The sequence below is a fragment of the Cyprinodon tularosa genome, unplaced genomic scaffold (assembly GCF_016077235.1).
Source record: "Cyprinodon tularosa strain WSP-4 unplaced genomic scaffold, ASM1607723v1 ctg212, whole genome shotgun sequence".
NCBI lineage: Eukaryota > Metazoa > Chordata > Actinopteri > Cyprinodontiformes > Cyprinodontidae > Cyprinodon > Cyprinodon tularosa.
This window is the reverse complement of record NW_024038786.1, coordinates 2944-579659: the sequence shown is the minus strand read 5'-3', so window position 1 is coordinate 579659 and position 576716 is coordinate 2944. Positions and strand designations below refer to the sequence as shown.

At 37.6% G+C, this 576716-nt stretch overlaps 11 protein-coding genes and 1 pseudogene across 23 annotated transcripts; 6 read left to right on the top strand and 6 right to left on the bottom strand.

Moving 5' to 3' along the window:
- The first annotated feature begins 88651 nt into the window (after nt 1-88651).
- Nucleotides 88652-98948, top strand: LOC119783885 (polypeptide N-acetylgalactosaminyltransferase 5). Its single transcript, XM_038285608.1, has 10 exons — nt 88652-90051; nt 90125-90291; nt 90381-90500; nt 93280-93415; nt 93504-93623; nt 94948-95065; nt 95161-95490; nt 95649-95729; nt 97817-97969; nt 98060-98948. The coding sequence occupies exons 1-10, from the start codon at nt 89069-89071 to the stop codon at nt 98195-98197; spliced, it is 2346 nt and encodes a 781-aa protein (XP_038141536.1). The 5' UTR covers nt 88652-89068; the 3' UTR covers nt 98198-98948.
- A 190-nt stretch (nt 98949-99138) lies between these two features.
- LOC119783886 (ermin-like) lies at nt 99139-101199 on the bottom strand. Of its 2 annotated transcripts, none has more exons than XM_038285610.1 (2): nt 100503-101199; nt 99139-100414 (listed from the first exon to the last, which is right to left on the bottom strand). In XM_038285610.1, exons 1-2 carry the CDS (start codon nt 101035-101037, stop codon nt 100044-100046), a joined length of 906 nt encoding a protein of 301 aa, XP_038141538.1. In that variant the 5' UTR covers nt 101038-101199; the 3' UTR covers nt 99139-100043. The 2 variants fall into 2 exon arrangements, with proteins under 2 accessions (XP_038141538.1, XP_038141537.1); XM_038285609.1 differs by having other exon boundaries at nt 99139-100426; nt 100503-101196.
- A 6907-nt stretch (nt 101200-108106) lies between these two features.
- Nucleotides 108107-112225, bottom strand: LOC119783891 (cytohesin 1 interacting protein). The gene is made up of 8 exons (XM_038285619.1): nt 111950-112225; nt 111595-111644; nt 111402-111456; nt 111187-111289; nt 110922-111015; nt 110773-110839; nt 109145-109211; nt 108107-108919 (listed from the first exon to the last, which is right to left on the bottom strand). Exons 1-8 carry the CDS (start codon nt 112115-112117, stop codon nt 108456-108458), a joined length of 1068 nt encoding a protein of 355 aa, XP_038141547.1. The 5' UTR covers nt 112118-112225; the 3' UTR covers nt 108107-108455.
- An 11179-nt stretch (nt 112226-123404) lies between these two features.
- On the bottom strand, nt 123405-148090 carry LOC119783868 (activin receptor type-1C). The gene is made up of 9 exons (XM_038285570.1): nt 147756-148090; nt 139972-140202; nt 136016-136258; nt 134282-134512; nt 134023-134190; nt 133198-133354; nt 132033-132157; nt 131745-131875; nt 123405-124675 (listed from the first exon to the last, which is right to left on the bottom strand). The coding sequence occupies exons 1-9, from the start codon at nt 147823-147825 to the stop codon at nt 124550-124552; spliced, it is 1482 nt and encodes a 493-aa protein (XP_038141498.1). The 5' UTR covers nt 147826-148090; the 3' UTR covers nt 123405-124549.
- A 4957-nt stretch (nt 148091-153047) lies between these two features.
- LOC119783887 (activin receptor type-1-like) lies at nt 153048-191964 on the bottom strand. 3 transcript variants are annotated; one of them, XM_038285611.1, is made up of 13 exons: nt 191590-191964; nt 188887-188943; nt 169499-169569; nt 168716-168970; nt 165094-165366; nt 164659-164925; nt 163086-163291; nt 159272-159371; nt 157503-157649; nt 156139-156414; nt 155205-155402; nt 154171-154301; nt 153048-154078 (listed from the first exon to the last, which is right to left on the bottom strand). In XM_038285611.1, exons 1-13 carry the CDS (start codon nt 191685-191687, stop codon nt 153944-153946), a joined length of 2214 nt encoding a protein of 737 aa, XP_038141539.1. In that variant the 5' UTR covers nt 191688-191964; the 3' UTR covers nt 153048-153943. The 3 variants fall into 3 exon arrangements, with proteins under 3 accessions (XP_038141539.1, XP_038141540.1, XP_038141541.1); XM_038285612.1 differs by lacking the exon at nt 188887-188943; XM_038285613.1 differs by lacking the exons at nt 188887-188943; nt 191590-191964 and adding an exon at nt 169683-169759.
- Nucleotides 191965-194876: 2912 nt separating this feature from the next.
- LOC119783874 (uncharacterized protein C7orf57 homolog) lies at nt 194877-200370 on the top strand. Of its 2 annotated transcripts, none has more exons than XM_038285584.1 (8): nt 194877-195032; nt 195224-195270; nt 196647-196811; nt 196910-197006; nt 197159-197267; nt 197467-197540; nt 199645-199737; nt 200062-200370. In XM_038285584.1, the coding sequence occupies exons 1-7, from the start codon at nt 194959-194961 to the stop codon at nt 199727-199729; spliced, it is 651 nt and encodes a 216-aa protein (XP_038141512.1). In that variant the 5' UTR covers nt 194877-194958; the 3' UTR covers nt 199730-199737; nt 200062-200370. The 2 variants fall into 2 exon arrangements, with proteins under 2 accessions (XP_038141512.1, XP_038141511.1); XM_038285583.1 differs by having other exon boundaries at nt 200059-200370.
- Nucleotides 200371-201583: 1213 nt separating this feature from the next.
- Nucleotides 201584-203993, top strand: upp2 (uridine phosphorylase 2). The gene is made up of 7 exons (XM_038285588.1): nt 201584-201797; nt 201896-202010; nt 202103-202261; nt 202350-202464; nt 202577-202786; nt 202880-203026; nt 203560-203993. Exons 1-7 carry the CDS (start codon nt 201745-201747, stop codon nt 203700-203702), a joined length of 942 nt encoding a protein of 313 aa, XP_038141516.1. The 5' UTR covers nt 201584-201744; the 3' UTR covers nt 203703-203993.
- Nucleotides 203994-205043: 1050 nt separating this feature from the next.
- On the bottom strand, nt 205044-258522 carry LOC119783884 (coiled-coil domain-containing protein 148-like). The gene is made up of 15 exons (XM_038285607.1): nt 257835-258522; nt 253279-253361; nt 252753-252874; nt 248749-248852; nt 247150-247241; nt 246049-246197; nt 241408-241503; nt 238877-239058; nt 238411-238549; nt 229315-229521; nt 212343-212483; nt 211558-211676; nt 205994-206111; nt 205687-205821; nt 205044-205280 (listed from the first exon to the last, which is right to left on the bottom strand). Exons 2-15 carry the CDS (start codon nt 253340-253342, stop codon nt 205137-205139), a joined length of 1812 nt encoding a protein of 603 aa, XP_038141535.1. The 5' UTR covers nt 253343-253361; nt 257835-258522; the 3' UTR covers nt 205044-205136.
- Nucleotides 258027-369253, top strand: LOC119783883 (plakophilin-4-like). Of its 5 annotated transcripts, none has more exons than XM_038285604.1 (23): nt 258027-258198; nt 287105-287238; nt 310876-310988; nt 317923-317957; nt 322983-323114; nt 324347-324540; nt 326535-327105; nt 327939-327965; nt 335271-335441; nt 339959-340169; nt 341591-341723; nt 342573-342786; nt 353817-354000; nt 355093-355210; nt 356258-356449; nt 356846-357019; nt 357281-357431; nt 360382-360574; nt 360886-360970; nt 362706-362823; nt 362908-363048; nt 363716-363780; nt 368468-369253. In XM_038285604.1, exons 2-23 carry the CDS (start codon nt 287110-287112, stop codon nt 368711-368713), a joined length of 3597 nt encoding a protein of 1198 aa, XP_038141532.1. In that variant the 5' UTR covers nt 258027-258198; nt 287105-287109; the 3' UTR covers nt 368714-369253. The 5 variants fall into 5 exon arrangements, with proteins under 5 accessions (XP_038141532.1, XP_038141530.1, XP_038141529.1 ...); XM_038285602.1 differs by lacking the exon at nt 258027-258198 and adding an exon at nt 278407-278546 and having other exon boundaries at nt 322983-323108; XM_038285601.1 differs by lacking the exon at nt 258027-258198 and adding an exon at nt 278407-278546.
- A 4563-nt stretch (nt 369254-373816) lies between these two features.
- Nucleotides 373817-376344, top strand: LOC119783873 (death-associated protein-like 1-A). The gene is made up of 4 exons (XM_038285581.1): nt 373817-373970; nt 375490-375574; nt 375673-375739; nt 375850-376344. Exons 1-4 carry the CDS (start codon nt 373901-373903, stop codon nt 375964-375966), a joined length of 339 nt encoding a protein of 112 aa, XP_038141509.1. The 5' UTR covers nt 373817-373900; the 3' UTR covers nt 375967-376344.
- An 8148-nt stretch (nt 376345-384492) lies between these two features.
- LOC119783871 (protein TANC1-like) lies at nt 384493-528638 on the top strand. Of its 5 annotated transcripts, XM_038285577.1 has the most exons (28): nt 384493-384644; nt 396581-396674; nt 419466-419672; nt 438248-438352; nt 469192-469325; nt 472271-472460; nt 476148-476477; nt 490475-490597; nt 494114-494395; nt 494681-494826; nt 499543-499774; nt 500014-500180; nt 503175-503782; nt 507849-507957; nt 508545-508667; nt 510166-510402; nt 511170-511355; nt 511512-511590; nt 520549-520682; nt 520887-521010; nt 521098-521273; nt 522191-522323; nt 522868-522897; nt 523001-523092; nt 523511-523657; nt 525189-525289; nt 525369-525703; nt 525791-528638. In XM_038285577.1, exons 2-28 carry the CDS (start codon nt 396614-396616, stop codon nt 526873-526875), a joined length of 5676 nt encoding a protein of 1891 aa, XP_038141505.1. In that variant the 5' UTR covers nt 384493-384644; nt 396581-396613; the 3' UTR covers nt 526876-528638. The 5 variants fall into 5 exon arrangements, with proteins under 5 accessions (XP_038141505.1, XP_038141503.1, XP_038141504.1 ...); XM_038285575.1 differs by having other exon boundaries at nt 525369-528638; XM_038285576.1 differs by lacking the exon at nt 522868-522897 and having other exon boundaries at nt 525369-528638.
- Nucleotides 528639-530230: 1592 nt separating this feature from the next.
- On the bottom strand, nt 530231-556929 carry LOC119783878 (annotated as a pseudogene).
- Nucleotides 556930-576716: the final 19787 nt, after the last annotated feature.

The following is a 576716-nucleotide window of genomic DNA, read 5'->3' as shown; positions in this document are numbered from 1 at the left end:
CCAGATATATAACATTGTTCTGAAACAGTAAGAACTTCAATCTCAATTATCCTTTAGTCTTGCTTACAAGTTGTCTGACTTGGGGGATATTTCACACCAAATTAAAATATTCTTAACAGTGAGCTATTCTGTTTCACTCAAGATTGAAGAATAGAGGGATCGAGTGAAGAGGGAGAAAAAGATGCAAAGAAAGAGGGGAGAAGAAGAGGAAGACACAGAGGGGGCTGCTGGCTAAATTAAGCCATTGTGACTCAAAATCCTCCTTTAATAAGGTTCATGCTGTCTACAACTTCATCATTTTCTCCTGAATGATAATTACTTTATTCAATCATGTTCAAGGTTTTAGTGAAAGCTAGCATTGATTGATTAACTTCAATTACCATGCTTGCATTTGCATAGATAAAAACTGCTTTTCAATTTGTGAGTGGCACACGGATGGAAACCCTGCCTTGATATTTGCATTTCAATGTGAACGGTGAAGGATAAAGGTGGGAGCGGGGTCTGATCACTGCTAAGCCCTTTCTGGTCGGCTGCTCCAGCATCTATTTTTCCATAAACACCCTTTGTTGTGATGTTGGTTTGCTCACTCCATGCAGAGAGAGCCAGCAGTGAGCTCTGTTTGCCGGCTGGCTTGATGGCTCTGTTTGGGGATTAGGCGGCGTTGCGCTACAACTCAGCGGAGAGCTTAGGTGAGCTCGGGCTATGGAACTCGAAAGAGCCGTACAAAAAGCAGATGAATAGAAGAATTTTGTTCAATTTCAAACTTTAGGGTCTGAATGCAGTCTACAACGATGCTGTATGCACTGGCAGATGATTATTGTCATTGCATGTCTGAATCTATCATAACTGTCAAAGGTGTTCTGTCACTTTTAATTTTGTCTGACAGATACCTTGGTTTTCCTATGAAGTATAAAAATGATCTGAATGCTCCTAACTTTTGGTCAAGGTTTCTATATCCTGCTTCACCTACAAAACTACACTTGCTCATTTTCAGATAACAAGCTATCTCCCCATATGACAAGCTGAAGTCTTTTGCTCCTTGCCAACTTTAAGTGATAATGGAAAAACCAACGGATACTTGTAATTGCATTATTGTAACTGGAAGCCCTGAGCACCTAAGTGTGAAAAAAAGGAGTCCATAGACATTTGATCACCACAAGCTAAAATAAAAAATAATGAGTGCAGGTTCATCTGTAACATATAGAATTTCCATTTGCACTCAGTCTATGTAAGGAACTCTACAACTATACAATGAGCAAAATCACAGCTGTGCCACTTATGCACGAGTATTGGGATTACTGTCACCTTTGTCTGCATATTTTTCTTTGATTAATGTCACCCAAATGCTGTGTCTTCCAATTGAGAACCCAGTTCATTTGCATGATTTTTTGTACATGGTGCAAATTTGAGGATAAATTAGTCAGTCTCTTACCTTTGTTGAAATGGAGTAGGAATTTTTTTCTACTAAAGGAGGTTCAGTGCAATATTCCCAGAGAATTACACCTGTGAGATATGCTAATCATTAACACAGCCATAATGACCTTATTTTCCTTCATATAAAAGAGGGAAATTAGCATTAGGGTGCTTTAACAGGGAGTTAATAATCAAGGCCCTCACTTTTATTCCTCAGTTTGTCAGCTAAGGAGAGGCTAAACAACATATTTTACACAATGCATACTGTATCATAGTAAGCTTCTATCTGCTAATGCTGCTTAAGGGGAACTCCCTGGCATTGAGGGTTCTCCCAAAAGATAAACCTCAATTTTGAATAAAAAAATCTCAGGCATTTTTTTTTTTTTACCAGCATTGCCCTACATTTAGTTTCAACCATCTCCTCATCAAGTTGTGCAAGTTGTCCCATGTGTGATGAAGGTATCATGTTTTAGCATAGTGATACTGTGTTAAAGGTGATGTCCTGATTTGCAAAAAATTAAACATTTTGGTCTTATCCAAGGAGAAAAATGCCTCCTGCATAGTTGCATTTTCGCATAAAGGGCTTGTGGTGAAATTCTTATGGCTTTCTTTTGACAGTTTCTTGCATTTGCCCATTAACAGGGGTATAATGACCTATTCTAGCTTCATTTAAATAGGGGGGAGCGGCATTAGGTTAAAAAAGATGAAAAGGGTGTCTGAATCAAAGAACCCCCTCTCACTCCCCTTTTTAGCAAGAGAGACAAAGCAGCAGTTACAATCTGTTAAACTGCATGCAGTGATCATTTGATGCCTTTTTTTAACATATATCGCAGAGCTATGTCCTATTGCTGTATGGAGAGGAATTCCCAGATGGCGCGCAATGATTAGGTAGTTCACTTAGCTGTTTTGAAATGAGCATCTGGAATCACAGGTTGAATTAACACCACTGGGTCTCTCATTCTCTCTAAATGAGTGTCATTCAATTAATCTAATTATTAGGCATGCAAAACTGAAGTGCTAATAGATTTGTATTATATCATCATTTATCATCTCACAAGTGCTTACATTTGACAAAAAGGCTCTTGTGGGTTTTAGAAAAATAGAAAAGAAAAAAGAATACATCCCCAGGCTGTGTTTTGTTTGTAACAGTGTAAAAGTTGTAAAAGAAAAATAAATAAAACAAAATGGGGCATTTTTTACTACGTGATTAGCATTTTTGCTTTCTGCTGTGCAGCACGTTGCAGTCACTCTCATCCCTCGTCCTATCTAACATAGAGCCCTGCTGGTTTTTTCCTTTTCTCCTGTAATCAGCGACTGATTTAGACACCGAACACCAGCAGAATGAAATTAAGATTTCACTTTAACTGAAAATAGGCAGCATTCTATGGGACACTTAATTACAGCAGCGGATCAGCAATAAAATAAAATGTACCTTAGAGGCATCATTTGCAGCAAATAAAGATATACAACGCAGACTCTTCACTGAAGTAAATTGCATGGCATAAAATAAGTTTAAAAGAAAGAAGAACTGAAGAAAATTGCTAATTATAATACGTGAGACGTGAGAAAAATGTTCTTTCGGAGTTCCTGTGGCTTACTTCAGTTACATTTGCTGAGAACAAAGGGTTGAGCTGGTGATTTTTGTCTTTTTTTTTTTTCCTACCTGACACAATGGACAGGCAGAGCACATGATCAGTGTCAGCTCCCCGTCAACTGCCTCCTTTCACATAAATCATCTGATGCACACTTAAAGTGGCCCCTCTCGTGCCTATCTTTCAGTAACCCCCACCTGGCCTCCCCTCGCTCATCTCTGGATCTCCTGCCGTCCGGAAGGACCCTCTCCCCAGGATGGAGTGGCTTCCTGCTGGGACTGTTGAGCCCAGGAGAGTGAGGGGAGGTTGGCGAAGAGGTGGATTGAGGAGGGGGCGTTACATAGACCCAGAGAACATTATCAGCAGCCCACAACCTTACCCAGAAAACCTCCAGTCACTGATCTTCTGTCCCTGTTTCCCCTCCCCCACAGAAAGACAGACGGCCCTTCCTGCTGTTTGTGTGTGTATATGCATCTGTGCGCTTGTCTCCATATGGGCTTTTCTGGTTGATGGTCTACACTATGATTTGCATTAGTCTTGCTTGTGCAATTCTGTATGAATGGTTTTTAATGGGTCCTGTACATAAGTGTGGTCATGTAACTCAAGGAATAAAATTGCCCTATCACAAATGAGAATCAAATTTATGTGGGAGAAATTTTAAAGGCAAATAACAACTTATGAAAACTCGACCACTTATGCTGTTTATTCAAACAAAAGATTGGATGTATGGATGGATGTTGGATGGATGGATGGATGGATGGATGGATGGATGGATGGATGGATGGATGGATGGATGGATGGATGGATGGATGGATGGATGGATGGATGGATGGATGGATGGATGGATGGATGGATGGATGGCATACTAAGCATAGTAAGTGTTGTGAAATCCTGCTAAACCCTATTTTTTTTAGGTCAGGTGTGAGACAGTGGGGGACACCTAACTTATAGAGGTATTTTTAGTACCGTGAAGTTTTTAAAAATCAAATTACAAAACTACAAATTACATAAGAAAGCATTTTATAAGGAAAAAAATAAGTTGAAGGGTGAACATAGCGCCTTAAAAGGTGTGTTATCAATTTCAATATTTTACTTTACCTATGGGAACCAGGAATCTTACCAACAATTATGTTGTGATCATTCTGAAAACCCAGAGAGCGCAGACCTCCACAAAGCAACCAATTTCTCCCACATGATCTGGATTTTACCAGATCATGTGGTAACCTAAACATTACCTAAACATTTAAATAAAATCAGTTCATAAGTTTTTTATTGATCCTGCTAACAAACCAACAACGTTCCCATTGCTTCTTCGGTAAAATACCTCTGGACTTTTTTAGTCGGATGATGAGGCTATCAATAGTCACTGCTGCCAACATCTGGTTTAATGGGGAACAGTTTCTTCCAACAAATATCCCTATCTCACAATGTTAGAGAGTCTTTTAAAAAGTTCTGTATCCTGATTACGATCTTGATCATCTCTAAAATGTAATAAATTGTTCCTGAGGGACACCTCTGAAGATTTTTTTTTTAAATCTGTCCATAACTTTTCAAGTTATTTTGTACACACCCAGACAGACAGTCAAACACCCAGACAAACCCTTCTAAGAACATAACCTACTTGGTGTGGGTAATTAACTTTAACAGCCACATAACAAAAACTTTTTTTCGTATTTGCATTTTTTTTGTTGTTTTTCCATGCACACTCAAAGCCTTCCTATAGAACCCTCCATACGCCACACTTCAGTCATGGCTGGTACATCATGCAAACACCCAGGCAGCTTAATTTGTAAAAGGAAATTCCTTCTCAGCAAGAGATATATCAAGGATGTCAAAAACAGCAAACAACAGCACTGAATTCTGATAGCATAAAACTAAGCCTTCGATTTGAGCGTTCTGTTGAAATAAAGAAGAAGTTAGCTTTAAATGCATTTCTGGTAGAAAAGAGAGCATATTGTTATTATAAGAGTCTGTTTACCAAGTGAATCTACATATGGCTATCTAATATCCTTGTCCATTGAGCAGACTGGGAGCTGCAGTCCCAGGGGTTTCTATGCTAGGATTATGCATTGCTGGGTGTTGAACTATTGCCCCTGAGTGATTGAAAGACCTCTAGCAGCTTAGGCCCTGTTTATTGTACATTTGCATTGCCTAGTTCCATGAGGCTGTCGGAAACCATCAGCGGCCGAGCAGCTCATATTTGAGCTACTATTATTCTGTATCCTCCCAATCCCCCTCATGCCTTCCAGCAAGTGGTAGAGGCTTGAGGCTTATAGACAATCATTCAGTCTGATTGACCAGAATATTGCCTGATCAATATCACACACCAAGCCCCACATGGTGGGAGAAAACAAATCAAGTGTTTGTGTATTTTAAGCCAGTATTTACCCTGGCATTTGGGATTCAATACTGAAGCGCTATTTCTTAATTTGGATTAACTAGAACCCAGCTGATTTTAGTCTACACTATGATTTTCTTTGTTTTGCCTATAGAGTTTATTGGAACTGACTTTATGACACAATTCTGAAATGTGTTTTTTTGTCACTCAGTTGCTTCCTGGATCATCTCCTACAACTGAGTAGCAGATCTATTAATAAAGATAATTGCATTTGGATCCATGCCCTGAAGTGGTCAACTACGCAATTTCACTAATTCATCCTGGTGAAAGGTTGACCTTAAGAAATGTAATTACACACACACACCTCAGTTACACAAGAGCCCATGAGGTCCCCAAAACGTTTACTGGTGAAGAAGGTATAATTACCAGAAAACAATTAGGCTATTCTCGTCGCAGTTGGCTAAAGAGTTTTTGAAGTGCTACTTCTGGCTTTTGAACAAACAACTGAACTCTTCTATGTAAGTCTATGCAGAAAGAAATAGAAAAAGCTTGAGTATTAAAAGTGAATTGGTTATTGTAATTATTTATTGTTGGTTATTGTAGAAAAATCTTTTTTGTTACCTTTTTGCTACCAAATCCATTTATAACATTTAGTCAGAAACATAAAAACCTCTGTATTTTTATGGTATACAGTCATGATTTGCTTTGTTTCTACACAGACACTTACAATGAAGGCATTTTGAATACCCCCAGTATATACACAAACTATTTATGAATTTTAATAGGTCCTTCCTATGGCTCATAACTATGCATGACTTCTTACTTTCATAATTGACAGGAAATATGAACTAGGCCAAGGGTCGCCCATTAGAATGACTTTTCGTTTAATTTTTTGACAGGCCAATACACAAATATGTTGTGGCTTTCTTGAGCATATTTATGTAGCACATGAGAACCTGCTGAAGTCTAGCAGTAATCCCCCTAAGGCCAAGATCACCTCTCATATAATTATACAGTACCACATTTAAAAATGTCTTTCCAACATATAGTAGATCAGAAATCTTTTTCTTTTTTTCATAGCTGATGGGACTATTGTTGTGCCACATGTAATCGGTAATTGGTACTAAAATAAAAAATTAACACAGGGATCAGACAATATCTGAGGAGTAATTTGATTTAAGTAATTTCAGGTCTGAATTTATGGGGGAATAAAACTATATAGGAAAAAGTTGGACTGTCCGTCCGTCCGTCCATCCGTCCGTCCATCCATCCAAAAGTACAGTCATCTTGAATCTAGAGTTGAATTAATTATTACAACACTTGTGCTTATTGAGAACATCTATGCAAATGTAAAGTAAATAAATATTGTGGTCATTTCCTCAAGTTCAGCTTTAGGGCAGGAAGACCCCGGTCCCTCCCCCATGTCTACACCTACCCTTTCCAACCAGGGCTGTCCGGTAGCAATGAGGTGCTTAGCACAATAGAACAATAAAACGTGGGAGGCTGGAAGGAATGTGGGCTCTAACACCCTCTTTTTAGCACAAGCCAGGATTCATTGTATCCCAATAATGTAAATCTACACCTCTGGGCAATAAAAGTATGACACAAAGAGGGTTCTTGACTGAGTAAATTAACATTCATCCCACTTGCAATTAAGCAGACAGACTGACATTGTCGCTCCTACGCCACAGCAACACTGGGGGCTTTGTTGACATGGCGTCTGGACAGAGGGAAAAACTAGAGGAAAATATTTTCAACTGAGTCATTGCCTGGACATTGGTATCTGGAAACTTGTGTATGAGAGTAACACAAGATGTTTGAATAGAATTTTAATTTAATTCTGCCAAACCTTTCTATCATATGTATTACTTTCATTTCAACAGTATAACAACTAAAATATTAATAAATCAGAAATACTTGTATCCCTACATGAACTTTTGAATGGATGGGGCTTGAATTTCAGAGCTGTAAAAGTAGAAACAAATAGTTACTGACTAAATTCACACCTGTTCAATCATAAATATGAGATTAAAAACATGTAATGAGTTTGTTCTTAGATGATTTCAATAACATATTAATTGCTTCTTTAAACTTTTCTGTACCTTTTGTACATCTGTTTCTTTATTACTTTTTATTCTGATTCATACTTTAAAGTTTTTTAATAAAGCTGCACTGATTCAGATTTATAGTAAAATGAAAGTAAACCTTGCTTATATTCCAGAACTTTAAATAATTTATTAATTTCGAAGGTTTTTGTGATGTACAGCTTCTGGCCAAAGTATCTACAACCCTCAAAGTTTGAAACATTTAGTTATTTCTCAAGTGGAACCATCATAGATCAGCCCAAATTATAAACCAATTGTAAGTCTGGAAAAATATTTTTTTTCCACATAGGGGATTTCTTGCATGTTTTTCGATCTGATAGGTTAGTGCAACTGATTGATGAGCATTTTTGTTGTTGATTAGTTTTCTTGTTAGGACTTCAGAGGTATATTTGGTGTGCATAAAGAAATAATCCTTTATTTAAGAAACCTTCTTTTGATCCAAACCATTTGATCAATGATTGTCCAATATCTAATCTTACTTTCTTATCGAAAATTCTTGAGAAAATGGTTGTTAAACAGGTGTCTGACCACACCATAATGACCTTTAGAAGAGTGTTAACGAAGTTTTAGAGCTCAGCACAGAATTGAAACAGAACTGGTGAAAGTCACCAATTTTATTGTCATGACTTTAGATAATGGATTGTTATTTGTGCTTTCCCTGATAGATCTCAGTGCTGTCTTTGATACAGGCAATCATAATATTCTTTTACAAAGGCTTGAACGTTTTGTAGGAATTAAGGGAACGGTACTATGATGGTTTAAATCTTATTTGTTTGACATCTTACAGGAAAAATAAGATGATAAGCAAGTAACTTTATCCAGATGGTATTAAATTAGTCTGAGATATATATATATATTTTTTAAACTTTGCGTCATTTTTTAATCAGGACCTGTATTAATCTCAAGAATACTGCAAAAATTTGAAAGAATCTGGTTCCAGGGTGTGAAAATACTCCATGCATTTGTTACTTTAAGACTTGACTATTCCATTTTTTTACTTCAAGACCGGACTATTGGAATTCTTTGCAATCAGGAAGCCCACAAACTGGTGTTAACAGTCCTCAGCCAATACATAATACTATGGGCAGAGTTCTGGAGGAAAATAAACAGAGAGATCACATTTCTCCTACAGTATTTAAGCTTCTCTTCATTTGTGTCCTGTTGACTTAAGAATGAAATTTAAATAACCAAGCTTGTTTAATATCAGAGATCTGATTGTTCCTTTTTTTCCTAACGGAAAACTTTGCTCTCAATCTGCAGGTTTTCTATTGATTTCTAGAATTGTTATAAGTGGAATGAAAAGCAGGTCTTTTAGTTATCAGGTTCCTCTCCTAGGGAACCAACTATACATTTTTGTCTGTGTGACAGACACACCTTCGATAAAGCTTATATTAAGCGTGGGTCAGGCTATCCTGAGCTATCTCCACAGCTATGCTGCCAAAGACTTAGGCTACTGGAGGATAATAGTGTTGTGCAGTTATGATATATAAACAAGCTGACTTAAATTGAATACAGGTACAGTACAGTGAATTGAATCCAACATTGTCAGATTGACAAGAGGTTGGTAGAATAGAATAGAAGATGCTAAGATTTTGATTAGGAAAGATCAGGATGGACAGGATTAGAAATCAGTTTATCAAAAGAAAAAATTAAGGTGGTAAGTTTGGTGATTGGGATATAGAGGCAAATTGCTTAAACTTGATATAAGGAAATATGGTGGATATATTTGAAAGGAAATGCTGGAAATAGAACTGTAGAAGGGAAATAAAAGAATGGTCCTAACAAAAAATGTGTGTACATAGTAAAGGAACTGGGAAGTATTGGTGTTACAGCCAAAACGGCAAATAAGAGGATGAGATGATGTAATGTGTTCTTCTGTGGCAACCCTGGGGCAGCGAAAAGAAGAAGGTGTTCCCAATCCAAACCCCCTGAACTGAAAAAACTGTGAATGTATTAATGTAACACTTTTTTGCACGATGGTAAAAATAGACCACACAAATTTAAACTTGATTTAATGCTTTATTATAGGCTTGTTTTAACATTTTTCCATCTGTTGCTTAAATCAATCAATTTGAAAGAAGTGGCGACAGTATCACAACATTTGTAACTCTAAAAAAAAAAGAATAATAAAAAAATATAAAAAAATAAACCACTTTAACTAGTTAGCATGGGCCATTAGTTTTTGTTATAACTAACTTTGGTGACATTTGATCGCTGCCTCACCTGCAAATGAGGTTAAAATATCTAAAGTTTTCTGTAACTCTGTTGTCTGGATGATTCGTCAACCAATGCGAGACAACAGGACCCCGAAGTGGTTCACAGATTCATCCAGACGTAGTTTCTGAAGGAGGTGGTGATATTCCCCATACTTATTCCATCTCCACAGACTATCATGAACTCAGGAACGTTGACGGTTTTGTTCGGCTTAGTACAAAGAGCACTGTAATTTGCTCGGAGAAATCAATGTCCGCTATTGTCAAAATCAACAACCATTTGATTCATTGACATAGGAGCATTTGCAACTTTTTCGCAGAGTTCGCATTCAGTGTGAACACACCAATAGGCTTCAGGGAAATGCATTGACTTTATACATAAGAGGTTCCAACAAAGATTTGCTTTAAAAGTTTTGCAGATGTTTATCAAAAATATTCCACCTTTAAATGAGCTGCACTCCGATAGATTAGGTAAAAAGCTAATTTATTACAGAAAGTTCATTGTTCAAACATTTTTAACTCAAGCAGGTTTCAATTTGAAAGTGTTTGTTTACTAAATGAAATGAAAAACAATAAAACCCAATTTTGATCTAATAATTGGAATTACATGAAGTGAAAGCATACAACACCCTTGAGAGAAAACGTAGCTGTAAACCAACATCTTAGCCAGCATTAAAGAGACACACACAACTCATATCTAGTTAACGCTGGATATAAGAATGCATTACTGAGAGCATGAATACATTACCATCTGCTGCTTTTAATCCTAGACAGTTACAGTAGTGGCATGTTTTGGTAAAAGGATATCATTAATCATGGGTATAATCAGATGACATCAGGTCATGGCCCACTAAGTGTGTTTTCCTCATTATGGTAATATGGAGGAGAGGGCTGCGTTTCCGCTCCTTTTTTCTACTTTGACACCTCTTTTCATGTCACTCTACTCCTCACAGAGCCAGAAGAAAAAGATTAAGAGAGCAGATATAACTATATCCTCTTAAACTCAATTCAAATCTCAAAATATAATTACATTTGAGCAAGTAGTACAGAAAACAAAAAACGGGCTTCTTGTTTAAAATACATGGTAGCTGCTTTATATAAAATTCTTTCTTTCTATGAACAGGATATAAATATTTCTGCAATAGTACCCTAAGGCTATTTACTGTCTTCTTGATCTGTGAAGTTTGTGGTTTTGATTGTGTGTGATTATGTTCAAGAGAATGACCTTTAGTGGCAAAGCGTATTGTAATGTAATGAGGATGTGTCAGTCGGCAGGAGTACAGTGATGAGACAAGGCAAGGCAACTTGTGGTTAGAGCATCGATCTGCCAGCGCAGTGAGTATAGAGGAGAATCTGAAACATTTTCAACACCCCCTCTTCGAATGCACATGTGGATGTGGGACTAGTGGTGGTGGTCTGAGGCAAACTCGAGCAAAGCTGCAAACAATCAAAAGCAAAGTAATAGAACCCACTTGTGTACCATTTATAAAGAGCTACCCATCAGAATGTGTTTTAAAACCTTCTTGCATAAAATGAAATTATGAAGAAAACTACAAGCAAAATAAAGAATAATAAATGAAAGGTCTTATTTATCTATTTTCTAAAGAGGCCAATAAGCTTTGTAAAGGGATAAATGTGACAGTTTTGTATTTTATTATTACTTATTAAAGAGTAAAAGATGAAAACAGTTGGAGTGGAGGTGAAAGTAGAGGTGTTGCAGATTGATATGGTGATGGATTCTCTTACCTCCGCCTTCTCATTAACTCTATCCGTGGTAATATGACCTGGGAGAGATTTTCACCTCCTCCTTCAGCACTAACACCGGGTCTCAAAGCCCTGCTCGGTAAGCCCCTATCTCATAAAGCACAATTAACTGGACCAATCAGACAGGCTTAAAGTCACTCCTCTAGTGCCTTAACTCCTAATTAACCAAAATACATCATCAGCAATGAATCAGCCCCTTGGATTTCAATCATAATCATAGTCGCTCCTAATCTAGTAATTTTCTGTGACTTTTTACTCAAGGACTACTTGGTGTAATTTGGGTAATAAGAATTAAAATGTATAATTTTTCTTTTTTTATGAGAAAGTAGTTACAGCAAGAAAAAATGTGAGCATAATTTTCAGTAAATATTCATAGGAAGGTGTGTGACATAAAATTCACACCAGATGTCAGTAACAACTAAATAATCTTCTAATAGAAAATAAAAATTATAATAAATCCATAGATGTTATAAAGAGATACTACACAAATTAAACAAATTCTCTTTCAAGGAGAAGCTGCTTAGTAGTATTTTTGTTTTACTTAAACCTTCTTTAAGTCCTTCAGAATATCAGATTTACACTTATTTTTCATAGTTTTCAGGACAGATCAATAAATTGACTTGGCTATTGTAACTTTTTTTTTCTTTTCGCTGAAACCAGTCAAGAGGTTTCTTCCCTGTGAGTCTGTTATCAATGTTTTGTAAAATATTATCCATTCATCCTTTATTAAACTTGTTAAGAATTCCCGAGTATACATCTCAGTTCATCTCTCCATAGTGTTTCCAACTATTAACAGCAATGTTGGTTAGGCCTTTCAGGACTATATGCAGTGCTAGTTCTCCTTACAAGAACATCCATGTAACAGCAGTTTGGTGTCATATCTCCACAGTCTCTCAAGGTGTAACTGGCTTATTTAAATATTTTCAAATGTTTTGATCTCCTACAACAGAGTGACCAACTAACAACTACACAAACACATGGCATAGCCAAGAGAGCTAACAGCTCTGAGCAAGCCTCAGCTGTACACTTGCACCTTAAGAGCAAATAAATCACTTGTGCTCACCAAATTGCTCTTATTTTGGTGAGATGGTTTGACAGTGAAGGAAGCCATTTCTGTCAAAAGAGAAAAGCCATCACTTAAAGAGGGGGCTTCCAAGCATCTTCAACTCTTTCCTAGAACTCACTCTGAATAGGTTACACAAACATGCTTATTGTAATTCAAATGCCCAAATGCAAAATCCATAAAAAAAAACAACATCCAACAACCTAGGAGAGCTACTGGGTGTCACTGTTTCGCATCTGATTTGAAATGTGTTATAGGGATTGACCTCCATGCTGCTGAAAAAACATCAATGCTCCAACTTCAGACTGCCCTAGTTGTCTTTGAAAGACTTGTCAACGACCACTGAAAAGGTGTCAACATTTATTTAATGTCTTTCAGTAGTGGAGTCTTGCAAAGTGAGTGTGTTGGGGCTTTTATGAATTTCTGTGTTATTTATTGTTTTCATAGAAAAAGGTGTACCTGCAAATATAATATTTTTTTAAGGTTCTCTGCTTCTACACATCAGCTTTTGGAATATGTTTCTTGTTTTGTCTGAACTCCTGCTTGAAGCACCTGCTGGTAATTGGTTTATAGTAAAATTATGGTCTCAATGGAGCATTCAAAATTAAAAAATCACTTAAAACTAGTCCATTCAACAAAAAGTCAACTAGTCAACAAGTTGACTAATTGACTCAACTCACATCTGCACAACTGCTAACGGTAGAGCACACACTGCAGCTTGCAAAAAAGTTGGATTAGACATACCTCATATGACCAAGATCATTGCTTTGTATTGTGCCACCCATTTTTAAAAGTGTGCCTTTATCAATATGCAGACCATATTCTACTGACCAAACTGTGCAAAATCTTGAGTGGCTATGCAAATGTAAACATTTACCATCTGCAAAGTGATTTTTAACAGCTAAAGCTTAACTGCAGCTGTGGCTTTTGCATATTTTTAGGAGGTCTGAAAGTCAGGTGTAAACTCACACTCAAAAACTTTTGTAGTTGTTGTGGCTACAAAGACGAAGACAATAATACATATTATACAATAATAGTAAAATACTATAAAGAAAAATGGCTTCATAGCTCAGCAGAAATAAATGCAGGGGAACGGCAGACTACAATTACACCAAAATGCTAAGAAATTACTGAACTTTGACATTGTGACATGTTTATAAAATTAAATATAATATTGAAATCCATTACATGGCTTGAACTGGTTTGATTACTCATTTTATTTACCTGCCAAGTTCCGCCCAGTTCTCATTACTTTTCATCTGATCCACCTGCTTCAGCCTCTATTTAACCAGCCTTCTACCAGGTATCAGTGCCAGATTATTGGAGCATGTTGTTCTCTAGCGTATCTGAGTGTCTCTGATTGCCTGATCCTAATCCGTTCTGCCTCTTGACCTCAGAGCCTGCCTGTTACCATTCTGATCTGTTTGCCTGATCTGTCTTCGGACTTCTCTTGAATTCTGCCTGTTTACTGGCCCTCGAACTAATTACTGAGACTGTGCTGGTCTTTTTAACTTTACTTTTTTACATTTAACTTTGGCAAATACCCAAATGTACCACTATGTGTGTCTTTAAATTTACCTTGAATATCTTGGACCTGGTGAAATCTGCTCTACCTCTGCATCCTCCCCTCCATGGTCCCCAGCTGCACCCTTTCCATTCCAGTAGCATCAGAATATTCCCGCGGGCGTCTTTCTATACACACTCTAGGGCGGAAACCAAAATGATGGCTACACAAAGCTAAAAGGTATATTCCTGCAAAGTCTGCATTAGGAGTATTCACAGTAGATACGTCTTTAAGATCTAGGAAGGCCTGGGAAAATGTAGCTTCTGTGGAGGCTATCCCGGTACTTGGCCACAAAAGTAGCTTCACTAATAAAAAAACTGTTTGATGTAGAAATTAAGTTAAAATGTTAATGGCACTACTTGTACAGCCCAACACTGTTAGCAACATCTGGAATTTGTCATTCGCATAATTGAAAGTAAATTTATAATAAATAATTTGACATGTTTATGTTTTCTATATAGGGTTACAATAGTTTGTGGTCCAAACTACTTACTACTAGTCTCTTGGGTGTAAGCTTCAACTATGGAAGTAGTGCAGTAAAGCCAAAGTATTATGGCTAACATTCTTGGACAGCACATTAATTCAGGTTGCTATTAAGCTGCCTTGCAGCCAACATTAGAAAAAGGTCCACACTGAGATTCAGTTGAGTGTAAAAAGATAACTACGGTCCTACTGCATCCAAATAATAAGAGAAACAAATTGCTCATATAAACACCACCAATGTGAGTATGCATAGTTCAGCCAGTGCTGTGTAATAGTGAACTTCAGAGGGCAGCAGGTTTAGTCATTCTGGACTGGCACCATGTCTTCAGTGTATTCCTTGTCAACAGAGACAGACACTCTACCTGTAGATGGAAATAAAAAGGCTGAAGAAACACCAATTAGAATGGCTCGCTCTTCTGCACTCTCTCAGAAAAGCCTGGCTCTGCTAAAGGTCAGCCTGAAATTTGAATGACAGGGCCAAAGTCTTTTACTCATAATTTTTTGTGTTTGCAATATATTTCAGAGCAATTCACAGCCTTAAAGGCCTTAAGTGGAACAGCAATTAATTGTAATGAATAATCTGACAAATCTGGTTGACATATGGCCGCTAATACTCCTTCTTTCTAGAGGGAGCAGTGGAGGGATTAGATTACCTCAAATGAAATCTGGGAGCGCGGTGCCATCTGCATGTACAGGGAGAGACGGCACACGTAGAACAGGACGTGGGTGAAGCAAGGTCTGCTCCCTGTCGCAAGAGTTCCCTCAACCTCACCACCGACTGATTTGGAAATTTACGTTTCGTTTTTTTCCTTTTCTCCCCCTCTCATCTTATTGAGCCAGCTGCCACTCATGAAATGAAACGCAATAATGCTGCAGCATTGCCAAAATCGAACCCACTGAGAAAAGCAAACAAACACAACAGAAGTGATAAGTGTTATGTAAACATATAAACAACCCCACCACCGTGTCGAGCCATCTGAGCACATGGAAGTCCGAACATTATTAAAAGCATTAAAAAGTGGTGAATTGTCCAACTTACATCCAGGCCTACTTATCATGGTACTTAATGTGTTTTATGACTTCAGAACACAAACAAAAGTACTTTCAAAAACTACCCAGCCATCTACAGTAAATTCCAAAGTTTACTCATTTTTTTATCATACAGAAATTTCTAGTAAACAGAAATAAAAGCCTTAAGTGATCTGAAAAGAATCAGGTGAAAATGTAAATAGAAGAAACAATTCAGTGATTAATAGAGTATTGTAATATAAGGAGGTTTCTAAAGCACTTTAAATAGCACTCATATGGTAAGAATAGCCCAGACCTCAGTTCTGTAAAACAATGTATTTGAGGGAGTGTGCTGCTGTATCAACAGAGCCAGTGAGTGCAGTGGAGTCACAATGTAAACTCCTGCTAAAAGCCTGATAAAAAGGTGGCATTCTGCAACACAGCTATTAGCAGCCAGCTGACATAAGCAAATGCATCAGCACATTCATTTACACCGAGGGAATTCTGTTTTGTAACACACTTATGCATTCTCCATTTTTTTTAGCTTCCAACACTTTGTCAGAACAATTGTATGGTGATTCAGAGCATTATTTGTATCACACACACGTTCATACTCAACACCTACCTTGGAGGAGATGGAGTAGTACATCAATTTTTTCAAGGTGCAGAATTTAAGAATAACATATTTGTTTGTAATCTGTTTCTTGTAGCCAAACAAAGGACTGTTCTTATGATAATGTTTATCCTATTTCCCTTGTGGAAAGGTTTTCCAGTGGAAAAAAACACACATTTTTCATTACTCCTGCTATAGAAAGATTATTACTTTATATTTCCACACCCCTCTTCATATGTACTCCTCGTAGTGTCTTAAACTGCAGACAAATGTCTGTATATCATTACATGTATCATAATTTTAATTCTACAAAATAAAAAAAAAATCTATATTTTTAATGACATTTGTGCAAATAAATCAGTATTCTTTTTTTAATCAAAGCATCTGAATTTTGAAGGATTCTTAATACTTTATAACAGGGTTGTGCAATTTATCATATTTATATCTACATTTTATTTTTTCTTAGATCTATAACAAAAAAAATGTCATCAACAATCTTGGTCCTGCGAATGTAGACTGAGTAAGTCACTTTAAAACTCATAAACTGGCTGTTTTAAACCTTTTCAATTTATTTAAAAGTTACTCGCTCAAATTAGGCTCTGTTCTCACAGACAGACCTGAGTGCAGCGAAACTGATCAACGCTAAGGGCTACATTTATATACCAGGACACTTACTTTTCTTGTTTAAATTCTACTGAAGGATTTTTAAATCATAAAAAATATAAGCTGAATGATTCATGTACTACATCAATATAAAAAGTGAGCATTACCATTCTTCATTAGTAAACTGTGTAAAAATGTTCAGCTAAAAAATTTGCAAATCTAAACACAACTTTATGTTAAAAGGCAAATATGAAGTATTTTCACCAAACTAATTCTAAAGATAGAGATAGTGCTGTTGCCTTTAATCACAAAACTCCTTGGTTTGATTTCATCCAGCTTTCTTCCACTGTTAAAAACATGACAGCCATTGATTGGCATCTCGAAATTGCTTATATGTGTGAGTGTACCCTTCCTTAAGAACCATATATATGTCGAAGTATTTTCCTTGGTTATTGCAAGCATGCTGAATATCATACCTCCAGTCATTATAAATACTAACAAAACATCTTATTGAATAACAAATGGATCAAAACCAAAGTTTGAAATAAAATGTAAAAATCAAAGAGGGCATAATAATTTAACTAGAAGACCTGTGTATGCAACCAGAATGAGCTACTGGCATAGAAATGTGTAAGTTAATATTACAAGACTAGACCCCTTTAAACTTCTTCTTGAAGGTTTAAACTTAGACCTGATAAAAAGATTTTTGTCATCACAAAAACACACTGTACATGTTTAAGCATGGGGTGTGAGAATTCACAGAGAGTAGCTGATGAGCAGAGGTGGCGGATGAAGACAGTTATCTGCTCACATCTGCTTAACCATCATCAGCGTGACACAAACTCACCTAGAAAACACGCATTAATCACCTAATCCCAAGTCAGCGGGTGTCAGCTCACATTATCAGTCAGCCACTGCCTTGCCTTATAATCATTGCTTTAGCCCCAGTGTAACTTTGATACAGAACACTGGATTGGCTCCATTAAACTCAACCTGACAGAAGGTGAAAAACAACTATGTGTAATCACCCTTTTCTTCTCATAAAATACATTCTGAATAGATAGCTCAGGAGCCAGGTTCCATATTTAATTGCAGGAATCGAATAAAGAGCGTTTTCCAAGTGCCGCTGCTGTGTGGCTAGCATAATTGCCAGGGAAAAAGTCTTAATTTAAACAGGGGGTAATTATCATGCAGAGCATACCCACCCAGAATGTTTGCATAACTATCACAAGCGTTTTCATAAATGATGCTTTAATTAGTCTTAATTAGAATTTGTTTAAGTCAGCAGGGAATGCAGGGCCCGTGAAATGATGTATGTAATAAGCATCAGGGCCTGCTCTGTTTTTTTCCTTACTTGGGGAATAGAGCTGACAAAATCACATCACATTAAATTGATTCAGTCAGAATTAAAATTCTTATGGTATTAATTAAATGTGGGAAGATCTCATTAGCAGGCTGTGTGGTGAGGGAGAGACCCTCTCTGCCAGCAGATGTGACGGTGTCAGAGCTGCTGTACACGCTCACCATTAGGGCCCCCAGACAAGAAGGAAGGAAGGAAGGAAGGAAGGAAGGAAGGAAGGAAGGAAGGAAGGAAGGAAGGAAGGAAGGAAGGAAGGAAGGAAGGAAGGAAGGAAGGAAGGAAGGAAGGAAGGAAGGAAGGAAGGAAGGAAGGAAGGAAGGAAGGAAGGAAGGAAGGCTACAGCGTGTCTTTACCTATGAGTGCATAAGGAAAGTGAGAAGGCAGTGTATTAATGGGCTGTAGGCTCCTGACCATCCACAGCTTTATTTAGCTTAATTTGGTCTATTTGGCTCAAGGAATTCAATAAGAGGAGAGCTAATGACTTGACCAGATATCCTGTTATCCGCACTGATGAGACACCCTCTCTGCTTGACTCTAGCTACAGGAGTCTAATAGCCCTCAGGGAGACTGCTACCCGGAGAGCAGACCTTCCCTCTGGAAATATAGAACATGATTGTGCCTCAGGGAGATCTGCTTGGCTTTTACAAAGCTCACCTGGTCGCCCTGAATTATTATTGACACGCTTCTTAAAGAACTGAACGGCAAGACTTAACTGCACGTCTAGTTATTTTTTCAAAGATCATTGTAACCACATATTGTCATAAAACTAGAACACTAATATGCATTATACTGCATTTGTCAATTTTAATGAAACTGTAATAACAAGGACAACAGTTCTGGACATTGTTTGTGCATCCACCCAAATCATTACTGCATGGTAGCTATGAAATATAGTTATTTAAGTCCTTTTTAATTTCATTGCCTTTTAGTTATGATGATTTTGTAGCTTATATTTGCCTGATGCTTTGCACTTTCTTGTACTGATATAACCACACAATCTATTGTAAGGACTGGGAGTTGCTGAAGTCAATAACTATTAACCAGTTTGTGAAAATGGTGGCTAAAGCTAATAAGAGAGAGCAATTATTTCAACGGGTACCTTATTTCAGTGGGCCAAAATGCCAATCAAAGAGGAAGAAGCAGGTTTTTCAAAGACAAAAAACATGACACGCAGATTTACATAAGATGATATTTTCTGTAGAAATGAGGAATATTATCAAGGAAACTACTCTTAGAAGTTTATTTTAATGAAACTCTGAAAATTTCTGTTTTATTGGCAAATTTCCCTGACTTAGAGGAAATACATTTTAACTCAGAGGGTTATGTGTCAGACACTGGGGAAAAAAGCGTCTGTGTCTTTTTATTACATGCAACTAAACACATCCTATAGAGAACAAGCCTTACCAGTTTTTGCAACCTTTAAACATAGTTAATTTATTTACTTATACAACTTTGCTTGGATTATAAATCATTTTCATAGCAGCAGAATTTTCTTTCCATTTTTATTAATTTTTATCTTGTTCATTTGGTGAAAAACATAAAGAGCTTGTGTTGGTTTCAAAAGTGCTCACATTTTTTACTTCTACCACATAAAGATATGGACAAATACAGCACAGCATTTTCCAGTTATCTAATTAACTATGTGATCAAAAAAGAGGTTGGTTTAAGGCAACATAAGCTGTGACGTAACACAGCAGAAAAATAAAATAGATAACTCCTGCACATGTAAGTAAAGTATATTTTCTATAGTGTTGGTCATTAGGGGTCAGAAAACAAGTTTCAATATCAATGAGACTAAATAATAGAAACCTGTGAACTTTTTATTGACAATAAAATCAGCATTCCTGAAAGAAATGTCTTTATATCCTGAAAAAAAACACCTAAAGCCTACAGTATATGAGGCAAGCATTGTAAACACTGGCAAGCCTGCCTCGAATAGAATCCAATGAAAATGATAATGGAGGAAACAATGGCTTCAGGCAAGGTAGCAGCAACCCTGCACTCACAGTGTTACAAGGCATCACTTTCCCTTTATTAGAAGTAAGCATGACTGTTAGTAGGTCCTGCATAAATATTTGGGGTAAATACACAATATATCATTTTTCTTCACACTTGAATTGCATTATGATTTCCATGCAGACTCAGGTGAACAGAGGTCAGGGGACTAAATTAAGTGGGTCCTGGAAGCAGCTGCATTGGTTTCTCTCTTTAACCATGCTTGGCTGGTTAAGCTATCAAAACCCGCTTGTACATGCATCATAAAAAACTGTGTGTGTGTTTAAAGTGGTATTAAAATGCTGTTGACCCTTAAAATTAGAAAGGGAAACGCGCAACTCTTTGCATGGCAATTATTTCATGTCCGTCCAGAGCACAGTTGAGTGGGAACATAAGACAGAGGCCCCTTGGAAATTTATTGACAGGCACAGAAGTGAGTTGTTTCAGTTATGACAATGGGGCGTGATGACATCACACCATAAAAGCTCTCCGCAGGGTCAGTCTGTATGCACCATGTGTGTTTGTTATGCATGAATATATAAAAGACAAAGTGTGTTAGGGCTTGACATTGCTTTCCTGTGATGTATTGGATCTACTGCTATGCAAAAGGGTTTCTTTTCTTTTTTTCCCTTTGGTGCGTGTCTCGCAGTTCTTTTAATAGTTGCTCTAAAATCTTAAAAAACTTGATTTAACATGTCGTAGTCAAAAGTCCTTTTGTAAGTTAGCCCATGTAATCAAAGGCTTTTAATCTTTGCAAGTAATTGTAAATCAACGAGTAAGTATTACAGAGCTTTATTATTAGCTTCATTATTTTGTGAGTTTATCTTGGTTTAGCGAGTCCTTGCCTACCAAAAACTATGAGAAAAAATACCAAAAGTTCAAAAGAGCAAATATGCTAAATAACTAGGAGCAAAAACAGACATTATTTAGTTGGCACTTTGTTACAGTAAAACAACTTTGCATTTGACTATACTGTACCTGCACTAATCTGGAATTCAAGCTTTTTAATTTTTTTACAGTTGTTATTGCATGTATTTACAAGTAAAACAAGCAACCAAGTTTCAGACCACAGCTTTGATGGTTACTGCAGTACAGGCTTACAGTTGTCCTTTTAGCCGTTGCTTTATAAAATTGATTTTTATGTTATTTCCCCAACTGAACCTAGTGCTAAATTACACAGGGTCATTTTGATCTAATATCCTGTCTTTGTCATATCTATCTGATTCATTACAAGGATACTTCAGCAGCACTTCAACATTCTCTTTTACCCACTTACTTATGTGCTTTAATAAATGTTCTAGTTTACAGCATTTAAAGATGACCTTGAAACATGTTTAATGTACAGATACTATATTTCAGCAAATATTTTATATCAAAATTAAAAGCATGGCTTCATATCAGCCCTAAAGCTCCTTTATTTCAAGAAAAAGGAAATTCAAATCAAGAGGTTCAGTTCGAAGACTTATTGTCAACTCTTTACAGTAAATTTAATCTAAATGAACTGTACAGGAAAAAAACACACTTATTTTCTACATATGGAAACATATGTATTATAATAAATTATAATTATCCCAGTGCAATGCAAGCTTATTAACAAGCCATATTGTTATCCTGATAAGTAGAGTGCAAGTCCTTTTGACATTATGTGTTGAGCAGCATCAGAGCAAATGAGTGAAAGATGACTAACTAACTGATAAGGCCAGTTCTATTCTGAAAGAGTATTGCAGCCGTGAGCATCCTCTTCAGAAGACTATTGAACAACATTGTGTCTTTAGACAGAGGTATCCCCAGATCCACTGCATCACAGACTTCTACATAAGATCCTTCCTACTTTCCTAACATGCACATCAATAGTTAAAAAAATAGTTGAGAAGGAGAACTACCCTTAACAGGAAGAAAACCTCCAGCAGATCAAGGCTAATAGTAAACAGTTTTTTAACATGATCAACTAGGGATTTGAGAGGAAAGAAAGAAAAATAGAAGAACTGCTCCAGGAGAACTATCTGAACTATTTTTAGATCACATGACTGCTTAACAATGGGATTGGTCTATGAAAACTGTGGAAATCACTTCCTCTGCCTCCAGTTTTTAATGTTTTCAAATTTCTTTTTAAAACACGCTTGCTTTTATTCCATAGGAGTTGTAACAGACATATATATTCCCATCCTTCAAAGTCTATAAACATGATAAACAAGGTTCTTTTTTATGTATTTTAAGTTTACTTGGAATTCATGGCAGCGCACTTACACTTCTCTGCAAACATGTTGTTTATTTCATTAGCGGTGTGCATATCAGTTGCTATGCTCTATATGTCTACATATAATCATTAAACTTAGCACAGGCCATTATGATAATTTACCTTACGTAAAATAATTAGCCGTTGTATATTCATTAGCCTTTTAATTGCTTAACTCTGGGGATTGCGAGCAATTTCTGTCAGTTAAATACACTAATCATGCAAACACACATACCAGTTCCTCACACAGAAACACATGTAACCTTCCCCTTGTGAACTTTTATAGCCAATCTCACTGCAGCTTTCAATACAGCTGTCAGTTTTGGCCAGAAAAGGCTACTTTAACTTAGAATTTGCAGCTTTGTCCTTAGCGGGAGGAAGTACCTGTGACATCTGCACTGACATGATGGAGATAATCCTCCATGTGATTGTCAGACAAATTAGGGGTCAGCGGCATTGCAGACAGGGGAATGCAGCAAGGGACACAGAAGAAATGTTCAATCACGAGCCAGACCATTCGGGAGCCTCCCTTTTCAGCCTCTCCAGCCTTACGGTTCATCTCTCCTTTCACGCTCTCACTCTCTCTTTCCCTGCCCACAGCTGCTGGGCTTCCACAGGGAGGAAGCTGTATTATGGCTGGGTTAATTTACTGATTAATATCCAGCCACTAGATCCAGCTTTCCCCAGATGGCCAATTAAAAACTACAACTGGCAGAACGCAGAGGCCTGGCAGCAGGTTGCCACTGGGCCCAGGGCCGGAGGCTGTGACAGAAGGTGTGGGTCCTGTTTGGGCCTGAAATAGAGTCATTGACTGTCTTCTTCTTCTTGACTCTACATCATGATATGGGCCAGAACAATGAGAAACTGTAGAAAATATTGTATTATCTGGTGTTGCTAGAATTTTTCGGTAGCACTGCACCGATGAACGCATTGTTTTAAGTAAGTAGTCATGTCTGTAACTCTTACATCCCTGCCTGTTCTCTCAGGGGTATTGATCAACCTTACTGAGTGTTGTTAGAAAAAACAAAAATCTAGACAGGAACTTGTTTTTGGAGTTGCAGCTCCATAGAATAACATACACTGGTACATTGAGGATGTCTATTTAATTTTGATTAAAAAAAATAAAGTCAATCTCTTTACTCTCAGCCTAAACATAAGACAAAAATGGATTTTCATTTACATGCATGTTATCATTTTTTCTTTTACGTCTTCTATCTGCAGTTACATGCCTTTGATTTTTATAGTAGGCCTAACATTCCATTCAGGAATTTTGTCATTTATCTGGGCAGCCAGGGGTGATCCTAGCCCATTTGGTGTCCCGGGCGAACTACACCCCTCCCCAAAAATGATTCATCACTGAACTTGAATCCTTCTTTCTGTTCTCTTCACCACTGAGTTATATTGTCAAGCAAGTGTTATTTAATAGGTCTGAATAAATTACACATCTTGGTATAGTAATGTTTTCAGTTTAACAAATATTGAGGAATCACTTGTTATCAAATGATTCTTCCTTCACTACATTAAGTGTTAGACCAAAATCACGCCTTTCATTGTTTGATTATCACTCTTCTAAATGTCTTTCTCTGCTTCTCCATCTTCACACCTGAGTGACATGAACTTTGTTAAATATAGCAGTCTAAACACATTCTGGGCCGTATCAGAGTGATAATAACTACAGAACTTCATTGATCTCACATTGGAGAAATTTACCTCTGCATTTAACCAATCCCCTTGGGAAGCAGTGGGCTGCCATCGTGGGGCACCCAGGGAGCACTGTGGGGGTCAAGGATCTTGCTCACAGAGCCAGAGTGGCAGTCTGTGGAAGTGGGGCTCGAACTCAGAACCTCAGGATTCCAAGCTCTATGCCTAACCACTAGTCCACCACTCTTCACTGATTAGGACGGAAATCTAGGCTTAGATATTCAAAGTAATAAATATCCCAACCATACCATGTAACAACAAATTACAACAAATGAGACATTTACTTTTCAAAAGTAAAGCAGCAACTCCATATTAAAATATAAAGTGTAAATTCAAATTATGATTTTAATGGATTGGACCCTGTATCTAATTAGCCTTATCTGATTCATCACAACAGCACTGCAGCACCATCTTAGAATTAGCGGGAGCACATTTTGATTTCTAAAAAACGAGGACATTTGGCTCTACCTTGACATACATAAATAATACTCAAAGTTTACTAAAGTATATCTTCAAATTTTTTTGGTATATAATTTAGCCTCCTCAATGTCATTATAGATTAAAGCTGAAGTCTGTAAGTTTTTAAAAATCACTTTTTTGTCATATTGGCTAAAACTGTCCCTATGCCCAGACAGCAGTACATGTGATATGTAACCTGTGAAAAAAACTGCTTCAATTGGTCCCGCCTACTGCCTGTATTGCAATCTGGAAAGAATATTTCGGGACGAGACAAAAGAACCAATCACAGCCAGAGGAGCGTCTGATGGAGTGTCAATCACAGCTCACACACGCTGAATCCCGCCCCCTCCCTCTAACCGCTGAACCTGCCGCTGCCGCCCGGCTGCCGCAGTCAGGAGGACGCGCGTGGAAGTCATGGCGGAGCGACAGCCACCAGCAAAAGAGAAACTGCCCTTACTGCCCCTGCCGACAACTGCTTACACGGCAAAGACTTCAAAAAAGAAGAAGACGCTGCTTGGACGCTTCTGGTCGCATGCGGTAGCCGCGCAGATGCTGTGAGAGGGGTGGAGCTTGGAGGTGGGGCATGAGTGAAGCAGAGAGGGTGGGGGAGTGGCGTGAAACCTGTTTTTCTTCAAATTTTCAGTCGAAGTCTGCTCTCTTCTCAAAGTAACAGACTACAGCTTTAAGTATCAATGGTTCAAAAATAAAAATAGGAAGTAAAATAAGAATCTAGAATGAAACAATTATATAAATGAAGGAATTTCTGTATCAGAAAATCAATCTGCAGATTTAGGGATCCTGTAATTCATCAATTGGTTCTAAATTTGACCTATTTAATGATTTAGTATATTTGATAGTTTGCTGTAAAATAAAACAAACACAAACAGCTTCATAGTGTTTAAAATAGTGTTACTAAAGTAAGTTTTACTACAGTTACTACAGTAAGTTTTACTTTAGTAGTGCAAAGGTATAGTGGAAGAACCACCCCCTCTCCACTTAAAAAAAAATGCAGATGCACAGCCCCGTACCCGCTAGGGAGCGCCTATTAAACGTGTGTGAGAGCATGCACAAGCCCATTTCTCATTGTGCACGCTCTGTTTAAAAGTTGCTGTTTGCATCGCTCATACAAGCTTACTTTCCTTTTTTCCACAATGTCAGACTCACCACCAGCAATTGAAAATGGGACAAGTACCTAGTATGGCCTTACTTAAACACATCAGCAGAATGATTGACAATTAGGAGGACCACTTATTTTGATGATCAACCCATAAAAAGAACATCCTTCACTATACCTTTAAGCTAACTTGAATATGTACAAGCCTCCACAATGAAGCTCAAGCTACAACACTTCATTTACAGGCCGTCTTTTGGCCACTTGGAGAAGTTTCCTTTCATCTCAGCATCATCTTTCTCCTTCTCCCTATTTTGTTTCCTCTTTTGAGCTCCTTATAGTTTTCCTTTAATGTGAGTCCATCTTTAGCGCCACAGGTCCTCCTTGTAAACATGTCCTCCTGCTCAAACTGTGGCACACGCTCCAGGGAGTGCACACTGGAGCACCTGGAGGCAATAGGTGACGAAGGAAGGAGGAGTGGTGTGTGGGTCTGTGCTTTTTAGTGGGGTATAATTTACCACTAAATTGGCCCTCACCCCATGCGTGAGGGCCAATGTCGCCCTAAATAGCCCGTGTCAGAATCCACTAGTGTTGACAATGGCAGGGCTGAACCTGAACCCCCATTCCTTGGGCCCACAATTGGGTCTGTTTTGGGCATGAATTGCTGCAGGTGGAGCCAGTGGGCTTGTCACTGCAGCTCCTTTGGACTTTCCCACCATAGCCTCTGTGGTTTGGCCCTGGGGCACTTGTCTGTCCATCTTGGGTCGGCGTTACCATCCCTTTGTCTGCCCTCGCTATGTCCCTATACTTTGGGGTGCCTTTAGATATAAACTTCATCTGTCAGCCCGTGGCTCTTTGGAGTTGTTCTGGGGGCCCTAACACCTGCTATTGAGGGTATTTTCCCACTTAAGAAGGCCTATGAACCTTAAATACACAAGCACACTCAGGTATATACAAGTGTTGATGGATACACCATTATGCTATACTAAGATGCAGCTTATTTATAGATCTGAATTACACTGGATAATATTTATAGGTTATTCTTTCAATGACTGTTTACATGTATTTGCTGCATTTCCATGGGATAGGTCTTCTTTTGTTTTGGTTGGTGGGTTTTTTGTGTTGTTTTTTCTCCTTCTAGGAGATATTCTATTTTTCTTTATATTTTTTCTCTCTCCTATATTCTCTCTCAGCTTCTCTCCCTCTCACCCTCCCTTCCCCTTAAAGTGTATCATATCCCCTCTCCTTTTTCCACCTCCTGTTCCATCTCTGTGTTCTTTACGTGTTTTTTTTTCTTTTGTTTTGTTGCCAAAGCCACTTACAATAAAATATCACACAGAGTTATCAAGTAGAACCTTATGGCAAGCCATGCTACAGTTGTGAAAGAAAATCTTTTAGATTATTAACCAACACTGGGAAATTAATGGTCAGTGCGGTATTGGCATACAGTATGTTGGGGGGGTAATTCTGATCAACACTCCTTACCAGTTGGTGGCAGTACTGCACCATTAAGTTGTTTGCCATCTGCCAATAAATAGCACATGAAGTACAAGAGGGACTGATACAGATTCTTTTTTTTATTTTTTTTTTTTACATTATTGTGATCAGGCCTTCCTTCTCTTCCATTGCTCTTATTTCAAATGCCATTCACTGTTTAAAGTTTTCCTAAATAGAACTACCACTTTAATGCTCTTTCCATAACTGGGAATGAAGGAAACATACTGACAAAATTACTGTTCCCTCTCTACCCCACTACCTGCCAGCCTTAGATTTTATGGATGTTCTCACTTCCTCCTGGACTCATCTCTTCTCCGGTAACAGTAAGGATTCCCCACCATTATCTAATTAAAATCAATCTACCCTTTATATAGTAGTCCCCACCTTTTCTCTCTAATGTTGAACAAGATTCCAGTTAAAAACTCTTGTTCTCAATAAGCTTTCCAACCAGTCTATTGTGTCTACAGATGTAGCCAGCGCTGGTGTCTTTTATTACTGAAACACTTAAATCAAATACTGGGGATTGGATAGGGGTTCCTTAATTTATTGTATTTATTCTGCTTATTTTTCTGTACAGCACTTCAGTCACATGTGGTTGCTTGAACAAAGCTGGATTATTATTGTACAATCGCACTCATCTTTGTGGGAGTTCAACATGCATTTTAATTATCTACTATATGTGATTAAATTAAAAAAATATATGTATAAGGAATATAAAAGCTCTAAATGCCTGGATATGAATTGGTAGATCTTTTAACAGTTTTTTTTTAATGTATCTGGTTTTAATATGTTGAACTGCTTTCTTTACCAGGACTTCGTAACAAAGGAGGTTCTGAATCATAAAGAAATTATTGCTGTTTAAATAAAGGTTAACTGAATAAAGCTGGATTCTTCAACAACAATTAACACTTTGATAATCATAACTGGAATATTTTCTGCAATTCAAGCTAAGTATAGATAGATTTAGATAAAATATTTTCATTACTCAGATTTGTTTAATAATGATGTACCAGATCCACATGTAATTACCTTATCTACCAAAGACATTGCATTACCAATTACAGTTATTATCTTTATTTGATATATAGATGTAGTGCTATAAATAGCCTCCTGCAAAAGTATTCATATCCCTTTAACTATTCCACATTTTTTTCACAAACATAAACAAATTCCTTGGAAAAGAAAATTGTAAATTAATGTGGCTTTATTTCCCATTTTTTCAACAAAAAAAAACTGAAAAGGGCATTTTGCAATGGTATTCAGCTCACAAAGGCAATATTTTTTTGGAACCATTTATCGTACAGTTACAGCTGCAAGTCTTTTAGGGTATGTTGCTAACAGCTTCGCACATCTAGTGATTAAAATCTTTGCCCTTTTCTTCTTCAAGCGCAGTCGGATCAGATGGAAAGCATTTGAAAACTGCAGTTTTGAGCATCTTGCCACAGATTCTCAGTTGGATTTAGGTCTGGACTTTAAGTGAGCCATTCTAAAAAGAATATGTTTTGTTTTAAACCATTGTTTGGTACCCCCGACTGTATATTTAGGGCCCTTGTCCTTCTGGAAGTTGAACCTCAAGTCTTTTGAAGACTCCAACAGGTTGGTGCCCTACAGCACCAATCCTCCTATCAACTCTGACCAACTTCAATGCCAATGCTCAAGAGAAGCACCACCAAAGGATAATGCTGCCAACAACTTATATGATAGTGTGGATGGTATGTTCAGAGAGATGTGAGTGTCCTCTGCTTAACATAATATCTTACATTTTGGCCACAAAGTTAAATTTTAGCCTCATCTGAACAAAGCACCTCTGTTCATTAGCAATCATCAGGCAACTTCTGAATGCAATCGGTTGCATTCAGACTCTCTAAATACATTACACTGTAAAAAAAAAAAAAAAAAAAAAAACTGTCAAAACCTTTGGTTGCCAGGAAATCCCCATAAAAAAAGGGATTTCTGTAAAAGATGATACGGTCCATTGTTTTGATAACCATACATTTTACAGTTGAAAACCTTTTTTTGCACTGTACAGTAAATCAGTAGAAAAAAATAAATACTGTTAATCTTGAACTGTAATGTCCTGTAAAAAAACATTGGCCTTTCCATAGATTTTTACATTTATCTGCTTTAAAACAACGGACACATTACAGTTCATTTTACAGTAATTTCTTGTTTATTTTGCAATGTGGGATAAAAATTATAACAGTAAAAAACTTTTAAAACTACAGAGATTAGGTAAACCTTTTTAAAGGCTTAGTTCATAAAAAACACGGTAAAACTGTAAAACATTTTACTTCGACCAGTTAAATTTCATGGTAATTCTAGCAAACTCAACTGTCTGTATTTTACCATTAATAATACAGTACTATTTTACATTGGCAACTTAAAGATGGACAAATATAATCAAAGTATTAATTATCATTAAAAATTAATAAGACAATTCTAAATAACAACTGGGAAAGAAGACAGTACAGATCATATTGTCTTCACGATCATAAATCACATAAACATTAACAATGTAGCATATAACTGGTAATGGTTGAACAAAAACATGAAAAACAGTCACTTGCACTTCACAGAACAGTAATAATAAGTCAATAAGTCAGGATTTAGTTGAAGACAGCCCTGAGACAGAATAGGTTCTAAACGTACTTGGCATCAAAAAGACAAGTTATGCTGGAGAAGTCAAATTGCTTTCCATTGAGTTTTGGCTTTGGACTGCGAGGATCCACCCTGCAGAAGAAAGCAAATGCACAGTTACCAATGTTTAATCAATGCCGTGCATGCAAAAACTTAACAAAGACAAAAAAGTATGTTAAAACAAGCTTTCATAAAGTATTTGTTAAAAGTTACAGTTGTGTGTCTTAAATATAGTCACAAGGTAGGACAGACCCGAAACTAACTCAATAACACTAATTTTTAATGGAATTTAAAATTATGACTAAAAGAAAAAGTTTCTAAAAGATGTACTGTAGTTCCTCACATTAAATCTATATTTTATACCATTTATAGACAGAAACGTTGCCATAAGAAACAGGGTTTTTAATTGCTAAAACAGAATCTGGATTAACATATTTTGAAATGAAATTCTATGGTTTGAAAAGTTATTTAACAAAACTGTATTTTAGGTTTTAGAACTGATTTTCATTGCTTGGAATACTATGTTTTAATAATGTAATTTCAGTTTTATTTCATTTCTATTCCTGTGTCATTTATCTAGGGGCTTTAGAAATCAGCTAATTAAACAGATTCCCAGGTTAATGTGGAACATCAGCTTAAATTATTTAATGCCGTTTAAGCATTAAAGCCTTTCAGAGCATCCTGATATCATTTAACACTGCTTCAGCCCAAAGTGTCACTTCAGAAGAAGTTTAAAGTTATGTTACAAGTGGGTCAATGAATCTGTGATGATTAACTACTTTTTCATCGACCATGATACGCAACATAAAACATCATTTTTTAAGTGAACACCATAGAGCTGAAATTAAATAATGAGATAATATAATTTATATTATTTATATTCTATTTTATTTATTCTTTGTTTGTTAACTAATGTTAACTATACACCATAAATAAAGAAGAAATATTAGCAGTATTATTTGATGAAAGATCTGCAGTGTAGTTTACAAATGTTGTTTTATGCATTTCTGATACAACCTTAGCTGTTCAAAATAAAAGTCAACATCAAGACCAAAAGCAGAAAAAGTGCAAATAGCTTTTTTTAATCCCCACAATATGAAATAGAGCTATATTTAGGTAAAGACCATAAACTCTAGGTCTCAATTTAGTACAAAAACAACCCATGAAAGCATTGCCAGTAAAAACAGCAGCCTCTCTCCTCTCCCTGGAATGGTAATTAATAACTGAATTACATAATTAAATGGACAGAGCCATGCAGCCCTGTTAGTGCGTTTGATAAAGGAGACTTTAATACAAACAGTTGTACTTCTACCAGGTCAGCCAAACTAGGGGATATCTGGGCCATCGCTGTTCAAAGAGAAAAAGGCCACGAACAGAATTGATGGACCGTTTCATTATGTAATTGCCTCCTTAACTTCCTTGTTCTGAGCAATCGCTCTTTAAACTGAAGCTCAAGGTAATATATGCAAAGATATGAGGGTAGTCTCACAGACAGATAATTTAGTAAATAGCTGTAATCTTTGCATCACCTTTAACCACCCTGAAGCCGCCTAATATGTCATCTTAAAACTGTGGAGAGCCAGAAATGAGGTATGGTTCATAAAAAAAAAAAGCTGATCTGCCACAGAAAAGATGGTGTACATCAGCAGAGAATCATCTGCCATCATGCACACAAGAGACAACGGTCTCTTCCTGCTGCAGCTGCTGCTGCTACTATGGGCAGTGCAAAATGTAGAGAAAGGATGGAACAAGACTTGAGGCAGCCTTTAAGCTGCCACCCTCAGTCTCCGGGTACAAGGAGCATAAAGCTGGATATGATTATCTACAAGGGAGTGATGCTTCCTGCCCTCCAACCCTTGAACTTAAGGTGTACCCTACATGGAATCAAAGTAAACACCGAGCTACTGCTCAGAGCCTCTGAAGTGGGGTAGATGTGAGAACACAACACGAGTGACCTGTTTCCTTTCATTTCCCTCTTCATAAAGGATCCCACAAATAAAAAAAATGCAATGCAACACACAAAGCAGCAGCAAGGAGGGGTGGACTCTTATTGAAGGGTCAGTTGTAGGATCACTTGGAGAAGGTCACCAAAGAGTCCAAATTCACAACCCATAATTGAGTAACAGGGGTCGCTGATTACGAGGGAAGAAGCGCAGAGGAGTGTTAGGTGGTGGCTGTAGTTGCTTGGCTCACGCTGAACAGGAAGACAAAACAGGCCACCGAAAGAGAGCTCGACAAAGACAGGATATTGGACAGTCTTCCCTGCTTCACTGCTGCGATAAAGAATGGAAAATTAATTAACTGAACAGCCGGATCTCACAGGAGCCTCTAAATCAGAGCGACAGAGAGTGAGAATTCCTTTATTTAATTAGATCAATTGGGCATAAAGTGAAGAGGCTCCATGTAAGTGCAGTGTGTACTTCTGAAGTAGAGTCCCTGACTGAGGTTTGATTACCCTCTGATTGTTAATGCAAAATTGGATTGAGCCACAATGGTATAAATCCATTATTTTGTCATTATGATTTCAGAGGATGGCTCAGTGCCTATTTTTTATAGGCCAATATGACGGGAAAGCTGAAACTTAATATTTTTATAGAATAAGTCTGGATTGTGTCATAATCATGATAGTTAAAAAAAAATATTTGAGTAATTTTTACCTGCTTGTTTATTTTAAATATTCATTCACAGAGATTTGTCATTTTAAAACCACCTTTAGTAATTATGTCTACAAGCAAAATTGCAATATAAATTCAACCAATTATTGATTCAAGAGGTTAAAAAATGTTTATTCTTTTTGGAGAGAAAGCATATTGCTTGTCTTTGTTATAAAGGGTTGTCCCAACATGAGTGTCCCTCTGGGAGAAGATAGTGTGGCCCAGTGGAGCAGTTGAGTGCCGTTGTCTTTGTGGGTCTTTGTGCACCTCCAGTTTAAAGACAGAGGACATTCATGAAGGATGGGTCTCATCGTTCGGGGGAAACGGCTTGTGTCAGCCGCCCACTCTGCGCCTCCTCTGTGTGAAATTGGCTGAGAGGATGTAGACATATTCCATGCACTGATCCATGGCTGAGTATAAACAAGAGAGGATCTCACGTTCACTCCCAGAAGGTCAGGAAGCTTCCCGTGAAACAATAAGTGACACTGCCTCTTCCACGCTCGCTAACAGTCTGACCAGTGGAACTTGACCCTTCCTTCCCCATCTTTCTCTGCTGATGACTTCTTGTGCACAAATTCATCCTCTCTCAGTGGGGTGCACTGATATTTAGTGGCTGGGTATGCCAGCTTAATCAACAAACCCACATATTCAAGCTCAAAGAAAGGGCTCAGGCTACAAAAGCTTTTATACTGCGATAACAAATCTATTTCATTTCACATTTCGAGGCCCAGGTCTAATATACAGTGATTTTATGTGACATACCAGCTAATTCCTACCTTTAAAAGGAATAAAAGAGTGTCCGTTTGCTAACTGTAAATCAGAAAAATGTGGAATGCATTTATATTTATCCCACTTTAACATAATAACTTGTAATTAAATTCAGTGCAACCAGCTGCCTTCAAATGTCAGCTAATTAGGAAATAGAGTCCACTGCATGAATAGTAAACATCAAGCTTCTTCTATAAAGGCATCAGTGGTTTGGAGAAAATAAGTGAACAACTAACATGTAGATGAAATAAAACACCAGACAAATCAGTCATAAAGTTGTGGTGAAGTTTAATCAGACATGAAATTCCTTCACCTTCACAGTTTTGAATTCTAAATTATTCACCTACATTTAGGATCCAATTAAAAAAAAACAGGGGAGGAAGGTACACACATTGTATATCCAAAGTCTCTTGTGTGACGGATACACACAAGAGTAGAAAACAGTTCAGATAGTGAGCTAAAAATGTGTGCATGGTCCTGAAGGGTGCCTTGACTTCAATATTACATCCCCTTCTAGATTTATAACATTGAAATATTAATATGAATCCTGCTATCTGATTAGAGTGTACCAACCAGAGTTGCAGCTAGCTGACCCGAGGGCAGACAACAGTTAAAACTCAATAATTTGGATATTTGGGCTTAAACTAATGTTGATGGGAACGACTTGAGAGGCTTTATGGTAACGCCGACTGAAACAAGCTAAGATTAGCTAAAGTGATTACACATATAGTTTACAGATACTGTAGCTACAATACTGTATGTACAGGAGTAATATTAAGGTTGTACTCTCTCAGGTACAGCAAACCACTAGTGAACAGCAATGCTCTCTACGTCAGGGGTCTCAAACCGGTTCCAAAAAGGTGCCGTGTGGCTTCAGGTTTTCTTTCCAACCAAGCAATGGCACACCAGAATCCATTCATCTCATCAAGTCATCATGTTCAGATTGGACTAACTTAATGAGATGACTGGAGTCTGGTGTGCTATTGCTTGGTTGGAAAGAAAACCTGAAGCCACACGGCCCTTTTTGGAACCGGTTTGAGACCCCTGCTCTACGTAGATACTCTCAACCCACTTTTTTCACATTTGACAAAGAGACTGCTGCTCAGACAGCAAAACTCAAGAGATGCATTAATCATATAATCATATACTACTTTGTTCATGATTCTGATTAAGGAATACATAATTATAACATAGTTAAAAGCTTGAAAATGGTTGACGTTGCATGATATAGACTAAGTTAAATGATAAAAAAATTTCTTCCAGGGGGGCATTCATCTAGAGGGCTTTAATACTTCTCATCTTTTTACCCCTGACCTAATTTCATGTACGTATAAACAAAATCAAAAGTTTCAAACAAAGCACTGCTCAGCCAGCATCCTAAAAGAGCAAGAGTGTGGGTTAACTAAAACACAGCACTCCATGCAAGCTGAAGAAAAATAGTAATGACAGCAATAATTAGGGGATCAGCCACGAGGCATAAGGTAACTCTGTAGGACCTGGACAAATCCAAAGCATAGATTAGAAAATGGATGACAGTATAATTATTTGTTGTCTATATCACAAATATGGCATTTTGAACAGAGAGAAAGAAATAATATATAAGGAGTCTGCTATATATGGGGAAACAGAATTTCCACCCTGATTGTGGCAGTATCATGCTGTCGGGATATTTTCTCCCAAAAGTAAGATGATTTTTTTTATTAACCCAGGCTACAGATTACTGTTCCTGAAAAATGTTAGAATGGCACAGACAAAGTCCAAAAAAAAACTTCATTGTTTTTCATTTGTTAGGAATACCACAGGTAAAAGATCGCAGAACAAGGTTTTGACTCAAGGGGTCTAAAACCAAATGCCAGTCTTTTCATTTCAAATTGAAAATATTGTGAAAACTGTCTCATCACAATGCACTACATTCTCTGAGTCTGTAGCATTAATTAACTGGATAAACATTTGTGGTTGCACTATAACAAAATATGAGTTAAAGGAGTATAATAAAACCATCTTTGATATGGTTATTAATAGATCAGCTGTTTACTATAGTTTACTGCCTTGTGAATTTTAAAATAAAACTGTATCTTAAAGCCAAAAATGGTGATCAATGTATTTATTTTGCATTCAAGTAATCATTAATCATGCAATTAATACATCAATGGTGATTATTTGATTTCCCTTTGAGATCAATAAAGCTTTTTTAATTGAACCGAATGTCGATCAATGTATTGTTTCACCCTTGATATGAACTATTTTGAAACCCAACATAACTGGAAATACTTGTGTCATCATAACTCTGGTTTGAGGGACAAAAACCTCAAGAAAATTAATCTTTACAGGATATTTTTAGTTTCTCCCACTAACACTATCCACCCAGTTGAGAAAGAGGCATAAGAAATCTGATTGCAGTAGTAATAAAATGGACTAGGAATGACATGAATGTAATTAAAGGGATTGACACTTTTATGCCGGGTAATGGGAGTCCAGGGGCCCAGGCTATTCCCCAACGAGCTCCCCTTCACAGCATGGAGTACATTTTAATTCCATCCTGCACAATGACTTAAATGCAGGTCCTTCTCAGAGATGTAATCCTGATGTGTAAATAGGATAAATGTCAACATCCGGGTCCTCCAAGGTCTATAGGAAATAAATGCTAGCAAAACCACAAAACCTATAAAGCTATTCAAGCATTGCAAAAATGTGTAACACAAGAGATGAATGATCCAAAAGAGGTAAAGGGTTGTGTGCGCACTGTTCAGAACAGTGAAAAATAAAGAGATTGCCTTATTTAATATTATCCTGCATTTTAGGGATCGCCTGCAGCAACAAACAATCACAGAACAAACACTATTTGTTCATGAAAAAAAAAAACGGTTGGTGGAAACAGATTTACTAAGTAAAAATGGTTCACTGATTACAGAGTTTGTAGGCCTACTAGGTATAGAAAAAACAGAATGCTGTTTTCTGCATGACAACACTAATCCACTGAGTAGAAAAGCTTATAAGCATTGTCCAATCTACGTATTTGTTAACAGAGATATGAAAGGGGAAAGCTTTTACATCACCGCGCAGCAGATAATGAAGAAGTTAATAAGAAGAATTGTACTTTGAAATGTTCCTCAACCACCCAGGTCCCACCATTTAATCTGTAATAAATAATCTGGCATCATTGCAAGATGGCATCTCATAATGGCGAATGAAATATGCTGGTATGATAGGTACAATAAATCTGGATTTTCCTATGGTTCCCTCAGGCTAGGACAATATGCAACTATAGTGCTCTCTGTCAGGAAGAGCAGATCTCTGAGCCGTCATAAAATCTAAATGGGCACTAATTAGGCAAGCCTTCCCTCTCACACTTACTATTTCTATTGACATTTTCGGCGCACCCGTTTCTCTCCTCCCCTCTCCTCTCCCCCCTTGCTCTCCTATAAGTCACTGAGAAAAGAACTCCCAGGATTGCAGAGCACCAGGCTGTTAAAAGGAAGTTCAACTTAGTGGTAATGAATAAATTTGCCCTCCCATGTGGTACTGTTTCTTTTGTGCAGGACCCAAGCATATTCATGCATCTAAATGGTAATTTGCTTTGAACAACCAGTCGTACCCCATCTTGGAGCATATTGGAGCTATAAATATACATTCTAATTGCCTTTTATTGTTGAGAAACCCTTTTCATTAAAAAAAAGGATATCAAATGTTTAATCACAATGCAATACCTAACCCTTAATTCCACTTGTACATAATGCTGCAGCTGAACTGTATCAGCTATCAAAAAAAACCAAAATGATAGAAGTGATAATAATATTTCTTGCTGCACACACCTGCAGAGTTCAGTTAACTTCTCTTTAAGAAGCCTGTGGCAAGGACGGTTGGAATCAGGTAAATATATACGTATGCATTCCTGGCTGCCTCAAATTAATAAAAACCTAATGCGTGCTTGGCACAGGACTGCTTGTTGAACATATGCTGCAAGCATGGCTAAGCCATCTGGCTCAGAGTCAAGTATTCCCACCAACTGTAGTCTTATGCTACCTGACAGAGGAAAAGCTTTATTCCCCCGGCATTGAGGGCACAAATGGAGAAATATTATTGAAATGATTATCTGCATCAAGACTCAGATTTGGGTTGACATTTTGCTGGCTCTGTGTAATCCGAGGGGTTGTCTAGGAGAGGGCGGAGAGGGGGTTTGCCGGTAAGCCTTGGCGAGATGATTAATGAAGCAAGGATACTGGGTGGACCCAACCCACCTCCGCTCAGACCCAGGGGCCGAGCCCCGCATATGAAATTGGCCCTCTGCTTCTCATCTCCCTGGGAGAGAGCCACCAGTGATCCCCCTAACACTGCTGCACATCCAGTCACCAAACAGCACTCCAAAGCCATGCCAGATCCAGGCTTAGGCAATGCTCTCCTCGCTCCATGCAGTTGGATGAGAGAAAGAGTCGGTGGGCAGCATCATCCATACACCTGCTCCACTCTCAAACTGATTTCAAATTAAACATCATACTTTTCTCAGGTCTATTTTGTTTGCTAAACATAAACATTTTCAATAAATTCTTTCACACTTTTGAGCAGAACATAGATTAATCTTTACCTACATGTCAATGGAAATAAAAATAAAGTTCAAGCATGCAGAGGTAAAAATAAATTATTGTATTGTAACAGCAAATAAGAAAAACACTGCAGTTTTTAGAAATAGCACACTCAGATTGAAAGAAATCTGCAACTAAATAGGATTATTTAAATAGCATACATGTGCATGTTATTTGTGCATAGAAAACAACAACAGTTTATTGACAAGAAATGGAAAAAGATGCAAATAACAGCTGAGATATAAACACTTTTTAAGTTTGCTCAGTGTTAGATCTACATTCTAACAGCTGCCTGGAGGAAAGCTAAGTGAAAAATTCTCCTGAAAGAGCCTTACAGTTTGGCTGCTGTTATATTGATGGGGAAAGAGACATTGTCCGACCATCTTGTTTTTGTCTTTAACCACCTGCAGTGGGCTGTGATGGTATCCCTGAATAGAGCTGGCCCTTATGATGAGCTTATCTTACCACTTCCTCTCAACTGTGGATAAGCTGCTGATCCAACAACCTAAATAATACACTAAAAAGAATAATGAAAGCGCTGTTGGCATTTACTTAATCATATGTAGTTACTTTAACACAATTGTTTTATGTCCTACCCTGCTAACATGAAACAATTGTGATAAAGTAACTAAATTTGATTACGTGCATGCCAAAAACGTTTTTTTTTTTTTTTTAGAGTAAAAGATTTTCAATGTGACCACAGAGTCATAAAAGCTCATCAGAAGACACCTCAAGCACTCCACGTGACTTCAGGTTCCATAACAGGATAAATCATGTCTGAACCAGTAAAGAGCATCACTGTTGTGAATCTAGTCCAATTAAATGCTCAAGAAAAGGGAAAAGGGGGTGGGGGGGGTTAGGCTTACCTATTAGTAGAAGAATATTTTTCATTGTACATAATACAAAGAAATTCTGTTTGGCAAATATTTTGGCAGCTAAAATGACAATTGTATGGCCTACTGCATGGAATCAAGTACCAGAAAAATCAAGGAAAGTAAATCTCACAATGTTTCTTGCTTCTCCAGGTTGGTCATGGGTTAGTGTAGGAGGTAGATGTTGGCATCATCCAACTCAATGCCCGGCTTGTAGGCCAACTGTAGTGACCAAAGACAAAGACCTTGCTTGGGGGTGAAAATGGTAAAGAACAACCTTTTGACTGTCTTCAGTAGATAAAAGGTCAGTGCTACGAGTCCGCAGTTTAACAGTGCTTTTTTGAATTTGTTCTAAAGCAAGACACTACCTGATGACCATTCCTTTGTCAGAGAGGCCCAAAATCCTTTTAAGAAACGCAGGTTAATTTTGTGTTGATCTGAGACTTTCACTTGAAAAGTTTACGGATTTATCTGAAATATATTCTCTGATGTATCTCAAAAGCATAAACACGACCTAAGCAATTTAAAGCTGCAAAACAGTGACTTGCATTTCAATCCTTTCAAGTGGTTCTGTGGTTTTTCTGGTGTGAGTGAGCTTCCTGTCACAGAGAGGATGTTTGCCAGTGGCTTGGCCAACCTGTGATGCTGCATACCTGAGAACATTTCACAATCAAGATAACTAGCGTGTATATAGGGAGACGAAGGATCATCTCGCTTTGTTTAATGATTAGCCTCTGTTGGTATTCCAGCCGAAGACCAAAACCTGGAATATTTTTCTTTTTTAAATTTGTCTACTTCTGAATCTCTTTTAATGTTGACTCTTATATTGTTCCAGACAAGCAGTGAACCTCAGTTTGTCTCGGATCTTAATGGAAAAGGTCTTACCTGTGTGCAGCAGTTCTGTCTCCATCATCTGACTGCCCACTCTCCAACACGGCGTCTCTTGCAAGTACCAACACTCTCGCATCTCACTCACATTCACCTGGAGCTCTGGGGTACAGTCTGCAAAGCCCACAGAATAAAAACAGATCCATGCTACCTCCCCTTCATCTCTCATTTAAGCAAATCAGTCATCAGTTATCATCAACCCGTCTGCTTTCTCCCCTCAGACCAACCAAAATGTACAACCGACTTCCTGCAGTCACCCGTTCCAGATTCTTGTTGCCATTGTAAATAAAACATTAAAATTAACTAGTTCTTCATGTGATTCTGCATGTGGGTCAAAAAAATACAAACCAACATGACAGTGAGGTGTGATTCTAAAATGGGAATCTTTTAGTCTTGGTTTACAGCCCAACTGCAGCATAGAGTATTAGCTGTAGTTTTAATGAGGTTTTTTTTTTTTTTTTATTTACAAGTTTAATTTACAAACAAAGGATAAATAAGATGCATCCCTTGACCTGTGAGAAGAATCTTTGTTTGTTCACTCCAGTTCAGTCACAGACGCAAATTTATAACTCATTAACTTCAAGGTATTTAAAAACTGCTTCTATAAAAAGTTGTTCTTTTTCAAATGCTTTATTTCTAGAAATGTCTTCATCAATGCAAAATATTATTCCAACTGTTAAAGTATTGATGAGAAGAAAGATATGCAGGTGAATCACTGAGCTACTGGGAAACAAAGAAGACAATGGGCATAGACCTAGCTTGCTAATGTTCCATTTAATGTAGAGTATTCGGTTAGAGGTGAAGATGTATATGAGAGAACTCAAAAACCCAACCAGCACAACATACTAAATGCTGAATAAATCTTTGCTAAACTGTGAATAAGCATAAAGTATCATATCCCAAAAAAAAAGGACCGAGAATTCATCCTTGTGGAACCCCATAAATATTGGCCATTTTTATCCTATTCCTACTCACCATCAGAAAATGAGAAAATGGGCAGTTTTAAGAATTGATCCTTCCGCGTGACGTTATACTGCTCTCACCTACTGAATCAACAATTTTTTTCTTTTGCTTCTTTTGCTTTAGTCGATTCTGGTTGTGAACAAAGCCTTATGGGTAAAGATTCATCCATAATATTTACTTCTTCCTGTTCTACGCCTACCTAATCCACTTCGTCTTGGCTCTAGATGGAAGTCTTCTGCATGTAATCACACACCAAACAGAACCAGTAAAACATATCATTTTTGGCAATAAGATTGATAAATATTTTTTTTCCTGTTCCAAGCATAAGATGTCATTAATAAATATAATTTATTATCATAAATAAAAAGGGACTGAGAATTCATCCTTGTGGAACCCAATGAATATTGGGCATTTTTATCCTATTCCTACTCACCAACAGTAAATGAGAAAGCTTTATCAGCAAGATATAAAGACAGCCACTTAAAAACAGTAACTTAGCTGTACTAGCTACACAACCTTGAAGAAACTAAAAAAGAATTAAGGGAGAAGCCATATCAAAATGCTAGTTTTGCTTCCCAGTAATGCTCTTGATCTCCTGAGGTCAAGGATAAAAAATTTTGTCCATCATGTCTTTATTGTAGTTCCTTCTACAAGTAAAGATATATATATATATATATATATATATATATATATATATATATATATATATATATATATATATATATATATATATATATATATATATATATATATATATATATATGTATGTATGTATGTATGTATGTATGTATGTGTGTGTGTGTGTGTGTGTGTGTGTGTGTGAAGTATGTCTATCCCAAATTGCAAATTGTAGATTAGAAATTGTCAGTATATTTGTTCAACCACAAAAAAAAAAAAAAACTATGCATACTTTTTAATAACAGTCATTCCTCTGTGCTTTACATCACTGCAGCAGCACTGCCTAAGCTCTCCCTCAGCCTTATAGTCTTGATTGATGGCCTGGTGAAAGCCTCTCAGGATGTCTGATAATCGCACAACACCAAAACCAAAATCGTTAACACAAAAGGGGAGGAAAAGGCTGTAACAAGCAGGTCACATGCAAACAAACTGGAACAAGCGAACAAGTCTGAAAACTGAGAACCATCTTTAATCACTCCATGTCAATGATTAGTCTTAGACAATGTAGCTTTGTTAGAAGTGCGCTGTAATTAATAACAGGGACTAGGGCCGAACAATTGAGAGAGCAAGCATCACAATCCCTACAATACCAGAGAGGTGATTTCTAAATAGTGTAAATTAGGTGTTTACCTTTTGTGATCCAGCCTTTGACACTGCAGCTTCTTTGCGCCTTGAAAACCAGACTAAAAGAAAATGATTAATTGCAAGCTCTCTGGTTTTACAGATTCAAGACTAAATCAACTTCTGAGAAGTGCTAACTTGCTAAAACATAAACTAATTTTAGGCCCCAGATATTAAAATATAATCCATCTTCTTCCTCCACAGGGAAAGCTAATTAGAAAATGTGACTGGCATAAGAGAGGAGAAATAGAGGAATGGTGGGATTAGGCTCGGGGAGCAGAAAAATCCCACCCCTTTGCTAAAATCTGTGGATTTCTGAAAGTTTTTAAATAAGCTATTTCATTTATTTAAGAAAGAGCAGGGGGTTGTTTTAGAAACACTAAAAAAATGTCTTTATCTAAAAAAAGAATATAATAAAGGGTATTTGCACTTCTTTCTTTAAAGATACAAGTATTTGATATGCATACAGTAGCTTTGCCTGTCAGTTTTTGTAAGAAAGTCTACCTTCAATACAACGGCTTTTTTGTTATCATCAATATTAAACTATTGCCAGAAGCAAAGAAGCTGTCTGACAGAGGCTCAAATAGTGCTCTAATTCTGTATTTTTTATTTTGGTTTACCTTTTGCACTTAAACAAAAAAGCAATGAATGTAAACGATACGATTTTATAATTCTGATCAAATGTTTACCCAATTTATGCAATTCTGATTTTCCTTTTGCTGAATGTCATTGCAGGTGTTTTATGAGAGAATCTATGAATAAAACAAGCTATATGAGAGTGTGGCACACGCTGCAGGACATAGTGCAATAGATCTGAGTAGCCATAGCCAGTCGGTTCCTCTTGACTCCCAGAGGACGATCCCCTGAGAGACGAAACACTCTGAGTGGTGACAGCTTAAAGGCAATAAGCCAATAATAAAGAGCAGCAAAGTGGCCATGAGAGACACAGCTCTTTTCCTGCCGCATTCAAAACAACAGAGCAAACAAGTGTTGCTAAGTAGACAAAAAAACAGGTGTGCAAAGTTTTCATGTTTTTTAAAACTTTTTACTTAATAGCTGTCTTTTGCAGATTGTTAGTTCTGAAATACTTAAATGTGTAAGACAGATGTAATTTTGTGGAGATTGACACACAGATAATTTATTTTCAGCAGACCAGTCTGTTAACCCTTTGAGCATATGACATAATTTCATAATCCATTTGCAGACTCATATTTTAGGACTATAATGGCTGTACAATTGCTGTCCTGCTGAGAGTCTATTTGGCTGGAACCAAATGCTTTGAAATGCCTTCCCACTGTCTGTAACTGCCTAGAAACACTCAAAAGAAAATCTTCAAGATGCAAATTGCACTTCATCAAGCTAAACTTTCATAATGTATGGACCTGCCACAGGAGGTGATGGTTATTTTTTTTTTCCTTTTATTGCTATAAAGGACAAAATTGAGGCTCTAATGGGAGCTATGTAAAAGGGTTTATATATCAGGAAAAAAAACCCTGAAGATTCAATTGTAAATAACATATAACATTTTCGGGGAGGAAATATTACAAAGCATTTGACTTTCCCTCTAAAAAGAAAAGTTTATGATGGGAAATAATTCCAAGATTAAACAACACATATGACAGAAAGGAGTCATTTCAGTGCATTATGTCCAAGTTCTTTTCCTCTTATCACAAAGAACTTTGTCCTTTCACTGTCCACATATATAATCAGCTTGTCTTCTAGAACTTTAGGGGTTACTCCTGTACACTGGTGTAGAAGGACCCAGAAAGGCATGTGTGCACGAATTTCTGGGTTAGGTATTAGAGGAAGAATGCTGCAGAGGAGGGCAGTGACCACTCTTTGATGGAGGGCTAGCTGGAAGAAAAACTCATTTGGAATTCAGCACTGCAACATTGCCATCTTTTGGCCAGATGGTATAATCTAAAATGTTTAAGCTGCATCCATCTGCAGATACATGGTGAGGTATTAAAGCAGTGTGAAACTCAGGCGAGTAATAGTTGAATTCCTTTGTTGTAGAGAAAGAATAGTATCATTAAAAAGATTATATTGGTTTGGGGATTTTCAGTAGTAAATAAAAAAATTATAACTGCAATGCAGGCATATGAAACTTCAGAGCATTCTAAACTCAATTATGTAATTTTGCTCTGTTTGCATGAGAAGTGTGATCAAATGTATAACATGATTGAATTACTCAATAATTATCCCTGCTGGTGCTAAAAGTATTTAACCAAGGGATAAAAACTGCTGTGCTGCTGCTATGTTTAACATTTATCAATAATTCTTGTTTTTATTACCTAAATTCATGGGAAAATATAACATCCAATTAGGAAAATCCAGTAGTAATGCTCAGGTAAGCATTTTGATTGTACAAAATGTAGCTTTTTTTTGCAGAAGTTTGTTGGAGACCACTTTCAACCAGCTGAACTGCACTGCATGGCAACAGGTTTGGCTATTTGCTTCAAGCATCCAAAGCAAATAGCAGTTGCTTTGTATTTTTCAGCATCTCTTCAAAAGATCTTAAAATCACACATTTTTTAAACCCTTTTATATCTTGATATCACAAGCTGACATGTGGACAATAGTACAATTAAGTTTATTATTATACCAATGTCTCTCTAGTGCTTGTAATTAAATTTACATCATCAAAGCAAAATAAGGATAATCTTTTTTTCAGTTTTTGAGGCATTTCTATAGTTATTAATTTTAAATGCATTGATTTTATGCCAACAAACTGCTTATGATAGCTTTCAATTTCTAACCCAGATACTTGCTATTCATCCATCACTTAATCTTCTTCTTGACAGTAAATTTACAAACATGTGGTGAACAACAAGACTTGAGTGGGCATTCTTATCCCCTACCTGAATAAATATTTGTCTGACGTGGCTGTGCCGGTCCTGTTTTCCCACGGTGGTATATGGGACATCATGGATAAAAGAGAGGATGGGCTCTGACAGAGACTGACAATTCATCCCTTCATCACCCCCCCATCCTCTGCTCTAACTGACATGTCACATTCTCTGATGACTTTATTGTGCTCCCTGTCACTGCACTTAATCTGTGTGTCAGTCAAACAGCAGCAGCCCACACCAGCACCTCCAGACGGCCAAGCTAATACCCACCCTTTTTAATGACATTAGATTTGGAGTAATGCCATTCAGCGTGGAACTGATATTATCTTCTATTTGCATCATTCAGCCAGCGACATAGCCGTAGCCTGGCCGATAGAGAGCTGGTCATTTCCCCATCCATTTCCACTTGGATGACAGATATCAAGATGGAAACTGACTATTATTTACTCTAGCCATGTTTTTATCACACACAGACATGATGTCTCACTTTACTCCAGGCTTTCAGCCAATGCTTCAGAGCCTGTCTTTCTGTGATGTTTGGAGTACAGTGACACAAAGTATATGTATTTCTTTAGTTGAGTTTGTCATAACTGTCCAGCTAATGGTGGGCAGTGGTGACTAGTAAAAGTATTCATACCCCTTGAACCTTTCTCCGTGCAATCACATTACATCCATAAACCTAAATGCATTTTACAGTTTACATTTTTATGTTTTCAATAAGTTTTTGATTAATCTGTTTTTAGTGAAGATAAATTATAAAGTCTTACTGAATACTCTGCGATGTTTTAATCTGGATCTCTTTAAAATATAAATACCTTAACAAAATCCATTTTATGTAACTACTAGTATGATTATCGTTTTCTTCCAGGAATATAGCTCCAGTCATCTTTCTAGTTCGCTTCCTCTTCTAGTTGAATAAAAACATTCTCACAGCGTGACAAAGCCAGCATCATGTTTCATGTCTAGATAGTGTGTTTACGAGGATGTGATTTGTTAGTTCAGTATCAGATGTATTTGATGCAAAAGTTCTGTTTTAGTCTCATATGAGTAAAGTTTGAAAATGTTTGCTTTGTCCTCCACATTTTTTATTTAAATCATGGTTACCACGGGTGTCTTGATTGCTTCTTTACTAAATGATCCTCTTGTCTGACTTCTCACTTCTGTTAGAAGACATCGTCTTTGTATATTTGCAGTTGTGTTATACTTTAGCAATATTCCAATAATAGATTGAACAATGCTCTGTGTGCTGTTGAAAGCTTGAAGCTATTTTAGCTTTTCTCCCTTACTCCCTGGTTTTCATAATGCTGGTTATTTCTTAAAGTTCTTCCGCTAACTCTTATGGGATTACACACAGGTAAACTGATTGGCCTTTTATTGTATAGGCAACTGTTAATTAATACAAATGTATAATATACTTTTAAAATGCAAATTCCAAAAAAAACGTTTGAACACAGTAATTTATTTTTCTGCTCTTTAATTATGCACTACATTTTATTTTTCTATTACTGTACCTAAATTCCCAGAAAATTAAAGAATCAGGTCTTTATGTACAAAACAGGAAAGTATTAAGGGTTTGAATACTTTTTAAAAGCAAAGTTTTGGTGAAGGACGTAAATATAATGAGAAAACCCATTGCACTAAATGATGTATGGGTCTAATTTCTTATAATAAACCTTTGGTGCGATAAAAATTGATTGTTATGTTATACATTTTCTTTGCAGTCTCAGCATCAGTGATTTAATAATTCCTGTTTATGTGTGGGAAAACATCCTTTTTCTCAGTTAGCATATGCTTCATCCTCTTTCAGGTGCTGTGAAGGCAGTGTAATGAACATGCCACACATGATAATTCAAGTTCCCTTCCACAGTGTAGTTATTGCTCCCATCATTGAGACGGAGCATGCAGCTTTAGCAGCCTATCACCATTAGAGGTAACAAAATCTTTTTTTTTCTTCTCACTGTCAGTGCATTCTCTCTCCCATCAGAACTCTTGGTGCCTAATTAAATGTATTTAGCATCATAAATATTCCAGGGGGACAGGTTGACACGGTGAATTAATGTCTCGCCTCAATGCCACAGCCACTCTGTTGGCTGTGGGGAGAAAGCTAGCCTGATGCCAGGTAAATGCTGTGGCTTTCATGTCTTGTTATAAATCTGTGTTGCCTTCTAATAAAGTGTAACAAAAGATACATTGATACTGATTAAGTCAAAGACATGGCAAAGAGTTTATTTATGATTTCAGTAGACACAAGTGTATTTTAATTTCAGGAAACTAAATATAACAACCTTAAAACCATTTTAAACATTGGTATTGCTTTATCACCTTATATTGGCTTCACCCATGACTCTAAGCTCACATAAATCCAAACCAATTTTTATCCTATCCAATTCAACTTTATGTATATAAAGCATTTTAAGATTTCTTGAAGGACCAAAGTGCTGTACAATGAAACATAAAACCATTGCACGAACTTGGAGGACACAAATCTAACACAAATAATAATAAAAACACAAAAGACATAGCAAAATTTTAATCTGAACTATAAAATCTGTAATAAAATAGAATAAAATAAAAAATAAATAAATAATTTATCACAGACTAAAATAAACAGCTCACATAGTTTTGAAAGCCAAAGCAAAGAGATTCGTTTTTAGGAACGATTTAAGATCAGCGGAGGTAGACTTTTTAATTCACAATGGAAGGTTGATCCAAATTTTGGACCTGCTGCAGAGATAGCATGATCAGCCCTAAACTTCCGTTTAGTTTTGGGGAATTTAAGAAGCAGCTGATCTGTTGACCTAAGTAAACGGGAAGGGGTATGAAGGTGCAGCTACTCAGAAAGATAAGATGGAGCAAGACCATGGAGTGCCTTAAAAACAAACAACAGAACTTTAAAAAGAATCCTAAAATGTACAGGGAGCCAGTGTAGTGATGCTAAAATGGGGGTAATGTGCTCATATTGTCGTGGGAAAAAGTATTCAACTATTTATTCCATTTAAATAAACGGAGATAACAGTTCATCATTCAGCCCTTTTTGGATGTTAATCAGCCCTATTCTGATCTGAGCAGCATTCGTTCCCCCTTAATTACAATAATGGAAAGTAGGCAGAGTCAAAAAAAATTACAGACACTTTGGTTAAACAGTAACATGTTATGAATAAACCTTGAGAAAGAATCTGGCCTGTTATGGGAAGAAGAATGTCTTGTCTACAAACACACTCAGGAATTGTGTGGCCTTGCAGGTGAAACAGACAGAGAGAAAACTTTTGCAGTGAGTAAACAGCATAAAACAATATGTGAAATAAGAAAAATGTTCCAACCACAGCGAAGTTTGAGGCACTAACCCCCAGATAAAGTGCATTAAAGTAATCCAGCCGGGTAGTAGGCTATTGTCTCTAAATGATCTCTAGAGAATTGGCTTATTTTTGCCAACTGTCTTAAATGACAGAAACTTTTCTTTACAGTTTTCTTTATCTGGCTGTCAAATTTAAGATCAGCATCCACTTTGACACCAAGGTTTGTGATAACTGACTTCCTGTACTGGGCTAGACAACATAGTTCAATGAGGGAACCTCAAATGTGCCGCTAAAAACCATGACCTCGTTCTTACTCTAATTACATTTTAAAAAGTTAAGGGCCATCTAAGTCTTTAGGGCTTTGATGCATTCTAACAACACGCTAATAGAGTTCCCATCTTTTTTTCTTAATGGAATACAAATTTGGCCGTCATCAGCATAACAATGGAAACAGACACCATGCTTACTCATTGTGGAGCCAAGCAGGTGTAGATAAAGGGCAAAGAGAAGTAGGCCCAAAACTGAGCCGTGTGGCACCCCACACAGTACGGGAGCAGAGAATTGAGTTTGGTTTTCTAAATATGATTTTAATCAATCCATTGGTGTATCCCTGATGCCGTGATCCTGTGCCAGACGGGAAAGTATAATTATGTGGTCTACTATATCAAAAGCAGCAGTTAAGTCCAGACGAGCATGAAGCACACAGCCACCAAATTCTGTAGCTAGGAAAATCATTATAAACCCTTAAAAGAGCAGATTCTGTGATGTGTAACCTTTTAAAACCAGATCGGAAAACCTCTAAAATATATCAGTTGATCATACACCACTTTTACAATAATTTTTTAGATTAGGATGATATCTGAGAAATGCTTTCTCTTAAAATTTGTCACAGCTGTTTGATGCTTTTGCCAGTAGTTCTTTTAGTGTCAGAAATGAAAGCTTCAGTTTGTCCTTCTTCCATCTGCTCTTAGTTTGACGTCACTCTTGCCTGGGTGTCCTTGTCTGGTAGCCAAGGCTCAGTTTGGCTTTTGACATATTAACGTTCATTGGTGCGATGGAGTCCAACACAGTCTGGCAGGTGAAATTAAACCAAGAGATAAATTCTTAAGACTCTGTGTATGCTGTTTTATGTTCTTTCATCAGTTCAAAAACTTAAGAAAACTGGGATGCAGATGAAGGATTAAAAATGCAAAAACTTCAAGCAGCAGAAATTTGGTTTGTGGTTGCAGGGGATAGGGCAATTTCAAAAACAATCGGTATGTGATCTGAAAAAACTGCTCCACAAAGTTTCAAATTTTGAACAGGCAGGCCATTTGATAATATCAGGTTAAGAGTATGCCCATGTTCATCTGTTGGACCGGACTCACACTGTACAAGATTAAAAGAGTCAATAAGGTATTAGAGGTCCTTTGCCATAGGTTTATCTAGGCAGCATACATGTATGTTAACATTGCAGAAAATAATGATTCAATCATATTTTTAGTGTAAAGTCTAACCAAAAGATTATCAAATTCATTTAAAAAAGTCCTTATTGTATTTGGGGGGGTGATAGACCCCAGCACAAAACACTTTTAGAGAAATACCCAACTAAAAGTTAGTCAGTTAAAAGCTGGTAAGAGGGGGGGATAAAGAAAGCTGTTTACATTTAAAACAACCCTTAAAAATGGATCCTATACTTTCACCTCGGGCAGATATCCAAGTGGGAGTTAAGATAAGAGCAGTCAATTGGTACAGTAGATCTGTTAATACGCTGGAGTCACCAACACTCAGCCAAGTTTCTGTCACAAACAGTAAATTCTTACGCTTTGACAAAAAGATATCTTTCAGGATAAACATCTTATGGGCTAAAGATCTAGCATTTACTAGACCAATCTTTGCGGGAGTTTTGGGATCCGGCTCCTCATAGAACTTGGAAGCCTGAGTCAAGGTGCACAAGTTTGATCCACACCATGCCAAGGGAGACGGGAAGACCATCAGCAGGGCTGGAAAACTCCATCAAGGCTGCCAAGAGTCAGCAGCCAGGTATCGATGTAATCCAAAAAGCATCGGGAAGGAGCAAATCCAGGAACCAATAGATGGCTTTTATTTAAGGTGGATAAAGAAAACTACAGAGAAGCTCTATGATTCACCAGTCATCCGCTGCATTAACCCCTGGCAACATCTGCATCAGAGGTGGAGTCCAGGTACGGAATAGATTAGATGGAATCATCCAGCAACAACTATATTCCTTACTAAATTTGCCGAGACCTGGATATCAAGCAATGTTTGGCGATCATTGATATTTGCTGCAATAATCAGAACAGATAACAAAATAACACATAAAGTTAACAGACGGCGGGCCATAAACACTGGCTTCATCTTGCCAATGGTTAAATCTGAGTCGATACAAGTTTTAGAACAAAGGCAAACTGAAGACAAGTTTTTTATGTATCACAACAGATGTTTTAACAACTATATAACAACAATAATTTTTTAAATACAAACTAATAGTAATAAAACAAAGATTGAGCATTATAAGATGTAAAACACTTAGAAAATAACTGAATAACAGTTTGTTTTACACTGTTTTATGCCTTATTGAGTTCTGTGTATAACAGCAACCGGCAACAAATGCTGTCACACTGAAAAAAAAATAGAGGTTGACAGAACTTAAATTATCTAGGCAACGTGATGCATTTGGTTTTTTGAGTTTTCCTTACTTAAATTCACTGTCGTTGAGTTTACAAAGATTTTTGTGCCAACTTAGGTTTTTGGAGTGTTACATAATAATTTTGAGTTCTACTAACTTAGGTTTTTCAGTTTCACCTTTAAGTTCTGAGTTCTATCAACTTTGTTTTATGAGTTTGACATATAGATTTTGAGTTCTACAAACTCATATTTTGTAGTGTTATCTGTAAGTTGAGTTCTATCAACTCAGTTTTTTTAGTTCTACTAATCGTCTTCACTATCCATCATTCAACAGACAAAAAATTATGTTAATACAACATTTTTATTGCTTCAAGTCAAACATTGTATCAATAGATACAGTATAAAACCATGTTCAACAACATAATCTTAATTGCACAGAGCGAAGTAACCTGAGAGCCTCTTGAGTAATGCACTTTCCTCTCCACGTGTGCGTGTGTTTGCGTTTGCTTATTCAGGAGTTGGAGACCTGAAGAAAGGGATAGGAAATTTACTTTTTTAACTGTGCAGAAGGCACTTCACTAGCTATTAAATCTTACTAAATCCAATTGATATTTAAATATGTTGATTTGAATAAATTCAGATACAACTAAAGAATCAGATTTAGATGCAATTACATACTTCCTATTGTTTAGGAATTTTCATTGAGCAGTTGCACTAATCCCTTGTCTAAACCGAGCATGAGGCAATAGTGCAAAGGAACAACCGCCCTTTAGGAAAGAGACACGGCTAAACACAGAGGGACAGCAGACACCATCAGTGGTAGCAATAGCTTTGGAAGTGGCATTGGCCAGGTAAGAAACAGAGCTAAACAAGGACTGACTGTCAAAGACTTTGAAAAAAACATCTGCCCCCAAACTGATGATCGCAATTACAGTGGCTTTCAGTATGATAAAGACACAGTTAAATACAGAATGAATGAACATGAAGTACTTTCAATGGAATGAAAAACAAAAAGTGTATACAGAGTATATTGAAATAACTCCATAAATGACTTTGTCCTGACGAGATAAAAGTAAACTCTCAAAAATACTGATCTAGAGGAACTTTGCATGGACAGGAAAAATAGAGAATGCTATTTTAACATCAGTAGTTCTTTCTATACTATGTATGTCAAGAGTTTTATGTGGTAGAGAGTGGTGACCTAAAAGCCTCAGCCATGATTTAATAGGATTTTAAGGTGGTTTGTCCCCACCTCATGTTGCTGGGAATTGTGCCAGTGTCATCTGCTCTACAATACCTTCCACAAATCCCCACAGCAGACAGCAGGGAATTCTGCATGTTTTTGATGAGGCATCCCAGGACTTCAACCTTGCAGAAGGAAATTTGTACAGTTTATATGCAGCCCTGTTTAATTTGAGAAACAAGGAAAAGTGTCTGTGCCTGCCAAGCTACGCTTTTCAAAACTGAGCTTAGGGGGCTGGAGAAGATAGAATTATTTGTTATTATGTTCATGTTTAAATCTAGGTGTTTTTCTCCCATTTTCTCTCGCCTGTGAACATCCACAGAGCTTGATTTTTTTTTCTCCTCAACACATGTAATTGCAATATTCAAGAGCTAAACTAATTTTACGACATTGGAACACCTGTATTCATCTCCATATTAATAGAAAACAGGAAGTATAAATCCCAATTTTCCAGCAGCCACTGTCAGTGGAGATGTTCCTTGAGGGAGAAGGCTGTCTCCTCTCCATTAAAATATTGGTGCCCTCCTCTCGTTTTCCCTTTAGAGCATCCATTTTGAACCTAAATCAGATATCATAATTATGAATGGCACACAGTCTACATCAAAGAGCTTGACACTTCTAATATCCATATGTGCCAATGTGCATTTAAGTTTCCAGTGCTGAGGTGCTCTCTATGTTGAGTTATAGCATTTTGTGGAGCCGCTGTAGAATACAGGCCCCTGTGATTCTCATTTAGCTATGGAGAGGGGAGGCTTGACTGATAGGCTCATTTGGATTTAGCTCAAGTGCACTGCCCTAATGTCTTGTAGAAATGTATGGAAACTTTTGCACAAGTCCAAAAACTACAGAAAATCTGTCTTCATATTCTGAACATGATTCAGTCTTTCAGTGGCTACTGAAAGAGCCTAACCCAGAATTAATTCCTGTAATCCGGTGTTAAATTATTAGCTTTCTTTGTAATATACTAGATTATGTTATGGCATAATCATGTTTTTAAGAAGACATAAAAACGTTGAAAACTAATTAAAAAATGTTAGAATAGTAAAATTGAATAAATACCCGTTGCAAAACATCTCAACCACTTAGAAGCAAGTTAGTATATGTGTTATTCAAGCTTTTAATTTTTTTTTTTTTTTACTTTGTGCACTTAACAGAGAGAGGAGGGGTATAGAAAGCACAATCCCTTATAAAAGCTGAAGCAGAAAGGGTTACAGGTAAAAGGAGCTGATCAGATTATCTAAAAGCTCTAGGTCACTATACACCTAAATCCTTCAGAGTCCACAAATCTCAATCCAATAGAGCCATTTTGGGATTGGATGCAAATAGAGATTGGAGGAAGAGTTGATGGATTTGCACCAATTCTGTGAATGTGGAACACAATCTCCTAAATGTTCATTTTTCAAATCTTGTTGAACGTTGAATATTGAAAACAACCAAGGCATTTTTAGTCAGAATTCTGTGTGGCACCTGTATAATGATGAAAAGAAAATCTGATCCATGAAAATGTGGCACCAGAGGAAAACCACAAATCAGAGCATCTGTACAGAAGAGTTTCCTAGCACGGTAGAGAAGACTCTCAGATGTAAAACAATTATATTTATCATTAAATACAGTCATATGAATTTCAATCTCATTTGTGCATTACATCATGTTATTGCTATAAAATAATCAACAGTAGTTGAGTTATGAGTCCCATTTTTGGTAACCATCCCATCTCCCTATGTATGTAAATCATTATACTGTGGGCAGGTAGGCACATAACACCTATGTCAGGTCAGGCTCTACAAAGCTGTGGTGTATGTAGGTGGTCTAACTTACCTCATTAGTAACAACACAAGCGGTGGTCTAATGAACTTAAGACAATGCTAATTAATGGAGGAGAACAAAAGCTTAACATTTCCAAAAAGTGTGAAGTGGCGAATTTGCTTGTAAGACAGCATTTAAGCCTCTTTAATCTGCTCCTGACGCATTGCGCAGTGCCTCGACCACACGTTTTGTAACAGGGGGGGGGGGGGCAGGTCAGAAGGGGGCAGCTCCATACCTCAGCAGATATAGTCACCTGTGACAATCCTTTATGGGCTGATAAAGTAAAGGAAGTCTCTCCTAGAGCAGTGCAGTGACTTGGTGGATGGTGTCCCCAGGGAGCAGGTGTCATGGTTGTCTATCAGGAGCCCAAAAGGAGAAAAGGGACATGTTACTGGGCTCCATTGTATCCTGGTTGTCATTGACTGATCGGGTCCATTTAGCTGGCTTTCACAGTGAATGAAACCACCTGAATAGATGAAAGCAAGACAGCCTTCCTGACAAACAAGAAGCCTTGGAATATTCATGGAGGATCTGTGAGGAAAAGATTAATGTTTTAGAAATTAAAATGGGGCCCGGACGTATGATCTTGCTCTAACACTTGGCCAGACCTGTGTCACCTGCCGCTAGCGCCTGAAGTCGGCACATGCCGCTGCCAAGGTGGAGAGGAATCATTAAGCACCCTGCCATTGTGTGAGCAGAATAATCAAACTTCACCCCCACCACCACCGCTACCACACACACGGCCCCTTCCTCATTCTTTCCCACAGCACTGACAATGAATAATTCTGGAGCCATTTGCAATGTTAACGGCACCTATCTGGGCCATCCATGCCTTTATGATAAGAGCTCAAAATATGCATTTCAACAGTCTGAACAGAAGCTGCTTCACCGGCATTTCAAAGGACACCTGTCAGTCATCTGAAAGAGCTGTCAGTCTCTGTCACGCAACGGTGCCAGTGAAATGGCCCAAAAGATAATCTTTACTCTTCCTCTTTCTTTCTCTCCACCTCTCTCTTTCAGATCACAGCAGTTACATTTGCTATAGAGTGACAAGTGATTTACACTGGAAAATGGATTGTGTTTAAGCTGAAAAAGAGGGGAGGCGGAAGGAGGATTTTCTTTTAGGCTGTGTTATTCTTCGACAGTACAGCTGTATCAAATATGCTATCATAAATGTGATCTAGGCTACACTGAATGTCATTATTTGTGATACCATGAGAAGTAGATGGGTGAGTGAGCTCAAAGGTGACTTTGATTCATTCTATCTCACTAAATAGAACTGTGTGTATTTTTTGTGTATATATGGGGAGCTGCAGGTTGGATTGAAAAGGATGCCAGAAAGTTTGACCTTCTTTTGTTTTTTCTTTGGAATTTATCTCCAATGTTAACCTGATCATATTTGAATAAATGGCCATATGACAATACAATTAGTTTCTTAGCAATCCTTTTTTATTGAACAGACATGCTGATGTAATTTCTCAGATTCTAGCTACAGTATATGGGTGCTTTGTTGACAGGAAAGCAAAAGAAGCCCTTTGCTTCTCCACACGTATGCCAGGAATTTGTTTAAGCATGACCAGCTTGTGTGCCACCAGCTGTTGGTGATATTTACAGCTGAGTGCAGAGGATGTGTTTGGACCGAGGCTCGCAGGGCCGCTGCAGCACTGGGCTTGGTCCCACTCTCCTTATGGCCACTCCAAGGGCAAAGGCAGCCAGCTTCACAGCGCAGACTGTGATAACACGAAATCACAACATAGAGGAGCATAGAATGACACATAACTTGGTTTTGTATACATCACAGGCTGCTGGCTCAGCAGAGTTGGGAGCAAATTATGCACTTTGAACACACTGAATGTGAATCTAAAGAATGACCTTTCTGACAACTCCCCTCTACATCTAGCTAAATAAAGAGTATTCTTAACTGTGTGGACAAGTTTTCTCACTGTAGAATATCTTTCTCCCCCGTTATCATACAAAGACTACAGCTTAAAAAAACAGAGGACCACATTTCAGTGCTCATTTCACTGAATAAAAAATAATGCAACCATTTTTGGCATCTACTTAATCATATTTGGTCCATGCTAACACGAAACAATTCTGTTTAAGTAACTATGATTAAATAGATACAAAAAACAGTTGCATTATTATTTTTACTATGGTTTTACAGTAATATGTAATAACAATATTAGATTAGACTAGATTAGATTAGATTAGATTAAACTTTATTGTCATTGCTCAGGCACAGGTACAAGGCAACAAAATTCAGTTTATGCCTAACCAGAAGTGCAATAGCAGCAAGTGTAGGTTATACATTGCTATTAAATAAATAAAACAAAAACTTAGACAAGAAATAATTGCTTTTTATTTAAAACCAAAATTGCATGTGGGGATTAATTATTATACTGCTGACATTTATTTTGTAGCTCAGTTTTTGATATAAGCTTTTTACTCTTGTGTTACACACAAAAAATCAAGGAGGGGTTTATACCATTTTTTGTTAAATGCACTTATAGAAGTCTTAGTTTTGTTTTTATTTATTATCTGTCCTATTACAACAAACTCCAATGTAAAGTAGCACATTAATGTGAAGTGAAATGAAAATGTGACATATAGTGTACCTCCTGTTTGTCTAAGTCTGTTTCTGTCTTAAACCTCTAAGAGGAATCCAAGGCAAATTGTTGATTTCAGAGATTAGCTTATTGTTAAAAATTAAATAAAAATAAAAAAATAAAAGCTCACTTGTATTGTTCAATTTAACCATAAATAAGACTATTTTGTGAAAAATTGTGAGTATTGTCAGCATTATGTTGCTGATTCTCTAAGATTAAGTTAAATTAAGTTTTATTTGAGGAAAATGTTAATTTGAGCTAAGCTTAAATAAACAGCTGTGGTTTAGGTTAAATAGATTTCATTTTTAATTTCAGCTATGCTATGTACAAAACTCACACATGGTAACAGTGGAGGAGCTGTAGAGATTGCCAGATCAGGTGATAGAATCTGTCATCAAGACAACAATAAGCCACATTCTTCACAAAGCAGGCCTTTCAGGAAGAGTGGCAAGAATATAGAATAAATAATATCTGTCTTACAGCGGAGAAGTGCATGTGTGTTAGCAGCAAAGTCAGGAAAACAAGAGAAATAGAAGCATACAGGTACACACAAGAATAAAAAAAAAAATACCAAAGAATCCAAACATTATTATAGACTGGACAGCAGTCTATAATATGCAGTTATTGGAAAAAAGCATACTCAGATTAAATAAAAATGTGCAAGATAAAAAGAACATAAATGGCCTATTTACAAAAATTCTGGTTAAACTATATGAATAATAGCTGAGATTTGGAAAATATGTAAGGAGCAAGTAGAAAAGAGAAAGTAAAAACTGTAAATTAAGGCAAAGAGGTGCAAAACCAGATATTGCGCAGGTAAAAATTGTGCAACACTGGCTGTGAACACTTCTTGGTTGGGTCCGTGAGGAGCAGTGAAGGTTATAAAATCTTGAAACAGCTAGGAAGACAGTTCTGGGGTAAAACTCTTTCTTGCATATATGGTGCAACATTTTTGTTTACTCTCTAGCTCTTTAACAGCTTCATGCATGGTGTGGGGGACCTTGATTAACAGTTAGATTTTTTTCTTACTGTCCTTCTATCTACATCCACCTGCATGTCCAAGGTACATCCTAGCACAGCTTTCTCTGACATATACGTTCCTGCTTCAAAATACAACGCCATGATAGATGGATGCTGCCACCACAGAGCTAAAAAAGGTCCTAATGAGTGCCCTGCTCTCATAAGACCTTTGTCTTTCCTTAGCAGGTAGAGTTTGGGTTGAATCTTCCTGTAAAGGGTATCAGTGTTGTTATTAAAATCAAGTTTATTGTTAATGTTAACACCCAAATACCACTATCCAATCGACTATCTCAATGTCCGTTTCTTGTGTGTAAGTGTGTTGGTGTACATATTATGCTTATGTCCACCAATTCTTTAGTTTTTTGAATTGCTAAAAAAGGGCCATACAAAGTTGGGCAGACTGCCTCAAGCCATTTAAAGGGAATAGCCGTGTGAAAAAAGGTCTATGGCTAAGTCTGTTAAAACTGCTCGATTTGCCTACATGTGAAATGATGGGGGTAAGAGAATACTAACCTGATGGTAGTAGCATTATACGGGGGACTGCTTTTCTTCAGCAAGACAACTTAAGTAGTCAGACTTCATGGAAAGATTGATGAAGTTAAATACAATATTTATGGCTGATTGGCCATAAAGCCAATCTTTACGTTTTGTGTAAAGCTGCAAGTATTCATAATTCTTAAGTTTTGTTTGCTTGTGTCCAATTAAAAGTACCTCAAATGAATTATGGATTATTTAAATGATGGTGTGATTTTTTTACACAATGTTATACCTTAATACCTGCAACCTTCCCATGCCTGCTGTGAAACTGTTCTCAGTGTGCTTTAGTGAAAGGCAATGAAAAGCTCTTTAGAAAGCCTTATGCTTATCCATCCAAAATTTTTGTTTTCGATTAAATCATCCCCCTTTTCTGGCAGAACAAACAGCAATTACACAAGCCATTTGAATTTTGGAAATTCCTCCTTGTCACATATTTTCCACACACTCTCCTCTCACAATCTTCTCATTGTGATTCGGAGAGGATATAGTACAAGGCGTGAGTCATCCAATGAATGTTCACGTTCATTTCGGGGCACAGTGGGCTGGTATAATCCCTGTTACTGAACCCTGACTCACTAGGTCTTGTTTGGATTGACTGTTCTGTCCTTCCATTGCAAAAAAAAAAGAACATAGGCTTGTGCATTTGACAAGATAAAGTGCAGTAAGGCTCTTGCTGATGATATTATGCTTGTTAGAAAGACAACAAGGCCGTTGTGAACAAAAACATTACAAGGATTCAAATAATTCATGCCTGACAGATACATTCTGAGTTAATCAAATGAAGTGGATAAAGGAACAAAAGCTGGGAGTTGTCTTCACCGTGGTTTCTTTGCCCCAGTTTGAAATCCTCACAAATGATGCTTGTAAAACAGCTTTCATACAAATTATTCAGCAGCTCTGGTTCTACAGTTAGAAAAGTCATACATAGACAGCCATTTACCTGAGTCACAAATGAGTATGTAATTGAGTCCTGAGGGAAAATAACTCAGCTTAACTACTGGAAATAATGTGTAAATTCAATACATTTTCTAATGAGCTCATTTGAGTTTGCCGCAATTATCTTTGCTAGTCTAGGCGCAGATAGGATTCTGCAGCTGAGCTGAGGTGAACAAAAAATGCATTTCCCACTTGCATTCATTAAAATTAGCATATGGACCTGTCAACACTTCGCAGAGATGCGTTGTAACAATGCCATTTAGCCCTGCATCGAGTTATGCCGTCTGAGAGAATGCGTGTGGTGGCTAAATGCCTCCCCACCCTCAGCGACGGGGCGGAATGCAACTGGCAGCACTGGCTCTGACGCACAAAAGAGGCTGCGTTTTAACAGCCAGGCCCTGGCCTGTGACCAGGGGCCATCCACATCAACACTGCTTACACTCCACCATACCTCCCAGCTAGAGGTCCAGCCAACCAGCTCTCTACAAACACTGAGACTGACAGCGAGAGGGTTGAAGGAGGTACTCTCTGAACGGGTGGGTGGGTGTGAGCAAAGAAGAAATGACAGATATAAAGACAGGTAGATCTCTCACTATGTTGCTGTTAGGAGCTTTAAAAGATCTCTCTTGAAAAATCCTATTATTCTAATCTGAATTTACCAGCATTGAAAGGCTGATGAGCAAAAACAGACCCTTTATTGTTGTTTGTCAATGTTTCGAAGAAGCTGCCAGTGAGGGAAGGTATTGTTGCTCAGTGGAGCGGTCAGGGCTTCTCTTTCATTGTTGTGCCAGAATTTCAAAGCAGGTGCGACTTATCAATAGACTGCAGACTATTCAACTCACTCATCTGTGCCTCTCGATACACTTCAGAACGGCACACAATTGGCCTGTTTTGGTTCACTTCGTTCCCCCAATGCATCGAGTGTCTTTTTTTTTTTACATAGCTCCTATCTTCTCTTTTAAGCACAACGATTAGTCCAATGACACCTTTGCAATTAGGAAAATGTAATTGGCCAATCAGGGGTTTGAGACCCACTGTATCAAGAGATAATTTACCTTGAAATTTGTTGTGGGTGGCAAGACTGGATGTAGTGATAAAGCTTTACTTTATGAAAGTGGAAGAAAGAATAAAAGGCAGGCAAAGGAGAGGACAAGGCCTCAGCTGTGCACTGCACTGATCTGCACACTGTGATTACCTCCAGCACGAAAATCGAATGTAAAGGCCTTGGGCTGGCTTTGATATTTCCATTCTCCGCGTGTCTGCTATGACCTGGACTACATCTAACAGACCTAGACTGGAGGTCAGTAGGAATCAAGAGGAGAGGAGAGAAGATGAGATCAGAGAATAGGAAACATGGTAAATAAATAATTAATAATAATAAAAAAAATATATAACTGAAACTTTGTTACTGCTTTAGATTTTTTTTCTCCTTAATTTATTTAACAATTAAATATGAAACCTGTGGCATGCATTTCCAAATTTCCCATTTCTACTTGGTTGCCCTTAAAACAATTGCAACCATCTGTTTTTGGGAATCATTTAATTGAAAGAAAGTCATCAATGAGAGTTATCTTGTGTTTAGAAAACAAAGTCATCCTATTTTGAATCTGTTTTCTCCATTATAAACAACTGCTCTGTAAAGGCCTTAAGGTGTGCTAGGGGACATAAGTGGAAAAACACAACTAGAGACATCAAGAAACAAAGCACACAGAGGAGAAGCACAAAGCAGGTTTTGGTTATTTAAACAATATTCCTCCTCAAATAGCACTGTTCAGTCCATTATTAAAAAATGCAAAGGTTATGGCACAACTGCCAATTTGCCAATTACAAATCATATCTGCTCAGCTAAAAGCCTGGGCAAGAAGAAAAATAAGAAGATCAGCCAGTAGACCTGTGAGGGGTCTGGAGGAGCAGCAGAGATTCATAGCTCTGGTTGGGCGATTATTGTGTCTACACAAATCCTGCATTTTAGGAGGACCTCTAAGAAAAGTGTTCTGTAAAAGAGAACAATATGATGATCTGTTTCACTTTCCCACAAGACAAAAAAGCCACCTTGAAACATGCTGGTGGTAGTGTCATGGTTTCAGAACGTTTTTTTCTTTGCTAGTGACAAGAAAATTGGTCCTCTAAGTACACTCTTAGGTCTTTTGCAGACTTAAACATATTTTATACCCTAGTTTGCCATGCATGTATCCATGTTCCCATCATCTCTAACCATTATGTCCCATTTGTTATTAATTAAAGCCTACCCCTTCATGTTTACTGCAGAGATGTTCTGTTCAAGGTAATGTTAAAAAATCTGGTTTGCTGGTAAGATACTATGGTGGATGTTAGTCCAATCTGATCAGGGCAGCTTAATGTACATGCTTGCTATGTTCCCTTCATGGCATGTGACAAGGTGCATACAATTTCTTTTGGATTTAAACAAAAATAGATTTCTGTATGCAGGTCCTCCACAGAGAATTATTCCACAGAGTTCATAAAAACTTATATAACACCAACTAAAAGATCCTTCCGCCCACATGGAAATGCAAATCAACAAAATCTAAATTCAGGCAAAGTCAGGAAAGTTTTACTGGTCACAGACTGAAGCTTCACAATACCTGAGACATTTATTGCAATGCTTTTCCTGATTAGGAAACCTTAAGACTCCTTAAGGGCTCCTGTCTGTGTGTTTGTTTTTGTGTTTGTCTCCCTTCCACCAACAGGAGGCGTCTGGTTCCGGTTCGCCTCCTCACACACCTGCTGCTGATTGCCACTACCTCGACGCCACAGTGTTTGCCAGTTTTTGGTACTCTAGCCAAGCAGAGTTTTCTCTGAGTAAGACTGAGTTCTTGTCTCTCTCAGTTTTAACTTTGTTTTTTGTCTTTGCCTCTCGGCAGGAAGTCATCCTGCAAACTGGACCTTTTCGGACCTCCTCTCCCAGGAGGGATCAACTGAGTCTAAACTGAGCCAGGGATTCAAACAGGAGGTTTGGATCCAGTCTCCTTTGAGGACGTTGAAATTACTCTCTAAGCAAGGGAATCATCTTCACCATGACCCGTTCAAGTACAGCAGGAAATCTGAGTGGCAATCAGCGTCTCCATTCCCCTACATCGTCAGAGTTCTGGGTAAACCCTGTTCCGCCCTCCACCGAGTCAGACAAACTCTGGAAAACCAACACACAGATTGGAGTCAAGGATCCTTCACTTCTCTGGAAACGTGAGTCAACAACCAGATCCTCTGCTTTAAATCAACAAATCAAATTTCCCACTGAGCATGAACTAATAGTCTGTCTTCCCCTCATCTTCCAGTTCCAGCCAAGCAGAGTTCAGAGAAACTCTGCACTGAGTTTAACATCTAAAGTAAAATCCGTCAAACTTTTCATCCGTGTCTCTCTGTTTGGTTTCACTGCATGTGGGTCCGAGACTACCGGTAAGATAAAATCATGACAAAGAAAATAGCCTTTTTTTTTTTTTACATCAAGTTCAAGTCTCCCTCTCATTGCTTAAGGGTCAAGATGGGACCAGTGCCTATCTCTAGCAATGTATGGGCAGAAGGCAGGTTACACCCTGGACAAATTGCTGGTCTGTCGCACGGCAACACAGACACATAGAGACATACAACCATGCACACACACTCATACATAAGGACAATTTAGAGGAGCTAAATAATGTTTTTGGGCTGTGGCAGGAATCCGGAGTCCCCAGAGAGAACCAACATGTATATGGGGAGAAAATGCTGAAAAATCTGGGGCAAAAAAGACTCTGTTCCAGAGGACAAATGCAGAAATTACTGCAAATGCAGAAATTACTGCAAATGTTATTTGATATGGAGCATCAAACCTGACATGATTAAAAGTGGAAGTAGAAATACGGTATACAGTATGTATGGCTTAAATTGGGAAAAAAAAAAAAAAAACTAAAGAGAAGAAATACACCATGTTTTTAAGGGAGAAGTACAATTACATTACCGGTATATTTTATTTACCACTATTTGATTATATGAATTGCCATGTATAATATCTTCTAAATTATTGGTACAGAACACACCGGATAAAAGGTAAAATTCCATCAGCTGAACATATTTTATGCTAATTATATAAACACTAGGTTTACCTTAGCACTGCCATCTTATGGCAACAGCTATAGCACACACTAAAGAGGCATAGATCATGACCAGAACTCTGCTGATTTATGACAGCACGTTGCAAGTTTATGAAATATGGTCCAACATCACATTTGAACTTATGTGTCTGCTTCTTCATATCAAATCAACTCCAATTCTTCCACATTGATGTCTGTCTCGCATATACTGAATGTTCTGGCCCAACCTTCTTATGTACAGTCTTCTCATGTCCTACCGTTGGAAGGAGGCAAGTTAGCAACAATGGATCAGCCGATATAGCTGCTTGTTTCCCCTGACTGTATTAGTAGTGGAGCTGAGCCAATAAAGCTCAGCGAACCTTCTCTGCATAATTAGGGAGAAAAGTAGATTGTAAAGTAAATGCAGGAGGAAAAATAAAAATAAAATGGCTTACAGAAAAAAAATCAAGTGACAAATAAAAGATAAATAACAGTATCTACAAGTAAAACATAAAAAAAAGAAGAAGAATGAATTTCATTATTTGTTGTAAACAGGTGGATTTTAAAGGCTTGTGGTGGTAAATTAAATCCTGATTAGTATTTTTCATTATTATTGTTATTATTATTATTATTTCTTTATGTATTTAGTTATTGAGCTATTTATATTTCTTAACTTAAATATTAAGTTATGTCAGAGTTGGCCCGTTATCATTCCAAATCTGTAACAGACAGACCTATTCTCTTGAACCAAACTTTACTTTTGATGAAGAATATAGTTCGAGCTGCTCAAGTTATCTGGAGCTATAACTAGTGAAGATAGTCACTATCTACATACAGTGGGGCAAAAAAGTATTTAGTCAGCCACCAATAGTGCCAGTTCTCCCACTCAAAAAGATGAGAGAGGCCGGTAATTTTCATCATAGATATACCTCAACTATGAGAGACAAAATGAGAAAGAAAAATCCAGAAAATCACATTGTCTGATTTTTAAAGAATTTATTTGCAAAATATGGTGGAAAATAAGTATTTGGTCAGTTACAAACAAGCAAGATTCCTGGCTCTCACAGACCTGTAACTTCTTCTGTAAGAGGCTCCTCTGTCCTCCACTCGTTACCTTCCTTAATGGCACCTGTTTGAACCCGTTATCAGTATAAAAGACACCTGTCCACAACCTCAAACAGTCACACTCTAAACTCCACCATGGCCAAAACTAGAGAGCTGTCAAAGGAAACCCGAAACAAAATTATAGACCTGCACCAGGCTGGGAAGTCTGAATCTGCAATAGGTAAACAGCTTGGTGTAAAGAAATCAACTGTGGGATCAATTATTAGAAAATGGAAAACATACAAGACCACCGATAATCTTCCTCGATCTGGGGCTCCATGCAAGATCTCACCCCGTGGGGTCAAAATGATCACAAGAACGGTGAGTAAAAATCCCAGAACCACACGGGGGGACCTAGTGAATCCCCTTCAGAGAGCTGGGACCAAAGTAACAAAGGCTACCATCAGTAACACACTACGCTGCCAGGGACTCAAATCCTGCAGTGCCAGACGTGTCCCCCTGCTTAAGCCAGTACATGTCAAGGCCCGTCTCAAGTTTGCTAGAGAGCATTTGGAGGATCCAGACGATGACTGGGAGAATATCATATGGTCAGATGAAACCAAAACAGAACTTTTTGGTAAAAACTCTACTCGTCGTGTTTGGAGGAGAGAGAATGCTGAGTTGCATCCAAAGAACACCATACCTACAGTGAAGCATAGGGGTGGAAACATCATGCTTTGGGGCTGTTTTTCTGCTAAGGGACCAGGACGACTGATCCTTGTGAAGGAAAGAATGAATGGGGCCATGTATCGTCAAATTTTGAGTGAAAACCTCCTTCCATCAGCAAGGGCATTGAAGATGAAACGTGGCTGGGTCTTTCAGCATGACAATGATCCCAAACACACCGCCCGGGTAACGAAGGAGGGGCTTCGTAAGAAGCATTTCAAGGTCCTGGAGTGGCCTAGCCAGTCTCCAGATCTCAACCCCATAGAAAGTCTTTGGAGGGAGTTGAAAGTCTGTGTTGCCCAGCGACAGCCGCAGAACATCACTGCTCTAGAGGAGATCTGCAAGGAGGAATGGGCCAAAATTCCAGCAACAGTGTGTGAAAACCTTGTGAAGACTTACAGAAAACGTTTGATCTCTGTCATTGCCAAAAAAGGTTATATAACAAAGTATTGAGATGAACTTTTGTTATTGACCAAATACTTATTTTCCACCATATTTTGCAAATAAATTCTTTAAAAATCAGACAATGTGATTTTCTGGATTTTTTTTTCTCATTTTGTCTCTCATAGTTGAGGTATATCTATGATGAAAATTACCGGCCTCTCTCATCTTTTTGAGTGGGAGAACTTGCACTATTGATGGCTGACTAAATACTTTTTTGCCCCACTGTAGGGATCTGTCTACATAGGGACATAGGGATTTTCTTCTTATTCCCCCATCTACATTAGTTGTGATTTCAACTTCTAACATAATGTTTTGTCAAACTTTTCTCAGAGTAGTAGCTTCATCTGGTCTGGTTCTCTGCTTGGCTGTGACACCATTCTGGATTGAGCTTTATGCTTAGAATAGATCAATATGTGGCTGTCCCAATATTTTCTCCAACCAAATGAAAAAACAAAACTTAGGCAGTAGATATGAGGACTTAGCACACAGCTACTACAGCTAGAAACCACTGATCATGGTCAACATCTAGGTGTCATGATAGACTCAGACCTGAACCTTTAGAAACACATAAAGGCAGTTAATTAGCCTTTAATCACCTGAAGAATAATTACAGGATTAAAGGAATAATGTCCAAGCAAGATCTATAAACAAATAATTCATTCATGTAGTGTATCTTTAGTGGAACTGATTACTGCAACAGTGTCTTTATAGGTTTGCATATAATTCCATCAGACATCTGCAGCTGATTCAAAATGCTGCTGCCCATGTTCTCACTAGAACTAAGAAAGTAGAGCACCCAGCCCAGTTCCGAAAGCCTTACACTGGCTCTCTGTAGATCATAGAATAGATTTTTAAAAAGTTCTGTCAGTACATAAATCACTGAATGGTCACAGAACAACCGCTGCTACTACTGCTGCATATTCCATTCAGTCAACCAGAAAAAAAGTCCATCCGAGGTTGTTTAATCCCTCGTGCTGTCAGTGTTTTGCTTCTGTTCTGCTGCATGAATGTTATTGTCACCGATCATTGAGAAAAAGAGAAAACCCAATACACAACCAAACAAATGAATCTGTACTAGAGTGTCTGCAGAAGGAGGGGGCATATCTGCATTAACTGCAACACACATGTAGACGACTTGGTTTCTAAGCATAAACCAGGCTTAAGGATATAGTAAAACTGAATCTTTTACCTTTCATTTCTAAAAAAAAAAAAAAAAAAAAAAAAAAGGTTGTTGCAGTTGCTGTTTTAGCAAGAAAAGGTGTATGAAAAATTTAGGGCTACTTTGATATCTGCTTTTGAAGTTTTCAGAGCAGTATTTATTATGGTAGGTTAGTCATGAATTACTGCAAGTAGCATAATATAAAATGTAATAGCCTTTGCAGGAGAATTTAGACATTTTTGGATAATGATGGCATTAATCATAAACTGCTTTGTTACAGTTCAGTAATAACAATAGTTTGTGTATGATCAAACAGAGAGCTCCCACTTTTTCTTGGACTTGAATTTATACATATTTTCAGTAACAGTTTTTTCACATAAACCTAATTTAGTGCATTGTGTTTTCAGTGGCAGCTCCAAAATGTGGAACGACCTTTTAATGCGGATTAAAAAGTCTACCTCTCTGTCAGATTTTAAATCACTTTTAAAAAACAAATCTTTTTGCTTTCAAAACTATGTAAGATGTTGATTTTAGCCTGTGATAAATTATTTTGAATTATTTTTATTTTATTGTATTATAGGTTTTATTGTTCTAATTTTAATTTTGTTATTACTTTTATGCTTTTATGTTTTTATGTCTTGTAATGGTCTTATATTGTTTCACTGTACAGCACTTTGGTCCTTCGAAAAATTTTAAATTGATTGATTGATTGGCTTTATTGATCTCACAGTGGAGAGATTTCTCGTTACATCGGCTCAACAGTCAAAAAGAAGAAGGTGCCAAAAGCAAGAAAAGGTGCATGGGGTGTATACAGTGTATACAGTGCTTTATAAATAAAATTGGATTGGATTATGAGATTTTTTTTATTCATATTTCTTCTTCTACTGAAAGCTTTGCAGAAGGAGAGATGATGACTTGAATTCAGTTTGCCAGCTTGTAATGATCCTTTGTGTCCTGCCATTATCTACTCCATTGTCTTCTACATCACATTTTGTTCTTCATATGAATATTTGACAATTTGACAGTTAAAGTATCAATTCCTTTACTTGCAGCAGGAGCTTTTGTTTTCTCTGTAATTCTAAAGTCTCTTGTTTTTACTAAAATATGCTTCATTCTTTGCCACGTATAGATATCTCTAATGAGTTTATCTGATTATTGTAGTAACAAAACGAAAGTATGATCGTTATTAGTGCTTTAACAGTAGTTACTGCCTATGTATCATACAGTTGTAAATGGAAGTCTTAATACTGAGGGTTTACCGGAAGCCTACACATACAGACCAATACCTTTATTTTGACTCACAAACCACCGCTGGAACATAAGCGTTCTGTGATACTCTGAGTCACTGACATTATTCCCTCAATTACAGAGTAACAAAAACATGTTAGGAGATCACTTGAAGCAAGTGGTAATCCAAACTGAGGGTTTGTTAAGTCAGCCAAAACAACTAGCAGGAAGAATGAAACTGCATTAAACACAGAGGAGACAACAAAGAGTTACAAAACATTGTAATGCAGTATGTGTCAAAAATTTCTGAGAAACTCAAAAACATTTTCTCCAAACAGCACATGCCTGTGAATTTCAAACCCAATAACACACTAAGACAAAAAGTGGTTCATCCTAAAGACAGAACACCCAAACGTAAGCTGAGCTGCATTTTTTCTATTATCCTCTGCAGCCAGGAGTTTACAGTATCCTATATTAGAGAAACCAAACAACAACTACACAAATTCAAGGCACAGAATAGGAGAGCCTGCAGCTCTGGGCAAGATTTAGCTGTACACTTTCACCTCAAGAACAAAGGAGACACCTTTCAAAACGAAAGGACAGATGGTTGGAAAGAGATGTCAAGTAAGCTATCTTTATGAAAAGAGAAAAGTCATCACTGAACACTGGGTGCAATTTCAGCTTCCAAGCATTTACAATTCAGTCATGGAACTCATTGCAAAGAAGTTACATAAGCACTCCCGTTATGATTAAAAAGACCAATCACAGAGCCCATGCACAGCAAAAGGCTCCAACAATCCAGAGGAAAAAGTGGTGGCTATGATTTGCATCTGCCTTTGAATATGTTCAGGATGGTCCTCCATGCTGCTTAAATACATTAGCACTCCAACTTGTCATGATCTCGATGCTGATGACTGGCTTAATTACTCATTTCATGCATCTGGCTTACTCTGCCCGTTTTCTTATTACAGTTCATCTGATCCATCTGCTCCTGCTTTTGTTTAACCACCCCTCCAACCAGTCTTTAGTGCCAGATTTTTCTTGAGCTAGTGTTGAGAGTGTACCGGCGTTACCTTAGTGTTTTTAATTACCAGATCCTGACCTGTTCTGCCTCTCGACCACTGAGCCTGTTCCTGTGTGATCTTTTTGCCTGATCTGTCTTTTGACTCCTAATGGATTCTGCCTGGTTTACTAAACTTGGAACTGCTTCCTGTCCCAGATCTGGATTTCCCTTCGGAACCTCTTCAGACTTCTGATCTCCTGGTCCTGAATCCTAAGCATGTCCTCGACCCCGGCTTTGGCTTAATTCTCTGGATTGTGCTGCCTTACTTTGTTTGCCCGGATCTGGTTTATTTCTTGTTCTCCATCCTCTGGGGCTAAGGCATCTGGGATTCTCTGGGCAACTTTGGACACTTTATTTATATTTATATTTATATTTCCCTTTACTGTTTTAGTGCAGTGCAGTGTAGTAAATATACTTGCATGCTACAGGCTGCTGTTTTTTTGTTTGTTTTTTTATCGGCATACTGGAAGTAATGTGCAAAAACATCATCCTCTTGAACATCTAATTTGCTTTATTGCTCTATTAGTATAAACATTAAACATAACTTAGCATCCACATAGATACATTGTTATTGAGTGTCCTGGCTGAGTTGTACTAGCCTGGGTGCCATTCCGAACTTAGTCCCGCCCACAAGGTTTGAGGTCGGGAAGTTCGGTCTGGCATTGCTCCATAGTAGCGCGAGTATGATCGCCCACTCTCTGGCGATCCAATCAAATTGTCAGCGCGGGCTTTATACGATGATGGACAGATGATCAACAGTAACGTAATCAACCATGTGACCAAAGCGCGCTTGGGTAACAACAACAATGGCTGCCGCCGGAGAGTTGAGGTGAGTAGATTCTGCCATAATCACAGCTCTATGGAGCAGTATCAGACTCATATTCTGACTAGAATTGAGTGGGACTATGTGAGGCTAGAGTTGTACCATAAAATATGAGAAAATGGTTAATATCATTAAAAGTTATCAGATATGTATTCCTTTCGATGAATGAATTAAATAAATAAAAATTAACATTAAACTTTCCGTATTTGTTTCTTTGACCATTGCAGGCTTTTCTTTCATTAAACAAGGGGTATCAACAATATTGTCTGTCTTTTAAATTATATTTCCCTCCTCGCAGAGAACTGACACATGACTAGCACAGGGTCTGGGGGAAAAAAAGGCTAAGCGCTAATTATTAAAGTATTCAATATTCAATGAAAAATTTTAACTTGTTCTGTGCTTAAAGTGCAGTGCCAAATACCGAGTACCATTTAAAGTGCTTTGAATAGACTACAAAGGTGCTAATAAAGTGCTATACAAGTTCGCAAACCATAAATGGTTTCTGCAAAAACCTCCCGTCAGCTCTACTCTCACCCATTCAACCGGGTGTGATGAAAGGGGGCATATCTGGTCAACGAGGAAGTTTTCCATGGCATGAAGCTTATTATAAGACTTTTGGTACTTTAAGAGGGTAATTAAAACAAAGGTAAGCATCACATGAAACATGCTAGATTTCTTTGTTTTTATGATCAGTGAAGCTGTTGCTGATCTACTAAGACAAATATATATATATATATATATATATATATATATATATATATATATATATATATATATATATATATATATATATATTATATATATATATATATATATATATATTATATATATATATATATATATATATATATATATATATATATATATATATATATATATATATATATATATATATATATATATATATATATATATATATATATATATATATATATATATATATATATATATATATATACACTTTAAAAATAAATAAACCTTTGAGGAACAATGAAGGAATTGTGCCTAAAACTCCAATATTGTGCATAAACTTTCCAGTATAGCTCCATCTGAATTAAACAGTCTTTCTAAATCTTCCACATAACTTTTCAGTGACAGCTCAGGACTGTTTCTCAAAACATATTTTTGGTGTATGTGTGGGTGTGCGTGTGTGTGTGTGAGAGGGTGGTGGGGGTTGGGAAGGGGTGTCAGTGGAGTAATACAGCCAAGCTCAAATTTCTCTCATCCCTTCAAGCGCAAAATACAAAAAGGCCAAAAAGGCCTGGGCTGCCAGTACCTGATTCAATCAAGTGTGATACACTGTATACCCATGGGCAACAAGGCGACGTATTTTAATTAATAATGTAACACTGTGGTCTCAAAGACCTGGCCTTTGGCATTCTTGCTGCTTTCCTTTTCCTTTTTCCTTTTTTTTTTTGGTTGTAGGTAAAAACCTAAAAAGAATCAAACAAATATTTGGGAAACCTCTTTCAATCAAAAAATCCAATTAAGTGCTTGAAACACTATTTAAACCACTTTATTATTTTAAAAAATATATTTTATAACATTGGTTGATTGATAAAATGACAAATCGGAATACGATGTCATAAAGTATTAATGCTAGAGGATCAGAATACTCATTATCCAGAAAAAAAGCAAAGCATATAATGTGAGTAAAAGTTAATGTTAAAATGCTTTTAAACAGAGATTTAGCCCTTGGTGCGACGTGAGGTATGAAAAGCACAGTCAAGGATAAAAGCACGCTTCTTTGGAGATTGGGTGCAGGGAAAGAAGCCTGAGGGAACTAAGGGGCTCAGGGTTACGGGCAGTGTTCAACCTTTCTCTGCAGCCACACAAAGCATAACAACAGGGGCTCTTTTTACAGTATGCCATGAGAGAAACTAAATCCCTTGTTCATATATAGTTAGGTGTTAATAAAATTGGTTTGAGTAACCCCTCACCCATGAAAAACACCAAGCTGTTGCTTACTCCTTGTTTTTGTTTGGTCATAGTGGTAAAGAAAGTTATTATTTTTAATAGAAAAATGATTTGATATGTTAAAAGATCTTGCTTAGACAAGTTTAATTTTGTTTCCTCGCATACAGTTTAATTAGCCAACATAAGCAAGACAAAAAAGAAGATGTAAAATGATTATTCTTGCCCTTAGAGAAAGGCTGTCTCCCTGTACTCTGTCAAAAGGTCAATTATGGCCCCGAACCAGCATGCAGTGACAGTGACCTGGAAGCGCTACAGATGACCCCACATCCAGGGGCCCAAAAGAGTTGATCATCTAACATGTAGGCTGCCCGGAGCCATGGAAATCTGACATTTGTCCTTATTCAAATGAACACAAACAATATGCATCTCATGCCTCTCCCTAAACCTGTGCCAAATCTAAGGCAGAGGGAGGATCACATCGTCCTCCAAGTATCTGCCTTTCCCTGTGCATGCAGCCCCACAGCAAACACACACAGAACCAGAGGTGAAAGCGGGCTGCAAAAAGGCATCGCTGTCACCAGAAGCATTGGTCATTATAGCTGTAGTCTACAAGGCCTAAGACTAAAACTGCAGTGAGGCTTCACAGTATTGTGTTACGTAAACTGCATGGGGAGTTTGGAGTATTTTTATCTTACATTTGTCATGATGATTTTGTAAATGTATTTGTGGACAGGTTTGCATCTTTAAATGTTTTTTAGACATACAACGAGCAATATAAACCTGAAAATCAGGTAAGATAGGCCTATGAATTTTTTTTACCTTTCAGTATTATTTTAATCTGTGCTTTTCTGCTGTTAATCCCAATATGGTGTCATCAACCTGTAAATTAATCATGAGAAAGATTAGCTTATGTTGGGTATTCATACCCTTATATATTGTCTGTTTTTGCTTTTCATCAAATTATAATCGTTTATCATAATCAATTATCAAGCAAAAGAAGCCATCTCAACCAACCTGGCTTCAGGTGGAAAAGTAATTTCCCCCTTAACCTAATAATTAGCTATGCCTTCCTCTGCATAAACAGCAACTATAAAATGTTTACAATAACTGAAAATCGGTGTTTTACATCCCCGTAAATTTGACAACTCTTTTTTACAGCATTGTTGTCAAGGATTAATGGCCTGTTTAAGTTATGTCACAATAGTGTAAAAAAGATTTAAATCCTGAATTTGTCCTCTTTAACCTTTATTTAACATGTTATAGATGGACTTGCTGGAATGCTTTGGATATTTTTCCTGCTGCATAGCCAGAGTAATATTTAGCTAAGGCTACAAAGTTATGTCTGAAATTTGTCCTTTAGGATTTCTTGGTAGAGAGCAGAGACTTAATCACTCAGTCTATGGACACGAGTCTTGGTATAACCTGCTCTGTGGTAATTCCTCACAGAGCAACAAATAGACACGCAACTATGCATACACTCACCCCCAAGGACAATTTAGAGATGCCATTTAAGCTAACATTTATGTTTTTTAGCTGTGGGTAGAAACTGCAGTACCCGGAGAGAGCCCTAGCATGCAGAGGGAGACAAGGCAAACTCAATTCAAAAAGACCCAAAGCCAGGAATTAAACACAGCAACCTTTTACTGCAATAATACTACAAATACTACACCAGTCTTAAGTTCTCCATAAACCAGACTGGCATGGTATTAACTGTTGCAAACATTTGTTGTGAAAGTACTCTAAGGACATAGTTCTCAGGCCTGAGTTATGGCGAATCTGATCAATGTTTCAGCAAATACCAACATAATTGTTTCTTTGCCCTTAGTAAATAAAGACATGGCATTTTGTGTTTACTCTGGTTAGGCTTGTCTGGAATAAAATGTTTTGATGATCTTAAACACTTACATGTGGATTAAGAGGAAATCTGTAAACAGGCAATTAATTCATCTCTATTTGCTGATTGTGCCGTGTTGCAACAGCCTACATAACAAGACTGCTTAATGCCACATAACACTCCTCCACCCATGGACAATACACGCACCTTGGTTTAGTTTTGTCTTCAATTTAATGTTTCGTTTTCTATAACTCGCAATATTTAATAACTCAGTGCAATATTTATTTATTGATTTTACTTCAGTAACTCAGTGCAATATATATCTATATATATATATATATATATATATATATATATATATATATATATATATATATATATATATATATATATATATATATATATATATATATATATATGAGCTAGCTATATACAGGGTAAAGAGTATATATATATATATATATATATATATATATATATATATATATATATATACAGAAGAAGGCAGTAGTGATAGATGTGGCAATCCCAAGCGACAGCAACATCAAGAAGAAAGAACACGAGAAGCTTGAGAAATACCAAGGGCTGAAGGAGGAGCTAGAAAAGATGTGGAAAGTAAGAGCAGTAGTGGTGCCAGTGGTAATTGGAGCACTGGGGGCTGTGACCCCCAAACTGGGAGAGTGGCTACAGCAGATTCCAGGTAAAACATCAGAGGCCTCTGTCCAGAAGAGCGCAGTCCTAGGAACAGCTAAGATACTGCGCAGAACCCTCAAACTCCCAGGCCTCTGGTAGAGGACCCGAGCTATATATATATATATATATATATATACTCTTTACCCTGTATATAGCTAGCTCTTACTCAGAGAAAACATATTTATTGTGCAGGAATGAGGTCTTAGCTCTGTTACACTGGTAGCCAAGTAATCGACATTTCATTGTCAAGAATCACCCTGTATTTTTTGTGCAATGACAATAAAGGAAGTGTAAGTCTCTAAAGGATATCTCATACTATATTGCCATTCGCTTGTGCTTGTACCATTATTAGCATGATTATACAACTGATTATATAATCCAAAAAAAATTCTTTTTTAGGTTTGGAACTGAAAATTTGTTTGGAATACCAACCTCAGTAATTAGTCCAACTTAGATGACCAGAGTAGAGGAATATATAATATATCCTCTATAATTCTGTATATTTCAACAGCCTGCTTGTAACATGCTTGGCTGAATTACTCTAATACAATCTTAGAGTCAGAGAAGATGGGTCGAAATATTTGTTCTTCTTAGTTGGAAATATTTTTTAATTAAACTGAGTAAAGGTGGTAACATATATGACATTAAAACAAATATCTACGCAAATCAGTATTTTTTACAAATTTATAAGCTAACTGTGTTTACTATGGACCCCTTCACTGCTCTGAAGGAAAAAGGTTTAGGTAAGTACCTCTATAAGAAGGTTATTGCCGTAACACCAGCGTACACACAGTAAATTCCCTCTGAATAGAACTTGCCTGAAGCAACACCTACCATAGTAAATGGTTATCCATGTGGACTTCCCATCTCATGCTGTTTTGTCTGTCTGTGTAGAAGGTAGCAGCCAGGCCAGAAACCGTATGACACAGAGCAAAGGCTCCATGTCTGCAGGGTGTTCCACGGAGCATGATCATGAAAAGCAGAAACATGAGGAAAACCACAAAAGGTTGAGCCTCAGAAACGTCCCTCTCCTGTACATCAGTTAATTTTCTCTTTTTCCCTTTGCTTCCACATCACTTTTCTATTATGTTTCAAACAAAGTGAAAATGTAATACAAATCCTGCTGCTTGGGAAAAAGGAAATCAAATCATTACACCCTCAAATGAAAAAATGGATAGCAGTGAAAAATGTACGGGAATTGTTATTTTTCACATTCTAATTCCTATCACAAGGAACCGAAAACAAACACATGCTGTATATCAGATTGGTTTGGTGCCTTTCGCCCCAAGCCATGCAGCACACACTGATATTAGTTTTAAATACAAATTGCAGGCAATAATAGAACAGAAGAGTCCATGCCTGCCACATGGGCCTGGTCTGCGTTGCCTCACTCTGCTGGCTCACAAAGACAACTTCAATCAAAAAGCACAAATAAAACTAGTTCTTTGGGGTTTGTCAACTATAAACTGTTATTGATCCCAGCAAAATGAAATATGTTCATGTTGATCGATCAAACATATTATCTGTGTTTTCCAGTCTATTACCTGCAAGTGGAAACTCAAGAGTTGTTGGTAAATACAGTAGGGTCACCCCGGGTAGATTCCTTTCAAGGTATAACGGCTATAAAAACAGGTGACCAAATATAAGCACTTGTACTTAAAGGCAATGGACCTGCATCATGGCAAAAAGCTAAGAGCCTGGGGTGTGTGTTAATGTGAAAACACTTCTATAGCACCTTCAAGGTCTAGAGGCACTTTCGTTTGTACTGTATATCTCTTCTGCCCCGGCTAATACTCCCCCTTTTCCCTTTCCATCTTTACTCTCGTCTACAAGCGAAAGCCTTCCAGCTGGCATGGTGTGCCTGTTCTTGGCAGGTCGGGGGAAACATGAGAATTAAACCTATATCACCCCCCGTAACCAGTTTGCAAATATCAGTGGAGTCCAGCACTTCACCAGGGACCAGTGAAAGGAAAGCATGTCAGTGGAACAAAAAGCGTCTTCTGGCAGAGCTCCATGACTGTTCTGCTTCTGCCACTACAGGAGAGAAGTTTTTCATGAAGAATTACTGAAGGTGCAAATGATCATATAGAGGAGGGAGTCATGTGGAAGTTGGATAACACAGTTAAGGTTTTCTTAGGAGAAACTGCCCTTGGAAAATTATAGCAACCACAAATATAAAGGTTTTTGTATTCATTATTTAAGCTATTTCCTATAAGAAAGTAGATCTTATGTAGAATAAAAACCAAAGACCAATTATTGCCTCTAAATGAAACATAAGTCTAAAACCTGTGCTGGATTTGAGGCCTGTCCAACATCAGCCCTGAGACTGAAGGATTAAATGAGCATAGAAATCATAAAGATTGTGGAATTTACAAAAGTACCCTAAAGTTTTTTTTATTTCCACCGTGAAAAAAATCTAACTAGAATCCCCTAATCTGTCAGAATTCTGACCTGGTTAGAGGGAGGTTATCGATGATATCTGATATTGTTTTTTTTGTGATCATTTGGACATTTCATACACATCAGAATAAGCATTTGGAAAAATTCAGAAAACATGAAGAGGTTACATATTATGGCTGATAGTCTTTTTGATTGTCAGCAAGCGTGATTATCAATTAATAAGGTGTGTGTAAGTTTAGATAGGATATGAGTTTCTAACTATAGGGGAAAACTGCCTTTGCAGCTATGGGAATTCAACTGTTTCCCAGTTTATTTGATTTGGATTTTGTTTGTTTTTTTGTATCATTTAAGTGATGGAAGTGGGACCAACTGGATGGGTGCTTGGATAGGTGTAAACTGCAGCAATGTCTGCTTTATGTCTGTCTGGCGTGCTTTAAGACTAATGCAGCATAAATCGAGTCCAGATCTCTTTGACAGAATCCTACAATCCTCTAAGATGTTCTCACCACCCATGCAAATTCATTCCTCTCCTGTACCACACTGTCATCTTTAGAAAGAGGAAGCTTTCAGATGTGGCCCTGTAGAAGTTTGTGAGCAGCTGAGTTGAGAAACTAGTCTGCTTCAACTTCCTGAGAAAGAAGAGCCCATGTTGGGTAGTGCTATCTGCAAGATAAACTATTATTTGTTTCTATAATTTTAATACCAAATCAAATAAATTGGCAGAGAGTGGAATGCAGTGTTGTAATGCAAAAAATGCTAATAAACACATTACAACCGACAGGTACTGCCTATGATTTTTAGCCAAATGCGATTTTTCAGGAACTGTAAGGTTGATCACATTTTTGATTGTCAAGTTTGGGGAATGCTCTGATCAATGTCCCTTAAATGTTTGGACTTAAATACGCTTCTGTTGTTAGCAGGAAAACTGATGTAAGTTGATGATTGTTCTGGTGCGAAGCATTTGTTCTCAAAAAACAGTTTTCTGGGCTCCAACTGATCATTGAAAGATTGGAGGATTCTGTGCAGCTGCCACACGCAAGATGGAGGGAAGAACATCACAGAAACAATGTCCAGGTAAAAGGTGTGAACATGGATGGAGCAGTTATAGGAATTATCTTGGATTGCTCTGCACAAATTTATTTTATAAATCAGCACCATACTCTGGAATTTGCATTACATCTAATTAAAATGTGTCCTGATTGTAGGTGGGAATTTATGAATAAGTTAATTAATAACTAGCCAGGATGGATGGATGGATGGATGCTAGGAAACTTGCTTGCTTCAATGAATTATTAAGAAAATGCTGTGAATACTTGAGACAAAAAACAAACTTAATCCATTTTGATATAAGGCTGTAATTTTACACACATTTGAAGCTCTTTCCAGATGCTTACACAAAATGAGCCCTTTACCAAGAAGTCCAACTCCGTCTTCTTTAATTCCTTTATAGCCAAGAAATAGAGGTTATAAAAGATATCAAGCATCATCATTATATAGTCAACATATATGTGGAAAATATTTGTGGATAGAATACAGGTGTAATACATTCTCCTCATCTTGTGTGAATTCTGTCTAGTTGTTTATGCTTTCAGAAATTCATCACCTGAACTTCAAAACAAAAACATTTCCGGCTTTCCTTTTACATTTCTGTAGACAAACAGGAGAGTGACAGCTTATCCACAAACCAACAGCAGCCTCATCACCAGATGGAACATCCACTTCCACTACAGTGATGGAGCAGCTCTGATAGCTGCTCCTTTATTATGGAAAATTATTTTAAACAGCATAAAACGGCTGAGGCTAATTTTTTCCCTGTTTCTGCCACTATCGCTCCAGCTATTGATAAGATGTCTAAATTTATTGCAGAATAATTCTGCGGGAAAAGAGATAAAAGGTTGCTGAATAAAATATGAGGCGAAGGCTGTAAATTGTAGCAATGCATATCATTTCATTCAAATGTAGGACGCAATTACCATCTGCTACACTCATCAGTCCCCTCCTTTATGACTTAATTATATGTTTAATGCTATCAGATCAAGGAAAGGGCAAAACAGATGAATGAGAGAGAAAGAGAAAAGATTCCGCAACAAGACAAAAGACAGATGAAACGTAACATAAAAGGATGGAATTGATTTCATTCACCGGGAAATAGAAAAAGTTAATTTAGATACAATGTTCCGTCATCTCCTGTGTCTTTGTAAGATAGTAAACGCGGTGTGTCGCCAATAGGTCCCACAGCAGTCAAACTAGAAAAGTCAAGTTTCGCAAAACTGAAAGACTTCCCGCTTCCATCTGGAGAGATAGCACCTTGTTGGATGAGTTTAAGTGTTATGTGGTCACTGCAAGTATTCAATTCATGCAGATCTCACTCATGTGTATCTTAAGGCATGAGTAGGATGGTAATGGTGAGCATGTATCATCTTTGTAGGGTTACATTTGATCTGGAAACTTGTTCTTATTTTCATTGTATATGTTACTCACTGTTGCTGTGCTTTGCTTCAGTACAACAATATATTCTCCCTTCTGCATGATTCCACTGGCAAAGTAAAAATGAAACTTGACAAAACAAAAACTTTTTGTTAGGATGCAAATCATGTACGGCCATGTGCACAAAGGAAAGTGGGGTTGTCCAAATGGCTGAGGGGTAAAAAAGCCGCCAGTGGGCATCACAGGTGCCAGCGGGCACTGTCCTAACTGTGTACCTTTGGCCAGATCTCATTACAGGGTGACATTTAGGACCGCTGCCATCCATGCCAAGTCAGCCCTCTGGATTGAGACAAATTATGTAGTTATTTTTTATGTCAGACATTAAGTCATATCCAGTGGGAATCAAATCAGTATCACCTTCATGTCACCTGAAAAGAAAAGGATGAAGGGTGTGAATGTATTTTAGTTAAAGGCAATATTCAATTTGGTGAAATAGCTAGCTTGTGCAATACTTTTTAAACATAAAATATATAACTGAATTAACTATTCATTTTATGCCTATTTTGTGATTTAATCTATAATAAGAGGTGTTCATTCAAAGTTCATTTTATAGTCATTACTTATTTTTCTTTATTTTAATAAGTTTTAGCTGCTGCTTGTTTTTTTTCCCCCCCAAGGAAAATACCACATAACAGATAAACAGTATAAAGATTTGTGAGATTAGTAGAAGAATTAGAGAACAAAATAGGTACATTTCAATTAACTAGTTGTTGCTCTCTTTTTTTTCTTTCCCAACATTATTAACAGATTTCTTTTTCTTCGTAGTTATGCCAGCAGGCTCCATAATGATTCACAAAAAAAAATAAACATTCAGCCTAGGATATAAAAAATATAACTACTTTACCGGAAATCTTCTTAATCCAACACAATAAATAACATCTTGTTGTCTAAGAACTAAGAACACATAAATGAGAATAAATGTGCGGCCGGTTATTTGATATAAGATATAATTATGAATATAAGAGAGAATGAAGTGGGGTCGTCCCCATTTATGCACTATGATTTTAATCAATTCCCTGTATGTGCTGTATATATATATATATATATATATATATATATATATATATATATATATATATATATATATATATATATATATATATGTGTGTGTGTGTGTGTGTGTGTGTGTGTGTGTGTGTGTGTGTGATAAGTGGGAAAAAAACATGGATTCCTTTGAGAGGTCCCTGTGGGTTTAAATAAAAAATAGCAAATATGAGTAAAAATAATCATCTTAAATGTTCTAAACTCTGTTGTAAGGAATAATAAGGATTCATAAAACTGTATTTAACCAAAGGGGCTTTATGCAATATTATGAAACAATGCACCTGCACCCTTGTTATATAATCGTTGATAGTTTGATACAAGACCTGAATTCACATAAAAATATGAAACATCAGTTAAATGAAGAAGAAAAAAAGGCTGGTGATTGAATAAACATATTAAGTTCTAATTTTAAACACTATTTTTCAAAGAATTGTATGATATTTTATCCATGTTGATATTCTTAATTTACAGATTTTCCTTTGTGTTAGATCTTATGAACAGAGTTAAAGCGCCATCTTGTGGACAAACACCAACACGTCATCACCGAGACTAAACAGGTTTTCCTCTTTATGAATCACATTTAAAGGAATGTATGAAATTAAGAAGAGGATGTAAAATAACAAGCCAGAACATGCCACTAATTAATTAGGTGAATAAGTCAAAGGCTAAAATCATTAAGTGGGGGAAAAAAATCATGTAGAGCAATCAGTAAAGATTTTATGGGCCTAGGTCTCCTGTTTCTGTGGGAAGGAGTAATAATCAGAAGATCTAATTATTTTATCTAATAGCTACAATTAACCAGCATCACCAAATGAGAGGGTGGAAGAGAAAGCATGCAGTGAATCCAAGGTGATAATCAGTTTTCTTTTATTGGCTAAATTACAATAATTGTTCCTTTGCGTGAAGCTTTAAAACGTGCTGCACATTTTCTTTACACCAACTTCAGCACATAACGGAAAGAAATAAGAAGTTAATTGTGCAAAGGTCTCACTGATAGGGACCATCTGTCAAAACAAGCGACACATCGACTGATTCTAATCATAATTAATTAAACTGCTAACAAATTACATACATCACAGTTAATACAGGGTGGGCCACTAACCGCGGGAAGTGTTATGAAACAAATTAGTAGGAACAATGAAAGAAAATTACAACACATAACTAAATATTATACTCATTTCCGCAAGCCATATTTCTTAATGAATTCCCTAATTAACTTAATTCACACAATATGCATAATTTGGCACTGAAATGTCAGTGGGTAAGACCAAACCATACTGTTGAGGGCCGGTTGTTGTATCTGCCATAGTAGAAAAACATGACCTCTATGCAAATTGTGCATAAAGAAGGATGCAATTTCAATTAACATGGTCCAAAGACATGCAGCCTTACAACACTTTGCAAATTTTACACATGCTAACATACACTATATATATATATATATATATATATATATATATATATATATATATATATATATATATATATATATATATATATATATATATATCTTCTGCAGATTTCAGATTTCAAACAGTACGTTTGAGTCTGTAAATAAAATGTGACCCTTTCTCAAATTGCCATCAGTGGGAGGGATGGTGTTTATATTGGTTTAAATGGTATAAATCAGGGGTCTGCAACCTTTAATATCCAAAGAGCCATTTTTCCCCAAGTCCGACCAAGTAAAAGTTGTTTAGAGCCGCAAAGTAGATGACTTTTTAGAAAAATAATTTGTTTGTTTTTTTATTATCTAGTATAGGAAATTAGTTGCCATCTTAAACAACCAACAATGTATGTATTTTATCTTTTAAAATAATATTAAAACACATAAATTCCAGGCTAATTAAAAGGAAATTGACTCTAAAAACATATTACTGGTTCTTTTAATATCCTTCTTATCCATCTTATAAAAAAAACTAAAGCCTTTAAGACTGGTATTTATTTTGTAGTACATTATTTAGCTCTTTACATACATTTTAGCCACTTTAAGAGCCGCTGCAGAGGGTCCAAAGAGCCACATGTGGCTCTGGAGCCGTAGGTTGCAGACCCTTGGTATAAATGAACATTAACAGGTTGATGGAAGTCTTTAAAAGTTAAATCTCATGAGCTTTTAAACACAGAATAGTTGGCCCCGCACGATTAAATTGATGGCTGGTCTTATTTTTTTTTAAAGCAAATTTAAAAACTTCACAATTGAATATTGTCATTACAATTAAAGAATTTTACACCATTGTAATTAAAGCCTGTAATAAATCAAACAGGAAAAACAGGCGTTGGATGTGTATCGCCATTAGTTTTCCTGTGCATGAACCATTCTAAGAACAATTATGTATAAACCAGTACTGGTCCAAGTTACTGTATGGAGAAAAAATGAAATGGTCTAAAATCCAGAAATGATATAGCAGTTTTAGGGGATGTTTTTATTGTATTTATTATATCAGACAGCTACACTGACTGAAAAAGCTGGAAATATTCTCTTCCCAGCATGTCTCTGTCTGTAAAATAATCAGTGATGAACAACCTGCATTAAACAATCAACTTCTCTACTAAAACCTTCCAATCTAAAATGACAACTATTTGAAAGTTACTCAAATGTTATTTACACAAACTGTTTTGGGGCATCTTCTCAGACTTGAGCTGTTTCAAGAAGGTAGAAGCTAATTTTGGTCCTGGCCCCTCTTGAACTAGTTCTACTCTCCAGGACTCTCTGATAAAGATTTATACTAAAGGAGATGTAAATACAGTTATGTAATACAGATTATACTAGATTACATAAACTCTGAAGAATTCAAAATGTAAAACTTTGTTTAAGATTAAACATGTTCAATTAAGTGAAAGATTTACTTGAATAACATAGAAAATATTTTAAATACAAATAATACAATTGCCCCATTGCTGAATAATAAAGGGATTTTCTATTCTATTCTAAATAATAATTTCTACAAGTTAGACATAATTGAAGGGCCGACATTAAAAAAGTAACTATTGTCTTAAAACTCCCCTAGCAGTCGGTATTTACACTGTTTTGTTGTTGTTTGTTTGCTTAAAGTATAACAACCGTAAAATAAGCCTGCTTTTCCTTCTGTCGCCTCAGTCTTATAGCTTGTGTTTTTTACTCCTGTATCCCTTTTCAGTTTGCTTTAAAGAAACCAGCCAAATCTACCATATTATACCACAAAGAGTGTGAATGCTGAAATTGGTGAATAAATGAATAAATTGACCAGGAAGCTTGTGGGTGCGTTACAGGGCTTGGGGGCTATCCTGAGGCCAATCATTTAGCTAACACGCTAATGAAAGTGTGTGTAGCGTGGTTAAGGGCAGGCACCATGGGAGGTACCACTCCCCTCCCTCCTCATGTTGGGGACTATTAATAGGCAGGATAGAGCCACTGGTTCTCCCAAGAGAGGCTTGCTGATGAAGAGGAAAACCTGTCGTTGCCACCACTAATCACTGCCTAATGGCTGCAGTAACACAGGTTTTACTAATGGGACTCTACGTGGGAATCTGCACAATAAAGAACTGGTGGAGCAGCAGAATCCTAATCTACCTAAATGCTTATCAGTATATATGAAGTTGACTGACCTATATTTATCAATAGAATTGCCTGAAAAAATGCAAAATGGTTCAATTATATCAAGTAATTACCTAAAAAAGTTCAACATGTTTTTAAAGCGATTTATTTCTTTATAAAACTGATCAAATACAGTATAAATGCAGTGTTGGGCACGTTACTTTGAAAAAGTAATTACTTATAGTTACTAGTTACTTCTCCCAAAAAGTAACCAAGTTAGTAACTACATTACTCCACAATAAAAGTAAGTAGTTACTAGTAAAAGTAACTATTTCGTTACTTTGCGTTTCTCGCTCCCGCCAATCTCATCCTCCCCTCTCTCATGACAAGGCACGCAGGAGTCCTATAAAAGCTTAATTATGCAACTTGAGTAACGTGCAGTGTCGGCAATGGTAACTGCATTATAGTTACAGTCAAAGTAATTAGTTAGATTACCTCGTTACTAAAAAAAAGGTAACGCCGTTAGTAAAAAACACCTTTAAACTCATTTGAAAGCCAAATAGATGCACTGCTTCCATCCACATTAGAGTGATTTAGTCTTAGTCTTTTCCAATGAGATCTGATGTGCCTCAGGGCTCTGTTCTGGACACTAGTTTATTTTGAAGCTCCCTCTTTGCGTTCTATCAAATCTTCACTGTAAATTTCCTTTTTTCATTTACTACATTGACAGCATCAAGATGTATAGTTTAATAAACCTCTTTCTACTGTTGCTCTCAACTCCATTATATTGACAACATAATAGTTCTGACTACTTTGGTAGAGTTTGAGTGTCTTCCTGAACATTGCTTGATTATTTGTAGCTCACATAACACTAATTTGAAAAGTTATTTATATCTCTGCAACATTTTGTTTCTTGTGCTGGTAAAAAAAAAAAAAAAGCAGTAATTCAATTATCTTCGATATGTGACTCATGGATGGATGTGAGACCAGGTGCCTCACGGATTAAAACTGGTAGTTGGATCCACAGGAGAGGAGCCTGATAACTAAAAGATCTGCCTCCCATTCTACTTTTAGTAATTCTATGAACCACTAGTAAACCTGCAGATTGAGAGCGAAGTGCTCTGTTAGGAATATAAGGAACAATCATATCTCTGATATAAGATGGAGTTTGGCCATTTAAGGCTTTTACAAGTGAGAAGGAGGATTTTGTATTCTATTCTGGATTTAACAGGAAGCCAATGAAGAGAAGCCAGGATACGAGAGATATGATCTCTCTTTTTAATTTTCATCAGAACTCTGGCTGCAGCATTTTGGATCAGCTGAAGTCTCTTAACTACAGTATGTGGACTTCCTGATAGTAAAGAATTACAATAGCCCAGCCTTTTTCAGCATCACCCCTCGACAGGATATTTCTATTTTTGCAATATGATGCAAATGAAAAAAGAAAATTCTAGAAACTTCTTTCATATGGGATTTTATTATCTGAGATCAGTTTAATCCATTCAAATGAAGTGATTCCCTGGTGTACAGCCTTCACCCTCCCCAACTGTTGCCTTACTGTTATGTCATCCAAATACTTTGAAGTACTTTGTCCAAAACCCACGTACAGCCATTCTGATTATGTATTAAATTAACAGGAACATATAATGAACATTATAATACATGTATATTAAATATGATTTGCTGCCATTGTAACATTTTCAAATAGAACTGCTTGTGTGACCAGTGTGAATGTGATCTAGAAAAGAATCTGTTTTCATATTGTGATAGAATGCTGTAGAAAAGAGGGCACTTTTTTTCAAAATCTTGATGGTTGCACATTGCAGATCACAATAAATAAAAATAAAAGTGCACACATTACTAGGTTCTTTTGTATATATATTAAAAACATGATGGATTAGGTGTAAGAAAAGATTGTGATTTTTGGAAAGAAGAGTAATAGAGGGACAAGGAGGGTGTCTGGTGATGGAAGCAACTGAAAATACAAGAGTTGAAGAAATGAGAGAGGATGAGGAAAATGGTGTTAGTATTATTGGTGAAGATGAGAAGATTTCATACTCAGAGAGAAAGAAAGAAGAATTATGGGTAAAAGTGCTGAAGAAGAAAACGAAGCCACAGAGTTAGGGGAGCCTGTTCTACTGGACCACCTGGTATGTAGCTATTTATTATCTGTATAAATTATAATCCAGAGATTTAATCTCTTTGTGAGACCTTTTACTCTCCAGCACAGTAATCGACACCTTAAAGCTCCAAAAAGCAATCTCTGAAATCATTCTAGTATTGTAAAATATATTATTTTCTGAATTTGTCTATTATATTCATTTATTTATTTATTTAGGATGGGTGTTTTGTTGATTCAATTTACATAGGAGAGATTGACTTACATATTTTAAGGAGATGGTCTGTTATTGCCACCCTGCCTAAACATTTTGTCCCGTGTACAATTTCCTAGATCCGTCACTGGCTTCTTACAATGACAGACTTTAACCATTTTTTATTTTATTTTATAAGATTTAAAGTACTTTGTTGCATTTAAACTCTTTATACTGCAACACCAAAATACAGTATATTTTGGTGTTGCTTTTCTGTTGTTTTTACTGTCTACATAGTTTTATTGAGTCTTCTGAAAGGGGTTCAAATAAATGGTAATGAAAAAATCCTTATTTTAAATTATTTACATTTTCTGTGTTAAATACAGTTTGAGAAAAAATATTGTAATAATGATATAATAATATTATGAATAATAATGTTGTGGTTGTTCAACCTTTTCAGAAACCTGAAAAAAAGTAATGTAAAAATGTCTAAAATGTTCAATGACCTCACTCAAATACCTATACTACAATATCCATTGTTTATCAAGTTATTCTGCATTTTGAGGTGTGTGGACTTGTTTGGGCAGGTTAAACCTGCTTTATGATCCAGTAATCTAAATACCCTCAAAGGCTGTTAGGAGTAACTTAAAACTTTATTTAATTACTTTATTTTTTTAAGAAAACAATCCAATAATATTAAAAATACATCCGCCTCTTTTTAACTACAGAGACAGGCTCCTTATAAATGTTTATTGATTATTCATGGCCTGTATGTTTTCCAAACTGAATGTCAAGTTGCTGCAGGAGCTCGATTTACCAACATATTTCCGGTGAGGACTTTCAAATTAATACGCCCTGATTTTAATCTTTCATTTTTCCTTATAGTCATGTGCTGTAGGTATACATAAAAAAAAAAAAAAAATGCTAGCAAGGTTACAAGGTACAATAGTGAATGGCATGATGTAATAAGTGCTGTAAGTCCATATTTTCAACTATAAAATATGTAAAATGTATTAAGCTCAAATTTAAGATGTTTTAATTTTTATATTTTTAATTTTGCAATATGTCTGCTTAGTGTGCTCAAAAGAAACAATAGGGGTAAAAAATGTAAATGAATGACCTAATAGTGGAGGAGCAGAGCTGATCCTGTGATTTTTCACATGCTGTGTAGCACAATTGTCATGTGTCTTCTATGGGAATAGGAGCAGCTGCCCTGAACACAATACTTGCTTCTGATTCTGACAATGAAAGGCATTGTGAGCATTTAAGACGCCTAAATATTTAAACCTCCCATCATACTTAATAGTTAAAAAGGTCTATGACTATTCAATTCATATAATACTTTGCAACTATAGTGTATTTCACCTGTTGAGGTACCTGCCCTTTGGAATTTCTAGGTTTTACAGATATTGGTGGATTCTAACTTAGTATCAGGCCTTCTCTAGACGACCTATCATATAAACTTTAACAGCAGATAAGCTATGCCAGGTCAACATATATAAAGGTATACGGTATACAGAGTGAGTTACTAATTAAAACACGCAACAACAAAAACTTCAATTAAAAAATAATTAAGAGTAGTTAAAATCATGCCTTCAGCGGAGATCCCTCTTGACCTCTGCATACCTTTCTAGATTAATTGGTCAAGGCTAGAGCTATCTGCTAGCTCAAGGAAAGGCCAATATATCTGCAGCTCTAATACTTTAGAGTAGGATGTTCTAACCCAAGTTCTGAATATTTAAACCAATTTCATGTTGGTACCGTGTAGAGACAATATACTGGGATTTTTGCACGTTGTATCTGGTGTAGGTAATGTTTTGACAATATTGGTGTTAGGATAATTATCATTAAAGATATGTGAGTTTATTACACCTTGGTATTGGCTGCCTGTTGTGTGTCAGAACTGATGATTTAATCTAATAAGGACAGTTCCTCTTTCTGGATATACAGTTATAATCTTCATTCTGTACGTGGCAAAGATTTGGAAATGGAATGAGAGCGGTGCCCTTCAGCTAAGAACAAAGTGTAATATTTTGATACGGCTGGAACCATTGATGTCTAATCATCTGCTAACGTGTATGATGTAAAATAAGATGATGTGGCAGACGGGCGATGTATAAAATTCATTTTTAACTGTTAATCGGGGCCACTTCCTGAGAGATGAGCAGCTGCCTTCTGTACATTCTAAGCAATTTTTCTGATCTGAGTAAGATTACAATTTCTATCAGAATCTGCTGTCATGTCTCCTGGTTATTTATTACATACTGTATACGTTATGAAGTGCTATTTAAAGAGTTTGTCCCAAGTGATCTCTTTTCAGGGAAAAGAACTGGAGAAATAGAGCATCAAGGTGCACACACAGAGCTCTTTAACATATGAAAAAAAAGGTGTAAAAATCAAAATGTGCCTAGCTTAAAGAAAGAATTAATATATCAATTTTATACACAATCTTCTTTTTTTGCTTGAAAATTATTCTGACAGGAACCTATTTGTGTTCATCTAGACAACAGACTCCACTGGAGACTCAAATGCGTATGAGGTGCAACAAAGCAGACTGGTTTATAAGGAAGCATAGGTCATTGTTTACAGAAAGTTGATGCATGTGGAGAAGGTGATCTATTCTGCCATCATCTGCTGGGGTAAGAGCATCAGAGTAAATTATTTAATAAAGCCTGAAAAGTTAACAACGAAGGCCAGCTCTGTATAGGAACTTATAGAACCTGAAAACAATTTGACACACAATAATAATTTCTCTTAAAATAAAGAGCTTTATGGACAACAGTTAGTACTTTACAATGTCTTTAGTCAAAGACTCTCAGTACCCCTGTTTTATACTGTATTTTATATATACATAGGCATTCATACTGTGGTAGTCGTTATCTCTCTATCATCTCTCTGATTTAACACTGATTTTAACCGTAATAAATTGGTCCTTCACCAGCTTAACTGAAGTTAAGGAGAATCCATTTTCTCTTTTTTACAAAAATACATTTCTTAATAAAAAGGTATTCCTACTACTAGTTCCGCTCTTTTAAAAATTTTCATTCAAGTTTTATTGAAACTTAAAACTTGTTCATTAAAAACGAAAATTATTAACTGGTCCTTTAAGTGTATCTTATTCTGAAGGCCTAACAATCTACTTCCGGTATTCCCCCATCTTTCTCTGGAAATTTTCCAGGACCTCAGAGGCCACACGTTCCACATTTCCTGTCCAATCAGAACGCGGATAGAGTAAACCTCAGTTGCAACGTCCTCATACAAAACTATAGCGTCTGTTTAAAGAAAGTTTTTTTCAGTCGGGGAAAACACGCCGCTAGGGAAAAAAAAGCTGGTTTAGGTGAGTTGTTTCTAACTTAGACGGTTTTTGTCGAACTATCCGTCTCGGATTAAATGATAAAATGTTTCCGGGTGGCTGGACGTGACCGGAGCGGGACGGTGTGGAGGAATTAAACCCACTTTGTCGCCTGGCTGTTGTCAGCCTCTTGACTGATAGCTCTGGCTACTGCTGGGGAAACAATGCCACGCAGGCACTAAACTTCCTTAAAGTTCGCACCATTTCGAGAATGAAACTCATGTAGGGTTTATTTATTTATTTATTTATATTTAACCTGAAAATGATGAAGGTACGAAGATACCTGCGGGGCAGTGGGAGGGTGCTGGCTTTCGTGTTTGTTGCTTCTGTCATCTGGCTGCTGTTTGACATGGCAGCTCTGCGCCTATCCATAAACGACGTGAACAGCCAGCTGCTGAGGGAGAGGGTGATCAGAGAGAAGGAGATCATGATGATGAAGAAACAACAACAGCAGCAGTATATTGGCTTCACCCAGCCAAAGAGGAGGGGGTTCAAACATCCAGTGCAGAGGGTGACACATCCTGGGAAAGTGGAGCTGAACCCCAGCATCAAACTGGACCAAGTCTACAGACATGAGCTGGATCCAAAGATGGATGTCAAGAAATCTAACCAGAGGCACGAAGGTCATGTTCTCAGAAGTGATAAAAACAAATCTGATTTATCTAAAGAAAACAATGGAGGAGGCCTTCCTAAGAAGAAGGCTGTGAACTTTGATTTGAAAGTGGCGGTGGCCAATGTGACCCAAATGCAGCGAGCTTTCAGGACAAGCAAAAATGTTTTAAAGGCAGACCTTGATAAAGCTGCTAAATCTACACACAGTCCTTCAGACAACAAGGATTCAAAGACGGGTAAAAAGGTGGAGGAGGATCTTGTTAATAATGGCGTAAAAGTGAGTCAGCCTAGAGCAGATGAGGCACACCCTGTTAAGACAATATCTCAGCAAACACTCATAAAGGATGTAGATAGAAAGGAGGAGGTGAGACTTTCTTCCAAGCCTGATGTCAACCTCGTGTCAGGAAATCATTCCAGCCCTGTCAGAAAGCCGGGGGTCCACAAAGTGCTTTCTCTAGATGCGACCAATTCTCCCAGAGACCCCAATGCCGTCGGCCAGTTCGGCCAGGCGGTGATCCTCCCCGGCAGCAAAGACGCGGAGGTGATGAAGAGATGGGACGAGGGTCATTTCAACGTCTACCTCAGTGATCAGATCCCAGTGGACCGGGCCGTTCCCGACACCAGGCCAGAATCGTAAGTACTCTGTTCTGAATCTCTTCCCGAAACGACAAATTGCTCTGGTCTGAATCTTTTATTGTACTTCCAGCTGTGCACAGAGTCTGGTCCATGACGATTTGCCCAGCACCACTGTGATTTTCTGCTTTGTGGATGAGGTGTGGTCCACGCTCCTTCGCTCTGTGCACAGCGTTCTGAACAGATCTCCACCACACCTCCTCAAGGAAATTATTCTAGTGGATGATGCCAGTACTAAAGGTTAAAAACACTCAAAGCGTTTTAAAAGAGGAAAATCCTCCCATTCATTACTGATATTATTAATATTATTCTACATTTTTCCTTTTCAGACTATCTGAAAGAGCAGCTGGATAAGTACATGTCACAGTTCCCCAAAGTGAGAATCGTTCGCCTCAAAGAACGTCAGGGATTGATCCGAGCCAGACTAGCTGGAGCAGCTGTTGCCAAAGGTAATAATGCTAAAAAACAATAATTCATAAAGATTTTCTTATTAACTTTAGGGTTCATGAAATTACTATGAAAGATGGCATGTTTATTTAGCATGCTGATCACTCTAGTATTCTGATAAAATGATACATAATATCAACAATATAATATCTGAGAACAAGTGATTTACACCCTCCTGGGTCAAAACTAGCACCACCATTCACCTTGGTCAAATCTGCAAGGCTACTAGAAAGTATAGATCTACTTGCTTTTCTTTTCGAGAAGCTAATTTTGTCCTATATTCTTTTCTAAATAGCTAAACCCTCCATACACTCTTTTTTTCCCTCTTTCATCTCTAATACTTCATTACAATATAAAATGCACAACAATAACCAATGTTATCATTGTGTGCCAGATAATCGTAACACATCAAACTGTGCCGCCTCATGTTGAATCAAATTTAGAAAAAGGAGAATTAGACATGGAATTGGCTGTGGAAAACAGACTGACTTGGGATAGTAGTTTACAGAGTTAAAGGTACATAACTTCGCCCTTTCTGTGGAATATTACAAATATGTCAGCCAGCTGGATTATATGGTCAATCAAAAATTTTTGATTGGCAACATCTTCAATCCCAAAGCATTAACACAATAAAAAAAGCTGAATAAAATTATCACAATAGCAAATGATGGAGTTTTGTCAATTTCCTCTTAATTCAGGCATTAAACAATGTTTGGTAAAAATGTCCTTAATTCTTTAGTGCATCAGTCCTCTCCAGATGCATAAAGAAATCCTTCAAGAAAAAAGGATATGTATATGTTTTTCCTGCTCAAACTATTTGGCCAGCAAATCTGGATTTAGGCTACAATCTGAGAAGAGTAGCTCTCTCTGGTTTGTGATTGGTGTGAAATGTGAAGGTGCGCCTGCTTGTTTCCGTAGCTGATTCTCTATGTTGCTGTTTGTTGGACACAGGATAGGCTCTCAATGACAGAAATCATCCAAAACATGTCAATTGTATTCATTCGTCTCTTCCGTTCCTCATTCTTTTGCTTATAAAAGTTCTTTCAGCTCAATGTTGTGGATTATTATCTAGTAGATCACAATATATCCTAGAAATAGATTGCCTTGCATTCATCTTCTCTGATCTTTAAGTGGCACATCTCCAGCAGCAGCTGCATTTCTATTGGCTGATCAGTAGACGTAGGTCACAGCAGCTGTCACATAGTGGGATTGTCATTCTAAATATCAGACGCTGTTAGATAATCATCGCCGGTTATCTGTGGTCACAAGATGCTAAAAACAGCCATCCTAGAAGCTGCCTCACAGTGCGACGTTAGACCACAGATTAAGAGCTACCACCAAAGATTCCTCCATGATTTTCCAAAGGCTAGTGATGTTATGAAATCAGCCGAGGCTTCCAGGCAGTATACACATCAGCTGTAAGACAAAGACTTCCACTTGTGAAGTTGTAAGTTTGAGACCCACCTTAGACTTTTGAAAGTTGCGCTTATACTTAACAAGTATTTTGGCTAATGCGACTAATTTGTATTGGTTTGACCTAGTACAAATATAGAATGTGTAAAAACTGTGCCAAATTAGATTGGTTGATCACATAACTTCCAACCCAATTAAAACCAAAAACTGGAAAAACTTATTATTTTTGAATAAAAATGACTAGCACATTTCATTTTGCTCATCATTGCCCATTTTGCACAAACACTTTCATTGTCTGCTTGAGCTCATTGCACTAAAATGGCAGAAAATAGGGTACCTTAAATGATTGTTCTCTTCTAAGACATTTTACACACAAAAAAAACTTTACTAAAAATTTTATTATACACACCAATCAATAGCAATTTGAAAGGAACCTTAATGGAAAAAAAACAACAACATAAACAATTACAAAAAATCACAGATCATATTTCTAACTGTAGTTATGCACTCCACATGTTCACATGAAGCTTCATGAACTGTGGGGATCGTTGAAGCAATTTGGCCAAAAGGTTCAATGTCTCATGAGGCTTCATTTCACCATCACTACCAAAGGCCCTTTCATCTGCCACAGCTGAAAATCACACAGTGTTTACCTGGCATTACTGAAGAGAGTGCAATATCAATATTCAAGTCTTCCATCAGTCAGTACTCTATTAATCATGTTTAACTAAACCATTACCACAGCATCATTTATCCACTACTTTGTTTTAAAGTGAAGGATGGTGATACATTCGGACAGTTTTCTGACAATTTCTGACAATATTCAACCCTCTGTCAGAGTTTTATTTGTGATACATTTGCAAAAATAAGGTAACCGTTTCCTTATATTTACCAGTTATAAACTGATTCATGCTGGTGCGTAACATAAGATCCCTATGACAGACTTGGAAGCTTTAATTGAGTACCTGTGTGCTGTGTGATCATAAATTGCATGCAGTCACAGGGCTTTATGTTTACAGGCCGTGCAAAGCCACACATATCTCTTGATCTAAAATTAGATAGCAGCATATAAATAAGCATAACTTGGCTGAAAAATAGGAATGTCACCTTGTCAAAGCAGACCTGCTTACATATTTTACCCTGCGACTTTTGTATAATTGTCTGTGTGCAACAAAAAGGACAGTGTAAGTCAAAGAAACCAAAAAAAATTTCTTTATGTAAATTTTCAATCCACTTGGAGTTTTTCCTGTTTGTGCTTTACATGGATCCGTAACACTTGCTGCTCCTGGAGGTATATTTAGATTTGCATTGCCAGATGAGCAGGTCAATGTTGGTTTTACCTGCAGCAGGATTTTTGGTTTCTAACAGGTGAGGTTCTTACCTTTCTCGACTCCCACATTGAATGTAATGTGGGCTGGTTGGAGCCGCTATTGGAGAGGGTCTATTTGGATCGCAAGAAGGTGCCTTGTCCAGTGATTGAAGTCATCAGCGATAAGGACATGAGGTAACTTTGAGTTTAAGATAACAGACTAGCAAATCCCGGGATTTCTGCAGGAAATGCATTAACAGGGGCTTTGTGTTGTTATTCTCAGTTACATGCTTGTTGACAACTTCCAAAGAGGGATTTTTAAGTGGCCTTTGGTGTTTGGCTGGAGCCCAGTACCAGAGAACGTCATTAAGAAGAACAACATGAAAGATACAGATCCAATCAGGTACTGTCCTCACCATCCCCTTTCCTTTCTCTTTATTTTATATATATAGCAATTGCTTTGTCTTAGTAGATCAGCTTCACTGACCATAAAAACAAAGAAATCTAGCATTTGTTAAGTTTCATTTATTTCATTTATATTCTGTCATGATTTATGGACATTAAAGGGGTCATAGAATACAAAACTGAGTTTACATGTTCATAGATGAATAATAATGATTCAGTGGGTGAAATGGACGTACAGAGAAGTTCAAATCCCATTGACACCTCCTTTCTCTGCAAATCTCACAATTCTGAACTTCCACCATAAAAAGTGAACAAGACCGAACTCGACCCGGTGTCGGTATGCTTCCCCCTGGCTGCCCAGTAAGGCAGGAGGGGAGCCGCCTTTGTCCAGGCTACCGTCACTGGGTCACGTTCGGTAGCTTTGTCCCCTGCTTGCTCCCTGTTTCGACTACCTGCTGCACTGTAGTCGACCAAAATCCCGGACGATTTTGAAATTCCCCCCAGAAGTTTTTTTTAAGTATGAAAAGTAGGACATGTCTGGGAAAAAGAGGACATCTTGTCACCCTACCATATCAACAATTTCATGGTTCAGTGAGTGAGTGAGTGAGTGCTTGTTGCTATGATGCATCTTTGCTCAGCTGCTTAGCTCGTTGTAAACCAACCAATCAGCGCACAGCTCATCTAAATATTCATGAGCATACCATAAAAGGAAGAAAACCTGTCGTTTCATTCTTAGTCTTATAACCAGGCTTGCATTAGGGCTCAGAATAGCCATTTTCAGCCCAACCAATGTTACACACCCTATTCAGAGACCTTAAGGACCAGCACCAAATACCCTATATAATCATTCTATAACCCCTTTAAGATCTAAAGAGAAGCGCCATCTCCTGGTCAGACCCTGTTTTTCAGTGAAAGGGTGGAGTTAGAGGGGGAAAAAAATGCAAGCCCAGGAAAAGGCCAGTGGCTAGAAGTTGGAGGGAATTTTGCTGGTAGTCGCCGGGAAGTGGGCTGCAATTCAGTTGGCCTTTGACTGGGAAGGGCCATTCTGAATGGCTGCTACTGTATATCCCTCTTGTTCACCATGTGTATTTTTGACAGAATCGCTACCAGTTCAGCTTGTAAATCTAAGGCAATCACTACATGTGGTATTACAGGTGCCTTCAGCAGTGATTCTGCTTTGAGCAAAAAAAATGATAAAGGTTCTCTATAACAACTGTAAATCATCTATAGCTTTAACTCTGTTAATGAGACATGGTGTTGAGGGGTTGTGGTTGATTGTTAAGGTCCCTGCAGTAAAACCATTTGTCTTTTTGGTCTTTCAGGTGTCCAGTTATGGCGGGGGGCCTTTTTTCCATTGACAAAAAGTACTTCTATGAGCTCGGTGCCTATGACCCTGGTCTGGATGTGTGGGGTGGAGAGAACATGGAGATTTCATTTAAGGTAAACATCCTTTTTATATTGACTCCCTCCACTGTGGTCACACTATTTTTGTCGCTGTGGTGCCAGTTGCTGAACAGGCTTGCTGCTTTCAACAGATCTGGATGTGTGGAGGAGAGATTGAAATCATCCCCTGTTCTCGTGTGGGACACATTTTCCGAGGACAGAATCCCTACAAATTCCCAAAGGACCGGCAGAAGACAGTGGAGCGTAACCTGGCAAGAGTGGCTGAGGTTTGGCTGGATGAGTACAAAGACCTTTTTTATGGCCACGGGTACCAACACCTGCTGGATAAAAAGGTCATCAACATTGGTAACCTGATAGAGCAGATTGAGCTGAGGAAGAGACTCAAATGCAAAAGTTTCAAGTGGTACCTGGAGAACGTGTTTCCAGACATGGATACTCCTGTTGTCAAAGCTGAGGGCCTGGTATGTGCATGAGTTATGACAGAGTGCTGCTTTTATGCTTTTATCAGATATAAGTCATTATGCTGCTTTGCATCCAGGTGTTTTTTATTATTTTCCCCATTAAAACACCTTTCCAGTGCTGCAGTCTTATCTGTCTAAGCATTTGATTTATTTTCCAGGTCTTTAATCGTGGCTTGAGAAAATGCCTTGCACTGAAGAAAGATTCATTGTTCTTTGAGATCTGTGATCTTAGCAAAACGGTAAGTTCTGTTTTTCTTTAATCCGTATTTCACAACCAATTTTGAGAAATGTTTTCAGCTCTTGACTTTTAAGGGGGAAAAATAGTTTGTGGTCTTGACTTAAGAAAAAGCAAAACCAGACTTACACAAATGCATTTAGTCTGAAGTGGGACCAAAGCCATGACAAACAAGGGTGGGGATCAAGATGGAGGCTTTCTATATCTGATGATTTTGGATTCTGATCCCCCTCATTGAGGCATTTCTTAGTATCCAGAAGCCTTCATGGTGTGCAGCACTGTAATTATGCAACAATCACAGCTCTGTGCAAAGTATTCTTACCCTCCCAACCGTTTCATATATTTCACATCACAACAAACATCATTGTAATTTATTGGTATTTTAAGTGATAGAGCATAAAAGAATAATGCATGATCATGAAAGGGAAGAAAAAATATGCATGATTACCATACATTTGTGCTTAGCCTTCTTTACCTGGGGGGGGGGGGGGGGGGGGGGGTATTAAAAGGTAATAAAATAAATCTTAAAAAATAAAGTCCATCTGAGGCAATAAGTGTGACCCAAGAAGGTATTTTTAAATACCTGTTTAACTCTACCCAGCTGGCTCACAGGAGTCAGTTACAGGGACCCCCAGTTTCTCGGCTGCTCTTCACTTCAATGACGGGTGTTCAGTGAGTGAAGAAATGCGCCAAACTAAACTTCATTTCTCATATTTTTGTAAAACAAGAACAAAAACTTGCAATGATGCCATGGAGGTGTGGAAAATGAAGGTTTCTGTTGTGAGAAAAGTAGGAAGACCCTTAACCCCACACTGCTCCTCAGGCAATGGCAGCCCACTGCTCCCCAAGGGGATGGGTTAAATGCTGGGAGTTCATTTTGTTGCTCTGTACTTGTGACAGTTTAATGACAATTAAAAAAAGCTATAGCTTAAAAAATTAAAAAGAGGATAGAACTAAGAAAACTGGCCCTAAAGTGCTGCAACATTATATTGGACTTGGTTAAAACACTAACATAGCCTGTGCAGCACAAAACATTTAATTATTATTCCAACTTTTAGGAACCAAAGGAAGCCAAAACTTACTACATAAAAAAAATGCTTTGAGTTTTTACAAAGGATAAGGCAGCTTTAGCATATGTTTAAAAACAAGGTGGGGAAAAAAAGATGTCTGTTTATTTCCTGGTCCACAAATTTGAACTAGAAAGGACTGTAGTTCACATAGTCAAGCATTCTACACTCACTTTAAAACATCCTCATTGTAAAGGTTAGCAGATTAAAATGTTGACATCAGCAGTGCGCTTTTAAGTTTGTTTTTGTTTTATGTTTTACTTAAAAACTGTGGGCAGGTAATTGTCTCTAAAATGTAAAAAAAATTTTTTTTGACTAAACCAAAAAGAAGGCAAGTTTAAATGCAATATTTTATAGCACAACCTTATTCCAATACTATCATAATTTGGTTTGCCCCCTTTAAGCAAAATATATTTGTTAAATTGAGTTTGTTGCAGTGTTTCTAAATGTTATTAAAGTTATTAAAGATGCTAATATATCAGCATTGACATTGGCCACAGATTAGTATTTACTACATATTTTGGTGTAACACCGGTATCATAATATCACAGTACAGGTGAAGAAAAGTTGGCCCACTGATTTTAACAATTGCATGATCGGCGATTTGATAGCTGATGTGAACAAAATGTCCCCTTTTTTTCTTAATCAGACACTAACACCTGGGACATGTCGTCCAAAATGGGGACGTCTGTCTACCATGTTATCGTGCCAACAAACGTTATACAAAAAAATGGCAGTTTAACACCTATATAATTGGTTACTTCTACCAAAAGTTGAACATTTCCACCTCAGTTGCAGCTCACAGTCATGTTATAAAAAATTTAGCAATTTTATTAAAGGGTATTGAATTCAATATAGGTGTTCCTGTATATACCCTATACTCGGATCCCTATGGATTTTAAACCAGGGGAACCAGTTGCTCCTGTCTTGTGAATGCCCAGAGGTCAATCAGACAACATCATTGAACAAACAACATCACAAAGATGCTAAATTAACTCTTCCTGTCTTATTTCTGCTAATTTAGAACCAGCAATTTAATTACACCTGGATGAAGAACATCCGGCAGCAGAACCTCTGTATTGGGTCTCAAAACTCGGGCAGCGGTTTTGCTTTGCTGCCGTGTGACAACACCAAACATGAACTCCGCTGGTTCTACAAAACCTCCCACTCCACTCTTGTAAGTTCTCCATTTTGCTGCCATAGTGACATGATAGATAGGCTTAGAACTTTTTGCATTAATTGTAATTCCTGTTTTGTAATTCCGAAGACGGAGCACCTCATCTCGGAGTTTGTTCCCAACATGTGCCTGGAAGCAGAACCTCAGGATGACTCGGTTCGTCTACGCCCGTGTCAACCCAGCAGCGTCTTCCAAAAGTGGGAGTTCACCCATTACTACGTAAAATGATGAGCTTTAAAATACTCTGTGGAAACAACTAGTGGCACTACAGCCTTGGACTGTAATCCAGCCACCAAAACGTGATGGACTGGAGGAATACAGAAGCAGATTTCTGAAAGATATTTGTATAAATATCAATCAGCTGGTGAGGGGTTGTTTTTTAAAAGAAAAAAAATATTTAAGATACTGAGAGTGTTTTTGTTTTTTAAACTGGGAATAAAATGGAATATCTGTGGATAAGTTCCCATTTTGATGGTTGATAGCATCTCGCATTTAGTTTCTCCATGGACTGAATAAAGAATGAAAAATGTATTGTTTTGCATGTAAAGGAAAAAATGCTGTGGGTTTCAGGGCGTGTTATACTTTATGCTGCTTATATTGGTTTAAATGCTTTATTCTTGGATTATTGATATGATTTGAAAACATTAAATGGTATGATTTCTTAACACTAGAGGGAAGTGTTGGTCCAGGCCCCTAACTAAACCTGTGTGGTTATACAAAGTGTGCCTGTTGAGCTATTTTGGCAAAACTGATAGAAAAGGCAACTTAAAATGAATTAAACCAATAATAAATGTGTTTCTACATTTCTTTATTCTGTTTAGTTCTTAGCCATGGGACAACAGAACCCTAAGAATGACAATATTTAACACTTTATTGAATTTCTACTTTCATCCGAGTTTAAATCAAAGATAAAAAGAGATTTACCTCACAAGCTTTATCTCAAACAAAATCACAAAATAAAACAAACTTGCATTCCTGACCAGATGTAGTTATTTATTTTTATTTATTTTATTTAGTTATTTATATTTAGATTTGCTTTACACAATGTGGGCTTTAATAACCTGTTTTGTTTCTTGAGGATCTTTGTTTATATATTTCAGTAAGTCAACCACACCCTCTATGTAGTGTGTAGCTCACTTATGCACAGATGTTTGACCATTTTTTACTTATGGGATGGGGGGGCACAACTATGTCCAGATTTCAAACATCTAACCCAAACTCTCACATTTACTGGAAGGAAGTTGGTTTGAAGATTCAAGAACCACCACGACTTCAACAAATCATGAATTATTATAAGCCAAAATTAAGGCTACAGTGGGAACCAAGCAAGCATGGTGGTAGTATCCTCATGCCGTGAGCTCAATTCCCCAAATTGTTGGATAATGAGTAAGGAAAACTACCTCCAAAGTCTTTATTTGGCTCAAATCAACAGCTAGATAAAACCTGGCCTCAGCTTGGTGTCCCAGCAGGACAGGAGTCCTATCACAGCAGGTTAGAGGAGGCTAATTCCAACATTTCTCCCTAAGGTGGAGTGCAAATATCCAGCCACATTTATGCAAGAAGCCCCAAAAAGTCTGTAAAAAGAAATGAACAGAAAAATACATTTAAAGCAGATAATGGGACTAAAAACACAAAGCTGCAAAAGAAGTTCTTATTTTAGGGAGTTAAAATGCATATTGCACACAGAATAAAGGGTTTCTAAATTAGTTACAACTTCATATGGTAACTTGAATGAAATACAGGTGAAGTATTTGAGTCTATATATAGTCATAACCACTGGACTGAACATTAAATTCAAACATCCACCAATTTTTTGTATGATGCCATTGGTTGGTAAATGATTCAAATAAATACAATGTTAAATGTGTGCAAACCTGTATACTTAAATACATCATTGAGTAGTTGTATTACAGTTTTTTTTTTTCAAACAATATAGAATTAAATTTTTTTTTTTTTTAAGAATGTAATAGATGCAAGTTTGTAGTTAATATCAGTTGTTTCTGAAACGACTAGGAAATACTTTTTACAGCTGGGATTTTTCTAAGCCTGTAGCTTTAACCCACATGTTTTTAACTCAATGCTCTGGAAGAGCAGGTTCTTTTTTATTCGTAAATAAGAACTCAAACTCCTCTATCCTCTGCCGTGTGTTGCCTCTGCGGATCCTGCGGTAGGAGACGGTGCTGTATTTGGAGGAAGCGAGGTGGTTAAAGGTGCTGGAGTCAGATTTCTTGGGCAGAGGCAGGTTCCAATGACCTTGCCTGAGGTTTTCCAGAGAGTCGGCTTGTTCTTCTCCCATAAACTGCATGTCATTTGATTTCTGGGAGTCAGCTTCAGACGGTCTTTGAGGAAATTCTGCATCCCCGTTCAGCCTGGCATAACCATCATTGTTGAGTAACAGGTGTTGGTTTGAAGTGTCAGCTTCTGTCATTGGTTCCTCTTTCTTAACTTGTTGATCCACTAAAAAAAGGAAAGAATGCATTTACATATGAAAGATATCTAAACATTTTCTTTGTAGACCTTAAACATGTCCTACCATTTGCTGCTACTTTATCTTGCTGCTCAGACTCTCCAGAGGTTTTGACAAATTTTCCAGGAGTCACATCAGACTCTGCAGCTGATTCCTCAGGGTCTGATATGTGCATTCTTTTAGTTTTAAATGCTGCAAGCTTCTGGTTTTCCTCTTCAGTCCAAATTACTTTCTGGGTCATTTCCTTCTCCATTTCCGAATTCTCTTTAAAAATAAAATGTTTCACTCCTGAATTACCCTCCATCTGTTGGTTAATTTCACCATCTGCCTCACTATTAACAGGATATTTGCACCTTTTAGCTCTGGAACCAGTTAAAATGGCAGATTCCTTGTCCTGGTGAATCTGCTCTTCATCACTGTAGAACACAGAGTCATCTCCCATCTCCATTGACCAAACCTCTCTGTCCTCATCTTCCTCTGTCATTTTTGAAGTGTCAGCAGTGCTCCCATTTATAATCTCCAGTATCTTTGTTGCAATGGCATCCTCCTCTTCATCAGCTCTGAGTTTTGACTCAGTTGAAGGAAATATAATTGCCTCCATCTTTTGGTGAATCTTAAGTTAAAGTAAAATGGTCACCTCTTTTCCCGGCGCATTCTCCATCATCAGAGATCAAAGAATCCAGCCAACAATTCAGCTAGGAGGTGAGCACATGGTGCTGTCCAGTGTTTGTACCATGGAGATCTGTTTGTTGACTTACTGAAGAACGGGAGTTTTGTCATGGCCCAACAAAGGTTCATTGTGGTGCTAGCAGCTATATATGGGGCAATTGTTCACATTTTAAATCTCTTCTTTCTGTAAAACCTAAAGTCTGGATTAGTATTTTCCAATATGTTCTGTTATATATCGTTATACTCTCTCAAACAGGACCTTTACTTAATGTATACTTTGTCAAAGCTGCAGTGTTTCTTAAGCTTTTAAGAACAATTGAGCCCTTTTAAGCACTGGATTTATAACTTCCTTACACTAGTCATCCAACAAAGGTTGTTTCCAACATTTGGTTGTAACAGCCACAGAGTTGGTCAGAAGTTTACATGCAATACACGTAAGTGCAAATAATTTATCTTTCATTGTAGAAGCTTTTTTTTCCACCAGTTAGATGTAGCAGAACCAGATCATCCAAAGTGCCAGCCTACACCTGTCAGACGATCGGCAGCTTCCTGAATGACTTGAAGCAGTTGTTAAGGTAAGGGAGGATCTTTTACTATAAAAGAACCATCATTACGAGTATTCCCCAGTGTTTCTCCCACTTCCCCGAGATGTATCCAAAGTCAGAGCCAGTGTCCTGCATGTCTCACTACCAGTTCCCCTCGCCTATTCTTCAATGAAACATTAAACTTTGAATAAACACATTTTTTTGTGGATTTATTTTTCTTCTGGCTGACACCAATAAGCAATGACAAACTTTTTAATTGCTGCTAAATATGACTGTGAACCGGAATGCAACCAGGCTATGGAGGTTTTTGTCATGCTTCACAGCTTTGTAAAAGACAGTTAAACACATAACATCAAAGTGGGGGGAAAAATTAAATGTATACCTATAATCTAACTATCTACAACATCAATATCAGTATTTAAGAGAAACTGTAAGTTCATCCTCAAGCCAAACATGACTAAGCACAGTCCTCAATGAAACCATTGTAAACCCAATTCAGAAAAATCAGCCCCAAATCACGCTTCCTCTAAACTTTCTTTTTTTACCTTTCTCTGAGTCATTTAGGGAATTCTGGTAAACAGATCTAGGGGCTGCAAGTGTTCATAACAATCTAGTGTGTTATCCAATGCATTCCTGTTTACATTGATCAAACGGTATGATTTTGCATTTAAATTCAGATTGTAGGCATGTGACGGTCCACTTTATAAATGTTGCAATAATCATGACATTTTTTTGGCCCATAGAATAGACTGGGATTCTGCCAAAATTCCACTAAAATTTCAGCTATTTTCACCTTTAACCACTTCTGCATACAAATTTCAAAACATTTCCGCACCCTTCTGGTATTAATGATTAACTCATCTTTTTGCTATCTTTTACAGTTTTACTTCATTGAAGCTTTTTTTTTAAAGGATTTTGGTTTTATAATGGAAGTCAGTGACGGAATCTTTATTTGATTTTATTTCTGTATTATTTATGATTTAGCTGTTTGGCTGACTTATTCAGGCACATGAAAATGATGATTCTGAGAAAAGGCCTCAGGTTGAAATCTTTCAAAACAAACAATATTTTTACATCGTCACTGTGGCCACATTTTTCGGTCAAAACATGAAAGTTGGTATACTTGTTCCTCAAAGCTTGCTCATTCTTACAGTCTGAAAATTATTTCTGTATCTATTAGGGTTTTGATTTATTAAACATAGTTCAACAAACACTTTTATCCATTTTTCAAATTTAGCCAATTTCCCTCTTTTTTCACAGAGCATCTTTTCAAAAATATTTTAAACAAAAACAGTCCTAAAGCGTTGTTCCCCAAAATGTCATGAATTAAACTGCCAGAATGGCATCCATACAACTTAATATGCCTGAGTTATAGGCATTTGTTTGGCACAAGATCGTACAGGCGAATATTAGACAGTGGCTGAAACGCCCTTTTTTTTTTTCAAATGGATGCCTCTCCCAAGCTATTTAATGTACAAACCAGAAGCTTGATATAAAACATCTTCAGACCATTCTAGCACTCAAATTAAAGGAATTTTGCCATGCAGCTGGGTTGTATCTATTATAGTATTATTCTTATAGTTTTCTGTCCTTTCGTCTCAGACTATACACGCAAATTAGCTCATAGAGTGTTGTGGCATGTGTTACATTTCTAAACTTAACAGTTTTTTTTTTTATAATTTATAATCAGCCATACTTCTGCCATTTGCTTCACTCTGATTTCTCTATTTTCAACAAGTCCATTAAGCTTTTCTTATTGCTCATTACTAACACTTTATTAAATTTTTTGTTTCCAAGTTTAGCTTAATTCTGTATTAATTTTCTGTCCATATTTTACATTTCTTCAACTTTTCAACAATTAAATCAAACTTCTTATGTAACACTAAGCTGCTCATTCAATACCACATTCTTCAACATTCTAGTCTCTATCCTTAAGGACAAAGGTATATTTATTGATCCTTTTTCTTTTTTGAAACAGAAGAAGAAAAACCCTAAACCATGAGAGGAGCCAGAGGTGGTATAGCCAAGTCAGCCCCATCAGACAAGCAAGGGCAAACAGAGCATGCGGGGTGTGGTGCAGCTGGTGAAGAGGACGACGACGGGAGAGAAACAATCCTATCTGACTTGGCAGGGATCCTTCAGGCCCACATTGGACAGCAGAAAGCTCGAGAGGCACAATAGATCATTGTAGTGTCACCAAACTTGTAGGATACATAGATAACCTCATCAGGATCATATTACAACTCTTACTTTGGGAAAATGTGCCAAACTGTTTTTTTTTTTAGATTTTTTTAATTGTTATTATAAGCACATGATAGCCAATAATTACACAATAGATAATTTTAGTGCCATCAAACTTGTAGCACATATAAATAACCTCCTCTAGTTCATACTACAACTCTTACTTTGTAAAAATGTGTAAAACTCTATTTTTTTTATAGATTTCTTCATTGTTATTATAAGCATATAATAGGCAATAATTACACTATAGATTTTTGTAGTGTCATCAAACTTGTAGCACACATAGATGACCTTATCTAGTTCATACTACAACTCTTACCTTCAGAATATGTGCTAAACTCTATTTTTTTTTTTTTTTAGATTTTTTCATTGTTATTATAAGCAGGCCAGGTGCACAATCTCTGCAACAGGAACTACAGCACTGAGCGTTGTGTGCACTGCACAAAGTATACCTGTTGCAAATGCAAGCAGGACTCACCTTGGGTTTGTGAAAACTGCTAAGTGGGACTATTAGCTTCATATATAGTGCTTTTCCTTGGGTGAAATAAATGTTACTCCAATATTGAAGTAATATTGTTTGTCATTTTCTAAGCTGAAATATTGATTGACATGAAAAGGCAAGACAAGACAAAATACAATTATTTTCTAAATTATTTTCTTTCACATAGTGAGCTTTGCAAAAAAATGAGTCTGTTGGTGAATGGACAATATAAATAGGCCCTGCCTTGCCTTGTTGGAAAAGCATGGTTATGACCTGTTCTCAGCTCAGGAACTAGGACCCGTATGATGTCTGATTGTTCAATAAGTTTGCCTAAATAAAATAATTAGATATGACTTATCAATATATTCCTGCAAAATGGTCTGATTTTGCAGCGGCAGGTAATGAAAAGTGCTTTGAACAAGCTCTTGTTCTGATGCCAGTTTGTTTCAGCTTTTATCTAGTCTCATGTAGAAGGGCTGGTCATGTCAAAGTTTAGTTGCATTACAAAAGGGACAGTTAGCAAGGTAGAGTGAATGCACAAACTTGAAAAGGGGAGGGGGGCTTGTAGGAAAACTGAAATTCTCTGGGAAGTCTAGCGTTAAACCAAAACTTTATTTCTTCAACCACATAAGATTAAAGTTTTTCTTGCTAATTTATTTTCTGATTCAGCTTTTTTATTACATTTCAGCCTATATTTTCAACATTGGCTTAATTCTGCTCTCTTTCTGGACAGGCATTAAGCTTTTCTGTTTGCTGCTAATTCATAACATGTTTCTGCTGTTGGCTTCAGCTTTCTTCTGCTATTTTTCAACAAAGAAATTAAGCATGTATCTTTTCTTCTATTTCATATCATTTCAGCCATTTTCAACTTACAGTTTAGTGTACAGCATTCTCACAGCTGTTTCGCAGGAACAGCAATTTTTCTAATTCAGCTTTGGTTTCTTAGTGTTGGATGTTGAACCTATTTTATACTTCTGCTGGAGCCCACAGCAGCAACATTACGGCACAGAACAGATTGTGCAGGACAGGGCGTCATGCGCAGAACTAAATAAATCATCTTGTTAATTTTAAAACTAATAATTTTCTGTGGTAAGTTGCCCTTACTTTAAGTGTCACTGGTTTTTCAGAAACTCAAAATGCCCCATTTTTATCTGCAACTGCTGCTGTAAACCCCAATATTTATCTTACATACCTGATTAAATTTGCATATTTATTTAGTTTGTTTAATATTTATACTTAGGAATAGCTAGTTTTACTATTTTATTCTTTGACACTGGGCTGCTCTGCAATGGCGTAACGACACTAAAATAGGCCCGTAAGCAACATTATCTGGGTGGGCCCCATATGAAGTAAAACACCACAATCTACGCTCTGGATTACTCATAATTCCAAGTCGTAGTGTAAAAAATAAAATACTCAAATATATAGTTCTTTTAAGAACTTTATGGTAAATGGCCTGTACTTATATAGTGCTTTTTCAAGTCAGGAGACTTTACCAAAGCGCTTTACACTACATTTTGTCATTCACCCATTCACGCACACTCTCACACACTGATGGTGGCAAGCTACATTGTAACCACAGCTCCCCTGGGGCTCACTGACAGAAGCTAGGCTGCCGTACACTGGCCCCACCGGGCCCTTAGACCACCATCAGTAGACAATGAAGGCGAAGTGTCTTGCCCAAGGACACAACAACACTGAAAGTCGGAGCCGGGGCTTGAATCGTCAATCCTCCAATTTCAAGGAAAACTGCTACATCCGACACCACTGTCGTTTGAAACATATATATGAGTGTATTTTCTACCAACCGTCTAATAAACTATACACAGTCATTAACATAGTAATTAAAAGTACCACTGTCTGCTTTGCTATTGGTGTCGTGTTTAAACGGCTCACCATCATGTTGAATCTGCTATGTGTTGGGGTATAAATAAGGTCTGGTCAGTCAAACTAGCATCAGGTGGGTTTAAGAGGAATTTTTCGCACCATTACATCTGCAAAGAGACATCCTAGTTATCAATTGCGTAGGGGGCCAACTAGGTGTCAGTGACGGAGCCCCTAAGAGGTCGGGGGCCCCTAAGCAACTGCAGTCTCTGCTTACCGATAGTTACGCTCTGGAACCAGGAAAACTGATTTTGTTTCATTTATTTTAACATGTTGAAATGACAAATAAAACTCATTGAAACAGGATGTCGAAATGCATAGTGTTTTAATTTCTATCAGTTTAGATTTTGACTGTGTTAATATTCTTCCGTAATGGGAAAACAGGATAGGGAGGAAAAGGCCGAGTCAAACCGAGCTCCTCTTTGGGCCAAACAGCAAGACAGGCAGTGAGGAGAGAGATAGAGGGAGATCAGGTACTAGAAAAGGGAGATACTGCGCTAGAACTGTTTAAAAGTTGGATTTTTAATGGATCATAATTTAAGTATTGTGTAAGATTATAATAGAAATGTGTTGCATTAGGCACCATCATCAACATAGTAGTGTAATAGGGTCTGGGTATCTATTTTAAAAACTAATTTAAATATGTAGCAAATCATTTAAATTAAACTGGAATGTCTTTTGTGACACATTTTTAACCAGTTGTAGAAAGAAGGTTCAAAAGAAATTTGAATCAGGTTTATAATATTCTGAAATGTCTGGCAGGGGAGACAGGAGAGGAGAAAATCACACCGAAGCCTTTTTTTTTTAAGTCAGAATGCTGTTTTTGCTCCTTAAGACTGAAAATGGACAGATTTAAATAATGGAATTAAAAACATCTCTGGGGAGCACACTGTCGAAACAGCCTAGAAGTTCTGACTTTTGACCTCAGTATTTTCTGGGCACTGCTTTTTACCTCTTTGTTTGCTCATTTTCAGTGGAGAAAATGGAAAATGGAAGTTACTCTATGTGCAGGTATTCTTCAAGTACAAAAGCTTAATTCAAGAACATTTTTAATTGACTGAATTTTTTATCTTTGTGTCAAATGGACAATGGGTGACACCAGATTTCTGGTTAGGAGGTGTTGGAGTCAAACACTTGCATCTCTCAATGAGTTGTACTGAATGAGGATCTTTCTGTTATTTATTTGAGTATAGAAAAATACTGCAGTTAGCAGACTTACCAAACCACCAAGGGATAAGATTCTTATCTCTCTTACTGCATCATCATGAAATGTTTTCAAGTGAAACATGACTCAGTTGGGGTTATCATGGTTTCCTGGTGCCCAGTGGCAGTTAGTCTTTTTTTTTATCTCTTCAGCTGCAGCAGGAAACAGCTATGCTGTCTGCTTACGTAGTAGAACTGCCTATTAGCTGCTTTGGTTGGGTAACCAAAATAATTTGCATGCTATGATTGCACAGACATAGTTCACTTTCTTCCTGTTAGGTACATACACTTTATAAAGATTGTGGTACACTGGCTGCATAGCAACAAGATTTATTGATTAAAAGCCTTTTTATACATACATACAATTTTTATTTTGGTGCAGAATATAAAGCACAAATTATTTACAAACTATTGCTTTCATATACAGAACAGTAACGTTTTAGAAAAGCAGTTTCACTGTCTCTGTGGACTGAAACTAAGTTGTATCCTCTAGGCCTCGAGAGTAAATTTGGAAATGGAAAAAATAAGCTAAGTAGTACGCTCATGCCCACATCCTGTTATGATCATGTATATGGTTCACAGATTTGGTTTTGGTTTCAAGCACCTGAAAGTCTTTAAAGTGCTGCTTACCTTTTTTATCCAATTCATTCATTTTGATCAAAACAGCATTGTTTTAAAATACAGAGTATTGCATGAGGAGTTAATGCTGCTCTGTGAGAGTTGCACAGAGAATTCAAGTTAGCAGGATATACGTCCATCTATTATACATTATACTCTCTCTTACATTCTCCAACACATTTTCGTAATGCTTGTGCACTGAGATTTTAGTCCAAAGGTTGAACTCACAGTAGCTCACCATTAGGGCTCAGAATGCGCTGAGTAAACAATGTGTCTTTACTTGAAGTGTGAGGAAACACTTCATCAAAGTGTCTTTATTGCGACAACCATGGACAGCTCTTTATGTCAAACTGGCACAAGGAGCTCATGAGGAACAGTTTAAGTGGTTCCCATCTCTTCCTCTTCGACTGATCGTTGAAGTCCAGGAATTAACTTAAAGATCTGTTTGCGCACACTGGCTCTCCTGCCTTTCCTGGGAAGAGTCCCAAACAAGGATGAGATCCTTGTTTCATCCCAGGACGGAGACAAAGAGGTGCTGCTGCCAGCCAGACTGGAGCTGCTGGAGCGGCTGACGGCCTTGTGCTTGAGGCTGGAGCCCGAAGACATTCTTCTTGGCCCGTCATGCATGGGGAAGTCTTTTGAGAAGAAGCAACCATCATCTGTGGTGCTGGCTGCGCTGTATGGACTGGGCGAGTTCGGATCACCAAACACACTGGCCAGGTCACTGTCGTCTGTCATCCCACTCCTGTAACTGCTATCGCTGGAAAAACGGCGACCCCTGGGGGAGCCCAGAACAGCTGATGCGTCCATCAGGAGATTGAGGCTGCTGTCATTTAAATTATCTGAAAATACAGTAGAATTTCTGTCACACTAATGCCCAATTACCGAGAAATACTGTATGCAACAGGAAGTTGGACAAATGTATATTATGCATTTCTCAGGGGAACACCTATATCTAATTGATCTGTAGTTGACACCCTACAGTAATTCGCATCACAGAGCTGCTTAGGAGAAATGATAGAGGCAGTGAGAAAGGAAGTGCTGTGGTCTGACAGCTGAGCTCTCACCTCGCATCAGACCTTTTTCCTGTAATGTGAGCGCTTGAAGCTCCTTCAACTTCTCACGCAAAGACTGCTGCATGGGCAGAAAAAAAACACACGGTTAAATTCTTCTTATATGTGTCAGGACATTTATAAACTCAGAATGACCCATTTGACTAATAGAGAATTTTTTTGAATCAGAAAACTGAGCTGCAGGTTGAGCCACAGCAAAGTGTGTGGTTCAAAAACAGAGTGGACATTTTTAGCTTGCAGCTGTAATGTTTTGACACCAAACATGGACAGTTTATATTTTGAGGGTGTAATGCAAAGAACAACTGATCTGACTAATCACATAGTTCACTGTTACCAAGTCTTGCAGGAATTTCTAGATTTAGCAATAAAAGACCATTTATTACATAGTAACTATTGACTCTTCAGAATATCAATATTTTCATGTTATCCTTACATTTTGTATAAATACTTAGCCATTCAAGCCTCATTTCTCATGACTCATCTCCAATTTAGGAAAAAAGTAAACTTTAAAACAAATCAACAATTATCAATGATAAAATAAATTTAAACATTAAATAAGTCTATATATATCTTTAGTAAGAAAATGTCTTTTTGTTCCGTAGAAGTACTACTTTAGTGTTAAAAAAGCTCTAATCAGGAAACAGTTTGATCTACTCGGCCGGATTGTTTACATTCTTTCTTTTCTCTTTTCTGAAGAAGGAAGTTTAAATCAATCAGAAAATCTTATCTCTCTTCGGTCGTCTAGAATGACAAAATAATGCTGACCAAAGTTGGCATCTGAGACATGAAAAGAAGTAGAACCAAGGAAGGTTTGTTCAAGAAGCCAGTGGAAGTTGATGAGAACCAATAGTTAAAATATTTTTTTATGATTTTTTTACTTTCATCTTGTTCTTATGTACTTTAGGCATATCATTTGGTTGTGAATTCAGAGTAACCTACAAGCTAGAACCACAGCTTTTATGCCAGGATTTCCCTGTCAGCCAAGCAGAGAACAGGACTGTGGTGTCTGGTGGAACTGATGTTCAAATATGTTATTTGAGTGAGTGAAAAACCCAGTTATGGACAATAAACTTGGAATCTTTTTTTTTCTTTTATATTGTTCAGTTATTGGACTGTCAGTCTGGACAATAAAATCCAGGCTGCACACTGTTATTGGCAGAGAGTCATAGAGAAAGTCATGCTGAGTTCAAAGACGGCTGACAATAGAGCCTCTCCATCAAGACACTAATATATAATATAGGCATAAGCTTCTATGAAAATGTTTTGGAAATTAAATTTCTTATCCATTCTCTTTTATTTGTAGAAATTGTTAGAGGCTTGGATTAGCTTAGCATATTTGTTCTTTGAATTTGTTTGCTTTTATTGAGTAACAGTAAAAACCAGGGCTTTGTGAGATTAGTGGTTACATAAGTCCAGTTAATGACCAGTTCCTGGTGTGCCTTTTTTGTAAGAAGATGCAAATGAAGTGTGAAAAGTTTGCTTTTATATACATATTTTAAATCATGTGAAAAAAACTGTGTAACCTTTAAATATCAGAGTGCAAATATTCCATCCTTCTGCAGGGTTTTTGAGAGATTATGAGGCTATGTCACTTTCAATCTAGAAATACTACAGGAACGAACCTGGAGCTGGTTGCGTTTCTTCTCCAGCTCGATCTTCTTGACGACGTTACCACACACAGTCTCCAACCTGAAACCAAACAAAATCCTGTTACAAAATCATGATGATTTTTTTTATTTATTTTGCTGTTGCCCAGAAAAGAATCACTTACTTTAGGGTGTTGGTTGATTCTATGATAAGATTCAGAATGTGTTGATGAGACAATCCTTCTATGCTGACCGAGTTGATAGTGACAATAACATCCCCTATGACAACAAAAAATAAAAACAGCTTAGAGAAGATGCATACCACCCACCATACCATGCTCAGCTTACATGTGGTAAGTGATATTTCCATTGATATTTAGGTAAGACTCTTGATGTGTGCATGAGACCATGTGCAGGGTCTATAGGTTCGCAAGGAAGTGGGTGGATTACCTGCGGTCAAGCCAGCACTTTCAGCCACGCTGTCTTCCTTCACCTTGCAAACAAAGGTGCACATCTCCACTTCAGATGTACTGTTTAGCTGCACACCGTATGTCTGCAAAACAGATGCAGTATATACTGAGACAAAAGCCTGACTGCAAATTACCTCTAAGCTTAATATTTGAAATGCATAATACAGAACGTTAATCAAATATAAAATTACATACCTGTATGTCAAAACCAAATGTCTCATTGTCCTGTTTTTCCAACACAACACTAGTTCTGCATAGATGATAAATGCAAAAACCATTAATTTCAGACATATTGTTTTTTTTGTTTTGTTTTTTGTTTTTTACAGATCTTAAATAACTGTAAATCAAAGTTGGATTTAATTTTTAAATGCACATTAGGTATATTCACCTTTGTGGGTCTGCATAATCAACCAAGGAGTTGCTGTGGGTTAGTTTAGGCTGCAAAGGGAGAATGCAAAGTTTCCCTTTAAAATATTTTAAAAGCTTTAAACTTAAAATAAATAAATAAACAAATAGCTCTTATTCAGATGACAATATTTACACAATGCATGCATGTAAAAAGTAATAAAAATCCTAAATTATTTTAGTTTTTCAGCTAAAACAATCTAGTTTTTGTCACCTTGTTATAAACATTTAGTTAAACATATTTTAAAGAAACTTTTAGCACTACTTGATAAGCATACAGCATGTCAGGCTTTACAGATGTTAACAGCAAACAAAATGCACTTTAGCATTTGTCTCACCTTGTAACCTCTGGGAAGGGAGCCAGTGCTCGATCGTTGTCGGTCACTGTTCCCCCTCAGTGAGCGTCGGTACCACAGAGCAGCTTTCTTCTTGAGAGTGTTATCCAGATTGCAGTTCTCCTGGCTGTTTTGCCTCAGATGTCCATTGACATTCATGGTGGACTGCATGGTGGATTAGTTCTCAAAACACCATAGCGTCCTCCTGCAGAGGCAGTTTAATTGTGTGGCTCAGCCCTGCTCGTGTAGCAGAAAGCATTATGTGTCAAAGAGGAAATCTGTGTCATGTGACGTTGTGGTGGACCTGCATCTGCAGATCTCAGACTCACGTACCGTCTTTCCTGTTAAGCTCTTAAAAAAAAATCTCTGTTTCTTGAGAAGAGCATTGAGAAGAAAAGGAGGAAAAATGCTGAAGCTGTTGTGTATAAATCCCCTTCAAATATTCCCCTGTACATCTTTTGTATTAGCAATGAGATTTATGGTCTATCGGAAATCAGCAATGCATAAGAATTTGCTACCTCACAGCTGATGAAGCATCTGCTTTGACCTCTTTCACTCTCAGCTTCTCAATTAAATTAAGCCAAAGTCCTCTGCTCTGCAAAGCAGGGGGTCTTGACTAAAGTCCCCCTGGGTTGGTTTAACACTTGTGAGACAGACAGCATTGGTCACTGGGCTGGATCAGAAGAAAGATCACACAGTGGGGCAGGCAAAAAGTCAGGAGGACAAAGACTGATGTGAAGCTAAAGCCTGGTGCACTTTGTCCCACAGCAACACTCATTTCAATCTGAAAAACTCACACAAAGAAGACAATTAGGAGAAATTTATTGATAGAATTACTTTGTCTTTGGTGCTCAGACCTCAGCAGGAAACATAGCACTCAATTTTGATAGCTATGCATTAACAGGAGCAAATAATAGGGCTGTTTCCCCCCAGGCCTGAAACTGGTGGTGGAATGGAGATAGATGAAGTCATAGTCATAGAAGTCATTGAAGTCAGATAGATGGTCAGTCTGTAGACTGCTGGTTAGCGACACGGTATGCTGAGCTCTAAGGGGAGATCCAGTGAATTGCATGAGCTGATTCTAGAGCTTCACTCAGGGACCTGGAAGATGGAAGTCCAATTGGATAACACAGGTTGAGAGAACCTGTCCATGATGAGCAAGCATGCAGCGAAAGTGGAGAGGAAAACCTCCCCGTTGGGAAGAAACCTCTGGTAGAACCAGGCACAACCATGGCGGTCTTCTGCCGGACTGGTTAAGATGAGACAAGGAACGCAGTAAGAGTCCGCGAGGAATGACACTGATGAAGCTTTAGCTACGATGGGGGAGGAGGGGCTGGAGGTGGGTTGAAACGTTGTCATCTAAATGAAGTCAGACAGCACATCCGCCGCCTGCCCACAGGAGCAGACAGGTGCGTATCGGAGGCCTTTTAAGATGAGTTTTGGATTCCGATTGGCTTTCGCTGAGGTGTGGTTCAAAGTTGATTGCTGTGTCACAGGTGGATGTATGAAAAAACAAGGAGTTTCTTCAGTTGAATTTTCACCTACTGTAGGCTCCATATTAACAAACACCAGAACCCAACCTGAACCTGTTACCACTGCCTTGCAAAAATAATCACACCTCATGAGGCTTTTAGCACTTTATCATATTAGAGGCACAAACTTAACCTCTAATATGTATTTGACTTGTATGTGATCGAGTGACACATGGTATTGATAGTGATAGGGAGAGTAAAATATGGTTTTATAATAACTTCAAATATAAAAACATTTAAAAAGTATAGAGTTTACACCAAAGACTTTTAAGATTTCCATTCATAAATAATGGATCTTTATTGTTTATTATGAACCTATAATGAAATTTTCTTTAGACAAATCTTGAGACATTATAAATGTCCCAACGTTTGAGTATCTCACAGAGTACTGGCCAGTCTGTCATCTGGTGTTCAGCACAACTGCAAATCTACCAAGTCATGGCTTTCTACTTAAATCAGATGGCCAAGTAAGTAGACCATCATTTGGAGATCAATTTTAATTTTGAAGAATCTGTAGAGATCTCTTTCCTGAGCTGTGGATCTCTCTTTAAGCCTTCCTTTAGGTTTCCATTGAGAAATTGGCTGTGAGAAATATCCCAGCAGTCCTATAAATCTTCACCTAAGGGGCCAGTCAAGACACCAGAGTTTAAAATCTGCATGTATTCAGCATTTGGTGGTCAAATAAGAATACATAGAGGAATCCATATTACTATATCAACTTTGACTACAATATTAGCCATTAAAATTGTAACATTTTACTCATTTGTTACAAGTCTATCAATCATTTTAAATGCTTATTACCGTACTCTGTATATCTTAAATTTGTCATGATCTGCCCTGATAGCTCACCCAAATTACTCATGCCTTTCACTTGCTTAACTCTCTTCAGCTCCCAATTATTACTCATCTCATCCAGTTTCCTTATATTGGGTTCCAACTATCATGGGCAGATCATTGTTTGTTTGCAGTTTGATTTCTGTTTCTCTGGTCAGTTGGTTTTGTTAATTTTTGTCAGTTCCAAGCAATGGCGTAAATATCGATAAGCAGAGACTACAGTTGCCTAGGGGCCCCCGACCTCTTAGGGGCCCCGTCACTGACTCCAGGTAGGCCCTCTACACAATTGATAACTAGGACGTCTCTTTGCAGATGTAATGGTATGAAAAATTCCGCTCAAACCCACCTGATACTAGTTTGACTGACCGGACCTTATTTATACCTCAACACATGGCAGATTTCAACATGATGGTGAGCTGTTTAAACACAACACCAATACCAAAGCAGACAGTGGTACTTTTAATTATTATGTTAAAAACTATGTATAGTTCATTAGACGGTTGGTAAAAAATTGGTTGGATGGGGTGTTGTACTTCGTATGGGGCCCACCCAGATAATATACGTTTCTGTCAGAGCTGGATGCTCGACGGCAGGGGAATCTGAACCTACCTTTGCACTCTGATTGATTCCTGAAACCCGGATCTGTCTGTTCCCAAGTGGACATTACTGTTACCAGAATAAGTGATGGGTTGCACTCCCCACCTGCAGTCGCAGCGCCCGCAGTACCACAGTAGCGTGTTTCTGTTCTGTTCTGTTATGTTTGTGTTAATGAACGTTTTAAACTTTCCTACTAGCTGTCTCATCTTGAATACTGGGTCCATCTGTCCCTGTTTCATGACAAAATAGAAAAATATTTGCTTGGGAAAATGAATTTTCTTTCAGTTGTGCATTTTGATTACAAAATGGTGATGTGTATGCCAATGGGGATGTGTATGCCAATCCCAGAATATGCTGGCCAAAAACAGTGCGACAGCCATGCAATGGACAACACAAAACTGACCATTATGCAACACATTAAAACAACAGCCATAACGTCATTTCAGTTCTCTACCCAGCCATGTAGGGGCAACAGCGATGGGAGAAGGTGTTCTGGTCTGCTTTCCTGCAAAATGCAATGTGTGTTTATTAATCACAAAGCACCATCCCCATTATCAGAAATGGTTGTGAGAGGATTATGTTTTGGGACTATTTTTATGGATACATGCAGCTAGATGCAGTCATGAAGAATACCTGTTTCAGGCGGCATAGTAATCAGGACTTGGCCAAGGGTTAATCTTCTTGCAGCCCAACAACCCTTACGAATGGCCAGAGCTACGATGTAAGTGTTTACATCAAACAAATGTAAAAACAAACGTAATGTGCTGGAGTTGATTGCAAATGTGTGGAACAACCTTAGCTTTGTTTTGTTTTTCTTTAGTTTCAGGTTTATGCACTACTTTCTGTTGGTAAATCTAATAAAACACTTTTGGTTGAAAAGAGGCGAATGTGAGAAAAGTTTAAATTGAGATGTATTAATCCTCACTCAGTGTCTCAGTAACCGGTGAACACTTTTAACTAAATACAAGCAAATAATAGATTCCCTAACTAAGAGATTGCATCACAGCAATCCACTCTGGCCCACTGATCCTTAACAACACTGACCAGCTACACTCAAGACTTTCAGAGGACACTCTAAATCCCCAACAACATTACAATAATATGCGTTGATTTCACCTTTCTGCTTTTTTTTTTACATCTCAAACCATGCCATTTGCTAGTATATAAAACAAAAGAATCATAGGCTCATTCATTGGTATTTATAAGGGTATTTTACATCTGGCTGTCCTCATATCTGCCCAGAGGTGGGTAGTGACTAGTTACTCTTACACAGTTTACATTTACTTGAGTAACAAAACAAAAAAAATATTTTTCTTAGTAGTTTTTAATGTGCCGTATCTCTTACTTTTACTTGAGTAATATTCCTCTAAAGTATCACTAACCGTACTTGAGTAAAATCTCTGATTACTCCATCCTCTGTGAATAATTTGAACTATTTCAAGATCAGATAAACATACAGTAAACAGATATTATCGGTGGAAGTCATTTATCCTGGAATACATACAGCTCTCACTGTAAAGGTTGGTTTCCTAAGTTTTATGTGGGAAACATTGTTTTTGGTAAAGGTATTTCCTCTGCCTATATTTGTTCTTACATAATTATGATATTTATTTGTATTCTTTATATATTTAAGTCTTTTAAATACCGGATCATGCACTTAAAGTCGATCTGCATCATTTCTAAACATTGAATTAGATGTTAGAATCCAAACAATTACTCTGTACTCAAGTAGACTTTTCACCAAATACTTTTTTTTACTTTTACTTGAGTAAAAAAATTGAAGTAGTGGTACTATTGAGTAAAATTGTGTGGTACTGTAATCATCTCTGTATCTGCATGAAAATATTAAACCTAAAACAACCGGACTGAATTCTTTATCCTCAAAAGAAACAGTGCAACTGTCTGCACCAACTGTCTGCATTGAAATAGGTAAAGTAGCATTTCAGTATTCTACCCCCACAACATAGAACAATTTAAAAAAAGATTGGAAGTTAAGGGAACTGGTTTCAATAGGCCAGTTTAAACTCTTGCGCAAAGGTTTGTGAAATGAATCTATGGTTTTAGTTAAAGCTTTTAAATAGTCCTATGAAATCTTATGTAATGTGTTGAATTGCTGGGATATATGCCGCTGTCCCTGACTCCCTTGAAAAAGACAGTACTCTCATTAGGACTTTTGAAGTTAATTACTATGGTAAATTAACTATTAAATAATATTACAGCCTACTGAATATAGCCGTATTAGTAGATTGTATAAAATCTGGATAAGAAAGCCACAAGTTAATCGTTTATAAGAATTGTTGTATATAAGTGTGAATAACACCCTTCTCCTTTTTTTCCAGAACTAGATGATAGATTTATTTTCATTTTAAAAGAACAGGCCTTGCTATAAAAGACTTGCCTCTCTTTGCAGATGTAACCTGTTGTATTTGCATGCTTTTTCACAGTAGTTCTCTTACAAGTATGGTCGGTTTCAAATTCCCCAAAACAGCTCAATGAGTTTCAATTCTGAGCTGTGCTACAAAGATTTTTTACATTCTTTTTTATTAAGTCCATAGTTGACTTGTACATAAAATAGAATTTTCTATTCAGCTTTAACATAGACAACCCATGATTAACTCTGTGGTTAACTTTCCCATCAGTTATTTTATGCTACAATTCAGCATGTACCAGTGAACCATAACAGCTTCATGCTTTATTATTTCTCTCTTGGTTTAAAACATTTGTATATTTTTGCCAATTATCTAATGCTTTGGCCAAAGTTAGTTTCCAACACATCTTGTTTTGCATTTTTTAATGTCTGCACATTTCTTAGTCTTGCTTAGAGTTGCTTTCTAAACCACAGAGGTTTTTGTTGTTTTTTGTCATAGTTCAAGATTTGACTAATCTCTTTCATATGCGCTTTGTAAAAACCAGATAATTAGTGGCCTGTAGATCTTGCAACTAAGTATTTGTCCCATGGGAACTTTTAACAAATCATTTTAGTAGGAAGAATTATTTGAGGAATATTACATAGGATTTTATAATATCGTTCAGTTCAGTTTGTTCAAATTCTGTTACCAATTTACAACAAATTTAATCTCAAGCCACTTTTCAAGACAAAATCATCCAATCTCTACACAGAAACATATATCCATCTAAACAATTACTCACTTCCATTCAATTTGTAAAATTTGCAAGATCCCCCCCACCACATTGTTGCTGCTTTGAGTAAACAATAATTTAGCAGCACTCCCGGCACTGTAGCATATATATCTGGGAAGTCATTCATCTGCAACTGCTGCAGATATAAACTAATCAAAAGGTTCCTCATGAGGAAGTAATAATGCACTATGCATACATTCTGTCCTCTATAAGAAAGACTGACGTACCTCAGGATTCCAAAAGCTTGAAGTGGCTTCAAAAGAAGGGCAGTCCGCCTATTTTGTGGTTAATCCAGCTACTGATTATCTCACCCTTTGAAAGGACTCACTGTATATAAAATGTTGAACTTTAAGCCCTAGCTGGTTAGAGGTAGTTGGGTAACAAGAAGCATATTGGCATCCTTATGGTCTCTATTATATTATACGCCCTTCCTCCAACAACACATAGAATATTAACAAATTCACGTGCAGTAAAGCCATCACACAATAATGCACGGAATAAATAAATGTGTTTCACAAATAAGCAATAAAAAAGCATTTTTCATGTTCAGTATAATATCCATGTAGTTTTTATAAAAAAATCAGAAAAAGAAATGTGAAACAATGTGATAGCAGCTTATAAAATAATGTAATAATAGAAAAATAAAAATGAATTAATAGAATAGAATATAATAGAATGGAATACCAATCTAACTAATGTAGATTTTACTTTGAAAATGTTTTAGCCATGCTGTACATCTGTATAGTGCTCAGAATATTGCACCTACCTCAAGGCTGTGCTTCTCAAAGCAGTAGCCATATTGCCTTTAAAAAGTCCCACTGACTGACAAAGTTTAGGTAAGATTTCGGACACCCCTCTCTGTAAAACGATATATTTGTATTTGTAAAGTGTGAGAAATTATATCAATGACATCTACATTTATCCACCCACCCATCCATCCATCCATTCACCCACCAACCCATCCATTCACCCATTCAACAATCCATTCACCCATTCCCCCACCAACCCATCCATTCACCCATCCATCAATCCATTCACCCATTCACCCATCTATCAATCCATTCAGCCATTCACCCACCCACCCATCCATCCATCCATTCACCCACCAACCCATCCATTCACCCATTCAACAATCCATTCACCCATTCCCCCACCAACCCATCCATTCACCCATCCATCAATCCATTCACCCATCTATCAATCCATTCAGCCATTCACCCACCAACCCATCCATTCACACATCCATCAATCCATTCACCCACCCACCAACCAATTCATCCATCCATCCATCAATCTACCCATTCATTTATTCATCCATACATTAATACATCCCTCCATCCATTCTTCTTCCTTTCTGCTACTCCAACATTAGGCCGCAGTAGTAAACAGGTTCGGGGGGGAGCTCAGATGTCCCTCTTCCTAGCTCTATTCTCCAGTTCCTTCTCTCAGGGTCAGCCCTCCTAAACATACTGGATCTTCATTCATCCTATTATGAACCCTGAACCAGATTCTATTGACTACGTTTCATAAAAGATTTTTGGACGTGATCCATGACTGAACAATTTTTACCAAAAAAGTTAAGTACAACAATGGCTCTCTCCATGAAGAGAGTCTCCTTTAACACCAAATGTAAAAAAATTAATTGGAACAAAGTTTTGTTTCATAGCAGTGTACATTTTCCTGTAGACTCATTAATATTTCATTTCATTTATTGCTTGTTTTCTATCAAATATGCTTACATTTCAACTCTTGGCTTTTCAGAATATAAATTTAACCTCAAAGTGTCTGAAAAAACTAACCATATTTATATGCTGTCTTTACCAAACTGTTACTTTAGTTCATCACTCTTAACAAGCTAAATAAAAGCCACTAAACTAAGATAATTTTAACTATTTTTAGGGAGCAGTTTATAAGCATGTGCCCGCAAGCCCAGGCAAACGACACCATGTAACCTTTTCTTGATGTGGCAGCCATCACAGAAAAATCTGTTGAAGCAACGCTGCACACTCTGAAAGGCGTTGACTCATCTGTGTAGTGCTGACAGCCTCAGGGTTACAGTTTTGTTTCCTCTGCCTAACGGCCATTAACAGCTTACGCGTGGAGAGCATCAGAGACAAAAGCAGGGATGAGTCACATGAGTTCAAGTAAGAAGAGGTATACCGGAGATAAAAGCGACCTGTTCGAGATAAGTTGCTTCGGGAAATTTTTGCAGCAGTTTGCAAAGCTCTGCACAATCGGAACTTTCAGAAACAGCATTTGCAAAGTGAGAGTAACATCCATCCATCTCAGTTAGAATATTAACAATAGCTTTTTATTTCGACCTGATATCATTTTATACAGAATAAATGGTGATGGGGGCTTATAAAATAAAGTAATACAAAATTCACAATTAAGAAACAGTGGATCCACCTGAATGGAGCCTTAAATGAATGGAGCTACCTGTATGTATACATACAGCAGAGACACCAACTGCACATCCTAATCAACCCTTTTTGATGTGATAAAAACATCATGTGCTTCTCTGTCATCTTTTTAATTTCTGATATATAACCATGTAGGTAAAACCAGCCTAACATTGGTACAAATTGGAGAGAAATAAAACTAAAATGCAAGCATATGATAATGAACTTCTAATCATCCAAGATAACAAATATTGTATGTTGACTTTTTGATATCATCAAGAAAGTAAATATAATTATATAGCTGAAATAAACTATGTTTGCGAAAATTAAGAGTGATAAATTGATATTAATTTGATATTAATTTGATATTATTTTCGATATATATATATATATATATATATATATATATATATATATATATATATATATATATATATATATATATATATATAATGCTACAAAAGTTTCCTAATAATACTGACCTGTTAAAGTCAGGAAAGCAGTTGCTGAATATGTGAATGTTTCTGTTAGTAAATATATTTCTTATAGCACTATTGAGCAGGAATTAACACCACATGTCAGAAACAAACCCAGTAACCCATTCATACAATAAATCAAAACAAATATGTCCATAAATTATTCATGAGGAATAAATCTTCAAATACAAATTATAAATATAAAAAAGTGAAAAAGTCGCTGATAATCATCAGTATCTAGAAAGCAATGTGTCCCTCTATCAGATATATGTAACAGTTTGGATATCATTGCTCACACATTTTTGGGTGGATTAATGCATCAGCCAAAAATACAATACTAACAGTGGAGTTTAGATGAGAAAGCAGCGTGATGTTGGGCTCATTTTGAGCTTACAGCACTGGTAGACTGTATGCATCTCAATACAAGTCAAGTCAAGTTTACTAACACAGATTTGACAGGAATCTGGTAATGAAACGAGGGCAGATTTTCAGCAAGATAATGGTTCCAAACATACAGCCAGGAACCCTCTCGGTTACCTTTAGAGACAGAATTACAAGACTTCATCTAACTGAAAATCTATGAAAAGATGCAAAGATCGGGATGCATGGCAAAGGCCCCAAAATATTACTCACACCTGAGCACTGAAAGCTGCTTCTTTATATAAAGCATGTCTTGAAGTTGTCATTACCAAAAAAGACTTCAAATGTACTGAATAAACTAAAGTTTACTCAGTATCTCTTCCCTGTGTCATTCTACTTTATTCCACATATTTTGTGGACCTAGTTGTTTAGATGTCTATGCATATGCTGATAACTTCATTTATTATATTAACATGTGATGAAAATTTCAAGTCAACAGCCCCATATGAAATGCATTCCCTAAATAAAAACATAAAATTGTTAATTACTTTCCCTGTTCTATATGAACATATGGTCAATTATAAATAAACAAAAAGAAAGGTTTTTTTTCCAAAGGTACATTTTTATAAGTTCACAAATATTTCAATAATAGATCTCTTGATACAATATAAAAGTATTTACAACCAGATGCTCAAACAGGCACTCTTGCACATACATTGTTTCCTGCAAGCACAATGGCGAACAGATCCTTGTCATTTTGCTTGAGAGGCTTTGTAGGCAAAATTAATTATCCTACAGTGTACCGTCTATTAAGGCTATAATATGTCTCTATCAGTATAAACCATTTTAATTAGCCTGACCTTGGATTAAAATATGTAATTGATGTAATATGCTCCCTTTCCATAAAACTGAATCTGTAAAACATTCATGTTCAAAAACTACAAACCCCAATGAAATGTTTAGGCTATGTGGCAAGAGATACTAAACCCAAAAAATTTAAGTTTGTGTTTTTCAAAAAATGGGGACATATAGATCAATTAATGCCTTTCAATTAATTAGTCAGGATAGTTTACCCTGTATTATCTCTAGCTATTTAGTTTGATCTAAAGAGCAGCCTGAGGCAGTTAAAAAGTTTGTAGCACATTTTGAGTTAAATTAGAGTTTAGAGTGGTCTCAAAGCAAATCTAGATCAGTTAACAATAGTTCTCAGTCAGATCTGGCTGTCCATGCGGGTTATCCTGGACATCAGGCTGAGAGAGGCAGAAGTGGGTCTCTAAAAAACTTTAACTAACCTACAGTATACTCTTAATAGAAACATTTACCTTTCATTGAAGAATTCAAATGACAAAATATTAGTTCTAAGAAAAGCATAAAGGCTAGACTAAGGTTGCTAGAGGATATATAGACAAAGACATCTGGATAACTTTCTTTTGACAGCTGAGGCTAAAACTGAATAATCTGAACACCGTAATAAAAAATATATTTTGGTTTACACTAAATCCAGCCTTACAAGATAAGACGCGTCATATTAGCTGTCGTATCTGACCCTGGCCAGTTCACCATGATGTCCACCAGAAGTTTTACCATGCATCAGTGGGTTCTTGAGGAAAATAAAAGCCAATAATTGGAAACAAATACAAGCTGAAGCAGATTTGGGAGCTGAAACATAACAATAAACCAAAAAATACCAGTAAATAACCCAAAGACTGGCTCAGAAGAAAGAACAGGAAAGTCCTTGGTCAACCTTAAGACTATTAAGAAACGGTGGGGTGACTTGAAAGGAGATGAATATGATAGAAACGCCACAGGTATCTCACAGCTAATAGAGAAGAGTGAGACTAACCTTACTCACAGGCTGGTAGATGAAACTTCTCACTGAAAAAAGACTAAAACTAGTGATTTTGGGGTAGGGTGCATTTTCCTCAGACTACTGTACACATTTTTGTTATCCTTTGTGTAATACAGAAAACACAATAGATATTTTGTGTTTACCTGTTTGTAATCCATAAATAAAAAATAAAAAAAGATATGCAAACAGTTACTTTAAAGATTATCAACTAGGATGTCCTAATTGTTTTGTGACTGTATGGTTCCAGTTGCTTTTTCTCCAAAAATATTATACGGTTTGCTCCTGGAATGAGTAAAATGTTGCCATTTTAGAAAGAAAAGAAGTTTTGTTAGTCCTCCTGAACCCCAATTAAAAGCTATAAGCTAAAGATTCCTAATCAGACTTCACTCAAACTTCTTTTGCAGTTTGAATATGAAATAGTTAGATGCTACAATCATGCTGTAAAATCAAGGTGAAAGTCAGTGGGTTGTGATAAGGAAAGTACTTTAGTCTATAGAGCCACTTTGGTCACTTCATTATCCTTTAACATGCCAGTCAACATTCACATTTTCACAAAAGAATGTCTGATAAAGTCAATACCAATGAGACATTTTTCAAGGTTTAATTTATAAAAAAAATATTGTTAACCAACTTTATTCATTTGACATGAGAGTAAATATGTATTGTTTTATATGATAATATTCATAAAATAAAGACAAAAAATTATAATGTAATTCTTTAACATTAATTTTTGGTGTGTTTTTTTCCTTGCTCATTTTAAATTTTTGTTTGTGGTTAAAAACTTCACTTTGCTGGGTAAGAACTCTAATGCTACATTTGACTGCAACACTCCCCCTAAAAAATAGAATTTTCCCTTAAGTTAAAACATTTTCAGATTTCCTTCCTGAGAGCTCTGCAATAAATATTCTGATTAACTTCAAAGTTTACATTTTCTAAAAGGCTTATATATACTCTGGTTGTCTCTTCCATTTGTAAAAAGACAGTTCCCTTTACCAAACCTTCAGGAAAGTGTATACAAAAGAGATATTATAATCGTGCAAAAATATTTCATATTTTCCAGGAAAATCTGTATGTGTGTTGGTAAAACACGTGTCGAATGGGGTGTATATCTCCATAAGCAATGAAACAAAAACAAAAAATTGTGCAACTTCAAGCTTTGGGCACTTCAGATACTGAGGTAGCAAAATAATCACATTTAACATAACATGGGTCTCTCTACCTAACTACAGCTGAATGAGAAGTCAGTTGCCTAGATGTCTATGTTCGAAGATTCGACAGACTCCCCATTTTTTTTTTATCGTTTGGCAACAAACACAGGTTGTGGTTTCCTGCTGAAAAGCAGAGTCTATTTTCTCCAAGTTTATTCCATGACACCAGTGTCAACACCAGTGATGACCTGCAAGCGAGCGAAACTAGTCTTTGATGTCTTTGATAGCCGACAGCTGAGCCACAGTTTTCTTGACTCGAAGTGCCGTTAGTCGCGCAGAAGGATTGGCATACCAGCACTCTCTCATCAATCTTCCCAACACACGCAGGGCCTGGTAAAATGACAAGATAACGTTACTGAAATGACATCTTGTATGAGAAAATAAGCATGGCCTTAAATAGTGTTAATGAAACATGCCCAAATTAATTTGAAACAGCAAAAAAAGTTTAGTAAATGATGCAACCTGATTTCTAATCAAACATTAAAAATTCGGAGGTGATCACTTACAATTATTGAGAGTAAGTTGTGATTTTGCTTCAGTACTCTTGATTCAAAGCAATAAGTCAATAGTGAGCTCCTACCGAATCAAATAAAGTGTACTAGTAAAAGTATGCATATGCAACCTATTTACCTACTTCAAAGTAACGTATTTACCCACATGTGGTAAACGATTGGTTGTAGTACCATGAAACATTTAAGCATCTTGTACTTTTACAAGCACCAACCTCAAGTAATTTAGTTTAATTGTTAACAATAATGTTCAACCCCACATCTTTTTTGTTCTTTTGGAAATTATTATCATATTTCCTAATAGCGTATTAGGGAAGACAAATGCACTACACCTTAAGTCCAGAAGGTGGTCATAAAATAAAGACAAATAAAAACAAGGAAAGTCTTACTAAAAAGCTCATCTTTTGTTGTTGTTTTTTTACCCAGTAAATGGAAAATGGACTGTACCTATATAGCGATTTTCCAAGTCAGAGGACCTGACCAAAGCACTTTACACTACACTCAGTCATTCACCCATTCATGCACACACTCATAATGGTAAGCTACATTTTAGCCACAGCTGCTCTGGGGCTCACTGACAGAAGCGAGGAGCCAAACACTGGAGCCACCAATCCCTCCACCACAATCAGTAGGCAATGCTAATGAAATGTCTTGCCCGAGGACACAACGACACCGAGAGCCGAAGCCAGGGCTTGAGTCGGCAACCCTCCGATTTGAAGGCTTGAAATTCCTTCATCCAAGGCTACTGTAGCCCCTAGTAGGAGCAACAGGTCTCTTAAGTTGAAATACTGAATAAAGCGTCATAAATATTTTATATAAATTGTTTTCTAACCTGAATTTAACCAAAGTTGTTGCTTTGAAACATCAACTAATAAACACACTTAGCAGTAAACTTCAAATTTAGATATCTATAGTACAGAGTGCTTAGTAGAAATTGTATTTATAGAATAACAACAACAAAGAAACAGAAAATGAATTGTAGTATACAATTTGAAGCTATGATTTAAAGCTGTAAATGTTCATGTAAAGTAAAAAAAATTTATAGGCTATAAGGAAAGGAGAAGCTTTTGGGAAACAGCATTCAAACCTGGAACTGTGGCTTCTCCTGCTGAGCTATTTGGATAAAACCACTTTATAAGTTCATAATCTACAATTTTAGCTTAACATAAAATTGTTTTTAAGGAAAGTGAGTTTTTCAGTGAATCAGAATCAGAATTACTTTATTAATCCTTTGTGGGGATTTTTTTTGCAGTGCAACTTTTTACAGAAGAGAGAAAAATAAGACTGCAAGTACAAAGGAGATCTAAGAATAAAATAAGATGAGGGTAAAAATAAAATAAGGTAAGGATGATATGTGCGTGGTACCTAAATAATAAGTAAATGTAATGTCCTGTGAGGCTGGAGTAGCCGCAAGAGCTGCTGGGTAATGTCAATATGGGGAAAACATCACCATTTTACCCGGGTTTTTTGTTAAAGAGGGTTGTTTAAGATAAAAATATCTAGAGGTTAAAGTTGTAAGTGTTAACATTGGCACCACAGGGTTCCTGTGTGTGGTTTAGTGCGAGTTGTGAATCTCTACTATAGAGGATCTTTGTGGAGAACTTGTGTAACCTACACAGGTAAAAATAATCTTTCTAATCATAGTGCTGGGCTTAAAAGAGCACCAGAGCCTTCATTCAGTGCTGGTTTCTTGCGTGTTGTAGAAGTTTGTTTTGTTGCCTTCTAGGCTATAGCTTCTCTCAAGTATTTTCCCTGATGTTATTGGTTTTTGTTTGGTTTTCAGTATTTTTGTATTATTTGCCTCTTGGACTTTAATTAAATCATCCAAACTCATCTGTGCCAACTCCTCTCTGCATTTGGGTCCTAGAAACCTTCACACAACCCTGACAGAACAAGCATATCCCTGTTTTTTGAATTGTATAAATTAAGAGCATCATGACTGGACCTTGGTTTCAATGAGAGATATTTACCTGCTGTAAACACACTACAAATTCAAGCCTGGAAGTTACCATTAATATAGTCCCAGCTGCCAAACCAACTTTGAGAATAGATTAACGGTGGTATTTGTTTACACTAAATCCTTTATATCTCTAATTGAGCCACCACAAATGGATAACAGTTAGTGGGAAATGACGATCACACCGAAATCCCACAACCTCTGCAACCACCCCGCTCCAGACTGCCTGCACAAAGCAAAGCCTACAGCCTCTGCGGTTCCTCCAGTGTTGCTCCGCTCCGATTTCCTCAGAGTTCGACGAGAGCATGTACATGTACATGTAACATGCGGAAATGAACGCTTAATTTAATATGACATATTAAAAAAGTTCCCATCAGCACTCAGTATATGTGCAATTTCTGCCCAGCTATTTTCTTTTTGCTGTGGATTTTTGTAACAGGGATAACTAAGATCAAACATGGTTTGTATGAACTATGTTTGTTATTTACTTCAAAACTCAGCATCTGTTCATCCATGCCTGTGATAAGAAGTTTCCCTTGAAGTTTTAGATGCGCTGTTGGAAGTTGTTTTGACTGGATTTGATTAAACTTTTAAGCCCCCTAAAATAAAGATTTTTATCGAGATGAGAAATCTGCTTCCTGGTATGTTGAAGTACCAGTAGTTTGCATCCATTATTCTATGTACGGTCTTAGTTTTGGGGAATATATAAGAATTATGCTCTAATTGGGAGTTACTGATCTGATGTTACTATATTTTAATTTAACAAACCTTCTTGATGTTCTTTTTCTTATTTGGTACGATTGCAATTGCATATCTTGACCTTGCCGGACCGGAGCGGAGCAAAAAAAAGCTTGGCTCTGTATTTTGAGGGTGAAGGAAGAAGAAGACATATATGACTGCTGACGTGTGGAGGAGTACAGTTGGATGTGGAACAGCACATATTGATTAATATGACTGGCAAGTACTCCGCACAGCGTACATGAGCTGGGCGGAATCTGGGGATTAGAGTTGCCAACAATAGGCAAAGCTTATAGAGGAAAACCCATTCCAACCATACAGCATAACCAGACAAGCTTCAACAATATGCAGCTCTCCCGCTCCGAAAACTCCAGCAGGACATTTCAAAGTAGACTCTGTCTTGGTAAACTGACTGAACTGATGAAATTTTGAGGTCTACTTTCACTCACTACAAAACAATTATGAAAATTCATAAAGATACTTTTGTAACTAATTTAAAATATAAAAGTACTAATTTTTAGAAATAACTGTCACTATGGTAGTACAATACATTTCAGTGTATCTTGCTGCTCACATCTCTGTACTTTCAACAATCCAGAAGTATTTTCAAAGTATTTATCCCCAGACTAGATCCACATACCCATGAAAGTTACGCATTGGGAAAATTAAATTACCTTGAAAAAAATTCTATTGAAACATGCTTTGGCACTGTGTGAATTTTCAATAGCAAAGGGGGCTATTACCTGCTTTAGATCAAATCATAACCCTCCTCAAATGCTAATGTAGTGGAGGGGTTTCAGTGATCACATGATCCAAGAGGCTATGCGGTCAGAAGCTTAAATGCCCCAAATCAAACATGCTCTGGGGTCAAACAAAGAGCAGTTAAAATGTCCTAATGATAACCAAGAACAAGAGGGATGTGACATTGTACAGTATGGTGGAGCTGGAACGTTACCCTGGAGCAAGGCCTGGGGTCAGGGTTAATTGGTGGGTGCCACAGCCTGTAGCCTGAAGGAACAACGTAAGCCCATCCCCCAATGCGCCCACCACTTCCGGGGGAACAATGAGGGGCCATTGCAAATAGGATTGCGGACATGTTAGTGGTAAAAACTTCAGTGATCTGATCCAACAACACCTAAACTGCATCTGCAAAGAGAGTAGTGAAGGTCTGATAGAGTCCACCACTTCCGGGGGAACAATGAGGGGCCATTGCAAATAGGATTGGGGACATGTTAGAGGTAAAAACTTCAGTGATCTGATCCACCAACACCTAAACTGCATCTGCAAAGAGAGTAGTGAAGGTCTGATAGAGTCTGGGGTCAGGGATATATTCAACTCACACTTTCAGGGAGCTTCTTTTAGATTCTGGTTGCATGGAGTCTGAGTTAACTGCATTCTCTGCCTCTAATGTCAACGTATCTGTGGCTATAAGGTCTGTGGTGCCTATCGTGGTGGCAACCCCTGAACCTGGGGGTGGACTGGCAGTAGGGGGTCTGGTCAAATTGAAGAAGATTTCCTGCTTAGTCTGATTGGCTAGTGGCACACCTGAGGCAGCAAGCAGCTAATGTGAGGGCAAGTGTGTCACTGCCAGTCATTGACCTAAGGTGTGGATGAGATCCCTCCTGAGTACCTTAGGTCTTTGGCTGTTGTTGGGCAACCATAGTTAACACACCTCTTCAACATCATGTGTCTGGAACAGTGACTCTGTACTGGGAGACTGGGGTTGTGGTTCTCTATAAAAGGGCGGGGGGGGGAGGAAGGGTGTGTTCCAACTGTAGAGGGATCACATTTCTCAGCCTCCCAAGAAGGCCTTTGCCAGGGTGCTGGAGAGGAGAGTCAGGCTGATTGTCGCACCTTGGCTTTAAGAGGTTTCAGTGTGGTTCTCGTCCCGACCTTGGAACACTATAATGTGCTTGAGGGTGCTGGAGAAGGAATTCTGTGTCCCTTGTGGTGCCCTGTAGGCCAGTTGCGGTACAAGCAGAGCAGGAGTTTTGTCTGCATTGACGGTAATAAGTCAGATCTGTTCCTTGTGCATTTTGTACTGTGACAGGGCTGCCCTCTGTCACTGGGCTTGTTCTTAATCTTTATGGACAGGATTTGAAGGCACAGCCAAGGGCGGAAGGATGTTCTGGTTTGGGAACCAGTGAGTTTCCTCCCTGCTTTTAGCGGATGAAGTGGTTCTACTGGCTCCCTCCTGCCAAGGTCTACATACATCATGCAATGAGGCGGTACACAGTTGAGTGTGAGGCAGCCAGGATAAGAATAGGATTCTCCAAGTCTGAGGCCATGGTTCTCATCCAAAAAAATTTAACTCTGTAAAATCTCGTCCTACCTCTTTAGGTAGGAGGAGAGTTCCTCTCTTAAGTGGAGGAGTTCAAGTATGTTAGGGTACTGTTCATGAGTGAGGGGAAAATGAAGCTGATAAATTAATTACTGTAGTGTTGGTGTTGCTATAATGAAGACACTGCACTGGTATGTTGTAATGAAGAGAGAGCTGAGCCAAGAGGCAAAGATCTCAACTTAGGGTATATTCACACCTGCACCTTTAGGTCTATCTAAATTTTGATTGGATCAGTATCTTGTCATTCATCATGGGGACATGATATTTTCCAAGTAATGTGGAGCTTGGTTCAAAGTGACAAAAAGCTGGTGTGAAAGCAACTGTACTAACTGAAAAAGTACATATTGTATCATTTTAACCTTCTGAGCCACACTGCTCAGTAAAGATGTTTGAAAACACCCTTAGGTTTAAAAGAAGCCGAAGAAATGTTGACGTTACCTAAGCAGTTCAGTAGAGGTTTAGGTAGGGTTCTGCTGATTTTCTTTCATGGCAAATAAAGCTGGCAGTCGTCAGCATGAATGAAAGAACACAATCCTGGAAACAATTGGCTGAAATGCAGGGTGGCTAGTCAGAGAGGCTTGGAGCAGCCTCTCTGTCACATGCGGTGGCTCAGACATTTGTTTCGGAACCCCCAATGGACGCCTTCCCCTGAGGTGTTCCAGGTACATCCCACTGGGAGTTGACCAAGGGATGCACTGAGGACACGCTGAAGAGACTACGGTATGTCTCTCAGCTGGCCAGGAAACTCCTCAGGCCTTAACAAGCAGAGCTTGAGGAGATACCTGTGGGAGGGAAATCTTGGAGTCTCTGCTGAGACTTCTGAAAATGTAGCTCCCAAGACCAAGTGCCAGGTAAGCAGAGGATGAAACTGAGATCAAAGCATATTCATGCATTAGACATAGCCTAATTGAGATTCAGCCATATATTGAATGTTATATGGTTGCCTTTTTTCAATAAATATTCAACAATTTTGATTATTTATAGCAGGAAAAATAATCCAGAATCAAAAATTACATAAATGAGAGATGACAGTTTAGATCAGCAGAGCAATTTGACAAGCATCATTCATGTATCTGTATTTTACGTAATCATGTCTGTAAGGCCGTAGCAATTCAGCATAGCAGCCCAGAGATAGATAGAAGCTAGAAACAGGAGGTAAGAGGCACAATCTGAGCTATTCGGAAGGAGACATCTAATACACCTTGGCCTTTCCACTTATACCTGATGGTCATACTTAGTTGGTTCATCTACTTGCACCCTACGCCGTGCTGCTTTGCCATACCATTTTTTTTTACCTCTTTGTACCAACCATTTCAGCCTTAATTTCAACTCTGCCTCCTGCTGATTTTATTGTGTAATCCCCGTAGGTTTTGCATTCAACACAAATGGATATCTAAGGGATACCCGCTACTCTTGAAGCTTTTGTGATAATTAAATTGCTTGTCTGTTTTATTGTTTTTTCTATGTTGTTATGTCTCTCTTGTCCCCCTTGTCCCATACAGGTCTGGAAGTGTACTTCTAGGATTACTGTATATCTTCTGTGTTCTTTTTTTTTTTGTTGCTGTTTCTGTTCATTTCTCTCTCTTTCTCTCTCCCCTTAGTTCTTATCCCCTCTTTCTTTCTCACCTCATCTCAATGTCCTTTGTATACAAAATAATTTTCAATAAAATTTCCAAGTGAAACCTTATGGCAAAAGTCTATCTTTTGCCATAAGTGATAAGAAGAAGCAAAAGCTATCATCTAGCTCCTCGACAACTATTCCCAGATTTATACTGTATTTGCAAATCAAGACACACAAAAAATAAATAAATAAATAAAAAATGAGGGTCAGCATTGCAATAAATGTTCTCTCACCTCACAGCTCTGCCACTGGTTGGGAATGTTTGGTCTGAGTTTCTGATCACAAACAACCCTTTTCATGTCCTCAATTGACGGATCAGAAGGCACCATGTCATAATAAGGCAGCTGAAAGTCTTCATGAAGTCCTAAGGGAGTTTAAACAGGAGGAAATTATACAACCGTCATGTGTTTTATAGGGAATTGGATTACTGTTTTTCTGATTATTTAGCTATAGCGTATTTCTGCTGATACTCATACACAAATGACTGAGGAGAGGGTATGGAAGTGCTGGGTTTAACATACCTCTTACAGAACATCTTCTGGCTAATTCCCAGAAAACTAAGCCAAGAGAGTAGATGTCTGCCCTCTTAAATGATTCAAAGTTGTTCATATTGATCGACTCATCCAGGATCTCTGGAGCCATGTACCTGCAGAAAACAAAGTGATTAAATCCTTTTAACATAGGGGGGAAAAACAAAGACAAAATACACTGCCACCAAATAGCAGACCTGGCTACAGTAACCGCAAGAAGAGTAAAATGGATTTTAACATAGTATTAAAATAAAAATAGCATGACAAGAAATCAAGTAAGAAGTATAAATTATTTGTTAAAACGGTTACAAAGTATTTTGTCTAATATCTAAAGATCATGTTACATGGCAGACAAACATATAAAATTCAGTACTATTTCGGGTATTTTATGGACCAGAATAAAGAAATAAAACAAATAACATTATTGCAAGTAGGGCTGCAACTGATGATTTGCGAATCTGTTGATATTTATTTGATTAATAACTGGATAGCAGCAGGAGGCTCAGCAGATAGAAATAACAATATTACAGCTTGTGCAGAGACAAGACCACTCATTATAAGATAAAACTATTATGTTTTATATTTGTCTGAGGCATTTTGTTCAAAACAAGCTTGTATTCACTGATACTTCATAAAAAATAATGCCTAAGTAAAAAGAAGAAATTTAAGTAAAACTTCTAAAATTGGCTCAGTTAAATGTAACTAGTTACTTGTTAGCTTTGCTGCACAGGATATATGTTGACTCACTTGGTGGATGCTTATTACTTTGTCTTGAGTATATAAAATCAGAGAGTAAAACAACTCAGATGTTGTTAATACTTTTAGAAAACCCACAGTCATTCTTGGTTGTCCTGTGAATGTCATGACTCAGGCATACCTCTAGGGTGCGATAAAGAACTAATAGCAGAGTTTGAGAAGCTGCATTCTAAGAAATGCTTTTGGGTTTTTAAAACTGTGTTTTAGTCATTCTTGTAATTCTGAGTTATCAGGGTTTTTAGTTTGTATCCATATTCAATAAAGCTTTATTGGTGCTAACTAAAAACTCTTTTCTTTTTCTTTTGTCTTTTTCTCTTCTTTTATAACATGTTAGTTAACCAAGCAAACACTTCCCACTCACTGCAGTTTGTTTTGAAGCTGTTAAGTGAATTGTTCTAACCTCTTTGTTCCCACCCTGTGGTTGGATGGTATGTCAATAGTATTTGTGCTGGAATCGTGTTTAACAGCTAAGCCCAAATCTGCGATCACTGCCGTCCCATTCCTCTTAACCAGGACATTTTTAGACTTCAGATCTCGGTGAGCGATTGCAGGCTTTCCTAGAAGCAACAAAGACAAAAACATGAGGTGTATCTTTAGGGTCATTTTATTTGGTATAAAAACTAGCTTAATACAGCCAGATGCATCCTGCTACAGTTTCACTGCCTTTATCACACTGTGAGCAAATTGCTTTTTGTTGCTTACTATGTTGTACTTTGTATGGGAGGAAGCAATTATGACTTGCATTGGTTTATATAGAATTCAATTACAAAACCCATTTCTCAATATCTGACTTTCCCCCCGCTAATAAAATGCCCACAAACTAGATTTTAAATGTTAAGCAGTTAAGCAGTGCAGCGTTATTCTATAGAGTAAAAGAAGCATTTCTTTTAAAAAGCTTCACCTGTTTTTAACCCCTCAAAAAATTTTATGGTGCTATATATTCACAAAAACTAGATGGTGCATCCTCAGAGTAAGTCACTGCCTCTTCAAAAACTCAGAAAAAAGGAAATTAAGTACCTACAATATATAGCAAGCATTAAAGCACAAAGAGATGCTGTTTTTTTTATTATTATCTTTTAACACTCAGATCAAGCAAAGCAGTACATGAAATTGGAACTAAGTGAATCATTAATGGTTTCTTTAAAATTGTTTTTACTGAATTCCTCTTTGAGGAGATAAATGCAAGCTCCAGGTTTTACAAAGGGATAGCAAAGAAAAATGTTACCTTGTGTGCCGATGATTTCCATGTGAAGGTGAGCCAGCCCGCTGGCTACAGACAGAGCCAGACTGATCATGCCCTCCACCGAGACTGTGTACCTGTTCAGGTAATCATACAGGGAGCCATGCTCATGATACTCTGACACCAACCAGAGCTGGGTCCATGAACCATTATCTGCAGATAACAGCAAGATATGCTGTGAAATGTCAACATATTCAGGCTACAGATGTAATTTGTTCTTGCTCTAAACTTGTTAATCTGATACCTTTGTTATCAGCAGCAATGAAGCCCAGTATATTTTCATGCCTGAGCATGATGGTCTGATAAATCTCTGCTTCCCGGAACCAGGACCGCTCATCACGGGAGGAGAAGATCTTCACAGCTACATCCTCTCCCCGCCATTTGCCACGCCACACCTCGCCAAAGCGACCTTTTCCGATGGTCTCCTGCAGGACTATGGTCCGAGCAATGGTCCTCTGCACCAACAGCGGTAGCCCTAAAAGATACATCTCATATTATTTAAAAGTTTTGCTTACAGTAATTATTAATCCTTTGACCTGTTATCCATAACAGAACATGATGCAAGAAATGGCTTTTAAAATTCTCCTAATTAGTCAACAAAGTCGGCCTGTGTGTAATTTATTATCAAAAACAAATTAAGCTGTTGTGTAAAGGCTTCAGAGTTTTGCTACAGAAATGTCAGTAAACAAATAGCATCATAAACCCAAATCTGGGCCATCATGGCAATTTATCCAACCCTCAAGAGCCAAGAAAGGAATATGTAATAAAGTAGAGGCATAATTATGTTTTTTAAGTGTACAAAGTCGCTAAAACTGTTAAATACATATTATTAAAATCATAACAACATGGCTTTTTCTAAATGAAATAAAGAAATCAAATATTTTATTTAGACAGCTGTTACAGGCCCTTTTAAAGACTCAATGATGCTGGATTTGCACAATAAAATAAATATGACAACCCGCTTTTATGTAACAATATCCCAAACTGACAGTAATTTTCAGAGCATGGCACAAGAGGCCAGAAAGGATTAAAAGAGTCTTCATTACAGAAGCCCTGGAGGAGCTGCAGAGGTTCATAGCTTAGGTGGGTGTATCTTTTAGTCACTCCACTTCAAAAGTCAGTGTTTATGGATGTATGGCAGAAACAAATTAAACGGAGATGCAGTGAACACAAGAAAGGAGCACTAGTTGCAAAGCTCTATGTGTGTAGGAAAACTACCATGCCATGTCGATCTGAACACAACATAACTGTGCAGCATGGTGGTGGCAGCATCTTGCTAAGGAAATTATTTTTCCAGTAGAAAAAGGAAGAGTTAATAAAGGGAAATAAAGCCAAATTCTAGAAGAATAACTGTTAGAAACTGTAGGATTTAAAATTGAGGTGGAAGTTCACCTTCCAGTCGGACTGTGACACTAAACTGAATGGTTTAAAGCAAAGCATATATGTCTTCAAACAACCCAGTCAATGTCCAGAACTAAATCCAATAAAAATCTGTAGCAAAACTGGAAAAATCATATTGAAAATGATTTATTTTCTTTTTAAGAAAATTGTTTCAATCTCTAGTTGGTAGACAGAGACTTGGGGCTGTAATAGCTGTGAAATGTGGTTCTAGAGCATTGGGAAAAAATATATGCTGCAATTATGTGTACAGTTATGGGGGAAAAAAATTATTAGACCACCCTTGTTTTCCTTTTTAGTTTTCTGTATTCTTCAGGTGATTTGTAATGTTTCGAACATACAATAAAAGAAAACAATGGTGGTGTCAGATTCCATGATTATATATTATTGGCATTTATTTACTAAATCTTTCAAGCAAATTCACAAATATGCATCATTTGGTGTTTTTCTATCACATGTAATACTATAAAAAGAGATAAAGTGTTTTGATTGTAACTATAAACTATTTACATGAATAGTTAAAAATAAACTCCAATTGTCAAGCTAGTGATCTTTTGAAAAAAAGTAGGATTCCTCTCACCTGACCCTGAACCAGAGGTGCTCATGTCATAAATCAGATCTTGGAGACATTTATCAGGAGACATCAGCATCTGATCATCCAAAGGCTCCTCAGAGTCTTGCCTGTTGGCTCGGCTGTAGGCACAACGGTGTCCCTGCACGACGCACACACCCAGCAGGATCCCAACAAACAGCAAGCAGGAGGGCACCAGGATGACCACAGTGAGCTGCAGCCTGCTCCAGACTGGCTCCTCTGCAGGCCTCTCTGATAGAGCACACATAAGGAGCAGCATTATTCGCATTTTAACGAATCATTAAAGGCTGGTTTGATTTAACAGGAAAACAATAACTATAAACTTGGATTTGCATTTGAGATCCTTGTCTCTTTACTCCCCCTGGTGGTGATGTAGCTAATTGGGAGTTGTTTGGGACTTAATATTGCTATAAAACACTACATAACACGCAACTGTAGCTCAAATTCACTCTCGTATTGAAAATCTTAGAGTCAAAGTAGCTGTTAACATTCTTTGAAAACTCAGGAAACAGCTGCATAACTACTAAGAGATGTCTTAATTTTTAGAAGTGGAAACTCATTTTGTAAATGCATCGGCTCTTTGGGCCAAATCCCCATTTACCCTGAGAACCAAAGCATTTAATCAATATGCATAAATGCTTTTAATCAAGGGGAATAAAGAGGCTTTTAGCACCAATAAAATTCACTCTGTAGAAAGCAAAACATATTTTAATCATTTTAACTAAAATGCATCCATTTTTGTGGAGTTTGTGGTGATCACTGATTAAAAAGAAGTGCACTAAGAGGCCTTGTTGTACAAATGTGAGTAACACAAAGTAATTTGGCAATTCTGTCTGCAACCTTCATTGTGTCTGTGGGAGGATGGAGGAAACCTGGGAACCATCGAAAATGGATGAGCAGGTGGGTACTGTGATAAAATTAATTTACAGACAATAAAATGACATCCTCTAACAGATGTTTTTCAAGGTCTGCCTTGTATTAAGCTCTATCCATCTCCCCAAAAACTCTGAGCAGCTTACTGCCTCTGCTAAAGAAAAATAAACATCTTCACAGCATGATGAACCCACTAACATGTTTCACCTAATGTATGGTGTATTCAGGGTGAGGTGCTGTGTTAGTTTTCTACCAAAATAGTGTTTTGCATCTAAAAAAAGGTTTAAATTCCATCTGACCAGAGTTCCTTTTTCTACCTGTTAACTGTGTTCTTTACATGGCTACTTGCCACACTATCTGGATTATTTATATATGTATATATATTAAAAAATACACAATACTACACACTGCTTTTAATTGACCTATTACACAAATTTACCCCAAATCCACTGAAGTTCCTGGTTATAACCTAATATTAATACCAGTATACAGTCTTTTGTCTGAGAAAAAGCTTTGGTGAAAATACTGAAGTAAGAAATTGATTATCTACAAATCTATGAACATGTTGTTATTTAATTCATATCCAACTCCAGCTATAGTAGAGCGCTTTCAGGTTTCATGAGCCTGAATTGTCCTCACCAGCAGATTCTCAAACATTTATTATGTGCAAATCAACTGTGAACTCAGCCACAGTTTCCTAAGACATCTTTCCCCTTCGACCCAATTTATGTCCTGCCAAATGGGGCTCTAAGTGAAGCACAGCAGACATGATGCAAACCAAGAGTTCACTCTCCTCTTTCCCTGTAGAATAAGACCTTATGATCAAGTGAATGTCTAGCTAAGAGACAGGCTCCTTAAAAAATGCTTGCAAATAGATACAAGTGAACAAAAAAATGAAACAAAGTTTTCCAATCCACATTGAAAATGCCCTCCTATGTTTTCTGCTTGCATAGATCACAGACTATGTGACTACATGTTTTCTATTCAACAGCACAATGAAACGCATTGATTTGGTTGTCCTCATTCAGAGTCAATACCATCGTCGCCTCGGGGTCCTGACCCCAACAACCTTATACACCAACTGACATTCATTTCTGTAATAAATATGCTGCACGTTAGTGGGCCATTAAAGAACTTACCACTCCTATATTTTGAGGTATTCTTTATCAACACTGAAGTTTTCTTTTTATTTCTAAGGAATCTAAAAATAAGTAATATTCTTATGCTAGCAAATAAACCACAAATATTTGTATCCATATATTAGGGAGTCCTGGTTTGATGCAGTTTACTTTGGTCTCAAACTTTAACTTGTATATTTAAAAGATTTGTTGGTCAGTTAAGCGTCTTTTTATTCACTAACTGAAAATATAGCTTCAAAGTTTGAAATGTGTAGATCTTTCTTTAAAAATATATATTCCTGTAGGTTTTATTGCAGATATACGATGCTGGAACAAAAGTTGGGTCTTTAAATATTTAAACTTCTTGTAATCTTTAAAAACACTTTATCTCTCTAGTTTTAACAGTGTCCTTATCAAGGATATTTTAGGCTATCTAAAACGCTTTCTACATATAATCTTTAAATCATGCAGCCATAAACAAGCTCATAAACTGCAGAAATTCAACTGTATTGTGTATCTTCATCAATCACAACTTTACAAATATGTTATACTAGACTTTGAGGTAATGTTATGCATACATTCTTAAGTTTTGTTGCTATTTATGTTACAAATACAACCAGAAAAAGATGAGATTCACAGTTGCAGAGGCACACCAATGTAAAAAAAACAATTATCCATTTTTAGACAACTTGGAATGCATTGCAGAAAAATTTACCCTTCTTAAAAATGTCCTCTTTTTAATGTTTTGTCCACAAAGCTACATTTAATTAATTGGATTTCACGTCTTAAGATAATTTAAAGTGTTGCATAACAATGAATTGGAAGGAAATATTTCAATATCTGTTACAAATAGATGTCTGTTTGTTGTCAGCCTGAGTCCATAGTTTGTAGAATCATCTTTCATTGCAGCTAATTTTTATGGTATCTCTCCACCAGCTTTCCATATTTATAAACATTTTTGCCCTTTCATTTTGCAAAATGTTCAAAGGCCGAAAGGTTCTAAACATAAATTTTCAAATATTGCATTGGTTTTAGGTCTACCATTAACTCATGAGTACGGTTTGATTTTTAACTATTTGATAGTGAGGATTTGGTTGTTCAGTGCCTGAATGTTGGCTCATCTCAGCCTCTGACACTTTTTAGCTCCATCTGTGTTCCCCACAACCACAACTAGCTTCCCTGCACCTGCTTATGTAAAGCATTATGCTGCCATATTTCATAGAGTGGCCTCCTTGTTTCCACTTTTCCATGAGAATCAGATTTGATTAGTTAAATCTTACATTTTATACCTCAGTGCCATTAATTTATTCATATTTCCAAATAAACCTTTCACAGAACTGCTGTATTTATGCTTAGATTAAATCACACTGAGGTTGACTCTAATTAATCCAATTTTAAATTCCAATTTTAAGAAATATGTTTGAAGTTATTGATGATTTAAGGATTTTAAATGAAGCAACAACAAAGCTGAGCGCCTGTGTATCAAATTGAAGCCAAAAGGCAACAGATTGACACAGTATAAGATAAACCCACCTCTTAGTTTTCTATTGAACTCCAGAGGTGTGAAAAATTCCCCCTGTGCTTTAGGCCATTTTACACCAGGCAGAGGCAAACGTTCTAAACAACACGCCTGACAAAGTGTTTATTTATAAACCGGGGGGGAGGGCCGTCGCCTAACCTCTGCCAGCTTTGTTATGTCACAGGATCTAGGCGGATCAGCATCCACCTCGTCTGGCTGTGACCAGAATGAGTGGGAAATCCCTCACAGAGTGGATCGGTGCTTCTGTTGGCTGAATAACATAACTGAGACTAATAGACTGTGGAGAAAATGGGCTTTATGTTTCTGTCTTGAAAAATAAAATTGTAACAAAGGGTTAAAAAAAGTGAAAGTGACCTAAAACCCAACAGGTCCAGAGCCAGCATCAGATTAAAGAAGCAAATCCCTGGTTATACCTCGGTGCAAGTGCAGAGTCTCATTGTTGCAGAAGTCAGTGAAGCAACAGCTCCTCTTGGAGACGTTCCTGGAGCTGTAGCAGAAAACCTGACCCTTCATCTCAGAGGGAGAGAGGCAGGATTTGACTGTCTCCTCCTTCCCTTCAATCAGCATCACTGAGTTCCAGCAGGCTCCATCTGCGGCCGTCTCACAGGTGTGGTTGGCGCACAGCGGGCACACGCACTTCAGGCCTGAAATACAGAAATCAGATTGCTTTTATGACTCGTTTTCCCCTCCATTGGGTAATTCAATAATTTGCGCAGAAAAAAACCCCTTCAACAAAACTGTTTTCCTCCCAGACTCAATGCTGCTCCCGCTGTTATGTAAGAAAATCTGAGCTCTTAAATGGCAGGAGGTGGAGGAACCAGAGTAATGCCTCTTAGATTAACACCCACATAATCTTGTGTTCTACTTGGAGCTGTCATGCTTTATTTGATAAGCTGCTGAATGACTGATGAGTGAGATGAGCTGCGAGGAAAACCTTAGAAAAAAATGGATGAATGTTGCACAACATCAAACGAAGCCAATTGGAAGGTTGATCCAGTTACATGAATGGGTAAGAAATACAAAACATGTTATTGAATTATCTGAACATTTTGACATATCATTGCGAAAACAGGGATGAACCAGAAACAGGCCCAGGACAGGCTGGAGAGACTATGTCTCTGAGCTGGCCTGGTGTCGCCTCAGGGTCCCCCCAGCTGGAGGAGGTGTGTGTGGATCAGGAAGTCTGGGCATCTCTGCCTAGACTGCTACCTCCGTGACACGGCCCCGGATAAAGCGGAAGAAAATGGATGAATGCATTGTAAAAACAATCAATACATTTATTTGAAAATATACCAATTTCAAGAAAAGTTGATTTTTTAAATGAAGTAACACAAAAAAGTCTGAGTAAAAACTGGCAGTAAATGAATAAAGAAAGGAAATAATCCGCATAAACCCTCACACATACACCTACTTAACTAGCTTCTGAATGTTATGGCTTGCTGACATTTATCTAAAGCTAAGGTCAGATGAGGGGAGGGAATTTTTAAAGCTTAATAAACTCCTTTACTTTATTCTAAAGCTTTTCTCAACAATCAGCTATGTAGCAGCAATTCCTCATCACATTTAGAATTTGAGAAAAGGGCGTTTTCAGTTTAAGCTGGTTTTACTCATCTCTTATCCTTTTTAAAGAGAAAAGGTAAAAGAAAATAAAGGTGGCTAGGTATATATATATATATATATATATATATATATATATATAGAACTGTAACTGGAGCGTGTAACAAAAGTAATTTCTGGGATTATTAAAGTATTTCTGATGGTGATTCTGAAGATTGAGAGAAAAAATATGAAATCTTGCTATTTGACTGTAGGCTTAAAAGGGATTAATATTTTTTATGCTGCTTTTTAAAAATTCACCGTAAAGGCAATGATAACAAGGATACCAAAGGATACAAGCAAAATTTGGAGTCAGGTGGAAAGAACATCAAGAGTACCGTTTAAGAACAACTTTTTCACTTCCAACATAATACCAATAATGCACCTTCGAGTATTGATCGATATTGACCGGATACTATATCGGCATTAATAATAAATATTTTTAGTGCTTATTTTATAGTGTGGAATAATAGATAAGGATTGATGAAGTGATTTTAATCAAACAGAGAAGAACATATAAAAACATCAGGAAAAAGATACAAAAACTTTAAACAAAGCAGACAGAAACAAAGTTTTATTAACAGTTTTCTAATATCAGAGATTTTATCAAGAGAGTCAGGCTGCAGACCTGCACGGTCAGGACCCTTTGTTGCAGACCTGCTAAATGGGATCTCCTGCACTGTCAGGACCTGAAGTTTATACTGGAAGTTGTATTCAAAGCCTTCAGGAATAGCGCGCAGCACATATTTGCTGTGAGATTAGAGTTTATGACAGTATTAAACTCAGCATAGGAGCAGTTAAAATTATACAGTAAGCAAAGATCCTCATAGGACAGCCAACCTCCATTGTTGTTCAGAAAATGTCTTATAGACCAAATGCCCTTTTCCATCCAGCGATCCATATACACACTTATTTCTATGTAGCAAATATCTATTATTCCAGATAGGGGTTTAGTGGGGAGTAAAATTGTGCATGTACATAAGTTTCCAGCATAACACTTGTTTGTGAAAGGAAGCTAGCTTCACTGGAAGTTTATCGATACTATTTTTTTACTTTAGAAAGGCTTCGAATCAACTTTACTTTTACTTTAAAAGTCTTTGAATAAACGTCCAGTTCTAACAGTTCAGCAGACCTCACAGTGCAGCTCTTGGTCCAGACAGTGCAGGTCTGGGTCCTGGCAGTGCAGCTCTGGGTCCTGACAGTGCAGCTCTGGGTTCTAGCAGTGCAGCTCTGGGTTCTGGCAGTGCAGCTCTGGGTACTGACAGTGCAGCTCTGGGTCCTGACAGTGCAGCTCTGGGTACTGACAGTGCAGCTCTGGGTCCTGACAGTGCAGCTCTGGGTTCTAGCAGTGCAGCTCTTGGTCCAGACAGTGCAGCTCTTGGTCCAGACAGTGCAGCTCTGGGTCCTGACAGTGCAGCTCTGGGTACTGACAGTGCAGCTCTGGGTTCTGGCAGTGCAGCTCTGGGTACTGACAGTGCAGCTCTGGGTCCTGACAGTGCAGCTCTGGGTACTGACAGTGCAGCTCTGGGTTCTGGCAGTGCAGCTCTGGGTACTGACAGTGCAGCTCTGGGTCCTGACAGTGCAGCTCTGGGTTCTGGCAGTGCAGTTCTGGGTCCTGGCAGTGCAGCTCTGGGTCCTGACAGTGCAGCTCTGGGTTCTAGCAGTGCAGCTCTGGGTCCTGACAGTACAGCTCTGGGGCCAGACCCCTCTTGATTTTAGAGGCTGGTCTATATATATTGCAATATTCACTTTATGGCTTATATTGGACTATTTTCTAAAATCAACATCAGATCAAGACAGCCTTAATAGGAACACATTAAAGTATTAGGTAATTAAAAACTGATGACTTCACAGCAGATATGCTCAGAATGACAGCCTTTCTGGTGGAGAAAAACACTTCAAAAGTCCAGCTGTGTTTTCAAAACCCAACTTATATGGTGTGGTTGATGACTTGATTCTGATTGGCTGCAGGACGACTGTTAGAAAGTGCTATAGGACATGTTTTAAAGAATTCTGGATCTGAATTATTGCTTTGAATCCCTCTGAAATGGTACTTTGTATTAGTATCATAGCCTACTTAGCTGCTTCTTTGGAATAAACGTATATTTTAATGATATGACTTAATATTGATTCAATAATTCTATTGTGTAAGTCACCATGATATGCGAGATAATGGATTTCAAGGTGTCATTATCAGTTTCCAATTCTCCCAGTGCAAAGTTCTTTTATCTCCACGGCCACTTGCATGTCAGGGTATTTTTTTTCTCTTAAACTGTAAATTTGTGCATGCACTGTAGTTTGTCCTGTTTTGGCCTTTTTCCACTGGTACCAACCATATTTAAACCATTTGATTTCAGCTTAACGTATTTCTATAAGGGTGGTTTTCCCATTACAGGTGAGCAATGTGGGCAAGGTTTTAATAGAAAAACTGTCCCCAAATCAACATATGAAACAATTACAAGGTAACAATGTGGGACCTTCTGCATAGTTTATGGCATTTTGTCAGACTAACAGTAGAAAAAGGAGAGCCAGAAAAGGCTAGATGTAAAAAAAATATCAAATTCATAACTTAATAGTCAGGTACACTCAGAAGTTAAATGTTATGATGGCCATCAGTCTCTTACATCTGATGAAAACTCAGATATGATGGGGTTATGCTGGTTCCATAATAAATTGTAAAGCTAAAGAGGTGGCATTTTCACTTGCTATAGTTAAATTTCCTTCATAAACTATGGGGGTTACCTGTGGCAGAATATTGTCTTTACTATTTATTCTGCTTATTCTTTTTCTGTCAAGCTTTTGTACTTCTTATCCTCTAGCATGTTCACTTTTATTGAGCTTTTTTGCTGGAGGTGATTTATAAATAAACTGACTAATGAATCCTACAGGGAACCTGTGAGATTCACTAAAAAGAAGATGGCATGGAGAAGCAAAGGACTCCGGACAAAACTGAGCATCGATTTATGGTCATAGATCCTTGTCTCTGGATGCTCCAATCTATTAAAATGTTATAGGAGAAGATATAAGTTTTATCATCTTGTCAGGACCAGCTCTTGTATGAATGAGCCCTGATTAATTAAAATGCAGAAGATTTTGAGAGATTCTGGTGCAAGATAATATTTAGCACAGTCCTGTAAACTAGTCTGTCCATGTACAGCAAAAACAATACTTTACAAACAAGAAAACTTTCCACTGTTTACAACTGCTTAAAAGCAACAAAACACTCATAGGTGTTTTTTTGTTGCTGTTTCTTTTTATTAATTATTATCTGGAAAAATGTGCAGGAAACTTGTTGCCGGCCTGGGCAACTGCCCTTATTGCACATATAATAAGCATTGCGGCTTATGACTGCATATAGAGTACACAGAATTAGCAGTAGGATCCCAAAGATAATATAAACTATTTTAATTATCGATATGTATTACTGAGCCCAATGACTGATTTACAGTTTAAAAACTTAATAAGATCCTTTAAAAACAGAAAAACCTCCATAGATCAGGAAAAAAATAGGCTTATGTCAGAGGATAAGGCTGGTTGGAAAATGTCAGATTATAGTCTCATTTGCATCAAACAGTGCAGTGATAAAAGTATTTAGCCCCTTATTTAGCTCCTTTTTTTCTTATCGGTAAATATTTCAGCTCATTCAAATTCATTACTGTGAGGCTTTTAGGATGACTGTCAATCCACTTTTTAATTAGTTAGATTCAATTAATTACAGCAATTATCCCAGCATTTAAGGTGCAAAGTAGTCCCAGACATAGTACCATCGCCATGTTTCACAGTACGTTTTGAGATGATTTTTGGGGCGGGTTAAGCCACACATGCCAGGTCACAAACCCTCCATAGTATCCCACCATTAATCATAATTTTACAGAAAAACTATAGAGTCAATAAAGTCTAGAGGATCATCAAAAAGGTTTTCTACACAGTGAGATTGTTGATTGTGAAACTAGGCTTTTTGTGAGTACCTGAATGAGTCACCATCCCCATTCTTGGAGTAATTTTGATTAATTATTCCCTCCTCAGAAAGGTCACCCTTATTGCATGTTTTCTCTATGTGTAGATAGTCACTCTGTGTTTCAAGAAGCCTCCAGATGGCTTTGAACTCTTTACAGAGTTATAGATACAGAATTTCTTTGGATCTGGTGTTATGTGTTGATCATCTAGTCTACTTTATAGCATCAGACATGTTTTGTTTCAATTACTCATGAACTCTACAGGTCAGAGAGAAGTGAGGCCTGGGTGTGGATAGTGTGACTGAACTCCGCTTGCCAAAAAATGTTAAAAACCACAGTGAATTTAAGACTTACCAAATGGGCCAGTTACATTCAAGAAGTCCCAGTCCAGTTTTAAAAGCCTTTTCCCTTGAGAGATGAAATGATTTGAAAAGTGCAATTTGTTTTTCTCTGGGTATCTTTCTTTAGAAATATAAATTGTTAAAGAATATTAGCAAAAATAGAAACTCTCAAAAAGGCAGCCAATATTTTGTTTGGGTTGCTTAGTAACAAGCTTGTCAAGAACGTTCGATTTTGCAGCTAAATTATTTCTGTAAGTGAAAAAGCTTGTTATTCCCTAAATTCCAAATAGGTTGTTTGTATTGTTTTTTTCCTCACATCTTAATTTATGGCAGGCGGGCCACTTAAAATCATATTGTATTTACTTCTGCTCAAAAATCTACTCCTGTACTCAAAATGATATACATTGAACTTAAGTATACCGTCTACCAATGTCTGTGGTTTCTCTGGTTTCAGCGTAAAATTTTAGTCACTCCAGCATCTTTTTAAGGAAAACAATGTGTTTAATGTATCCACAATCCTCGTGTTTGAGCTATAGCTTTACTATAACAGTCACCACAGCCTGAGTGAACCTCAGACTGTATAATATGATAATAACAAAGTCCAGCTTCCAACAAAACTCCCATCTTATTTTCATTCCTAAATTCTCCTCCAGTCTATATTTCCCACACTGTCCTCAGTTTCTATACGCCTCTTCTCTCCTTTTACATATTTTAATGTACTCAGAAATGCCACTCCTTTTATTTCCATGCTGCAAAGCCGAATTTAGCAAAACAAGACAACATTTTTTACAACTAGACATTTGTTGCGGACACTGATTTTAGTTTCACCTCCTTGTTCTCTTAAAATACAGGTTCTGGTTTTCAAGTGCCTAGGCTGGAATGTGTGTGCATTTTTGTTTTTCTCTTTATTTTTCATTTTCTGTCCAGGAATCTACAGTATGCAAAAAATATAATTAGCAAAAAATATATATAATTAAAAAACAAACAAAAAAAACACAAATAATAAAGACATTGCTAAAAGTCAGTAAGAAAGAATTTTTTCTATTTTTCTGGGAGTCTGAACCTCGTTTCCATAAGGAGGAGCAAAAGCTTTAGAGTTGTAAGAAACACCTTATTATACACTTGTTAGAAATGCCTCATTTGTTTGTTTGCGAGATCCTGGACTAAATTTAGACCAAAGTGACAAAAAAAGAGCAAATCCAGCCAACAGCAGAGGCAGTGAGGTTGTAACATCCTTATTAAAAAACCAGAGAGAAAAGAGAAGCGTAGGATAAAACAAACAAAAACAGATACTATAAAGTGATAGAAACATAAATAAAACTTTCTTTTCCATTCCTATTGATCACAGATAGGTCATCTTTAACTCATATCAAAGAATAAACAGTCATAAACTTTCCGTACCATATTAGGATAGTTCTGTATCACCTGGAATCCTTTCAGGGTAATCAAAAAACATCTTATTTTCTTGAATATAAAAATATTTAGCTGGGAAATACAGTTTTCCAGGTGAGGAAAAGCTTTCCTGATAAACAACTGCAACTTTTTCTCTTTTTCCTGCATATTTTTCCACAAAGTTTTCTTTTTTTTTAAAGAAAATATATCTTAATTACATCAGACCAAAACACACCACAACTTTGCACTTCTGATTATTGACAGAAAAAGTTTTTTTCCCCCTGGTTTCCCACCAAACATCCTGTAGAAGAATAGATGTTGTGTACACTTGACATGACTTGGTGATGAAAAGATGAAGGCGTTTGCAGGTGAGTTTACTGTTTCTGATGACAAGATAAACTTCCTCATCAAGTTTACTGTATTTAACTGCTTATAATTTCATCCATCGTCTGTTCTTTCTTGTAGTATGAAGAGTCTCTAAGAGCAGCATGCACAAAATTTAAATTAAAAAAAAAATGTGAATTTCTAAACATGACATCCAAGAAACTATAAATAACTTCTTCTTTTTTAATTCAGTGATATTTATTTCAAAGGGATTTTCAAAAGTTGGATTCTTTTCCCATTTGGCTTGTCATGTTATGCAACAGAAATAAAAACATTATTAATCTTCAGCTTAATAAAGAATATATTAAATCAGGTTTGCTGACAGAGAAATTGTATTAAATAATAAATCCTTCAATGAAAAACTCTGGGCATATATGAAGAATAAAGACCAAAGTATTATTAATATCATTATAATTATGTGGGGTTTTTTAAACCAGAGATTTGCAGAAACATCCATATACAGTAAATTATTCAAGTAGCAGCCTGATAATGACATGTTTTAGATGCACACGGAGACAAGCAGCCTACCTGCGGTCAGCTGAGCGACGCACAGCCAGATCAACGCCACCTGAAAGCTCTGCTTCCCGGCAGCAGCCATGGCAAGAGCCGCATCTGGTCCCCCTTCTGAGCGCGCCGTCTCCACAGGCAGCTACTCTACAGAATCCCCCCCACACACATCATGTTGAAGTTTTGTTTATGTTTGTTTAAACGGGAGAGTCCATGCGCTCTGCGCGTCCCGCCACAGTGAAACTGAGCTGAAAGGAAACTAAATGCTTGCTTTTGCTCCGCCTCAGTCTGACCAGGATTTAAGAGGATTAGCGCCACAGACCTCCGATCCAGACATGTGAATGGAGCAGAGTGAAAGTGTGCAGCAGCATCTATTTAACCTCAGCAGGTCCACCTCCCCTCACTGCCTCCCTGCCTGCAGAATATGGAAATGACATCCAGTATGCATGCACTTAAACATAATATAAAGCCTGTTGCACCAACTCTCAATTTTATATTCAATGGTTTAAAGAGATTAAGAAAATACTTTCAATTTGCAATGACTTTTAAGGGTATACTTGTGACTTTTTTTTTACTGAAGCTTGAGAATGAAATGCATCCCCCCTAAAATAAAATAAGAATATTAAATATAAAGAATCAGATAAAGTTAAAGGGTTTTGTCCCACTCTTCTTTGCAGGGTTGTTAGATTTGGCCCCACTGAAGCATGCTCTGCCTCTTTAGGGTTAAGTTTTAGAGTGCTGAGATGTCAAATGTTTTTCAGTCATATTTAAATCCAAGCTCGATCTGAAAAACTGAAATGAAAAGAAAAGACAATTAGGAGAAATGTATTGATACAATTACTTCGTTTTTGGTGCTTAGACTTTGGCAGGAAACATAGAGCTTCATTTTGATAGATATGCATGAACAGGAGCAAAGAACAGGTCTGTTTCCCCCCTGGCCTGATTATGGTGGTGAAGTGGAGATAGATGAAGTTGGTCAGTCTGTAGACTGCTGGTTAACGAGACGGTATGCTGAGCTTTATGGGGAGAATCAGTGGACTGCGTGAGCTGATACTAGAGCTTCACTCGGTGACCTGGAAGATGGAAGTCCAATAAAAAAACACAGGTTGAGAGAACCTGTCCATGATGAGCAAGCATGAAGCGACAGTGGAGAGAAAAAACTCCCCATTGGGAAGAAACCTCCGGCAGAACCAGCTCAACGGGACCGGTTGAGATGAGACAGGGAAAACAATAAGAGTCAGGGAGGAATGATATTCTGATGAAGCTTCAGCTACAAAGGTGGAAGAGGGGCTGGAGATGGGTTGAGACGGAATCATCTGAATGAAGTCACAGCGCATCCGCTGCCTGCCCACAGGAGCAGAAAAGAGCGGATTGGAGGCCTTTTAAGATCAGCTTTGGATGCCGGTTGGCTTTCGTTGAGGTGTGGTTCAAAGCTGATTGGCTGTGTCGCAGGTGGATGTAGGAAAGCAATCAGTTTCTTCAGTTGAACTTCCTCCTAGGCTCCATTTTATAATAAACAAAAAATGGGATGAATTCTCATTTTGAGGTGTACATTTAGTTTTTCTAAACATAACTCAAACTTGTTTCAGCTTAAGTTTTCAAACTAAGGGCATTTTGGTTTTGTTTTTTTTGTTTCTCTTGGTTAGAAGTATTTTTTTGCTATAACTTCAGCAAGTCATCCAGCTCCTGAACGGGGGGGGGCAGTCCCAGATCATCACATCACCACCACCCTGTTTGACTGTTAGTACTTTTGGGCATAGTGGTTTGGTTAGCTTTTACACTTAAATGTATTAAATTTCATAGCAGCGTATCATTACAATTTTAACTCTAAATATCTATTTTATTAAAATCATGTTTTTAAATAAATGTTTGTTTGTTTTTTTTTGGTAATTCCCAATGTAATCTTAGTACAGTCTTCTGTTCAGGAAATACAACTCTTGTTCTGTTTTTTCGTTTTTCTTTTCCAGTGCTTTATGTGTATTTGTATCATTAGTGTCTGGTAGAGCTAAATCCTAAAATTATTGATTTAATATTTTTATATATGTTAGGGTTTTTTTATCTGCTCATCTGTTCTGATTTTTTTTAAAATGTACAAATGTTTTCTTAAAGAGTTTTGTGCTACGTTATGATCTCTAAAATGTTTTTCCTCTTCATCTAAAAGCATTTGTGTGCTCCCCCTCCCCTTTCCTCTGTTTTGTTGTTCCGTTTCTGAACTAATGTTATGTTTTGCTCTGCAGGGCCACTATGGCTGTACGTTCTAGCCAGCAGACCATATTGCACCACAGGAGATTTTGCAATTTCTGTCCCAGTGTGTCTGCAGACCAAATGGAGGCAAAGCTCTATATCTCTGACAGAGCTGCTTGGCTTTGCTTTGCTTGTCCGCATTGCAAAACTTGCCTGCATGCAAGACGTTATTTACTGCATGGGCCTTGTGGCCAAAGTCATGCTTCTGTTGCTCAGGCTCCACAGCAACAGCAGATGCCCGTGTCACCAGGGAGAAGGACAGAGGTAAGAGCTTCATGAGAAAAAGCACATCAGCACATAATCAGGAAACATGCCTTTTCCATTTTTCACTTAAATTCATACATCTTGAAGTTTTTTTTCAAGCATTCACAAATTTCACTGTGATATACTGGATTTTTGTGACCGATCATCACTAAATGGTGAAAAAGTGGGAAGCAAAGAAATACAAGTTCTTTAAAATCTTTTCATAAATGTCCAGCTCATACTTGCTTCCAGCCCTCTTCACTGTGATTCCCCTAAATAAATTACAGTGAAACCAGCTGTCTCCTGTCTATTTATATATCAACACCACCTATGTCTCATTAAACCTAAGCTTAAATCCAGCTGTTCCATAAAGAACATTAGTGAACAAAGACGATCATAAAGAACAAAGAAAACTGATCAGAGCTGAAGTTGTGGAGAATTTGAATGCAGAGTTTATTTGTAAAATATCTCAAGTTCTTCAAACCTCACCAGAAACTCTTTAACCTTGCATCGCTATAACTGAAGGAAAAAAAATCCACTGCTCAGGTAGGAAAATCTGTAGGGAGGACAGCTATCTATTATCCACCCCATAAATCTGGAAAGTTGTTGAAAAGAAAGCTATTGTTCCAAAAAGCCAAAGTGCTGTTTAGTGTTTTCTACAAGTCACTTCAGAGGGACAGCAAAAGTGAGACATAATTTGAACTTTTTGGCTTAGATGTGTAAAGCTACGTGTAAAGGCAAAGGTACGTGGAGAGCATGAGTTCAACATGATTTAACAAAGTTATAAAAAAAATAAACTGTGGGGATGTTGTCTAACTCAACGGGATGATGGATGTTTTTTTTATGTTTACACGCCAAATTTAATGTCAATCAATTTAGTCATTTTTAAGTACATCTTATTTAAAATGAATGGCTTTGAACTAGTTTTTAATCATTTCAAATGTATTTCAAAATTGTACAGAAATATTTTTAGGTATGTAAAACAAACCTAATGGTCTTATATCAGTAAACAGGGGAAACGACACACGACCATAAATAGGTTTCAGGTTGTCGTCCTGGTGGGAGCTGAACCTCCATCCCAGTTTAAAACTGCAAGCAGAACAAGGTTTTGCTTAAGAATATCCATATATCTAACATCATCCACGTTTCCCTTGACATGGGCCAGACTCTCAGTCCAGGCTGCTGAAAAAACATGCCCACAGCCTGATGCTGCCACCACCATGGTGTTTTTGAAAAGATTGGATGTGTTGCCGTAGAAATTTTTGCAAGGCTTAAAAGTTCAGTCTTCATCTCATTTGGTTGGAACACCTTTATTTATACATGTGGGATGTAACCAACATGCCTTCTTATTTCAGGCTTCTGGAGGATGTTATGACTTCTACTTTACATTGACACATTTTCTGCTATTATAGACCATGTTCTTTTTCTTTTCTCCGTGTAGAAGTAATAACTGATCCATATTTTCTGCATAGCTTTGCCATCAATCTGGAGGAGGAAAACCACTTTAACTATAGCTACCAATAACCATAGGTTTTGTATCTATAGATGATAAACAGGCCTTTATGTACGGGGTTTAACCCAGCTTCTTTCCAATAAACAAAATTTTCTGAAGAAGTTCATGCTACCGCTCACTGTAAACTGATTTGCATCACACATAATAGATGAGAACTTATTAGATGAAACTTATTAGAAGTCAAGGAAGGTACAACTATTATTATTAACTATTTAAGTTCGCTTTAACATTGAGTGCTCATGTGCCCAGTGATTCTGCTTCTCCATCTTTATACATTTCCAATCAATCATGACAGATTGGTTCTTCTTGAAGTTCTGATTGAAGTTTTTCCATCAAAAAAGTGAGTTAATCCTTACCAGCATCCCCACTTGCACACTCAACAGGGATTGCTGCAAAGTTAGTGATTAAGTGCATAAACATAAATGAGATTTTTTTTTTTTTCTTAGTTTGGATTACTTTTAATTTGGAGCTTTGCCTTATAGAGTACTTTCAGATAAAAAGCATTTCATTGAAATTATATAATAAACTAAATTGAATAGTCGGTGCTGGTGCACTGAGTTTTGGTGAGTCAGGGAATCTGTCTGAAAAAGAAAATGGAGCCTGTTATGCTCCCCTCTGATGTCAAACTGGGTCATTTCTTTGCAGGACCTAACACTTAAACAGCCCTATTAAAAACGAGGGAACACCGTGCCATCTTCATGAAATTTAAGCTTGTTTAATACATTGTTGTATCTGAATTTACTCATGTATGTGTATATATATATATATATATATATATATATATATATATATATATATATATATATATAACCTATTTTCTCACCCCTCGTGGGGTGAGGCCTGGGAGTTTGAGGGTTCTGCGCAGTACCTTAGCTGTTCCTAGGACTGCACCCTTCTGGACAGAGACCTCTGATGTTTCACCTGGAATCTGCTGTAGCCACTCTCCCAGTTTGGGGGTCACAGCCCCCAGTGCTCCAATTACCACTGGTACCACTGCTGCTCTTACTTTCCACATCTTTTCTAGCTCCTCTTTCAGCCTTTGGTATTTCTCAAGGTTCTCGTGTTCCTTCTTCTTTGATGAAATGCTACTATGCTATAGAAGCAACCCCTGTGAGAGGGGGCTATATATATATATATATATATATATATATATATATATATATATATATATATATATATATATATATATATATATATATATATATATATAAACGAAGGACAAACAAATAGCTCTACTCAAAAAACAAACAAACCACTTTTATGGCTGTTATTTTTTTTTGAGAAAGTCCATAAAGACAAATGAGACGGATACATACATATTGTTCTCTATTTAATTAATAGAAATCACTAGTTGATATAAAATTTTAAAGAAATAATAAAAAAAAGGCTTAAATCTGACTTCACTTACTTGACGATGCACGCATTAGGACAACAATGCACGCGTTAAGACAGTATACAGGCTTTACATCGTTACTGACAGGCCTTTGGAAAAAAATCAGCAATAAGTGGCAGATATCTGATTTTAACTCTAAAGCTGAAAACAAAATGTAAATTTTATGTAATACACAAAATGTTTGAGACAAAGTATCTCTAGTTGAATGACATCCATCTGCCAAAGGAAAAAGTGCACCAAGCGCAGCCGTACACCTCATTACATTTCAGGTGAAACTTGTTTTTACAGCATAGTACACATTAGCGCATTAGTACAACATGATGCCTCTTGCTGCAGTTGCTGTCACAGACGTACCTTAAACCTTGGTTGTTTATATTTTTTCCTACATGAGCGTACCATAATGCAAATGAATGAAGCACAATTAAAAAGAATAAGATGAGATCATGTTCGGACGTCTTTTAAAACGTCTTTTAAACTGGAAAATGTGTAAAGCAAAATCTGCGTTTCTAAAAAAACAAACTATTCAAATGCCCGGGTAACAGCTTCCTCCTTGAAGAAGGTTTCCAACAGTCCAGCTCCTATGCCATACATTGAATTGATGGTTTCTTTTTTCCAAGACTACATGGGCAGTCTCGGAAATGCCCATCAAGCCATCTTTGGATGCCAAAACGTGTCCTCCCTGGTGTTTTATAATAAATATAGGTTTGTGCCGCTATAAGGGCACTAAACACATCAAGTCTTTTATCTTCTGAGACTTTCTATAAGACTTCCCATCCTCTGGATGTTTTCAAAGGCCTCTTCTTCTCAAGCAAAGGCTCATATGTCTGTTTTGATTTTATCCAAAGAGTTGTCAATCTTGGTCAGAGTCTTTTTGATGCGAAGTGATGTTAATCTGGCAGACGGGTTCTGGTACCAGCACTCCTTCATGAGTTTAGCCAAGGAGCTTAAAGTCTGAAAAATAAGGTGAAACAAATCAATCAGTGTAATTATTAAAATCGCAGTCTCACTATGTGTATGAGAAAACCAGTTTGAACATTACTCACCGGGTCTGAGAACCATCTGTTTGGGATATTGGGCCTCTGCTGATCCACACACACCACCTTCTTCATGTCCTCGAAGCTGGGATCACTGGGAACCACGTCATGAAACGGTGGCTTATAGTCTTCAACGATGCCTACATGGAGGAGAAAATGCAAGCCAAAAAAAAAGACACTCATTGTGGGTTTGCTGGAGTTTCTAGTGGGTTTTTTTTTGGCATAAATTAATCATGTCATACTATTAGAAGTTTAAGTGTAGAGTTCGCAGTGCTTTATAGTCCATTTTTCAATCTAGAACAGATCTGTCAATGGAGAAAGAGGGTGGATAGATAGATAGATAAATTAGCAATAAGACATTGAACAGATGGATGGATGGATGGACAGAGACGACCAACAGACGGATTTATGGACGAATTACTGGGCAGATGAACTTATGGGTGGTATAGACCGGGGGGGGGCAAGGCGGAGTAGATGGAGGGTTGAATGCAAGTATGGATGATTAACTATCCAACAGTTGGTCGAATGGATGGATGATGAAAAAGTTGTTACATTCATGCTGATTTTTGCCGTTTCTACTTTTGTCAGTTAAATAACATGCTGCTGTCATTCTGCACATCTGATTGTTGCTGCTATTTTTCCACATATTCACTACTGTAAAAATGTCCATAGCTGATTATTGATTTACTCTCCAGATACAAAGTATATTTATTGTAAAAACACAGTACAGTACTTTTTTTTTTCTTAACTTTGTAACTTATTCTGTTATATTTAAACACTTTCTACGGTCTACATTGAGTGACCAGTTCTGTTATAACCTTTTGCTGCTGTAACACCACAATTTCCCTATTATGGGACAATAAAGGGATTGTTTTATTCTATTCTATAAACTTTAAGTAATGAATAATGAATTTTTTTTTTTACAGTGCTAGTTACTGCAAAATGAACGTAGTTACTGTAACGTCTTTTTTAATAACACACTAGTTAACATGCAATGTCCACTTTTTCAGATACATAGAGTCATTGATGAAGAACATACTGACCATTGCTTACTGTCCTCCTAGCGACCTCCCACAGGACGAGGCCCAGGGCCCAAATGTCCACCCTCTTGAATGACTCGAAGCAGTCCATCTGGATGGAGTCGTCCAGCACCTCAGGGGCCATGTAGCGCTTGGTACCAACTTTAGGGTTGTTCCCCACATCCAGTTCATTAGTGTCTTGAAAATGCATGACTGCCAGACCTGCAATGAAAACCAAAAAACTTCAAGTTTTTAACACAATTTTTCTATCCAAGTCTCTGGACAGAAACTAAAATAAAACGTCAGACATGTTTCTATGGCAACGACATGGTGCATTGTCAGTGGGAGGCCTTCCGTTTAAACCACTTTATCAAAGACACCACACTGGACTCATTCAGCTGAATTAAACGATAAAACACGACCAATTTAGAGCAAAGAGCCCTGTACCAGCACACTGGATGTACTTCAAAACAACAAAACGCTGATTAGACAAACAACCGCAACCATGTTTGTCTGCACAGCACAATACGTCAACAGCAGCCAAATTCATTACATCTAATCCAGCCCTTCAGGTAAATTAGATGTTATTCAAGCATCTGTGAAATGGAACATTGGTGCATTAGATCAAGTGCTCCACGGTCTTTTTGGTTAAGAGTCATCTGATACATTTAGCAATGATTGTTTTTCTAAGACAACAACAAATATGGCTTAGCAGACAGGGGGAAATGGAGGAATAATTTGGTTAATGTTAATCCTAGCAGGTCCTCAGATACAAATAACTGCTTCATTAAGCAAAGTAGGCATGATGCACAACCCTTTAAATACAGTCATATTATTTTAGAAGTAACATTTATACCCTTCAAGTCCCACAAAGATCTCTTCACGTTCCAAACTCTTCAAAGTTGCTATAATTGAAAAATAAATTTTAGTGCAGGAACCCACAAAAAACAATTTTTACCTAAGTCAGCAATGCAGCACTGTCCATTCTTTTTCACCAATATATTTTTGCTCTTGAGGTCTCGGTGGGCAATAGCAGGCTTGCCCTGCGTGCCGAAGATCTCAACGTGTAAGTGTGCCAAGCCACTGGCTATTGAGAGCGCCATGCGGAGGGAGCTGGACGCATCCAGGGTGCTGAGCTGAAGATAGTCGTACAAGGAACCCATTTCGTGGAAGTGAGTGATGAGCCACAGCTGAGTGCTGGAGTTCCTGGAAGTCATGTCTGAGGCGATGAAGCCTAAGTTGAGAAACACATTAAAGTTGCTGAAAGTTTCATACAGCCACAAACAGCTGCTTGTATGTGACCAATAAACACTACAGCATAAACACCAATGGCAGAGAAGAGTACTTGTCACATAAAAAACTGCATTCCAAGAAAATGTTAGGTTTCTGTTAATATGAAGCCAGAAATTCACCACAAAGGTTCAACTTTGTAATATGTCTTAAAACTTTTGACACTTTTATTGATATAAAATGACACCAGTGAACTGTGAATGTTTTACTAAATTCATCTGAATATTTTGAATATAAGATTTTACCTCCCTAAACATTATTTCTTGATACATTTAATAAAAAAAAAATCTTCGCCACTATTTTTTTTATTTCTACTCTAAAGTAGAGATTCCCTGCAGATGGTTTTCTGGGGGTCAGATTTTAAATTAGAGCTGCACAAAGAAAATTGTTTAGCAACTGAAAAGTCTAATACTTTCACAACCAGTGAATGCACCAGACAAAAACTGCCATGCTTTTGCAGTGGGTGTCCTTTCTAAGAAAGAAAACTCATGCTGATAAGAAGTTAGGAGGAGCTTTAAGAGGAAACTACTTTTTATAATGAAACATGCAGGATTTGAATATGCAATGATATTGCATCAATGCTAATATCAATGCAAAAAGCAGAAATTTAATTAGCATCTAGGATGTTGTTAAAAACTCGCATTATTTCTGCTAAAAGAGCATACAGGTTTAAATATGTGCATTAAATTTAAAGCAAGGGTTGAAAAATGCTTATCTGATAAGGATAATCTCTACTATAAGCATGTAAATCATGTTAACCAATAAATCAACAATCAAGTAAACATAATAAATGGCAGGAAACAAAACTATTTATGTAGCATGAAGCACAAGTCTTATCAAAGAAGCATGGAATGAATTTTAAAGTCTAGGCAGTAAGCTGCATAATATAGAGAAATCCAACATAAAGCTATGCATTTGAAAAGATTGAACGGCTAAAAGAAATTTGGGGAATAAAACTTTCATTTTTGCCATTTTCTTTTCTGCCTTTTGGAAAGCCTTATATTTTCTATTGGTGACAAACATGTTACACACCCAGGATGTTGTCATGCCTCAGTAGCACAGTGTTGTAGATCTCAGTCTCTCTAAACCAGGACTTCTCGTCTCTGGAGGAGAAGATTTTCACAGCAACGCTCTCCCCCTGCCACTGACCCCTCCACACTTCACCATAACGGCCTTTACCTGAGCAACAAGACAGGAACAATTCAAAACAAGGACATACAAGAAGATAAAAAGTGAAGGATTTGTTGATGAATTTCAATATGTATGCATACTAAGCTTTTACTAATAAAACAGATTTATAATGTTAAATCGTTTCTTTTAAGTAATTCATATACCAATAAAAAAACAACAACAATTTTTTAAATTTATAGGTAAAAGAAAGATTTAGTTCTATTCAGCATCTTAGGTTAAAACACTACTGGCAGAGAAGAGTTAAATGCATTTACCTGCATTAATCATTATTTTGAATATATGTCCATAGCAAGGTAATCAGAAACAACACACTTTTTCATCTGTTAAGAAGGTTATGGTACAGTGACAAGAATAATGTTTTTAAAAGTAACACTGTCAGACACGGTGGTGGTAGCATCATTCTTAGGATCTTTACTATCACAGGCATCAGAGTCAGACTAGTTTGACTTATTTGCCAATAATTTCAAAAATAAAAACTTAAGTCTTGGTAAGATTTTCAAATAAGAGCAAATAATGCCTGCTGTCAAGCACAGTGGTGGTAGCATTATGCTGAGGACCTGTTTCCAGTAACAGTGGTGTGTTACAATAAGTAGGAAAATAGACTTTTCTAAATGAACAGATGAAAGGGTAAAAAATGTTTGAAGACAATGTTTAGATAGAGTACTAACAACATCAAACCTTGTTTCAGAATAAATAAAGCAGATTGATCTTTGGCTTCTGGGATGATCCGGAACAGAGTTGCATAAGAAAGCAAAAACCTATGTTGGTTCTTGGGCAGGAAATCAACTAATTTAAATGAATTTGTGTCTGATAAAAGGGGTTTAAAAAGGGTATAGCATCTCTGCACTTTGCTAAAGCATGTTTGATCCAGATTCACACCCAAAAAAAAACAATTTCAAGCAAAGTTGTACTTTAAGACTGATGTAGATGAAGCACAAACTTCTACAAACTTATTCAAACATCTTCTATAAAAACATAAACAATGGTTTCAAATGTAAACCTGAATTCCAATACAGATAGTTTGATGGATTTGTATCTACAAATCATGAAGAAGACACTAACCAACACTAGAAGAGTTTGTAAATACAAGTTCTGTGCTGCCCTCTAGTGGCCACATATGTATTACTGTGGAGTGTCATTGCAATATACAGGATGTCTGTTTCTCTCTATATGGTCCATTCAAGGATTTAAAAAATACTTTTGCTTTTTTGCATTTCATTCACTAACATTTCACTCACTAATTATCTGAAGCAACTTCTAACCCTCAGGGGATTTCACTGCCCAACAACATTTCCCCTCTGATGCTTTTTCTGGATTTTAACAATATGTTTTGATTATATTAAATGTTTCTAAACCAACTTCACCTTTTTGTTCCTACATTTAGGAGAACTTGACTCCAAGATATGAAAAATCCCCATTAATCTACCAAAGTCAAAACAAACAGTTTGGAGGAACATCAGGAGATGAGAAACTTTTTATCTAACAAATGCATGGGTGATTCCTTCTTGTCTAAACATGAATAAAGAGAAAATGAACACAGGTGGTACATTACAGCAGGATCCGACCATATCTGGATAAAATAAGTTTGCAGAGTATCAACTGTAACTTACCCACGCACTCATTCAGAGTGATCTGTCGGGCAACAGTCCTCTGAACAAGAAACGGGAGACCAGAGCCACTTCCAGAAGTGCAGGAATGATCCAGCAGATCCTGGAAAACCCAAAAGACATACATGGTTAGGAGACTATATACCTTATATTGAGATTCTGTATAATTTAAAAGCAGGCCAATTTAATGAAAACAGCCTTTAAAAAATTCCTGAGGCTCAGGATTGCAAATGATGAAATACTGAGCATCTGGGAGTCAGATGGGGATTAACACAAGCAAGGAGTCTTTGATGTGGCGCCTACATGAGACTGGGGGCGTAAGATGTGTGTGTTGGAGGTGCAGAGTGCCCCCTACTGAGTAAACAACAGAGGAGGCGCCACCTCCCTAGCGACTGGTGTGGGCGCTGGAGATTTTATCTAATCCAAGAGCCAGACTCCAAAACAGACGCAATGCTGCTAAGCCTTTTATTTTTATCTCATCAGAACTGTACGCAGTTTCCAAAAGCTAGCACAAGGGGGTAGTGTGCAGCTATGGAGCGTACAGCCGCTGAGTAGAAATAAATGACTTTGAGGAGAGGGGGATTGAAAACACAGAAAAGTAATGGCTCAGATAAAAAGATGCATCATTTGGAATCACAACACAGGAATGGGGCTGAGACTAAAAAGAAAATGATGGCTAAATCTTCAGAGCATTGCAGAAAGTTGGAATTGTAAAAATGTTTTCTTTTTTTGTTTTTTTTCGGAAGGTTGTATTAGGGCCAAGCCATTAGGCAGCAGAATGTAATGAGTGCGGTACGATATTGTTAAAGCCAGAGAGAAAGGTTTGCCAGCAGGCTGCAGCAGGACGATGCCATGGGTTTCACAGACATTTATTTTCCCTTAGTTCCTGATAATCTCTCTCTCTCTTATTGCACCGCCAAGCTTTTTATTCATACTGCTTCAGCAGTATGAATATTTAGGCCTTTCACCGCCAAGTGAACTGAAAGAAAATACAGTGCTTTGCAGAAGGGCTGGATTTTTTTTATATTTTGTCACGTTACTTCCTACTTCAGTCTGTTTTATTTGCATGCCATGTGGTTAATCAACGCCCAGTAGCACTTAGCTGTTAAGTGGAAGGAAAAGCCATACATGATTTTTCCAAAAATGAATGCCTGTAGTGTGGTCTCCATTTGATTTCAGCCTCCTGATACAATACTTTGTAGAACCATCTTTGATTAAGTCTTTTAGGGTGCGTCTCTGCGGAGCTCTCCAATGCCTCCAGAGATGCCATGGATGGCTTTGTTAACACCACTCCAATGCTCTCATTGCCCGCCCTCTCAGTAAAGAGGGATGATAGACTTGCCGGGGTGCCATAGTCTATAGAAGGATGTAGTTTGATAACTCTAACTTAATGCTTTGATCATTGACAAAAAACAATCAGATCTTTTTTCTCTACAGTGTTTGGTACCAGTGTTCTAACAAACATCCAGTTCCACTAGTTTGTGCTGTTCTATACCATAAAACGCCAGTAAAATACAGTGATGGGTGTCGTCTGAAACCTGACAAACTGTTAAAAAACTACAAGGGGTAAAAAAACTGGGCTTTTTTAATAAATCAGGGGTGTTTTAAGAGTCTGATACACTTTTAAAAAATGTACAACTGAAACTATGACTGAAAAATAACAGTTAATCATGAAAGGTTTTAATGAGGTTTAGTCAGTTTGGCTCAGACTAAACTGAGTCTTTCCTGCTCATCTCGATTGCAGTGTACTAGCAAGCCAATGCGCCGCAGAGTCGTTTTTTTTTCCAGACGAAAGGCCAACCACAGGGCTCCACCTAAACTCTGGATCAGTTTAGCAGCCTTCAAACACAAACCACACTGTGGGAGATGTACAATCCACAGCTGAGTAGAGAGAAAATAAATAGCAAAAACATTCCTCCAGGAGACGGCAGCGAAAAAATGGCAGACGGTGCAAAACAACCCCACCGTTCCCCGGTGTACTGCAGTCACACAAATATTCTAGCAGAACTGTGTTTTGTTTTGTTCCTGTTTTTTTTCTGTGTAGAAAAACATTTTTGAGATTAAGATCTGCAAAGTACAGGGCTTTCAGTCATGGCCGACACTGTTGAAACATGTTTGGAGACGTGTTGGCCTCACAGCCATTATGCTTGGGTTAAGACCTAAACATTACCTCTAAAGAATCACAAAACCTAAGAAATTGGAACTACTCTACATCTAAGGACAACAAGTCTTGCTACCATAAACTTGGTGGTCGGATTGAAAATAAATATGGTTTCATGTTCAAAATACAAGTTATAGGAAACTTTCAGGCCATGTTCCCCAAACAGCCATTTATCAGGCATCAGGTACCTATTATGCACTATTATGTCAACAGTGTGTGCAAACAGTAGGCAAAAGTCCCCCCTAATCCAAGAATTACCTCCTCATCTCCAGTTTATAGAACACATAATTAACAAGCTATTCTACCATCAAATAAAAAGAGCTGAATAATGTTTGTTTATGTAGCTTACATATCAAAGTTAAGAAAGGAGAAACTGTTTCCATATCGGAAGAGAAATGAACTAAGAAAACAGTAATTTTTATCCATGATCAGACTTGGAAAACATCTATTATCTATACCTGAAACAGTGAACCTGCACTTTAGATACAAAGTTAGAGTTGGACACATTAAGAAAAGCTTCATTACAATCAGTATGCAGGCAGTATCGCAGACTGAGGCATTATCAAAGGTTTTTCTGAAACTGGACCATGCCCCCAGAAAGGCCATATATTAGTTGTTTGTTGTTTAACTCTGTATAGAGGGCCTGAGGAGGTTTTCCTTAACCAGTTTCCTGTTTTTTTTTACTTATATTCTTGTCTTTTCAGTCACCTGCAGCCATTCCTCCCTCTTGAGCTGACAAAATTCTCAGTTCAAGTTGCACAAAACATTCCCAAGAAAAGATGAAGCCCCGTTTTCCTTCATAACAGTGATCCAATGGATCACAGCTTATCTTACTTAAATGACTGGCTTTAGCTGTATCTAATTAATAACACACTACCTGATATGCTCCACCAAACATAAAGAGCTTATTACATAAAACCTGAATAAAATCAATAATTTAGCAATCAAACAAAAGAAAGGTTTGATAAGATCAAAGTCAGAGTAAAAGCTTTTAAAGTTGGTGTCTAATAAGCCAAATATTGCCACGACCATTGATTACAATTTAGCGGCTGTAGATGATTTGACTCAAACCAGCACATATTTTTACCACTGCTGCCTACTGATGCATATTTTACACATACAAATACTTTGATTGGAAGAACATCAATTGTGCCTAATTTCACCGATTAGTATAACAAATACATGAATGCATGTGTTTTGCTTGTGCTGCATTCAAATTAACAATACCTACATATCTAAAAATGTACTTCCAAGAAAAAAAAAAAAACTAAATATGTTTCCTCAAAATTATAAAATAAACTCAGGCAGCTGGGAATAAGCCCAGTTTGTCACCATTGTCAAAAATTTTGACCATTACAATGCATTTAAAGTCCATCCAACAGACTAGTTATGTTTCCATCTACAGTTTGCAAGTATGAAACTTTAAATCTAATATTTTACTCTGTGCCAGTCTTTTGCCATCGTGATTCTACCCCAAAAAATGAAAGAATGCTTGTGATTCAAATGATTGATTAGCTCAATATACTATCAACTGGGACCAAACTCTGACCAGGTTAACAAGGTACCTATTAACAATCACCTACTTAATTCCTAAGAATCTAGTTCCTTTAAAAACCTCTGCCATCGGTTCTCTCAATAACCACTTGCATTACGTACCGCCAGCGTGCTTTCCCCAACATTTGACGCTATAAGTCCGTCAATTGTTCCATATTCAGCGTCTCGTGACGTCAGCCTCTCCATTTGGTTGCGATGGACGCGCCTAAATATGAGGATGGCCACTGTGGAAAGGATGATGAGGACGATGATGGGCGCCACAATGGCCATAGTCAGCGTGGTGACATTGTAGCTGGACAGATCGTCGACTGCAAGGAGAAAAGATTAAATAACTGAATTTGACTTTTGTGTGCAGAAAAAAGAAAGAGATTTCCAGCAAAATCCAGAGGAGATAGTCTGTTAATTGAGTACATCTAATTTTAATAATAATGTAGTCATCTGTGCAGGAGAGTCTGGATCTAATCAAGCAACTGGCGTGAGGATTTTAACACCGTTCTCAGGAGAAGACAGCTCCAGTCTCCCTGCAGGACAAATATTGCACACCCTTTACCCAACAGGCATAATGAACTCCTTCATACACATAACTAGCACCTCTGTCTGTCTAGCTGCTTTGGCTTCAGCCAAGATTTTACTGAAGGAGCTCGCAGTTAGCAGAAAAAAAAAATAAAATCCATTTACTATTATTATTCATATTTCCAGCAACCACAACATAAGAGGCAACAAGAAATTCTCTGAATTATTTGAAGGAATATTGAAAACATCACAAAAGACAGTGATTTGATTAAGTCTAATATAAATATTTTTACTCGTCACATGGTGGTGGCAACATCGTGCTTTCATCAGGATAGTTTATCTGGCCAGGGTAGATGTCGCTTAATACAAGACATGTCAGTGGGGTGACATGTTTAAGGCTGCAGAAGATTTCATTCTGAGCTGGAGACTCTATCTTCAGCAGGACAGAGGCACAAACTTAGGCCAAAGATAAAATAAATAAAACTGTTTGGTTTACGGCCTGTATAGAGTCCAGTCCTAAATCTTTTGAGTTTGAGCGGTTTTGCAGTTAAAAATTGGCATCAATTTTAGTCTCTGGACGTTCACAGTTGGTGGAGACGTACTCTGAACAACAGCAGCAGAAATGGATCTATAAATACTTTAATACTAAGTGTCTGAACAAAAAATGCAGCTTAACTTTACAGGTTTATTTGTCAATCACAAACTGATTGACATTTATACTTTGTTCCACGTCACTCATTCCACTTAGAGCATTAACTTGTGGATATTTGTTGCAAAAAAACTATTAGGTATTTCTTGAGTCCCAGGGGTATGAAAACTTTATCAAGGCCTTACAACAAGTACATAAAAAAAAAAAAAAAAAAAAAAAAAAAAAAAAAAAACACTAGTAAAAATGCATTTACACACAACTGTTCCACTTAATACATATAAAAAAGAAGACTTTTCTGTGAACTTGTTGAAACAAAAACAAACTGTTTGACAAAGAATCTACGGCTGATACAACCTCAGGATTCCAAGCCCTATGCGCTTACTTCTAGGCCACCCCTTCCCTAAATATGGTTTCTGTGTGTTTATTGTGATTGAAGCTAGATCACTAAAAAAATCCAAGATTTCAGATGAGTAAAGTAAAATAGTGGAGGAAACAAATGAGTCGGTGTCATACCTTTGACAGGAAGCTCCACAGTGATGTTCATGTTACACAGATGCCCGTAGCAACACTCGACTCTCTGCTCACTGGACGGCGGCGTCTTGCAGGTCATCGTGCTCTGTTCATACACCTTGAAGCAGCCTTTCTGGTACACAAGCATGCCGCTGTTGACCGTCAGAGACGAAAAACAGAGGCTGCCCCTGCAGCGGGACCCTGACACGCAGGAGCTGCCCTCGCACACACACTCATGCTCCTCGTCTGTCGGACGCTTCTTTTCCTTTTCTGTAAAAGATAGAAGAGAAAAGGCAACTTTAAAAAAAATCTACACATCATTTGAGTGTTTGTTTTTTTGTTGTTGTTGTCAATAACAATTAACTACCAAAGCAAATCTTCTGCATGTAAAGTGACACAAGGTCAGTGATGTAATGTTGTTCGACGTGCAGAAGTCACCTTTTCCCTGGACTTGCACCGTGACGTTCATGTTACACAGATGGCCCTGGCAGCACCTAACGACATAGGCCGAAGAAGGTGGCGTGGCACAGGTGGCTCTGCCCTCCTCGTCGTCCCTCAGGCAGCCCTTTAGCTGGACGGTGGCCCCGTCTGTCACATTCAGAGAGGAGAAACAGTGCTGGCCAGCACAACGCCGGCCGGGCTCACACGAGCCTCCCTCACACACACACTCCTGGTCTCTGAGGACTGGTCTGCCGGCAGACAGCTCGACATCTGATAAGAGGAAGAGATAGGAGAAAAGCCCATTAGAGCAATACCATTACCAACCCATTAAATTAAATGGCATTCACTCACATCAGAAAACATGTAGGAGGAAAAGCATCCCCTTACTGCCCAGTTGCTACAGACGCCACTAACATGTTTCCCTCATTTGTAATCCAAAACCTTTTCTTATTACATAAATATTCTGAAAGAAATTACTTTTTAATGTGTCAGAATTTCAAAAATACATTTATTGTGAGAGTAGTTTGTTAATAAAAAAAGACAAATTCTTAGGAACCCAGATTAAAAATGTCCACAAAATAAAGTATACAATTACGACTAATTTCTTAAAAGTAATCCAAGCCTTCCTGTTTCTTAGGGGAACCAGTTATCAATTGCTTTAGGTAACTCTTCAAAATAAAAAATAAAAAAACAAGCACCTGACTTTCAGGAGAGGCTAAACTCATCCAAAGCTGCAATGTACTGAATATGTATTTTATCTCTAGGTTCTGGAATAATCTTTTTTGGAACCACATGTTCCTGCATGTGTTTCCTCACCACACTCAGCTTCTTAAGTAAAAAAAACTAAAATTCAAAGGACTTTTGCTGAAATCTGGCGACACAAACTTCTGAAAACTGCAGAGTGCAATACCCAGTTAAAAACAGCAAAATCAAATTAACCAGCTTTTTATTGTTTTAGAGTGTGTTTTGTTTAAAATAGAAGTAGATTAACTTATGAGGGGTGAAAAGAAATGATAAGGCTTGTATTCCAATTCATAAAAAATGGCTGGTTCAGAAGTAGTACAGTTTCCTTTGCAGCAAGCTTTAAAGGAATTTTTAAGTTGGACAAATGCAAAGAATTTCTTTTTAAGACAACAGACTGCACAAGTCATTTATTTGCAGAATTCACCCCAATTCAAAATGAAATGAAATGTGGAGGTCAGAGAAAATATTTTACGTAAATTAATATTTTATGGTGGTTTAAAATGAAAAAAAGAAAACCTGTTGTTTATATTTGGTGGAGAGCCCAAATGACCTTGACTCTAGATGATGTACAGGTGCTGGTCATAAAATTAGAATATCATGAAAAAGTAGATTGATTTCAGTAATTCCATTTAAAAAGTGAAACTTGTATATTATATTCATACATTACATACAAACTCATATATTTCAGATGTTTATTTTGTTTAATTCTGATGATTACAAATGACAACAAATGAAAATCTCAAATTCATCATATCAGAAAATTAGAATATTACTGAAGACCAATAAAAACAAAGGATTTATAGAAATGTTGGCCAACTGAAAAGTATGAACATGAAAAGTATGAGCATGTACAGCACTCAGTATTTAGTTGGGCCTCCTTTGGCCTGTATTACTGCAGCAATGCGGCGTGGCATGGAGTCGATCAGTCTGTGGCACTGCTCAGGTGTTATGATAGCCAGGTTGCTCTAATAGTGCTTTTAGCTCTTCTGAATTGTTGGGGGTCTGGTGTATGATCTTCTTTCTCCCCGAATAGCCTTTCTGTCACAAGATGGGTTGACGTCAGGAAAAAAGAGCGGGCCACTAGCGGGATACCATGGTCCTCCAACACACTAGGTACTGTTACGCTTTCCCTTTTTGTAAGTGAAGACAAGTCACTGTTAAAAAAAATCTGCACATCCATTGAAGTTGGTTTTAGTTGCAGGTAATCAATTGAAGTACCAAGCAAATCTTCTCTGTATAGTGGCTGTCGGTGTACTTTGTATCCAGAATCAAAGGTCACCTTACACCACGTGACATGCACCCCATACCACAGATGGCTGGAAACCTTACACTGGACCAAGAAGTGGGTGAAGTGGCTCTGCCTCTTCGTCGTCCAACTCTGGGCCCTTTGATGTCAGGAAGGTGGCCAACATTTACATTCAAGAGAGAACATGACTTGGCCATCACAGCAGGCCGGTCATGTCGAGCTCCTCAGCACAACCTTCTGGCTGTCTGAGGTTTCAAGGTGACGCTTGACACAAGGAAGCGACAGAGAAAAGCCCATTAGACATACATACCGATCTTGTTGTGGTCCGTTCTTGGAGAAAGCATCCCTTACTCCCAGTTGCAGGTACACTCATTTGTGAATCTCCCAAACTTTTTCTTTGAAAATTTGGGTTATTTTTTTCAGAATTTCCCAAAATCATTAGTTTTGTTCCTTGGCGCGTTATCTCCTTGCTATAATTACACTATTTCGTAATCCAGCCTCTGTTTCTTAGCCTTATGCATTGCTTAGTAATCTGCTTCTAAAACTGCAGCTTCAGGAGAAAACATCCAGCCTCTGTACGAATACTTATTTTTCTTGCACTCTTTTGGCAAGTGTCCGATGGTTTCCTCAACTGTTTGTAAAAAACGTAAATCAAGACGCTGTCTGCACAAAAACTGAAATTAGTGTAGCAATCAGAAAACAGAAATCAAAACCATTTTAATGCTTTTGAGGTGTTTTGATGTTAATTAGAATGATTATTAGAGGGTGTGGAAGGAAAGGCTTATCAATTTTGAAACTGCTTTCAGAATATTCAGATTTTCCTTGCACAAGATTGAATTTTGAAGTTGACATTTGGGTTGTCATTTTAATCATCAAAATTCACAACATATAGATACAATCTAAAATGAATGAATATGTGGATGTAGAGAATATTTTATAAATTAATTTTATGGTTTTTAAATGGAATAATATGAAATCAATTTTTTTATTGTGAGAGCCCAAATGTTTGATCTAGATGATGTACATAAATTGTGTACAATGCAAATGTTCAAAGATCGCTCTTTTTGTATCGTCCAAAATTGTGAAATGTTTCAGAAGACAAAGTCCTATAGACAAAACATGGTCGTACAAGCAGCAGAGACTAGCTGCTTATTGTGGGATTTAATAGACTTGGGAAAAATTAACCTGACATTAAAGGCTTTATTTGCAGTATCAATAGATTGAAAATGGAACAAGTAGATCTGATACATGTATTTATTATCATGTAACTAATAAATTACAATAGGATTAGTAACACAGGGTTTATTGTAGATTTTGAACCCCTTAATGAGTGCCTTGACAAAATTCCAGCTTCTAAGAAAGCTAAATGGGAATAAACTGAATACAAGCGCTAATCACAGATAGATTCTTTGTTTTTTCTCTGAAGCTTGATCAGCAAACACACCTTCATATTACCTCTAAAGAATCTGTATCCCAAACTTTCTAATTGGGTTATAGCCTAGGGAAAATAATAAATCAAATAGAGCCACAGGTTGGAAAGTGTGATGGTAAAATAAACATTTCCAGAGCAGAGACTGAATGGCTGCTTATTTTCCCACACTGTGGGCAATCTTCATTCAGATGCCTCACCTTTCCCTGGAAACTGCAATGAGACATTCGCATTGCACAAATCTCCAAGACAGCACTCCACCACCAGCTCCGGAGTTGGTGGCTTTCCACAGAGCAGCGACCTATCTTCATCCCCCCCAACGATGCAGCCCCTTTCAAAGACTGTCGTTCCATTCAGTAGAGAGAGAGAAGCAAAGCACTGCTGGCCAAAACATCGTTCCCCACTGCTGCAGGAGGGTCCTTCGCATAAACATTCAGCTCTCACGCCGTCTACACCTGGAAAAGAAAACATTTACACTAGACATCAGATTTCAACTTTATTAAAAAAAAAAAAAAGAGAGAAATATGCCTCCTGTTTTCTTTCTTCAGGATAAATGTTTTTTTGCTTATTCTTCTTTCACGTTTGGTTAATCGGAATGTACTGTAAACATGGGCAAAAAGAGTGGTTAGCCACTCTGAAAAGCACTTTCCATGGCAATCCACTGCAGCTGTTTAAAATAACAGTGCTAGACAGCAGATGAAAGGGAGACAGACTAAGAAAAGGGTGGTGAGAAGAGGGGAAGAAAAATGTGTGATTTTTTGGTGTATGCAGCAGGAGAAAGAAAAGCGACAGAGAAAAGGCTGGATGTACTCTGGTGACAGTGCAGTATAACTCTGCATTCAGTGGTACCACAACCACTAATTTCAAATGGATCCTATCTTTTTTGTGTTTTGGGAGGGGAAAAAAGAAGAAAAAAAAAAACCTTTTGCTGTTGAGCTCAAGGTCTTTTTTAGTGCTGCTTTGCTTTTAAACTAAATTCTTACCCTCCTCAGTGGAGCAGGGAAGGACCAGAGTGAGCAGAACCCAAAGGAAGGTCCTTCTTGTCATTGTGGACCTAAAAAGGAAAGAAAACAAACAAGAAAACATTCAATTATAACAACTTTAATCTCATAAAAACAAATATAAAAATGTGCAAATATATCAAGTTGATGTTGGTTAGCTCTAGACCTCTCTGAAGAGATTTTCAGAGCTCCGTTCAGAGAGAAAGACCACCAAGACAGGCTGAACATTCTGTCCACTGCACCATACTTAGAAGACACAACTTTATAAATGAAGTCTTTTTCTTTCTTTCACAGAAAAAAAAAAGTCAACACCAAGTTTCAAATGCTTAGGCAAAGAGGGTCTCATGCTTTCCTGTTGGCCCTGGCAACAAGGCATTGAGTGGCAAGCAATGGGGAACTGGGGCTCTCTTATTGGCTGCCTCTGTGTGAGAGAGGGGTGTGTGTGAAAGACTGTGTGTTGGAGGGACAAGCTATGTGGCAGCGAGGAGAAGGAAGGAGATATAGGACCGCAAGTTTTCCTGAATTTTTTTTGTTTACCTGGTGAGAGTATAAAGAATCTAATGGGACGCAGAAAAGTGGATAATTGGCTTATTATTAGGTGTGAAAATATGCACGTATATTTATGTTTGTATAAGCTGAAATATTTCTATGCAAAACAATAATCATTTGGGGGGAATTTTTTTCTAGTCCTTTTGGAAATTCAGGAATTTAGTGTTTGGTTTAATTGACCTTTAAACTTTATAAGTAGGATATAAACAAGATCCTGTGAATGATTTGCTGAAATAAGAAAAAAAAAACTGGTGTAACCAAGTCAGGTGGTAGACCATTTTAAAGCACACACCCTTCTATCTCTGCCCAAAAAATGCATACTTTAACTTTCTAGCTAATTTCTTGACATAATGCTTTCTTTTTGTACATAATAATTTCTAATAATGTCTTCTAATTTCCCTGCGTACCTCTGCCTCCTTTAGTAAAATAGCCACACAACATCATACTGCCAATACCATACTTCACAAATAAAATACAATTTTTGGGCTGGCTGACAGATGTAGCCATAATCTTTATAGCTAAATATTTCTTATCAGTTCAACTAAATTTATTAAGACAGCACTAATATACCACAAAGAGTCTACAAACCGAACATATAGAACTATATAATAAAATGAACTCCAATTATTTAAATCAAAGTACATAGACACTATACCCTTTTTATTCATATCAGTTAGTCCTGTGTTTACCTGTAAGCTTTCCTCTGTTACTTTGTTTTATCACTGTCAAACTAAAATATTTATTACTGTGGTACCAAAGACATTTTTCTAATTAATTTTCACCGTAGTTTAAAACAATAGAGTCACATTTTATCTATTATGCCAATTGGTAAAAAACAAGAAAAGTTGTCCATCTAAGAATTGGATTAAATCACTGAAGTTTCATCAATCCCTCCAACTGAATCAGCAAAAGGTGACATTAAAAAGCAGATTGCAAAGAGTTGCTGACATTGAGCAATAACTTTTTGAAGCATGCACTTGACAACAGTGGATAGCCCCCCACCACTTTAAAGGGAAAAACCTCTAGCAGGATCTGGATCCATGTGAAATGTGCAGCTGAATAATTATTCACAGAATAAAGAGGCACCTTCAAGTTTCTGGAATTTGTACTCAAGGGTGACGCATCTGCTTTTCCTGATGTTTTATTTATTTTTTTTAAGGTCTTATCCTAAAATAAATTCATAGATACCATCAATTTAACTGTAAGGTTTTAAGTTACAAAAAGCCTAAAATGTCATGACATCATCATATGGCTTTTTCCAATTTACAAGTAATGATCGTAAAATAAAGGTTGAAAATTGGTCATCCTAACTGACCATACGCAGTTTTTATGGTAGCAAAATCTTTTCTGACTAATAAAAAACATAAATCCTTCAAACCTGAATAGCAACTTTCTTTTCAATTTTAAAATAATTATGTAGTAAAAGATTTCCTTTAATTTAACTTAACACTTTCTGCACTCAATAGCAAAGAAATATCCTTCAGACTTTCAGACGTTGTCTGGCTAGATTTAATTTTTTGAAGCTGTGAATATGCTGGTTTTCATCTACTAACACAAACTAAGAGGGAAGTCAACCCCCAAGCTGCCCGTTTTATAAAGATAATATGTACAGTCTGTGGAGACATAGCCTGGAGTATGCCCTTGTCATGTTATCCTGAGCACTGGGTATGCTATCTTGGCAACATGTGCGCCTGAGTGCATCTGTGCCGCTGATAAATACCCCAACACCACCTACATCCACTCCCACCCCTCCCTCCCCAGGCCTATGTGCCCATCTTCCAGACATAAATGATTAAGCACATAACGTTAGCATTGGCCAAAGGCAGCGTCTGCACAGGCCGCTCGCACACAGACCACATGCTGCTCCTTTAATCAGAGCACAAAACAGAGGCTGCCACACAAAGATAATCAGAAGCTCCGTCTGTTCCCCTGGGACGAGGGACAGGAGGAACGCCAGCGGGGGCAGACAGCGGGCAGCAGGGCACGAGGAGGCATAGCCAGGGGGCAGCAGGAGGACAGTAGGTCAGAGAGCGACATGTGGGCCTAAGCAGCCAGTATCAGTGTAGTAAACTTAGAGGGAGGGGGGTTTGTGTTAGGGCCAGGGGGGACATGAGATATAAGCACACCATGGTATGTGGAAACGGAGGGGGGTTATTAGCTCATCTCACAGCTAGGAAAACAGGACAAGGAGATACTTGGTGTCAAAGACCAACTGGAGCCAATATAAGTTTTCACAGAAACTAATGCTGCAATACAAGCACATTAATAAAGCACTCCCATAAAAGAAGTTAGGGGCAATTCAATAGGAATTGCCAAATTGCTTTCCTACGTTTTTCTTTTACCCCTTTCTGTTCCACAGAAAATACATCTGGTCCAGTCCCCCTATGTTTGGCTGCATGACTTTCTCGGAAGGCGTCATAAATAAATATTAAAGCTTATAATTTCAGAAAGACAAACAAGAAATACGATATGGAAGGTTATTTTAACCCATTACCTCTATGTGTAGCCATCTAAGTTTTCTGGATGGAGCATCAGCACTCTGCATGCAATTTAATATTTCCCCACAGAACGTAGAAAAGTGCTTTCAACTATAATACTTAAAGAAAGTACACCTGGCCCATTGCATTTGTTTTGCAATCTAGGTGAACCCTTTAATAGAGCTACTGATGCAAGTAACTTTGTAGATTTGGTGTTTTTCTTCGTCAAAGAAAGTACTCCAGACTCATCTGTGTTTAGATGTGCTTCATTCCTCATAGTCCAATCAATATAAATATCTCTGCAACTAAATATTAGTACCTTTTTTCTCCCACTTGAAAAGACAGTTATCTCAGTGATCCAATGCTTGGCTGTGTTTCTTTCCTTGACTCAATCATTAACAAAGCCATTCAGCTTTGTTCACAGTAGGAGGTAATTTGAACCAATTCTTCTTCTGCTAGAGATTTTATGTTTTTACTGTTGAAATTAATCTTTTCCTCCGCTTTTTCTCCATGTGTGTTCAAGAGAAAGATTCAAGCAAACTTAATGACTCTGTGTGTTATCATAATAGCATTTTACCAAACGGCAATATAGGAATTTCTCTGTACTGTTTTATGAACCGGATTGGATTAGACTGTATACATTTGGATTTCAATCTAATTATGTGAAAAAGACTAGGATCGATTAGAAAAGTCTGGACAGAGCTGGAGTTTATAAGATCTGTTATAAATTGGATCCATTTGTCTTGGACAGTACCTAAGGATTACATTTGCTTTTAAATCCAAGGATAACGAAATGTTCCCCTTACTGGCCCCAACTGGTGATTGGCCAGACATATCAATAATAACAGGCCCAATCACATAGAAAACCAGGAAACCAAGTAAAATACCCAAGATATAATCTTGGTTTTAGTTTATTCCTACCAGTCATAAACTCTGGTTTAAATAGATTTTAAGGATTTTTAATGCTTTTTAATTATTTTATCAATACCTGGTTTTAGTACACGGTTTCCCATGGAATCCAAACCAATGGATATTTTTAATCAAGTTTTCTGCAGCTTTTATTCATCCAGCTTGTTGAAAACACTTTGCAACTAAACATCTAAGCATCCAAGGTTGTTACAACCCCACTATAATATTAGAATGTTGACACCTGGAAAATCTGACTGTTATTTAGAGTGTTTACCAAATGCATGCCAGAAATTAACAAGGCATGAAGAAACATGAAACTTGCCAACAGCTTTGACACTGGAAACCTCAGGAGGGATTCTTAGGAAGAAGAGGGGCAGGGCTTGCATCTGCAGAACTGATTGTGATCAAAGCACACAATTTTGTGGCCCGCTGTGTGTTAGTGTGTGTCTCTGTGTGTAACCCCTCTTCTGCTGTGTAATGATATTTTTTTGGGGCTGTGTTATCAAGCAAGTGCTCACACGGTTGAAATGTTGCCAAGGCTCTCACCCTCAATCCTGTAGGTCACGGTGCACAGAAGTCACCAACTATCTATAGTCAACAGCTGAAAACCTAAACTTCATGTGCACCTTGGATTGGCCCAAGAACAGTGCATAAAAAATATGTAAAAATTGGTTTTCCTTAGCCTTTCCAAGCCTTGCATCAACAAGCGCAATGCAAAACAGGCGATTGAGCCCCTACTGGACTGTAGGGTAGTGAAGAACCGTTCTTCGTTTTACCAAAATTAGACTAATGCATTTGCCTGGAGAATGGAACCATGATTAGATCTTTAAGGGTAATGTTTGGTGCAAATGGGACAATGCTGTGTGGCATTTATAAATTCCTACATTGGCTTAGCAGCTCAGACTATGGTTTAAGTAGCAGGCACACTTTTCTTTTGCTTTGTATTGCTTATATGCAACCTACATCCGACTTGTTCATGACTGTTTGATCAACCAGATTATGATCTTTTCATGTTAAAAAGAATCTTAATCGTTCCGCTTACATATGTGTCACTAAATCAGATAATCGTCTGATAGTTTTCCAAGTGCCCGCAGTCTTAATAGTCGCATCAATTTTATTTAGTTTACAAAATGCCTCCACACAGACTTCTCTACAACAGTAGCAGTACCTGCACCACAAAAGGCCATTGTAATTAGCGGTGCTTTAGCATTACACTAGGTAATGCTAAAGAGATGCTGACATTAGCTATTATTTTCATAACCAGTGTGATGCTGTGCGACATGCACTGTCCTGCACTATGAGGTCGTGAACCATGTCGTCTAAAGTCTGTTGGAAGTGGCATGTAGATATTAGACATGATGTGCCTGCTGTAAATGTAGCTTTATATATCAAGTAAGATACCATTTGATGTTTCATTAAAACAAAAGACCGTGCCCAACATCTGTGTTTAACCTCACTAATACACCATTGCAAGATTACACAGTTATTCCCGATAAGGCCAACATCACATAAAACCACATGGATTGAGAATGGGAAGTCAATCATCATTCAAAATATTTGTATGATGCTTTGAAAACCTTTAAGACTAATGCTAGGATGTGTGAACAGCACCTAAAGAATCTCTGAAAAACTATTGTTTAAATAGAACTGGGTACAGCTACAATCCTGCAGAGTTCTACTGAAGAGGTTTTGAAAAGTATTCTTGGCTCCTATTTTGCACACAAGAGAGCTGTTTTCATAAGAACTACTCTAAGAAGTTGAGTAGTGATTAGGATGAGATGATTACACATGCCTTTCACATTATGTTGTTAGCACAGCTAAACCTAAAGAAGAAGCCAAGACGAACTAGAAAGAAGATAGATATTCCTGGAAATCTGACGATTATCCATTACCTACAACAGATGGTTCAAATAGCTTCCTAAAGTATATCCATGAGATTGGATGCTTTTTTTGACTGTTTTGTGTGTATTTATTGTCATCTTACATATTTTTCATTTAAAAACTGCCTATTTACCAGAGAAAATAGGGAGACATAACTTTGTCTGTTCAAAACAGGTAATATATACTGTGATTGATTGATTGATTGATTGATTGATTGATTGATTGATTGATTGATTGATTGATTGATTGATTGATTGATTGATTGATTGGAGGAAGTAATACCTAGGAAGGAAAATGAAAATATGAAAAGACAAGAAAAACAAAGGGAAGCACAAGGGCAGAAGGAAAGAAGAATACCTGGGAGGAAAAAAGAAACGGATGGACACAAGGAAAAGAGGACATAAAGGAAAGAAATGGAGAAGCAACATAAAACACTCAGAGGAGGAGGAGCAGAGGACACTAGAAATTAAAGGGCTGGTTATACTCCCGCAGCAGATTGTAGCAGTGAGCTTGTCGCAGGTATGACGCAGACATTTTTGATTATGCTCAATATTGAAGCGTGGTCTGTGCTATGTTTATTCCACGCCACAATGCAAAAGGGATGGACATGAGAGCAAAAAGAGCGGGGATCCAGGTGGAAAAATGGTCTCAGCGTTCTTCCGCACCTCGCTCTTCTAGCTGGTCCAACTTCACGAGTCGGTTTTGCAATCGAGGTCATACAAACAAAACAGGCCAGTAAGGTACCAAACAGGAGACGAATAGTGTAGAGCGGATGTAGAGGCCTACTGTCTGCGGCTAAGTCTGAGAGTCAGAGTATCTGCGGAGGGCGCGGGGACGTCTTTGCGTCCACAGCAAACCCTACGCAGACGACCTAGTTTCGAAGTATAAGTCAGCCCTAATGTCAACATGAATGAATGAAGTTTTGAAATTAAAGAAATGTTTACACTCCTATATTTCCCCCCACTAACCAAGATTTGGAAAACACTGACATCAAACTTCACACTTTTTCAGACTGCGTAGGAACCCTGTATTTAGTATTCAGGTCAGCTACAATGAGAGAATGACAAAACACTACTTTGTCTGATGAGCATGGTGCATCACCGAGGTTGAGGAGGGAGGCTGCTGAAGCCCTGCAGGAGCTGCTGAGTCATCACACTGGCAGAGAGGGAGAATCTGTGTCTGTGCTGGCAGGCTGGCACCGTTACCATGGCACAAATAGACCCAGCACCGAGGAAAACTGCAGCGAACCGCAGGGCGGCGAGTGGAAGAAATGGGCCGGGTTCGGGGCAATGCGGAGCCTGCTGCACCCCCCCGACTTCCCGACCTGCCACCACAGAGCCAAAGAGCCGACATGCCATCAGGGACGCACAGATGGTTCGCTCCTAGGTGGATGTGGGTGTAATGCAGACCAGAGGGCAAAAGCTGTGCTCTTTGCAGCAGCCCACATACATATCCACACCACAGCATGGCAGAGCGAGATGCTCACCTTTCTCTGCCAAGCAAAATACAACACAGAGAACAACTAAGCAGAAACTAAGTGTGGGGAGTTAATTACAAGAGCTCTTTACATCCGATAACCATCCTACAGAAACGAGCCATTAGAATAATCCATAATGTTGGTTATTATGAGCATACAAACCCACTCTTCAAAAAATCCAGAATTCTCCAATTTGACGAGCTTGTAGAATTTAAAATGGCTCAATTTATGTTCAAAGTATCTAAAAAGTTGTTACCTGAGCACATACAGAGCATGTTTTCTGAAAGAGAAGTGGGGTATAATTTAAGGGGTTACTCAAACTTAAAGATGCGCAAGTTGCGAACAAGAAGAAAAAGCTTCTGTATTTCAATTAAAGGTGTAAAGTTATGGAACAACTTAAATGAAGATTTAAAACAAAGCAATAGTTTAATACAATTCAATAGAAAATATAAGGAGGTCATTTTCAATAGAGATAGACATATGAGTGAGAGAAAGCAAAAATGTGTGTATTACAGATAACAACTTGGTGTAAGGGTTTGAAAAGACAAACCAGCATAAAAAGGGAAATGTTATAGGTAAATATTAGTAACTGCTGACTGCCACTTTGACTTTCACTTGACTTTGATTTTTTTCTTTTTTTTTTTATATAACAGTAGGACTGTAAGTTTTTATGTGTTTAGGGGGTAGGAGTCAATAAGTTTTCACTTCTTCCTACCCCATTTTTGAGCATGATATGTTAATGGAAACAAATATCTGTATTTTTCTCTTCTTTTTTTATGCACTTCTTGTTACTGTGCACTATTTTATTTTTATTTTTTTATATTTGTATCATGTTCAAATAAATCTCATTTCATATTAGATGATAAAAGGAGTAAACAACCTCAGCTAAACCATAAAGAAAGTAGACGTTCACAGTCATAGTGTCTAGCACTACACTAAAATAAAGTCTCACTTAGGAGCACACAGATGAGTCAAAGCATAAAAGATGAATATTTCTCAGGATCAGTGGAGATGAATCTGGATACATTTTAACCAGACAAATTTTATTGTTAATATGTCAACACAAAAAAAAACTATTCCATTCTCAACTAATCTTACAATTTATCACCCACACCATATTACTAGCTGTTGTGGGGTTATGTCAAAGCTCACTGCAAAAATAAAAGCTACAGCAATACTTACTGCTTATATGCTAATCAGTTTGGTTTCCCTGCAAACTGGGTAATGCTCACAACAAGGTGGTTTCAAGGACTTTTTACAGACATTTAAAGGAGCTGTTGTGCCTAAAATTTGACACCTTCTTTGCACCAAATCCTGGTTGGATCAGTGAAAAAAAATGCTTCAATCAAAAGCTGGATGCAATCTTAGCATGACATAGGAACAATATCTAGAGATAGACCCAGATTTTCTTTAATTACTCTAAATAAAACTATTCTCTAACTTGAGGACCTCAACAATCTAGATATAGATCAAATAAGGTAAAGATTGACAATCCAAATGACAATTTTATACTGTTTGGACTGATCGTGCTTTAACTGTATGACAAAAAAGCTATTATTTTAGCGAAAAGGAAGGCATGTCCGCACACTAAAAGTAATACATTAGTTATTATTCTGCACAACCGTTCTCCATTACATCCTGTATACCATAATTTGATCCACCACTATTCCCAGGAGCTGAAGACGTCTCCTTTTTCTTACATTCCTCTGTTTAGCAGCAGATAACCTTAAAATGATGCCAAACGCCCAGACAAGAGATCAACACAGCTGCGGACATGATTTCTCCAGATTTCCAGCAACACCTCGTCATGTCTGCTTTGGTAAAAGAGACTATTGATGACGTATGCATTTGTTGAAGGGGTGTCCCAATTCATAGGGTTCACCTTTCTGCCTCTTACCCCTTGTAGCTGCAGAGGAGGGGCAAGGGGAAAATGCATTTTGAATGGTATGAAACTTCAAGTCTTGTGTGCCATAACATGATGAGACCAAAAGTTGCGATGTATTTTTCTTTCTTCTTAAAAGAATAGGAATCAAGAATCGAAAGGAATCATCAAATCGTTCAAACCCTAATTCACATCCAAATAGGCTTTTAAGACCAAAAAATCATGTTCTGCAAAATGGTACATTTTGAGGGTCAGAAAGATAGGTGCGCTGACTAGGACTAGGACATATGTCAACAGACGCCACATTGAAAATAAGGTCTGAACATTTTTTTCGGTAACCAAAATTGTGGCAGCAATTTAATTTAGTTTTTCTTGTAAATGGAAATCAGCAGTTTTATTTGTCGAGATTTTCTTTTATGAGTGAAAAACTGATTGCTTTGGCAAATTTGGCTAAATTGTGCCAAACACATGTGTCCAGCACATTGTCTACACACTGTTTACCTAGCCTACTTATAAAAAGACATTCAATAAGATACAACAAAGCTAAACAAGGTCAGTCGATGGTGGTGCAGCTCAGATTTTAAAAGCCTCCAATCTAAAAAGGCTACAATTACAACAAAAGCTAAAACCCTGATATATGGATGCATTACTGTGCTACTCAGAACATGGAGCTTTTTTAACCTGTGGAAGCACATGTTCAGAGGACAAGAGTCCCATCAAGTAGGGAATGAAAGAGAGACTTCAGTGCTTTTGGAATTTGCAGTGCCCCCATTAGGCCCAGCTAGACTCCATCTCTCAGGGCCCTTCAGTTTCTCAGCAGTAGCCCTCTTTCACAAGCAGAGGAATGAGACCAAATGCAAATGGACCCCTGCTTATGTGTAATTGTCACTCATGAATTAATTGTAGCAGGCAGAAGCATAGCAGGTTTTTGTTCCCTGGATACACTGCTGCCCTGGGTGTTTGCTCACACACATACAAAGTACTTGCCCTAGATCAAATGTACTCTGAGACAATGGGTGTCTTTTCTCCCCGATGGCGCCCCACCCTACTAACCACCTACACACCAGTAACAACACTGACACACCCCGCCGCAAAGCAGATAAGCGTTTTGTTTACACTTCTTTTTTCTCGTAGAATTGCAAAACATCTGATTTGTTTTCTTTGCTCTGTCCAGGACACAGAATATAGCATACAGAAAGTATCATCAACAGTATTTAACTCCTACTGTGTAAAAAGAACATAAGCAGGCACTCTGAACTTTTTAATACATAAAATACTGTTTTTTTCTCTCTGCATGTTTCACCATAGCCTTTTTTTTGTGTGAAATAAACAAAAAAAAACTTTGAAGGTTTCCCTTCTCTTAAAAAGTCAATTGTCGTCACCATAGCAATCAAACATTCAAGTTCTCTCACACTATCCATATCTAGGATAGCTCCATAACTAAAAACAGCCAATTCAGAGCGAAACATACACATTTGCATCAAGGTGCAGCACTTACACACATTTAGCTCCGTCAGAAACCAGTGAGATAGCAGCCAAGAATAAACTAGCTTTGGCTGTCACGTCCTGCCTGGCAGAGACAAGTAAAAACCATGATGGGCCGCACCACACTGATAATCGCTAGGCAAACAGCTTGCAATAATACAATGAATGCATATACACACCGCTGTGTGCAACAGTGCAGATGGATCTGGTCCTGACATCCTGCCGCCAATCAAGCCTTTATTGTTGCCACTGTTTCCTGTCTTTCAAGAATAAAGACTTCTAAGAGATCAGGCCAGCTGTAAAGGTCCTCCACTCCTGTTTTCACATGTGCTCTGAAATCCTGAACTTTTATGGGCATTATCCCAAGAAGCAGGACGTGGGAAAATACAACATGAAATACAAAACTGGCTTTTAACTTTGTTTACCAAAATAAGATTTGATGCACATCATCCAGATGGCATCAAAAATGAGCAGACCAATGATATCCTCCATTATCCCTTTTCTTTGCAGGTATAATAGGTTCCACAAAAGCTCTATTGAAAAGTCATCCGATGATGAGAATTGCCTGGTGATTCATCTTTCCTGAAAGCCAGTAAAAAAAATTGTAAATCCAAAATTCTGCACAGGGGGGAGTAAAGTCACCTCAAAACCACAGCCTTCAGTGTGGAACTTGTTACAGAGCAAATAGTTAAGCCTAATTCGTACCTTTTTTGACTACTCTACTGCTCACCAATGCTTTATACTCAAATGCATCGAAGATGTTAGTACTTCTGTTTTTCCTTCACCTTTCTTGAGCTCACACATCGAAACTCTTAGGTTTTGGTAATCCTAGCCATGCTAATCTTGTATAAACTGCAAAACACAGTTTAAAATGTTAATTCATTCTCATTTGAATGCAAAAAACTGGTATCAACAGGTCAAAACTTTCCAAGGCTGCTAAAATGTAATATTCTGTCCCTGAAATCAGAAACCATCCATTTATCCATCTTCTTATGTCAAGTAAAAGTGCAAACAAAACTGAGCGTTAAAAAAGCATCAGGTTGAACATTGATCTGAGTTATAAAACACTGGTACAATGCTGATTTTATTATGTTTAGATAAACCATATTGAAGCTAGTGAAAGTTAATGATGTGCCTATATTCATCAAATGTTATCAATTATCAAGTCTTTTTATCATAAAGACTTGTTTAAACTGTCTTTATGATAAAAAGACAAACAAATTCCCAATCTAACAGTGGTGAAGGGTAATTCTGGGATCCACATTCATTTAGCATCTTTTTATAATAGTTGTAATCCTCCCATTTTCCTGGATGCAAACGCTTCTTTCATTTCATTTCATCCAACTCAAAAAATCAAAGTGAAATGAGTTTCTTTATGAATCCAAGTATACATTTTTTTTTCCTGTTTTCTTGTGAGCTCAACATTGTGCATGTTGATGCACTGAAACCTTGCATCAAACAAAATTTATATCATATTATAAAAAAAAAAAACTATCTGTTTTTTTTCTTAACATACAGAACAGACTGGAGATACTCTAGTACACGCCTCCAACAGCTGGAACTCATACCCCCATGATGGACTGACGTGAACATATACCCTTATGATGTACAGAATGGAAGATTTTTTTGCAGAATGTGGACAACATGCCCCGACTAAACAAGAGACGGCCCCAGCCAGGCAATGAGATCATAAAGATACAGAAACTAAAGCCATAACTTTCTTCCCTAACAGCAGAGCGATAAGACGAGAGCACTGAAGCGAGTGCAGAGCTTATAAAATGTGTATTGCAGACTGTCTCCAGTGCAGTCTGCCGTTTGCTGTGGAGAGCAGAGGAGCCACGAGCACTGCAAATCTATGCGGGTGTGCATCTGTGCAGACAGCAGTGTCTTGCCTCCCCTCTTCCTGTCTCCACTGCTCCTCATCCACATTTGAACACAGAATAGGAGGAAATCAATAAGTCTGTGCGAGGGCCACTAGATGAAAAAAAAAAACAGAAGAAAGAGGGCACTCCTAAACACCAAGCATTGGAACAAGACTGGAAATCCGGCAGATACAAAGGCAGTCCCTTTAATCCCATTCTCTACCCCCACTAGCATCCTAGCTCCTGCTGCGACAGCACAGCCCACGAGTCCCAGACAAGCTTCTCCTCATCGTGATCAGTTAGGGGCTCCATAAGGCTGATGATTATTAAAAGGCTCAATTTTTTATTTTTTTTGGGACTAAAAATAACACTGCAGACAGAGGGCCCCTTTGTAAAAAGCTGGACGCAAGAAGCAAACTAAACCCACATGCTGTGTGCTCCTCCGCAGTCTGCTGCCTCATCTGATGCCAGGTCTGTTGCTAGTAAAAGTTTCTCATAAGTCAGCACAAGCGCACCAGAAACAGGACAAAAAAGTGAAGCAAGGGCGCTATTCTACACTGCAGGGCAAACCCTGCTCCCTATTTCCCTCCACCTGCGTAAATACACATACATATTCTACCACACACACTTAGAGCCCTCCCTCACCCCCGTTTCCCCGCAGACTTAGAGCCACCTACATTGAAGAGTGATTGTCCACAGAGTCGTGCTCAGAATTGAAACAGTCTATCTTGGTCTCATAACTGCAGCTCCCTGGTTAATGACAGACTTTGTAACTCGATTCCACACACATACGGATACACCCCCCAGTCCTAAAACCCATCTAGAAGAGGTTTGCAGGGCTTTAGAGCTGCTCGCTGGCCGCACTTGCATATTGTTCCAGTAACCGCTGACAGACGAATGATTGGGTACAGAGAAGTGATTGTGTTCTGAAATCTGGGCACCCTCTGACAAAAAAATCGATTAGTCTTCACACCCAATTTCTGTCCCAAATCCTCAATGAAAATGATACACTATGGAGTAAATCTGACAGCTCAAGCTTTGAAAATAGTGAGACCTGAAGAGCCAAATTTGTTAAGACATTAATGAGATGTTAGGAATTATCTACAAACAAGTAGCAGAAAGCAAGAAAAGGTCACAGAAGTTTATAACTAAGAAAATAGTTTGATTTTTGGTTCAACTGAACAATAACTTTTAACTGAGACAGCTGCGGTTTATCTGGACCTCTGAAGATGTGTTTCCATCCAATTAAAATGAGAATTTTAAGAGAACTTTTAAAAGTTCAGAAAAAAAAAGGAAAAAAAAAGGAAATGCTCAAATGTGGCGATTACATTTGTATGAAGGGAATTAAGCGTTATTCCTATATTAACATGTCAAAATAATAATGATGTTGTTTGCAGCCATGTTTTTAAGCGAGAATAAAAACTTTTCTAGCATATTTTAGGGGGTTTATTTTCTAATTTTGAAGGCTCCATCAAGTTTTTCTGATTCAATTTTTCTAAATAAGAATTTAAAATAATAATGGAAATGCAGCTGGAGTTGTTTGCTGGAATTGTGAGCGTTTGCCAGGCCAGTGAACCGAAAACAGGGAGCAGGGATGTAACCTGTGGGCAATAAACAGAAGAAGAACAAGACAAGATCAAGAAGAAGCACAAAGTAAGAGCTCCAAAGCAAAGAAAAAACCATCTGTTTATATCTTATATGACTACGTGGAGGAGCGAAGAAGTGCGGGGGCACAACTACATTTGAATGTCAAGGTAGTAACAAAAACCCCAATTGAATAACTATTCTCGTTTGCATCAAACAATGCAGCTCTGAAGCAATAAAGCCCCCAAAACTATACGCTGAAAGATGGAATTTACTCCCTTTTACCAATCATCTCATTATCGATCATGGTGCACTGCAGATTTAATGACTGATTTTATTAATCTAACACTGAACCGCAGAAAGTGCATAAAAACATGAGGATTGGCTGCAGATATTTAGGATAGTTCTAGAGTTTAGGCAACAGAAGAGTGGCGCTTCACAGGGATCTTTAACATAGCAAGAGAAATCGTAAATGTATCCCCTAGTCACATGCACATAGCAGACCGCTTACTGCAGGGGCATTCAGGCCTCGCTCCCTACATGTACTGTACATTCGTCCACCACACGCAGCGATGATTTCTAGAATCTGAACTGCTGAGGCGACGTCTTTGATCCCACAGCAAAGGACTCGTGAGGCCAGACGTTTGAGCTCGTGGTGACAGCTAGCACCATTTTGTTGACAATTTAAGAGGTCGTGTGATGTCTGCTACCTTAAATGTCACGCTGATTTTTTTTTCCATCTTGCAGCATACTTTCCTATATCAAGTATTACATATATCCAAAAAACAAAAGTTCAAAACTTTGACTGATACTTTGAGAGCGGGGGTCTGATATTCTTCAATTATTACTCGTAGAATAGTTCCATTTTTTTTTTTTCATACTGTCAATTCAACACATTTTTCTTTGTCTACATATAATAGTTTGTCTTAATAACTACTTATTTCCAGTAATTTTCCCTTGAATCATCAGGAGAGCCTCAAGTCACAGAGTGAAACATTAATGATGGCAGAAAATCCGGCGGGGTAATACCGGCATGACAGCTGTAATCTCTAGATAAATATCAGTCAGATTAGTTGAGGGTTTAAGTCTGGCAAAAACTCTTGAAAGTATGTCAGCCCACTCATGCAGATCACTCCAGTATAGTGAACCCACTAAGGCTTTAAACTTCAGCATAACTAGGGGAGAATCTTTTATAGTATGAACAAAACTAACGTCACAAAAAACCTGTTACACATTATCTTTAAAGTTATTTTTTTTATCATAACTCTTTCACCGGCTCATCCAACTGATGGCGATTTTTCTCCCATCAACAAAAGAGATATTAAAAAATGTCTTAACAACAGCAGACATGTGATACAGCTTTTGCTGACAGCGATACCTGTAAACCAGATATTTCTGATCTTTAGGATTTTTTTTAAATCACAAGGCCTTTGTTCACCAGCATATCTGGTTGGTTTGGACGAAAATACTTTAAAAAGTTTTGTCACCATCCATTTTGAGATTAATTTAATGCCAATTCACACTGGACTGGTCCATGTATGAGTCTAGAAACTGGTAAAAGTGAGAGAAGTCAATTTTTTCAGCTGGCGCTATTTGCTTTTACACTGAGGATTTTCTTAGACTGGGGCAAACCGCGTCAGGCAGTTGCAACAGGTTTTTTCGGGGGTGGGGACGGGAGGGGGGTTATTACGCTGATGGAAAGCAAACAAAAACACAAAGAGCAGAGTCTGAATCAAGGCTTCTGTTGCAAACTTGGTGTTTAAATCTTGTACTCCTCCAACCCCCACTGCTTATTCCACTCAAATCTGCTGCTGCTGCTACACCGGGACAGACAAGCATGTATTCATGCTGCAAGAGATCCACTCCATGGTCCAGGTAAATAGCAGTTGTAACTGCTCCATAGTACAGTTCCAGGCTCTTTGATTGGGTTTTTCATCAATGTGATCAGCTTAAGAAACCCAACTCTGGCATGATTAAAAACAAATCAAGGGTTGGGTGTGAAAGCAGCCGATAAATCATACGCCAATTTGATAAAAAGGCTGCACATACATGCAGGAGAGGCATCATACACAACACCTGTTTGACTGGAATGCAACACAGTAGACCTGTGGTTTTTCAAAGTTAGCCCTCAGGGGCTGCCGTCCCGCATGTCTCAGATGTTTCCCTCGTTCAAAAATCCTGAATATGGGGAGTGGGTCATTAGCAGGCTCCTGCAGAACTGGATGTAATTCTCAGGAATGAAACCACTGGATCTGTAATGTGCAAGACATGACCTTAAAAGCCGGGAGTTGGACCCGCCAACTGTAGACACATAAATCACGGTAATCAAAGCTTTATCAAAAAACGCATTTAGGTTGGAAAAAATGAGCACTGCTTTGTTCAGATTGAGGTAAAGAAAATCCGTTCAAAAGTTGAATTAGTTCACTGATGCTCCAAGAAAACCCCAAAATGAATCAGACCAAGAGGTGTGGTGGCAGATTCACACTTCTTAAGTTAAAGAGGAGATTTTATACCAAATGTGCATCATAAAGATCATAAAGAATCTTTACCAGCATCATAAAAAATTGCATATATTGTTATATTTTTGTAAGGACATGTGGTTTGGTTGTTTGACTCTATTATATTAACAACAGGCAGAAGGCAAAAGGGATTTCTTTGGTTTGAATTTGCTAAGGATAAGGCTCGGGAGTTCAATCAACAGAAAATGGTGGAATACAAAAGGAAAATTATGGATATTATTAATCTTGACCCTGTGTAATCATCAGACTAAGAATCACCTACTTCTACAGGGAGAAATCCTCTTTTCAAAAATCTATGTCCTTAAATGCAACATATTTTTTGTCTGGAAAGAAGCCTTAGGGTTTCAGAAAATGAGGTATCTATCCTATCTTTTGATAAAATAATATTATGGGTAATCCTTGGAGACTCTTTGGAATGATTTTGAACAACTTCATCCGTTGCCCTACGAATGTCATTTATGATTTAATTTATTAAACATTAGAGCACATTTTATTTAACCAAACCCCATTTTTATAATTTATTTATTTTTAGAAAATGTGGGCTGAATATTGAGGTGATCCTTGGTTTTAGTTGTAGAAATACGATGAGCTTTTTTCTTTGGTGTTAAAAAAAACATTAAATTGTCAAAAATAAACAGCATGTAGGGTTTTAATATTCATATTTTTTATTACCGTAGCTAGGTAGTAAATTATATGTGATACATATTGTTTTTAAATGAAGGTAACACACAGAAGTGCTTGTACTTAAAAGGGCAGGATGTGGGTATTGAACAGGGGTACCAAAACACCTATTGGCTATTTTTGGGTTATGAGACTCATTTATCCTATTGGTTATAGTTACTATGATACATTTCTCTTCAAGATAACACTTTTAATTACCATACATAAACATAATTTGAACTAATGATGCTTAAAAACGCCAAAAAATAAGCAAATGTTCTTTTTCCTTCATTTCTCCCACTGGGTCATTAACGATTTTTTTAATTATCCTAATAGTGTATTCTTTTAAGGCCAGTTTTAATTTTAAGTGTGGGTTGTGATTGCTGTAGCATGCAGTCACAGCAATACGTTTTGTTTTTTTTATAGTTACTTTTATTGTTATTGCAATAATATCACAAAATATAATGATAAGATTTTAAGTCAATATCGCCCAGCCCCATTTTAGGAAAAATTTTTTGAGTTTACGTTTAAAAGAGATAGCATAAAGCAAGGCAGCGCTACAGAAGATATCCAGTTTGGATATTTTATCCCAAAATAAGAATAAACAGACATTTTTAAAAAACACAAGGGCATTGGGGGGCATCCTATCTGATTCATTTTAGTGAAAATATAAATAAAAGGTCACAAAGAGACCAGGGGCCTGTTTCAGAAAGGAGGTTAAGTGAAAACTCGGAGTTTGTTAACCCTGAAATGAGGGAAACTCTGGGTTTTCTGTTTCAGAAAGGGAGGTAAGTTAAACCTGAGAAAGCAGAGTAAGTCAAGCCCGTTTCTGAAAGAGGGGTTACTTATACTCAGAGTCAGTTACCATGGCAATTTACTCTGTGAACCTAACCTGGTCGGGAGCAGGTTTTCTTCAGAAAATCCGGAGTTTATTTTGGTCTCCTCCCCTTTTTTAAAGAGGAAGTGGTGTTTAAACACCTCATTGATTCTTTGGGGACATACAGTATTCATTGCACACATTTCAGTCACGTAGAGCGCATCAAAGGGAATGAAATGGCATGTCCTTTTATGGATGATCCTGTTTGTAAAGCCAGGTAGCTACTCTTCTCACATGATGTGCTTAAGGCTTACCTGCTTGAAGTATGTTTTTATATTTCATTTTCAGCTGCTGCCATGTTCTTTTGATGCCTGCAGGATTGCACCTATCCATGAAAACTAAATTAGGTTTAATAAAATACTGTTCTTCCAGTTTCACCTCTGATATTATAACAGTTGGGTAAGTTACTCTAAAATAGTTCTTAATTACTAACTACAAATTTTATCTTCAACAAGTCTAATTAGTTTAATGTAATAATTACTGTCTCTAGAAAGTATTGGTCTACTTACTAATTTGTTTTACTTACTTATTAATTACTTTCTAAATCCCAAATCAACCTCAACCACTTGAACAATACAAGAAACTGCACTTCTAATGCTTTCAAATAAACAATATTCAATTGCATGAATTAATCTTAAATTGACCAAAGTGTGTAACTAGAGGGAGAAAGTTCAAATCAAAATATACCTTTTAAAATTTGATATTAAATCCACTATTGTTTTATAGTCTTTAATTTAATTACAGTATTTATATGACTTAAGTAACTTAATTCATTACACCCAACACTGTATAAAAGTACCGTAATTAAAATGTAAACTTACGCATTGACTCGAGCAGCTATTTTCACCCAAGCTAACTCTCTCTCCTTCACCGCTGCAGCCATGTTGCTTTTTTTTTTAAAATACATGTTCAAATTCTGCATATGCTTGCATAAGCACATCCAGTTCTGCTGGTGAGAAATATGCACACCTTTTTTTGTCTGACGCTGTTGCCATGGTGACTCGTAATATCTGTGCTCCATTGATAATGGCTTTTTATAGTTGTGGTGCACGCGCTTAACTCAGAGTCAGTCAATTTAGAGTTGATTGAACTAACTCATTTCAGCTGTTCTGAAACCCAAAACTCAGAGTTTCCAATCTCAGGATAAGTCAACTCAGAGTTCAAGTTTTAACTCAGAGTTGGTTGAACTTCCTTATTGAAACAGGCCCCTTGACTCTGAAGCACTCTGGGCGATCTGACGTCTTCTGATCTGCTCGCCGTCTGCCCTACAGAGAAGAAGTCTGATGTCAGTGACTGGTCAGCTATGGGGTTACATTCTCCAGACCACACAAACGCATGACCGCCAAGCACCACTTCATACTGGCAGCTGTTACCATGATAAATGACCTGAATGGTGATCCCCTGAACCCTGCTAAAGATTCTTCAGTCACTTCCCTGACTCGTCCAAGTTCAGGGCTTTCACCTGCTGCTAATCTGTGGACTTTATTCTAATAATTTATACAGAATTAAATTAATTGCTGCTGATTATCCATAAAAACTGTCTGATTGTAATATGGAAACATTCACCATTTACTTTATAAAGGTACAAAATGCCAGTAATGCAATGGACCCCTGTGACTCTTTATTGCTCAGATCCACCAAGATGTTGGAAACATTCCTGTGAGATATTGTCGCAAACTGACATTACAGCTTCAGATTTACCTGCATCACGTCCATGACATAAACATTTGCTCTAGCACATCCCAGAAGCGCTCCATTAAAATGAGTTCTTCGAGATTATTTTCATGAAACCAGTTTAAAACAGTTTGGGTTTATTTACCCGATGCATTACCCTGCTGTTAGAAGCCATCAGATGATGAGAGAACAGTGGATTTGGAGGGATGACCATGGTCAGAAACAATACTCAGGATGTGGCTTTTAGACAACTGGTGGCTTAAAACTGGTCAAAATGGGCCGAGTGTATATCCCTCACATGATAGACGATCAGCAGGCTTAAACGTTGATGCAAGGAAGACTAGAACCATGCTTTCATGTTCACACCAAATTCTAACCATATCATCTTACTGTCTAAGGAAGACACAGGCCTAACATATTTCAACAACAAAAACTGAAAATTTAGACTTAACTGCCGCTCATCGTGACAACAAAGCCGATACTAATTAACCTACATTTTCTGTGCCACTATCAAAATGTCCTCTAAATTGTTGAGGTTCTCATATCTTGGGCATTAAACGCACCACAAGTCCAAACATTAGGCCCAATTAATTCACAATAAGAATTTATCATGTACAAAACATTGCATCCAACAAGTGATCTGTCCAAGTGAGGAGTGGCGGCCTAGTTATTAAGGCATAGAGCTTGGAATCCTGAAGTTCTGAGTTCGAGCCCCACTCCCACAGACTGCCACTCTGGGTCCCTGAACAAGACCCTTAACCCAACACTGCTCCCCTGGCGCCGCACAATGGCAGCCCACTGCTCTCCAAGGGGATGGGTTAAATGCAGAGGGAGATTTCTCCAATGTGAGATCAATAAAGTTTAACTATTATTATCAATTATATTATCTGTATTTAAGAAACAGCTCTGGTTGCAATCAACATCAATATCGGATTATTTCAGCATCCAAAGTCTCAGCTCCTTTCATGGTAATAGAAACATTCTGCTTCTGTTTGAGGTTTTTGTAACTCATTGGTTATTATATAGGCTGGTTGTTCTTATATTAATTGTTTTTGACATTTTTTCTCTGTTCAACAAGCCCTTTTCTACATTCTACAGTACAAAACAAGTAATAAAAGTATATATGATTGGCGCTTATATTGCATCAGGTCAATATCGTATCGGTCAATGCTCATATCGAAAATTTTAAAACTTATATCATGGCACCGATGTTGTGAGGTTTTGGTCTTAACAGGGATTTTTAGAACCATTTCCTGTTAACCTCAGATATGGTTTCTGAAATACAAAAAAGCATGGCTTTTTTTAAAATGCCTAATAAAGTAGAAAGTAATTGAAAGTTTGATGAGCCCATTTTGTGGCATCTCTCCCTCTAGATTAAACTGCAAATCACACAGCAAAAAATACAATTAAATGTAAAAATCAGATTTTCTTGTAAAGCTCCTAAACAATGAACTATAAAGAGAAACAGAAAGTCGAGGACCACTTAAAAGAAATGCATTACCATTCACACATCTATAGGACAATTATCTGCCTAGTGTTTTTAGCCAGTTTTAACACCCTAATAATGAAGCTTACACCTTCTCACTAACAAGCAAGCAGCCCCTGTGTGCATCAAAAATACATTTCCTGTTTCAGTGATTATTACAAAAAGCACGTTTATAAATCATCTACTTTATAATACTGCACGAAAAAACAAACAAATAATCCAGCTTGGATGATATTAGAGGATTTTCTTGCTGGATCTGTTGTTTCAGAGCCTGCTCTGATTCTAGCTGCGCCACCCTCCTGCAGGACACAGATTGTGATGCTAATAGCGCTCAACATGCAATGATGGGACGCACGATCAAACATCAACGACCCTCAGCGCTATGTAGTTTGCATGAAAATAAAGAAAAACACTTCCAACAAAGTCTCATCCAGCTGCCGAACAGGAGCGAGGATCTGAGCGCAGCTGCAAAAAGCAAACAGGGATTTCTATTCTTTGAGCCACAGGCGAGTTTATCAGTGAGTAACATCAGCCCGAGGCGTTCAAAAATGATCCAACACGCGAGTGTGGATCAGCTGTGCGTTCACCTATAAAAAGATACAAAATAAAAACTGAGAGCATTCATTTTGTGGTTCAAAAAAGGGAGGGGGGGCTTCACAAAAAACAAACAAAAAAAGAAGAAGTCTTCGTGAAACCTCTGACAGCAAACAAGCTAAACTTTTCATTTTCTAAAGGATATAGTTCAACTTACCCTCCGGTTGTTTTCCCAAAGTGCTCTGAAATGAGGCTACGGTAACCGTTGGAACTATTCTGCCATTTCCCGAGGATCCACCGACAGAAAAAAAACATTTGTTTTCCAAAGTCTGGAAAGCAGTCTTCATGACGCCAACATTATCACCATCCGGTTCGGTCAGTGGGTTCAATTTAAAGAACTCGTTAGGCACTGCTTCTTTTAAAAGAACTCAATAGAAGATACATTTTAGGACCAGGTGGTTCATCACAGACGGTCGGAGCGACCCGGCGGGGCTCGGAGAGATTCTACTCTATCGGCGGCGTTTCAAGGCAAAATGCCAGGATTGGCGGAGGAAGTTACCTTGCGGGGGAATTACTACTGTCTGGCAAAAATGACGTCAAGTGAGAGTTGTGATGCTTGTGCTTCCGGTTGGGCTTTTCAAAATAAAATCCTGTTTTGTTTCCACTACATTTTTTTTTCTTTTTAAATCAGTTTGGCAAAAATAAAAATGAAAAATGTCATTAAACCTTAGCAACGGACGTTTTAACTTTTAGACCAAGTAATATATATATTTTACTTTATTTCATGAAGTAGCTAAAAAAAACTATAAAAAATATATATCTTGTGTGTTTGAATAGAATAGAATAGAATAGAATAGAATAGAATAGAATAGAATAGAATAGAATAGAATAGAAAATCTCTTTATTGTCCAACAATGAGGAAATTCTGGTCTTACAGCAGCAAAATATTATAGAAAAAAATGGTCACACAAATGTGTACCTTAGAAGATTGTATGAAAAATCACATATTAGTGAATAGTTAAAAAATAAACAAATACAATACTGTAATAAATAACAGCTTTGGACATTTTTACAGTAATGGATATTTGAAAATAGCATCAATTTCAGAGATGTGTGAAATGACAGAAGCATGTTATATAACTGACAAAGATAAAAACTGTGCAAAAATCAGCAAGAATATACTGATGTAGTTTTGAGCATTAAAGAGTTCTAAGTACAAACGTTTTAGTTCAAACGCTGTTTTATGGACAGCATTTGTTGAAATTTAGGAGGCTCTTGTTTAAGTTTAATAATAAAAATGACATATATCATTTTTTTCAAGTTTGTATTTTTTAATCATACCCTGTGGCAGCTGACATTGAAGGGCAACAAAATTTTAAGCCGTAGAAATGCAAATAATAAACATACAGCAGAGAATGAAAATACAAATAGGCTAATGAAAATAGAGAAAACTAAATGTTTGCAGCTTGTGGTATCACATAGAAAGCGTGTTTTTCTGTTATAAATATAGATTTTCCAGATCCAGATTTTACAAAAAGTAATCTTCAGTAACAAAAGCAGTTAATCATTTTGATAAAAATTTATTGCACAGCCCTAGGTGTAATCCCCACAACAAGCCTATGTACAACTACTGATAGAACCATACAAATTATAGTAAAGGTTTTAATCCCTCTTCCGCATTGACATTGAGACGTATTTGTATAGAATTTGTCCTCACTTATTAATATATGTATGTGGTAAACATAAGAAAACTTAAAAAAGATAGATATTCATATCTTGATGACAAGATATGCATATTAGAAAAAACATGATTTAGATTACACTTGATTCAACGTTATTATCAACGTTATTATCATTGCACATTTTAAATGTCTTAAATGTTTTACATTTTTTATGATATCCTTAAGAAAAAAAAGGGAAACTGTGCAAAATATCATCGGAAACACAAATCTATAAACATATTAAATGTTACTGTAATCAAGTTTTGCTTAAGACAGAATGCTGCTACAAGAATTGTTTAATTATTTTAGTAATACTGGCTGTTTGTCATTAGAAAATACACAATTTAAACTGGGACGCAAATTAAATGGTAAGTCATTTTATGGTGTATGATTCATTTTTCTATTTTAAAGTCACAGTAATAGAATTTTATATTGAAATTAAGGGAAGCTCTTTCCATCCCTGAATTATAAAGAACTTGATAGCCCAGCGTTTAAAGGACTGTGCTGCTCTGTGCATATTCACTACATTGAAGGAATGAATAAACTACTTTAGGAGCCAGAAAAACAGAAGGATGATTCACATCACTGAGCATTTAAAAACGTAATTTCTCTACACAAACAAATTATTTGTACGTTGGCTGTAATTTTAGTTTACGACGGTGCTTAAGTCTTCAAAAAAATATATAGTTTGGGAATCATTTGTTGTTCTACTTGGACTATGTCTTTTTTTTTTCTTCAGATAGTGATGAATAAAGCAGCAAACTGAATGGAGGTGTGAAAAAGTTATGTTTATTTATATCACTATTTGTTCATACTTTTAAAAACTTGAAGGAATTGTTTACATCTTTCTATTGCAAGCGTCTAAAAGTAGTGCTACAACATGAAGTTAGGGAGCCACCATTTATCTTGCACAGCTCATTAACCCACCAAAGCAATCATACCAAAATGCTGTAGGCAGGATGAGGTGCACATGATGTCCACCAAAGCTTCTCCAGACCCTGTCATATCTATCACATGAGCTTAGAGTAAACCTTCTCTTATTCATGTTAAGTACCAAACTTCTCATCTTTGATGTTTTATACAATTGCCCATTGGGATCAATAAAGTCTTTTTTATATATACAGAATTACATTATTTCCTGGTAAGGCCAAATGATCTCCAGGGGACATCATTCAGAGGGCATGAAGCCCTCAGGGCATCTATATGAAGTCTGTTCAAAACATCCTGGTGGAGCTGAACTGCCTGTGCAACCTCTGCAGGGTGCAGGTCATGCTACCATTAGAGACAGTGACAGTGGTCGGATGAAATAGCAATCAAAAAACAACTTGCAAAAAATATCTATGGCCACCACCTGTAAAGTTATTCCTTTTTTTTGGGGTCATTTTATTACTGACCCTTCAGCACATCTTTTGTTGATTTTATTAAAACCAAAAAGCTAATTTAAAAGTAAAAACAACCTCTAAAACTTAACAAGCTACATAAATATCACAGAAGTTTCATTAACTTGATATCATACTCTAGTTTAAAATCATTCCTTTAATTAATTCAGCTGTGTTTAATAATTTTTTTTTTATTTATTTATTTATTTATTTATTTTTTTTACTTTTTTATTTATTTGACTTTCTAATTAAGAATAACAATACATGGGGATAAAAGCTTTTTTATTCCAAAGCAGAAGTTTTTTATTATTATTATTATTTTTTCTCGCTTATGTTTGAGCAAAAAAACTTGTCAGTTGGTTTCATGTCGCAAATGAACTGAACTGTAACTGTTGTGTCTGATAAGAAAAAAAGATACGGTTCAGTGTGAACAGTTCTCCCTTCGGGTTCATAGCTCAGCAGCTGCTGTCAAAGGAACCCGTTTCCATGGTGACGAGTTCACAAACTTCCAAACATAGTGGATGCAACAGCGTTTTGTTCTCCTGCAAGATGAATTCAGAGTAAGTGACACACGTCCGAGCTCAAATCCGAACTTTTCCGTACTCCGTTCAAAGTTTACGTGTTGTTTTGAGGCTTATGCTAAGCTAATTTTGGCTAACCAAGGCTAGTTACCTAAACCAACCGGTTTATGCTAGGATTAGCATCCTGCTAACGTCTCCCGTTTTGTCTGTTGGCTGTTTTTCCTCCTCAGAACGTCCTTAGTTTTCTCAGGCAGCGATGTTGAACCAGGAAAATCGGGTAAGTACAAGGATTTATGCTTTGGGATTAAAAATAGCTATTTATTTTTGAAGAGCTACTTCCCTTACTAAATCTACTAATTTATTCAAACAGTTTAAACAAAGACTATGAACCAAACTAGAAATGAATTATTAAATCTACAAGGTAATAACTCTGATCATCCAACTTGGGAAATTTAAAATCCATGTTGGGAAAATGAAAAGAAAGTAATGAGGAGTTTTGGATGGACAGTTGAAAACAAAATAAAAGAATTTAGAATTACCAATTTAGAAATCACCCAGGCACCAATATCAGATATAGCACCATGGATTCTACCAGAAGCAATAGTAGATATGTCACTAATGGAAAAGAAACAAGATAAATCTACAGAGTAGATAGTAATTTAATAGTTACATTTAGACAAATATTATCAATATATCCAACTTTATACAGAATTTAATATAAAAATAGGAATTTCAGATGGATTATCAGTATACACATGGGAAATGTTGGCAATATTATTAGCTTAACTCTGGGTAGAAGATATAAAACCATTAAAAACAGTAATTCGTTCAGATTAAAGCTCTGCATTATGAAGTTTAAAATATAATCAGTCAGATAGTAGGATGGTCATCCTATTAGAAATATTTCATACATTATTCAGAATAAAAAATATGGGTTTGATTGTTTTATTTGTGTGGGTTCCAGCAGATATTGAAGTAGAAGGAAATGAGAGGGCAGGTAGAATGGCAAAGAAGGCAATTCAAAATCCGATTAGTTTTACAATTAAAACAAGTAAATCGGAGTGAAAGAGTATTATTAAATGAAAACTGATGCAAAAATGGCAAAAAAAGGTGGGATGAAGAAAAAACAGGAAGATGGTTCAAAAGCATACTACTGGCAAATGTGGTTACTGTGGAAAATATGAAACAACAGAACATGTTATACTGGAATGTCATAGAGAAGATATATGAGGAGAGCGTTTGAATGTATTAAGGAAAATATGAATTTAGTAGATATTTTGAGGAAGAACTTGGGGAGTAAATTTATACAAATAGTTATTTGATTTTTAAAGAAAACTAAATTATGTCATAGAATTTGATTATTGAGAGGGTGAATGTGTGTATGATATAGACGGGTGCAGTACAATACAAAGTTATGTATAAGTATGTAGTTTTTTTTGTTTTCTTTTTTTGCCTTCCTTAGAAATTATATATATGTCTATTAAGTAGATAGTCCATCACAAACCACACTCCATACCAGTAAGTGACGATAATGCTATTAAATGTTTTTGGCAAACTGCCAATAAATCCAACCAGAAATAGAAGAAACAAAGAATATTTGTGTATCTCTGTTTACATGTGTGTGTGTGTCTGTGTGTGGTTGCACCCAAACAGGTGTCAGAACAGGCTATGTAACACAGGATGGACATATCTCCCAGATCCCCGGATTGTCCAGAACCACTGGTTCTCCACCTGAGGAGAGGAACCGTGGGAGAAGAGCTGCAGTGCTGAAAAGCGATTCTGACTATTTAAAATTGGCGAAGCAAGGAGGCCATAAGGGTAGACATATTGTGTTTCTTTTATGACATTCATGTTTCATCTTGGCCTATAAATACCACATTTAAATACCTTTTCTTTTCTCTTTCTTGATTTGGTAGAGCTTTTGTGGTATGACGAAGCAAATGCTTGTAAACAAAATGCATACAAACCTCCAGACTGGTTCAGCATGGACTCAGGAGATCCCAGCCCAATAAGGTGTTTAAAAAATATCAGATCCTACATTTAGTTTTAATTTGTGATAATAAAAAGACACTATGATTAGAAGGACCCTAACCTAAATACCACTAGGTTTTTGTGTACATTTTACATATATAATTAAAAATGTGTTCTTTGGGACTCATTTGTAGCAACCAGAACAAAAGACCTGGAGCCTATCTACCACAAGAGGCTCCTTTCCTGAGTGACAACATGTCTGCCTGGGAGAGAGATAGAGACAGCGGCACTGGAAAAGAAAAGGTGTGTAGTTTTTAATAACATTACATAACTGATACTACTTGATCTTGTTTGTTTTGCTTTATGGCTGAGCTGTAGGTTTATTCATGATGGAATCCTGCATTATGGTTCCACTTTTTGATGCAGTTAGTTGTTTCTTTGTGATTTAAACTCAGCACAGGTTGTCCAACCCAATATTCTCTGACTTTGTGCTGTTTTTTAGACCCCAGATGCTAATTACAACCAGATGGAGGAGTCCCAGAATCCCAATCAATATGGGAGCAAGTATAAGAAGATGTAAGTCACTCTGATCACAAGATGGTGCTGTTGTTCTTTGTTAAATGTTCTGACACTCCCATAAAATATTAGTTGTGTTTTTTTTGTTTTTTTTGCTCTAATTTGTAACTGAGCTTCACTGTTTATTGAAATGTAAAGCAACAAGGAAATCAGCTTTTGGACTGCAACATTAAGAATCCAGATTAATACACTGATGTGAACTGTATACTTAACAATGGTGTATAATATACTCAGTTGTCTATATGTCTTATATTTTCAACTACACCATGTTATCTGAATGAAATCCATTTCTGATACTGTTGAGAATTCTAAAATGTTTAACTTGTAAGTCATGACCAAGTTAAACTAAAGTGAGGGAAGGCTTTTATTTGGAAGAAAATATAATGTTGAACTGGTTTAAACTCTGCAGGCAGCAACAGCTTTAGATACAAATCTAAATGTGAATTTCCCGTATTTGATTATCCAGATTTTTCTCATTTATAGCCACTTATGCATATTGCTAGTGACACTGCCATTTAAATGATATGCAGATATTACTTTTCTCTTGCATTTTAAATGTTTTCTAACATCCTATCTTGCTTTTGGTTTCTTAATTCAGATCCATTTAAATTCAAACAGAGTATTTTAATGTTCTGTGATGTTAGTGTTTATAACAAATTTATTCAGCAGTGATATTGCAGTTGCAAATTTCAATGTATTTTCTTGGTACTGCATGTGACAGACTCACACAAACTGTATATTTGTGAAGTAGAACGACAAACATTGCTGCAGGTGTTTAAGGGGTATGTCTCTACCAGTTTTACAAAATAAAAAAGACAGATTTTAGCCCATTCTTGTTTCCAAAACACCTCAGTCTCAGACAGGCTGGATTCTTTAATCTATATCATTGCTTTGTAGCTTTTCTTGTCTATTGGATTAGATAGGATTGTTGTCCTGCTGGAAGGTTAACCTCAGACCAAGCCTTAAGAAGTTTTCTTCTAGGGTTCACTCATTGTTAAGTGAACACTCTTCAAAGACTACTCAAAGATTCTGACCTGTGGATCTTTGTAGATCTCCCTGAGTTACAAGCAGCCTGTGTTGTCTTCCTCTCTGATTAATTACCAGGAAAAATTACTCAAATTTCAGTAGAAAAGGAGCCTCTCGCTCCTACCTCCGGAAATATTTGTTGCTCTTTTTAACAGATTTTTGCAAGATATCTGTTTCCTATTGGTGTTATCCTAGTAATAATCGTAACAACTCATAACATGAATATTCTAGAAATACATATGTTGTGATGACAAAGCAGAAAATCAATGAGCACGTTGCAGGATCAGGTCAAATACAGCAGCTCAAAGTGCAATGGCTTCTAGAGCATTCTGCATGTGCAACTGTTTGTTTGTTTTGGCCCACAGCTGTTCAGAGCTTTGTGTCCCTGCACCTCAGAGACAATGTCAATGACATGGCAAAACCCTAAAGAACACAATCCTCACTGCTAAGGAGGCAAAATGTTGAGGACCATAATTATTATCTTTAATACAAGGTTATACATCAGTTACAATGATTTTCTTATTGGTACTAAAAGAAAAGCAACACGGGAAAAAAAAAAACAATATTCAAATCTGACTCCCCCCCCTCTTTCTCATTTAATAATTTTGAATTGTGGAAGTTTTTTTTTTTGGTGAAACCCCTTTTTTCAAGAATTAAGTAGTAGAATGATAATGTCAGAAAACGTTAGTTTGGAAATACCAATAGATGACTGTGTTTCGGTGAAAGAAAACCTCTTGTAATAAGTAACCAGAGTTTATCTTGGGATACAGTAAGGGGTTGGTAAACAGTAATGTGCATGTTTAATGTTTAACCCTCGTCAGCTGTAATACCTTTGGCTTAAACCATCACACACTTGCCACTGTTCCAGTATTTGTAATAAAACAAGTGATTAAAATCTATCTATCTATCTTTCTATCTATCTATCTATCTATCTATCTATCTATCTATCTATCTATCTATCTATCTATCTATCTATCTATCTATCTATCTATCTATCTATCTATCTATCTATCTATCTATCTATCTATCTATCTACTTATTTTTTTTATTAATTTTTGTTTATTTTTTGCTATTTCAGAATGTTTGACAAGAAACCAGCACCTGTTGACATGGCTAAGCTGTTGAGCTTTGGTTATGCAGAAGACAGAGAACCTAAGCAGTAATTTACCAAGTAAGTTATGCAGCAGTAGAGTTACAATCTCTTTTTCACAGTTAAACGTTTCAATGTTCTTTTTAAAGTGCTTTCAGGAATCACTTCTTAAACGATAAAACAAAATGAAGGCAGGCCATTAACCAGTGTACTGATTTTTATGAGACTGCTTTATGAATAAGCACAATGAAAGGACAGATTTGCTGTGTAAAACTTTAACATTTGAGTCATTAACAATTTATGATGCACTTTGACAGTATTATGTAGATATAATGGTGACTTATGTGGGAACGATTAATGGAATGACTCTTACTCTTTTTTTATTTTTTTATTTTATGTCAGCAGGCTGAAAGACTGCCAGATGTGCAGTAAGTGGGTGAACACACTCCAAGAAGAATATTTGCCATCATTCCCTCTGACATTAATTTCTAAACTTTGTCCTGCTGAGCCAGATGAAGCGTTTGAACAAGTTCAACATCTTTAAAAGTGTGAAATTGAATTGATTTATTAAGAATATAGTGGATTGTTTATGTTACCTTAAGTGTTGCCTCATTGTTGCCTCATCTAAATAACGGAGAGGCATTTGTTCAAGGGTTTGTTTGCTGTTGATGTTAAAGTTGATTAAAACACGTCAAATAAAAGTTCAGATTTTGATGACTGATTCTTTCTTGCTTTCCTTGTGAGGTCAGCCTTTTTCACTTCTTCAAGATACTTTAACAGACTAACTTATAGTTCTGTAACTAAAACATTTGACGAGTCTCACCTCTTATTTCTTTAGCTCTATGAACAATATAGAATTTCTCTTTAGAAATGTTTTACATGGAGGGAGTGTAGCGTTGAATAGGAGATGAATGGGGACAGAAGCTACAGTATATGCTACCACAGCCGTATTTAACAGATGGAAGGATGTTCTCAGCCTTGAACTCCTTCCTTTTCTTCAAAATGTAACAAAATGTTCATTTTAGCTTCATCAGACTACAAGGCACAGAAATCTAAAATTTAAGGTATTTGCCTTTGATCAGATTTGCAAAGATTTATATGAATTCTTCCTTGCTGATAGTGTAGAATGTTTTTTTATTAAGGTAAGGACAATTCAAACAATGCAATCATTTTGCTTTTCTTTTAAGGCTAAGCCACATGTTTCACATCAAAACACTGGGACACATACTCTGTCTACTTCCTGATATGTATATGGTGTATGATTATGAGGAAATTCTTATTTGTTTTTACAGTTGTGTATATTTATTCGCTTAAAATAATTTATTAGCTTCATGCACTTGGCGATTTCACCAAATAATGAACTAGATGTTAAAGTTCCCCCTGAAATCTAGCATTAATTCTTTTGTTTTTCCCATGATGAAGTAGTGTGCTTGATGTGCTGCCTTAAATACTGTACATCCCCAGATGTATTCTTTCTATAAAATATATGTTTTAGCATTTTTATCTTAACTAAAGCAAGAAAAGTTTTGTTTTTAACACGGCTTTGAAAAAAGACATTTCAAAACGACTTTAAAATGCCTAAAAAAAATCCTGAATATGGTTATGAAATTTCATGCATGAAAGCTTAAAAGCATAATTATCTCATCTGTTTATTTATCAGAAGGATTATTCTGGTGTTGGTTATACATTATATCCACGGTGAGTGAGGGTCAGAGGTCAACTCTATGTTCCCGCGGTGAGTAAGGTCAGAATGCGTCATACTCTGAATTCTGATTGGCTGAATCAACTACTGCACACTCCAGGATTTAATCATACCACACTGTTTATGTTTCACAGGCTGTTCTTATTTTTTTTTTTCTTTTTCAAGTATTTCTACATACCTCGACTTGCTCTGTTTGTCTGTATCTTTAGCAGAAAAGCTACTACTGCTACACCTCTTTTCAGAGCCAATCAGTGATTAGGTCAGCGGTGACCACTATATTAACTCCGTTTGGTCTCACTCTTACTCAAAATACATCGAGTGTTTGACGGTTTCTCAACAAATTTTACAGACATTTAAACATTTCTTTTGAAGAACCACCTACAGCCATGGCACCAATTCTTCTCAACTGTATGGGAAGTGAGCACAAGGACTACATCAAGTAAGTGTTTTACGTATTTAACATTTTAAGCTTTTAATCTCATATGCATTTTGGATTTAATTTCGACTAAGTTCTAATATAAGTTGAAATAATCTTAGACAACAGGTTCAAGTAAAAAATCCTTATTTGGACTCGATGGAAGAGGACATTCTGTACCACCTCAGCTTGAGCACAAAGACTCACAACCTTCCAGAAATGTTTGGTGATATTAAGGTTTGTGAAAGCATAGCTATAGGAAAAAAAAAAACCTAACATGTATGAAGCCAAACTCCCCTTTTTAACTGCATTCTCTCTGTTTCACTTAGTTTGTGTGTGTGGGTGGCAGTGCGAATCGAATGAAGGCTTTTGCCCAATTCATGCACCAGGAGCTGAACCTACCAGGAAGCCCAGAAGATATCACAGATATCTGTGAGGGGACCGACCGCTACTGCATGTACAAAGTTGGACCAGTGCTCTCCATAAGTGTACATATTCAATTTTACACAGGTTAAAAATTATGTAAATGTAGTCAGACATCTTCTAGAAGTTATTTTCCTTTTCTTTATTCTGTAGCATGGAATGGGTGTCCCTTCCATCTCTATCATGCTTCACGAGCTCATCAAACTGCTTCATCATGCCCAGTGCCGTGATGTTGTTTTGTTTCGCTTGGGAACATCCGGCGGAGTCGGTAAGACCGGATTATTGTCCTCCTGTAGATGGAGGGTTTAGAATAAATAGAGCTAAATTAGTAGATGCACCTAGAACAATCTTCTAAGGTAGTTGTAATGTGTTATCTGCAGGTCTGGCTCCAGGCACAGTCGTAATCACTGAAAAAGCAGTGGACTACTCTTTCCGCCCTCAGTTTGAACAAGTTGTTCTGGGTAAAGTTATCACTCGGAGTACAGAGCTGGATGAAGGCGTTGCTAAGGATCTTCTGCAATGCTCCTCCGAGTTGCAAAACTTCCCATCTGTTATTGGAAACACCATGTGCACCCACGACTTCTATGAAGGTACTAGGCTGAAAATATGCTCAGATTCATATTTAAACAACTGGGAATTCCCTTGAACTGATCATGCACTGAAACTCTCCTGTATCTCCATAGGCCAAGGCAGGCTTGATGGAGCTCTCTGCTCTTTTTCTCATGAGGAAAAACTGGAGTATCTTAGGAAAGCCTACGAGGCTGGAGTGAGGAATATCGAGATGGAGTCCACCGTATTTGCTGCCATGTGCCGAGTCTGTGGGCTAAAAGGTGTCATTTAATAATCAACAATTGACTCTTAGAATGAACCGATACAAGATTTCTGAACATATCTGACAATTGGTCTAAGAGATGTTACAAGACAGGCAGAAAAAACATTTCCTGCTTGTACTGTGGTTAGAGCAAGAATCTTCGACACACAGGACCACAAAGAATAGCCTCCCTGGTAAAAAACGCTATCATAAATTAATTTTTAATCGCAGTAGAATATCAAAAAATTTTGAAAAAATCCAAACTTTAACACAGCTTGAGGAAAATCTGAACCATTTACAATTTTATATAACCTCTTTAAAAAGGGAAAGAAAATAGAACATTGCAGTCAAGTCAGGGAGGTTTGTGTTGATTCTTAGTTGACAAATGGCAACAATAATGATTAAACGCTTCAAACTATGACAAACAATTCGGGACGGCTTTTGTAAAAATCTTTAGATAAGCTAGAAATAACAGTGAAGTTGCTGGAACAGCACAGTAAGCTGTTATAAATATCATCACTCATCTCTTTTCTTTTTTTTTTTACTCTTCAGCGGCTGTGGTGTGTGTTGTGTTGCTGAACCGCTTCGAGGGCGACCAGATCACCTCCCCACATGATGTTCTGGTGGAGTACCAGCAGAGACCTCAAGTCCTGGTTTCCCACTATATCAAGAAACGCTTGGGACTCATCGCCTGAATTCTTTGCCCCTCCTAACAGCTGTATAGAGCTTTGACTACCATGTGGATATGTACATACATGTACTGTACCTAATGTTAATAGTCGGATTAGACAAATATTTAAGTTTTTTATGATTTGATTGAACTTTGAACAGTATTTCTTTTACATCTATTTAAGTGTGTGTTGTATCTTTTCATATTAAATTAATTGGTATTTATGTAAGATAACACAAGTCTTTGCAATGATGTGTTCTGTGTGCTTATTTTCATAATGACAGGAATAAATAAAGAACTTTATAAAAAAAAAAAACATATAGTTTATAATGTTGTCATTTTGTTGATCCCTTGGAATATGGCAGCATGGAGCTCAAACAATACATTTAATTGTTAAATGTTATGAGTTGGATATATATATTTCATATTTACTAGTTTATGTGAAAAATGCATGTTATTGGAAAATGAAACTTCATGAAAACTGTCAATAAATATTAGCAAGCGATTTGCAGAATCCGGATGGTTACGATGACTTATCACAGCATGTTATTCACTAGTATAATATATATGAAAACATTTTATAAATGGTTAATTGTTATCTTATACTTTCTCGTGGACTTTGGAAGAGTGGGAGCTGTGATTGCAACAGCATCAACTGTTATGTAACTATGTTTTAACCAGGAATGTTCCAAATCTTAACCCAAGTAACAGACCGGGGTCAGTATGGGGCATTTTAAATGGCCTGCAGTATCAATATGCTGTTGTTGGTGTGCTGACTGTGATTTCATATCACTCTGCCTGAACTGTACAGGTGTTATCTGCTCTGATAATTGTTCATATGCACGGCTTATAAAACTGGATATGTGCCAGGAACAGTTTCCTGTTTATTCAATGAATCTGGGTTTTCCCAAACAATCTTTTGTTACCCTACAATAAATTCAGTCACTCTTTCATCTGTGATTAAACCCGCCCCAGGAAAGAATTAGAGAGCAACTGAAACTGCTTTCATTCACACTTAAAAACAGTGCAAGAAACAAACAAACAGGCTTCTTCCGTAATATCAGAATGGAGAGTAAACACTATATGAGCCTGTGTCTTTAACAGTATAAAAATATCATCAGCAGGAGCAACGTGTAAGTTAGTAAGAGGTTGACAGCATGTCAGAAAAATATCTGTCGCTCTCAAACCAAATTCATATTAAGCATATAATCAGCGGTAGGTGAGGAGATAAGGCTGATGAAACCTTCTCAACTGTTGACATTTTGAGCATATCTGTTTCAGAAGTAGCCAGTGACTCATTATTAGACTATGTCTATTGTTATAGGAGGTAAGGATTCAAAATAAAAACACACCCAAAAAGATGGAATTCCTCATTTGCATGTATTTATTTGCTTAACAGCATTAAAATCAAAAAGCTAAGAAAAATGTTGGGTAAAAGCACACTTAAGCAAACAAAGCCCTAGAATTTAAGTGTAGATTTGGTGTCCTTTCTTGGCATTTTAAGGGGCTTGATTTGGGACAGAATTTCCTTTGCGTACAGGTTCTGATGTACTCCAGCCTTTCGAAAGGCCTGCTCAGCTCGAACCCTCGGATCTGACACAATCTGTGGGACAGAAATTCAAAGAGAACACACTAAATAAATTACACATTTACTGCTTTTTCCACTAGATTATGCTCATGTTAGTTATAAAGCTTAGGGGTTATGCTCTATACGGAGAAACAGTTCTGCTGGATCCAGCAGCCACTGCAGTTTATTGACTGACATGGTGTCCTTGAGATCTTGGCTGTGTGCTGATATGAGGACAAACATTGTTTGATCAGCTACTTGCTTTGTATATGTTCCCTGACAGCATGGGTCAGTCTCAACTAAAGTGAAACGAAACCTGGACAACTGATTATAAATCAACAAATGACAGACAGGCAGAATGAATAGAATAATACTGCAGCTGGCCATTTGCATCTTTTAAACAACAGGTAAAGATGAGAGGTCAGATATTATAATGCCTCACCTGTTTGTCTGTGTACGTGTTAATACTGTAGAGAGGCCTCTGCAGCTCAAACTCTCTCTGATTCAAGCGTCGGTTCCTCCAAGCTTCAGTATCTGCCATCATCCTCTCTGGGTCGGCCTCTGCCTGCACTTCAACCTGAGATAACAGAAAGACTTAGAACATCCGACTGTCCTCTTGGATGCAGCCAAAAGGGGGCACTGATGCCTTTGCTCAGGTAAGATGGTGTCCAGTTCAACCCTTGTGAGTAATTTTAACAGACAGAACAATTGTGAGCGGCTCAAAGTGTTAAGACAGGCTAATGGTTCACCTGCTTTCTGAGAGCTTCCAGACGATCCCGTCTCTCTTGTTCCTCCCTCTGCTGCTCGAGCTCCTGCTTTTCCCTCTCCTTCATTCGTCGCTGCCACACTTGGGTGCGAAACTGCACCCTAAAGGTAACAGAGAGATGCAGTTGGACATCAGACATGGATGACACCTCTGTTCCTCAGCCAGGGCCTGAGGAAGCTTTAGCCATCATTTCACACAGGCTGAACCTGCGGGCAGCGGTGGGGTTTAATGGAGCTGCCAGAATGCTAGTCTTCTCAGAGTATCTGTTTTTATTTCTTTTTCAGGCCCCCACCTGCTTTTTGTCAAGTAAATACAGTCTAAATCTGCAGTTTATTTCAATAACAGTCTGATTTCAAACTATTAATTCTCTTGCATTGCATGTTAATCTAAAACTTAAAAAATGATATTTCAAATGAAAACACGAACATCTTATACAAACATTTGTTTTTTCTCTATGACATTAAATCAAACATTACCTTATGTTCAGATATATATATTTTTTTAAATTACGTAACAGCTTTGTTAGCTCTGAATTAATGTTAATTCAAACACACTGCACTGTCTGACATCATGGGAACATCAAAACTATTCACTGAGGATGTTAGGAACCCCAACCTCAATTTTAGGTACCCTGTACCTCAGCGATTACTCATTGGTTATAATTTCTAGATGTCTAAAAATGATATTCATTTGTTCAGCTAGTTACATACTAGTCTAAAGACCAGGAAAATCATCTATTTCAACAAGAAATTGGCTCTGTGTCAAAAAGAGATAGTCATGTTATGGTTTGTTTCGTGTAAATCTAACATGGAAAACAGAAGCAAACAACTGTGTGAACTTGGTGGCAGAAAATGAAATAAACAGTATTGGTTGAAATTGTGGTTGTGGTTGAGATATAGTATATTATATGTTCTTTCTTATGCATTTGCCTGCCTAGGGACTACGAAAGAATACTAGCTTTGTAGCTATAATCCGGCATATTTACATTTGTTTTTATACTTATGTTCATTAATGTGCTTTTTCCCTATTCAAATAAATAAATAAATGAAATGAAAAGTGAAAATGCCACTAGGAGACAACAAGCAGCTGGATGTCCATGATAGGAGATCTGGCTTTGAATAAATCTAGGTTCTGACAGATCTAATTGAAGTGACCTGGAAAAAAAAAAAAAAAAAAGCAGTTCTGCAGGTTTAGTTTCAAATCCCAGGTCCATGTGAAATGTCACAACTAACCTGATGCAACAGAAATATAAAAAAAAAAAATTGAAAACAGTCTTTATTAGCCTAAATTGGCTTGAGATCAAATGATTTAATGCTGCAGAACTAGACATATCTTATCACTGTTACCTGTCATGTCCAGCACTTTATGTCAGTTTTTAAATGTCAGTCTTGTATATTTCTTGTATATTTGTATATTTCTAGAGAGTAAACGTAATTGACTTGATATGCAGAAACCAAAAATTATAATGTAAGAGTGTTTATGAAATAGGGACCATATTTGGGAGCAAACAACATCACAAACTGGAGCTAATGTCTCATTTTAAATTGCTGAAGTAAAAGATTAAAACCAAGACACGGAAATTCTGCATTACAAATTTTAAGTATTCAGAACTTTTGTGAAAACATTTTAAACTTATAAAATTGTTATTCTGCTCCGATTACTGCAGCAGAGAGACAGATGGTCCGTATGTAGAACTGAAAGAAACAGCAGAGGCCTCTTCAAATCAATCAGCCTGATGTCAGTATTTTCACCTGTTGTGTTTGCGCATCATGCTCAGGTAATCAGTAAATCACTGTTTACAGAGCAGGCCAGCCTTGGATGGGAACTAATTAAAACTGACAGATGTCAGAGTGATGCTGTAAAAGCAGGGCTCTTTCAGTCTGTAATTAGGGTGAAATTCAGTATTTCTTAAAGGTCAGAGTGTGGCACTTCATAGAGTTTTGAGGAAACTGCTGCCAGCTAAAATGAGGCAGATCATCCCATCCAACTTTATCCATCTGGCTGTGAAAATTCTTTTAAATTACATAAAAATTAGGACTTTAATGAAAAAGTCTATCAAAAGAAAAACATCTACAAGCATGCTTAGTGTGAGGGATTGCCTTTGAGTCAATGCAATCAACTGGTTTCCCTTAGATAGAAACCTTTGAATCAGTTTGACTGTATGATCTAGTTGAATTGTCTCTGTAAAGTGCCTTGAGATGATATGTGTTTTGAATTGGTGCTATATAGATAAACTGAATTGAATTTTACATTAATTTAGCCCATACGATTTTGTCCACTGCATCATGTTAGAGTGGATAGATAAAGAGAAGCAAATAGACTATAAAAACATGACTGCTGAGTTGCTGTTATTTTTGCCTCTGTATTGAGTGACCCTCTTTCATATTTTCTCTGCATCTCATTTTCTAAAATCTATTTTGATCTCATTTGACAAAAGAAGCTTAATCCACCAACTACTGCCTATATATATATGCTATAAAAATAAGCTTGATGAACTTTACTATTAGTTTACTATTAATTATTTTAACTTCTTGCATGCATCATTTGATTTGGTAAAAGTACCAATGATATTTATCAAATATATTCTTCTTGTTAGGTTTAAAAAGTTTTTTCACGAATATCATCAGAGAACATTTTCCATACAGTAGATATAAAAATATATGTACATTTTCAAAAGGTCAGGTAACATTTGCGGGCTGTGAATGACTTTTATTTTGCTAGAGTAAAGCCAAAACTTATTCTTTTGATATAAAGACTGCACATTCCTGCTTTGGACTACGTTTGAGACATCCCCTTTTTTGTTTCTTTGTTGTTAAAAGAAATTTGATTTCAAAATACTCTGAGTCTGATTGCATACAAATGTACACTGCTTAAAAAATTAAAGGAACACTTTACACAACACAAAAACATCAGATCTCAATGGGGCAAAAAATTCTGCTGTTTATTTATACTGATATGGACTGGGTGATGTGTTAGGAACAAAAGGATGCCACATCATTTGATGGAAATGAAAATGATCAACCTACAGAAGGATGAATTCAAAGACCCCCCAAAAATTACAGTGAAAAAATGATGAGACAGGCTAGTCCATTTTGCTGAAATTTCGTTGCATCAACTCAAAATGGTATTCAGTAATTTGTATGGCCTCCACGTGCGTGTATGCATGCCTGACAACGTCGGGGCATGCTCCTAATGAGACGACAGATGGCGTCCTGGGGTATCTCCTCCCACATCTGGAACAGGGCATCACTGAGCTCCTGGACAGTCTGACGTGCAACCTGGCGGCGTCGGAAGGATCGAAACATAATGTCCCAGAGGTGCTCTATTGGATTTAGGTCATGCGAGCGTGCGGGGCCAATCAATGGTATCAGTTCCTTCACCCTTCAGGAACAGCCTGCGTACTATCGCCACATGAGGCCGGGCATTGCCATGCACCAGGAGGAACCCAGGACCCACTGCACCAGCAAAGGGTCTGACAATGGGTGCAAGGATTTCATCCTGATACCTAATGGCAGTCAGGGTGACGTTGTCTAGCCTGTATAGGTCTGTGCGTCCCTCCATGGATATGCCTCCCCAGACCATCACTGACCCACCACCAAACCGATCATGCTGAACGATGTTACAGGCAGCATAACTTTCTCCACGGCTTCTCCAGACCCCAGGCGCCAGTGGTGGACTTGCCAATTCCTGTGTTCTGTGGCAAATGCCAATCGAGCTCCATGGTGCCGGGCAGTGAGCACAGGGCCGACTAGAGGATGTCGGGGCCTCAGGCCACCCTAGTGAATTCTGTTTCTGATTGTTTGGTCAGAGACATTCACATCAGTGGCCTGCTGGAGGTCATTTTTTAGGGCTCTGGCAGTGCTCCTCCTTGCACAAAGTAGTAGATATCGGCCCTGCTGATGGGTTGTAGACCTTCTATGGCCCTGTCCAGCTCTCCTGGAAAAACTGCCTGTCTCCTGGAATCTCCTCCATGCTCTTGAGATTGTGCCGGGAGACACAGCAAACCATCCCGGGGGAGGACTGCCTGTGCAACCTCTGTAGGGTCCAGGTAGCGCCTCATGCTAACAGTAGGGACAGTGACCCTAGCCAAATGCAAAACTGGCGAAAAATAATCAGAAAAGATGAGGAAGGCAAAAAATGTCAGTGGCCTCCACCTGTAAAACCATTCCTGTTTTGATGGCCGTCTCGTTGTTGCCCCTCCAGTGCACCTCTTGTCAATTTCATTAACACCAAAGCAGCTGAAACCGATTAACACCTTTGCTACTTACCTGACCAAATCAATATCCCAGAACTTTAATTAACTTGATGCTAAACTCTGATTACAAAGTGTTCCTTTAATTTTTTGAGTAGTGTATAAATAAATACATTTTGGCACCCTGTTGGCTTATGTATTCATTCTGATAACACTGGAAATTGGATATTACAAAATGAATTTAATGCACTGAAATATAACACTATTGACATTAGGTAAGATATTACATATGCACTCAAGTAAGTAAAGAAGGAAGCAATAGAGCTGAGTGAGTCAGCAATGCCTAGCACAGGTGCAAAATAAACAGTGGAAAAATCTAAAATAAATCCTGAAAAATCACAACAATTGATAAGACATGAGTAGCACTTAGGATAAAATGTATTGTTCTTTAACTATATGCTTTATAATTTTAGGTGGGCTAATATCATTCTTGATCTGTTATAGTTAGAAGAGGAGCTCACTCAGCTTGCCTTATTGCACATATGTTTTTTTTTTGTAAGGCTTGAATTATCATTTTTGTCGTAAATCTGAAAATAGAAGAATAAGAAAATTTTGTTTAATGTAATAACCTTTCAAAATAAGACATGTATTTAAGTGGATATTTGTAAAAACTTATTATGGCTTTAGACACCTTTAATTTTGTAGAACCAGGGAAAAAAGTGATTCTTTGAACTGATAAGATTGATGATCCCTGCACCAGAGTAATCCATTAAGCAAACATTCATGTTTTTGGACGGTGGGAGGAAACTGGAGTATGTAGAGAGAACCTATGCATATACAAATATACCATACAACGTCTATAAATTAAAACCCCAGGCCAGGTTTTTAAACAAAGGATGTTGTACAAGGCATCAGATCAGTGCCATACTACCAACTATGGCACCACATGGACCTTTACAACATCATTTACATTCATTTTTAATTAATATCTTTTTAAATTAATTAATTAATTTTATTTAATTTTTATAAAAATAAATAAATGCTAACAAGGACATGTTAAGTATTTTAATGGGATCGGTTGGGGGTTAACTCAACGGAATGGGAACTAGATCCAGATAATTGTGCATCTGCACATCCCTGATTATGCCCCTCATTATATATCAATTACTACCTTATTGTATCCCCTTAATGGTTCCCGGTCTGACAGTTTCAGTAATTTGAATAGTATGTGTCTCTCTATAAATAAATACATTTCTAAAAAAACGCCATATTTTATGGTTTATGACTCAACAAACTAACATTCAAAGAAAACAATGAAACATTGAAGAGTCAAGGTCCCTCTGTCCAGCACAAACCTCTCCTTATCTCTTCTGGCTTGTTCCTCCATGACACTCCTGAGAGCAGCGAGTCTCTCCTGATCTCTCTGTTCCAGCACCTCTCTCCTCTTCTGCTGCTTTAAAGAAAAGAGCCTTAGCTGGAAATAAAAAAATAATAATTATAAATCAAGACAAAAAAACAGAAAGTTAACAAAAAGACCAATCACACACAAACTAAGTTGACTCTCAGAAAACTCCCAGGATCAACATGTCCTATTGACTGAGAGGGCAGGAATCAGATAAATATAAATCAAAAGAATGAGATGATATTTCAGTGTCTGCCCGACTATTGTGCTAAATTATATGGAACCCAATGAGGCCTGAATGTTCTCATTAATCTGACAGCGTCCCAGGTTGCTAGTTCCCCCCTTAGCAGACCCCTGAGGAGAGAGTTAATTAAACAGTCAGAAACAAACACGATCTGCTGTTATCGCACCTGTGCGTTCAATAACTAAAACGGATAATCAAAATCCTCATGTAATCATAACAGCACATGTTTACTGTTTCATAGCATCCAGGGCTTTATTTTTAGATTACTTACATTTGTTTATTGACTATTGTTCAGGTTTATTTTGAATTAGGTTTGTTCATTCTATAGCAATCAAGCAAAACAGTTTACATGAAAAAAACGTATTTTAACAATAAAATAGATCTCATTAAAGCTGTTTTGACTATATTTTTGGTACCTTTTGCTCTACCTTGGTGATTGCAAAAGGAAGTAACTGACACTTTTGTGGGACAACAAATATAGACAAAGTCCATACTTTCTCTTTCTGTTGTGATCTAATCGAGGCCTCCTTCTCCTGCTCCCTCTTTAATCTCTCCTCTACTTCCTCTTGGCGTCTCGCTGCGATGGCTGCCTCCAGTTTTGCCACCTCCTCCTGCTGGGCCCGCCATTGCTGCAACTACAAATGCACAACGGGAAGAAACAACAAAAAAGCTGATTATTATCAACAAACAGCTTTCATTTTACTAAATATCAAAAGTACATAAAAAGTTTTATAAAAGATTTCCAGCTGGATTTAGTTTCCGAGCCATACAAGCTCAATCATGTGTTGACTGCATGTTTAAGTTAGTGCTGCTGTTTTGTCAAATGTATCTTATATTTTGCTAGAAAAAACAGCAAACTGTTTCCTTTCCAGTGGCCTCCCTCATCTTTGACCCTTGTGTTTTCTATCCTTCTTCCTCCTAGATAGTCTTTTCTAAATTCTTATCCCTCATTTTTTTGTCATAGAAACATGAAATGTCTCCACTTTAAAATTGCCTTTTCATCAGCGATGTGTAAGTATCCCAATTTGGAAAGATTAGCCGACTTATAAAGGCAAGAAGTCCATAATAATATAAACTCAAAAATGAATCATCACCTTTATACAGGTCAACCAATAGGGTTCAAAATGTTGTTCTCATTACAGACAATTGATTAGACTTATATTACATATGATATAAGATATATAGATTATAGTGTATACTATATATTTCTGGTAATTAGTTATTGATCAGCACTACAATGGTTGTATTGTGCACACTGATGATAAGCCATGGTGATGGAGCCATGGCTGGCTTCAAAAAAAAAAAAAAAACATTCTGTCATTTTTCTGCTGGTTTATAACACCAAACCCCAAATAAACTGTTTCAGGTTTGACATAGACCTATCTTTTTTGTCAAGTAGATTTATATCTCCAAATTCATATCTGGATGTTATGTAATTGTGATGGTTCAGAAATACAGTAGTTCAGAGACACAACAGTAAGGATCATTTTAAATATTGAATTAACAGAATAGCAACAAAACTAACTAAACAATTTATAGAAAAAGATAAAAAGATTTTTAACAAAAATACAAAGCATTGTAAATGCAAATTTTTTAGACTATATGACATCATTGAATAGTGTTAGGAATCCAGTTTATGTGGGTTGTTTTGTGTTTTCTTTTGTTCTCCCTTTCCACAACTAGATGGTGCCTCCTCTCACACCTGCGGCTTGTTGGGCCATCACCAGAGGAGTATTTGAGCAGCGGGCTGTCACTACCTCGACGCCAGGGTGTTTACCAGTATTGGGTACTCTAGCCAAACTGAGATTACCTGAGTCTAATTTATCCCTTGTCTCTCTGAGTCTAAGCTTTGCCTTTGTCTTTGTTTTCTAGTAGGAAGCCTTCCTGATCCACTGGTTAAGCCTGGACCTTCTCAAGGTCTTCTCAAGTCTCAGTCATATTTCCTACAGGCCCTAAACTGATCATTGTGGTCTTCCCTTCAGAGTTTCCGGTTCCAGTTCACCAGTCCGCTAAGGTCCAACTGAGTTTTATCAGCAGTATAATTTCACTCTCTGTTTTTGTAAACCTTCAAATAAACCTGTTACCGGTAACTTTTATCCTTGGTTCTTAAAGCCCACCATGACAAATAGTTGTCTATATTTAACAAGGAAGGAAGGAAGGAAGGAAGGAAGGAAGGAAGGAAGGAAGGAAGGAAGGAAGGAAGGAAGGAAGGAAGGAAGGAAGGAAGGAAGGAAGGAAGGAAGGAAGGAAGGAAGGAAGGAAGGAAGGATTTAGCAATTTTATGGTGTAGGGGAAGTAGCTGTAGTGGAACCTGGCTATTCAGCTCCAGAGACTGCATGGTTACAGACCAGTTTTCTGTGAGGGTTTGAGTTGCCTTTAGTGATGTTTTAGCCCCTGACGAGGCATGCCCCCCTGGAGCTTTATCCTCTCCCTATAGTGGCCTTGACGTCATCAAGAATGAGGGACACTACTATGGGCTCATCCTTAAACTTTAAAAAGTAGTTTGCAGTAGACCTGGGACAACAGCTTGTGTCTTCAGGGTGAACTAGAGTGGGCTCTCACCCTTTCTTTATTTGATGTAGGGAAGATTGTTGCAGCTTTCAGACGTGATGGTACCACAGCCTGAGCTCATGAGATTTAAGGATGTTGCTAAGAACATCCACCCAATGGTCAATGGTTGCCATGAGAACCCTTTTTGGATTCTTGTCCAAAAATCTTTGTTTACACTCACAGAAATATTTAACCAGAAATTTATTGATGTAATTTTTTATTTATACATTTTAGATTTATGTAATTCTTTTACATAACCTACTAAATAACACATACATGATGAATATTCCTTTGTATAATGAAGCTTATTTATAATCATCAGGCTTATGTATTTATTCAAAATGAATATCTATGAGTGTATTTATTTCAAATAGCTCAAGTCTATTGTTTGAGTTGCATAATTTTTCAGCTACCTTTAGGAAACTCAAAAAATAAAGTTTATGTATTTGAAATAAAAACACTTATTAGAATTAATTTTGAGTAAGTATGCCCTTTTATACTGAATACATAAACCTGACGAGTATGTATTTCAGATAAACAAGCTTTATTATACAAATTAATTTGCATCATAAAATATTTATTGAAAACATTTGTGGTAAAGTTATCTAAAAAAAAAAAGTAAATAGGAATCTATGTTAAATTACAGAAATCCTAAAATTTGGGTGAAATATTTTTATGTGTGTATTCACTCTCTTTAGGGCTCTGCATACATACGCAGTGGGCAGTCTGACTGTCTGCCCATCAGAATGAGGAGTAGATTTTGTCGCCTTGCTGAGTGCATCCAACATTGCAGAATTTATCAAGGAAGCTGATGTTATAGTCACAGGAGGGAGCGGCAACCTTATTGCCTAAATACTTTTTCAAAGATGTTTGAGACATGTGATTTTAATTTGATAAATTGTTCCATTTAAAAGAATAAAATAGGGGTTTGTTCCTTCAAACATGAGGTTTCTGTCTTGTTAACCCTTGCTCCTCATTGTAATATAAAAACAGGCATCATTCTAAAGAGACTCTTGCATTATGCAGAACTCTGTCTGAGGCCCGCTGAGTATAGAAAGTGTTGCATTTGACAGGGTAGACGGATTTGCAGATCCAGCAGAGGAAAGCTTAGAAATCCCCAAAGGGACAAACTTCAAATTAACATGCTCTCACACACATTAGTGCCAGCAGTTATCATAAAGTCAATCGTTCTTGACGGGCTGGCCGAGATAAGAGCAGCAGCTGTGTGTTCAGGAGGGGGACTTCAAACGAATCGGGCTCTAATCCACTTCTATTTAACGCTGTTGAAGCAGGAGATAAAGCACAGTTCTCTTTTTAGAAATGCCAATATTGTCTTAAGGCAAGGCAAAGTCCTTAAACTGGCTTATGATATGTAATTTAAGACCCAGATAATAAATCTAGTGAATAAAATGATTGGAGATTTGTATTGTTTTTGTAACTCAAGTGTAGCACCCTAGTCACACTATTTTCTCTGTATGGGAATCTAAGGACCAGGAAAGGGCATATTATTGATTTTAATACCTGCTGGTGGTTAGTATAGGAAAATGTTAAATCAAATTCAAAACCAGACAAATAGTTAGGTTGTCAAGCATTGAGAAAATGGCTATTAAAATACTTAATAGGCATCTGGTCTTCAAGTATTAGGGTTTTTTTCTCACTAAATAAGTCAAGAAATCACCAGTTTTCAAAAACAAGAGGGTAAAGAACCTACTTACAAATGTATTTTGACCCACCCCCAAATTAAATAAAAAAATGTATAAAGTGAAATAGCTTCCATAGCACATAATGGTTGTTTTTATTTTAAACTACTTCAAAGAAATTAGAAAAATGCTGCCTTTCCAATAGGCCAACTTAATGACATCTATAATTTATGAATTTATCATAAATACAGTGTTATTGAAAAAGATACAAATAATAATGATAAATAAATTATTTTGTATTAGTTCTTGTTGAATCATCCAGCTTGACAAAATGTGGCATCAAGGGAACATGTGAAACTTCATCAGCTAACAAGTCACAAAGGGATTATTTTGTGCATATTTACTACCCCATACCCTTCTGTTGAGAGATCTCTCCTCTGGGACGTTGTTTATGTTTGTGGTTTTGATAATGGAAAAAAAGAAAACAAAACCACTTTAAATGCTTGTCAGAATCGTGCTGCTGAAATGGCATCCAACATGCACCGATGGAATTTTCTCTCCATTTCCACTCAGCCCTGGTCAGGGCCATAGGGGGACTGGGGCCCACAATTACTGCTAAATAACTGACATGTTAAAACCTGAGCAGGTCACTTAGAAAAAGTTTCACAAATATAAATGAACAAAAAAGATTATAATCAAATATGCAACATAACAGAGTTGGAAGGAATATGTTGAGAAATCTGCACACAAGAAACCAGGCCCTAACAATATCCATAGACCACTATAGACCACAATAGACCATAGGCCACGCTTAGATGATGTGGCTTGTAATTTCAAGGATAGCTGAAGAAAATCTCTGCAACACAAGCCATGGTTCTTACATAAAAAAGGTGGATTGCTTCCTGTGGATCATGGATTAGTCTCTACCTTAAGTAGAGGACATTGTTTGTCATTGGGTCTTTATTAGTAGTGACAGACCATCTGGCACCTACTACCTAGTAAACTGGAAAGTAGCTCTGGAAAAGTCAAAGATGATAGCTCTTAATTAACCAGTTTTTGGCAAAATTCAAACCATGGTCATGAGCTCTAGATCATGACCAAGATTACAATACCTTCTATACAGTCTCCTATTGGGTTGCTGCAGTCAGCCTTGGAGTTTAGGTGAGCAGCTCTGTTATCCGAGGGGAGCTCAGAGTCAAGTCACCACTCTTCCTCATCAAAAGAAGTCCTCTGAGGTTGTTCAGTCATAAGGATCCCTACTGTGGATTTAATGATTTTTCTCACTGCCTCACTGAGAGGAGGACTGGAACAAAACCAGTATACCTAAAGGGACCATAAGCTCCTTCTGAACCTCCATCCAGAAGGAACTAGAAAGACATGTATGGATTTCTCCCCTAGTCTCTGCAATCAAAAGTCGAACATGGGAAAACAATGGACGGATTGATAGAGGGATTTATTTAATTAAAATCAATAACATTTGCTATGTCTTTCTCTTTGTAGATTATTTTAGTAAAATCTTATCACACATGGGGATAAAAAGCATTTATAGCTTTCATACTGTCTAGAACAGATGAAAGGTCACCATTTACATTGCTCCATCCTTTAAAGAAAAATTATTTTACTATTGATTTAAAAGGAAATGTTATATTAGATAAATGATTTTCCTCTTTAGATCTGCATTCAGATCAAATAAGCACATATCAGCGAGAGAAGGTTTACTTCCAGGCTGTAATTAATACAGATATGTTTCTGAGACTTATAAACATAACTAATAAATGTGCTTTATGATTCTTTTTATTGTATAAGCAGACATTCAAAAGTTCGTTTTCATTTAGATTATTTGTATCAGGAAAATTCCCTAGATGTACCATAAGAAAATGCATTAGTCTGACGTATTGGTTAGGCAGAGATGAAGTGACATTTTACAGAAGACAAAGCGGGAGGGGGATGTCATTATGTATAGTAATTTGTCACTGGAATCTTGTTTTCTGTGAATTTGAATAGAAATGGGATTCCATCTTTTTTGTGGCAGCACAAGAAAGAATGAAGACATGTCACAATAACAAAAAAATGATTGTGTTTTTATCCGAGTTCTGCATCCAGCTGAAAGCCTTTGTTAAGGATGTATGCTTAAATATTTTCCTCCAGGGGCGTTACAGAGGCTGTCATTTCTTTTTCCCTTGAAACCATTTAGTGGCAAGTGTTTGATATATACATTATTGTGCCAAAGTCTTGAATAAACCCTTATTTCTTTACATTTTGTCTCCTAGGTGATTTCTGAAGTGTCTTTTAGGAATGTCTAGTTTTCTTTGGTCTTCAACAGCTTTTTCCTCTAATTGAGTAGTTAGAACGCTTTCAGAGAAATATTCATGGCTGTTTTGCCTGTCAAATAGGCTGCCTGTAAGGATCTTAAAGGTCCAGCGGGAGTCAGTATTCAGTGATACAGTATCGAAACTGTATTGATACACTTTGTCGAAATGCTTCATGATGCCTCATCAACTTATCACTGTCTGTGTTTGAACCCGGTGGCTACAACCTCCACAGGCCAGATTTGTTGGTGAGGTACCATGGCCTGTTCAAATTTGTAGACTCCTTCAAATGTGGCCGACAAAGGCAGCCTTCTTTTCCTCCCTGTTGAAACAACATCCCATGATTCATTGCAAGTCCAAGCAAGCTGGCTGGTCCGTGCTCAGAGGAAAAAGGGAAATGGCGGCGAACAGTGGTGAATATCGCAATTTAATATAATGCAAGTATGTTTAAAAATAAATTGAAAGTAGTTCATTTAAATGTCCCTTTGCAAATTGGTTTGCTTGACATTCAAACATAGATTACAATATCTCTGCAGTATGGGGACTACAAATCTGATATCTCTGGTGACAGTACTGTTGCTGAAGCTCCTCAAAAATTATATAAGCACACAACACAGAAGTTCAGCATTCATTCTCTGCCTGCTTGTGAGTCAAAATTCACGGTTGCTAGGCAACAACGTGAGGGGCAGTGTCAGCCAGAAAAAGCTCGGCCTGTTTAAATCTATAGTCAAACTCCTTCTTTCAAGAACCCAATACAGGTAGACTGGGTCCTTCAGCGGACACAGCCGCCAGATTCGAACACAGCCACCAGCGTGCGATTTTGATTATATTAGATTGTGAAGGATTAGAACACCCAGATGATCTGAAAAAGGAGATTGTACGGATCGTGTAGGTCACATTCTGTAAATTGGAGTTCTATGCTGATCCACCAATGTACCTAACGTATTATGCAGTCAACCTGACTGACCAATCATAGCAAACAACTGGTAGTGATACACTCTCTTATCTGCCTCTTTGTGAGTCGCATGTAGAGCATGCTGAGAGCCAAACGGAGCATTTGGTCACCAAATAAACCTCTACTTCCATTATACAGAACTGGTTTGGCTTTCCCCAAAAAACAAGGCACAAACAAAAGTAAAGTTGCAAAGTTTGTTCTGACATGGTTTGCATGTCTGGGGCAACCCAACAAACTTTATTAATAACTGAAAGAGAAAGCACCAATATGCTGAGAGCCAAATAGCCAATAGCAGCATCGCAGCCAGGTTGCTGGAACCAACATTAACCCAGGCATTTGATAAAGGCTCTCTATCTTAGAAGACAAGCAAGAGGTTCAAAAGAGTTATAAACAGGGGGTTAAAATGCCTGCACAAAGTAGTTGACCCACAGTACGAGCTGCCTAGAGAAAAAGCTTCTCCAATACTGCCATTTCACATCTCAGGTGTATGCTTATGTTCTCTCCATGTGTTAGCAAAACTGCATTTCTTAAAGTCAAAATCTGTTCGGAAAGGTTCTTAAGCCTAAATTTTCTGTTTTTTGGGTTTTTTTTCCCTTTAGGACTGTTTTACATACAGAAATGCTTTGGTTACACTGACCAGAGATCTGCAAGACTGTGATAAATCCAGAGGTGGGTGGTGCATCTGGCACCTAGGCCTTCAGTGGGCACGCCCCAACTTAATCTACTTCTTAACCCCTTGACATCTAACTGGCACTTGCCAATAATCTTGGTAATACAAAGGATTTGTTGCATATTTGTAACGATGGCTGTCAAAGGTTTATTATCACCACTTTCACATTTTAATTAAACAAACCACCAAAAGTATTCAGATATGAAATGTAACAAGTGGAGGTATAACCGAAAGGTAGATTAGTGTGAGGATTAATACAGAGACCAATTAACAAGGAAGCTCAGTGACAACCGCAATCCTCGACTCTATAACTACACCTCCACCACATGTAAATCATCATCACTAGCCTTTCAGATTCAATATGCATCCAATTGTCCCTAGTTTAACTCTGCTGTAAACATTTTTGGTCTAACTGACCAATCAGCGGACAGAAAATGGTGACATCAGAGTTTGCCCATTAGCTGGTCCTGTGGGGCAAATCTGAAATCTAATTGGTTGAATAAAAACGTTAAGGTAACATCAGCCAGTGCAGTGCTGCGCAGATTTGATTGACAAAGCAACACGTTAAGGCTGAAATCTAATTGGACAAAAAATATAAAAACTACATAAATGTAATTGAAGCAGCACAGTGAAGATAAACACTACACAATTGAGATAAGGGATTGTCTGGAATAAATTAATACAGTTATATAGAAGAAAATGAAAATTTAGGTTATGAATGTAGGTTAGTGCTCCTGATTTATTTTAGAACCGCAGTGAAGGCCTTGAAAACCTTATCGCCCACAACTGGATAAAACTGAAATTGTGATTAAATGAAATGGGATATATTTTTGCCACATTGTGAACCCTTGCTCCAGACCCAACCCCATAGAAAATATGTGGAGGGAAGTTGAAGATCAGTTCTAGAGGAAATCTTCATGGAGAAATGGGCCATAATACCAGCTACAGTATGTGCAAACCTGGTTACAGGTTACGTTTGACCTCGCTGCAAAGGTTGTGCTCCACACTACTGAGTTAAACTTATTTTATTGATCAAATGCCAACTAAATCCTTTAGTATTACTACAATGGAATTTCCTGATCTTTTTTTGTCTCTTATAGTTGAAGTGTACCATGATGAAATGAATTACCTCTCATCTTCCTAAGTAGGAGAACTCGCCAAATCAGTTGCTGACTACATATCTTTCTTCCCCACTTTAAATCATCTAAAAATGGTTTCTTGAACATGAAAATTCACTGTACTCCCAGGACCTCCACAGTCACCAGATCTGTTGCACCCACCTTTGGGATGTGGTAGAACATGAGGTTTCCATCATGGCTGTGCAGTTGACAAATCTGCATAAACTGAGTGATGTTATAGAAAAGTTACACTTACAAAGGAAAGGGGGTAGAACACAGCTCATATCTGACTGATTTCCTACGCAATGAAAATGAAACATGAGATTATAAAAATCTTTAGAGAGCTGGAAATAATGTCCATTATAAAATGAAAAAAATAAAAGACTTTTTGCAATAATATGCAATAAGAAATTCACAACTGGCCCTATGTGATTTTTTCTAAGCTGCATAACAGAGAAAATTATACACATATGAGCAATTAACTCCTCAAAGAGTTGTCAGCTGAAGCACAGTGGCCCACGCGCTGTCTCCACAGCTAAGACTTTTTCAACAATGTACTTAATAGTCTCTGACAGGAGATCTACTAACACTTTTGTCTAGAGAATATCCCGATTAACTGGGGAATCGCACAATAGTAGATAATCTGACCATAATTTAATCCATGACATTGTTTGCTCTACCAAGTACTCTGAAGGCCAATGAGATCTTGTTATAAAACCTCTTCTTTGATGAAATGTTTCCCCTGGTCTGCCGGTTGAGTTTTTTGTCCTGCTGGCCCACTCATCTTGTCTCCCACCTGAGCCTGTCGCAGCAATCATCCCTCTAGGCTTAATCTACTTGTGTGGAAAAACACAATCACACAATCAGAGACGCCTGGGGGCGAAATATAAGCAGGGAGGTAAAATGAAAGCAAGGACATAATAAAAGGCTGCAATGAGGAGTAACACCAAGAACAATACCAGCTAATTACAGCAGCCAGAATAGCCTAGGAACAAATGGCTGATGAGATGAAAAGACGAGCCTGTCGTTGGATGATAAAAAGAAATGAAATGAGCTGCGTTACAGGGGTGAATTTAAACTCATAGTATTTATTCATTTTGCTTTACCTTTCCTAATATCTGTTTTATATGTTTGGATGAAGGAACATTGCCGTTCATGGTAGATAAGATTTATAGTGTGATTTATGAATTCAGCAGACAGTTTTCTTTATTTTCTAGATAGAATGGTTATTGATAAATTATTATGCAATTAATGAACCTGAATTTTCTCTGTGTACAGTTTAGCCTGTCTTTTGTGAGGGTGAAAAGGTCAGAACCAGCCTATCAGTGCCTAAAAAATTGATTGTTGTCGTGATCTTAATTGATCTGAGGTTGAAAATTACTTAGAGTTGAGTTTACTAAGCATTACATGAGTAGAAAACCTAATTAGAAGAAAACAGAGAAATAAAGAGAGTGATACATTTAAGTATTGATCACAAAAACTTAGATTATTGCACAGGTTACTGTGTGTTCCTGATTTTTCCTCATATCTAAGCTACCTTTGCAAAAAACACCTTTACTGTAAAATGTTGGTTAAACCATAGAGAGTGAGAGAAACGCCAAACACAATGTTTCACAACCCTCCAGACTCCTAGCCCAGAAATATTAACTTATAGTTGTTGAGGATCAAATGTCAATTATGTAAGCAGGAGTGACTCCCCCTGACATCACATCACAGACTTTACTTAAGCGGCCGACTTCATTCGACCGTGTTTAGCCTGTGGCTTTTGGGCCTCCAAAGGGGGAGACATGTCGGTGTTAAGTTGAAGGCTACGTTGTAGCCACCTAATCCCCTATAATCTGTGTTCAATCAGACTGCACCCTGCCTACCATTCAGAGGAGCTGAACGTGGTGTCTTGTTTTTCATCCTGTGTTTCAAACCAGATTGAACGCAGTGTTTTGTGAAGTTTACCAGAAGAAACTCATTGCATTCCTACATCCACCTGCGACACAGCCAATCAGCTTTGAACCAAACCTCCACGAAAGCCAATCGGCATCCAAAGTTCATCTTAAAAGGCCTATGATACGCACTTGTCTCCTCCTATGTGCAGGCGGCACATGCGCCGTGTGACTTCATTCACATGACACTGTTTCAACCCACCTCCAGCCCCTTATCCACCATCGTAGATAAAGCTTCATCAGTGTGTCATTCCTCCCGGACTCTTACTGCATTCCCTGTCGCAGAAGACCGCCATGTTGAGCCTGGTTCTGCCAGAGGTTTCTTCCCAATGGGGAGGTTTTCCTCTCCACTGTCGCTTCATGCTTGCTCATCATGGACAGGTTCTCTCAACCTTTGTTATCCAACTGGACTTCCATCTTCCAGGTCCGTGAGTGAAGCTCTAATATCAGCTCGCGCAATTCACTGGATCTCCCCATAAAGCTCAGCATGTCGTCTCTCTAACCAGCAGTCTACAGACTGACCAACTTCATCTATCTCCACTCCACCACCAGAATCAGGTGTGGGGGGGAAACAGCCCTATTCTTTGCTCCTGTTCATGCATTTTTATCAAAATTAAGCACTATGTATACTGCCGAGGTCTGAGCGCCAAAGACAAAGTAGTTGTATCAATAAATTTCTCATCGCCTTTTCTCTTCGTGTGAGTTTTTCAGATTGAACTGTGTAATAAATAGACTGTGTGCCACTGGTTCGGCTACTGTTTGGAGCTGTGCTGCCATCATCTGAGGTGCTTCTACAAAGCTATCCTCTGCCTTAAGGGGACCCCCTCTTCCAAGGCTACTGTGAGTGACAAGATTAAGCCTTGCAAAGTTTCATTCTATTGTTTGTATCAGAATGACTCAAATATCTTTGAGAATCACCTGTTGGACAAACAAACTGTGCGCCTGAATCGGGATGGAATGCAACCAACCGAACAGAGTCAAACCGCCGCCCCGTCCATTACACTAAACCACCATCCTTTAAATTCTTTCATCCAATGCTTCATAAATACTCTGCTTGGGCGAAAATTACCTAGAAATATATTTTTACATGCGTTGGTTGTTTTATCTAAAAGAAGAGTTCTGAACTTTGCTTATTTTCAGTAGTATTTCGTGTTTGTGGATTTATTGGATACTGTGTGTGATTATCAGCTAATAAAGGTACCATTGTATTTTAACCAATTGTGGTCAGATCCACCCTCCTTTTTAGTAACATTTTAATAAATAGAGACCATTGCTTTGGTTGGTGATTAGTTCCTCTGCTGTTAGCCATAGTCTAAATAACTAATTGGTGATTTTATCAAACAATTCAGGTGACCAACCTTTATGTAAAAGACTAAAAACCCTGGTGGGAAAGCAAATTACAGTTATAATCATATAACTAATAATCATTGACTGTTTTACCCTCCATTTAAATGACTTGTTACTTAGCTATAACTTCCAGTTCTAGTTATCTAATATAATTGTCATCTCCTAGTAAACTTGCACACAGTGATTCCACTACGCTTAATCTCTGGTATCTTATATGAGTTTATCACATCAAAGAAATATTTTTTTGGTTTTAAAGTCTTATTCAAAATCAAGGCTCTATCTTCCTTATTGTTTTAACGACTTGCGCTATCTGATTTTTTTCCCCTTTTTTTTTTTTTTTTTTTACCAGATTTATCATGACTTAAATGCATTAGAGTTGATAGCACTACATCTATGTACAGGAAAAGAGAATTTCAAATATTACTTATAAGGAGTTCATAGTAATTATGATCTGCTTAAAAAGTAAGGTAAGCATTAAAGAAAAATATTATTTGGGTATCATTATTGGTAAAATTTTCTTATCATATTGTTTTAGCTAATATAAATGAATGGTGGTATAAATTAATTAGAAAAAAAAATAAAAGTTTGGGTTTTTATAAAATGTTAACCATGAGCTAATACCATTGCAATATCAAATAAATAAATTTCGATATACTTTTACACCTTTAACAGGTTGCTATGTCTGTCTTCTGGGTAGGAGAGGATTTATGTGTTCTGTTTTTATGATACATCCTGGTACTTTCTTGAGGCAATCTAACTTCCATTATGCTTTCCTTATTGCTTTCCTTCCCACTTAGGTCTCTAATTGAGAAAACTGTTCTAGAATAAGTCAAATCCTTTTTCATTTTTTTGTTGGATTTTTGTTTTCATACAGTCAGAACTCCTCAGCTGTTTGCCATAGATGTTCCTATACTGACATGTTTCCCTCTCTCTCTGAAACATTGAGTTTTGAGCTATAAGATGTCATTTTTTCTATAATTAAAACTTTAACTTATTTGTCTTTTCCCTGCTGTCTGCTTAAACCTACGCTTGGGTCTTTCTTTTACAATGGAACTAGACCCACTGGAGGGGCTGCAGAAACCAAAGCATTAAAGATGCAGATGCAGTAGAAAGAAGAATCCATCTTGTCTCTCAGCTGTGTCACTGTGCTGTGATGATAACAGAGAAGAGAAATAACGAATGAATGCAACCATGGATCCACCTGAGCCTCAGTGTAAGCTGAATTCTGTGCAAAACAAAAGCAATGTTCCTGTCTCAAAGCTCTGTCAATACTGTCATTGCATAGAAAAAGTTGGTAAAAAAAAAACATGTATTTACATAAGTGACATGGATGTTATCTACATGAATGTGTGGTTTTATTCTAACTACTTCCAGTCAAAACCTTTTCTTGTTTCTAGTTACAAATATTTTAAAGTTATCAAGAGAAAGCATTGTTTTTATACCAGAAATGAAATCATTTCAGAAACCTTTGTGTGGCTTCCCAGCAAAACTTTATTATGGTGCAGTCACAGCAGATGTTTCTGATGTCAAGAGAAAACTGTCCTTGATACACGCAAATAATATGTAAGAACCCCATTCTTCTTTATCACTGCTGCAATAAAAGCCAAAGATGATATTATACAGCAGAAACGATGTAATAGGAAGGAGCAGATATGAAATCATTTAAGTCTAAAGGCATAAAGATGAAACTAATGTAATGGTATTTACAACACAGTGTCCAAGAGTTAGATGGTAGCGCAGCAGATTTGCTTTCACACGCAGACCATTATGGTTGTTGCCACAAGGTTTTGACTTGATACTTCTACATGAAACTTTATTGAAAATGAGTTAGGGAATGAAATATTATACAATGGACATGGAGACAGAAGGGAGTAGGCTTGTCCCGATCCGATCCACGTATCGGATCGGGACGCCGATATTGGCAAAAAAATGCGTATCGGCAAAGCATGTAAAATGCCGATCCAGTTTTAAAAAAATAATGCGGTCCGTATTTTCCAGTTTCGCCGATTGAAACGATCCATTCCACTATTTTGCGCCAGTGTTTCCCTGTTTTGCATTTTTATTAAAACTTACAGTAATACTTGCACCTTTAACTGTTTACGGTTTTACTGTTCACTGTGCAATTTCAGATTGCTATTCATAATTTTGTCCAGTTTGTGTTTATCTCTTAATAAACAGGTAAGTTTGTTGTTACCAAGCATTGTGTTTTATTCAATCTCACCTAATTTAGCTGGCTAGATGTTATCAAGGGTACTAAAACCCTTTTCAACATGAGTCTTACAACTAAGGCTAAATACTTTAACTTAAACTTAAATACATGCTCGGATAGGCTGGTATCGGCCAGTATCGGTATCGGATCGGAAGTCCAAAAACAATATCGGTATCGGATCGGAAGTGCAAAAACCTGGATCGGGACATCTCTAGAAGGGAGATGAGAAAGGGAGAGGTGTTAAGAAGTAAGGGTAACGAGAAAGGTAGAGATAGAAAAAAGGAAGGAAGAAAAGAGGAAAAAACAGTGAAATAATGCAGAAGATATACAGTAACTCTTGTTTTTTTGGTAAAGATGCCTGTAAAATGCCTGTGTTTCTTTTTGCTTTAAACATTTCTAAGTTTTTCATCATTGTTTATGGCTTCCTGTATTCAGGTAATTTCACTTATGCCAGTGTAAGACTTTTCTCATTTTGATAGGTAACATCATCTGTGTCTCAGTTCAGCTTCTTCCTGTGTTAGACTTAGACTTAATGAGTCTTCCTCCCTCTGTTTCCCCTTATCTCGCTCTGCCCCAGCTGTTCAACTTTCCCTCACTTTTGCCTAGAATTTTCCAATGCTATCTCAATCCCTGCATCAGTATTTAGCTTTGATTCTTGCTGGATTCTTCTGTTATGCTTCTTGTTTCCATGTCCAGCTATTCTCAACACATAGATTCTCTTTCATTTTTGTTTTGAAAGATTCAGCTCATCTTTACCACTTTCAATATAATTCAACATAATTGGAGTTAAAATTAGTCCTGTTAATATCAGTGTAACAAATGGATAATGATGTTATTATTAGTATTGTTTTGTACCATGCAGATGTCTAAAGATGGGCTTCTTAAAGACCCCACATTACATTATTTTCACAGACACAAGCAAGGATAGGTATATATGTGATTAAAACTAGTTGGATATTTTTCCTTTTTCTGTTCACACTTTATGTCTTTTGCTTCATGCCTGCTCAATTTCTTCTATTCAAAAAAAATCCAATCTTTCAAAATCAAATCAAAGCTTTTCACACCAGTTCATTTTCATGTATATACTTACATTTATCAACCCACACTTATGTGAGTGAGCTCTTTTAGAAAATGTATTTTATTGTTGTTAATTTTCCTGAAGGCCAGGCTTTAAAGTAAGCAAGTTTGAAACCTTCTTTATGGCATGTTTTTCGTTTGGTCTTTTATTCAAAACTGAATGCAAAAGAGACGGGGATTGAAATGCAAAAACATCTGTTTTCATGTTCTTAAGGGTTTTCAAGCAACACATTTATATAAGTGTCTCACTACTGTTTTAATATTCCAAGAAGGTTTTCACAGTTTGTCACAATAAAACACAAACTTCAATGTATTTTAGGATTTTTTAGATAATCAAAATTATAACTCAATAAATAGTCTACTTGAGCCAAATTAAAATGAAATATAAATCGAGGAGTTCTGTGAAAGCCCTGTAGGATTGTTAACAATTAGATAAATCAAATTATAAAGACAGTAGTAAAGTTGTGGAGATGCTTTTGAGTATTTTTTTTACATTTAGTAGAGTACTCTAAATTCATAAGCAAACCCAACTAGATACAGACAGGTCAGGCATTTATGAAAGTGTGGCAAAAAGACAGTAAATATAAGAAAAGGCGATAAGTGGTCCTCCTCCCACAAAGCCATGGAGGAAAAACAGCAAACATGTGGAAATGGGAGGTGTTCTGATTTAATGAGACACTAAAACTTTTATAGCATTAGAGCACATTGCGTTCCTGCTTGCCATATGCTGGCAACATCTTGGATATACATTTCCTTCAGAAGTGCAACAAAGCTGCTCAAATGTTGGGGGAAATATGGACAAATGCAAAAAAAATGACATAAAAAAAATCTAAATGTGTTCCCTATTTTTTTGCTTTACATTTGTCAAAAATCACTAACTTACTAACTTACCAATTACGCACTACATTGTGTTGATTTCTTAGATAAAACCCCACTGTAAGACATTAAGATTTGCATCTGTGATGTTTATATCGAATATACTCATTTAAAAGTTGCTATTTCATGAAAAGATGATTAACTTAAGCAAGTATGGTGTTAAAACGTAACTAAATAGCTAGTTAAAAAATAGAAAGAGCGATCAGAAACTGCAGATGTCAAGACCTGCAGCACACAACCATCTAATCTGCTGATATTTGACAACATAAGCTTCAATCATGCTGGCGGAAACCCAGCAAATGTCACAGCGTCCTATCTAAACAGCCACAGGAATAAAGCACCATTAAATAAAACAAACAAATAAAAAAAAAAGCATGAGGAAGCAAAACTGAATTTATACAGTAGAGCATCAGAAGCACATATATTTGTTGTGTAAATGTGTAACTAGCACCCCTTGGAGACAGCAGCATCATGTTCGCCAGACCATCCTTATTAGCTTGTTTACATTCACAGCCCATCCCAAGCGGCAGCTAAAGTAAGGGATGCTGTCAGCCAGCGCGGCCTAATATACAGCCTCATCAGCAGATATACAATAAACAAGCAGGCAGTTGAACAAGGCTGCCTTTGCAATCTCTTTCACACTTCACCATCACATCAAAAGGATGCCTAATATGCATTATCCGATCAGCTTTGAGATCAATTATCATCATTCAGTCCAGACAAACAGATGTGTATTTATAACAGGGAGACCAGGGGTGTGAGTGAAATAGACACTAACTTTCTCTCTGAGCTCCAAGCAGATGTTCTGCTGATGCTGGCGGTCTCTGTGGTGCTCCAGCTCCTCCTGGTGGGCGTGTTCCGCCTCCTGCAGCGTGAAAAGGGCCCTCTCCAGAAGTTCCTGTTGGTCTCTATGCCATTGCTGGGTCACAACTCTTAACTGCATCCTGGTGAATCTCTGCATGTCCCACAATCGCTCATGCTGCCTCTGAAAGCAGGAGAATGAAATAGACACTTGCTATTAAACTAAAACTATTAACTTTCTTTGTCAGACTCATGTTGTATATCAATAAAGATAAACTAAGTACATTTAGAAAGTAGTTTTCAAATAATGTCTTTCCTTGTTAAGGAATATAACCAATTCATAACAATTTTGACGTATGTGAAAAGTAATCTGCCTCTTAATTTAATGCCTTGTTATGCCAACCTTAGTCATAACAGCAGTCGACTGTTTCAGATACTTTGCTTTTTTGTCAAGGATGTTTGACCAACTCTTCCTAAAATGGTTTAGTTTAATTACACGGATGTTTTCCAGCATAAATGCTATGTAGTACAGCTAAGGGCCTTTGTAGTTTCATTTTGAATATGGAAAGACACCATTTATACCGACTCGCATATTGTCCAATAATGAGAATTGAACTTAACTGAGGTAAGTGAGGCCTGCAGTACTTTAGGACTAGTTGAAGTTTATTTTTTTTTGACTTCCTGGATGACTTTATGGAGTCCCAGCAGCTAAGTGAATTATAGAAAGAATGACTGATTTTCTATATGGCGTGTCCTACTTCATGTTGTATTTTAGGTGCTAATAAAGCTTTTTCTGTCAGTTTCCAAAATGTGTTTATCTGCTGAAAAAACAAAATTTCCTTGCATTTCCAGTTTTTTTGGACCCTCTTTATGCATCATGTGGTAAAATTGTGTCATAAACCTCATGACCTTGGCCTACTTCATATCATTTCACAGCTTCCTTTGAAGTGATCTCTTCGTTTTTCAGATCTAGATGTGGAAGGTAAAATTTAACTAAAAAAAGTTCTCATATGTAAAACAACTGAGACAAAAAAAAATCAGGAAACAATAGAAGTTTGAAATGAGACAAGTATGAAGAGAGTAATCTTGTATAACATTAAAAAAAAAGTTATGAAAACAAAAAAAATAAGAAAAAAGAAAATTATAAAAACTGAGTTATTGCAGCAGGGTTCTTCTTGTAGGCTATTATGCACCTAATTCATGATGTGCTACAAAACATTCACAAACATTCCTGGATGATGCACTGTCTACATAAAAGGTAGCATTACCATTGGGACAATGCTGTGCCAGATCGAGCTCCGCTGGGGTATAAAACCATCCTTCTCTCCTGGCTGTGAAATGTTCAGAAGGAAAACAGTCCTTTTCGATGTGAGGGCTGCCCATAGCTATTCATCATTGTGTCAGCACTCTCAGAGGCTGCACCACTTGGCTGCCTCATTGGAACAGAGGGAATGATATTCATCTATGGGCTAATAGCGGCTAACTGACAGTGTGAAGGCATTAGACGGCTGACTGGTTTTATTGAAAATGAGTAGCTGACAGACCCGCCGTTGCAACAGAAGAGGCAGGATTAGTCAAGCAAATCCTGCTTATTATTGCGCAACTTTGAAAGATTCACCCCATATTACTCACTCTGCCTCATCCCCTCCTTCACTGTCCCTGTCTTAGGTTATTTGTTTTTGATGCACTTAGCATAAACACACAAATTAGCATAAAGAGAGTTGGTTATGTTTGCAGACACCATATATCCATGGTGTGGGGATGCATCAAGCTGCACAGAGTTCTGCTCCACACCCCCAAAGCATGGCAGGCAACACTTGGTTTCATTAAACCACATCTCATCTGTGAAATTCTGCAGCATCCACATGTCTTAGTTGTCCAAAACAAAAAGAATCAGAGGACGGAATCCAAAACTGTAATATAGTGAGCCGAACAAAAGTTATTCACAATTTATTAGTTTAAGCTGATCAATTAAGAGTGCAGTATTTTGGTTTCATGTGAAAGGTCTATACCATTAAGCACATAACTGTGAAAAATAAGTAGAACAACATTTCTGGGTTTTCTTATTTACAAATAAACATGTCAAGAGGAGGTAGTGGATTTATGTTTGCCTCCTGTTAAACTGATCAGAAAATAAAGTTCACTGCCAACCTTTTTTTTATCCAAATCTATATTAATAAAGCTGTCTTCTAAAGCTCTTAGATTTAAATTACAATAATAAGTGATCAGAAGGCAAATAAAGCAATATTCAAAACACTCAACATCCTAAGGAGTGAAGGAAAGGGAAATGAAGGAAAATGGAAGTAGTGTGGCCCTTCTACACCCAAACTGATAGACAAGGAAACCATTAATCAGAAAAGCAGTTGGGGGCCCATGTTAACTCTGGAAAAGCTGTAGGGATCTATATCTCTGGTTGACACAAAAATTATGAATCATGCATCTCATATATATGAGTTATGGGAACGATGCAAGAACAAAACCATTGATTAACAGCATTAAAAGTCCAGTTAGCAGTTTAGCAAACAAGGACATATGTGAAAGAAGGTGCTCTGGTCAGATGGGAGAAGACCTGAACTTTTGGCATGGAGTGCAGTGTCATCCTAAATGGATCCAATACAGGGTAAAGGGATAGAAAACCTTTGGGACGTCGCAAAAAAAGTCTTTTCAGCCTGCAGCAGCAAGATCTACAGTAAAATATGTTAGATAAAAGTAAACTAATTTTTGAAAATGGATCAAAGTCCAGACCTAAATGCTGAAGGCTTCAGGTATTTTGCAAACCAAAGAGTGCATTGTCTTGATCTGCAAACCTGAAACACCCAAAACATCTTTAACTATGAAATGTGTCAGTAGCCTGACGATAGAAGCACTTTACAATTTTCACTTTTATTTTCAAAAATATAATCAGGTATCATTTCCCTGCTAATGCGTTAGCAAAATGCTTTACCTTGGCCTACCACAATAAATCCAACAACATAGTTTATGTTTCACAGTTACAACTAGGAAAATAAATAAGGGATATGTATACTTTTACAAGAAACTCTAAATATCCCTTTTGTTATTGCAGAACTTTATGACATTGATATAGTGCATTATCATATGGCATATGACTTCTTGTAAATAAAAAAAATAGTAATAAACTAAAATGCCCGTCCAGCAGAGGGAGTTCTTTACACAAAGTAAGTCCTTCCATCTGTCAATAAAAACTCAGAGACTGTTTCAACTCTAAGTGAGCAAAACACTCATTAAATGCATGTCTTCATCATGCGCTATGCATTATACTATAACTGCAAATGTACAAATGATTAGAGTTATTTGTACTGGGATCACAGCTGTAAGCTGAGGCTGCTATGAGAAGTTATTAGTTCCAAACCTCTTGGATGTAGTCACAAACAAATTCTGAGTCTTGGCAGACATTTGCTTGAGTTATTACTCTACAAAAGTCAAAACGTAAATGCAGAACCTGAAAAGGTTGAATAATCTATGTGACTGCATGATTGATAAATAAGGTTCTTGTGATACACAAAAACCCTTTGCCTTGCCCATGCTTTCTATGCTATGTATAGAATAGAACAAAATAGAATATAAAATAAATATTTTTTTGTTCTATAGGGGAGACATTTAAGTATAAGTTAAAGAATGTATTGATCATTGATTCAGCACAGATGAAACCTGTGCTGAATCAGTAATCTGAAAAATTAAAACAAAAATTAAAAGAAAACATGTTTATCTTAGTGTATTGCAGAAGTATTAACTCCCCTACGTGCTTTTCCTAGTTTAACAGCAATCAAACAAGCTACAATTAATTCATGGCATTGACAAGCTGCAAGGAGGTTAGAAATGTAAAGTGCAGATAAATCAATACATTTTCCAGTGTTTTCAGCAATGAAAATAAAAGCAAGTGACATGAACTAATGTTATTTCTTTGCCACCTTTGCACACAAAGAAAATATTTTCTTTTTTGCCATTTTGTTTTTGCAAAGTTGTTTAAACCTGGCATCTATCTATTCAGATTGCAGGGAACATTTCATTTCAATCTGAAAAACTCACACGAAAAGATAAAGACAATTAAAGAGAACTTTATTGACACAATTATTGTAAGACTTTGGCGCTCAGACCTCGGCAGGAATCATTAGCGCTGAATTTTATTTTATTGTGCAGAAGCAGGTGTATGAGAACAGGGATGTTTCCTCACAGGCCTTAAACTGGTGTTGGAGTGAAGGTAGATGATGTTGGTTCAGTCCATAGACTGCTGGTTGGTGAGATGCTGTGCTTGAGCTGAATTGGTGAGATCCTGTAGAATGTGAGCTGATACTAGTGTTTCACTCAGGGACCCAGAAAGACAAATTTTTAGCTTGATAAACACAGGTTTGCATGAGCCTTTCCATGATGAGCAAGCATTAAGCGACAGTGGAGAGGAAAAACTCCCCTTTGGGAAGGAACCTCTGGCAGAACCAGACTCACCAGCCGGACCGGTTGATATGTGGTTGGGAATGCAATAAGAGTCCGGGAGGAATTACACTCTGATAGGGATGAGGTTGAAGAAGCACCATGGAAAAGCCAGATGGAGCCTAGCTATGATGGTGGAGAAGGGGATGGAGGTGGTTGAATCGGGGTAATCAGAGTCAAAATCAGACATAGCACAATCACTGCTTGCGCTTGCCTGGGTAGCAGACTGAGTCGTGGATTTGCAGACCTTTTAAGACGAGCTCTGGATGCTGATTGGGCTTTGTGGAGGTGCGTTTCAATGCTAATTGGTTTGAATTAGAGGCAGATGAGCCTCTGATGATGAGGCTAGTAATTTAGTTTCTTCCGTTGAACTTCCGACTAGGCTTCATTTAGAATAATTCCACAAAGTCTTGATTTTAAAATTATTTTAAATGTTAACATTGAGTTGGACATTCTAATGTGTGAACATTGATCTGAACATATCAATTTTACCAGGAATGTCACTCATTTAGCTCCACCCATCAACCATGATGGTTTGTTCAGGGTGATCTTCTATGCCTCACATAGCATTTATTACATTTTATCTCCTTTGATCAGAGCCACTTCTTCTGCATTTTTTTAATGTATCTGGCTTGTTTTAAACTGCAAAACTGACTTCTAATGAGTTTCTTGGATGGATTTGTTTTTGCAACTCTAGCAAAAGGGCCTGATTTTCATGGTGTGAATCTGTTTTTATCCATGGACTGTCCAGGCTGAGCTGTAAATCTCTGCTGCTCCTCCACATTCGCCATGGTCCATCTTGCTTCTTCTCTAATCAATGCTCTCTTTGCAGGGCCTTGAAAGTTTAGTTTGACAGCCAAGTCTTGGTAGTAATGCAGCTGTAACACCCCCTTCTCTTTTCATATGTTGGACAGAAAACAGCTCTTTACAGTAGTCAAAGCTTGTTTTTCTAAACAGCCAACGCTACTATATAACTTCTGTACAACTTTGTCTCTGAGGTGCCTGCTGTGTTTCTCAGTCTTCACGTTTACATATGTTCTATACAAAAACTCTAAGAACCTCACAAAAAGCCTTGCATTATGCTAGTTTTGAATAACAAAATAGACTCTGGTTATGAAAAAGGTTACTTTAATTTGACAATTTGACTTGCTAGAATTACTTTCCTTCTGTTTAATTATTTTGAATAATTCCATAAAATCATCCAAACCTGAGAGCTCCTGCAGTGGCAAACTGCTGTACCCTAAATACACAAAGCAGCGTCATCAAAGATCCTTCCTCCTAGCAGCTTTATAACCTTCACTGCTCCCACTAAGCTCAGTAAATGTTTACACTCATGTTGATTTTTGCATTGTTGCTTTTTTAGTCATTTTAAATAGCATTCTGTTGTTATTTGTACATCTCTGATGTTGCTACTTTGTTAATTTATCTGACTTCTTTTAAAATGTCCACAGTTGTATATTTTGGTTATTTATTCTTTTTTAGTGTCTGCACTATATATATTCAAACTTCCTTTTGCCCTTACTGTGCAGTTTTTCTATTTTTGACCTTTTTCGCTTTATTCTGTTATTTTTTATACAGTTTATACATGTGTCACAATGTATATAATGCCTGTTGCTTTGCTGCTGTTACAGCATAATTTACCCAGGGACAATAGAAGGATTTTATTTTTTATTCTAAAATTACTTAAAAGCTTTTTCAAAATTAGCTAATCATTAAAAAAAAGTTTATTTTAACTTAAGTATAACCACTTAGGTTTTTGGATTCCGGTCTTTTAACGTCTGACCCTTCATTTGGAAGCAAACATCAGATAAAAGTCTGTCTCTAAATGACATAAATTGAAGGTTACACTAATGGCACATCAGCATCTATGCATCTAATCAGAGGGGTTTAACAATATCATTCTATACCCATACTGATTAGCGAGCCAGTTTAATTATGACTAATAGCTGAAATTAGGTGGAATCAAAGCTGGAAAGGGAAGAGAGCGGTGAAAGACACCTCTCCTCCTCCTCTACCTACTCCTCCTCGTCGCAACACCCCCGAGGCTGAACGATCAGGGCTCTAAATGTGGTACCCAGCTGGAACTGATATGACGACAGGTCTCTGGGTGAGGGTGAGGGGAGGAGAGAGGGCCTGGCGGTTGTCATGGCGATATGAGGTGGCGGCGAGAGCCAGTCGTCCACAGTGTGTGACACGGCACATCTTGCGTGCTGAGCAGATCATTGTCCAGGCTTATCTTGGTTCAGGGTGCTGAGCTACATTGATCAGGGAGGCTGGGACTCACACTGGAGGGCTGCTTCCAACAGAGTGAGTTAGGGAGGGGGAAACGTGCAAATGACTGCGTCAACATCACAAGGAAGCCAAATGCAGGTTATTTGACTTGTTATGCACTAAGCAGTACTACATATATAGCAAAGCCAGGATTTGTACAGGGATGAATCAAACTTAAGTCTGTCCGTTTACCTCATAGTTAATTTCTGCGCTGAATATATGTTTTTGGTCAAAAATTTGGAAAAAAAATAAAATGTTTCTGTTTATTTATAAAATGCAAACATGTTTGTGTTTGGATTATTATCAATACCAGTTATCACACCAGTGGAACCATTTAATCTTTAGGTCCAGATACGTGCTGTGTTGGTGCAGGTGATGTGTTGGTTGATTATGAATTCTGTTTGCACTCATTAGTCAGTTTTTTCCCTGCAAGAAAAATAAAAAGCATGCCTCTTCAAGTCAGACTTCTGCCTGGGAAAATTGGAGATCACCAGGCAGCTCCAAGTTCAATTACAATCCAATTTATTTTGGGTTATTTATGTAGCTGCAGTTTACAACACATATCATCTCAAGCCACTTTACAAGACAGATCCAATTTATATATAGAACTATATATAATCAATTCAATCTAGTCTAAGAGACAGATTTCAGTTCACCTCTAATATTAAGCAATACAGTCAGCATTGGTTTAGAAAACCAATACGCCCACCACCAATACACAACACATATATTAATGAATGTGTTTATAAGACTTGCTTTATTTATCATACAATAAAAGTATAATATGTAGTAAAATGCAAGTGAATCCTGTCATTGAATTTTGCTGTCAGTGGAACTTTTTTCAGGTGAAATTTCTTGTTGTGACAAAGTTCATGACATCAATTTAGGATTTGTTTTGTGCAAACATTACAGTATTGAAATTAAGTTCGTATTGTTATGATAATTTTAGTGAACAGTGGAGTAAACAGTAGCTTCAACGAATATTTATAAGATCGCAGTGCCTTGTTTTATTCTACTCTTTTGAACTTTCAATCTCCCAGAGCAACAAACCTTTTTTTTTTTAAACATATACATGTACATATTATGCACATACTTTGTTTTATTTGTTTAGAACTTATTTAGAAAGAATAATTTGCAATTAAAATCTCATATTTGCAGTTAAATGCGATTTTTCAGAGACATGGCCGATTTAAGTTGACAGTTATCTTTTAATATAACTGTGTATACTTCCAAACTGGAAAAAATATTAACCTAACCTCAACTCTTACAGAAAAAAAACACCAGTGGAAAAATACAATATTCTGGTCAGCAAATATAGGAAGGGTTTGAAATATTAAAAAGAGATCCCTTTTTAATCACACCAAAATAAAAAGGGACATATAATCTTTTCACTTTGTTTAATTATCTTTTTGGAGATGCCTCTCTCATTTATTTTCAATAATAAAATCTTTGGATGAAACAAAATAACTTTAAATCTGCTGGGGAGTAGGAGTGATAACCAATTTTGGAGCAAAAACAGCATTAGAAGCAAAAAACAAAAGTATATGATTAATAAAGAAATGCCAGAAAGCACAAAACAAAATTCTGATAATCCAAGCTAGTTATGAGAAAAGCATCAATAACTGGAGCAGGTCAATATACTTTAGAGCTTGAGGAACATTCAGACTTGAGAATATTTATGCAAAAATGTATTTACATGTTGCCTTCTCTCTTTCTTTTGTTTTCAATCAGCAACATACAGTAAAGAAGGCAGTGTGCACAGAATGTAGCAGAGCTAAATGAGGAACAGAGGCTAATTTGTTATCATTATGTCATCACAACAATGTCTAAAAAAATCTTATATGCATTGAAAGTGAAAGTTTTTTTTTTTTACAGCAATGTATAGTTTGTCACAAACCTCAAATAAAGAAGAATCAAAGGCTAACCAAACTGAGGCTGAGTGGTTTCCCTTTTTTTTTTTTTACATACAAGTAAATCTTTTCTAAAACAATTTGACATCTAACCTTCTAATGAACAGGTGAGAAGAAAAACTTAAATTCACATTCGAACTAAACATCTGTTGCCAACGAACCACTCTGTTGATTAACTCTGAATGATTCATTTTCAAAATTAAAAAGAACACTATATGAAAATCCTGAAAATCAGATCATGGAGTCAGATCGGAACACCAAAGAAACAAATTTAGCATCTGGAGAACGGGGAATCGAGATGATAATGGAAGGATGGGTGTGGGAGGAGTTTGTGAAAAACATGACAGGTCAGAATGTGTAAAAGCTGTGACTAACTGCTTGAGCATCTGTTCTCTCTCATATTTTACAAGTGTGATCAAATACACAAATACACAAAAAAAACTAACCAGTTCGAACGTTGTCCTGTCAGGGAACTGCCTTAACAGCATGTCCATGCAGAGCGCTCTGTAGTTGGGTATATCATGAGTGTACATAGAAACTGTGAACTGGAATCGCTCATGGTCCTCTGGACACCAGCCACACAACCTGAAACAAGTTGAACACAGAAAAGCCGACGCTGCTTCAAACAACAAACTTAACAGTCCTTTAAAGCTACTGTAACAGACAGCAAAATGCACAAAGCAGCTTGGTGCAATCAACCACCTGGGGAGAAAATCGTATCTGAATCATCAGCATGACTTGGAGAAAAGTAACAGCATCTACCACAGACATGCTCCAACTCGTTCTGCAGACTTCAAATTCATTATTTTAACATGTTTACCAAATGAGTTACACTTAAAACAGGATAACTTTGCCAAATTATTTCATATTATTTTGGGAAATCAATATCATATCATTTGCCACTTTGCTAACCTGTCATTTTTTTCCAGCTGCTCCTTCAGACTCTGCAGTCTGACTTTGTACCTCTCTGAAAGGGACTCAAAGGCGTGGATCAGAGAGTCCTTCAGGTCCGGATAAGGGCAGTCAGCATTCAAAAGCTCCTCAGGAATGATTTCTGAGCTCATAACAGTATCCAAAGTACCAAAAAAGTATTTCTAGAAGGGAAAATATAGCCAAAACAAAGTCATTATCTACCACCACATATTTCTCTGATGTTTCAGCAAAATATTAGTGTTTGTTAATTTAGGTAATTCAAATTTAGATGTATTTTTTTATGTAACAAATAAGAGAGCATATGGTATTTGGAGATAAACTTTGAAAAAGCAAACATACAAAAACATCTGACCGCACTAATAGGAAGAACGAACTTTTCAAATACAGACATCATTTTACCATTTCAATTAAATGGAAATGGTCTCTAATTGAGAATCTCTAAAGAAAATAAAACACTAATGAGCAAAAAACACTCTGATGTAGCATGAAGCTGTTATGAATCTGAAACTATTTTTTCTCAAATTTACAGATTAGGTCAAAGGAATAAAATTAATAGTAAATCGTTTTGCCTACAAGTTACTTGCATAAAAAAAATACTGTGAGATTATTATGATATGAGCTCTCTAGTTTTAAAAAGAAATCATAACATGACATTTATTAATTAGGTTAATAAACCTTAATGTCTACGCAAATTAAATGCCTTTCTTTACTCACAAGAACAAAGAAAATATTTAAACTTAATGTCTGACAGGAGGTCCTAACATCAAAACAGCTTAGATAAAACTTACAGATACAAATATTGTTTTAGTAAGAATGTGAAAATGCAACTGTCCATCTCCCATTAAAATGTCCTTTTATGATTTCCAAATTTTCCAGCATTTAATTAATATGGTTAGAAATCATGAAGCTTAAACAGATCAGATAAAGTACACCCTCAGTCTGGAAATTATTTAGTAAGGAAACGGTAGCCCATATGCTGTATATGAAAATTAAGAAAACATTTTTGACTGAAAGACTCTGCTCCAATAATTCGATTTTACAAAAAGTGTAAAAATATCTTAAAACAGAAAGTTTTAATATTCATTTCAAAATGAGACACTGTCTCTGCACATTTTATTTCCAAAAAGGCAAGGTGACCTCTACTTTACTACTCACAACATGATTTATTTTCATCTTAGGGGACCAAACCTGCAGAAAAAAGTTATTCTTGTGCATCATAAACAAAGTTCTTTGCTTTTAAAGTCATGATGACCGTTACTAGAGTCTCAAGCAGCACATTGCTGTGAACTAAGCAGTGGCGGCTGCTGCTCTGTGAAACAGGGGAGGCTCAATGGTGTTAATTACATCTAAACGTCACATATTGCATTAAGAAATGTTGAAACACATAAACCACTTTTCTACAATGGGTGAAAATAGCTGTTGTGAAGCGCTCTGAAATAATAAACCAGAAACAACATCAAGAGAATGACCACTTTTCCCTCTCAAGTCAGGAGGAAAACATCCTCGCTGTCAGTCAAAAAAACGTCAGTAAGTATGTTGGCCAATCAGCATCGAGCAACCAGCTTCACGACCCACCCCAGCTCCATGGACCCCCTAAGAGGTTTAGCCTCACTGATAGTGGCATAGTTTGGCATCTTATCTAATCAGGGCTCTACTTTCTCGCTGCCTACTTCAATAGACGGAGGCTAAAACCTTAACAGGTATTTCTCATAGAGATTCACAGGCAGTGTTCTGCTGCTGCAGAGCGGATGGAAAATCACATCCGAGAGCGGAATAAACAGCGGATTAATGCGCAAAATACTCATGAAATCAGTTGCATTTTAGCACATATTTAATGCAGTATTATTACTACATTTATTAAGTTTTCCAGTGCATATTTTACCATTAATTTTACAATATTTAAATGGGAAAATTAGGCTCTCTAGTATTAGAAATTACCACTAGCACTAAGGTGACTTGACTGTCAGTCTAAGGGAGTTGTCAGTCTGGGTTGAATGGGTCACGATCAACACAGGTTCTCTTTGAATAAGTAAGGCAAGGCAGGGCAAGGCAAATGTATTTGTATAGCACAATTCAGTACAAAGACAATGCAAAGTGCTTTACATGATTAAAATATAGGAAAATAAAACAGATTCAAAGCAATTAGGAAAAAAAAAAAGTAAAATGTTACATTGATACTTAAATTGTTAGAAAACTAGCATCGTTGGATGCAATTACCATATACATTCGGTACGGAAAGTATTCAGACCCCTTTAAATTTTTCACAATCAAAGAAAAGTTCATTTTATTTCTCATTAATATTTAAACAAAGAGTGAAAAATTCAAAGGGGTCTGAATACTTTCCGTACCCAATGTATCTTAATATCCACCTTTATATATATATTCAATTTCATATGGACTTTGGTTGAAAGTGACTTGCCATTCAACAGATGTAAAGTATATACAGTATGAAAAATGATGATCTCCTGAGAAGCAACTGAAGCTAATAGCACAGCAAGTATTAAACATACCTCCAAGCCAAGGTCTGTGATCTGCTGCTCTGTGTGCTGGTACTCTGCATTGAGCTTTGCAATTATGTCCATTTGTTGGTCTCTCACAAAATTGATCTGATAAATAAAAAATGAGAAGCAGAAAACTGTTTTTAACTTTAACTCTATCAAATAATTTGTTTAATAGCAACAATAATTCAAAGGGAGACTTCTGGGTTTAAATTACAGCACATTTGGTCTTGCACTCTGAGAATTTGAAAAACTGATTGAAGGATTCATGGGACCTAATCAGTAGCTGCTTGTCTTCTCAGACAGCTCTGACACTTTATATAAAACTCAAATGGAAACATACATTTAAAACAGAGAAAAAGGAATGGGTTGTATTTCTGTGTTTCCCAAGGCAGAACTCACAAATGAAAAAGTAAATAGCTGTTTTTATTCACACAAACATGAATTGGGTTGGCACTTTTAAGACGACATTCATAAATTGCACTGATTGGCTAAGTTGTTTGGTTGTGGGAGGGAGCACTAAATGGTGCTTTTTATCTCTGACTGTATCAATGCTGAACAAATTGGCAAAACAAAAGAAATGAGTTGCTTCAAATGTCTTCACAGCAGCTGGAGCTCAAGCGGGAAGACTGGCAGTTGGAAGATTTGGAGCTCAGTTCCAGCTGCATCCACACGTCTGAGCATCCCTGAACAAAATATCAAATCCCAAGTCTCCTTAAGGTATAAAAGGATCAATAAGAGCTATGTAAAAGCATTATCTTATCTGATGATTCTTGGTTTGAGTTGACGTGTTGAAATCGGTGCTACTGAATGAAATTTAGCATTTAGGTTAAAGACTCTTTAAAAAGCACCCATACCCCTAATATTTTTATCATAAATGTTACTGTATATAACTGAGAATCTTGGTGTATTTAACAGAATTAAGGCAGTGCATGATAGTGAAATGAAAGGAAAACCCTGCATAGTTTTTTTCCAAATAAAAATCATAAGCATATCAGGTCAGGAAAGCTTTGTAAAGCCAATTTTTGCTGTATTTACAGCTGTATGTCTTTTGAGTTTTGTCTCCATCAGCTTTGCTCATCTAGAAACTGACCAGAAAAAAATTGCAAGAAAAAATTCTGTCAAACTTGATGGAGAGCGAATGGAAACAACAGTTAAAGAATTTGATTTAATTTTGAAAAGTTCTTCATCTAAAAAGTCACCTTATTGCTCTAGCTCTAAAAATTGTTTGGTTACCTTGTAAAAACAAAAACATTTTTCCTTTCACTTTACAATTTTCCATCACTTTATGTTGGTCTATGATAAAACAACTATACATTATTTAGTAGTATAAGTTACTTTAGATGACAGCATCCACATTTATTCTGTTGGAGAAAGATAAATTGCCATATTACTAGAGGCATGTAACTTAAAGGAAAAAATAAAGAACAAGGTAGATCAATGTTTGCTGTTTGTGGAGACTTTTCAAAAGATGAAGAAATAATAAAGAAAAGGTAAAAGAAAACTAAATAAACTTTAATGACTGAATCAAACATGAAAATATTTTTTAGAAAAATCTTTAAAACTGATCATCATTCGTATTGTGTACGTTTTTACTAGTCTCAATATTTGCATGAGTTAAACAATGGTTAAACAATGGAAATGCAAACAGAGTAAGGGCCGGATTTATCAAGATCCAATTTTGCGTGCAGTAATTTGCGCTCGCAAACTGGAATTTTGCGCGAGGGGCTGAACCATGGTTTGCGGGTCATTTAACAAGAGCGATTGCGTAGCTGGTGGCAGGTGCAAAACTGTTGGAGACGCCCTATTTAAATGATGGTTTTGCGCGTTTTGTGGTTTGCGGCAAAGTAGTTTGTAGTCTGTACAAACTAGTGCATTAAGAAATTTAAATCTTACAGTGACCCCCAACAAAAAAAAAAAAAATAAGTAAATATATATATATATATATATATATATATATATATATATATATATATATATATATATATATATATATATATATATATATATATATATATATATATATATATATATATATATATATGTTTATAAATTGGCAACCTTTATTCCCTAAGGTGGTATGTGCTGCAGTAAAAAAAAACAAAACAGGTGTTTTGTATTGGCCTGAGACTGTGGATGAGATCCCCGCAGCATTTGGCACGTTGCTCCACAGGCGCAGGGGGAGAACCCCGACCCCGTCGGACAGCACTTCTGAAAAAACGAGATTGGGAGATCCCAGCTCACGTTGCAACCGTACGCTGGAATGACCCAGATGCAAAAAAGTGCAATGTTGCAAGGAGTTCTGTGATATCTGGTATTGCGTGGGTCCTCCTTGTGGCTGGCTCCAAATCCATTCGGAGTTCCCCCAACAGCTCCAAAATGGCAATGCTGGATAAACGACATGTTTTGATGATCTTTTCTTCGTTCATTGCAAAAATATTCACACGGAGTGAAAAAATGCGTTCTCTGCGTCTCCTTGCTTTATTTCCATGTCTCCTTCTTGCGACAATAACCGCTGCCATGTGTGCGCAATTACGCATACAGACCATTTGCACCTTCTTTTGAAACGTGTTAAATATAGAGTCAGATACCGTTAGCAAAATTGCGTTCAAGTTTGATAAATCACTTTGCGAGTGCTAAATTAATATATTTACATGTTCTCCTCCCACAAGACGCACTTTAGCGTGTAAACGCCCCATATTGCATATTCATTGCAGAAAAAGTACTAAATGGATCAGAGGCGCTATTTAGCACGTTTTAAAGACCAAATGCTTTTAGCACGCTGTTGATAGATCAGTTTGTACATTTTTTAGCGTGCGCAGTGAAATAGCTCACGTTTTAATACACGCAAACCTTTGATAGATCCGGCCCTAAGGGCCGGATTTATCAAGATCCAATTTTGCGTGCAGTAATTTGCGCTCGCAAACTGGAATTTTGCGCGAGGGGCTGAACCATGGTTTGCGGGTGATTTAACAAGAGCGATTGCGTAACTGGTGGCAGGTGCAAAACTGTTGGAGACGCCCTATTTAAATGATGGTTTTGCGCGTTTGGTGGTTTGCGGCATGGCGAGTTTGGACAGCAGAAAGCGCAAAAGGAAATTCGACCCCATGGAAATGGAGGTATTGGTGGATGAAGCCAACAAACATTTAAGTGAACTACAGCAAAAACGTGTGACTGTCACACAGATAAACGCTATATGTGAACAAATCTGTAATAAAGTAAACGCTGTTGGTGAAACCTTGCGAACAGTGGATGAAGTAAAAACAAGATACCAGGATATTAGAAGGCGAACCAAAGAAAAACTGGCATATAACAAAACATCTGCGAACAAAAGAGGAGGGGGCACAGTAGATGAGATGCCTCTGACCAGCATTGAGGAACAAGTACAGCTGACGCTCTGTGAGGAGCAAATCACTGGAATTGCAGCTCCAAAATGGCAATGCTGGATAAACGATATGTTTTGATGATCGTGTCCTCGTTCATTCCAAAGATATTCACACGGAGTGAAAAAATGCGTTGTCTGCGTCTCCTTGCTTCATTTCGATGTCTCCTTCTTGCGACAATAACCGCTGCCATGTGTGCGCAATTACGCATACAGACCATTTGCACCTTCTTTTGAAACGTGTTAAATATAGAGTCAGATACCGTTAGCAAAATTGCGTTCAGGTTTGATAAATCACTTTGCGAGTGCTAAATTAATATATTTACATGTTCTCCTCCCACAAGACGCACTTTAGCGTGTAAACGCCCCATATTGCATATTCATTGCAGAAAAAGTACTAAATGGATAAGAGGCGCTATTTAGCACGTTTTAAAGACCAAATCCTTTTAGCACGCTGTTGATAGATCAGTTTGTACATTTTTTAGCGTGCGCAGTGAAATAGCTCACGTTTTAATACACGCAAACCTTTGATAGATCCGGCCCTAAGTGTACTACTAACAAGCTCCTGATTAAAAAAAAAAAAAAAAATACCAAACTTATTTTGACTATTAAAACCCTAAATGATTCATTTTAACATTTGTATAGATGTATAATTCCAGCAATCCAAAATGTCACGATGAATACCTTCTTAGAAGCATATAATTTATCTTTAAATTTGAGCCTTAAGCAACTAGTTATAGGTCTACTTGCAAAGCGAATTCCTTTTTGTATTTAGAAAACAGGAGTGAAGGTTGTTGTGTTTGTAGGTGAGCAGCCAGCCAGCAAGAGAATATGAGGCCATGGGAAAAAACAAGTAGAAGTGAGCAACACAAAGACAACAAAATGTCTGGCAAATGGTTCAGTTCAAGTGGCCTGCCTTTTAAACTCTCTCTGAATGGTAGCTCTAGAGCCAGCTACAAACTTATTGGAGTCAAACAAATACCTGATTCTGACTTTGGAAAAATGAATAGCTGAAAGAAAAGGGTCTCATACATAATGCACAAGTGCACAAGTTCAACTCAGTTTATGAAAAGCAAGAGTTTAAACTTTAGTAAATGGGCTAAACCAAAATCAAAAGTTGTTCAATTCTATTTGATATCTGCAGAAATTCTTTATCGCACGGATTGAAAATTGTGTTAGTCTTTTATAAATAAGGCAAATGCAGCTTTTTCTTAACTTTGCTGTAGCTAAACTGTAGACATATGATTTTTTCTTTCATATTCCACAAATACCTGTTTTTGTACTTGTTCCCAGTTTGATGGGTGTTTGAGCTGCTGATCGTCCATCTCTCCCAGTCTGGAGCGCAGGTCATCTCTGAGCTGATACACAGGATCAACAGTAGATTTTCTGAATTCCTTCCGTTCCCTTTCAAGAGATTCCCCTGAACATTAAAAGGATATTATTATTATTGCTGGGCGTATTGGTCCTTTACGAAGTTTGAATCTCATATGAGCCGTGGGCTTTTTGTATGTAGACCTATTTCAAACTGGCTGGTTTTCAGGTTAGGCCAAGCTTTTTAGCAGTTTTTCAATTGGGTGAGGCACTGGTGGAACTACACATTTATACAGTTGGTGGCCAGAGGGTGGGCAAAATTCTATAGATGTCCTTATCTTAATAAGCATCGGTTTATCTAGGTTGGTACCTAAAGAACCTGTGTTCTTCTCTGTTGGCTATCATCATGTGCATCTAGCCTGCTCTCAGTTACAGGGGTCCTGTTTTGCAGGTTTATCCTAAATGGGGAAAGATATCATTATTTCAATTATGATATTGTGTAATATGAAGCAGAAAAAACAGCACCTAGGATATATATATATATATTTTGCACAGTAGCTCTGATTTTTTTTAATGCTCTTTTATCTGCAAGCAATTTCCTCTCAAATGTTGCTTTGTATTCACCCCAAGTATTTATGTATTTATTTTGAAACTCTCCATGGTTCTCTTGGTCTGCATTGGTTTTATACTCTTAATTGCGCATCTTTCAATGGTAGGTTTTATCTAGGTGTGATCTGTCAAACAGCTTCGGTTGCTCCTGAAACGTCAGGTCAATTTCCAAAGTTGGCCAATGGTCTCCTGGCCACCAACTACAGTACCTCCACCTCGGGTGTTAAAGCATTCTATAAGGGTTATTTTAACGTGCTTTATCAATTAAAACCACTTCTAATGTGTGCTTGGATCAACCACTTAGTTTAGAGTGGATGATTATTTTACAAAAAAAATGTCTACCGGTAAGTGATTATGCATCCAAGTACTGGTGATCTATGTATAGATTTGAGGAGTTTTGGAAAAATTCTGTTCAGAACTGTATAAAAAAACAAATTGTTAATTTGGTTTACCATATTGTTGAAGTAAGAAGATGTCAGTGTCCGTTATATCCATTGGTTTGATATGATTGAGAAAATGATGGATATTGTCATCTTCTTGCTCTCTGTTTAGTGAGAGAACAAGAGAAATTAGTTCATATCCACAAAACACCAAAAAAATCATTTCAAACAGATACTTAAGAAAAGATGGGAAATTAATAACAAAGCCTTTGTCAACAAATTAATTAATGTATTTATTAATTTTAATGTTTTTATGCTGGCAGCTCTGCAGGAGGAGAGATCACAGCATTGAGGGAATGTCTGTTTCCCAGCCAGCTGCCTGATCACCCTCTCTGATTGGTTGATGTGTCAAGATGCAAAAGTTCAGATTTTGAAATGCTAGGGTCTGGTTTTAACATGCTTTACTCGGGGATAAAACACAGACAGAATATCGGACCGAGACAATTCAAAATGTTAAGAGATTCCCAGATTTGTGATATGCAGTCCTAGCCTTCTACTGAGTAGAAGTTCTAACAGATTACACATGGCAGGATTATCTCCCCGATGATTAGGCCTGTGAGACCCTGATATATGGGCCCCTCATAAGGGGAAGACTAGGGAAGAAACTAGCATGATTTTCTATCCTTTTGAACCCCCTTTAACTCCCAAACAGGGGAAGTGTCTGAGTCCAGGAACAACATGATATCTCTCAGGGTCTTTTGGAAAAAAAAGAAGCTGAATCAGCAAAGTGGATATGATAAAAAATAAAAAAAATAATAAATTGCATAAACTGCATAAATTCCTATAGTAATTTAATTTGTAAATTACCATATTTTTCTTATAGCATGACACTAATCTCTCAACGAATACTTAGAACCTTTGCAAATTTTTCTTCCTATGCTTTTGACAGATTTGGAATAAGTTGCAAACATCCATATTTTCTTGAAGTTGTCCACCTGTGAAAACCACAATGAAACAGCCAGTGATGCAAATTTTAGCTTTTTAGCAACTGGTTGGAGACTTGGTATAGCTGTGTGAAAAAAGACAATGTAACTATAGCAAATAGTGAACCACTTTTCTACCTGACAATATAGCTTTTCACATCCCATGGTATTCTTATTGTTAATGTGTGGAAGGATGCAGGAAGCAGCATATCTATATGCCTCATTACTGAGGCACACTGTTGTGTACATCGTTAACCTTGGTTGGCTCAGACACAGTCATCATACAGCCAAACATGCTGCACCCCAGAGCTAACACTGCCCTTCTCACTTCACAAGGCAGGACATTTCTGGCCCCCTATCCCCCATCGCTGCACCACAGAATGGCAGAACGTTCTCCTAGTCTGACACAACTATTTCTCTCAAATTTCTCCTGGTTACTTCACTACCTCAATTCAACCCCATCAAGAAATCAATTTATTGCTCTCTTTATCTTTTTCCCCCAACCTGTACATTTTTGTTCTTTTTCAGGCTGACTCCGTCAACTCCTATTTTAGACACCACCTCTTTGTCATGTAGATTTCTGCGCAGGTGAAAAGGGGGGGGCTTATGGGGAATGGTTTTCTTTGTGTTAAAAGCTGATTCAAAAAACTGCAGCAGATAATGACAAGCGGTTTTAGCCTGTACTTACTCAGCTTTTTGCAGCCTGGGGCATTCTCTGCTCCACACCTGCCGGTGCTGTCGTAATAAGGAGGTCTCCTTGGTTGCCTTGGCTGCACAGCACGTCTTCAGAACCTATAAGATGAGGTTGATTTTCAAAGAAGAAAAAAAAAAAGGCACTGAAAATGACATTCTTGCTTTTAAAGGTTCATATATTTTAAGCTGAAGAAATATATATTTTGACACTTTGAATGCAGTGCAATTTATGCATTCTCTAAAAGTCAAAAGAGAAACTTTTAGAAGAAAGACTGTTGCAAATTGAGCCCTGAAAAAGGTTCCCCTCATAATAGAAACGGTAAGCCTTTTATATCTAATTACAACAACCTTCTTTCTAGAGACATTTACTGTAGTCTTGATTCGCATCATTGTGTATGTGAGTCTCGTAAGCTGAGGTAATTCAACGGAGACACCAAAATAAACAGTGGAAAATTGAAATAATCAAATAGACAGTTGCACTATATGCATGAGGCATATTATTAGGAGAAAAAGAAGCATACAAAGCCTTAATCTAGTCTCATTTGTTTTGCTTATATTTTGCATGTTCTTCTGAGAACTGTCAGTGAAGCAATTCTTTGTTTTGTTTTTATGCACAGGCTAGTGATTCAGATAATTGTACACAATAAAATTTCACATACAGAGTAAAATAAAAACAAACAGCCAGGGTTGGTTGTGTCAAAGTTCACATACACTCATTGTTGTCATAAATATATCGCAGTGTTTTTATCACCATTACATACTTATTATAATACTTTTGAAATATTCTCTTATCTAGCAATATGATCATACAACGAAATAACTAAGACATTTTAACAACAAGCAATTGTAGCAAAACTTTGGATGCATAGATTGTTTAAGGTATAGTCAGAAAGAAATAGCTTAAGTTTAGCAAGTCTCTATGAAAAACATGATTAAATGTGTGACAAAAACCAAATTCAACATTCCGGGAAAAGAACCTCATGCTAACTGTGAGGCATAGTGTCAACTGTGGGATTGTTCTGGCTGCAGCAGCGCCTGGTCAGCACAGCATCATAAAATCCACCATAAGCTTTACTGTGTGTTATAGAGTACCTGGAAAAAAGTGTTTGAAAAAAATAAAGTGTAGGACGAATTAAACCCTGCGACCTAACAGCTGCAAAAAACACTAGTAAATCCACCATGGACAGACTGAGAATTGTAAAATGGGAAGTCCATGGCATGAGGAAAACTGGACCTTGGTCTTTTAACAATGCTATGGGGTGACTTGAAACAGCATCTGCAGACAAGCAACACCCCAAACATCTGTCTGAATGTGATGAGGAAGGGGAGCTCCCTATGAGGCATGTTAGATTTTGCAAGGTGGCCATAAGAATCACTACATGACATTTTTGTTTAGGTTACCCCCACCCCTGCATCAGCTATTAAATGTTAGGATTTCCTAACTCTTCTCTTTTTTTTTTTTTTTTTGTTTATTTAAGTGCACAAAGTACACTTTAGTTTCTGTTGAAAATATCAACCTATAAAAACTATTAAAAATGCTTTCTATTTTATCATCTGTATCAAAGTGTTTTCTTTGCTGGCCTGATATTCTAAATGTAAGATTTTTTAGTAACATTACTTGGATCATAAAATTAACAGAAAAGTTTTTTATTTGCTGTGTAATTAATATATATGAGATCTAGTGAATTTAGATACTTAAACATAGGAATGTTTCAGTCATATTCTGATAGAGTGAAAATGACTCGCCTGGATTAAACATGTTGATGTGTCTTCTTAAATAGTTTAATATCTAATATTTGAGTCTCCCCTAGACAAAATAGGCCTACATAAAGCAATTAAATTGCATTGTTATTTGTTGTATGATATGTGGTGATATTATTTTTCTGTCCTGAGTAGAGTCAAATATTAACACTTAGAGAAGAGAAAAAAAATGTGCTCGTCTATGGCTCGTAAAAAATCCATAACAGTGTTTATCCTTAGCTTCCTATTAAGAGCATACAACTTACATATAAATCCAGATAGATAAACGTTGATGAGGGGAACGCAAAATGTGTTACCAACAAAACAAAAGATAGTTCTGCTCTGAGGCAAAACATTCCCAAGTTGTTTGATAGACATGAAGCAGTTCATCATTATGTTCATTATGTTATGAACAATGATTTGTAATATTAACTTTTAAATATCAGCTTTCTGAAGTCAATAATTAGGCATCTAATCTAAACTTGTTTGTGTTCTTAGTCTTACATGTAATACAGAGAAAGACACATTCCAAACGCCAGGTGGGCTGTCTCCTCCCAAAAGGTCTCTTTTTTCATTTTTTTTTTATCCCTGCTTAATCTATGCAGGATCTTTGGGGCAAGTGCATATCTGCAGTAAGAAGCATGGGGTCACACAGAGAGAAGATCGTAGCGAAGGCCAAGAACCTGTCAGACGAACTTTATGCAGCATAGATGCTTTCTGACTTATCCTGGAGATGGAGAGTCTGGGATTCCCTGCTGTTATTTAAAGACCAGACTTTGCGTCTATGGTTCCTCCAGTTTTTTTTACCCCAGAAGTAGTCCACAGTACTAACATCTTTTTCTTAAATGACTGAGTCTTCGATTGAGCTAAACTTTAACTCTTTATTTTGAGCCGAGCAAAGAACGAGTTTAGATAAGTTTTTACGTAACATCAAAAATGATGTCTCCTTCAATTTATGAGGGAGAGTAAATAGACCACATAGAACTTATACATAATTACATTATATTCAAAGAAAAAATTAAGATTTTAGGAGAAGCATATGTGTCTAGTTGATTAAAAAGATGATCCTAACACTACTGAAGCTAATACCCCCATGAACTGATCTTGGATAAGCAGAAGAGTATTTTTAGATCTTGGTCTTGTGAGATTATTTGTTTACTTTGTTGTGTGGGAAATCTGAATCTGAAAAATATCAAGGTTTTAGTTTTAACATTTATTACACACTTAATTTTTCTATTGAGCTAACATTTCTATTTTAATAATAAATATTATTCTATGCCTACAGTATGAGGGTAATAGAGCTCACTTTCAAGTTTCTATGTCATTTGAATCTTTTTTATATTCTTTTTATCAGTATTCATTTTTCTAACTAGGTGTTGAAGTTGTATTCTTCCCGTTCCATCCTAGAGATAAAGGTCTATCACTTTATCATGAATTAACAGGTGAAATGGTTCAAGTCACTGTTTGAAAAAATGCTTTTGTTCTATTTCCCATAATCCAACTTCAGACCAAAACAGATATAAACCTAAATCTAAGCCCACTCTATTTTTGTGATGTCAAGAGTTTAGTGTTTTGAAATGTACCCAGTAGTTCCTCATAATGCAAAACATATTCCAAGCTCAAAGCAGCTCAGAAGCTTTTATTCATCGCTCGCCATAAAGAGCGAAGTTGAAAGGGGCTTCTTTTCTTTTCATTTCATGTCAGCAGAGTAACTTAATATGAACATATAGTCAGTCTTATCTTTAATGCACAGAAAGCAGCATAAAAGAAGCCATGGAAATGATGCAGTCCAACTTCTGACAGCTCACTAATTAAAACAAACCAGGTCTAACTACTTAATAACCGCTGACCAATAACTGTTCACTATACTCAGAGACACATGAATAAGAACTTCAAATGGTTTCATTTGAAACAACAAAGAACTAAATTAATATTCACAGCACCTTTATTCTCCATTGCAGGACCCTTAATGCACAAATTTATGTTTGTAATCTAACTGAATGTGCAATGGAGTCAATTTAAAAGAATGTGTTTCACATAGTAAAAATATGCAATTTGGTATTAATGGAGTAATACTGTGTGGTAATCACTCATCAACCTCAGGTTTTTGTCACTTCATGCCCTGCTAAGGATACCGAGTGACTTTACAACAATTTCCTCCTCATTTGCTGCTAAATCACAGCATTGTTAAATATACCTGGGATTAATTTCATGCTGGATTGTTTTTAGGTCATGGATGATCCTTATAACAAAATCTACCTTTTGTTCAATGAGATTGTACTCCAGGCGACTGGCATCCACAAAGGCCTGCAGCGTTTCATATTCAGTCGGTTTGTACCTGGAGCTGCCAGGACTGTTTTCCATCCGCAGTGTCAGTTTTTCTGCATGAATAAAAGCAAATGAAATGGTTGAATTGGAATACTTGAAACACTCCACTCTTTGCTTTATGTCTGAAGGGAAACTTTAATGCCGACTTCAACTGAGAAGATAATATAGAGGCAGGCTGAGGGACTGAGAAACCATATGGATATTTTAGACATTACTGCACAGTGGGGTTAGCAGACAGCAACCTCATACCGTCAGACATATTTTTTCTAAGTGCTTCACTTGCGACTTGGGAAGAAAGGCAAAGGAAGAGAAACAACATAGCCTCTGACAAAAACGTCTTAAATATGGCAGCACCTGGGGCTTTCGACAGGTTTAGTGAGAAAGAGACGTACAGCAGTTCAGTAGGCCAAATTGTCGGAAGTCAGTAACACATCAGACCCTCTTCTTATTAACTCACCAGCATCTTCTGCCCTGTGGCTTGAGAGGAGTCTGGGTAGATTCAGAGCACTCTTGTTCTGCATCGCCTATGCAGTAGATTCCCTTTAAAAAATAGAGTAAAGCATCATTGTTTGAGAAAAAAAAAAATCAGCAAAGACATTTTGCTCAGGCAATAACTTGCATTAATAAAGCAGATAAGCATTGGTTGAAAATACTAAGATAAAGTAACAGAAATAAGTCAAGACAAAAACACAGCAGTATGTGAACCAATGGTGTGGTATTGCAAAGTTCAGAGAGCAAAAACATCAAAGAGGATCAACCAAATATTCTGCATTATTAGAATTTGTTTCATAAACGGAGTGAAACCTCAATAAGTTGTTACTTTCATTCTGATTTTGCAAGGTTTCTATCTTGGTCAGTTGAATAACAACCTGCTGTCCTTTTGTGAATCTCTGATGTTGCTGCTATTTTCAAATATCCATTACTATAAAATGTTCATAGCTGTATATTGGTTATTTATTCTCCAGGTGCACAGTTCTATATTGTTAAAATAGTTTACATTACAGTATTTTATTGTTAATGTTTTAACTCCTCACTATTATGGTATTGTTATACATTTTTAAAAGGTCTACATATATGTGAACATTTTCTATCATCTTTTTGCTGCTTTAAACACCAGAATTTCCCGGTTGTGGGACAATAAAGGGATTTTCTATTCTATTCTACTCTATTCTATGATCCTGGCTTAATTCTGTGGGTCTACAGCACATGCATTTAGTTTGCTTTTCAAAATGAGAGATTTCTTCTCCTCAAATTTACATAAACCCAAACAATTACTGGTGAGCAGAGAGGTCTAAATATATTCCTTTCACTGCAGCATTATTTAGTACAAAAAACAAAAGCAAAGACAAATCCAGATTTTAATCTGGGTGTGGTTATTTATGGTGGCATGCATCCCACATGAAAAAGAAATGCTCCCAATAAAATTGTGTGTTTTAAAGTCATATACTTAGACAGCTTTTATAGTCATTTTGTATACACATAGTGTACACAGTAAATGAGCAGCAGCTTAGCAGTGAATTTTACTGTCTAAAGTCAAAGTCTTTGTGGTGCCATGCTGACTGGATGCATATTACTTCTTACCGATTTAAAAAAGAAATGCTTCCAGAACATAAATGATCCTGTGCAATACTTAAGAGTGGGCATAATAAAATGATTTATCTTAGTCCTGACCAAAGCATTTAGTTTAACATAGCTAAGCAAACTCCATATGTTTACATTGGGCATGGGAAGATATTCCTCCTATGCAACTAGTTGCCAAGTAAACATCATCTATCGCTTTATGGGTGACCCAAGCTGCTCTTTGCTGCAGTTCTACAGTGAGATTTAGAAATATTTTAGCTCCCTTACCAACTTGCTTCTTGTGCAGGGAGCCAAGATAAGCATGGCCTTTCCCTCTGTCTTGTAGTCAGAGGTGAAAACAAACGTGCCGCTGTGTTGTGTCATGTTTATAATGCAAGGAAATAGGAAATGAGACATGAGTAATTAAATGTTACCCTGATCAACTTAAGCAGTAAAGTACTGTTGCCTTTTCGAGATCACATATTGCTTGATGCATGAAAAGATCAGCTGTTCTGTTCTGTTCCAGTGCAAAATCTTGGATCCTTCTTTTTTTTTTTGGCCTGTTATTCAATTTCTTAACTCGGTAATGTTTGTGATCTGTTTAGAATGGGTCCAGTCATCTGACTTTCAGCAGTATTTGATCATCTTGACATGCCTCTTTTGGCCACACACCATTCAGAAGAAAGATCATAACTTTCTAAAAGGTAAACATGAAAATGTATTAAGTAACTAGTTATGCACTTAGGAATTACATTCATTTACAGCTATTATTTTCATAGAGTCCTTAATCTGGGTTGACTTTATTTATGCTTATTTTTTTGTTAATCAGAAAATGTATTCTTTAGAATCAGAAGCATAAATTGAGAGTACAAAAAGAATTAGAATTTGCAAACAGGCTTATTTGTCAGATTAAAAGTACCTTGTCAACTTGCTTTTCATTAAGCCCACATTTATGAATTAATAAATACTTCTTTAATAATCTGGCATAGAATATATATATAGTTTATTAATAATGACACTACATATTTATTTTACTAAATCGTGTTACTGAAATAAGTGAACATTACAATTATGATATAATCTGTTGAAAATAAGAAGAATAAGCAAGATTCTCAATACAGTGTAGTCATTGATTCTTCATATCGAAAGGAGTCATCTGAGGAGGCCACTATTGCCTAAGGAAGTGTCCCAGCCACATCCCAACAAAATGAGGCCAGGGACATAACCTAGGACACCTTGAAGGCAGTGGTGCCACCAGGGGGCGGCTAAGGGTGGCCACTGCCACCCTGTGCAATGCCCTGGCCACCCCACTGGCCAGTGTAAATTGTAGTAGCATGAGTTAAGCATTTCAACCCATTATGCACAACCAGCGACGTAACATTAAAAAACACACACAAATCCAAGATATGAGTTGTGTTTACTTCAGTCTTTAGGATTTCTAAAGGCATGTTTACCACAATAGTAGCTTCAAACCCTGAAATTATGGCTTTTAGTTTCAGTGTGCTACTCAAGATCAGTGGCCCCATCTGGCCACCCCTATGATACATTTCTGGAGATGCCACTGCTTGAAGGGACTCTATCTCTTAGCCAAGCTGGGGCAACTCTGACTTCCCCAAGAGGAGCTGGAGGAGGTATCTATAGAGAAGGAATCTGGGTGTTTCTGTTTACATCACCGCCAGCGTTAGATGACAAGTTGAATATGAGTATAGACCAGAGGTCACAGATTAGCGGACCTCTGTCCGGATCCCGACCTGATTTAAAACATTTATCAATTACCACTTGTTGTCCGAGGACAGTGTCTAACTGCACTTGCGCCACTTCTCCTGTTAATATGGTAAAGCACTCCGGAATGTATGGCACCAGGCTGCAGGTGATATTAATTAGCCAATGAGCTAGCCTGGGTGCCATTCCGAACTTAGTCCCGCCCACAATGCTTGAGGTAGGAAAGTTCGGTCTGGCATTGCTCAGTAGTAGCGCGAGTATGCTCGCACAGTATCTGGCGGGCCAATCAAATTGTCAGGGCGGGTTTTATACGATGATGGACAGATGATCAACAGTAACGTAATCAACCACATGACCAAAGCGCGCATGGGCGACAACAACAATGGCTGCCGCTGGAGAGTTGAGGTGTGTAGATTCTGCTATTAGGTCTGTTCTAGAAGATATCGACAGCAAATTAATTTTAAAAGAGGAACAGAGAAATGCGATCAAGGCTCATCTTCTTATTCTAGGCGTGCAACTGCACGCTTTGATTTTTGTTGACAACAACTGTGCCTGGCTTAACATACGTCACGCACTCTGTTGCTCTTATTGGTTGTAGGTCTATCCAAGTGAGTGCAGAGGCATTTTTTTTCCCGGTTCGTTCGAAACACGCCCCATAATCACAGCTCTATGGAGCAGTATCAGACTCATATTCTGACTAGAATTGAGTAGGACTACGTCAGGCTAGCGTCAGTCAGGGTCGCTGCTGCAAGCCACTTTTAGATACAGCAGTAAACCTGTGGTAAGTAGGGTGGCAGGAAAGAAGGAAAAGACGATGAGAAAAACAAAGCAGAGAAAGTGTGGAGTGCTGGAAGAACTGCGGTGAACTTGTGACACAAAGATGACCCTGCACATTTTGAGTATGTTTGGCTCACCTTACTGCTGTTTAGCAAGATTCTCCCCCATGAACATAACCAAAAAATAAATATGGATCCAGACTCACAAATGAGCACCTTGATATGTGCTTGAGAATGGCTTTGTCGCCATTCAAGCCCAGGTTTAAAGCTTTGCAGGGCAGCCTAAAGCCCACTGCTCTCAATTAGCCATCAAAAAAAAAAAAAAAACAATTTCAGTTCCGCTGTTTTGTAAAGTATGTGAATCAGGGAATTGTCTATATACCAAACTGGACTATTGTTGTTCTCTACTTCAAAAGAATTTTCTTTTAATATTATTTTTTATTATTTAAAAAATTCAATGTATAACATGCATGCATAAAAACCTGCTTTTCATTTCAGTGTAAAATTCAGTTGAAAGTAATGGATTATAATTAAAAATGTCTCCGGACCTTTTCTGATTGAGGATTTTCTTTATTCGGACCCCGCTGATTTTTAACTGGTTACCACTGGTATAACCCATGATCCCATCAACTGTGTTAATGAATGTATAGGTGACTGTGCACATTATGGAAGATAATAAGATAGTTATCACCCAGGACACAATACTGCACCAATAAATACTTCCATCTGCAAACAAAATAAAAATTAATTTTAATATCTGAGCATTTGAACTGCATGGATGATAAACGAATTAGGTTAGATTTCTACACCAGGATAAACAATATATTTAAAATCAGTAAATACTTTGACCATACCATAAAAATTAGCAAATAAGCCTCTGAATCTTTAAAATTAGAGAAACCGAATCTACTAAGTTGAATAAGTTGCCTTTAGAGCTCTTAAAAGTTCAACTCACCACCTTTTCCTCTCTTTACAGTGTATAGGTTGACAAACCGCTGTAACCACGGTAACTATCATCTGTTTCCTTATTGGTCGTTTCAAGCGTCTGAACCTCCTCCGAAACGCCCCCTCGCCTTGTTATAACCAATCAGGAGTGCGCTCCGGCTCATGCATTCCCGCTGACGTCATGCCCGCTCGCTGTGCTTGGGACCGCTGCTGGAAGCTGGGAAGGGGTTGTCTCTTCTTCCCCTCGAGTATGGACACGAGTTCCGTCCTTCCACATGCATGGGAGTAAGAAACCGGACTTTACAGATGAAGTTACGCGTCTCCACGTAGGTCTGAGCCACAGCTCATCCCGGCGCAGACACCGTCCTCACAAGGTATGCTGATTGTTCTCTTTTCGGTCTGTTTTCTGTGGCATTGCGAAGTGCGGAGTAATTTTTTTAGGAGGGGAGAGAGCATCTCTGCTGCGCGGAGAACAAGCAGGACGAAAGTGGCAACTCTGAAAGTCTTGGAGACTTTCAAAGGGGAGCGCTTTATGTGCGTGGAAAAAGACAAGATAAGCTCTTTCAAAGCGTCTTTCCAGCAGGAATCAATCCAATTCTCCGTTAATCCTCTTCTTTGGATCAGTTTCTCGCAGACAGCGCGCACCTTTCATGGAAGACTCTCCACGGTGTTTCCTCAACGTCCTTTTCCCCCCGTTGCTGCAAACACATAACCAAATAGTACAAAAAAGGGAAAAAAACTGTTCCTTTTCCACTATTTAACCCACGTTAAATAATGAGCATGCTCCTATAACCTTGCTTGGGGACAAAAAATAAATAAAAATCAGGTGAGTTTTAAGAGTGTGGGAATCTTTGGAATGCGAGTTTTTTCCCTCCTGCCCCCACTAGATTGACTTCACCTTTTTAGCTCCCACGTTTTACTCCCTACATCCAAACTACGCCATATTTAATTACCCTAATCTGCATTTTTTTAAACCCAGGGGCGTTTCTTCAAGCTTCCGTTGCTGTGCGTTATGCAGAAGCCAAACCTTTCTGTTTCCACCGTGATTGCTTGAGTAAAACAAAAAGTCTAATTACCTATCATAATGTATAGGATAATTGGGTAATTGTCTAAAATCTCATGCAGATTACCCAAGGGTTACTGTCACATCCTTTCCTTTTTGTCACATTTGTATATAGTTAGCATGCTGCAACATTTTAAGATTGTTGCATGCAAAAAACTCTATGCATTAGAATAGAAAATCCCTTTATTGTCCCAATATGGGGAAATTCTGGTGTTTACAGCAGCAAAAAGATTACAGAAAATATTGTCACACAAATGTGGACCTTATAAAAGTGTATAAGAATAACATACTGGTGACGAGTTAAATTATAAAGAATAAAATACTGTACTGTAAAGTGTTTTAACAATATAAAACTGTGCACTGGAGAATAAAATTGTTAATGTGCAGCTATAGACATTGTTACAGTAATGGATATTTGGAAAAAAGCAGCAACATCAGAGATGTGCAAAATGACAGCAGCATGTTATTTAACTGACTAAGATAGAAACTGTGCAAAATCAGCATGAATGTAACAACCTATTGAGGTTGTTGAAAAAGTGGTGGTTATAATGTCTTAGAACTGCTGGGAAGAAGGATCTGTGATGACGCTCCATGGTGCATTTAGGGGCTGCAGTGTGTCACTGAAGGATCTCTACAGTTCTGTAACTTCATGCATGGGGTGGGAAATAATAACAGCTTTTATCCCAATATCAATATGTACCAAATGGAAAATAAATACTTTGAAAAGTTTGTTAGTCAGCTATTGAAAGTGTAACACATTAAAGCTCTTCTTTAGACTAATGGCTACTATCCACCTTCATCCCCATCGCTGATATGGAGCATAGTGACCAACATTAGTAGGGACAGGAGAAATATCATTTTCCAAATTTGCCAGTAGTTGTTTATGTGGCCTAAAAGGTTGAGGTTGTTCTATGTATCTGTCTTAAACAAAAGGGAATTATGCTTGTAATTTATGGAATAAAGAATCCTTTTATTTTCTCTGTCACGCTTATCCCAAGCGGGGTCGTGAGGGGTGCTGGTGCCTATCTCCAGCTATCTACGGGCGAGAGGCGGGGTTCACCCTGGACAGGTAGCCAGTCTGTCAACCCAGAGATGAACAGGACAAACAACCATTCACATACACACTCCCACCTAAGGAGAATTTAGAGAAGCCAATTAACCTTACAGTCATGTTTTTGGACTGTGGGAGGAAGCCGGAGTACCCGGAGAGAACCCTCACATGCACAGAGAGAACATGCAAACTCCATGCAGAAAGACCCTGCGCCGGGAACTGAACCCGGAACCTTCTTGCTGCAAGGAGGCAGTGGTTCCTGCATACACATGTTCGCCGTATCATTAGATGATTTAGCAGGGGCCTTGAGATCACTTTAAGCGTATACATTGATATTCTGTTGTTAATGTTATTTTTGTTTTGTTAATAAAGTCTTCTTTTTTTGTTTAAATTGGATTTTTTTGTAACATTGGTTAGCATTGTGGGATTTGTGTCATGTAAAAGGAGGAAATAGAAGCAATGTCCAATCAATCAGTATCTGGAATCGGTTAAACCGATTTGGCATCAGCCCAAAACAAAAAGATTTTATCGATGGATGTCTAAATCTAACCCGCCGAGGTCTGCCAACACTCCGTTTTAGTGAAAATAAATATGTAATAGGCATATATCTGAAAAAGTAGAGGCATTCATTCAGCCCGCTTACCAGCAGCAACAGGTGGGGGTGGGGTAAAAAAAGAGCTATATTACAGTTAGGGCTCATTGAAAGGACTTTAAACTCCAGGACTGCTATGATGGGATAGTTTTTGTATTTCAGCCTGTACACTTTTTGAAGATTCCTAAACATTCCATAACTCCTCATTTGAACAGAGAGTTATTATTACATGTATATAAAGTTTTTTTAATATTAATTTGTAATTAAGTGAACAAAAGGATTGATTAGGTCGCTATGAAATGTATACTATACAGGCGTACTTGAACAAAATGGCAATGTAACTTTTTCTTCCTCTATTTACATGAAAAACATGAAACATTCATTACAAATGTTACACAAGTCTAATTTAAAAGAAAAAAAATAATATTTATTATAAAACCAAACAAAACATTGACAGCAGATAGAAAATGGAGGAAGCAGGAATGCACCTGATTCACTTGATCTCAAGGCATGGCTGCTGAATGCACTAGTGAATTAGTGAACACGTGCATTTCCCAGCCGATACCAATAGAAGAAAAGAATACGATTATGGGGGAAACCAGCTGTTAGATGGATCAGTCTATCTCTTAATAGGACCTGTGCCTAAATCCTGGTGACGGTTGGTCTAAGATTGTTTTGACATTTGCTGTTAATGGAAAATATTCTTTTAAAAAAGTGAATCAATTGAAGAAATGACACTCACTGATTTAATGAGCATTCCAGAAATAAATGAATAAACCATGCTAGTATGATTGGGGCTGAGTGCAGTAACTTTGCAGTCATTAGATATGCTTTATTTGCATAAAAGCAGTCAGAAAGGAAAACAAAAATGCCATTTTTATAATTACCATAACTATTCATATACAAATGTTTACTTATTTTGAGCTTCAGCTGATTTTTCCTCTGCTTCATGCTCTCGGCGTCTCTCTCTTATTGTCCACCACTCAGTTGAAGGTCTCTAATTTTCCCACCTGCTCTTGATGAGCTTCTCTTCTTATTAACATTATGGGTTTAGTCAAAAAGAAGATCTCACAGCTGTTGGTAGGCAGAGATGGGAAGTAACGAAGTACAAATACTTTGTTACTGTACTCAAGTAGATTTTTCTGATATTTTTACTTTACTTTACTACTTATTTTTATGGCGACTTTTTACTTCTACTCCTTACATTTTTACACAAATATCTGTACTTTCTACTCCTTACATTTTAAAAAATTGGCTCGTTACTTTAGTTTTGAATCATTTCAATGGAGTTACCGTTATTATTTTTCACGTCATCAATACCAAATTCAATCTAATTGGATGGGAATCTACGTTGCATTTGACGCACCACTACAAGATGAATCGACAGATTCGGCGGTATTTATTCTCGGCAAATCATTGCAGCTTGGTGTCGGTGGCGTTAGCATAGTAGCATGGCATAAAAAAGTGGTTTCTACTTTTACTTTTATACTTTAAGTAAATTTACAAGCCTGTACTTTATTACTTTTACTTGAGTAAAGAAGTTTAATCAGTACTTCCACTTTTACCAGAGTATTTTTTAACACAAGTATCTGTACTTTTACTCAAGTACGGAAAGTGAGTACTTTTGCCATCTCTGTTGGTAGGAGAGAAGTGAAAAGTATAAGCTCAATAGAAGATAAGCTTTTTTGCTGCCATCAAATGGCTTCCGTCAGCATATTTAAAAATGAATATATTTTTTATTGAAACAGCTATATCTAGTATACTAGATATAGCTAATCATTTTAGTAATGATTCTGGCTCCGTATCTCTTTCTGCAGAAGTGGACAGGTTACATGCATGCCTGGGCAATGAGGATCTGTGTAGGTGGGTTTTATGTGGAAGTCCAGATGCTTTGCTGCGTCTTGCAGTCATCCTTATTTTCTCTCACACCATTAGACCCAAGCACAGATTCCCAAATGAAACCCTCCCCTCGTGATTCACATTACTGCACAACTTACACACAACCTCACAGCTGACAACTATCAGGGGTGATTTTCTTTGGAAATGAGAGAAAGACAGAGTCAGGCTTTTCCACGTTCTGGTGTTGTTGTTTTGCAGTGTTTTTATTTTGATATTTAAACAGAAAGACTTAGTTTGGCCCAATAGATGTACATTATTCAATTTTTCTTGACAAAAGTTTAAATTTGTTTACAGAGCAATGCTGACTGCATTATTGACATGTTTCAAAAACTATTCTTTGTATGAAGTGCAATCCTATCTTGCAACAGAAAGAACCGAAACTGTACCAAAGGTTGCTGGTGTGACTATTTAAGCCAGACTTCATGGTGAGTTCATTTAAATGGAAGCTGACAAGAGCTGAATAGCTTGGTAGTCTTTGGCAAGTCCGTGCTCCTTATGCTATTTAACCCCCACCCCACCCTCAATCCCCGATTCTGGAAAAACATCAAGGCTTTATCCTTTGCCCCCACATTGCGTGTCAGATTTCCTTTTTTAAAGCTACAATCAAAAAGAGCCCCCCTCCCTGTATCCCCCCATTTTTTTGGAAAGGGAAAGTATTTTCACTCTCTGCCTCATAGCCTGTAAGCTTTGGAAACAAAATGGTGAGTTTCCATTGTGTCTTTGCTAAAGAGCTGGAGTATGAACCATTTTTTCTCACTTAGCCAGTCTGGAGAAATTCAATGCCTATCATGTACAATTCAGTCAGTTATGGACTGTACAAACTCCTTTAATTGATCTTTTGTTCTTAACAAATGTCAATAAATCTATTAAAATACCATGCAGCTAAAGTGTATTATGTTTCTGAATAAATAAGAACACATCAAAGTTCTTTTATTTTTTTAGTTAACCAATAAAACATATTTTAAAGATACATTACACAGTTATAACCAGTGAAATGTCATAATCGCAAGTGCATTTTTTGGTGGTATTTTGACCACCAGATTGACCTATAGGGTGGCCGCATGCCACTGTGCCCATGATGCATTCCCTTCTCTGGTGGCTATTTTAAAACATAGAGACTCTGTCACGTAAATTGTTTTATTACAGTGAATTTATTGAAAATCTACTGGTGTATTTTTCATTTATAAGTTACCCTAGAATATATGTCGCACCCCCGGCCAAAACATCTAAAAAAGTCCCATTTATAGTCCGAAAAATGCAGAAAATATTTGCTATATTATTTTTACTATAAGGGTTTGAAGTGAGAAAAAATTAAATGCATAAAGTTTCTTCTATAGGAGTTGATTTTTGTGGAAAACAGTGAAAAAAGATCAACGTTTCCATGGTAATGACAAACAAAAAATGTGAAAACATATAGGTTCTTTAAATGTAATTCTGTTTGGAAAATCCAACTCAGAAAGTCTTTGAAAAACCTCCTAAAGCTTCCAACACTGGCGCGTGTTATTATAGACTTTGGAGACCTTTAGTTGGTGCTTTATAATTTATAGCAATGATTAGAAGCCATTATAGAGGGTCCAAAGAGCCACTTGTTATCCAGAGCTGCAGGTTGCAGACACCTGATTTAGAGTATTACTTAAAGAGAACAAAAATATATTTTTGAAATGCAGAAATGTCAGCCTGCTATAAAGAGCATTAATGTACAATATGCCTTCAATACTCTGTCGGATTTCCTTTTACATTAATTATTGAGTCAATGTGGTGATTGGTCTTTGGCACGGCTGAGGTTATAAGGAAAACCATGTTGATTTAAAGGTACACTATGCAACCGGTGTTGATTTTCCAGGGAGGCTCCCCCCAGAGGGCGAAAGTAAAAGTGCACTGTCGTAAATATGCACAGCTGTTCTCCTGGTTTCTCCGTCAAGCCAGGCGCGGTTGTTTTGACAACACAGTGAAAGTATGAACATGCACACAGAGAGAGAGAGAAACCATTCCAATGTTACTTACAATCGCATCAGCAGAAACGCGAGGTCCGCGTCAGCCTTGCAGCCTTCTTTTTATTTTAGCTCTCGCCATTCGGAAAAAGCTTGCCCGATGTTCACCCGTGTAAGACTCCTCTCTCTGTCTGGAGCCCTTTTCCTCTTTCTTGCCTGCTCCGACATGGGCTTTCGCTGTTTTCACGCTGGTTCCGCCATGATAACTGCACAAAGATCGCCACTGTGCTAGCAACGAGCATGCTTTTAACTGGGGGCGTGTAGCAGTTCTCGCCATAAAGCAAGACCGACTCTCGCGAGACTTCTGAGCGTGTGAGGTGCGGGTCGAGGGCTCCTGCAATTGCAAGTGCGGTATTTCCCCCACAGACCACCAGGGCGGCCGAAAATACCTTTGTTCAACCTGAAATGACTCATTTAATCATCCAAAACGTTATGGAACACATTAATTAACTGAAAAATGTTGCATAGTGTGCCTTTAATCACAATATTGTTTGGTATTTTGACCCATATCTTCATTTTAACAATACAGCATAAATTCCCTCTGATAATTTAGGTTAAACAAGTTTACTTGTCTAAATGCACAGTGGATCTATGGTCACTGAATTAGCTATTGGTACATTTGGGAGGGTGGGCAAGTACAAAATCCTGTGGGAATTGAAATCAGCTTCTACATAAAATTTGTAAGCAGAGAGAAGCATGAAGTGCTGCAATATGTCTTGTTAGATATCTACACTGAGTTTTGACTTGATACAATACAGTAGATTAACTCCAGCTGATAACATGGCTCCCCAAAATATCAATGGCTGTGTAGACTTTACACCTTGGACCCCAAGTAGCTTAGATTCTGAATATCTGTGTAGAGTGATGCTGAAAGCACTCACTTGGACTGTAGTATTTGATTAGAGATCAACCGATAATTGTTTTTAAGGACCAATAGCGGTTATTTTGACATCAGTCTAATCAGTCCCTGATATGGGATGTCATTTGATTTTTCCTCGAGGGGGCTGATTCTTGGAGGTCATATTTGTTTTATTTCCTACATTTATATGATAGAAATCCCTCAATGCTAACAAATGCACAAAAACAAAAAAGTTTTTATTAAACAATGATAGTAAATGGAGGGGATGTAAATGGATGCATTATCTAAAGACATGGCTGCTGAATGCACCAGAGAATCAGCGAACATGTGCACGCATCACCTGATGCTATCTCTAGTGCTGATGGATCACCTCCAAACTCTTGGACGAGTTTTGGTTCCTCTATAGGCTTTGACCTTAATTATTATTATCTAAACAGTTTTTCCTTCCACTTAACTTTCAGTATATATGCATCTTTAGCTAGCTTCTTTAGCAATAACTTTTCAAGTCTTACCCTCTTATTAGTGTCATTGATTGTCTGCTGAAGAGCTGTTAAGTCAGAGGCCTTCCTTTGCAATTGTATAAGCAATAACATGACCTTAAAGAGGCATTACAAAGGTTTCTTATAATACTGCCACCTGTGGCCAAACACAGAACTGCAACTCTTTTGCTTATTCTCGTAGCTTGCTCTTGTACTTAACAATTTTTTAAAATATTTTTCTACTTCTTCACCTTACATGGAGTTGCCATTGGTGTCTGAGATGAGCTGGATGCTGTTCGCTTCTGACTATCCAAAAAAATCCATCCTGAATATATTCAATTGCTTGCAAGGTTGGGCCCATTCAACATGTACGCTTGATGTCACATCTGCCACACGTGCAGGAACTTCCGACCCAAAGTAAATTCAGGAAAATAGGCTTCAGGCTTATAGATGCATTGGCGCTGGTCAAATAAAAAGGCTATCTTAAAGACATTTTTCAGTACAAACTTACATAATGTCTCTAAATGTAACATTTCAGAATTTAACCAGTGTTTAGGTTTTCAAGATCTTACAGCGATGAACATAATTAATAGAAATTGATGCCAACCTCTGAGATTGACTTGCCAAATTAAACTGACTTTTCAAAAATTTTCTAATTTATTAAGATTAACACATATACTGACAATCAGAAATCATAAAAAAAAACCAGCATAACAGAAACTGCATGATAAAAGTTTGAAAGTATACAGAATAATGGAGATAAATCTGACTTATGTTTGTGTGCATTCATCTTGTCTAAGAAGTTGTCTGAGCAACTTTGGTAATATAGCTTTTGTGGCTTGAAGATGACTGATCACAGAACAGTAAAGCAATCAACCCTGTGAACACGTACGTTCATCATAAGTCAAATAAATCATTTTGTCATGGAACCCTGCAAACATAGGTTCTTTCCATTCCACATTATGGTTTGGTTTAAAAGCATTCATCTTGTCTCCACTGTGCAAAAACCACATGTAGTAAAGTGGGGGAATTTCCATAGTTATATCTGTCTGCCATAATGTGAAAAAATGTCTCTCCTAAATGCTTAAAAAATATAATTCAGATTTAGAAATGTGCCATTAAAACTATTCAAACTAATTAACATTGCATTTTTAGAATTTCCATTGATTGTATCTCCAAAAAAAAATACCAACTTCACTTCAATTAATTGAACAGTCATAAATCACCAATGTGTCCCAGGTAGTCCTGTTTTGGCATGTGGATAAGCCTTGACATGCTTGGCTGCTAGCAAATTGTTGATCTAAGTGGATATATAGATGGGAAGAGTCCCAGATTTTATGCACTGGTTGAATTCCTGATAGCTAAAGATAATACAGAGCACAGAGCATGTCAGCGTTTTTAGAGATTAGAAGCACAATGGAATTTTGTCCAGTAAAAGAGCCCCCCATTGATTTGACATGCTGAGTCTGAGACATGGACATTTGTCTCTGTTGATGTGAACAGAGGCAGTGGAAGGACAGAGTTTCTTCAGTGCACGTAGGGCAGACGGCTTACTGTTTAAGCAATCCTTTGGGTATTTAAGCCCTTGAGTTACCTCAGCAGGGGATAGTGCCCACCTTGATGAATATACCAAGTTCTTCTCACACTATCTCAACAGGAAAAGTAGACACTGAGCTGGGAAGGAAAGCAGACTTGGAGGACTCTAACATTTGTCTTGGGAAAACCACAATAGAAACTTTTTTTAGTTTGGGGAAAAATCCTATTGCTTTATTATGTTTATCTGCACAATGTAACAAACAACTAATGAATATTTGCAGTTGTAAAGTTTGAAAATATCACACCTTTTTTTAGGACTCCAAGACTAAACTTCTTTGATATGTCTTATCAAGAATTTAAAGCCTCATTTACAGTCGTGGCTTCTGTGAAATGGATGGACCAGCATTGTGTTTTTTCTTTTAATTGCAGAAAGCAATCATTTCATTTTGTAAAATTGTTCCTAGAAAGAGCCCTGTGGATTTAAGAAGCAATTTCACCGAAAGATACTCAACGGAAATTAAACAAGTATATCTACACAGTTAGCAGGTCTAAAAACAAACTTTTAGTACATGTGTACTGTCTCTATTCTTTGCTCTGCTCCACCCTTTCTACTCCTTACTTTTAAGCATTTCGCTAACTTAGTTCGCAACTATAAAAACAAGATATATAAATCTTATTTTACTGAAAAAACAGTTAGCATTGCCATTGAAGGAATTAAGATGGTTTTAAAAAAGTATCAGTATCAGATCATATTGGCCACATTCAAAGTCTGTTGATAGAAATAATCCTCTTATGTTGAAAGTTTATTTAAACCATTGCTTGATCAAAAAATTGGTCAGTTGTTCTTATACCCACTGACTGTTTACTCTTTTAGTAATCTTACTTGATCAAACCATTTCTAATATTCCTGTGCAAACAAGTAATAAAAGTATTCCAAAAAACTTAAAAAATACAATCCATTGGACTTTGCTTCCAAGTTTGAGATTGTTTCGCTTCTTCTTATAGGGTGGACCAAAAACAAAGCCTTGTTTATGCTTAGAAAACATGCAAATTGAACCGTACGAATGGGTTCGCCCCTCAGGAATGGGCAGTCGTTTGGGTTCTTTGTTAGCCTGTAATACCCGATACCTGTCTATGTCTCTGAAAGGGGGTCATTAGAGGGAATTAATTTCCACAGCTGTTACGCTGATTGAAAATCAACATAACGGCTTAATTGCTGCATTATTTTGATAAGTGACAGTGTAATGGCTTGTTATGTCAAAATGCCTTGGGGAGAGTCCTGTATTGGTCATGTTACATGTTTTTTTTTGTTAAATTAGTATAATACTTAACATTATATTTCTTTTTTAGTATCAGAGATTTATGATACCCCTAGTCAGAACAAAATGCCTGGACCCCCAAGGTGTCATTCAAGTGATGCCACAACTCTTAAGTACATTTACACAACTAAAATCTCAATAATATGCAGGACTTATGTATCTCATCTGTTTGCATAACAGATTCACTTTTAAATGTCAAGGTACTTAAATGACTGCAACAAAGTCTAATTATGCCAGAAAAGTGGATCTCTTGACTTTAAATATGAGCAAATGAATTAATTTCAAGCATATGGCATTTAAAGTGACATTTAATACATTGCTTAGCTTTACATTCTGCAGTGATGTTTAGTTATAGATGTGGGTTGACGTATGTTAAGGCTTGTACTGTAACTGTTGCCTCGTCTTCACTAATACAATTTGTGTAATTGATCATTAACTGTGCCATTTTAAGCCATTTATGAAAGAAATGGGATTTAATAACTCTCATATGTAACAGAAATTATGGTCCGAAAATGTCCGAGTAGCCAAGAGTCAGTAGACGTGTTTGCATCGTTTTTTATTTGCATTTAAAAATATAACATTAAAAGAGCTTGACAGAAACAGCAGAATTCAAATCAACTCATACAATTTTGCTTGTTGAATAAGTTCTTATTCAGCAATACTTTTATTCACTTAAATCATTAGCTGATCCACTTCTCTCAACATCTCCAAATGGCATGTACCACAACTAATACTAGCCGACACGATAAAGTAACAACAACTTATTTGATTGTAACAGATTCATTAAACCCTCACTCAATCCTTGAATTGGTCCACTCTAGTTTGCTACCTCTCCTTCCTGTTTATTAAAGCCAAGTGTAACCAGGGTCCAAAATAACCTTTTTCGACTCACTGGCCAAGTGGACTGGAAGAGAAGATTATTTACCGGCCAGGAAAATAATAATAATTTGCTATTATATTTTTTTAAGGAACATATTATTTCACTTAGGCATTATGTTAAATCCAAAAAACGTTACAGCAAAAGGCGGTCTAGTTTTATTAAATGTAGTTGTGATTTCTTTACATTTCATTCAAAAATGCAAAATACTTTATTTGATCAAGTGGCCATAAATAAAATGGCAAAATATATTTTATTGTCCATTAATAAAAGCATAGCTTTTCTTCCCTATGGCATGGGCAACGCATAACAATAATTAAATTTTTGTGCATTTGTGTTGATGTAGCCATCAGCAATACGAACAGTGGCTCTGGCATGGGTCGTTTCGACTTAGCCTGAGACAAGGACATCTAGCGAATTTGGACTTTACTGTTTGTGTTTAAGGATAATCTCCTTAGTTTTATAGATTGACAGTCAATGAAATAGTGTCAACTTTCTTCTACGTATTTGCTGCACATTGAGCAGCTGATTAGCATCATCGTCATAAATAATCCAGTCTCTTTTGAAACACATTCTTTGTCATCATTAGCATGTGCTGGAGTTGTTGTTTAATGACGGGAATTTGGGGTTGTGCTCTTTGTACGCACATCTATCGTCATGCGAGGAACAGACAGAAGAGAACAAAAGAGACGAAGGGGAAACTTACCAAAATAAAAGCTTAAAGGATGTGACTGAAGTGCAGTTGTGGTCCAAGTGTCTACTCGCCTTGTGACGAATGGTGCTCTGGCAAATGAAAATTAAGTTCCAAGTGTTAAATTTAAACCCTAAATTTACCACTAGTCTATGTTGACATTGTCCTTATCATTGCAGGGTTAATAATTAGGGTTTGGTATCCTTTGAATAATTACAATTCCTCATTTAATTCCGGTTCCTATGAATTCTTGATTGCAATCTTTTTAGGAATAAGGATCATAAAAGTTTATGTTTATAAATGAGCTGGTTAAACACAGTTCTTTCTGGATGAAATAGCTTGAACTTCTTAATGAATTTTAATTCCTTGAACTTTTAACATTGCGTAAACATGGCTTTGTATTAGAACAACAAATGAAAGAGTGAATTGGGCTCAAACCATAATAAAACAGATACCAAGAGCATATGTGGAATAAATTCACCTCAACTTTCATTCAAAATATGAGTTTACTCAAACGAAAATCTTTCATCTTCAAGTATAACTTATATAATTTAAGAATTTTTGACTATACATGTGAAACTTAACTAAACTAAGCTACACAATGTACACGAAGAAGAAGATTACAATTTTACAAACCATAATCAATAAAATGAAGCCATGAAATCACAGTTCTGCATGGATTTTAGTTTGAGAATCAACGTTTATCTTGAAATTTTGGATTGTGGTCAAATGAGCTTTTAACCAATTTAGAGCAATTGGAATTTGTTCAAACCAATTCACAATGCAAGACATAATAAATGAAACATCATTTGGCTAAAAACTATTTCATCAAAATATTTAGCTGGTAGCTCTTTCCCTTCCGTGCCAGCTCTCCAACTGCTGCTGATCTCCATTTGGAAAAGGCTAAGTTGCAGTATTCAACAGCTTAGCATGTCAGGCTACAAGGTAGTTCTTAGGTCAACACCCCCAGTCTCTTCAGGCATCCGAAAGTTCCCTGTAACCCAGAGAAAAATATCTTTGTTTTGCAGCAAATTGGTTCTGAAGTCAGCCACCAGGTCCATTTAGCCTCTGATAAGTGAGCAAATTCTGGTTGTTGTGGCCTTCCACAATGGCGCATGTCTGATGTGGCTGGCCCAAGATCAGCTCCAAAAGGAACTTACTTTAAGGCCCCGTCCACACGAAGTCAAAACGAACATGAAACGCTAATATTTTCCAGAACGTTTGTCGTAAAGACAGAGGCGTAAAATAAATGTGATCGACCACACGAATGCATGTAAACGCTGCAAAATGTATGCCAGGCCTGTAAGTGGCGCTGTGTTGCCAAAGCAAAAATAGGCTAAAACAGGCAACGAAATGTTGGGCATGCGCAGTAATATTTAAACAACAACCAAACCGGAAAACCGGAAAATGGCCCTGCGGGTCCATTTTTGTGGTTCAGTCAAATTGAGGTGATGAACTATGTCGTCTATATTGCTCTGTTCTTCCTGGAGATATTCCAGAAGAAGAAGATTCTGTTGTAAGCCCGACAGCAGGGTGAGTAGCATGAGCAGCAACCATTCAACACAGTACGGCGCCATTGTTGTTGTGATACTGTGTCGCGCATGCGTGTTTAGAGGCGACGCTATGACGCATGCGTGTAAGAAAAAAAATGCGGTTAGAGCTTAAAGATGGAAACTCTGAAGGCTTAATAAAAAAAAGATTGTTTACAGAAACGCCGGCTTCGTATGGATGAGAGGCTGATTTGGTGAAAAATTTGGCCAGGGTTTGACTTAAGTAGATTGCTTTCTCCTCAAGCACTGTGGGGGGTAGGGTCACATGCCCCTGTAGGAGTGTCTTGTGAGGCAGTAATTGGATAGTGGCGATGCAGTCAACTGCAGAGCAAAAATGCATCCTCCTACCCTAATAATCATTGTTAATATCATCACAGACATTGGACCCCAATGTCTAAGATTAACATAAATGAAGTTGAGCCATTAATATTGCTATGACTGCTGGGGAGAACAGCAGCAGTCAAAGACAAGGCTCTCATCCTGAGTCTGGCAGTGTTTAACATGTTGGCGGTGAGCTGTCCTTTGCATTATAAATTCCTATTGCAAGAGTTGCCCATTGCCCACTGGTCAAGGCATTATGCCACACGTTCGAATTCAGCTGCCCAAACAGATGGTTGCACACACCTTCTTCGCAGGTATTTGGTGGCTTTTTCTGGTTAGTTTGCTCCAATGTAGGGAAACAAACCTAATTCACATTTTCTTTTTTAAGCTTTTTTAAGGTTAAGTTTTAAAAGTAGCTTCAAAATGTGCATGACATTTGGATGGAAGCACAGCTAGTAAAAGCATTTTCATTTTTATTTCATGAGATATGTGCCATTAAATTGTCTAAATTTGTTCTGATGTTTTAATTCAAAAACAGCTTAGAATATTCATTTCTATCCCAGGCAAAACCTGAATAGCTTATTCTGTGATGTTTTTTTTATTCATGGATATGCTGATTTGACAATGGTTCTTTTTGAAATAATTTTGAATATATTTCAATGCATACATCTAACTTATTATGTTAGGTAATGTATTTAATTCTGTTTATCTGATTTCTCATTTTGGGTAGGATAATCTCGTGTGCCTTACATAGGGTTTTTAAATCTTTGCATAATTTTTGGTAACTTTTCCACTTTTAATCATTTTAGTTGTTTTAGCAACACATCAGACTTTTAAGGGATCATGCAAATTTTTAGAATAATTCTAATAAATAAAGTACTTATGAAAAACTGCATATTTCTGATAATAGAGTTGAAATATTAGGCAATTCTGTAGCTTGGTTACTGAAATAGCAGACTCTTATCTGTTCTTTAGCTCTTCATGTTCTTAGTCAGTGATTTAAGGTCAGGTCGCTACATGAAAAGTTTTAGGGATCTGCATGATTAACAATGCAAAGTACAAGCATGAATGCGCAAAAGAATACTTCATAAGAATTTGAGTTCTTTCACTGAGGTTAAGTAACTGAAATTTCAGACATCTACAAGAGCAGTATTAATTAAAAAAAAGCATGATTATATGACATTTGGGCCTATGCCTTGTCACCAAGCATCACATTTTAATAATGCAGCTCCAAAACAATTTAATTGGGTGTAATTAAGTATTGGCAAACTTGACCTTATGTTATAAAATGTTTATTCTGAAATTATGGAAACAGTATAATCATCTTCCTACACATGCATGCTTAAAAGAACATCTGTCTCAGTTTTCTTGCTTGTTTTGTTTTCTCAATCAGATGAACATTAATAGCAGTGCAAAACTTCACCCTTAAATTATACAGGTCATTTATTAGACGTCAAACATTTTATTTGTTCTGTACCAGATACTATGAATAACCATTAAATTAAGAAAAACACACATCAAGATCAACATGTTTTGTTGTTCAGTTTAATGAAATGCCACAGGGACCAGGAGTTCTCCCTCCTTGTTTTCCATGTTTGCTACAGTTCAGAAGTGCATGGCTCTTGACGAAAGAATTCAGTCTCATAATCCTGACCATTTATCACCATTGTCTTAAATAGCTTTCTCAGTATACTAAACAACTCTTTCACAACACTTTAAGTCATAAGAATGTACAGATGTCTGTTTATTGCCATGAATGAAGAGATATTTGTTTGCTATGAAAGACATTTTTAACAAGATTCCCCCAAAATATCTCAAAGCTTTGTTATAAAGACTTTTCTGATATAAGTTTGAATTAAAGTAACAACATACCCATTCAAAACTTTGTTTTGTTTACTTTTCAGTAAACCATTGGTTTCTGTAAAGCTGGATTTGAGACCAGCTTTACAGTTCATAAACACACTAAACATTACATTAAACCAACACATTAAACAAACCTAGACTTTTCTTGGCTTTGGTGGTTTTAAAGCAATATTTTTTAAATAAACCCACAATGAAACCAATCATTTTGGTTATCAGGGTTTTTTTTATATCTGTTTGGTGTATTCAAATAAATGGGAAACTAATTTTACCAGCTAGTTTATTGACAAAAAAACAAACAAACAAGCAAGTTCAAGTGAATGTTAAGTGCATAGCGGAACTGAGGGAACAAAACAAAATTATTATTTATGCTCCCATTATAACTACTGCAATTATAATTAGATTCTGTGGGAAACACTGAATATTTAGAGTGGCCATATCTCTAAATTGCTCTTAGTGTAATATTTTATTTTTATGGTCTTAAAACAATAGTGATGATTTTTTTTCTGCACTATGGCAAAGAAAGCATCATTTAGAACTGTAAATTTTACTTTCATTTAGAAAGATGAATGAGAACTCGCATATTTTATTAAATATCTACTATAGATATAAATCTACAAAAAGAAGATGAATAATTTTCTATAAACAGATGATGATTCTTAAGGAAAACCTGTTGCATAACAGCATGAAGTTTTCAATCTGATTACAGGAAGATATTTCGAAAAGATATTTAGAAAAACAAGATGCTACTTATATATTTAATGCTGATAAAAAAAAGATCAAATATATATATATATATATATATATATATATATATATATATATATATATATATTTTGATCTTTTTATCAGCACGAAAGCTCAGTTGGTAGGGAGTCCAACCCCTATGGTTCTGTTTCTTTATCTATTGGTGTCCTCTCACTGATTTCCCGCTGCTCCTTTTAAAGCTCCAGAATGCCGTCTCACCTAACCCAATGTTGTTTTGGTGACTCGTCCCCCAGTGCAGGAAAGTAAGGACCCGAACTGGGTCACTGATAAGATGGAAGTACAGCTCAAAGCGACCGTGGTATTCCCCAAACTGGTTCCATCTCTGGGAATCTGGTGAACCTAGGAACGCCGACAGCTTTGTTCAGTTTTTTGAAGTAAAAAACACGACCAGTCGCTTTGTAAATCCATGTCTGCCATGATGAGGTGAAACAAGCAACAGCCTGCCATGCAAGTTTGAAAGCCTCCATTAGATTCTTAAGAAACTCTGAAGAGGTTTTCTCCACTCCACACAATGTTGTTTCGAAATACAACTACTTTACTGCATGAACCCAAACAAATTGTGCTAATATGGCCTTATTGCTTTGTTTTACATTTTTCTGCTTCTTAAAGAGCAACATTGAGAGCAAACTAAGCTTAGATTATTTAGCTTGCTTTTCTTATCACAGTCAGGAAAAGTTCAGATCACAGTCTGAAGTAATCAGATGTAGGTATGCCTTGATACTAAGAAGTGGTCCATTCCTGAAGCAAAATGATACTGTGAGATTGCTTGCTGTGTGAATGAATAGACATCTTTCACCTGTTGAATAATTAACCATAAGGACATTTAGTATTCCTCTGTTTTCTTTGTATGCTTTTTATGATCCTTGTGTTCTGGTAAATATTTTGCAAAACTTCCAACCATGCATAGCTGCTTACTTACTTATTTTTGTGCATCAAATTGTTTCCTCTGCAGGAAATGTCTGACATGGAAAATTGAGTGCACAGGTTCAGTAAAACATGTCACACTGATTAAACATACATTTGCTGAACTGTTAAATTAGGTTGGATAATAATCAAGTCAGACAATTATCAGAATAATGTGTAACAACACAGTTGTAGCACAGCTGTTACAAAATTGTTTTCTCTTTCTTAATGACTTCTGCAAATGCAAAGCATCCAATCTAATACTATAATTCCCTATTAACGAGTCGTACTGCAACAGAGTCTGGGTTTGCATTATAACTATATGCAGAAATGCATCAGGGTATTACATGTATTTAACTAACAATGTGTGACAGGATGAAACATGCCTGCTTAGCTCAATATGTGATTCTATTTAAGGGATTTGCATGCAATCAGAATAATTCATGTCTCACTCTGTCACAACATATTGCTGCTTGTGCCATGGGGGAAACTGTCTTAAGTTGAGCCTCTCTGTACCCCATTAGGTGACCTACTGTTGTGAGGAAATTATGTTTGAGGTAAATCATCTCTGCCGGGATTTGTTTGCAGAAAGATCTTCTGCCACACATTGCAAACATAGATTGTTTGGAAGCGCTGTTAGTTTTCCAGCATCCTCTTTTGAATAAATACTTCCTGCCAATTAGTGCCACAAAGGAAACATTAATAAGTACAGTAGGACATTCTGATGCAGCTACAGTGTTGTAAAACTGTTTCTCCTTAACAGATGTCTTTAGTTTCATTTTTTTTACCCATTTTTTGGTCACACCCGAATATTTCAGATTATAAAAACAACCTTCAACACCAGGAAAACATCACCTTGATAACTACAAGCAGTTGTTATTTAACTATGACTTCATTTAATAAAGGAATAAAGGGTAAGGAATACAGAGTGATTAATTAAAAAGAGACACATAATATGCTGTTAGACACATAATTGATTGTCCAAAAATCAAAAACATTGTTTCTACCCGATCCGTCCTGTAAGCGCGATCTGTATCCTCAGCTCATTTGCGCATGCGCAAACAGATATACATCCGGGTCGACCTAAATTAAACATAAATCTAGTCTATTTGAGTTTTATATTTTTCTTTCGTGTTAAAGTTATGGTATGTGGTGCATAACCTAAAGAGAGAAACAACTAAAATGCAGATAAACATGGTTGCCAGACTACTCTGAGCATGTCTGATGATGATGTGAGACAAGCAATTTAACTAAAAAATGTAAAAAGCATCGAAATTGTCTCAGAAAAATTCATAAAACATTTTTAAAGATATGTATTTGCATTCTTAACAGAGTTAAGGATAGAAATAAGTAAATTTAGTAACATAATGACATTATATATGGAAACCCGGATGTATATCTGGATGCAAATGTGCAAATGTGGTACGGGTCGTGCTTGCGGGATGGATTGGGTAGTGACAAATGATCTTGACTACTCTTAAAAAAGTTACTGAACCAATCGCGATGGATGCAGTCTGTTGAGTGCAGCATCATGATGTTCTGGCGCTCCTTACTAACCCTGCTAGTTCGGAGAAAAATAGTAGCAAGGAAGAAGAGGCCATGGATGCATGAAGCCCTCAGGTCCATTGTGCAGCTTGGGGAGTTCAGTCTTGTGAAATAGCTCCATTTTCACAGCGACCATGCCGGGGTCTCTTCTCGGCTCTGTCTGGAACAGTCCCTGGATCTTCTGGGGAGAGTTGGACAAAGCATCTCAATACCTGCTTCTCTTTATTTCGTCAAAAGTTCAGCATGGTTGAACTTTGACTATAGCTTGCACAGGTGCTCCTTTGCGTTGTGCAATGCTCTCGCAGTGCATGCAGCATGGTGTGCATACCCTTGAAAGTAATGAGTTTTAGAGAACAGCGCTATCGCTGTCTGAAAGGCCCATTAGCTCTGAGACTTTGCGAGGGAACCCACCAGTCATCCACAATTTTGCCTAAAAACCGACATGATAATCCCAGGGAACTTTGGAACACTTTTTAATGAACTAGTGAAATAAAAGAGGAACTTTTTCAGATAGGTTGGTTGAAACCAATGGAGCCTTTCAGCACCAGAGCATTAATAAAACTGTGATGTCACTGTGGTGGTCTGGGGCCGTTTTTCTTTCTCGGAACTAGTTAGCTTGCCCTAATTGTTGGAACCGTGAGTTTTGCAGAAAACAAAGCAGAACTTATGAACTTTTAGTCACTTTAAACAGGACTATCCACAGGACTCCAGGAACCAACTAGCCTAAAAAGAAAAATTAAGGTTTTTAAATGGCAGTCAAGGTCTGAACTTTATTCAGATTTACACCTAATAATCAATTCTTCCACAAAATCCCCTGAAATGTCATAAAATTAAAATGATTTAGCTACTTAAAAATGTATAAACATTTTTTAATTGGACATTTCATTTAGGTTCCAATGAACTCATTGGCAGTTATTGGAAGCACTTCAAAGCTGCAGCCTGTGACAAATGACACGCCAGTTATTAATTTTAAAGGCCAATTACTCTCTAACAAAGGACAAGAATGCTTTTAATATTTTTTTTACTTTGTAACAGTTTTAATAACTTCATTTAATGTTTACCTGAGTTAACTGTCTGACGTTAATATCTGATTAATCATCCGACAACAAGAACACAGAAAGAGAAGAAATCAGTAAAGTGGGCAATCACTGTACAGAGCCCTGTATCATTATATACTGCAGAATGACTGTTTGCTGCTAATCAGGGGCATGCCCTACCCTGTGGACACATGCTCAAATAGGCCTCAGGTTATTGCAACACTTGTGGGCGTGAGGTTCAGAGAGGAAGGTAAGTATGGGTGCAGCATCTTGCGGATTCATTCGCCCTCTTTGTCTTATTGAGAAAGAGGTGAAGGTGCTGTCGGAATGCTGTCCATCGTTTGTCTCACCATGTTGATTCCTAGATCAACAAAATGACAGGTATGTGTCTATTTAAAGGCTACTTTGTCTTTCTCGTAGGCTTACAAAGCTTGCACATGGTAATCATTGATAGAGTGGTTGTGCAGTGAGCTGAAGCTGTCTGGTATCAGCACTCCTTTGCTTTCAAGCCTGTCAGGCTATATTGTTTGTTTGTTTTGCTTTTATAAGCAATTCCACCATGTGCTTAGATAAATCATTAGCGTCCTAAGGGAACAATTTATGTTAGCTTTTTCATAATGAAAAACCTCAATATTGTGCTGCTTTTTGCTGGCCTCAGTGATATCTGTAAAATGCTCAGTATAGGATTGTTAAAGATTGTTTTGGGTTTTCCGGGTTTTCCGTGTTCCCTGAGCATATCAAATCTCTCGATTCTTTCTTTTAAAGCATATTTATTTATTGAAGTAGTCGCAACAAGTTACAGCTCCTGTTGATAAACATCTTTGAGACTAAAGTTGTTAATTTGATCTGTTTGAAAGGTGTGATTATTTGCTGTTGGTCTTCTGGGAGGCTGTTGCAGCTGCTGATAGTATTTTAAGAAAAATCTTTCTCCCTACTACTCTTGATAAGCCCATACGGCTGCTTAGTCACTCTAGATAAGTTTAATGAACATTCATGTGTCACAGAGTCTTGAAAGCATCTTTCATTAAAGTGAGTCATATAGACATTTTTCAATCGGCTCACTCTTTGCTCTCAATGTGACTCATTTCCTTTATACTCACCTATAGTTAAAGTATTTTAGGTGTATGGGTTAAAGACTTAATATACTACAAAAATTAATTTTAGCTTCTAAGCCAGAGGCATTTTAAGGTCAAAGTGAACTAATCATACTGCAAAAGAGATAGGCACAATAAAGATACTGCAATTAACACATTTTGTAAATGAGTTCCTGCCAAAAACACTATTTTTTTACATAATTCCCATGAAATGCTGTGAACCCTAAACAGCTTTTAAAGTTGCATTGCAAAGGTCAACGTGTACTAGAGAGCAGAGAAATGTCTTATCCCTCAGGGCTATAAGAAAAAAATGGGGCGTCATTCTGTTATTGCAGCCATACACTTGCTGCTTGATCTTGACCTATATTATTGGAAGATTTTTTTTTTTTTTTGTTGATAGTGTGCAAAAAATATGAAATTGGTGTTTTACACTGGCAAATACCAATAAAGACTTCTGCTTCTGCTCTTTACTTCTTGTAAATTGCAAGAAGTCCGTACCAACTGGAACCTCGTTCTAATTCTTCCAGTGACCAAACTACGGTCTTTGGTCTTTATTGGCCTTCATCTCAGCCTGTTAACTTTTTTTTTTTGCATTCTTCTCATATTGCCAGCATTCCTAGTAGACGTTAAGCAAATATGGGCCAAAAATTAGCTGTGATTTTAACTTGTTTTGTCCTTATAAGGCAACAGAAGGTCTAAAAATAATTCAACCTTTATCTGATCAGTAAACAGATCATAGTAGAGGCTAACAGGTCAGATGACAACAACATTTCTTAAATAAGACATAATTATGGACTGAGGAAGACTCCCTATTAGTTATTTTCAGAATGTATAAGTTGTGTAAAAAAAAAAAAAAAGTCAAACAGCATGAGTTAAACAATTTGTGTCCCATTATCCTTTTAAATAGCCTGCCTTTGTCATTCTGAGCACGGGGTTATTTATATATTGGCTCAGGTTTTTGTTTTTGTTTTTATGAAAGAAACTATATTATTTTCTATTTCACTTTTTTCTATTGTTTTAAAAAGCTAGCCCTGCAAAATGCTTCAAATCAAAACTGCTTTTTAATCCTCTGAGACTCATTGCAACCTTTAAAATTCAGAAGAATCATGCCTGGTTTTCTGGAATGAGAAGCTCTGTTAAATACTCTGTGCAAAAAGCTACTATGCTCACATCTAAGATTACATTTTGTGAAATAAATAACAATATCTGTGTAGAATTATGTTTTTGGGACGCTTTCCCTTTTGAAGATGCAGTATAAGACTCATTTGCATAGATTTTTTTAAATGATTTTTATTCTTCATCAGAGAGTCTACGTATAGATTCTGCTTAACATAAGGTTTTTGAACAGGAATGTTTGCTATGCTGTTAGTCAGTTATTCAATGTCACTTATGTTCTTTAAGACAAATCTTCTATGCCAGAAGATATTGACAGTAATGGATTTAACTCTCAGAACTGTATGTCCTCAGCTGACAGAACCTCATTTCTTTGAGGGAGTTGTACAAAAAGCAAGAAGTGAGTACTTTTTAATTGATCATTTAATAATGCAAACTAATTAGCCTGTTTTATAAGAAAATAATAAAAAACAACACTTTTCTAAGAATGAGAAGCTGCAACCACTATCATTAACTGTGTTTGTAGACTTTTATACTGGCTGCACTTGAGTTTTGAATCACTAGTACAGCTTTTACTCAACAGTCTGTAAATCTGCAGAAAGACTTTTGTACTTGCTGTAAAACTCTGAAACGAAATGTTTCTTCAGATAGATCTGACCCATATATCGGTACTTTCTAGAAATCCCTGTAATCGATCCAGCTTTGAGCCTTCTGGGTACCTGTCTGCAGGCTTTGCACACCTTGCTGGGAGCGGTTTATCCCCTTCTTTTCAGACAGTTTTACTCAGACTGAATTACTAAATGCCAGTTGGCTGTCATGCTTACTTCTCCCACAGATCCTCTTTGGTGCTTAAGCATGTACTTTGGTTGGAGCATTCAAAGAAAACTTGTATATCCTAAAGTGACTATAGTGTTCCCTTTCTTTCTTGCCTCTAGGGGTCACAGAAAGGCCTTAATAAATCTCATTGTTGACAAGAACCTCATACCAAGAATCTCTGCTCTTTTTTTTGCAGACCTGTCAGATAATATTTAAGAAACATATGCAACTAAAAGCCACAGTGATATAAGCATGTTTGCATTGGCTACTTATCTACTCTTATATTGTTGGAGTCTTTAATGCGTACACAAAGCTGAATGAGAAAGATATGTTGTTCCTAACTGGGTGGTGAAATTGTTCCCTCACTTCACCCCTGCTTTTTAAAGCTGACGCTCTTTTGGAGCGATAGCCTAGCCAGCAAGACTGATACTGAACTGTAAAGTGCCTTGAGATAACTTGTGTTGTGAATTGGCGCTATATAAATAAACTGAATTGAATTGAACTGATACAACATATACACAGTGTATCAGTCTGGTGAAGAGAAGGTGTGGCTGGATTTCAAATGCAGGACTTACAGGGTCAGTGTCATCAGATCAAAACCAATCAGATACTGTAACTCCTGCAATGTAACTACAATCGATGCACTATTTCTTATTCTATGATTCATGAAACAAGCTGAAAATACCAACTGACACCTGCTCATGTTTATCTATTTATAGAAATGGCCAAAACACAGTCACATGGTGTTTCATCCACATGCCTTTCACATGGGGCTTTAAAATTTCTAAAATATGTTTCAAGTACTTTTTGTTTCATAGCTGTGTAGACAAATAAACTGAGATTTGAAATATTACCTGACATGTGTGACTCTGTGGGAGTGATCCAACAGCAGGTATTCATTTTTAGCCACACCCCCTAATGGCAAGCATCATCGCAAGCTAGAGGCTCAGACCTTTGCTACTAAAGGGCTGGTTATACTCCCACAGCAGTGTGTCGCAGTGAGCTTGTTGCAGGTATGATGCAGACATTTTTGATTTATGGAAGGCGATGAGGAAGTGGGGGCAAGTTTGTGTGACAACGGCGGGATATGATGGCAAAAAAGAGCGGGAATCCATTTGAGAAAAGGGTCCCAGCGTTCTTGCGAACCTCGCTCTTCTAGCTGGTCCAACTTCACAAGTCGTTTTCCGCAATGGCGGCCATACAAACAAAACAAGCCAGTTAGGTACCAAACGGGAAATACGCATGAGTAGAGGGGACCAATCAGAGGCCTCCTGTTTGCGGCACTGTCTGTGTATAAATCAGCCATAAGACCCTTTGGGCTAAAGGGGTTGGAAAGAAAATGCAATAGAGATGTCTGTTGTTAAGGTTTTAAGGTTAGCTCAATCTGACCTAGGACATCATAAAGAGCATCATTCATTGTGGTTGCCATTACGCTGTTATGCTAGCAGAAAGGTGCTGAGAGTGATGCATCATAAAGTCCCGCCTCCCACGCTTGTTAGACCAAATGACACTCCATGTAATAGAGTTTGGCTGGCCAGCCTAGAGGAGCGATGTTCATCTGCCAGCAAGGACTCAGGGTGTGTCAATGATCTGAAGGTTACAGGGTTTAGGTTTTCAAAGCTCTTTTCTTACATATATGAACAAATAAGGAGGTAAATGTGTTTAAAAACATTATTTCCCAGGCTGTTACGCTCTTTAACAGACAATGTATCGGCTTGATTTCAGCGTAATTTGAAAAATGTCGGTGTAGCCTTCGTTCGTGGTGAAATGTGTTGGACGGAGCCTTGGGGGATGGAGCCTGGATGCCATTCATTTTCCATGGGGGAACAAATTTAAAAGTAGCAGCCTGCTCCGCTGAAATAACCCTGATCTGGATACTTGGATACTAAACTGCATCTTTAAATGTTGCCGTTTCAGACTGTTGTAGTTGTTGTTGTACGATCATGTTTCCTGTATGATATCCCCTTCAACTTTTACAGTTTTCTGTCTTATCTTCTGTCTTTCTCCCTTTCACTTAGTGTAAACATTAGCATGCAATATAACACCCCCCTTTAAAACATGGCGGCTGCTGGACAGTGTGCAGGCATGCGAACTAAACAAAGGATCAAGTCAAAGGTTCTTGCCTCGAGGATGTGTTGTAATTGAGTCATTCTAGGAATTATTTCAGCTTCATGTAGAACCATCTTACAGTTACTGAGTCAACCTTAAGCTCCTCTGAATAAATATTTTCTAATGTTTTAAATGGAGCCTTTCAGGAACTGAGACCTAGTACAAATGAGGTTGAAGACACAAATACATTTACAAATGTCTAAAAGTAAAGTTTGATTTTATTTCTTTTTTCTAAAGTCTGTAGAAGTTCCCCCAAAAACCTCAACAAAATTAAACAATAATAGAAAGAGTCCGTCCAACTTCCTCCATGCTAACATAATTGCCCTGATTCAGAGGGTTTCTTCTGTTCGTTGCTGGTTACAGCTTTTGATGATTAGGTTTTCTGCATTTTTATAAACTTCTGCAATTAAATCTTTAGTTTTAATAAATAATGACATTGTTGTACCCTGCCTTTCGCCTATAGACTGCTGCTGTCGTAGTTTGTCTGCCCTGATGAAGATCATGTTTTACTCCAACATGCAACATCTTGGAATAGTTAAAGATGCTCTTTTAATTTACAGAGAGCAGTTTTTCATGCTCTGTCATCCACCAAAAATATTTAGCTCTGGTTGGGATTTGCCTTGGGTGAAAGATGCACTGACCCACTTCATTTGCAATATCTTTGCTTTGGTACAGCATGTAAGCATGCTTTTTCCTTTTCTCCCCTAAGGTAGTCTCACTGTGTAAAGGTAAACGTATTGCTGAAAAAGTTTTGTTTTTTTTCTAACTAAAAAGCTTAAGGAAAACTGAAAAAGGCACAGTTGGGTTTTGATGACCATCGATGTACTTATGAATGCAGGGTTCTGAGAAGCTATAGGAGAATTTAGACATGCCTTGGACATTTTCAATGCTCCACCTCTTAAATGGATTGTATGTATTCTAGAAACTTATTTCTACACTGCTAGACTGCTTTTTCCTCTCACTATGTTTCTTCTAGGTGGGGAGACAGTTTTGCAGGAGAAGCGGTTGTATAAGTAGCTCAGAGGAGTTGCCAAGTCTGAGGTCAGGACATCAGATCATGTGATTCTGCTAGTTAGGGTGGGGTCAGACTAAGACTTTTCTTAGACTAGAGAGAGACTGAGGATTATTTTACTATAAAAGGGAGATTTAATTCAGACTCCAAATAGCATTTGTTGAACTCAATACTTGTTACACCTGATTAACTAATCATACAAATTTCTTTAAGGGATAAAATAAAGTTTATTATCAGTCGTCTTCTTTTTGTTACTTTTTAACTTTGTGAGAAGAGCTGCTGTTTTGACCAGAACGAGGTCATATTTACCCTGAGAACTGCACAGTGTGATCCTGAAACATTAATCTAATGACATCCTTGAAACCTGAACAGACCGGGCTGGCTTCCACGGCTTCCTACTGACTTCCAAGTCTCGTGGTGATTGTGTGAACTGTGGAGGTGCCCGTCACAGCGACATTTTTACTCAAAGGCTTTCAACAAGCCTTTATCCCCTCTGTTAGGGGTGAGATGCAACGAGAAATGTTGCAGAACAAGTGAGATGAGTCTGACGGACTGGTTAGGTTTCATTGTAAAGAAAACAAGAAGTTAGAGGAAAAAGGGCTAAAAATATTCAAGGTCTGATAAGATCGAGCGTAATAGAGGTACGTTAAGATATATTTTTTTCTTTACATAATAATACCTTACAGATTTTCTGTTTTTTTATTTAGCTTTCTAATATATTCAGTGGGTTTACATTTTAAGATAGTTCTTAACACTGGAGGTAAATCTTCTGATCGGTTTTCATCCCGGTAAAAATATATTTCTTTCCTTTTGAGTTGCAGGGTTTTTGTTTGCTGTGAATATTCTACTACTGAGAGGTCATGTGTCATGCAATCTTTTTTTAAATGGTCTCTAAATTTATTTTTCATCATATTAAGGTGAAAAAAATATTGAACGGAGCTAATTCAGATCTCTTTTCTTATCTTTTTTTTTCTTGCAAGGGTAGACATCTGAATTTGACCCGTGGAAAGAAGGAGGAAATGTGCTAAGCATATTACAGTGCTTTACAAATCAGTTTATTTTGTCTACACACACTTCTTTTGGAAGCATTTAGTCAGTAGCCATGTATAAAAGAAGAGGGTTGGTTTATGATGATCGACGTCTGAATCAAATCGGCATGCATATTCTGCTTGTCAGAATCAAGTTATTCAGAATCAGGAACACTGACCTGACTGTGCATGTTCACGCCATATCGACGTGACAGATTTCCATTTGAGCTGCTAGATTCCTGATGGAATATGTGAATTGCATGTTTACATGACACATTTTTTCACATTTTTAATCTGATTGGACATTTAGTTCTGATTACTTTTCCCCATATAAATAAAATAATCTGTTTATTTTTTGTCTTCAAAATACTTCTTCATTTATTTGATTTGGAAAAGATAAAACAAGTACATTTAATTCAGTATTTTAAGTCTTTTTTTCACATATAATCTTCTAGGTAGAAATCATATCTGTGTATTTTTTATGCTTTAAAACCTGTGACTGACTGGGCACCCAGACCATACATTCCCACTGTGTCGTTTCTCGACCCCTTAGGTCATCCTGTCATAAATGTTTAGTGAAATGGGCATAAACCGTTCATCTTGCTTTGTTATTCTGCTTGATTAAAAGGAGGGGAAGAGAATTTTGTCAACCTAATAACTAAACTGGCTTTGATCTCGTTCCCCCCCTTGTCTGCTGTTTCCTTTTGCTTGGTTTTCTGGAAATGATTTGCTATGTCCTTGACCTGAAGGCTGCAGTGGAAGTGGGCGGGATCTCGGTGCCACAAAACTATGAATGAACAACAGAGGAATCTGGGATACAGATGGGGAGATTCCATGAATATTCTGCATGGACTAAACCGCTCTACAGCAGCACAACCTTAATCTGTCATTCCAGAGCCGGACTGGCACCTGACCCCGGACAGTTCCGACACCTTGAATGACCTATGCTGTTTTAGGTGACAGGCTCCCAGAATACATAAGGAGTCACATTTCTGAGTGTCTGGAGACTTTTTTTGTGCTACGTGCGCACACACACACATTACTTATGGATAATAGTAACTGGAGCTGTTTTAGTGCCGTATGTAGTGGCTCATTCCTCTCATTTGAATTTTTACTGTTCTGTCTCTCTGCTACTGGTAAATCCGGCTCTACCTTGAGCAGAGATTCATCCACTCTTTCTGTCATCAGTTGATGGTGGTCTAATTAGACCATCACTTTTCATTTTAAAATTTCCAACTGGAGGATGGGGAGCCTAGAAGGGAACACGTCATCACCTTTCTAAATATCTTTAATACTACCGTTTTCTTCTCACTTTCAACCTTTCTTCTACATCATCATGCATGCTCATCAACGCCCTTAGCATCCATATACTAGGACAGCCTCAGCAAAGCTTATTTTCTTTATTAGTTAAATTGCATTTATGCATTTCTATTTGACTGACAAATAGTGTTTCAGTTGTATGCTATCTAATGGCCATATGGTATTAATTTTCAGTGTCACAGACATAAAACACTGTCAGTCCATCGTTTCTGGCCATATGGCATGCGTAGGAGGAATGTTTGTGTATGCCCTGGTATCGTGTGTGACCACTAATGGTAAACTCTCAGCATCACTTGCCAGTGTGCAACAGGGATGGGTGGATTTAAGTCACATTTATGAGGAAATGTGTTTTGTACAGGCTTGCACACATTCTGCTGTGTATGGAAGCCTCTGAGCTGAGTTGCCTGTGGTGACCACAGTGTTGTGTGTTTATGTGTGTGTGTACAGGAGGAATGCCAGCTCCTGAGCAGAGCCCAGTGACGGAGGAGGGGCTTCTGCTGACCATCCACAACAGTTCAGCTGGCCGCAAAATGGAGGCTGACAGCACGGCCAATAACATCCTGGCCTCCGTCAAAGAACAGGTGGGGTTTGATCTGGAATGCTCCTTACACCCTGTTTGACTCATCTCTCTTATCATGAGGAACCTGTGAAACATTTACGCACAGTGGCATTTATTGACTGTTAGTTTTTCTGGTGACTCACCCACTTTTTATATATATGGCATTTTTTTCCTGCTGATTTATATTTGATGTTTAATGATGTATTATGAATAAAAGAGGTTTGCTGAAAAGATGCTCACATTTTCAGCTGAGATCTGAGCATTTAACTTGATTGTCTTTCAGCTTTATAACTAATTTTGTGGTATGGTCCCATTCCGGGCCAAGCTTTAACTTCCTGGATGATGTTTTTTAAGGTTCTGCTTATATTTTTCTTGTTAATATTATTTCCCTATGGTGCTATTTGCACTGAGTTCACACTGAACGCGGCGCAGGCGCCGCAAGGAGCTCAAACTATTACTGTAGAGTTGTAGTCTCACATCAGCCAGCGTTGCTGGCAAATCAATGAAGCAATTCTTCAAGCAGGACTTTTGGCCTAACGATGCAGCAATCCCTGCATCAAGCTCCTGGATTACACAAAACAGACAGGAGAAGTCAAACACCAGACAGAAAAAAGTCCCGCTGAATTTCTGAATGAAATCCACCTACGCTCGATAGACTAACAAAAACAAAAAGGAAAAAAAAAAACCCAAGGAAACAGAAGAGTTACTGGGGCAGGAAGATAAGATAAGATAGACCTTATAGATCTTACAGTGGAGAAATTCACTCGTCACATCGCTCCAATAGTCAAAAGAAAGGAAAAGGTGCATGAACTATATGCAGTGCATCCACATATATACAGTGGATGGCGGGAAAAAAAAAAAAAAAAAAAAAGAAATAGGCCAGAGATTTAAGGCGAAATTACATTCTCTTGCATGCCGTTTCTGCAGCTGTACCACCCTGGTCGTGGTATCTAGTGACTAAGTTTTTGCAGCGCGTCCGCATCGTGGACTGCGTTTGTCAATTGTTGTGTTTTCTTTACAAATATGTAGAAAAGTATCCATATTCTACTAATTTCGAAATTGCGAATTTTCACTATTTTGGTATTTTCAATAAATAAGAAATACAATTAAAATTGGACGTGAATATCTCTTGAAACCACATGGCAGTGGATGACGTAAAAGCATAGATTAGCTCTAGTGCTAATTACGCTCATCATCAAAATAATCAGTCCTTTCATCAATCCAAAAATGCCACGAATTTTTCCTTCAACTATATCCAGTCTTCATCTTTATAAAAGGCAGTAAAGTCCAGTTACAGATCGTGTGACTCGTGTGATGCGAAAAAAATATATAATGATTTAGATATGAGTGAAAACATTGAAGCATAAAAAATGTTTTGTCGAAAAATGCTGTTGAAAATAAATGTATCATTTATTTTCATAATTACAATGTGTGCAATTTAATACATAATGGAAAAACAACTTTTGTGACCCAGACGTTCCTTTTTTAAGCAGTGCTCATAACTCTGCCACCACCATGCTTGGCAGTGCGGTTTGATGATCTGGGCTTTGACGCATTGTGATTAATCTGTGTGGCAGATGATAGGATTATTTAAAATTCTAGCATAACACTCATCTTAGATTACTTTTTTCCTTCAAAATCTGAATTGGACCCAGCATGACTCAAGAGACTGTTTGTTTACGGGCAGCTGCCGAGGCCTGGCTTGTATCAGCGGATGACCAGGAAGTTCAGCTGTAACAACGTTTCAGGGCTAGAGGAGGACCATGCCCTCTGATTCGCTCCATTTCTGCCTGACTCTCTGTGAATCATGCACACTCCCTCTGGTCTTGCAGACACATGCATGCACTCACTTTCCTTTCCTTTGTAAATTCTTCCTGAAACTTCCTCTCTGGAAATAGTTCAAAAAAAAAAAAAAAAAAAGTGTATTTTTTTTTTTTTTTTTTTAATTCTCATTTTTTAGGATTGTTTAGAAAAGTTCTCTATAGTTATGTAAAAAAAACAGAAGTTTTCCTCCATCAATGATCTATTTGCAGCCATATGACACATTTAGTTTTCCTTCTGGAAAGTTGTTATTTACACAAACAAGGAAGGGGAAGGAGGGAGCACCTGTCGATGTCACGTCCTTCCTTAGAGTAGTCCCTGGTTGCTCGTCCGGTTCGAGCAGATATCCATGCAGGCAAGCAGGCAGAGCAAGTAGTCTGCCTGAGCTGTTGTTTTTTGAATGACTGAGTGACTCGCTGTTTGAAGCTATGGGTTTACAGGGAATGCTATTGGAAGAGTTGAGGCTGTAAAATGATCGTTCTTCTGTGTTTGGACAGAGCAGATTTGGACAGGAAAAGAGAAGGGTGAGTAGAAATGAAAACCAGTCAGAGGTTACGCTTGACAAAAGTGAGAATGTTTTTTTCCTCTCTGGTTTAATGGCTTTCCTGTGATTGTTGAGAGGGAGACCTTTCAGGGATTGCTTTATTGATGTAAACATGCAGGGCTGCTCTACCAAAGGCCATGTGTGTTTTAAAGGTGCAGCCTAAAAGTGACTCTGTTTTGTATAATTGTTCATTTTTTTTCATTCCTAAATTCCTTTGCTGCAGTTTCCACACCGCGCCTGTATTTTGTTTGATTTTCTGCCTTTATGTCTCAGGCTCCTTTTTCAGTCACTGTTGTAGTAACAGCTGCACAGGGCCTGCCAAGATGCCCAAACAAGGTCAGATTCACCAACATATTATGGTTTCATTCTTCCAGAGTCTTCCTTTGCTTGGACTTGTCCTAGCTCTTTTCTTTCCTCCTTATGGATGACATAGTTTAAATGATTCCTGGCACACTTATGTAAAATGTTTAAAATTCACTGCATTTTTTGCTCTTTTTTTCTCTCATGCTATATTTCTCCTTCATTTGTGTTAATGGACTGAATTAACTTTGCAAACCCCTTTATTAGTGCTGAGTGTCCTAATTAAATTTAATTCAACTCTCTGGGTTATTTTATCTATAATCAAAGAGCTGGTATTTTCTATCTCTTTTATCTTACATGTAGTTAAAGTTGCGGCTAAATGTGAGCGTAAATTAAAAAGCACTTTTTTAAATGTGGTTTCACCTTTTATGAGTCGTTTATTTCTTGTCTAAATTTAGTTTTGTTTTCGCTTAAAATCTCTAACTGCTTTTGGTTGGTTCTTTGCTGTTTTTTAACATATAGCAATATACATGAGCATCTGAACAAGTTCAGATCAGTCATAGATAATTTATTTTAGTCATTGAAAACAGAAACTAATTTAGCTACAATGACTGCTGAATGTTTTGTAGAATGGGTCAATGTGTTGTATTTTATATAATATTTATTATATTTTATCATTATATCTATAAAAAATTTTTTTTTTTGCTATTTTAACTATTTTTCAAGGCTGTACTTTTAAAAAGATGAAATTGTCCAGTGAGCTGTTTCCAAACGAAATTTCTTTTTGTTATACACTTGTGTAAACAAAATGACAAATAAAATCTAAGTCTAGTCTAGTTATTGACATGCACTAAATATAAATCCATATATTATCATCTTATTAGATAAGAATAAAATTCTTTTTTATGTCTGTTGGAATTAATGAAGTTATCTCTTTTAACTAAATGCCAGAATTATGAGAGCATGTTTTACTAAAACTGTTTCAGTTTCTGCGAAAGAGGAAGCTGACAAACATTTCTTAAATATTCGGTTGAAATGTCCCTTTGACCTGGGATTGAATATTTTAGGTCTTTACTTTTGTGTATATATATTTATTCAGAGCATATGTCCAAATAAAATCTACATCCAATGTACAATTTTCTTCTTTTTTTCTTATTTTGGAACCTCAAATAAACTAAGAGACAACAAAAACAAACCCACCCAGCCCACCCACTCTCTCCATGTAGCAACAGATTTACACTGTAGTAGTCCTATATTAAGGCAAGGCAAATTTATAAGCACAATTCAGTACAAAGACAATGCAAAGTGCTTTACATGATTAAAATATACGAAAATAAAACAGAATCAAAGCAAATAGGGAAAAAAATGAATAATTAAAAATAAAATAAAAAATGTAGAAAAAAAGAACATTAAAAACAGTTGAACTAAAGAAAATAAAAAAGTTGAACTAATGAGGTTTCAGTTGAACTGTTTAACTAGAACAGTTGAAGGCAATCCTAAACAAATTAAGCCTTAACCATATTTTTGAAAGGTCAGAATTAAGAGAAAAGAGCACAAAGATATTGGAATCAGAATCAGTCTCTTGGGTCTAATCTGGTTAGAATGTCCGAGAATGGACTCCATATGTGGTAAAATTTAGCCAATGTCCCATGTACCGAATGGAGAATTTTTTCAGGAGTACAGTATGACTAACCTGACTCTGCCAGATTGATTTGCTCCGTATATCCATCTGGAAACCGTCCGTTGAAGTAATTTTGGGAAGGGGCGAAAATACTTGTTAGCTGATTGGCCTATGTTGGTGATAGACGGGCCAAATAAACCAATCAGATCAACGAAGCATATGACATAACAGAGCGACGACGAAGAGGAGCCAATTTATAGATCAAACTCTTGCCGAAACCAGTCGGGAGAAGAGCAAAAACATCTTTTCCTCTGAGAGAAGCCTCCAAAGCAGTGTTTTGCTCTTCTCTCAGTAAAGAAATACTGTGTAATTCCGATAAAACTTGCTTGATAGCCACGCTAACGCTAGTTTCATCGGCCGAAGCCGCCATGTTCTTTAGACTGAACTGTCGCGCTTCTCGTTGGGTCACACCTCAACCCGCCTCAAAGCCAACGCTGATTGGACGTTCGTTTGGTGAACTGCTCCAAATTTTCTTTAACGGAGAGTCTCCAGACTGATCTGCGAGTGAAACCTTGAAAGCTCGCGAGATCAGGATGGTCTCACGAGGCTACAGTATGACAGCATTTCCTTAATCATATGGTTCTTGTTTGGAGGCTTCATAGATTTCCAGTTTTTAAGTATAAATTTTTTTCGCTGCAGATGATGCTATTAAAACAAAGGAAATAACATCTCCAAGTATCCATATCCTGGGGTCAGGGTCTAAAAAAAGCCCTCAAACTGCTGATGTTATCAGAATGACATTGTTCCAGTAGGTTTGCAAGTGAACACAATTCCAAAACATATGAAGAAGACCCCCTACAGACGTACTACACCTCTGGCATTTGTCAATGATTCTGGCATTCAGCTTAGACAACCTATATAGGGTATAATATATGTGTTGAAAAATGTTAAATTGAATTTGCCTGTGATATTTTAGGTCTTTTTTGAGCTTCTGACAATAGTTATTTAGATTTTTGGCCCATTCTCTCTGTTGTAGCTGAGTCGGGTTTGTAGATGGTCTTCCACCCTCACACCCTTGCTGTTCTGCCAACATTTTTTCTGGCATTAAGATGGGACCTTTGTGCTTGCTAGTCTAAAACATTGATATATCTGGTGATAAGGCCATTGTGTCTTCTGAGGAGCCTTTGTGCGTGAATCCAGATAATAATATCCCTGCAAAGATATTCTGTCATAGTGTGTTTGTTTTATGATGTTACTGACGCCAGATGTCCCTTTAGCAGCTGCTGTAAAAACTCAGTTATAACACCATATGTGACAGACTTTTGTTGTGTTTCTATTTACATCGCCATGATTGAATAAGTTATTGCTGTAATAAATTAAGAGCGAAAATATTGTACCTCCTGACTGACTTCTTTCAATGAGTTATAGCATAGTGGTATTATTGAATTACCTGGGGGGATTGCATGCTGAAATAACTAATAGTAATCTATCTTTTCTACAGTGAAAGGATGTGGGAAAATTTAAGACTACTGGCTGTAGTGAATGTTTATTATGATTAGTCTGTGCAGGTCAAGGCTGCAGCATATATAGAAGTATGACTGTCATTGTTGTATTTGCAATGACATATAACTACGATAACAAACAACAGCGTTATATAGGTGGGAGTAGTGCACTTGTGCTCTGACAATTATCAATTATAAAATTGGGCTGAATGATTGTTTTTGACTACAATTACTTCAGTTTTCCTTTGCACTAACCCCAGGTTTCTAAATATTTCACCCCAGCGTTCAGTTTTTGAAAGCATGCTTGCCCAGAGTCAATCGTTGCAGGAATTTACTTAAATCTTTGTGTGAAAAAGTGAAAAAGTGTTTACGTCTACTTGCATGCATGGATCTGCATGCTAGCTGCAACTCTCTCTACCTTTCTGTGTGACAATAAACCTACTTCAAGCATTGTTGCTCCACTTAAAGGCCTAAAGTTAGAGATGTTGTGTCTTATTGTAGTTAGATAAGTTGTGATTAAATCCATGCCTCTGCAAATTGAAAGTTGTGTTTTGGTCAATTGTGATTATATTCCAAATGCAATTTATTGTCCAGCCCTAATGGTGAAAATCCACTTCAGTATTTTGCAAACCAGTTTCTACTTACATGGGATCTGCTGAGATTGCAGAAATGTGGCCCATCAATGCAGCTGATCTTCTTGTGTCAGAATAAATCGTTTCAAATTAAGCTGTTGTCACTATGTTGCGGTGTATTACTGTAGCTGTTCAGTGACCTCTGTGCTTATAACAGAAAAAACCATTGAATTATTTACCATTAAGTATCTATTTTGGCTGTCACCTTTTGTTCCAGTGAATATTTTAGTTTGGTCTATCCTTCACTAATGTTTACAACTGTTGACATTTCAAATACTTTATTGTTGTTGATGCTTAAAGCATTATCTAAATTATCTGGAACGATGCAGAAACATCACAGGTTAGGAAAGCAACTCTGAACACAAGGTTAGTTTTTTATATAGAATATTTCTATTTATTTGTTTAAAAACCAATGTACAAGCTGATATAACAGAAATATTGAAATTATAAAAAAAATCCCCATGTGTTTTTTATGGCCTGGATGCTAAACACACAAATCATACATGTGAGTTATATCACTTTACTTCCCATTTGCTACAATTTTTGCCCTGCTCAGCAGAAAACGGTAACCCTTAGAAAAACAAATAAGAGCCGGATAGTACTACACAATAGGGAGATCCTGAGATGTTTGGGCTTGTGAATTAACACAGATAAAACTCATTCAGGCATAACTGAAAGAAAAGGCCTTAAATGGACTTTTCTGATTTGGGATGGTGGTTGCATTGTTAAATCCATATAACTCTTCAAATAGAGGACTTTAAATTGCTGCCATGGTTAGCGTGCAAGTGATGATCTGACCCCGGCGCACTCTGATACACCGGATTGCATCTTCAGCTTCTGGACTTGAGAGGGGAGGTGCTTAAATATGATAAAAAGTTGCTATCTACATGATAAACGTCTGAATAGACTGGGTCTCTGTCAAGTTGTTAACCGTCTCTGCCTGTTGTGCTGAAATGGCGGTCCGATCTTCCTAAAACAGCACAATAAGGAGTTTTACTGCCATTTATTCACGTTTCGCACACAGCATCCATCAACACAATAAATGGCTTTTGTTGTGCGCTTAAAGCGTAACACCTATTTCCCCGTGTTTACTGTTGTGCTGTGCATGCAGGTCAGTATGGATCCACGGATAGTTCACACTGAAGTCAGATATTGGCAAGGTTTTAAAAGTACTAGGTATCTCAAGGTTTTTTTTTGTTTGTTTCTTTTCTGATAGTGCAGTTTAAATTGAAAAAACACTCCTTTTTGATAGAACTTTTTACCTTTTCTTGAACCTCATGGTTATACAATCTCTTAGAAACACACATTATTCATAAAAATTTAGTTTACAATCAGGCCCTTTGAGCACTCTCATTCCTCTATGTCCTCTATTGTGAATTCCCACTATTGAAATATATTATATCAATGTTAACTTGACCTTCCTTTAAAAGCTTTGGTTCACATCTCATGCTGCAAATTCGATCAGAAAATTATTCTTGTGTGGAAGCGTTGTAAAATAATGTCTAAAAGATTATACATTTTTATCATTATGTTTGTTTCACACTCACTCTACAAAACTGGAATTATTCCAAGATTAATAATAATAATAATACAACCTGAAGTATTGGATTTTTTTTTTTTTTTGCAGTATATTGCATTCTGTTTTTATCACCCTCTACACAGAAATCCATTTTTTTTCTAATTGTGGCTGAACTTGCATGTTTTGTCATTTGTTTGCTCATTGCTACAGAGAATGCAGCTTCTACGTTTGTTTACTAGATTCATTTATCAGGATTCTTTAGCACCACGGCTCATAAACTTTGGTACCTATTAACACCCACATAAGTTTGGGAAATAAAACAATTCGCTGTAGCACTGCACAGTGTTTTTATCTATTCAGTCCCTGTAGCGCATTAGTTGACCAACCCCTTTAAATGCACCATGCGGGCATCAGTTGCTAAGAGGTCATGCCATTTAAGAGCATTCCAGTGATGACTTTGACCTATTAACTGCTTTCAAATGGCTTTTTCACAGGCAAATTAGCTACACGAATCAAAGGTCCTTCAGTTTTCTCCAGATTTCATTCTGCCACAAGAAGCACTACAATGTCCCAAGTAGTCCACTACTGTTTCTTTCTGAGCTAGAATAAATTGTGCATCCAGGTAGAAGTAGGCAAAGATCTTTGTGTCTTTTTAAAAACAACATACTAATTGAGAGAAAACTACATCCAGCTAATATTCTCAACCTTTCCACTGCTTCATATGTTTTAATGTTTCAGCCACCAGGGTGAATATTGCCATTAGATTTTATGTAGAGGCTCATAAATAAACAACTCAAAAACAAATTGGCTCATCTTGGTAATGCTGAAGGAAAAAAAATTGTTTTTGTTTTTTTTAGCAGAAATGTGTAGTCTATTTCTATTCAGGCCGCAGTATGTTCATACCCCTAAAAAAAAAAGCTATTTTTACTCTATTGTTGCATCTAAATGTCTATACTCTCAGTATAAACCTTTCTTTGAAGACCTCAGATGTTTGTAGAAGATAAGCAAATTAACAGTATTGTGATCTCCATTGAACAAACCAGACAATTTAGTGCTTTATTTTTATTTTTTTATTTTATCTTATACACTCTAATAATCCCAGACGGAAATTACTTCTCTGCATTTAACCCATCCCCTTGGGGAGCAGTGGGCTGCCATTGTGCGGCGCCCGGGAGCAGTGTAGGGTTAAGGGTTTTGCTCAGGGACCCAGAGTGGCAGTCTGTGGGAGTGGGGGATCAAACTCACAACCTCAGGACTCAATGACCTAAGCACTAGGCCGCCACTTAACTAATTCCTAAAACAATATTCAAAGTAGCGCTGAGCAACAAGTTGCATGTGCAATATAATCTCAATTCATCAAAACACAATTTTCAAATCGCAGAGACTCAATTTTTGTCACATTACGTTTAATAAGAGTAAGACGCGAAATTTCTCTCTCTAGCCCTTAAGGTGGTGCAACTAGGCTTAAAGTGGGTTTGCCGCCACACAGGAGATGAAAGAGAGAGTTGCAGCTAGCATGCAGATCCTTAGACTTAGACAATCTGTATTGTCATGTTGTATACAGAGTGTATACAAAATGACATTTCAATACATTTAACTTTTCGACAGTGAATGAGCTTCTTAGCAATGAAATGAACATTTCCATTTATAAAGTGCAGCAGTGATCAAAATGTGAGGAGAGACATGGTTCATAAGGCATTGATATGGAAGGTTCAGAGCAGTGCAGAAAAGTCACCATGTAGTGCAAGTATTATATTTACTGTTGATGGAGAGTCTCGATTTGTGACTTGTTTAGAATTTTCAACAGTTCAACAGTCTTACGGCAGCGGGGAAAAAACGGTTGCAGAACCTGCTGGTCGTGCATCGAATGCTGCAAAGCCTCTTCCCAGAGGGCAGCAGAGAGATCCATGCATAATTACAGAAAAGTCTTAAAAGAAAGGAACATGACGTGAAACATGTTTATTCTTAGTGCAAAGGAAAATTGTCTTATAGGTTCAGAATAAAAACGATTTAGATTTTTGACTTTTTAAAGAAATCTTCTTACTCTGGTCAATCTGGATGGAAGAGCTGTAAAAGGAAAGCTAGTAACACTCAAACGGGGGGATTCTGCTGCTTTCCACAATCCATGTAAAGGACATATTAAACAAGTAGGGGTAAGAACAATTCGGCTGCTGAGCTACATGAACAAATGTTAAAAGGTTTAAGGGGTGTGAATACCTTTGACAGGCTTTGGATAGCTGGTACACACACAAAGCACTTATATTTGTGCCAGTGCCAATTCACCTGCTTGATACAATACTTGTTCTCATAGCTCACTCAACACCAGTACATTTGTTTTTCAAAGGTTCTTTAGAAGATCTGTAAGCATGGCTGGTTTTATAATTATTCCCTTTTCCGATTCAATAGTTCTTTTCTTTAAAAAAAATGTCGGACTTGTTTTTCTGCAAAGCTTTTGTGTGATTAACTTTAGGAACACATGTTTTGTTTGTTGTCGTCTGCCAAAAGAGGACCACTGCTGTTAGCTGTGGCTGTACATGCTTACATGCCCGGCCCAGCTGGCAGAAGGACCTCTCACTAAGAGCTCTCTCTGGTGTTTCAGCGTGCCACCTCACAATAAATTCCATAACACTGGAAACATCCCTCTTTCTCTGAGCCAACTGCACATGAACAGTTTGTTTGACTCCTGCCTTTTCCTGACAAACTGGAGCCAGACGTTTTGTCCTTGTATTCCTCCCAATCAGACAGAGGCAGACACACTGTGTTCTTTACAAGGCTCAAGAACTCTAGAAACCTTTGCCTTGAATAGTGCTTATTTGCTCCCTTTTTATAAGGTTGTTGGCAGAGCTGAAATATTGCACAGTTGAGATAACATGCAGACCTTTATCTTGTTTTAATGAAGCCAAGTTTAGCTTTGTCTGAGGAACTTGGGTATAGGAGTTAATAGTTTGGGTCAAGGTAAAGCCTCTAGGCATTTAAGTTGCTACAATGCATTTCAGACAGGGTGTGTTTTCTCTACAGGCGATGGTGCCTGTTCCACTTCCATAGGAGAAATAAGAACTCTAATTACAATCGACTTGTGATTTTCTCCAGTCCTTAGGGTTTTATCTCCCTTCCTCCGCGTGCTGCTGCTGCTGTGACACAGGCAAGGAGAAATCTGGAAGCATACAAATTCTGGCCTCGATTATAGTCATAAAAATGGAAGCCTGTCTCCAAGCAATTACCCCATGGGGGAGCGGACTGTTGGAGGGAGGAGGTGAGACATATTCATAGGTGAGGGATGCAGGTGAAGGAGAGAGTACTCAGATACACAGAGGATAGACAAAAAGTGCTTGGGTATGTGAAAGGAAGAGACTGCAGCCATGATGGAGGGAGTCACAGAGGCTGTCACCTGTGAAGAGTTTTTCTAAAGCACTGGGAGAAGAGGCTTTCAGTGCAGATGAAAACAGAATGTAGAGGAAAAGAGAAGGAGAAGAGGATCTGCACTCAATGTGACATAAAGTCAAAGGAGCGGTGCTCAACCCTGACACGGCGCTGTCGATTTGAACATAGCCATGGGAGTGCTCCCCCAACTACTCTGCTAATAGTCATCATCATCACTGTCATCATCATCATCATTATAACTGTAATTATTGCCACTGTCAACAGCGAGCAAACAGGATGCAGTCTCCAGGGAGCAGGAGTTGTGTTCCTCATGCAGATGTGTGAATTCTAGTTAGAACTCCTGTCTGCATTGAAAGAGGTCGTTTATCGCACAGACCTGTTTATGTCTCAGTATCGGCTCCTACTAAATGTCTCTCAGATGATTTGCTCTAAATGACTGATATTTAGGTGATCTCATGAGTCACTGCAGTCTTTTTCAGTTGATTGGCCTCTAGACTGACAGTCTCTACATTGTTCACTCTTCTCATTATGGGCTACAGCTACTTTCTCTTTGTCTGGCACGACACTATTGATCTTCCAGAGAAATTGTATGTTCACCGGCCTGCAGGTTTTGCCCTGGCTTTCTCCTCCACTTGGAGTTGGTCATATTAATTGGATAATTCTTTAGGTTTCTTATTGCTCTATAGTTGGGAGCAAAATTTGTCTAACAGTGTAGAGTAACACAAACTTTATTGTTTAATAAACCCAAGTTTAGCTTTTCTGAGAAGGTAAAGGATAATATGTTTGGTAAGTAAAAGCCTTGCAGTTAGTTCTTGACTTCACATGTTTTTCTCTACACGAATGGTGCTGACCACTTACATAGCAAATAGAATCTAATTACAATCACTTTGATTTTCCTCATGACCTTAGGTGTTGAATCTTTTGCAGCAGTTACCGTAGTACTTACCAAAGTCAAATCTGTGAAGCAACAAATCTAGCCTCGATCAAGATTAAAAAGGAAGCTTTCTATTAGCATTACCATACGACTTTAAAGTCTACATACATTTCCAGTAAGGAAGAGTACTCCCAAACACATGAATTAGCCAAATCTTTTAAGGAAACTCAGCCCATGCGGGAACACAGAGCACCTGGAAGATTTTTATCTAAAGCACTGGAGACTGGAGGCTTCATTGCTGTGCGACATTCAAAAAGGAGGTCTATATGGTGACATAAAGCAAAGAGCGGTCTCAACTGAAAGGTCCACTTTAAAACATGTCCATGATTCCCCAATACTGCTGTCAATGTATCCATACTGTCCTGACTTTAAACCCTGAATTTTCACTCGGAAAACAGATGCATTTAGGAGAGTTTTTTAGAGATTAACTAGTGTTAGACTTCCTGATGAAAGAGGACGTACGCACGACCTCTTATGTCGCTACGTAGCGGCATACCTACTAATCCATCGATTAGCTCGAAAGACGATATTAGGTTTCCTCACATGAGTCCTCAGATACTTTTTCTTTCGTTGATTTGCTTAGACTGCACAGTCCGTACATTGTTTCATGCTTCATTATGGAAGACAGCTACGCTTGTACTGGCACGATATTGATCTCGAGTTGATATGCCGGCTGTCCGGTTTGCGCTGTTCTCCGTCATTGAGTTGGTCCTATAGATGGAATCAATTTCCTTAGTTTTATGCCTACACATCAGCAAAATACTTTTCAGTTAAATTTGAGATTACCACTACAAAATTGAATAATAACATTAGAACTGATTTGAAAGGCAGGAATTATTAATAGAATCTTTTGGACTGTTTTGACCCTTTTTATCGTCACCAAATAGACCTACATTGATTCTGAAGTCTAAGAACAGCACTATATCCTCCTCATGATCTTCAGATGTGTGAGTTAGCACAAGTATCCAGTTTTTCAGTCATTGGTGAGAAAAAATAATCGAGCAATTCAATGGTTTTTTCGGGTTGTACTAACACTCTTCCTTAATAGAGAAAGAGGTTTGTTTACATTGCTGGTGCACCGCAGTTAAGGTAGGTGTTTCCTGGCGGGAACCTCGCTCTATGTAGACCAGTGGTGTCAAAAGTACACAAATTTGTTACTTAAGTAGAAGTATAGATACTGCAGTTTAAAAACACTCTGGTAAAAGTTGAGGTATCAACTTGACCTATTTACTCAAGTAAAAGTGAAAAAGTATGTGCTCCAAAAAATACTTTACGTATAAAAGTATAAAGTAACCTTTAAAAAAACAGCAAGATGCCACTATATGAACTGAAAGCTCAATTTTACGACTATTTCGAAGAAATTCTTTGAGGCAAATTTGACGAATAGCTAACCAATGAGTGTTTGCGTTATATGACTCATCCAATTACACTAGTTTTCACTACGTGTGGATGGTGCCAATGATCTGCATTGGATGGTGCACGCGTGGGGAAATAAATATTTATAAACATTAAACCGATGCCAAAAGTAACAAGTAACGTTTGTTGTAAAAATGTAAGGAATAGAAAGTACAGATACTTGTGTGAAAATGTAATGAGTAGAAGTCAGAAGTAGGAATAAAAATAAGTAATGGAGTAAAGTATAGATAGCTAAAAAGTGTACTTAAGTACAGTTATGAAGTATTTGTACTTTGTTACTTGACACCTCTGATGTGGACACCCTCCAACCGCTCGTTTTCCGATGTGAGGCGGGGGGCTGCTAGCCTGGGTGCCAGTCCGAACTTAGTCCCGCCCACAAGGTTTGAGTTCGGGGAAGTTCGGTCTGGCTCTGCTCCATAGTAGCGCGAGTATTAAAGCCCACTGTCAGGCAATCCAATCAAATTGTCAGGGCGGGCTTTATACAATGATGGACAGATTATCAAGAGTAACGTAATCAACCACGTGACCAAAGCGCGCTTGGGTGACAACAATAATGGCTGCCGCTGGAGAGGTTGGGTGAGTAGATTCTGCTATTAGGTCTGTTCTAGAAGATATCGACAGCAAATTAATTTTAAAAGAGGAACAGAGAAACGCGATCAAGTCTCATCTTCTTATTCTAGGCGTGAAACTGCACGCTATGATTTTTGTGGACAACAACTGTGCCTCGCTTAACATACGTCACGCACTCCGTTGCTCTTATTGGTTGTAGGTCTATCCAATTGAGTGCAGAGGCATTTTTTTTTCCTGGTTCGTTCGAAACACGCCCCATAATCACAGCTCTATGGAGCAGTATCAGACTCATATTCTGACTAGAATTGAGTCGGACTACGTCAGGCTAGGAGGCTGCTGCTCAGACAGCAAAACTCATAGTAATTATTGCACAAATGCATAAACAAAATACCACTTTGTGCACGATTCTGTTGAAGTAACAGAATAATGATATATTTAAAATCTTAAAGAATTTTGCATGATATAATTGGGCCTTAAAGGTGCAGTTACTGCTGAAAATGTCAAGGTAACTGCTAAAGCGAGAAAATACATTAGTTGACACAGTTTGCTTTCACAAAGAGATTTGTTAGGACAAAGCAAACAAGAAATCATGCAGTATTAATCATTATTAGATCTAATTCATTATTGTGTTGATTGATAAGATAAACCAAAAAAGAGGAAAGTCTGCGAGGTTGTTTTAGATTACATGTATGATGGAGGAAGCATGATGCTTTGGGCAATGTTCTGCTGATGCTGGTTTCCATGGTGACATGGTCATTTTTGACATGTGCTACTTACCTTGCATTGTTGTACACTGATTTCATAGAATCGGTAGTTTCTGATGGTTGCAATTTCTTAAACAGGATAATATGCATTGCCTTAAGCACAGGAGTTAGGAATGATTAGCGGACGATTGTTTGAGGGGGTCTGGACTCTTCCTGCAGTAGAGCCTTTGTAGAATGTGCTGCATAACAAACTCAGATAGATTAGTTAAACCCAGTATTAATAAAAACAAAAGCACAGTCTTTACATCACCAGTTTGTAAAATAACTCAAGAACGTCATTCTGGAGGAGTGAAGGTCAACAAATACACCAATAATTTGTTAAAAACTCTGAAGTTATTGTTCATTATGTTTATTAATACATGTTTTTTCTCTACCCTCCCACTCATGCAGTCTTTTTTTATTGACAGCCTTTCACTGTGTTGTCATTCTCTTTTGTGCAATGAACTACAATGGAGATGACAGCTCCTTTAATAGCATCCACCACATATGTCATCCCTGAATGACATTTTAATTGTTTATTTAAATAAAACCTTTTTACACTTGATTTAGTGGGCCATTTAAAAAAAAAAAGATCCATGTTTAATTGTCTCTGTTTGAGTAATGGCTTATCTGAAATAGTTTAAATATAAAACCTGTCATCAGAGTTCAATTAACACAACCACATGTTTAGCTAAAGTGTATCTTTTAAACCAGCAGGCCCATCACAACAGGTGGAGTTTTGTTTTCATTTTGCCTCTTGTTGGATGATTATAATTTTCTAATCATTTTAGATCATTTGTAAATTATCAGTAAAACATCAATTCCACTTTACCTTTGAAGGCTTTCATGTTCAGAAAGTTCAAAAAGTTTGCAGCCCCTAAATATCGATTAGGCTCATAAATTTGAAGAGATTCTGAAAGCAAAACACCCCATTTTCATAAATATATGAACCATATTACAGACTTTAACTTAAATGTATTGGGAGCGGCTGTCAGACTAAAGAGGTTTCTCCTATCTTCGGGACCAGACCATATTTAGATTAAAAGATGCAACTCTGTTAAATACTTATGTATGGCGTCCCTCTAGGTCTACCTTTACAGCATTCTGCAAGGCCTTTGGGCTGTCTCTCTCTGCTGCTGCAGACATCCTTTAACCTCTGCTGTCATTCTCCTACTGTGCAGCAGTTTTTTGTCTTTGGATGGAATTTGTTTGCATTACTGCAGTGGGGGTGCAGAGCTGTCAGGCCTCATTGTCACTATATAGGAAAACCATCTCCACCAGTTATGCTAAATGGATTCAAACATCATATTACCCTATGATTGTGTCACTTGATGTACAGTTCCATTTTAGACATTGTGTGTATGCTGGTCACGTTGACAAGTTTTAGTCATGGCCCTCAAATACATTTCTATACAACATTTTTTTATTTGGTCTCCAATTACTTTAACATTTCTGTTAATTGGCAAAAAGACTTTTTTTTGTCAGTTATTTTTACTAGATATTGAGTAAGTCGGCTTTTTTGGGATGTAACTGTTAATTCATGGCTATAAACAACCTTTTTTAATGTAATGTTCTATATTGAATAGTGTCATAAATAATCTTCTGGCTTTTGCACAGTGAGCCAATACCTTACTTTATGGTGGAGAGAGTAGAAAGATTTGTCTTTCTGCATCAGGAAAGTGCTGTTGGCACATTTAAGAGAAGAGAGGACAATAGAGTGGAGTAGGTGGCCAAAGATTAATCTTATTTTAAGGTTCTGATGATTAGATTAGATTTCATGGGAGAGTTTACTAGTACAGTCATAACTCTACTTCACATTTACAACTTATTATGTCTTGTGAAAATTTGCGGGGAGTAAAAGATTTTATTTCCGGGTGGATTGCCTAAATAAGTGGCCCTCCTAATTGTCAGTCATTCTGGTGATATGTTTACGTAAGGCCATGCTCTTTGCTCGTCCCGTTACCTATCTTTTTCTGGGCATGCGCACTTTAAGGCATATATCTGTGGTGAGCTACGGTTACGGACACTCATTGAAGCTTAACTTTCTCATTGTGGTTCTTTGAAAATGGCCGAGGGTAATAAGAGAAAAAGTGTCTACTAAGTCTATGAGAAGAAAAGAAAGCCCTCAGAAGAGGCAGATGTATCCCAAAATGCTTGTATTTTAAAAAATCCTCCACAATACCTTTAAATACATTGTTAGAGATGGAAAGAGAAAGAACTGAATGCAGTGTAGCTTAATTTCGGTGTTACTGTTTAGGCCACTTTTTTTAATCCTTTTTCCTTTCAATTATAAAGGAATCCATACAAACCTTTATGATTTCCAATAATACATATTATAATAAATATGTACTAATGTGTCCACAAGTTTAGATTACAAAAGGCCACATATCTGATATAACCAAATCCTGTACACATTTCTAAGGAAATGATATTTGAGTTTCAGAGTAGTTTTCTGCAAATGTCTGATTCTCTTTGAATGGATGTGTAGACCATGTGTCTCATTTCCGAAATACTCTGAAACTATATGTGCAATTAGCATTTTTATCTTGGTGTTCAACAGTCATGTTGAATAAATAAAAAAACATTGCTTCCACGCTGTATTCATCTTTAAAGCAAGATGTTGCTCTTTCTGAAATAAAGTATGATAATGAATGTAGAGCCTCTCTTGAGAATGCTGAAGCAGCAGCAGTCTGAAGCCACTTCAGGCACTGCAGATGGGTCATGTGTTGTCAGCAGTGCCCATAGAAAAGACATGGGAGTGTACGTCTTTCTGGTTTCATCTGCCGCCATGTGTCATGTGTTTCTTTAGGGCTTGTCAAAGGATACAAGGGGACAGGATCTGATTCAGCTCTGGAACTGTGGGCAGATCACGCCTAACAGGCTCATTGTAATGGCAAATAAAGGCATTTGGGGCCTCGTTGCTGCAGGAAAGCCTCTAACCTATTGCAACTGTCCTCTTTCTCTCTGTCGATGCCATGACTGGTTCTCAACAAAGCTGGACTCACACTGGTTGGATCAGCAATTTAATGCCTCGTACAGTTGGGCTTAGCCTGTACTGGTGGTTGGTTATGCTCAATAAATGTTGTTTTGTTTGTTGAGGCCAAGTATGGAAAACCACTGGGCTACTGGAAACCTGATGAAAATGAACATATTTACACATTTTCTCCTCTGAACAAGGTCCTGTTATCAGAAGGTAATTATGAACATATTTTTTTCTATATGCATGCTAGTCCTACTGGATCGAGTCAAGGGCAGGCTAAGGTTGTGAGGCATAGAGCTAACTCTTTATGGCATAGATGTTACAAAGAGGCTACTATGCTCAGCATGAAAGAAAACAAGTGCTGTTGATCAGTGTTGATTGAGTCTTGTTCCTTTTTCATAACGTCAGCAGTACTCCTATGTACTGCAGCTGAAGAGAAAAATGCTTACAACAGTCAAATGAGTCTACAACTAGAGAACAGCTTTAGCCAAACCCAGCTTGGTGGAGGACGATAGGAAATACATTTTTTTCCTTTTAGTTAAAACAAAAAGCAGCTCTGGGTCAGACATTCAAAGAAGTTTGCTTTAGGCTAGGAAGAGATCTAAACATCAAAAATCACATCTAAAACTCAATCAAATGTCTCTGTACTAGGCTTTTTTGTTATTTAGAGGAACTGAATGCAACAGTTGCAGTTTCTTTTGCTGGTAGAGACCATATAGAATGTTCAAATCCATTTCAAAGTGACTAGATGTGAGCGGCTGATGTTTTGCCAAACAGCCAATTGGATTATAGGCTTAGAAGAAAGACGGCATAGAGGTGGCAGACCTAAGAATAGTGACATTTGAAGGAACGGACAGTCTTAGGTCTCTGTCTTTGGTCATGCAGTATGTGTTTAATTTTGGTCTCCTTACCTCTGTATGTTTGATTATTGCTACCTTGTGTGGTCCAACTTTCCACATTTTCGTGTTATTTGTTTTAAGTGTACCATAAAGCAGAACATCGCTGTAAGGGGGAGGGAAAATGTTGCTTGGTTTAGACATTTATTTTAAAGATGAGAGTATAAAATATTTGTCAAGAACATGTACTTACCTCTTCTACTCTGTAACACCTAAATGCAATCTTGAGAAACCAACTGCGTGCTAAAGTTGAGTAGTAAGAAAATGTGGTCTGAGTGTGTCATTTAGTGTCAGTGCATTAAATTATTTTGCTCTTAGCCCCCTAAATGAAAAAGTGACCTCCTGTGTGTAATTTCATCACAGTATGAATCCAGTTAGTCTGTGTAGGCCTCAGATATTTTTCCAGAGAACATGTTGAACAAAAATCCTTACGAACACCAAAGAACAAATCAGACGGGTCTGAAAAAGGAGAGCCATTTTAAACAATCTCCAATGACAAGAGGAAAACTACTGTTATACAAAAATGCGAGAGAAGTTTGTCTTCTATTGGCAATAAGCAACGAAGGCAAGAGAAGCAGCGTGTCGAGGATTTGCTCTGGTCAGGTGGGATGAAGATTTCGTTCTTTGGCTCTACCTGTAAAACGCTTGTTCAGCAGCTTTTTGGCAACTGAATGTACACATTACACTAAGCATGGACCAGCCTCACTGGGAATCAGTGGCGGCTGGTGGAGTTTTCTCCAGTGGGGGCTATAAATTCAAAATAGACATATACCGAAAACCAATCAAACGAATACTAACTTATCACACTAGTATATCCATATGAATGCCAAAAACAACAAAAAAACATTATAAAAACACTTTATAAAAAACAATATAATATAAATATAATTTTACAAACAAGTTTACCTTTTGTACACTTATTAACATTCTGTAAATAAGTGGCTTTTTACGACTTTGGTCTGATGTTCCCACTGTATGACGATTGGAGCTGAGCCGTTTGAAGGCGATTTTAATCCAGGTCGTTAAGGGTCAGTGAGCGGTTCCCATTCCCACTAAGGCCCCGTCCACACGAAGTCAAAACGAAGACGAAACGCTGATATTTTCCAAAACGTTTGCCGTAAAGACGGAGACGTAAAATAAATGTGAGCGTCCACACGAATGCATGAAAACGCTGCAAAATGTATGCCAGGCCTGTAAGTGGCGCTGTGGTGCCAAAGCAAAAATAAGCGACGAAATGTTGGGCATGTGCACTAATATTTATACATGGTTGCCCTGCGGGTCCATTTTCGTGGTTAAGTGAAATTCAGGTGCTGAACTATGTCGTCGATATTGCTCTGTTCTTCCTGGAGATATTCCAGAAGAAGAAGATTCTGTTGTAAGCCCGACAGCAGGCTGAGTAGCATTAGCAACGGCGCCATTGTTGTTGTGATACTAGTCGCGCATGCGTGTGTAGAGGCGACGCTATGACGCATGCGTGTAAAAAAAAATATGCGGTTAGGGCGTAAAGATGGAAACGCGAAAACGGCGTTTCAGAATCTTCCCACTCTGAAGGCTGAATAAAAAAATGATCGTTTACAGACCCCCGAAACGCCGGCTTCGTGTGGATGAGAGGCTGGTTTGGTGAAAAATTTGTGCGTTTAGGCCAGGGTTCGTCTTCGTGTGGACGGGGCCTAAAACTGGTTGTTCCCAAGTTAAAATTATTATTTTTTTGCAGTGAAAAGGGGTGTAAGATATGGAAGAGGATTAGGGCCACTGAAAAAGAAAAAAGTTAACTGATTTTTAAATTTTATTTCAGAATTCTGACTTTTCCCCATATTAAACTTAAATAAAATTTAAAAATCAGTTAACTTTTTTTTTTCCAGTGGCCCTAATCCTCTTTCATAGTAAGAATCTGTGACAAGACAAAATATACAGGTGCTGGTCATAAAATTAGAATATCATGAAAAAGTAGATTGATTTCAGTAATTCCATTTAAAAAGTGAAACTTGTATATTATATTCATACATTACATACAAACTCATATATTTCAGATGTTTATTTTGTTTAATTTTGATGATTACAAATGACAACAAATGAAAATCTCAAATTCATCATATCAGAAAATTAGAATATTACTGAAGACCAATAAAAACAAAGGATTTATAGAAATGTTGGCCAACTGAAAAGTATGAACATGAAAAGTATGAGCATGTACAGCACTCAGTATTTAGTTGGGCCTCCTTTGGCCTGTATTACTGCAGCAATGCGGCGTGGCATGGAGTCGATCAGTCTGTGGCACTGCTCAGGTGTTATGATAGCCCAGGTTGCTCTAATAGTGGCTTTTAGCTCTTCTGAATTGTTGGGTCTGGTGTATTGCATCTTCTTCTTCACAATACCCCATAGATTTTCTATGGGGTTAAGGTCAGGAGAGTTTGCTGGCCAATTAAGAACAGGGATACCATGGTCCTTCAACCAGGTACTGGTAGCTTTGGCACTGTGTGCAGGTGCCAAGTCCTGTTGGAAAATGAAATCTGCATCTCCAAAAAGTTGGTCAGCTGCAGGAAGCATGAAGTGCTCTAAAACTTCCTGGTATGTGGCTGCGTTGACCCTGGACCTCAGAAAACACAATGGACCAACACCAGCAGATGACATGGCACCCCAAACCATCACTGACTGTGGAAACTTTACACTGGACTTCAAGCAACGTGGATGAAGTGCCTCTCTTCTTTTCCTCCAGACTCTGGGACCTTGATTTCCAAAGGAAATGCAAAATTTACTTTAATCAGAGAACATGACTTTGGACCACTCACCAGCAGTCCAGTCCTGTTTCTCTTTAGCCCAGGCAAGACGCTTCTGACGCTGTCTGTGGTTCAAGAGTGGCTTGACACAAGGAATGCGACAGCAGAAACCCATGTCTTTCATACGTCTGTGTGTGGTGGTTCTTGAAGCACTCACTCCAGCTGCAGTCCACTCTTTGTGAATCTCCCCCACATTTTTGAATGGGTTTTGTTTCACAATCCTCTCCAGGGTGCGGTTATCTCTCTTGCTTGTACACTTTTTTCGACCACATCTTTTCCTTCCCTTCGCCTCTCTATTAATGTGCTTGGACACTGAGCTCTGTGAACAGCCAGCCTCTTTAGCGATGACCTTTTGTGTCTTGCCCTCCTTGTGCAAGGTGTCGATGGTCGTCTTTTGGACAACTGTCAAGTCAGCAGTCTTCCCCATGATTGTGTAGCCTATAGAACTAGACTGAAAGACCATTTAAAGGCTTTTGCAGGTGGTTTGAGTTAATTAGCTGATTAGAGTGTGGCACCAGGGGCCATCAATTTTGAACCTTTTCACAATATTCTAATTTTCTGATATGATGAATTTGAGATTTTCATTTGTTGTCATTTGTAATCATCAAAATTAAACAAAATAAACATCTGAAATATATGAGTTTGTATGTAATGTATGAATATAATATACAAGTTTCACTTTTTAAATGGAATTACTGAAATCAATCTACTTTTTCATGATATTCTAATTTTATGACCAGCACCTGTATGTTAACAGATGCCATCTTGTCAATCTGACTTGTTTCTAGATGTTCTACTTTGGACAAAAACGATATAAAAGCATTACTTTAGCCCATGAATCTATGCAAAAAGCATGATGCATCACTAAAATCTCACTAAATGAAAGTTTGCAGTTGTAATGTGACAAAATGTGTAAAAATAGAAATAACATGAACACTTTAGCAGGACTTTTTCTGAATCCAATCCACTTCAAGAGTTCCTTTACATTAAGGAAACAGGGTGTAGCAGCTTTTCTTCCTGTAAGCTCCCTCTTACTGCAGTCAAGCTTCATGTATCCTTAAATCAGCCTTTAGCTGAAGCACAGCAGAGAAGAGGTGAGCAGCATAAAGTGGTAGTTGGGGGGGAGGGGTAAGAGGTCTACAATGTAGAGGAGGAACTTGTTGTGTACCCCAGGGGGGGGGGGGGACACACAGCAGAGGTGTGAAATGTAGGATGGTCATTGTAATGCAGGGTGACTTAACATCCTGGGACAGTTCACACAGGCTGCAGAAAGCCAGAGTCTGTTTGTGAAGGCGTTCTACTGTGAATGTAATTGACCGCTGTAATGGTCATTACATGGGACAGCTAAGGATAGCAAGCAGAGAGGCGTTCCATCTGTGCAGTGACATATGGTGAGTGAGGTCTTTTTTTGTTTTTTTTTTTAAGGGAAAAATACTTTCCAGTCTGCCTAAGAAGCTCTTCTATTTAAATAAAACTGTCTCAAATATATGCAAATAAGTGTGTGCCATCATTTTTCTGTGTACAGAAGACCTTGTGGGTCTTATGAGTGTCATGATGCAGTGCTTGAAGCTAGAGAACTATGTAAGTAATGGCCTTGCTCATGGTAGGTAATTAGTCAAATGCTGATTCCTTCCCAACTCTCATAGGAACAGTTTCATGAAGGCTAAATATCAGCCACTAAAGTGGTCCTTATCTCTCTGTGTGGGCTGCAAAAAATGGCATTAACGTATAAGCCATATGAAAGCCTGTTGAAGTTTATAAACCAGGGGTTGGGTATGCATACAGACATGGTGCTGCCTCCTTTTAAGCTCTCTGTGAAGAAACTTTATACTGGGTTATTTCTTCTGAGACACATTGTTGCATCTAGAACCTATAAACTAGAACACAAGCTGTTACCTGCCAATCTGTTGCCTTTACTTTCCCGCCCCATTTGTCGTATCTGTCCATAGAGCTGTAAAAAGCTCTCAGTGTGCATTAATTCAGCCTTGAGTCATGTGTTTGTTTTTATTGTGTTTACGCGCAGGAGCTTCAGTTTGAGCGGCTAACCAGGGAGCTGGAAGTGGAGAGGCAGATTGTGGCCAATCAGCTGGAAAGATGCAGACTTGGGGCCGAGTCGCCAGGCGCTGGTAGCAGCAGGTAATGAGAAGATCCACAAACACGACACATGGCTTCTCCTTCCTTCACAGCAGTGACCACAATCTATAAATGTGTGGAACCTTATGGTGTAAAGGAATCCTGATTAGATTAAATTTTTATGTACTTTACTTTAATATAGTGGACATTTCATAGCAGTCTTGCATCAATTTAAAATGTACTTAATTATAAACTGATAGAAAATGCCGTCATTTTATGCTTTTTTAAGGAAATATTATACTATCTTAATAATAGGAAGCACAAATATATTGAACTTTTCTTGTTATTTTAGTCAATTTTTCTTTTAAAAACAAATAACACAATATGAATCTCATTGCCTAAACTGTTTTGCGTTTTGTCAATGTAAGATCAACTTTAATGTGGTTTTTATATGTAATTTATGAAACAGACCAACACCTTTTTTGAATGTTTTTGTAGTGGAGGGAGAATTATTCCCTGTTTTTCAATATTTTTACCAATAGGAAGCAGAAAATTGTTTGCTGGCATATTTATTCAGCACATCCTTTTTGTATTCGCTTTTCAAAATAGCCTAAGCCCTGGGAAGTCTGTCAGTTGCAGAATTCAAGTCTTCCACGGATTCTGAGTTGGGATTCACATCAGAGCTCGGCTATTTTAGCACATGAGAACAAGTAATGGATTTTTTTCTTGCCGTTTTCAAATAGCAGTGTGATTAAGTTATGTTAAATTAAACCGAGGGAGAACAAAAACTCTTGTTACAACGACCAAGAGATGCGTTCTTTTAACCACCTCTCAACATGTTCCTTTGGAGGTTCTTTGATATCTCCTTTTTTTAATAAAAAAATGTCACATTATTTATTCTCAACATTTATTTTTCCATTTTCAGTTTAATATATGTTGATTGTCTGCCGTCCAACTGCATTAACTTGTACCCACTATTTTTTCCTTATCAAAATAAGGCCTAGTCCGCATGTAGCAAGGTTAAAAAAAAACCCCAGCAAATATGTGTACACAGTGAGGTAGGAAGTTTTCATCCTCAACAATTTAGATGGATTATTGGCAGTGTCCTGTAAAACTAAAACTTGTCAGCCAATCAGAAACCTTCAAAAGCCACCCAGACTTTCTTCCCCAGGAATAAATGATTGATCAAAATTGTGGATTACAATGCAAACAAAAACTATCTAAAGCAATTAGAAAATTGGTACCTCTGAAAAAAAATTTTTTTCCACTCCTCTGTATGACCAAGTGTATAAACAATGGTCCCAATGGACGAAGCGAAGATATATTTGTTGCAGACCGTGATACACATCAATATACGTCTAAACTGTAGCGCTTATAAATTTCCACTTGGCCGGATTTTTTGGGTTCGTTTGCGTTTCTTTTGCAAGAGTTTTTTGGATTGGGCAGAGTAATTGGGTAGTATACAGGGGTGATTAGCCTCTCACCACCACCTCCCCATCAGGAATCTTAGGCCCCGTCCACACAAAGTCAAAACGAACCCGAAACGCTAATATTTTCCAGAACGTTTGTCGTAAAGACGGAGATGTAAAATAAATGTGATCGTCCACACGAATGCATAAAAACGCTGCAAAATGTATGCCAGGCCTGTAAGTGGCGCTGTGGTGCCAAAGCAAAAATAGACGACGAAATGTTGGGCATGCGCACTAATATTTATACATGGTTGCCCTGCGGGTCCATTTTCGTGGTTAAGTCAAATTCAGGTGCTGAACTATGTCGTCGATATTGCTCTGTTCTTCCTGGAGATATTCCAGAAGAAGAAGATTCTGTTGTAAGCCCGACAGCAGGTTGAGTAGCATGAGCAGCAACCATTCAACACAGTACGGCGCCATTGTTGTTGTGATACTGTGTCGCGCATGCGTGTTTAGAGGCTACGCTATGACGCATGCGTGTAAGAAAAAAAAAGCGGTTAGAGCTTAAAGATGGAAACGCGAAAACAGCGTTTCAAAATCTTCCCACTCTGAAGGCTTAATAAAAAAAAAGATCGTTTACAGACCCCCGAAACGGCGGCTTCGTATGGATGAGAGGCTGGTTTGGTTAAAAATTTGTGCGTTTAGGCCAGGGTTTGGCTTCGTGTGGACGGAGCCTAAAGGTCATTGTACCAATGTCTTCTTTTTAACAGCAAATGACCTCAGATATTGTTTCATGTCAATCTGCACCTCATTTTTAGAAGTATTAAGAAAGACGCTAAAACTGCGGACATGTTGAGTTCCACTTTGGAAAATCACTGTATATGTGGTAAATGTTTACTTTTGCATATCCTTTACCCATTAGACAGTTTGATCATTAAAATATGATCGGCATACTGGTGAAGGCCATGCAAAAAATAGGTTAAGACACTGTCTGCTGAACTGAAACGCAGAAATCTGCTCTGCACAGTCAAACATGTGTGTATCTATGTGCAGACCTGCTTTGTTTCGCTCTGATTCTTTTTTCTTGTTGTCTGACCTGTAGCAGCGCAGTGGAAGTACCCTAAATAGTCCAACTTTTTTTTTTTTGTTTGTTTGTTTGTTTTTGGTTCTTAGTACTGTATGGAGTTTGTGAGTTATGTCAGCTCTATAAAGGACGGTAACACTGTTGGGCTAAACCTGGATACATGATGTTAATGGCTTTGTGTGATATTTTCTATCTTTGTGATAATAACCCCGTTGGCCTTAGACAGTCCAGAGTTATTATTGCTCTGCATTCTGCATACCTGTAGCCTGCAACCAGAGTGTCCATTTCCCCTTCATTTTCATTGGCAGCGAAGGTATACAGGGGCTTTTATTTAGGTCTGAACTTTAATTCTTTACAGCAGGTTTCAGGACCTATATTTTGACTTTCTGTTTCAGAGGTTTCTGTCTTATTTCAGGTGTCGGGTTTAAAGAACCCATTCACACCATTCATATTTGGGCTAATTCTGAGCTTTGTTTTGAAGTAGAATGCAGAAAGGATGTTTTTGATGTTCATAAGCACACTGGTTGATTTGGATACACGTTATTTGTTTGAGCATTTTTTTTCCACTCCTTTAATTACAAATGTTATGCCATATTGTCTAAGACACTATGGATGTGATATTTGCTGTGCCTCTGAAGGCGTTCAGCTAATTAAGGGGGGAAGGACTACAGTTCACATAGTTGCTGTTTTCTTATAACATCACAAGCATGCTGCAGTCAGTTTAAAATCCTCCTCATTGTAGAGGTAAGCAGCTTAAAATGTCCCCATCAGCAGTACGCTTTTAAGATTTTTTTTTTTTTTTGCTTAAACACTGTAAGCAGGAAAAATGTGCCTAAAATATAAATTTTCTGTTTGTTTTGTTTGTTTTATAAAATTTTTTACTAAAGCAAAAAGAAGCAAAGCTTAAATGTAATGTTTGATAGCACAATCTTATTCCAATACCATCCTATTTTGGTTGGTCCCCTTTGAGCAAAACAGTATTTCTTTTAGATTTCTTTTGTTGCAGTATCTCTCTAAATAAGGCTAATTATTAGAGATGAAATATTAGCTATACAATTGTTATTGGCAAATGATAGTCAGGTTTAATAGCCTTCCAATTAGTAAAACCGGGCCGCTATTAGCAACAAATATTTATTGCTATGTTTTTGCAGGTAGAGCTTGTGTTTTGGTTGTTGGAGTGTCGGAGAACCACCCTTTATTATTATCAGTAAATACCAGAAAGCCAGCAAATAAGGTTGATACCAGTAAATATGGGCATCAGTCATAACAGCATTTTAATATTGATATTTGCCCAGATGTTTATTTTGGTGCAAACATATCCACTATTTGTTTGGGGTGTGTTTTTGGTTTCTTACATGCTTACTTTATATGTAAACAGTAATTAAATAGTAAATGTCCCAGTCTAAATATATATATATATATATATATATATATATATATATATATATATATATATATATATATATATATATATATATATATATATATATATATATATATATATATATATATATATATATATGTATATATATATATATATTTGCAGTTTTACCTGTAAATAAATTTTAGAGTTCAGCTTTTAAAAGCACATTCACCCAGATGTAATGGCTGGTGTTTATCCTCAAACCATAGGATCCTATGAAAAACCTGCAGCACCAGTTACCCGGTCTTTTGTTAAAACTAGAGCGGGATAAATGAAATGCTAATTACAGAATATTTGTACCTGAATTGAGCTCAGTTTTAAAGCTAGTGGTCACAATGAGCGGCTGAAAGAGCTCAGCAGGATAACAGCAGAGGAGACGGGGCTCATAGGCCTCATCCAGAGGCCAATATACCAACAAGCTTCTTTGTTGGATCATTTGAAATTTGCTCCCAGAGTGGAAGTTTGCAGCCATTCCCCGCATCGTCTCCGTCATTATAACCCTGTCCTCATACCCCGCTACAAACTGCCATGTTTGCCAATGCAGGCTCACCACCTTTATAGGGCAAGTTACTGTTTTTGATCACAATTTATATATAAATCAAGATTTATATCCAGCCATTCAGTAAAGATACTGCTACATGGCTATACATCGTTGTAATTTTTTTTTTATATATTTGGGCAAGTTGGGGTCTCTTGTTATTACACTGACATAAATTTTTGCCATTGAAATATGCCATTTTTTTTATGTTACAAAGGTTATAAGGTCTTCACAAATGCAAAACTTTGCCATGGTGGCGCTCCAAAGCAGCGGCCAAGAACGGCTCCTCTCTACAGTTTCGATTGGTTCATTTAATATGCCGCTTTTTCAAGGCTGCATTTTTAAAAAAGATGAAATGGTCCAGAGAGCTGTTCCAAACGAAATTTCTTTATGTTTTACTCTTGTGTAAACAAAATGAAAAATCTGTCTAAGTCTTGTCATGGATTCCAGTGACACTATTGGCTTGAAATTCTGATTTTCAAACTATTTCACTGAGTGCCCTATAAAGGGTTAACAGGCGTGCACCAACACAAATAAAAGCATTGGCAGACTTTACACATGACGTTCTGCTTTAGAAGCTATTGAATTAATTGTAGATTTTACACCAACTGCATTTTACTCTCTTTAACACAACACCAACTGGTGAGGCTTTAGTGTTACAAGGCCTGTTAAGGCTCCCCCAGCTTCAGCCTGTTTCATTATTTACACTAAAGATTTTCTGTGCAGATACTTTATTCAACTTTTTTTGAATGTAGTCTTGAAGGCTATGATGAATAATTTCATGTGTTTAGGTGTAATTAAACTGGACAAAGCCAGAGGGGCTGCAGACCTGTTATACCTATTCCACACCAGTGAGGGTGCAGTGATGTTGACGCAAAAGTAAAGATGGAAGAGTAGAGTAAAAAAACAATTAACCCAGAGCTGTTTCTTTAGACTGACAATGAGACTTTCTCCACAAACACTGTAGAGGATTAAATCCATAATAAACTGAATAGCTTCTGAACTGCGATTCTAGAGTCTTTTATTGTTGTTTGCATCTGCATATGTGTATAAAGGGAGGGGGGGGGCGTGTTTTATGGGAAATTATGTGTTTATAAGACAGCAAAACTCTGTTCTGACAGTTTTCCTTTTAACAGCAGTGCCTGTCTATGTCTGTAGTGAACTTTCAGCATGCAGACACATCGCCATAGTGATAATAATAATCTTAGCTATTCTATTATCCATCTGCTGCGCTTCAGTGGACCTCAGCTTTCCCAACTTACTTTCTTTAATTGGCAGCATCCTCATTAAAATGCTAAGAGCTTCTATTACTAATTCTCATCTGGTGTCACCTTGTAGGACGTAAGAACAGATACCAGCACCAGCAGCATTCGATGCTTGATATTAATGATCAGCAGAAATAACTATTACACTGCTCTAAGGTCTACTACGTGCCCTCTGGGTTAACGACTAGCAATTCAACATTGTGTTGGTCAGAAAGAGATTTTATTAGTATGATCAGATGGTTTATAATCTGGTATCATGCCTGGCTTCTTCTTGTTACATTGAATAAATTACATTTCTTCTATCTGACAGACTAAGATGATGTGTGCTTTTATATGCTCCCAATTTTACTGTAATGCCCTTAGACAAATGCAACTAACTGCCGTTTGAACTCATCTACTTAGTAAGTGCAGCAGTGTTGGGTGTTATTTGATCTCAGCATAAATGCAGCTTTTCTATAAAGGATTCAGAGGTTTGTAAGATAATATTATTGAAGAAAAAGAATAAGACCAAAGATCACAGTATGCAGGGACAGTTCATAGTAAAACCAGCACCAAGCTGCAGGGACACTTTATGATGGCTTCGTTGATTTATTAAATGGGGCCAAGAGAAGTGACCCCGGAAGAAAATACAATAGTTACAAAAAAGGTTTACATTCCAATGCAAGGCAATTTTATTTGTATAGTGCAATTCAGTACATTCAACGTGCTTTACATAAATTAGATGATAAAATAGAAGAAAAATAAAAGCAGTATAAAAAGCAAAAGCATTTGTAAAACAAAACAATTTGGAACAGAAAAGCAGAATAAGGTTGCAACTAATGATTATTTTTTTCATCAATAAATTGGTTGATTTTCTTTTTTTTATTAATAATCTGATAGAAAAAGGTTCCTTCTAGATGATTTTTTTTTCACATAATCTAAACCAGTTGAATCTAAAACTTTTTTACTTGAGGAGTTCTGAATAAAGCATATTAATCGACAAAAAAGTTTAATGCAAAAGTTTATATATTTGTATTACGATTTTGTTATAATTACTGCTCTAAGTGGGTTTATCTCTTGGATAAAGACATGTTTTAGTGTCCCTATAATCCAGTTTATGATTATTCGATTACTAAATTAGTTGACGATTATTTCAATAAATGTTTTTTGAAAATGACCATCTTTTATCTATAATTTATCATGGATATAAGATGGTCATGATAATATATGATATCCATTTTTTGGGGGGGGCATAAATGTATTTATTCACTTTTTGTCTTCCCTGTTTCTCCTCTACAGCTCATCTGACAAATCCCTACCATGGAGAAATGCAGGTATGTTGGCGATGACTGCACCATGAACCACGACTGTTTTAGAAAGGGTTTAAAATCCCACCTCAGTTTCAGATTATTAATTCAATTGTAACATTACAATCTGTGAAGGAGCCATAATAAGAATAAGGGAAAAATGAATTCTTAACTTGAGTCGGTGTTCTATAACTTACTGATATTAACGCACATCTGCTCTGTAGCTCTGTTCTAAATAAGACATTGTTTACATTGTTAGTGTGATATGTGGATTGCATATCTGTCATGTTTTACTAATGCTCAGTTTTTCAGCAGGGCGGTTGACAGCCCCAAGCCTGTTCTTGCTTTTATAGATATTGAAGCTGTTTTTGTTCTAAAGAAAACAATCAGTAATACGTTGTGGAAAGATTTTCCTCTATTTTATCATATCTTTTGCAGAGAACACATATTGAAAATTACATCCACTAATGTCTTTAATGGCCTATTAATTACATAGCACAAAGCAGAGTTTTGTTGTAGTCATTAATCCTTGATTGTCGATTCTGTCAGAGGAGCCTGTGGGGGGTTATTGTTGTACATATGCAGTGGGAATATTAATACTACATTTGCTGTCTGCTTTCCATTTCCTCACTACAAACATTTCATCAGTGTTAGAACAGCATGCCGGATAAATTAGAATTACTCATGATTGTGTTACTTATGAGTGATAATCATGATGCAGATGATAAATGACAGATACAGGTGTAGATGTACCGGTACTTTCAGATTTTAGTACTTTAGATTTAGCTGGGAGGTTTAGAGTCCCTCTCTCTGCTTCCGGCTGATTCCATGAGCCAGTGGATGCTCCTCCTGTGACAGAAGTGATACTGCAGAAAGTCTTCTTGCCTCTGGTTATGTCAATGCAGCCACACCTAATGTCCACTGAGAGCAGAGGAAAACAAGCACAGAATCAAGCTTTGCATCTGTGTCAGGCTCTGCAGTGGCCATTGCACTGGTATATGAATAAATTATTGGGGCCTCATTTTGTTTTGCCAGAAAACAACACTTTTTTTATTAGGAATAGCAACAAAATTGTACAATGATGGGATTTTTTAATGTATATAAGGCAGTATCAAGTTCTTAAAAAGTGCTTTTGATAAAATATTGATGCAGAACTGGCCAACTTTGGGTTAAGAGTCATATCCAGTTGGAATCAAACCCATGACTTTCAGAGGTGACAGCACAAAACTGAACAAAGGGAAAACATTTAAATGTCTAGAAAAGTATTGCTTATCTTTAAAAGATATATAGTCCTGAATTCGTATGATTTAAGCATAACCCCCTTCCCCCACACATAATACTTAATTTGAAATTTGTAAAAGCCTAAAATTATTAAAATCAAACCTAATTGTACAAAAATTCTCCACCGATTTGTTATTAAATGAAGGAAAAAGCTGGTGAACAAAAACTAATCATTGGGATATGCACGGATTATGCAATACCTAGAAGTAATAAAATTTATCAAATCAAACTTTGACAATCTGTTATTTTATGATAAATTACAAAAAAAAGAATCTAATGTTTAATACTAGTGAACTTACTTTTATTTTTCTAGATCCTTGGCTGTTATTTAACGCGTTCTCTGAGATCCCATCACTTTTAGTTTTTAGTTATATTTAAGTTATGTTGATTGATTTATATCTCTTTAAATAAGCATTTCTGTTCAAATGACAAAATATCTAATAAATCTGATAATAATTCCCACTAGTTTTAAAGCATTATGGACTGTAGATTATTTTACAACTTAAAAAAGATCAGGATGTACTTGTTGATATGTAGATATATTAAATGACATCTTCGAACAATTCCAACAGCACACCCTTTGCTTCTTTCAGGAATGAAATATATAAACAGGAAGCTGTTAAATTTGGCAGTCCTAAAATGGAAACCTAAATCCCCTGACATACATTAACTTCAGATTCTGACAATGCTTTTAGGCCCCCTCTGTGGTAACCGTCTGTCCCTCTTCCTGTTCCTCTTCTGCTCCATTTGGCTTCATCTTAAATAAACATGGTCAAGACACAGTGTTTACCATATATTTATATTGGCACCCCTGGTAAAGACATGTAAAAATACATGCAGGCTTTGAAAATATGCCCAGTGAGTAAGATGGTGCGGTACATTAGTCTCTAAAGCTTAGTGTAGGAGTTAGATCTAAGTGTAACCCTTAGATCTCAGCTTCACCTGCCTCAATAAGGCTTTTTTTGTCCAATCTTCACAAACATAAAGATATGGAGTTGTCTGTGAGGTTGTTACTCTTCCAAATGTCCTGGATACCTTGTTGGAGTGAGCGGCTTCATGGACCTATAAAAAAAAAAAATAGACATTTATCAGGACTCTAAAGTCTGGCCTAGTTTCTCCATAGTGTGACTGAAAATAATCTTAGGTCAAACCTAAGCCTATCAAAGGGGGGAAAGTCTCTGTGACCCTGAAACTGTATGTTAGAAAAAGGTTTCTCTCCTGTAAAATGCTGCTTAGACTGAAGGCAAGAGAGTAAACTTCAGCAAATAGTTCCTGAGTGATGTAATGTGTATGAGCCCTCTGTAGCTAACCACCATTGGTTAGGAATGCCCAAGTGAAGAATTTATTATATTTGTTTTTTAGAAAGCTGGTAGGGTTATTTTATGTTGAGTAAATGGATGCTCCAGCTGTGCAGACAGTTTTGCAAAAATTGGAAAGTGCGAAGGACACATTGGGGAGTTAAGTGCTAAACCCTGGTGAGTTTGGCTGGGAAACATTAACCAGAAGGGTCAGCCATCAAAAATCTGCTCCAATAAAAAAGAAAAAAAATCATCATATCAATAATTTTGTTATTTAGTTTCATGATAATGTATGTTGATGTAAATAATTCCTCTGCCATCCACCAAAACTTTGTTACTCAAAAGCAGGGGCGTGGGGAAAAAAGTCGATTATGCGTTATGTCGTGATTTTCGGGTTCCCAATACAATTTGGATTTTTCGGTTCCTAATATCGATAAAAAAAAATAAAAAAATGTTTTTACCTAAAACAATGAGAGAAAAGGCTACCTCTCTACCGCCACCCTGGCAGATAGAACCGTGGTGTCCTTTTGCTGTGCAGCACAGCGCCATATCTGTAGTTGAGGCAATCAGTGGAACACATGGGCCAACTCATACCCCAAACAACATGGTTACCAAAAATAACTAAATTATCAATATCTTCTGATGAACATTTTCAACACTTGCTTTTTTATCGATACATTTAATTTTCTGATGAACATTTTCAACACTTGCTTTTTTATCGATACATTTAATTTTGATAGTTGGGGAAAATATTGCAATATATATTGCAATATCGTGATAATATCGTATTGTTGCTCAAATATTGTTACACATATCATATCGCAACACCAATGCAAATACTCACCCCTACTCAAAGGAAGAGATCAGACGTCCTTTACAAAGCCATTTAAACACTGTGTGTGCGAAAGCTGATTTCTTGTAGAATTGTGCTCCTAATATATATTTTTTAGTTTAAAAGATTGGTTGATACTCATTTATAAGTTAATTTTGTCTGTACGAACAATTGTTATAAAAACACCTAACTTTTGAGCTGTTGCACCAAAGAAAAAAAGTTAAGGGCACCACCTAAAATCAGAGCAAAAAGTTAGTCAGAAGCCCTCTTTATTAAGGTCTGGTGGTTTTTTAAGTTTAAATTTGTAAAATTCCTCCTCTATACCTTTAAATCAAACTGGGTGCTTTGATAGGATAATGATCCCAAACATGTTTTGAAATTAACATTGAAGCTATTCACCTAAATCCCAAAGAAAACCTATTGGGTTAGAAGAAGAGAGCGTAAGAGAAGTAAAGGTTGCCATATTTGATAAAAATTGGTACGATTGCTACTCTTAGGTCAATCAGGATTTAACTTTCTATCTGCAGGAATGCCTATTGTATATTCTGACATTTCAGTTGAAGAACCTTTTTTAGTCTGGCTTGGTTTAACCTCTTAAAATCCACCCCATTGCGGTGACCGTTTTTAAAGCGTTTACAACTAACAACTCAGAACGCATGAGAAATTACAACAGAACAGCTCTGGAACTGTTGTAGCTCGAGGTCTGAAATTTTCTGCAGTTGTGGTTGACTTGATGTAGAACAAATGTAATACAATGAGACATGCCTATTCTCAAGCATGTCTTTATTACTGCTGTTGGAAAAAAAAAAAGACCTATTATTTTCAATGAGAAAAAAAAATCATGTTTGTTTAGTCACAGTCAGTTTAGGCTGTGTTTTAGTCACATTTTTCATTTTCATATTTTTTTTTTAATATTTTCCGAAACTTGAAGGCGGTAGCTTTCAAATGATGTATCACACTTTTAATTTGGGCTTACAGTTCATCAGGTATTTTTCCATTTAGGTATGCAGAATAAGCGAGCATTACCCAAAATTAGGTGGGCTTTAATAGGTTAATCCCTTCTGTCAATAGGGAAATAGATGACTGTATGCAAAGTGCAAAGTTTCAAGCTGTCGACCATCTTTATATGCTGTCAACAGCTTTATTAAGGAGTTCAGCTTACGCATCACTAATGACTTCTTCGCATGATTCAGATTTCATTCACACAGCCAAGAACAAATAGCAGACACACCGTTTGTTTGACTGGATGTTCTCCTCTGTCTTTCGTTTCAGTGATTCCTCAAAAATCCATTGATTCTTTTCATGCCTAAATATACAGGGATGATCGGAAAACATTGAGCACATAAACACTTCCAGTGTCTGTCTGGTACAGCACCTGATTTAATGACCATAGAAAAGATATGGAGATGGAGGCGAGTTTTAGAGGAGTCTGAATGTTTGTACCCAATTTGAAATTCCTAAATGAGTAAGGCAGTAAAATTGAACGAAACGACTGTAGCAGTTCACAATGGTGAAACTAATGTTGCAGAAATCACCAGTTGTTTGTATTGTTTCCTATCAGCTGAAAATGTTTGCTTTAATGACTATAATAAATTATCCGAGCCATTCTGTTTGTCTGACTCTGCTCTGCTTCATCCTCAGATACCTCGGCCTCAGGGGACGCCAAGTCTCGAGTGACTGACAGCTCCCAGTCGCCCAGCTACCGGATCAGGACCGAGTCGGAGCAGGTGTCTCTGTACTCCCCGGAGCAGTCCTCTCTTCATGAAAGTGAGGGTCTGTTGTTACATTCTGCCTATCTTTTGCAGTCTTCTGTTCATTTTTCTTTTCTTGTCCCCCTCTGCATGGACCTGAAACATTAATAGTGCATTTTTCTTATTAAATATTTTCTTGTATTTTTAAATGGCAAGGTCAGCTTGGTCCAAATGTTTAAGTAGAGCCTTTACATGGTCTCTTTGAAGCAAAACTTTTGTCCTGTCGCCTTATTTCCCTTGTTCTTTTTTTTTAATGATACAGATTCAGAATGATGGGAAATTAAATGTATCACCCTGCTGTTGCTGCACATGATCTCCTTTCTGCACTCACTAGGGATTGGTAATATAGACTTAAAGGTTTATTGTATCACAATCGAAGTAATGATAAGAGACAGTGAATACAGTGTTTTTTGGTACGATTTCAACGCGGGTCACATGTGTCAGTGAGCCGTTTCCGCTGCCACTAACATCAGATTGTTCCCACGTTTAAATGGGTTTTGGACCAGTATGAAAGGGGTCTTTGGCCGTTTCTCGGTTCACAAGAACTCCTTTTCTATAGAATAATTATATATGAAATGAGGTATTCTTCAGTATTTTCATTGAACTAGCCGTACTGTCCAACCAGGGATTGTGCTGCTTCAATTAAAACATCGCAGGGTATAACATGATTTAAAATGTCTCTACAGTTTTTTTTATGCACAGTTAGTACATTTTTTTGGAATATTCTTCTGTTATACTTTGGATTCTGGGAAGAAAGTTTGATAAAATAATCAAAGTATTCATCACTGTAAACAGATGGCAGAATATTCCCAATTTGAATTCTAAGCATTTACAATTAGAGTCTTTGTTTCTGAATGCTAATACAGTCCTAACCAGCTACCCCTGCTCTGCAAACGGAAGAAAACAGCATTTGCTAAAGCAGAGGCTACATAGGAATAAAGGCCCGCTTTTTGTTTTGCACATAGTCCTCCAAATCTCAATCTTTGGTGTTACGGTTTGGTCTTTAATGCAGTATTGAGTGATGATAATACTTGATCACTCAGCATATTTTAGAAAGGTTAAATTATAGCACAATAAATCATGAGTTGCTAGAGGTGTTGTTTTCGTGCTGTGCCATTAGAAAAGCCATGCTGGTAAAGGTCATAGCTGTTGTGAAACCTCTTATGGTATTTACTTGTTGTTGTTTTTTTGTCTCGTTTCTATCTCCTTCCTCTACATTTCATTTATGTCTGTTTCTGTCACCTTCTCTCTCAGGGTCTGCGGGGAATTCGTGTGGCTCGGCTCAGATGAACTCCTACTCTGACAGCGGCTATCAGGATGCCAGCAGTGGTTACCTCAGCAGGCAGAGCCAGGCCAAGGCTGACCTCAAGATGCAGCAGTCCTTCCCTGTAGCTGGCTCCAGCACATTAATGAGGAATGCCAGGGCTGAGGGACAAGCTTCATCGCAGGTAATGACATCAGGGGTATCTGAAGCCTAACGCTGTTTGTTACATCTAATTACCTTTCTTCTATATAGGATATAAAAATTACGAATGGCACCAAAAAGGCAAAGGTCAGATACAACTAATAATACATGTTGAGATGTTACATAAAGTACCTTAGTGAGCCATCCATCTAAATAGAAGTGAACGCCATTTTTTCACACGCTGCTGAAAACTGCCAGTCAGCTGGCCGATAAAAATCTACATCTTTGACCTTAACAAGAAAAACATTATTTTAGATCCCTTAAAATGAGGCAGGGAAAAAGGGGTATGTAATGGAATAACGAGTCCATGTACTGGGCACTGGATTTTGATTTCATAAGGAAAAATCCAAAATTGGAAAACTAACCGTTTCCTTATCCCCAAATAAAATTATTTTAAAAAAGGCCCATTTTTGTTTGTTTTCAGATCCCAAATCGGTAGCAAAAAAATACCGTCTGTTTTTTGAATTCCAAAATGAAAAACAAAAATTAAAAAACAAATTTAGACTTTTTTTCCTCCTGATTCAGCTTCCCCCTCCCCTCTCTATTTTGTTTTGGTAGTGACACGGATTCAGTAGTAACACTGGCACAGAGAGACTTTGCACCATTTATTTTAGTTACAACTACTGTATTTATGGTTAATATAGCCAGTTTGGGGATTTCATTGAGAATCAGGCTTTTAGCTAGCAATGCGTAAAACGTACATTGTACTCTATCCATCCATTTTCAGACCATCCATTTTCTTAACCCAGCTGGTACCTATCTCCAGCTGTAAATGGTTGAGAGGCGGGGTACACCCTGGACAGTGTTGCCAGTCCATCACAGGGCAACACAGAGACAAACAGGACAAACAACCATTCATGCTCACATTAGGAGAATTTGGAGAAGCCATTTAACTTAAAAGTCATTTTGTTGGACTGTGGGAGGAAGCCGGAGTACCCAGAGAAAACCCAGGCAATGCACAGGGAAAATATGCAAACTCCTTGCAGAAAGACCCCAGGCCGGGAATCGAACCTTAACCTTCTTGCTTCAAGGCGGCAGTGCTACTAACTGCTCCAATGTGCAGCCTACATTGTACTCCCTTTATAATAAAAAATAAAATAAAATAAAAGACAAATTGTATGCCCTGTATTTCCCCCTGGAAGCTTTACTCAAATGTCCAAAACAGGTCAATTTTTTTTGTTTTTGTTTCACTGTTTGGGGTTTCAAAACAAAAATGGGGTCATTTTTTTTGTTGTCCTTTGTTTTTTTATTTTATCTGGTAGTTTTTCTGATTTTTGATTTCCTATTTCAAAACCGAAATCAAATGACCAGCATGTACATGAACCAATTAACCAGCTGATTATGGCTGCAGAATGTTTACTTGTTTTACTCTCTAAAGAGCACAGCAGCAGAAAATTGTTATTTACTTAAACATTTTTACAAGTTAGATGTTTGTTTTACTTCATTATATAATCAGAGTCAAGAAAAGAATAAATTATGTAACGAATCTGTAATAATCAATATACTGTTTTCCTTTCAGCAGTAAGAATAAGTGTTGCTTTCTGTTTTAGACTAATATGTCCATGAATACCATGAAGCTGTGCTACTTTTACTCCATGTCTAGAATCTCATAACCAGTCCATCAAAACTTTTGGTTTCTGCTTTGAAAGGTTGCCTTAGAGCACTGAAGGTGCAAAGTGAACTAAGCAGCTCATCGTATTCATGCTTCAGACAATTTAGCATACAGTGACTGCAGAGAAACCAAATGGTGCTGTCACACTCTGGAGGGGGTGGAATGATAAAGTAAACATGGCCTACAGTAAAGTCATGCCCTCATGATGAAACCGCTTATATAACGCCGTGTTATTTAAAATGTCATTCTCATCGTAGAAGTTGGTGTATGTCAGAGGGTTCAAAACCATACATTAATATTCTCCATACCATCTTTTAAACTAAAGAGAACTATTCCAATTTTTTTTTTGTCTTTATTACCTACAGGTTCCAGCAGTCACAGCAGCTCTGCCTGGCCGTGCTATGCGAAGGGTTAGCTCAGTGCCTTCTCGCTCTCACTCGCCAGCCTACGCCAGCAGTATTTCCCCCTCCCGTGGCTCCCTGCGTACCCCTGTTGGCAGTGCCTACGGCTCCCCAGTCATAGCGGAACCCAAACCCATCTCCAACATCCACTTCACAACCTTGCCCTCTGTGCAGCGCAGCTGCAGCATCGGCGGCTCACCCTACTCCCCCCAGAAAAACTCCCCTGCAGGGCTGAGACGCATCAGCTCCACAAACTCTCGCTCCGGCTCCGCCAGCCGAACCACCTCGCCGTATCAGATGTCGGCAGGGTCATCGTCGGGTCGCATGGGCTCTCCCTTGACGATGGTTGACGGTGTTAACCCTCCGCTGACAAAGCAACCGACTCACTCTTCATCTCCAGTCAGGGCTAGCATGACCGCCGTGCCCCAGCACTACAGCTCCACTCTGCCTCGCTCTGTGCTTCACAACACTGACCCCTATGGACCTCAGAGTTACGACATTTATGAGAGGATGAATCGACCTGACAGCCTCACAGGTGCGCCCCTGATTACACACACACTGCCTATTTTAGTCCAACATTGACTTATACTTAAGAGAAAATTACTGGTTAGGAGTTTAGGGGTGAATAACGTGAAGCTGATTGACATAGAGATGTCTTTATGACAGACTGTGTGTGTGTGTGTGGTTGTGGATTGTTTACATTATTAGGACCTTTTTCTAAGAAAATCACTTCCGTGTCTACGTCAGTGCTGCCTTAGAGGGACTGCACCTCGGTCTTAATGGGGGTAAATGTTAATTGTCCTGCTTAGGGTTACTTTTTAAGATTTGAATCAAAGTAAAATTAAAGCTTAAGTTTGGGTTACCTTGTACACATTAACAAGAAATCCGTGTTCGTATCACTATAAGAAGAGCTGTCTGTGTTGAGTGTTTGAGTAATTAATTCCTAAGAACAGATCAGGTTATTTTGGAGAGAGCATGCTTGTCCAAACGGGTTTGTACGTGTCATCCTTGTAAGAGATTGGAGCACAAATGAGAGCCGGCAGATAAACATGATATGACGGGCTTAGCTTGAGCCAAACTAACAGGAAAATACCTGCTTACATTCTGACGCATCTCATGTTCAGAGAGGCTCAGCTGATAAACAGTGTTTATTACATAACATTTTCAAATAATCCAAACTTCCCTAGTACAGTTGCATGCTGAGGAAAGATTATTAAAATACAATCCTCATAAATATAATGCCATGACACTATAGGGTATGACAATATAGGATTTATTTTTTCAACTAAGCTCCCTCTCATCAGATCAACTCTTTGTCCAATAATTTCTTTTTCCTTCTCAACCCCATGCTGCCTGGGATTTCCTCAGATGCCCTCATTGATGGTGATATTAAAGGTGAAATCTTTATTCTGATGCATTTCTCATTTTCATGTGTCCTTCGTTTAAGTGTTAGCTTTGCTTCCACTGGTGCTTTCATCCCTGATCGGTCTAGATGTGAACCTCAGTGGATGCTGTGTATGTCAGTAACTATTAATATCAGCAATCCGCTGGACTACATCTGCGCTCAGTGTTTAATCTGGACCGCAGGGCTGGTATTGGTTAGATTAAGGAGGGATGGATGAAGCGAGGGAGGGATGGACGGACGGACAGACAGACAGATGGATGAATGGAGGGATGGATGGATGGAGGGATGGATGGATGAACGGATGGAGGGAGGGAGGGATGGATAGATGGATGGAGGGATGGATGAAGGAACGGATGGATGGAGAGAAGGATGAAGGAACGGATGGATGGAGAGAAGGAGGGACTGACGGATAAATGGAGGGAGGGATGGATGGACGGACAGATGGATGAATGGAGGGGAGGCTGATGGAAGGATGGATGGAGGGAGGGATGGATGGGTGGATGAATGAATGGAGGGATGAAAGGACGGATTAATAGATGGATGGAGGGACGGACGGAGTGAGGGTGGGATGGATTGAGGGATGATTTATGGAGAGAAAGAAATTTCATATAACAATATGCAATTTGTTTCAGTAAAACCAGTGATGCTGAGGTTCATTCCTCACATTTCAGGTGTTTATCTGGATGGTAACAAGTTACTGCTAATGAAACTAAAATTTCAGTTTTGTTTTGTTTTTTTTTTAGTTTGTTTTTTAGAAAGACCTTTATATATACTCCTGCTGATTTTACTATTGATAGCTGAACGGCTTTTTCCTTTATAGGATTTTTAACTTTTTTTTTCTCTGCATTGTGTTTTAACTTGATTTTAAATATCTCAGTCAGGTGATAAGCCAGGTGATTGTAGAGTAAACTGTTGTTACTTTTCTTAGTTTGATTATTTTTGAAAATTTAATCTTACTAGTTATATTAGTTTAAAAGTTTTCTTTGTACCCGGAAAATGGAGTCCAGAGTAACAGCCACAATGACGGATGGTACAGCCTGCAGAGAAAAAATATGGAAGTCAGTCTCAGCTCTTCTAACCAAACATGCATTTTATGCCTTCCTCCTTCCACTTCTCATGTTTTCTCTTTTTTACCTCACTTCAGCTCCTATTTTATTTCATCTTTTTTGTTTCACGTAAACACACCCTCTGCAGTTTGCCTTTATTACAGTAATTTGTCACCCCTGTCTGATGAGCCATATTAATTGGAAGTGGAGATCGCACAGTGAGAACGAGTTGCACATATTTGAGAAAATACCACAAATCAACCTGAACCTAAATATTCTTTTCCTAAAAATGTTGTTTTTCATTATTTCATGGTCTAATTTTTAGTTTAATCACTCATTCAATTATTTCCTGAATTATAGGTTTCAAAAAAAGTTGACTTTTTCTTCCTATTTTCTACCCTTTCACTTCACGTTTCTGTTTTTTTTTTTTCCTACCACCCACCTGGTCCCACCGCCTGCACAGTCACTGGCAGGATGTCATGGCTTCCCTTTGCTGCTAAAGAATAGAAAATGAAGACAAATTGTCCCTAATAATGTGCTCATTACATTCTGTCCATCGGAGAGCAAAAAGGGACGGAGTGAAAGAGGAAATAGCATACCTGCTCTCATTCTGACAAGCCAAGCTGCCTTTGAAGTTTTGACCATCCTGCATCCTATTATTGCTACTATGGTTACTTTTTTGTGTGTAGTTATATTTTGGTAATCCTTTCCCTTTTATTCGCTGGTCTGACAGGATTTGTGAATATCATATTTAAGAAATGAATCCAGCTGTATCTGTTTCTCCAAAAGCAAGCCACCACCTTTCATCCAGCCTCTGCCAAGTGCAATCTGTTAACGCCACGATGAGAGGGCTGAGGGGGGGGGGAATTAAATGAGTATAACACAAAAGGAATGTGGGCCATTCATCCTCAACAGACAGCCGAATGTTATTTCTCCCTGAGAATTTGCAGATGCTTTTAGAAGTGACTGCAGTCCTACTATCTGGGGAATACAGCAAATAAGGCACAGTGGCAAGTCTTTATGATGGACCATTTAAATGTGACTGCTGAAGGAGAGAGAGAGAGATAGACATGGAGGTTCAGATGATGGAAAATATCCTCCTTTGTTGTTAACCGGTGTTCCAAAAGCCTGAGTTATCAGTCAGTTGGACCTACTTCTCCATCTGCTTCCTAAGATCAGATGAAAGTTGTGTTTTAGTTGCATTTTAAAGTCGTTTTTTCCTAGGTAAACAAATGGCTAGAAACCATAAAATAAGGTTTCTACTCTTAAGCTAATCAGTTCCCCTCTGACATACATTGTTGAACCATACAGCAGGTATAACTTAACTTTTATAAATCCGTCGGTTTCTTTGTTGCATTTTCTGTGATCAAATATTGATCTTTACATTACAAATTTAATTAGTTATTATCTTGTCTGTTCAAACTAATTTTTTCTCCACTGTTTCAGTAAAAATACTTTCTTCAAACTTTGTGAGCCACAGTGAATATTAATGAACCTGAACTATTTCATTAAATAGAAAAAGACATATTTAATTTCTATCTCAGTCAGGTTTGTTTTACCCACATCTCGGTACGATGGGTTATGTAACAGGAGGGATATGAGGAAAGAAATGAATTATTTGTGAACCAGAAGAGCTGCGTGTTAACTGAGTTTCAAAGAAGCACGCTAAAGCTTTTACACTGATCATTCTCACAACCATCACATCTACCATCAGCTTTTTTTTATCTACAAGAGTATTTTGTCACATCAGTCAGGACCACAAAGCGTTTGCAGTGTTAAAAGATTGAAATGACTGATACCTTTGTGTGCATTTATAAGGATAGCAAATTATTGGAACATGGCATCGTATTAAATCCGTGCATGGTTCGTTCTTTGTTGTTTTTTTGTTCCGTTTCAAAACAAAAACGAAAAAACAAAACAAGCATGGGGTTTTTCGCTTTTCCGTTTTTAAAACGAAATTAGAAAAACAGCATTTGCTAAAATGAAAAATAGGTACGTTTTGGGATTTTTTTAACTGCAATGGTTAAACCAAAGACAAACTTTTATTTTGTTGTTAATTTAACGGGACCTTATGGCAGAACCGGAAATGAAGACCTGAACTCCCAACACATAGTTTTTTTTAGTTACCAGTAGGGGGCGGTAATGTACGCCTTCAATTTCTTGCCAACCGCCATTACAATCCACAAGAAGAATAACTTCTTCATTTAGCACTACCAAAATGGAAACGTTTGTGTTATTTAGAGGGAATCAGCGCAATGTCGAGCTCCATGGCGGCTCGCAGCATCAGTGATTTCAGAGTGTGTTTTTCCTCTCTCAAAAAGTTCAATAATCAATGCAGAAAACAGTTCAAGTGCAGCCATTGCCTTTTGTTTAGAAATGGTTTGTTTTGATGCCGTCTTCATCCACTGTAAATGATTCTTCTTTGGCGACTTACTTCATTTCAAGAACCGCTACGTATTAAAACAACAACCGTATTTTATTTTCATTTAAATGGCAAAACAAAACTCAAACGCTGTTGATTTTCTATTAATTCGATTTTTCATTTTTTCGATTTAGGTTTTAAAAACGGAAAAACAGAAAAACCACGTGCTTGTTTTGTTTTTTCGTTTTTGTTTTGAAACGAAAAAACCAAAGAACGAACCATACACTGATTGTATTAGCTTTGGAGCTTTGGTTTTAATTTAGACCTGCCTTCAATCTGTTTATCATTTTTAATTTATTGTACATGAAGTGAAGCCATCCTAGTGATGGACTCACAGCTTTTCTTTCATATAAAGCTATAGTGACACCCTGGATGATGATGAAGATGATGATGATGGTTTGACAACAAGTCAAAATCCACATCTGAACGTGTTTTTACTCCAGGATCTCACTCCCGAATGGGATTTATGCGGCAAATAAGAACTTTCAGGTGGCCCTAAACGACCTCATTAACATTTCTTTTATTTTGTGCCCACCCCTCCCCCCATCTAGCCCATTTTCCCTTTTTCTCTGCTCTTCTTTTTAATTCTCCCACCTTCTCTAATGTCTTTACCCCCACCTACTGCTCTACTATAAACCTCTAAACAACTTAGCTGCTGATTTCCTGCCAACCTGCTGCTTTTGCATATAATGAATATTGAAGGTTTGCTTGACTATTGAAGAAAAATAAAAACTTTATTCTAAGCAACTCTTAATCTTTATATGTGGGGTAAGAGATTAAAGTAAAAGGAACCAAATTGTATACGTACAAAGTTGTATTAGATTTGTTTTTTCCGTTATCCATAAAATCTGGGGATCCATAAAATGTGTTAACCGGTGAAATATTTTGCAATAGAATGTATTATCATGTTTTAAAGAAGTACTGAAAAGTACATTTCAAGTCATGATAAAGATAAAAAAAAAAGATTTTTTAATTGGTACATGGAGTTTTTTTAACTTTGTCTCATCTGTAAGTGTAACCACTACAGAAGGAGAAGGAATTTAGGATAAAAGAAGTCAGTAAATAATAATATTTTCTATAGATCTATCAAGAGTATCACAAGCACGATTGCTTAAAACCAGTTTTTTTAAAACAGATTTGTTCTAACATCAATCCTCTTAGTTACCTGTTTTACTCTAGAACAATATTGCAAATTCTATTTAACATAAAGGCATCTTTTATTAGATCTGTCATTTAACAGACAGTTTAATTTGTTTGTTTTTATCACAGGATTTTAAATGATTAGTGCCGTCATTTTTTTCTTGTGTGTGTTAAAGAAAGCAATGTTAGCCCCTTTTACTAGGATCTAATTGCAGTGTTGTGTATGTGAAAGAAAATACCTTTTTGAGGGTGAATAGGTTGGCTGGTTTATGAGGATAAAAGCGTCACAGTGTGTCAAATGGCCCCACACTTACTAAGGTATGCCAGAAGTACATAGAAGAAGGAGAAAAGAATAGAATTCAAGTTTATGGTCATTACATTGTCAAGTACAAAGCAACAAAATTCACTCTCTGCATTTAACCCATCCCCTTGGGGAGCAGTGGGCTGCTATTGTGTGGCGCCTGGGAAGCAGTGTGGGGTTAGGGGTCTTGCTCAGGGACCCAGAGTGCAGGCTGTGGGGATCGAACCGGGTACTTGCAACCTCCTTAGATCACAACTGCTTTAAAAAACTAGGCCAAAACTCTCAACATACATCTTCGACTCTTTCTGTAATACCTTACCGGGTAAGTCCGGGTTGGAGGTGAGACAAAGGAAAAGAGTTTGCAGTATTAGATTTTAAGATAGAGGAAGTTGTGTGCCTGCAGCACACCGATACAGCCACACCCAAGACATTAGTCCTGGAGCTTCTGTAGAGGATACACCAGCAGATCCATCCTCTAAAACCACAATACTGTCAGCTGTATCACTACATTCCACCTTTAAAGTCCATTTTTGTGGAAGCATCAGAGATTCTGCTTAGATATAAACACATATCCTTGAATTCAAAACTGAAATTCTCTGTCATTTCCATCCCAGCTCAGAATTAAGACCCCAATTACCATTTTAACCATTATTAGTAAAGACAAATGAGGCTGTATCCTTTTGTTTAAACAGAAATCATCCTTTCAGCAAATTTCCCAAGCTCCCTGTAGAGCCACATTGTTGTTATTTAGAGGTCACCATCAAAATGGTCTGTTCCTTTCAAGTAAAAACTTTTTCTCTTCATCCCCCAAGACTCTCCAGTCCACAAGGAAGCAAACATCCCTATTTGTTAATTTGTTAGTTCTATATTGTGACAGGACTCCCTCATTTAGCTGGTTCTGCATGGTAGCCTTGGTGTTTAGTTACAGTCTGCAGCTGAGCTCATGCTGTTAGAGAGGACCCAAGTGACGTCTGCGGGCTCTCGATATGTGCAACGAGCAGTAAGTTGCCAACTGTGTAGTGGTCCACGGGGGTTCACAGATTTATGAGCTCCATCCATGTGAGCCTTACAAAAACAAACAGGCATTAAGATCAATTGCATTGGGTGGGCCTATTTGGATTTAAACACAGAAAAGCTAAACGCCGTCTTTATGGCCACTCTCTCTTCTACATTTCAGATCTGCTGTGTGTTTTTCATTTTTTCCCTCAGCATGGAGTAGAAGCCCTAAAGCTTTAAACATTTATGGCCTCTCCATAATTTAACAGTATGAATTTTCATTGTTTCTCTTAAGAAAAACAAATCTTGTTCTAAACAGCATTTTGGTGTGTTTCAGTATGATATAATCAAGCATCTCGATGGCCCGACAGAAACTCTAATACCGACTTCTCATCACTTGTCCAAGCTTATGGAGTCTGAATAACTGGGATGTTTCTGCAGCTCTCTGCTGGCTCAGCTTAGCCTTGAAGTGGAATCAGGGTTTTACTGCTTGTTGGAGTAAGAATAGATGTACTGTTTTTTTGTTTGTCATGTATAAATCCAGATGAGGTAAAGTGAGGTTTTACTTTTATTTTTTTATTTTTCTCATAGAAATCCTTTAGGACTTATATTCTTTAACATGATGGCAGAAAAGAGGTGCAGTGATCCCAGTTTTCTCCTGCAGCACAGAGCACATGCAGCACTGTCCTTCACCTACATATCCGTGCACACTGCTGCTCTGCAGGCTGAAAGAACAGAGTTGTAGGTCGAATCAAGTCTAAAATAGGCCTCAAATTATTTGGTTTAGTCATTAAGTTTTGCTTCATTCATGTTTTTTTTTAGTAGCAGCAGTTGTGGTTCTGCTCAAGCATCTACTGTATGTGTATGAAAAGGATGTTTAGTGAAGCTATACATGTGTTTGCTGTGTCTCTTCTTATCTTTTTTTCATTTGCTATTTTTTTGTAATGTGAGTTCTGGTCCTTTGTCAGAAATCAGTTTTTACCACAAACTCATTTCCTGTCTGTTTGTTTCAGGGTCACCTGCTCTAAAGTTTATACATGGCTGTGAAAAAGTATTTGCATTATTTGAGATTTCTCCTGTTTGTGCTTTTTTTTTTGTAGCAAAAAAAAAATCATCATGTACAAATTCTTAGTGATAATCTCAAATATTTAGTTGTGAAAAGAAGAAATATGTAAGTGTGGCAGATATATCTGCTCAGTGTAGAGTTTGAGCCAGAACACCTAAAATTCCCCCTGGAAATACCCTCCATCATTGGAAAGAGGTGGAGGGTAAAAAGATCCCGTGAAACATGTTCTACATTGATCAGTCAGATGATCCCATGGAGGCTATAATCACCCCATACTCCTAAATTCAGCTATTTCACCTGCTAACAATTGTCTTCCTTCTGCAGGAATAAGGAGTTCATATGCCAGTCAGCACAGCCACCATGGACAGGATATGAGGTCAACAATCTCCCCAGACCGCCACATTGCTCCCATATATGAGGATAGGACGTTCCGGGGTCCGTTATACCGAAGCCCCAGCCACACCCAGCAGGGAACCCTTTACAGGAGCGGCTCAGGTTGGTCAAACTTCATGAGGTTGATGAACTTACACTCTAATTAGATTTAGCATTCTATATTTTGACCCGGTAACCTTAAAAAGGGCAAAGTAGATTATAGACAGAACCGAGGCTATGAATCTGACATCGTAGTTATTAATGTGCAGCTCTGCTCAGCTGGATACCTGAGCTGTCATACTGATTCATTATCAAATGCCATTGGGTTTGATAATACTCAGTAATTACTATATTTATTGCAGTTAACCAACCTTGTCTTTTACTCATCTCTAGTATTTTGCTTTAAATTATGATAAACGTTTTTACAAATTCAGCTTCACAGTTAATTGAATTCATATTAAGCCATATTATTATTTATTTATTTATCTTTATCTTTTTACGTCTGTGAAGATTGTCAGTCATCCAGGTCATGGTCTATTTCTTTTAGTTGTATTAAACTGTATATATATATATATCTATATATAGATATAGATATATATATAGATATATATATACCCAAAGATCTTTTTTTATGCATACTCTTCTGTCACTACAGCCACCATTAACTACTGTTGCTTTAATCATTTTTTGTTGAATATCTATATAATTCTGGTATAAATGTATTGCAGCTACACAGACACGTAATTCAGATAACAACTAAAAAAACGTTTTTAATATCAACAGTCGAGTTTGGGATTGATCTGGAACGTAAAGATTCAATTCTAATGCTCAAAAATCAGAATCAATTGTTTAAATCAGAATGGTTACCCAGCCTTAGCAGGGTTTGAATGTGTGACACTTCTAATAAAAAAGCTACATATTTAAATAAAATGTCCTTTATTTTTTACAGTACTGCTCGCTGCTGTTGTTATAAAAGTCACAATATTCTATATTGTCCTGCTCTGCAGTGCAACACCCATGTTCAATAGAAACAAACTAGCTCAGTTGGATAATGAATCTTTTTCTAATCATTAATATAACATTGGAAAATGACAGTTAGTCTTCCATCTAAAGGTTGTGCCACACCATCTTAGCTTTCTGTGATTGTTCAAATATACCAGGTAGTAAATATGCTCCCCTTTTTTGTCTGAGAGTCATGAGAAGTCCTGAATGCATTTAGGGTGATATCATTTTGTTTACACCAAACATTTATTTTTTCTCACCAGGTGCTGCTGCTCTCTTTACCTGCCAGTATTAACCAATAATTAGTGTCCCTGACCCTCCTATTTTGTCACCCTTAAGGAACAGACCCTTTCTGCCCTTTATCTCCGTCTACATTATATTTGTTGCTTTCCTGTCTTCAAATATCTTCCTTCTATTTTGCAAACGACTCTGCCTCACGCTCCTTTTCTCCCTCCACTGTCTGACAGAACAGGGTGAGACATGAGTTAATAGGCAGGTTCTGATGTGTCACTCTGCCTCAAAGGAATCCATTACCTCTGTGTCACTCTGAGGACAGAATCAGGGGACTTTTGGTTTACCTACATCCGCTACCTTTTCTCTAAAGCTAATCTCTTCCTTATCTAAATTACAAATGCAAAAACAATTCCCACATTCAGACTCACCTGGGGCACCAAAGATCTGCTCTGAGAAATAGACCCACTAATAAATGCTATTGATTTATAGAACTTGCTAAAAAAAAACAATCCACTTTCCGTTTTTCTTGAGATGATGAAAAAAATCGAGTGAGCTGAGCTGAAGGGGGGGTTCGATACACGGTCTTTGCATGAGCTGCTCCATTTGAAAAATCCAATTTGATGAGGAAGGTTTCTTCTTTTTTATAATTTCAACATTATATTTCATTTACTCTGCATTGGTTTTTTTCATGCCTCTTTGGCTGATGCCAGAAGCATTTACTGACATTGTGTAAGTTGGAGCAAGATTGTTTTTTAATGGGAGACATTAATTCTAGGCTGCAAATGTTAAGAGCAGGGTCCACTAAAATTAAAGTTCAAACAGTAAGTTGTTTTCTTACTGTTGTAAGTTGTTTAAACAAAACAGGGAAAAAAAGTTGACCTATTGAAATAGATCTATTTGCATGACAATGAGTTTTATATTTACGTATCAAGTCACCAGAACAGAGGACATGTTTGGCTACATACAATAATCCAGGAAAAGAACCTGGTTTCAGCCGTTCCTCATTAAGCAGGAAGTGTTTTGTTGCTTTGTGTGGCGGATGCTTTACTTCAGCGAGTGAAAGGTGAAGGTGAAGCAAAACTGGACCCTACAACATGACAGTGACCCCCAAAAAACAGCAAAAGATACCAGATTTACATTTGAAACCGATGGAAGCAGTTTCTATATGAAAAGACTCTTCATTTCACAGCTGAAAGTAAGGATTAGTCCAAACTCACCTCAGATCTCTGGTGCTACAAGTAGTGTCTCCCCAAAGTCATTCTACCTAGATGATTTTAATTTGCACAATTTTTAACACATTTTAAATTACTCTTTTCCACTCGACTGGCTGTGTTTGTAGAACCTTCCTTCCACACTCCTTTTACACCATAAATGTTGCTATTAGACTGGATTCAAGGCTTCCTCATTGATTTTCCATTAAATAAACCATTTTTTTCATTTTGTCACAATTTAACAAGTTTTTTTAATCTTTAAGCCTATAGTTTGGATAAAATGTCAATTTTTGCTCCTTTGATTTACTTGCAGGGCAGTTCAGTGGCGTAGTGGGTAGCACTGCTGCCTTGCAGCAAGAAAGTTATGGGTTCGATTCCCAGAGTCTTTCTGCATGGAGTTTGCATGTTCTCCCTGAGCATGCATGGGTACTCCGGCTTCCTCCCACAGTCCAAAAACATTAATTGACTAAGGTGTGATTGTGGTTGTTTGTCCTGTTTGTCCCTGCGATGGACTGGAGACCTGTCCAAGGTGAACCCCGCCTCTCACCCATTGACTGCTGGAGATAGGCACCAGCACACCTTGCTGTCCCACTTGGGACAAGTGTGTCAGATAATGGATGGATGGATTTACTTGCATGAAACTAGTGACATTTCTCCAATATGTCCACCTGTTGAAATGTATTATGTGTCATATAAATTCTCAAAAACTCTTAAAAAACTATAGATTTGTACCCCGAGTGTATCCCAAACTGTTATTTGGCTTTTATGTTCTTCCACTTTGAGTGGCTTGTTTGTCCATATGTATACAGGATACATCTGGACAGCTTTAATTCTCACAAGGTCTGTTTTCTTTATGTTTTTCGACTAATTTGCACATTCTGTAGGAAACATGCATTGGTTGAAAAAGGGTTAAGCTTACTTACTTCCTAATGTTACTTATAGGTTTGCACATAACAGATAGACATTGCATCTTAAGGGGTTTGGATTTTATACCCAATGATAAATCAGAGTTTGGGGGCTCACTGTTCTCCTCCTGATGTCTTGCTTGATTTCTTTAGCTTTTTTTTTTTTTAAATGTGCCTAATTAAACTCCAAATAGCTTCGAAAAACAGTAATACTGAAAGAAACAGCAATAGTTTTGTTTAATTATTGTCAGGCTGAGGAGAAAAAACGCTTGGTATCACCTTTGCATCACTCTATGTATAATAAATCTAGATAAATATGAGTTTTAATTGAGTTTCTGAATTAAATTTCAATCTAATTTATTGAGATTCCACTGTAGTTTTAGCAAAAAATAAATCCAAAAGCTATACTATGTTGTTTTGACCCATTCTTCCTTTGTTCCTGCAAGGTTTTATTTTGGGAGGTGGACTCTTTGCTGGCTTGAGTTGGTGCCTAACATAGAGGTGCGCTGAAGCGAGAAATTGGGTTTTTGGAGTAACACCACGAGTTGACGTCTTGGTTCCTGGTAGGAGGGAGTTTGGACACTCGTGCCCAGTTCTGTGGGGTTTGCTGATACAGATCTGACCAGAGCAGCATGCATGCTGTTACAGATCACGTGGCTTCAGTTAGAAGGAGGGCTAAATCTTACCCAGTCTGTTTATGCAGTTTTAAAATGGCTCATAATGCTACAATATCACATGGAGCAAATGAAAAGAAGAAAGATGACTAAACGGAGATACCAACAGGCTTTCTGTGCGTCTTTTTCTAGCCTTGATGGTTTATTTTCTGACATTTTAATCCTTTTTGTAAGTGTTTACAGGTGTTTTTTTAGTGGAATACAAAATTTCAGGGACGGGTAGGATCAAGAAGGCTGTGAAGAAAGAATTTGGCGGACTATCTTGCAGGTTGGGTCCTTCTGTGCTCTCTGAATACAAGCAGGACCCCCCGAGCTACGTACAACCTAGTAAACCTAAAGAAGCCTTTGAAGGAGAGTGGCTCAACTTTCTGCAACCACAGGAGCTGTGTTTTATCCTCATCATTAATTGGATCCAGATTTGAGAATTTGCAGAGTCTGTAAGAGCAGCAGCATGTTTGTGTTTTCAGCTTTGTGTTAAACCCTCTAAGCTAACATGAGCACAAAGCTCTCAGTTTAGCTGAAAAGGTCAGAACTCTTAGTCTGGCATCGCTTTGCTTACTTGCGTATGGTTTCATGAGTGAGCTTAAATCCCCTCCATGTTTTTGGTGTTTCAGGTGTGGGAAGCCTGCAGAGGACGTCCAGCCAGCGCAGTGCCATGACTTACCAAAGAAACAACTATGCTCTTAACACAGCAGCCAACTATGCTGATCCATACCGCTCCGCACAGTACCGGCCCTCCGATATGAGTTACGCTCGACAAACTCTGCCCATGGATGACGGCGCCCCTCGCTCTCCTTCCATAGACAGCATTCAAAAGGATCCCAGGTATGGACCCTCATGTTTTCATATATACTCTGTGGTTACTAGTTGTGCATATAAAAGTAATCCAGAGAAGCTTGTGCTAAGAAGGCATCCCCGTTCTGCTGGGTCAACACCAGTGTCCTCTTACTATTCAAACACATAGTTCCCCCTGGATAGCCACACAAGGCTCTTCCATTAAGCCGGCTCAACTGTGTCTGGTCGCCTCACAATAGATTCTCACAGGCACCGAAGTGCTGCGTCTGCTCTTGTACGGACGTGTGGATGTGTAAACCATGGATTGACAACTTTTGGTAAAAGCCTGACCCTGCAGTTAGAGGCTTTGTTTACATTTTCAGTGTACTGTAACTCTTTAAAGGTGGAGCACTCCAGGGGCGGCTGCTCGGGAAGTTCACCAGGTCAAGTCTGGTCTAGGATTTCTTTCCTGATTTCAGGTTTATAAAGACAAGTTAATGTTGGCAGATTTTAGACCTACTTTGTGTAATTCACACTGAGTGGTGCCAAGAAATCAACTCTGTAATTCAGTATGCACTTTGCAGTTGATTTGGGAGTATTTGAATCTTTCAGTTCTTCCCTTGGTGCACTGTGCAAACTCTCAGCTGCAGAAAAAATTGGGATTAATTGAAGTTGAATCTCAATAAATCAAATTATTATTGGAAAAACATTTTTTTATGAAGCAAAGGGATTTAATCTAACTTATTGTGGAGACTTCTAGCTTGACAGCTATCCAGCACAGAGTCTATAGTTATGTTTATGTGCACAGAATTTCAGGATCTGATAGAAATGTGTTCAGATTGTTCCAATTATATAGACACAAGCTATCAGAATATCAGATCGTAATAAAAACATGTCATGCAAACATAATGAAGTAGTGTTTGCACAGGCTGATGATTTTAGAAGACTTGAATCTGCTGTTTATTAAAAGTCAGTCCAGCCCTCTAACTCTTTGAGCACCTAATTCTTCCATCTGCTGACCAGCTTTAAGGATGTTATTTCATTTTGCAATCAAATAACGTCAAGAGGAAGTTTAGAGATACCAGAACCAAATGATGCCGTGGGCTTCATTAACGCCTCACAGACCACAGACCAATCGCCTCTATGCTTTGATGGAACACTGGAATAAATAAACAGTCTGATATCTTGGATTACTGACTAATTACTGACTGCCATTTGTCATCAATATAGTTATTCAAACCCTAAGTATAAGTAAATGTAGGAAATTACACAAAATGTAGCTCTTATTCTTTTCTATGGCTTTCTTATAATTTGTTAATTTAATGAACTTATATAAAATGGAAAGAAAAATAAAATGAATGGAAAAAAAAGAACAAAACAAGTGAAGGTAATGTGTGGTTTTTTGGTAATTTTTTCCTTTACTTAGCACCTGCCGTTATGCTGATTTGTTTTGACCTCTTCTGTGCTTCCAGAGAGTTTGCATGGCGTGATCCGGAGCTAACGGAGGTAATCCACATGCTGCAGCATCACTTCCCCTCAGTGCAGGCCAACGCAGCCGCCTACCTGCAGCACCTGTGCTACGGTGATAATAGAGTCAAAAGTGAGGTGGGTGACACATTAGTGATCCTGTATCGAATCTCATAAAGCTTGATTCTCCATAACAAGGAAACTTTGACAAGTATTCATATTATGTTGTTTTAATTTGTACCAGTTTAATCAATGCAAGTTTTATATTAAGGTAATTAAACATTTAAATTACATTGATTTTTATTTCACTGTTACATGCATAAGACTTTCACAGCAAGAGAAAACAACTGTATAGTAAAGAGGAAAAAGTGTAAACTTAAACGTATTTCTGTTATATTTTTGCAACAGTTTTCTGTTCTCTTGATGCATATCTCAAACCAAACTGAACACTTTTCCCTTTTTTTCCCTGAGCATGGGCCAGAGCTCTGCCATAAACTTTCTGTTCAGTGCTAAATAATTTACTATAATTGAATTCAGGATTTGGATTAAACAACTTGGCTCGTATGCAAGCGCCATTCTTCTCTGTTGAACAGATTCAAAAGCATCTCTTGGGGTTTATTCATCTTTTATTTACTCCTTATCTGGCATAATTTATTCTAATGAAAAGATATATGACATGTGTGATATCTGATTCAAAGCTGTGGTTTTCATAGGTGTTTCTTTTCTACCTTTGTTTCTGAGCATAGAAGAAATGTTTTTCTTCCACCTGTGATCTCCTGTGGTTAAAGCTTTCATTCCAACCAGCATTAGTTTTTCCAGATAATTTGGGTTCGGTATGAATAAATTCCCTGCCTCTGACTCTCTTGTCACATGAATAAATTCATGATTTTGTTATCTCAGAATACAGCCAAGCAAGAAAAAAAAAACCCAAAGTTAAATAATTCCTTGTGTAAAATCCACCCCTGACCTTATTTACCTCTTCTCCAGGTATGCCGACTGGGAGGAATCAAGCATCTGGTGGACCTGCTCGACCATAAAGCCGTCGAGGTTCAAAGAAACTCTTGTGGGGCTGTGAGGAACCTTGTTTATGGAAAAGCTGTCGATGAAAACAAGATCGCCGTCAGGAACGCGGGAGGGATCCCCGCTCTCCTACGCCTGCTGAGAAAGACCGTCGATGCAGAAGTTCGGGAGCTCGTCACAGGTGGGTCAGCATGAGGTGCTTGTTGTACGATGCTTGGATGGGATTTTTATAGACAATAGATTACTTATTTGGTCATTTCACTACTCTTTAGCGTTGGAAAGGAGTAAAACGTAGGCAAAGAGTGGTTTTGAAACCACTCTGTTCGTAATGTGTAAAAAAAAAAAAACAAAGAGATATTTGCTAAGGAAAAATACATTTAAGTTGAGTTTTTCTACCAAAGTGGTTTAAGGGCTTAATAATGGCCACTGTTAGAGCTGCTTTGGCTCAGCCAGAGATCAGGCTCATTGATCAGGTAATGGGTTTCTAAACTTCTCCACTACTGAATACTTAAGGCTGATTTATACTTCGAAACCAGGTCCACTGCGTAGGTAGGTGTTGCAGTGAACAAAAAGACGTCCCCGCCCCCTCCGCAGACCCTCCGCTGCAACTCTGCCAAATTGAAACTGACCACAGACAGGAGGCCGGCTTGTTTTGTTTTTATGACCAAAATTGCGGAACAACTCGTGAAGTTTGACCAGCTAGAAGATCGAGGTGCGCGAGAACGCTGGGACCCTTTTTCCACCTGGATTCCCGCTCTTTTACGCCGTCATGTCCCTCCGTTGTCCGACTACACTCGCCCCCACTTCCTCACTGCCTCGGCCGCATCTAGACCCACAGCGTATAGACCATGCTTCCATATTGAGCATAAATCAAAAATGTCTGCGTCAAGCTCACTGCGACACACTGCTGCAGGAATATAACCATATTCTGAGTTTTGTTTTGTTGGGATTCTGCAGTGCATGAAGAACTAAATCATGTTATTTTCTCTTACCGCTGTTTTAAAGCACAAATTTAAAAAGTATTCACAACCAGCTTATCTCTGATCTTATCAGTATCCACTCCATCATCGATACCAAATCAACCAAATAAATAGACTCAGTTTATGAACAGTGCTTGACATTACTTTGTATATTATGGTAATTCAATGTGCGGCAGGTTTTTGACTCTATTGGTTTGATAGCAATGTTAGAACAAATCACCCTGATGTATCTTCACAGATGAAAACACCAATTGACTTAAAACTGTTTCTTTCACCTTATATATTTAAAGTAAGTTTGCTGACGTGTTCAATGATCTCCCGTGTAAAACAGCCTCTATAGTCCCCCCTTAACTCCCGGGCCTGGGCTGCATGCTACTCAGGTTTGTTTAGGTTGTTTAAACCATGTAAACGGGGTATAAATCAGTGTTGTTTTGGGTCAGGGTGGAGCACTACTGAAATCAGCAAACCAGAGATATTTGGCTTCCAGGTGGCTGAGTCAGCTGTTTGTGCAGCAACTCCAGCCTTCTTTATTGCTCCGTTTCAGGTTACAGTCTAGTAGTCCCTAGGGGCAAAACAATTCAGCTGGAGTATGAGCACAATAATTTAGTATTAACTGGGAGGAGATTGTTTTCAGCTTCCTCTATCAATCAAGTGTGCATTTACTTTGCCTAACACAACCTGAAGGAGAAAATATTCAGCATTTCTAAAAGGGCACAAGAGGATCATTTGTCTCTGCTCCCACTTGTTTGGATTGAACGAGTTTTTAAAGGGGAAATCTAAAACATCTGTCTTTGTGGGGTTTATTTAAGCCCTGAAAAGATTGTAGAGGGATTTCTTTTTTCCAAGTCAGCATGAACAGCTTCTATTAGAGCTCTGTTCAACTTTCTGCTTTCATCCACTCTTCAGAGGGCCTGTGGTGGCTAATTGGTTGGGGGCTGGGAGGGTTCAGCAGTACAACATCACCTTTGATTAATTACAGCTAACGAGAATAAACCTCATAAAGAGCTTTTACCTGGTTGACAGGATCCCATGTGGTAGCTCAGAGATCATTCACCTGTTCAGAACTTATTTCGACTTTGACAGAAGAAACCTCTGACCAGCAGATATAATTTAAATTAAAAAGGCTGAACTGCTGGGACACCTGGTGTGTGAAAATTGCTTTTTTTCTAGGCTTCTATAGATGATCGAGGCATCTTCTGTAAGCTATTAGCATGAGGAGGCTATCCTTGCTGTTAGGTCATATCATGGTCTAGTCTAATGTGCTGTGCTACCAGCTGCCTTAGTTTGATCATAAGATCAAACCATTTGGCCTTATGCTGTTATTCAAAGTCAATTTTCCATCATGCATTTATTTCCCTTTGTTCTATTGCAATTACCTTAATCTAAAGGAAATTATTTACATGTTACCAATATTCTAGGCTTTTTTGGGGGGGTGGGGGGTGTAGTTGTTGATCGATGATTTCTTAGATGTTTTACAATTGAATGCATAATATTTAGATGTTTGTTTTAGCCACCTTGTGTCAATAGCAGGACTTCTAGGGACCAGTGTTTTAGCAAACTGAACAGGATTTTAGTCTGAATTTGAACTGGGTCCTCTAACGCAGGCATCCCCAATCTCGGTCCTCGAGGCCGCTGTCCTGCAGGTTTTAAAGGGTTTCCTTGCTCCAGCACAGCTGGTTTTAATTGAAGGCTGATTAACAGGCTTTTGGTCTACTGCAATCATTATAATCAGCTGTGCTAAAGCAGGGAAACCTCTAAAACCTGCAGGACAGTGGGCCTCGAGGACCAAGGTTGGGGATGCCTGCATGGATATGCTTGAATCTGTATTTGTTCATTGTAGCTACTGGCCTTAGGCTCAGTGTTTCCATCCTGATTAAAGGGGAACTTTCATCCACAATTTAAAGTTTTTGGCGGTTTTGTTTTTCCTTATCGTCGATATTTAGCTCCATCCATCTTTCAAATTAACTTGGTTTAGCTTTTATGCCCCTGCTGATTAAAATCATCCTGACGGCATGATGCTACCTCCACATTTGGCTGGTGTGTTCAGGGTTGATTTTCTCCATTAACTAGCTATAAGGCAAATATGCATGCTGTTGTTCCTATCTGGGTAGATCACCTTTTTTTCACTTGGCTTTGGTTTCATGGCTTCTGGTGGTTAGCAAACAGGACTTTGATTGGTTTTCTTTAAACCCTATCTTTCTTTTTGAAACTCTTCCATAGGACCGATTTGGAGTGTTGTTTAGTGCTAATCCTGGAAAAAATATAATTTTGCTGTGAGTCTCTGTGGCTAATCTAGAGTTACCATGGGCCCCTTGGTTCTCTTTCATTTAGGATTAACTTTGTCTTCGCCTAGCCTTCTATTTTCAACGGATGGCCAAGGGTTTGTTGGATTATTTTACAAACTATGTTTTCAAACACCTTTATAATTTGATCTGGCATATATGATGTGTGTTTATGGTCATCATAGGGTTAATTTTTTTACCAGTGTTTTTTTTTTTAAACAAATCGGACAACTTCACTGAACTGCCGAATTTATCCTAAGATTAGTTTCAAGTTATTTGGCTAAATATGAAAACCTTTTTTTCTTTTTTTTTTTTAAAAAAAAAAACCTTGATACATTTTTATTCCACTTATTTAATTATGGGTTTCTCTGTGTTGGTCTGCCACATGCTTTTCTTATAAAACATGGGTTTGTGACTAAACTTGGAAAAGTTCAGGAGGGTATCGGTCATTTTGCAGAGCAACACATGCTTCAAGTTCAGCTGAGAAGCAGCTCCTACCCTTTAAAGAACACACTGATATGACGGAGGTTCAGTCAATGGAGCATTGACATTTTTCAAGTTCAGCTGACTGAATCTAAAAGGTTAATAAACTGTGGTTTTCAGGTTATCTGCATCATTTCAGACTGACCTGAAGAGTGGCCCCGGTAAAGCTTGACCAGGCAATTTCTGGGTCCTACTGATATTTAAATCGGAGACAAAGGTTGTCCTAATGGAGCTATTTCAAGGTTTTGTAATCAGTCAAGGTCACATTTCATTGATAAAAAGAGAACTGTAACTGAGATGGAATGTATGTTGCACTATAGCTTGGACTCTGGGAATTATATATATTATCAAAAGCATCTAGCAGTTTTTTCTTTTTTTTCTTCAGGCAGATGTATTTGTGATGTATTTACTTTTGTAGGACGGAAAACGAAACAAAAAACATTGTGCTCAAATTACAAAACTGGCAGAGTTTAATTAATAGTACTGGGAAATGGTTATTAGGAACTGATGACACCCGAATCACTCGGATCAATAACCAGTTTCACACTTCAGCTTCACCTGATCATAACAAAAGTGTCCGTGTTTGAGCCGTCGCCGTTTCTGCTGGATCACTCAGATTAACAAAAGCAGTTTAGCAAACCGAAACAATACTTTAATTCAATTCAAAAAATTTGCAGGACCTGCTGGGTCAAAGCAGTGGATTTGTGCCATTTGGTGGGAAATAGCAGTTGTTGATTTGTGTCAAAGATTCTTTGCCTTTTTTTGGTTGTTTTTGCGTATTTCCAAGGATTCTTGTGATGAAAATGAAGTAGCTCTGACTGATTCTAACATCAAAACCTCAATAAATAAAGTGGATGAGTGGATATTTAAAGGAGTGTTCATTATGTTACTCTCCTCACGTTATTTCACTTATATTTCACCTTACTGACGTTTTGGAAGCTCATTGCATTGTCTTATTTCAAGTGCATCTTATCTAATTATCTTATTTTAAAAGTAAAAATACTCATTCCGTTGGCAAATGATCTTATTTATCTGCTCAAATGAAGGGTAAATACACTTATTAAGAAATTTTTTGTATTTCTAGATCGTTTTTTCAGTGTTATTCCTTAATATCATCATATTTTTTAGATTTTTGGACCCAGAAATGGATGGAGTACAGAGAGCAGCCGTTTGTTGCAGGTCATCAGTTAGGGTTGCTCTTCAGGTGACCCTAAACTCACCTTAGGAAGGATGGAAAAGGGTGGGAATTTACAGCTTGTTTCCAGGTTAAAGTAATGGCCTGCAAATCTGAAGCACTAGGTCTTACATTTAAATCATGATCAAATACCACCTACAGAAACGCAAAGTTTTGTGATTATAGCAGAAAAAAAAAAAAAATTATAAACTCAGAAGTAATGTTTCTAAGGAACATTTGACCCTTTTTAAACATTGGCATTGTTTTTAACAGCCTTTAACTTTTACTAAGTATTAGACGCTCGGCAGCTGGAGGAGAAGATCGGTGTGTTTTTTGTTCTTTGTTGGGGTTTAGCATCTTCAAAAGATGTATTATAATATCCAAAATGCAGCACCATCTATCCTTTACTATTTTTGTCAAATTAAATTTCCCTGTTATCATTTTCCTTTTGCTTTTTGTTTCTGCAACAGCTCTGAGAGACTGCATTAAAGAAATTCCCACATAGTTTTAAAATGTTATTTACCAAACAGTAATAGTTGTTATCAATAACACTATACTACTGCAATGGTTATAATTAACAGCTAGAGGCTGTTTCCTCACTACTACATTACAGCTAGTTAATTAAGCAGCTGAGAATGAACAGAGGCCAAACTGAGAAATCAGAGCAAAAAAAACAGAAAGACTTGGAATAAAGGTCTCATTAAAAATCTCTAAATGTTTGAAATATCTTAACAACCGAAATCATAATGTTTTGCTTAAACCGGTTGAAAAATATAACAGTATAACAAATCTAGTAGACTATACAAATTCAAGTAATTTTTTTTAAATCTAGAGCTGCTTCTTCAAGTGTTGCTGTTAACTGTTGTCCCATCATAAGTCAGTGATGGAGTAAACTTTTTCTTTAATATCAAACTCTATGGTGAAAGATGTCAAAATCACTATAATTTGTGTTGCGATATTTTGCTGCTGTCTAGTAGAGTGCTGTGTAAAAGCATCCCATCATGTTTGGACACTATAGCATAGGTCAGGTAAAAGCACTAGACGCCTACACAGAGCAGTGAAGCTCACAGCCTAAGGTCTGTGAACCTGAAATATAACCTGCACATTGGTGATTATCTTCTGTCTGATAAACTTGTTTTGCTTAATCATACACATGCATTTCATTATGATCAGTTCATTTAAGCTTTAGCATTTTTATATCACCCATTTATCAGAATGAAACCTTCTTGCTCATCTAATATTAAAAGCGATCTTAATATAGCTTCAGTTTGCCTGGTGTCTTATTGACTGCTTCCTTATATTCCCGCATTAAAGCTCTCTGAATTCATCTAAATGCTCTTTATTTGACTTAATGACCCTGCACCTGTTACTGTTTTGATTCTCTGTTTAAAATTTCTAACAAAACCACCTGAAAGCAGCATCAAACAGGAAGACGAGTATCAGAATGATTTCTTGGTGCACACAGACAGAAACAAATAGACACAGTTTTGCTCCATCTGACTGTCAAATATGACTTATGAGTATTGCTCCTAGTGTTGCTCCACTGACAGTACTGTCAGTCACACCTCAATTATTCCTGAAGTTGATTTCTCCAGCATGTAGCCTCCACAGGACCAATCCGATATCCTGTAGAGAACATTCATTCCTACAAATTGCCATTAGAGTGGATGTGGAACGGAGAAACATGTTTGAGGGGGGCTGTGGATTGTAAAGTGAAAGGAAAGACATTGGTCAGCAGAAAGAGATTATTTTTCATTCTTTAAAGCTGCTTTCTAAAGATGCTCCCTATGTGGACGGGCTCGAATAAGTGCAGGAATTTGATAACAGAATATGCTGCTTTCTCAGGCAAAGATTGTATCCTACTACCGGTAGATGCTTTTCTTTTTGTATGCAGAACTACTTCCATCTCTTGGCAGTCCCCGGTAGGGCGTCCATGCTGCTTATTTAAAAGACAAGTGGATACTATCAATGCTTTGTGATGATTTCATTCTATTTTGTTTAACCTCTTAACATCCACCTCATTTTGAGAAATCCTCGCCTATTCTGCATACCCAAATGGAAAAGCAAGTAACTTAGGAACTGTGAGCCAAAATTACATGTGCAATTCATTATTTGAAAGCTAACAGCCTCCAGTTTCCTAATATATAAATTTAAATTGGGTGATTAGAACACAGACCAACCTGTATCATTTTCAAACACGATTCAAAGTTGTTGTTTTTTATTCTCGGAAATTATAGGTCTTTTTTGAACAGCAGTAATAAAGACATTTTTGAGAAAAAGCAGGTTTTTATTGTATTATATTTGTTCTACATCATATCAGCCACAAATGCAGAAAAATCAGACCTCTAGCTACCGGTATAACAGTTCCAGAGCTGTGGAGTATACAACTTTTGGTGTCAGCTCGGAGCTGCGCGCTATGGCTCCACCTGCTGGTAAAAAATGTATGCATTCTGAGTTATTACCCCGATTTAAGGTCAGGTCGCCAGCGACCCGGTGGGTTTTAAGAGGTTCAGGACATTGATAATTCAAATAGTGAATTAAAGGTATAGAGGATGAGGTTTCATTTCCGGGTGGATCATCTAAATAAGTGGTCACCCTAATTGTCAATCTTTCTGGCGATATTATTTGCTCGTCCTGTTGGCCATCTTTTTCTGTGCATGCGCACTTTCAGGCGTATATCTGTGATTAGCTACAGTTTCAGCCAATCATTGAAGCTCGTCTTTCTCACAGCGGTTCTTTGACAATGGCGGAGAGTCGTAAGAGAAAAAGTGTCGACGAAGTTTATGAGAAGAAAAGAGGCATCAGAAGAGGCAGATGTATGCTGAAATGCTTTGCGCTGAGAGCTTGTATAAGCTATGAGAACAGCAACCTTTAAACAGAGTGTGCACAAGGAGAAATGGGCTCTCGCATGCCCTGTATCCGCTCTCTCAGGAATGGGTACAGGGTTGTACATGTGCATTTTTTGTTTAAAGTGGGAAGGGCGGGTCCTTTAAAAAATATGCGAATATCCTCCACTAGCTGAGAACATACCATACCTGGCTTCTAATGTTTATGAACTACTATAGTAGAACGTTGAAAGCATTTTAAACTTGTCCACAACAACCTCTTATTCTAAATCATGTATTTTTCAAATATCAGTGTTTCTTGTCTAAATGCCATCTATATGAACCATCTAAATTTAAAACAGCTACATACTGTATGTTACTGGCTCTGTAGCTTTGCATTGGTCTCATGTTTTCCAAAGTTTTCCACCGACTGATGAAGACCTTGTGACATCTTCTCCTCTGAAATATGCAGTAAGAGAGACCAGACCAAACTACTTGAACAAGCCTTAATGTTCCTCCAGTTATGTCTGAGCAGACCGATCACCATTTAGATGTTTGGTTTCAGTTTAGTTTTTGTTTTTGACACCTGTGAGCTGAATGTCCCTGGGACTAATGGACAGACTAAAGTACCAGAACCATGAAGCTGAAACACCAAGTGGTTCTCATTTGTGACTTATAAAAGATGGCTTTAAAGTCTCCCTCCTTTATTCTCCTTCTCCATTCTCTGATTATTACTTTTAATGCCCTGTCAAACCTTGCCGACAGGTTAGACAGTGTGTGCCTGACGTCCCAGAATCTCCTAAAACGCTGGCATACTCTGAACTTTCTATGTATTTTTTCGATTTTTTTGGCGTATGCATAGCATATTCATAATGAGTCCAGAGCGTATGTCCAACAACAACCTAACTTATGCATAACGTACAGCAGCGTAATACCAATGAAATGTCAAAAGCCAGTGTCCTGAGGGGGGCAGCAATTTGCCCGAAGGCGCTATCCTTCATAGAAAGATTTATTTGATCGCGGTATTAACCTAGCTGCTGTTTACCACCCGCCAAAACAAAGAATGCGGGGAGGATCCATCACACTCATCTTCTCGCTCACCTTATGATGGGGCTAAAGTCTGGAGGAGTACAGACAGTTTCCTCTTGCTAACCCCCCTTTTACACCAACATGCTGCCAATACGCCATTATACAGTAGCTGTAAGTTAGAAACACCTTCAGTCGTCGTCTGGAACACATCAAATACGTTTATACGCGTTGGAGATAAGTTCTTGATAAGTTATGCGTAAGTTATGCACAAGTTACTGATAGGTTTTGGATAAGATAGAAACCTCGATTAATAAGTAATGTATGTCAACAATTAAATAACTTACCTGTAACTTATGTCCCACGTGTGGCATACGTTGGTATACGTCAGGACGTATACGTCAGGACGTATTTGCCGTATGTCGTGTGCCAGCGTGTTTCATCATGCTTTAGCGTACTTCAGCTCATAACGTACCCATAACTTATCCAACGTATGCCAGCATTTTTGCAAGATTTCCGTACATCAGGCAAACACTGGCTAAATCGTCAAGGTTTGACAGGGGCATTAGGTATTGAATGCGCAGTTTTGCATGGTTAAAGTTCATCACCAGTGCATGGAGGCTTCAGTCCTCGATGTGGCCTTTATGAGTTGAGCCCTGGCCCGTTGACCTTTGTCGCATGTCTTTCCCCATCTTTTTAAACCCTGTTTCCTGTCGGCTGACATTTAAATGAAGGCCCAGTGCCAAAAAATCTTTAAAAAGAAAAACTAAGCTCTAGACTTTCTTTCTTTAAACTTAAACCATGAACTTGGCCTAAAAATTCAAACTAGCTTATCTTAAGGGTCCCACCCCCCCTTTGTTCTTTGCTGCACTGCATCCATCTTCATAGCTCTTCCCCCACACTGGAGCCTGCTGTGAACACACAGGCTGTTTAGCAGGGCTAACAATGACGGCATATTAACACCTATGGCACAAAAAGAGGAAAGATCAGCATTGTGCTTTACAGCGATGCACAGCTGCAGCTCACCAGCAGCCTTTAGCTTGAACGGGAGGGGTGTGAGCAGTTCAGACAGCAGTGTGATTGACACTGATAAGACATTCCTCCTGGCTCTAATAGGTTGTTTCTGACCAGGAGCCATGTTTTTCTGCTATAGCAGTAGGACCGCTGGAAGGAGGCAGGAGCTTAATTTTTTCCTTTTTTATCACAGATCATTAGTCTCATATTCTACTGTCAGAACACAGGGACAGTTGAAACATTTACAAAATGATGTTTCTTTGAACTTGTGATAAAGAGCTGTCATTACAAAGTGCAATAATTCACCCCTATTTTTTTAAATGATTCATTAAGGTAAAATAGAACATAACTTTTTAACCCTACATATTACAATAGATTTCGATAGATTTCCACTGCATAGCTTTCTATAAAGATTTATGTCAGGGCTGTGGGAATTGGGCTGACAGGGATCTATTATAGGCTTTGTCATTTTCATTTCCTCAAACAGAGTCAGAGAATTACATGCTGAGAGAATATAAAAAGGGGGATTTGGAGTGAAGCTACAGGAGTTGTTTTTATTTAAAACTAGAAAAAAGATTTATTTCTGTGCGAGAAATGCAGAATGAATCGAGGATTTTTCTTCAAGTCAGTTCATCTTATTTATATCATAACCCCATTTAACAACCAATGTTATCTCAAGGATTTTTACATGACAGAAAGATATATATTTTTTGCATTAAATTAATTCTAGAAGTTTGATCGATCTATTTTTATTTTTTTTATTTGCAGAGTAAATTGTGCACACATAGCAGCATATCAGACTTTATCTGGCTGTGCACATGCATGCTTTACATGTCCATTTCAGATTTGTCACCGCAGCATTTGTGAAGTTGTGCTCTCTGTTCGCTCCCAAGATTTTACTATGCACTAATGCTTGTGCAGCAATAGCCTTCTGCAAGGTTACAGATACCCTGCAGAAGGCGGCTAGTGCCTTAGAATAAGCCTTGCAGTGAGAGGCATCTAATCAGGAGAACATGCTACATGTCGACTAATCCTCAACAGATGCAGCATCAAAGGCTGTCAGGATTGCGCACGATTATCGGTGGTTACCATAAGCATTTTTGAATAGAGTGAAATGATAGAAGACTTTCCGTTATACTTCATTTTAAAGGACTGAGCCATAAGGATCCTTGCCTCATCCCTTCCTTTTTTTCAATCCAAGTAATAATCTGCACCTCGAGGATATCCTCTTTAGATGAATTTTGATGCTAAAGCCATGGTTTTATTCTATAAAGTGTTTGACCTGAGGCTCTGCATCTGATCCATGCTTGTTTGTATGCATTTCTTCTTGGAACCATTCTGAGCTCCTTTCAGGTTGTTGTGGATTTTTTTAACTGTAGATAAGAGCAAACTAAAGAGGAGCATTGGATTTTTTTTTTCCCCCTCAGGGGTTCTGTGGAACCTTTCTTCCTGCGACGCTGTCAAAATGACAATCATCCGGGACGCCTTATCCACTCTGACCAACACTGTGATTATCCCTCACTCCGGATGGAGCAGCTCAACCTTCGATGATGACCACAAGCTGAAGTTTCACTCCTCCCTGGTGCTAAGGAACACTACAGGTTGCCTTAGGTAAACCACCTGATGAGCACACTGGGCACTAGCACCCCCCTGTGGGCTTTCAGTGCTATTACAATCAGTATGTTGCAGACAAAGGTACACTTTTCTTCCTTCCACTCTTGCTTTATTTTTTCCAGTCAATATTTCTTTCTCTTGTACATCTACCCCTCCTCACATGTTCTTTATTCCTTTCTTTCTTCATAGTCACCTTCCTTCTTGCCTTTAACTCTCCTTCCTGCTCATCATTTCTCTTAAGTATTTCCTCGTCTTTTCTATCTTTATGTTGTATTTCATTTTTTTCTCTCTGTGTCTTTATATTCTTTCTTCAGTTCTTTTTAATTTACTCTGGTTTCCTTCCTTTATTGTGTATTTTCTTCTTCCCTCATCTTATCTTTTGGTCCCTCCTTACCTTGCATCTTGCAGCCCATCATATGTCTTTTCTCCTTTTTTTTGCTTTAGGTTTTTTTTTTTTCTGTGCTTACTTTTGCTTTTCCTTCCTTTATCTTTCCTTTGATGCATCTTCTTTGCTTCTTTTATTGTGTCTCCTCTTCCTTGCATCTCTTCTTTCATCCATTCATTATTATCTGTACAGGTTCTGCTAGTTTCACACTTAAAAGCTGCCTCCTACAGAATCATCTGCCATTAGTTCATGGTGGACTTTGATAGTTTAGTCAAATAAGCCTGACTTCCAGAGAGCTCTAGAAAGAAGATTCTGGAAATGTCTGGAATTTCTATACAAAGACTTTTAGAGTTAGAGATTACAAAAGGTTTTTTATTTTTCCTGCCCTATTTTGCTTTAAGCTGTAATTAGCGGTACTCACTTGAACTGTGTGTATGTTTCTGCATTATGTCAACATTCAAAGGTATAGTTAAAAACTCTTTATTTACTCAGAAAAGAGCCATAATTACTTGAGTCAGGCCATACAAACACTCCTCATACATTAAAGATGGTGACTGGGAACAAGCCCACATTACCATTTCAAGTAGGAGACACACACACAGCCCTCCTGTTGGGTGTTTGTTTACTGGGTAAAGCCCCAAATTAAATGCTTAATGTGTGTGTGTGTGTGTGTGCGTTCTCATGTGTTCATGTTTTTTTCAAAGGAACCTGAGTTCAGCTGGTGAGGAGGCCAGAAAACAGATGCGTACCTGTGATGGCCTGGTTGACTCACTGCTCTACGTCATCAAAACCTGTGTAAACACTTCTGACTTCGACAGCAAGGTAACCCACACATATCCTGCTGCCCTCCCCCTGTCCACACACACACACACACACATACACAGGCCTAGAGGAGAACACTTAGCCAGTCGATAAGAATCTCTGGAGAAAATACCACAGTTATCCTCTTTGGATCATTTTATTGCCTGTGTCAAAATGACCCTAAGAGCAGTTAGCAGAAACTGGTTCATGTGCTTTTGTCACCCAAAGCACAGCCAGAATGAACATAATGGAGAACCTTCAGCATCAGATGTTAATCACACACTAAATTAACATTTATTTAATGGCTGCTGTGGAAAACGGAGAACATCTCCCACACATGTACGACATTTAACTGGATCATCTGAAACGTAGAGATTGTTTTTCCCTGTAGGAAAGACACTTTGTCCAACAGATAATATTTGCAGAGGTTGGTTAAGGCTAAGCAATGGAACATGATGTGGAAATAATTTAAAAACAAGGCATTTGATATAGTTTTAGTACACTTTTGGAACATTATTTAATATCCATATTATTAGCCTTTCTAATCAACTCGCCTAAAGATGTTGGTATTGTAAAGCACAACAGATTGTTGTTTGGCCTTTTTTTTTACTATTCCTTTTTATTTTATCTATGCAAGTTAAAAGTCGTGCTGCATAATTCATAGCAAAATTTACTGCAGTCGAAATATCATTGGGAGCAACATTAATATCTCAAAAATCTGTTTGCAAGCCAATATTTATTGGCTATTCATTTCAGGTTGAAAATATAGATAAACATAATAAATATTACGATACGATGTTTTCATCCCAAGCTAAAGTACCCCTCCGCTGTTGTGTTTTATTGTTGTTTACTTTCTAAACTACATGATTAAATCATTTTTTTCCCCGTTATTTATCAAATTAGTTAAACTGCAATATATATACAATGTTTGCATAAGATGTGCATTTTAACATTGGGAAATAATATTAAAATCTTAACTAAAAAATTGTGTTGATTGCCGTATCTCCTAACATTAATTGTGACATGCGACGCATACGTTTGAAGCTTCTATCTACTTGTGTCTGGCAGATTGTGGAGAACTGCATTTGCACTCTGAGGAACCTGTCCTATCGTCTGGAGCTGGAGATGGTGCCTTCCAGAATGACAGGCGGCCAGGAACTGGACGGCTTACTGGGCAGAGAGTCGCCCAGTAAAGAGCTGGAGTCCAGCTGCTGGGGCAGGAAGAGAAAAAAGAAGAAAAACAGCCTGCACGAAGACTCAGTGGGTGTTCTACCATAACTAAAGTCATTTGCATTTGGATTATTTTGCTTGTTTATGCTTCATAAGATCTAGATCATCAGTCTTCCTTTCCTTTAACAATTGACGTTCATTTTGTTTTGCTCTATTTAAGAACTATATATAAGGGGAAAATTTGCTGTTTAGGTCTTAGATTTTGCACCAAAGTTAACTTCCCAACCATTGTCTGATGTTTTTTTCATTAACAGGAAACATAAATCAGCTGTTTTTTATGTGTTTTTAGTTTTTGACTTGCTGATCAGTAATCAGAGCAGATCAAGGAAACATTTTTTTCACAGCGTATCTAATAACGTAAAATCATGATACATTTCTAAAGCATCCTGCATTCTCAGTCTAACTAGTAACTTACTGTGTCTTCAGTGGGACGGTGTGGGGCCTATCCCAGGCTTCTCCAAGTCGCCAAAAGGGGCAGAAATGCTTTGGCATCCTTCGGTTGTAAAACCTTATCTGATGCTGCTGGCTGAGAGCTCCAACCCGGCCACCCTAGAAGGCTCAGCAGGTTCCCTTCAGAACCTGTCAGCTGGCAACTGGAAGGTAACGTCTAAATGTGTATTCATCAAAGCAAAAATGCAAACATTTTCTGACACTGTTCTACTGTAGCTGTATAATGTTTGAAATGATCCATCTACTCAGCAAATATAAATGGATTTTAAGCAGCTCACCTCTTCTTCGTCAGTCAAACTAATCTCCGTTTAACGCTTGAAATCACAAACGTTAACATGCAAATCTCAAACCCATCAGTATTCCTATGTGGCAGGGAGACCTTAATGAAATTTTCATCTTTTCTGCATTCAGTTTGCAGCTTATATCCGTGCAGCGGTTCGCAAAGAGAAAGGGCTTCCGATCCTGGTGGAACTACTGCGGATGGACAACGACAGGGTGGTGTGTTCTGTCGCCACAGCTCTGAGAAACATGGCCCTCGACATCAGGAACAAGGAGCTTATAGGTCAGGAGTTACATTGTAGTGTATAAAATACAGCTTGAGCTGATAAAATGAAACACAGATTCTGTATGAGCCTTTATGAGTTTTGCTGCTTTATAATGTAGCTGTTGTTTAATGTAGCTTGGTCAGAGGCCATGCTGTGAATGTGTTTGGCTTCGATTAATACACAAACAGCTTAAAAAATTCACATATGTTGTTCTTCTAAATATCATCTGAAGTTTACCTATATTCACTGTAGACATAGTCCAAAAACACTCTTCTGGCTTGCCAAGGCCCATTTACTTCTTGTAAAGTGATGATGATTGACTACAGATGGAGGGAAGAAAATAGCCCCTGCAAAATATAACTGGATAATCAAAGGGATATACAGACTTACACAATGCAAGAACATTGTTAGAGCCAGATTTCAAACAATAATGAACCCAAAATCGTCATTAACCGTTGTTTTAAAATAATTAGGAGAGAAATGTATTATTCCAGAGTCTCCAAAAGGAATTCATCTGGCACTCTCAGCCTGAGAATAGATCATAAACTGAAGCTTTGCACCAGCCCATGTGGAAAAAATGCTTAACTTTCTGGAAAGTAGATTTAAAGTCAAGTAATGGAAAAGGTTGAGTTGATTGGCTGCCAGAACATATGGTCTAAAAGCTGAAGGATAGTGAGGCGCTGAAGCCATCTGACACCAAACCTTTAATGTTTTAATGGTCCAGGAACTGATCACAGATCAGAATTCAGTGGCAGATTTCCAAAGGTTGGAGCTCAAGAAGATCAACTTTACTAGAGTTCATACTTCCTTCATGTTATTCACTGGAAGTTTTCTTTCTATTTCTACCTTTTTGAAGCTAAATCAGTTTTAATGTTTTAGAAAATATAGTTACCTATTAAATAGTCCCTGATATCTCTGCGTGTTCCTGTCAGCATCCTCTCTGAACACTGTAATTTATCTTTATATTTAGCGCCAGGTATGATGCAGTACATAAAGAAAAGCTTATGTTTGTATTTGCCTTTTTAAGGCACCTCCATATACACTATATTGCCAAAAGTATTTGCTCACCTGCCTTGACTCACATATGAGCTTAAGTGACATCCCGTTCCTAATCCATAGGGTTCAATATGACGTCGGTCCACCCTTTGCAGCTAGAACAGCTTCAACTCTTCTGGGAAGGCTGTCCACAAGGTTTAGGAGTGTGTTTATGGGAATTTTTGACCATTCTTCCAGAAGCGCATTTGTGAGGTCGCACACTGATGTTGGACGAGAAGGCCTGGCTCTCAGTCTCCGCTCTAATTCATCCCAAAGGTGTTCTATCGGGTTGAGGTCAGGACTCTGTGCAGGCCAGTCAAGTTCATCCACACCAGACTCTGTCATCCATGTCTTTATGGACCTTGCTTTGTGCACTGGTGCACAGTCATGTTGGAAGAGGAAGGGGCCAGCTCCAAACTGTTCCCACAAAGTTGGGAGCATGGAATTGTCCAAAATGTCTTGGTATGCTGAAGCATTCAGAGTTCCTTTCACTGGAACTAAGGGGCCAAGCCCAGCTCCTGAAAAACAACCCCACACCATAATCCCCCCTCCACCAAACTTTACACTTGGCACAATGCAGTCAGACAAGTACCGTTCTCCTGGCAACCGCCAAACCCAGACCCGTCCATCAGATTGCCAGATGGAGAAGCGCGATTCGTCACTCCAGAGAACGCGTCTCCACTGCTCTAGAGTCCAGTGGCGGCGTGCTTTACACCACCGCATCCGACGCTTTGCATTGCACTTGGTGATGTATGGCTTGGATGCAGCTGCTCGACCATGGAAACCCATTCCATGAAGCTCTCTGCGCACTGTTCTTGAGCTAATCTGAAGGCCACATGAAGTTTGGAGGTCTGTAGTGATTGACTCTGCAGAAAGTTGGCGACCTCTTCGCACTATGCGCTTCAGCATCCGCTGACCCCGCTCCGTCAGTTTACGTGGCCTACCACTTCGTGGCTGAGTTGCTGTCGTTCCCAAACACTTCCATTTTCTTATAATACAGCTGACAGTTGACTGTGGAATATTTAGGAGCGAGGAAATTTCACGACTGGATTTGTTGCACAGGTGGCATCCTATCACAGTTCCACGCTGGAATTCACTGAGCTCCTGAGAGCGACCCATTCTTTCACAAATGTTTGTAAAAACAGTCTGCATGCCTAGGTGCTTGAATTTATACACCTGTGGCCATGGAAGTGATTGGAACACTTGATTCCAATAATTTGGATGGGTGAGCAAATACTTTTGGCAATATAGTGTATCTGGTTAATGCAAACCTTTTAGCAGGACATTCAAGCAAACATTAGCACTGCTGGGTGGCCGTTTCTGGGGGGCTGTCTGAGGAAGGTGCCTATAATTATACAATCCCAGAATATAAAAAAGAAAAACAAAGCAGTTATTGACTGCCTAATATGGAGATACTGTTCATGCCATGGTGAGTACATGTTCTGCTAAAGCTGAAATAAATTGTTTTCCTTCATCAAAGGCTGTCAATATGTGAGATGAATATTTATTCAGTAGCAGCAATGTCTGAGGGTGGGGGTTAATGAGATTTTATTGATGGTTAAAAATGCTTTTTGAGGTGTTTGTTTCACTTGGTGCAGTAAATGTTTAGCGTTTTTAGCTGCGCTGCAGCACTGAAGGACAGATAAGGGAGGCAATCCTCCCTCACAATGAAACAGCCTTACTGTGTCATTTAGTAAAACTGCCTGCCATGCTGCAGACCCCAGCAGATTTGGATGTATTATTCTGTATAGAGGTGCCTTTACGTGCAGTTAAGGTCAGCATAAAATACATTTATATGTGCATTACATAACATGTTAAAAAGATGGAACACATGTGATGCATCACCCCTTTTTTCTGTCCTCCTGCAGCAAACCTGCAGCATAATACGCCATGACGCATAAGCTCCAAGTCTCCCCTCTCTCTCCCCTGCAGGGAAGTACGCAATGAGGGACCTGGTAAACCGCCTCCCTGGGGGGAACACCACCCTGCTGTCAGATGAGACCATGGCTGCCATCTGTTGCACGCTGCACGAGGTCACCAGCAAAAACATGGAAAACGCGAAGGCCTTGGCCGACACAGGTGGCATCAAGAAGCTGGTGGACATCACCAAGGGCAGAGGAGACAGGTGGGTTACCAGTGCACGCTCGCTTTAACAATCGTGAACACTAAGCAGTGGTTCTTGCACAAAAGAACACTGTGTAACAGCTTTGCTGAAACCGGCGGAGAGGTGGCAGTGTCTGCATCCCCTTGGAACAATGCTGCAGTAGCTATTTTTGTCTTGCTGTGTATCCTAGAATATTTCAGGTTAAAGCACATTTAGGACAGCCTGCTCCATCAATCATTTTATCTTATGATACTCATGATGCATTATATATTTTGTTGGAAAGATTCAGGGGTTTTCAGAAATGCAGAATAAAGTTTGTAACTGTTTTCCAGGTACTCAGTGAAGGTGGTGAAAGCAGCAGCTCAGGTGCTGAACACACTATGGCAGTACAGGGATCTACGGCCCATCTATAAAAAGGTTTGCACAGTCTGCTTTATGAGAAAACCTGTCATCATTTTATCAACGTTTTAAATATAAGCTGTTGTAGAAGTAATGTTTCATGTTTTATTTATTAAACAGGACTTAGCAGAAGCTTTTATTAACTTAAATTTTTTTCACCTTAAAGCCAACATCTGTTGTATATTTTATTTGGATTGTGGTTTACCTAAATAACGTCACATAAGCTGTGCTTCCGTTAACCATCAAATTGCACAAATTCCAATTAAAACAAAAAATTTTGCTAAAAACATACACTTATTTTTCTTTTTCATAAAAAGTTTTTAATACTTAGATGAAGGGATTTTTGGTCTTATCAAAATCCGTATTTATCGAAAACCTCCAATGGAAAAAAAAAATTTCCATCACACAAGTTTTTTTGCACGGTCATTTTACTGCCTTGTGAAAGGACAAAGAAAAGAAGACCAGAAATGTTTTTAGGATAATGGCGCCCACTAGAGCCGTGGATGAAGTATGGATATATCTCATGGGTTTTAATCTGCCGCTGTCATGTTTTTTTAGAGTTATCACATCAACAAATGTATTCACATGTAATTTTAATTGTATTTGTTATTAAATGGAAGCACTACAATTGCAAAACTTAACATTTTCAAAATGAGCAGAATAACTTAGTTTTACGCATATTTGTAATGAAACCGCAGCTGTTTATATACTCACATGACAGCTAGGGATGGGCAATTAATTGCATTTGTAATATAATTGCAATTTAGCGAAAATGCTATTTTCATATCACAGAAGCACTCAATTTTAGTCAAATTACATTTAACAAAAGTAAGTAAATTTCTCCCTCCAAGCTTTTAGGTGGCAGTAATCTGCTTAAAATTGCTTTGAAACAACACAGAAGGGACAAGACAGTTGCAGGAAGTAGGAACTTTTTCACACAAATTGTACAAGAAAGTCCTGCAAAAAAATGGAAAATGAAATCCTCAAGTGACACATCTACAGATTGGTGCTTAGTGTAAAGGGGAATCGAAAAAAAGTCACAATATTGCTTGAAAATCGAAATCTTGATCTTTGGCAAACTCGTTCAGATTTACTTCTAATGACAGCTTTAGTTCAGAACTGCACAAATCTGACCTTAGTTGCTCTTCACTATGATTTCTAGTGATGAAAAACTTCTCTCATCACCCTGAGTAAATCATCCCCACTATGAAACATGGAGTTGGCAGCATCATGCTGTGGGGATGGTTTTCTTCAGCAGTTACAGGAAAGCTGTTCTTTGTTATTTGCTGATGGTTTGAGAAAAGAAAACCTGTTAGAGGCTCCAGAAGACAATAATGAAGGTTGACCTTATTTAGCTACAGCTATAAACCATCTGTTTAGATCAGAGCATATTGATTTGTTAAATGGCCTAATCATAGTGGATTCTAAAGGTGAATGGGTGATCATGATTAATAATTAAATGTCTCAGTCATTTTTCATCCTCAGAATGGGAAGTTTTTCCAAAAGAGTCTGGGAGAAAAGTTTGAGTCAGATATTGAGGAAAGCTAGTAGAAACATAAACCACAAGATTTGCAGCTAGTGTGAAACGTGTTTTTAGTATAAAGGGACTTTTTTACAAATGCATAACAGAAATGTTGAAAGAATTTTCAATTCACTGCACAACTGCGCTCCACTTTGTGTCGATCTTTGACATCTAATCCAGCAAAATGGGACAAAGCTCAAAGATGTAGGACTGACTCTTTATCGCTCACAGGATGGCTGGAACCAAACCCATTTCATCACCCCCGTGTCAACACTGGAACGGGACAGGTTCAGGTCCCAACCCACGCTCCCCACCAGCACCATCCAGATGTCCCCGCTCAGCCACCCCGGTGCGTTCTGCTAGCAGACAGACTGCAGCAGTGAAAGAATGAGCCATGGAAATTAAACAGGCTTTTCTATATTTTTCTCCACAGCCGCCAGTGCCACATCATCTCCTGCAATGCTGGGCATCAAGGAGCACAGAGGCTCAATCAGAGATTATCAGAGAGCTCAGTCAACTATGCAGTTTTATAATTACCAAGGAGACGGCAGTATTCATAGAAAACAGTATACAGGTATGGAAATGAAAGATGTTGAATTTCAAAAAGAAATGTTGAATTATCTGCTGTAGAATTGAAGCAGCTTTTTGTGCCATTTTGGTTCCATTTCATTTTCTTCTATGATCTCCAAAATTTTCCCAGTAGACCCCAATCCTCTTTTGTCTGGTTTTTGACAATCGATGTGTTAAAGATAAGACCTGTTTCTCCCCACTGGATTGAAGTCTGTCTGCTGTCTAGGAGTGATCGCTTCAAAATGGAGCTATTAATACATTAGGTCATAGTCACAGACAGGCTTTGAGTGGGCAGCCCAGACACACTCCATCCAAGCCAGAGCCCTCGCCAACCTTTGCTGGTTGGTGGGAGCAGGAGGCGGGCAGAGCAAACAAACCAAGCCTCCACAATTGATGTTCTGAGTTTCTGGATTCCAACAGTTTGATAAAGGGCCAAAGAAAATACCCATCCCCATGGGTTATGTAAACTACAGTGCAGCACAGGCCAGCCCCATTATCTGGTGTTATTTCTCTCCAGCGCAGCCCCACACATCTTGATCCTACTTTATCTAAATACCAACATCTGCCCTGAAGGGATGTACAGACTCTCTGTCTGATATTAAATAAGGTGTATTCATCTAAAATTCGCTATTTCTTTCATAGCAGTAGTAACTTTATTGTTGTTTTTCCAGGGTCTGCTAAATCTTCTCCTTATTACTACTCATCACCCACAAGGGAGGAGCCCAGAAGAACACAGGTGAATATAACATTTGTTCAGAGAAATCTTGGCCCAAATCACAGTCTCTTTTTCTTACAAACTATCGAAAAAATTTAGAGAATAAATCATAATCGGAACTCAGCTTTTTGCCATTGTGCAAAAAAGCAGAACAAAATTTTGACTGATAGATATACAGACAGACAGATGCCTACACTTTACTTTTTTTTACTTCTCGGAGACATGGAGTAAGGACTGTTCAGTTGAATTTTGACTCCAGTCTTTCACTTTTAACTAAGGAAAGAAAGGGAAGATAAAACCAAGCTTGGTCTGTCAGCTTCTAACTCCCATGTTGAAGCTGGAAAAGTTTCCGTACTTTGGTCTGAGGAGAGCTGCAGGTTCAGCTTTCCTTTGGATCTAGCTTGCGTCTGTCTCAGTTTTTGGGATAACAGCTGGCTCTATGTAACCTTGCACTGCAAGCTGGATTGTCATGAGAGTTTTCAGTCTCACAACAAATTCATTTTGAAAGACTTTCGCTAATACGTCCATCTCGTAACAACCAGCAGGTCGGACCAATGACATGCCAGTAGTGTTTATTGGGGCAGGACATGTAGGAATGACGACAGTCAGAAGGGCCTTGCTGGGGCATTACAAACATGGCTACTCTGGAGGATTCAACTGTCAATACCATATTGACTCAGTTTTAGCTAAAAATAGCAACATTTTTATGTTTGAAAAAGGGAAATATAAACACTTTGTCCATTTGTAGATTGGAAAGATGTCTGTGCATTTCTTCCGACAGGATTTGAAAAAAAAGTTAGATTTATCAACTTAGGAAACTTCACGATTCGCTCTACGATTGGCTGAAAGCATAATATGGAAGGCGAGTACTAACTGGCATGTCACCCAATCACCTCAAAGTATTGTTGTAAAAACGTCCCTTCTTTTCACGGACAGACTGAATGGCAGCCATCCCAGATTGATAACGTAGAGCTCAGTCTTACACATATCAATTTATTTATTATTTATATTAATCTTTAAAGTTTTCTCATTACATTTATATAGGTCATTAATACAGGTTTCCTTATATTCTCTGTTTTGCCTAAAATACCTCCTTTAAACATAATAGGCTTCTCAAAGTTACAAAAAAAGTAGCACTGGGCAGTATAGCCTTAATATGAACTCAGGCTCTCATTGTTTTCTGCTGTTCATGGTCAGAGGACTCAGTGATGCCTATGTATGGTAGCCTCGACTCTGTCGGCCTGCCCCAAGGCAGCTATGGCTACAACATGTTAATGTTTCCATGAATGGTTGAATGGCCAAATGTTGTGGAAAGTGCTTTGGGGTCCCCAGACCTGTTAAAGACAAATAACCTGCAGTTATTTTGAAAACAGTGCCATTGCCCGTCAAACATTTGCAAAAAACAAGTAATGAAAGACAAGAAACAAAAGATGTGCCTTATGTTCAGGAAGTAGTGGAGTTATGCATAGAGCCCATTATGGAAAAACACAAACCTATCTGATCAGTAATCAGAACACATGGATTCTTTGCAGGGACAGTAGCACTGAAGTATCAGCAAAACTTAATAAAAGCAGGGGACAAAAAATGATAACAGAACGGCCGAGCTTCAGTTCATCAGACTGAATGATCAGTATCCACAGCATAAGGATTCACATATAAACTGTTTCAAATAAACCTGAACATAAGATCGAAAACTGCAGCACAAAGATCAGAATAAAAGTGTTTAAAAAAGGGGGGGGAAAACGTTCCTAACTCAAAAACAGTTAAATCACAGCACCTGACACGGCGATACATCACAGACACCAGCTGAGCAGCGACGCGCTAGAATAGGTTTATCATCCTTTTGTCAGATTAGGTTCCAAATCCAAGCAGTTTGGATGCTGATGAGCTGGAATCTCACCTCCTGGATGACTTTGCCCTTAATGTCACCATGACTCCTTCACACTCTCCCCATTACTTCATCTAAAAAAGTTTTCCTCTTAAAATGATTTATCCAGCTATTAAATTAACAATCAACATTAAAAATCCTTTTCTTACTGGACTGCTTAGATATTAAGTGGTATCGCCAAACTTCCTGATCTCAGGTGGTAAATAATTAGCCTGTAAGAGATTTTGCGGATAGATGAGGAGGATCGTGAGAGAAATTAGGCTTCCGGCTAATCTAATACAGAAGAGCTACAATTTCCTATGAAAATGAAAACTTGAAAAGTCCAGATTTGATCATTTAAGACATTGCATGTTGAACAAAACACCATACATCGACTATACTTGTTATATTGCACCGTCCTTTACTCTAGGCAAAATAACTTGCTCAGAATTTTCCACCTCAAACATGGTTTTAGTAAAGCAGGTTAACATGCAAAGCTTAACACATTGACAATATGTATGGGGATGTAAAGGTCAAATTAGATGGAATATTTTCAAGGAAATCAACAGGTTCTCTCAACCCTCTTAGTTGTAAAAGACCACCAATGCAACTGTTTTTTTATTTGAGGAAAAGGTTGAGGAATATTTTAGAAATTCCTTAATTTTCTTTGAGTAGATCTTTGTTTCTGAAGGACGATTTGAAATGACCTGAAGAAAAGTAGTTCAAGTTAGTTAGGAGCCTCCCGGCTGTTTTACCCCTCTTCACCAGTACAAAGAACCTGGCACATATTCCTCTGGTACTGCTGGGAATAACCCAGCACATCAACTATTGTTTGAGCAAGAGTGGATGTGACTGCTGAGTTTGGGATGTCCTCTCTGTGTCTCGCCCGGCTGTCTCGGTAGGACACATCCATGTGTGTCTCTTCACATAACAGACATGCAGAGGAAGGAACAGAAAGAGACTCTGATAATATTATTTCAACTTTTGCATAAGTTGAGATGATGATCATTATTTTTATTGCTAATCAACATTCATTGTTTACATTGAAATGGTTTTCTATTGCATCAGAGATCTGAGACATAAGGACTAGAGCATCTTTTATTAGCTGGCTCTCTGATGCAGCTGGACACACATGAGATTGAAACCATTAAGTGGAGGATGAATTTGAGAAGTCTATTAATGAATATGGTGAAACACCCTAAAATAGTTTGAAAATAGTATCACATTTAAACTATTGTATCAACCATTAATCTAGGATATTATGTATAATCGTCATCTCAGGAATTTAAATGTTGTTTGTGGAAAAATCTATGAAATATCCAAACTAAAGTTACTTAATATAAATAAGAATACAGTTTGATTTGATCTGCAAATCAAACTGTATCCTTTTTTATATTAGGTAACTTTAGTTTGAGTATTTCATATATTTTTAAGAATATTAAAGTATATAAAGTATATTCCTTTCTACAAGCTAAAGAAAACCTTTTAGCCGCCAGTGAAATCAAGTTGCTTGTTTATTTGCTTGTTTATTTTGGGGAATATTAGGAAATGAAATTAGGATTTTCAGAGATTTTGATGTCTGGCTTCACCAGCACCAGACTAACACGACATCCAGGAGCAAATCATGGCAGCTTTTTGAGGAGGTGAATCAGAAACTGTGTAACATATCAGGTTGTTTTCTTTTTTTACTTTTATGAGCATCCACATAATCTGCAGGGTGACATCATGGCAGCTAGATAAACAAAGAGATATGAGTCTCTCCCTCATCCTAATTTTATTATCTGCATCTGCACTCAGAACCTCTGGATTCCAAGCGCAATGGCCCTACCACTAGGCCGCCATTCCCCTCTCAACACCTCTGTCTCATTGCTAAAGGCATGATACTGGAATTACTGTATTTCCCAAACACTAAAAGAAATTTTGACAATTTAGGACTCAATGATCTCAGTAGGAACTCTATAGCAGAGACATTAATAAACCCCTGGTCCACTGAGTGGACATGCATTTATACAGCAAAGTTAGTGAAGTTTAGAGCCTAGAAGAACACCATAAGAGATCCCTGGCCTTTGACGAATTAAAAGATCTCCCAGGAAGATGCATAGTTTTTTTTTTTTTTTGTAATAGGTCCAATATACCCAAAGCTGTGAAATCTGCCCTGTCTGCTAAACTCTGAATTTCCTTGGAGATGTTCTTGGAGTTTCATAAATGGCAGTGGGGTTCTGATCTTAATAAGTACCAAAACTAGGAATTTCCTTTAGGTTACGTTCACACTGCAGGCCTTGATGCTCAGTTAAGTTTTTTTTGTGAAATCAGATTTTTTTATTTATTTATTTATTTATTTTTTGCGTTGCCGTTCACATTTCCAAATATATGCGACTTGTATCTGATCTCTTGTGTGAAATGCATTCATACAACACAAGTGTCCCGCATGTGCAGTAGAGGACTCAATGATAAATGGTTAAAAAAAAAGACTTTCCGCATTATCGTCCACCATGGTTGCTTTTATTCTTCCCGCTTCTAGCGTGGCATGTCGCAGAATAGTGACCTGTGTTGAGTATTAATGACGTTCAGGTCGGATGAATGCGACCTGGCCTGGAAAAGATCTGATTCCTATCGGATTCAGGACCACATAGCCAATTGGCCTGGGTCGCATTGGAAAAAAATCGGATCTGTGTTGTTCAGACTGCCATGAAAAGATCAAATACAGGTCGCATATGGTAAAAAAAAAATCAGATTTGGGTCACTTCATGCTGCAGTGTGACTGTAGCCTTAGAAACACCTTAGGTTACAAACAGTAACAGATGGACTGAATGAATAATTGAAGGCCTGTTTTTCTTGCAGCCTTTGTATTACTCAGAAGAGGCGAGCCGAAGGAACTACGACACATACAGGATGTACGTGCAGCATCCTCACGGCTACGACGAACCATACTTAGAGGAAGTCATCACCTATCCTCCTACAGCAGACTACAGCTCCCAGCCTCACGGACTGAAATCCACTTCTAATTATGTAGACTATTACGCTAGCACACGGAGGCCTTCCTACAGGGCAGAGCAGTACCCGGGTTCTCCTGATTCCTGGGTCTAAGTCCAGACGTGTGTCTGCATTACAAACAGAGAACTTTTGTCCTGCCGGATTCTTCTTTCGCCCTGCAGCAGAGCCGAAGAGCAACACAGGAAACTTCTTTCATGAACTTGGCTTTATGAGTGTTTGTTCTAAAGTGGATGTGCTTGTATGAGAGGGGGGGGTCAGCAGAGCAGCAGCAGAAGGAAAGATGGGATGTGTGCCAAAGAGGGAAATTATGGAATGTTTTTAAAGGTTATTTTTCATTTAACAGAATAAGAAGGAATCATTCCAGGGAGATATCGGACATTACCATGAGAAGACTTGTGTCGTATGTAGATATTAGCTTTATTTTCTCTAAGGAACTCATAACTGTGAGAGCATGGTTAAAGGTGTTTGTCACGTAAGCGAGGGTAAGCGGTAAGAGTCGAGATGTGAGGGAAAAAATGTATGTGAAGAAGCCAAAACGGATCATGAACTTGTTTCTAAAGAAATGAAATTTAAAAAAAACACTAATTAACTAATGATGTTAGATTGTACAGAGGGATCAGTTTTTATCTGTACGTCATGTTGAAACTGTGTAATGCCATGGAGTCTTGTACATTTCTTTGATTTTATTGTAAATACAGAAAGAAAGTCAGCATTACTTGGTTTACACATCAGCACTGGTTAAAAAATACTGAAAAACTTGTGCCATGTTCTAAAGATATATACATATACAGATCTGTGGAAAAAAAGATGGCATCGTAACAACTGTTAACAAAATAAAAAGGTCATTTTTGTTTTTTAAACCGGTTGTGTGATTTTTCCTCTTTTTAAAGATCACAAGAAAGTATTTAGAGAGACCAGAGGGTCACGTTCTCCTCCAGTCTGGGAGCACAATGGTTTCATTGGATGTTTATGCTGACGGGGGGGGTGGATGAAGAGGGCTTTGAACCATCTGTGAAGCTGCTGAAATGTTTTTAAGGCAATGCAAATATGAACCTAAACCTGTTGAAAGGTTCTTGGAAAAAAAACATTTTAAAATCTGTGCTTTTAAACTAAAGAGTTAAACACTGTGGATGCACGATGCACATCAATATTGCAGAACAGTTATGGACACCCAAAAGTTCTCTCTAACATTAATGTAGTTTAAGTGGATTGACGCTCCTATAAGTTGTTATTTTGGAGCATAACTGCTGTGACTCAGAGGAACAATTCTCTGAGGCAAAAAAAACATAATTGTTTCTCTATTCTGGGGTATTTGGACTGGGCCCAAGACTGCATCAAAATAATCTAATGGTAGCTCCTCCTTCATCTTAAATGGGGTCAACAATGAGACCATCATGGGTAGGAAAGCAGCTCTGGTCTGCTGTGCCAATCCCAGATGGACTTTAACCTTCCTGATGTGGTTCGACCACAGAAATGCTCAAGGATGATGCCATGTAATTTGGAACTCGAGCCTTCTGAAAAATAAAACAATGCCAATTTAATCAGAGAGCGTTTATATAAAACCAGAGGGAGGTACTAGTCTACAAATTCATAAAGCCCAGCTCAAAGAAGACTTGGCTAATTTAAACTTTTTTCTTTCAGCAAACATTCCAGCTTTATTTGGTCTTAAAAGCATGAACATTTAGAAAACAGGATTCTTGATGCGTCACACTTGTTTCTCTTCCAAAATAATTGAAAAAATTAGTCAAATGGATTGCAATCATGACCTCTGAGATACTAAATCAAAACACAGTGTCCTAGAAGCAAGCAGAAAATGGGTCATCTAGACAGAAAACCTTCACCACACACAAACCTAAACTTTGTCCATAAACCTTTAGATCTGGAAAATAAATCATGTGGGGCGAGCTGAAGAAAAAGATGGATCCCAGCTACGTTAACGTTTTGGACTCAAAAACCCAGAGAGTTAAAACTTATGTAAAAAGCTGCTTGCTACTAAAAGCAGGATAACAAGAACCTTCTAGGAATTTATACTTGACTAGATATCCATCTTCATTAAATATTCATAAAACTGCAAAAAACTATGACTTTATTCTTTTTCTTACAACCCTTATAACCCAAATGTAGTTTTTTAGTACTTTGTTTTAGTTTTCGTGGCCTGTTTTCTCATCAGAACAAGCTGATGTAATCTTCTGACTTAAGCCCACATTGTGAAACGACTTAACCCGGAAAACACTTTTTATACCTGGTGACAATTAGCCACAAACCAACTTTTAATTTAATTTAAAAAATCTTATAGTCTGTGAAAAGTTTTCAACCAAAAGACGCTTTTTTTCTTCTCCAGTATCGACTGCTTAGTGAGTTTGCCTATTGTGTGTTCATTCTCATAAAGGAAGTGCACCCTTATAGTGAGTTGCCTAAATGATAAGAAGAAAGAAATATGAGCTTGAAAGTATTTTTTAGTGTGTAGAGCATATATGCTTCTCTCTGTATGCTACTAAAAATCAATTATTCTACAAGCTTCTGTCAAACTAGCTGCATCCAGGAACCAAATCTTCCTATATATTATTTTCACTAAAATATCAAACTATAGCTTGGACTCTATTAACAAAATTGGTCATTTCTAAAAAGAAACATGTTGCTCTAGGTTTTTATAACAACATACTTTTAAGACACTCATTTTTTATTTATTTTTTTAAAGAGAAATTTTAATCTATTAGTTTCTACTTGTAGCTTTAATAAATTACACTAAGGTGTGATTCCAACAAAACAAACCTTTCCCTTAGGGTATTATTGTTTTTGCAAGTCACTGCAGCCTGTTACCAAAAATAATGATGTTCACAAATTTTTAAAAATATGATCAATACATGGCATTTTAAAGGTTGTTTGTCACATTTGTCCAGTAAAGACAGGACTGGTCTAGACATTTGTAGTCTTTGAACTGAACATTTTAACACGGGTCAAACACAATAAAATCGTGAAGAAATTACCCTTATTTTTTCTTTTCCTTTTATCATGTCAAAATATACACTTTGAGAATGAATCCTTAAAATATGTTCTTGTTAATGGGCTCATTTTCCAGACACATTTTTTACACTGGAAAAACAATCTAGAAATAAGTAAAAAAATATCTTAAATTAAGTATATTTGCCCTTAATTTGAGCAGGTAAATGAGATAATTTGCAAATGGAATTAGTATTTTTTACTCTTAAAATAAGATATTTAGATCAAATGCAGCTGAAATAAGACAATGCAATTGTTTTTTTTTTCATATATTAAATGTAAACTCTCTTGTTCCATTGGCAATATGTTTGTTTTACCTCCTCAATTCAAGAACAAATGCACTTATTTTAAGAAAAAAAAAAGGTTTATAGATTTCCATTTTTTCCAGCATATCAGTTATGTTAGTTTGTTCTTTTTCCTCCTCTTGTGTGTTTATTTATGTTGGTTGGCAAACAACTTAAAACAGCATTACCACCAACAAATGTTAAGGGTTGTGAATCAGGATTCTAATACCCTATTCAAAATAAAATAAAGAATTAAGAAAAAAATCCTAATAAACTTAATGAAAACACAAATAAACTAAACCCTATCTAACAATCCAGTATTCCAAGGAAACAGCAGTATTAAAGGCTAGCATTTCTTGTTCCCTAAAACTTCTGCTAATGTATATCATTTTTTTATTTAATCTTTTCAAGGTTTCGTATTAAAATGTATCTTTCTTTGACATATTTTCTACAGTGTAACATTATATGCTCTGTAGTTTCTTTCTGATGAAACGTGTCACAATTCCCTGAGTGATGTTCCCCTATTCTAAAGAGTGAGCTGTTCAATCCAGTCTTGATTTTGTGGGAGCATTTATATAATCTTATAATTATACAATGGAAAGCAAGGAGTCTTATTGTCGAGTTTAAAGAAAATTTAAATATTCACTTTCTACAATTCCTGCAAGAAGATTTCTACAGTTACCATTACGGTGATTGATTTGGATTTAGACGGAAATATTATTTGTTGTAGAGATGTTAATGCACATAATATGCTTGGAATGGAAGGTTTATTGAAGAATACGAATGTAGTAAGTCTTAATGATGGAAATGGAACAAGAATCAATAGGCTACTAGGAATAATTCAGTCATCTATTGATCGTACTTTGGCTTCTCCCACATTAGTAGCTAAATGCCTATGAGAGGTTATCTTAGATACAACAATAGGAAGTGATCTCTGTCCGATATTCAAAAAAAATGGATTTCACCTTGAGAAAGTTACAGAAAAGCGCACATCATTGTTTGTTTAATAAGACAAACTGGGGTTTGTTTGCACGTATATGTGATCAAGAAATGAGGCAATTTAAATCAGGATGTTGATCATTTAAATGGTAATATTTGTGATGTTGAGGGGCTGCTCAGTAACGCAGTGGGTAGTCCTGTAGCCGTGCAACAAGAAGGTTCTGGGTTTGATTCCGGGCCCGGGGAGTTTGCATGTTCTCCCTGAGCATGCATAGTTTCTCCCTGGGTACTCTGGCTTTCTCCCACAGTCCAAAAACATGAGTGTTAGGTTAATTGGCTTCTCTAGATTCTCCTTAGGTGTGAGTGTGTGTGTGAATGGTTGTTTGGCCTGTTTGTCTCTGTGTTGCCCTGCGATGGTCTGGCGACCTGTCCAGGGCGACCCTGCTTGGGATAAGCATGACAGAAAATGGATGGATGGATATTTGTGATGCAATAATGAAGGCAGTGAAGCAGGCTTTCCCATAATCTCATGGCGAAAATAGGAGAAAGATTGTGCCTTGGTGGACTTAAGAATGTGATAAAAATTATTAAGTCTCAAAACAAAGTGTTTTAATTGCTCAAAAGAAATGATAACTTTCAGAATCTAAACAAATATGAAACGCTTTAACATTAGGAGGACATGTAGAGAGAAAAAGGAGGAGTTTTGGTTTCATTTTGTAATTCGATTGGAATGGAAACTGATATCAGAACAGCCTGGGGAATGATCAAAACGATTTTCTATAGCTTTATGAGGGTAAAGCATTTAATTTAAAAAAATAAAAATAAAAAGGGGGAAAGAAAAATACATTTTAATAGCAATGAGTGCTTAGAATGTCTTCTGGTTTCATGTTCTCTTGAAATCGTGTCATCTGTTTGTGTAACAAAACAAAAAAAAAAGAAAAAAAAAAGAAAAAAAAGAGAGAGAAAGATGGGCGTGCCTGTGGCTTCCTGCAGCTTTAGAGCACAAAAACAAGCGTGTGGGCGTCCGCTGTAGTTTACTGCGGAAACTTTTACCAAGATGGTGCAACAAATCTGCAAAACTGGAGCGAAGGAAGCTCCTCTGCTCAAAGCTGGACATCCACCAGCAGGTAAACGCATGTTCCTATCAACTTTTCATGTTTTTGTAGGTTTACTCAAATGCGTTTTTTTTTGTTGTTGTTGTTGTTGAGCTGTTCGACCTTTATAAAGTCATGCAGAAAAACAAACGCTTCCCTGGTTGTGCTTCATTTTTTCCATCATATATTTCTACGTTTTCATGTTTGCATTATTAATCCTCTGAAATGTGTTTACTGCAAAGCATCTGGCTGCTTTTGCAGAGGTTTTTCCTTTTAAAGGCAGGCCTGATTGCGGCGTGAATGTGACCAACTCTGAGGCTTTGCATACAAAGCTGTTCATTTAGGTACTGCAGCTTTCAGGGAGAACAAATGTGCTAAAATAAGATGTTTAAAAAGCAAACTAGTTGATTTGAAAATAGTTAATTTAAATAAAATATCTCTAAACATCTGAATGCAAATTTAAAGAAGAATTTTAAAGAAGAATAAAACATGTGCTTGGAATTTTCTTTTTTTTTTCAGTTTTTTTTTTTGTCATGAACCTACAGAGGAGGATTAGGGGCACTGAAAAAATAAAGAAAAGTTAACTGATCTAAAAATTTAATTTCAGTATAATATGAGGAAAAAGGTCAGAATTCCAGTGGCCTTAATCTTCCGTATGAACCTGTAATTTGGTCTCATCTGATGAACCTCAGTAGCTGATTGGTGGAAACCCCGCTGTAGACCAATCACTTTTCTGCAGCTGCATTAGTCACGCCCACTGATTAGAAAAACTAATGCTGTAACACAGAACTTTTAAGTAATTGCATAAAATTACCATTTTCTTTTTCTTATTGACTTCTTTAGCTTAGGCCTACAGCTAAAATTATTTAACTGAATGTTTTATTCAACTAATACATCATTGTCTAGACCAGATGTCTTCAACATGGAGTCCGTGACCCCTAGGGGGTCCATAGAGGTACTGCATGGGGGTAGCGAAAGTTTTGGCTGATTAGAATTTTTTTCTATATTCCCCCCTGCATTTTTTTCAACTCATTGAAATGTCTTTAAATCCACATTAACATGAATTCAACAAACTGTAGTAAACAGATAAATGGGGGCAGAAAATGCCTTTCAGTCATCAAAGCACACATTTAGCGATACACAGGAGCTCTTTCAAGCTTGGCACCATTTTATTCACAACACCTGTCCCATTAACAAGGAATCAGAATCAGAAATACTTTAATAATCCCAGGGAGAAATTACTTTCATTGCATGACTCTCTATTATATAATAGTGACTATAGGGCCAGTTTGATTTAACACCATTTCATACAATATATAAAATTAGGGGTTCCTCGCTCCATCCCACCATCAGTTTGGGGGTCCTTGGCCTGGAAAACGTTGAAGACCCCTGGTCTAGACTATTGTGCTCTGGACTGAACTTTGTGAGATTATGCTCTAATTGTCTTCAATTGTGATTCCAGTCAACTTTTTTTGTTTCTTTTTTTAAAGCTTCCTTTCAACTTGTTTAATCCAAAACTGCATCTAGCTGTTGTACATCTTTTTCTCATTAGTAAAGGCAGGAGGGAAACGAGTGGCCAAGAAAACACTGGAGGATGGGACTCCAGAGAAGGAGACAAAACGGCCTGAAAAACTGAGGTAGAAATCTCCATGTGTTGAACACGCCTCCACTCTAACTACCTTATAAAAGCTTGTATAAAAAGGGTGGAAATCTTTTCTTTTTCAAACCTGTGTAGCCGGTCCCTTGCCACCTCCAACAGGATGCAACAAGTTGGTCTGCTTCTAACAGGGACTCTTGACAAGGTGAACAAACATCTTTTGAAATTTTTTTTCTTTATATTTAGCCCATTTCAGCTCAAACAGCATCCATATTGTTATGACTTATTGTAAAACATCAGCCTAATATTTTGCAGCTGAGTCACGACTTTCCAGAGACCCCAGTGAGCGTGAGGCACAGCAAGGTGCGTCCTGCTGTCGAGAAGTCTCACTGCCCTCGAAACTTCTGCATCCAGCAGCCCAGGAAGTGGTGAATTTGCCTAAGAATGCCCCAGAGTCTGTTGTGTGCCATCAGAATTGACAGATGTCTTGGGGGACCTGGCGAGGATTTCTAGTTCAAGCTGTTTACTTTGGAGAAAAGCATTTTTTTCAATTTCTTTTCTAAGCTTTTGAAAAAAGTTAACTATATTTGGCCTTTTTTTTTTTCTTTTTTCCAGGCTTTGATTTAAAAATGTTGTAGTGTTGCTTGCCAAGTTACTGTGTTAAATGTGTGGTTTATGGGTTAAAGTAAATCGACCAATGGGTTGGGGGGATGTGGATAAATAAAGTTAATTTTGTTCATAGGATTTATATGAATAGCTTTGCAATGTAGATTTATATGAAAACAAAATAAATATGCTATCACAGTTAAATCTTCCTTCTGCTGTTTCTAATTTGCGTTGAGCCCAAATGACCACTAGATGGAGCCAAATCTTTATCCAAGCATAGGTCTTTCAAGCCAAAGATACTTCAAGAAAATGTTTAGATGCAAAATAGAGTTGCATTCACTACATTGGGTTGTTCATGTTTGCTCCATGAAATGCAATTTAACTGAATGGGTCAACACGATACATAAAAGGTAATTTTTAACTTGCATATAAACCAAAATATGCATGCGTTTACAGGGCTTTGTCTAATTGATCTTAAAAAATTGTCATGTTACAACCAGACACACAACTGTACACTGCAATACTCACATATAGTATTGGAAGAAAAATGTAAACTTTAACACCCAAAGACAAAAGATGTATGTGTTTGTAGTTGACTCCTTTTTACGGAAGAGGATTAGGGCCACTGGGGAAAAAAAGTCAGAATTCTGACTTTTTTCTCAGAATTCTGACTTTTCACAGAATTTTTAATCTTAATGTAGATGGGCACCATGAAGGAAGAGATGTGGGAACACTCAGCTTCACTGACAAAGATGTGAGTTTTTTTAGAGGGCCAGTGACACATTGGTGGAAAATGACGGAATTAGGCAACTTTTTACGTGCCCAAGTGGTCCCCTCATTAATGGAGGAGCAGAAGGTCATTAAAACAAGAGGGCTAGTCTCTAAAACAGACATGGCTATGGATTGATGCCAACATGTTTATCTGTCAGAATTCTGAGAAATAAGTCAGAATTCTGACTTTTTTTCCCATATTAAACTGAAATCAAATTTAAAAATCAGTTAACTTTTTAAATTTTTTTCAGTGGCCCTTATCCTCTTCAGTACATTTTACTTTTTGGTAAAATTTAGATGGAAATTACTGTAAAACATCCATCCATTATCTGACAGACTTATCCCAAGTGGGGTCGCGAGGGGTGCCTGTGCCCAACTGTCCCCCTTGTGGCCTATGTGTTGAAAAACATGTGTAAAGTTTCCTAGGATTTTATTTCTTTTCATTAGTGTGGCCCTCTTTGATAATTTCCCATGAAGTCAACTTTGGTTCAAATGTCGACTAATGGTGCGCTTCACTGTTCATTGAGCTTGAAGTTCACCTTTAAGTCTTTCTCTGAATAATATGTGCAACTATAATCGCACAAACATCAAATTCATTGGAGATGGGCTTATAGCCTTTACCTCTAAAATAATTGTAATTGTCTTTCTAATCTCCTTGGACAATCCTTTCCTTTACTTCCTTTGGTCCATGTTGAGTGTCATACATACCATAACTGAATCCCAAACCGCCCCCGAAGCACTAAGCCTTAACTAGTGTCACTACCAATAAAGTCTCACTTGCAGCTTAGGGAGGTGTCTTGATTGAAGGTGGGGGGAATAAATGAGAATGGGATGCCTTCTTCCCTCCAACGGAAACGGAAAGCAGTCATTGCTTTGGCAACAGTGACGCCACATGTGCATGGCTGTAGCTCTGTGGTGAAATGTATACCAATGTCTGCAGTCATAAAACTATTTCACCTTCCCTTTGGAATTAGGTTTTCTTCACACACCTAACTTGTGATTTTCTGTCAGTGCGATGAAGTTGCTGCAAAACCAGTGGAACTTACATTTAAAGGCATGTGTTTCCTCTGCCACTAATTTGATGTTACACCCACTGCCAAATTCCAGCGAGTCTGCACTAATGCAGGGTCTGTTTGACTCGCTATCTAAGGGCTGGATGGTCATCTCGAACTACCCTCTACGTGGTTTGGGATGGCACTTAATGTGAAGGACCCTCCACTGGAACACGCAAACAGAGGGTTACTGCTTAGGGCTAGTGCTTAGGCGCCGGTTTGGGATTGGACCCATGTCAGCAAATAGCACAATGAATACCTACAGCCCAGTGGCGGCTGCTGCTCTGGAACTGCGGGGCTCTACTTTTTTGCTGCTTACTTCAATAGACGGAGGCTGAAACCTCAACAAGGATTTCTCATAGAGACCGACAGGCAGCATCCTGCTGCTCAAGAGCGAGGGGAGATTGCATCCGAGAGTGGGCTTAATAGCTGATTAATGTGCAACATATTCATGATGTCAGGCACATTTAGTTCATATTTAATGCAGTTTAATGACTAAATTCATGAAGTTTGACAATACATATTTTTATTTAAATTTTCAAGAAAGGTTTAGCCACCCTAATGTTCAATGAGAAATCGCCACTGCTGAGGTGATTTCTACTGATATATATATATATATATATATATATATATATATATATATATATATATATATATATATATATATATATATATATATATATATATATATATATATATAGGCCCACTGACTAAACATAAGGAGGACTTCTTTGATGCCAATTGGTATTGATGGGGAGATGAAGCCTTGTGACGTTGTGAGGCATTGAACCGTTTGGCCAAATTGCTTCAAAGATCCCCACAGTTCATGAAGCTTTATTTCAAAATGTCACCACCTACTGGCAAAGTGCAACACCACAGTTAGTAGTTTAGTAATCTAATTTGTAATTTTTTTTCAATTGATTTTTTCCCATTTAAGTTCCTTTGAAATTGTCAATGATTAGTCTGTGTAGTAAAATCTTTTGTAGTTTTTTGTGTGTAAAATTTCTTGGAAGAGAAAAATCCTTTAGATACACTATTTTTTTCTGCCATTTTAGTGAAATGAGCTCAAGCAGGCAGTGAAAGTGCTCGTGCAAATTGGGCAATGATGAGCATAATGAAAGGGGTTAGTCATTTTTGTTCAAAAATAATAGTTTTTCCAAATTTTTGGGTTTTAATCGGGTTGGAAGTTGTGTTCAACCAATATTTTGGTTAAACCAACCAATTTATATTTGTACTAGGGCAAACCAATTCTTATTAGTCACATTAGCCAAAATGCTTGTGTTTTATTGCAAATTTCAAAAGTCTGAGGTTGAAATTGAACCAACAACCTCAGGAGTGCAAGTCCATGTCTTACAGCTGACACCACTTTCAAGGAAACAGCTAATTAGAAAGCAATTGTACTTAACACCAATCTTACAACTGTAACCAGTGGCTTGCTCCTGAATTTGATCATTACATTGTGTGATCTAACCAAACTAGTTTCAACCATCTAGATTGGTTGGAAAAAAAACAATCTATTATTAGAATATAAACAAACTTGATCCAACTAACAGCAACTCTCCTACAAACTCCCACATATTGACTGAGTAGTGAGGCTGTTTAAATGCCTGCCAAAGTGCCAGGTGAGCTGAACCAAAGCGGTCGCTGGTTAGCAATAACCTCACTAGTAATTGGTTGGCACACCTTAATTTAACATCTCTCATTGACCACATTATTTTTAGTCTTTTGTGGGGGTACCATATTTTTTTCTAGGCCTGTTTCTTGAGTTTCATCTTTTAAATCAGTCAATTGAAGCATGATGGAAAAGAGCTGTCTGACTTTCATTTATTTATGATCATATAATTTTTTATTTATTTCCAAGGTCCAGTTAAAATGATTTCTGTGGCCATTATGGTGTTTTTCAATAAACGAGAAGTACCTATAATTTTGTCCACGTGTGTTATCCCTAAATCTGCAGGATGATTGGTCTGTCTGACAGGGTAAAACATTTTCCTATCAATCCACAACCCAAAAATGTGTTTTTAACATGTCTGTCAACCGTTTGTTTCCATGAATACGACCACAATATCTGCTCATTTGTTTGCTAGAAATGTACACAACAGTTGCCTTGTAAACACAATGTGCTGACAAGAATCCCTCTGTGACGTTCATGCTGTTCATGCATGCCTTTGATGCCATCTGTGTGCAAAGTTCAGAGACCTCCTCAGGTCTGTTTGAGGAGTAGCAGCAGTCGGTGGTCCCATGACCTGCAGGCATGGTGCTTTTCAGTGGCAGAGGGGGCCCATGAGGAAACCCTGCTGACCCTGCAGCGTGCAGCGACATGGCAGAGAAAGCCCCCTGTGTGGTGACTCCATAACAAGGCATGAAACAGGGAAAATATAATCTGAACATATTAAAATCATTCTTAAAGGCTGCAAAAAAAAATTATAAAACCTCTAGAGGGCACCATATACAAGGAGAGGACAGTGAGGTTTATTTAAACATGACACAGTAGTGCTTACCCAAAGTGAACCTTTTGGAACTGCCAAATAATACATAGGCATACTGTATGGCAATAGATCATATTCCAGTAGGGCATTTTTGTTAAGCAATCAACATTTTGATCTGTTGTTTGGTCATTAACTTGCAATTAGAAGATTAGACTGGCTGGTTGTAGAGGCCCAGATCCACTTGACACACTTGATAGATATAATCTACCAAAAACTAAAATTCTTGTCATATAAATTCCCAAAAGAAATCCCTGCCAAAAAAAAAAAAAAAAAGGCAGGGACATTCATTATAGTGGGTTTTTAGAGAATAAATTGAGTCAGAAGGACCAGCTGAGCAATATTGTTCGCTTGGTTATATAGCTCCCTAGAGACGGATGGTTCGGTCAATAAAAGATAATGACTGGGATGGTTTTTCAGTTAGAGATTCAGTTCAAATATATTTTCATCAAAACAATTAAACCGAATTACTTTGAGCCAATAAAACCAGAGAAAACAATAAAAAATTAGTCACATTTTTACAGACCAAAATTGTAAAACTTCAAACCATCTTAAGGCAAACAATTTACTTAAGAAAAAACCCATAATAAAAGTAAAGGAAGGTAAACTGATAAAAACGCATTCCAGAGGAATGAACTTTGACTCGATGACTTAACTCGAGTCAGACCTACGTCACACATGTGATAAAGTTAGACTTAGTTTATATTACAAAAAAAAGTTAACTTGACTTACACTCGAGTATGATTTGACGCTCTTATTGCATTTAAAATTTACCACTTGCTGAAAGCTTGAATTAGCTCCAATCATTGGAGCTTGCCCTAATTTCTGATCATTCAGCTAACTGATAACCAACATGGAGTGGCTCAAAGAGCATTTGCTTATAATTTCCAGATGATAAAGTTATCATCAAATATGTAAAGGGATTAATTTGGACAGACTTTAAAGATTTAATGACACATATTCATATTTCGTTTCCGTGCTATACCATTTAGCTGGCAAAATAGAAAACAGTGGGAAAGAAGCAAGTATAGATAACTTTTGGCAATCAGGCCTTATGATTTTCACTAAGTGCTTTATGTTGTACAGCACTGTGTGTAAGGAAATTTGTTAGATACGAACGATTGAGTGCAATTTAAAATAAACTGTTTTACACGAAGTGGCTCCACAGCTTTCGTTGCAGGACCAGCAGGTTCTATCCCGCTGCCATAAGACTGTTGAACTGTTGAAAACTCTAATCAAGTCACAAATCTAGACTCTGCATCACACTGTAAACATCATACTTGCACTACATGGCGAATCTTCAAATAAATATTTTTCTACTGCATTTTGCACCATATCTATTTAATCTTTTTCAACGCTCTTAACCTTTCACGTTAAGGCCTTTTACACCATGTCTCTCCTACACTGTTTTCATGTTGATCACTGTTGCACTTTACAGATGGAAATGTTTATTTTACTGCTAAACTGCTCATTCACTGTCAAAAAAGCTGTATGCATTTTAATTTCGTTTTCTATGCACTTTTTTTAAATACAAAATGACAAAAGTTTGTTTAAGTCTAATCTAAATTCAGTAGCATTAGCATTGGCAAAAACCTTCTGCATTGAGATTGCATGTTCTTCTCCTCCAATATCCAAAACATGACTGTCATTCTCTCTTATTGAGCAAGATATGACCACTGTTATAAGAGATGCCTTCCCCTACCCTTCTTCTGCAGCCCTACAACGATCAGGGGGCAAAGGCAATGGATGGAGTTTAATACGATATGATTTTCAGGGTGGGGATGGTGAGGAACATTTACCCTTAATCATTTCCTTCATTCTTTAAACTTCAAACTTGATTTTTTTTCTTCATGTTAAAGCAATCAAATCTACACAATCTGAGTCCTGTTCCACTACTGCTATGTTCGTAATCACGGCAAGATTACAGTGAGGCAACATCTACATATACAACTTAGACGTATGCAACATAAACATATGCAACATCTACATATACAGTACAACTTAGACGTATGCAACATAAACATATGCAACATCTACATATACAGTACAACTTAGACATATGCAGCATAGACATATGCAACAAATACATGTGCAACTTATGCATATGCAGACAACACATATGCAACAAATACATGTGCAACTTATGCATATGCAGACAACACATATGCAACAAATACATGTGCAACTTATACATATGCAGACAACACATATGCAACAACAGCACAACATCTAGACATTTTACATCTGCTTATTTTTGACACAAACGGAACCTCATACATATATATATATATATATATATATATATATATATATATATATATATATATATATATATATATATATATATATATATATATATATATATATATATATATATAAAAATTGGTATCTACTCAGGAGGCAATCCAAGATGCTTTAGGACCTCTGGTCTAATGCATAACATGTTAAGTGTAGATCGCACATGTATTTTGCTCAGGTCGGGGAGTTCTAAGCTCACGATGGGCTTGTAATAAAGAATCCATTTGAGTTTACTCCCTATCTGCTATCGTCATTATGTTTTGGGTTTGGCTTTTTGTCATCTGTCTTAAGAAAATCCAGTGCCAGAAACACCTATGACCTACTTGGGCTCCACGTTTATACCCAGAGATATGTTATTTCATATATTGTTAGCCCCCACAGAGTTTGATATTTGTCCTTGGTAAGACCTCTGTGGTCTCAGGAGCCATCTTTTTCTGGTGTAGCTTGTTAGAGCAGCATATAATCTGACACTGAGTGGAAGAGGTTAGATAAATGTGTCAGGGTAGCTCTGCAACTATGTCCCAGTGCAGGTGGTGGGATACAGAAAAATTCTAGAAAAATAACATCCCTGTTGGACATTGTGTCCCACCCCATTAAGCTGACTTTTACAGAACTGGAGAGCTCCCCTCCCACCCAAGGTGCACTATGGAGAGTAGTTGCAGATCTTTTCTTCCAGCACCTGTTAGACTTTGGGAGTTGTTCTTTAATTGCATAGTTATATTTTGTTGTAAACCCTGTTGGCTGCTGATACACCTGGATTCCCCCCTCTGACGGAGAAAGAACAAGATTATTATGTTCTATTCTTTTTTTATGTATTTATTAGGAAGCAATGCACATTACAGTAGAGGTGTGTGTCAATGTGCCCACCTTTTCACATTGGGTAACAGTAATTAACAATATGTACATATTGGCATCGTAAAAATATTGTGCAACTCGAAGAGTTGAGAACAAGGCATACAATCAACCTCCTAGGGTGTTTTTGTTAATTAAATCGTACGAACAATACATCACACAACTAAAAAAAAATTTAAAATTAAAAAAGTAACTTAAATAAAAAATAATTATAGAGCGAAGTAATAAATTTCGTTATAGTTATCCAATCCAATCCAATCCACTTTATTTATATAGCACGGTTTAAATAAACACAAGGTTTCCAAAGTGCTGCACAAAAAGATAAAATAACTAAAATAAATAAAAGTAATAAAATAAAATAAAATAAAAGCACTGCCCGCACAGGATAAAAATATGCATGTGTATACATAAAATCAACATGTGTACATAAAATCAACATGTGTACATAAAATCAACACTCTACATGGTGTTAAAAGCCAAAGAAAAGAAGTGGGTTTTAAGAAGAGTTTTAAAATGAGACAAAATGAGTTAAAAAGCTGAGGATCTATTTAAGCTATAATTAGTATAAATAAAGCCACCCAAGAATTCAAAAATAAATTGTCATAGAATTGATCAGGATTACCTTTCACTGAATATTATGTTCTATTCTGATTGGTCAACAACATAAAAAGAAAGCTTAATTGATCTCAAACAATATTTTTTGTCAACTTGCTTTGATTTGGAATCAATCAATCATATAAAACTTAGAGAAAAGGGCTTAAATATTGAAGTTTCCCCTTCAGGAGTTTCAGTTTGTTTCTCCTTCCTCCCTTCAAGTCCATGAGGCTTTTCCAGAGGGAGGGGGAGGAGGACAGGCACTTTGTTCTCTGATATCCCTCCCTCCAGATGACCTCATGCCGGGGAAAGGAGGAGGGGAAGGAGGAAAAGGAGGAGCATTGGTCTACCTTGCTGAATCAAACTGGCTCTGGGACTGAGCTCGTGAGGAAGTAGGAGTTGGGAGAACTTTTATTTTTGTCTGTAGAGTGATCTCCATGACATTTATCAGGTAAGATTTTAAAAGTTTTAAATCAGGGGATTGTTGTGGGAGATGTTCAGCAGAGATATGTCTGGTTTTTGGATGAAAGTTTGTGTGGAGGAATGCAGAGACATGCCCACCAAACAGGGGCAGACAGCTGACTCACTGCAACCTGAATGAAATCTTTAAGCCTCATTTTCACCTTTTAGTTGTTTTCTGTTTGGTTAGAAAAAGTCTATTAACATAAAGTTTGGGTGAGTTTGTTTTTTATTATTGACTAACACATCACTCAAACTCTAAAACTGACGTTAAATGAAAGTATTTCATCACTCATCATCATTACTATTTAGAAACAAGCTGCGCTTTTAACCAATCATTAAAGATGTAGCGCTTTATTTGACTATTGTTTATAAAGCAATGTGAAAACAAAAGAATTATCTTTATATGTTGAGTTTTCTTTAAAAAAAAATCCACTGCGATGTTTATTTTTGATGTTATTGTTTATGTCTGGAGATGTGATGTAGGTGGATTTGGGCAATTGAAGTCAGGGGCGGAGCTAGATGGGGGACCTGAGGTGCCCATGGCCACCCTCAGCCAATCATTTGCCACCCCCCACCATTTTTTTCCTCACTCTAATACAGTTGGTGGCAGTAATACTCTCAATGAAAATATTCACACTTATTAAACATTTCAAATTTTTTATTTAATAGCAATTACTTGACAACTAAAACAATGTGGTTAATTATACACATTATAATACTAACATTAAAGTTGATATATACATAATTAATGCTTACTTCAGAACTAAATTTTGTGTTATATGGGGTAAAGAGAAAATTATGTGTCTCTGCAAGTCCTCTTTAATAATAACTTAATCTAGATATTAGTCCATGTAAATATTAATTCTATGCAGAAGAATTTTTGATAATAGTAGGTAAGTAATGAAAATGTAAAAGGTGTTCGCCCCAGAAATTTTGACCACTAAAATTATTTATTAAGACAGAATGTATGTTGAAATATATGCGTCTATTTGTTAGCAAAGAGTGTAGGAAAGTATAGACTGAATATTTTTTATTTTATCAGCAAAACTTTCTAAAACTACAACTTTGAATAGCCACTTGAATTTCAAGTGACAGAGGAACAATTTTCAATAAAAAGCAGCACCTGCGGGCTATAAGGTACCCAATAGCATTTATGACAGACATTTTTAACCGATTATTTGACTTTAACTCGCTGAAAGCTTTTTTTGCCCCAAGTGGGTAGAATTTGTGATTTGTAAACAAGTGTAAAACTCAGATGGAGCAAAAACAAAGAGTTCAGCCTCCTAAATGTTATGGCTTGTGGGTGCATCATAGGTTTAGCTTGTTTTGGATATGGGTTAGTCATATTAAAAGTCATTGCACTTAGGTTCACTTTGGGGGAAATTTTGTGTATTTACCAAATATGTAAATTAATATTTAGGCACAGTTTTCAAGAAAAAACAGGGATCTACCAATAATTTGGCTGATGATTTAAACTGGCCACTTTTTTTCTTCACCCGCTTCTGATGGACACATAATGAAGATAGTGAAATAATCTTTTTCTGTTAACTTTTTAGATTTAATAGATACATCAGCGAATGTTTTAATTTAGACATAAATGGGGATTATCTTTTGATCGCTCAGTTTTTCTGCAGGATTCCTGACTTTCAACCCCAATAAAGTATCCTACAGCACATTTTTATTGTAATTCATAAACTGGGTCTGTTACTTTTAATAAAACATACACATAATGTACAGATGGATATAAACATGTCCTAAAAAAATGGAGATAACCAGCTAAAAGCCTTTAGGCACCCAAAGTCTAAGCAACTGGCTTTTAAAAAAATTAATGCAATTAAACTATCAAACAGGGCATTTTCAGCTTTTAGATATTTCAGATAGCAGGTTTTTAACATTTTAACCTTTGAGAATATATTTTACTACTGGTATTGCTATTGTGTGTAGTTAAAAATCAGGCCTTATTGGTGTATTTGTGTTTCTAGGTCTAAGATTGCTTTGGTCTGCAGTAATACCCACATGTTTACTGACTTATAACTTAGTTATAAAAGTATTAAAAACACTTTGTGTTGAAAATGTTAAGTCCCTATCATATCCCTAATAAATCTAGGAGTGCCATGACTTTTTTAGGAAATGTTCTCTTACCTCTGGATTTAGAATAAACAAATATTTAACTCTTTGTTAAAGTTTTTTTTTCCATTAAAATGCGCTTCCATGCAGTTGCTCCAGTTTGTTCTGTTTGGCATTTCCAATAAGCAACCAAAACCATTTCAGGCAGACATCCAATATGGAGCCAAATAAAACATCCTAACAGTTAATTTCAATCTGATTGCTCAGAAAGCTGAAGGTCAGAGTTATTTAAGTACACAAAAGACAGAGAGGAAAGAAAAATATGAGCGTACAGCTCATCTAATATGGTTACGGTAATATTTACTAGTACTATCACCATATCCAAATATTCTGGTACACTGCATTTTTAACTAACATGATCTGATGTGGAAAATGTTGCCAACGTTTTGAAGAGATTTAAAATCCTGGGTTGAACTTGTTGATGCTGATATGTGTTTAAAACTTAATAGAACATTTTATAAAAGAAGATGCATCACTTGGGTTTATATGAGGGCTAAAGTACAATGATCTATTCCACCCATTTAAACTGAGTCATTGAAGTGTGACTAGCTGTCTGTGTATAACCTGAGCTGATTGCTGCTTGTGGTCAGAGGGGTGGAACACCGTCAGGTGCTCTGAAAATCAAAGCTATGTTTCTGCGTAAATAGAAAATATATCATAACATTCAGAAAGAATCAAACGTTGTTTTTTAACTCATTGAGGGATGAATTCAGCACCCTGTCTGATAGTCGCTGTTTATTAAACTCACACTCCTGGATTTCGATTTTTATGTAGTACATCTTTTATTGGGGAGCCAACAATTGGGAAGATGTTAGTGAAAACTATTGTGGTCTGATCATGTGGCCAGTGTTAACCGTCCAGTATTAAATTCATATCATTTTAGAGTTGAAGGAACCAGCAGAATGGATTTGCATGCTTCTGTGCCAAAGCTGTAGTGGGCCCAGTTGTCTGTTGGATGTTTGCATCCCAGAACAGCCATGGAGGGGGGGGGGGTGTCTGGTTGAGTGGTTGAGTCTCAGCAGAGCCTGGTTCCCATGGTCCAAAGCCAACTGGCCGATAAAAGATGCTGGCATCAGAGATGCATTGTGATGGCTGAGGAGGGACACTCACTGAGGCCAGTGGCCCAACTGAACATACTAAGTAGCGGCTTATTTTTTGTCCTCACATTTTCCCTCCCTCTACCATGAAATCCAGATGAAAAAAATCCAAAAAGCTTTGAACCCTGAAGGGGTTGATGTGGATTTCTGCTGGACATGAGAGGAGCATATTTGTTCCCACCTAGCCATGTGTTTGTACAGTGTTTAATTATTGCAGGATTTTAAATAGAGGGAAGAGTGTTTCTGTGGAACGCATTACGTCGCATCAACTCTTATCTGCTTTTAGTCAATTATGTTACTTTTATCTCTGTTTGCTTTGACGAGGTTCGGTTTTCAGGGAAACACTTTAAAACCCTTTGAATTGCGAGAGTTTTCCGCCGAGGAAAGTGGCGTTCAAACTTGAATAAGAAAAATAATACAACAAGATCTTTTTAATAGAGTTGAACTTGTGTGATCCCATTAATAATGTGGGACCTTCTCATAGCTTGCCTCAAAATTCCTCCGGATATTTCCTCTGACTTTATTTGGAAAGCATCAGTTTTTTTTGTGTCTGCTCTCTTTTTCTTATACTTGTTTGGTTATTGTTATTCCTAATCTATAATGCTGGTTCTTCTGTTTACAAAATAGGTTGAACCGAGAGGAAGTATTTATGCCTTTACAGCTTTGGAATGAAGGATCATAAACAAACCCCCCTTTGAAAAAAAAATTATATTATGCAATTGCATTAAAGTCTTACAAAAGCCTTTGTTGAGCTGTTGAATTAAACCCAACTGAATTAAACGTGTGTTAAATCATTACAGAACACTAGAATGCCTTAATGTCGCTCTTGGTATGAGATTCTTAAGGTATGATATCTTTGACTGATTGCTTTAGATTACACTTAAAATACAGCATCTATTCTGCTTAAAGTATTACTGTTATAGTACTATTTGTAACTTCCCTTTTTCCCTCACTTAAACCAACCAGCATTTTAAATTGCAGCTGTATACATCTCGTCTGTTGCAGTGCTTTTTTCCGTTCTTTTCTTTATAGCGTAATAATTACAAGAAGTTAATGGTGGTTAGATAATTATTCAGAGTCAGTTTGCAGGTTGCCAACTGTTATTTAAAGCAGGGCTATAGGTGGCGCTCCTTTATGTTCCAACGGTAAATGAGCATAAATGAGGGAAATAGTTTGGTACATTCTTTTTACTAGCTGCCTGCGACTGCAGAGCAACAGGTGGGGGAGGGGCTACAGAGAAGCTGGATCATATTTGCCCTTCCACATCCTGTTAAAGCTCTTAAGCTTCAGTGATGGAAGATATTAGCATTTTTCAAACCAATTGGTCCCAGTAACCTCCCCATGCTTGTTGATATCTTTCTGTCCAATTTGTCATTTTGAGGAAACGTTTAAAATGTTGCAAATAAAAACGAAAATGTGGATTAGGAGTAAATTAGCCAATTATGTCAGAAAAGGACGTTATTGACCACATGTCTGAGGGAAGAAAAAAAATGTGTTGCCATCATTCCTTCCTGTCATCGTTCTTTCAACTGGTATCTGTAATGGAAGAAGTGCATTGTGGGAACATCCAGGAAGACGCAGGCAGCAGAAATAGCTGATCAGTAATGCGGATAAATGTTAGCAAATCTGTTTCTGTCCTCCGTTTAGTTAGGAAAGTGTTTTGGGCTTTTTGTTTTTTGAAAAAGTCAAAACACCTCAAGTGAACTGAAGCCTTTTTACGTTATTTCTTATTTTTGCCGTTTCCGTCGACCTTTTCTAATACAATATTTTTAAATGTTCATTAAAAAACTAGATAGCTTGTGTGTCATGCTGGCATATTCTATTAAGAGATGGAGCCATCCTCTATGGCATTAAAAGTTTAAATGAATGTGTAGCATGTGTGTTTCCAAAGACCTTGTGGATATTTACCCTCTTGTGTTTGGAGGACCTCTTAGTAGCAGCTGTTACTGATTTACACTTTAGTTTATGCTCCTAGAAATGAACAAGGGGCTTAGGGGAGCACTGATGAGTGCTATTAATCTAAAAACCTGTGCTACATTAACAAAGAGGACATGCATTTAATGAAAGCACATTTAAGATGCAGGCATACGATTGAGATGCAGATGTGATCAGTCGCGTGTGATTTTCTGATAAGTGTGTTGAAGTGTTGCTTCCTTTGCAGGTGTGCAGCACTCACTACATATGTCTGATCTCTAGGAAGGGCTGCCACTAGTAAAGCTCTTGAAATCAAACATGTCCTTTGTTACCATTTTTTAAACCATCTCCACATGTTGCTGTTGTGCAACATGTGTTATCCCCTGCTTCCTTTTAATGCTCCTCTGGTCTTAATCTCTGCATGTGTGGAAAAAGACAATTAAGATGAGCAACTGATCTTCTAATAAATCAATCTATAACAAAGGTCTGCATAGCTGGATGTACTGGTACTATAACAATAAATTAGTGCAGCTGGTCTCATTTAAATTTGATTGATCTGTTAACTCTCTGTTTCTAGAATAAGTTTGTGTTTCACTGTTAGATGTTCTTCACCTAGATTCTGATTGTTCCTTAAGTAATTAAAAAAAGAAAAAAAAAATCTTTATTTTCAAATTGATTTGTAAGCACAATAGTTAGAGGTTTTCTTATTTTGAACCTATGTTGAAGTGGAAATACCTAAATTACAACTCTAAGTTATTTTTTTTTCTCATTTCAAATGATTTCTTTCGATAGAAATTTTTGTAGTTTTTACTTAACTTGACAGATATGGTGAATGATTAACTAAAAAGTATTATATCAGTAATAGTGTGTTGCAGGAACCTCCTTTTAGACTTAAAAAGATCATGTTAATGTTTTACCCTTGGTCAAATACCTACAACCCTCTCAGTAGTTAACATTTATGTCACACTGCTCATATTATTTTAGTTCTAGGAAATCATCACATTTAATGAAACATAAATTTATGTTAACCAAGTTAAAGTGCAATAGATAAATAAAATGTACAAATTTTCTTGATTGAGAAACTTGTCTTTATTTTAAATTGATTTGAAAATGAAACTTGTTAAATTTGACATCACTGAAGAATCGTAGAATGTTCTCTATGTTTTAACACAGAGACATGGGCAACTTCCTGTTAGGTATTGTTTAGACTGACAGGCTGTACTTAGCCTAGGATTTTAGCTGAATGTCATTGCTCATCCTCTGCATTAGGAAGGATTAACAAAAAGTGTCCTCTGGGGGCAGTTGTAGCTTTAAAAGTATTTTCTCTCAGTTGTTGTTTGTCTTGTGCTCACCCCGTTAAATAAGCAACACTTAAAAGTATGAAAAATGACACCTGATTATAGTCTCATGTTAGATGTCAATCCTTTTTTTATTTCACCTTAGGTTTTGTTTCAGTCGCTGTGAGTCCAGTTTTCCTTGGTTAGAAATATGTTGAAATGAAAGGCTTTTTTTTAAAGAATAATAACAAATGTAGTGGATTTCTTGGAAAGTCCAAAAAATGCCATTTAAAAATTATCTTTATTATTGTCTTTTAGGCTGTGGTATGTAAGCTTCCTAGAGCTGAAAAAATGAATCAGATTCATTGTGATTATTAGATTATTGAAATAATCATCAACTAATTTAGTAATCGATTCTGGAGTAAGCAGACTCTAAAGCATGTCTTTAGCTGAAAGGGGAAAAGCTTAGAGCAGCAATTACACCAAAATAAAATATATAAACCTTTTGAATTTAAGATAAAAAAAAAAAAGTTTTCATCTTCTTTAAGGAACCTTTTGCTCTGCGATTATTAATCGAAAAAAGAATCGATAGATTAATCGATTTCCAAATAATTTATTAGCTACAGCCCCAAAGCTGCAGCTACATGGAGCTAAAGATGTTTCTGCATGAAAAGTTTGTCTGTAAAGATGCACAGGAAAAAAATCAGCATCTAAAAAAGTAATTTTTTTCTTAAAATAATATTTTTCTTGAATTGAGGAGGTAAGTGAGACTATTTGCCAATGGAACAAGAAAATGTACATTCTAAATAAGAAATATTTTATTTGCACATTATCTAATCATCTTATTTTAAGAATAAAAATACCCATTCATCTTATTTACCTGCTCAAATTAATGGAGAGCTAGAGGAGTGGTGATGGGCTCTAAGATTCCTGTTTGATGCCTGTGAGTGGAGCGTCGAACAATTCCTCTTTTCTCAGATTTGTTTAGCACAGATTGATGTCAAGCGCTGATCTGGCGCACAATGACTAAATTTCCTATTTTTGCAGTCCGGAATCAATTAAGTAGTAAACAGATGTCGTACAATTTGCACACAACAAATTTAGCTAAAATCAAGCTTTTTTGTCACAGTATTTTCAAATTGCAATCTGGCCTTTTCTAGTTGCTTTTAGAGTATTACTTTCTCTCTGGGGGTGGATTTAAATCCATGTTTCTTACAGGAACAGGTACTCTGTGTTTTAAATGTAGATCAGAAACAATATAACAGTACTTTTTTACTATTCTAATAGATGGAGAATAGTAAATGTAGAGTACCTGTAAGACCTTTAGTAAAATAACTCTTTAAAAAGGTACCAAGTGTCTTTTTTTTTATGTTTTATGTTTTCCTTTTGTGCAATGCTGATGTCTCTCCTCTCAAACATGAATGCAGGAGAAGCTGGATTCAAACTAACTAGTTCTTTGGCATTAATATCAAACCTTTTGAATTTCTTCCTGAATAATAACCTCTTGTTTACAGCGGCTGACATTCAGACTGTGTTCTACTTTATAACTAGTTCCCAAGCTTCCTGTTTGAAATGTATTTTTTTTTTTCCACCATTGTTTTGAAGCACTTGAACTCTCAGACCAGGCTGGCTGTTTCCTGCCCTTCATTGAATTGACAACAAGAGAACAGATAATTTTGTAGTTCACATGAGAATTTAAATGCTCCACTTCTCTGCAGCCTTTATCTAAGCGTTTTGAAGGTCGTGTCACTTTGAGAGTTTCCATGTTGCTATGCCAACGGGGTTGAAATCTTAGCATGATGATTATTCATGTGTAACTAGTTAAAGAAGATAGCTGGCAGAGCATTTCAACAGGAAACAGAGCACTTAAAAGGGATAAAGCTGTTTGCTTCAATACTTGGAGGGGAGTGGTTTTGATTGAGTCTTTTCATTGTTGTGTGCCGCCTAATAGAGGACAAAGTTCACGCTTACTCACCAGTATCCGCTAGAGGTAAAAATGCTTCCTTACCAGTGGCATTCTGGACAAACAATCCTATTTTCTCTCTCTCTATATATAGGTGTTTTTTTTAGATAACTAGAGCAGCCGTATGGCCCCATTAACCCCATGTCATGTCAACAATGTGCAGGTGAGGATCTTTTCTTCCCAGTCTGTTTGGATTTGAACTGTATCACATGAGAAATGACCCAGAAAAGATGCACGCTGATGACCCGGGGCACTTTTTAAACCAGTGGAGACTTCAGTTTATCTTTCCTTAAAGGAACCCGTCTTAACATTGCACTTTATTATTACCTGAGGCGTTTTCACAGTAACGGCCTCCCCTGCTGAAATATGTTTGAATGAAAATGCCACCAGCTCCCTAAAGACGTTGAAACAGCTGCAGTGTTTCTTCTTTTTAAATAACCAAAGAGGCAGCCACTGGTTGCTGCTGTTTCTGTTAGCAGAGGTGAAGGTTTAGTGTCTGTTATGGCTGTGTTCCACCAGCATGTGTCTGGAAAAAACACGTGAACCTCTGTCTCTCTGAAACTTTCACTGTTGTAATATTGAAAGACCCCTTCTAAGGGGCTTTTGCATGTTTCTGAACCCATTTTAAATGTAATTGGATGGACCTGAGCTTGAGGAATCTTAAACCCTTCATTCTGCATACCATACAGCCCGCAGCTCCTCTCTGAGGAGACTTTCTCATATACGGTAGGTCACAGCTGTGTCCCATATTAATTAGTTTTGTTTAATGTTATAATCTTTATGTCGTTGTTAAATGGGTCTAAATCATCCCTGACAGTCATCTGTTAAAATGTGATGGCACTGTAGACGATAGCTTATTTGATTGCTGTGTAAATCTTAGCGTTGCATACTATATGTGTGTGCGAGTCTGTGTCTGGTGGCTTTGAAAGGGAAAAGGTTATGGAAAGAATTAGTCATGTTGGTGTTTAAGGTTTTAATAGGGCGTATCTCATTTCCTTTGGTTTATCCTGGGTGTTGTTTGTTGTTACTGTGGAGATGAGCAGGATGCTCCCACACACCGCTCAGCTATTTCAACAAGTAACCAATAGACTGTAACAGATCGTGCCTATAAACACTGAAGTCTGTTAGAATTTGAAAATGAACCGCTGTTAGATTTGTTTGAAACTATCCTGAATTAGAGGTAGTTTTTATAGATGCACAAATCGTTTTTATTTGTCCATTGGTAAAGCTTTAACATGCTAATAGGAAAATTAAATCGCAGTAGTCATGTTGTAAACCATATGGGGCAGGACTAAAATACCTTTTTTGAAAAATTATGGCAGAAATTAAGAATTTTACATGTAAATGTCAACATTTGCACTGTAAAGTTGATTTCTGGTATATTTACACTTTAAGAAATTGAGGTTATTCTTACAAGGTGTGTATGACGGAAAGCAGTTGTCGCAATATATGGTTTAATTATTTTAAACAACTTTATTACCGTTTTCTTTTTCATGTGTTTTAGCATTTCATATCTACGAATAGCATGATCTGCATGGTTAGAGATACTACTTGTAAACAACCAACTTTCTGTGTGTCCTGTTGCTATACTCTATAGGTAAAAGTTTAAACGCACTGGAGACATATCATGTTGTAGATTTCTCTACGCATTTCTAGTCATTTTTTTTAAATCTTGAAGCTTTTTCCTCTTAGTCTTTTCTTGTTCAACACATATTGCACAAAAAAAGGGTACTAGCTGGGATGTCACCCAACCAGCTTTAAGTATTGTACTAAACGTCCCTCCTTGTCATGGACAGACTCAACGGCTGCCATCCCAGATTGATAACGTAGAACTCAACTCAGTTCTACACATACTGTATATATTTGGCTACTGCCAGGTTAGTCCTGTTCATGAGTGGGAGGAGAATTTAGTGGAAGATTGGTGAACTGATTGGTGTGGCTTCTTTTATTATGCAGACGCTACTATGGTCTCTTGTAATGAATAGAGCGAGCTTGAGTCAACATGCAAAGATCTCAGTTTACTGGTTGGTCTACATTCCCACCATCACCTAAGGTCATGAAATCTGGATGGTGACCGAGAAGATCCCAGATACAAGTGGCTGAAATGAGCTTTCTCTGCAGGGTGGCTGGGCACTGCCTTGGAGATAGGGTGAAGAGTTCGGTAATCTGAGAGGGCCTTGGAGTAGAGCTGCTTCTCATCAACATAAAGAGGAGTCTTCATCTTTTTGGGTTGCACCTGGATGCCTCTGACAGGAGGTGTTCCACATCCCAAAATCTATTTTTAATTGATCCCCCCCCGCTTTGGATTAATATTAGAACATGATTAAGGTTTATGGCTTTGCTTGTAGTGCTCATTGACTAAATGATGCTCTTGTTTTTTGATGCATCTGATGATTAGACATCTGACCTCTGATCACTCAATAGAGCAGATGAGGTTACATTTACCAATTCCTTGTATGTTATATTTCTGAAATTATTAAAAGTTTTATTTTGGATGCCAGTAACTAAGAGCTAGATTTAGCTATTCAGCCAACCTCAAACTGACCTTGCCAAACAAATCAGGTTTGAAATCATCAAATTACTGTAGAGTATATTTTCTCAGCATTGATGGATGAGTTGAAATGATTTAAAGTCCTGCCATGCTCCCCAACAACCCTCAACTAACCCATCATTGCTTCAGAGTTTCATCTAACACCATCATAGATGAAAAAGGGCAGATCGATAGCCTGTCCCTGAGCAGCAAGGGGAACGCTGAGATATGTAGAGACTGCCCTCTGGTTCAGAACTGTGTGCTTTCTTTGGTTTGTCCTTATTTGGTTAAAAAAACGTCTGTTCAGTGGGGAAAAAAATGTCTCTGCTATTATTATTATTTGCAGTAAACTGCATAAGGTAATGTGATTTTAAAGGAGCTTTTTAAAGAAACTAGAAAGAAATCCCCTGCAATTAACTGTTTAAGCTGCTGCTGCATTAGGAATGCTTTTACCACAGTGCAACAACATAGGACTAAGAATAGTTCCAATGTAAACAAACTTAGCCTGACTAGACTTTGAGTATATTTCTTAACACTAAGGACTCTAAAAGCACAGGAGTCTCTAAGAGCAATAGATATTAAATAAAATCCTCGTAGTTCTGGCACATAACATCAATTGTGTGTGTGGAATTTGGGGCCTTCGACTAAGTGTTTTCCTGTAGAACAAGATAACAGAACTTGTCCTTTTCTGTTCAAATATTGAAGCATTCTTTCCATGCTTCCCTCCGCTGATGACTTGCAGGTTTAGGAGTGCAGTGGGAAAACTCAATTTATATAACATTTACCCAGAGATTTGTCAGAGTTTTTATGGTAAGGGTTTAATTTGTTGATGTTGCTTTGGATAAACATCTTGCATAGTTGGAGCTTCTTATATACAGGTACATGAACAATATCACTTTAAATAAAGAAACTTGTTGTCTTGCAGGAGACTTTTCTCAGTGTTCCTGTAGGAGCAATAGATGTTTTGCAGGTGTGACTCTATATGAAAGCATTTGACTGTTTGCACTTTTCCCTCAGGGGCCTTAAAGAGAGGATTCCAGGAACCCTGTCATGTTCAAGGCAGTGCTGAAGAAGAATAGAGATGGAGGCAAAGGGAGCAAGAAGGATTCAGGTATGTTCATGTCTGTATTTGATGTCATTGTTTTTTGAAGTTTATAAATGGATATCCAAGAAAAAGATAAAATAAAACTAAAGCATGACAGTAACCAAACAAACCAAACTGAGTAGCAGATTAATTATAATAACATGAAATAATGTTTAACTTCAGGATTTATCTTAATCTTCCAAAAAACAAAACAACCTACACTCTAAAGATATCTGTTATAGCATTTCACCCATTGGTCACTGTTCTATAATGATATTTGGCTTATAGTGCAGATTAAGGTCTTTGAATTCTCATGTTTTCATTTTTTTTTTCAATTTTACTGGTAAATAAAATTTTCAGTTAAGTGAAGGATAATTCAACATGATCGCTTCCTAAAATGTAATGACATAACATTTCAATTGTCAAGTAAACTTTAGTCTTGAAAACACACCATACATAAGCACAGCCATTTACAATTACTGCATCCTTATTTAGAGTGGAGTCTGTAACTGGTTTAAGGTTAGCCATGGATGGGTCCAGAAAATCTTAGCTCAGTTTTACTCTTTTGCTGTTGGAATATGCAGGACTTAAGGCTGGTTTATAATCAGAAACAAATGTCATCTGCGTGTGTGTCACAGTGAAAGCAAATATGCCCCGCCCCTTCAGCAGACACTCTGCTGCACCTCTCCAAAATTGTAGGTGACCGGAGACAGTGCTGCAGACAGGAGGCCTCTGATTGGTCAAATCTACATCCGCTCTACACTATGCGTATCTCCGGTTTGGTACCTTACCGCCCTTGTTTTGTTTGTAGGACTAGCTAGAAGAGCGAGGTACGCAGAAACGCCGAGACCCTTTTCCCACCTGAATCCCCGATCTTTTTCACCATCGTGTCCCTCCATTGTCGCACAAACTTGCCTCTTCCTCACTTCCTCACTTCCTCACCGCCTCGGTTGTATCTAGACCCACAGCTAGGTCGTGATTGTCCCACTTGCGTTGTGGCGTGGCATATTATAGCGCAAACCACGCCTCAATATTTGGCATAAATCAAAAATATCTGCAATAAGCTCACTGCGACACACTGCGGGAGATTAACCAGCCCTTCGGAGATGTGTGCAGCCTATCAGGGCTAAAGATCTATGAAAATAAACGGAGGCTGACCTGTGTGTAATTTAGTTTTTAATGATCACTTCCTCTAATGCTAAAATTTTAAAATAATAGCTAAATGTCTCTGATTCAAATATGAATTATTTTTTAAGGGAAAAAAAAAATTGAAAATCTGCTCTTTTGATTTCTGATGAAGTTCTTAGGGATGAGAGTCAACTAAAGGCTGTATCAATAGGTCAGATTTTTACCCCTGCTGTTACTTGGCCTATAACAACTGCACTTTGATCTCAAATAAATCTTAAAATAAAAGACCTTAGGTTTTATAGATGTTAGAAAGAGTCTGGGGAAAAATAGTGTGATTATAAATGACATGCTCACATGTAACATGACATCAGCTCCACACTCCTGCAGCCATCATTAAGCTTCTGGCTTTAGGAAGAGTTAAATACGAATACGTTCTCCCTTTTAGCTGTAAATTTGTGTAGAGGTACACTCTTATTATGTCATAACAGATGGTTTCTTTTGGAAATTCATAAGCTAGTCTTCCTCTGTCACAAACAATCCATCACCATTAGCCCTAGATATTGGAGACTTCTTGCACATGTAATTAGCCTCTTCCATGATCTGTCTTGGCACGGCAGGGTGACGGTTTGTGTTTCTTCTGCATCTACTAGCCCCGACCTGCTCTTTCACCTTGATGGTGGTTTCCAAAATCTGATTCAGCAGTTCTGGTGTAGATGCATGCCTCATCGCTCTGTAGTCTTTGTTACTTTTGTTTAACTTAGTCAGGATTAAAATTACAGGGGAAAGAGTCTGAGTCGCTTCACGGTTTCCACCACACCATCTCCACTGCATTTTAGAAAACTACTAAAAAAGGAAAAAAGATTAATAAAGGCCTAGATGCGTAGCTTTTCATTAGGCTGTTGAAAGTTGTCTTGTATATACTTGTGCCACTGCTTCCCTGTTATCTCTCCACACAAACACATCTCTACACTAATTCAAAGGGGAATGTGTGCATGTGAAATCTGGGAGGCTCCAGTGTTTTATGGTGGGACACAGCTCCTTTTATTCACAGTGTCACTTTTCCCAGTTGGCCCCCATCTATCAAGGCAAAGCAGCTCCTTGTCTTTTTCACATGCCAAGACAATAAAATCTGGTCACACCTCTGCTGTTCGGGGCACTTCAGGCGGATGATATGTCACAGAGTTTTAGTTCTGAGGAGCGGCCATCATGCCCTACTGTTGTTCCCCCACGGAGCAGCCATTTCTTTTCTTTTAACTCTAGTTATAGTTTTAAGTTGAGGGAACTTATGCATGTTTTCATTTTTTCTCCATCATCCTTAAACCCTTTCTGTATGTTCCTGTTATAACTGAATATATTTATACAGAAACTCTGATGATAATCCAAGTTTAGTGATGAATCTTTTAGGGATTTTTTAGACAATGTCTCAAAACCAATACTGTAATGTTTTCTCCCTCCAGAACCAATTGTATTTCCCTATGAGAGCAGCAAATAGCAAAATACAGTTTTCCACTTTCTATATAAACTTAACATGTAATTGTGTCAGCATTAAAAGTCTTTATATAAAAATAGACATTAGTTTCTTAACATGCCTGTGCAAATTGTCAGTCATCCGGCCTAAGGCAACCACAAAAACAGGCTTGATTTGGAGGCAACCAAGCTTTCTGAGGATGGGCCTCCAGGTTATGGCTGCAACTAATGATTATTTAGCTAATCATTAGCTAAATGATTAGCTATTATTATTTCAATAATCGATTATTCACAATTAATCCGATTAAATGTTTCAGCCCTACTCCAGGTGGTTGAAAATAAGTAGCTCCAAGAACAGGTTGATCTACTGGAAGCCACCAGATTTGACAAATAATCCGGCATATATGTTTTTCAGAAAAGGTACTAAAGTCCGGTTTCCTCTGATCTAAGCCTGATTCATGATTAGTTTCTAAAAAACGACCCAATAAAAATGTTGAACTTTCTAGGTATTGGTCAAAAGTACCAGTACATATAAAAGTAAAAAAAAGTTGATAATATAATTTACAGCCTTACAGATGATGGCTCACTTATGTCCTTTTTTTTCCTTCTTTTTTTTTGCACTGTATAAAAGGTTACGGGCCCCATTTTCTTCATATTTTCATTTATATTTATATTTTTAGTGAAGAACAATCAATAGGGCTGGGTATTTTCACCAAAGTCGTGAATCGATTCGATTTTGATTCATACAGTTTTAAATCGATTAATTTCGATTCAATCTGTTTCTATATTAATGAAAGTGGTTCAACTGTGTACTCATGTATTTTATTTTTTTCCCGTCACATTATAAGTGCAAACTTGTAAATCGGACAGTTTAAACTTGAGATGTGAACAAAACTGTCTCAAAAGTGCAAACTTGTTTATGAAAAGTTAAAAAGTGAAGCCTCACTTGAGCAAACAGAAGTGACACAGCGGGGACACAGCAGACATGCATGAGCTGCATTATCTCCACTGTACAAACCATATGTGCAGCGTTGTCTGTAACAACTACAGGGTGTTTTCTGGTCAGCCCCCATTTGTTAATATATTCAGTCAAACTATTTGCTATATATGCAGCTGTCTGGCTTGAAGTCATCTTGAGAGCATCTTTCCTGCTCATTTGAATGTGAACGTCACGCGGGTCACTATAAAACAAATCGATCTCATTTCTTAGACATCGATTTTGCAAAAATGTAAAGGAATTGATTCAAAATTGATTAAATCGATTTTTTTTACCCAGCCCTAACAATCAATAATCAAAGTTAATTTCCCCTAAATTGACTTGCGTCGATTGATGGAGAGTGCATACCTCTCACAGCTGGGAACTGTTCAGTGAGTATAAATAGGATGTCAACATTTCTGTATTATTAAGTTTTTGAACAAAGGCATCTGACAGTTTTATGACCACATCATACCGATATGAAGAACGCTAGTTTATACTGAGCATAGCAATTAATTGTGGAGCATTGAGTGCAGCTGCAGGAGAGAAACTCTCTTTGTCTGCTTCTCTGCATTCATACCAATAATAACCTCATTGGCTGAGTTGTAAGCTGATAAAAACTATCATTGCTCTCTGCAGAAAGACTGAATATTTATGATTATTTCAATCGGCTCCACAAAAGAATCTGGTTACAGAGTTCAACCTTGATTTGTTAAATGATATACGTTTCCAAAAATATAGTTCCCCCTCACCACCCACCCATTTAGTGAAAATGTTTTTTTTATTTGTCAGGATGGTTTCTTTAAGTCGGGCAAAACTTTGGTCAAATCCTCTGAGCGGTATCCTGCACAGTGGAACTAAATGGGAGGAAAGACTTTGATAATGCTATAATTGCAAGATACCTCAGCAGATGTTGCTTATGACTTTGTGGCTATGGACTAAAAGCAACTTAAATATGGTCAAGGAAACTTGGTCCTCATGCCAGATACCACTACAGTCATTAGCTCTCCTTTGGGATCCTTCCATTGCCAAGCCCACAAAAACACAAAGTTTGCTAATTCAGTCTCTCCATCTTCTACTCCTCCTAGATCTTTCTTCCCTTTTAGCTTCTTTTGGAAGTTTTTATGCTGCCTAGAATTTGTGTTCATATTCAGTTTTTTAGTTTTTCATATCTGTTCTTTTATGGTGCTACTTTAAAATAACAAGCCGTGTTTGTCTTTCACTGTACTACAGTGCAGGCAATGTGAGTTTGCTGCAATATTCAATTTAAAAGAAGGCCCATCGTTATGCTACATACCAGTTTATACTGACTAGTTTTACCCTGGGAAAACAAACTTTTCTAAAGTCAGATTTTTATATGTAGATAATGCATAAATCTTTGAAGAAGCTGTTATTTATATATAAATCATTTTCAGAACTTTAAATGTTTTTGCACCTGTACTTTTCAGTAGCAATTCACCGATCAATTCATATCAAAATAGCACTCTCTCTATCTAGCCAGCTATGATTTTTATCGAATATTATCCCAAACGTAATTATTTTTTTTATCTTGTTAGCTTTTCAATTGTCAGCTGCATAAAAAGCGTGTGGCTAATAGCTTTCCAACAGAGAATTAAAAATTCCGGATAAAAGTGACAGGCAGCCTCCTGCACTTTCTATACAATACCTTTCTATCCATTCTGTTGCCAGAAATCTTTCCAAATGATGAAAGCTGTCTGCAATTGAGGCAGAATGCATTGTAGCCATCATGCACAGCAACAGGTGGGTGAGGGTCAGCTCTTAATTATATCATAATCAAAGCATGCAAAACAAACAAACAAACAAGCAAACACAACCCAAACCTTTTTTTTTTGTATTTTATGATAATAGGTCTTTTCATGAAACAATTTAGGAAGTAACATTTAAAGCCCTTGTATTGCTTGGGGAAAAGCCTGGCTCATGCATACTTTAAACCCCTTATTATAAGGTAAGATAGTAAAGAAGTACTTTTTACATACCTAAGTTCAATAAATTCAGCAATATGGGACACTAGCATAGTTGTTTGTCCCCAGTGCAACATCAACCAACTGTTTTTAATGCACAGTGTCATAGCACATTTCCTTTGTTGGTCATGATCATAAGTGATTCTTAAATAAAGGCAGTTTTTAAAAATTTTAAATGTTGATTTGTTTTGAAAAACAAAACCATAAGCTCCACTTCTGTGCAAAACAGAACATATATTTTCCCAAAAAATTAGCAATAAAGGTAGAGGCTTTCTGTAATGCAAGCTTCTTCACAGCCAGAATAATGATCTAAAAAAAAAGGCACCAGACTCAACAAATCTGATAATGCATCGTTACATTTCCACCATAGTCAATTATTGTTTTTTATGGATGTATTTACACATCCATATTTCATAATCCCTCCAACAAAGGGACCTGGGAGACCCGCTTCTTCCCCTTTAAATAAGTCATTCGTTCTTAAAAGCCTGGTTTTCTTGTGTTAAGTGTCTGGCATTAAACCATTGCTGTTGCTCTGGGAGTATCTTTAATAGCCCCCTCAGGTGACCAAGAGAAATGCCATTTTTGACCCTGCTTTGATTGCTTGCCAGTGTTACAGTGTAGGGCAGGTAATGCCTCAGGAGGCTAGACTTCTCACTCAATGAGGGTGGCAGCCCGAAGCAGCTGCCCAGACATTTCTGTCTGACGCAGCGTTAATCACACAGACATACTCTGTCCTGGTGTCACTGAGGCCGACAGCAGTTCCGAATGTTTATTTCTATATCTCTCAACAGATAGAGAAAATGTTTGCACTTTCCAACCTTAATGTATGTTGGTTGGTTGCCTCAGGTTGTTTAACAGTAGCGAAACAGGAGCTACATACACACCTGCAATAACGGCACACATTCCTCAAAATAGACCTGAAACCAATCATTTAAGGATCACACTTTCATTACTGAGACTAAGGGTAGATGCTAGGATACCAAACCCATAACGTGATAATATCTGTGTGCTCTAGAACTCACCTTACGGCTTAGCCAAAACCCAATCTGTAATGAGAAACAACCCAAACCGCAACAAGAATTTGTTAATGGTTCGGTGAAATATTTCAAGATTTAAATGTAATTTTTCTTGAAGGAAACCAGGGTTGTTCCAGAGAGATTGGATGGAAAAAATGAAGGGAATGTTGATGATGCACAGGATCTGTGTACGAAGTGATAGCCTGACTGAGAAAGCCCTTAGTACTCTGTTGCCTCAGCTGTGGCCAGTAATGGTACATGCTGTCTCTGCAGTTTCCACAAGCTCCTTGGTTGTTTTGACACAAAACAGTGATTTGTTGCTAAAGGTCAGTCCACAGCAAATTGGTTACAACGTTGTCTTTGTGTTCTTCCATTGGTTCTTCAAATTTCTAATGCCAGAGGTGTTGCTAAAGCTGATAACTCTCAGGCTGTGGTTTGTGGTTCCGAATTTATTGAACCTCTTTCAGATTCAAATATTTTATGCTGATCCCCGTTTAGCTTTTTTTCTGCTGTCTGTTAGGCTCAGTAGAACAGCTGACATTGCAGACATTCCTACACTGTTTTCTGCTTTCTCTCCCCTTCATCTGCAACAACAAGAGAGAAGTTTTCTCCCACCGGTGTGGTGGCAAAAGGTGGCTGAGTAGTGATTTCTCAAAACCAAAGAATATTTCAGATAAACCCTGCTTGATGTTGATAATCATGTCCAGGAGGGTTTATTCTGAGGATTTCATTCTTTTTTAAAATGTTTAAAGTGTTCAGTAAAGTTTCAACGATTTTGGTTAAGGAATAATTCCAAAACATTTAGATGTGATCCCTCCCAGTTGAGCAACAGCCTTTGAATTCCCTGTAACAAATTCCTCACACAGAAACTCATATTCTCACGTCGCATCATATTGCCAAAACAATCCAAATCAACATGCCAGATATCAAACTGTTTTATAACACCTGTTTCTCGTAGGGGAAAGAGTATAAATATCAATATTGCTCATGCTTGTGGTTATTTAGTGAACATTTATTTTAATTATAAAGCTTTTTTTTTTTTTTTTGTTGCAAATTTTACATTTGAAAACTGATTTAAGCAATATTCATGAATTAGGAGATCAAATTTAAAGTTGCATTACATAAAGAAATTTGAAACTCCTTTACAATAAGATATCATTTTACAAATGTTTTTTTTCAATGTAATAAATCAGGTTTATTTTACGTGGGAATATATAAGAATGAAAAAAACTCCTCTAGAGTACAGTTTGTCTTGTAATTAAAGTTACAAAGAAGTAAGGCCTGGGCAGGTATTTTACTCACTTATATATGAACACCATCCGTCATTTTCTAAACAGTGGACCAGGAGCCAATTTACTCCTTGAGTTTGTGAGACAGCAGCAGTTCAGACTTGCACTATGCTGAAAATGATACATCCATGTTACCATGTCCTCCTTAGTAAGAGGTTCGTTAGGGGTGGGGTGGGTGGTTAAGGAAAAGCACCAGTGGGCTTTGTTCAGATGTTATACACCTGCCTTTCCTTGTATTAAAGGTGACTGATGCATGTATGAAGAAGGCATTACACGTTAGCCTAGAGTTTAGTGGCTTTTTTTGTGGCTTATCGCTTAATATATACTTTTGTATAACTACAAAACCGGAAGCAGACGCTGAAATTTTAAATCTAAAAGTTATAGTAAGTGAAGATGTATTTAAATGAGGACATATTTTCCATGCATATTACCATTTGCATAACTATACACACAGACGTAATGAGTGGTGAGAACTGCCATGGTGCATTGATAATATCAATTAGTTGAAGAAAATGTTTAGTTCAACCAGGACTGTGGTCTCCTATGTCAACAGTCAATGATTTGTTTCCTGAATGGTGCTGAGAGGGAAGACAAGGGTCAGTCCCAGGCCTTTGCAGAGCCGAATGACTGGAGAATTCAGGTGCGTTGCAGAATGGATGCTGCTAAATTTTCAAGGATAGTCGCTCTCCAGGTCTGACACAATTCATGCAGCTCTGTGGCTTTAGTAGGCTTTTACTATTAAACTAAATGTTTAAGTCTAGATAGTCTTTAAATAAACTGTTAATAAACCTCAACATCTGGAGTTCTGATTACATTTTCCCCCTTTTTTTAATTCAGATATAATCCTGTATTAACAGTTGCTCAGTGGGTTTTTTGTCCCCTGCTTGCTTTTGGTTACCAGTCATGTTTGTATAGATTTTCATGTCCAGACAGTTATAGCAGGACTTATAAAAGTAGAGAAAGAATGCACCTGATTTACAAAGAAGACCATTCAGCACACAGACCTACATGGCTATCAAAGCACTGTGCAGCCAGCAGGCAACGATTAGCAGGGCGTAGCTCAAAACCACATCTTTAGCTTGCACACATTCATGTATACACACACACACACACACACACATGCAAACACACCCACTCACCCGCAAACCTCAGGTGTATCCACATTAGACACGCCCCGTGTTTCCTACTAAAAAAGCAAAAATAAGGGCTCTTGGAGAGAGCAGTGAAGCTGGTTGGGCAGTCTGGTTCCTTTTCTGAGTCTGATATAGCATAGTTTTGCCAAAACATAATACACATCACATGATTTGAGAGGTCTCAGAATATGAAGCTAATAATGTTCTTACCACATTGCAATCCTAAACCAAACACTTACACACCTCTGTTGAAACACTTTGTCCAAAAGCTATGAAGAGATTTTTTATTTTCTATTTCTTGATTGAAAATTGAAACTTAAATACAGCTAGGGAATTATTTGGAATGAAATTAGACTACCGGTAGTTTGCTATATTCCTCATGAGCTACATGACAGTTTCTGATTTCCCATTATAACGACTGAATGGGGGAGGTTGCATAAAAGTACAAGCATGAGGAAGACCTAATGCTATGAAAAAAGGTTTTTGTCTGGTTTCTGTCTGACTAGGCCAACATGACATAAAGAACATGACTCATCAGCTGTTTCTGGTGAAACAGCTCAAAGACCTCCAGACCTGTGTCATATTTCATTAGGCATGTTTTAAAGTTTCTATACTCCAGTTAACCAATAATCAATTATTGAATTAGTTGATAATTATTTCAATAATCAATTAATTATGATTCATTGTTTCAGCCCTACTTTGCAATCAAGACTTAAAACGTCATCAAGACTTTATATATTTAGCCCTGTTTCCTTTAGTTAGATTTGATGAATAATCAAATGTGTTCTTATTTGTATTTTTCTTTGATCTAAGCCATTCTATTGGAGCCCTGGTTACATGTTTAATGTCTTCTTTAAGATGAATCTTTGTCCGAGTCAGTGTCAGACTGGCCTTTATTTAGCTGCATGCATCTTCAAAGCATGTCTGCCCAACTTTCCTATCCCTGCAAAAGTAAAGCATCCCACAGCATAATACTGCTTCTACTATATCTTAAAGTAGAAATAAACAGTTTTGATCTCTTTGACTATAGCTCCCTGTTGCATGGCTTGTTGCAAAATTTAAATAATTCTCATGGGTAGTTCTAAACAATAAATAACTTGTTGTTATTCCAAGAAGACAAAATTTATTGCCTGCAGGCATCATGGTTAATCTGTCAATCGGTGGTCTAAAGTCAGGTTCTCTTACTAGAACCTCAGACTTCTGCAGCTCTTACAGGGCCACCATTGGTATATTGGCTGCTTCTCTGATTAAGGCATTCCTTGGCTATTGTCACTACCATTTTAATATTTTTCTTTGTTATTTGGGAGATTATTTCAAGAGATGTATGGTATTAGTAAATTTTACAATAACTGTAATTTACAATATGTGCCTATACTCTTATTACTCTTTTACACTATTTAAAACTCACCTTTATCACCTTTATGATCTGCTGTTTTGAGTCACTTTCCAATTGGGTAAATATTACAAGTTAATAGTACTTGGAATAGAGGTAGACCGATGCATCTGCTTACTGATTGTTTTTGGTTTTGTCTCTTACTGGCATTGGCCAATGCATGCATGCATTCACCTATTTATTAGTGTTTGCAGGAACCATGCTTTACAGTCACATGCAGTGCATTGATTGCCACTTTCTCCATTTACTATCTAGTTTAGGTTTTCTTTTTCTGATTTAACATTTTTTATATGAATAGAGTTGTGTAGCATTTTTAATAATTGTGCCATTTTTATAATGTAAATGGCGAATTAACAAGTAATGTCTCCAAGAATTTTGAAAAAAAAAAAAAAGTTAGCAACACATATTGAGAATTGACTATCAATGTTCTTCATCGGTCTAAAGAAAAATCTGCATTGGTATTGCAAATTATCTGTTGTCTAAATTAGTTGAGACTCATTTCAATAATCAAATAATCAATATTAATCTAATCATTTGTTTAAACCGTATGATGAGGATTGATTATTTATATAGAAACACCTACCGGTAGTTGTGTGTAGATATTGTAGGGAAAAACTCACCCCTGTGGTATTTTGTAATTGTGACTGTTTTTGATTACCTGTGACATTAGAGGATTTGGCCCATCAATGAATAATAAGCCAAACATTTACATGAAGACTGGATAAAAGCAGTGAGTGAGCTCATCTGTTACATGACAACAATAAATGCCTCTCACGCATTACAAACCGCCTCAGATTTCAAAGAGATGGAAAACCATTTTATCACTTAACATGCCAGGGTGTTTAAGAGGATCTTTTGAAATGGTTATGGTGGCTTTAACAACAGTTCATTGGCCGGGGAAGTCAGCAGGCACAGATTTTTCTAATTAAAGCATGACCTACACGGGCTGACACATTCCTTCTGTCTGTTTTTTCTTCTCTAATGAGCTTTCATACCTTCAACAGTCTGTGTCATCTAAATCAACACTTTTGTTATTTAGAGGAGATGGTCATCATCCTGGTAGCTGTTCATTCCTTAGTTTTGGATGTTTTACTAGTAACTAGCTGTTCTGTACCTCTTATCTTTTATTACTATGCAGACACTGTTCGGTGCTGTCATACTGTCAGGCGCTCTGATAAATACATAGGTGAGGTTGTCTGTTAAACTTAATGTTTTTCTTTCTTACTTTCGTTCTTCCTCCCACTTGCTGTTTTTAGAAAAAGTTTAGTTCCTAGCACTTACTGTTTTTGCAGTGTCTTACTTAAGGTTGAACTAGTGACCCCAGCTCTTTTGTGCTTGCCCTCAAAAGAGCTGGGACTGGTGCTCAGTGCTCACATTGGATAGATTGTTCCATTTTCTCATTTGCATCTTTTATTTTAGGTAGGCGATTTTTAAGGGGTGATGGTAGCTGCTGTTTTCGTGGGGGCACTTCATTTTACACACACAGCCTCAGATTGGTTTTAAGAATTTCTTTTAATAAAATTATGATTTAAATGTTTTTTTTTAACTCTTCGGGTTACTTTCGCCTGGCACTATATATTTTGTATGATGAGCTGAAACCTTGAAAGTGACAATAAAGTGAAAACAGGAAATCATTCTGATGTCAAATGCATTTTCACAGTTTTGTAGAATAATAGCATACCGGTATAAATAAATATTTAATGTTCAGTGTCACTTATCTGATAAGGCACAATTAACGGATACTATTTGGGCAAAATACCATTGATTCAGTTCATCAGAATGACTCCAAAGCTGAAAGATTTCTAATGTTTGTTTTTGACAAAAGGATTTTTCGGAGGGTTGGGTGGTTAACCTTTGCACTACATTGCTGTCAGTTTAACGTTACTGACCAGGCTGGTTTTTAGAGGTTACTGGTATTCTCATGACCTCACCTGGACTCAGAGGCAGCTCTGCCTAATGGTCTGTGCTAATGGCCATCCCAAATCTATCATTAAACTAAATCTCCTAGGCAACCTAAGACCACAGACCACGTTTAACTTCTGCCTACCGATTGGTCTCACATTATTCTCCCCGTTGATGCATAATGTAGAAATATCCAGATGGGCAAAAAATATCCTGTAGGATCCAGTATTGACCTAAAAATGTCATCGGCATTAACATGATTGATTTGGAAAGGGCCCATGGATCCACATCCTTGTCCTCAAGAATAAACAGTGGTTTCTATGACTTGTAGAGGACATTGTTGTCCTTAACCCAGTTTAAAAACCATGTGGGATTTTAATGGTTGAGCTGTAAAGGAAATGTAAACATGTTTCTATTTCATTTTTGACTGAAGTAATGAAATCCTTATGTTGCCTAACCATTTTTGTCAATACAAAAGAGGCATATAAACTATTTCATGGAATAATAGATATGAAACAAGATGGACTCTTATTGATATGGTACCACTACAATAGGTTATTTCTATAAATTAAAGATATCTGTATAAAGGTTGTGCAATCAAATGCATTTTCTGTATTGTACTTTTCCTCATCATGTTTCTATCACCCCAACCTTTAGCCACTGGGCCTGGGGTATAACAATTAATTATTAATGAATGACTGTTGGTCTCAGCACAGAGTAGTTTGACCCACCAAGGAATACCTGTATAAATAAAAATGCCAAACTATCAGTAAGAGTTTGTTACTTGCCTAAAGGAATTTAAAAGCCTTAATATCAGGCTTGTGTCTCAAGCATTGGTGCATTAGTCAGTTTAACATAATGAGAACAGTAATGTTTCACTCAGTATGGTGGAGCTCACCTAAGCTGACACAAATGAACTGTAGTACTACTGAAAGTACTGCTGAAATATTATGAACTGTAACTTTTCTTCTGTATGAGAATGCTGGATGGTAGTTGCAAATCCGCAATGGTCCACTTTGCTAACGTTCTTCATATGTTGCTGCTATATGTTCACAAATACTTCAGTTTGCGTACTTGTGCTTTAATAGTGCCTTTCACAGATTCCATAAACAAGCTGACTGTTGAAGAGGTGCTCCCATTCACAAGTAAAGATACTGTCTTATACCAAACTACTATGTGCATTGTTACCCATACCTTTTTGTGAAATTGCGACTCTAACATTTCCAAAATACTACCAATACTTCTAAATCTGTTTGCATCGTTAGCATCTTGTGGAGTTTTTGTGTATATAAAAAAAAAACTTCAAGGAGTCATATATTACTTTTTCCATAGCTTGGATCAGTTAACAGTGCCAAGCTCTGTTCCTTAACACCGTTTACACACCAGGCTCGCATGGTTCCTCGCCTCCTAGTGAAAAACTATGGTACTACTGCTTTCTAGAGATAAACAAGCAAATCAACATAGCGGGGCCTGTAACATTCAGGAAGTTTGCAGATAGTGAAGAAGGCAAACTTAGGAGAACTTACTTTACTGAGGTGGCTTTTGGGAAGTAGACAAACAATAGTCTAATCAGGGCTTACAGACACAGGAAACAATGACAGACGTTGAGTTTCATCACACTGCTAAGCAGAATCATCACTGGACATCATGTGGCAAGGTAGGGAAGCTAGTATTTTAATGAATGTCTGAAATTTCATGATTACGGAGGCTGGCTGTAAGGAAGTGATGCACTCTGCTCATACACTCTTTGTAATCTCAGAACCGTGCCAGAACTGAACCGCGCTGAGTCCTACTGATGAACTAGTACCATGTTAGCGCGGTTCGGTTGTGTCTGTCGCGGTCCGTTCAGTTCTGCATACTATTTACACTCAACAATTATCTTGGTTACCATGCTCTGACTGATCTTGGCACGGTTTTGAACGGGTAGTGTAAATGGGGCAATATAATCTTAAGGTAAAGAGTTTGTGCACAATGCAGACAAAATGGGTTGTAGAGTGTCTTTCTAAAGTATTACGTCTTCTTGTACTTTTTATTGAATGAAATTAAATGCATTTTGTTGGTGTTTCATGTAATGCAAAATAATGTAGCATTATGAACTGGATAAGAAAAGTATACATACATCTGAAAAGTGTTGTATGGTGATGTCTTGGAGCATCTCACCCTTTTTTCAAACCATGTGGTATCAGATTAAAATGAGCTGAATATGTGACACATGAGGAGTGCTGAATTCAGTCTATTCCTGAGGAAAAACCTGTGTGCAGCCACAATCTAGGTCTGTTAGTGTTCGCCATTATAGTACATCTAGTATTGGCTTAATAAGACTGTCCTGGGATAGGACATGTAGGTTGTGGTCAATTTTTAGTGTCATCCTCATTGCCACAAGGCTGTAATTAAAATCTGTTTCACTTGACATTTCTGCTATCAATTAGCATACAGACATTTTCATCTGTCAGTCTCTTTTATTAGCCTTGGTGTGTCTCTACTGTCAGAAATCGTCAGATAAAACACGGCTAAGTAAGTCTCAGGCACATATTTTTTTTCCCTATATGTGCTTAAATTGCCAATTTATGAAGAGGAATGGGAAATGTCATCCTGCCAGGCCAGTGCTACCCTTCACTTCCTCCCCCTCTTCTACTTCTTATCCCCAAGAAACACACATACCCTTCCCTGCTAGTCTTTTCCCTCAGGGCCAACAAGGACAGCATTCCAGAGCTCAGGCAGGGAGGAAAAAACATGAACACAATCTCAATGCTTTTAGATTCAAGATGCTGCGAAGTCTTTTAAAACCTCTGTAAAGAAATCCAAATAAAGTTGGAATACAATGAAGTTGTTTTTCTTCCCAAGGATAGTGGAGGCCTTGGTTCTGCTGAGGTAAAACTAAAGACATTGTCAAGGTGGTTTCCTTCCTTCGAGGACTGCCAGCTGAAATGAGTTATCCTCTAATTGCCTGTGGGAATATGTTGGAACAAAAATTTTTGCTGTGAAATTCAGGTTCCATGCCTTAAAGTGCCCAATAATCTGACATGATATTAAAAAGTCTTGAATGAAAGAAAAGGTTGTTAGAAAGAGATTTGTTATGGATTGCTTTAATTGCCCATGAAATTAATTTGTACTGAATTACAGGAGACAGAAGTACAAACAAAATGCTGTCACTAAACTTAGGTACGGTCATGTCACTGTTTATTACTAATATGCTTTAATGGGCTTTTTTTTTTGCAAAGCTCAAATATAGTAACCTTGTGCTGCAAGCTGGATTATTACGAGATCTAAGTTTTCAGTCTCTCAACAAATCCATCTTGAAAGACTCCCGCTAATACTTTCATCTCTTAACAACCAGTGGGTTGGACCAATGACATGCCAGCAGTGTTTTTTGGGGCGGGACATGTAGGAATGATCACAGTCAGACGGGCCTTGCCGGGGCATTACAAACATGGCTGTGCTACCTGTCTATACTAACCTTGCGCTGCAAGCCTTTTATGCATAGGTATGTCTTGCAAATTCCACAAAAATCACTGCACAATGAAATGCTGACTTCTCCATAAACATCCAACAATTGTCTATATTTCTGTAAACGTGTCCCACCTGTCATTCCTTGTAGACGATTCGCTGCTACGATTAGTTGAAAGTGTATTATGGAAGATGGGTACTAGCTGGCACGTCACCCCATTAGCTTGAAGTATTTTACTAAATGTCCCTCCTCTTCGTGGACAGGTGGAACGGCAGCCATCCCAAATTGATAACGTAGAACTCAACTCAGTTATACACATATCAATCAGGCTACTGCAAGGTTAGAAATACAGGCCTACAGTATTCTAAGAGTTTTATTTTTTTATTTTTTTTAACTGCTTGAGTTAACCCTCACTAGAAAAAACATTTCTCCAGCGTGTTCCTATAGTATTTCTAATTTCAAAGAATCATAGAAGGTAAAGACTTCATATTGACCTTTATTCTTGTCCTTGATCATGAGAGATGGCTCAAACTGTGAACCCTCCCCCCACTCTGTATCCTTTGTTGTCTGTGTCTCTCTCCTCTCTGTGGGTCACTGTGGGTTAACCGTGACAGCTTTTGTGAGACTGTCTCCCTGGTCTCGGAAGTACATAGAGACTCCTCTTTGGCACTCAGTCTAGCGAAAGAATTTTAATCTTTGGTGAATTGTCTGTTAGTCATCAGGCTTTGTGTTTTGATTGAAAGAATATGCATTAATTATAGTCTCCTTTGTGTCTTTTGGCCATAAGATGAACTAGATGTAAGCAGATCGGTTTGTGCTTGCTTGTGTACAGTAAACGAGAAGAGAGATCGTCAGGAATGGTGTCATGATGCTTACTCTAAAGATTTTACCTGCATTGTTATCCATTTCACACAACATAAAAGCTGGAAGGAATGAATTGCATATTTTTGAGCCTGTTTTCTTGAGGGGGGGGGCTTTCCTTTCCTTTAGGATTGACGGGCCACATTCCACAGCACAGCTTTACACAAGCTGCTGAGGACATTGTCCAGGCTTTATTCATTAAAGAAGGCTTATTGCTGGTCAACACAACGTGAAATTGAAGCATCTGTGTTTTGATTTTTCTTTTAGCTTTTCAAACCTACTTTAACTACACTTAAGGGCAATTTGACTTATTTTGTTATGGTAAGTTTTGTCTTTAAATGTATACTTCGACTGTTGCTTATTATGTAAAATATGATGTAGCCCAATGCAGTGTCTTGAAAATGTTGTCAGCTTGAACTTTATCCCTCTTTTATTTTTTTTTTCTCGCATTATTTGACCAAAAGTTTTAAACTATGTATTTGATGCTATATAACATGTACAAACCAGGTAACAGAGTTACACCCCATCTTTGTAATCTCAATATAAAGCAAGCTTCCATAGGCTATTGTGCAATATTAGGTTTGGTTTGGCTATGAATTAATATCAAGTGTCCAAAAAAAAAATAATTTAAAAAGTTGATAACTTCAATCAAAATTACCCAGTTGGGACACCATCTAATAGTCCACCACCTCTCAGTCTTGTCCCTTATTGATTTATGAATACCTGCCTAATGAGCTGTGGTGATAAAGCAAAAGAAGTGGATTTTCACACTAGCATTTTCAAGCAAATCTCATGCATATACAGGATAAACATTAACCTGTCTGCCATAATAACGTATTGACAAAAACGGTTCAGCTTCCAGTTAAAACACATTACTCATTATATTTTGCTTGTAACATCTAACTAAATGCAATGTAAGCAACAAAAGATGGACAACTAACAAGCTACAGGAAAATAAAAGAAAGATTAAAAACTACAAATAAATCTGAAACTAATGACTCAGAAACAGATGCACTGATGACACAGTAAATTTTTTTTACTATAGTTGCTTATGAGGGATTGGTAATTAGGCCACATTATCTTTGAAAGCTTAAAAAGAACAAATCACTGTTGCTAGGAGTTGAAAAAAATCAGTTCTCAATGCAAACCAGAGGGGAACATAAATTATGATAATAAAATATGCCTTTAAATACAAATTGCTGACTTAGAAATCAACATTTTCCTGGCAACTTATCCTTAAACATTGCAGCTTTACTTACAGCAAAATGTGTTTCTACTCAGTAAGGCTAAATATGAGAATGTTTATTTATAAAGCAATGTTTAAACCATGTATCATCTACCTTCCACTTCACAAAAATGCTTTCTCTTATCCCATAAACTAGTAATAAACTCATGCTTTTCATAGTAGCTTGAGAAAATGTTAAAAGTGCAAGTCGTACGAGTATTTTCTTTAGAGACTGAAAATAATTGATTTATTCTCCAATGGCAAACCATTGTAAATCAATGTCTTGAAATAATATTGAGCCGTTTTACAGGGTGGGTATGTCCTTGTGGGCTCTGGACCTTTCATTTGATGAGGAGGAATGAGCATGTAAGGGACTGTAATCATTTTTACATCATCCAGGGCCAGTGCCGTATAATTAGAAAGAGCAGATGTCCTCGACCACAGAAGGGGCTGAAATTGCAGGCCTTGCCTTGTTGAGGACTCTGGAAAGTAACTGAAATAGCATTGGCGAGTTTCTGCCCCTGTGTCCGTCTGTGTATTATAGTGTCGGTCAGATGGCAGCTCAGTCACCATAGCACTCCGCTGCATATCCACCAGCACTTCGATTACCAGCTTTTATGTGGCTCCTCATGTTTTCAGAACCAACTACCAAAATTGCATCTTAATCCGTTTAGCATGCAGCATGACAGCAACCTGTATCGGCACAATCTGGTATTAAGAACCTGCTGCAGGATGTGTATGTCCTTTTTTTAAGTTAAAATATGCCCTCTTCAACGTAGCCTTTTATCCTAATATCCACTGAGTATTTGTTAGATGTTTTAATGATTGAACAGCAAGGGGCAAAGTATTGAGTTGGATAACATGAAAAAGAAAGACTTGCTGCACTTTAGGTTGGTTTTTAAGGAAATAATTTCAATAAATAAGGTTCCTGAGGGAAATTGGACTAATGTTGGTAACTTGTCTATTAAATACATTCAAATAACATATTTTGAAATTTCCCTTTATCAGTTAGTTCTAAGGAGGAAAGTTAGCAAATTGCACTAAAAGACTGATGCAAAGTGTTGTGATGGGGTTTGTCATTGGTTATTTTACTTATTTAAAAAATTTCATTTGGATTTCCATCCAAAAATGCAGTTGAGTTAAAGTATTATTATTCTTTCAGAATCAAAGTTTTGACAATGTTAAAACTTTATAGACTCTAGAGCGATACTCTATACAAAGTCTTGCATTTTGTCTGAGCTGATCCTTCCAGTCAGGTCAGGGTAACTACAGATTTTATTGTAAGCCCTTTTTTATGTCGGGTTATGCAGAGGTGTCATTGGACATTTCTGTTACCTGTTTCTAGCATTCTTCTTTGTTTGGGAGCTTTTAAGACACAAGACAGCTTTGTGTCCATGCTGGTGAGGTGGAGGAGTGCAGAAAACAGGAGGGTGCTAATTGGAGCATGCCTCCTTTGCATTAGAGCCTTAAGTGATTACGTTTCAGAAATAAGCCAGAACTTGTGTGTAACCAAAATGTCATAAATGTGGCTCACCACATCTGCAGATCTGATTTGGCTTGGTCTGTTGATGCATGGTCTCCTTTACTAGTGAGGTAATTCATCTTGTCTAGAGGTTTATAATTTATCCATTTCATTTGTGGCAGTGATGAGTGAACAACTTTAATTCTGGAGAATAGATTAATATACTGAGCTGTAGTCGTGACTCAGCATATTATTGATATGCTCAATCATTTTTTAATACCCTATGAGAAGGTAAAGTCATTTATACCTCAGCTGGCAAAAATACAAGCTTCAGGGAACATATATGCAGTATCAACAGAAAAACAACCTTCTAACAGATATTAAGAAATGATTATCTGTAAAACTGGGCTCCAAATCTGGAAAGAAAACAGTAAAATTAAAACTAATGTAGTCTGCCTTACTGGGGCATTATTTCCCTCTTAAGCTATTTATATGTAATTATATTACAACCACAAATGTAATTTATTCAGAATGGTTTTAGACCTAAATGAATTGCTACATAATGCAGTAGTGTATGAAAAATTGTGTCTACAAATAGAATCTGGAAAAGGAATTATCTGTGCTGTGTTTACAGCTGCATGTCATTTAAGATATATCTCGACTAGTTTTGCATATCTTAAAGAGAAAACCTGAAACTATTAAACTTTCTCAGTCATAGACAGAAAGGGCGGAAGGCATCAGTTAAATTGGATGTTCAGGTTTAAACACAAATTGGAGGTTTGGACTTTGGCTAGGCCGTTCCAACTCATGCATTAGCTTTAATGAAATCTGTTTCTTTTTACCTCTTTTTTTTCGTGCTTGAAGCTGAACTTTCATCCTAACTCTCAAATGCTTTGTAGAATTTTAAAACCTTTCTTCTGTATTAACTTAATCTATAATCCTTTAATGCTGACTATCTGTATGTTCCTGTAGTGGCAAAGTATCCCCACAGCATGATCCTTTTACCACCTTGTTTTTACTATGCAGGGTGATGTCCACTGTTCGTTTTCCTGCGGCATATAGGGTTTTATATTTAAGCCAGGATGCTTACATATAAAGTTTTCTCTCCTGCGTTCCCTTTAGGACTTTTAGTAGAAAATGAAATTTTTTGCCACTCCCTGATTAATACTTTATGGAGTGCACTAGGGTTGCAAGATATTAGGAAAACGTATATTTGATGATACGATCCTAATAAATGATATTATAGCAACAACACTTTCAATAATTATCATTGCAAACAGATCAGGCTGTTATTCACAGAATCATTTATTATTTCAATTTTAGCAAAAATGTCTTATTAAAAAAAATAATAATAATTACCCCAGCTTCTGCCCATCCTTTTGGAGAGGACACATCTTGTCTGTAGTTGCTTAATGGCTTGATTACAGTACCACCTCTTTATGTTGTAAAACGTTCTATGTGATACGCACAGAAAGCTTGAATGCATGGTTCTTATTGATTAACCCAGATCCTTGCAGTTCAGACAGTCGTTTGCAATGTGCATTTGTATTATACCATAATATGCCTGTGATATATACCAGCAGCCCTAGTGAAGGCAATTTAATTCCTGCCAAAAGATTCTTCTACCTGAGATTTGCATCTCTGTACCTTCTCCAGAGCTACCGTAGGTTTTCTGACTGAGTTTTCCATCTTAAAGCTATTTTTAGCACTACCTTTAATGATTATAGAGAGGAAACTTTTAATGTGAAACCTGTGTAATATTTGTTTTTTAGGATTTAATCAAAACAGTTTCGTAAATTGGATATAAGGTAGTTGGCTGTGCAAAATGTGGTCATCTTCCTCCCACTACTTTCTCTTTGAGGGGGAAACCACATCTTAAGAGGAATGCTATGAGCAAATATTTGATAAAATCAAAACAAACCTAAAATCTCATCCTCTTTGCATGACATATACCAAACTACACCCAGGAACATCCAGAGTGGGTCATCAAGGAAAGTTTACAGTATTTGTGTTTCAATGGCGGGCTCAGTTTTCCACTAACTTGATGTCCTTCTCATGTTTCGTAGAGGCATGGGAAATACTCACGGGCCCATGACCTCTGGTGTTAAACACACATTAAACAGTTTTTTTTTTCCCATGTCCAGGTCTATTTTATCATATCTATTTATCTACCATATCCACATCTTAACTTATTAATAGGCTTATCTGTTCACGAGCGAGAGTTTATGGACCACATCAATTTGACTGTGCAAATTCTCAGTCACACAGAACTGCTCGAATGCAGACCAATATAACTGACAATGTTGCCTGGATAGGTTTCGAAACATTTTTAGAAAAACTGAGCGAAAGTGCACTTTCCAACCGTATAAGCCTGTTTTGTGGTAACCACATCAACTGTTTCTTTTCCTTCATGTTAGTTGGATTATAACAAGCATTTACTGTGCTGTAATTGAACCTTGTTATTGACATGTACGTGCAGGTTTTTAAAAATGCAGAGGACCCACTTTAAAGTGTTTGCCAGAACCTTGGTGCACTGTTGCCCACTCTAATTCCTGTTCCCAGGGACATATCTGCTGATGATACAGGTTGAAAGCATGAGGTTTAGTTACTGTTCAGGCTAAGGTACAACTTTTCCAGAATAGTAAGACATTTTACTTAAAGTATTATCACGCTGAACGTCACAGGCAGTTTTGAACTGCAGCGCTTAGTGTCTGGAGGCAAAATAATTTTACCAACTGTAATGGAGTCATCATGTTTTTGAAGGTCCCCTGTGTGCACATCCTCTAAGCTGCTAAAAACATTATGTTTATGCCAGGGGAAAAGTTCTTTTTAATGGCTATCAATTAGTTTAAGTTTCTTCTTACTTTTTCCAAAAACTTTCCTTTCTTTTTTGTTTTTTGGAGAGCTGTAAAGTGAGGAAAGTGTGCCTGATGATGTGTTAGCTTTTACAGAAGTCAATGCTGCAAGTCCCTGATAAAAAGAAACATTACGTCAGTGTGGTCTGACGGTGCCAAGAGTAGTAGAGGGGTAGTAGACATATCATCACCGCTGGTCCTCACATCATCGAGAAGGATTCTTTTCTTAATGTGTTACATGCTCTACTTGAGGTTTTACATCTGGAAAATTAGTTTAACCATTTTTGCTCTGCGGAGGACAGCATGCTCAAACAAAATAAAAACAGTATCTCTCCTTTATTTTTTTAAATTAATATTGGAGATGCCAAACACATGAAATGAACCAAGAAAATCTGAAGTATTGTGACCAGCCTTCTTCATTGTGTTTTTGTCTCTTTGATCGCCGCATACTTGAGCAACACTGCCCTCAAAGCAACTGCAGGAAGTTGTTTTGCTCAATCTAGAAATGTGCCTTGTGTTTAATAAGTGTTTAATGACCCAGCAGAAGGAGGGGAAGTGATTGTTTTACTTTGCAGATGTATTAAGATCAGTACAGAGATCAAAATATTGTTTATGCTGACTGTTTGTAAGATGTCATTGCTTTTTGATCTGGCATAAGGTAATTTCTGTTCTTCTTAACAGGTGATGTTAGCAGCCTTGGTGCTCAGAGGAGATTCCAACCTGAGGTAAACCCACCGCCTCAGGGGCCTGGCAGTAGTCATCCTTATGCACAAGAGGATTTATCAAAGCTAGGATTATCCAAGGGAGTGTCGATGTCTCTTCCTTCCTCACCTCTCCTGCCACGACAGTCCTACATGTTGCCCTTACGTCAAAACAAGAGATCTCCAGGTAAATTTTGAACACATTTGGTACACCCTTCTCGACATTGCACTGTTGATGCTCCCAGTTTTTGCATTTTTGTTACTTACTATGTGTATTTTCATAAGTTGCTAAGTTGAATGAATGATAAATCCTCATACATATTGGGAATATAATTTTATGGGGTGAACAGCTCTTATCTTGAGACAAATTTAGTACAATAAGTCATAAAGTCCATTAATTGTAAAATATTTACAAGTATTTCTTTTTGTAAAAATAAATATTCAGATCACATAAGAAGAATCTCATTAATCTTAATGGTAAAAATTACTAATCCTTTGGTTACTTTATACTAGAGATGTCCAGATTAGTTATATTTTGCAATGGTTTGCTAAAGCAGCAGTTTAATCCTGCCATGTTTATTCTTAAACTGATACGACTTGTTAATTAGTCAAGGTGGGCCTAATTAAATGTTTAAGGAACAATCTAATTGAAATCAAACTTCTAGAATATGTTGTTCTCCTGCTGCTTTAACAAAATAAGCTTATTTGCCTCATGTGTTTTAGCCCAAAAGTTGGGTGGCTCTTTAGTTTTAGATTAATTAAATAAACAGGAAAAAAAAAAACTGATCCAACCTTTGGAAAATCTGCCAGATCCCATTTTTATCTGACTGATTGCTGCAACCCCAAGGAAAAACACTATGATTACACATTGATAATTGGGACTAAAAACAAATAATCAGAATAATCGTGATTAATCGGTTATTGGAATAATCATCAACTAATTTAATTATCGATTAATTGTTAAATGGAGTATAGAGACTGTAAAATGTGTCATTAGCTGAAAGACCAACCCACCTTTAGCGGCATTTAGACCAAAAAAAACATTTAAAAAAATGTCAGCATTTTTAGATGCTCAATCTGGAATTCCTCAGGTGGAAAAGATTTAGTTTGACCTGGTTTAATTTGGTTAAAAGTCTTCTTTAAGGAACCTTTTGCTGTCCGATCATTATCTGATTAATTGAAAATATAATTGACAAATTAATCATTTAAAAAAATAATTGTTAGTTGCTGCCCTATTGATAACATCTCCACAAAAGGTATAGAGAATAAAACCCAAACAGTTTATAAAAGCTTTGATTGAGTCCATACTTGAAATCAATTAAAAAACTATCTACTTTTTGTTGGTACAGTTCCTTTGTCTGCTTCTTAAATCCAACTCAGTGTTTGTTTTCTTTCTCTATTTTGGGTCTGCTGTGCCAAAGCCTCTTATCTTTTTTTACTCTACACCCTCTCAACAAAATGTTGTAGGGACTTGAATAAGCACAGGTGTCGAGATTATTGTCCTGCTTTTTGTTCTCTGGGGTTATATTAAATGTTTGCTCGATGAATGTTTGACATAAGTCTTTATATTCAGTGTCTAGCAACTTTGGAAGTTCCCCACAGTCAGCAAAAAACAAAAACTAATGCCGATGGGATGTAGCATCCATAGATTAGCCTTATATACCCTCAACATCAATATACCCTTGAAAAAAAATCATCAGTGTTAAAATAAGCTTTCATAACAAGACTCATTCACAATTGTGCATTCATTTTTACTGTGTTCATTTTAATATTTTTTTATCAATTACAATATCTTGACATCTGAAATATTCTGCATTGTGTGTGTATGACTGTGGGGTTTGTCTGCCTAGAAAATTTTGTCGCTTCCCATTCATATTTGATAACTGTGAATAAAAGAAAAGATCCTTGAGCTCCACTATATACACCCCAATGATTGGCAATAGGCGTCTATTTACAGTGGATTGAACCACCGGCGGGATTTCTTCTATCTGACATGTTGAGAACATTGTCACCAGCTGTGGAGGGCTTCAAAGCCATGAATACCTTTTGTAGCTTAACTTGTTCCAACCTGAATCTTTGTGCTCTGCAGACTTGGCAAAGAGGAGAGACATCCTTTAAGTGGTGACTGTGGCCCCCACTCACATGTGGCACTCATCTGTGGGCTATGTCGCTATTGTTTAGAGTGGTTGCAGCTGAGATCTGTTTAGTGTAAAGATCAGCAGATGGGAAGCTGATGGCGTGGTTTTATGTTCAGACAAACCTGTGCTTATTAGGCACAGGCTTCTTTCTAAACAAAAGGTTCAAAAAAGTTTCAAACTTGTAACATTTTGTAAAATGACAGTCTGTTTTTGATGGATATTCCTTCTCCAACTTCAAGCAACATTGTCTATGATTTTTGTTGTTTTTATGATATCAAACATTAAGGGTTAAATATAAAAAAACTATGAACACGAGTTTGTTTTGTCCAAGAAGGTATCTATCTATCTATCTATCTATCTATCTATCTATCTATCTATCTATCTATCTGTCTGTCTGTCTGTCTGTCTGTCTGTCTGTCTGTCTGTCTGTCTGTCTGTCTGTCTGTCTGTCTGTCTGTCTGTCTGTCTGTCTGTCTGTCTGTCTGTCTGTCTGTCTGTCTGTCTGTCTGTCTGTCTGTCTGTCTGTCTGTCTGTCTGTCTGTGTATATATATATATAAAATTAGTGGTGGGCCATTATCGGCGTCAACACGCTAATCTATTTTCACACTTTGGTTGGGAGCTGTACTGTCCTGTACTGTACTGTACTGGGTCTATTCTAATGATGACTTTCACCTTGATATTTTACCACGGATATATATCTGGGGGTGAGCACAAATCGGTCTTCCAACCTGTGTAGGCGTACTGTTAAATTACCACATTGAACGTGACGTGCTGACATGGATGCAGCTCTAAGCACAGCTCTATCTATACCTCGCTCAGTGAATAGCAACAAGCTGCCAGCGAGCTTGTTCTCCAGGCAGCCACAGGTGACCCATCTTACAAACTACCTGCAAGGCGAATACATGATCAGCATACTGGAGAAAGCCGTGAAAGAAGTTGATTGAGGTGACGTGTGTAACATTTTTTTGAGACACTATATTGTTAAAATGGGAGATCTATAATATGAAGTGGGACACTCTATTTTTTGCAGCAGAAACACAGTAACAATGGGCAAAGAAAAGAAGTTATAACTTGTGATTTTGCAAAAATAAAAAAGTAAACCATTTCTTTTAAATTCTGGAGGTAGCACACACATACCATGAATGCTTTTGGTAGAATTAAAATGAAAAATCTTTAATGGATTAAAAAAATATATATATATATATATATATATATATATATATATATATATATATATATATATATATATATATATATATATATATATATATATATATATATATATATATATATATATATTTGTGTAGAGAGAAAGATTTAAAGGAGAGGAATACTTCGTGAAGGTGAAAGGGACCCTGAGGACATAGCAGAGGAAGTCTCATTAAAAGCATATTGCTCTTGGAGTGCTCTGAGGCATGGGAAAGAGGAGAAAAAATGGACAGACAGGATAAGAAGGATGATAGGATGTTGGGGGTAGGGTCTGCTGCGTTGTCCTTACAGGTACCTGTGAAAACCCCTCGGAGGGAAGACTTCACACCTTTAGTTAATAAACACATGCTGGAGAAAATGTCTCAAGTCTGTGACAAAATCGACATGTGAGCTAATGCTGTTTTCTTCTGGAGTCATTGAAGCCACTTACACACCATTTTGTCAAAAATGATTATACTCTTCTTTATGTTAAAGAAACTGAATGTATTTATTAAATCCAAGACAAAGGTCTATTAAGGGGTTGTTGTTGCAGAATTGCTTAACCTGACTTAAATGTATTATAGAAATAGACTGAATACACCTGAGCTCATGGATATAGCCCATTTCACCAGGAGCCATTTGTAGAATTTTCTTCAACATCAGGACATAGACTCATAATAATAATGCAACTGTGTTCTAATAATAACAGAAGAGCAACAATGATCTTTAATAGCAATTGAAAGAACTTGGTTAAATATTACAACATTTATTTGTAGATTAGATATTCTTTAAACTCTATCTTTGAGCATTTGTAGGTTAGAGATGCTTGGAATTGGTTGGAAGATCTTGATGGAGAGAACCTCATAACTCAAAATAATAAAAAGTGAGAGACTTTGGCCTATTACTTAAATTTTTTTTAATTTTGCTTAATTTAAATTAATTACTATTTTTTATTTATATCACTGATATATATATATATCATATAAAATCCAGTTGGTTTCCATCAGCCTTATAAAGAAGCCATTAATAAAATGAGCAAAAGGATGTCTGGGGTACAATTCCCAGTTCTGGGTCATTTCTGCATGTCATCTCCTCTCTCTGCCCTACTTCCTGTCCAGCTACTAATTAATAAAGGCCATAAAGGCCACTGTATTATGAGCAGTTACTACAACAATGTGGCTCACAGAACCATGATAGTTTTTTAATATAACATTATAGAGCAACAAAGATAACAGCGATGAATCTACTTCATTAAATATCTGTATCATACATACTTTTAGCACATATTCTCAGATTTAAACTTGAATTTTTATACCCAATACCCAATTTAAGCTGATGATTTCATGCCAGAGCCTATGCCTGAAATACAGACTACCGTAGTTAATATGTCGTTGAGAGACTTTCTAACAAGGTGATCCCAGCTGTTGAATTTGACGATTTTGCTCCTGCAGCTTGGCCCTCAGCTTTATGGGGAAAGACACCATTGCTTAAGAGATCATGACAGAACTTTTCCTAAGCTAGGCGTGGGCTCTAATCCAACATGGAAATCACTTCCTAACTTCCTAGATAGAGTACTCAAAGTATTTGGAAGAATATGTGTGTTTGCTGAGTCAATATTTAACCATCCTATGATGATTTCTGTCTACTCATAAATACATCGATCAGTGTTCATTAAAAGCTTCAGTGTATTCTTCTGTGCTTTCCACTTCTTTGATCATGTTCCCATCCAGCGGGGATGTCTCTGAGGGGAAGTGGTTCCACAGGCTCAAAAAGCATTTCTGTTTCTTTTTTTTTTGCGGCTGGGCTTCATTTCCCGACACTTTGGATAATCTATTGCAGTTTGAAAGGCTCTAGGTTGGTGGTTGTTATTTCTGTGGAAACTTCAGAGGGGGACAACAGAAAAACATTGAGTTAATTAGGAGTGTGACGGATGCCTGAGCCGCATAGTCTGGTGGCGTTGAGTGCCGCAGCTTTGATCAGTTAAGCCCCAAGCTTTACCATGAAACGCAGCGCTCCGACATGTGTTAAACAGCACCTACACATTACCGTCATCATACAACAGCTCCTCACCACTCAAATGACCCCCTGGGTTCAACATCCCCCTGAGAAGGTACCTAAGGAACAAAGATTTTTATTCTAAATTGGAAACAATTAATAACAGACTCACATATTTGCCAGTTAGAAACTTTCTATGCTCCACATTTTGACAGTCTCCAGGGTATCTCCACAGTGACCCCCACTGGTTAGAATATGTTATTTGTCATCTGCATCATTAAAAGCATGCATTCAAGCGTTACAGCATTGAAAAGAAGAAATTTAACTTCATCTTTTAATGCAAACGGTAGAATAATCCTACTTTATGTAATTCAAAGTGCCACTCCTTTGATGCTGTAACTGTGAATTCTGTTTTAGATCTAGATCTGGTGTGACCCTGTTCCTGCTGTTATGTACTCCCCTTTAACCATATGATAGAACAATAAAATGACATTTCATAACAGTTTATTGCTGCCACATGCAGTGTTTTATTGATTACGTCTGTTTATATTCTGGATGGTTAAGAATTGACCTCTCTGTTGTTGGTCGTTGTTTATATATTAAAAGAGGCTCATTACTTTGTGCTTTGATGGGAGCTTTTTCTTGTGTGGGCTCTAGGAATGAGTCATCCATTGATCAGCCAAGCAGGTCAGGAGATATCCAACAGAAATAAAGCTTTGCTATTTTTACATGATTAGAAAAAAAACCCCAAAATGTATAAGCTAATTGTTTAAAAGTAGTGTTTAATCAGTCCCCTTAAAACTACTAAGTAAAATCCTGAGAAATTAGAATAAAGTATCAAAGCCTTTATAAAACTGAAATATGACAGATAAATTACAATATGGGTGTGCCTTTTTTGTTGACCCTTCAGCTGGTTGTTGCAAAACTCATCTTTATCAATGGTGCAGTGCTTTAATAATGTGAAGCTATTTAAGTAATAACTTGTATTGATTGCTATATATGTTGGATATGTTGGACAGCAAAAGTATTTATTAGTTTTTTGCAATGAAACAAAGGCCTTCATTTCACTTGATAAATGAAAAATCGTATTTTTGTTTTAGAAGTATGCAGAAGTAAACAGAATAGATTGTGTTTAAGGAACTGCGTTAAGCCTAATTTATTTTCTGTTTAGCTGGGCTTGCATTGCCAACGGCAAATGTCAATTGTTTTGTAGAGTAAGCAGACCCTTACTTAACATCATATTTCTTAAATATTTTCAAAATTTAGCATGGTCCATGACAATCTTTAATCTGATAGAGTCTTTAGAAAGAGTTAGAGATTAGTGTGATTGCATGGAGGCCTTTTTCACCTTAACAGATATATAGATCTTTGGGCAGAATCTAGATCATGATACATCTGATCACTTTGATCAATACAAAATTTCAAAATTGATGATAAACCAAATCAAAGCCTGCCGAGAATACCCACAACAGATGCCTATATAAATAATTATCTTGCCATGTTTAAAAAGAAAAATTCCTTCTGTGACACCATTTATAAATATTGGCCTAAAAATGATAAAAAAACATGCACCATCAATCAGTGATAAATATTTTCTTCATGGATTTTTATTTACAAAAGTATGTTTTAGTGGATTTCTTTTTTATATCACTGTGGTTGAATTATAAATTATATTGTAGTATATATGTTGATATTAAATTATTGTCCAGCCCTACATTATAATTGGTGCTTATTGACAAAGACAAAATGTCAAAATTTCAGAGGACACATAAAAAAGCCAACAAAAAAACAACAACAACTTAGCTTTTAGAAGAAAGGTTTGATTGCTGTAATGGGAAGTAAAGGCCTATCAACTGATAATTAAAAAGGGTTGCCTCCTACTGCTGCTATATTTGAAATGTTTACATTATTTGATTTACGCTAGTATAATTGAACTGCATGTTTGCCATCCTGTTATCTGCTCATTACTTATGTAGAATATAAATAGTTTCAATTCTAGGAGCTTCTTAAATGTTTTGTGCTTCTTCTGATTTTATTTAGAAGATTCCACAGATAAAGAAAATAGCTTACTTTGAGTCCCGTTCCCTTAATAAATCTACTTCGACAACGCTGGTCAGGACTGATGTTGACTTTGATCTATAATTATTTTTTGTTGGTGAACTCTTGTGTCCATTCTCGATGGTCTCAAATTAAGAGGTCTTCACTAGTGTAGCATTCATAGTATGTATTGGCCCTTTCTTAAGACAAAATTTCTTCTAGATGTGAGGTTTAAGAAATACATTATTAACTTAAACACTCACATGATCAAGAACAAATATCTGGTACACACCCCCCCCCCCCCCCCCCCCCCAAAAAAAAAAATAAAAAAAATAAAAAAATATGAGTATTATTTTTGAAGTTCTATCTGTAATGGTGGCTGCTGAGGCTCAATAAACCTTCTTTTCTCAAAGAGTAATTTTATTTAGCAAAGCCTGGCAAAATAAATTGGGTTTTTGGAGAAAAGGGGCTGGTTTGCTCACCTTTGGGGGGGATCTTCCCCTGAAGTCAGCTCATGTTTTTGAGACTAACCAGACAACCTTGCAGGGAATTTTAAAGGCTTTCTGGGATCTGTGCTGTAAAAGACCTTGTGAGTCTGCAGGGACTCTTTGAAATTTTCCTATGATGAGCTCTCTTCTGTAACACCACAGGTTCTCCTTTGTGCACTTGACTCTAGGTTTGGGTTATTTTATCACATACAGGCATCCTAAAATCAAATATAACATCTTCAGCTGCACCACAGATCTAAACCAAAAACATTTCTATTGCTCTCTCTGTCATTGTGAGTTTGGAGGCTCCTGATTTCAATACAAATTCTTGACTTAAAACGCTGGTTCATTTAAAATGCACATTTACAGATGCACATTACAAGATGAGTAACTCTGGTTTTTCTTTGTCATGCAGAACTTAGTGGGGTTTCCGAACTTTTTGAGCATAAAGACAACTTTTGTGAGGCTCTTTTTATTCTCCTTGGCTACACAAAGAGTACACTCTGTTTCACTGATGAGCTGAAATGTGAAGAAGTCAGAGTCCATGTTAAAGAATGTGTGGGGAAAACTCCTTGATCACTTCCGAACCATAACAGTCCTCCCTTTCAGAGGCTGTGACTGGACTTTGCAAGTTTCTGTTGATAGGTATGCTACTGCTTGATATGCGTATTCATATGTGTGTGCCTGTGCCTGCTGACCGATGGCTGGCTTGTCATGGATGCCTGACTCTAAGATTGAACACCAGCAAGCTCCTTGCAGTTACATTCTGCCGTTTTAATTTTCTCCAAAGAGATTCAGTTTATTCTCAGTTTTGTTTCAATATTCCCGGTTTTCTTTCTTTTGCTTGCTGTTAATGCTATTTTTCTTTTCCTTTTTTGCACAGTAACATTGGTTTGATTTATTCTAATGCGAGTTTGCTTGTTTTTTTTATAACTCTGAGCTATTCTCCCTGTCATCATCATAGCTTCTTTATTTTATATGACTTATTCTCATCATAGCAATAATGAATTCTTCTGATCCAACTAGTCTTCATTGCTTGCTGAAGTAGTTGTAAAACAGCGGCAGTTATGGCACTAGATGTTGCGCTGGGAATATCTAATGTATTTTTGCCATTTGGAATTTAATATACAGAAAGTATTGATATCTTAATATAAAACACATGTCATGTTTCAAAGAAGTATTCCTTAAAAATATAGACTGTTTACTCTATGAACCATTGTCTCCTTGAACCCCAGTCGGCCTCGGCAGATGGCCGCTCACACTGAGCCTGGTTCTGCTGGAGGTTTCTTCCTGTTAAAAGGGAGTTTTTCCTCCCCACTGTCGCTACAAGCATGCTTAGTTTGAGGGATTGACTTCGAGTCAATTAGTCGATTCAATAAACAGGTTTTCCTTAGATAAAAATCTTTGAATCAATTTGACTGTATGATCTGGTGAATTGTATAGTGCCTTGAGATGACGTGTGTTGTGAATTGGCGCTATATAAATGAACTGAATTCAATTGAAACTGAATTAAAAATGTAGCAGATTTATATTTGAATGTGTCCTTTGGTGTTGATCAGAGGGTAGAATGTTTACACTTTAATCTGATATCTATGATTTTCTGCTTCCTTGATTAAGAATTACAACTACTGTTACAGGCTAAACAATGAATGCTGTAATTTCGTTATGCATTTTTTTTTTAGAAACAACAGCAAATAACAGAAGTAGAAAAGTTCCATCAAAAAATACTGCAAAAATACTGCAGAAAATCAGTGCAATGAGTGCAATTCAATACCTCGGCTCCAGACGTCCCCACCCCTTTGAGAGACGCTCCGCTGCACTTCTCCTAAATTCTAGCTGACTGCAAACAGTGCCGCAGAGAGGAGGCCTTTTTTTGACCGAAATTACGGAAAACAACTCGTGAAGTTTGACCCGCTAGAAGAGCGAGGTGCGCGAGAACCCTGGGACCCTTTTTCCACCTTGATCTCTGCTCTTTTTGGCCCTCATGTCCCTCCGTCGTCGGACTAAACTTGCCTCCACTTCCTCGCTGCCTCAGCCGTATCTAGACCCACAGTGTGTAGCACAGACCACGCTTCAATGCTGAGCATAAATCAAAAATGTCTGTGTCAAGCTTGCTGCAACACATTGCTGTAAGAGTATAACCAGGAAGCGAGGTAGGAGGGCAAAATAGGTTTAGCGCCATCGCAGCACGGGAGGGAGAATTACGCCCAGGAGCAAATGGATAAAAATAGACCGGAGGAAAAAAAAAATGAATCAATTATCTTGCGGACGTGTCGATGCATCGGATCGTCGGCTGTTGGATCGATGCATCGATACAAAACGATTATTATTTACACCCCTAACTGATACCATACCCAACCATCTGTTTGAAATTGATGTGCATGTGTATAAATGAAGAACTATATATTACTTGGATGTAACATAATCCACCATGGCTTTGTCAAGCTGCTGCCTACCTTTGTGAAGCTGGAAAAAGACTAATACAAAGTGAATCCAGTAGAACTTTTTATTGCCTTACTGAAATGGGTGACGATAGTTGAATAAACTTTTGGCTCTCAAAATGTTATTGGTGCCCTATTTGTTGGTACTCACCAATGCCACCATTTTTAGTGCAGTATCGGTGCAACACTAATTATAACAGCATGGAGAGCTTTCCTCAAAATAGGAAAGACGTGAATATATGATTTCATTGAGATAATGTGCATTGTCAAGAATTGGCTACAAGAAAATGGCTACCAGCCTAAAGTTGCATATAGCTTTGGAAAGGAAATTATTATAAAACATAAACAGCTGGAGGTGTGAGAAAGGAGCACAGATCTGGATCCAAGTGTATTATGTCTGGCTTTTAAGGGCCGGTTTAAAAAAAAAAAATCTTCACTGCTGATGATCTAATTCATTTATTAGACATTTAGATGATACTATAATAAAAAATGTTTGACATATTGTTCCTGAGGGGGAAATAAATGGGTTGGGCTGTGATTTCTTTGTATGAAGGTTATGGCTTTCAATTACACTTTTATAGTCTTAAAATGAACAAATTAAAATACAAAATATTTTAGATTGTACAACTAAAATGTACTCATGATAGAGAGCTGTCCTGGATTGTCCTCCTCGGGTGTGATAAACTTGTTCCTGCGTCTCATTCTGCCTGTCTGTCCTCGCCCTTCAGAGGTCATATATCTGGCGCTTCCATTTCTATGACCTTTTCATGCCTGTTATAAACCACAATCACTTATACTCCACCGCCTCTATCTAAAAGGGCAGAGTGGTAATGGCACCCTGTTAAAATCTAGAAATGAGATTTTCATGGAAGACGGAAGGCTTTTCTGATAGTTGGACATCAAGAGTCCTGCCAGAAGGCCTTTTTATGTCTGTGATACCTCCTCAGTCCTTAGTGGCTCAGCATTACCCCTAATAGCAGGCCACATGTTTGTTATTAAATGTGTTTATCCTCTGTGGAGTTTTTGTAAACTGAATATGAACTTCAGCGTATGGTTTAGATTACTCCAACTATGCCTCCTGTTGTTTTGCAGTGAAGTTGTGGAGCACATTAGGCGTCATTTTTGCCATTTAAAATATTTACCTGATCTAAGCATTTCGTATAACTACAGGTAAAGGCATTTGATTCATGAATAATTGCTTGTGACTAATCATCCAAAAATTAACACAGAATTTTAGGACATACTTTGTCCACTATTTGAATATTTTTTTTTATCATGACCAAAAACTTGGGTTTATTAATTGTGATAAGCCAAAGTTAGTCTTAGCTTGAGGAAATATTTTCATCTCATTTAATCATAATATAAATGCAGCTCTTCGTTGAAGGCCTGATGGATGCTAGATTTAGTAGGAATTAGTGAACAAGCAGCATTAAGACCAATATAAACGGCAGAGTGTTGCTTGGTGATTTTCTGGATAAGCTGCAGAAATCCACAGTCCTGGATTTTAATTTAATTAGGGGGGCCACATGCCGAAGGCATGGCCCACCTATTACTATTGCACATATTTATTCCGCGTATTATTATTATAGCTTATAGTTCTCCTCGTCCCCTAAAAACTTCGGCGTGTAACTAGTCACGCACCATTCGTCGGATCGGGCCCAAAGTTGGCACACGCGTAGGGACCAATGGTGCGATGCGTGCTTGTATAAAACTTTCTCATTAGTCCGAAGGTTCGCGAATTATTAGCGAAAACGTCGCAAAAAAAATCCCATAGGAAATGAATGGGGAGAGGGGAAAAAAGCATAAAAAACAGCACCTCACTGTGATGGCATACATTCATGTAGAAAAACAGTTTAAAGCTCAGTTTGTAGATAAATCCTTCGTCTATTTAAAACTGAAGACGGTATGTTGATAACTGCTACGGTTTTTGTATAATCAGACCTCAAGCGCCACAAAGTTTTAGCAAAATCCACCCTTCTAGAGTGGAGAGACTGAAAAGCTAGAGTGTGAGGCAGCCGTTTTTTTAAGACCAAAAAACATTTTAAAATCGCCCTCACGGCCACATATTTATAGCTAGAGTCACCATTTTTGGTCAGTTTGTAGGCTGAAACCTCTGGACTCACACAATGTCTTCAGAATTACGGTAGGATTAATACTTTTCCTTAAAAACGCTCCAGACCGACCTAAAGTCGATGAAAATCAGAGCCGTTTTTCATTGGTTTTGGAGCAGCAGTGGGGAGAAAAACGAATGACATTATATGTTTTCAACTCGTCATAAATATTTTTCTGAAAGACACACATACACCAAAGTTGGCATAGTTGGAGTCGAAGGATGGCTGACGCTCACGGTGAAAGAATTTTTTGAATAACTCATACGGTTTTTGCTCAGCAGTCGTTTGTTCGGAGGACATTTTAAGCACCAGAAAGCTGGGTGAGACTGTCCTGCTGCAGCTAGCTCAATTAGAAGCTCTGGTGTGATGAACCGTTTTTTCTTTTTCTTTCTCTTCCCATTCAGGTTGTAGATGACCTACAGCCATGAAAGTTACTCCAATTGAAGACAAGATATAGCTGTTGCTTAGATAAAAATAATTTTTCAGATACCTTTTACGGTTTTTACTCAGCAGTCGTTTGTTCGGAGGGGTGCTTTAGCAGCTTAAAGGTGAGTGAGAGTGTGATGCTGCAGTTAAAACAAAGGGAGGAGCAGGTGGGGTCAGCCATTTTGTTTGTGCTTCGTTTTGGGTTGTGAAAGACCTACAGACATGAAAGTTACCCCAGTCTGAGACAAAGGATAGATGTTTCTTTCACTGAAAGAATTTTTCAAATACCTTTTACGGTTTTTGCTCAGCAGTCGTTTGTTCGGAGGCTAAGCACCTGGAAGCTAGCTGACAGTTAGCTTCTGCAGCAGCCTGCTGCAGTGAAGCAGGCTGTCGTTTTTTTAAGATAAAACATTTTGTTCTTGCCTCACGGCCACATATTTGGAGCTACAGTCACCATTTTTGGTCCGTTTGTAGACTGAAATCTCTGGACCCACACAATGTCTTCGGAATTACGGTAGGAATAATACTTTTCCTTAAAAACCCTCCAGACCGACCTAAAGTCGATGACAATCAGAGCATTTTTCCATTGGTTTTGGAGCAGCAGTGGGGAGAAAAACGAATGACATTATGTGTATTTAACTCGTCATAAATATTGTTCTGAATGACACACATACACCAAAGTTGGCATAGTTGGAGTCGAAGGATTGCTGATGCTCACGGTGAAGAAATTTTTTGAATAACTCATACGATTTTTGCTAAGCAGTCGTTTGTTCGGAGCTGTTGCTCCCATTCAAAAAAGCCTGAGAGCTAAGGAACCATAGTGCTGCGCTTTTCTCTCTGTCACAGACAGGCTCGTTAAGCGTTGTCAAGGTAACCGTGCTTCAAACAGATTTTACCTCTGCTGTTTTAAACAGCACATATTAATCTAATGGAGGGTGAAAGCACTGATTTAACATTAGGAAATGGATACTATATGACTGCTGTCCATGACACTTCCCTTGCCACTCAACACTGATAGACTTTCAAAATAAGACTCCAGGGACCCTACAAAATAAAAGCCTCTATATTTTTTACATATATTTATTGCCCTATATGGCTCAACATTATGACCCAAACTCAACCCCATTTTAGAGAATAGACTCTAGGAGACTGTTTAAAACACACCTTAAGGCAAATTTCAAAATAAAAGCCTCCCATTTCATCTTCATCTACTGCCCTAATAACATGGAAAAAAGAGTGATTTAACGATTGGAAAGTCATCAACTATCATTGCTGGGTCTGAACATTTTCTCTAAACACAACTCTGTTGGACTTTCAAAATAAGAATCCAGGGACCCTACAAAATAAAAGCCTCTAGATTATACTAATGCAATAATTGATGCAAATGGCTCAACATTATGACCCAAACTCTTCCAGGTTGTTTTTATTAGACTCTAGTGACCTTTTCAAAACACACCCCAGAGCAAATTTCACAATAAAAGTCTCCCATTTACTCTGTAATACAGCAGCTATTCACCTAATAACATGGAAAACCAGTGATTTAACATTTGGAAATGGATTCTATATCACTGCTGGGCATGACCCATCTTTTGATGCACATCCATGATAGACTTTCAAAATAACACTACAGGGACTCTACAGAATAAAAGCCTCTTCCTTATACACACTCATACATTCTGGCATATTGCTCATAGCCATTTGTAATTTCATCACTGCAATGGCTCTGAGCATGCGGGCGGAGCCCGCCATTGGTGATTTCATCACTGCAATGGCTCTTAAAAGGCGGGCGAAGCCCGCCATTGGTGATTTTTTTCATCGCTGCAAGGGCTCCTAGCAGGCGGGCGGAGCCCGCCAACTGCGCTTTACCCACTGCGGTTCAATATGGACAAACCATATTACCCTTGTGCATCATACGCTGTGCACGTCTATTTCCCAGATTTCAGCACAAGTGGCACACAGCTCTCTTTGCCCATGACCTAGCCCGTTTTCCTTCCCTCAGCAGCCCTCAAAGGCGTAAGCAGTTGGTCTGGGGAGCCCCGACGTCACTTGCCAGGGCCGTATTGGCCCAGTTACCCAGACCGGCAGTAGGTGGCCCCCCTCAAAATTTCTTTAGAAATTTTCTAGTTTATTTTATACTATTGTTTGTGTATTCTATAATTCCAGTTTCAATGACTGTGTGGCATTAAAAGTCCTTTTTTGAAGGAAAGCTGTTTAAAATAGTTGCTCAGGATTGATGAGACCCATTTTGGAGCCTATTTGGCCCACATGCAAAAGTAATGAGTGGTGTGGAAAGCATAACACAACATTTCCATTTTGAAACATGGCGGCAGCTGCATCATGCTATGCAGACAGAGGGACACAGAGGCTAATTAGGTTATGAACTAAAATGTACAGCCATAGGTTAGGTGGGATGCTTCAGATCAAAGCATATCCATGTGTTAGGATGGCCCAGTCAAGATCCATGCCTAAATTGAACTGAAACTGTGCTTTGATACTTTTATTGTTAAAAAAGATCCGCATTAGCTGTCACCAAAGTGGGACGAGCTAGTCTCCCTGGGGTCCACAAGACAAAAAAAAATAAAAAATCACTTAATCACACATTATAGACATTAATTATAGATTTAATCAGAAATCATTCAGAATAAGTTATTACATTCATATCTAGTACATTAATTATCACTTTCATACAATAAATATCTTAATTCACTACTCAAAAATTTAAATAGTGCATTCTCAAATAATAATTAAAAGATACTTCACTATTCAGTTCACGTATATTCAGTGAGCAATTATTCCAAAAACTGATGGCACGATAAATAACTGTTCTCTTTAAGGCATTTGATTTTGGACATGGCAACATTATCTGACCAACATTAGCTGACCTTGTCTCACAGGAATGAACCTGATGACATCTGACAATTTGGTTATATAAGAAAATAGGTTGGGGAAAAAAGGACGTTTTGTTGTATTGCAAGCCAGTCTTTACTCTACTCTACCATTAACCAGGAAAGTTGATGGTGCATACTGATGGTGTTTGTTCTTATGGAACCATGTAAAACCAACCTGGCAGCTCTGTTCTGAGCAGTTTGTAATTTCCCTAGTTGACCCTTAGATGCGGAGGACCATACAGGTGCAAAATAATCCAGGTGACATAAAATGAACGATTTAGACACCTGCTCCACAACATTTGTAGGGACACAAAAAAAACGACATTTCCTCACCATTGAGATAGCACAACCCATCTTCCTCACTATGGTATCAATGTGTTCTGCCTATGACAGCTGATTATCAATTATTATGCCCAATAATTTTACTTTATCTACCTGTTCTATAGGTTCCTCAGATAAGTTCAAACTCATCTTTGGTGTAGATGACAGTTTATCACTTGATCCCAAAATTATTGATTTGGTCGTAGAGATATTCAGAACCATCTTATTTTTGTTTTATCCAATTAAAAACCAAATTTAACTCAGCTGACAAATCATTGTCCAGTTCAGACACTTTTTGAAGCATACTGTAATACAGAGTGGAATCATCAGTATACATTTGTACAGTCGCTTTACACAAAACAAATGGTAAATTATTTGTGTAGATGCCATATAAGAGTGGTCCCAGAAAGCTTCCTTGCAGGATCCCACAATCCAAGACCCTAGAGTGAGACCAACTGCCAGAGTAATATACCCGTTAGAATCTATATGCTCTATTTTGTTTCTTTCGCTATTTTGCACGAGGAACAGCGATACATTCAGTTTCTACAAGTAAAGTTCGACTTGGGGTCCTACCCTAATCTGCGGGTTAGTTGCAAAGTATTGACTTCAGGGGGTTTAAATACAAGGGGAGCACTCCCCTTTTTAAAAATCTTAACAAAACACAAAAGATTTTGAGCAATGCTTTTACTTTTACTTTCATTCACAAAATTTTTTTACTTTTTCTTAGCACAAATATCTAAAAAAATCCAGATATATTTGTGGTAACAATGTCTGAGAGGTTTCAAGGAGAACAAATGTATGCAGGTGAACTACAGAGTTTTCTACCAAACCAACAGTGTGAAATCAGTTTCTACATTACGATTCCCTTCTTAAAGTTTATAAATGTTTTTTGCTGGTTGAGGTATAGATTTTAGGGCCTCCACTCTGTTTATCATTGTCTTTAGCAGTTTGCAGCCAAATAAGTTATTCTCTTTGCCATTTTTCAGCTTGGTTTATCCATAGATGGCACTGTGCATCAAAGCTGTAGAGGTTTTGAAACTCTCTACAGTCCGATTCTCATAGAAATTCTTTGTGATTGGAGTGACAGGTTATCAAAACGGGGTTAATGGAGGAAGACTGTCTTGGCCATCTCTGCTGTATCTTTGATTGGGGTTACTCATACAGGCCATCCTGATAAACCAGGTCTGTGGAGGGGGTTTGGATTGGGTTAGATGGGGTCAAGTAGAACAGCAAACGGGGCAGTTGTTCTTTTTGGATTTAGGATACATTTAAGGGGGGGGGGCCCCACCTCTTGTTTTGAGGTTATTTCGACTCTTTATTTTTCATTCTTACTTTTGCAGAGGAAATGCTTCACTTTAGTAGAGAATTTAAAAAGATATAAAGGCAGCTAGTTACCAGGGTGATGGTTTGTTTTACGGCTTAATATTTAGACTCATCTTCCTCTTGGATCTCACTGTATAAACAATAAGTGACCTTTAGGAAGGATCGGTGGATCTTTTCCACCACTTAACTGTGTGATCTTACTTTAGTCTCTCTGCTGCTGCAGTGCTGTTAAAAGTATTCACTCTCTTACATATTTCCTGTTTTTCCTTATTACACCTAAATGTTTTGAAATACCTAAATATTTTAATGTCACATGAAAATAACCTTAATAAATTAAAGCAGCAATTTTGAAAGGATTATTTTATTTATAAAATGGAGAAAACTATCCAAACTAATCGGTCCAACAAATTCACAGAAACAGAAACCACGGTTTGTACCAGATGGTTTAAAAAGAAGCGTAAAAAATTGTAACTGCATTTACTGGAAAAGAAAAAAAAAAGTAATCTAAACTCTTCAAACTCATTTGAAACCTCCTTTAATATGTGAAATCCTGATTCAGAAACTGCACTTTGCTTTACCTTGTGTTTCCTTTTGTCTTGTTAACATTTGTTTGTTCCAGAAGATTTATGTGTGACAGCAAAGAAAAAACTAAATTAATCTTTCAGGGTACGAGTCTATAAAGTAAAAAAAAAACAAACAAAAAAAACAGTAACCACTCATTTTACAATCATTTGTATATAGAACTGTCTTGAAAAAGTCACACTAAGTGCTGTGTATGCGACGATTCTTCTTGTTTAAATGCTTTTATTGGCAAAGACCGCTATAACAAAAGCGTGTTCCTCGGAGGAATATTTGCAAATGTCCTAGATAACATCATCTTTTCAATCAGCACACCTGGGCCCTAGTCCCTCTATGTGATGTAAAGTACTTCGTCAGAAATGGGACATTTTTGAAGAACACTACCTGCAAAGATACACAAACACACATGAAACCTTTTCATACCATAATACCTTTGAATGTTCATGTTGCGTCTGAGCTCGTTTTGAGTCCACTAAGAGGCTAATTGTTGTGGTTTCCTGCTTTAGTTTACATTCCCACAGCCAGCTTGAAGTGTTTAACTGGAAGTCTCCTGCCATGCAGAGTTTTCAGGGTTGTCGGACAAACCAGGGCTGCTATCAATGTGGGTAGTTTTCTGTATGTGTGTGTGGGAGAGAGTTTTATATGAACTACAGAGTGGTGCATAGACTATCCAACTAAGACACCGCTGCGTCTCATCCAAGTCCCATCTGGAACGTATTAATCCTCTGAGAACATGCTCCTTCTCCTTTAGTCTCTACTCTTTTGCAAGTGTCTCTGCCGGATGGTCTCTCTCATTGTCACTCTTGTCTTCTGTTGGTGCCGGCAGGTCCGATCAGGAAACCTAAATATGTAGAGAGCCCTCGCTTACCTTCTGATGCCATCATGTCAGCGTTCAGACAGGTGGATAATAACAAGGATTCCTCCCGCAATGGTGAGTTTTTATTTTTATTATTTATTTCTTTTCTACATATAACTAGATAGATATTGGTCTAGAATCTAAATTTTCTAATAGATTACCTTTTTAATTTGTGTTACAATTTTGGCCTCTAGTTTCACATGGATTTAAAGTGTCTTCCGGGAAGAGCTGATGCAAAAAATATATGCATTTCATCCTTTTTCTTCTTCATGTAGTCTTTTCTGCAAACATATAATAGTGCCATGTTTAGCCTCAGCAGAGTGTTTATATTACAAAGGAGTCTGTTGTCCACTGTGTATGAATGCACTGTTTTTATCACGAGAATCCAATGAGATGCCGCGTAATCTCCAAGAAACTTCACATAGTTGCGTTCTCGTGTTTCTAAATATCTGCGAGGTGTGCCTCCAGCCTTAATGCAGCTTATTTTTTCCTCTCTGCATTGGGAGTTGTGCTTGTGTGTCCATGGGTAATGTTCTCCGAAGTAGTCCTGTTTTGATTTCCAACAGAGAAAGGCTGGCTCAGATTCCTCCCACAAGGCTTAAGTGGAAGATGTAGAACACTTTATCTTTAGCATAAAGCATTACCGGAAGGCTGCCCTTTGACTGTACATGCAGACCACAGCCACCCACTGCACCCCAGTCGCTGTGGGCTGAGACATTCTGAAGCATGAGGGTGTGCCTGACATTCGGCTGGAACACAACTCAAAGAAAGCTACCAGTCAACAGTGGAAACCTGATAAAAGTTATCTCATGACAGCTGGTGGACTGATACTGCAGGTCTGCTAGTTTTAAAAGTGGAAAACTTAAGCAATTTCTATTGTCAAGTTGAATTTTTAAAAGGTTTCATTATATATTTATAGTAAAGTGAAAAAGTAAAAGTAAAAAAAAAAAGTTTTGTAAAATCGTATCATTTATTATCTTATTTTTTTCTGTAAAATCTGGAAACTGATACAAAGCATTTGTATTATTTCCAGCTTTATTTTCACCCAAAAAGCAAAAATTATCTATAATGCAGATTATCTCCACATTACTTGCCTTGCAAAAATAGTACATTTTTTCAAAGAAAACTAATCTGAGATGTACAATTTACACTATTTGAACCCTTTTTTACTCTGAAACACCAAAATAAATAGCAATTTTCAGCTGGCAACCATTACTTGACACAATTCGTCAACTAATGGAGCCCAGATTTGAATTATTTGATCTACCAGAAAGTATAAATCCAGCTTGTCCGTTGAGACCTCAGAGATTTGTTAAATAATATTTGCTTATAAATAACATCATGAAAACGATGAACAGAGCGGACAGGTTAGTCAGTTTTGGAGAAGTTTAAAGGAGGTTTATGCCAGAAAACAATATCCCCATGTTACAGAGCCTTGACTGTCAGTCCAAACCTTCAGGTCATGCAAGATTAGCATTAATCAAAGATGTAGCCATGGTAACTCTGGAGGAGCTACAGAGATTTACTACTCTGATGAGAGACTCTATTGTGAAATATAGTTTTTGTAGCTGCTTGCTTTGGGATGCTTTGCTGCAGCAAGGAGAGGGAAGTTGGTAAAAACTGATTGGAAGATGGGTTGAGCAGGAAAAAACAGTTTTTGCCTGCAAAAAGGGTTAAGCAGAACAGTGGAGTGGATCACAACTTCTCCTGTAATCTCCCTAGAAAGCCCAAGCTGCTACTGCCTAATAAGGACACAAAACATTCTCCTACACCATTCTCATCATGGTAGACATCTGTTTTTAAACACTTGTCTTTAGACCAACGGACTCAAAAACAGATTTTATGCTCAGGCCATAATTGCACTCATAGTTGAGCAGTTTTCTTCACTTTTTGAAGAAACTGCTCACTAGTCTTAACAATGCATAATATATAATAATGGATGATTACTAAATTCTCTACCTAAATAAAACCATATCTATAAACTCTTTGTTACCCGTCTATAAATGGAGACTTATTATAATTCAGTACAAAATGCACTATAAGATCAGATATTCTGTTATACTTGCAGCACAAAATATATAGTCAAACGCTAATGGTTGCTATGATACAATGTTTTAGATCAAAGCATATTTATTCATTAAATTTGGGCCAAATAAAATAGTCAAATTAAAAGCCCATCTAACATGTTGGCTGGACATTGAATGGGAACAGGTGGCTACAGACAGTGAAACACCCAGAGCAACTTTCAGTGTTGACACAGCTGACTGCAATTTACCTGATATTGTAAATCAGGTTTGGATAAGGCTTTCATTTTCAGATCTTTAGTATTTGTTTAAGGTTACATGTTATTGAGCTTAATGATAGTTTTCTTACTGTTCGTGGTCTAAGAGTAGTAAATTAAAGCCAGAGTGAGACTATAAAACATCAGATTGGGCATTTTAGTGCACCTGCAATGGGAGTTGATATTCCTATTCATGCAATAGTCTTGATTTCATGTTTTCAAGTTATAGATGACATTTCCCATATAAGTCAGTAAGTATATGTTGCACCCCACTGTGCTGTCTTGTATGCCCTGGGACAGAAACCTAATCAGTCTGGTGCAATGTCACGTAGTTTTACCTTGTCAATCATTTACCCTCATACCAGTATATATCATGCATGTTTAGCTTAACCAAAACACTTTCAGATAACCCTCTAAGGCTTTTTTCCACTTTGAATGCAACACGGTAATCCTAATATTATTATAATAACTGAAAAAACACTTAGTCAGCACATGCTATACATAGAAAATCCAAGTGATTCAAAATGTATGTACATGGGCTTCACATAAGAAATGAACAATTTGGGTTCTTTTTTCTGTAGTGATTTATGTTGTCACTATCATAACTTCACATTTGCTTCATAAAATGTATTCAATTTCAACACTTTTCAACTTAACCAAAACTAAAAAAAATTACATAACCAAACTTTATACATTTTATAAAAAAAAATGTTTTTTTTTTTATTTCCACACAATTTCCACTCATGCATACACTGCATCTCCTTCAATTAGTTAACGTATTGATACAGCTGCAGGTCTCCCCTGCATTTTTTCCGCCTCCTGCAGATATCCTTATATCCATATATATATATATATATATTGTAGAAGACTGTGTGCGTTTAGATGCACTAGTTCCAGATATCTCATCAGTTGAATCTTCCTCGGTCAGAAGGAATATGTCAACTCCATCGGTGCAGCTCAAAAGGTTTATTAATGGAATAGAAGCAGGTACATTGGAGATGATGGTACAGATGATGAGGTTTATATTTGCTTTTCTTAGGGATATGTATATGGATGTGTGGTTATCTGAAACAGAATAAACAATAAATATGCATATTTATAGCTATGCAGGCAAAACATGTGCATATAGATGAAGGATGAAATTGGCTTGTAATACCAAATAAATCCACTGGAGGACGCCATCACATCACACATGCATTATTGATCAAACGTAATAAGCATTTAACTGACAAAACCGTCGGAAAATATGAAATAAATGGCGATGCCCTCATTTACTAATAAAATGGAAATATATCTAGCAAAGTGAAAACAAAGAATTGAGTTATTAAAGTATATTATTGCATTGTCAGAAACCCAAAAACTAAAGAAAATTTAACCCCCTGGGTTAAAAACTGACAGAAAAAACACAATACGGATTAAAATGTATATTTACATCGAAAAGAACGCCCAGGTTTCTACCACTGGATTGAAATGGGTTTAATGGGGATCTATTTTGTGCCACGAACCACCCAGAAAAATGGAAAACAAACTTTTTTCAGCTACTAAAATTGAACTACAAGATGAAGGATCATCTGGGTAATGTGGTACTAAAGAAACAGACGCTTTTTAAAAGCCCCCCTTGTATTTCAACAAATACACCATGCAAACCCCCTATTTTTGAAGGAGTATTCAAATCTTCAGGTACCTCAGGAACTCTACCATTTGGTTCCGGGCGAGAGATACGTCCTTTAAACCTTCACCCAGCAGCTCGAACAACGCCATCCTTCCCGGGGAAAAACCTTTCGTGATGATCCCAACGGGCCACAGTCCTCTGGGAAGGTTGGAATCAACGATCATCACAATTTGTCCCACAGCAGTATTTTCAGTCGATTTCCTCCATTTCTGTCGTAACTGAAGTCCTGGGAGGTAGTTCTGGATAAAGCGTTTCCAAAAATGATCGCTGACGATCTGACTGTGTTGCCATCTTCTCTTGGACAGGGCATCATGAGAACCATATACTGCCTGCGGTAGTCCTGCATCACGCCGCCCCATTAACAGAAGATTTGGTGTGATGGGGTCTGGATCAGCCACGTCAGAGGAGGCATAACCGAGAGGTTTAGAGTTAAGGATGCCTTCAACCTCTATGAGAGCTGTTAGAAGCACTTCCTCCGCCACAACTTGGTGTTTCAGGACAACTTGTAAAGCTGATTTGACTGACCTGATTTCCCTTTCCCAGGCTCCCCCAAAGTGTGGAGCATGCGGCGGATTGAAGTTGAAGTTGATGGTCTGTTTGGCTAACTGTTGCTGCAACACTGGGGCCATGTTTTCAAAGGCGCTCTGCAGTTCTTTGTGTCCTCCCCTGAAATTGGTGCCTCTGTCAGACCACAGCTCGTACGGCTTCCCCCGGCGAGCAACAAACCTACGTAAAGACATCAGGAAAGAGTCGGTGTCGAGGCTAGGGAGGAGATCCAAGTGAACACATCGAGTAGTCAGACATTTTGTAGATGATCCCCCAGCGTTTCTCTCTTCGACGTCCAATCTTAACTAGGTAGGGTCCAAAACAATCTACTCCTGTAGACCAGAATGGGGGTTTGTAGATTCTCAGGCGAGCTGAGGGAAGGTCAGCCATCCTTGGTGTGGAAGGTGAGGCACGCCATCTCCTACAGTCCACACACTGGTACTGGTGTTTCTTAATGGCCTGTCGACCTTTAAGGATCCAATATGTGCGGCGTATTTCAGCATAGAGTCTCTCTGCACCTGGGTGAAATAGCTGAGCGTCGTAGTGCTTTATGATGAGTCGAGTCAGAGGATGATCAGGAGCTAATACAACTGGATGGATGCTGTCAAAATCTACATCCATCGCTTGGCGTAGGCGTCCTCCAACTCTGATCAGTCCACTGATGCTGTCATATTCAGGGGAGAGAGCATTAAGACGACTGGTTGGGTGCACAGAGTCACCGGCTTGGAGGGCTCTGACCTCTTCTGGGAAGCTGTCCTCCTGTGCAGAGTGAAGCAGCTTGTTCTCCGCCTCCAGACGCTCCGCAGCAGTGAAGGAGGTGGCAGCCGCCCCATGCAGAGATTGATGAGTGGCCAGAAGCAGGTCCTCTAATGATTTGCTCTGTGCAGGATCTGGTAGATTTTGAGATATAGATGTAAAGCTACAAAAAGCAGTCTTTCTGAGTTCTTCACTGCCACAATGTAAAAACTCTGTTGGGGGTTTCGGCCAGGTGTCAGGACTCTTTGTGAGAAAGTGTGGGCCCTGTGACCAGCGGCTGGAGATGGTGAGCTCTGACAGCAGTTTCCCTCTTGTGATGTCATCAGCCGGATTTTCATCAGAGTTCACATACTCCCACTGCTCTGGGGAGGTCAACTCCTGTATTTCACAAATCCGAGTCCCAACAAAAACTTTGTACCTGCAGGAACTGGACTGGATCCACTGCAGCACTGTAGTAGAATCCGTCCATAGATATATGGAGTGGAGTGGTAATGAAAGCTCAGTTTGGAGCACTTTAGCTAGTTGGGCTCCGGTCAACGCAGCACACAGCTCCAGTCTGGGAATCAAAACCTGCTTGCGGGGTGTAACTCTTGAGCGTGCCATGATGAAGGAGGTCGAGATGTGTGCCTGTTGCTCTGTGGTTCTCAGATATGCAACAGCTCCATAGGATCTCTCGGAGGCATCACAGAAGATGTGAACCTCATTTGTAGTAACCGTGATGCTGTGAGGGCTGTAACAGCGAGGGATGGCGATATGCTGGAGATGAGACAGTTCTTCCTCCCATTCAATCCACAACTGAAGCAGATTTCCTTCTATGGGCTCATCCCATCCTCTCTCTGTACTCCACAGGGCCTGCACAATGAGCTTTGCTCTTGTGGTGTAAGGACAGATATAACCCAGAGGGTCATACTGACTGGCTAGCACCTTATAAATATTGCGCAGTGTGACAGTTGTATAGGACACTGGGCGATGCTTGTATCCCAGGACATCAGTTGGGCAGTGCCAGCTGAGACCCAATGTTGACTCCTGGGGATCAAGGCTACTGAAATTTAACCACAGTTCACAGCTTTCTGACCTGGCTGTACTGGGCAGATGGGCAACCACTTCAGGGAGGTTGCTGGCCCACTGTCTTATCTCAAATCCACCTTGGAGGAGCAACTCTCTCATCCTGTCGATAAGCAACTTAGCCTCTTGTGGGTCAGAAAGGGACTGCAGGCAGTTGTCCACATAAAATGCTGTATGGACGGATTCATAGATGTCTTTATGAGTGTCTTGATGTTCCCTCACATGTCTCTGGAGAGCAAACGTAGCACAGCAGGGGCTACACGTTGTCCCAAAGGGCAAGACTCTCCACTCATATACATCTGGCAACCTTTCTGTTTCACCATCTCTCCACAAGAACCGTAGCAGGGGGCAGTCTTCAGGGAGCAGGCGGATCTGGTGAAAGATGGCCTTTATGTCTCCACTAACTGCCACAGGATACTGATGGAAGCGGAGGAGTACACCCAGTAGTGTAGGCCCCAGAGGAGGGCCTGGCAGGAGGTAATTGTTGAGGATGGTGCCCTGAAACTCAAAAGAGCAGTTAAAGACCACCCTAGCCTTGTTGTTATGATGTACCATATGGTGTGGTACATACCAAGTTTCAGTAGAACCTTTAATCTCTCCTGCAGTCAACTTCACCACATAACCAGAATCAACCAACTTCTTAATCTCCTGGTTGTATGTGCGGGCCAGGTCTGGATGTTTAATCAGCTTCCACTCTGTGGACCTTAGCAGGCCTTTAACTACTTCTGGAGGGACATACATCTGAGGGAAATCTTTCTTCCTCAGCAGAGGAGTGGCGTATCTCTCCACACCATCTACAGGAACCCTGATTGTCTTAGCCTCCAACATGGCTATAGCTTCTCTGTCCTCCTTTGAGCGTGTAACCTCCTTCTCAGATCTATATATGGGAGCGTCCAGTTGCCACAGACGTTGAACATCCTGACGCAGGGCCTCAGCAGGAGAAAGGCATGATATGTTTAGGCAGTGCAAGTCTCCCTGCTGTGTAGGCATACTACTGCTTGGACCTTGGATGGCCCACCCTAGCTTGGTGCAAACAGCTACAGGAGCATGGGCGGGGCCATGCCTGACTGGACGAACAGGAGTTATAAGGTGAGCATTATCTGAACCAATTAACACTAGAGGCTGTATCTGATTGAATCCCTCCAGCTGCACTGGCTGTAAGTGGTAATACTTCTCCTTCAGGAGCTCCACTGGACACGACTGTTCAGCTAGGCTGAGCTGTTCAGCAGTAAAGGCATGTGCTATTTTATAACGTCGCTTTGGTTGGGCCTTCGGGGATACCTGGAATGAGACGTAGCCCCCCTTTATCTGGATCACATCTTGACGGATGGTGCGCAGAGATAGAGTTTCCTCCTCTGGGCATAAGCCTAATAACTTAACTGCAGCTGGGAGTATGACTGTCTTCTCTGAGCCGTCATCAAGGAGAGCAAACGTGTCTAAAGATTTCTTCTGATGGTGTAACTGAATGGGCACCACCTTGAGCATTACACGACCAGAGTGACTGACAGGATCCAGAAATACTCTTCTGGTACTCACTGTTAGGATGTTAGGGTCCCGCCTTCTAGCCTCAACCAGGTCATGAAGCACTAATAAGTGCTGTTCTCCACAGGTGGTGCACAGCTTCTTCAGAGTGCACTGTTCCGGAGTGTGTTTACGGCCACAGCGCCAGCATCTAGAATTATCCTTTAGCCATGTGGCGACAGCTGTGAGGTCCAGCTTCTTGAAGTTTACACAGCCACTGAGGTAGTGTTCTGTTCCTTCACAGTATGGGCAATATGGCTTAAACTTTTGTTTCTTCTTGGAAGGGGAAGAAGAACTAACAGCTTCTGCCTTGATATATGTCTTTGTTGGCATTTGAGAAGGATCTGTGCCATAATATATGGATGCAGACTTACTCTGTGCTTTGGACCCTGTAGATGCTATGGAGTTACTTCTCCCCGGTCGTGGTCTGTCTGATGACTGTGTTTGAGTGGCTTGCCTTGATAGCTGAAGAACTTGGGACTTGCGTTCGAGCCATTCAGACAGGTCATACATGTTGTATGTGCGGCTGCTCCCAGTGCGTATAATGCCACGCGTGATACAGTACTCAATGAAACTGTCTCTGTAGCTAGGAGGGAGTTTGGTGAGTAACCTGTCTACAGGTGCTGGTCATAAAATTAGAATATCATGAAAAAGTAGATTGATTTCAGTAATTCCATTTAAAAAGTGAAACTTGTATATTATATTCATACATTACATACAAACTCATATATTTCAGATGTTTATTTTGTTTAATTTTGATGATTACAAATGACAACAAATGAAAATCTCAAATTCATCATATCAGAAAATTAGAATATTGTGAAAAGGTTCAAAATTGATGGCCCCTGGTGCCACACTCTAATCAGCTAATTAACTCAAACCACCTGCAAAAGCCTTTAAATGGTCTTTCAGTCTAGTTCTATAGGCTACACAATCATGGGGAAGACTGCTGACTTGACAGTTGTCCAAAAGACGACCATCGACACCTTGCACAAGGAGGGCAAGACACAAAAGGTCATCGCTAAAGAGGCTGGCTGATCACAGAGCTCAGTGTCCAAGCACATTAATAGAGAGGCGAAGGGAAGGAAAAGATGTGGTCGAAGAAAGTGTACAAGCAAGAGAGATAACCGCACCCTGGAGAGGATTGTGAAACAAAACCCATTCAAAAATGTGGGGGAGATTCACAAAGAGTGGACTGCAGCTGGAGTGAGTGCTTCAAGAACCACCACACACAGACGTATGAAAGACATGGGTTTCTGCTGTCGCATTCCTTGTGTCAAGCCACTCTTGAACCTCAGACAGCGTCAGAAGCGTCTTGCCTGGGCTAAAGAGAAACAGGACTGGACTGCTGGTGAGTGGTCCAAAGTCATGTTCTCTGATGAAAGTAAATTTTGCATTTCCTTTGGAAATCAAGGTCCCAGAGTCTGGAGGAAAAGAAGAGAGGCACTTCATCCACGTTGCTTGAAGTCCAGTGTAAAGTTTCCACAGTCAGTGATGGTTTGGGGTGCCATGTCATCTGCTGGTGTTGGTCCATTGTGTTTTCTGAGGTCCAGGGTCAACGCAGCCACATACCAGGAAGTTTTAGAGCACTTCATGCTTCCTGCAGCTGACCAACTGTTTGGAGATGCAGATTTCATTTTCCAACAGGACTTGGCACCTGCACAGTGCCAAAGCTACCAGTACCTGGTTGAAGGACCATGGTATCCCTGTTCTTAATTGGCCAGCAAACTCTCCTGACCTTAACCCCATAGAAAATCTATGGGGTATTGTGAAGAAGAAGATGCAATACACCAGACCCAACAATTCAGAAGAGCTAAAAGCCACTATTAGAGCAACCTGGGCTATCATAACACCTGAGCAGTGCCACAGACTGATCGACTCCATGCCACGCCGCATTGCTGCAGTAATACAGGCCAAAGGAGGCCCAACTAAATACTGAGTGCTGTACATGCTCATACTTTTCATGTTCATACTTTTCAGTTGGCCAACATTTCTATAAATCCTTTGTTTTTATTGGTCTTCAGTAATATTCTAATTTTCTGATATGATGAATTTGAGATTTTCATTTGTTGTCATTTGTAATCATCAAAATTAAACAAAATAAACATCTGAAATATATGAGTTTGTATGTAATGTATGAATATAATATACAAGTTTCACTTTTTAAATGGAATTACTGAAATCAATCTACTTTTTCATGATATTCTAATTTTATGACCAGCACCTGTACATGTGAACCACAATGGAGCTCACTGGCTGCTACATCATCCATAGTACTAAGGAAACCTACAAGGCTAGACACTGCCAGGGAGAAATCTTCAAAGGCTTGAGGGTCACCAACCTTAACAGGAGAGCAGTTAAGGATAGCACTGAGTTCACTCTGGATTAACTGTCGAGGCTGTCCATATCTCTGTTCTAAGGCTCGAATTGCACTAGTGTAGGGAGTGCGGTCATGAATATAGCGCCTAGCAACTTGTAGAGCACATGGATGCTCTAAATGATCCAACAGGATGTGATATTTATATTCCTCAGTGAGGTGTGCATGAGGCCCTAGCAGGCTGTCCAATCCTTTCTTCAGAAGTGCAAATTCACTCTCTCGGCCTGATTTGAATGTGACCAATCTAGGCTTTGGGATGCCGTATGATGATGCCACAATCATCTCCATCAGGTTTGGCTGGTTGACTTCTTCCGTCAAACGTAGTGGGGCTGTTGTCTGATATGCACCTGGAGGTGTTGGATAGGCCGCAGAGTAATGGCTGGGAAAATCAGTAGGTGGAGCAGCATATTGCTGGCTATAGTTCTGCTGTGCTGCCGCTCCCTGTGGTTGCTGATACAAAGGTGTAGCAGAGGCCGCAGCAAGGTTGTATGATGCTCCAGAGTACACCTGGCTGGTTCCGCTTGGTAACTGCAGATGTTGGTATCTCTGACTGAATAAAGACTGAGCGTGATGTGGTTCGAGCTTCCCAAGCTGCTTAGATTGTGATACTTGGATGTCAGGTTGTAGAGCAGGCTGTATCACATGTCTCACTCTAGGAGGCGGAGCTGGTAACGATGCTGACTGACCTACTGGCTGGAAGGCCGTGTCTATCCGAGGCTGGGACATAGGTGGTGGCTGAAACGTATGCTGAGGTGCTTCAACTACATCTGGCTGTGGAACTGGCCATGGTGCTGTCTGTACCGTGGGGCTTGCCTTTAGCGATGATAAGGATGCAGCAGGTTCTACTGGTCTTAGTAGGTTCACAGGTGTTCTGTTGTCCTGCCTTGCTGGTGCCAGGATGTTCAACTGATCCCTGGTATGACTGCTGTGTATATCCACACTGCTAGACTTTGGTAGGAATGCAGGAAGGGATTCTGCTCTATTATGTTGTTGAACATGACTGTGGGGCACGAGAGGGCTGCATGACCTACATGTTCGCTCTAGTTGCTCCACACGCTTGGTTAATGCACCACTGGTCTCCTTCATGGTAACTTGCATCTCATTCATTGCTTCTAAAACACTGCCCCATACTGCCTCCATCTTGTCCCATCTTCTTGTCTTATCCTTATAAGATTCTTCTGAGCTGCTGCTTGTTGATGACCCTGACTCCTCCGGATCAGGTAGGTCATGCTCATACTCTGCCAGATGTCCCGGAAGCTTCCTGCTCCTGCGTGGACGGGGACTATGCTCATGACTTTTCTCCTGAGGAATGTTGTCGTGTGAAGATGTCATGTTGTTGATTCGACCAATGAGATCCGGCTCGAAGGACCACTTGTAGAAGACTGTGTGCGTTTAGATGCACTAGTTCCAGATATCTCATCAGTTGAATCTTCCTCGGTCAGAAGGAATATGTCAACTCCATCGGTGCAGCTCAAAAGGTTTATTAATGGAATAGAAGCAGGTACATTGGAGATGATGGTACAGATGATGAGGTTTATATTTGCTTTTCTTAGGGATATGTATATGGATGTGTGGTTATCTGAAACAGAATAAACAATAAATATGCATATTTATAGCTATGAAGGCAAAACATGTGCATATAGATGAAGGATGAAATTGGCTTGTAATACCAAATAAATCCACTGGAGGTCGCCATCACATCACACATGCATTATTGATCAAACGTAATAAGCATTTAACTGACAAAACTGTCGGAAAATATGAAATAAATGGCGACGCCCTCATTTACTAATAAAATGGAAATATATCTAGCAAAGTGTAACAAAGAACTTGAGTTATTATAAGTATATTCTTGCATTGTCAGTAACCAGAGAAACTAAAGAACAATTTAACCTCCTGGGTTAATAACTGACAGAAAAAACACAATATCGGACTTAAAATGTATACTTACATCGTAAAGAACGCACACAGGTTTCATACACACTGGATTGAAGTAGGATTAATGGTGGATGCTATTTTGTGCCACCGAACCACCCAGAAGCATGGAAAACACAACTTATTCAGCTACGTAAAATTAGAACTACAAGATGAACAGATGCATCATGGGTAATGTGGTACTAAAGAAACAGACCGACTTTTAACATATATATATATATATATATATATATATATATATATATATATATATATATATATATATATATATATATTTGATATCCAGATATCCATGTTTGTCCCCCCCAAAAAAAAAACATGAATATGAATCTGGTATTTTTCTTTGCTGCCCCTTTGTTCCAACTTTGATTCTGATGGGGTGAATAAATGTAGATTTTGAACATATTTAAATGGATAAAACCCAGATTTATTATAGTCTATCGGCTTTAAATATTAGGTTATGATGTAATCATAAGTAACTCAGAGCCTCTGCTATCAGCAGGGTAGGGCTGTGTAATACAATTTGGCAGATTTGTTTGAAGTAAGACAGATAGTTTGATATAGATTTATTAAGAAGATTATTTGAATAAGTTTGTGTAATGGGATGTTTGAGATTAATGCTGTAGAGAAACAAAAGGCTTTTAAGAAGCACAATGGAATAGATGGATCAGTCCTGCTACAGTGGGCGCTGGTTGGAAATGGACACTTCACTCACGCTCCGCGTGTTTCACATATTGTGTGAAAAACATGTGACTACTATAGCCACTAGGTGGCAGTCTGAGTCCATTTCGGCGTCCCATGAGTCAGATTAGATAGGTGAATGAGCAGACTGGGAGGGGTATGAGTTGTTGCAAGCTGAGAACATTATTGTTCCCCAGATTTAGCGTAGAGGATAGGGTGAATGGTCTGCAATTCCAAAGGTTAAGGGTTCGGTCCCAGCTGTGGTCAAGTTATTAATGTTGCCTTAAATGTTTTTCTTTTTTTTTTTTATCACTTGATGGCCTATGATATCAGAAATTGTACAATAACTTCTTTAACTTATTTATATACATTACGGATAGTAGCCTATTATGCTGTTTGACTTTATGACATCTTTCTTTTATTTAGATCAGCTGATGTGCACTCCACCTTTCCAAGGAATTTCATTAGTCCATAGGGATTATCATTCTACAGCCTCAATATCTTACTCTGATAATAATAGGCGTATTGTTATACTATTTTTGTTATTTTTATTATCATCTAGCTGGTAAAATTTTCAGTTTGATCTGGAAAAGGACGCTATGATGCCTTACAACAAGCAGGAAAGGCCCAACCCCCCAGGCTTTTTGGGCACATTATGCAAGAATGCTGCTTGCTGCCACGATGAATAGCGGCGTTTGACACAGTTGATCATGTCATTTTACTTTCCCGTCTGGAACAGTGGGTGGGCGTCGGTCACATAGCTCTAGATTGGTTTATATCATATTTGGCTGAACGTACTTTTTGTGTCTGTCTTGATGGCCATAGGTCCCCCTCTGCTCCACTGTCGTGTGGTGTCCCACAGGGCTCAGTTCTAGGCCCGCTCCTTTTCTCACTTTACCTTCTTCCGCTCGGCTCTATTTTAAGAAAACATGGGATTGCCTTTCACTGCTATGCAGATGACACACAGATATACTTACCACTAAAGAATGTAAACTCCACCTCTCTTCGGTCTCTGTTTTTATGTCTTGAAGATGTGAAGGCCTGGGTGGCCCTAAATTTTTAAAACTCAATGACGACAAGACGGACGTAATGATCTTTGGCAGATCCACTGCTGATTCCGTGACTAGTCTTGGCTCCTTGGCTCAGTACGTTAAGCCGGTTATTACAAATTTAGGGGTTAAGATGGATGCTGGTCTTAAAATGGAAGCGCACATCAGAGCCGTTATAAAGTCCAGCTTTTTCCACTTAAGGCAGCTAGCAAAAGTAAAACCCATTCTTTCCAGACAGCATTTCGAAACAGTGATCCATGCATTTGTGACGACACGGCTGGATTACTGTAACTCACTTTATACAGGGGTCAGCGACTTGTATATTTCTCATCTTCAGAGGGTTCAAAATGCTGCTGCACGTCTTTTAACAGGTACACAAAAATTCGACCACATTTCCCCTGTTTTAGCTTCCTTACACTGGCTGCCAGTACATTTTAGGATTAATTTTAAAATTCTTTTATTTGTTTTTAAAATTCTTAATGGCCTTGCTCCTTCTTATCTGTCTGAGCTGTTACATTCTTATACACCCTCCCGTTCCCTCAGGTCAGCTGATCAGTTGCTTCTGAGGGTCCCAAAGACGAAATGCAAGCTCAGAGGAGACCGTGCTTTTTCTGTGGCAGCTCCTAAGCTGTGGAACGATCTGCCTCTGAGCATAAGACAGGCCTCTTCTCTTACTGCTTTTAAGTCCCTTCTTAAGACTCATCTTTTTTCCTTGGCTTTTGACACAATTTGAGACGTTTTACTTTGTTTTATTCTTTTTGTATACTAATATGTATTTTACACTCGTTTTTTTCTCTATTTTATAATTTTATTGTATTTTATGATTGTGTACAGCACTTTGGTCCTGTTCGGTGTATAAAGTGCTTCATAAATAAAGTTGGTATGGTATGGTATGGTTTCTAAACTGTTGTCAGGGATGGTTGTGACCCACCCAAAAGTCAGTGAGCTAATCCGGAGTATTTCCATTTTAAATACAGTGAACCCTCGTTTATCGCGGAGGTTACGTTCCAAAAAGAACCAGCGATAGGTGAAATACGTGAAGTAGAAACCTTTTTTTTTTTTTTTTAGAGTTATCATACGATGAAATACTCCTTACAACATTGAAATCAGGGAATAAAAACTTTATACAGGCCCAAGCATTTGTTTAACAAATAAAAGTACGGTATAAATGTTAACTACTGTACTGTACTGTAAAATAATATAGTTATAAATACTTTTAATCATCAATACGAAATAAAGGGTTAATATTGCGGGGATCAGCACCGCCCTGCCGTGATGGATTGGATTTTTCTTCCAAAGCCTGCGGTGCAGCTGTGTGTTTTGGAGAGAAGAACATAGTTATGTGATCAACGCGCAAATCAGTGAGCTAATCCGGTTTATTCCCATTTTAAATCATGTAGGCTACTATTTAACCACGTATGACCAGAACGTAATCTGGATATAATGGGTTCCTCTATATCATCCTGTTCTAAACATCACCAATTAATTAAGCAAACCACTTAATGCAGGAAGGCCGCTACTACTATAGCGGTGCTTGAACTCTATTGTCAGAGAACAAGAGGGTAAATGTCTACACATCGGTTTTTCCAAGACAACGATGAGGTCATAGCCTTGAATGGAGCAGCGACTGGCATGTAATATTCCCAGGGCCAAGAGATACATGTCATTTGCTATCAGTAATATATTGATTTGAAATGCAAATAAAAAACATTTTCTATGAGACATTTTCCTGACTTTATGTTTCACTATTATATTATGGGCTACTATATAAATCTTTTTAAGCAAACCTGTAAAAATGTAATGATGTCAGAATATTGGACCCAGAATTCGAGGCGAGACAGGCAGTGGGAAAGTTTAAAACGTTTATTAAACACTAACAGGTGAGCAGGGCTGCTCGTCTGCTGCGGGGCAGATCTCTGCAGGGATAGGAGAATACTGGGCAAAAAACTCTGATTACTTCCAAAGAAAAATTATTATAAGAGCTGCAGAGTTCAGGATTATTCAACCACTCGGATGTTCCCCATAATTTGGCCTTTCCCGCTAACAGAGAGATTACATAGGCCACCTTGGCTCGATCAGAAGGAAACGCAGAGGGCTGTAATTCAAAATGAATTTCGCACCGAGTCAGGAAGGCTCTGCATTGATCAGGGTCCCCTTTAAACGCTTCAGGAGGGGACAGACGCGGTTCAAGAGAAGCTGGACTATCAGTAGCCTAGCAGACGACGGCGCGGCAGCTGTCAGGGGCGGGGCAGCTGGAGCAGCCTGATTAATAATCAAGAATCTCCTGCATGCCTGATTCTAGCCGGGAAATACTTTGATCCACATCATTTCGCCACTGCCAGGTTATTCTGTAATGATCTCAGAATATTGGACCCAAAATTCTAGGCGAGACAGGCAGTGGGAAAGTTCAAAGCGTTTATTAATCAAAACAGGCGCGCGGGGCTGCTCATCTGCTGCGGGGCTGATCTCTGCATGGATAGGAGAATACAGGCCAGAGACTGGATGTGGAGCTGAATGCGACTTGGAGCAAAATCACTGACTTGATTCAAAGTTCAGTTCATTCGCGGAGAAACTCAGCAGAATCCAGAAGGGAGATTTGACCAGCAGTTGCGGCGGCCACGCCCCCAGAGTTTCTAGAGGTCGAGCAGCAGACGCAGCTGATCCACAGGACAGAAAACTGGTCATAATTAGGGAAGCAGAGAGACTAAATAAAGCTAGGAAACGTCTCACCAAAACACACAAATAACCTGGCGCTGATGGGAGGCAAACACACAACTTAGAACCGCAGAACCAATTAGACAGGGAGCAGGGGCAGAGGAAAAAACCAAACCATCAGCGCCAAGATCCTGACATAAAAACCCCATTTCCATTTCCTTCGTTTTTAAAATGAAATAAAAAAAATAATTGGCAAAAATCCAAACGTGTCTGTTAGTTTAAAGTCCATCTTATTTATTTGAATATTTAACGAAAACATTGCAGATGCTTCACACGCACACAAAATGACAGAAAGATCCGAGCGTTTTAGTTTCTATATATATATATATAATACCTTTCAAAAACTATGAGTGTTTTTAAAATCTAGTGATTTTTTGAAAGAAAATAAAAGAATAAAAATAGTTAAGCATTTTAAAAGCAATTTTACAAAAAAGGAACATAACAGCATTTTTTTAATAAATGATTTATTATGAGAACATATCATTTCACCATTTATTGGGGGTAATTAATTGAATGCTTATTTATTTATTGAACATGTATATATTTATTTATTTATTTAGATTGGATTAGATGTGATTAGATGAGCTTTATTGATCTCACAGCAGAGAAATTCACTCGTCACATATTGGCGTAGAAGTTACAGAAGGTGCAAACAGGGAGGAAAAAGGTGCATTAAGAATAAGCAATATATATACAGTATATCAAGATAAATAGGATTAAGGTGCATGTGTACATGTATCGCACACAATGAAAAACAAAACAAAAATAGGAAATAAAAAAAAGAAATAACGATATGTGCAATACGGATGGCTTATATACAGGAGGAGAAATATTGCACATTCAACATATTGCACAGCATATTGTTCACCATCAATAAATACAAAACTATAATGTAGCTCCACAGTGGTTTTTACAGTAGTTATTGTTGATATAGTGCATTATTATAGAGTCTGGTGGCAGCAGGAACGAATGACCTGCGGTAGCGCTCCTTCTTACAGACAGGGTGTCTACTGTAAGTCTCTGACTAAAGGAGCTGTTCAGCTCCTCTTTTTATAGCCTACATGGGAGACTCATGCGTGAATGTCCAACGAATAACTCCAATTGTTGTTTCAAAAATAGAAAACCTGGTTTCATTACTTTACATTCTAACTTTCATTACTTTATAAAAAAGCAATAAAAAAAAACATTTAAGGCAACTCTGCCACAGTTGGGATTGAACCCGCAATCTGTTGAATCACAGACCACTGAGCTTAACCCCTACACTATAAGCTTGCAACACATTACACCCCTCCCAGTCTGCTACTTGACCAGACTGGGAGGGGTGTCACGTATTGCACGGCAAGAAAGTAACACACAAAAACAGTGTAACACACAAAAACAAAGCTTTCAACGGCACTTATATTTTACAAAACTAAAGAAAATATATTTTCTTACATACCCTTTTGAATAACTTTGGCTTATCTTAATGAGGAATCAACTTTGGATATGATTTTAATTTCACTATGTTAAATTAATTCATTAACTTTATTTTAATCAAAAACAAAATAAAATAGCACAGTATCACACCAAGATCCCCAATAAACCTGCTTTTCAGTTGACTGCAGGCCCACAAACGTCACCCTCAGCACGGCAGAGGTCCCAAGCGCCACCTGGTGGTTGTCCGGGTACATTGCAGTTCTTTTTGAAATAAAAAAACTGGCCTCAGGAAATACATCGTGATTCACGTGGGAATCACACAGGAATCACGCAGGAAACCGTCCATTTCCAACCAGTACCCACTGTAACTAAACGAGCTGGACTTAAACGTTCTGAACATCAAGGATTAGAAAATGAAAAGATTTGTCTTTTTTGTTTTACTGCTCATTTCTATTCCTGCTAATTGAATATATTCTTGTGACACTCTCAAAACACTAACTACTAATATATGAGATTATTTTTTAGTGTGACTATTTAACTTGATTTGCAAAAAAGACAATTTGAATTTGCCATAGAACCAAATAAAAATTTTTATTCATTAATTTGTACTTTTTATAAGTCCTACCTGCAACTGGAAAAACAAACACCACCTGCATCAAATCTGTTTAAAAAGGGTTGTGTTTACATTGTTGGTTAGCAAGAATAATCTTCCTCATTCTAATTAGCTGTAAATGATGATGCAATTTGTCTCTTTGTACAGCCAGCAGGGTGTGAGCCTGATTCTTTTCTCTAACTTGTACATCTTCTCAAATATTGACTTAGCGTTCAAAGAACAGGAAAAGAGATCCAGCCTTGTTTAAGGTCAGGTAACTTCTCATTTGTGCCTTTTTATTAGAGCTGTGTACAGATATTCAATAAATGCAACAGATAAGCCAATGTATCAGCCTGGAGAAATGTTCCTTGTCTTTATTCAGAGCAGCAGATGGCAGGTAAGAAGACCTTAGTCAGGAAAAAGCAGTGGTAAATGAGCCAGATTACTTAGCTAATTAGGTGAAATTAAAGACTTTATGGATTGTAACCAAGGATTGGTGATCGTGAGAGCCCAGCTGTGCACAGCTGACAAACCCTAGACGTGAATTTAGTTAATTCCCTCCCCCCCGACAAATAAAAGAAAAAAGGATTAAGTATATCATTAGCACTTTCTGATGCCCGCGTAATTGCTTTCTATGTTTTTTTTTCTTTTTTGGTCATCACGTCTTCAGAAGATGTACTATAATAGATAAAGCTTAGAAAACTGAGTAGTTTCTATGTTAACCTTTGCAAACACATTTGTACATGTTGGAAATTCCTTCATTCTTCCTCCTGAAGTCATCACTTTTTCCTTTTTTTCAACAGTTTTTACCTTCACTAAGCATACCAAGAATTACCTCGGCATGCTTGGTGATGGTCAGTTTCTTTTCTTTAACTCTGCATTTCAGATTTGTCAAACTCTGATACTCTTCATTCTGCTTAATCCGGATGATCTCTTCTTAGTCATAAAAATAACGCTATCACTTCCTAACATTGAGATTCCATCAGTTTCTCTTCCCTGCACCTCAAAAAGACACAGAGCCTTAAACATGGGATGCACCAGACCATAGTTTGCAGAAGGTTAGCACAGATTAATAGGTGGGGTCAGACTGTGTGTGTAGTCCCTCTGTGTTTCCTTTTATTGTCTGTCTGTGACTTCAGAAATTTTTTCCTGTGAGGTAAAGGTAAACTTTTCAGCACATTGGAGATTAAATGTTTTAAAAATGTTTTCTGTTCCACTGTGTAGAAGTTGGATCTATTAGTTTTTTCATCTTTTCTGTATCCTTCGATCCCTCCATCTGTTTATCCGTCTGTTTGTGTATTCTTATCTCCATTCATCCACTTCAACCCCTTTTTTCTTTTTTTCTTCGTTCTTTTCATCCATAGATCAGTCTGTCCGTCCACCTACCCTGTTTTGTCTTCCTTTCCATCCATCCGTCCGTCCATCCATCCATCCATCCATCCATCCATGTTTCCTTCTTATTTTCCATTCATCCATCCATCCATCCATCCATCCATCCATCCATCCATCCATCCATCCATCCATCCATCCATCCATCCATCCATCCATCCATCCATCCATCCATCCATCCATCCATCCATCCATCCATCCATCCATCCGTCTAGCCATCCATGTTTTTTTTTTCTTCTTTTCCATCTGTCCATTGGTTTCTTTCCCTCCTTTTTATCCTCTTTGATGAGATCAAGATCTTCTAATTGAGTTTTGGCCTCAATTGTTCCAGATTCAGTTTCACAGGCTGTATAGTACACGGTCCTGTTAACTGGTGTGGTCTCTTTTTCCCTGATAAAACACAAACCAACAATTTTGCTTATGTTTTCTCGAAATGCAGGATAAATCATGCGAGATGTGTCATTTAATGTTGGGACACTGGGAACTTATTGTTTGACATTGCTTCTTTGGGAAATAAGGTTGACGTCAGCAGAGGATGAAATGAATCACTGTTGGAAATGTTTGACATTCAGGGGACAGATTTATAGAGGATTTGCTCGTGGGTGCGCTGAGTGATGCCTCTCTTGAATGTCAGATAACCCCTTGTCCACATCTGTTGGTGAATCTAACTAGTGTATAGCTTACATGGTTTGTTTAACTTAGGATTGTTCCTCTTCCATAAACTTTACTTTTCAGAGCAACTTGATTTGTGTCTTCTTGTTTCATTCAGCCTAAAATCATTAGGAGCACATTTGCAGTTTTACAGATGGCTCTAATTTGTTCCTCCTTTGGTTTGGACATTAAGCTTACTCATGCCCTGCATTGTGGACAAGCAGGATGGGCTGTAGGCTAAGAAAGGAAACATGATTTTGAGCTAGAGTTGAGTCTTTCCACATGGCACTGTCGCTGTGGAGGGATTGGGTTTCTTTTACCAGGGTATGAATGCAGAGGATATTTTTATGTTGACAAAAGCTTTTATCTATGTTTATTTATGTGTGCATTTGCTTGCCAAAGGCGGGCACACAACATTTTTTCAGCTGCCATAGAGCCTGTCCCTGTCAGTCATCCTGAGCCACAGGTTCTCTCCTTTTTACATAATTATACTTCAAATTTAACAATGGTCTGAACATTTGACACTTGTGTTGATAAACAGGTTTTGCAGCTCCTTCTACTGAAAAAAACAAAAACAATACCCTGTTAAATGAATAAAGTAGCTTATATGAAGGGCTTTCTTTTATTTACAGGGCCTTTTGAATATATCTGGAGATTTAGATTTTTTTTCTGTCCTGTAATATCCAACCTTAAAATGTTCTTACAGAATTTTTAATGCGATTGAAAAATACAGAGCCGCACATGACGAAATGCATTTCTTGATTTTAAATGACACATTTCTAGACTATTAAAGGTGTCTTTTAAATTGATAGTAACAATAATGCAAATTTATATACCATTTTGATATTTGTTAACATTTGTCTTAAACTGTGTTTAATTTTTCTTCTACTTAATCATTATTCGCATCCTGGTATCTGCTTAGCCACTGGATCTGCTCGGGGCCCTGCCCCTGCTGATGATGTCACATTTTGGCAACGCCACTTAGACGAACTGTATTGCATCTGTTTCATAAGAATCACATCTCTTCTGGGCTCTCAACTTATTATTACCTATATTAATTATTATTTAACATTTCCTTTAGCAGCAAAAAGTAGCCGAAGGTGGAAAACAATCCTCAGTCTTGAAGGAAATGCTGCGTTCTAAGACAGACAGCTCTGCCATTGAACAAGGTGACACAAAAAGTCCCGTAGCCTACTTCTTTGTATTAAGATCTGAGAATTGGGGATGACAAATGAAACGTCTTAAAAATTACTTCTTTGTGGAGATTTTAGACAAAGAAAACAACAGTTATTCTACTTTTAGTAAATGGATGGTTGTTGACACAAAGTTATGTAGTGTAGCTTAATTTGGCTGAGCACAGCCAGTCACAGCGCTACACAGCTATCTCCCTTTATACCATGGACTTGTAGGTACTTATTTCACGGTAAACAGATCTTTTCAGGTTTGTTATCCTCAGTTAAAACTTCTTTGTTCATTAGACACACTAACACTACAGATGCTCGCGACTCACACGAATGCTGCATTATTATTGTTGTCAGGGCAACCACAATGTTTTACGTCACAGTGGCAATATTCAGCCAAGCGTGTAGTTTAACATCACTGGTCCTAGCGGATTTGACCACCCGAGCAGATCTGGTACCTACGCTGGTCTATAAGGCGAATCCTCTTAATATTGAGGAACTCTTTGGTTTTAAAAATGAGTCCAAGTGCATGGGTTATTGATAAGCCTAAAAGACACTAATAAATACTGTAGAAGCTATAAATATTGGGGAGACTTTTGTTTTTAACATTAAAGAGGGTTTTCTTTTTGTTTGTTATTCTACCCGTTCTTTTTCTTCACAAGTTTTAAATCTTATTGTTTCATTAATATAGTTAAATTGATTCAGTACAGCCTCTTCAGCCGGTTCTTAATTTTTCTGCTGTAAATAGTTTAGCTCTGTGGCTCTAATGATTAACAATATACCATCTGGCTCCCATTACAACATTTACTGCAGTCAGACTATATCGTCAAGCTGAGACATAAAGGCAGACATGAGGAGTTGCATCCAATTCCCCACTTCAGGCCCTATTTTATTTTCATTTTTGTCAGTAATCTCATCATAATTTCCACCAAAGCCTCATTTGACCCTCCATCTGTCTGTGCATTAAAGGACTTTCATGGTTTTACTGCTGGACTGTTCAATCGAACAGCTCCGTTTGCTTAAGGGGCATGTCACCTTGTAGGTCTGAACTGAAATGGGGAAGCAGGATGCGTTCTCTCGCCGAGGGTTCATTAGAGAACTTCCACAGTCGGGGTAATGAAACTCCAGCTTCTAATGAGGACCGTCTGGATTGTTTTCCTGGCAGGAGTGAGTTAACACAGCTCTGTGGAGCCAGTCTGTTCAAGGTGTCCCTCCTCCCCCTCCCTTCTCCCTCCTCCTTCCTTTTCCTTCTCCATTCTTGCATCGCGGAAGCAAAAACGGCTGCTATTTTACACCTGCTCATAAACTTCCTCCGGCAGCAGATAAATATGTTGTTTTGTTATCCCTTCCATTTGCAGGACTGTTACTGGAATGCCAAATTGGTTCCAGCTACATCCCTGGTTTTCCATAGCTGCAGGGCAGTGTACCTTTGACAAAACAAATCAGATGCTGCTTCTCAAAAAGGCTACCATTTGTCTTTCGGCTACCATCTTGCATAATATCTGCCTCGCATTTAGAAAATAAATGTTAGGTTTTGTCGTTTGACGAAGCTCCCATTTTATTGTCCGCAGGAGAATCGTTAATCATGTAACTTCTGTTACGAACTCTTAAAATGATTCATAAAATGTGAAGTGCCTTGTGAATGTTCCTCTCAATTTTCATATTAAGTTGGTTTGTTAGGTGTTGTAAATTCAGTGGGTACCTATTAAAATAGTGAGCCAATCATGATGAGAGAAGTTAATGAAGGCCTTGACTGTGATTCTTCAGCACATTTTGATTTCTATTAAGTCAAGTGTGGTTATCACACTATTCAATGTGGAACTACAAAACATTATTTAAAGTTTGACACCTTTCCAATCTATTTTCATCCTTTTACGAGCTTATATTATTACCAGATGTTATTTGTGTAATCAGATGCTCGATGTTTGTTTATGCATTTTCCATATTCACTTATACTGTCGCCACTAATGGTTTCCTTCTTCCTCTGCTTCAACAAACTTTGAATTAGTTTTTTTTTTTCATGAACAGCTCTGTAGGGGTCATAGGGTAGGGGGAGTGTTGGCCTACTGGGTTAGAGCAGTGTGCTTGTGGTCTGAGGAGGTTGCAAGTGCCCGGTTGAACCCCACATGTGGGTGCCTGAGCAAGACCCTACACACTTGTGGTGTTGCACAATGGCAGCCCACTGCTCCCTAAGGGGATGGGTTAAATGCAGAGAGTGAATTTCTCTAATGCGTGATCAATAAAATTTATTCCTAAAAACTATATTCTTATCATAGTGCAATGTCGTTTTGCTGATTTAAATTAGTGATTTTAATTCCTGTTTTCATAGTATATATAACTATGGCACACTCAGTCAACAGTGTATGTATTCCTCCAAATAATGAGAGCGTGTCCCACCAACAGCTTTCCAGTATCATTCTGCTTCCACTCCACTTTGTAGAGTTCTTAGAAACCTAAGAAAAATATTCTCTACATTGAAAATCATTCTGGTGTAGAGAATAGAGACTTTACACTGCAAGAACATTCTGAAAATGAGTAAAAAATTCTTAAAACAAGTGTATTTACCTTTAGAGTATGAAAAATAAGATGATCTGCCAATGGAATGAGCATTTTTACCCTTAAAATAAGAGAATTAGACAATATGCACTTGAAATAAGAGACTGCTTTTGTTCTTTCTTATTCTACAGGTGCTGGTCATAAAATTAGAATATCATGAAAAAGTAGATTGATTTCAGTAATTCCATTTAAAAAGTGAAACTTGTATATTATATTCATACATTACATACAAACTCATATATTTCAGATGTTTATTTTGTTTAATTTTGATGATTACAAATGACAACAAATGAAAATCTCAAATTCATCATATCAGAAAATTAGAATATTGTGAAAAGGTTCAAAATTGATGGCCCCTGGTGCCACACTCTAATCAGCTAATTAACTCAAACCACCTGCAAAAGCCTTTAAATGGTCTTTCAGTCTAGTTCTATAGGCTACACAATCATGGGGAAGACTGCTGACTTGACAGTTGTCCAAAAGACGACCATCGACACCTTGCACAAGGAGGGCAAGACACAAAAGGTCATCGCTAAAGAGGCTGGCTGTTCACAGAGCTCAGTGTCCAAGCACATTAATAGAGAGGCGAAGGGAAGGAAAAGATGTGGTCGAAAAAAGTGTACAAGCAAGAGAGATAACCGCACCCTGGAGAGGATTGTGAAACAAAACCCATTCAAAAATGTGGGGGAGATTCACAAAGAGTGGACTGCAGCTGGAGTGAGTGCTTCAAGAACCACCACACACAGACGTATGAAAGACATGGGTTTCTGCTGTCGCATTCCTTGTGTCAAGCCACTCTTGAACCACAGACAGCGTCAGAAGCGTCTAAAGAGAAACAGGACTGGACTGCTGGTGAGTGGTCCAAAGTCATGTTCTCTGATGAAAGTAAATTTTGCATTTCCTTTGGAAATCAAGGTCCCAGAGTCTGGAGGAAAAGAAGAGAGGCACTTCATCCACGTTGCTTGAAGTCCAGTGTAAAGTTTCCACAGTCAGTGATGGTTTGGGGTGCCATGTCATCTGCTGGTGTTGGTCCATTGTGTTTTCTGAGGTCCAGGGTCAACGCAGCCACATACCAGGAAGTTTTAGAGCACTTCATGCTTCCTGCAGCTGACCAACTTTTTGGAGATGCAGATTTCATTTTCCAACAGGACTTGGCACCTGCACACAGTGCCAAAGCTACCAGTACCTGGTTGAAGGACCATGGTATCCCTGTTCTTAATTGGCCAGCAAACTCTCCTGACCTTAACCCCATAGAAAATCTATGGGGTATTGTGAAGAAGAAGATGCAATACACCAGACCCAACAATTCAGAAGAGCTAAAAGCCACTATTAGAGCAACCTGGGCTATCATAACACCTGAGCAGTGCCACAGACTGATCGACTCCATGCCACGCCGCATTGCTGCAGTAATACAGGCCAAAGGAGGCCCAACTAAATACTGAGTGCTGTACATGCTCATACTTTTCATGTTCATACTTTTCAGTTGGCCAACATTTCTATAAATCCTTTGTTTTTATTGGTCTTCAGTAATATTCTAATTTTCTGATATGATGAATTTGAGATTTTCATTTGTTGTCATTTGTAATCATCAAAATTAAACAAAATAAACATCTGAGATATATGAGTTTGTATGTAATGTATGAATATAATATACAAGTTTCACTTTTTAAATGGAATTACTGAAATCAATCTACTTTTTCATGATATTCTAATTTTATGACCAGCACCTGTAAATGTAAATTGCCGTGTTCCATTGGCAAAGTTACCTGCTTAATTGCAGAAAAATTCACTTTTTTTTCCAGTTTAGGATCCGCATGTAGAGAAACTTGTGTAGGAACATGACTTCAGAATCCTGCCGAATAATAGTGGCATGATGTGAGATTGAAGCTCTTATTCATAAGGCTTAGATATGTAAAAAAAAAAAAAAAAAAAAAAAATTTGGTTTGTCGACTTTCTCATTCATTATTGATTTTATCTACATGGATCACACATGCTGTTGCAGACAACTGCAGTAGTGCATCAAGGCCAGGCTGACACATTTTTAATAAACCAGCCTCTGTTAACACAAAGGTTATCAGTAGGATGTACAGAAACTTTAGTTTAAGCAGCAAAAAACAAGAAGTCATTAACTAGATGATGTGTGATGATACCATGGTGATGGTGTGGGTTTTCATAACTCACTCATTGAGCACCCTCACCATGATGTTGATTGTACATTATGTGTCAGTTTTTAATCAATAAAATAAAAATATTTGTTATAATACACAAACACTTCCTGTGAGGTTGGTTTTATAGAATGGTTTGTCCAAACTGTGCCTTGTTTATCTTTTTAACTACATGTACTAGAATTTCAATATGCTTCTATTTGTTGTTTGTTTAATTAAATTTAAGAAATCAGGGCTGGTTTAATATTATTTTCAGTGACCTTTTTATCCCGCATAACCATCATTGTTTGGCTAATGAAGGACAGGAACAGTCCAGTAGGCCTGGGCAAAACATTACATCAGCAAACTAATCACAGTTCAACAAAGCACTATTTTCCAATTGCAGACTGATATTAAACGCTGACATTAAACTAGAGTAGGACTCACTCTCACTCAAGATCCATGCACCCCAGTAAAAGTAAGCACATTTCAACACAACAGTATGGGTCAAATCCTGCGACAATGGATTCTGGAAAGGCTGGCTTTCAAGGTCATGAAAACAATGAAACCCTGGAGTGAAGCATCTACAAGCTTGTGCTTAGGGCAGAGGAAAATAGAAATCAGATCACAATATTGCCTGAAAAGATATAACTTTTGATTTTTGATAACAGTTCTGTTAAATGTGTGTTGGCTCCCTCTGAAAGGTTCGGGGTGGTCAGCAGATGTATGGGTACAGGCTGCTCTCCCCACTTTTTCAGACTCCAGGAAGCTTTTTGCTTAGGGCTTTAATGTGTTATAATACATTCAAAGCATCTCGATCAGCATCCAAGTTTTGGTGTTTAAGCGTTTTTGACAGGCAATTTTTTTCTTAAATCTTACATGCAAAATTTTAATATATGTTTTTACAATTTTGGTACAATTACTGCTCTAAGCGGTTGCACTGTCAGCTAAAGGAATGTTTTAGAATCTCTACTGCAATTAGCGATTAATCTATTACTAAATTAGTTGATGATTATTTCTATAATCTATTAATCACGATTATTCTGATTAGTTGTTTCAGCCCTAGTGTCATTTTTATGATTTATAGGCTGTGCACGATATTATATTACTCTAGCTGGTCTGTTGTTTATTTTTCTTTATTTATTTAAAGTTTATTTTTTTTACCTTTATGTTAGTGTAAGAACTGCATAAGGTGCAGCTAAAATTATGAAAAAAAGCAAGACAACAATAATAATCGAAACTGGGGAGTTTACCTCTAATTGACCTAGAAAAAAATTATTTGAAGATTTATCTTAAATTAAGACCTAAATTACATTAAGATGCTTAAGGATAAAATTAAGGAAGGTGTTGATGCTAAAATGTTGTGCTATTGATGCAATAAATCTGAAGTGGATCGGGATTCCTACATAAGTCATTTGCCTTTGAACTGTGGGACTAAATCATTATAATAAGTGGGTATATTTTAATTTTTACCTCAATTATATAAAAAAAAAAATGTAGTACTAAAAGAGACACATCAGCTTTTGGCATAATGTTACTTGTGGTGACATTTTTATTACATATTTTTTCAGTTTGGGTCTCCCCTGGCCTCTGTTAATCAAGTTTCCTGTTCACAACTACACTCGTTATTAGTATATCTCTAAGAAATTATTTAATACAGCTGGTCAAAAATAGCATTAGAAGGTCAAAAATAGCATTAGAAGGGAAGCCTTAATCTTGTTTTTTTTCTTATTGTAGTTGTGAGAATAATTTATCCACCAGCCTTTCTTCTCAGTATAAGAATAACTGTTTAAATATTTATGATTTAAAAACGAGAGAAGGTTATTATTCTAGCCACTAGTGTGCCAGAAAATATGTGATGTCCTGCCTTTATTCAGATGATGTTTGGGCTTGGCAACACACTCCGCCATTGAACTTGTTTGTATTTAATCAGATTTACTGTCAACATTATTAATAACTGTGGAAGACTGAGGGCAAAGGAGAAAATGAAAGAGATGAGAAGAAGGTGCTGACAGAAAGAGCTGGATAATAAGCAGTTGTGCCGCGCTCGCTCTGAGTCTCTAACTGTGATCGAACGCTCCGCCCGCTCTGAGATAATGCTGCCACTTCATTTGCATGCTATATGTACGACGTATCAAAGAGACATTTGTTTTTTCTAACATTTTAATCATAGCTTATACACAATCTTGGATAAATATTTGAATGTACAGAATTTTATTTTATTCTAAGCAAAATATAAATTTATGTCTCTAGACTCTTTGCTCTATTTCTCAATATACAAAGACTTGATATAAAAAAAAACCCAACAAATTACTCCATTGAATAGCTTTGATTTCTCACCCTAATGACACATAATAGATATTTGGATGTAGAGAATAGCTTCCTCTGTTATTTATTTATGCATAATTTTTCTTTCAATCATGATGTTACTTTCTCTGTTCATCATTTTTATTTTCTGTAAACAGAAATTAACACAACTGGTTAGAACCAGTTTAATTAGGTAAGATTAGCCCAAATCCAGTTATTAGAAAATGAACGAAATATATTTTTTTTAATAAGAAAAAGTTTTATTACAGAAAGGTTATCTTACTACCTTGTTATGAGCTACATAATCAAGGGAAAGACTGCATTGACAGTTGTCTAGCAGTTGTCATTAAACCCTACAAAAGGCCATTGCTAAAGAAGTTGGCTCCAGGCATGATAAAGAAAAGTTTAGTGGAAGGAAAAAATTTAGTGGAGGATAATGAAATTTAATGTTACAAAAGACTTAAACTCTAAATGTTTATTTTTAGGTTAAGTTCAGTTAAAAAACAAAAATCTTAAATGAATAGAAATGCAATTGTTGTCTCTAAGTGGAGACATTTGGTGGCATAAGGGGGAGATGGGAGAAATATTGCAAGCACCCACAAAACTGAAATTCATACATTTTTAAAGCAAACAGCAAGCATCCCAGAAAGGAAAAAAACATATTATTTAAGGAGAATAAAGTAAAAAGGATGTTTGACACAGAAACATTGTCCATTTGAAAATGCTTTGTAGGATACATTGCAACTACTAGGCTCTATTAGAACGGGTTATACCATCTTTGTTGTACAACAGGCAGACAGTCGAGCTTTGGTCCTTGTACCTTCTCCTAGCAATAATTTTCAATCCACTTAATTTCCTGTTCATATGCTTAAATATAATCCGGCTGTGGGCAGCTAGGTTTTTTTAAGAATGACCCTTTGTGGCTTTTCCGGTTTGCAAAGCTGTCAGTGACTTTCTGCTGGATAACTGTGCAGTCAGCAGTCTTCCCTATGCTCGATTGAACTTTAACTTTTCTTAACTAAAACCCAATTTTTAAAATCCTCATATTTTATTTCTGTGAAATTTCAATTTTAATTCTTATGAATTATCAGTTATCCTCATCAAAATGAACCTTAAATAGCTGAAATTTCCAGTATGGATGTGACAAATCCACGTTCTTTTCCTTTTCAGGGGTCGCCACAGCGATTCATTGATCTCCATCTCTTCTGATCTTCTGCATCTTTTAGTCTTATGGTTTGAATTGGGCTACTGAAAAAAAATTAGATACTGTTTTTGAATTTATTGAGAAAATATTTTGTTGACTTGACCTGATTTATCAATCTTGATTAATCTGTCATATTAAACAACATTGTTAGAACACCAAAAGCTGAAGATTTTATGTCTTGATAAAAAGGATGATCAGCTTGTATGTAATTAATTTAAATAAAGTTATAAGTTATTGTCTATAACTTATCTGATGGAATACATTGTATGTAAAGCCTCAAAATAAGTGAAAAGGTAAAATTAAGGATATACATTTATTTTTTTGTCAAAAAACTGCCAATGGAAACCTGTAAGATGTAGAATATTTTTCTATTATATTTTTGTCACTTCAGGTGTAAAAAGGAAAAAAAAAGCTTAAACAAAGTTAGATGAAGCTTTGCTTGGGAAAGCATTGGTCCACCTCATTGATATTCTGAGGCTTTATGAGTGAGAACTGTAAACAAGCAGAAAGCCCTGGAATTGGCACTCAAGGCGTATTGCTGGACACAAGCAGAGTCTCTGCTTTCTTAACAATGCCAGACATTCACATGTATTCACACACAGTCACATACACACATACTCGGCCACAGCTCCCCCCCTTCTCAGTCTCCCGTGTTGGTTTTCTCTCCTCGCCCTCTACGGGTCTGCAGCACATCAGCAGCTGCTGGTGGAGTGCAGCAATGCATTTCAAAGCAGAGCTGAGGAGGGCAGGGCAGGCAGCGTGGCCCTGTGTGGCCCAGCCAGAGGAAAGAGAGTAAGAAAGAGAGAGAAAAGAGAGAGAGGGGGAATCTTCCAAGCTAACAGCACTTCTCCCCCTTCTGTTTTCTCTCATCTCCAGAGCTGCAAGCAGAGCAACAGCCAGGCTCCTCCTCTCCTGCCACTCAGGAACTGATGACAAGGCTGGGCTTTTTACTGGGAGAAGGGATCCCTGGTACGGCACGCATACCTATGGATGACAAGAATGAAAAGAAGGTATTACATTTTTTTCCCTCCCTCCCCTCTACCTCCCTCCCCTCTACCTCCCTTCCTCACCCAGCAGCAGCTGCTGCCACTGCTGCAGCCCACAGATACACCGATAGAAAGGAGCTGATCCGAGGAGATGATAGTTCACACTCAAACCCTGAAAATGGATTCTTTTTTCCCCTCCTTTAATTCTGGAGTTTTTAGGGGGTATCTTTTGGAAATCAAGTTTCTCCTCAACAAGAAATGGTAACTATCCGGCTGTTTCACTTAAAGCATTCAGTTTCTTTAAAGGGAAGTGGATGTTTTAAATTGGTCACATGTACTTTTAATTGCGTGTTCCTCAGTGTCGTGCTGTAACTTAAGTGCTATTTCAGGGTCAGCTCTGGAGTATGTAACAAGAGTATCTGAGCTCGTGTCCAGAAATAGTTATGTTAGGTCTGAGCTTCAGTTTGTTTGGCTCTGTTAATTAAGCTGGGACTTTGTAGGAAGCGGAGCCCAGCATGCTGCTGTTTCCCCATCCATCTCATGTCCAAGGGCATGTTTTGATGATAAAATTGCAGTTTTAGGAATCTTTGAGAGGCTAAGAAAGTGTTTTAAGAACCAAAGTCATTACAGAAAATTTCATCGGGCAGCCAGAATTGCTTAAGCTTTAGACATTTTGATGTACGTTGTTTTGTATATCATCTGTCATCTGTAAGCAGTTCTATTTTCCCCTGTGACGTTGTTTTACTGCATGTCTGTAACACAGCACGTTTTAGTATTGCCTCAGAGCTAATTATAAAATCTCAGTTTGGTCTCTGTCTCTTACTGTGGTGTTTGTTTACAGAAAGGAGGGCTGTAAAAAGAAAGAATGCCACATAGTTAAAGTTACTGCTCTACAAGTTGGTAGTCATGCTGTCACTGATATTTATTAGTCTTACTGTTCTGGTTCTTCCATTTAAAATAAAATGTTCAAAATTCATAAAGCAAATTTAGTTGAAATTTTTTTTTCAGCAAAAAATATCTTTTTTTTTTTTTATATTGCACAATATGAAGCCAAATACATGTAAGGTCAGGATTTTATTGATTAAACTGTATGAACCGTTCCCTGAATGGTTTGAAATGGTAGTTTGTCTCAAAGAATGTACAGTTCTGAATATGTTAAAGATGCATTATGAGAGAAAATCAATTAAAGTCCCTCAGGATGCATAACATCAGCAAATATGCATTTTTATATGGCAGGAGGCCTATTTGACCTGGAGTTTTAATTTGTTGCTTTAAGGAAGATAAGCCAGCTTAGCAATATAAACATTAATTGATGCATGCAATCTAGTGGGCCTTGCAGAAATGTTACGGTCTTGGTCTTCACCTTTCAACTTACCTTCAAAAACAGCACAATGAACTCCTGAAACAGGTGGAAAGTGTGGAGAATTTTAAAGCAAGATCTCACACAGCACTGTCATCATCTAAAAAAACCCAAAACAAAACAAAGCAGAGCATTGACTACATAATCAGCCTTTGTAACAAGATGAACCTGCAGAGGTCCTCAGCTCAGATGGAGGAATCTATCAACAGCTCAACTATTAGCTGTGCGCTCCACAAATCTAACCTGAATAATAAAGAGGGAAGAAGGAAATCATTGTTTACAGAAAACTAAGATTTCTGGTTGAAAGTTTGGTCAGATCAGAGTAGTATTAAACTATTTGGCCTACAGGCCAAACACTATACCGTACATAAACCTGAACACATCCTATCCCCACTATGAAGCATGGTGGTGGCAGAATCATACTTAGAGTGATGCTCTTCTCTAGGTCAAAAAGATGCTTTCAAGGACGATTCTTAATCAATGAAGCTTAATACAGGGCAAACATCGAGGTTAACCATTTAGTGGCTTTAAAGACCCGAGAATGAGTTTGCAGCTTCACCATCAGGACATAAACCCTTTATATAGTTTGTGTGCAACAATAAAAAGTATATAAATGTCTTTGTATTCCATGTGTAATGTCCAAATCTAAATCTGATTGATAATCTGTGACAGGCTTTAAACCTGGTAACAAAAAACTCTAAGATTTGTTTGAGATTAGATAAGTTTAAGATTGGTTCTAGTCTCTAGATGCAGGATTAGGCTCAGCCTATAAACTGGATTTACAAGATCATTTTCACATTCTCGTTGCCGAAAGTCCTTTTAGTTCCCATGTTTGCTATGTGTTACACTGTTGCATTAAATCCTAATTAAATACATTTTAGTTTGTGGTTATAATGTGGCTTGTGGGAGTGTTCAAGGTAGGTGAACATATTCACTGTGAACTGTACATCTAAAGCAAGCAGTGCGACCAAATGTTCTTAGTTTATGTGCTGTCATCTGTAAATCAGAGAAGAAGAAAACACATTTCATTCCTTGAAGTTTATTGATTTAAAAAGTTGTTGCAGACTAATATCCATGCAGTCATTTGGCTCTTCTTATTTCACATACCGTTTAATGTGTGGAAGGAAAATGTCGCAATGGAGAAAACAAGGATTAATTGGATTTTGTTAGCTTGTCTGTTTTGTTCCAATCAGCTGTTGCGTGGTTGCCATGCAGCCTTCATGACCTTACAAGGTGTCTATTGTTGCACAACAGACTGGAGTCTTCTTCCTCTGTGAATTTTAGCTATCGGTGTGTAATTTATTTTAACCTTGTACCGTTTACAGCGCTCATGCCTTTCGGCTTGTGTCATGCTCCCATGTGAAACCCATGCCTGTTTGCTAAGGAAATTATTCCACTGGTTTCACATGATTCAGGTTAAAGTGACTGAAGTTAGATCAGATCTGCCTTGTCTCCCAGCTTCCTTTTTTTAATGCTGGCTCCCAGATGAGACTGGAAAATGTTTTATTTGCCCAGCGATAAGCTTAATGTAAAGTTTCCTCGGTATAATACATTTTAGAGAACATCATTGTTGTATTGACACCCTTTTTCCGGTCTCTCTCTACCTTAGTGCGCTTTGACCAGCCAGGGAATTAGTCCCTGCTCCACCCTGACCAGCAGCACGGCGTCTCCCAGCACAGACAGTCCATGCTCCACTTTAAACAGCACGACGAGTCGTCCCCCACTCAGCCGCTCCAGCCCCTGTGGGACCATCACCAGCCCCAGCTCCACTCTTGAGAGCAAGGACAGTGGAATCATAGGTAAGATACAGCCCCCATCCACTCACCATCCACTGAGATTAATTAGAGTTAAAGGCAAACTTGTGAGAATGCAGAAATCTGTCTAATTAAGAAAGTATTTCTATTACAGGTTTGAATATTTAAAAGGCAAAGTGATTCAGAGAAGGAATAAATACAGTGGAAATGAACAAATCTGAGTTATAAGCATATAGTACACAAAATATGGCCAGGTTTCTTCCTGTTTTAGGTCAAGTTGTTATGAATCTCTTTTAAGATATAAAAATAAAAAGTTCTTTGAATAGAGTAGATTTCATTTCATGTTTTAACTTTGATTTGGATCAAATGTTTGACACATCTAACAGTTGCGGGGACACCGACTTTCAAAGACACCACTGACTCTGGCAAACCTTGAAACAACCAAAGGACGTTATGTTTAGCACACACTCATACTTTTTTTTTTTACTTATCCCTCTAAAGCCTCAAAAAAGTACCTGTGTGGTGTCAGTCATTTGTCATTTGATGCATTTGTGTGACAAGTTATTCATCCCAAGTCAGTGGGTTTGCAGGAAGCTGCTTCAGCAGGAGGCAGCGTCAGGCTGACAGTGGCAGCACGCTGTGCTCGATCTCTTGTAATAGTCCTAAAAGACATGAGGAGATTTATGCAAGCTGACGGGAGGACGGCACTCTGTTGATGCATTAATTTGTCTTCCTTTCCACAGATAGTAGGATTATAATTGACAAATTTTTATTTATTTTTTAAAGTAGATTGAATAGCAAAGTGTTTCCACTTATCTACACTTAATTCCATTTTTTTCTTCTAGCGTGGTCTGCTTTAATAAATTAATTACAGTTTATACAGAATTGTGAGTCTAATTTCGTTCTAACACTAACGTTGCAGCTTTTAAAAACGTACCAACGTCATACTTTTGCTGTAGAAAGCAATACGTGCCAAAGCCATTCATAACACGACGTTTTGATTTCTAATTCTGCAGGGTTTATGTAACTGATTGCCATGAATCCATCCCTCTTCCTTCCCTAAAGTAATATTATTGGGGGGTAGTGAATAATTTATGAAGGCTGTAATATGCTATCCTCCTGCCAGAGGTGCTGATGCAAATCATGATTGAACATTTGCTGAAAATCTGAAAAAGGATGTTGGTCTGAAAGTGTGAGCCTAACCAGAGGACTGACACGTTTCAGAAGGCATCCTGTGGGAAATCAACAGGAAAAACTGCTGTTCAATCTATGAACTTTGTTAATCACAGAAACGTTAAAGTGAGCAAAAAGCAGATGGGTTAGTAGAGTGAATGAATCTGGGACAATGGATTAGGTGTAACTGAAAGCAGATAAAGCTATCGATCCAGGACTGTAGTAAAGCAGAACTCTATCTGCAGTTTGGGAAAACATCTGGATTAGCCTTGCATTTTTGCTGAGACTGCTTCGTAGCAAGTCTTCGAGTTTTGAAACATGACACTTTTCCCAAGACATGTCTGGTTTTTGTTTGATTCTACTTTTCTCTTATCCGTAGCTTGTGAGGTTTAAATCTTCTTTTGTCCCCCATTCAACATCATAATATGTTATCATCATCGGAGGAGGCTCAAATTAATTGGTAATTGAGGATCTAATCATTTTTATTTGATGAATTGGTATTTTTAGATTTTACCTTTAATGTATCTGGCAAAAAAAAAGTCATCACCTAGAATACAAAATTCTAAGCAAGACACAGAATTTCAGGAGCATTATAAAAATTTAAGAGTCTAAGGAACTGTGAAAGGTAAGGACACTAAGGAGCTGTATTAGCAACACCTAATGTCTCAGAACACTGATGAGTGAAAAGTTTTTCTTCTTAGGCATCGAGCTGAATTAATATTCAGGGTTTTACTAATTTGTGTGCAAATAGAGTGGGTTGGGAATTAATCAGAACCACTGGGCTGAGACATCTCTCTCCCTTACCTCAATAAAGTGGTTCTGAAGGAAAGAAGAACAAAGCTGTGATGCACGTCAGATTCCTGTCTGTGATTAATGTTCTTGGTTCTTTAAAGTTTCACCCTGACTGGTTTGAAAAGCACAATTATTTTTACTCTGCACTGCATTAAAATCCATTTTTGGTTGCATAGAATGGCCATAAAGGCACATCTCAGCCTAACGTCTAATGAAATGAAGGAAAAGTATTTTAAAATGAAAAGAATAACCCACAGTTTATGATGATAGTTAACCCTGAACAGGGATGTGATTTTCTGTGAATGTTTCAAGTGGCACATGTGTTTGATATATCACTAATAATACACTATCTGCAGGATTTTGAAAGTTAGATTGTCAGGCTGTTTGATCGAAATGCTCTTTTAGTATATTTTGGTTTCTTTTTAGGAATAGTAATACAGAATTTATGTCCTTCCTGAAATGAACAGTTAAATGTACTGTTACTGATACACATGGATTGGATATCATCAATCAGATATCTGTTATTGGGCATCCAATCCAGAGCACTTTACATGGAGCCATTATATGTTTCTTTTTGCTGATTATTTTTTCATAAATAATATAAAGTACATTTATATCTGTGGTCATTTGTTACCCTTTTCTGTTAAGGCTAAAAATGGCAAGATATATGTTCCTTCATTCAACAACTAAATCGGTATCAGATGTTGGCCCATACACTCACCCCAGGTATCGGTATCTGTTTGGATCGGAAAAAACTATATTGGTGCGTCTCTAGTTGCATGTCACTGTAAAAACAGGATTTTACTATTTTACATTAAGGAAAGAAGAATACTCTTGGCCATTTAAACTGAAGGATAAAAGATGATGTACGATCACAGGGCCCCACAGAGAAACACAGGAAAAGACAACCATGCACAGGGATGCACATGCTTAGGGGGATTTAGAAAGACCACCACATACTGAAGGACAACCTGATTCAGACCCAGCAACTTCCTTCTATAAGGAAACAGTCCTATCAATTGATCAATCATGCGGCCCATCTTTAGTTTGGGAAAAACTCAGAAAAAAGTTGGATATGAGCCTTCTCCGCTCTGTAGCTCTGTCCAAACCAACGCTCTTTATTACTGTGAACTGGTACTGTTACAGTGTTACAGTAGGACATGCTCACTAAATATGGAGGGATCAGATGTTTACCTTTTGACTGGCCAATTAGCAGTCAGAACAAATCCAGTCGAAAGTCAACCAGTTTAAATTTTTAACTGATTGCTTGGTCTGTGTCTAATGTTTATATCTGCCTCACAGAGCATGCTTCTCTTGGTTTTCTTTGTTGAAGGATTGGAGGATTTGTTCTCACCTAAACAGAGCACTAGTCTAAACTAGAACAGTTCTCAGATCTAGATCTGTGTGGATTCATTTTTGTCTGCGTTGTACCTAATTACTGTTTTCACTGTATAAAGCTGAATGAATAGTTTCATTTAAAGCAAGAATTCTGAGCTAAATCACTAAATAAATGTAACAAATCTGAGATACAATGCATCTTGCTTTTTATAAGTACAGGGAGACTGTCGTTGTCGAATCAGAATGAGCTCCTGAGTGGTGTTGATAAGAGCAATGCGCAGAAGCAACGAGTTATTCAGAGTTCCACTACAGCTCAGTGTCTCAATGAAGATTAAGACTGATGAATGTTCATATCACACAAAAGACAGAGCTGTAATTTATCTCGCATCTCCTCACTGGCTTCAATTCATTTTTTCTGTCTTCATTTAGCCACCATCACTAGTTCCTCCGAGAATGACGACCGCAGTGGCTCCAGCCTCGAGTGGAGTAAAGATGGCAGCCTGAGGAGCACCGGGTGCCATGGATTGGCTCAGAGCATACGGGCTGACACCTGCTCTCCCGTGGTTGAAGAAGAGTCCAGCAGTGCCACGGCAACACCAGCCGACACGCAGTCGAAGACAGACCAACAGCAGGAGCCCCACACATCAGCAGGAGCACAGGCGACACAGCGGCCTTTAGGTCACACATCGGACGGGCTGAATCAATATCCACCGCAGACGTCTTCTTCATTAATGATGCCAAGGCCCAACTCTGTCGCTGGTAAGGACCTTTACAGTTTTTGAACACATTTTCTGACAAACAATAAGCGGTCTGTATAAGTCTGTTACTGTACTGCAGCTTTTACACTCAAGCTTCTTCTGACTCTTATAAAAAGAGCTTTGCCTCAGGCAGAAAGGTGAAATGCCATTTTAGTCCAAGACAGTGAGGGATACAAATCGCCTGGAGCTCAAGATGATATATAAAAATATATATATAAGTACAGGTGTAGCTTTTCACAACTGGGTGTCAGGGCAGAAGTTTAGGATTAGGCAGCTGCTGTGTTATTGTGCCTTGACAGTGGTTGCCATGTCAGCTCTGAGCACAAGCTGCTGTCTGGCTGATCTGTTCTGCATTCTTTCCCTTAAAGCTCCTTGTGTTGGTTCGCCTCATGATATTCACACAGCTGTCACAGTTGTTGATATTCCCAGTTACCCCCGTTCTCTCTCACGTCTCCCCCTCTTGGTCTCACCCTTTCGGGTCACGTCTGTTTGCTGTTGTTCCTTCAGAACTTGACCTAGTTGTTAAAACGGTCTTTATGAGCCATTCTTTTCTACTCCGTTTTAGACCAAGATTTTACAACAACATAGACAGTGTTTGCTTTCTACTGTGTAATAGACTGTTAAGGATGTAGTTCATCTGTGTACAAGACAAGAACAATGCCTTTTGAAAGGGGTTTGTATCTCTTGTCTCAACTGCAGATAATAAAATCTGATGCATGGTTTTTAAAAGGTTTTACAAATAGCAGTGGAACAGATTCAGTCTCTCTACTCTAATAATCATTAAAATAGAATTAAAATAGACTCCAAATGGTATCACAAGTCCTGAAATTAGTAGAAGCACTATGTTTTTGTAACTTCCCATGAGCCTAAATGCACATGTTCTTAGAATACCTAAAAGTGATTTTTACAGAACTTTTAGAGCTCATATTGAAGACCAAGGAATACAGAAAAAAGTCTGGCAAAGTTTTTTTTAAAAGGTAGGTTTATAGGTATGCTAATAATCATGACTTTTGAACATCTCACATAGAACTGTTTTATGCCTCTTTTGAAAATGGAAATAATACGGAGGAGCTGCAGAAGGAGAGCAGAAAAGACTCATTGTAACTCTGGAGGAATAGCTCAGATCCACAGCTTAAGTGGTGCAAGAGTATCTTGACACAACAGCCATTAGTGTCGAGCAGCCAGTTCGATTTTTATTGAAGAGTGACAAAAACAAAGGGGTGCAGTGGCAAACTTGGAACAATTTCTGACAGTGTGAAAAGAGATAAACAACATTTTTGGCCTATGTGGAAACAGCAGAAGAATGGAGGTGGCAGAATTATGCTGTGGGGATACTTCAGCACAGATAGACAAGCTGTTCACTGCTAACGAGAGGCCAAATTGAGTTTAATAAAGGGCTATCCTGATAGCAAACCATTTTAGAGATATCTTTAGACTGTTGCAACGATTGAAGCTGTTGTAATGGAACGGTTCAGATCCAATCATATCAATATGTATTATCGGTATGTCTGTCTAGCGTACCTTAACCTTAGCCCAATGTCAAACTCCAGACATAAATATACGTGAGATTCAACAGCAAAACTTGGACATTTCTTACAAATTACAAAGTACTGTATAAACGCAAAAGGCTCTGAATCCAAATGCACTTCACTCCTCACATTCTCATTAAAAGAAAAAAAATAACTTCTTTTTAAACTACAGAGCCTTTTCCTATATTAAATATGTATTCATTTATGTTAATCTGATACATAACATCCCAGTAAAATACATTTAGGGTTTGTAGTTGTAAGATGACAAAATACAAATAATAAAAAAAGAAATATGAACAGTTTTGGAAGCCTCTGCATATCTTCAGGCTGATATTCATTTTCTTTTCTTCTGGTCAGGTTGATGGATACTTAGACTAACAGCATAAACACTAAGGTCATGACTTCAGCAATTGTTTGACAGACCAGAGTGTGTGTTGTGTACAGAGGGTGAAACATTTCTTGGTCAGGAGGTAGATTGCATACAAAATGAGGTTACACTTACAGGAGCAGAAAAAAAAATCTTTTATACAGTATGGCCGCTGAATTATATCACCTTCTACCTCAGAAGCAGAGATAACTGAGCTGAAATTGCAGCAGCAGATATATTTTAATCTGGAAAAAGAAAATTTAAATAGAGGTCAAACATTTAAGACTCAAACAAGACAATAACACCACCTTCCATTCTGTGTTCACAGATTGCAAACCGTTATTCTTAACCTTTTTTGAAAATTGTATCTTACTTATCCACTATGTTGTCGACCATAAAGCTTAACAGGCCAGACACACTTTGGCTCATAAAGCTAGTAGACCAGGAAATATTTGGCAGTGTATGTGTGCTTGTTTTATGGGCTGATGTCATAGTTATGCAGCATTGCCCTCTGGGGCCCTTGACAATTCACACCTTAGATTTTACGCTGTGTGACAAAACCGCAGGAGAGGACATACAGGACATGGTGAGACGACTTCATTTACGGCTGTGTTGGCATCCCGGTGAGGCAAGGATTGTTCTCCTGAAGAGAATTATCTGCAAGGAAGATATGATGATGAATGCATTTTAATAAAGTCGTCTTATCTGAATATCTCAGTGGTAGTTCTTTTTTTTTTATCATTGGATTCTAAGATCTTTTGAGAACTGAAAGTTGTCTGAATTGTTACACAACAGAAACTTAGTTATATACCTGATTATAGGTATTTTTCATCATATACAGTCTTTTGTTGTGACCTTAAACAAGTGAAAGTTGCTTTATGTTGGACAATAACTTTGCTCTAAAGGTATATCGATTGGAATGTGGCCTCATAAATTTATAATAAAAATATATCATCAGTAAGGCTCCTCTACTGTAAGCCGGATCTTATTTGGAAATACCTCAGGGTTACATGAAAAATTCAGATTTTATATTATCTGCTGAATTGAGCAGTTACTTGTCTGGGTTGACCTATTAAATACTCTCCTGTAGGTGAAAGGTATAGAGATATAAGTAAGCACTTCAGTTAGGACATTTTAAATCAGATTAGTTTAATAGAAAAAAATGTTTATCTTGTGAAGATCTTTCCACAGATCAATTATATTTATAGCTTTTTTTATTATGCCCATTTTATCATCTCTTTATATCAAATTCTTCGTATAAATTACAAGGTTTCACTTTATTTAAACCAAAAAAATATGGCTTCATCCAATTGCTTTTATATAAAAACCACCGGTTACTCCTAATGAAACAGAAATTATGCCTCAGTAGGAATAATTTGTCCTTTTACTTTGTTCTGTTTTAAGTTTTATTTCAAAACAGCTAAAGATGTCTTAATTGCAAGCAGGAAAAATGTAGATGTTTTTTTTCTGCAAGATAGTCTGTATATAGCTACAGGTGGAGGAGGAGCAGCTCTATGTTGCTGTTAAGCTTCAGAAAGCTTTAGAGTATCTGGTATTCTATCTGGCATTGCATTAAAACACTTTAAACCTTATCACAGAACATTTAAGACTTTATGGCCAGACAGGATTCTTGAACCATCAACCCTCTTTGGTGATATCTTGGACTGTTTGTGCTGACAGGGTGATTTATAATGTATAATTCGCTGTTGTGAATATTTGCCAAAACACTGGATCAACACGATCTTTAAATCAGAGGGCACACTGGATCCAGTTTGGTAGCAAATCCAACTGAGACTTTGGATCTTATGAAGTTGTAGTAATTATGTCTGGTTGAAGTGAAGGGGGGTGAGCTAACTGCTGGTGATTCCCTGTGTATGTGTCTGCATGTTCCGATCAAGGTAGACACCCTGTTTAAAGAACTTAGAGATTTGACCGGAAAATCAAGAGTCAGACAAAAAGCAAAACAGATTCACTCTAAGGAAAATACAAAGTAAACTCTCTAAAATCTCGAAGCAAACTGTATGTAATCTACAGCCACAGCTCAAAGTAGATAGAAACCGGAAAGAAAGTGAAACTGTGATCTTCTTTGCTTGTTGGAGCAGTAACTGCAGCTTTACATGAACTGCATGGCTTGTTTAAGCTGTAAGAATTTTCTATTAATACATGGGCCTACTCTTATGCGAATACTTCATCTTGCAAGTCCTGTTGTCTGTACACTTTTTACACCAGGGTTCCTCAATTCTGATCCTCATGGTCTAGTGTCCAGCATCTTCTAGATGTCTTTATTTAGACACACCTGAGTCACATAATCAGCTCATCAGCAGAACCCTGGAGAACGCTGCTTACTGCAGAGGTATTTAAGCAATTTAATTCAGGTGTGTGAAAACGGAGACCTAGACAGGACCAGAACTCACTCAACAGTGAACAAAGTTAGAGACTTGCCTATAGTAGTGATGTTGAGATGAAGCATCATGAGGCACTGAATCCTTTTGGGAAAATTAGCGAACCCAACAGTTGATGAAGCTTCATGTGAACATGTGGAATACATAAACACAGTTAGCAATATAATTGCGATTTTTTTTGCAGATTTGTTTTCCAATTTAAGTTTCTTTGAAATTGTTCATAATTGGTCTTTTTTAAGGTTTTTTTCTTTTACGTTACACTGTTTTCTGTCATTTTGGTGACATATGCTCAAGCAGACAGTTGAAAAGTGTTAGTAATTTTTATTCAAAAATAATACGGTAATATTTTTTCCACAGTTTTTGGTTTTAATCTGGTTAGAATTTATGTGTACAAACAATCTTTTTGTTAAACCAACCAATCTAATTTGCCAGTGTTTTAACCCAATTTATATTGGTAAAAGGGAAAACCAATAGAAATCGGTCACATTAAACAATATACTGGTTAAGCAGTATAGCAATTTTCAAAACCTTAACACAGGTTTTGAATCAATAACCCTTGGATTGAGAGGCAATGTCTTACAGCAGACACCACTTGGATTGGTAGCTGTCTGAAACCATTGGCTTTCTCATGTTCTGATCATTATATTTTTCAATCTAACCAAAATAGTTTCAACCAACTAATCTATTCTTAGAATATATCCAAAATCTATCCACACATCTTGAGTAAATACGAAGGCTGTTTAATGTCTGTCGAAGTTCGAGGGTGATCTGAACCGCTTTCTGAAGCGGTCACGTGGTATGGTGGTAACAAGGCTTCGGACGTCATCGAATTTTGCCCCTCCCCTAAATAAAGCAAGCCTCGAGACACACTTTGCTGAAACGCCCCCTTCACTACTCGACACACGCCTTGAAGCCTTATCTCATAACATCGCTACTATACGGTATATTTGGCTGGGTGATCTAACCACTGTTGGATCAGGTGGTGGAAGCTGTAGCCGATGATTTGTTTGAGAAAACTGAATTTACTTTGTGAGACTCTTCTTTTCCTAAATATTTTTAGAATATTTTAAATATTTTAGAAAGAAGAGAGATTTACCAAAATCCATGTACCATTTGAATTTTTGCTTTTGGATTACTGCAGTTTTTAAGTCCTATTTCCCGCTACTTGTGTGTATTCGCCTGGGAGTCTGAGATAAGCCTAATATGTGGGAGATAAATTATATCCCAATGCAATTGTTTGGTTTAGCAGAATTTGTGTTAGGCTGGGCTTTTGCATGCATTCATTGTTTATGTTTGTAAGTTGTCTCTTTCCTTAGTAGCCTTCTTGCTCTGAGTTTGTCTTTTTCAAAAAGGCCTTAAAATCCTTTTGAGAATAAAAAGCTGGTTTGGATGACAGGTGTATTTCTATACTAGGAGACTGGCAAGGTAATATTAATCTTTTAGACATGATAAAGTCATTTTGGCCTCTTTGATGTTAACAATATTTTATGATTCAGGGGTGCTTACACAGGTCAGAAAGTAATTACAAAATCCTCTCTCTAGTTTCTGCAACACTAACATGTAAAGACAATATAATGGCTTTTTAAATCAAATACATGCTGTTACCTGTCTGTTTCAGTGGAGCAGAAAGATGAATAAACTTCATCTCTTATGCCTGAAGCTCTTGTCCTTTTAACTTTTTTTTATTTTGTTTGCCTTGTCTCTGTATTTACAGACTGCATATCATCAGTGTTTGTCACGTCTCAAGGGAGCCACGGAATTCACATCCGGCCATAGCTTCATGTAGACACTGATCTGTTTAATCTACAAGTCAAATGAAAATAGATAAGCTATTTATATGTTTTGGCATATTTCGAAAAGATCACAGAAGTATCTTCAAAAAATATGTTTTCAAAGTTGTTTTGATTCCTCGATGTCACAGGAGGAACAAAAAGAAACTCTTTCAAGGCTTGATTTTTCTTAAGTTTGCAAACCCTTCTCAGTGGCACCCCTCTGTAAGATGGTAAATGCTAAATGCCTGGTCTTAAAATAGTGTACTGGATAAATTCTCTTGTCTAGTGTCATGAATCGGGGACAGATGGACCCAGTATTCAGGAGAGACAGTCAGTAGGAAACACAGGTAAGTGACCACGATAAACTGATATATGATTATCTGGGTTGGTCACTTACCTGGTTTAACAGTCCAGACCACGAGTGTCCCCAGTGCTGCAGTCCCAGAGGTAATGCTGGAAGCTGATCTTGGTGAGGGATCCAGAACAGGCAGGATCCAGATCAGACAGGAACAGAGACAGGTGGCAGGATCCAGACTTCCAGGCATGCACAGGCTTCCAGGAGGGTTCAGAGTCTGACTGGGACCAGAAGCATGACCAGGTGGTCACGCACAGGAGCAGACAGGATCAGGTGCAGACAGGCAGGCACAGTGGAAGAGGGTAGCCGAGACTGGACGAAGGAACCGGAACTTGAAGCAGGACTTTAAACTGGTCTCCTCCCTGGAGCCAGGCTTACTTGGATAAAAACTGAACCTCCCCCCATAATGAGTCAAAAACCCAGAGGACTCCGCGGGGGAGGAACAGTGGACGATCAGGAGACGAGACAAACACCAAAACCCTCTTTCCACTGGCTGCTAGGATCCAGGACATGAACCAAATAAAAACTGAACAGAAAGACTGACAGAAAGACAAGCAATGATCTGGCACTGAATGCTCAGGCTGAACTGAATATAAACCAGAGGAAACAGGTGAGGGGAATAAATTATAATTGAGGCAGGGAAGGAAGAGGGCAGGTGAGAGGAATTACTAATTAAGGGAGAGCAAACAGGCCAGATCATGACATCTAGCACAGAGTCATTGGTGCTAGTTTGATTGACAAAACTCCACTATTTACGATTGTATTTTACAAGTAATTTTTTTATGATTATTTGCATCATTGTGGTTTATAACTTTTTCATTAAGTCAATCAAGACTGTATACAATATTTAATACCCAGGTATTTTGGGTTATCACTTGTTTTGAATAAAGAAAATGCCAACTGATCGTAAAAAAAAAAACCCACTGACGATTTAATCTAGTCTGAGTTATTGCAACCAGTTTATCGCCTCATTCTTTTCTGCCTGTAAGGCTGAATACATATAAACAAGTCATTTTATTTTGTTGCATTCGTTTCTATCAACCTCCAATTATATAAAGTTATAATTGTGATGCACGACAATGGACAGCTGTAATTTCATGATTCTACACAATTTAAACAGTTTTTATATATATTTTTACTTGCAGTTTACACCTGGTACCATTGCGTATTACGCTGCATGGAAGTTCTGGGTTACTTGTTAACCCAGAACTTTCAGTATCCTCCAATCAACTGAAATTTCTGGAGAACAGCTTTGATATGCTGGTTTGACACTGAGCAAACTAAATAAAAAATGTACCATAGTAATGGGTTAAGGCAATTCCTCACTGGAGCTTGTTGCAAAATGAGAAAAAAAAAATGAGAAAAAACTGGCAATGTTTTTTTTTTAAGGATTATGCACAAGAAAGGGTATTGCTAATTCAAATAATCTATTTTTGCTATTGGAGCAACAAACTGATACACTTTTATGAAACATTTTGAACAAACTTGAGGCCTGAAATCAAATTTTAAGAAACTCTAAATGAGGACTTGTAATGACAGATTATGGTAAAGTGTCCTGCCTAAACTGTGTATGTGGTCTGGAGAAAATAGAATCACACTTACAACGTGCTGATTCCCGGATGGCTGCTCTTCCTACAATCTGATGGCATCCTTATATTACTTTTCATTCTCGGAGAGAAAATTTAGGTTTATTTTAATGGAGCTGGTGAAGCTCCAAAAGGAGTAGTGAGTTGGTGTTCTTAACTGCATCTTAGAAAATATCTAAAAAGCTTACCCGTCATGTGCTTAAGTGTTAGAATTTTGATTTTCTCCAAAATACCAACCAACAAGGCCTTTTCAGACAGGCAGCCAAAACTCTTCTTTTTCAAACTCCAGCTTCTCCTGAAAATATGAAGCTGCCCTTTAACTTAGCGCTCTTACAACTAATATATTTTTTTAAAAAGTTGTGCAAATCTTGAAAATCTCCTGCGCTTGGTCTCGGAAGTTCTGAGTTTAAGTCCCACTTATTCCCACAGACTGCCACTCTCGGTCCCTGAGCAAGACCCTCAACCCTAGACTGCTCCCCCTGCACCCCACGATGGCAGCAGAGAATTCATTTCATTGCTTTGTACTTGTGACAGTGTAATGACAATAAAGTTGAATTCTATTATTGTAGATTTAAGGAGGGGTATCAAGAAAAAGATAGGAATGCTACTCCCACACTTTTCAAAAACTCCTTTTGCTGTTGAGGAAGGTTTTTCATGGACTGCTTTGTTGATGTACTAAACTGAAATAAGGATGTTTACTCTGTTTCTATGAGACTTTTTAAAGAGTTAGATTTTCATAGTGTTGCAACTGTGCGCGACCACCCCCCCACCCCCGCGCAGAGGTTCTGCAACAATCGTTGCACACCTAAAAAAAAATCCCAAGTGGATGTCAGATGGTTGCAAACCTGTGCAGACCTCAAACAGAAGTGCACAGAGAAACAACCAAACCAAGAGAAGCAACTCTAGGTCCATGTCTGTGACCATGATATCTTGCAGACGCGCCATTGTTGTTTTGGAAGATAAACACTCCTGCCGGTGCTGCCGAAGTTCTTGAGACCATCTAATAAAGTTCTTGAGAGTTCCCGAATAGGCTCCCCCTTGTGCTTTGGGGGGAAACTGCTGTGCGTCTCTAGAAATTCCAGACAGACCGCGCAGAAGCATAACTGCAAAACTGGTTCGCATCCAGACCCAAGCGAAATTTCATGTGTGCCGTTGCAAAAGTATAATCTGCCCTTAAGTGGGCAGATTATACTTATACATGATGGAGATATACAGCAGCCAATCCTGTCTTGCTTCTAAACCTCTTTAAAAAGTGAAAAGTACTGTGGTTATAGGCAACCTTCAATACAGTGGGCGGGATTGGTTAAACATAAAAGCCTGGCAGCGCATCAACTCACTGTGATAAAATGGCAACCATTACAACATCTAAAGGTATTGATAATTGAAATAACATTTTCTTGACCCATTCAGTACTTGGACTCCTATTTGAGTTCTATTTTTATATATATATATATATATATATATATATATATATATATATATATATATATATATATATATATATATATAATTGCTCTTTATACAAGACAATCCAGTTGGATGCAATTTCATGACTTAATGAAGTCAACTTGCCCTAAAGGCCTCTACTGGGATGGTATGCCACATCTACAGATTGATTTGAAATGAGTTGATTAGTCCAAAGTTTTCTTAGCCACTGTTTATACTCTGCGCGTTTTAGAAAATGATATTTAGAGGATTAGGCTGTGATAATTATGGGAGTCATAATTAGCTCCTGTTGCCTTCAGCTTTATCACAGCTGGGGCTCAGATCTCTGTCTGAGTAAAAATGAACAAACGTTTTGGATTTGCCTTGAGAGAGAATTAACAGAACTAGAAAGGAAGGTTAAGTTTGTTTAAAAGTTAGTAAGGTGGTGTTGGTCTCATCTTGGGATTAAGAGGTGCAGTAGTCAGGAGAAAAGGTGTTTTTGTCCCCTTCTCTATCCTAGCATGGAGAACATGGAAACAAAAATTCAAAGGGCAAACTAGTCCGACGGGGGAAAACAGTCACATTTTCATCAGAATACAGCCTGATGTATTTTTAATGACTTCAAAGTCTTTGTAAGCTCAAACTTCAAGGCATCAAATGGGATTTTTTCCCCCCTTTTTTTATTAAATGAGCAAATCCATCTATGAATTTAAGTAATACAGCCACTGAGGAAAAGAGCAGTGTTCCGAGGTGGATTTTAAATTCTTTTAAAACAATGACTTAACCCTAATAATAGCTGTAGATAAAACCAAATGGGACTTGGTAAACAGGACACCATATAGTTCTTTGGTTTGTCTGTATTATGTATTCGTATTTTAGATTAATAAGTTTGACTAAAATGTATTGTTATTTTACCAAAAGCTATAGATCGAATTATCTGGATGATTTTACAAAATCCATGTTTTGTTTCGCTCTTTGACATGATTATAGCAGTTTCAGATTTATATTCAACAAATCTAACATAAGAAGATGTAAGAACAGCATAAGTATTTTTATAGCCTTTTTGCCGAGCATTGCATAGAGAGGATACACCTCTACAATGATGCTTTAAATGACGCCAACATTTTAAAACCCAGGGTGAAAGACGTTTCAAACTTTTCTAAAATAACAAAACAATATATGATAAACAATAATATAGAATGAGAAAAATTAAAAGAAAATATTCAATTTAGCAATCTTATTATCTGCCAAAAATCTTTTACTCTTTTACATATATTTATATGTCCAGCAATGTATTTTAGAGAACTGTTTACATTTAGGCAAGGTGTCTTTTACAACTCTATTCTTTCTATATTTCATCACAACATCTGGTACCCCTCTTTAATGAAATAAAACCCCACAGTCGTCAGAGAAATAACTAGAATCTGACAAAAGTAATGAAATTTAATTCTATGAAAATTAACTAATGAAATTCAGACATTGATTTATAACCACACTTCAATAGAATGATTTTAAAATAAACATTCATTAACAAAAAGGCCTGGAGAAAAATGACTGAAAATAATGTGACCCACTTAAAGGCTATATGACCATATCCGAGCAGCTTGATTCAGAAATGTAGGATCTATAGGACTGTAGCCAACCTCCCTGAACATGGGCCACAGGAAGAAAATTGATTAAAATAAAAGAGACGGATAATACAAATGGTATAAAACATCCCAGAAAACTTCTAAAGAGGTTAAAGGTGAACCTGAAGATCAAGGAACATCAGTGTCAGTGTACACACTGACAAGTGACAAGTGTATCCCTTTTTGTTTGAGCCAAAAGTGGACTTTATGGGAGACTACTTAGACTGACACGATTGATAAAAACAAATCATTAAAAAGCCAGATTGAATTTGCCAATCTACATGCTGATATGCCTCAAAGCTTTTAGGACATCGTCCTATGGACAGATGAGACATAAATGGAACTTTTTTTTTATCAAGGAACATCTGCTCCATGTTAACAGATGGAAAAATAAAGCCCATAAAGAATAAAACACTATCCATATTGTGGAAAAAATGGAGGAGGCTTTGTTATGCTCTGTGGCAGCTTTGTCTAATCTAGCGCAGGGTGTCTTGAATCTCTGCAGAGGACAATCAAATCACAAGACTTTCAAGAGATTCTTGATAGAAATGTTTGCTGAGGATCAGAAAGCTTGGTCTTAGTTACAGGTCTTTGGTCTGCAAGAGAATAATAATGAAAACACACAGCTAAAAGCACAGAAAACAGTGGACAAAAGGAAAACATTGGACTATTCTGAAGTGGCCTTCTAAGAGCCCTGACCAAAATCCTATGGAGGATATTTGGAACGAGCTGAAACGTGTCAACTGGAAAGGGCTCCCTTCAAACCTAAGAGGCTTGCTCATGAGGAATGGTCCAAAATACCTGCTGAGAGGAGCAGAAATTTTATTGACAGTTATAGTAATATTTTGATTGCAGTGATGACTTAAAGAGAATGGGCACCAAAATATGAATCTATATGTACCTCACATAGATTCAATTTTTAGCCAGGCCTGTTTCATAAGTGTATTTTCTTTAGGTCATTTTGTTGAAGCATCATTGGAAAGCAATGTCTGAATTCATTTTTTTCATAGAATTTTTATTTATAATTTTACTATTATGGGTTTGTCTTTCATTAATTGAGGGGTACCTACAATCCAAATGTGTATGCAATACTGACAAAGAATATCTTTTAGTATTTTTCCTCAATGACTTCCACACTGAAGAGGGTTATTGTTAAGATTTGTTTTCTTTATCTGTTTGCTTGAAGAAACCTTTTTGGATTTTTTTTCTCATAGGTGAGGAACGGTTCAAGAATATTACCTTTGTCAATTAATTATTCAGTTTTCACTAGTTCTGCTGGTTGACCCTTTTGTTTAATCAAATTCACCCATCCTCCACCCTCTGCTGCTTCCTTATCAATAGTGGTTTACAATGCAAATTCATATAACACGTTTACAGAAGTCGTGTACTACAGCCATGTGTTAAAGTGCTGACAGGGGCACTCTTATGGTAGGCATTGCATTCATTTAGCAAGTGCCTAATGTTGTGGGTGCTTTGGCTGACTTAAAACCATGAAGAGGACAGCCGGCCCTGAATGTGTGGAATAAGAGAGAGGATCTGCTCCTGTACCCTCGGAGAGCTCATCCTATCATTTTGAAAAAAAGAAGAAAAAAAAAAAATCTAGCTAGGGTTTTGCACCCAGCTTTTCTGCTTGCACGGTTGTCCAGGATTTTTCCATGCTTTGCAGGAGGCTTCCCCAGTTCCCGCTGTGCCTCCTGCCTGTGCTTTCTGGGTGTGAGTAGCTGTAACTTCATAATCAAATTTGTGCGCCTTTTCACCATGCAGCGCTTTACACAGACTTATTTTTTTCTATATCTGTTTCGTTCTGTTTCCACTTTATTTAATCTTCTGAAAATTGCTCCATGCCCAGAGTTGTTGTCCAGGAACACAGTCTGCTGTAATAAAAGTAACTCGGGGGGCCTTCTTTTATTTCGTTCACAGTTGCAGGCAGACGTGTTTTAATTAGTGGGGCATTCCAGAGGGTGAGTTAGCTACTCGGTGTGGGAGAGAGGGTAAGTGAAGAGGAGCAGATGAGTGTTGGTGACAGTCTCTCCCCTCTGAAGCAGATAAAGAAGAAAACTGAGACTGGTTCTGCTATTCTGCAAGGCCAAGCAAGAATAGAGTTTGATGATGTGAGGTTTAAAAAATGAGTTGCAATTGCAGAGACCTTGTTGCACATCTTTTGCATATTAACAGCGCATATCTCATGCTTAAAACGTTCTGCTAAATTGCTGTGCAATCACACTGACTCATCCAGAAGTTAAAATGAAGCCTTTTTTTGGGACTGAAATCATCTCCTACTGTGAGATATCATCTCCTCTGTCTTCAAAATAACATCAAAATCTTAGGATTGGGTTTATCTTCAAAGTATTTTCTTTTTTTTTTTTAGTAGATGATAAAAGATAAGATAAAAGTAGATGTTTACTGACCTACCGATGACCTATGTTGTTAGACATTATATTGCTTCAATAATAGTTGCTAAGCCGATCATTGCTGATGAGAAATTTCTGAACAACAAGAGTGAACTTGGAGTAGAAAAACCAAACAAAAAAAAAAGTTTTTTAAGCCGTCACGACCGCCTAACTTTTTTTTTCTTTCTTAGTGGAAATAAAGGTAATCTGCGCCTTTCAAGGAACAGACTTCTCATTGCCATAGCGATAGGAAATGACAGAAAACCAGAACACATCTGTCATAGCTATACGGTATCAAACTGCTAGCCTTTCAGCAGCAGCATACTGGTGCTCACATGTGGTGCCTCTAGAAATGTCAAATGCCAAAGTACACTGGCTTGCATCACCATAACTCATCATCTGAGAGATATAGATGGTGTGCAACCAAATCTCTAACTATTAGCTCTTTCTATCTTGCATATAGTGGATTCTAAAGTAATGTCCTCCCTATGCACAACACGGTTTTGTTCATTGCCTGTTTTTGTACCTGTGTTTCTCTCTAAAGCAACCAGCTCCACGAAGCTAGAGGACCTGAGCTTCCTTGATGAACAGCGCAACACACCCCTGCGGACATCTATTCGCCTGCCTTGGCACAACACAGGAGGGAGGCCCCCGCAGGATACTAAAGGTGACTGTGCCATTATCCATTTATGCTGCAAATACACTGGATTATCTCATCATAATAACTGAGAATGCTGTCACATCTAAGTAACAGTATTGCCTTATTTATATTTATGCATTTAGCAGATGCTTTTATCCAAAGTAACTTATGAAGTAGACAGAATTTTACATTTAGGATCAATATGACAATAAGTTCCCTAGAGAAAAAAATCCCTGGTCAAAATCAGTGGTGACAGCAAAGAGAGAGAGGGAAGTGCAGAACGAGCAGTAGAGGAGTTTCCTGAAGATGGAAAGGGACACTGCTGTTCGTTTAGTGCTTGGTAGGTCATTCCACAGTCTTGGAACAACTGATGAAAACAGTCTGGATTGTCTTAAGTGTGGCGTAGGCATCGCTAGATGACAATCCATTTATGACTGGAGTGACCGAGTCGTGACACCAGCCTTTGCAAGAGAGTTCAAGTTGATGGGAGTGGTACCCTTAAGCACTTTGTAGGCTAGAATCAGGGACTTGAATCTGATGCGGGCAGCCAGGGTAACCAGTGACGCTCAATGAACAGAGGAATGACGTGAGACTTTTTGGGCTGATTGAAGACCAGACACGACACCGCGTTCTGAATCTTTTTTAAACCTTTTACCGTACAGGCTGAGAGACCAGTCAGGAGTGCGTTACAATAATCAAGGCGAAAGATTTGCATAGCCTGCACCAGCGGCTGATGAATGCCCTGCAGGCGTATTTACCTCAGATAAACATGCACAGTTTCACATTCACACCTTTTGACACACTATTTTTTTTTCTACATTTCTCTCAACTGAAAGCATTTGAAATGTGTAATGAATTTGTATAAAACCTCCTTGGATTAATATTTGTAGGACCACCTTTTGCTGCAGCCGCACATTTCTATCACGCTTCCAATTCACATGCCACATTCTTTGACCAGCAGTTCATGGTTAGTCAGACTGACTAGCATCCTCCTCTTAAAAGTGATTTTTAAATCTAAAAGCACATTTAAAATTGAACATGGCTCTGAAATTGAAATTCCTCTCAGCAATAGCTGTGGTTTTGGGTGACGTTTTGAAGAGTGTTCCTCATTTAGCTGTATATTCTTCTCCATATGTGAGCTTTTTGTATTGCTGATCAAAAAGTTCAGCTTTGGTCGCATCCGACCAGATCATGTTCTTCAGCATGTATGAGTTCCTTTCAGGAGTTGTGGGAAACTGAGAGCTGAATGTTCAATGGCTTTCCTGGTTCTAAACTTTACCTCTGACCCATCTGCTGAATTCCATAGCTTTGTGATGCTGTTAATTCTAACAAACCTCTAATGCCTTCAAAGATCAGCTTCATTTATACTGGGGTTAGATTGTAAAACAGGGAACTCTGTTTACTAATTATTTGACCTATGAGGGTAATGAATTTCCATGCATTTGAATTTAAACTCTAATGTGATAAAAGTAAACAAGTTTAGTAATTATGAATACATTTTAAGGGGATGTATGTTTACATCGAGGCTCTGCATGCTGTGATATATTTAGTCAGTTGTTGGTCATTTACGGCTGCCGATGCCCAGTTCAGTGTTGGATTTTAGTGACCAGTACCCTAAGGGAGTTATGTGAGCTGTGTGTTAATGGAAAATAATAAAAGGAAAATGTGACTTAAATCTAATGCTTAAAAATAAGATTGAAATTGCATATTTTCTAATATTTGTCGGATTTAATTTTATGCAAATGTATATTTAATGCAATTTATATTCAAGGCACAGTGTGCTAAACAGTTGTTTTTAGGTTACATTTCGTGTAATCTGTTCACAGACCAAAAAAAAAAAAAACAGAGATTCCCCCTCTCCAAAAGTTAGAGGTGGAAGAATAACAAGAAAATAAATTCAACATTTCTCTGAACTTTACAAGCTACTGACAGAATTCCTTTGCAAAGTGAAAACCTGTCTTTTTTATTGAAAGAAAAAAAACCCCGAACACATCAAAAGAAAACAAGGTTCAGAGATACCCACAGGAGAAGTCGTTGATGGAATAGAAAAGGTAAAAACCTGAGCATGTAAGTGGTGCCTGTTAGTTTTAAAGAAGTACTTGAGGAATGAGGGAGACACTTTCAGGTTGTATAAGAGAGAACCTGCAGGACCTTAAGCTAACGCCAGCATAGCTAATGAATATTTCAGGGTCACAAGAGCAATTATAACTACAAGGCTTCTGAAAAGAGTGATTTATCAAAGGCGCTCGGTGATGGTAAAGAGGGTTTCTGCCTTCTGAACTTGGACTGGAAACTAACATCAGAACTGATTCCAAGGGTTTACTCTGGGTTGCACAGGGAAGATGAGCTTTTTCCATCAAAAGCTGTCTGTATAAATAATGAAAAATTGGGTCTGAATGTTTCCTGTTTATGGATGTATCAAAGCATAGCTTCACTCTCTGCTGTCTGATATGTTTTCAGTGCTAGAATCATTCGATTTTCACCCCAGCTCTGACCAAACATTCATGTTTTTTAAAATCCATTTAGGACTGAAACAGTTAATCAGATTCATTGTTATTAATCGATTATTGAAATAATTAAGTAATCGATTAATCGTTATATTGTATGGAGTATAGAGACTCTACAACCTGCTTTTAGCTGACAGAGCAACCCACTTAAAGCATAATTATTCCACAATTTGAAAAAAGAAAAAAATATATAAATATATATGTATAAACATTTTGCATTTGTGATGAAAAACTTTTTGGTCTGTCACCATTTCCTATCCAGACATCCTCAAGTGGAAAAGTTGTATTTTCCCCTGGTTTCAATTTTTTAACACTTTTTCTTTAAGCAACCTTTTTCTATCCGATTATTTATCAATTAATCGGAAACATAATTGACATATTAGTTACAGTCCTATTAATGACAAACTAATGCTCAGTAATACAGGGATTTTCTAATCAACTGAAATTTTAAAGTCTCAACTGTTTATCTTCTTTTAAATTTAATTTTAAAAAACGAATTTGTTGATTCATAAGACAAAATTAAATCTTGTTGTTTGCTAGTTTTCTTTTTTAAATATGTATATTGTTTTAAAGCAACAGCCGAAAAACACAGAACTTTCTCAAAGGCATCTAAGTAATGCTTATCTTTTCTTCAAAAAAGAAAACGACTCGCCATTCTGTTTTTGTTGCAATTTTTAAGATATTTTTTTTGTATCAGAACATTTAAAAATAAATAGGTAATGCATTAAAACATATTTTGGGAATAATCTCTGATTAGCTGTTATCTATTTTCTGCAATAGCCCTAATCGGCATTCTATGATCTGTCATTAAGGGTTTATATTAGGAGCAGGGGGGACGTCATTCTGACTGAGGCAGAGAAACAGATCAGGTGCTATTAGATAAATAGGATTTTATTAGTTTTACACATCAGTGCCGGTCATGTCTAATACCAGCAGATTCCAATCCCTGTCTGATTATGTCTCATCTAAATAAACCATTAAATTCAATTCTGATTTATTTGTTACCACCCTGTCCTCCACTCTCTTTTACTTATAGGACGCTTTGCTCCCTACAAGCCTTCAGACATCATGCTGAAGCCTCTGCTGTTCGAGGTACCCAGCATCACTACCGACTCTGTGTTTGTTGGCCGAGACTGGCTCTTTCAGCAGCTGGAGGATCTCCTAAAGGCCGGCGAGGACAATGAAAAGCATGGAGTGGTGGTGGTGGGTAGCGTCGGGTATGGGAAGACGGCCATTATCTCCCGGCTAGTAGCGCTGAGCTGTCATGGAGGACGTATGCGCCAGATCGCCTCCAACAGTCCCAGTGCCTCCCCTAAAAGTAAGATGTTTTTTTTCCTTTTTTCTTTTTCTTTTTTTTTTTTTTTTTGGCGATTGCAAAAGGTTTTTTTAATGAAGCTACCTTAAATCTGTTTTACCTGCGTTTTAAGTTGTCTAATTAAACTTGACATATTTCCCACTAAAAACAAAACTGAAATTGCTTGATATCAAAACGTTTTTGTCTCGATGATTTGGTATTTAGCAATCAGAAAACTGAGGCATGCATTCTATGCAATTATCTGGTTTCCTCAAACTATATGCAATAAAAAGCCATTTTTTTTGCTAGCATGTATGGGACAAGAACTCCCCCTCAGCCAGCCCCCACAGCCCAGCCCTCCATCCAGTGCCACCAACACACTGAGCAACAGCTGTCCAGGAACTCCTGAGACGCAACGGCGCCGCGAGGAGGCTGTCAAACGTCTGGCTACAAAGGTACATAGCTAAATCTTAAACTTTCTGATGCCACTTAATCCAATGATCCATAATGCAGGATTACCTTAAATGAACTGATCTTTATTTCCAAAGAGCTTCTGCAGTATGGTTAACGCTTTTCTCCAAATTCTCATTTTCTTATCATGAAACAAGAGAGTCCAAAAGGTGAAACAATACCTCTTAATAGCTTTTAATTTCTCTATTATTCTGCATGCATATTGTGGTTTGGTGGTGTGATACAGTCGGTTTTACTGGGTTTAACTGTGTCAGTGCAGCTTGTTGATTAAGCAAAAAAAAATAAAAAATTTTCTTTAAAAAGAAAAAAAGAAAGATTTCTAGGCCTTTTTCTTTTTAATACTCATTTGCAAAAGTAAATGTCTGTAAATTTCTTTTGATGGAAAAAAAATCAAATTTCTTGACATCTTTAATTGGAAATTAAAGCCGAAATTTGACGCCACTTTCAGATGTACTTTTTTTTTTCACCTGTTGATGCTGATTTTAGCCAACTCCAAGCTTTTTAAGAACTATTACAAAGAAACATATTGCAATAGCATTCAAAATATAATTTGATGACCAGGTATATGAGCAGAAACAACGTCTCACTGTGTTTGTTTGAGAGCATTTGCTCTAAAACCGCTTGCCGTTATTTTGAAACAGCGAAAACTTATTACAGAGTTGACATTTTAAATTGCCTGTACCAAACACAGAAGTTGGCGTTAATAATTAAAAGACTCAGTCTCTGTGCATATTCCCTAGAGATTGCACACTTGTACCCTAACTTTGAGATTTCCAAAGGTTACCAACGTTTCCTTACTCAGCATTTTTTATTAATACAGAAGTTTAAAGCTTAAAAAGATAAAAAGGAAAACATTGCTGTTATCTGTTCAGTCGTTTTGTTATCTGCAGAAAATCTTGTTCGGTTTATTTTTTCACAGCCTAAATAACTATATCCTATCATGTAGCTTCTTTAGATTTTTTTTTTCTTTTTTTCTTTTGATTTATTGAATCTTAACATTAGCTTTTTTTGTTTCTTCCCCTCATTGATAGCATTTGCTGACCCAAATTGTTCTGTTTTTTTTTTTGTTTTGTTTTTTCCAACCATTTTCTACCTTGTTAGGGCCCATCAAGCTGGAAATCCACCAAACTCGATCACTAGTTGACATTTTAGTGCATTTCTGCTATCCTAAAACTATAAAAGTAAACTGTGGGCAGACATTTGCAGACTAGTGGACCACTCGTTTTATTGCTCACTTTGTAGCATTTTTATCCCTTTGTACTTTTATTTTATTAGCTGCTGTTTATGACCCACATCTACAAATTGGGCAATCAGGTAATTTCTTCAGGGTTGCTGATTTAAAATCAAACTAAATGTGGTTGGAAAGATTTCGCTGCTCTCCCATCAGTTCTCTTTGGTCAAATAACAAAAGTTAAACAGTTACTCCTTATTTGATTAGATCTGCTAATTGCAAACTGTGAGGTTTTATACATTATTGGATATATTTTCTCCGTCATTGATCTTGCATTGTTATTAGTCTAATGCTATGTTTTTTTAACTTATTGACAGCCTTCTTGGGGACTAAACATGCTCTGTTGTAGAGGCCTTTTGGTCTCTCACACATTGATATGATACAGCTTTCTCTTGCCGTAGGGAAAATTCACACACTACGTTGCTAACTATTTATGCACTGAGCCTGTAAACGTCTGTGAAGCCTAAAAACATCTCTTGAGCCAATTAATGTGTAAAGTGTTTCCAATCGGCGCTCTCTCTCTCTGGGGCTCTGTTCCTGTGATGTGTGAACACTGATGCAATGCTGAGCAGCGTCTGTCAAATTCAGCCACTTCTTTTTAATCACTGATTTAAAGGCGGTTTCATATCTGCGCTCTGAGGCTGTTTCATGTTATGATGCATCACAAGCTTTAAATCATTTTATGTATTTATTTTTTTATTTTTTGTGACTAAAAACTCTTGCAGATGTTATTTCTAAGCATTAATTTATAGTTGTGCTTTTAGATTAACTGCTACAGGTTTACTGCAGTGTTGCATCAGCTTGTCTTGTATTGTTTATTGGTGCAGCAGTCTGCATGACTCATATACATAAATGAATTATTTGCTGAATCAAAGCACAGGTTGCTCAATTGGATCAGATCATAATTTTTCTTCTTTTACTACAATGCTTTACTGTAGGGGGGGGGAGTGTTCTCTAAGGTATGCTTTTTTGGTTAGTTATTTAATGATGGATAAAAATTTCACATCACTGTTCTCTTTGGGTAGCACAGTTATGATATATCTTCTCTCTCGAACCATATTGTTCCTACTTGTCTATATTTCAGACCACAGCTTCTAGTTTCTAAAAAGGAATCAAGAAAATTATTTGCTTGCATTTTTAGCTTAATAATTTCCAGTTTTAATCAGTATAAAATAACTATATATATGTTTACATAAACTTGTTTATATTGTCACCTTATAACCACAAACTTCACTATATATCATTAGGATTTTATGTGGCCACCAAAAAAATCCGTAATTATAAAGTGTATAAATAAATTTATTTTAGAATAAAAACCTAAAAGTCTAGTCACTCTGCTAAAATACACGGAGGTGGCACCATCATGGTTTGAGGAGATTTTCTTTCTGCAGGGATTGAGAAGCTGGTATAACCACAGGTCAGTCCTAGTTGTAAAAGGTTTAGAGGCTGCAAAACATTTGATAAAAAAACAACAACTAAAAGCAAGGATAGTCAGCACTTAAATTAGTACAGCCAAAAACATTTGAGCAATTTGGATTGTTTCTATCAGGCGCCCTGCTACAATACTCTGGGCTCCATTTTATGTCAATGCATTGAGTAGAGTCTGTCATTGCACTTCTAATATTAAGCGTTATTGGCGCGAAGTATGTGCATAAAAGTTTATCATTTATTTATTTTCTTCAGTTCTTTGGCTAAACTCTCAATTTATCAAGATCATTTATATGTTTTAGATAACTGTAAGGATTTACTAGTGGCCATGCGGTATTTTGGAGCGGCAGACAAACAAAAGATTAGCTGCAAAGACCATTGCTCCAAATGGATCACTCATAATTTTCTTTGTATGTTTCTTTCTTTACAGGTGTCTCATTTGTTTTTTCAGACTTTATGGAAAAATTTCGAATGCAATTCTCTGTAGGTTATGTATTCTTCTCTCGCACATCATGTTCTAGTCTGTCTGTGTTTCAGAACGCCTATTAAAAGGAATTATCTATTCTCTTTTAGGCAGCTAAAATTTAATATGTATACTCTATAATTCGTGATAAATATTGTTCTAAATTTTTTTTCTTCAGTACCCATTAACACTTGGATTATATTTTCAAATATTGGAGGAATTTATTGACGTAAATGTTTAAAGGGTACTTATATAGGACCTTTATTCTGTGAGACTGACAAAGACCTAAATTATTCACTCGCTAAAATACACAGGTGGCAGCTACATTGAAGTTCCACTCTGCAGGGCATTGAGACAGGAATACCCAGTACATCCAGGTTGTTAAAGCAGGTGTGTTGAGGCTCAAACAATGAAAGTACATCACGCTATGAAGAAGTGATAGCTATCCTTAACATACAGCCATGGGAACAGTGGAACAATTTGGATCGTACCGTCTACATTGGCGGCCCTGTTAAAGTATAGGCCCATAATCCAATTTATAATCTGTGGCAAGACTTAAAAAGAAAGTTTAATATTCATTCTCAGTCCAACCCTCAGATCTTAATGTTTTTAATAAAAACAGTATTTAGAAAGCTGCTGAAGACATTGCCCAAAAATGAATGTATAGCATTTCTGTAAGATATGTTTTTTTTACAGTGTTGTCTCGGATTTGTTTAATATCCAGACTTTTAAAATTCTGATATGCAAAACAAAAAAGCAACATCTATTCTATTCTATTTCTTCAATTCTGCAAGCATACAGTATTTGTCCGTCTGTGTTTGCCTCAAAAACCCTAATAAATAACAATGAAGTTTTCTATTTTTTTAGGCAAGAAAAAAAAATTTTGAAATATGAATCCCTTCAAATTCCAGTGGCAAATAAAATACTTGTCTGAATCTTTTTTTTTTTCTTTTAGTATGCCCATTTTTTAATCAGTGTTGTGGGATTTTTACATTTTCAAATATTTTTGTCTTCTGTCCACTGAATACCAGTAGCAGGAACCTTGATTGGTAAGATTGCTGCTGCAACAGATTTAATTTTCCACTTCTTCTGCTTTCAGCCTGTTTTTTTTTTTTTTTTTTTTGGATAGCCTGCAGGACATAAGCTTCGTTGTTGATCTTGTCACAAGCATTTTTTTAGGGGGTGTTAGGGTATCAAACAGCAGAGCCAGTTAAAGGAAGAATAGAGAAACATTTCTATTTCTGCTCTTCCTACTGTCTCTGGCAGACTGTCAGTTCCTTCAGGTTGGACTGTAATAAATACAAGTTCACATTCTAAATTGAATTTCTTTATTTTTTCTCTTCCCAACTCTGTCCTTTATTTTATATGGTAGATAGGACTACTTTTAAGTAATTTAGAGAGATTAAACCTATTTGTTGACGTTAACGTTGACCTATATTTCATTTATTTTCTGTTGAGCTCGATTAATTAAGAGGATTCAGCAAAGCTTCTGATCTAAAAAATAAAAGAAAGCCAAGAAGTTCTTAAGTCCCTCAGTTGTTTAGCAAATTCTGAATTTGCCTCCTCTTATTTTTCCAGGTTGTTGCGTATCATTATTGCCAAGCCGATAACACCTACACTTGCTTGGTACCAGAGTTTGTACACAGTATTTCAGCCTTACTGTGCAGAGCCCATCAGCTCACCGCTTATCGAGAGCTGCTGCTGAGAGAGCCACACCTTCAGAGCATGCTCAGCCTGCGCTCCTGCGTCCAAGACCCCATGGCTGCTTTCCGAAGAGGGGTCCTAGAACCACTGGCCAACCTTCGTAATGGTGAAAAATTTCAGTCTACTTTTAAATATTTTCCATAAATTTATAATAATTTTGTGTGCTTTTTATGCTCTTAAAGTAGAGCAAAAAGAACATTCTATTTGCCAAAAGAAAAAATCTCTTTGAGACTGATAAATGTTTAATCATAAAGCTCCTATAGCTGGGTAGCTTGATTGAACTGATGCTACTCTGATCAGCTTTTCTGTACTAACTGTCTCATCGTTGTTTTTTTATATTTACAGAGAAGAAAATTTCAGGGGAGGACCATCTCATTTTGATCGATGGACTTAATGAAGCAGAGTTTCATAAGCCTGACTATGGAGACACCATTGCATCATTCATCACTAAGATCATTCCTAAGTTCCCCCCCTGGCTGAAGCTGGTGGTGACTGTCCGGGTCAACTTAATGGTAAGGAATAGACTCTAATATAAAGGAAACCTTGGTTGGAGCTTTTTGCTCCTTCTTAAATTACATTAAAGGTACAATAACTGTGTTAATGTTGGAATCTAAAAGGAGAAATATAACTGTCTTTATTAACTTTATACACATAACTGAAGTGCAGTAAGAGTTTCACGTGTTATCTTATTCTAAATTAAATCAGCTTGGAATCGGAAAAAAAATCTAGCTGTTTTTATTGGCATAAGAGTTTGTTTGAGAACATTAATGAACATTAGCTTCATGTAGACCAAGAATACAGCAGACAGAGGGTTAATAAAAGTAATAATATGTCCTTTTTGCATTTTTACACATTTTTTCCTACTAGACTGTAAACATGTGAAAAAAGTTGCTGGGGTGATCTTAGTATAAATTCAAATTGTCAGAGAATTAACAATATACATCACCCTGAACACCCCATCCTAGTGCTGAGGTATGGTGGTGGCAACGTCATGATGTGGGGATGCGGTTCTTCACCTGGGACAGAATTTTTTTGCCTTCAACTGAAGATGAGATAAATACAGGGAGAAAGAAAAAGTAAGCCTGTATATTAGAAGCATCAGAAGAAATCAGACTGTGAGGGAGATGTAAAGTTTCAGCAGGACGTGACTTTTAAACAAATGACCAAGGCTACTGTAGCATAGCTTAGTTAGACATATTGATGTGCTGATCTCTGTAATTTTGAGACCTGAATGGAACTTAGAATCTAGGTTGAGCTCTAAAAAATATATGATAACAGAGGATTTCCAAGAAGTTTGACTGTTCTCAAGATATTTTACAAGAATGAGCTGAAAAAACTTTCCACCTCCTAATATGCAAGCTTTAACTTTTGATGGATGGATGGATGGATGGTAACCTTGATCTGCTGTCACTTACTGACGTGCTCTGTAGACTTTAACAAATGTGAGACCCCCTGTCCTGAAAGGCCAGCATTTCCAAGAAAAAGTAGCAGATGGAGACTAAGAACTGAAGTTTGCATTTCCGTAAGAGAGGAGTCTTGGACTTGGGCTTCCCAGCTTGATGATACTTGGTTAAACAGCTGTAAAGTTCTTCTCGGGCTGCGTTGAGGTCACTGTGGCCCATTGAGCCAAGCAACGGCTGACTGAGTCGTGAATAATAATGCGGTTGCTGACTGACATCCAGAATAGAGGTTATTGATGCTCAAGCAGAAGCCAGATATTGACTGCTGTCCATCAGCTTGCGCTGCCAACACAGTCTGGTTATTTATTAATTATCTCTTTTTCATTTCATCCTGCAAAGCATTTGAAAATTCTGAGGCTGGCACTGTTTACTCGCTGTGGTTACTTTCCACTATGTGGAAACATTGATTATGTTTTTTATGATCTGACTGTGTTATGCTATAAATAAAGTTCTTGTGAATGAATAGGCGCTAAGTTTGCTGTTCTGTAGCCTCTGGGATGTTTTTTTTTTTCTTCATGATTTCCATTGCGTTGTTTTCTAACATGGAGTTTATCCGCAAGGCATTGCCTTGGCTTCACCTGTCAGTTCATTGAGTCTGTGCCTGTGCATGACTTCGGGCCCATGTGCCTGTTTGCCTTGTTATGACAAGGAGGAATAAGAGTTATCTCACTCTGGCCATGTTTCTCGAGCCTCAGACAGGCAGAGGATTGGGGGATTAAGGCGTATTGCCCCTGCAGGACATGAATTGAAATGTGAACTCTGGATAAGACCTCTGCTTACCTGCTAGTAGCTACCATCCATCCCCTGCCTCCTAATACTCTCACTACCTTGTCCTGTCAACCTCAATGCTTCTTTTCCAACAGTAACAGTTTTCTGTTTTGGTCTGATAACGTACTGGGCGTACTCCCCTGCTGTTCAAATACACTCTACACATAATTTAGTGCCTAAAACATATTCATATACATGAACCCGTTTCACTCTTTGTCATGTTAAAGTTTAAAACTTCACTACATGTTGTTGGGATACAATTGAACGATCAATACAGAATACCTAAACGTGAGGTGGGTTGTTGCACAAAAAATACCTTAATTTGGGGCACTTTATTTTTTTTGCAAAAGATATAAAGCACTCTCAGATTAAAGAATTTATGTGTGTGAATGTTATACTGTTATATACATTTATTTGTATAATTTAAGTGCAATTTTGTTCTGTTCTGATTTCCCGTAATGCTTTGCTCTAACTGGTGTCACTTCGGATTGGGATGTTTTTAGTGGCCGTGTTCAGGCTGATGTGCAGAGCTGGTTTACTGCAACACAGGGCAGCAGGATTCATAGTATTTGTGACATCATTATCATCAACCATTTCCAAGTATCCACAATTGTAAAGCACTGAATGGACGCAATATTTAATAGCATGAGATTTAAGATTTAAGAGGCGTTATCAAGCTTTTCAATAATACTGCCACCTGTAGTCAAAAGACAGAACTGCAGTACTCTTCTACTCGCTCTCGTAGCTTGCGGTCGTACTTGTAAGGATTTTTTTTTTGTTTTCTTTTTTTTTTTTTTAGTTCTTTCTAGGGTTGAAACAATTATGATTAATCGATTATTGAAGTAATGGTCAACTAATTTAGTCATTGATTAATCGTAACTGGAGTGTAGAGACTGTAAAATGTGCCTTTAGCTGACGGAGCAACCCACTTAGAGCAACAATTATAGGAAAATTTAAAAAAAAATCTTTGTCTGTCAATTTACTCTATCCAGAACTAGTTTAATTTCCCCAAATTCTTCTTTAAGGAACGTACATATCTACCTGGCTACCCGATTACTAATCAGTTAATGGAAAAAAAAAACAATCGACAGACTCATCGATTTGCAAAATAATCGTACCACTGAGGGGTCAGTTTGATCTGATGTTTTAGTGTGAAAGATCAAATAAAAAAGGCTATTTTAAAGCTAATTTTCAGTAAAAACTTACAAGATGTCTCTTTGCGCACTACTGTTGTGTAATTCTTTGGTGCATTTTTTTTTTTTGCCTTATCCGTTACAGGAGATCACCAGCCTTCTACCCTTCTCTAAAATCTCACTGGATGATTTTACGGACAACAAAGAGATCGCCAATGACCTCAATTGCTACATCCAGTACAGGATCAATAGCAGCAAGGATATAATGAACAACATGAGCCTGAATGGCAAAGCGGATCCCGGCACTATAACCAAGCTCAGCAGCCACCTGATCTCCCGCAGCCAGGGTTCCTACCTGTATCTCAAACTCACTCTGGATCTCTTTGAGAAGGGCCACCTTGTAATTAAAAGTGCCAGCTACAAAGTAGTGCCTGTGTCACTGGCTGAACTTTACCAGCTGCAGTGCAACATGAAGTTCATGACCAACTCGGCCTTTGAGCGCTCTCTGCCTATCCTGAATGTCGCTCTTGCGTCTCTGCACCCCATGACTGATGAGCAGTTGTTTCAGGCCATCAACTCTGGCCACATCCGAGGGGAGCTGCAGTGGGAGGACTTCCAACAGCGCATGGAGCTGCTCTCCTGCTTTCTCATCAAACGGCGAGACAAAACGCGCATGTTCTGCCACCCTTCCTTCAGAGAGTGGCTGGTGTGGAGAGCTGATGGAGAGAGCACAGATTTCCTCTGTGACCCCAGGTCAGTCCTCAAATGTTATGCTCTCAGCAGCTCTTCCTTAGGAATGTGGGCCTCTGTTACAGGCATGATAAGCTTGTAAAGTATTTAGACAGTACTCTTTCTGTGGATTACAGACTTCAAACGGTCCACAGCAGACTCAAACTGGCTGATAACATGAAAGCAATAACAGGAACATCAGGAAAAACGTGGTTCCCTTTTAGTCTTTGTTTTAAAACTCCACTTTTACCACAGCAAACGCATTTTATTTCACAGTATGATTTCTATTTAATTGTTGTTGTTTTCATGAATCACAGTTTGTGGTTTAGTATGCAAGCAGGGATGTTTTTTTAAAAAGCAAGCAAAATCCTTTAATCAATAAACACATTGTGACTCATGTCTGACTCAGCGAGGTAAATGGGTTTGAGATGCCTCAGGTACTCTATTAATCTCAACAAGTTTAGTTTGTACCAAGTTTTAAAAAAAGGGTTTATAGCAAAGTTTAGGATTAGTTTGTTTGCAGAGCTTTGAATCATCGTGTAGAAGGTGAAACAAAGCTGGTATTTTGTCATTTTTGAAGGTTCATTTATAAAACTTTTTGAATAAGAAACAATGTAAAGACACATAGTGAAAGGGAGCAGACAGAAAATAGAAAATCACAAATTCTAAAGGTTTTACATTATATTCAAGTCAAAAAAGGCAGCCAATGTCTTTTAGTTTACTTTATCGCTTCTTAAACCATAAGGGCATCATAGTACATACGTTTTAGTTCACTATTTTGTAAATCCATGTTCAATTTGTTGCACATTAAGGGAGCAGACTTGGTACAGTATGTTAGAATTTATTTGATACTAACTTCACCTTAAAACCTTGTTTATTGTTTCCTGTTCTAATTAATCTAAAAGGTCAATCAGCAATTGGCTAAATAAAACAATTTTTGCTGCCACAATTTTGAATCTATGTACTTAAAAAAAAAAACTTAAGAAAAGCACTGAAAGTTTTCCTTAGTGCTGCTATGTGTGTAGAGAGTCTCCTCCCTGTGGTCTGCAGAGGTTTATGTGTGCCTGTACCTTTAAATTATCCTGGTAGTCATTGCCTGGCTTTAATCTCTTTAAAGCAAACCTGGTATCAAAATCTTATTGCTCTCTAATAAGTCTGGTTGGGAAAGCTGAAGTGGTCTAAAGCATCAGGTTCTGATGTTTAACAGGTTTTTCTTCTTCAGTTTCTTGTTTTTCCTTCATGTTTGATGAATAGACTTTATGCAAAAGCCCAAATTGCTTCAAATCTGTTTGGATCAAACTTTTGAGGTCAATTCAAAAATGCAGTTGATCGATTAAATGGTGGGGAAAAAAGGCGTAATAGCTGAGGATTTTAAATTAATAATGAAAATATTTATTAAAGCCGGTGAAAGTTCTCAGTCATCTTGGCCTTGGTCATTCCAAAAAAAGAAAATTAAAAACAATCCACTGGACTTTATTTCCAAGTTTGAAGACGTTTCGCTTCCTATCCAGAAAGCTTTTTCAATTCAAAATTTTAGGAATAGTGTTGAGTTCGAGGTTTTATACCATTTGGCTACTGTATAAAACCTCGAAATCAATGCTGTTCCTGACATTTTGAATTGAAAAAGCTTCCTGGATGGGAAGCGAAACATCTTCAAACTTGGAAATAAAGTCAAATGGAATGTTTTTAATTTCTTTTTTTGGGGGAATTTAATAAAGCCATTGTCTATAGTTGCCATTGGGGGAAAAACAGCTGCCAGTCATGGTGAGCTTTAAGGACTAACTTAAGATTCCAGCTTAAAGTGATACAGCATCCTTAGTGAGTAGCTAGTACGTGTAGCATCATATATATTACTGTGCTTTGCAACCGCAAGGAGCCTAACTTTCATATCACAGTAGTGATCATTTTTAGCTGATGTTCTGAACACCTGATTGCATGAACCTGGAGGTTGGTGATTTTATTGTGAAGGTTCATTGCAAAAGCACCCAAATTAGACTTGAGCTCCATTTATCAACAGGCTAACTGGGCCGTATCGATTAGACAAAAATGGAGAAATGTAAGCAGAAGTCATTTATCTCAGTCATGTTTTTGTGGTCTGCTTAAAGGGATTTGAAATATATTAGTCTGCAAGGGCTCAGATTCTGGCCAAAAATGTTTTTGGGGGGTTTGCTTTGTTTTTGGTCTTAATGTGTAGGAAAGGGATAACCACGACCAACTTGTCTAAGGACTATATTAATGACTTTATTTCAGCAATTTTTTGAGAGATGTCATACACTAAATGTTATTTTTTAGGTTAACCACCAAGCCTAGGCTCCTTTTCTTAATGATGATGGATAAAACTTGTTTTTCTCCACCCTTTTAGTAATTTAACCACAAGAAATCTGATCAATCCTCATGGATATATAAAAAAATCTGACTTTTATTGAATAGAAAGTAGTAATGAAATAGAAGTAAGCAAGTCTTCTGGAATTTTAGTCCCAGCCCTGAGTACCGATGAGTTGGTTTGATCCATATCATCCCTCGTGCTTCAGTCTGATTTGGCAATAAGCAACACTCGACATGACTTTAGCAGAAGGACAGTGTACACCAATGCAGAGCAGAAGGTAAATCTCACAGAATCTTATATGCTTACTAAATGTTTTAGTCAACTGCACCTTTCTTACTTGTTTTAAAACATATAAGATAGATAAGAACACAGGCTGCAAGGAGTCTGCAACCTGCTCTGGACTGTCAGACCTATGGGAATGAAACTATCACTACTCAATCCAAAGACTTGTTTCTCAACTAAATGCACCTATAAACTCTTTTAAGCCTTAATGTAATTTGTTTCACTTTACCATGGTTTTCAATTACCAAGTAAATCATGATATAAGGCTTTTTTTTTTTAACACATAAGGAAAAATTACCTCTGCTACAAAAATATATTGATAACATAGAAGTATCATAGCAATAAAAATAACATTTACTCTTTATTTTGATATGTAGAACAAATTTTATTTAAAACCTGCTAAAGTGAAGGGATTATTATTCAGAATATTAAGTTCTTTGCAGTGTAGAACAAGAAAAACAGGTGTCTGCTCAGGTCTGCTGTCAGCTCCTGTTTGTATTTATTGCCGTCGTATAACAATGTTGCTGTATTAAAAATAACGGTTGGCACCAATTTTGTGCTTATGAAATGAGTCTGCAGGTCATTTAGGACAGAAGATAATTTATAACCAGCTGAATTAGTCTTTCTTGAAAGTGAGGAAATGTATAGCAGTTCTTATCCCCCTGACAGAGAGCCAGTAAGATGTTGTCTGTAGAGGTTTTAAATGGTTATTGTTCTTTTAATGTAAAATGCAGCTGCTGTAGAAGAACTATTAAAAGTAGAAGATGCGGTAGCAGGTTATAGAAATAAAGAAACAGGATCTGAACAGTGGATGTGTAAATCTGATGTGCATTTTTTATTTAAAACAAACTCCCTCCTGTCTTTATAATATATCCCACATATCCCCATGTTCTGCTGGGCTCTTTTTGCACTGCAAGGCAGAGCTGCTGCAGTTTCCTGATTCGAAATTCTTCGCAGCAGCCATGCACACCTAATAAGATGAAATATGTCGGCCTGGTTCCCTTTTTTCCTCCCTCCTCTCTCGTTCACCTGTACACACATACTGATGATGCTGAAATGAACCAGATCCATGCTTCATATTCTGGTCATTCACAAACCTTCCAGCTCCATTAAAAAAACACAAGCTCACAGCCTTGCATAAACAGACAAAGGCTTACTGAACAGTACTTTTCAGTGCTTGTATACAAATAGATGGAGTTGTAACCAGTTCAAAATGATCTGCAATCATGCGTGTCCATTTAATGAAGTGCTGCATTAATTAGTGCTAGAGAGCTCACCTAAAAAAAAAACAACCTTGTGCACTTTCTTCCTTTTTTTATTCCACCCCTCCATGGATCAATTAAAAGGTTTTGCAGCACATTCACACCGAAGTAGAATACAGAGGTTCTCCACGATATCAGAATAAGAAGTGCTTTCATGCTTTTGGTTGAGCCTCTTCTCGTCAGGGCAGCAGAATAATCTCTCTGTTGCTTTGTAATTTAGGACTGGCCACGCCCTCATGGCCTTTATGCTGTCCCGCCAAGAGGGGAAACTGAATCGTCAGCAGACAATGGAGCTGGGACATCACATCCTGAAAGCACACATCTTCAAGGTGAAACCACTGAGTCATCTCTGCAACATTGAAATCTTATTTTATACAGGGACTTGCAACTGTAGTCATAACACTTTGACATTTTCCTGTCTGGTCACTTTGTTACCACATTATATGACATGTGACAGATCAGCAAAAACAGCTTGTGTTTGTTAAGTGGAAAGAAATCCATGATATTCACAGTTGTTTAAAAGAACGAATCCAATAAGTGGACTTGAAATTTCAGTTCCACCCCACTTAATTGTCCCTGTAATACTGTTTCTGGGACATTTTAACACATGGATTTGCTTTGATCTGAACCAAACTATTGTAGCTCTGCATGTTAAGCCACCACCCTGCTGAAGGTCTCATTCAAGGATTACCTTATAAAGCTCTAGCCATCTTCAAAGTAAATTGCACTACATACAAGTGCTTTTCAATCTTTAATAGAAATACTTTGTATTTCTCTGCTACATAAATCCCCGGTATGATAAAGTAAGGTTTGTGGTGGAAATATGCAAAAATTTGACCTAGAGTATGAAAACATCTGTAATTCCCTGTATGTGTGTTTGTTTATATTTCTGTGTGATGTATTGGTTTGCCTGCAGGGTCTGAGTAAGAAAACAGGCGTGCCATCCAGCGTGCTTCAAGCCCTGTGGATCAGCTGCAGTGCTGATGGTCTTTCAGCAGCCTTGGCTTCCCTGAGGAACCTCTACACACCAAATGTCAAGGTAAAGAGGCTCATCATCTCCTATGTATGTACAGTAATTTAAACATGCTAGAACTATTGAAGCCTCTGTATTTTTTTATTTTTACTTTGCCAAGCAAAAAAAAGATGTTTCATAGGATTGTTATTGCTTCTTGTTCATGATATCGCATCAAGAATCTGAGTCTCACTAGCAGCGTTCCTGGCACACACTGTGATATTTTAATTATACACTAAAAATTGGCCTAAGATTCTCTTTTTCATACTGGGAATGTTCAAATTTGAAATCATCAGAAGGACAGCGAGGAGCTGAAAACTGAGGGTACGTGGTTTATGTGGGGAAAATAGAAAATGTGGGGGAAAGGTAAGTTTATGAAAAATACAGAGTAGGGGGGTCAGGCAAAGGTAAATCTTTTCACTCTGAATATAATTACATATATTTATACAGTTTTTTTTTCCTCTCTCACCACTGTTAATAATTAGCCAACCTGTGCAGAGCATAATCATCCTTTCCCATCGCTAATTAGACTAATGCTGGTAGCAGAGCTCGTTAAACTGCTATCGTGACAACTGGCCGTGTATTACCCTCTACATGAGTTGTTTTCAGGGGAAATAATGATCGGCCTTCGCTGGAAAGGCTATTACATGCAAATTATAATGTTGTCTATTGTACAATTGAATGATCCCGAATTTTTTATTTTTTTTTCGTTTGCTTTTTACTTCGCTATTAAGGTTGTGCTGTCAGTGAGGCTCTATCACTTGTCTGGTGTGAGTCAGTGGGTGCACTTGCAGATGCATTCACAGAGACACAGGGGAGCGACCTTGTTCTGTCCTTAGGTGAAGAACAGTTGGTGTTAATTGATTCGATGGCGGATTTTATCTCATTTTATGAGTCTTTAAGTTGTGCAATCTTGCTTGACGAGATTATTTTATCATTTATTTTAGTCCTTATGGTTGAGAATAACACACTTTATACAGTAATTACATTAAGTGGGAAACAACTACTTTAACTTGTGTCTGACCTAAGTCCATCCTTCAAAAAACCCCATGAATCACTGAATGATTCATGGTTTTCAAGGAATACTCGGGGCACAATGGTTAAAATTTTCATCTTGAAATTTAATCAGACTCTCTTATTTAATCATCTCTATGATTAAACTTGATTTAAATTGCTCAGAAAAGGGGTCGAAAATTTGACGTCTTTTCTCAGAGATTTAATACATAACATTTTTCTAACTGAAGCTTACATTTTTTCTGTCATTAAGATCTTTATTTAGATTTAAATTAGGAATATTGTTAATAGAAAATAAAAATAAAGCTGGGTCTTTGGTACAAAGTAATTGACTGAGATCAGAATTTGTTATTGCATATACATTTTACAATAATAGAGCGAAAGAGAGGATCCTTTATAATATGGGTGCGCAGAAAGCTAAAGGGTTAATCTGTAATCCATATGAAGCTGATTTATACTGGATCTCACCATTCTGTTTGTCTAATTTATACATTTTCACCCCTTTTTTTAGGTCAGTCGCCTCCTGATGCTCGGAGGGGCAAACGTGAACTACCGGACTGAAGTCCTGAACAATGCGCCAGTGCTTTGCGTCCAGTGCCACCTCGGTCACCATGAGATTGCATCGCTCCTGCTGGAGTTTGGTGCCAGCGTTGATGTGGTGTCAGAAAATGGGATGAGCCCGCTGTGCTTCTCAGCCGCTGGTGGACACCTAGGTCTAGTCGTACTACTTTGTAAGAGGGGGGCCAAGGTGAGGACCTTGTCTTTCATAACTTAGAATGTAATTTCTGCCTGCTGTTATACATGAAGTGACTCTAAAAAAGTATTTATACCACCAGAATCTTTAGTAAACTGCTACAAACTCTACTTTCTGTTTTAGATTCATGTGATAGACCAACAGGTAGAGCATAATCATGAGGTGAAACACTAATATATAGCTTTCAAACAATTTACAAATGATTGAAAAAGCAATTTAGCCTCCTTGGGTTTCATATTTTCATTTTCCAGTAACATGTGTTAAAATAGAATAGCTTAGATGAAGCATATTTTTGTGATCCAGTGGCTTATTTAAAGTCAAGTTGACAATCTGTGGTTTAAACTGAAAAATTGCTCATCATCCAGCCTGACTGAGCTCCTTTATAAAAAAAGGAGTTAAACAATTTGGTCCCTGGATCTTAGAAAGGGAGAATCTCCTTGATAAATAAATCTGCACGACGCCAGACTTCATTGGAAGAAGAACGAAGAAAAGCTGGAAATACTCCCTTCCTGTTGACTGTGTTGCTTTCTGTTGGTTTTTAATAATATGCATATTAATGTGTGATTGTAACAAGACAAAATCTGAAAATACAAGAACTACCTAATGCATGAATACTTGTTCAAGACTATAATTGTTTTGGCATGACTTCAATCTCCAGCCATGACATTATGTAAAATGTCTGCTGCACCTGATTTACATAGTATGGGAAATATATCTTCTATTGCTATAAAATAATCCCCCAAATCTTTCATTTTTTCCAGGTGAATCATGTAGATAAGAGCGGCCAGTGTGCTCTGGTCCACGCCGCGTTACGTGGACACATCGAGATCATCCAGTACTTGTTGGAGCTTGAATGGAGTGTTGAAGGGCAGCAGCAGGACTGCTCTCTGAAGAACAAAGCTCTGCAGCAGGCTTTGATCGCAGCCTCGAGCATGGGACACACACAGGTCTGACTGACATGCATGCATCTTAATATAGAAATCCAACTGCACAATCAGGGTTTTAAAGAAGCAGAAAGTTTTGCATACTGTATCATCTTAAAGGTTTATTTGATATTTTATACAGCAATAGTACGCCATTAATCTAAGTTTCTTTTTTGACAGGTTGTGAGAGCCCTGCTGGCGCTGAAAAATGAGCATGCTGTGCAAATTGATAGTCATGACACTCTGTGGGGCGAGACTGGTATGTCCTCATCAATCTTTTTGCATTTTGTGGCTCTTTCATATGATGACCTGCTGTTTTCCCATAATCAACCTTGCTGCTGTAATTGAATGCTGGACTGGAAGGGCTTCTAGTTTTGCTCGTCTTTAACGCAGTGGTCATTACAGCCACATTTAGATACATAAAAAGTTATTTAACACTCAGTAAAGGGAGATTTACTTGCAAGCTGCAATACTGTCAGTGGTTAGCAATTAAAAATAAATCAACAATTTGAATAGCTCAACCGACCGATACTGTAATTTCTCCAACCTATTTAAGACAAAATTAAATCATGTTCCGATCAGTAGTTTAGGACTGGAGCACTTCTGCATTTATGATGATCCCCAGTGTAGAAACTCAAACCCGAGTAGCAGCAGCCAGAAAGTCGTGGTGAAGGTCTGGGGTCCATCTGGATTGTGCAAATCTGTTAGAGTCTTTTAAACCAAAGCAAAGGTGCAAAAGCGATAACCATGATAAGTCCTATCTGAATAGTGCTGGCATTAAGGAAAATAGTGGAAAAAATAAATGGGATGCTTCTTATGTATAGCTCATTTAGCATAGGGACCTCCCAATGTTCCTATCTGACACATAGCAGCTATACGGTTTCCTACAATTCTTTTCATGGCCTGACGTTTAGTTACAGCCCACCTGAGTTTTACAGAAATACATTATTTATTCTGTTTAACACATTAAAATGTAGAAACCTTTTTACTTTGGGGGTTTTGTAGTGAACAGCTTTAGCCAATTGTTACAATTTTAAAACTTTTGTTTGGGTTTTGACAAGCATCATCCATTTGAGGCGGGTGAATTTCAGGGCGAAGGTTTCTCATTCGGTGTGAACGTACCTTCAGACCACATCTGATTTGCAAATATGCACTCTGATGAGGAATCCTGTTCAGGGGGTTGAATCATTTTGAGACCACAGAAGTGATAGGAAGTAGGTTTAATAGGAAAATCTGGGTCATTTTATTTTTATTGAGATGGATTTTATTTATTTATTTGTAACAGGTTTAATAAGAAGTTCAGATGAATTTCCAGAATTGTTTTGCACCTTTTAATACAATATACCTAATCTGCATTTTCATACTTTTATGCATTATGCCCCAAATTTTCTTGTCTCCAGCATTTTTTTACATTTCACTTTTCAACAATCTGCTGAACAAACTAACAGTGCACATGATGTATAAATAATAAAACCTAACAATAACAAAAACATTTCTCTCGGTAACATGTTCTTTATTGTTATTTTTTCATCTTAATTGAATATAAGTGAATGAAACATTTCAGCACAGACGGTAACTGACACACGTAAGGTAGATTGTATTTAAATTAAATAAAAGGTACAGAAAGAAAAAAAGAAAAAAACAATTTGCTGATGAATGTAGGAAGAAGCAATCACGTTATAATTTTAAAATAACCAGCAGCTTTTATTTGTTGTTTGAAACAACAGGAACCAACAGTCAAACATCAGTTTTATTTTCAAGTGAACAGTTAAGAGCTAAAAATACTTCTCCCTTTTTTTCCCTCTGAAAGTCTGCCTTCAGGTAAAATGTTCAAAAACGTCTCTTACTTTTCAAACCAGTGATTGAGGTTATTTGTGGATGATCATAGTAAAAGACAGTCTGAAAAGACAGACAGGTAATAGAAGCTTCTTTGTTTTGTCTTGAGTTCTAAGCTTCCAGGATTTTGTTCTCACTGCTCTGCACTCTGCTTATCTAGGTCAGGGTACAAAATGGACCTAATTAGAATCACAGTATTTGCTCATTAGAACCATTATTTGGTTTTACTTCAGAGGTAAATGTAATTTTTTCTTTTGACCTCAGATGGTGCAGATTTAAAAAACCCTATAGTTGTTAGGGAGCCAGTGTTGTGGTCATTTAATGGCTGCCAGAGTTTACTGCATTATCTGTGCAAACAAAGGGTTGCATCTATTAGAGTCTGAAGTTTGAAGAGGAAAGCAATTTCTTAATCATACAAACTAATAACATATCACTCAAGTATATATATATATATATATATATATATATATATATATATATATATATATATATATATATATATATATATATATATATATATAATCTGTCCAAAGAGTGTAGAGCTGTTCAAAGGATTGAACTGATATACGGATCAGACTTCCTTCTAAAAACTGTACTTTTTTACTGCTGCTGTTGACCCGAGACACTAAGGAATGTTTGACTGGATGTCAATCCCAAAGCTGTATAATTAATTAGTATATTATAAACATTGTTAAGAGGATTGTGATTTGATTGATGTTGCAGCTGAGTCTCAGTAATTGTTAGAGCACCTGTAGTATCTGCGGTTAACTTTTAGGGACAAATGCTTGTGACTCGATGCACGACCTTTTATATGTGATATGATATCGAACCAAAACAATTTAATTTACCAAAGAAGTCCTCATAAACCGGCTTTGATTAAACCAGAGCCTCCAAGACCCGTACAATTTATATAATTCAGGCAAATTGGGAAACAAACCAGTCGTCTGTTTATCCATGTCAGTGTGTCTACCTGCCCTTACATCTGCTGACCCTGACGGAACACTTTGGTTGTTGTTTGTGTTTATAAGACTTTAATTTTCATATCTAATTCTCATAAATGAATACTCTAACTAGACACTAACCAATTCTCTGAACATTAATTTTAAAATGTTTTTTAATACAATAGTTTTAAAGAAAACACATGACGCTGTAGATGTTCACTTAGCACTATCACATGCACTAGTCTCCATTAGTCTGTCAGGAGCCTAGCAGGACATCAGATTCAGTAATGGGACGTCAGTGTGTAAGAAAACATATAACACAAGTCCAGAAATATAAATTTCTTTCCACTGCAGCAGAATCACTCTGCTGTAACATTAACATGAAACATGATCCAATTTGAACAAGATTCAACTGCCTTGAAACCGAGTAGCTCAGACTGGCTACATAGTTTTATGATCTACCAGATGATGAGCATTATGTCTTTTTGGTGTCATTATAATGCTGAATAGATAATAGTAGTCAAGCACTCCAATTGGTCAATCGCCGCTTAGTTTTCCAACCCATTGTTTGATCCCGCACAAACTTTAATTTGAAGCAGCAATCATGGGATATATATTTTCCTTTCATCTGTAGTACAGGAAGAAAAGCAGCAGTGTACCTCTCAGCTTTATGAACAATGATCCATTGGGTTGTTCCTCTTAAAATCATGCAGCTGCTTTATAGAGTGAAAGTAGAGGACAGCAACAGGCTAAGATGACCATATATGCTCATTTACAGGTGCTGGTCATAAAATTAGAATATCATGAAAAAGTAGATTGATTTCAGTAATTCCATTTAAAAAGTGAAACTTGTATATTATATTCATACATTACATACAAACTCATATATTTCAGATGTTTATTTTGTTTAATTTTGATGATTACAAATGACAACAAATGAAAATCTCAAATTCATCATATCAGAAAATTAGAATATTGTGAAAAGGTTCAAAATTGATGGCCCCTGGTGCCACACTCTAATCAGCTAATTAACTCAAACCACCTGCAAAAGCCTTTAAATGGTCTTTCAGTCTAGTTCTATAGGCTACACAATCATGGGGAAGACTGCTGACTTGACAGTTGTCCAAAAGACGACCATCAACACCTTGCACAAGGAGGGCAAGACACAAAAGGTCATCGCTAAAGAGGCTGGCTGTTCACAGAGCTCAGTGTCCAAGCACATTAATAGAGAGGCGAAGGGAAGGAAAAGATGTGGTCGAAAAAAGTGTACAAGCAAGAGAGATAACCGCACCCTGGAGAGGATTGTGAAACAAAACCCATTCAAAAATGTGGGGGAGATTCACAAAGAGTGGACTGCAGCTGGAGTGAGTGCTTCAAGAACCACCACACACAGACGTATGAAAGACATGGGTTTCTGCTGTCGCATTCCTTGTGTCAAGCCACTCTTGAACCACAGACAGCGTCAGAAGCGTCTTGCCTGGGCTAAAGAGAAACAGGACTGGACTGCTGGTGAGTGGTCCAAAGTCATGTTCTCTGATGAAAGTAAATTTTGCATTTCCTTTGGAAATCAAGGTCCCAGAGTCTGGAGGAAAAGAAGAGAGGCACTTCATCCACGTTGCTTGAAGTCCAGTGTAAAGTTTCCACAGTCAGTGATGGTTTGGGGTGCCATGTCATCTGCTGGTGTTGGTCCATTGTGTTTTCTGAGGTCCAGGGTCAACGCAGCCACATACCAGGAAGTTTTAGAGCACTTCATGCTTCCTGCAGCTGACCAACTTTTTGGAGATGCAGATTTCATTTTCCAACAGGACTTGGCACCTGCACACAGTGCCAAAGCTACCAGTACCTGGTTGAAGGACCATGGTATCCCTGTTCTTAATTGGCCAGCAAACTCTCCTGACCTTAACCCCATAGAAAATCTATGGGGTATTGTGAAGAAGAAGATGCAATACACCAGACCCAACAATTCAGAAGAGCTAAAAGCCACTATTAGAGCAACCTGGGCTATCATAACACCTGAGCAGTGCCACAGACTGATCGACTCCATGCCACGCCGCATTGCTGCAGTAATACAGGCCAAAGGAGGCCCAACTAAATACTGAGTGCTGTACATGCTCATACTTTTCATGTTCATACTTTTCAGTTGGCCAACATTTCTATAATTCCTTTGTTTTTATTGGTCTTCAGTAATATTCTAATTTTCTGATATGATGAATTTGAGATTTTCATTTGTTGTCATTTGTAATCATCAAAATTAAACAAAATAAACATCTGAAATATATGAGTTTGTATGTAATGTATGAATATAATATACAAGTTTCACTTTTTAAATGGAATTACTGAAATCAATCTACTTTTTCATGATATTCTAATTTTATGACCAGCACCTGTATGTTCGCCCTCACCTGTCAGACAGCTCACCTGTATTTTCATTTTCACCTAAAGTCCTCCTGCAGGTGTATTAGTCCAATCCTGTTGCTTTGATGTTTGGAAACTCAAAGCCGGTGTCTTTTCTAAAATATCCTGATCAAAACTAGTTCAGTTCAGTCTCTAAAAATGCCCCCTGATAGCAAACTTTGAGGCTTTCTGTCCGTATTCATGCAAATGAACCTCTGTGTTTGTGTTTAAATAGAGGCACATCTGATTGTTCATCTGTGTAAGCTCTATCTTTTAAAATCCCTTTTTAAGGATGCAAAGCCTTTCCTCCTCATGCTAAGAAGAGGTCTAATGCAGGCAATCATTATGTGCATCAACAACCCAGGTTTACAGCAATGATCAACAAACTATTGTGTTCTTTTAAAAGTATTTCTCACCATAAGATCTGTCTATCTACCTTATTAGGGTCTCTGCTTGTGAGAAATTTTCCTCCTTGTGGAGTATGTTTAAATTCATGATTTTCTGATGAATATTCCTCCATTAAATAACTGTCTCTCACAGAGTAAATACTGTTTAAAGTCAGAGGTTTTAACTCAAACTAAGTTCTGCCTAATAAAATACAGTAAAATAAATCAGGAATAGCTCCACACTTATTAGCCCACAAATATATTCTTCTTTAAGCTGTATTGTAGATGTTGCTATGCCTGTTTTATTTGTGACTAAGCAAAATAAATCTTCGTTTTTAAACCTTCCAGGCTTTTAGGGGTGAAAACATGTTCACATATAGACTATTATACTTCAGATGTAAGATTTTAATCATAGCTTCACATTCATCTTCCACAGACTTGAAGGACGAACTGAAGAAGCCCTCTAATATATTTATCTGCTATAATTCCTCTCCTACAATTTAAGGATAAATATTATTCAAATCAATAGTAGTCAAGCTCTTTCTTTACTTTGAAATCTACTGAAAACTCTGGTGCTAAAGTTGACTGTTTAAGAGAGATACACATGCATTTCACAAGATTTAAAACTGTTCCTGGTCTATAGCCTCTGAAAAACGTTTCACTAATAAAAAGGTTTGCAAGAACTTGAATAAAAAGGTTAATTAGCTGCATGACTTTAGCTTTCAGACAGCTGCTTTGTTTGTGGGTGAACGCATACCAATGCAGTGAATTCTGTGGTTAATAAGTTTAATAAGAAACCACATGAATATGTTGAATTTTTTTTCTTTCAGGTAACTTTTCTGCTGGTTAAACCCCGTATGTGTGCAATGGCAGCTTGTTATTTACCGCAAGCTGCACGATCAGATGGGGCGTGCTTTCATTCTCTGTACATCGGTGTTTCTGTTGCTCTGCTTATGGTCCTTGAGCCTTTTCTAATCAACTTTGCTTTTTTATTATTCAATTCTAAAAAAGCATAACTGAGGGAAAAACTCAACTCTTGGTTTGTCACTAACATTTTTCAGTATTGATGAAAACTCTTTTTTTATTTATTTTTATTATTTATCAACAAACCTTTTCTAAAATGTCATGTCATGAACTCTGTTGTTGGGAAAGAGGATACGAGACCGTAACTGGAACCATGAACGCCTCCTCTAAGGAATCTATTTTTTTTCCCCTGTAAAGTTCAGGTATTATGTAATGGAATTTTGTTGAGATGACATAAATGTTATCATTATTGGTCTGAGTATTTGAAAACAGCTGAAAACAGCCATCAGTCAACAGCTGCTCTTGTGTCAGTTCTTTGTAAACTAGCGTGCACCTTTCAGACTGTTGCTGATGTCGCTCCCAGGAGCCTGAGCTAAGTTTAGCTGTTATGGAGTCATTGTTCCCATGTGTGAACTGTGTGAGGATATCCACGTTTTTAACAGATGGCGGGTGGGGTTGTTTTTGGCTGGGAGGACCGTTCATCCAGATGGATGATGTCGGTTAGATATGGAGGATCTGTGGCACCTTTCGTCTCCGAGGTGAATGTGAGAACGGAGCTGCTCCCATTCCTCTGGTGGGGCTTGCTCTGTTTGGAGAACCAGCTTTCATTTAGGACCGCTCCATCTGTTCTCTGTAAGCATCCAACATTATAACTGTCTCCTCTTTGTAGTAATATACCTCTCGAGCTGTTGACTTTTCATCCGAGCGATTTAGTGGTTTGAAGAGGACCAAAAATGCAAACAGGAATGTGTGTCGAACAGAGCTGGTTGACTGTCTGCTTGTGTTTGTGTGCTGATGCATGAAATGACTGAGTCCTCGTCTCTGTCTATAAAGTCTGGGGAACACGAGGCAGGAATTTAATGAGTTTTAATAAGCACAAACCTTATCTGATTTAAACTCAATTAGCAGTGAACATTAGCTGCATATCTTTAGTTTGTGAGGGATGGAGTTCCTTTTTATAGCTAAACTTTCCCCTTTCTGTCCACTCCCTTCACTAAAGTTGTAGGTTTTAGCAATATATATCACTATGCAAGCTATTCATACAGTTTGTATTTCACTTCGGTCTCTCAACAAACCCAATTATTAATGTGTCATTCATATTTAATGTGTTACAACAGCACATACAGTGCTTGCTTACCTTGGTAGAGGGGAAGGAAAATGTTTGATGCATGTTTTTTTTTATTTTAATTAATGCTTAATAATGAAGTTTTGTATTCGATTGTTGAATTCAAACCTTTTAAAAACAATCAAGCCTTTTGGGATTTGTCTCTATCCTCTTTTCACATCTAAAAAGTCATGTTTTATTCTTTTTCTTTCATTGCATTCTGCTTTAACTCTGCTTTTATGTAAAATGAAGGTACATTTTTAAATTGTAGTTCTGGCTGGATTCTTTATTGCCTTTCTAAAGGGACTAACAGTTGTTTTTCTTTTCCATTCCTGTCCTGTTTTTGTCTCCATCTGCTTATGTATCAACTCAACCCAGTAACTCAACCAATTTATTTGTTTTTTTACTAAGAAGATTAAAAACAACAAAAAGATTTTTAAATTTTTTAGTTTAAGAATTCATTCTCTGTCTAACTTAACACTATTATCGTAATTGATTAAAAAAAAAAAAATCATCAAGTGCAAACATCGTGCTGCATGGGTGGATAGTTTTTTCTGCTTGCAGTAACGTTTCCATCAGGTTTAAAATTGTATCTTGCTGTAGAAATCCCCCTTCTTGTTAGAGACAGCATGATGCTGCCACTACCTTATTTCATTATGAGGATGTTGGGTTCATAGGAAATTGTTTTCATTTTTTTAGGCTAAGAATGCCAGTTATCAGGCTTAACTATAGAGCTCATTCTTAACATTTTTGCTGTTTCCACTTCCTTTCTTGTGGCAAACTGGGATTTTAATGGATTTTTATTTCCGTGCTACCATAAAGGATAGATTTGTAGAATTCTAAACCTATATATATATTATTTTTTTTTCCATCTGAGACCTGTAAGTCTACAGCATCTCCAAATGTTTTATTGGCTGCTTTTCTATAGAGAACTTTTCTCTCATTTTTCTTTCATTTTAGGTTTATATCCATATCTAGCCTGTTTTATAGTTTAATTTCCATTTTCAGATGGTGGATTGAAGTTTTTTTTTTGTTTTCAAAAGCTGGTGGATAACTTTAATTTATCTTTCCAAAACCTTCTCACTGACCGTTCGGCTATGGTCATTGGTCTTTGAGATGCCTTGTCTTAATTTTCACCAGCTGATGACTTCTCAGAGAATTTGGATTTGATACTATTGCACCAATATACAGTAGATCTAGTTAATAGCAGCGGGACTGAAAAGAATTTGGTTGCACAGGTTTTGTTTAGGCGACCAAAGTAAGGGAACTCTATACCTCTTCGTACTACACTTTGTGTTTTCATTTGTTAAATAAAATTGCACAGTCATGTTCTGCTTCGTTTTGTCTAACACATTAAATTGTAATAAAATAATATTTAGTTTATTGTAGAAACATAAAACATTTGGACATTTTTAGATGGTGATATTTCTACTTCCTCATGGTGCTGAATCAAATCATCTTTACACTGTTTTCTCATCCTTGTTTTTCTAAATTCTGACAAATCTGTTTGTCTTCTTCTCTTTGTAATTCAGCGCTGACAGCTGCTGCAGGCCGGGGGAAGATGGAGGTGAGCAGCTTCCTGCTGGAGCTGGGGGCGGTGGTGCAGCAGGTGAATCGACGGGGGGTGTCTCCCTTGTTCTGTGCCGTCAGGCAGGGACACTGGCAGGTAAGATCTGCTGAGCAGCTTGTTTATTCCTGACAAACTCTCCGTTTCCATCTGCAGTAACCGGTCTCAGTTACTGCCTCCACTCTGATGCATCACAGCAGCTGTGTTCTGGTCTAATAGATTTTGGAAGGACTACTGTCCATATGCTAAATTAAAACCCTGTCTGATAGCTGCTATAACTCTAACTTTGTTGTTGTTTTTTAGATTGCAGAGCTGCTGCTGCAACATGGTGCTGACATCAACATCAGTGACAAGCAGGGCAGAACGCTGCTCATGGTGGCTGCCTGCGAGGGTCACCTGAGTACGGTAGAGTTTCTGCTGTCTAAAGGTGAATTCAATAACTTTACACCCTCAAGACGCTCATCTGTTATCCGAGTTGAGTAAATAACCTGTTTGGGAATGTTTTACCTTAAAGGTGCTTCTTTAACTTCGATGGACAAAGAGGGACTGATGCCTCTGAGTTGGGCATGTTTGAAAGGACATAAGAATGTGGTGCAGTTTTTGGTGGAGAAAGGTGCGATAATCGACCACACGGACAAAAACGGTCGAACGCCGCTGGACCTCGCTGCCTTCTATGGAGATGCTGAGATCGTAAGTGAAACAGCCAGTTCCACAGATACAATAAACTTTCAGCCCCTGTTATCAGGGTCCCCATATGATCTCAGGAAGTCTAAGGAAAAAAAAAAAAGAATCAAGATTTTTTTTTCTAGGTCTGGAAAGGTGTGGAAATTTCTGTTTTTCCAGACTTTGTTTCTGGCAGCAAAGATAACATGGCAAAAAAAAAACTTGATTTCTGAACATGGTGAACCTCCATCAGTGTATATAAATATAAATTGTGATCAGTAAAAATTTTTGATGGAGTTAATGTACTTAATTGATAACAATTATTAGCATCTTTATCACAAGCAGTATATGGATCAAATAAACAACCTTATAAATTCAAAACCCCTTTTGCTCCTAAAATCGACTGAACATATGAGCACAGCAACACAAAAACACAGTTTTTAATCCAGTATTTAGATTATTCCATCATCCAAATGATGAACCTCTGATATTTTAAGTAATTTTTCTCACAAAATACTTCTGCAGAAGTGTGAACTAAACAGTGCGTGATCATTATTTATAGCAGAATTCCTTGCATTGAATATGGTTAAATTACACATAGCAATAATGACTAGATTATTGCCATTTGTTCCATTTCCTATATTGATAACAAAACTTTCACAGTGGATCTATGCGCATATATATATAAGGGATAAGGGTCTTTGCCCAGAGACCCAGAGTGGCAGTCGAACTCAGAACCTCAGGATTCTAAGCTCTATACCCTAACCACTAGGCCACCACTCCCCAAATAAAAATTACTTTACTGTCCATATTAAAAAAGTGGAATCACATTATTTATTCAAAATGAACGCATACCAATCACGGCCATAATACGCATATACACAAACATTATTTATATATATATAAATAAAGAAATAATTTGGTGTGTTTCCTTCCTCCTGTAGGTCCAGTACTTGGTGGAAAGAGGAGCAGTGATTGAGCATGTGGACCACAGTGGGATGAGACCTCTGGACCGGGCCATTGGGTGCAGGAACACTTCGGTGGTGGTGACTCTGTTAAAGAAAGGGGCCAAGCTCGGTAGGAGCTCTTCTATATATTATTTTTAACTCGCATGAACTGTACATGTAGTTTTTTTTGGCTTGCTGAGTTGTCTGATAAACACAGAAAAATCATCTTGTCTCCAGTCTGTTTGTGTTGCTCAGTATCTCATGATTCTAAGAATAATCCCAGATAAATTTTCTGGAATGTGTTTGGGGGGGGGGGTCTCTGTCTCTCTAAATCATTGGTTTGTGTGTGTTGGGTCCCTTTCTTGGTTATGTGGAGCTTCACTAACTTTAACAATGACTTGTCACCCGATTCAACCGAAACTATGGATCTGGAGTCCATAGTTTATCTCCGGTGCTCTCTGCCATCTCAGAACAAGACTGATAATTGGGTGAACATCTAGGTTTTCTCTTCCTGCATTTGCAGCTGCAAACACAAAACCCATTTCAGGCTGAGTGACACATAATTGCATATTGTACCGCTGCACTTACTAACACATTTTCCCCTCGCTGCAAATGACGACTGTTGCTTGTCTTACCTCTCCCAACTCTTTCCTAACTGCCTTCAATAAACTAAGGCTACAGAACATCTCCTTACGATCGATCAGGTACAATCTTTAGGTAACTCTACCTTGTACCAATTTCAAGAGAATACTGTGATGCTCGGTGTGCCACAATAAAAGCTTCACAGGATGCTTTGTGTTTCTGCAGGGAATGCTGCCTGGGCCATGGCTACTTCCAAGCCTGATATCCTCATCATTCTCCTGCAGAAGTTGATGGAGGAGGGAAATCTGCTATACAAGGTAAAACTGCCTATTAAGTGTTGTTACACTGATATCTTTGTATCTCTACTGAAAAAGTGAGGCTTCATCGGTAAGCCTGGCTGATAATGTCAAGATTGTCTGTGGAGAGAAAAAAAAATCCATTTAATCATGATTATCTCTCGGTTTAGTTAAATATAGAAACTGAGTACTTAAGGAGTCATGATCGATGTTTGACATTTAACAGAGTGAGGTTTGAATCAAAAGCTGCTCATCCGGTGTAACCTTTTTTTTCCTTTGTATGAGAGCCTACCTTTTATTAAATCTATGAATGATTAGAGTGAAGAGGGTTAGAAATGCTTTCTAAGTTCTTCACTCTGTCCTTTATTTTTCACTCTTTTCTTCTGGTTCCATCTTTTTTTGTATTTTGCTGCACGCCTGACCTCATTGTGTCCTCAAGAAAGGGAAGATGAAAGAGGCGGCCCAGAGGTACCAGTACGCCCTCAGGAAGTTTCCTCGGGAAGGCTTTGGCGATGACCTGAAGGCTTTTAAAGACCTACGGGTCTCTCTGTATCTCAATCTCTCCCGGTGTCGCAGAAAAACCAACGTAAGTCTCTTTTTGCTCTCAGAGGTCCTTCATTGAATTAAAAGGCTTTGAGCTTGCCAGATTTCGGCTAATGCAGTTACAGGAATACTGTTTTGGTTGATGGAATTCTGTTTAACAGAAGTGTAGAAAGAACATATTTTCTAGATTACTTCACTGACCTTTCAATGATTGTTTTATTTCTAATAATTACTTCTGCAGAAAGAATTTGTTTCTATAGAACAACAGGAAGGACATTTGTATTCCTACAGCTGCTTATGTAATCAGCCTGAGGCCAACAGCTCACATAAAGCTGTCTCCTGTGCATTTCTGTACACTTAAACAGGTGTTTGTGCTGGAGACGAGTTGTGTGGTTTTTCTCTTCGTTCCAATCTGTGTCATGTTCCAGCCGAGTACTATAGCTGTAAGACATTTTACAAATAGTACTGAGGATCTGTCAGTTTAAGGGAGCTGCAGTCCATTGAATTATTGTGCTTCAATATTTAACATCATTTACTTTTTTTTTCAAAGCACTTTGCTTAAATCCGAAGCAAAATTGAGCATGTTTCCTTTCAGTTTTCAAGATACATTTTGGATTAAACAGTTTCAGGGTATTTCTAAGGCTTGTACCAATCAGAATATTACAAAAAAATCTACAACTCATAAAGCTGTGACCTAAAACCTGTGGATAGATTTTAGCCTTCCTGCTGCTTGTGGTTACTGTATGTTAATGAGTTATCATGAGAGTAATTGTTGAAATACAAAAAAGAGAAGTTAGACATTTTTGAACTATTTTAAGCATTTTATTAGTGGTTCATTAGTGGTTAGTGCATTAGGCTCAGATTTCCAATATTTTCATCCGTTTTCGTATGGCGAATGTTAAAAGCGCAAAAGGACAAAACAAAGCAACTTTTTGTACTCTGTTTAGCTTTCCCCCTGGACGGCATACACTTGTTCTCCTTCTCACTATATGAATAAATTGCAGATGTAAGGATATGTCATAGATATGCACTTTGAGCTGATGGCATGTTTGAGTCTGTATACTTCAATTAACTACTATTCGATTCATAATTAGTTGAAAATTATTTCAGCAATGCACTCATCAATGAATTGTTTCTTTCACTATCAGAATAGGTTTGAGTTTCTGACTTAAACCAAAGTTGATCAGGCTGCAAGACAACTAGGGATACCTGAACAGAGTGTGCAGGCCAGACTTGAATGTCAGATGAATAAAGAGATGCAGCAGCTTATTGAAGCTCCTTTCAGCTTTTATAGTTATTGTGAAAGATGTTGAACACCTGGATCCCCGTGGAACACCCCATAAATCAGCCCAAGAATTTGTCTACTGCAGCTTTTAATACCGTTTTGAGAGTATAGCAAAACAGTTTACTGAGTTTCATCAGGTACTCGTACACAAGGCTTTAACAGGAACCCTGACATCTTTAGAGAAAGTCATTGTTTCATAAAGTCCCTTTGGATCTTATAATAAGCAAAGCTAAGGGTGTAATTGTATAGTATTAAACATTTTTATGGTATAATCTTCTTGTTTTGGTAGGATTTTGGGATGGCTGAGGAATTTGCAACAAAAGCTCTGGAGCTGAAACCCAAATCCTACGAGGCATACTATGCCCGAGCCAGAGCTAAAAGAAGCAGCAGGTAAAGTATTCAAAATTCGACCAGCTGGAACTGATCGTTCTTGTTCCGTATCCGCTAACATCGCCCCTTCTGTTCGCAGACAGTTCACTGCAGCCCTGGCTGACCTGCATGAAGCAGCCAAGCTGTGTCCCAATAACAGAGAGATCCGTCGCCTCTTGGCTCGAGTTGAAGAGGAGTGTAAACAGATGCAGAGAGTTCAGACTAAAGGAAGCGTAGCTGGAGCTGCTGCTGCTTGCAGCCAGGCGTCAGGAGGCCATGATTCTGATCCAGAGCAGGATGAAAGCCATGTCAACCCCTCAGAGCACAGGCTGGCAAGGACCTTGGAAGCCCAGAGAGACATTCTAGAGGAGGAAGAAGAAGAGGAGGAGGATGACGACGATGAAGAACCAGTGGCCTTGAAGCGTGACAGGACAGGTGAAGCCTGCTGGTCCCAGAACAGTTTTTCTGTCAACAGAGAATCCAACGCTGTTAACAACTTTGTAACTCCCATCTCACCTCCAGGCTCCAACAGACCTCCTCTCTACCGATACCCTCGAGAGCAGCGGGAGGCACTAGCCCAGCAAGCCTTGGTCCTGCAGCCCACCAAGCAGGCCCAGATAGTAAAGACCAATCAGCACATGAGTTCCATGCAAGCTGCAGGGGGCCGCTCTGTCGGGGCCAAATCTCAGTACGCGCCCTCCAGCCCTTTGCCAAGCCGACACATGTCCAGCAAGCTGAAGCCAGGCCCAGGCATTGACATAAGCCCCCTGCCCACTCCAGCCGATGAGCCAGTATACGAGAACCGCATGTTGTTGGGGGCTGCTTCCTCTGCCATGGGTCAGAGTTGTGACAGTGAGAGCCTCTTTTCTTCCCAGGCCTCTTACTTATCTTGCAGCTCCTCAAAAGCTCTGGGGCCAGAAAGACTGTCTGCCCACTCTGCTTCGTCTCTGGAGGGGCTGGGGTGCTCTGGTCCGGGAAACCAGGGGAACCTGGACCCTGCTGCAGCTGGGCCTCAGGGAAGCATGCGTGTGTCCAGCTCCACCAGCAGCCTGGCATCCAGCAGCAGCTTGTCAGACAGCGGCAAACTTGGACCTGACGTCCGCAGCAAGATCTCAGACAAAAAGCACAGCCAACAGGGCGGCGCCACGTCGGAGTACAAACCCAGACCCTTCATGGGCATAACTGACAAAACGGCCCGATTTCAGCAGCAGCAGTGTCATCCTAGCCTTCAGTCTGTCGGTCGCAGCTGGTTTAACCACTCTGCTGATGGCTTATTGTGTCACAACACATCAGCTATAGGTCTGCCGCGAGGTGACAGCGAGCTGTCTTATGGCAAGACGGTGAGCACTTACCAGGAGCAGCACAAGGCTCCGCTGCCAAAGGGTGGCGCGGCGATGAGTGGAATACACAACGGCATGGTTGCCAAGGAATTTGCGGAGAAGTTCTGCCAAGCGGCCAACTGCTACAAGGAGTCCAAGCCAGCGCTGGCCATGCCGCACACTTTCATAGACAGTAAGCCCAAGCAGCTCGGACTGGGTCGAGATAATCCTGCCATTCACGTAGCTTCAATGAAACCAAAGCGATCTTTTATAGAGTCCAATGTGTAAAAATTTTTTCTCTCTTTACTGTTTAAGATGCACACAATTAAAAATCATTCATTAGAGGAACAGATTTTTTTTTTCACAGGATCTTTTAAGAAGTTCTGGTTATCTGGCTGCTTGTGAACAAAAACAGGCAGATCAGAGTTTTATCCCTCTCAGTCTGCAACTTCTGTTACACGACAGCACGCTCGCCGTTATTTAGCCAAGCTGGTATGGTTGCACTGAAGGAGATCTGCAGACCTGTCATACAATCCTGATCAAAGCAGCAATGACCGTGAACGCTTTACACACAGTTAGGCCAAACAAGTGCTTCGACAACACATGCAGTGAGAGAAATGTTAATACTGAACCATTTTAAATAAAGGTTTGAACTATGTCCATCACGTCTATGGTGCTGATTGACGGGTTTCGAGGAGTTCCTGGCAGATTCACTTTCCCCACACTTTGTACACTTTGTTTCATAAAGTACACTTTAACAATTTTCTAGACATCCTGTTTGTTTAAAGGGTCTTTTAAGTTTAGGTTTAATGTTTTAAATTGGTCATGATAAATTAGACATTACATTTGGTTCATCCTACCGGGTTTGACCCTTTCAGGCCTTCTTAGCCTTGGGTCCTGCAGTAGAAATAAGACTGATTACAGAATAGCCATGGAAAAAAAACGAAAAACATCTCAGTAAAATTGCCATTTCTCTTCGACTGTTTTGTTTTTACACAAACTGTGTGAAACGACTGTTTAGGTTAGCGGTTTGTCGTCGAAAACCATCATGATATAAGTTATTTAAGTAGCAAATTAAAGTAACCACGAGGAATGTCTTTATGTAGTTAATGGAAATTAAACCTCCACATTCCTGCCATATTTTATCTGCAGGATTTCAAATCCTAGACAGATGTCTTAGGTTTTATGTGCAGAGGAAGTAAATATTCTGTATAATTGATTTTAAATTATTTGAAAGAGTTTTATATTTCTTAGCATTTCTGTAGAGCTAAGAGGGGCTTTAGTTTCACTTCACCATGTAACTGCCGTAAAAGAATCAAAAGTTATGGTTAAATAAGTAAAATGTCCCTTTAGCCTTCATTTTTTGGGATATTTTTCAGTCTATTTCCAAAATGTTCTGAACCTGTTCAGTTGAGCCTAAAGAATAAAAATGAACCCTAGTACACTTTGTGATAAAAGTGATTCAGTCAGAGTTCTTCAAGAAGTGTCTGAAAGATCAACTAAGGGATGGGCATTCCTGTGACTTACGAAGGATGTTATAGATCCTCATGTGTATATTATATAAATATTTACTGTTTATTCTTTTCCGTGAAGGTCTATGTTAAGTGTATTGACAAGTTCAGACTTGTGTATTTTGACTTTTTTGGCACAATGTTGTTGAAATGGTGTTAAATATTTGTACATTGCTTAAGCCACCATTAACACTGAATCCTTTCTGTATCTGCTCGTCGTTGCTGTCTAGTTAATTTATTTACATTGCCAATGGCTTGGTTAATTGTACAAGCAATATATTTTATATAGTTATTTTTGCACAGCTACATTTTATGACTCAGCAATGAGAATTCAGCGCATGCTACAATTGCAGTTTATATCAAAGAGTAAAACAGAATTGGTTTGGGGGCTCGGCACCATCAGCTTTATTTTATGCTGTACGTTTAATGCAGTTGTTGTCATGTTATCAGTATTGTGAGCTTTATTAGCTGTGATCACATACTGTCCTGAACATTACTGCCACCATGGAGAGCAAAATAAAGACCAGCTAAGGAAAAACACACCTGTCTGCTAGTTTTTTTCTTAAACAGATTATAATTGACACATTTTAAAAGGTCTAAACCTACAATTATTTAGCGTGTTTCTACCAGGAAAGTCCTTTGGTTAACTTGTTTAGATCAAAAGCAGATTTTTTATTTATTTCTTACAGCTTTCATTCACATTGTATTTATAGCAAGTGAACTATAGCTGATGTTAAAACTACTTGTGTGATGATTGGACAGAAACGACAAGGATAGACGGAGCACATACCCAGAAACGGAGGAAGTCCTGCATGCTGCACCTTTGTTCTGCATGTTTGTGCTTTGTTTTTGTTTTTTCACAACTGCAAAATCTTTGAGGGTAAAAAGCAACTCATTCATGCCATGCATGTATCGGCAGGAGATACTCAGAATGCTGGTAGCAGATTTGATCAACAGATTGCTTATGAAACAAGATTTCAGCACTCGGTTTACAGCTACAGTGGCTTGTTAAGTCCAAACAGACCTGTTTTCTGTTGGGTTCTTAGCGAGGAAGTTTCATATTCACACCAGAAGCGACGTAGACAGAGACCCTGTTATATACAGATGCATTTCAGGAATAAATATTTCAAAAATTCAGAACAAATGTGGAACTCCAGATATAGAACGTGACACAAGTGTTAAAATCAATTAACACTGATTATTATGGTTTGAGTAAGAAAAAGCAAAATTTTGTTTGTATGAAATGTTTTATATTTAAGGATTGTTAAGTACAAATGTAATGTTTTGGCTTACATAATGACTGAAAACACTGATGATGATGGTTTTCCAACAGCCATTCAGACAAAAGTTTAAATAAGTTTTTATGAAAGCATTTGGAAGGAAAAAAAGGCAATCAAAAGAGGAGAAGCAAGGACCACTTAGGGGAACACACATTTAACTATATAGTGTCACGCCATTTTAGATAAGTTTCCGAATGTCTAGTGGATGGAAAAGTATTGGACTCGAAATTTTCCACAATGCACTTTGAAAAGTAATGATCAGTGATGTTCTCTAGATGAGCAGATATATCCCATGATGCTTTGCGAGAGGTCTACTTGCAAAGCGTAGTGGGATTTGTTGTAGCGGCGGTAAATAATAGAGATGGCACAGACACCGTGCAGGGAGGCGGAGTTATGTGACCAAAAGTAGTTGTTATATATCTGGACGTCAATTAACTGAGTTCACTATAAAGTCAACTATATAGACTCTGCTCTATATAGTCATTGAGTGATGGACGTGTGGACGTTCGGACACAGCCTGTTTCAAGTGCCACAACACGGCTATGTCTAGGACGGTTAGTCACTTTCCTCTGTTAAGCTACTATTAATCTTGAGACATTTTTAGCAAGAAAAGGGACTGCTGCTGGTCATTCAACAGTCCTTTTTTCAATAAAACCTCAGCAGCTCCACAGGCTGATTAACTCAAAGCTAAAAAAAAAAACTCCAAACAGGTAATGGGTGTGATTCTCACACTTTCATTTCCATCACTGGTGCTTTGTAAGCTGCTTTTCTGAGAACTTTTATTAGAATCAATGATACAACCTTTTCAGCCATATTTATTGATATGCTTCTGTACCAAACCAAGCACGTCTGTGAAAGTTAATCATCATAGTTTTTAATTGAACATACAGTATCTCTCAACAAAACACAGAATCAAATTGTTCCATACTTTGTTTCATTGAAACATTAACAAATCTACAGCACAAGTCTTTGAGTTGCAGTTGAATAAATATCATTTTTTAAAGTGAGATTCAACAGTCGAAGCATTTATAATCTGTTTTCTAATGACAGCAATTCTAAACAAACTGTTTACTGACTGGACTTCCACCGGGTTATTGCCATCTTCAGGGACCTGTTTGGGGTGAGCAGGGTGGTCTTCAGCGGCAGGTTAGTCATTGGGCTTGTTTTGTTCTTGCCTCGGATCCAGCTCTCGATGGATTCCCTCTCGTAGGAGTACCCATCTATAGAGCAGTTGGAAATAAGACACCAATTTTACTTTTTAACACTGAAGCGATGGGGGGCAAAGATTTTTTTTTTTTCCTTTTTATGAACAAACCTGCAGCTATTACTGGATCCTTCATCAGCTCCCTGGAGATTGGGCACAGAAACTCATCTGGAGCTTCTGAACCACTCTGCTCCAACTTGAGGGCCTCAATTTTCCTTAGTAGACGTCCACGAAGACCTATGGACTCTGGGGAAAAATAAATAACACCAGTAGCCACATAATGTTAGTCAGTAGGACACTGTTCACATGAAAATATTTAGCTATGTCTTTTCTAGGGGTCAACTTGGTTTATTTACTTTCTCTTGAGCTAAAGTGAGTAAATGCACAGAAAAGCGGCTGAAGCAAAGAAAAGAAGCGGAGAAAAATCTGTGCTGAGTCACAAAGAACCAGACACTTTGCTCCACAGCTAAGGCTCCTGTTATTGTGCTAGAGAATAAAGGTCCAGCACGTCCAAAAGAGCAAAAATCTCTGTGCACGTCTCTGCCTGCTGATGCCCGCTCCTCTGAATTTATCTGCAGCAAATTTCCTAAACAGCTAAAACGGCAGGGCGACCTTTATGGCTGAATATGATTTGTTGTGTGTCTGTGTGTAATGGCTGAGCCGCAGAGAAGCATGTCTCATTCAGGCAGCATGAACAGCTGCCGTGACATTTTCTAGCATGACTTTTCAAATCTTGACAACTTTATTACAATAGAAGGCACTAAATGATTCAACATATTTGAACCCATTTTCTGCTCTGTGACACTAATGCAACCATGAAAGTGTTGCAATTTCGTTTAAAAGGATTGGCAATAAGGGATAGTGAAGTTTTAGGTAGCAGAACGGAAATTTATTTATCAAATTATATATCTTAGAGAATAGCTGGAGACTATTCAAAGCAAGCAGTATTTCTTTTTTGCTTTAGCCCCAGAAAAAAGTCACTAAAACTCTAGATTGGAACATATTTAAACTTCCTTTCAATAACCCATACGTTGAATAAAGACATTGTAAGTGATAGGTCACAGTAAAACATAGAAAAAGGGACATTGTAACCAGCTGCTATCATCACAAGAAGAAGGCAAGAAAGCAGTGGATTCTTATTGCAACCACTTAAGCAGTGTTTCATGCCTTGCTGTAAACTGTGTACATCCCTAGACATTCATTTAACGTTTATTAATACAGGCTTTCTCACTGAGATCCAATATGTCATATACAAAAGAGACCTGTTTTAATAATAACAAAAACACATAAAGCTAAAGATATTAAAGCAACTCAAATTAAAAACAACCGACTCAAATTAAATGAGAGTTTGCTGAGATTTATTTAAAGAAATGTCAGTTATTACATAGAAATAACTGGAGTGCTCTGTTCAGACAGAAGTAAAAATTGGAATAATTGTCCATAATGAAAAGCATGACATTAAAAATGTAAAGGATGGGGGAATCAGGAGTGGTGCTTTGCTGCAGGAGGACATTGGAACACTTTTCAAAAGAGATGGGATGAGGAAAAATATTACAGCAAAAGCTCAAAACCTTCACCAGGACATTATAGCTAAAGCACATATTTCATAATGGACATGGAGTGACAAAGCCCCTGATCCTAGTCCTACTTTGTGGGAAAAGCTGTGGGAGGGCCAACCCACAAACGCGACTCGCGCAAATACCTCAAAATATTTGACCCAAGTGATGGTTAAAAAAAAACAACACAAAACATTCAAACAAAATAGCAGTTATATCAAAAATGCATGTAACCATATTTTAAAGGTTTTTCAAGGGATTTTTCTTCAGCGTCTTAAAAAAAGTGTATCTTTCATTATTTAACCAAAGACATTTCTGTAACCTTAAATGACTTGAACTAGGAAGAGTTTAGTCTCATATATTATCAGGCAGTAGGAAAAAGATTTTCACTTGTTTATGGAAATGAATACATTCTAAATTCTGAATAATTTCCTAAAGCCTAAACTACAACTGCAAGTTCTGCTAGAAAAAAACAACTATCTAACGATTACTTCATTGCCAGAAACTCGCAGTGATAAGGCAAACACTTTAATTACTGCCTCTGTTTACATGCAATTTTCACAAGTGTTACATTTATTAAAGAATTAAACAAGGCTGCTCAGTGGAGCAGTGGATAGCGCCACTTGCCTTGCAGCTAGAAGATTCCGGGTTTGATTCCCGGCCTGGTGTCTATCTGCATAGAGTTTGCATGTTCTGCCTGAGCATGTGTGGGTTCTCTCTGGGTACTCTGACTTCCTTCCACAGTCCCAAAACATGACTGTTAGGTTAATTGGCTTCTCTAAATTCTCCTTAGGTGTGCGTGAATGGTTGTTTGTCCAGTTTGTCTCTGTGTTGCACTGCGATGGACTAGATAGGCACCAGCACCCCTTGTGACCCCAGCAGGGATAAGTGTGACAGAAAATGGATGGATGGATAAGACTTCAACATATAGATGTTTAGCTTGCTGGGATGACCGTTGAGCTAATCGCTCTGTTCCATCTCTGTACTCTTCTGAACCTTGTAAAAGGCTTTGGATATTAGTTTCAGATTAATTTCTGATTCTAAAACTCTTTTTTAAATCATTGTTTCTTTGTAGCTATCACCTTTAACATTGTAAAACATGGAGAAAATAAAAACATGGTATCCTCTGGATTCAGATGTATATTTACATGTATATAACTGACAGGACACTCAATGAGCTATACTGTTTAGTGGCTTTTTGTACATGATGCTGATGCAGATGCTGAAATGTTTTCAGATTCACAATCTAAATTAAAAACTTGATTGTGCCAATGGCAGCTATAAGAGATGTAACCTGTAGATAACTCTCCCGACCAAACTTTTTTTTTCTTGTCAGGGCTCAGGACTTGCTCACGCAGTATAGCAGTCTATTTCTTCAATCATCACTGCAAAAAAAAAGTCTTAAGCTGAATCTCCCACAAAGGGGAAGAAAAGGTTGTCTGTTGATGCCGTTTATGTTAATCCAATGCAAAAGTATTCCCGCCTTTATAATATGTCTGTTTTTTGAAAACAAAATCTTAGTATTTTTATGTTTTAGATTTTATGGGATAAAAAAATAAATGTAAATTAGAGTTGAATTAAAGTAAAAGGAGACTTAAGGAGATTTTAACAAACAAACAAAAATATTGACTGTGGAAGGAAAATGTATCTAAACCCCCCCAATCAAAGTACCCCAAAAAAGAAAAATAAAACATTGCAGCACAGTCAATTCAGAGGGCATCCATTTCTTTAAGAAATGGAAGTCTTCCAGTGTATTATTATTCCTGCATTTTAGACTTAGATTTCGACAACGTTTATTACAAAATTTCGTTTTGTGCAGGTTTCATGACATTTCTATTCTTTAAAGTGCAGTAGTGATAATGTAAACAGTGTGGGAGAAAAAACATGGTGCAAAAAAACCCAAATTGATATAGAAGTTCAGAGCATTAAATATATATGGTGCAGTTTTGCAGTGTTTTGGTTTGGTGTTTGGCAGAGTCAGTGAGATGATTTTAGAGTTTCCTCAACAGTTCAGCTGTCTGATGGCTGTGGGGAAGAAGCAGCTTCGGAATCTGCTGGACCTGCATCGAATGATGCGAAGCCTCTTCCCAGAGGGCAGCAGAGAGAACAGTCCATGGTGGGGGTTTTAGGGGTCATTGATAAAAAAAAAAACAGTGATTTAACAGAAAACAGCATAGAGGGAAGTTGAAGCGTGGAGCAGATGGCTAGAGACCAGGAATCAAACCCAGGACCACCGCATTGGGGACTATTGCTTCCACACATCTTCCCCCTCATCTACACAAAGCATCCTGCAAGCCACCATTTTCTGACTTCTTAAGATTCTTAAGTAGGAAAATTAGTGTCGGCAGATGCCTAAGAACAGCACAGTAAATCCCCACTACAAGCTGTAAATATTCTTCAAGGTCTTAATTAAACTAACTTAATTTAACTTTTATAAAACAAGAATATGCAGAAAAATGTTAGCAATACCAATGTGTTTTGGTAAAAGTTTAAACTTTAGCTCTGACAGAAACCGAAAAATATTGTTCAAAAGAGACTATTGATTCTCATCTAATGTTCCTGACTATATATTTCTATGCAATACTTTCACCTGAATGCAATTATATACCAAGGTGACACTCAGGTATTCTCTCACCGTTAAAGGAGAAGTCACTCAGCCTCCAATCTGAACACATAATTCCAATTAATTATATATTTCCCTGCTTGCACTGAATGGTGTCTTTAGAGTCATGGTGCAGGAAATTAATACGAATAATAAATAAAAAGAACGCACACTACAGAAAAAGACCATGTATCTGTGTTGCTAAGAGCCAGTTAACTCATCAAGAGCTCATCCAGCTTATGCTCATCACAACATTGCAATTCAAATGCGTAAAAAACAAACAGAAGAAACCAGCACAGGGAGTCTGGTTTATGCTGGGAAAATGACAGCATTAAATCAGGTGAACTCTTCCATCCCCTCAAGTCCTGGCTTTCAGCTAATAAACTTTGTTAGAAAAGCAGCACTTCACCAAAGTAATACTTCGTTTAGGATTTCTATACACTCCAGGATCTTTCATCATAAGTACTATACAGTCCACTTTACATTTAGATTGATCATTTGATGGAATAGGGAGGGGTGGTATGAATATTTCATCAAGTTTACTGAAATCGTACTTGCTGTGTGTGTGGTGTGCATCTGTGTGTGTTAGAGTAAGAGATGGTGAGTGAGTGTATTCCTATGCAAATCCATCCCCTATTTGCATGCATCAAAAATTATGTTTTATACTGTGGGGATGTAGGTTGCACAGCATGACAGAAAATGTGGCAATCTGTCCATTTCTTCTGCAGTAATGATGAGAGCTGTCCTCCATACTAAACACATGGAGATGATATGGGACATGCTTTGCATAACGGAGCAGCATGTGAGTCTGGCTTGGCAGTTTGGTGCTATAAAATTAAAGGATTGGACATAAGATTGTAATTATTATCAGAGTTTTGTATGTAAGCTGAAGACAGAAGGATGCATTTTGAAACTTATGTGTGATCTAAGAATTTAAACAATATTTCAAGTGTAATGGGGTATGCTCTCCTTGTCTATTGATTTTAACACAACATTCCAATAACATTAAACTGATGAAATAGCTTTCGCTAAATAATTTATCAGACAGATAGCCTTCAGAGATTTAGATGCATAAAGCAGAAATGCAAGCTTTATTTCACCACATTTTATAGATTACCGTAGAAAAGAACATCAAAAGTAGTAGATATGTTGTCATATTTGCGGTGCTGAATTAATTTACAAATCTGACAACCAGAAGCAAGGCAAGGGTTGTAGAAACTGATGAAATCTCCTAAAATTATAATAACATTACAAGTCAATGGACCAACTGGAAAAAATATCTTCTACCCCTCACCTTTTGACCTTAGTTCAACAGCAGGGGATGGTGGGAATTAATTGTTTTGACCTGGAGAGCGTTAATAGTAGGACATTGGCTCACATCCAGTCCAATGCTCTAGAAGACATGCAGAACAGTAACAAACTACTGGAGCAACACTAAATTTTAATGCAATACTAAGTTTCTGAGTTGTTCCAAATCCAAATGTTTTGCAAAAGCCTCAACAAAAAGATGACAGGACATAATCTCATGTCATACTATGCAGACTCTTTGTATACACTGATGAATATCTTCTCACCACAGTGTGTTTAATGCTTAAAAGGATGCCAGTAGCAGCCTAGTTCAACTGATTTCCTGGTTTATTTCGCTGCATTCACAGCATGGATAGAGTGTTGACCTTTTACCCCCAGAAAGGTAACAACAACAAATGGATAAACATTTTGTCGTAAAAGTAACTGATTTGTTTTCCCTCATGCGTTAGGGCAAGCATCCACAAAATGCAACACAGGGCATATCATAAGATACAGTGCTACATTTTTTTTCCTCCTGTTTAAAGCCCATAAAATCAATATTTGAAATGTTACCATAGCCTTGGCAAAGTAGGAAACCGTGTGATAGCAGGTTCACAGGCAAGGGAAACAAAGCCTTGGTAACTTAAGCATATAAGTTTGTAAAGATCACAGAAATTAACCTAAGGATTTTTCTTTTTACTTGACATAAGATACATTTGCCTCAAATCAGTGAATTAGTTTGTTGATTAAAGTTATCCGAAACATTTTAAATGTTGATCTGCTTCAGCCAAACCTCATGAAGCATCATTAATCTTGAAAACCATCATATTTTTTGGGGAAAATCTCACTACTGATGAAACAATTTATATTCAAGAGTGTGGTGGATGATCCTCCCACCACTACATAGTGTTAGTATTTTTTTCTTGCTCTATATTATATTACAATTTATGTTTAAGTTGGTTATTTCTTTTAGACAGGTATTTTCTAACGGGTGCACACTTTAGTTAAAGTCTGTCTGAATGGTTTATTTACACTTGTTCTTTTGTTTGAGGTGCTGCTGATGCAAACCAGCTGGAGGAGGAAACCTGGAGCGTACCATTTTTGAAAGACTGACGGGGGAGACTTGTTTCAAGTTATTTTCAATTAGTTTGTCAATTAAATACTCACTTGTTGTTTCTGCTAAGTAAAAGTTTCATAAAAGTTTCATAGAATGGTTAATTTTGTATTTATTGGTTCTTTTGATATGTTGTGCCTCCCTCATGTCGTAGACTTGGGTTACTCCATCCCTTTTTAAGCAGCCTTTAGTCCTTTGTTTGCAGGTCAGTTTTCTGTTTGAGTTGGATCCTCAGTGGACCTCAGTTAAGTTGGGCCCAGATCCATGTTATTTTGTATTTAAGTTATTTTGTATTGCTTTTGAGCCTTTGTTAACCATTTTTGACACAATTAAATGAAAGCACTTTTTCAATTTTTGAACACCTTTTGTCCTTATTTAGATTTGGTCCCTCACAAAGAGCAAAGAGGATACTAGTGGCATGATGGCCCATGATGGACATTATTCATGACAGGAAGGTTGAGGGTATTGGTGCGATTTCTAAAAGTAGACAAACATACTCCGTCCTCACCTATTCCCAGCTCGGCCACAGTCTCCTTGCTCATGTGATTCATCTCAGATCCGTCTATGTTGTTGGCTTTGAAGATCTCAACGAGCTCATTCAGACCTTCTTCACACAGCCAGTTCTGAACATCCTTCTCAGTCCAATCGGGTAACAGCAACCTGGAGTGACCTAGCAGTTTCCTTCCTGCAAAAAAAAAAAAAAAATCACAACAGGATGGGAGGAAGTGTGGAGCTATTACAGCCCAATCTCCTGCAAACAAACAGTTTCCTCTCAAGCTCCACAGAAAGGACACACTCCCTCTGAGCAGATATGGGAGTGATAATTACTTTCATGTGCAGCCATCCGAAAAAGATCTACAAACACAGTTGTATTATCTCAAAGGAAATTGCTTTAAATCAAGTTTTATGCTTTGTATTCAAAATTTGCACCAAGAAAATACTATATTGCATATCCTTTTAAACAAGAGTAAAGGTAAGCAAACCTAAATGCACCCCTGAAAACACACTGAAACAAAAAGAGTTAACAACAATAAACATTTGGTTACATTACTTTAGTCTGTCCCAGCATCAAGCTTAATTTTCATAAGAGTATCTAAAAAAAAAACTACAACACTTAGCCAGAACCAACAGGTCATAGTTAAAACCTACTTGCCTTTAGTAAATTTGAATTTGATCTTACAGCTTAGAGAAATAAAATAATCAGCTGCGTTTAGATTAATTTAGATTTAAAAACAGCAATATTTTGACTTTTTTGTAAAGAAAAATGTCATGTAAATCCCTATATTGACCCACAATGGGGAAATTCATTCTCTGCGTTGACCCATCCCCTTGGGGAGCAGTGGGCTGCTATTGTGTGATGCCTGGGGAGCAGTCAGGGGTTAAGGGTCTTGCTCAGGGACCCAGAGTGCAGTCTGTGGGGATTGAACCGGGTACTTTACTGTAACCACTAGGCAAACACTCCCTCGAACACTACCTTTGTATGAGGAATCCTAAATTAGGACATAAATGGTTGTATTTCAGAAATGTAAAAGTAAAGCAGTTCATGCAAAAGCAAATAATTCCCAGAAGGACCACATCCTTAACTTTGAACAAACTAAAGAAAACTGGTCCCCTTAATTCTTCTTTCATCTGTTACAGTAATGCCAAATGTAAAACCTAAACTGCATGGGGACATTTATTTTTAGGTTTCAGCAATCATAAGGAAGGACCCTACTTCGCTAGAATACTGGCTGATACAGGGTATCATCTGGAGTCTCTCAGTCTAGGAAGCTGACTCACTGGAACGATTTGCAGAGAGCCAGGAAATTTCAGTCCTTTACCGCAGTTAGAGGAGTCACAGAGTGCAGTGTTTAAAGCCGGGAGTCTTTTTGTTTCACTTTTGAAATAACAAAAAATAAAAGCAGTACTTTAAACCTACATGTGAGAAAAGTAGCAAAGCATTTGTTTTTATGATATAATGTAAATATACTCAACCAAGTAAATCTTAAAGCTACATGAGAGAAAATGATTGACCAAAAGAAATCTGGAAAAAAAAAACAAAGATACTGTACTTTACTTTAGATTACCACTGCTTGAAAAGATAAATGACCTCCTGGATGAGAATAAATTATTCTAAAATTAAAAAAAGAATACGACCACCTGGAACCACATTTAGGTTAAAGAAATACCCTTTTCTAATTCTCAGTAATTTTGGTTCAGCCTTATTGAAAATATTTAGAGGTGGGTATAGTACCAAAAAGTGTAGTTAAGTAAAAGTAGCAGTACTTCATCACATCTTAGTAAAGCAACCGTAAAAAGTAGCCTTTGAGGGAATTACTCAAGAGAGAAACAAGTAGTTTGCAGAAAGACTATTCAAGTATTGAGTAATTGACTACCCATTAACAGAACAACTTATTTAATGTTATGAGTTATAAAACTTCATAGTTCCAGTATGTAGAATAGACTAAATAACAGTACGGTATACTGTTTACTGTATTATCCCCCAACCTCCGAATTATATGGCAGACGCAGCAGATGAAATTAACATTTAACCAACAAGCTTTGAATACTTTAAGAAAATCTCTTAATGGTGCATATTTGTTTAAAACAAGCTTGTTTTCATAAAGTAAACTTACTTAGCACTGATGGAGAGCTCAGAATTCTTACTCAAGTAAAAGTAGTAATACTTCAAATATTTTTACTCAAGAGTATACAATACAATGTTGTAAAAAACTACTCCTAAAGCTATATTTTTTCAAATATTACTCAAGTAAGTGTAACTGAGTAAATGTAACTAGTTACTACCCACCTGTGCAAATGTCTATGATCAAGTGTGCCTTTTACCAATTGCTTTAGGAATAGATAAGGTTAATGTTTTGTTTTAAAATGTTGCAGAGTATCGAGTCCTTTAAATAGCACCGTTAGATATTTAAATATGAGCTTCAAAGTAAACTCGTCTCAAAGAAGGAGATATATTTACAGTTTTATATAGTGTTGTGCCAATGCCATTTTTTGGAGCTGATACCAATACCCGATACCTGGCTGTGCAGTATCGGACGATACCGATACCATACTTATACCATCTGTTTGAAATTGATGTGTGTGTGTATATATAAAGAACTGCATACTACTTCGATATAAAATAATTGCCATCATGGCTTTGTCAAGCTGCTGTCTACCTTTGTGTAGCAGGAAAAAGACTAATACAAAGTGAATCCAGTAGAACATTTTATTGCCTACCTGGAATGGGTGACAATTGCTGAATAAACTTTTGGCTCTCAAATTGTATCGGTGCCCTATTTGTTGGTACTCGCCGATACATATACCACCATTTTAATGCTGAAACGGGGCGGTGCCAGATACTGGTATCATTATTGGTTCAACATTATAGTTTTATATAATAAAACTTACGTATGTGACTCGCATTATTCTTTGTAACCTGAAAAATGTCTCTGGTGGTTACAAAGATTATTAAATGAAAGTAAGTGATTTATGTGATTTTTTTTATCAGTAATTCATCAAATAATCAAACGTTTCACACTGTAAACAGATTTCTAAGTACTGATTTGACCTCTAAACACAACAGCACATAGAGCCTTAAAAACTTATGATTTTCTCTCTTCTTTTTTCATTTTATATTTACTTATTTCTGGCAAAAATCTCTGAAATTCAATTTATGTTATGCTAAAGCTTTAAATCACCTCTCATCTTATTTGGCTTGTCTTTTATTTATTTTTTTATGTCAAAAGTTTTTTTTTTCCTTTGCAAAAAAGCTTTAAAACAAAATGGCAGTCTGCTTTGTTGTTGCCAACATTTACATCAACTTCTGTTTTAGTTTTACGTTAGCTATCTTTATCAGATCATATTATGTTATTAGTCATATAAAATGTTTTAAGTTGTAACCAAAGACCTAAAGCTGGGAGCAACTAGACCTCTGGTGTTTCTTAATGATATTTCATCTCTCTTTTCAAAGGCTACTTCAGTTCTGAGGCCTTTTGCATGAGAGGCAATGTCCTCCAGGAAACAAGAGAACAAGCCTAGCCGCCTTCTGATTAAACATGTAGGATTTTAGTGTCCTGGAGGACTGAGAATCTAAACCAGTTGAATGAAGTAAAGGTTTCATCTCTTTTACTGAATCCAGTAAATGAATGGCTCGATTCAATGAAAACAAACCTTCAAAATAAAATCTGCTTCACATAAACAGCATCATGGAGGCCAAATAGGTCAGGGATACGATTGTGGAGATTTAAAAAGTGCCTACATCTTTCAATATCTCACAGCCAATGCACCAATTAATGGCCGTTTAGCTAAACTTACAGCAAGAACATTACTCAGTGAGACGTTGCTGAGAAATTGCTCTCATTGAGCCTCAGAGAGGCACAATTTGAGAGAAACTGATGACAGCCACTTGTGATACACCACAAATCTGGACTCTGTGGAAGAATAATAAGAGGAAAGCTCTCTCTGAAAGATGGCCATGGAAAGTAACCTTTTTCAGATTGTGAACCATGTAGAGGACACAGTGCTTTGATGAGGATAATATATTGTCGGTTCTTGATCAACAAACCTGCGTGTGAACCCAAAAACATCACCCTGAGTACACTATTCCTATGGTGAAACATGGCGGTGGCATCAGCATGTTGTGGGGATATCATTCTTCAGCAGGTAGAGGGAAGCTGAGAAAGCAGAGTTCTAATGGTAGGGTGACCAAACGTCCGTATTTCCCGGGACATATCCGTATTTCACGTCCTGTCCCGGGCGTCCCGGGTTTTTTTTAGAAAGTGAGGAAATGTCCTGATTTCACTGCGCACGACGCTCCGTGTGACGTAATCCCTGAGCCGCGTCAGTGCGGGCAGCCCTGCTCTTAATCAGAGGCTCTGTTCAAAAACCTGGGCTGCATCCTCCAAGGACGCGGTCTACCTAGACTGGATCCTTCGAAGTCCTTGAAAATAAGGAGGCCGGAAGAGTTCTGTCTGTAAATTCGAACAGGTCCACCCTTCAGCGGGTTTTACCGCCGTATGCTCTGTTGCTTAGCAACCGTGAAAGTTGACACACAAAGCAGGAAAAGAATGAATACCGAGGTTTTCAAAACTGTTTGTTTATTTATTTATTTTTTAAAAAGTTGAAGTGAACAAAGACTACACTCACAAGAATCCAGAGTGGAATAAATGTTCCAACCACCGGGAGCAGGAACAAATAAAATCAAATGTAATGATAGAAACCTTAGTCAGTTAAATAACCTGCTGCTGTCATTCTGCACATCTCTGATGTTGCTGCTATTTTCAAATATCCATTACTGTAAAAATGTCCATAGCTGCATATTGGTTATTAATTCTCCAGTTTTATATTATTAAAACACTTTACAGAATTTTATTTTTTATATTTTAACTCTTCCCTATTATGTTATTCTTATACATTTCTCTAAGGTCCTCATTTGTGTGACCATTTTCAATAATCTTTCTGCTGCTGTAAATTTGCCCATTGTGGGAAAATAAAGGGATTTTCTATTCTATTCTATAAAAGGGTTAGAAATATATAAGTAAATCTAAACAATGTATCTACAAAATATATCTGCAAAATCTCTAATATTCAACAACAAAAAATACTTAGTTAAGCATATTGTGCAAAACAACAATAAAAAAATTAAAATCCTATCCGATTTATAGTCCCCACTCTGCAGATCTATTAGAATCTGTCCTTAAATTATAGCCAAACTCATTTACACAGTAACAGATTAAAACCTTTAAATAAACCAAACATTACCGCTACATATCTGACTCAATAACCATTAAAACAACTATTTTCATTAATTTCAGACGGAACTATTCACAGAGTTGTATTATTATATTAAACTGAACTTCAAATTTTCACAACTGTTCTGCGCCAAGTAACATTTCCTCTGATCACGTAGCAAATCCCGATGATGAGACATTTGTTCTTTCAATATCACCCCCCCGCTCCAAGGTGTCCTGGTTTTCCCAAATGAAAATATGGTCACCCTATCTAATGGACTAATGGCGGGTTCACCTTCCAAACCAGTTTAGTTAAATTCCAATTCAGTTTATCTATAGAGCACCAATTCGCAACACGTCTTCTCAAGGAACTTCATGGAGAAGATCCAGTCAGATTGCACAGTCAGAAGTTGAAGGCTATACCAAAATTTAATTTAGCATCTATGGCAAGAGTTGGAATTAAAGCATTTTTGAGCCATTCTCCATCCAGTCTGGACTATTACAGAAGAATGAAAGCCAACAGCAATAAGAAAAGCTAAAATAATTAAGCCTTTCATAAAATGTATTTTTATGAATAATAAATACACATTTAAAATCAGTCATCATCCACCTATGCTCTATGAATATGCTGGTTTACTACGGTACATGAAGCCAAAGAACACACTGAAGTTTGTGGTTGTAACATACAAAAAGTGATATTGAAGTTTAAAGACAAAAATTGTTTTTCTAAAGCACTGTCAATCTAGGGAAGTATTCAGCATTTCAATATTGTTTGCTTTAAAATATTGGGCTCTTAATTCAAATAAACAAGTCAGGTTACATGGGTGAAAGCAGGATTTGGACAAATGAATGTTTCCTCTTCAAAAGGAATACCACTCAATTATTATTCAAGCAATATTGAACAAAGAAAGATTTCTTTTTCTTCACAAGGTCACCACTTTACATTATTTTAATACTTGTGGTAGACTGTGCTGTGTGAGCAAGTTACGCAAGAGGAGCCATTACCATGAAACAACCAAATAAATCCACATGCCAACTGAATACTTGATGGTTTGAGAGAGGAAAAGAGAGTGAAGGTTATATACCTTGACAGGCCTGTGACTCAGCTGCTGCAGAAAAAACAAACATAAAAGGGAATATATTTATTGTATGAAAGGCAGAATGAAACTAGATTAAAGTGAAGACATGGAGAGGCTGTATTAAAAGACAGGTTTTAATGTAGAGGGAATTTGTTTTATCAACATCATGCTGACTATTGGCAGATGGAGGAGCTGTTTCGACGAGGCTTTAAAGGCCTCCAGATGTTTATCAATTGCATGTTTTCTCTCACTACAAGCAGGAACTTATCTTTAGTAGCATTACTCCCATTATAAAAGCAGTCCTGAGTATCAATGCTTGCCTATCCCGCTGCACCAGTAAATATCTTTCCAGGAAGGTTTATAATATTGACAAAACCACTCAATTTAAGATAAAATTATAAAAAGGTGACAAACTCAAATGCAACTGTATCTACTGGTGTCTTTGCATCCATCGCCGATTTTCCACACATGAACTGATCTGTCCAATGAGCCAGTCGCCATCAGGCCAAGGGCAGGAGACACAGCAACAGCTGTCACATATCTACAGAAAAGTGAGAGAGCAGGAAAGTGAAGGGTGTGTTGGATAAGCTGAAGGTGGCACAGGAAGCGATCATTCTCAGAAATCAGACCCCCCCTACCACAAAAAAAAGAAGAGATGGTCTCAAAACATCCCTAAATCCTTTCAAACACTTCAAAGCACTTTGGTGGTTCTTACCTGTGGTGCCACATCAATGACTGTGCAGAGAGCAGAAATATACTGTTGCATCACTGCACCCAGCATTTCTGGGAGAAACTAATCAAGCAAAAGTCGCACATTTTGATCTGAAACACCAGGGCTTCTTATTCTGGTGCTAAGCTGAGAGCTGCAGAGATTGCATCGCAGCAGGAGGGTTGGGTAATTTACCTGTCATGTTCCTTCAAGGTGTGGAGCAGGGTACCCAGGTTCTGTAAACAAAGTACAAACTGTTCAGCTGAATTGTTTTTGGGTCCTTGTTCAATGAGAATACGCATTTTTGGTTCAGAAATCCTCCTGTTATCAATGTGAACTGAGGTGGGATAATAAAAATCACACTTTTGTGAACAGTACTTACCGCATCATATACCGTTACACTTTTATCCACCGATCTGTAATAATTAAAGTAAATAAGGTCACCTCATGATCAAAAGCCCATATGCATGCATTTACATTACAGATTAATCATGTAGGATTAGAAGTTTATAAAAATGCAAAAGACAAGAGGAGAATAAGACAGATTAATCTTCAGTATGTTTGACTTTCAGCCAAGAGCAACAGAAGGAGCCAACAGAAGCTTTTATAATAAAGTAGACTTCTCCTGTGGCTGACAGAGAGAACACCAAGATCTATACACAGCAGAGGCATCTGCTACTTACTCAGAATAAAGACATAAAATCATTAACGTTTCAATTTTAAAAGGGCATACATAATTTTTTACAACTGCTTCTTTTTCAATGTATTTGGGTTTTTAGTGCATGGCAGTTTTATGTGTTTAAATGTTTGAGATCAAACAGTATGTGTGAATAAAAATTAAGCATAAGGTTGTACAAAGTAAACTACAAAGTATTCAAGAGCCGACAGAGTAACACTTTTAGGAATGGACCACTGAACTTTGGGATTAATGAATGTTAATGGTCATCTACGTATGACATAAAATACTGACAGAAAGTCTGTGGCAAAAAGTAAAAATTTATGTGATTCTTTATTTGATTTTTCCAATGTGGTTGAGAAAATTAGGAGAAATACCACCCATCAAACCGGAACCCCAAAGAGGGGATCTAAAAGCTCTGAGTGGCAAGCTCCAGTCTGCCTCTTACGATTAACTTAAAGGAATAGTACACCCAAAACATGATTAGTCTTCATTTTCTACTCACCCCCATGCTGAACAACACCCTGGAGTACTTTTTTGATATCTCAAATGCATCTGGAGATCTGGGAGGCTTCTTGCTGTCTGCTGACATTCAAATAATGGAGGTCTATGGTGCCCGAGGCAGAAAGGTCCATAAAAGTCCACAAAAAACGTGTCAATATTCCTCCATACTGCTCGTCCAATGTATTCCAAGTGTCCTGAGTGGGTAGCGTCCATAATTTACTCAAAACGAAGTCATTTAGAATGTTTTTAGAACATAAACAGTAGTGTATAGGATTTCCTAAAAGCGCGTTCATGAGTCTACGGAAACCGCGGCAGACCAAACCAGATGAAAGTGCGCATTCAGCTCGGCAAAGAACTCATGCTCTTCCTCAACACTGAAGTCCTCAGACATTTTTCTTTCGTTGTTTCTTTCTTTGCACAGGTAAACAGCACATTTCTTCTTCTACGCTTGCATTATCGGCAGAGCAGATGCTGAATGCGCACTTTCGTCTGGTTTGGTCTGCCGCAGTTTCCGTAGACTCGTAAACGCGCTTTTAGGAAATCCTATACACTACTGTTTATGCTCTAAAAACATTCTAAATGACTTCGTTTTGAGTAAATTATGGACACTACCCACTCAGGACACTTGGAATACATTGGACGAGCAGTATAGAGGAATATTGACACGTTTTTTGTGGACTTTTATGGACCTTTCTGTCTCGGGCGCCATAGACCTCCATTATTTGAATGTCAGCAGACAGCAAGAAGCCTCCCAGATCTCCAGATGCATTTGAGATATCAAAAAAGTACTCCAGAGTGTTGTTCAGCATGGGGGTGAGTAGAACATGAAGGCTAATCATGTTTTGGGTGTACTATTCCTTTAAGTCTTTGACTGCTTAGGCTGGGCATACACTGTACAATGTTCACCCTTTTTGGGCTGATTCTCCAGTCGTGGGAGAATTTCTTTGGTCGGACCGAGTTTCTGCCTTATTGTGCATCCTCCGCCGTGTATTATACAGGGTAACAAGGGGCAATTAGCTTTTCACAACCACCTCCCGATCAGGAATCATAAGGTTGGGAGATAATAAAAAATAATAATAAACATGTTGGAAATTCAGTTGGCCATCGAAAGGTGGTCGTGGATAAATCCTGCTGACGAAGCAAAGCAACGTTCTGATTTACCAGAAACTTGCGCACTGCGCATGTGCAAACAAGGGAGTTCTTCTTCTTTCAGATTGACGAGTCCAACCACTGCCATCTCTATGCGCTGACTCAGATGTGTGGGTTTTTTAGACATACAGAGTGAGCATTTAGATCTCATCAAAGCATTGGGTCACACAGTGTAAGGACATACATCTTGAGCTGTGAAATCTTAAATCAAGCAATTTCATCCTACAGTTTGAGCTGTATTTGAGTGCAATGATTGCAAATATCATACAGTGTATGCCCGGCCTTAACAGATCATTTGCTTCTGAAAACCAAGGTTATTGAAAACGTTTTTTGATGACAAACAAAACATGAGGTCAGCTTAGTGGTCTACTTCAAGCAGTCCTTCCTGCATGACAGCCTCTTGTCTCTTCCTAAAATTGTAAACAAAGTTCTATTTGTTTGTATCTTTTATAGCAAACCGAATCGCTATTTCATTTTCTATTTTGCTTTTTTTTTTTTTTTTAGGATCAAATAAGAAAATGATATTCTATGAACCTTGTGATAGATTTTTTTAGATGGTGCCTTTACAAGTTAAACATCTTTGTCAATTTGTCGACGTCCATGTCCCGGCTGTTGCTCCTGTTGTTTTAAAGTTTTTTTTTAAACAATGAAATAGTAGGTAGCGATTTACTTATATTTGATGTTATAAAATATGTTAGTTGCCATTTAAACACATTTTTTTCATAGAAATAGATTTTTGTTGGTGTGACGAGCTTCTCACCCAGAGACAACCATCTCTCCATCCGCAGAGAAAGCACAGGACAGAACTGGAGCCGTTCGACCAGTGAGATTGTAAAGAAGCTTCATGATCCAAGCTGAAGGACAACATGAATACAAAAAAAAAAAAGATGAAGAGCTCAAACAAAAAGTTGTTTTCGACTTAAAATGCTATTCATTTGCTCATGTTGACTACAATATCTTGTTCCTTTTAATATAGGAACATGTTTAACTTTCCTTTTTGCTGCGACTCTGCCACCTGCTGTTGGGTGACTGGAGGCAAAAAAAGGTATACCTTTTTGAAATAAAGTAAAAAAAAATTCAACTTTAACAATTCTTCTTTTCAAACTATTTCAACAAAATAGCTTATGTTATCTATAAGCAATGTCTTTAAATTGTTTAAATAATCAAAATTCTCTGCAAAGTTAGTCAATATTAAACATATCTTCTTTTTTCAGCTTCCCTTAACAATCAAAACACATTTTATTTGCAGGTATTTCTACTTTGGCTATATGCATAACTATGCACAGTTTCACCTCTATCCCTCTGTACTGTTGAAACAGAGATCAGCTTCTCTTTAAGCCAGAAGGAGCAGATCTCCATTCCAGTCCTCCCTTACCATAAACAGAGTAATATGACTTAGATATAAAACAAATTGAATGGGTGGATGATATCTGCATTCTTTTGTTCATGTCATGTTACAGAGGCATATATTTGAGAATACATGGTTTTATATATGCATGGATCACAACCATTTCCCAAAATTACATTGTCAAAACAATATTTATGTAGGTAGGTTTTGTGTACATTGATTGATATATTTTAAGCAGCTATTTATTTTAATTGTATGTACTGCATGTAGGGCTAAAATGCATGTATTCAGTAAAATCAAAATTGGGGAATTGAAATAAAAAATTAAGTGCATATTTTAAAGCATATACTCTCTTTGCTCTTTGGTACAAATACTGCCATTAATGTAGCTTGGAACTCCACCTCAATGATAATGAGGTCTTGAAAAGGCCCAGTTTATCTCCCTTTTTGGGTCTGATGTGTCTCATCTTATTCTTAAGACTCCATGGATTCTTATGAAACTTTTCTGGACAATTAATCTTAATGATCGTTCCTGGTTCAAAGGTCTTACATTCAATCATTTATGCACATGGCAGCATGGTTTATGCATCTATGCTAAACGCTAGTGTTCCACACATTTTATTCGACTCAATCTTCCATTAATATGCTTGGATACAGGACTCCAAAGAGTTGGCTTTTTCTAAATCCCTTACAATTTAGTTTTATTATTCTCGTTTAAGAAAAGCTCAGCTGAACGCCATAATCATTTAACTTAAGAGAAGTAAATGTAAATCACTTAATATGTGTAGTTTCCTTTTTTTGAAATAAACTACCTACTATGAGATGCACATGCATGTGAAATAAAAAGTTGATCATGAGGGCTACCGGTATGTCCAAACATCCTCCCTAATCACTATATAGGGCATTATATAGTTGTTACACCATTTTAAATAAGGTCTGAATGTCTGGTGGATGAAAAAAAGAGTAGACTCGAAATTTCCCACAATGCACCTTGAAAGTAGTGATTGTCATTACCCGATCCGTACCATCAGCTCATTTGCGCGTGCGCAAACAGAATAACTTCCGGTGGCAATATTTCCCTTTTCTTACTTTTTTATTCTTTTGTATTTTTTAGAGGCATGGGTTTTTTTTTTGTATACCTTTGTATTTTCGTCAATATTGCATTTTCTAAAAATAAAAAACCAGAAATACATAAAAAAGTTCAATCGCCTTGTGATAGTTACTTTGACTGCTCTGAGCATGCGCAAATATACGTCACACAGCGTATATATTTAAATTTGTTTAAATATTTGATTTACTCTGTACTTAACTATGCACTCCAGCAGTACTGATCCCACAATGGATTCATTTGCTACCTTTCGTGACCTGCAGTTTTTCATTGATAAGGGAACATTTCCCGAAAATTTGGATTTTTATTCCAGAAAAATGACGTCAAGCAATACAATGGATTGAATTAAAAAGCATCAATTTCTTCCAGAAAAGTCTTCAATATTTTCTTTACGATGTAGTTTAGTATTCTTTAATTATTTAAGGATATAAATAAAGTTTTTTCAGTACCATAATTACATTATTTTTTGGCGACCCGGAAGTTATTCTGTTCGCGCAGGCGCAAATGAGCTGATGGTACGGATCGTGCTACCGGTACGGATCGGGTAGCGACAGTGATCATTGATGGTCTCTAGAAAAGCAGATATATCCCAGATTGCTTTGCAAGAGCTTTCCTCGCAAAGCATCATGGGATTTATTGTAAGTAAATAACAATAAATAACAAGGCACAGGCACTGTGCGGGGAGGCGGAGTTACGTGACCAACGGGGAGCCAAAAGTAGTGATCATCTGTCTGAACAGTCAGTTAACTGATTCACTAAAAAGTCCACTATATAGTCTCCGATCTATATAGTGATTGAGGGATTTAGGATTTATGGTGGACATTCAGATACAGCCAATATGTATATCGTGCATTTGCCAAGTAATTAACCAAAGTACTTAAATATTCACATTTTGTATGAAACCATTTGAAATATATATATTTTTAAACAAATAAGTCAAATAAATCAATACTAAGAGAAAATATATTACATATAAGAAAAAATCCTAGTTTCCAACTTTATCTTTAAAATTCTTTGTTTTCTTCTTTGAATCACCGACACTTGAGTCTTGTTTCATAATCATTTTTTATAAAAGGCAAGACAGTTTCAGGCTTAGTCTCGACTGAGCAGAAGGGTTACGAATCACTGAAACAAAGACAGACGTTTGCTCAACGTCCTTCAACATTCTGCTCAGGAGACAAGAGGACAGAAAAACAAAAAAAACCCACCATGGACTTGGGTTGCCATGCGGGGCACATCATATTCTTCAGAGAACGACCGTTACCATAGCAACACTTCATAGGAACTAACGCTGTTGCATGCCCAAGCACATAACGAAAATGCACCACATAACCTTATTACATAACCTATGAAGGACCTGTGAAACCTTCTTCCTCTCCAAGAGCTTAAACAACAAAGAAAAAAAACCTAGTGACCTTCCAGAACAAACACACATGGACACAGATTGATAACAGAGAATCATCCAGTATTGCTGTATTTTAGAAGGACGTTTTAATCCATTATTAATGAGTCCATCTCTGATTTAAACCCCATAAAAATGACTGTATTCAGCAGAGAGATATATCAAGGTGTCTCCTTCTCTTTCCCGGAGAATAGATTAAAGGAGTTCTTAGCTGAGAGTGTATATAAGGTGAGAGGTCTTGATCTACCTGCTCCTTCAGACTGAGAAACTCTCCATATTTTCAGCAGGCTGTCTTGACCACAGGAGGCCAATCGAAACTCCACACAGCAGCCCTCTGCAAAGTAAGGAGAAAAAAGCCAGACTTCATGCTTGATCAAACCAGAAACAGAAGAAGACAAATATGTTGTGACAGCAAGTTGATACAGAGAACACTAACCAGCGGCATCTTTCAATAAAAACAGAGGTGTTTTGAAAAGATAAGTTTGCTTGTGGGAAAAAAGCTGGTTTAAAAAAAAAAATCAAAAAGCATCTACTTAGCTACTCCCTAGAATTTGCTCTGGGAGTAGGTAAACAGGTGGAACATGAACTGACCTGTTAAATAACATCAGGTTCATTATATGATCTTTATAAAAACAATAGGTCTTAAATGTTAACGTGCCGCTTAATAAATGTTGGGTTTTTCTAAAGTAAAAATCTTAAAATCAAAAACTTTTTCTTTTTAGTAGTATCTGTGTGGCTCTGTGGAAATAGTGTCTATTGCCTCTAACATTTGTCTATTGTACTTCCCAGAAGGTCAGCAAATTGATGAGAATGTATCCCCTATGTGTGACCGCACTGATTCTTCTGTCAGATTTAGTTCTGAACACTGGCCAGGTCTCAAACAAGTATTCAATTCTTTTTTTAGAGGAGTCATTTTTGCCTATTTTGATCTATGCTCCAACTCAGAGATGCAATAATCTATAAAAAGTTCTTATAAATTTCAGATTTCCAGAAATAACCCTGATACTATGTTTAAAAAGAATTAAGGTACAACAACACAGTTTAATCTGCTTTCATACAAATCTAGTTTCTTCTGTAAAAAAGTGACCACAGTCCATGATACTACCACCACCGTGTCTCATAATGAGAAAGGTGGAATTTTGCTTTAGTACCAGTTAGTTTTCTTTTTTTAATTATCTTAAACCGTTTTAAATTTTGGTTAAAGAAGTTCGGGTTTATTTTCATAGACCAAAGGTTTCATTTATTAGGCCGAGAAAGATTCTCGCAGGACTGGAAAATCGCCCCGAAAATCGCACAGTGTACGCCGGGCTTAAGATTGAGTAAACACAAAACTGGGCCTGAAGCTTGCATATGCTCAGTTCCAAGCAAAAGTTATGATCTAAGAAAAACAGTCTTTGTTTCCTTGCGCCAACTCCACCTGATCCAGAGGAGTACTCCCACTTTGAAGAGAGGGGACATCGAGGACACTAGGTTAGGATTTAGGGAGGCTAAAATTCTTAAGGTATAGGGAAGCCACATTTTTTCAAGTTTTTTGCAAAAAACGCAAAACATATAACAAGTTATTTTTAGCTATGGGCATTTAAAAAAAAAATCAACAGTTTTAAAGGATTTGAGCCATCAAAGAAAAAAACACTACTAACCAAAATCTCTTGAAACAAAATAAAATATCTAAAAGGGAGTTACAGTTTCCTGGAGTTAAGAATCATCATGTAAACAGAGGTTAGGTCCATCACAGCTATAACCTTTTTTGTACCATCACACCAATTATTTCAAATCCTTCTGTTCAACTGTGATGATCCTTCCAAAAAAAAAAAAATAAGTATTTTTGGATTATAAAGCTACCAAACATAAATCAAATGATTTTTAATAAGGATAAATTATCTACAATAGGTTGGGACAAAAAAACTGTACAAAATTAAGTCCAGGCATGGAAATAAATCCTTAAGTCCTTTTCTTCTTACAGTATTTCTAAAATCCCAGCAGAAGGACTAATTTTCTGCCCATTTTCTTGCCTATTTACCAGTATAATAAAACATTCCCAAATGAGACCAAAGCTAACTAAAATCTCAAATTCAAATGGTAAATAAATGTTGGAATAATGAACCTAATCAATTGCAACTCACCAACTTTGAACAAAGGTGCGAAGCTGCAACAGGTGACTCCCAAATCATGAACGTCTTTCTTAGCAAGGAGGAGGCTGATGTGATCATCCCATAGTTTCAGGTCTCCATTGGTGCAGCCGGTCACAAACACCTGACTGCAGGGAGAGAAGCTGCACGCCAAAATGCTGCCTTCACTTACTGCTGCACATCTGTGGGAGAAAAACATTCATAAAGAGTTTCTGGGGAACCTCAAAAGACTGAAAATCGGTAAGGACTATGATCAGGGCTACCCTAACAGTGCTCGCACTGTTAGGGTAGCCCTAAAATAAGGAGTTAGGAGGAGGAAGCAGGATGCTTCCTATCACTAGATCATTTAATATAGTGACCTCCTCATATTCCTATCTGGCAAAAATGAGGATATGGATTCTCACAATCCTTTGGAACTGCAGGTTTAGACACAGTCCAACTCACTGTGTTAACAAAGATACTTAATTTCCTCATACATGTATGTGAATCTGTGTGAAACACGCAAATGAAAACACCTTCATCTGTTTTTGGTTTTATGATGGAAAGTTTCAGCTGTTGTCTTCATTTATGCCACTTGCATATTTTTTGGAGGGTTAAAGGCTGTCCTGAAACCCTTTCATACAGTGGTGTGCACAGACATATTTCAGGGCAGGTGTTCAGTTTGAAAAAGGTGCACCTTATACATCACATGCAGCCACCAACATCCAAACACCGCCTCATGCTGACGTTTAATGATCTTCCGCAGTCCAAAGGTAGCAATAACAACAAATCAAATAAAGTCCAGGATTCCATATCTTTGTTTATTGGGTATATATGACAATCAGCAGATGAACTAATATTTACATTTAAATATTACAAATCGTAACTCTATTATCTTATTTGAAGTGTATAATATATAACTATCTTATTTTAAGGTTAAAAACTCTCATTCCATTGACATATCATCTCATTTCCATCTTCAGATTAGGGACAAATACAGGTATTTTCAGAAAATGTTACATATTTCCAGGTCTTTTATGCACTTTATGCAGTCCAAGATGTTTGTCAATAAACACAGAAATTCAAAATGCAACCCCACTCAAACTGAATAGAACTTTATTAAAGTTATTATTATGAATTGTGACCATTTGGCCTTATGTTTGACCTTATTTGCTTGTAAATTAAATGTTCAACAGACAAAAGGTAACAAAAGAGTTAAATAGATGTCATCAGGGGGTACCTGACAAGGACCATTATAGCAAATCAATAATAACATCTATGAGATGCTTTAAATTTACTTTTTTTTATTTATTTAATTAAAGGGATGCATTTTAAACCGTTCCTTGGCACCTGATAGATGCCATTAAAGAAGTTAAGCTGCAAACTAACTTATTTATCTGGACGGTTAGCTGGCCCTTCGCCAGAGCAAGGCTCTATTGGGGTGGTACTATGTGTCTCATGCAGAAAAATGACTAAAATCTAGAGTCTGGGTTTTATGGGCTTTTAAATTCATAAATGTATTCTAAGCCAAAAAGTAAAAAATAAAAAGATTTCATGTGGGCAATTTTTTGTCCAGAGGTGAAAAATTGCATGTGTTCTTGCACCACTTAGTGTCTATCTGTGGACGTCCCTGGTACCATTAACCGAGTTCCTATTGACCCCATGAAAGATGAAGGAATACGAGCTACAGTTGGCTGAATTTGGATAGAGCTCTATATGTTTTGGAAAAATGCTTGGTCTCGCTTTAACTGATTAGATACGTTTAAAACACCTGAAAGAAGCTTTATGGGTAACTACAGAACACAAGCAGAGCTGTATCATTCAGAAAACACCACTTTGTCTGGGAAAATAGGCTAAGTTTAGTTTATATTTAGGTTAACCTAAACTTAATAAAAGCCACTTGTCTAATGAACATAGGTTTTTACAACTGTCCTAAAATAATGTTGAAAGATGGCATGTTGTTTCATAACCCAGTTCTAGGCCTTATCTCTGTTTTAAAGTCGCTGATAGGAGCGAACCCCACCCTCCAAAAAGAAAATTCATTTAGATTCCAGTAGACATTTGTGACAGCTGTTGCTTGTTACGATGACTCCCTCTGCTGATGACGGCTTAGAGATGCTGCCAAGACAGGCGTGAAAGCTGTGAAAGCTCTACTATTTGTAATATTGGAGTGGCAAAATATAAGGATTAAGGATTCTTATGCTTTTTAGCACTTGATCTAAGTGCAGTATAGCATGGAGGTGCATCATTGGTACTCAAAATATACATTTATATATTGTTTAAATAACTGTATCTCAGCAAAAGGCTATTCAATGTCTTATCCTCATAATTATCCAAAATTGGAAAAAAAATCTCAGCATCTTCAGGTAAGAGCTATACAAAGCAGAACAGGTGGTGTTTTTATTAGGTTACAGAAAGTTTATTTTTTTATAGTCCTGTTTAGTGGGGTAGTAGGTTGTTTTTGGTAGAGGGGGTGCAGCAGGAGCTCAACCAGGATTCATGCAAGAACGGCCACTAAGTGAGGAGGTGTGGCAGGGAGTTATTGTTAAAGATTTAAAACTGGTCTTCTGAGAAGGACAGGAAAAATGCTGTAGCAATTCCATTTCCTGAGATTAGTTAACTTATTTTAAATATTATTTCAGTTTAATATGGGAAAAAAAGTCAGAATTCTGACTTTAATCTCAGAATTCTGACTTTTTTTTCTTCAGAATTCTGACTCTAATCTCAGAATTTTGGATCCTAATGTAGATGGGCACCATGGAGGTAGAGATGAGGTAGCGCTCATCTTCACTGACAAAGATGTGAGTGGTTTGGGTGGGCCAGAAACACATTGGTGGAAAATGACAGAATTAGGCGATTTTTTACGTGCGCAAGGGGTACGCTCTTCCATTATTGCTATTTCATTAATGGAAGAGCAAAAGGTGATTGAAACAAGAGAGCTAGTTTAGTCTTTAAAACAGACATGGCTATAGCTTGATGCTGACATGTTTGTTAGCTGTCAGAATTCAGTCAGAATTCTGAGATTAAACTCAGAATTCTGAGAAAAAAGTCAGAATTCTGAGATTGAAGTCAGAATTCAAATTTTTTTTCTCATTTTATACTGAAATGAAATTTAAAAATCAGTAAACTTTTTTATTTTTTTTCCAGTGGCCCTAATCCTCTCCCATGGAATGGAATTCATACCTGAACCTTATATCACAAAAATGAAACCTAAACCTAAAGACGTCTGTGGTTAAATACCTGTAGCGCCCCCTTGTGTCACAATAAATTACGGGTCAGCACTATTCGGATAGCCCTTATTGTGGCGATCACTGATGCTCTTTCACTGTGGCCTAAGTGTCATTACAAATCTGAGATATTGCACTGAGTTTACCTTCGTAGCGTCTTAGGAGAGAAGTCCCAGAGGGCCACGGTGCCATCACTGGCCCCCGCCAGCAGGAGGCAGGAGTCCGGCGACAGCGCGCAGACTCGGATCGGACTCCGGCCCGGATGCTCCAGCTGTGACAGCCGCTCACCTGTCTCTGAGCTCCACACCATGATGAAGCCGTCTGTGGAGCAGCTGAGCAGGTAGTTTCCGCAGGAGCTGAAGCAGCAGCAGTGAACCCCGTAGCCGTGACCAGTCAGAGGAGAGAAGGGAAGCTCCGAGAAGTCCGCCGTGTTATAAACCCGGAGAGTTTTATCTACTGAGCCGGTGACCAGGAGAGACTGAGAGAAGGCGCAGCAGCTCACCTCATCTGTATGATGGCGAAGTTTGTGAATTAAAGAAACCATGGTTAGGCAGAAAAGAAGAATCTACCAGGGAGAAGCTATTCTTTCTACCTGCTGAGAAACTTTGAGCTGCTGAAATGTGGCTCCTCTCCTTGTTATGAGAAGTTTCCCCGTTTCCTCCTTTCAACACACCAATAAATTGAGTTTATCTCGCCTCTTATCAGGCTGACGCTGTGTTTCCATTACATAATGTCGACAGATTGTTCATGTTAACCATAAACCAGGAGGATAGGATAAAGAGGTTGGAATCCTGCAGGGGTGGAGCTAGATGGGGGGCCATGGCCCACCTTAGCCAATCTGTGGCCACCCCTACCATTTCTCCCCCTCTAATACAGACAGTGGCAACGTAATACTCTCAAGTGGAATATTTAAAACCTTTTAATTTTTCATACATTAACATTTACTTTACAATAAAAACACTGTGGTTAATTGTGCACATCAACATACTGACATTAAAGATGATAAGAACAGGATTCCTGCTCTTTTCAGAACTAGATTTTGTGTTATAAAGAAAAAATGATTTGTCTCTGCAAGTCATCTAGGAGTATTCAGTGAAGTCATAGATAACTATTTTAGTAAAAATGTATTAAATAATGAATTTATGTAGATATAAGTACTTGTAAATATAGTTTTTTTTTTTTGCAGAATGGTTATTAATAAAAGTAACTAATGACAAAGGAAAAGACGTTTGCCCCAGAACTCAAACCTGAAAGAATTGTATCCACTATACCTTTTATCTAGCTATATGTTTAAATATATGCATCTATTTCTTTTAGCTAAGGCTGTAGGAAAGGATATTTTGTCTTTAATTAGAAAATATGTGCTCATTAATTTTCCTGTTGGAAAGGTGTAGATTGACCCTGAGGTTCTGGTGCTGATCCACTTTCGGCCACCCCTCAGTGTACATTGGTTATTGCCTGGCCACCCTTGTAAAACTTTTCTGGCTATGCCCCTGACTCTGGGTCCCTGAGCAAGACGCTTAATGGAATAGTACACCCAAAACATGATTAGCCATCATTTTCTACTCACCCCCATGCTGAACAACACTCTGGAGTACTTTTTTGATATCTCAAATGCATCTGGAGATCTGGGAGGCTTCTTGCTGTCTGCTGACATTCAAATAATGGAAGGTCTATGGCGCCCGAGGCAGAAAGGTCCATAAAAGTCCACAAAAAACGTGTCAATATTCCTCCATACTGCTCGTCCAATGTATTCCAAGTGCCCTGAGTGGGTAGCGTCCATAATTTACTCGAAACGAAGTCATTTAGAATGTTTTTAGAGCATAAACAGTAGTGTATAGGATTTCCTAAAAGCGCGTTCACGAGTCTACGGAAACCGCGGCAGACCAAACCAGATGAAAGTGCGCATTCAGCGTCTGCTCTGCCGATAATGCAAGCGTAGAAGAAGAAATGTGCTGTTTACCTGTACAAAGAAAGAACAAAAGAAAACTGGAATATGCATGTTCAGTCCATCTTTACAGACTTAATTGTTAAAAGGAATTTCCAAACTGTTGATTCAAATTGTAATTATGTGCTACTTTGAAGTTTATGGGAATTTTCAGTGAGAGAAAAATTCTGTGAAGCCTGTGGAAGTAAATATTTATATGAAATATAATATGAAAGGGACTGCATGTCGACATATATATCCGCTGCATATGTAAACTGTTGGATTAATTGTACAAGTTATTCTACTTTAATCATATTATTATGCTTACACACTGGGATCATATAATTATGCTCACACATTTTGTTATCCTTATTTTACTTATATCATAAAGAGTGTTGAAGTATTTTACTTGCTTGTTCTGTACTAATGTTTTAAGTCTGTGCAGAAGGAGTGCTGAATGTGAGAGCTGGCTGCTCAAGGTCAGACGGTTCAAGGAGAGAACACAGGGAAATGCACGCACTAACACCGGAGAAAGGAGTGAAAGCTTTCCTTATCTCATGATACTGTATGATGTTATGCAGACTTCTGGTTCCGACTGGGTTTCACCCCCTCCTCCTCCCTTTTAGCAGTCGGAACCAACATTGTAGCTAGGGCGTTCCTTAATAAAGGCTTGGAGGGCAGAGCTGTTTCAGAGTGGTTTGGAGAATTGTAACTGAACAGTCTCTGATCACTCTCCTTGCAAGTAAATCATACTAAAATTCTCTGTGTCTTTATTTTTACAGGTTACTGCATAAAATGTTTGGTGTTTAAACCTAACATTAATTGGTCCTTCGAGCCGGATTGCAAGATACCCGACGACCCCCAGCAGGTGAGTGAGATCCAGATAAGCCTGCGGCCGCAGCAAAGAGACCCTTTACGGGACTGGTCTCTCCCTTACAGGCTGGGGTCCGACGGTTGAAGCATTTCGAGGACGCAGAGAATTGTGAGTAGTTTTTCTTTTAATAAGGAGTGAGTGAATTATTGGAAGAAAAATATATAAAAATATAAAAAATTTATAAAAAATATAATAATATATATAAAAAAAAAAGATAGAAGTGAAGGGCGTGGGGTCACGAGATTCCCCTTTTGAAGTCCTCTCAGCGTGGGGTCACGAGATTCCCCTTTTGTACTAAAACCCTGACAATTCTAGACTCTAACTGTTTTAAAATTTCTGTTTTACCTGATAAAGTCCACGGGAGGGCAGGCTCCCCTAGTTTGTAAGGGCAGGCTCCCCGAGTTGTAAACTAGTTAAATTCTGCATAGGATAGCGGCGTCCTCTGTGTTTAAAATAAAGTAAAAGTTAACTGCGCAGTGTGTATGTGAGTGTGTGTGTGTGAAAGGAAATATAGATATCACTAGATATCTGTATTTCATACCAAAAAGACAAGGGTTAAATGGTGAGCTTTTGTGGATGTTTGTAGACAAGAAAACTCCACCTGTAAAGGTTGAAGTGAGTTTTACCACAAAAAGTAGTTGATCACCATCTTGTCTGAAGCCCCAGTGTTTAGAACACGACAGGTGTTGAAAACCCACTGGGCCCAAATTTAGTTCAAAATGGGAAAAGGGCACAGTAAAGAAAAACAGAAGTTATTAGAGAAACTCCAGTGCAAAGATTGGAAAGCAGTCGAAAACGATGACCCATTGGCGGTAGAGCCATTGTGTCACTGGATAAAAAACTACGGTTTTAATGGCAAATTGAGCACCGCAAACATAAAAGATTTGCAACAAAAAATAAAAACAAAAAGCAAAAATAAAGACACTTTGATGGCAAAAGAAGGTTACATGCAAACCATGGTCTGGATGAAATTGGCAGGACAGAGAGAAGAGGGAGAGTGCAGAGCTAACAGAGAGAGGGAGGAGAGACAAAGAAAAGCAGTAGAAGGAATTCCCTCTCCAAAGAAGGATGTGGAAGAATGTGTAATTCAAGAATGGGTAAATCGTCACCACATAGAGATGAGTGGTGCAACACTCCAAAAGTATATAAATCACGCCCTGCATGCAGAGAAAGTCATAAAAAGTAAAAAGAATCACAATAAAGGGAAACCCACTGGGGTTTTTCGGGAAAGGAAAGGACACTGTGTTTTATCAGCAGTCCAAGGTGGGGGCCCAAAAGGCAAGCCGGGGCCCGGGGGTAGGGGAAAGGTTTTTGGATCACCTCAACTGATAATACCAGAGCGTGTTTTTTCTTGTAAAAAAAAAAGGGCCAAATGCTAGTCACTGTCAAAGAAAACCCAAAAAAGCAGGAAGCTAGCATGACTAGAAAGGGCAACCTTTTTTCTATTAGAGAGATAAGGGTGAAAATAGGGGTTTCAAAAACCTAAAAAAATTTTTTTTAAGAAATTTTTATAGCCCCCAAAAATTATTTCCCTGAGGTTTCCGGGGCACCCCTTTTTAAAAATTTTGTGTGATACAGGACCTGCGAACCACAATAAAAGAACCCATACCCTTGCACTACCCATCGTAAAGACAGCAAGCAAAAAGCGCTGCACAAGCACCCTTTAAACAGAAAACCCAAAAAATGAACTTGGTGCTGCTGCTGGCTTCTGTTTAAAGCCCTTTGCCAGCTCCTAAATTTGGAGAATCCCCCGGCTTATTTCCTATGCCCAGCACCCCCCCAACAAGGGGGGTTACCGTTCTGGGGGACCGGTGGGGGCTTGGTCAAAAGTTTAGGGGGGGAGGTTAAATCTCCCCACAGCCACCCCCTAAAAACCCAAAACCTGAAACTGAGGTTTTTCCCTTTTAAATTTGAGCTGCCCAACCCTTTTGGGCGGGTCAGGGCCAGCTAAAAAATCCATTTTTCCTGTCATGGGGCTTGGGGCGGGGGGGTTTTTGGGGAAAAATTTGGGGGGCCCCTTTGGGCATGGATGGGCGGGGGGCCCCCTTTGGACAAAAAACCAAAAACAGACCCATTCTCAAAAAAAGAAAATGTTAATAGAATAGACATTCATTATTTTTTCTGGGTTTGTCCCTCTCTTTTTGCCCCTTTTTCCTCTCTTTTTTCCAGCCTTCTGAGGGCCCATTTTAGAAAACCCTTTTTATCAAAAAAATAATTAATATGCACAAATAAGGATTAGTTGTATTAACTATACATTTGAATAGCCCCCCAACTTTTTTCCCCTTGTGTGACAGGGGTTTGCATGCAGAACAACTGTTTAAACAAAAAAATTTTCCCAGGTGCTGGCCAAGGCCCTGAGACTTTCATAGTCCGATTAGCTCAAGGTCTTTTAAAAGGCGGGGCAGGAGATCCAGTTTGGGTGTTTTTGGGAAGCCCCTGAAGGACTCCCCTTTCCGGGCTGTCTGTAGGGACTTTGCCTGAATGCCATTCCCTTCTTGGGGCAGAGATCCCTCTACCCATTGCTTTGTTTTCAGGTGCTGGTCATAAAATTAGAATATCTTTAAAAAGAAATTGATTTCAGTAATTCCTTTTAAAAAAGTAAAAAATTGTATATTATATTCATACATTAAAAAAAAAAAACCTCATATATTTCAAAATTTTTAATTTTTTTTTAATTTTGTGATTAAAAAAATGAAAAACAAATGAAAATCTAAAATTTCATCATATAAAGAAAATTAAATTTGTAAAAGGGGTTAAAATTTGATGGCCCCGGGCCACACCTAATCGCAAATTTAAACCCAAAAACCCCCCTGAAAAACCTTTTAAAATGGTCTTTCATCTAGTTTATGGGCTCCCAAAAACCCAGGGAAAGATCTTAAAATTGACATTTTTGTCCAAAAGACGACCAAACGCCCCTTTTCCCCCAAAAGGAGGGCAAGACAAAAAAAGGTCACCCGCAAAAAGAGGCTGGCTGTTCACAGAGCTCAGGGGTCCAAGAAACTTTAAAAAGAGGGGGCAAAGGGGAAAGGAAAAAAAGTGGTGAAAAAATTTTGTAAAAGCAAGAGAGAAAACCGCCCCCTGGAGGGGAAATTGTGAAAAAAAAACCCCCTTCAAAAATGGGGGGGGTTTTTCCCACAAAGAGTGGACTGCAGTGGAGTGAGTGTTTTAAAGAACCCCCACACACAACGATGAAAGACATGGGTTTTTTTGCTGTCGCTTTCCTTGTTCAAGCCACTCTTGAACCCCCAGACGCGTCAAAAAGCTTTCTAAAGAGAAACAGGACTGGGATTTGCTGGTGATTTGGGTTCCAAAGTCATGTTCTCTAAAGAAAGAAAATTTTTTGCTTTTCCCTTTTGGGAAATCAAGGCCGGGTTTCCTGGGGGAAAAGAAAGAGGCACTTCATCCACGTTGCTTTGAAGTCCTTTAAAAAGTTTCCACAGTCAGGAGGGTTTTGGGGGTGCCATTTTCATCTGCTGGTGTTGGTCCTTTGTGTTTTCTGGGGTTTCCGGGGTCAACGCAGCCCCCATACCGGGAAAAGTTTTAGAGCATTTCCACCCTTCCCCGGGCAGTGACCAATTTTTTGGGAAAAGCAGATTTAAATTTTCCAACGGGACTTGGCCCCCTCCCACACAGTCCCAAAGTACCAGTCCCTTGGTTGAAGGACCAGGGGATCCCTGTTTTTAAAAGGGCCAAAAAAACTCTCCTGCCCTTTTAAACCCCATAAAAAAATCAGGGGGTATTGTGAAGAAAAAAGTTTGGAAAATACACCAGACCCAAACAATTCAGAAGAGTTTAAAAGCCCACTATTAGGGGAAACCGGGGCTATCATAAAAACACCGGGAGCAGTCCCAAGACTGATCGCCCTCCATGCCACGCCGTTGGGCTGCAGAAAATCAGGGCCCAAAGGAGGCCCCAACTAAATACTGAGTGCTTTTAAAACCCTCTTTTTATTTTTCATGTTTATTTTTTCGGGTTGGGCCCAACATTTCAAAAAAACCCTTTTTTGTTTTTTTTGGGGTTTTCCCAGTAATATTCAAATTTTTCTGATATGATGAATTTGAATTTTCATTTGTTTCATTTTTAATCATCAAAAATTTAAAAAAAAAATAAACATCGAAATATTAGTTTGTTTTGTAATGTATGAATATAATATACAAGTTTAAATTTTTTAAAAGGAATTACTGAAAACAATTACTTTTTCATGATATTCTAATTTTTGACCAGCACCCGTAGACAGAGGCTGGGGGAAACCCATCCTGGTTTGGGGCAAATATTGGTTGGTGTCTTTGGTCTATGCATTAAAGCATGGGCCCTTTTTTTTTTTTTTATGCTTTATTTAGCATCCCGTTTCTGAATTTAGAAGGGAAATTTATTTTTTTAAGAGGAAAAGAGCATTTTGCTACATTAATAAACATTTTTTAACACCCACACTAAACTAGATGCTGTTTACAATGTTGGAGTAACACCGGGGTCTGATGAATGTGGAATTAGAATTGTTTTCCACTTTGTAAATGAAATTTTTAAAGAAAAACTGAGGGCCGGGCGGGAAATCAATTTCTTTCTTCTGAATATATAGAATCGTGCCCGATTAAAAAAACCCCCCTCTTAAATTTTTAACAACTTTTTCTTTATTTAAAAAAAATAACCATATGAAAGTTGAACTTTTGGGCTTGAAGTTAAAAATGTGTTTTCCCAAACTCATGTATTTTTATTTTTTTGGCTGAAAACATGAATCATATTAAAATTTATTATTTGCATATTCGTAAAAAAAAATTTAAATGATTTTATCAAATTTAAAAGGAGTATAGGGACTCTAACACATTATAAACATGTAAAATCTGGCTTTTTCCCCGACAGGTAACCCACTTGGGTTAGTAATAAAACCAAAAAAGTAAAATTTAAATTTTTAAACATTTTTTCAAATACGATTATTTAAAAAGGGTTTTTTTTCTGTCAATACTTTTTCCCTCCGGGGCTCTTCAGGGGGAGATGTTTTTTTGGTTTTACCTGGGTTTTAAAGGGCATTTTTGGAATTTCTTTAGGAAACTTTTGGCTAACCAATTAATCAAATAATTAACGATAGACTGATCGATTTCGAAATTTAAATTTTTATTGCTGTCCTAAATTTTTTCGTAACATTGGGATTAAAATAACAATTTTTTATTAAAAACATGTGAATAGGGGTAAAATTCAAAGAAAAAAAAAGTTAATTAGCCCAAAAATCTTAAAATCCATAATGGCACCTAAATGTGGGCCGAAATAAACCAATCCTTCCAAAAAAAAAAAAAAAAAATTTTTTGTGGCTGGGTATATTGAGTCATGATTTTTTCTATGTCTCAAAACCGGGGGGTTGTTTAAAATTTATTGAGCATTGAGCAAACATTAAAACAGAAATGGATTTTTATTCTTTTGCAAAAAAACTTTTGTAAAGCCCTGTCAAAAAATTTTCTAAATTTAAGACCAAAAAAAAAAGGTTTGGTTTTCCCAAACCCCATTTATCTCAATTTTGTTTTGGTTTAATAGATTTGTTTTCTAATTTGGGTTTTCAAGGGAAAGGGGATAGTTTTAAACAGATGAGTTTAAAAAGTAAAATTAAACCTTCTTAATTATTCTCTGGAACCTTATTTGTACTGGGTTTGCACTCTAGTAATTTTAAAATGTGGGGGCCGTTATAGAATACACAAATTTGGGTTTCCTTTACCGACCTTTTTAGAGGAAGTCCAAACGTACAAAGGGGGTTTATTTTTTAGCATTTCAACCATCTCAAAAATGGTTTAAGGTTTAACAAACTCTGCCGAGAGGTCTTTGGAATAGACCATTGGTAAAAAAATTTCCCTAGGAATACTTTTTGAAGTTTGAACCTAGATGTTTTTGCGATTATTCATTTTAGTTTTATTTTTAGCTCTCATCAGGGCAAGGATTTTTGTTCCCCCATATCCCGGTTATTTGAAAAAGGGAGTCTATCCCCTGCTATAATCTACTAAAAGTAATCAATTTTGGGGACTATTTTTTTCAAAAATTCTCGCAAAGATTTTAAAAAAATGACCCCCGGGGAAAATTTGGCCCCGGTTATGATTTCTTCCTTTTTTTCCTCCCCCGTAGTTCAAAAAACTCAAAAATGGTTGGGGGGACGTATTTTGGGAAACCCCTGGACAGGGAAAAAGGGGGTCGTATGGATGGAAACCCTTTTGCTAAGAAATTGGGGTGAGTTAAAAATATCAAAGGGTTTTACTTTTTAACCATGCCTCCAAAGTTTTCACTTTTGACAATAAACTCCCAGCAGAACCCCCTTTTGGGGGAAGGCTGTTCTTCCTCATTTTTTAGTGCACGGTTCCGTGGAACCCATCCATTTTGGCCTTTGTATTTGTGCCCCGTAAATATTCCCAGAAGGAGATGAGGGTTCAAGGGGATTCTTACTTCTGCCCAAGGGGAACAAATAAAAAATTTAAAATTTAATGGTTTCCCCTTAAAACAGATGAAAATTTTTTCCCAATCATCACTGGGAAACTCTGGGGAAAAAAAACAACTTTGGGTTTTTTAAAGGCCCAAAAAAGCAAACCCAAAAAAAGTGTCTAAAAGATTGTCTTGTGTGTATGGGAACCCGAACCCCTGTTAAAGTGTGGTTTCTTGGGTACCATAACCCTCAATGTCTTCTAAATTTAAAGAATTATACGGGGGCCCCCTCTGATTTTTTGCACACCTATTGGGATAACATTTTATCCCCTGACCAAGCTAAAAAAGAAAACCGGTTTTTTTTAAAAAAGTAGCTTTGGCCAAAAATTTCCCTGTGTAAAAAGGACCCGGGGGGGGCCCGAAATAGGCCCCACTAAATGAAACACAATGGGCAAGTATTTTTTCTGGTTTCCACCTTTTTTTAAACCCCAAAACCCGCAGCCAATCTGGTGGGGGGTGGGAGATGAAAAAATTTTTTTGACAAACTTCCAAGTAAAAACCACCCGGAAATTAAAGTGCTGGGTTTTCACCCCCATTTTTTCCCCTTTCCCGTTAACAATCACTCAAACGGATGAATTGTTAAAAGGGCTGCAAACAGCATTTTTCCTCAAAAAGGCATACTTTGAAAGGGGGAGGGAAACCCGAAAAAGCATGAAAAGGGGGATTACCCCCCACTTATATTGAAGGGGGATTGGTGTACCCCAAGGGGGTTTCCCGAAAGGTATTAAAATAGCCCCCCAAGTTTCTGCAGGATTTGAATCTTTTATGCTGGTGGTGTACCCCTAAATAAGAATGAAAACAGAATCAACTACATCCAATTTTAAAATCCCGAGGCTGGGAAATAAAAAAGAACAAGGCCTTCTCCCCCCGTCCCTTGGGGGAAAAATTGTAAGGGTACCTCTCTGAGGGTTTCCCCGAAACCCTATTGCTGTTGACATTTGTTTGCTGAAAAAGGGGGTTTTTGTGCTTTTATTTTTGGAGATCGTGTTGCACCCTTTTTTCCCAACAACATTTGCTTTCAGAAAGGCAGCCTCACAAAGGCCCTTTTAAGGGGCCTTCGCTCTCTTAACAGCAAAATGAAAGACCCTTCTGGAGGTTTTACACAAAAAAAGGGGGGATGGGGTTTTTTGGGGACATTTTTTGGGAAAAAACAAAAAAATTGGTGCTTTCTAATTTTTAAAGTCTTTTACTGTATTTGCCGCCAACTTGCCTTTATTGTGGATGTTGTTGTATTTCCAAATTTTTAGAGCGCTGCCCAAATAGACTGATTAAACCCCAGGGAAAAACAACCCATGAAAGAGAAATGTATCCCCCAGACCACTGAAAAATACCCCTCTGATGATGAAGGGCAGCGCAGGGGATTAAATTTTTGATTTCCTGACTTTTTCCAATTCCAAAGATATTTTCCCCAACCCACCAGTTTAAAATTTCCTCTGAATTTTACCCCTTTCCGCAAAAAAATGATTTATAAATTTTTAAAAATCTGAAAAGAAATTTTTACTGAAATGAAAAAAAAATAGGGTTAAAAAGGGAAAAAAACAAGGGGGGGGGAAAAAGTTGGGTTTAAATTTTAAAAAGTTTTTTTACTTTAATCAAATTAAATTTTGCTTACACACTGGAAAATTAAAAATTATGCTCACCACATTTTGTTATCCTTATTTTACTTTAATCAAAAGAGTTTTTTAAGTTTTTTTACTTGCTTGTTCTGTACTAAAGTTTTTTAAATCTTTTGCAGAAAAGGAAGATGCTGAAAGGAAAAGCTGGCCCGCTAAATTTGACGGTTTTAAGGAAGGGAAAACAGGGAAATGCACGCACTAACACCCGGGGGAGAAAGGAAATGAAAGCCCTTTTCCCTTTTCTCATGGGTACTGTATGATTTTAAATTCAGACTTCTGGTTCCGACTGGGGGTTTTACCCCCCCCCTCCCCTTTTTGCATCGGAACCAACAATTTTAAACAAAGGGGGTTCCCTTAAAAAAAAGGCTTGTAGGGCCGACGTTTTAGGGGTTTGGGTTTTGGGGAATTTTAACTGAACAGTCTTTATCCCTCCTTGCAAGTAAATCTTTCTAAAAATTTTCCCGTGTCTTTATTTTTTTCGGTTTTTGATAAAAAGTTTGGTGTTTAAACCTAACATAAAACCCACCACAAGTTTTTTGGGGTTTTTCCTTTTTTTGGTGGGAAAAATCCATTGGTTTTTTATGTGTTTTCTGTATCCCCGGGACATTTTTGTGCCAAGGGGGGGGCTTTTTAAAGGACCACGCATCCCGATGGGCCTTTTTTTCAGAAAAGCAGCACTCTGGGAAGGGGAAAAAAAAACTTAAAACACTGGACTGTTTTTTGAAAGGGAAAAATAATCCATTTTTTAAAATTTAATATCTCTTTTTTAGAACAAAAAAGTCATTTTGATTTAGACAAAAAGTGTCAACTACTGCACCAAATGAACAGGCATTTACATACCAACAAAAACTGGCCCGCCTTTTTCGGCGCTCTATTTTGGTGGGTTTTAAGGGTTTTTTTGAAAAAGGAGATGGGTTTTTCTCCTTTTCTTTTCTGAACTCCCTTTTAAAACTCTCTTTGGGATTTTAGCTGCTTTCAACCCCCCTTTCTGATGAGCTCTACCATCCTTTTTGTTTTCCTGAATGAGGGGAAAACAAAAAAAATTATAAAAGCAGTAAAAACCAAATGGGGAAAATTCGATTATGATAACATTTAAGTATTTTTTTTAAATCACTTTTTAACAATGTAAAAAACCCATTTTGGGCCCTTTTTTTTTCCTTTAAAGTTTTAATTGGGAAACCCTTTTTAAATAAAAAAGAGAGGGGATGGCAGGTGAAACCAACCTCTTTCCCTTAAAAGTCTTTTTTTCCAACCTTTGTTTTCTGTAGAAGTTTAATGCAAAAAAGGGCAAGGGTCAGGTGACCTGCGGGCCTGACCGAAGGCTTTTTGCCACCCCCTCTCAAACCCAGCACCCACCTTCTTTTTTATGCTGGAATGGACAAAAATGACAGTGATTCTAAGCTTTAAAAATTAAACAGTTAAAAAAGTAGTTGTTTTAAACCCTTTTCGTTCTGTCAGGCCTGAGGGGTGTACTTTTAAATTTTTCCCGCACTCAGTAATTCCTTTGCAGCTCTGCAAGCCTGCTGACTGCTATGTCAAGAGGATTGTTGGATTGTTGTATCAGAAAGCCTTGAGCCCTCTCCTTTTGAGTTTCTCTATGTAATTTGCTTTCCAAAGCATCAGAAAAAGCATGCTTGTGCTCAAAATATAGAAGATCCTTGCTGTCTGACTGGGGTTCACGGGTCATCCAACCCTAAAAAAGATAAATATGTTCATTATGATCATTGTAAGAACAAACATGCTGATTTGAGTTTAGCCTCATACAGATTGCCTTTACCTAAGCTTGTAGGGCATGTAGGTTTGCAGAGATTACTTTTTTTCTCTAGAGATTCTACCTGAAGAAGCAGACCTGTGTCCACCTCAATGGCTCGCTGATTTCCCTGCTTTTCTTTTGCACTTCTGGGTCTTTTGTATCTAAATCTGCCACCATAAATATAGTTAAATATTTAGGACACTGCGGTAAACTTACAGAGCATACCAAAGTGGCCACAACTGTAAAATGATTTTGCATCAAAGCCAAAAAAAACATGAATGTGTTTTAATGGGATTTTTTTGTACATAAGATCAACATGAAATTGTATGTAATTGTGTAAACGAAAGAAAATGACGGCTTTGTACGATATTTTTTTTTACAAATAAAGATCTTAAAAATTGTGTCGTTGTAATTAACTGTCCAAGGCAACACTTTCCAGACACACTTCGATTTCACTGCAATTACAGCAGCAAGTTTTGGAGCTTTGTCTCTTTTAGCTGTTGACAGCTGGAAAATGAAAAATATACGGACTCATGTGTTTTGGTCTCCAGTCAGTACACATGTCTCTCTTTTCTCTTCAAGAACAGTCAGATTGGATGGAAAACATCTGTAAGGCAATATATTCAGGTCTTTCTAAATATTTGCATGTGCATTTAGGTTTTGACTGGGTCATTCTAGTAAATGAAAATGCTTTGATCTAAATTGCTGTTGTTTAAGCCCATTGATCTGCAGGAAGGGAAAAATCTGCTCCAGGTTTAAGTCCAATGCAGCAATAACAGTTTTTCTTACATGGTGCTTGACTCCATTTTATCATCCCAACAAGCTCCCGTCTAAAGGCATACTGTAGATGAAACCATCTGATCGGAGCAACTTCGAAATGTCTGCCGTGTCCTGTATGTGGCTTTGAGGTAAAAATCCGACGTCTTTTGGCTTTTAACATCGACTCTCTTTTTCTTCATTCATATAAAGTGAGCTAATTGTCGTGTCAAATCTCTGCTTCAAAGGTGGCAGTGACTCAGGCGGTGTAAGTTTGTCCTGTTCCCAGAGATTTTTGTATCCTTGGGCAGACATTTCATACACCTTGCCTGGTGTTGGTGCTCATGGTATAGCAGCAACCTTACTTCTTTCACTCTGCTCCCTACTTTGTAGCTTACGATCATCAGTGTGTGAATGGATGATTGACTGAATGTAGTGTAAAGTGCTCTGGGGCTCCTCAGGCTTGATAAATTGCTTTAATAGTACCAACCATTTCCATTTACCTCCAGAGCTCCAGAGTTTAATTGTCTGTTACAGTGATTAATGCTCTTAATGTTAAGCCTATGGTGAATGAAGTTGGTTTCCATTTCGGATAATGGATTTAACAGGGTCCGTGAAAATTCTAACCTTTAACAAATATTTTACAATTTACCCCTAATAATCCCTTACTTGTCTGCTGTGTTTCTTGGTCTTCATAATATATTTTCTCCAGTGCTCCCTTACAAACATCTGAGGCTGTTATGAGCTAACTCTGTTTAATCTGGGATTAAATCACTCATGCAGGGGTTAAAATCCCATGTCCTTTTCGGGAGGACAAAAGGAATCTTTGTTAGTTATTTTTCATGGGGGTACGAGAAAAAAAAAAATCAACTTTCTCCCTCGCTCCTGTCTTCTCATCTGCAACCTTCCTTGTTTTGTTGAGCCCTCCATATTAATTAAGCTGATTAAAAGTCATTCAAATATTTTCAGTCATAGCAGGTTTTACTATGTTCAATCAGCAATGTCAACAATAATATCGGACGAATGGTACATCTTTATGAACAGAATTTCTGTAATTTCCACAATAATCCATCACAGAAGCTTGATATAAAACTGAAGCAGATGATCTGTTCCAAAACTATAAATGTAACATTCAGCACCAAACTACTCTTAAAAAGTACTTTATAGGCAATAAGTAGAAATGAAAATTAATAGAACTACCAGGTCTTATAATTTTAATTCAGATATTAAGCGTAGACCTAAAAGTATAATCATTTTATCATATTATAAATTTGTAACCATCCACATTATATTATCACTCTGTCCACCAGTGGAAATATACTAGTATAGTGTCTATTACCCACACTAACATCAGTAAGCACCACCATCTCCAAACAAAAGAAGTGAATGTACTTCTTTTTGGGTTCAATCTGAGAAACTCCATAGGACAAAATCTATAATGTCAGCAAAATGTGAATAAGGCTCATATCTGAATAGCCTCTGTCACGTTGCATATGTACTAGTTTGGCTGTGATAGGCTAGGATATCTGTTTAACCAGAGAGCTGATTAAAAAAAGAGGTGGATTTTTGACAAAAGAGGGTAAAATATCAGCTTTCACATTTTACCTTTTAGGTCATTGAACATGTATTGTAAGGCCTATTACTGAAACATATTACAATAACAAAAAGATATCTACTAATCAGATTTATTTACTGGTGTCACAGTAAAATTAGATTAAAAACACATATACACCAAAGTTTTCAGATTTCGGCTTGTTAAAATAGTCTATGAGATAAATTCCTAAAAAATACAATCGAGTTTTCAGTTGCAATGTAATAAAAAAAGGGAATTCAAGGCATATGAACATTTTTAAAGCAATGCCATCTCCTCTAAAAATATTGTAACAAGACAACTATATTTTACTGGAACATTAAATTACTGTTTGTTCTGTTGGCAAAGATCTGGCTAATATGCTTCATGTTCTTCTGGATCTGTTTCTGCAGCATCCTCTCTCTGAAACCCTGGCTGTGGAGCAACTTCACCAGACTGTGCAGGTTCTCCACATTTGAAAATCTCCACCAGCCCCGAAGCGTCTCTGCCAAAACATCCATGCAGAATTAAATATTTCTCATTCCTGAGGGGAAGAAAGTGGTCACAGCATGCGTGCTGATGGTTTTTGAGTTTAGCTTTTGAGTTTTCACTTCTACCTTAAGGAACTGGTCGAGGAAAAACACAATCTTCAATCTTGGCCACCTCTTGAGCAGGGAGCGATACACAAGTAGGATTGTTATACAGAGGCTCTGTGGTCTCATTCTTGTTAACAGAGACACATGTCCTGGTCTCGATTCTCGATTTTTTAGCAGGAGGCTAAACCACTTGCTGCTTTTTGCAGTCAGTACCTTGGATGATTGGCTGTGAGGCAGGTGAGAGCCACATGTCATGCAGTTATTCCTGAGCTGGGCAGCACTGAATATGAATAAAACTTTATTGGTTATTTGGGAGCAATAAGAGTAATAAGGCTGTGTGTCAGAGACTTCATTATGAGGAATCTTATGTGACCTCATGTTTGATTCTTTGGCCACATTCGCTGCTTGCAGCAGGTCGCTGATCTTAGACAGAGACTTCTTGAAAAAACTGTCCTCATTGTTCTCCTGGCTCTCTGTAATGGTTTTAGCATTTTCAGCCCACTTTTCTGACGTCTCTTCCTGAACACAAGCCATCTGTCTCCCTCCCACCTTCTTCACCTCCATCCAACCTGTAAAGAAATAAACATGTAGAAGGGTAAGGAACATGGAACATACCATACAAACTGAAAACTCATTCATAATTCTTTATTTGTAGGTTTACCATTCTCTACTCCTTCAACGAAGATGCCCCCACACTGTGGGAGGAGCCAGTAACGCTGCTTGTATCGATCCTCACCAACCATCATGGAGCGCAGCAGGTGAGACACCTCAAACAACTTCTGACTAATTTCACTTTGCTGCTTAAATAATCAAAAAATGGCCATCGTTTCACCTGCTAAAGCACAGGTAACAATGACTTGGTGGACAGTAGCAACAACTTTCCATAGGAAGAGTAAGATAAAAGCTAACTTCTTCAAAGTTGTTTGCTTCTTTGGTACTACCTTAGCACGGTAACAAAATGTTAAGTGGAGGATTAGTGGTAGAAAAAGTTACACAAGCAACAGACATTAGTGTGACCTTGAGATAATATTGGATTTTTCAGGTTAAAGCTACACTTCATTTGGAAATCAAGGACTAAGAGGGTTGAGAAAAACTGAAAAGTCACAGAATCCCTGTAGCTTGAGGTCCAGTGTGACGTTCCCACAGTCTGTGACATTTTCTGCTGTTTTTGGTTTACTATCAAATTCAAAGCAAGAGCAGCTGCTGACATGATTTATAAATAAGGTGATTTCATGTTCCAGCCGGACCTGCTCTACTACTGATGGGATCATTGTGCTTTAATGGCCGGTAATGTGTTTTGATCTTTGTCCCACAAAAATTCTGTTGGTCTCCAGCAGTGGCGGATCTAGGGGGCGGCTACTTGGGCTGCAGCCCCGGATGTTTCCCCCCGAGCCCCGGATCTCGCTTCTGAGCGATCTGAGTAAAATGTGCAGTACTGGAATTCACCAGATGGTGGCAGCATGCACAGCAAAGCAGCCTGTAGCATTCCCGTGCAGAAGAAGAACTTCTCATCAATGGCTGTTGCTAAACAGACTGGGTGTTCCAGGGATGTGAAGCTCTGACCGACTTCCAGACGTTGTTTGTCCCGGTGTTTTATGGAATTCTGTTCCCCTTGTGTCGGGAGCGCATTGAAGGCAGAGAGGCGGACATGGCGGATGGAACCATTTTCACGACGGGTCTGATCGATTTCTCGCTAAAATCAGCTATAATTATGTCACGGTTGTAACATCCAGTTTAATCAGCAGCTGTTTTTACAAATTTTTAAAATAAATAAATAGACGAGGTGCTTTAAAGCTATTTTGTGTTATTTTAAACGCCAATAAAATCGTATTTTTTCCAACTTCTGTCACTTAAACCTGACAGAAATAAAAGTCAGTCACCAAACACAGTTTTCCAACAAGTAGTGAGTATTTATCATTTTTCGTTGCTGATATCAGAGGACGGAAACCGGCTGATAGCAGAACACAAATATTCCTGAAAAGATGCGAGTGTAGACTTTCTGATTTATCCCGTTCTAATGTAAAATATGACAGATTACTGGATTAAGGACATTCCCAGTATACTACATGATATCACACAAACAATTTTTGAGAATCTGGAAACAGATGCTTTTTACTTCCCAAAGATATGGGAGGAGGAGAGACTTGATGTTTCAGCTGCCTGAAATAATCTGTTCCTCCTCCATAACATGGAAGAAATTAATTTACCTGCAGGACTTTAACTGTGTTTATTCATTTATTCATATTCCTCTGGATTTGGTGACATTTGATCATTATTTGCCAAAGTTATGAAAGGGAAATCATATATTTTAGTCACCTGATCGGTTCCCCATTTTGATGATCTTTATGAAATATATTTTCTGTTTAAAGGTTTATCTAACACTCTATAAATATTTCAAAAAAAGTTCCAACCAAAACAACTGGACTTTGTTTTCCAAGGTTGAAGATGTTTCTCATTCAAAATGTCTGGAGCAATGCTACTGCAGACATTTGGAATTGAGAATTAAAATACATTAAATAAAGATAATCAAACCAACAACTATTTGGATTTTAAAATATAAAATAATAAATGTTTTAAACATAATATATGAAAAATAATGACAGTTTCAAAGGATTTGGTTATTTTTTGCCCGTGTTATGGGGAAACGATTATATCAGGTGGCTAAAATATATTATTTCCCTCTGATAACTTTGGCAAATAATGATCAAATGTGACCAATCCACAGAGTTAGTTGTTGATGAAGAGAGGAATAAACACAGTTAAAGACTTGCAGGTGAATTCATTTCTTCCCATGTAATGGAGGGGAATTGTTATGGTGTGATAGCATGTAGTATAGTAGAAATTTCTTTAATCCAGTATCTGTCATATTTTACATTAGAACGGGATTTAGAAGAAAGTCTCCTCTCTCATCTTCACCCTCGGGGCTAAGCCCCTGATCTCCGAGAATCCTAGATCCTCCCCTGGTCTCCAGAAACTCTCGCTCAGTTTTACTGAAAATCAAACCAGGTGTCTTTATTAATGCTGTATGCATATTCTGTCTGCTCAGCTCAGCATGCTGAAGGCTACTATTTAAAGTCTTCTTCATATGATGCGAGGCACTTATTGGATTTGATGTAATCTAAATAATGCTAAAGTTTTCTTTTTTGATTATTGTGAATTAAATAAAATATTAATTGATTATATTCTTATTAATGGGAATGTGAATGCATCTAGTTAATTTTAATAAGACTAATTTCCTTACAGATATTCATTTACCTTGTATTTTTCCCTGGATCTTTGTCTCTAGTGACTTAATGTTTCTTGAATGAGTAGCAGCTTTCTAAAAAAATAAATAAAATAAAAATAAAATAAGGTGGTAAATTTGCTTTCATTAAAAATTTCTAAATATTTGCATATTTTTTTCCCTAACCTTTACAATTTTCTGCTAACCTTTACAGTTTTCTAACTTTACATATTTCTGCTTTCTTCCTTTTCTTTCCCCCCCTTTTTTTCCCTCCTTTTCATCATAATCTTTCCCTTAGTCTTCGCTGGAATCATCTCGTTCCTCTTCTTCATCGGTGTCCCCATTTTTCCTCTCGTTTGCTCTGGATGGTATAGCTGCTGAACATATTCTTCTTTTCTCCTTCAACACTGCTGTATCTTTTCTTAGTTGTATTTGCATGGATGTTACTTAATCAGAAACAAAATGATTGTAAAATTAGATTTTAATAAAAAAAACAAGAAAATTGATATGATATCAATGAATAAATGACTCATACAGAAATACTCACTTCCGTAGCTTTCCCTCCAAAACCCACTTCTCTTTCCTCAGTTTTTGTCATGTAATCTCTGTTTTTGTCAATCTCACTATAAAACATCACGGAAGTGTCAGCAATGCTAAGCTAACAGTTAGTGATGGGATAGAAGAGCATCTACTGTACGGTAGTATCATCAGCAAGAGAGTGGATTAATAAATGAAATAAATAGCCTCAAGCATTGAATCCTTAGTCTTCTTCCGTCTGCACTGGATTTAAAAGACCTGCTCCCTAACACTCAGTCTGCTGTTTCTCTTTCAAGTAACTCCTAATGAAGATGCCCCCAAATGTAGAAGGATTCTGACAAATCAAAGAGTGCAGAAAGCGTGTTTTAAAGCAAGACGCTGAGCCTGATGGCAACCTTATTGAAGTCTTCTCATGTTTCTCTCACATATATTATTTCAGTAAAGACTTTATTTTCACACATAAATTACGTCATTCTATTCAACTATCAGAGGTATGAGCTAACTTAAAAGCTCAAGTGATTTTTGTTCATTATTTATTAAATTCACAAAGATGCTTTGTTCTCTAGTTTTTTACCAGAAGGATTAATTATATAAATGGGGATTAAAGGATTAAAGTTTTGTAGTTCCTGATCAAATATTAACAAACAGCAGAAGATTTTATTGGCTTGCCTTGTGTTGCTTCCTCTGGGGAGACAATCAGGAACCACACTGGAGCATGCTCATAATGCAGAGCTAGCACAGATTACATGCAGAAAATTTTTTGCTACCATGGCCATATATTGATTACGATTAATAAGGCCCATTTTTACATTTGTAGCAACATCAGTCACATGGAAAGAAGTATTTTAATTATATAGAAGTATATAGTTCAGCAACAACTAAATGTGAAATAAAAATTCTTAAATCATGGGAATAAGCTGCTGAATCTATGTGTTGCTTTAATAAAAATAAAATTGAAAAATGCGGATGAGTTTTCCTGATGATCGCCTTACTGCGCAGAGCTCATTTATCAAGAATACCAGCATGGCGGCCTTCTCTGACGGACTGTGAGCCTGGAAGGCCGTCGTCTGGAGGCTGTGGGCCAGAGCTGCTACATCGGTCTGGTCAGCGTGGGCCTCCATGTAGATAGAATCTCAAACACATTATCTTGGTTTATTTCCACATTGGTCAAGTGGCCTCCCAAAAGTGTTATGAACTAGAAAATAAACAAAAAACAAAAAAAAAAGTTTATTTGATCTGTAGCTGGTGCA

Coding starts and splice junctions, on each gene's coding strand:
- LOC119783885 (XM_038285608.1), top strand. CDS start 89,069: ATGATGAAGGTACGAAGATACCTGCGGGGCAGTGGGAGGGTGCTGGCT. Junction 93,624..94,947: donor AAAGATACAGATCCAATCAG/GTACTGTCCTCA, acceptor TTGGTCTTTCAG/GTGTCCAGTTATGGCGGGGG. Junction 97,970..98,059: donor AAACCTCCCACTCCACTCTT/GTAAGTTCTCCA, acceptor GTAATTCCGAAG/ACGGAGCACCTCATCTCGGA.
- LOC119783886 (XM_038285609.1), bottom strand. CDS start 101,037: ATGGAGGCAATTATATTTCCTTCAACTGAGTCAAAACTCAGAGCTGAT. Junction 100,427..100,502: donor AGATAAAGTAGCAGCAAATG/GTAGGACATGTT, acceptor TCCTTTTTTTAG/TGGATCAACAAGTTAAGAAA.
- LOC119783891 (XM_038285619.1), bottom strand. CDS start 112,117: ATGCAGTCCACCATGAATGTCAATGGACATCTGAGGCAAAACAGCCAG. Junction 111,457..111,594: donor GATTATGCAGACCCACAAAG/GTGAATATACCT, acceptor TCATCTATGCAG/AACTAGTGTTGTGTTGGAAA. Junction 108,920..109,144: donor GGAAAAAGGTCTGATGCGAG/GTGAGAGCTCAG, acceptor CTGTATTTTCAG/ATAATTTAAATGACAGCAGC.
- LOC119783868 (XM_038285570.1), bottom strand. CDS start 147,825: ATGGCTGCTGCCGGGAAGCAGAGCTTTCAGGTGGCGTTGATCTGGCTG. Junction 134,513..136,015: donor CACCTCTGGTTCAGGGTCAG/GTGAGAGGAATC, acceptor TGTATCTTTTAG/GGCTACCGCTGTTGGTGCAG. Junction 132,158..133,197: donor CACAGGGTGGGAACAAAGAG/GTTAGAACAATT, acceptor TGTTTTCTGCAG/GTACATGGCTCCAGAGATCC.
- LOC119783887 (XM_038285611.1), bottom strand. CDS start 191,687: ATGTTTTTTTTCTGTCGGTGGATCCTCGGGAAATGGCAGAATAGTTCC. Junction 156,415..157,502: donor GAGGCATGACAACATCCTGG/GTGTGTAACATG, acceptor TTCTCAACTTAG/GCTTCATCGCCTCAGACATG. Junction 154,302..155,204: donor TAGGAGGACAGTAAGCAATG/GTCAGTATGTTC, acceptor TCCTCCATGTAG/GCATCGTTGAAGACTATAAG.
- LOC119783874 (XM_038285584.1), top strand. CDS start 194,959: ATGGTGACGAGTTCACAAACTTCCAAACATAGTGGATGCAACAGCGTT. Junction 195,271..196,646: donor TGTTGAACCAGGAAAATCGG/GTAAGTACAAGG, acceptor GCACCCAAACAG/GTGTCAGAACAGGCTATGTA. Junction 197,268..197,466: donor GCGGCACTGGAAAAGAAAAG/GTGTGTAGTTTT, acceptor GCTGTTTTTTAG/ACCCCAGATGCTAATTACAA.
- upp2 (XM_038285588.1), top strand. CDS start 201,745: ATGGCACCAATTCTTCTCAACTGTATGGGAAGTGAGCACAAGGACTAC. Junction 201,798..201,895: donor GAGCACAAGGACTACATCAA/GTAAGTGTTTTA, acceptor AAATAATCTTAG/ACAACAGGTTCAAGTAAAAA. Junction 202,011..202,102: donor AAATGTTTGGTGATATTAAG/GTTTGTGAAAGC, acceptor TGTTTCACTTAG/TTTGTGTGTGTGGGTGGCAG.
- LOC119783884 (XM_038285607.1), bottom strand. CDS start 253,342: ATGCAGAACAAGAGTGCTCTGAATCTACCCAGACTCCTCTCAAGCCAC. Junction 247,242..248,748: donor CCCAGGCTGCAAAAAGCTGA/GTAAGTACAGGC, acceptor CTCACTAAACAG/AGAGCAAGAAGATGACAATA. Junction 205,822..205,993: donor TGGAAGCTCTCAGAAAGCAG/GTGAACCATTAG, acceptor CTGTTATCTCAG/GTTGAAGTGCAGGCAGAGGC.
- LOC119783883 (XM_038285601.1), top strand. Junction 310,989..317,922: donor CCAGGCGCTGGTAGCAGCAG/GTAATGAGAAGA, acceptor TCTCCTCTACAG/CTCATCTGACAAATCCCTAC. Junction 357,432..360,381: donor CAGGAACAAGGAGCTTATAG/GTCAGGAGTTAC, acceptor TCTCCCCTGCAG/GGAAGTACGCAATGAGGGAC.
- LOC119783873 (XM_038285581.1), top strand. CDS start 373,901: ATGGTGCAACAAATCTGCAAAACTGGAGCGAAGGAAGCTCCTCTGCTC. Junction 373,971..375,489: donor AGCTGGACATCCACCAGCAG/GTAAACGCATGT, acceptor TTTTCTCATTAG/TAAAGGCAGGAGGGAAACGA. Junction 375,740..375,849: donor TAACAGGGACTCTTGACAAG/GTGAACAAACAT, acceptor AATATTTTGCAG/CTGAGTCACGACTTTCCAGA.
- LOC119783871 (XM_038285575.1), top strand. CDS start 396,614: ATGTTCAAGGCAGTGCTGAAGAAGAATAGAGATGGAGGCAAAGGGAGC. Junction 510,403..511,169: donor TTTGTAAGAGGGGGGCCAAG/GTGAGGACCTTG, acceptor CATTTTTTCCAG/GTGAATCATGTAGATAAGAG. Junction 523,658..525,188: donor GGTGTCGCAGAAAAACCAAC/GTAAGTCTCTTT, acceptor TTGTTTTGGTAG/GATTTTGGGATGGCTGAGGA.